The sequence below is a fragment of the Protopterus annectens genome, chromosome 9.part0, assembly GCF_019279795.1.
Source record: "Protopterus annectens isolate FY-2018-M chromosome 9.part0, PAN1.0, whole genome shotgun sequence".
Classification (NCBI taxonomy): Eukaryota; Metazoa; Chordata; order Ceratodontiformes; family Protopteridae; genus Protopterus; species Protopterus annectens.
Window position 1 is genome coordinate 1,007,910,484 of NC_056743.1, and position 576,716 is coordinate 1,008,487,199.

The following is a 576,716-nucleotide window of genomic DNA, read 5'->3' on the forward strand; positions in this document are numbered from 1 at the left end:
TCCCTAGGTAACAGTCTCCAAATGTCTAGCATGGGTACACTTTGGCCAAAAAGTAAAATTTCAGATACTGAAGACCTTGATTTTTCCTTGTGAGGAACCTTTGTGGTTTCTCCAATTGTTGCAGGTGGTTGGAAAGGTGTATACCAAAAAGGGCGTTGTACTCAATTATTGGCCTGATGAGGGAAGAGTGCAGAGAGGTTAGAACTTCTTTTTTTCTGGAGGCAATGCCCTTACTTATGAGACGAGCAATATAGAATGCCCTTCTTACCACTGTGGGACATGGTAGTCAAAGGCAAGGTTGCTGTCAACCTGTGCGCCCAGGTCTCTCACCACTGAGTGTGTACTTAAGGTGTTGCTACTGGTGTGGTAGTTATCAGGAACATCACTTTTACCGAAAGAAATGATAATATGTTTTTTGCATTGAGTTTAAGGCCATGACTTTGGCACCAGTCATTTGTTTGTGTAAGACCCTATTGTAGGATGTTGACATCATTTGGAGATTTTATGACCACTCCCAGTTTGCAGTCATCAGCAAACTTTGTCAGCCACAGACCATTAGTTTTTGCTTGTACTTCGGAGAAATATATTCTAAACAGTAGAAGTCCCAGGACTGATCTCTGTGGGACATGTTTGAGGTGGCTTCCCCTATTTTGACTATACGAGTTATATTAGTGAGCCAGTTAGCGACCCATCTGACAATATAATGGTTGATGCCCAGTAGGGTGAGCTTGTCAATAATGTCTGAGTCGGGAATAGTATCAAACACCTTGGCTAAGTCCATGTAGGCTATATGCATAGATTTCCCTTTATCCAGGGCCTTAGTGACTGTCTCGAAGACGTCCCCAGGTTTAACAGGCATGATCTCCCTTTGACAAATCCATACTGAGTAAGGTCAAGTGTTTGGAGATTACCTATATCTTTGTTGATAAGGTCCATGATGATTTGCTCCATGACCTTGCAGATAAGGCTAGTCAGGCTAATAGGTCTATAGTTCCTGAGGTCAGTGGAAGCACCACCTTTGTGCAAGGGAATAACGGTGGCTGTTTTCCATTCAGCTGGTATGAAGACAGTGCTTAGGCTATGATTGAAAAGAGTACCCAGTAGTGTTGCTAATTCATGTTGGAGCCCATGTATGACACAGCCTGGGATGTTATCAGGTCCCATAGATGCTGTGTTTTTGGCCTTAGAGAGGGCATTTATGACCTGCTGTTTAGAGAGACAAGGTAGGGGACAGGTGGTAGGGATATCATGGGGTACGTGTGGTGGGGACAGGGGAGTGAAGTTTTCACAGAACCTGTCAGCCAACAAGTTAGCTGTGTCCACAGGCTCAGTATATGTGGTATCATTCACTACCAGTTTGCCACAAATCTGGGCCTTTCCTTTTAGGTTATGGATATAACTATAGAATGTCTTGTGGTTCTCCTTTGTTGAGGAAGCTAATTTGGACTTGTAGTTTGCTTTGGAGGACTTCACCTATTTGCTTGTTTAAGCTGAGTAGGGAGTATTTCCAGTTTAGGAGGGCTTTCTTCCTCTTACTCTTAGACAGCAATTTCTTCCTCTTATTGTAAAGCCTGTTAATGGCAGTTGTCCACTAGGCAGGTTTGCGCTTCCTTGAGGAGCTTGTTTTGGTCCTACCAGGTACAGCCAAGTCAGTGCAAGTATACAGGTGTTCATATAAAGCATTGGTGTAAAGCTTGGCATAGTTGCCAGTTCCATCTGAGGGAGGAGGTGCAGTGAAGCTATTTATACCATCCTGTAAGAGGTTATAATCTGTTGTGGAGAAGTTTCTTAGTTTAGTTGTTGCTGGAAAGGGGTCAGGTGTGATAGTTACTTCGAATGAGACTGATTTGTGGTCAGATCTCACCAAGGAGGACCTCACAGTAGGGGTGCTACAGTGGTTCTCCATAATTGGTAAGCACCAGATCCAGGATGTTGGCACCTCTTGTGGGGATGTCAACCAGCTGGTCCACAGCACTGGAGTTAACAAAATTGAGGAACCTTTGGCAAGTGAGTTTGAGCATGAGTAATTTACCCAGTCAGTGGATGGGTAGTTAAAATTGCCCAAACCCATGGTGTTCAGATGTATCCTGATAGACTCACATAGATCCAAATAGGCAGAGGCGGGTTCTGTAGCTGGTAATGACTTGAATAGGTGTCCTACCAACAGTTAACTGCACCTGAAGTGTCTCCAGGGAATCATACTGTTTAATCAATCTGGAGGTGTATTTATCTTTAATGAATATTGATACACCACCTCCTTTAGTTTGCAAGTCTTCAGTTTGAGGTCTGAGCATGTGGAAGGAGGTATAACATGGTGTGGCTGGGATGCTCTCCACAGCCTTGAGCCAGGTTTCTGTGACTGCACAAATGTCTCTGTCTTCCAAAGTGAGGACAGCTTCCAGTGAGTGCAGTTTCATGTTGAGACTCCTAGCATTTAGCAATATAACCTTGAGGTTGTTTTTAGATGGAGTTTTTACATTGGGAATTTTGTCCTTGAGACACTGCCTAAAAAGGCACTATGGAGGTGGCAAGAGCCTTAGCCAGTAGCCGAAATCCCAGGGGTGACAGATGAAGACCATCTCTGGCAAACCATTGAGATCTGTCGATCATGTCATCCCAGGGTGACAGATAGTGAATCCCCTTTGAATGACACCAGAAGCTAAGCCAATTATTGAAGTCAATAATTTTCTGTTTGTATTGAGGCATCATCCTAGGTGAAGGTAAAATGCTAGTTAAGGCTAGGGCCATGCCTGCCTGAGACACATAGTCCGAGAGCTCAGTCATGTCTCTTTTCATATAGTCCAGAGCGGTACGTCTCAAATCATTCACACCAACATGGACTATGATGGAGTCATAACAGTACCTGTTGTTGAGAGACTTGAGTGCATGTGTGATATGACGTATCCTGGTACCTGACAGACAGCTGACCGTGTTCTTTTCTTTATCCAGCCTGGTGAAAGGGACATCAGTGTGTCTCACAATAGAATCACCTTTGACTAATATGTTTGATTTTGTGTTTTGCCTTAAGAGTTTGACCAGTGAGACATGGGTACACGAGCTATTATGTGTAATGTGTTCTGCAGAGGAAGTATTATGTGTAGCATGCTTGTGTTTGTGTTTGGGAGGTCTCTGGTGTTTAGGTATGTTTCTGGTGAGGACCTCCACCTATTTTTGCCAAGTGCTGTTTGCCTAATTGACAAGAGCATGATGGCTTTATCTCTGAAGGTATGGTGTTGCCCTTTCTCCACTGTTGTGTGACCATGGACTTGGTATGTATATATATATATATATATATATATATATATATATATATATATATATATATATATATATATATATAAATTAGTTATGGGGTGTGGGGGCTCCCCTACAACATGGGGATGTGGGGGGGGGGGGGTTGGTTCTTGCAAAAAAAAAAAAAAAAAGCTTCAAATTGTGTTCACAGCTATTTTTTTCTTTGCTTTGCCCATCAGAGAAAATACCTTCAACAAATAATCATGAATTCAGTGCAGCTGATGTCAGCCTGAGTAATTGCCAAGACAAAACTATCTTAAAACACATTTTTTCCGTGAGGATATTATTGGGATACTACTCATTGCCCTCTTAGATACCAATTTGATCTTTTGGTTCTCCCTCTGAAAAGATATTGAAACTGAGAAGAGAAAGTGAAAAGTATATAATCTGTTAGGCAGATGTTTAAGTTGCCAATTCCTAGATATTCCAGGAATTTCCCTTCAAATCCTGGCCTTTTTTTTTTTTTTTTTTGTAAATAGAAAAGTAGGTAAGGTTTACCCCGGGTATCACTTCTGTGTCACTGTTAGACAGAGGCACAGTATGCTAACCTTGAAAAAGGGCATAGCAAAATTAATTTAAAATGGGTGGTGAAAGCCAAACACACTCTGGCTAGGCTTATAAATGCCCTAGGGCAGATAGCCTAGTATGAACCTATGAACCTATAATACAAACAAAGAGAGAAGAAACAAGTAAAAGGGCCTCAGATCAGAAACAACAGCAACAATACCAACACTCTTTCCAGAATCAGACCTTCGCAGGAAACAATTTGCATTCACAGCCCCCATTCCATCACCAGCATCAGCTTACCTCTTTAGAACATCTTGGGGGAAGACTTTTTTGCAGATTAAAGGTACAAAATCACAACAGGTGAGCAGGTAAGATGGGTAGTACCAGTAGGGTGTACCACAGCATCTGTGATAGCTCCAGTTCTAGGGCCAATCCCAAATACTCCAAAGGAGCAGAGTCACCTAACATGGTGATGAATCCTTGATGTCAAGGCAGTTTTCAATATTGCAACTAGTCTTCTGATATTTTCATCACTGAGTGTTAGTCTCATTTTTTCCATGTTTTATTACCAGTCCTTCTATTTTTAAAATATTTATACATTCCTCCTGCTCAAGTTCTTTTATATCACATTTCTGTCACAGATTAATATTTTCTTGGTGCTGCAGCTTTCCTGTTTTAACTGTTGCTTTTGCACAGTTATCAAAACCAAATGACATTGCTATATCATCTGTGAAAGTTTTAACCATCTGTAGTTGTGCATTCAAACCCTTATCTGATGAATTATACAACTGTAACTCCTCCACAAAAAAGGTAGATGAGTTGTCTATAAACAAGGTTGGTTTCTGGGAGCCTAATTATAACCATAGTCTAACCTGTTAAGTAAGCAGCTTAATGGGTTAAGGACAAGACAAAACAAAACAGCAACAGTGGTAGAGAATCACTCTGGAATATCTCCCTTTGAATTTTTATCCCAAGGATAATAATTTTCCCTTTGTTATGTCTCATCTGCAAAGTGGTTTGCCACTGTTTCATGGTCACTGTAATGTAATTGATCAGTGTACAGTGTAACTTACACATCTATAAGCACTCCTTTATCCATGAATGTGGAATACTGTCAAATGCGTGTTTTGTAATCTTTCCATGCCATACTTAGATTCTTCTCCTTTTGCAATTCTCTATTATGGTTTTATTTAGCAGCAAATGATCCTTTGTTCCATATGACTTTCCTTTGTTATCTTTTTGTTCTATTGAATTTTTTTTTCTAAATGATTATAAACTCTGTCTACTTCAATTCCAGTATATAGCATGTATATTGTCGGAAGGTCTGCAGTTTTTAGAATGGCTTGCAGGTTCACTGTTAGGGAAGAATATAATTTTTCCTGCCATTAACTAGTTGGGTATCTGTTTGTAATAAGCATAGAAGTAATTCTTACTTAGGTCTTAATCTTTGTGTAAAGATGTTAATGCTTTTTAGCCAAAAGTTAGGTACTGTGTCTGGGCCAGGGATTTACCATTTAGGAGCTTTTCTTAATTTTATCTCAATTTCTTAGGCCATTACTGCATCCCATTTCATATCCTCTACATTAGAACTCCTTCCTGTTGCTTTTAGTTCTTCTATCCATTCAGAATCTTTGGTAGGCTCAACGAGGTCTTTATCAATACTTCCCCAAAATGCGCCCATTTCTTCTTTTTGGGTGCTATTTCTATTCCTTTTTGGGTCATCCTTAAATTGCTTATTTTGTACTTTTCCTTTATAGTTATCTGCATACCTTTAATGCCTGTGCTGATATTTTTAGTTTATTATTGGCAAGAGTATGTGATAAATTTTGATCTGTTTTGATATTGTACTATGTTTTTATCATGTCTGTCTTTCTAATTATTCTTGATAATCTGTTCCCTTTTCTATATTCTTCTAACAGTGATACTTCTTGTGTTAATTGCTTTATAGTTTTCTCTATTCGTTGCTTCCAAGATGGGATTTTACTTGTTCCCTTCCTTTCCTTTTTTGCTCTACGTTTTGGTAGTAACACTTTATCCGTTATTTTATTTATCATTTGTTGAGAAAGTCTAGGTTCGTTCTCCACCACCTGTGTGTTTCAGAGGAGGCGGGAGGAGAAATTCTCGTATTAGAGTTAAAAAGTTATTAGTTTGGCTGTGCAGTAATATGTTCTTTTTAATAATGTTATATATCAAATGATTTTCTCTTAATAGTCCTGATTACTGTGTACATCCTTCTAACATATTGGGGATTATTCACCTTTTTGTAATCTGTTTCTTCTATCCTAATATATCGATCCATCTCCAAGTGTCCCCCAAATCATTTTTTTCTAAACTGAGAGCGTCTTCTTTGCTTTCTGTTCCCTGTGAGTAACTAACAGAAAGTTCCAAAGATCTTTCTGTGACATATCCTCTTCAGATGCACCCTGCTTCATATGGGAACCTTTTGGCCCATCACTCCACAACATTACCTGCGTCAGAGTTGCCACTGTTTCCTGCTCCTTCCCTTGCTATGTAGTTTAACTGGACTTTCGTACTGGTCCCCTGCAAAAGGCTCCAAAGTGTCATCATGTTGCAAATCTTCATATTACTCCTGCTCTGCCTGGTGGTCTTTAATCTGGGGACCTGTAATTTCATAGTGCTGTGACACCGACTGTATTGGATTCTCCACACTAAATCGTTCACTTTGCAGACAATCCATAACTTCACTTTCTATTTGTTTAATGCCTACCTTACTGCTCTTCTTTTCTGCATCCTCCCCATCTGTTTTCTTACTTTTTGTATTGTGAAATGTTCCATATCTGTGTACCCTTGCCTGTATTTCCTTTCAAATGTCTTTGAAGCTGCTTTTTCATATTGATTAGCTTTGCATAAATATTACAATACACCGAATCCCACCCCCCAATTCATGTTTCTTTTTTATACCTTTCAAAATTCTCTGGGTCTTGTTCTTTTTTAACACCTTTATTGAATTATCACATAAGACACAGGCAAACATACATTTATGTAAAAGAAAACAAATCATGTTAACATGTTCACAGTTACAAACATAGTATATCACATGTATTTTTTATATACAGTTATCATCAATCCAGCATTAGACAAATTGATCAATTCCTGTCTTACCTTAAATCTCAGTCCTCCTCCAAAACATTATTCTGCATGTATTGTTCTCACAATTTCCATTTTTCTATGTAATTTGCTTCTACAACTTTCTAAAGATCCCAATTCCAGTTCTTTTATCTCTGTTAAAATATTCACTACTTCAAATACTGTTGGTTTGGGCTTTGATTTCCATTTTCTAGTAGTTGCTTTTTTGGCAGTCATCAAGATTAAACATAACAAGCCTTTACTATGTCTAGGCGAGTCAAATCTTGTATCCCATCTCAAAAAAATAATTTCCTTACAGCAATTTGCTCAGCCAATATTTCGGACTGAGTACTCTGTAGGAGTCATCTCATTACATTCACAAAATATGTGTACCCAGTTCTCTGGAGTCTGTTTGGGGTATACAAATACTTATGCAAACACTTCCAAGAAAAATCCTAAATCTTCTAGATTGATGAATGATGCATATTTGGGAGCCATGCATATTTCCTCACATTGTTTCCTTGTGAATTGCTTATCCAGTCTCTGTTCTCAATATTTTTAACCTTCTCTGATTCATTCCTATAATTATCATGCAATATTTTATATGCCCTACTAATTATCCCTTTTTTAACAGCAGCTTCTATTCTAGTTTCAACAAAAAAACTCTACCAGAAAAGGTCTTTCACGTAGGGTTCCCCTGTTTCTCTTTGCATGTACTCTGATATTCGTCCCTAATCTGCAGTTCATATCTCTTCTTGGCCTCTTCTCACTCTGTTACCTTTCTTTCCCTAGTTATTTACACTCAAAACCTTTGTTTCTTTGCCACTGTCCAGTAAATTCCAACCCCATTTTGCCTATTCTCTGTATCCCTAATTGCAGTCATCCCTATCAGCAGAATCTCCTTTCTCCATTCTCATGTTTATTTAATTCTGCTACTTCATGAATATAATATTCTGTAAGGCTGTTATCTGACTCTCTCATTATTTCTTGACCCCCCCCCCAGTTTCATCATCTTCCCTTTCCACTTTGAATTATAGCTTTCTGATTGTGTTATGTATATGAACCTTAACTGTGTAGTTCTAAAGTATCCCTTGAAATCAGGTAATCCTAAACCTCCTTGTTCTGTTGGGAGGATCAACTTATCCCACTGGATTCTTGCCCTCTTCCCCTCCCAGATAAAATCCTTCAATTCTTTATTAATAACTGTCTACAACTTTTCCTCTGGTTGATAAAAATATGCCCGAACTATATAAAACTAAAGGGATTAAAAACATTTTTACTGCTTGTATCTTGCTATCCATAGCAACTACCAAGATCTTCCAACTTCTCAGTGTTTGTATTATCTTTTATTTAGTGTCTTTCCACATATCCTTAGCTGGTATAACAGACTCCTTTTTAACTCATACCCCTAAATGCTTCATTCTGTCATGTCCCCATCAATATGAGTATTACTGACCAATTTATCCATGTGCACAATTTACAGCTACAGCCTTTGTTTTGTCTTCATTCATTTTATATCCCAAAAAGAGCTGAAACTTACTCAATGTTCCACTCTACCAAGATGCCCTTTTTGGATTTTATCAGGTACAAAATAATATCAATTGAAAATAAAGCCAACTTTTTTGATAACCATGCCAATTATATCCTTGAATTTCTTAGTCCCTTATTTTATTTGCCATTGGCTCTAAATATAAGGCAAATAATGGGGAAAGAAGACAGTCCCCTGACTGGTTCCACTGTTCATGTTCAGACATAACTTATCAGAGAGGAACCCTCCCATTTCAATTTTTGCTTCCATTCCCATATATATCCACCTAATTAACCTTATTGTATCAGGGCATGCAAATGCTTCCATTGCCCTACTCATAAAATTCCAGCTTACTCTGTCAAATGACTTTTTTGTATGAAGATCCACCAACAACAGCAGTATTTCTTCTATTCTACTTCCCTCTGGATCATCCCTATTATATTAATGTTGTCATGTGTTTGCCTCCCCTCCACAAAACCACATTGATCCATACTCTATCAATGTTGGCAACAGCTTTGACATTCTTTTAACTATTATAGATGATCACGATTTAAACTTGAAATGGGCCAATATGAAGCTGGGTCTGATAGATCTTTGCCACCCTTAGGTATTACACCACCACAGCTTTCTTCTAAGACTGTTAAATAAAACCTCCCAGATCATTATCACTTTCTTCCCTGTTAGCTTCCAAACTTCCACAGGAATAGCATCTATTCCTGGAGACTTTCCTGTAGTTTGATTATATATCACAATTGTTATCTCCTCTCCTCCTATCTCAGCTGTTAATTGTTCAGCCTCATCTACCTAGGTCTTCCATAAATATTTCCATGTGTGCTTTTTCTTGATTTCCGCAATCCTTTGCTTTATACAGATTTTCATAAAATTTCCATTATACCTCTTATACCTCTAAAGGATCTCTGGTTATTTTTCTTGTTATAGTCTCCTTAAGTTTAGCAACAACCTTTTCTACTTTCTGTTGCCTAAGTCATCATGGTAAAAGCTTTTTTGCTTTGGAGTCATTATCAGAAAATAGTTGCTTAACAGCAAGCTTTCTAAATTCATGCATATTATTGCATATTATCCAGATACTCTCTTATTTTCTGTTTAGCACTCTGCGCTTGTGCCTCTTCTTGTTCTGAGAGATAATCCCTTATTCTGCAATACTTAATCCTTTGTCAGTCCTTCTAAATAATTCTTGTACTTCTTAAGTATATCTCCTTTTATTTCTACCCTATTTTTAAACTCCACTTTTATTTTATCCTACTCTTTAGCTATAACTTCTGAAGAAATTTCGGTCTTCCCTAATAATTCTTAAATAATTTCTAATACCCATTCCTTAAATTCCTCTCCTTTTAATGAGTGGGTAGGGAAGTTCCTCATTTCTTACCCTGCATTTTATCTTGTTTGTTATTTGATTTGAAATAGTTACTGGATGTGTGCCAAATCTTCTAATTAAATGCACATGTTCCTATGAAATATAATTTTGTCTAGTCTAGCCCAGTTATTGTACCTTGGGAAATAATATGAACATTCTCTCCGAGTTCTTACTACTGAATTCACATCTTCCATACCAAACATTTTCATAAATTTATACAGAAACCTACCCTCTTTTGTTACATTTTTCACTTCTGGGAACCCCCAGATACATCCTCACTGTTGCAAATCAAGTTCCAGTCTCCACCTATAAGTAATATTCCCTCTGAAAGCTTATTATTTCTCCCAAAATGTTCTTAAGCTCCATAATACCAGTTTAAGGTGGAATATAAATACATGCCAAAGTAATTCTCCTCCCTTGTCAGTAGCCGCTTACTACTACAAATCACAAATGCACCATTATTATCTATTTTTCCTGTTCAATCACTACTGAAGCTCCTCTAGCAATTAGTTTAATTTGTCCTTGATATTCTGCTGAATATCCTTCCTGAAATCCTTTCTTTATCAAATTCACACACTCATTCTTTCCATTTGTGTCTCTTGTAACATTATTTGTACTCTTCATTTCTTAATTTAATTCAGTACTCTTTCCATTTTCTATACCTGTGAGGCCATTTACATTCCAAAATAATGTGTTTGTTGTAGCCATTATGTTAAGAAGATATTACTCCCACTTATTATATATGACACTTTTCTTAAATGTCTATTCCCAGCTTTTGTGTTACATGCACTCACTAATGCTTGGCAGGTTGAACTTTTATACCATTGTTTCTTGTCATCTCCATTTGAACCTATGTCACATTTTACAAGACTCTTTGTGTTAATGACATCCCTCAAACAAACAAACAAAAAAAAAACACACCCCCAGAACACCACCATAACCTATTAACTTAAAACATATATGCCCTGATTACAAAACACTTGCTGTCATTGTAAGTAACCACTTACAGCAAGTGTTTTGGAATAAAGTGACCACTTACACTGAGAGTAGGCTGAGAGCAGGTGTTTTGGAATCTGGTCCCCATAGTAAACCGGTTTATAGATAGGTCTTATATCAAACGTCCCTTACACTGAGAACATGTTTTTCAGAATCAGGGAAGACTTACACTGAGAGCAACTTGTTTGGAATCTGGTTCTATGTACATCTTCAAATAATGACGTTTTACCCTCCTGATAGGAAAACAAATGCTCCAAATTGACAGCTACACACACAGGCAAAACCTAATGTTAAATTAAATTTATCCATGCCAAGAAGCATGTTACAGCCTGTGCTCCTATTTACATTAATAGTGGTCTGTTCTTGTCTTATCTTTATTATCCTCCCATATTTGAAAAACAACTTGTATGCTTTCAGAAAACATTAACTTTTATTGTTAAGAAAAAGTGAAGTGACTATTTTAAAAAATAGTAAATTATACTCTGTTTTAGTGATCTTGTAAAAGTATTTAGTTACAAGAAAAGCTGCTATCTCTTATCCACTTCCAACAATTTCAAACTTTATTTTTTACTGAACTGCTTGCCTTTGTACCTTTTAATTTTAAGTTTCAGTCAGCAAACAATGTCTAGACCTCTCAATGTATTGCCTTCATCTTCAGTCAGCTTGTTTCTATAGAAACATAAGATCAAAATGCAAACTTGCCTTCAGCCCCAGATTTCTCAACTTGCACTGAACATTTATTTGCTTAAAAATATTTATTATATTGTGATGTCTTATTTTTCAAAACTCACTTGCAATCACAATAAATGTCATTAGATTAAGCCAAGGGCATTAATCCAGACATTTACCTTTGCAAAAGTAAAAGAAAACAGTTTAGTTATAACTGATGCACTTTTAAATGCCATTCTCCATCCCAACAGCCCAAGATTACAACCTATTGACTTAAAAAACATGCTTTGGTCCGACATTTCTTCTCTTTTCACGTTGTAATGCCTACATTTCTTAAAACTAAAAAGAGAGAAGAAAAAAGTACGTTTACTTCAGTATCTTTATCACATACAGCAATCACTAAAATTACTATATCCTATGCAATTTATATAATAAAATGTTTTATACGATTACTGTTAACATTTTTATACTTACATTTACTTTTTCCCCTCTTTCTCCCACTTTTGTTTCCTTTAATTTCCTTCCAAACATTAATGACACAGAGGATAAGTCAGTCCCCCAAGTTTAATAAAGTCAACAAAAGTCCAGTCTTTCTCATTCTCTTTTTCCTGTAAAGACATATTTTACAAATATGATTGATGCTTTATAATCTGACATTTATTCACTAATTTCAGTGTTGTTGGTATTCTTCCTATTCATCTCTGTCTCCCAACCCCAGACTCTGGTTCAAGTCCAAGGTACTTCTGATTCTTCTAGTCAACTCCTGTGCTTTATTCAGTCTCTCAAACATTTTTCTTGAGAACACTGGAAAAACTTTCACTGGCAAAGTCTCTCTATTAAGTCCTACCATCAGAAGAATGAGAAGCAGAATCCCCTTCTGTGTGATGGCTCACCTCTTGTTGGACAAACTTTTGTATTTCCCCCATAGCCTGTTCAGTATCAGAAAATGACTGATCCTCCAGGAAAAAATATTCTGAAGACAGCTGGATACAGCAACTTGAATCTCACACCAGCTTCTCAACATTCCCTGATTGCCAAAATAAATTTGTTTCTCTTCTGCATGGTGTACAGTGAATACTTAAAAACACTCTACTGTCTCTGACTTTTAATAGTTTGCCCTTTTGCCACAGTTTTGACAGGATTGATTCCTCCTGCTGTGCTTGCATCTTTACTAGTACAGGTATTGGTTGCTTTCTTGTGGCTAGGTTTGGCTCATACATATGGTGTGTCCTTTTAATTAACTACTCCAGCTGTGCAACACCAGTCCAGTCCAATTGCTTATTTATGCCCTCATAAAATTAATACAGTCTGTTCCTTCTAATTTCTCTGGTACAGCAGTAAATTTCAGGTTTTTCCTATGTGCTCTGTCCTCTAATTCTACCATTTTTTAAATATCTCTTCTTGAGCAGTCTCATACACAGCCAGCCTTTTTTTTTATTTTGACCTCTAATTTTTGAAGTTTTATCAGCTCGTATGCATATCTGTTTAATGCTTCTTCCATTTTTTCAGCATTTTGTTATTTGAGTTCGTATACTCCTTCAGTGTTTCATTTATTTTAATCAGCTCTGAGCACATTTGACTTATTTTTTTTTTCTCTAGATTACTGGATGCCATGTCTTGCCCCAAAGCTGGAACTTGAACTGCTTTTTGCTGATTAGCTGCAGGATTCTTTCCAATCAGTGCTTTCTCTTCGCCTTTTCTAGTTGGTTTTCTTTCATGCACTCTTAATTTCTTTTTTGCTGGCATCCAAGCAGTGTACTTACTGAATTTACTAAAAGACACAGAGTTCCTGGCACTTGTTTTTCAGTTTCTTTTTTCACATCGAGAGATGTGAAGTTAAGCTGTTGATCGGTATGCAGCCATCTTGGCAAATCTGTGGGTTTTGTTCTTGATATTTTCACACATCCTCTCTCATTTCTTTTCCCAGGCAGCCTAAAGTTTCTTCATCTATGTCATTTTTTTCATAAGTCTGTTATATTAGTGAATACTTTGAAACATTTGATGTTTTTTTCTTGTGCAACTATTTTTCTTATCAGTTCATAGGTAAATACTAGACTAGCTGCCCTTGTGGACCATTTTAAGCCTAGTCAATTTCTCCTTTTGTGCTTCAAATAATCTATCCCATTTTGTTACAGACTGGCCTTACTCATCCCATGGTCAATAATTATATATTACCCCTTTGAGGATAATTGTGGCCATACCATAGATAATTTGAGGGGATCCATGCATGGGATAAAGCATTTAAGAGCTGCCTCTGTCCATTTATAATACAGGGGGCAGTCATGGGATAAAAGTTCAGTTTCTCTTCTGTAGATCTAAGTTGTGCTTGAATATAAACAGGGCTGAACTTTATTTTATGTGAATGGGGAGTCTGCTCCACAGCATTGGCATTCTCAGTGAGATATACCAGTCCCTTCAAACCATTCTGTTTATGTTGTAGATGAGGTTTAGATCCCTAGACTCAGTATTTCTGATGACATTTGACTTGCTCATATGTAGTAAATCCATCAGTAATGGGTTGGGGATGTCTTGTATGCCAGACATAGGTCACCTCTTAGCATTCTCTAAGATACCAAGTATATTGACAGACCTTTGAGTCGGTCCATCTAGGGCATGTTGTTTAGGCCTTCTGTCCTTTTAGTACGGTATATCTGTGTGCAATCTAGTTGTTACATGTGTCTGGACAGATATATGCCAAAGGGGGCATTATATTCAATGACTGGCCTAATGAAGACTAAGTAAAGGGGGCAGTGGCATCCCAATATCTAGACACAATCCCTTTGTTTATAAGCCGTGCAATATAGAAGGACTTTCTTATAGCAATAGACACAGGTTGGTTAAAAGTTGAAAGAATGTTTCTGTCTCCTGAGGATTTTAGGCTGTCTTTTTCACAGCCCTGGCAGCAGTGCATATACCAGGACTGGATACTTTTTTTATCCTGGGACTTGTGCACTCAGCTGTCTTTTTTATTTTTAACCTACCTCTATCCATGATACATGCTATATAAAATACAGTTTCTATATCACTGTCATCTTGGTAAGATTTTGTAAAACAGGGTCCAACACATGAAGGTACTCACCAAGACTTGTGGATGAATTCAGTTCCCGCAATACTACTCTTCTTTTCTTGTTGATTTATCCAGACCCTGCTGTTGCTAGAGGCTACATAAAATGCCTGGATCTAGATCTAGTGTTGCTTGTCTGAGGCTGCTGGGTATCCACATTTATCACTATCTGGATGGTGCTGGATTCATGACATGTTCTTACAGCCTCTCAGAACTTCTGAAATACATATTCTCCAGTGCTTCCAGATTTTAGGCATAACCCTCAGGTGAGATAAGCTGGATCCTTTTCCCTCTTGTGTTAGAGATTTCAGACACAGTTCTGGATGCTTCTTACATGATCTCTAAGGAACATAGTATAAAAGATGGTAACTGTTGTGTAGCTTTTCAAAATTCTAGTTTACGTCTTCCTATATTTTGCTGACACATCCAATGCAAGTCTTCAGATAAGAAGGTGGTATAATAGCATAGCGTCTCTGACAGCATGCTAAGATATGCCATCTTGGTTTACCCATTTAACAGTTTCTCTAACCAGATCTATTTTTTTAAGTTTTTAAATTTTTTGGTTTTTTTATATTTTTTTGATTTTTTTTTTTTTTTTTGTTAGTGTTGTTTTGAATATGTTTGGCTGTGTTTCTTTAATTTGCAAACAAGATGCTTTTTATTAATTAATTATTGATTATAAATAATTGATTTTTTATGAGTTTGCCAAAAAGATTTTGCGTGTTTTTTCAAGTTCATTTCGATGAATGAATTCTTGGACGCGGAAAGCATTTTTACTTTTTTTGATCCTCCTCCTCCCTGTTTCAGTAATTAAACAAAAAAAACCAACATTCGCTGTTTGTGAATTCTTGACTTTAAGACTTATCACAGTGTGCAATATCAATTGTTTTTACTTACTTTACTCTCTGCTCTACACAACGGAGTTTTACCACTATCAATTATCTTCAGCATTTGAGTTTCTCTAACCAGACTATATGGCTTTCAGGCTTCTTTTCTGAGAAAGAGAATAAAGTGTAATGACATTTGCATGATGTGAATTTTCATAGAACCCCTCAGGTATTATACTGAGAAAAATGTGCCTCTGAGACAAGTGAACCAGCTGTTTTAATCTTTTAAGAAGGATTAACCACGGTCTTCAAGTTACAAACCACTCTCAATGCTTACATTGCATTTTATTATGAAAATGTTAAAAATTCTTTGACTGGAGAAATCAGAACCCTTTCTATAAGACTAGCAGACAGTAATGCTGCAACCTTTAATGTTTCTACCCAGGATATATGTCAGGTGATCACTTGGACCTAAAGCTACACTTTACCAAATATTAGAACCTGGACATTAAGTTTAAGGTCAGACCGAAATCTGTAGCTGCTGTTATAAATGGGTGGTTGTAGGCCAACTCACAGTGGGAACTCAAAATGCACTAATTCACTCCCATCCATATATCTCTCAAGCTCTTAATGCAAGAAGTTAGGACAAAGCCAAAATTAATGTGGGGGAGGAGGGTTGGGGTCAACAAAGGCCCAAAAATAGGAACAGATTTTAAATATTGAAAAGTTGTTAGGTTAACGGGTCTTTTGTTATCTTGCATTTTTGAAGGATATGAAGTCTGAAACTGAAAGTATGTCATTATTTACTGACTTCAGTCTTCTAGGATTTGCCAGAAAACCACAAATTGAAAGAGGAACAGACCAAAAATATGATGCAAAAATCTGGAAAGTTGACAGGTATGTCCATCCATATTGTGAATCCTGCAGTGATAATCCTTAGGAGGGTAGGGCCTTGTGCTAGCGACCTGAGCCTGTAAAACCCATAACTGCTACAGAAACAATGAGAGCTGAAAGGTGCTTGTTGCCCAATGTACCCCATTGTGAGTAATGGCACAGAGAGAAAGAGAGCAGTGATGATTCCTATGATGAATACAATGCATTTCTGTGAGTATATGCAAAGAACAGAAGATGTCTGAAAGTAGCATTTTTACTACAGGACTGGTTCATACCCTCTAGACCTCTATGGATTTGTATTGCTAAATAGTGTTTTTTCTCATTGCGTTGCAAGTGTAATTATATGTACACATTTTGCATGCTGTTTCATGGAGTGTGTTACTCTCCTCATTTACATTACATTTGGGTCTTGATAACATAGTCATTTAGGATGCTTGTTCTTGTTTCAATGACTTTGTGTTTGAAGCTACAGTGCTGCTCTAATCAGTCCTTTATTTATGAGCACTTTTTTCTCTTGAGTCTCCTATTTCATAGTGCTGTAGAAGAGCATTTGTTGATACAGTATCCTGTCTGTCTCTTTTTGGGTCTCCGAAAATGAACATTGAAAAGTGCATAGTGCAGGTCTATGACATGCTATCATGCAGCTAATTGTCTGAATGTTGTTTCAAATAACACAAATTGTTCAAAATGGCATTCAAAGTGTCATATATGTTTTCCATGGGTTGTATCCCACAACTTCCTAGTTAATACAATTAACTCTGAAGTCATTGTGCCTACAGGAAAACTGGAATCCTCTTTTTTAGCAAACTCTTTCAATTAGTGTGTGGATCTGACCATTTGTGCCTGATTGCACAATTGGTTATAAAAAAAGTTTACTGATTCATGGCATACTGGCACTGCCATTTATAGCCACACTATCTCTTATAGTTCAGGCTTGAAAAGGCATCTCCATGCATCCCTAATGAAATCCAAATGCTGAAAAATGACAGAACAGGAAGTGCCATCCGTCTTTACCTATCAAATGTTATCTACATGCTTACTTACATAATAACAGCAATGCAAATTATCATATTTGTATATGGTTAGGGTGTTAGAAAATCAAAGTGTCTGTACAAGTGTCCTTTTCATTAGGACTGAATGAAAAGAGGAATATATATATATATATATATATATATATATATATTTTTTTTTTTTTTTTTAGAGGCCTTTATGATCAAAACTGAGATGGGAGTGTTTGATTGTACCTGAGTATGCCAGTTTACAACTTACTGATTTTAAGGACAGGCAATGATGAATCTGATTATGTATTTTTACTACAAGTCTAACATATTGGTAGTAGAAGATTTCAAGTTTATTAAAGGAAGATGTGAAGGTGCTTGTAACTGTGACCATATATATTAGACCATAACTGGCAGGTTAATATGGACTTAGTAAGTGTGTAACAGATCAAGCAGAGACACTTTACCAGATAAAATGCTCTGTGGTACAACAAACGAATACTGGGTTTGATTCATGATGATGAAGTGGTACACAGTAGAGGTAATACTGTTAGCAAAATATTGTGCTAAATATAAGTATCCTGCCAAAAGGTAAGCTGGTCATGTACCAATGAATAAGTATACCAGACCTCATAGATTTCCAATGGAAACATGTCATATATTCATATGCAGTATTTCTGCGATCATAAATATCCGAAAAGAAACAAAGACCAAGATCAAAGGCTGTACGGGTTTTAAGCATGACTTATTTTGGATGGTAGTTCTTCAATATTTCTACGGCAAGTTTTGCAAAGTGGGTTTTGAGGGACTGCGAGTGAAGGAGCAGAAATTTTCATTTTAGTTTTTGTTTTTTTAACTCCAGGAACAATTCTGCTCTACTGTTTTCAGCAGCAAGAAGCAGCAGACAGGGAGAGGGGAGCACTTTTTTCCTTCCTGTGATGTTTAACCTTTCTCCATTGTTGTATAACTGTAAAGTTAACATATTTAAAGAAGGGAGATGTGGGATGCAGGAAGGCTTGTCTATCCTATAAACATGCTAACTTTGCCGTTTGGGGACATTGGTGATTTTGTTACATCGATGCTCGTTTGTCAAGGTTATTGGACATAATGCTAGTGTCCTCATTGCCTTGTCATAGACACATTCTAAAAGTGTTCAGTGAGGGGAATGCCAAGGAAGGGGTTGAAAATACAGTTTAAACCACAACATATCATGCATAAACATGCAACCAGGCATCACAATGGCTAAACACAGAATGCATACAGCTGTGTCCTAGATGCAACCACATATCACAATGCCTAAACACAAAATGCCTATAGCTATGTCCTAGCATGCAACTACAGATCACAATGCCAAAACCAGAATGCCTACAGCTATGTCTGAGAATATAGACATCACTGCCATGCAAGAAAATAAAATAAAGGCAGAAATGGAATGAAGGGGTCGAATAGCACTACAAATGATAAGAGAATCACACTCTTACACATTTTGGCTAAACAAAGAGGTTAGAATGGCAGAGTAAAATCAGCATAGTAAAATGCAACACTAGGTAAGCAATGAAAAATAGACAGGCCAGAGGTGCTTGGCAGAATAGAAATAGTATTCATTACATATTTAACACAAAGGAATAGGTGGCAGTACAACCCTGAAGTTCTGTTTAGTACAGCTACACAACAGCAGGTGCACTGCAGTATGACAGCTAGTCCAGAAAGCTAAAAAAAGTGAAAAACTATCCATGGCAGCAAGCATAGGATCTTCTACCAGTAGATCCACAGATATGGGGCACGTGCTACAGCAGCTATACAAGGTGGTGTGCAGTGCTTACTCATTTTTTTCTGCTTCTCCTGGTGAGCATTATCATAGCAGCAGATTAAGAAAGAATGACTAAACTTTCCTTTCCACACTGCAGATTCAAGCTCCTCCTCTATCTGATTGACCTAATCACTCCAGCATGTCCTTGGACTGCTATGGGGTCCCCTGTTATGGGCCATACTGTAGAATAACTCCAAGTGGGAAACACCCAAAAGCTGTCCTTATAAAATGACTGCACTAATTCATTAGTTCATTTGAGTCAAAAGAAGCAGTGGCACACCACCAAAGCTCTCCCAGATCACAAAGCTCCTTGCTCCATCACAGGAGAAGCCCATAATCTTGTAGAGAAATCTCATTTCTTTCACTTGTTCCCAAAGTCTCATGGCTATTGGTAAAGGTAGGAGAATAAACTGTATGGTAAATTGATAGCTTTACTAGAGAACTCAACACCCACGTCATCACCATGGATCAGTTAATCTCCTGCTGTAGTCACCTTCAGAAACTGCTTATCAGGCTCACTTTTCCCTTTGTCATCACCTCCTGAACATGTCCACGAAGTATTTATACTCCTCCGCTAAAAGCAGCTGTCAACCTGAAGAGAACAAACCGCCTTTGTCTCAGACAGTACTAAGGCCTGTGATTTAGAGATGTATATCTGATGTGTACCAGGAAGATGTGTCATCCCAGTGTCTCAACTCGGATGTAACTGCAAACAGTGTGCAACACCACCAGCAGTGTTTGTGATTTCCCATGAATATGAGCCCTTCAATATCAGTAGTGACACGCAGACAGCAATAATATGCAGGCAGTATACAAGAGAACACAGTATGAGCCAACATATAAATGCAGACAAAGCATAATGTGCCTTTATACAAGCAGGTCATTGCACAAATAGTGCACATTGTGAAATACAAGGCATGGCACATAACAGGCCATGTTACTTGACATGTATATAAACAAAAATAAGTGGAATGACCATGGCTGAAGGAATAAATACTCTTTAATAGCAAAACAAATAAAAACAAGAGTAAGTGCTTTTGCGATCTTCCTGATCGCGTCTTCGGACTAAAAAATACAGCACCCATGGTTGTTTGGCTTCTTTTTTGTTTATGTCTGAAGCTTTGAGGTGAAAACCGAGGATTTATCCGGTACCTGTATTATTTTTCTTTTATTTGACATGTAGCCTGTATGATAAACACAGAAGGTACAAATACAAGTACCTCAGAATAAGAAAAGTCAGGAGCAGACAGTGGTTCATTGTGCAGCACTGAAGTAAACAAGCAGCTGCAGCCTTGCAGCCCTGCAGCACAGGACTGAGCAGTGTGTGCACACCAAATTAGAGCAAGCATCATAAAAAATACACGAAGGAAGTAGCTGAACCAGATAATCATCACACCAGCATTATTCTGTACAAGAGGACATGCCACAGCAAGCACCAGCACATATTCAAGGCAGTAGACAAGAGGATTTAGTAGGTTTCATCAAAGCTTGCTAAGTAGAAACCTGTTTGGATAGAACTGAAATGTTGAATGAACAACTTAATGATCCTTTTTATATGGAGGGCTGTATACCACACTCCCTAGCTATGCTATTCTGCATCCTCCAGCTAATATACTTAGGGCAGGGGGTGCCAAATGAGGTTGCCAACTGCCTGTATAGGTTGTATCTTATTGTGATGAGTTGTCAGTTGACTACTCCAGCCCTGAGTGAATAGGCTTTGATGAAAATGGTACAAGGGTGTAGATAGGCATGCACCATGTATGTCACAGCTTACATGTTTTTGGAACAATTTATTTATTTTGTGCAATGAGATGTTCTGTAATTTGCATTTAAAAAAATCTGACATATGTATAGTTTTATTAAGTTATAGATTTTGTTAATTTGTTAGTCATCTTTATTGACAATGATGGATAAAACCCGGTCTGCAGCCTAAGTAAACTAAGTTCACCTTGCATCTCAGGGTCATGCTAGAGCTGGCAGACAGGAAGAAAAATGTTGATGAATTTGTTGTTCATATATTTCAGGGAGAAGGCAATGATAGCATACTGGGGCAGAAATAAGAGCTAGTGATATTGTCAGTTTGAGGAAAAGTCAGTTACTAGATAGTAAGTACTCTGCCCAGGTACCAGCAAAGATGAAATTTGAAGAATCTGAAAGAAAATCAAGTAGAAAAAGTGAAAATAAAATAATGGCTGGGAAGAATCCTACAACTGTTCAGCAAAAAGCAGTTCAGACTTCAGCTTTGGTACAAGTGATGGTTTCCAATAATTTAGAGGAAAAAATAAATCAACTGTACTCAGAGCTGATTAAAATAAATGTAACATTGAAATACTATATAAGCTTAAATAACAAAAGGCTGGAAAAATAGAAGAAGCTTTAACTAGCTGATGAACTGATAAAACTGCAAAAATCAGAGGTTGAAATGAAGAAAAGGATGGCCGAGTAAGAGATTTCTCAAGAAGAGATGTTTCAAAAATGGTAGAGTTAGCAGACAGAGCGAACAGAGAAAACCTGAAATTTTCTGCTGTACCAGAGAAACTGGAAAGAACAGATTGCATTCATTTTATGAAAGCACAAATAAGCAACATGGCTGGTATTCCACATCAGGATTTATTAATTGAAAGGGCACACTGAATGTACACAGCAAACTTGGCCATGAGAAAGTAGCCCAAGACTTGTATTAGTAAAGATGCAATCATACTGGCAGAAAGAGTTGATCCTGACAAAACTGTGACAGAAGGGAAACATTAAAAACTGGATACAGCAGTGTTTTTTTGAAAAATGATTATTCACTGTGCACCAAGCAGAACAGAAGCAAATTTATCCTTGCAATCAGGGAATGTCAAGAGGCAGGAGTGAGATTCACTTCAGAATATTTTTTTCCTGGAGCATCAAAGACATTTTTGATGCACAACAGGCTAAAGAGGAAATAAAAAGTTTATCCAGCAAACAGAAGGGGAGTCTGATTCTTATTTTTTTTTCCGTTTTTATTTGATTTTACATATTCCAACAATAATTCAACAACTTGAAACAAAATAAAACAAAACTAAATAATAAAGTCCATAACAAGAATGAAACCACATCTCGTATAACCTAACTTCAACCATCACAACTATTCTCACCCCCACTCTACTACTCTGACATCCTCCTTTCACATCCACCTGTCTTTTTACTTATTCTGCCTCTCCATCCTGCCTACTTCCCTCTTCTACTAACCTTCATTGTCCTACCATTGATCTCTCCTGTCTACTGACTTCTCTTCCTAACCCTGATAGACCTACCACTGTACCAGGAGAGACATTCAGGTACTCTCACAGCCTACCTTAATATTATACCACCACTTATATCTGCAACAGTATCCACCAACTTTGCTGATTCCTGCAACAGAACTCATATAGCCTATCGCTCAGCTATTATACCTCCTAAATGTGTGAAAAGTTTAAGTACCTAGTCTCTAATTCATTCCTGTATCTGCTTTGCACCCACTGCATGAAGTGTCCTATATAAATTCTGCTAGCTGAAAACTACTTATATGGAAAGCTGTCATGTATATACTCTGTATTGCTTGTATAATATCTTTGATTTGAGAATGATTACTTATGTACTGTTTTTTCACCAATTGTATAAGCTGCCAATAATATGTACTAAATGTCTTTATTAATGTAAATTCTGTATTGTATGTGAAATGTCTTATATGTGGAGCTTTTCTCCCTGGGACTCCACTGAAAATAGGTACTTCTGGCCCAGCTGGGCAATCATGGTAAACAAATGCAAATAAATAATTTACACAAAACCATTAGTATTTTTCTAATAGATCATTAAATTTCTCTCAGGCTATGTATTGACGAGTTATATTTCTAGTTCTCATTTTTATGGTTGATAATTCATTTTTACAAACAGATTTGGCTAGACAGATAAATTCAATAGTAAAAGAGAGTAGATCTGAATTTCCAGTTTTTAGTTATAGCTTTCATAGCGATAGCATCTTCTCTCAGTTTATAAACCCAAAAGGAATATTGACAAACTACTCTGAAAACAGTCTGTCTCACTAAATTGGAACAAACTCTCTATCCATATTAAATCCAACTTTCCTTTCCCTGTTTTAAAAAGGAGCTTAAATCCCACCTACTAAACTTGAAATTATGCCATTGCCTTGACCACATGTAGTCTTAGTCTGACCTACTGTATAACCTGTTGCATCTCCTTTCTTTCTCTGTTAGTAACTTCTGCTTAAACTAACCTCCTAAACCCTCAGCTCTACTACTATAGCCCTACTATAGTCCCCTCCTTTCCCTTCCCCTCCCATTCTCCACACTATTTATCTTTCCCTCCACTTCATATCAGTGTCTATACATTGTCCTTCTTTTGAACAACGATTATCTTTTTATTTTTACTCTCATATGTGTACATTTTGACCACTACTATCAGTGCAACCCTTAATGTTCTTAATTTTTTTTTCTTTTGTTTTTCTCTTTATAATTAATTTCATATTTACATTGTTGTTTTTAATAGTTTTTGTCCTGTATGTTTACCTTTGCTTATGTTTGCTGGGGCTCTTTCCCCTTGGGTTTCCACTAAAAATGGGTTGCTTACTATCAACGCAATGCAAATAGCTAATAACCTTTTCTTTTTACAATTATTTTGTATTGTAATTGTTACTTAATATCTGTATATTGTCACTTTATCTTTACTTATGTTTGCTGGGGCTTTTCCCCTCAGGTCTCCACTGAAAATGAGTTTGTTTTCAAACTCAGTTGGACTAACTCAGTCAACAAATGTGAAATAAATACATAATAAATAAATAAATAGCTAGGACAGACCAAATAAAAGGTATTTGTGTTATAAGAATAATGCCTGGGACTGGGGCATTGAACAAAATCAAGGAACCTGTAATAGTACAATTATTTGACCAAAGTGCCTGGCAAAAGCTTCTAAAGTCAGTTGAGAAAGATGACGCTATGTTGCTTTCTGTGTTCATATGAACCCAATCTGCATCAAGGGCTTCACTGCATCTAGAGCATTCTATTTTTTTTCTGATTTATGTATAACAGCAATGTTGTCGGGTGTTATAAAAACTCCGTGTAAAAGTTCCATGTATAAATCTTCCAGTATGGAGAGGATGTTGATTTTCCTGGAGATTTTAAGGGTAGTTTGTTACTTTTCTCAGAAAATTATTCTTTGTTTTTTGAGTAATTCCAGTATGACAATTCAAGGGGGACAAATTCAATTATAATGATCTTATATATGACCAACAAGTATAACTTACCTTTAGATGGATAATTATTTACATTAGAAAAGAAATCTAGGATTTTTGGAATAGCTTTGGTTTGTATGTCTAATGCTATTTTACTTTTGTCTTGAATATAGTCCTTGCATGTTTGTATATCTAATCAACTACTATTTTCCAGACTGCATCTAGCAATCAGATAATCAACTGAGTGTAATTTATTCTCATTCAGAAACTGATGCCAATAAATTACTATTCTTTAAGTCAAACATTTTCCTTGTATTAAAAGCTATTAAGCATCCATTTGTGAAAGCTATAGGAAATAATATTATTAGTAGATCCTTGATTAGCTAATTTGAATTCATAAATCTCTTAATATTAATAGAACTTGATTTATGAAAGTGTAAAGAGTAAACTTATGTTTTTCATTTAATATATAGTCTTTTAAAATGCAAAAAAGGTATTGCTGTCTGAATTTGTATAAGTTTCTAGTATATATTTATTATCTATTAATATTCATGTATTGTTTTCCAACAGGAAGCATAAGAGGAGTCAAGCCACTAGAGTATTACTTTAATAACTACAGATTTAGAATATGTCTGCCTCCCTCCTTCCAATTTTTGATGTGCCAATTTAAGGAGATTCTTTTTTTTTTTTTGATACCATAAGAACTTTAGTAAAATAGTTTATTTTTTTAAACATTTTTAGAAGGGTAAGAATTAATAACTGACTAAAGAATAAGATTTTTTTTAAGATTATCATTTTGATCAATGTAAGTCTATTCTCAAATGTGAAAAATAATTTATTCCAGTTGCTTGTTAATTTGAATATTGTATTAATTAGGTTTTGGTAGTTAACTAAAATTGATTTTTTATTATTAGTTTCAATAGTAATTCCTAAGTATTTTAACTGTAAATTGTCCCAGCCAAACTTTTGAATTTAACTTAGTGGTTATCCCTTTGTTTATAAGCAAGATTTTTGTTTTATTGTGATTAAATTTCAGAGCTGAAATATTTTCAAAATAGGCCACAGAGTGAACTATATGATCTAACAAGAGTTCAATATTACTACTAGTGAACAGAATGTCATCAGCAAAAAGTTAAATTTTAGAAGCAAATTTTTCATTTACTTTGAAGCCTTTAATATTTATGTTAGATATTACATAGTTAACAAATGTCTGTATAACTAGTGCAAATAGCAAAGGGGATAAAGGGCATCCATGATGTTCATCGTGTTACACTGCTGCAGTTATCACACTTGGGTTATCCTGCCGTCAGGCGGTCCTGCAGGTTATCCTTCCGTCAGGCGATCCCACAGTCAGCCAGAGTTCCAAAGTCTTGGTCCGGCATCGGTTGCTGTCGCTTCTTCCCTGACGTCAGTGCGCCAGGGGTATATAATATGCATCCGACGCCATTTTCTTCAGTCTTTCTTGCCGCACGGTGCCCAAAGCAGAAGCAGTTTGCAAGTGCCAGTCGGCCGACTCCTGAGATTTTCAAAGTCGAATTTCAGATCCGAAGTCTTCAATAAAGCTAAGTACCCTGTTGGGGAAACCTTTTTCTTGACTCAGACCAATGTCAGAAAAAGTTATTAATTGTATTTCTTGTGGGAAGCAAATACCTCATAAGGACTTCCACTCTTACTGTATTCCATGCCTAGGCCCTGATCACGACGTCACTAGTTGTTGGTTTTGTGCTAGATTCAACAAACGCACTATAAAGAGACGTTTTGATTTTGCTTTACACTACTTTGGCCGAAGGTTCAATTATACCATGCCATCGGATCAGCCGACAACCTCAATACCAAAAAAATGCAAAGACAAGGATAAAGACAGGCATCTGAGGTCCAAAACCGATGACAAAACCTCTTCTAGGCCAGTCGCTGGTTCGCCGGTTCTCAGTGAGGTGCTTTCGCAGCCCCTGACACCCGCTACCTCAGAGCCACAGGCCGCTTCCGACTCCCATGTGGAGACATCTAGGCCTCTGGAAACTCAAGTTATTGGGCCTACGGAATCTAATCCCTCAGATGGGTCTGGAGCCGCTGAGCAGGCACCGGCATCTGAGGGCGTTTTCAGACCTTCACAACTTACCATTAAAACAACAGCCAAGACAAAGGTACTATTAAAGACAAAGAAACTAGTACAGCATTCTCCTGGACAGTCTTCCATGCCTAAGAAACAGATGCTTAAAATGGCCGAAGACCTCATTACTCTAATCAGGGGTTCCCATCCCCCTCCTGAGAAAAGGCCTAGGCAGGATACAGACTATGACTCCTCTGATCAGGCTTCCATTTCCTCTGATTCCTCTTCAGTCCAGGGATATTTTTTACCCCCCTATGAGGACTCTGATGCTGAGGAATCTATTCCTTCAGCCTCTCCACCTGAGGATTACTCTTTTGGGGAAACTTTACATACCATGAGGGAACATTTCCATTAGGAAAGTCAGGAATACTCAGAATCCAAGAAAAGGCTCAGGGATTTCCTCTTATTGCCTCAGCACATGCCCCTGGCTATTCCGCCTGTGCTAGACATTGTGGATGATGTGTTCTCTGAATCCAGCTTATCTCCTGATTCTTTGCCCCCTGCTCCAGCCAAGCCAGATAGGTATTACAGAGTCCCTGCCTCTCACAAGTTTCTTTACAAAAACCCTTCTGCTGATCCAGAAACTATTTCCCAGGGTCCAAAAGGGGTTAAGGCTTCCATTGCAAAAAATCCAGTACCCTCTGACAGAGATTCCAGAGCTTTGGATAGATGGGGGAAAAAGTATACACGTCTGCAACTTTAGCAGTAAGAGCTTTAAATTGCCAGTTTCACATGCTTAAGTACCAACAATATTTAATGGCTCAGTTAAAACAGAAAATGCTTGCTAGCTCAGAAGCTCCTGATTATAAAGAAATGCAAGATTTATTGCATGCAGTTGAACAGGTGGGAAAACATACTCTGCAATGTGGTTTTGATTCTTTAGAGGCCTCTTGTAGAGCCGCAGTTACAGGTTCTGTTATTCGAAGACATGCTTGGTTAAAAGAACAGAGTTTACCTGATCATGTTAAGGCAAAGTTATTGGATGCTCCTTTACAACATGATACCTTGTTTGGTGTTAAGGCAGAAGAGGTGTTAAAGAAAATGGAGGATAAAGCTAAATCTATGCAAACAGTCAAGGATTTCTTACAGGTACAGCCACCTCGGTTTAGCATAAATTGGCCAACAAAAAATTGGTCCTTTCCAGTGTCAGACAGGCCACAGACAGGCAGATACAGACGCCCAAGAGGCAGATCTCAACCCCAAGGCTCAAATAGACAACGACAGTGGGGCACCTCAACCCCAAAAGGAGGTGAGGACAAGTCTCAACCTTACAGGAAACAGTCACTATGACTTTCCTTTGTGTACGCCAAGCACGTCCCTTCTGGAAGCCCCCTTGGGGGGGGGGGGGACTAGCACTTTTTTCTCAAAACTGGCAAATAATCACCCAAGACAAATGGGTCCTGAATATTGTGTCTCAAGGTTACAGATTCCACTTCCATACTATACCAAAGCTAAAAGGAATGCCAGACCTGCCACAAAATCAATGGGCAGAGGCACAAAAACAAATTACAGCCCTCATGGACATGAGAGCTATACAAAAAGTACCACAACAGGAACAAGGACAAGGATGTTACTCAAGACTCTTCCTGGTTCCCAGAAAGGACAAAGCCTGGAGGCCTATACTAGACCTTTCAATTCTGAATACTTACCTGGATATTCCGAAATTCAAAATGTTGACATTACAGCAGCTTCTACCCATGCTGGGCAAGAAAGCATGGCTTGTTACTCTGGACCTCAAAGAGGCATACCTGCATGTCCCTATCAGACAAAATTGCAGAAGATACCTCCAATTCAAAGCTGGTACAATGCACTACCAATTCTCTGCACTGCCCTTTGGCTTATCTACTGCACCCAGGGTCTTCACAAAGTGCCTGGCACCAGTAATTGCATTTTGCAGACAAAAAGGTATTCAAATATATCCATACCTGGACAACTGCCTCATTCAAGCAGAGACAAAGGACATTCTTCTACAGCATCTGGCGTTTGTGAAAAAGTTGCTAATTTCTCTAGGGTACACAGTAAACAAAAAGCAGTCAAAACTAGTGCCCTCACAACAGATTACATTCCTGGGTGCCAGCTTAAATACAACGGCCCAGATGGCTTACCTCATGCCAGACAAACAAGTGCAACTAACTCAATATTTTCAACTACTGGCAAAGACGTCCCATCTCCCTGCAAGAAAAATTCTGCAGGCCCTGGGATTCATGACATCCTGCATACTACTAATACCATATGCCAGACTGCATATGAGGAAATTACAATGGTACCTAAAAAGTGTTTGGACTCAACATTCTCACAGTCTAGAAGCAGTAATTCCAATGATCCCCTGCCTACAACAGGAGTTTCGATGGTGGGCACAGGCATGTCAACTAAACAAGGGTCAGCCTTTTACCCAACCCACAGCCACACAAACTCTCACAACAGATGCTTTGGATTATGCCTGGGGAGCACACATGGTAGGAAAATGCATTCAGGGCAAGTGGACCACAGACCAGATGCATCTTCACATCAATCAAAAAGAGATGTTGGCTGTTCAAAATGCCCTAACAGCTTTCAAGGACCTTCTACATCCAGGACAACTATTACTAAAGACAGACAACATCACAGTACTGTGGTACATAAACAAACAAGGGGGCATTCATTCTTATACCCTATGCAGGCAAGCCATAACCTTGTGGAACACAGCTCTAACGTATCAAGTTCACCTGCAAGCACAATTCCTGCCAGGAAAGAATAATACTCTGGCAGACGACCTAAGCAGAAATATCATGGACCCTCACAAATGGAAATTGAATCCACAAATCTTCAGCATGATAACACAAAAATGGGGATGCCCAGACATAGATCTTTTTGCCTCCCTCTGAATTGCCAACTACAAAAATTCTGCACAAGGACTTATCACAAACAAGCATGGAAAGTCGACGCTCTTCTGTTCAGCTGGAAAAACCTAAAAGTCTATGCCTTCCCACCACTGCCTCTCCTTTCAAAGGTGCTCCTAAAAGCCAGACAAGAAAAACCACAGATGATCCTGATTGCTCCAGACTGGCCATGCCAGCACTGGTACCCTATCTTAAGGAACTTGGCGCAGGGCCCACCATGGATTTTGCCCCAAATTCCACACCTTCTGACTCAACAACACAGTCAGATCCTGCACGGTCAGCTCAAAACCCTAAACCTGGCTGCATGACAGATACTTTAGTCAAACAGGCAACACCTCTATCTAAAGCTGTTATGGATGTCATTTTGGAGGCCAGGAGGCCTAGCACCAGGAAAGCTTACTCAGAAAAATGGAAGAGATTCTGCGCCTGGAACCAGGCTCACAGCCTTGACCCTCTTGCTCCAGACATTCCTCAGATTTTACAATACTTGACTGAGATGCTGGACAGAGGCCTGTCGTTTTCATCAATTAAGATCCACGCCTCTGCCATTTCTGCACATTACAACATGGATCCTCCTTTATTCTCTCATCCCTTGCTAAAGCAGTACCTCAGAGGGGCTAAAAACATAAGACCACCCCGGAGAGCACCAACACCAACTTGGATCCTCAATTTTGTTTTGGAAAAACTGACCCTACCACCTTTTGAGCCAGCCAATACAGCCGATCTAAAATTTTTGTCATGGAAAACAGCTCTGCTCCTGGCACTAACTTCAGCACGAAGTATCTCAGAGTTACAGGCATTAATGGCAGTGGAACCTTTCATAATTTTTCATCAGGACAAGGTATCTTTAAGGACAAACCCTACTTTCATGCCAAAAGTGGTATCTAGTGTGGCTCTTAACCAAACCATCCATTTGCCTACTTTTTATCCAAACCCCCAAAATAAAGGGGAGCAACTTCTGCATTCTTTGGACATATACATGCAGCTACCCTTCTACTTGGACAAAACAAAAGCTTTCAGGAAAACTGATCAACTGTTTGTAGCATATGCTGCAGGATCACAAGGCAAGGCTATCTCAAAGCAGACTATATCCAAATGGATAGGACACTGTATTCGATACTGCTTCAGACAGCATGGAAAATCAGTCCCTAATAACATTAGGCCTCATTCCACCAGGGAAGCAGCCACTTCAACAGCCTTTCTCAGAGGAGTACCTACCAAGGAAATTCTGGAGGCCGCAACTTGGAGTTCAGTGCACACTTTCACCAAGCATTACCACCTGCCTCTTTACTCTAAATCCAGAGCAGGATTTGCCACTGCAGTTCTGCAGGGCCTCTTAGCCAATCCTAACTCTTTATAGACCAGCCACCCAAACTTAGCTTTGGGATTCAACCCAAGTGTGATGACTGCAGCAGTGTAACACGATGAACACAGTACAGTTTTGTACCTACCATAAATGTAGATGTTCGAGTGTTCACACTGCTGCAGTCCAGGTTACCCTCCCTCCATCCCCTCTAAACTAGCTGGACTTATCTATACCCTTCTATCCTATACAACCTTTGGGGTGCATTTGCTGGTAACTGAAGGTATTGTTTTTTTATTTTATATGTATATTTTTGATTAGCAATATGTATTGCCTACCCACTTGGGGGCACCTGACATCTGCGGCAAGAAAAACTGAAGAAAATGGCGTCAGATGCATATTATATACCCCTGGCACACTGACATCAGGGAAGAAGTGACAGCAATCGACGCCGGACCAAGACTTTGGAACTCTGGCCGACTGCGGGACTGCCTGACGGCAGGATAACCTGCGGGACTGCCTGACGGCAGGATAACCCAAGTGTGATGACTGCAGTAGTGTGAACACTCGAACATCTACATTTATGGTAGGTACAAAAACTGTACTTTTGGTACCTTTAAGATATCAAAGGGCTAGATGTAAAGGAGCCTATTTTGACATAAGAAATGGAGTTATCATAAAGCTTTTTAATTAACTTTATGGGAAAGTTATATTCATTTAGTACCCTGAACAAGTATGACCAATTCACAGAGTCAAAAGCTTTAGTCATATCTAAGCTTATTATAGGTAACTCTTTTTTTATTTTTGTTTGCCATATCAATCAATGAAAAGAGTCTTATGATATTATCTTGAACTTTCCTATCAACTGTAACCCCAGTCTGATCTTTATGTACTAAAGCAATGAGCAGTTTAATTAATCATTTTGCTAATATAGACATGAAAATCTTGTAGTCTACATTTAAAAGTGATATAGGTCAATAAGAAGAACATAGAGCAGGGTCCTTATCTGATTTTAAAATGAGTGTTATAATAAAATATCTCAATGATGGGGGAATATTAGATGTACTCTTAACTTTTTCAAAAGCATTTAATAACATTTTTAAAATATTATCAGGTAAAAGTTTATATAATTCAGGAATTATCCCATCCATACCTGTGCTTTTTAGTTTTAAGATTTTTAATTTGGCTTTTAATTCCTTAAAGGAAAAAGACTTATCAATTTTGTTTTTTTTTTTTTTGATAGTTTATTATGTATGTTTTCTTTTAAAAATATCCAATAAGTTGCTGTTACTCAGGTTTGACTTGTTTTATTCATTTCTTCATACTATTTGCTAAAACATTTTAATAAATCTTTCAGATCCATAGCTTTAATGGTCTTATTGCCTTCTTTATAAACAATCTCCCTGATGTAGTTTATTTTATTCACTTTTTTATCTAATAGCTATTCTATGAAGGCTGTGGGGGTTTATTGAATCCAATTGTAACTTATTTTTTCTAGATTAATAGAAATCTTATGATGTAGGATTTCTAGGTATTTCTGAGTTAGATTTTTCAACTGTGTGCTTGCAGCTTTTTTGTTAGGTTTAAGGTTTAATTTTAATTTATCGATTTCAGCTTGGAGAGCATTTAACTATTTACTCATTCCTTTCTTTTACAAATATACCAGTTTTTTATTTTGCCGTATAAGTAAGCTTTTAATGTGTCCCATAGTATGACATCAGTGATCTCACCATTATTGTTAAATCCCACAAATTGATTTATCTCTTTTAATAACCCTTCATTAAAGCCTTTTATTTTAGTTATATATGCCAGGAGTCTTTGGCAATAAATTAAATTGCTTGGACTTAAAGTTAATTTAAATGTAATAGCATTGTGGTCAGATAAGTAACATGAAACTATTACTATCTCCTCTATTTTGGAATACAATGCATTGGATAACAATACTTTATCAATATTGGTTTGAGTCCCAAATCTAAAAGAATGTTAAAGAACCATCTAGTTTTAAATCTGATATATCTGTCATATACATTGTATTAATGTAATGATTTAAAAGTTTCGCTACTAAAGATAACCTGATTTGTTTAACATTTGTAGTGTCTTTGTCTGGTAGAATACAGTTAAAATCACTAGCTGTCAACATTTCTCCTTTAGAGTATAATGTTTTAATATCTAAATATTTTTTAGCTGTTTTAGAACCAATCCCATGAATCCAATAGGTATTTAGAAGGGTATAGTATTTTTTATCAATTTCTGTTACCACCAATCCCAGCATACCATTCTTGTCAGAATAGGAATCCACTATTTTAGGTAGACCTGACTTTTTTTCCAGAGAATAAGAACACCTCTTCTTTTTGAACCAAACTGAGAGCCAATTAAAACTGAATAATCTTTTAACAACAGTCTATTTAAATCTTTATTCAATAAACGAGTTTCCTGTAAAAAAAAAAGATGTCTGATTTATGTAGAGTTAAATACTTATTTAAACTGCCCATCTTTAAAGGGTTATTTAACCCATTTATATTTAATGGAAGGTATTTACATGTTGGCATCTATTGGAAAAATATGTGTAGAAACTACTGTGAAATTATTTTGTGTATTAAGCATTACGCTAAGAAAAGAACAATTTGTTATGGACAAACACAATAAGGATGATGTGAAAAATTCAGAATTAAAAAAACATTTTAACCTCCAACATGGAATAAAGTATTCCAGGCTTGATGAAAAGTTCATACAAGCCACTTACTAACAACACCATAACACAACCAATCACATAGTTGCTACTACTTCTATGTACATAAACTGAAATTTTCTAAATAAATATTTTACACTTTTTAAGAAGATGTTAAATTACTAGAAAACAAACCAAAAAAATTACACAACAAGGTTAATATATAATAAGACCTATCAAATAGAAGAACTTTTTCATTTAAAATAATCAGCATTAATTATACATAACATTTATTTATATATTAACTATCATATTGAAGATATAGCATTGTCGCCTCACAGTAAGACGCTGTCCGGTTCGATTCTCAGCTAGAGCGTCTTCTGCATGGAGACATACGTGAATGGGCGTACCTTCGTTGAAGGTTGTGCATCAGGGCTGGTAACTTGGCATGTAAAAATCAACTACCAATCATTAGCGGACCGGAGTTCCGCTGTGGCGACCCCTAACCGGGAAAAAGCCGAAAGACACAAACAAACAAATTGAAGATATACTCAGACCATTTTAATACTTGAAATATTTATATGAATTAAGAAACTCTGTGTTATGAGTAAATAATGTCTTTTAAGGTACATGTGCTTGTAATTTAACCAGAATAACATCTGCGTCCTACTTATATATATATATATATATATATATATATATATATATATATATATATATATATATATATATATATATATATAAAACATTGTATAACAAACAGATTACCTGTACTTATTACACTTTGTAAAAAGGTTATAAACCATTATCTATAATAATATTTTGATTATGTAAATTACTTACATTTCCACCACACTCACTACAAAAACCTCATAACTGATTGCAAATTCTCATCTAATCTCTCACACAGACTAGAAGCTTATAAAAAGATCCTGCATAAATTTTGGCTATTTATATTCATATTCATTATCTAATAAGCCTGAATTATAAAGTAGATTGCTAATGTCTGTATTTTATGCAGAAATATAAGTTATCTTAATGAAACTGTATGTATTTTGCAACTTATATTATTCCATGTTCCCTATATAAGACACATATCTGTGTTTTCTGACTAATAAAGTGGTGCTACGGCATCATTTAGTATGAACAAATGCTTCAACTAGGAATAATACTCATTAAAAACTTCAGAATTACATTAAACAAGCAGTATACCAGCTACAGAGGGAATAGGACACTCAGTAGTAATGTTGAAAACATGCAGCACAAATTTCCTCTCAACTATAAAGTGTACATTTCTGTATTGTGTTTGAGGTTTAATGAGAACACCTCTATGTGTCTCACATCAAATATGTACCCTTTGTGCATCATTTCACTTGTTCTCCCCTTTATAGGATCATAGGAGGTTACTAGGCTAATGGCCCAAGGGCCCTTAAAAGCCTAGCCAAGTTCAGCCCATGTTCCTAAGGGTGTCTCTGTCAAGCATACACTAAAGGTATCACCTACTGTCCCTGTCCAAGAGGGACACAGGTGGAACCCCTGGGGTAAATTTCTGGTTACCCATCAAATTGTCCAAATTGTGCTTAAATAGGCCAACAAGGGGCTTTGTTTAACATGAGTAGTAAACTTGTTCCAAAAATGGGGCAACCCATATGAGACAAATTTCTCTCCAACAAGTTCTGTTGATGTCACATACTGGGTTAAGGTCCTTTGAGCGAGTGATCCGTGTGCCATTTGACTTGCAAATGTGCAGAATTTCCATTAAAGCTGAGTCAGAGATTGCTCTCTATGCAAGGCAGAAGTCACCTCTAAGCAGTCTGTACAACACAGAGAAAAGTGACAATGATTTCAGTCTGTTCACATAAGACAGATTTTGAAGACCCTGAATTTTCTTTGTAAGAAACCTTTGTGGTCACTCCAGTTGCTGCAGGTGTTTGGAAAGGAACATATCAAAGGGAGCAGTGTACTCTATTATTGGCCTAATGAGGGAGGAGTACAGGGAGGTTATAATCTCTTTTTTTTCTGGAGGCAATACCCTTACTTGTGAGATGAACAATATAAAATGCCCTTCTTACCACTGTGGAGACATGGTGATTGAAGCTAAGGTTGCTGTCAACCTGTGTGCCCAGATCTCTCACCACTGACTGTGTGCTTAGGGTATTGCTATTGATGTGGTAGTTTGTAGGAGCATTACCCTTGCCGAAGTGGATGATAATGCATTTTTTTGCATTACGTTTAAGGCCATGACTTTGGCACTAGTCATTAGTCTGCGTAAGACCTTCTTGCAGGATGCTGACATCCCTAGGGGTTTCAATGATCACTCCCAGTTTGCAGTCATCAGCAAACTTTGTCAGCCACAGTCCTTTAGTTTTAGCTTCTACTTCAGAGAAATAGATTCTGAACAGTAAGGGTCCCGGAATCGATCCCTGTGGAACACCACTGGTTACGGTTCTGCTTGGTGGAGTCCCCTATTTTGACCATATGAGTTCTATCAGTGAGCCAGTTTGCAACCCACCTGACAATATATGGGTGAGTTTATCAATGATGCCTGAGTGGGGGATTTGTCAAAGGCCTTGGCTAAGTCTAGATAGGCCTTATGCACAGATTTGCCCTCTTCTAGACCTTTGGTGACTGTCTCGAAGAAGTCCACCAAGTTTAACAGGCATGATCTCCCCTTGACAAAGCCAAACTGGGTGGGATTGAGCATTTGGAGATTTCCTATATCTTTGTTAATGAGGTCAATGATGATTTGTTCCATGGCCTTGCAGATAAGGTTGGTCACGCTAATGGGTCTATAGTTCCCAGGGTCTGTGAATACACCCCCATTGTGCAAAGGGATGCTGGTAGCTGTTTTCCATTCTGCTGGGATGAAGCTAGTGCTTAGGCCGTGATTGAAAAGCGTGCTCAATGGTGATGCTAATTCCTGTTTCAACCCATGTAAAACACAGTCCAAGATGTTGTCTGGTCCCATACAGGCTGTGCTTTTGACCTTGGAGAGGGCATTTAAAACATGCTCCACAGAGATACTAGGCAGGGGACAGGTGTTAGGTATGCTTTGGGGTATATGTGGCAGAGACAGGGGAGTGAAGTTTTCACTGAACCTGTCAGCCAGCAGGTTTGCTATATCCACAGGTTCTATATATGTAGTAGCATAAATTATGAGTTCAGTGCAAATCTGGGCCTTACCTTTGAGGTTATGGATGTAACTAAAGAATGCCTTGTGGTTATCCTTAGTTAGGGAAGCTAATTTGGATTTGTAGTTAGCTTTGGAGGATTTTACTAGGAGTCTTATTTGCTTGTTTAAGTTGAGGAGGGAGTTGTTCCACTTTTGAGGCCATTCCTTTCTACTCTTAGACAGCAATTTCTTTCTCGTATTATGTAACCTATTAATTACATTTGTCCTCCAGGCAGGTTTGTTTTTTCTTGAAGATCTTGCTTTGGTTCTATCAGGTACAGCAGAATTAATACAATTGTACAGGTGGTTGTATAAAGCATTGGTGTATAACTCAGCATAGGTGTCTGTTCCATCAGTGGGGGGAGGGGCTATGAAGCTACTTATGCCTTCACATACGGGGTTGTAATTGGCCATGGAGACATTTTTTTAGTCTAGATGTTGGTAAGGAGAGGGTCTTGTGTTATAGTTACTTCTAGACAGACTGATTTGTGGTCAGATCTCACCAGGGTTGGCCACACACTGGGTGTGATGCAGCAGTCCCCCATGTTGCTGAGCACCAGGTCCAGGATGTTTGAACCTTTTATGGGTGTGTCAACCAGCTGGTTCAGGGCATTGGAGTTAATGAAGTCCAGGAATCTTTGGACAAGTGAATTAGAACACATATAATTTACCCAGTCTATGGCTAGGTAATTAAAGTCACCCCAAACCAGGGTGTTTGGTTGTATCTTGACTCAAGTAGATCCAAGTAGGCTGAGTGGATGTTCTGATTCATGGAGGGGGTCCTGTAGCTGGCAATGACCCAAAAAGGGGTCTTACCTACAGTGAACTGCACCTGAAGTAATTCAATGGAATCATGCTGTTTAACCAATCTAGAGGTGTATTTATCTTTACTGAATATTGATATACCATCTCCTTTAGTTGTCATGCCTTCAGTTTGTGGTCTGAAAGTGTGAAAGGAAATGTAACCTGGTATAGCTGGGGCCCTTTACACAGCCTTAAACCAGGTCTCAGTGACTGCACTAATGTCAGCATCTTCCAGGGTGAAGACTGCTTCCACTGAGTGCAGTTTCTGGTCTACACTCCTAGCATTTAGCACTGCAGCATAACCTTGAGATTGTTTGTGGAGGGAGTTTTTACATTGGGAATTTTGTTTTGATGACATTGCCCACACAGGCACTATGGGGATGGCAAGAGCCTTAGCCAGTAACCAAAATCCCAGGGGTGACAGATGAAGACCAGCTCTGGCAAAGCATCGAGGTCTGCCAACTATGTCATTCCAGGCTGACAGATACTGGATCTCCTTGGAATGACACCAGAAATTAAGCCAATTATTGAAGTCAATAATTTTTTTTTTGTATTGAGATATCATCTATGCGAAGGTAAAACGCTGCTTAAGGTTAGGGACATACCTGCCTGAGTCACATAATCTGAGAGCTCAGTCATGTCTCTCTTCATATATTCCAGTGAGGTACATCTGAAGTCAATAATTAAACAGATGTTCCAGGTGTATATAGCTAAAATAAGCCATTCAGAAGTCTAATGAATTACTATTATATTAAATTGCACTAATTACAGTTTGTCTTTTATACTGGGAATATCATTTTAAAAGCTAGAGCATTTAAAAGTCTGTTTTAGCAGTCCTTTTCTGTGTTCTGTAAGCTTTCTGCTTCTGAGGGGTTAAAGATCACATTGCACTTCCTCTCTGACTCAGGAAATGTTCAGGAAGGATTCGGAGTGAAGCAGAGAGACAGTGAGACACAGAAGCTCAAGGCAAGCTGAAAACATTCTCTAAACTCTTCTGAAGTAATTTGGTGGGAAAATAGACTGAAAAGAAATTCTTTAAACACAGAAGGCTCATGGACACATTCTGCAAGCCACATTTTAACTGGAAGATGCTTTTTAATATCAAGTAAGCAGGAGAAAGTTATACAGCCTTAATAACATCACTAGAAATAAAAAGGGATTAAAAACACATCAGTGCACACATTTTAACTAAATTCCCCACTATCAGTAACACTATATGTAAATAGGGTAGCCACGGTGGTGCAGTGGTTAGCATTGTCGCCTCACAGCAAGAAGTTCACCGGTTCGATTCTTGGCCGGGGTGCCTTCTGTGCAGAGTCTGTATGTCCTCCCTGTGGTCGCGTGGGTTTCCTCCAGTTTCCTCCCACATCCCAAAGACATGCTGCAGGTGGATTGGACACTCCAAATTGGCCCTAGGTGTGAGTGTGTGCGTGTGTGCCTTCTGTGGAAGGTTGGGCGCCAGGCTGGCAACTCGACACCATAAAACTCCACTGACAATCATGAGCGGATAGATGATCTGCTGTGGCGACCCCTAACCGGGAAAAGCTGAAAGAAGAAGAAGAAGTAACACTATATGTAAATACTGTTTTAAATATTAAAAATTAAAATAGTAAAGAGTTTTAACACTCCCTTCTACACACATACATTTCCCAACAGTCAAACCAGCCCCTAAATCAGACTCATTCTATTAAAGTTACTCAGTTACTAAATTATTGTTGAACAGGAGAGTGAGAGGACAGAAAAGAAAGGAAAAGGAATAAAAAATAAAAAAAATAAACAAATCAAACTGTTTTGACTATGGTATTTCCCTTTAGCTTCATAATAGTTTAGTTAAAATAAACTTATTACTATACACTTTTCTCCCTCTAGTGGAACAACTGCAACATTACAGTAACAGGGAGACTAATACTTGTAAATTGAAATTAATGTAAGGAAAATAGAAAAGTATTACCTTTAGGTGATTTCATTTAAAGGATGTTTCAGAAACAGACTATTTTAAGACAAGTAAAATATAAATAAATAACAGGTAGTTTTATTTGTCTCTGAGCTTTTTTGTTCACTTTAACTGTCCAATCATTCCTTGTAGCTTGTCTTTTTAAAGATGCATCCATGTCCATACCATCAATAGAATTCATAGGTTCATAGGTGTGTACTAGGCTAATGGCCCTGGAGCCTTTACAAGCCTAGCCCAAAAAACAAAAATTGCCCAGGCACTGTGCCACCTGATGTTAGTTCACAGTGCCCATATCCAGTAATGCAACTGGAATGACCCCTGGAGTGAACTTTCTGTTACCCATCCACTCGTCAAAATTTCTTTTGAAGAGGCCCAGTGAGGTGCTCTGCTTGACATGAATGGGAAGCTTATTCCAGAGTATGGGCAGTCTTCGGGAGATGAACCTGTCCCTCCAGCATGTTCTGTTAATTGTGGTAATGAATTTGTGATCTCTGGAGTGTGTGGCATGGGGGATTGGGATTTCTTTAGGTGTGGCATTTCAAGTAGGTCTGGGTCGGACATGGTTTTGTAAGTCAAGCAGAGATCACCTCTAAGTAGATGATAAGAGATTTAGAACAGCTGAAGTTTCTTGAGTCTGTCTGTGTAGGACATGTGTTTAAGGCCTAGCATCCTTTTTGTGAGGTACTTTTGTGGCCTCTCCAGCTGTTGTAGGTGTCTGGTCAGGTACATGCCAAATAGGGCATTATATTCAATGACTAGTCTAATGAGGGATGAGTAGAGAGGGATGATGACCTCTTTCTTCCTGGATCCGAAACCTTTGGATATAAGATGTGCCATGTAGAAAGACTTTCTGACCACAGTGGCAATGTGGTGGTCGAAGGTGTGGTGGCTGTCGACCTGAGTGCCCAGATCTCTTATGGCTCCTTCAGTGTTCAGTGGGCTCCCATCAATGTGGTAATTCATAGGAACTGATTTTTTTCCAAAGGGGATGATAACACATTTTTTGGTGTTAATCTTCAGGCCATGGTTCCGACACCAGTCATTGGTCTCAGATAGGCCCTTTTGTAGGATGTCTGCATCACTTGGTGAGTTGATAATGACTCCTAGCTTGCAGTCATTAGCAAACTTGGGCAGCCAGAGTCTTCCTGTGTTGGCCTGGACTTCTGAGAAGCAGAAGCCAAAGAGGAGAGGACCCAGGACAAAGCCCTGTGGGAATCTACTCATGACTGATCAACAGTCTGACTTGGAATCCACAACTTTCACTATGTGGGTCCTGTCTGTGAGCCAATTTGCAACCCACCTAGTGATGTAAGGATTGATGCCTAGTTTGGTGAGTTTATCAATGATACTTGAGTGGGGAATGGTATCAAAGACCATGGCCAGGTCAAGGTAGGCTGTATGCACTGCCTTACCCTCATCCACAGCCTTGGTGACTGCCTCAAAGAAGTCAACCAGGTTCAGCAGGCAGGATATCCCCTTGACAAAGCCAAACTGTGTGGGGTCAAGAGTTTGGAGATTGCCTATATCTTTGTTAATCAGGTCTATGATGATGCGCTCCACAGCTTTGCATACCAAGCTTATCGGGCTAATGGGGTGATAGTTCCCAGGGTCTGTAGTTGCTTCCCCTTTATGGAGCAGGATGACTGTAGTAGTGCACCATTCATTAGGGACATAGCCTTAGGTAAGGCTGTGATTGAACAGGGCACACAGATGCGGTACCAATTCATCTTATAGCTCATGTAGGGTGCAGCCAGGGATATTATCAGGTCCCATGGATGCTGTATTCTTGGCTTTGGACAATGCAGCTTTTACCTGTGCCACAGATATAGTGGGCACCAGGATTTCATTTGCTATTGCGATAGGGCCCTTGGGGGGAGGGGTAAAGTTGGCACTGAATCTGCAAGCCAGTATGTTGGCTATATCTGTTGGTTCAGTATATAGGAGGTGCCATTGTGCAATACCTCAGTGCAAATCTGGGTATTGCCTTTGAGGTTTTTGATATATTTATAGAAGGTGTTGTGGTTGTTTTTGGTGTCAGCTGCAATTCATAGCTGGCTTTACAGGATTTGATAAGGGATCTCAGCTTTTTGTTGAGACTGATAAGGGAGGTTTTCCAGTCTTGTGACTTCATTTTTTTCTGCAACAGTTTCTTCCTTCTGTTGTACAGTCTATAGATAGCTGGGGACCACCAGACTGGCTTTCTTTTTTTGGAGGACAGCGTCTTAGTTCTGTTTGGTATGGCAAGGTCCATGCATTTGTGTACATGCTCGTATAGTGAATTGGTGTATGATTCAGCAGTCATGCAGCTATTTTCCATTGGCATGGGTGCCAAGAAGTTAGCCACCTCTGTTTTTAGGAGCCCAATGTTGGCCTTAGAGAAGTTTTTCAGGGTGGTCACCTTAGTGGGGATAGTAGGTGAGATGGAGATTTTCATGGTGATCAGTTTGTGGTCAGATGCTGTCCCATGTTGGTGACAACAAGATTGAGGATGTTGCTTCCTCTAGTGGAGGTCAGAATAAGCTGGTCCAGGTAATTGGAAATGATAAATTCCAGAAAGCGTTGGGCCTATACATTGGTACTTGAATAGTTCTCCCAGTTGATGGAAGGGTAGTTGAAGTCACCCAGTATGAGAGTATTGGGTTGGACCTTGATAGAATCCAGGGTGCTTAGGAAGTTGGCATGCAAGTCTAGGGACATGTTTGGGGTTCTGTAGCAGGGTATGACTTGTATCGCCATCTTACCCAATGTTAGTTGTACCTGGACTGTCTCGGATGCATTATGCTGGGCTACCAGTCTAAAGGTGTGCGTATCCTTTAAGAATATGGAGACACCACCACCTTTGGAGCTTCCGGCCACATTGTGGGGTCGAAAGGTATGGAATAAGTTGTAGCCTGGTGAGCGCAGGGGTACTTTCTGCCTCTTTAAGCCAGGTCTCTGTTACAGCCCAGATGTCGATATTCTCCATTTTGAGGAGAGCTTCAAGTGAGTGCATCTTGAGATTTAGACTTCTAGCATCGAGCATCATGACCCTCAGATTGCATTCATTTGTAGCTGTTATGGTGGAATTTTGGTCTTTGGAACATTGTCTATATAAGGCACTATAGGGATGGCAAGAGCCTTAGCCAGTACCCGAAATTCATAGGGGTGACAGATGCAGATCATCTCTGGCAAAGCATCGAGGTCTGTCGATCATGTCGTCCCAGGCAGACAGATACTGGATCCCTTTAGCATGACACCAGAAACTTAGCCAATTGTTGAAGTCAATCATTTTCTGCTCGTACTGTGGTGTCATTCTGGGAGACGGTAGAATACTGCTCAGGGCTAAGGTCATACCTGCCTGGGTCACATAATCCAAGAGTTCCATCACATCTCTTTTCATGTAATCCAGGGAAGTATGTCTCAGGTCATTCACACCCAAATGGACAATGACTGAGTCATATTTGTACTTGTTGTCGAGTGACCTGAGTGCATGTGTTATGTGGTGGATCCTGCCACCTGATAAACAACTGACTGTCACCTTCTCCATGTTCAACCTGGTGAGTGGGACATCTGTGTGCCTCACAATTGAGTCTCCTATGATTAGTACATTGGGCAAAGTGATTTGCCTTAAGGGCTTGGTTGAGGGGCACACTGTGGTGGTGAGCTGTGTGTTCTGGGGTTGGTGTTGTGGTGATTGAGTGTGTTTCTGTCTCGGGGGTCTCTATTGTTTGGATACATTTTTATTGAGAGCCTCCATGAAGGTGGGTAGATGCTTTTTGTTTCTATGTGTGGGTTGTGATGGTTGGTGTTTTGGAGGGCTATGTGTTCTATGTAGTGAGTTGCAGGTGTTGACCACCTCCTCTTGACCAGCTAGTCCGGTCTTGGTTGGAGCATGCATTGCTTCCATTTTGTGATATAAGTGCATCTCTCACAGTTATGAGTGTTGGGAAGTAAGAGGACAGGGTTGTCTGTGTACATTAGACAGTTGCTACACTGTCTCAGAATGCCCAAGTACACCAGGTTAGCATGAGAAAGTACAGGAAATTGCCCTACAATCATACCAGGAGGAGTGGTCATAACTAATAAGTACTGGTGCTGTTACTGTGTAGGAAGAGCTAGTGCTGATAGCACCTAAGTGTGCTACAATAAATGCTACAAAAGCCTGTTAAAGTGTTAGCCAATTACACTAATTGAAGTGAAAGAAGTAAAAGAACAAGCACGTTCTGAGAGGAAAATTGAAAAGTAACCTTACTGGCACCAGTAATAGCTTACCTCAGCTGAGCACCGCTGTACTGTGCACAAACACAGGCTTTTAAACCAGAAAGTTGAAAGGGATGGAAAAAATGCCCAAACAGCCAATAAACTACAATTTCTAGACCAGAAACCACTCCTCTTGTACCACTTCCACTGATAAGCTAGAAGGCTTCCCTCTGACACAGAAATGTCTGGGGGGATCAGAAACTTACAAAACAGTCCTGGATACAGCAAATCTGTATCTGGACTAGACTAGTTACAGGAAAGGCGGGAAATAAGCTTAGAACTTTTTTTTTTTTTTTTTTTGCAGAACAGTTAGAACAGTAGCAAAACAATTTAAATGCAGTACAAGCTAGCACACTTGGGTGTGTATTAATATTAATGCAAATACAGTTTAAATAAATGCAGATAAATTAAAAAAATGACAAAAAAACAAGTACAGAGAGCAGTAAATTATGAAAAAATCAAAATGGAGGCACTCAGAGTATCACTTTTCTCCTTCTTAAGGAAATTAATTTTCTTGACCTAGGAAACTCCATCTTCTAATGAATCAAATGTTTTTTCCCCTCTGGCAAGAATAATCTTAGTTTTGCAGAGTAGATTAGGTGAGTTTTTATTCCAGATTTCTTTAGTGATTTTAACAGAGGAATAAAAGTTCTCTTTTTCAAAACCACCAGACAGGAATAGTCATTGTCAAATTTATTTATTTTTTTATTTATTTTACATTTGTTAATCGGGTTAGTCTGACTGAGCTCTTGGCTCATTTTCAGCAGAGACCCGGTGAGAAAAGCTCCTCAGAGAATAAAAATTAACAAAATTCAATTACAATCAGCAAAAAATTACTATCAGGTTACAATAGCAAATGAAATGATTAAATAGCAACATGATTTATTTTTAGGTATAGACAGCATATATGCAATAGTTGGATGGAGAGAGACTCTGCAGTGCAATAAAATTTAACAAAGAATCAGTTACAGTCAGCAAAATTTACAAACGGGTTATATTGGCATAGTAAATTAAGAATACCTGTGTTATCATTGATAGGTTTAGAGAGGATGTATACAGAAGTAGGAATGAAGATATAGGGAAGTAAAGAGGTGATGTCCAAGATGACAGGTTGAAGTAAATGATTTAATGGGAGCAGTGTGATATAATTTAGATAAGGTAGACAGGGAAGACTGTAGGAGAAGGAGGAAAAAAGAAAGAGTAGATAGAAGGAAGGAAGTGGAGGGAGAACAAAGTTAGAAGTAAAGCTGGGGTAAGGAGGAGTATAGGTGTAAGGGTAGTAGTTTCAGGTGGGATGACTACAATGGCAGGACCATTTTTTGTTAGGTATTTTCTGGTGGCTAATTTGAATTGCTTGATATGGTCAAGTGACTTTATTTCAAAGGTAGTTGGTTTCAGGAAGTGGCTGGGTTGTAGTTATAGAGTAGACATCCTATTTTAGTTTGGGGTTTTATAAATCTGTAACAGTCCTTGATCTGAGCTACGAAGTGACCTAGCTGGGGAGTATTTAGATATGATAGTAGAGTGGCTGGGGCAGTAAGAGGGCAGATACAGGATGGAGTGGATAATTTGTAGCTGATAAAGTAGGAGCAGGTGAAGAAACTCGAGCCAGTCCAGTTGCTTAAGTGATAAGCAGTGATGAAACTTGTAGGATTGGTTGGCTGCAAATCTGGCCACCTTATTATAGGTAGTTTCAAGTCTTGAAATGAGTGTAGAGTTAAGGTTAGTGAATATGTGACAGGAGTATAGAAGTGTGGGAAGTAAAAAAGCATGGGAGAGAGTAATTCTGGCTGTGTTAGTTAAAGATTTACCAGAAGAAGATGAACCACTCTAAAGTAGTTTCACAAGAAAATTCAGTGAAGAAAGAGTTGCAGTCTATTCTTTGTAGTATACAAGACCTATCCTTAAAACTAGATAAACGAAGTTTTATGGTGAAGCAGACCAGGTGGTTTTCAAAACTAGATTATTGTCTTGACTAGAAATATATTTGACTATTATAGATCTTGGATTTTAAAGTTTTTTGCTTGGTGTCACTATAGTCAAAGATGTATGCACCCTCTCTATGCCAAATGACAGGGCTTCAGGAAAGTTTAATGTTTTAGGGATCCAAGTGGATAAGACGTTTACCATGTTATTTCCTTCTAGTTGCTCAGAGACTCCATAAAAACAGATGTTCCTGCTTGCCCTATTCTCCAGGTCATAATTTTTTTTTTCCAAGAACTTGTTTTATTGAAGAATAAAATCAATGTTATGTTCTCTTTCTGTAAGTCTGCAGTCTATCTCAGTGATAGAATCCTCCATAGCAGATATTTGTAATTTCTGTTTTTTCACTACTTTCTTGATCAACTCCATCTGCTTTGTATAATTTTCTTTTATTTTGTCACCTTTGGAATCCAGTTTATCTAGTTTTAAGGATAGGTCTTGTATACTACAAAGAATAGACTGCAACTCTTTCTTCAATGAAACTACTTTAGATTGGTTCTTCTTATTTTGGTAAATCTTTATCTTAAAGTTTTGACAGGAAAATATTTGAAATATAAATTATTTTTTCCATCAATATGTCCCAAAAAGTTTCCAACATGATATTCCAGCTTATTTGAATGACTTTTGATGAAAATGACAATTTAATCCTGTCAAAATGTATAGGAGTAGCAGAGCAAAATTCCTGTGCTGCTAACTGCTTGCCATCTTGGCCACACTCCCCTCTGCTTCTCATTCTTCTGACAACAAAGCTAATAAAGAGATTGTACCACTGAAACATTTTCCAAAGGAAAATGCTTGAGAGACAGAAAAGAAAAAGAATGGAAAAATCAGAAGTACTTTGGACTTAAATCAAAGTCTAATGTTGAGAGATGGAGATGAACAGGAAGAAGAGCAGCAACACTGAAACTGTGAATAAATAGGAGATTATAAAGCATCAGTCACATTTGTGAAATATGACTTTACAAGAAAAAGTGGCTGATAAAGATTGCACTTTTGTTGACTTTGTTAAACTTGTGGGTGGCCCATATAACATATACACCACTTTCTGTCAATAATATTTAGGAGGACAGTAAAAGTGGGGCAAAGTAATTAAATAAAACAAATTGTAAACTGCATATGTGTGTGTGTGTGTGTGTGTGTATATATATATATATATGTATATATATATATATATATATATATATGTATATATATATATATATATATATATATATATATATATATATATATATATATATATATATTATATATATATATATATATATATATATGGTTTACTATCACATGTCCGAGTGCAAATTAGTTGGAAGATGATATGGCCGATGCGTTTGTATGGAACACAGATGACCGAACAATAAAATTGTCAAATGGTGTTTTTTGTGGACATCGAATCAACATTTTTGAACAGCCATAGTCAAAACAGGAAAGACAGAGTAGTACGTCTTCAAATCTGCTCAACATTCTACAAGAGTTTTTGCAGGGGGGCAAGCCCCCCTGCACCCCCACCCCCCCTACTTATATATACAAACTCAGAGATTGCACTACACTGAGGAAAGGGTACATTTCCCAATCCCCACTATGATGATGTGATCTGCACTACATTGTTGAACCTTGCTATAGCGAATGTTCGTTATTGTAAGGTTCGACAATGCAGTAATCGCAATTCCGGTTCAGCTACCTGAGTTTCGCACATTGGTTGATCACACATAGTACGATCAACAATGTGATAGTAAACCTTTATATATATATATATATATATATATATATATATATATATATATATATATATATATAGGAGTGCTACAAAATCCTGAAAGTTCAAAATGATGAAAACTCAAAATACTGAATCTCATAATACTGAAAACACACAGGATACCAACACTTATTATATTCCAGCACAAGTACATACAGAAATATATTACCCTTCAACTATAAGCAGGAGGGTAAGCCCCCCCCTGCACCCCCCCATGTGGGGGGATGTACCCCCCACACCTCTTGCTACTTAAATATATCAATTCCGAGATTGCACTTCACTACACATAGTGCAATCTCGGAGTTGACATGGGCGGGTAGCAGGGGAGCTTGCCCCCTGCTAATACTTGGAGTATAGTAATATGGTTTGTCTTTTATTTGTTTCTGTATGTACTTGTGCTGGAATATAGTAAGTGTTGGTGACTGTTCTATGTGTTAAAGATATTAAAGTATTATTGAGAGTTCTGAGCATTCTTTGCTGATGAAAATACAAAATTTAAAGGTACAATGGCAAACAGTTAAGTAAAAAATAAAGTTTGAAATTATGGGAAGTGAATTAGAGACAATGGGCTCTATAATACTTTAGTGCATTAAAAACAACAGTGTACAGTTCAGTTATATTTAAATACAGCCAGCACTTTTTTCCTTAGGGCAAAAGGTTAACGTTTTCTGAAATTTTGGCTATCCAAAAAGAGCAGAGTACTAATACAGGATAGAGAAAAAGCATGGAAAGACTGGCAAAAATATAAAACACCTCAATATCTTAAAAACTTCAGAATGCTTCATAATCGTACTAAAAAGACAAAAAAATACTATAATCACTTTCAAAATAATACTTAACACAATTTTGGACACCCATTAAAGAAACCTTACATCCCAGTCAAAAATTCAACCCCAAACCCTCTCCCAGTAACTCATCACTTGAAGCTGCAATACAATTTAACTCTTATTTTATATATGGTATAGCATCTCTAACCAGGGATTCCTCAACATCTAATCCCAACCCTGTCCAACATCCACATATCGCCACATATCACCACATCCACTTTCACCTACAAACCTGTGAACACATGCTATATAAGACTACTCTTAAACAAACTTAAACTGTGCTCTTCTTCAGTTGATGACCTTCCAAGTAAGTAGCTATAAATAGCAGCCAGTAGCTTTGCTTATCCTATCTTAATCCTTATAAATAGGTCAATCCAGGAATTTCACATTCCCTCTCTTTGGAAAAAGTCACACATTATCCCTCTGCACAAAGTAGGAAATTCAACAAACATGAATAACTTTAAATGTATAGCAGCCTTATCTCCCCTCACCAAAAGACTTGAAAAATGTATTCAAAAACAATTGCTAGACTACCTCCTGCAGGAAGAACTCTCCACTGCTCAACATAGCTTCCACCCTTCCCATACTACTAGCACTGCCCTTCTAACCTGTATTGATACTGTCAATAAAGCTAGAGATAATAGCAAACTAGTCTCTTCCTTATTTCTAGACTTTTCGAAAGCCTTCAACACAGTTTGTCACAGCAAACTTCTTCAAATGACCTCACTAGGTTTTTCTCAGCCCACCCTTCTGTGCTTCATAAGCTACCTGTCCAATAGGTATCAGTCAGTAAAATGTCACTCTACACTGTCTCCTTACCTCCCAATTACCACCGGTGTACCACAAGGCTCTATCCTTGGTCATCTCCTCTTTAACAATTTCACCAACACCCTCTATACTTCCACACAACAGCCCACTCTAATACAATATGCAGATGATTCCACTCTCATCTGCACATCTGACAATGTGATACACCTCCAAAAATTACTTAGGAAGCTTTAGCAGCCACTGAAACATGGTTTCATAACTCACAACTCATGATCAACCCAAAAAAGACCAAACTACTACTATTTTTCCCTAAATACCACTCTCATGAAAAAACTAAATTTAATGTCCTCTCTCTTGATAATACAACCATTGAAGTCACTTCTCATAGCAAACTATTAGGGGTGATAGTGGATTATAATATTACATTTGATCTGCATATACAAAATTGCATGAGAAAAACTCATCAAAAACTAGGGATGCTTTACAGAGCTACACCGTTTCTGACCAATGCAACTAAAACTACACTTGCCACTCCTTATCTCCTCCCCACTCTTCTTTATGGTGCTTCAATCATTACTAACCTCCAGGCTTCACAAAAACTGAAACCTGAACAATGCTATAACAAAGTTACTAAATTTGCAGCACATACCCCTTTCAGAACCTACCACTATATAGCACTGAAAAGCCTAAATTGGTTAGAACTGCCACGTCAACTAACATATACATAACTTCTTACCACCCATAAAATTATCCATCATCCATCTGCCTATCCAGCACTAAAAAAATTCAACACACCTATGTTCCCAGTTGGTCACTGCAATCCAGTGTCCAAAAACTCCTGTCTGTCTATGAACCTAGCAAATCTGCTGGGCAATGTCTATATTCATATAAAGTTGCTTAGGCCTGGAACTCCTTACCTGTATCCATAAGGTCTATACCCACCCTCCCATCTTTCAAAACCACTCTGAAAGATTTCCTAGCTAAAATCTGACTCTGTTCTTGCTCAAAACTAGGATAACCTATATCCCTAAATGTGAACAAGTACCTTTTCACTCCTTATACATCCTTACTCTCCCTTCTTCACTTACTTCCTTACTGCTATCTAATTCTCTTCTCAAGCTTTCTCTCTAAATATACCATAAGATTATTTTTCCCTGACTTAATATTGCAATTCCTATTTGTATTACACTAGCTTACCTTGAATTTATCTACAGAGTAAAATTTCTCTAAATATTAAATGATTGTCATATACCTTGTATTGATTCTCAACCAGTGTTTTTATATTATGTCTAATTTATTATAATTATTTAAACTGCAGATGTGTTGGTTTAGTTTTGAAAATTGTGCAATTATTGTTCTTAAAATGTTTTTAATAATTTGGACCTTTTCTCCCCAGGCCACCACTGAAAATGGGTTTCTACCCAGTCGGACTTTCCTGGTAATCAAATGTCAATAAATAAATAAATCAAGTAAGCAAGCACTTTTTTAGTTATTAGAAATATAGGCTTTACAGTATTAAGAAGAGGAGGAAGGCTAGACAAAAGCAAGTCTAATGCTAATATACTATGATATCGAGCTGCTGTAGTGGGGCCACAGTGTAAAAGAGCATTGATTATATTATATGTATTAAGAGATTTTCTCAAATTTTTACAAAAGTGAATGTCTAGATTAATGCCACTGGGTTAAGCTCTACACAAGTATTTTTTTTTTCTAAGCAAGTAAGCTTGAAACAAGACAAAATGATGAAAACAATGATAAATGCCAAGCTTCTTACATCTACAAATATATTAGCTTATTTTTTCCCATTAGCAAATGTTCACTGGGAGTCAAGAAATCTGTTGCAAAGGTAGCTGTAACATTTTGTTCTGACCGAAATTACAAAGACTACATTTACATGGAGACCAGCTTTCTACAGGTGCAAGCAATTCATCTCGAGAGTTTTGAGCATCATTTACTTATGAAAATGCAAACTAAAGGCACAATAGCACACAGCTGAAATAAAGGTTAAATTATGAGACTAAATAGAACAGTGTACAGTTTAGTTTTATTCAAATCTAACCAGTTCACTTTTTTCTTAGGGCAAAAGGTTAATGTTTTCTGAAAGCATACTAGCTATTTTTCACATCTGGGAGGGGAATGGAGATAAGGAAAGAAATGACAGCGATCAATGTAAGTGAGAACACTGGCTGTAGTATACACATTAGCATGGTTAATCTTAATTTTAGGTTAGGAAACGCCTTTGGGTGCAGCTGTCTGTTTTGACAATTGGTAGTAGAAATTATTTGAGAATTATTAGGGAAGATAGAAATACTTTCAGAAGTTATAGCTAGTAAATGGGATAAAATGAAAATGGATTTTAAAAATAGGGCTGAGATAAAAGAGATATGGTTAAGAAGTAATAAGAATTATGCAGAGGGGCTGACAAAGGATAAATTACTGCAGAATAAGGGGAATCTCACAAAACAAGAACAGACATAAATACAGAGTGCTAAAGAGAAAATAAGGGAGTACCTGGATAATATGCTTGAATTTAAATAAATTGCTGTTAAGCAACTATTTTTGAGAATAACCCCAGAGCACAAAAACTTTTAGCACAACAACGTAGGCAACAAAAAACAGAAAGGGTTGTCACCAAACTTAGGGAGCCTATAACAAGAAAAATAACCAGAGATAGTGTAGAGCCATTAAAAATATTTCAGAAATTTTATGAAAATTTGTAAGCAGAGAAATGTTGAAATCACGAAAGAGCATGGATTGAAATAATTATAGAAGACTTAATTATGGCAAGGTTAGAGGCAGATGAGGCTCAACAACTAACAGTTAAGATAGGAAGAGATGAGATAAAAACTGTGATGTATAATCAATCTTCAGGAAAGTCTCCAGTGTATTCCTATGGAAGTTTGGAAGTTGAAGTTAGAGTGGAATAAAGTGATAAAGATCTGGAATATTTTATTTAGCAATATTTTAAAAGTATGGGAAGCACCAACATCTTGGAAGAAAACTGTGGTGACTGTATTACCTAAAGACAGTAAAGACCCATCAGAACCAGCTTTATATAGCCACATTTAGGTTTTATATCATGATTATAAAGTGTTTATGTTTGTACCAGCTAAAGAATGGCAAAGGTGTTGCAAAAATTGATAGATAGGGATCAATGTGCTTTTGTTGAGGGGAGGCAAACTTTTGACAACATTAACAGAACAATGATGATCCAGAATGAAGCAGAATGTAAGAAAATACTGCTGTTGTTAGTGGGTCTTGATAAAGAGAAAGTATTTGATAAAGTAAGCTGGGATTTTATGAGTAGGACAATGGAAGCATTTGCATTCCCTGATAATAGGTTGGTACTGGGCTATCTGCCCGAAGGCATATATTAGCCCAGCCACATTGTGCAGTATTCACCGCCCATTTAGTAGTTCCCTAGACCCTTGTACTAGCAGCTAGTACCCTTGGCCCCTATCTAGTAGTGCTGTTGGTGTGATCCCTGGTGTGAACTTTCTGTTACCCATCCACTCATCAAGGTTCCTCTTGAAGAGTGATAGTGAGGGGGCTCTGTCTTATGTAGATTGGGACCCTGTTCCATAGTAAGGGAAGTCTCTGTGAAGGGAATCTACCCCTCCAGCATGTTCTATTCATTGTTGTGTTGAGGTTTATATCCCTAGAGCATGTAGCTCGAGTCGATTTGGTTTTGCTAAGATGGAGCATGTTCAACAATTCTGGGTTGGACATGGCTCTATACGTTAGACAGAGATCACCTCTGAGAAAGTGGTATGCAACAGAGAACAGTCTTAACTTTTTCAAACGTGCTGCATAGGGCAACTGTTTGAGGCCAGTAATCCTCTTGGTTAGGTACCTCTGTGGTATCTCCAGCTGCTGGAGATGTCTAGCCAGGTACATCCCAATTGGTGCATTGTACTCAATAATGGGTCTGATGAGGGAAGAGTAGAGGGGCACCATTACATCCTTAGATCTTGATGCGAACCCTTTCGTGATCAGATGGGTCACATAGAAGGATTTTCTAACCACTTTGGCAACATGGTTATCAAAGGAAAGCTGACTATCTACTTGGGTCCCTAGATCCCTCATTTCTTCTTCAGATTAATAATAAAATAATAAGGTTAATTTGGAAGGATATATGAAGGATCAGAGGCAAGAATTAAAGTGGGAGGGTTCCTCTCTGATATGTTGTGTTTGAACAGAGGAACCAGGCAGGGGTTTCCTCTTTCCCCTTTGTTATTTGCTTTATATTTAGAGCCATTGGCAAAGAAAATAAGGGACTCAGAAATGCAAGGATATAATTGGTATGGTAATAAGGAAAAGTTGACTTTTATTTGAAAATAGTATTACTTTGTACCAGATAAAAAAAAGAAAAGGGCATTGCAGTGTTGTGGAATACTTTGAGATAGTTTCAGGTCTTTTCTGTATATAAAATTAATGAAGATAAAACAAAGGCTACAACCGTAAATTATGTACAGCAGTACTTTATGGGGACATGATAAGATGAAGTATTTAGGAGTCTGGGTTAAAAAGGCTTGTGTTATGACAGTTAAGGATATATGTGAAAAAACTAAACAAAAGATAATTAAAAAACTGAGAAACTGACAGCTCTTGTTCATGGATATGGATAATGAGATTCAAGCAGTGAAAATGCTTTTAGTCTCATTTGCTTTATATATAGGCCAAGCATATTTTTATCACACAGAGAAGAAGGTGTGGATAATAATTAATAAAGTGTTGAATACATTTATCTGGGAGGGGTAGAAGGCAAGAGTTAAGTGAGATAAGCTGATCATCCCAACAAAAAATGGTGGTTTAGGAGCACCTGATTTAAAGGGATATTTTAGAGCTACAGAGTTAAGGCCCTTATATATAACACAAGCAAAAGGTTATAATTCAAAATGAAAATGGATTATGATGAAGCAGTGGGAAAGTTCAGGAAATAAAGAGAGAGTGGGATTTTGGATGCAAATTCTTAAGAAGAAGAATAACAACCATACAGAATATACTCATAAAGTAGCAGAAACTATTCTAAGAAATAAACCAACAAGAGAATGGAGAAAGGAGATTTTGGCAATAGGGATGACTGCAAGTAGGAGCACAGAAAATAAGCAACAGGGGACTGAAATTTACTGAAGAAAACTGGCAAAGGAACAAAGTATTGAGAGGGAAAGCTAATTGAGTGGGATGAGGTCAAGAAGACATTAGGACTGCAAGCTAGAGATTGCCTTCCCTACCAGGAATTGATATCATAGTGTAGGCAATGAGAAAGGGCTAGGAGAATATTTAGTGAAAGATCTTTATTGGTAGAATATTTAGTTTAATCTAGAATTGAAGCTGCTGTTAATAAAATTGTAATTAGTAGGGAATATTACAAAAGAAGAATCAATCGGGGGGGGGTAGAAAAGATTTGGAAGAGAGACTGGAAAAATCCAAAAATCAGCACACAGAGCTGGGACCAGAACTGATACATCAGCAAACAATCTTTATTTGATACACGGTTAGCGCTTTCATCTGGTATAACTCACCAGACTTCATCAGACAATGTTAAAAGTCACAACCCTTCTTAAAATACTCTTCCCAATTAATACAACTACCAGTAAAGTTGCTAAATCAATTAAGTACTTCACTACATCACAGATAAGACTTTTAAAGCAATACTTTCCATTTTTACTTTGTTGCACTTCATCATCTAGCCTTAAACATAAAAAATAGAAACATTTTATCAATTACTAAAGTATTACTACTATAAATATAAAATATATATATATAAATATATAAATACATATATAAATATATGCATAGGTGTTATTTAGATTGTATGACTATGTAAATTATTGTCCAAGTTTAAAGTTATTGAATTTTAGAAACAAAAGTTATTAAATTATATATAAACTTTACATTTTAAAGATAGGTGTAAATACTTATCTCATATATGTATTTATATATGTATATATATTCATATGCTCATATATTTATGTATGTATATGTGTTATATATATATATATATATATATATATATATATATATATATATTTATAGTAGTAATACTTTAGTAATTGATAACATGTTTCTATTTTGTATGTTTAAGATTAGATGATGAAATGCAACAATGTAAAAAGGGAAAGTATTGCTTTAAAAGTCTTATCTGTGATGTAGTGAAGTACTTAATTGATTTAGCTACTTTATTGGTAGATGTATTAATTGGGAAGAGTATTTCAAGAAGGGTTGTGACTTTTGACATTGTCTGATGAAGTCTGGTGAGTTATACCAGATGAAAGTGCTAACCGTGTATCAAATAAAGATTGTTTGCTGACGTATCAGTTCTGGTCCCAGCTCTGTGTGCTGATTTTTGGATTTTTTAGTCTGGTTTTTGTTTCTTTGGTTACTAGAGAGACTGGAAAAGCAATTTACAAGAAAACAATGGGGGGGGGGGGCATATGTATGGCTCCCAAGTATACAACAAAGACCAGAAGGTTTAGGCTATTTGCTTGGAAGTGTATTCAAGAATTTTTGCTCAAGTAGATAGCAAATGTCAGATGTGTGATGGGGAAGAAAGAGGTAACTGGGGACATATATTTTGATAGTGTAATTAGTTGGCAGATTTAAAAAATTACATTTGGAATACTCTGTCAGAAATATTGGATGAGCAAATAGTGTAACTAAGGAAAAGATTCTTTTGAATGGGAACACAGAATCTGAATTGCATAGACATAGTAAGACCTTATTAAATTTAATTCGGCTGTCTGCCAAAAAAACAGTTACGGAAATGGAAATAAAAGTTTAAACCAACTGTATTTGAAGTACTAAATATTATAAAAGAACTGGACGAGGGAGGAGGAGTTGGCTTTACAGGAAGGCAGGAAATTCAGAAATTTATGTAATGCTGGCTGATGATAGTTACATGGAAAGAAAATATATGTTATGTATAATGTATGTGAATGGAAAAATGTTAATATTTTTTTTTCTGTTAATCTAAGGTTGCTCATGTCATAAGTGATAATTTAATAAAGGTGTCTGAAAAAGAATCGAGGCCAAAGCCAAAATAATAGGGGTGGCAAATACACAACCATTTTTAATGTATTTCTCTTATTAATTTAAAAATTTAAGAGAATAACAGGTTTTGCATCAACATGTATTTTCTAAACAATGAGAAGTATGAGACAGCAATGTCTGTGATTATTGACTGTCTGTAATTCTCAGTGATTTGTCAAAAAATCAAAAATGATATGAGGAACAGGGCAAAAATAGGACAAAGAAATCAGGGCCATTTTGCAGAATCAAGGGCAGTTAAGGGATATGAACTTCAGGGCTGTGATGATAAAACAGATGCTGCAGAAAGTATGAAGATAAAGAAGGAGCATGCCATCATTTTGGTGTTTCCCTTACAGCACCATTGCACTCTATCTGAGTGGTAGTACCCAGCATATAAGTGAGAAGGTAGGGCCTAACAGAAATAAAAAAAAAAGCTTGGTCCAAGTAGCACATATAATGTTGCCCTTCAACTCAGTTCCTCTCCACCTCTTGCAATGCTGGTGTCCATGTCTCCGTACCACCTGCCACATCAGGGGTAGAATGTTGCTATCCCAGTTTCCTTTCCACTCCACCTAGGTGGCCTCAACTGATGGCAGTACTGGGTGAGGAAGTTGGAGATAATGATTGTCAAGATGTGGTGCTAACAAGGGACAAAAGAAAAGCTATAGATTTTGTTGAATGACCTTTTTTCTTTGTTTCCTTAGAATGCCATAATGGCTATTTTTTCTGTAGAAAAATGTACCCTGGTGTGGAGGTGTGGAGGCTATACTTGCAGGGGAGGGGCAATGTTCTGGAAGATGGTGTACAAACCCAGAAATCCAAACTATGCCCCTAAAAGGTCCACTACAAAGCACCTGAGTTAAGATGTGCAGTACATATGACTGGCATGCATGTGGCTAGGATGGTGAAGCCAAAGTCACAATAAGATGCACAGGGGATAATCAGTCATGACACCATGAAGGTAAGTGTTAACTGTCATACCATGTATAAACCATGGTGATGTTTGACAAATTCCAATAGAGCACCAATAGACAAATACAGTGCAACTAGAAATACAGTATGTATCATACAAGCAGTCGTGGAAGTTATGTGTACATGTGTGACCATATATGCACAATCAAAGATGACATATGTACAGATGTGTCAATGCCCAAGAAACATCTACTTGATATTGCTGACTGCTTTGGTAAAGGTACAGGGGACAATAGGGCTGGCTCTCTCTGATGTCACTGGCACGAATGAACTTTTGATTACACTGAACACATGAATGACTATCCAAATCCCACTGTGACATGCTGACACAATAAATGCTAAACATGTTTGCATTTGTATAGGTACACACTCCACAACAGTAATATCACAATCCTTTCCCTACACAGGGAGAAAATCTAGGCACGTTTGTCTGTATAAACAACAGAAAGAGAGAGAGAAGCAGGCATACACAAGTTAGTCTATATCAAATAGCAAGCAATGCATGTATACAATATGCTAATGCAGAGGAACATGTATATGGATATTGGTAAACCTGGAATTTGAAGTGATTGGTACAATACATTTTAAAGTGAGCCAACACATGCTATGATAAAATCTTTACTACATAAGCACTATCAATGTGTTATACATGAAAGCAGAGGTATTGCCACAGACAAATGACATAGTCCACAACACTTGAATTGTCAGGACTAGATAGGATCAAATGGAAGTGGAAGGGATCATGAAGTAAGCAAGGGAAAAAAAACACAGAAAGTGGGATATATGTGAAGAAACAATGCATACTTTAAGGATGTGTGCACAGGGAGACTTGTTTTAGGTAGTATGTGACCATTTTATTTATAGAGCTGTAATGAAAATATACAAACACACAATGTTGTAAAGATAGCAGGTCATGTGCAGGGGAAAAGGGCTGACTGTGATTAACATAGATCAGCATGCCTGTTTACAGTGCACACCTTTAACAGCATCCACATTTCAGTCTAGCATACCCTGCAGGAAATATATAATATGACTACATCTGCCCAAACTAGTGCACAGTATGAAGATACTGGCCATAACAGCAGTAATAGTCAGTGCCCTTGTACAGACATAGCATCATGCAGGCCTTCACATGACAACATGATACCTACTATTTTTCTGTCTAGTACTGTCATACCCAGATCAACAAATTGATCAAGTGACATTATGTTCTTACACTGTGCTGGGAATCTTACATTGCTAGAGATATATTTTGTAGTTTTCCTCACTTTATTCCCTATTCAGTACTCTACTTCTTTCCTTCCCCCATATTTCATTATAGTCTGAATTTTTCTATCCTTCAACTTTGTGTCCTTTCCCAGCCCCCACCAGTAACCTACATGTTCACAAAACAACAAGGATTCCAAACTGATAAAAATTAATTTATTCTGTCTTAGTGCCTCGGCCACAACAGCCTTAAACGAGTACAAATTTAATAAAAACACAGTCCCATAGTATATATATATATATATATATATATATATATATATATATATATATATATATATATATAAATTATTTTTATTTTATTTTATTTATTTTACATTTGTTGACCGGGCTAGTCCAACTGGATATATTTCCATTTTCAGTAGAGGCCCGGGGAGAAAAGCTCCAGCATAGCTCAAAATGAAATATCAAATTATAAAACACATTAGAAAATAATAAAACACATAAAATAGTAAGTATTTAGAATAAAGATGTAAGGTTTTTAAAAAGTACAATAATAAAAAGGTGAGTATAAAGTCATGTCAGTCACATAATCATATGATATGAAAGGATACACTAGAGTTCATTGTAGTTAACTTAAATATTTGTGGTTATAAAAGTTTTACAATGTCCAGATTTAGAATACAGAGAGGTATATAGATTGTGATTATATATCCATAGGCAGTAAGAAGATAAAGTAGGATAGGTAGTAGATTAATCAGGGTTCGTGCAGGGGCATAGCCAGAGAGATTTTAGGTGACGCTTGAGTTTTGGCTTAAAGAGTGACAGAGAAGGTAGTAGTGTTAAGTCGGTAGGTAGAAGGTTCCAGTGTTTCCCAACAGTATTGGAGAATAGGCTGTCACCTGACAAGTTATTGGACTTACTTATGCTAGCAACGTAGTTTGCTAGAGGAGCGTAGGGAATTTAGATTATTATAAGGAGTAATTAGGTTAGCAAGTATTGGAGTATGATTTGGTTTGTAAAATATTTTATGAGCAATGGTGAGTTGGGAATAAGTTATCATGTTAGGGAGTTCAAGCCAGTCTAGCTGGTTAAGGTTCAGACAGTGGTGTGTTTGAAATGCATTTCCAGTGGCAAATCTGGCAATATTGTTGTAGGAGTTAGACAGTTTGAGAAGATTATTTTTCTTTAGGTTAGTATAAATGGGAGAAGCATAGAGAAGAGTAGAGACTAAGTGAGAGTGGGCAATAGTGGTTCTAGCTATGGGAGTTAAGAAGGGTTTAATTCGATAAGGAGCCCATTTTTCTGTTCACTGTTTGAATGGTGTTATTTATATGGTTATCAAAGTTGAGGTTGTTGTCAATTGTAACTCCTAATAGTTTGGTAGTAGGATCAGGAACGATGAGGGTACCATTGTTAGACTTAATAGAGAAGTTTATGGAGAGGACCTATTGGTAGGTGTGAAAAGTAGAAGCTTGGTTTTGGCGTTTAAAAGGAGACAGCGTTTCAGGAACCAGTCTTCTACTGAGTTGAATACTTTCTGAGTTAGAAAGTATAGATCAGACGTGGTGTTGGCAGAACATTTAAGTGTGGAATCATCGGCATATTGAATACAGGTGGCTTCAGGGACTGCTATATGAAGGTCGTTGATGAACAGTGAGAAAAGAAGAGGTCCTAAAATGGAGCCCTGGGGAACTCCAAGGGTGACTGGTAGGTGGGATGAAAGTTTGTTTTCCCAGAGAACTGCCTGCTGTCTATTGTTAAGGTAAGACTTGAACCATTGTATAGCTCGTGTATCTAGAGCAAGAAGTTCAAGAGTATTTATAAGCAGTGGATGGTTAACCATATCAAAAGCCTTTGAAAGGTCGATGAAGAGAGCAGAGGAGAGGGTGTTATTATTATGATTCCTATATATGGAGTCAGTAAAAGAGAGTAGAGCAGTGGTAGTGCTATGAATGGCCTAAAGCCATGCTGGCATTTAGCCAGTATGTCATGTTTAGTAAGGTGTTCTAATAGCTGGTGGTGAATGCACTTTTCCATGATCTTTGCTAGAGGTGATAGCAGGGCTATTGGTCTATAATTAGAGTAATCATAGGATTTACCTCCTTTATGTAGGGGGATGATGTGGGAGATTTTCCAGATGTCTGGAATACTTCCTTCATTAATGGTTCTGTTAAGTAGGATGGATATGGGGAAGGCCATAACTTTGGCTGCTTTTTGTAAGTATTCAGAAGGCAATTGGTCGGCTGAAGGAGTGCAAGGTTTCAGTTTTAATAAGATTCTATATATGAAAGTGGTTGAGATAGGCTGAAATGTAAATGTAGGTAATGATCCAGCTGAGGAAAATGGGATCCTTCTGTTATCAGTTGAAAGCTGACTAGCTAGGGATTGTATAGTTTCTGTAAAATAGGTGTTGAAGTTGTTGGCTATTTGATTTGGGGTATTATGATCAGCATCATGAGGGGCTGGTGTGCTAGAGTGGCCAGGGTTAAGGAGCCTATTAATGTTAGTCCAAAATTTTGAGGATTGTTCTGGTGTGTTTGTTGTAGCTTACAGTAGTAGTTCTTTTGTCGGAGAGTATGGCTTTTTAGTGATGTTTCTTAGCTGTCTAAAGTTTGTTGTTCAGGGAAGTTCTGTTAGTTCTCCATGTAGACCAAGCTTTATTTCTAAGTAGAATTTTTGTCGTCTCTTTTGTAAGCCAGGGGGCTGGTTTGGATTTTATTCTAATAGATCGTTTAGGTGCATGCACATCTAGGATTGCAAGGAATTTGGAGTTAAAATATTTGACAGCCTCCTCTAGTGGGAGTATTTTTAGAGGTTTCCAGTCACATGCTTTGAGTTCATTTTGGAATAGTACAGGGTCAAACTGTTTATTAGTTCGTGAAATCCTGTAGGTAGGGGTGTTGAAAATGTCATTTCTTTGTCTTATAATATAAGTTAGAGTATGATCGCTTAGATCATCTGGTAAAGTTCCTACATTATAAGTATGGGGTTGTTTATTTATAAGTATCCAGTCTAAGGTAGTCTCTTTTTTAGTTGGTTTGTTGATTCTGGTAGTTGAGTTGATAGTTTGAGTAAAGCCATGGAGATTAATATGTGCGAGAGGGTTATTAGTGTTGAAGGTTTTCCAGTCTGTGTTAAAATCACCTAGAATTATAGTTTCTTGTGGGTAAGTTGAGGATACCCAGCTAAGAATATCTTCTATTATAGTGTTGTTATTACCAGGCAGTAGGTAGATACAAATCACATAGAGGGATTTGTTAGGATTGATTTGAAGTTTGGAGATGAGGACTTCAGCCTTACTAACCATAGGTGGGCTATCATTTATAGAGGAGATCTGTAGGCCACTTTTATAGAGAAGTGCTACTCCCCCACCCTTACGTTTTATTCGGTCTTGTCTCAATATATTGTAGCCAGGGGGGATAATTTCATTATCCTTAGTTCCAGGTTTTAACCATGTTTCTGTTAGGCAGAAAATGTCGAAAGAGTGAATATGAAGGAGAGCATGAAGGTGTGCAATTTTGTTATTGATACTGCGGATATTGAGATGTGCTATAAGTAGAGAGTTGGAGATTTTGGTTAAGGTTGGCCGGTTAGGGAAGACATGCAGTGAATATTTCCTATAGATGCATTGGTTGGGCCAGGATTAGGATGTATGTCCCCATCCTTTAAGGTAGGGCTTTGTGTTTTAGATATTGGGTTATGTGAGTAGTTAATTAGAAGTTTCCATTTTTTATTAATAGGTTGTTATACTTAATGTGTGCATATCGATGGTATTGAGGTGATGTATAGCAGGGAGTAAAGATTATGTTAATATGTGTAAGTGAGTGAGAAATATCAAGAGTGGTTGTTTGTTTTGGAGGGAGATTGTTGAGGGTGAGATTGGAGTTTTCAAAATAGGTTAGGAGATAGGCTGAGGTCAGGACAGGTAAATATATGGATAAGATTATTAAGTAGGTTAAGATAACTTTTCCAGTAGTATACATATTGTAATATCTAAGTATACTGATATAAATATTTATATATATATATATATATATATATATATATATATATATATATATACACGATTACAAATGCAAAGGAAGAGGAGAGAGATAAGATAAAAGGACTAGTGGGAAAAACTGAGACTTAGGTAGAGGGAGGGGTAGTAAAAAATGGGAAGCAGTACTATAAGTAGAGATAGTAAAGAGGAGGGTGTGGTAGGTGAAGATAATTGTTTGGAGTGATTAATTGGTTAGAGGAGTGAGGGGGTGCGTGTAGGTAGTATAAGAATAGGAGCACTGGGGTGGGTGGGAATTGGGGGGGTAGGGAGGGGAGTGGAGCCGGAAGGGCTTAACGGAGCGGTGCAGACACAGACAGGTTTGGAGGGAGAACAATCAGTGAAGAGGGAGGTAAATTTAAGGTTAAGTAAGGTACCTAGGGGTTAAATCTAAGGTAAGGTTAAGTAAACTGTACTAGATTTGTGCTAGATTTAGGTAAGGTACCTAGGGGTTGAGAGATTAAGTTAGCAGAGTGGAAAAGAGCTGGCTAAGAGCTGATAGAGAGACAAAGAGATAGGTTCAGGAGTAGCAGAGGTAAGATGAGAGCAGAAAGGGTTTCAAGGCTATTATCTGGGAGCAAGGTAGTGAAAGAAAAAAGGGTAAAATGCCTTTCAGGAAAGGTAGGTAGGATCTACCATAAGGGGTATTAGAGAGACTAGATAGAATGGTTAAAGCAGGTAAGGTAAGGTAAGCAGGTAAGGAAAGTACAATATACTTAAAGGGGTTTAGAGAGACTGGGGGAGGTAGGGGTAAGACAAAAGATAAGTAATATACAAGCAGGGGGAGAGTAATAGGTGAGAGGTTAACAAAGGTAAATGGGAGTGAAGTATAGAGACAAAGTAGGAGGAGAGATTATTACAGGCAGGGGGTATATAATAGAGACTGTGGCTGCTGATAGTCCTGCAGGGAACGCTTACTTAAATAACTACAGGATTATATTACAGTTTAAGTCACATAGGAATATATGTACATACTTTCAAAAGACAAGTTCCTGTATCTCAAGGCAGAGAACTATGGGGAAGACAAGTCTTTATGTCTAGTTCAGTCCTGTTTCAGGAGTAGGTAGTTCAGGTATCAGTGTTCAGGGTTGACTCTGGGCTTCCAGTATTAAGCAGGATATTGAAGCTGGGGGATGTATACAGGCAGAAGGGTTGCTTGTTTCAAAAGACAAGTTCCTGTATCTCAAGGCAGAGAACTATGGGGAAGACAAGTCTTTATGTCTAGTTCAGTCCTGTTTCAGGAGTAGGTAGTTCAGGTATCAGTGTTCAGGGTTGACTCTGGGCTTCCAGTATTAAGCAGGATATTGAAGCTGGGGATGTATACAGGCAGAAGGGTTGCTTGTTTCAAAAGACAAGTTCCTGTATCTCAAGGCAGAGAACTATGGGGAAGACAAGTCTTTATGTCTAGTTCAGTCCTGTTTCAGGAGTAGGTAGTTCAGGTATCAGTGTTCAGGGTTGACTCTGGGCTTCCAGTATTAAGCAGGATATTGAAGCTGGGGATGTATACAGGCAGAAGGGTTGCTTGTTTCAAAAGACAAGTTCCTGTATCTCAAGGCAGAGAACTATGGGGAAGACAAGTCTTTATGTCTAGTTCAGTCCTGTTTCAGGAGTAGGTAGTTCAGGTATCAGTGTTCAGGGTTGACTCTGGGCTTCCAGTATTAAGCAGGATATTGAAGCTGGGGATGTATACAGGCAGAAGGGTTGCTTGTTTCAAAAGACAAGTTCCTGTATCTCAAGGCAGAGAACTATGGGGAAGACAAGTCTTTATGTCTAGTTCAGTCCTGTTTCAGGAGTAGGTAGTTCAGGTATCAGTGTTCAGGGTTGACTCTGGGCTTCCAGTATTAAGCAGGATATTGAAGCTGGGGGATGTATACAGGCAGAAGGGTTACTTGCGCAAACGCTACCAGCAAGGGAAAAACGCAGCAGCCAGGAGTGGGGCAGGCTTAATAAATATTATTAATAATTATTAATAATAATTATTAAATGCAATCAAAGACACAATAAAAACTAAATGGTATGAAATTTAAAGTAAACTTCTCCAATTAACTTCTCTGTTTAAGCCCATCGGTGACAATGTATTAAATTTCAGAATAAATGCAGTTTCTTTATAGAGCAAAATGCTTTTAAGTAATCTCTCATCCCCCTTCTTAATAAATACTTGTTCAAGAATAGCTGCTTGCAATAAATTAACATTTCCATTATGTTTTTCTATAAAGTGCAATGCTAAATGACTTTCTAAAATTCCCCTTTTAATGTCTCGGATATGTTCCTGCAACCTAATTTAAATTTTCTTTTCATTTCCCCAATATAGAAAGAGTCGCAAGGACACTTAAGACAATAAATCACACCCACTGTATGGCACGTAAAACAACTATGTGGTCTAAATATTCTTCCATTAATCCTGGAAAAATTAAGTCTAATAAAAGAACACACATTACAATTATAACATGGTATAGTGCCATAAGTTGCTAAAGAAAGGGCAGGTCCATCACTGGAGAGACATAATACGCTTTAACTAATTTATCCCCCAGATTCTGTCCTCTCTTAGAAGCTATGTAGGGAACATCAGAAATGAATTTATGTAAAAATTCATCTCGTAACAAGAATTTCCAATAATATTTAATAAGGTCCCAAATCTCAACACTTAATAAGTTAAAAGTTGTCACAAAAAAGATTTTTTGTTGTTTATTAGTCCTCTTTAGTACTTCAGCCCTTAAAGTAAAATTATTAACTTCTGTAATTTTGTTTCCGCTATCAATTTGTTTATTCAAATTTAACTGTATTATCAACTGACTCACAAATTAAATTTTTACTGTAACCCCTCCGCAAAAACATATCTAATAATTGATTAATTTGCTTCTCTAGATCTGCATTATCATTGCAAAGCCTAGATAACCTAATAATTTCCCCATAAGGTAGAGATTTCAATGTATGGAACGGATGGCAACTAGTCCCAAATAAATATTGGTTGCCATCCAAAAATTTACGATGAATTGTGGTAGTAACATGACCATCTTTCCCTCTTGATAAATGAATATCCAAGAAATAAACTTCAGTTTCACATTGTAAACCATCAAATTTTATATTAGATGTATTGTCATTTATTTCAGTAAAAAAAGTTGATACTTTATTTAGTCCCCCTTTACATAAAAAATTAAATCATCAATGTATCAAATATAAAACAAAACATGTTGTTGTACAAATGTATTAGTATAAATATAATCCAACTCAAATTTGGCCATAAAAAGGTTGGCATACATGGGTGCAAATGGTGCCCCCATAGCCATGCCCTTTAATTGATGATAAACCCCCTCATTGAAACTAAAAAAAATATTCAATAGGCAAAAATGAGTTAAATCAATAATGTAATGTGAAGTGGGACTATCTCCAAGAAAGTAATGTAAAGCTCGTACTCCATCACTATGTCTAATGTTCGTATATAAACTAACCACATCCATGGTAACCCAGAACATATTCTCCGTCCAAAATATATTCAATATTTTCTCAATAAAATCAAAAGAATCTTTTATATAGGACTCAGTCCTTTCTACATAAGGTAACAAATAACCATATATCACAATACCTATGTTCTGTAAAAAATAATTAGCAGAAACAATAGGGCGTCCAGGAGGATTTGTAAAATTTTTGTGTAGTTTAGGAAGACAATAAAAAGTAGCTAACTTACAATTTTCCAAATTAAATTTGGTGTCAAGCTCTTTTTGAGAAAAATACCCCAAACGTGCACCCTTTTCAATTAATAGTGTAAAACTCATTCATGGCATTTAAATATCTAGCAATTTCACATACTTCATAAGTTGAAACATCATTTAAATGTTGCATGCACATATTATAGTATTGAGTGTAATGAAGCAATACAATTTTGGTGCCTTTATTAGAGGGCTTAATAATTAAATCACTCCAGTTCATAAGACTTTTTACAGCAAACCATTAATTTTTAGTCATATTATATCGCCAAGCACTATTGCATGTATTACAGTATTATTAATGTAGGGAGGTATAAATTTGCTCCGAAAATCAATACCAGTGGTATTTAACAAAGAATAAGCATTAGGAGAAGTAGAAATATCAAAGCCATCTGATATGCAAGAAAATAAACTATCATCATTGCTATTAGTTTCAAAACTACATTCAAAACTATGTTTACTCAACCGCTCATCCCCTTGTGCAAAAAAATTTCAAATGCAATTTTCTAACTAATTTAAAAGTTCCTGTTTAATTAAATAGAGTCTAGGTGTAACAGTAGGTACAAATTTTAAACCCAAATGGAGAACAGCAATCTGATCATCCGTTAAAGCACATCCAGATAAATTAACAACATTTGAAACATTTACAGATATAAAATAAGTTTCAGCATTACTCAGTTCAGTTCCATCTACCTCGTTTATATGTTTGTTTAGATTGTCCTTCACCCGCTGCAGAATTTAAACCAATTTCTTTTTTCTTATTTCCTCTTTTGGCATTTTCTTCATTCTGGCAAAAATGCTGTTGATGAACTTCAGGTTCATGTGCAACGGGCAACGGGGGAAAGTCATGTACTTCACCCTCCGAATCAGTGGTAAAACCTATACTATTGGAGGAAGCAAAAGAGACAGACAATTGTTTTTTGTTATTTCTTTTCCCTGTCTGCCCTGAACAGAAACTTTGTTGACTTCTCCAAAGAAAAGCCCACCCAATTTCCGTAATCATGAATATCTTGTTTGATTTTATGTAACTTAAAATGAACTTGTTCATTTTCAAACTTATTTAGTTTCTCTTTCAAATTTTTGAAAATGTCATTAATCTTAGAATTACCTACTTGATTCAGTAATTGCATATGCATCTCATTAAGTTCTTTTTTTAACTTCATATGCAATAACTTTTCCCTTTCTACCAGAATATTGACCCATTCCATGGCACAAGTATATGCCGTAGCTAACCAACGATCTTTAAACATTAAATCAGAATTGTCCGCTATATCAAAGGGAGTTGCTGGGCTTTTAAAAGCCCTTAATCCTAGAGGGGCAGTGTTCATTTCTGTGTATCTAATTAATCCCAAGAGATTAAAATGACAATGAGTTTCTTGGAAAATCAGTTTTTCAAAACTATCCACATTACCCTGTATCTCCTGGGGAAATGATCCATAAGAATTTCCACCAATGCCCCCAAATGGATTATTATGTCTCTGCTTTCTATCTTCCATGAATTTTAAAGTGAAGTTAGCAGAGGTAGACTCACCATTTAATAATGGTTGAGCAATTTTTGAAACACCAGTCATTCCAATAGAATGAGTAGACACAGGTGGAACCTGAGAACCAAATGAAGGAGGCGGCACATTAGAAACATGAAAAGCAGCTTGAGAAACAGGAACTGAAGAACCATGGACAACGAAATTGTCCATAGTTTTCTGCAAAACCATACCTGATACACCTAGAATTCCAGAACCTCCAGGAACCGGTGGGGTAGCGGTGGCATTAGTAGTAACCATTAAGTTTTCTCAAAAGACCCTGGGAATGTTCAGCAAGGAATCTGACTCCATAGAAATCCAATAACAACAAACAAGAAGCAATGTAATGTGTGTTCTTTTATTAGACTTAATTTTTCCAGGGTTAATGTAAGAATATTTAGACCACATAGTTGTTTTACGTGCCATACAGCGGGTGTGATTTATTGTCTTAAGTGTCCTTGCGACTCTTTCTATATTGGGGAAATGAAAAGAAAATTTAGAATTAGGTTGCAGGAACATATGTTTCTCAAGCTGCTTTTCATGTTTCTAATGTGCCACCTACTGTTCTCCATTTGGGTTTAAAATGTGTACCTAATGTTACACCTAGACTCTATTTAATTAAACAAGAAATTTTTAAATTAGTTAGAAAATTGCATTTGAAATGTTTTTTTGCACAAGGGGATGAGCGGTTGAGTAAACATAGTTTTGAATGTAGTTTTGAAAATGATAGCGATGATGATAGTTTCTTTTCTTGCTTATCGGATGGCTTTGATATTTCTACTTCTCCTAATGCTTATTCTTTGTTAAATACCACTGGTGTTGATTTTCGGAGCAAATATATACCTCCCTACATTAATAATACTGTAATACATTTTTCAGAAATGGTGAATTTTTCTGTACAAGAACTTGTTGATACATGTGATAATAGTGCTTGGTGATACAATATGACTAAAAATGAATGGTTTGCTTTAAAAAGTCTTATGAACAGGAGTGATTTAATTATTAAGCCCTCTGATAAAGGCAACAAAATTGTATTGCTTCATTACACTCAATACTATAGTATGTGCATGCAACATTTAAATGATGTATCAACTTATGAAGTATGTGAAATTGCTAGAAATTTGAATGCCATGAATGATTTCACATTATTAATTGAAAAGGGTGTATGTTTGGGGTATTTTTCTCAAAAAGATCTTGACACCAAATTTAATTTGGAAAATTGTAAGTTAGCTACTTTTTATTGTCTTCCTAAACTACACAAAAATTTTATAAATCCTCCTGGACGCCCTATTGTTTCTGCTGTTAATTATTTTTTACAGAACATAGGTATTGTGATACATGGTTATTTGTCACCTTATGTAGAAAGGACTGAGTCCTATATAAAAGATTCTTTTGATTTTATTGAGAAAATATCGAATATATTTTGGACGGATAATATGTTCTGGGTTACCATGGATGTGGTTAGTTTATATACGAACATTAGATATAGTGATGGAGTACGAGCTTTACATTACTTTCTTGGAGATAGTCCCACTTCACATTGCATTATTGATTTAACTCATTTTTGCCTATTGAATAATTTTTTTAGTTTCAATGAGGGAGTTTATCATCAATTAAAGGGCACGGCTATGGGGGCACCATTTGCACCCATGTATGCCAACCTTTTTATGGCCAAATTTGAGTTGGATTATATTTATACTAATACATTTGTACAACAACATGTTTTGTTTTATTTTTGATACATTGATGATTTGATTTTTTTATGTAAAGGGGGGCTAAATGAAGTATCAACTTTTTTTACTGAAATAAAAGACAATACATGTAATATAAAATTTGATGGTTTACAATGTGGAACTGAAGTTAATTTCTTGGATATTCATTTATCAGGAGGGAAAGATGGTCATGTTATTACCACAATTCATTGTAAATTTTTGGATGGCAACCAATATTTCTTTGGGACTAGTTGCCATCCGTCCCATACATTGAAATCTCTACCTTATGGTGAAATTATTAGGTTATCTAGGCTTTGCAATGATAATGTAGATCTAGAGAAGCAACTTAATCAATTATTAGATATGTTTTTGCGGAGGGGTTACAGTAAAAATTTAATTTGTAAATCAGTTGATAAATTAATACAGTTAAACTTGAATAAACTAATTGATAGCAGAGACAAAATTACAGAAGTTAATAATTTTACTTTAAGGGCTGAAGTACCAAAGAGGACTAATAAACAACAAAAAATCTTTTTTGTGACAATTTTTAACTTATTAAGTGTTGAGATTTGGGACCTTATTAAATATTATTGGAAATTCTTGTTACGAGATGAATTTTTACATAAATTCATTTCTGATGTTCCCTACATAGCTTATAAGAGAGGACAGAATCTGGGGGATAAATTAGTTAAAGCGTATTATGTCTCACCAGTGATGAGGAATGCCCTTTCTTTAGCAACTTATAGCACTATACCATGTTATAATTGTAATGTGTGTTCTTTTATTAGACTTAATTTTTCCAGGATTAATGGAAGAATATTTAGACCATATAGTTGTTTTATGTGCCATACAGTGGGTGTGATTTATTGTCTTAAGTTTCCTTGCGACTCTTTCTATATTGGGAAAACGAAAAAAAAAATTAGAATTAGGTTGCAGGAACATATCCGAGGCATTAAAAGGGGAACTTTAGAAAGTCCTTTAGCATTGCACTTTATAGAAAAACATAATGGAAATGTTAATTTATTGCAAGCAACTATTCTTGAACAAGTATTTATTAAGAAGGGGGATGAGAGATTACTTAAAAGCATTTTGCTCTATAAAGAAACTGTATTTATACTGAAATTTAATACATTGTCACCGATGGGCTTAAACAGAGATTTTAATTGGAGAAGGTTACTTTAAATTTCATGCCATTTAGTTTTTATTGTGTCTTTGATTGCATTTAATTGAATAATTATTTAATGTGTATATATATATATATATATATATATATATATATATATATATATATATATATATATATATATATATATATATATATATATATATATATATATATATATATATATATATTTATATATATATATATATATATATATATGGGAGTGTGTTTTCATTAAACTTGTACTCGTTGAAGGCTGTTGTGGCCGAGGCGCTAAGACTGAATAAATTCATTTTTATCAGTTTGAAATCCTTGTTGTTTTGTGGATTTTTACTGGTACCTCACCAGTTTCTGCTTCTTGTTTGTTGTTATTAGTAACCTACATGTTGCTTGTTTCACTCATTTCTCATTTTCTATAGGTACATCCTGCTTTTCTTCCACCACCAGCCATGACTCCTTCCACTACCCCAAAACATGTACACAGATTAAAGGATTTTTTTCTAAACTTGAAAGTCTAAACAATATGTATATATAGAACACCTTGCCATCTACTTTATATTGTGGTATGATTGTATTGTTATCATAACTTTGGAGCTTTGATTTTCAGGCCTCTGCTTAAAATTGTTTTTACTCAGTTAAATAGCTTGTTTCCCAAATATAAATAAAAAAATAAGTAAACTAATAAACACAATGCTGAGTATGAGACTGCAAGGGAGAAGTGATTTCTCAGTCATGTGCAAGAGCATACCATCTGTGTGAAATCAACTTTTGAGGTTGGAATGCACAGCAATGCAGGTTATTCATGAGAAAAGGTCCCATAGAAAAGATCAACTTCACTAAACTTACACAAACATATTTATAAAATTCTAGGAACACTACTTCAACCCCCAAAATAGATAACCTTATCCCAGAATTGTTTTTCCTCCATGAAATTTCACATCGATATAGTTTAGTGCCTAGAGCACCCAGAATGGGAGGATTGATGGCTGACAGGCCATTTTGCATGCCATAAGTCAATTAAGGGTTGAATCTGAAAACAGTCCATTGGAATTAGTTATTCTTCTCTGGTTAACAAATGAAACATAAAATAAAATAAAATAAAGGTCCCACTAATTAACCTGCTCAAATCTTGAATTATTTCTAAAAGGAACTTGTTCCATCCTGCATAATATAGGCTAGACAGCACACTTTCTGTAATTTCCAATATTATTTATCACCCATAATTTTACATTCTGAGACTGTTTTGTTGGGGTAAGTAAAATGCTATAAGCAACAAGTTAACATCTAAATTGAAACTCTTTTGTAAGCAAAGAGACAAGTTAAGAGCTAAACAGGAACTTTTTTTCCCCAAAGAGTTAGATGTTAGAGAGCAAAGGTGATATATACTGAAACATATACAAAGGCATCAATAAGTACTTTCCTATTTGGTCAGCAAAGTGTTGTCTTTATCCATGTAGCTGTAGAATATCAAAGAAAGTCTGAAATACTATAAGAACATTTCATCTGCCTTGCCATGTCTTTGAAGTGATAAACACCAGTCACAGATGAATAAACATTGCTAGAATACTTAGTGGGAACATTAACACATAAGATAGACTGTGGAGGAGTCTAGAAACTACAGCTTTTAGTGCATAATAAAATCATCCAGTTTACCAATTCATACTAAAGAAAATAATAACTAGACAACGAAAAGCTATATAGCAGCCTATAGTTAGCACAAATCAGAATAATTTAGTGAAAAGAAACAGTGGTACTATTCACAGGGACATTATAAGAAACCATTGAACCACAGAACTGTCATCATTGCTAAATACAAAAGAAAAAGCCCCCTTTTGAAATGTCAGCACTCCAAATGCTGACTCCCAGCATGACAGAAAAAAAAAACTGAAAATGCATGAGAACAGCTAATATCGAACATCACTCTTCTCTTTTTTTTGCAGGGGGAAATATTCCAAGAAGTGGCAAAATCAGATTTAGTAAATGTAAGTCCAAATTTTTAGAAATTCAGTCTCCACATCATGGGACTTGCTAGTGTGGGTTACTGAAGAACCAACACCTAATTTAGTATGCCTAGGCAGTTTCATATTATGGGGCCACAAAGTGCATTGTGAGAACAAAATAGAATAAAAAACAAAATATTGTCATTATGGTAGTTTCAGTGATGGCCTTTTATATAATAAGAGTACATAGAGTAATTTGATGCATTAGAACAGGACATGAAGATGTGTTGAAAAAATACATTTTTCATTTTTAGGGTAAAGATTTCTTTTAACTGCAGACTTTAGGAATTTACAATATTTTGGCACAAAGCACATCAGCCCTCAGAGCAGGACCCTGAACTAAATCAGTAGCTAGACAAGTGCATGTTTAGCAAACGTTTAATGTAAAGAGGCACCTTTATAGAAGTGCCATCTACTGGCAAGTTAAATTGTTGTTGGGGGTGCAGAATGACCGAGAGCCATGGCAGCAGTGTAATTTGCAAATATTTATGGGTTCTAGTAAAATTAGTCAGTGTGAATGGCTCGTACCTTTTATCCTGTCCTGCATTCTTATACTGATCCAGGATTTTATAAGAGCCTTGAATGAGTGTGGCTTATTCATTTCTAGTTATGCACAGTAGTCGCCCAATGCTACAGTCTTACCACAGTGACAGAGATCCAACAGAGTATAAAGAAGCTGGATGCTCTCATAGACTTAGTCCCCCAAAACTTAATGGATACAAGAGACTTACAAGCTTTAGCTACTAGCAAATAGGAAGACTTTCAAAGACTGGGAGCTAAGGTGGGATTTTTAGAAATGGCAGTTTCATACCTATCCGAAGAGGTCCACGACTTAGAAGACTAAGTTTAGTATGCCTAAAAGAGATTTAGTAGGGTATCTGCAGAACCACCTTTCCAAATCTGCAGGGTTAAATTATACTATCATAACTGAAAGGGATCATAGCACACTCAAGCCCTTTCTGAAATTAAACTAACCCCCTTGACAGATAATACTCAAATTGCTGAATTATGCAGATAAAATGGCGTTATTAACAAAGATTAAGGAAGGAAAAGAGGGATGTAAAGTCCACTTGTTTCAAGAATTTTCACAACAAACTGTGGCTAAGAGGACGTCTTTTGCTGCAATACATGCCCTATGCTGCAAGAATGGCGCACAAACTACTCTTGTGTCCTGCACTACTACGTATCAAGTAGCAGGCCAATTACTAAAACGTTGACTCTCTAGACATGGTCCTGCAATACCTACAAGATAAGCTGCTATAGGACTCAGTCCCCAATATAGCTAGGTTAACTTCCATAACATCATTGGAGCCTCAGGACAGAGCATAATTCAAGACTCAGCCTGGGAGGCATGCAGCAATATTAATTTTCAGCACTGTTGAATCTCTTTTGCAAATGGAAACATTAGTACTGTAAGAAGAGGCCAATACTGTCGAGGAGAGCATGGAGAGATGTCACAAACCTGCAGCAAGTAGGCAGCTTTTCAAAACAGGATCATCAAAAGATTCAGGTCCCACTGAAAGGCAGAATAATAATCACCTCATTTGGCCATGGATTGCAGTGCCCAGTCCTGTAATGTTGTGAAGGCTGTACCAGTAACAGTACAACCTAAGGAAAAGAATGCTGTGCAGACCCTGGTGAAAGGAACTGAAGGTAGAAAATGGAGACTGGAAATGTTAAACCACAAAACCCCCATGAAGCCAATCTGAGCACATGTCATTGTATTATTTTGATTCATCTAGGTTGTCCTAGCTTTGCTGTGTGTGGGCATGGTTTAGTGCAAGGGTGCTGGACTGGAAGCACACAGTGTTAAGCAGAGTTGTGAAATGTTTAAAGGGGAGCTGCCAGTTGACTTTAATTACCCAATTATAGTATATATGGTTGTATAACTAGGCAATTCATTTATTTTATTACAGTTATTAATGTTATTAGCCTTGTCCATTAACACTAGAGGTTTGTCCTCCAAGGTGAAAAGAAACTCTGTCAAATGGTTTATTAAGAAGCATAAACCTGACATCCTATTTTCACAGGAAATGAAAACGACAAAGCGACACAGACCATGCTTGTTCTTATTTGTGGGGAAGCCTTGTGTAGCAGGCTTATCAAGGCAATCTAAAGCTGGGTAGAAACATATATTAATGATGAGTTAGGGTGGGAAATAGAGAACACAATGATGGATAAAGAGAGTGATTGGGCCATAGTCAGAGTGAAGACAAGAACTTCTTGTCTTATTCTAAGCAATGTGTATGGCTGGAATATAGATGTCCTTACTTCTTCTCAGTCCTTTTTGCACAGTTGCGTATTTTTATGATAGGAGATTAAGTGATTGGGAGGGGGGGTTAATGTCACCATAAATTATGTCTCAGACAGAACAAATCCCAAATCTGAGCTGCATAGAAAAGCTTAAAAATTCTTAATACAGAAATAAACAATTTAGATATGTATGATATTGCAAACCTTCTATCACACGGAGTCCCAGAATGCACTTTTATTGCTCCAGGCAGTTTAGAGAGTAGTAGATTAGATTCTAAGCTAATATTATCTAGGTTAGTGCAGGGAGTGAAGGCAATCCAAATGCTGCCATGTACTTTAACAGACCAGTTAGCTGTGGGTATTCAGAGGTGGAGATGCCTCAAAAACTTGGAGAGTTGATCCATTAATTTTCCATGCACAGAAGTCAACAGATCATATTTATAGGGAAGGAAAAAGGTTTACCTCAGTGAACCCACCCACTAGTATGCTTTCCTTCACTTGGTGAAAATCAATTTGGAGGAGGATCCAACTATAATATCCAAGTACTGACCCATCTCTCTGTAAAATCTAGATGTCTAGCTCTATGCAAAGATCTTAGCTCTTTGTATATAACCTATACTCCCAAGTATAGTGCATGAATCCCAGGCTGGATTCATTAAAGGAAGGGCTAGTATGGATCATCTTAGGGTAATATTTACTATGTTAAAAAAACAGTCCCTGAAATATGATCCAGCATATGCTGTCTTACTTGACCATTTGGAAAGGCTTTGAACTTGGTATGTTAGGACTTCTTGTGGAAAGTCTTGCAGGGGTCTGGCTTCCCAGATGAATTCATAGTACACATTCCAGCTATGTATAAAGACCCATGGACTAGAGTGTTATCGAGAGATTCTCTGTCATCTCTGTTTTCATTGGGAAGAGGCATCAGGCAAGGCTGCCTACCCCCACCCCTCTCTTTCTTGCTAATTGTGGGGCCACTGATACTTCAGGTTCTCAACAGTCAAGAATTCCATGGTCGGAACATTATGGGGACAGAAGAAAGAATAATGATGCTTGCAGATGACTGCCTGTTATTAACTGAGACCCCGGAGTAAGGTTCCCATTTTATTATCAAAGAATTTCAGGCTTATTGATTCACATGGCAAAGACAGAAATCCTTCCAGCCAACCAAAAGGGCAAGTATATTGCATTACATCTCACCCTCCTTCCTTTAGACAGTGCACAGTGCTGGTGCAATACCTCAGCATATACCTCACTATATCTGCAACAGCAATGATAAATCACAATTTGTAGCGTCTGTGGGAAAACCTATTCAAAATGATCCATACCTGGAAAAGCCTACACCTACCACAAAATCTCCAAATTGATGTTTAATTATATTTGGGATGAGAAAAGAAGAAAAGTCAAAGACTACATTCTTTATACCAAACCAAGAGATAGTGAACTTGGTCTCCCTAAAATAAAACCCTACATGTCAGCCTACGTGTTACACCAAACACTCACAGTCAATACTACTAGCCTTCCTTTATGGGTTGCAGTAGAAGCCAAGCTAATTTATTCAGAGCTTCCCTGTGCCTTGTCTTGGACACCTGTGACTTCAAAACTTGAATTGCTTCTAAAATCATCTGGCCCACAAAGCTGATAGAAATATATTTTTTGCACTTGTTCTAACTGTTTCAGTGCTATTTAACACTTCTGTGTTGTATTTACAGTATTTATTTGGTTGAATTTATCACTGTTTTTAAGCTGTAGTTGTTAAAGAAACTCCATCTGTTTTTTACTGTACTGCTCTTAGGTTGTTTTAACAATATTCTGATATTTCCTAACCTCCTCTGATACTGCAAAAAGCTGTTCTGAGTGAGTCTGCCAAAATATTTCTAAGTTTTGTAAAGTTTTTGTGTGTTCTGAACATTTCTCAGGGTTAGTGAACTTATTTCCAAGGATTCCTGATATTGCAGGAATTCTTACTTCTGTTGTAAAGCATTTATTACGAACCATGAGCTCCAAACCAGTTGATTTTACATTTAAAGGGTTCTTTTGCACTCTGGTGGGAGCAGAGAGCTAAACTCAACCCATCCAAGGTGGGAACTACTGTCAATAGCTTGTTGTGTTTTTATCTGATTGGCCTGAGCGTTTAACTTAATAAAAAGTCGTTCATCCTCCTCTTATAAAAGCCAATGCACAAACGCAGTTCCTGTGCTTGCATGTAGGCAAACCTCTCCAGTTTAAAATCCTCTATAGGAAATGTTCTCCATAGCCTTCCACTGTTCACAGCTGCTCAAAGAGCTGCCAGTTTGTACAGAGGGTGATACCACTGCAGGTCATCTAACAGTATACTAATAAACACTCTCACTTTGACCTTTAAGTGACTCTCCCTTATTCCTTCCCATCTAGAAGTTGTGTTTCCTTGCCTTACATAGCATAGGGTAGATTTAGACCTGCTGAATCTAGACTGGTATCACTGTGCTCTTAGACCAGCCATTTTACATTAAGAGAACTTTCCTGCACCCTTGTGGTAGAAGTGTGTAGCTCAGGACCCATCTGAGTTGGGAATTGCTGGAGAAAGGCTCAGTTTGCGGCTTTCCCATTGGTAGTTGTGTTAAATCTGTTTACATTTTCCTGTATATAAGCCTCACATTTGCATTGGTTTGACCTCAGTTTTAATAAATAAAATAAAGATAGATAATTTAGGTTGAGCACTTTCATCTGAAAATAACAGATCTCATCAGAACATTTGAATAAATGAAAACCCTCCTTTTATACCCCATAATAGAACTTCTAGCCAATTAGAACAAGATAGCAATTATTCAATAAGAAATGAAGTTAATATAATAAACCATGTACAAAAACATTAAAAATAAAAACACAACTAATTAAAAGCATTATACAAAAACCTATTAGAATATATTCCTGCCTGACTAAATAACCATAAAAATATGATCAGGTCAAAGTCTGGCTGCCCTGATTTTTAATACACTTGAAATAGGTATTATAGTCTAGTCTCCCAGGAACCTCCTCTATAGGGAGTTGTTTTGGTAACTCAAACTGGAAGCAGGTAAATTCCCAGGACAAAACGATAACATTTCTATTTCAAGCGTATTAAAAATCAGGGCAGACAGACTTTAACTTGATTATATTTTTATGGTTATTTATTGAGGTAGGAATATATTCTAATAGGATTTGTACAGTGGTTTTGATTAGTTGTGTTTTTATTTTTAATGTTTTTGTACATAGTTTCTTATATTAGCTCTACTTGTTATTGAATAATTCCTACCTTGTTCTAATTGTCTAGAAGTTCTATTACGGAGTATAAAAGGAGGATTTTTTAATTTATTCAAATGTTCTGATGAAGTCTGTTATTTTCAGATAAAAGTGCTCAACCTATATTATCTATCTTTATTCATTTTATTTATTAAAGCTGTATCATTTCTTTTCTATACTGGTGTGTTTTGGGCTTCATTTTACTTGGTTCCTGGTCTTGGCGAGTGTTTTTTGGGTTCAATTTACCAGAGCTGCAAAACATTTGGCATCTTTAGCCAGAGGTCCAGAGTGCATCTGCACTGAAATACAAGGCATCCACTGAAAAAAAACTGAAAAAATAAGTATATTTTAAACCAGCACTGCACTTTGTTAACTTTATTTAATTGAACTGTTGCTTCATTTTTGCTGTTTGTGACTAAGTCCAACTAGCCCATTTCCTTCCCAAATACCACATTAAGAAAAATCCTGCCACAATGGACGGGCAGCTTCTCATCATTTCTCCTGCCAGCTTGATTGATATGGGCATCTTGAAGCAATGTAACAATTGCTTCATGTATACTGACAACCATTTACTACTAAAGCAAACTAACACCCTATGTGACAGATGCAAATACACTGTGGAAGTGGTGTCAGTTCTCTAATGTAAAAACAAACTAGACATCAAACAGGTTGTCAGCACACATGCTTCACCTGTAATGCAAACCTCACCTCTCACACAAAATAAGGTCATGACATATAAACCCACATATGTGGTGGTACTAATTAATAGCCTACCAAAAGAAAGTACAGTTTTGTACCTACCATAAATGTAGATGTCCGAGAGGTATGCATCTGCAGTCCTAACAAATGGGTTGTCCTGGCCTCAGGCAGCCCTTCGGTCGGCCGGATTCCAAAGTCTGGGTCTGGCCTCGGCTGATGTCGCACTTCACCCGACGTCATAGCTGCAGTTCTTCGGGTATAAAGGCATCAGCCGACGCCATTTTCCTCAGTGTTTCTTGCCCCAGATGCCAGGTGCCCTCTAGGAAGGTTAAATTTGGATAAATGCAAATGTTTCCAAACAATAGAGAGCAAATAGAAATAAACATGTATATACATATATACAAACAAATACACCATAATAGATTCCCCCAGCTAGCTACAAGATGGGCAAATACCCTAGGAGTACCACAGAGGGGAAGGAGGGTGGGTAATCCTGACTGCAGATGCATACCTCTCGGACATCTACATTTATGGTAGGTACAAAACTGTACTATGTCCTTCAAGGATGCATCTGCAGTCCTAACAAATGGGTAGAATACCATAGCCAAACTGGGGGAGGAGGCACTAAGAGTTTTATGGTGTAGTTAAGATCCCTTGCAAAACAGCAGTGGCAAAACCTGCTCGGGATCTGGAGTATAAAGGCAGATTATAATGCTTGGCAAATGTATGCACGGAGCTCCAAGTAGCAGCCTCTAAAATGTCTTTGGTAGCCACTCCTCGTAAGAAAGCTGTAGTAGTGGCTGTAGCCCTTGTGGAGTGAGGTCTGATGTTTTCTGGAGTTGCCTTTCCATGAAAAGAGTAACAAAATCTAATGCAATTTCCTATCCATTTTGAGATTGTCTGTTTTGGAATTGCTTTTCCTTCCATTCCTGTTGCATATGCTACCAGAAGCTGGTCAGTTTTTCTATTGTTCTTGGCTCTGTCCAGGTAGAAGCGCAATTGTCTGTGTACATCCAAGGTATGCAGCAATCTTTCCCCCCTGTTCTGCGGGTTGGGGAAGAAAGTTGGTAGGTGTATTGCTTGGTTTAATGATACCCTGGAGACCACCTTTGGCATAAAGGTAGGATTAGTTCTCATGGACACTCTATCCTGATGGAAGATAAGGAAGGGCTGTACTGCCATTAATGCCTGTAATTCAGAAACCCTTCTAGCTGAAGTGATTGCAAGCAGGAATGCAGTTTTCCAAGATAAGTACTGTAATTCTGCTGTTGCTGCTGGTTCAAAAGGGGGTAGTGTCAACTTTTCTAACACAAAGTTCAAGTCCCAAGTAGGCAATGGTGGTTTCCTTGGTGGCTTTACATTTTTAATTCCTCTGAGAAACTGTCTGAGTAGAGGTTGTGAAAAGACTGGAGGATCCATGTTGTATTCTGCTGAAATTGCTGATGCATGAATCTTAATGGAGGAGTAAGACAGACCATTGTGGAAAAGCTCTGCTAAGTATTCCAGGATGTTAGCTATGTTTGCAAATGATGACTCCACTCCTTTTGTTGCACTCCAAATGAGATATCTTTTCCATTTTGCTGAATAAGTTTTCCTTGTTGAGGGTCTGCGAGCCTCCAAGATAATGTCTTTAACCCTTTGAGATAAATCTGGGTTATTTTTCCTTATGTAATGTTCCAAGCAGCTAGCTGCAGTGTTTTCAAGTTTGGATGCAGGATTTTGAATTTGTTCTGTGTTAGCAGTAGAGGCAGTAGGGGTAGAGGCCATGCGTGTTCCCGGGACATACTCCTCAGTAGCGGGTACCAATGTTGCCTCGGCCAATCTGGAGCAATCAAGATGATCCTCGGGTGATCTTCTTTGATCTTCAGTAGCACTTTGTGCATCAAAGGAAGAGGTGGGAATGCATATGCTGTCAGGTTTTCCCAACTGAAGGATAGGGAGTCCACCTTCCAAGCAAGTGGGTGGTATGTCCTTGTGCGGAATTTTTCCAATTGGTGGTTGTGTGGGGATGCGAAAAGGTCTATTTCTGGTTGTCCCCATTTCCTTGTGATGGTTTTGAAGATGTCTGGATGCAGCATCCATTCGTGGGCATCCGTGGTGGTTCTGCTTAAGATGTCTGCCAGTATATTTTCTTTTCCTGGCACAAATATGGCTTGGAGCTGAATGTTGAGGCTCAGGGCCACATTCCAGAGGTCCATTGCCATCCGGCACAGAGGATATGAATGTGTGCCTCCCTGTTTGTTGATATACCACATAACTGTGGTGTTGTCCATCCTTATCAGCAAATGACCCTGTTGAAGAAATGGTCTGAATGTCTGAATTGCCTGTTTTACTGCCAGCATCAATTTTTGGTTTATGTGTAGGTTCATCTGGTCTTGAGTCCATAAGCCTTGTATGCACATGTCCACCATGTGTGCCCCCCAACCGAGGTCTGAGGCATCCGTGGTGATAGTCTGGCTTGGGTGAGGCCTGTGGAAGGGCAGCCCTTTGTTCAATTGACAGGCCCGGGCCCATCACTGGAATTCTTTCTTCAGGCATGGAATTATTGGAATTTGGGTTTCTAGGCTGTGCTTGTGCTGAGACCATAAATTCCTCAGGTACCATTGCAACTTCCTCATATGTAGTCTGGCATGTGGAATTAATATTATGCAGGATGCCATGTAACCCAAGGCTTGCAGGATTTTCCTTGCTGTAAGCTGGTTCTGCGTTGTTAATGCCATGAAATAGAGTGGTAGCTGCTTCTGTTTTTCTGCTGTGAGGAATGCCATCTGGTTTAATGTGTCCAGTTCTGCACCCAGGAAGGTTATCCTTTGGGATGGTATCAGCCTTGACTTTTTTGTGTTGACTGTGTATCCCAGGGCTTGCAGCAGGTGAATAACCTTCTTCAAATCTTTTGTTAATTTGTCTTTGCTGTCCGCTTGTAACAGGCAGTCGTCCAGGTATGGATAAATTTGAATTCCCTGAAGGCTGCAATGAGCAATTACTGATGCCAGGCATTTCGTGAATACTCTGGGCGCAGTAGATAAGCCAAAAGGCAATGCTGAGAATTGATAATGCTCTGATCCTGCAAGAAATCTGAGGTATCTTCTGCAATTTGGTCGTATGGGGATGTGCAGGTATGCCTCCTTGAGATCCAGAGTCACCAGCCAAGACACCTTGCCCAGCATGGGAAGAAGCTGCTGTAGGGTCAGCATCTTGAATTTTGGAACAATGAGATATGTGTTCAGGTATTTGTTTCCCACAAGTTAAACAGTTATTCACTTTTTCTGACATCGGCTGAGGCAAGAAAGAGTCCCCAACGGGGTACTTAGCTTTTTAGAAGTCTTCGGTAGTAGCAATCTCTGGTTCTGACCGACCGGCACTTGCGAACAGCTTCTGCGCCACGCGGCAAGAAAGACTGAGGAAAATGGCGTCGGCTGATGCCTTTATACCCGAAGAACTGCAGCTATGATGTCGGGTGAAGTGCGACATCAGCCGAGGCCAGACCCAGACTTTGGAAAAGGGCTGCCTGAGGCCAGGACAACCCATTTGTTAGGACTGCAGATGCATCCTTGAAGGACATCCTCCCAAATGCACACTACCCACACTCACCGCTAAGCATAAAGAAACCACTACACATATCAACACATACATCTGTGTCTCAACAAATAAGCCCATAAGCAAAACACATCAAATTTCTTTGTCATAGGTGACTCCATAGTGAGAAACATAGATGTCCCCCTCACTAGACTGGACCAGGAGTAGGTCAAGATTAGCTGCCTATCAGGTACCAGGATCTGATTAAATCATGCATGCATGCAAGTCACTCAACAACAAGTACCGTTATGACTCTGCCATAGTCCATGTTGGAGCAAATGACTTGAGATGTACCTCTCTGGACTTTATGAAGAGAGACATGATGGGACTCCCTGATTACATGTTCCAGTTAGGTAATTCCCCAGCCCAAAGCAGTATCCTACCCTCAATTAGGATGATGCCACAATATAAATAAAAATGACTGACTTCAACAATTGGCTCAGCTTCTGGTGTCAATCCAGGAGGATCCAGTATATGTCAGCCTGGAAGGATATGGTAGACAGACCTTACTACTTTGCTAGAGATGGTCTGCACCTGTTCCCCCTAGGTTTTTGGATACTGGCAAAGGTTCTTGCTCCCCATAGTACCGTTTTTAGGCAATGTCAAAACAACAAATTTTCCAACTTAACAAAATCTAATTGAGGCAAACTCGGGGTCATGCTGCTTAATGCTAGGAGTTTAAACACAAAATTGCACTCCCTGGAAGCACTCCTCACCTTGCTAGGCTACAATGCCTTCCACACATTCAGACCTCAAAATGAACGTGAAGAAACCAAACATGGAGGTGTAGCCATCTTCATTAAAACCAGATATACTTCGAGAGTGGTTAAACAGCATGACTCTCGCAAACTACTCCATCTCCAATTAACTACTGGGAAAGTACCATACCACATCATTGCTAGCTATATATCCCCCATAATGAACCAGAATAAGCATGCTGCCTACATCTGTTTACTGTAATCCCTCACATACAGCCCAACACCTTAGTCATAGGAGATTTCAACTATCCTTCCATAGACTGGGGGAAATACATAAGCAAAAACATGCTCATCCAGAGGTTCCTAGACTTTGTTAATGCAAATGCTCTGGAACAGATAGTCTGCACCCCCACTAGGGGCTCGAATGTTCTGGACATAGTACTCACCAACATGGGGGGGGGGTCACTGTATTTCCCTATACCTGATGCCCTCCCTGGTTAGGTCAGATCACAGATCAGTCTCGTTTGCAGTAACTACTGAAATTGACACCTCACAGAAACAAAATTTATAAAAAACTTCACCAAAGCTAACTACAGCGTACTAAGCAAAGGTATAAAAATTTCATACAACCTACGATTGCAGACACTAATGACTACTATGCAGAAGTGTATGCAAATGCCCTGTACAAACACTTAAGTGACTGCATAAACTCTGCTGTATCTGACCAAATCAAAACCAGGTCTTCCCATAAAAACTAGCCACCGTGGTGGACTTCAAGTAAAAAAAATTATATAACAAGAGGAAGAAACTGTTGTCCAAAAGTAAGAGGGATATCACTCTACAGAGGAAGAGTTTCCTCCTAAGCCTAAACAGGAAAATCAGAAATCTTGTAAAGTTTTCTGAAGCAAATTATGATACTAAAATCACATCTCTAGCCAAGGATAATCATAAGGCATTCTTTAATTACATCCATAGTATAAAAGAGAATGCCCAGCTAAGTGCCAAACTGGTTGTAGATGGGATCACTCATATTACATCGGAAGATATAGCCAACCTGCTAACTGACAGATTCAGAGCAAACTTCACCCCCATCCCCACCTACCACATCCCAAAACATACCTAACACCAGCTCTCCACCTAGTATCTCTAGAAAACAGTTCATGTCTGGCCAAGGCCAAAAACATGGCCTTAATGGGAACAGATAATATCCCAGGCTGTTTACTAAACAATCTGAAATGACCTAGTTGATCCACTTGGGTTCTCTTAAATCATAGCTTGAGAAATTACTATGCTCCTGCAGAATGGAGAACGGCAACAGTAATCACCCTGCACAAAGGGAGGCCATCAACTGACCCTGGGAACTAAAGACTCCTCTGCAAGGCCATAGAAATAATTATCATGGACCTTATAAACAAGGACATAGGTGACTTCCAAATGCTGGACCCAACCCAGATTAGCTTTGTTAAGGGTAGAGCATACTTAATAAACCTGGTAGACTTCTTTGAGAATGTCACCAAAGCCTTGGATGAAGGTAAGACAGAGCAGACATCCTATCTTGTCCTTGCCAAGACTTTCAACAGAATTCCGCACTCTGGCATCATTGAGAAGCTCCCCCAGATAAGGATTAACCTTTACGTTACTAGATGGGTAGGGAATTGGCTCACCGACAGAACATTCTCTGTCAGAATTGGTGACTCCACCTACACCAGTAGACCCGTCACCAGTGGAGTACCACAGGGGTCTGTTCTGGGCCCCTTAATGTTTGGCATCAATTTCTCGGAAGTCCAGGCCAAAGTAGATAGCCTTTGGCTCACCGAGTTCGCTAATGATTGCAAACTGGGAGCAATCATCGAGTCCCCCAGTGATGTCAACATATGTATTACAAGAAGGGCTAACACAAATAAATGATTGGTACCAAAGCCATGGTCTAAAACTAAATGCAAAAAATGCATTATTATTGCCTTTTGCAAAATGGAATTCCCTACAAATTACAATATTGACAACACTCACCCTGGGTTCCAACCCCAGTAGCGCAAGACTCGGGAACACTGAACTTTGACCACCAAACTTCCACAGTGGTGAGGAAAGTCTTCTAGCACACCTCATATGCAAGGGCATAGCAATCAAGTAATGGGATGTTATAACTCCGCTGTACTCGACTATCATCAGACCACTAATAGAGTATAATGCACCCTTTTGCATGTACCTCATCAGACACCTGCAGCAGCTGGAGAAACCTCAGAGGTTTCTCACTAAGAAAATACAGGGACTCCAAACCTTGACCAACGTGGACAGTCTGAAAGCCCTGTCACTTTACTCTGTATCTTAGAGGCTGCTGAGAGGTGACTTGTGCCTGGCCTATAGGGCAATCTCCAACCCTGCCCTGATGGAAATGCTACACATCCACAAGTCAAATGTCTCAAGATTCACTCGATGTGGGGATCTCAACCTAGCTTGTGACATTAACAGAGCATGCTGGAGAGACAGATATGCCTCCCAGAGACTGCCACTTCTCTGGATTATACTCCCTATTCATGTAAAACAGAGCTCCTCACTGACCCTATCCAAATGCAACCTATATAACTGGATGGGAGACCATAAATTTGCCCCTGGGGTGTCACCCATGTCCCTCAAGGACAGACGTAGCCAGTGTTGATCACAGACCTGCTCTGTGCATAAATTCATTCTGCAAACTACCCAAAAGAAAAACAAATGGGATACTTGGGAGTAACATGGCCAGGCATGTAAAGACTCTAGGGCCACTAGCCTAGTAACCTCCTATGAACCTATGATAGATGGGCTATCCCTGCTTACAATTTTAGGTTTCAGTGGAAAGTACCAAAAGACCTGCAAAGCTGCCATTTATTTCCTAAAGTCTTACCTTTCCTCCTTCTCTTACACCCCACCACTAACTACAATTCCTCCTCTGTCCACTTATCTTCCTGCTCATTCCAATAACTTCTTTCATACCTCGCTTATCATTTTTAAGCTACATTCTAGGCTTTGTAAAGGCCATTAGGCCATTAGTCTAGTAACCTCCTAGGAACCGTTCAACCTATGAAAATCTGCAATCAGTCTGTTTGTAAATTATTACTAAGCTCAAAAACACCTTAGTATGATCTTTTCCCTCCAGCCATCATGCTATAGTTACATTAATTGTTATTGTATGCTATCTCTCTATTCACATCCACGAAAACCCACTTCATTGACAGACCAGATGAACGAAATCCTTCCCAGGGTAAGTACTAAGTCACTCAAAGACACACAAAACCAACACCAGAACACTCAAAACCCACCAAGGTGGGGGCTATGCACCCACACACCCCAGTGTGGGGGGGGGCTGCACCCTCCACCCCACCCCCAATTAAATATACCAACTCCAAGATTGCACTACAGTTTGGGAAAGGGCAAAGTTCGCCTTCACTGCCAACAGGTTACTTACCCTGGGAAGGATTTTGTTCATCTGATCTGTCGACGAAGTGGGTTTTCATGGATGTCGTCTCGATGACTCTGTCTTTGATGATGTCAGCTTTTGATATTATCAGGAAGACCCATACACACACACACACACACACACACATATATATATATATACACACACACACATACATTTGTGTGTGTGTGTGTATCTATCTATATATATATATATATATATATATATATATATATATATATATATATATATATATATATATATATATATATATATATATATATATATATATATATATATATATATATATATATATATAAAAAAAAAATACGGACTGCACTGAGTGCTGTTTATTACAAAGCTCACAACAAGCTTTGTAATAAACAGCACGTTTTTACAAATTTATACCCTTTTGGGTTGTGCTTTGTTTTTTTTATTTATATATATATTTAGTTTACTATTAGAATATCGAAGCAAACTCCATCGACTGTACTATTGTAAAACATGAAGTATCAAAACAAATGCTCGAAGACCAAGAACCAACCTAGGAACGGTTTTAACATGGGTCGAGATAGGTGTTCAGTGTTATTCCGAACTACAAACCTCTCCCCTATCTCGACCCATGTCAAAACCCATTCCTATATTGGCTTTTGGTCTTGAACTTCCGTGTTCGACAATAGTACAGTCGATGGAGTTCGCTTCGATATTCTAATAGTAAACCATATATATATATATATATATATATATACAGACAGAACCACACGGTAAGAATAGCGGGCTCCAGGTCCGACTCTAAACCAGTCACAAGTGGTGTCCCACAAGGGGCACGGCCCTGGGACCCCTACTGTTTGGCATATCCTTCTCAGAAGTACAGGCAAACACAGGAGGACTATGGATACTGGCAAAGGTTCTTGCCTCCCCCATAGTACCGTTTTTAGGCAATGTCAAAACAACAAATTTTCCAACTTAACAAAATCTAATTGAGGCAAACTCAGGGTCATGCTGCTTAATGCTAGGAGTTTAAACACAAAATTGCACTCCCTAGAAGCACTCCTCACCTTGCTAGGCTACAATGCCTTCCACACATTCAGACCTCAAAATGAACGTGAAGAAACCAAACATGGAGGTGTAGCCATCTTCATTAAAACCAGATATACTTCGAGAGTGGTTAAACAGCATGACTCTCGCAAACTACTCCATCTCCAATTAACTACTGGGAAAGTACCATACCACATCATTGCTAGCTATATATCCCCCATAATGAACCAGAATAAGCATGCTGCCTACATCTGTTTACTGTAATCCCTCACATACAGCCCAACACCTTAGTCATAGGAGATTTCAACTATCCTTCCATAGACTGGGGGAAATACATAAGCAAAAACATGCTCATCCAGAGGTTCCTAGACTTTGTTAATACAAATGCTCTGGAACAGATAGTCTGCACCCCCACTAGGGGCTCTAATGTTCTGGACATAGTACTCACCAACATGGAGGGGGGGGTCACTGTATTTCCCTATACCTGGTGCCCTCCCTGGTTAGGTCAGATCACAGATCAGTCTCGTTTGCAGTAACTACTGAAATTGACACCTCACAGAAACAAAATTTATAAAAAACTTCACCAAAGCTAACTACAGCGTACTAAGCAAAGGTATAAAAATTTCATACAACCTACGATTGCAGACACTAATGACTACTATGCAGAAGTGTATGCAAATGCCCTGTACAAACACTTAAGTGACTGCATAAACTCTGCTGTATCTGACCAAATCAAAACCAGGTCTTCCCATAAAAACTAGCCACCGTGGTGGACTTCAAGTAAAAACAAATTATATAACAAGAGGAAGAAACTGTTGTCCAAAAGTAAGAGGGATATCACTCTACAGAGGAAGAGTTTCCTCCTAAGCCTAAACAGGAAAATCAGAAATCTTGTAAAGTTTTCTGAAGCAAATTATGATACTAAAATCACATCTCTAGCCAAGGATAATCATAAGGCATTCTTTAACTACATCCATAGTATAAAAGAGAATGCCCAGCTAAGTGCCAAACTGGTTGTAGATGGGATCACTCATATTACATCGGAAGATATAGCCAACCTGCTAACTGACAGATTCAGAGCAAACTTCACCCCCATCCCCACCTACCACATCCCAAAACATACCTAACACCAGCTCTCCACCTAGTATCTCTAGAAAACAGGTCATGTCTGCGCTCGCCAAGGCCAAAAACATGGCCTTAATGGGAACAGATAATATCCCAGGCTGTTTACTAAACAATCTGAAACGACCTAGTTGATCCACTTGGGTTCTCTTAAATCATAGCTTGAGAAATTACTATGCTCCTGCAGAATGGAGAACGGTAACAGTAATCACCCTACACAAAGGGAGGCCATCAACTGACCCTGGGAACTAAAGACTCATCTGCAAGGCCATAGAAATAATTATCATGGACCTTATAAACAAGGACATAGGTGACTTCCAAATGCTGGACCCAACCCAGATTAGCTTTGTTAAGGGTAGAGCATACTTAATAAACCTGGTAGACTTCTTTGAGAATGTCACCAAAGCCTTGGATGAAGGTAAGACAGAGCAGACATCCTATCTTGACCTTGCCAAGACTTTCAACAGAATTCCGCACTCTGGCATCATTGAGAAGCTCCCCCAGATAAGGATTAACCTTTACGTTACTAGATGGGTAGGGAATTGGCTCACCGACAGAACATTCTCTGTCAGAATTGGTGACTCCACCTACACCAGTAGACCCGTCACCAGTGGAGTACCACAGGGGTCTGTTCTGGGCCCCTTAATGTTTGGCATCAATTTCTCGGAAGTCCAGGCCAAAGTAGATAGCCTTTGGCTCACCGAGTTCGCTAATGATTGCAAACTGGGAGCAATCATTGAGTCCCCCAGTGATGTCAACATATGTATTACAAGAAGGGCTAACACAAATAAATGATTGGTACCAAAGCCATGGTCTAAAACTAAATGCAAAAAATGCATTATTATTGCCTTTTGCAAAATGGAATTCCCTACAAATTACAATATTGACAGCACTCACCCTGGGTTCCAACCCCAGTAGCGCAAGACTCGGGAGCACTGGTTGATAGCAATCTGAACTTTGACCACCAAACTTCCACAGTGGTGAGGAAAGTCTTCTAGCACACCCCATATGCAAGGGCATAGCATTCAAGTAATGGGATGTTATAACTCCACTGTACTCGACTATCATCAGACCACTAATAGAGTATAATGCACCCTCTTGCATGTACCTCATCAGACACCTGCAAAAGCTGGAGAAACCTCAGAGGTTTCTCACTAAGAAAATAGAGGGACTCCAAACCTTGACCAACGTGGACAGGCTGAAAGCCCTGTCACTTTACTCTGTATCTTAGAGGCTGCTGAGAGGTGACGTGTGCCTGGCCTATAGGGCAATCTCCAACCCTGCCCTGATGGAAATGCTACACATCCACAAGTCAAATGTCTCAAGATTCACTCGATGTGGGGATCTCAACCTAGCTTGTGACATTAACAGAGCATGCTGGAGAGACAGATATGCCTCCCAGAGACTGCCACTTCTCTGGATTATACTCCTTATTCATGTAAAACAGAGCTCCTCACTGACCCTATCCAAATGCAACCTAGATAACTGGATGGGAGACCATAAATTTGCCCCTGGGGTGTCACCCATGTCCCTCAAGGACAGACGTAGCCAGTGTTGATCACAGACCTGCTCTGTGCATAAATTCATTCTGCAAACTACCCAAAAGAAAAACAAATGGGATACTTCGGAGTAACATGGCTAGGCATGTAAAGGCTCTAGGGCCACTAGCCTAGTAACCTCCTATGAACCTATGATAGATGGGCTATCCCTGCTTACAATTTTAGGTTTCAGTGGAAAGAACCAAACTAAACTCTGACCTTTCCTCCTTCTCTTACACCCCACCACTAACTACAATTCCTCCTCTGTCCAATTATCTTCCTGCTCATTCCCATAACTTCTTTCATACCTCGCTTATCATTTTTAGGCTACATTCTAGGCATTGTATAGGCCATTAGGCCATTAGTCTAGTAACCTCCTAGGAACCGTTCAACCTATGAAAATCTGCAATCAGTCTGTTTGTAAATTATTACTAAGCTCAAAAACACCTTAGTATGATCTTTTCCCTCCAGTCATCATGCTATAATTACATTAACTGTTATTGTATGCTATCTCTCTGTTCACATCCACGAAAACCCACTTCATTGACAGACCAGATGAATGAAATCCTTCCCAGGGTAAGTACTAAGTCACTCAAAGACACACAAAACCAACACCAGAACACTCAAAACCCACCAAGGTGGGGGCTATGCACCCACACACCCCAGTGTGGGGGGGGCTGCACCCTCCACCCCACCCCCAATTAAATATACCAACTCCAAGATTGCACTACAGTTTGGGAAAGGGCAAAGTTCGCCTTCACTGCCAACAGGTTACTTACCCTGGGAAGGATTTTGTTCATCTGATCTGTCGACGAAGTGGGTTTTCATGGATGTCATCTCGATGACTCGGTCTTTGATGATGTCAGCTTTTGATATTATCAGGAAGACCCATACACACACACACACACACACACACATATATATATATATACACACACACACATACATTTTGTGTGTGTGTGTATCTATCTATATATATATATATATATATATATATATATATATATATATATATGTATATTTATATATATATATATATATATATATATATATGTATATATATATATATATATATATATATATATATAAAAAAACAAAATAAATACGGACTGCACTGAGTGCTGTTTATTACAAAGCTCACAACAAGCTTTGTAATAAACAGCACTTGGTACAGTCCGTATTTATTTTGGTTTTTGTTTTTTACAAATTTATACCCTTTTGGGTTGTGCTTTGTTTTTTTTTATTTATATATATATTTAGTTTACTATTAGAATATCGAAGCAAACTCCATCGACTGTACTATTGTCGAACACGGAAGTACGAAAACAGTAATATCGAAGACCAAGAACCAACCTAGGAACGGTTTTAACATGGGTCGAGATAGGTGTTCAGTGTTATTCCGAACTACAAACCTCTCCCTATCTCGACCCATGTTAAAACCCATTCCTATATTGGCTTTTGGTCTTCGATATTACCGTTTTCGAACTTCCGTGTTCGACAATAGTACAGTCGATGGAGTTCGCTTCGATATTCTAATAGTAAACCATATATATATATATATATATATATATATATATATATCTACAGACAGAACCACACGGTAAGAATAGTGGGCTCCAGGTCCAACTCTAAACCAGTCACAAGTGGTGTCCCACAAGGGGCACGGTCCTGGGACCCCTACTGTTTGGCATATCCTTCTCAGAAGTACAGGCAAACACAGGAGGACTATGGCTAAACAAATTCGCCGATGACTGCAAACTGGGAGCTATAACTGACTCTCCGGCTGACACGGACATTCTCCAAAAGGGCCTTACTGAGATGGACACCTGGTGTCAAAGTCATGGTCTCAAGCTAAATGCCAAAAAATGCATAGTCATCCCGTTTGGGAAAAACAAAACACCCATGAATTACTACATAGGTGGCAGCCCCTTAATACAGAAGAGGTAATAAGAGATCTGGGGACCCAGGTAGATAGTAATTTCTCCTTTGACAATCATATTGCCAAAGTAGTTAGGAAATCCTTCTATGTAGCCCATCTAATTACTAAAGGTTCACATCTAGAAATAAAGAGGTTATAGTGCCCCTCTACTCGTCACTCATCAGACCCATCATAGAGTACAATGCCCCATTTGGGATGTACCTCACAAGAAACTTCCAACAGCTGGAAAGACCACAAAAGTACCTCACCAAGAGGATTACTGGCCTCAAACATATGTCCTATGCAGCCCGACTGTAAAAACTCCAGCTGTACTCAGTCGCATATCGCTTACTCAGAGGTGATCTCTGCCTGACTTACAAAGTCATGTCCAACTCAGAATTGATGGACATGCTCCACCTAAAGAAATCCAAGTTACCGCGAGCCACTTGCTCTAGTGAGCTAAACCTCACCACAACAATAAATAGAACATGCTGGAGGGATAGATTCCTGTCACAGAGACTCCCCATGCTTTGGAACAAAATTCCTAACTACATTAGGCAGAGCCCCTCACTAACACTTGTCAAGAGAAACCTTGACGAGTGGATGTGTAACAGAAAATACACCCCTGGGATCTCTTCATTGGCTCTTCTTGACAGAGGCTCAGTTAATTAATCAATGGGGCGGCGAAAGCTGACACACTCTGGCTAGGCTTATAAATGCTCTCAGGCAGATAGCCTAGTACCTACCTATATATATATATATATATATATATATATATATATATATATATATATATATATATGGATTCACTTTAGAAGCTTGAAATACTGAAATATCGAAATTCAGTATTTTGAGCCCGTAAAGTGGAATCCTGAAAAGAGCGAATACCGGAGGTTTTGAATTTCGTGCTTCTGAGGTTCCACTGTGGTTACAGATTCAGGTAAGTGTGTGTGTGTGTGTGTGTGTGTGTGTGTGTGTGTGTGTGTGTGTGTGTGTGTGTGTGTGTGTTAAGGGTTTTGGGTTTGGCTGTGGTGTGTGTTAGTGTGTTTTGTTGCTGTGATATGATGTGTGTGCGAGCAGAATGTAGCTTGTGTGGTGTTGTTGTGTGTGTGTGTTTGTGTGTAGTGCGACCTCGGAGTTAGAATATTTAAGTAGGGGTGTGTGCGTGGGGGGCACAGCCCCTGACATGTGAGGTAGTAGAGAGCTTGTGTTTGTGCGTGGGGATGACGGTGTGTGTGTGTGTGTGTGTGTGTGTGTGTGTGTGTGTGTGTGTGTGTGTGTGTGTGTGTGTGCAGTAGTAGCACAAAATTCTAAATCTCCGGTGTGCAAGATTTTGAATTTCGTGCTTCTGAGTTTTCTATGTTTCAAAAATTCAACTTTATAGCTTAGAAATACTAAATTTCAACATTTCAATATTTCGAGGATATAAAGTTAATCCATATATATATATATAGTATACCTTCATTTATGGGAAAGGAGGTTGTACGATGTACCAAAGTGTGAAAGTACAACCTCCAAATTTCTGAAATGTCAAGTGACAATGGTTCGACTTCTAATGACCGAATGCACATTGGCATTCGCTCATTGGAAGTCGTCACTTCAGGTGCAGATCGCACTATAGCGGGTATGGGAAAATTAACCCTTTCCCTCACTGTAGTGCGATCTCGGAGTTTGTATATTAAAGTAGGGGGGTGTGCAGGGGGGCTTGCCCCCTGCATAACGATGGTTGGAGATGGTTGGAGTTCGAAAATGGTTGAATCTGATTTTCCAGATTACCATCTTTGATATTTTGTTTTGCGGGACATGTTGCTTTTCGACATGTAAAGTCATACAATAGTGCGATCATATAACTGCTATTCAGATAAATTAAGGTATACCATATATATATATATATATATATATATATATATATAGGTATACCATATATATATATAGGTATACCATATATATATGTATGTATATATATATATATATATATATATATATATATATATATATGGGTCTACTTCATTTGATAGGAAGCACATTTTACTGAAACTCATTTGACAGAAGTCTCATTTCACTGAAATTCAATTCCCTGAGCACAATTCACTGAAAGCTCACTTCACAGAAAACTCATTCGACTGAAACTCATTTCATCTAAACAGGTATATGCCCTCTTTCCCACTGTAGTGCAACCCTGGTGTCAGTACATATAGTAAGGGGGATGGTGGGGGCACAGCCCCCCACATTGGGGGGTGAGGGGGCATAGCCCCCACCTATTTGAAACGTTGTAAATCATAAATATACATACTTAGAAATCGAATGAATAACTCTTTCTAGAGTTTCTAGACTACAGTGTGGAACAGGGCATATACCTTTCGACGAAATGAGTTTCAGTCAAATGAGTTTTCAGTGAAGTGAGCTTTCAGTGAATTGTGATCAGGGAATTGAATTTCAGTGAAATGAGACTTCTATCAAATGGGTTTCGGGGAAATGTGCTTTCTATCAAATGAAGTAGACCCATATATATATATATATATATATATATATATATATATATATATACATATATATAAAATACAGTTTCCGCGGTGGTGCAGCAATAGTGTTGTCACCTCACAGCAAGAGGTTCTCCCATTCGATTCTCGGCTGGAGCGCCTTCTGTGTGGAGTCTGCATGTCCCCCCCATTGTCAAGTGGCATTCGAAAGACATACGTGGATGGGCATGCCTTTCTTGAAGGTTGGGCATCGAGCTGGCACCTCAGCACTGTAAAAATCTACTGCCAATCATTAGCGGACCAGAGTTCCGCTGTGGCGACCCCTAACAAGGAAAAGCCGAAAGAAGAACAAAATATATATATATAAAAATACACACACACATACACACACATATATACATATTTATCTTTTATATGTATATATATATATATATATATATGTGCATATATATATATATATATATATATATATATATATATATATATGTATGTATGTATGTGTGTGTGTGTGTGTGTGTGTATACTATATATATATATATATATATATATATATATATATAGAGAGAGAGAGAGAGAGAGATAAAATACACACACACACACACACACACATATATATATATATATATATATATATATATATATATATATATATATATATATATATATATATATATACATAAAGGCCAGCATGACCCTATGTACCCTCTTCTCATCTAGTATGTCTTGGTTGGTTAGGCATTTGTAGGACACTCTGACACTGAAGCGCTACCATTGCTGATGTCTTTTTTATCACAGCAGTCTAGTCAAAACTCAGCCACATCTCATACCCGAGGTTTAAAGTGGGGTGGTAATAGCAAGCATCGTGGACATCATCTCCTTTAGTTTTTCAGAATGTATGACTGTATTTCTCTGTATGCTCTGATTACATGAATACCAGTAACAAGGTGATTTATGTCCAAACTGCACACTGCAGGGGAAATGTTCTTATTCATTACTTTGTATTTATGTGCTAAGCTTACACTGAGTTTTCTTGCCTTATGAATCAGAAACCATTTGTGCATTTGTACACTGAGTGCAAAGCCTTAATACTTAACATCAAGCATTTATGCACCCCACCCATTATGTAATCATACTCTTTAAGACAGACTTAATGAATTGATGTTTAGTAAGTATTACTAAATGCAAGCCACAAATAGAAGAAATGTGAAATTCCAAACGAGACCCTTCTTCAAAAACAACTAGGAAGACACAAAACAGCAAATATGTTTGTGAAAAAAATGTCAGGTTAAAATGTCATTCTATTTTCTCATTTATCTACTTGCTTTAGAGGTTCTGTGAAACCAGGCTTATGCTATGAGAAAGTCCTTCATTTGCTCCTGAGGCACTAATGTCACCTCATACCAAACAACACAAAGACACTAGAACACAGAAGTGATGTAATACCTCTATTGGATCAAAATAGGTTTTGTATTTACTCGAGCATTTGTGCTATAAACAACCCTTTACTGGGAGTTATAAGCTCCTGCTATCCCAAATGCTCCAGTAATTGCAAAAGCTATGTAGGTCCAATGAAATGTATTACCCTACACCTGTTTTCGATTGCCTTTGTGTTTTCTGTTAGTAGACCAACATGGCATTTATTTTTTTCTCTCAGACTAAATAAGTCACTCACCCTCCTAAGACAGTAAGTACAATCTGCCTGCCTAATAAAAGCACTTGTCTATGATGGACAACATGCTAGGGACTCAGCAATCCTCAGCTAAACTATATACCACAGTCAGCCAAAAACGTATCCTTATCATGGAATGCAAATAAAATTATGGAATGGCTTCCTCTACTCCATCCATCTGAAAATCTGTTAGTATAAGCATGCAAGAGGTGAGCTCTAATCTCTGTCATGGGCCACATGAACACCAGCTACATCTGCTGTCCTCCTCCTTCAAAGGAAGGAGTACAACTTCTAAGCACACTATTCTTCCACCCTGACCAGCCTTCTGACATTATTAGTTGCCTTCTACAATCATCTCTGCCTCTGCTGGAAGAGGCAGCTATGCAGTGGTAAAACCATGTTTATCCTCTAAGAGTGGAGAGCTGACCTTTTTCCCTCATGCCCTGCCCTCCTCCCCACCCACAAAGCTGTCCATCTAGTACCTAAGTCTGTACTTGAACTTACATCGCAGGTTTAGCAGATGGGAGCTCTTCCTCTCTGCAAATTTCTGCCATGTTGTATCTCTCTCACCCTTTCTCTTCTTTGTCCCGGGAATTATATATCAAGTTCCTTTGTTTTCTCTTTATATGCCTTCATATGCAAATCTTCTACTAGTTTTGTTGTTCTATACATACCTATATAGAAGTGATGCCTCCAGAACTGAATAGATATGTCTCATTAATTCTTTGCACTGAGTAAGTATGGCTTCATTGTTTATGCTGGTGATGCACCTTCCTGTGCATACCTGGTTCCCTTGATTCCTAATTGCTTTCCTACATTAATTAATTTGGATATTGTAGTTTACTTATACTTAAGTTCCTTTCTATTTTATTTGTTTATTATCCCACACACCAATAAGCAATAACCCCTTGTATCTGTTACCAGCTATATTATCATGTACTTTGCACTGAAATGAATATGCATTATGTGGTGGTTTAGCTGTTGTACCACTCTGTTTTTTGTTTTTTTGTTTGTTTGAGGAATAGTTATAGACATATAACTAACTCTGTTTTGACTACTAACAGGGGTTCTGCCTTCAGCCTCCTCCAAAGGGGAAGCAGAGAATAAGCTCATGCCTGCCTGTGTGACAGTTGCCTTCAAGTCCTGTTACACCGCACATTCGCACCTATGGCCAAATTAGAGTGTCCAGTCTTCCTACTGCATGTGTTTGGAATGTGAGAGGAAATTGGAGCACCTGGAGGAAGCCCATGTAAACACTGCACAAAAGGCACCTCAGCCAAGAATTGAAGAAGGAACCTCTTGCTATGAAGCGACAATGCTATCCACTGCACCACTGTGCCACCCTAGTATAGACTGAGAGATGGGGTTTATGTCATCAGATCAGTCTTTGTCCTAGAGTCCACTAGTTAGATCGTATGGTGGAATCTTTTACTTTTATGGTCTCTGTGGCAGCGATGGATGTGGATGTGTTTAGTTCCTGGTTCAGCTGTTTTATTGTCTGTTACTCATGCAGTGAAGTTAGAAGAGTGTGCATACTCCTCTGTGTATGTCCTCCTGCATCTACTATGGGTTTTTAACATAATTTCCCAGCATCCACTTATGGATGCATGCATGTATGTATGTATTTATATTTTGTTAACCAAGTAATTGCATTGGTCCAAAGTCCCTTTTCAGGCATCATGCAATGCCAGCAACTCAACCTCTTTCCCAAGGAAAACACAGAGAACAAGTTCACACAATTATTTGATCTGTCTCCCTATCTACCCCTCCAGAAAACTGTCCAGGTTCCTAAATTTACTCCTGAACATACATCTCCAGTAATATAAACAAACCCTGCAGCTATGCCAGTAAACCCAGGTTACTTATTTTATTTTCTCGAGTGACTAATTCAGTCTCTATATATACAACTTTAGTTAATCTATTCTGTTTATGTATCAGTATTGGCATAATGGTTAATATGTTTACCTCAAAGACACAAAGTACAGAGTCTGATTCCCACCTTTGAGGGAAATTGGCAAGGCTTAAAATGGCCCACAGTGGAGCCAGCCTAGTATTTACCTATGAACCTATGACCTTTCCATGAGTCAGAGTGAGCTTGCTGTGATGGTACAGGATGAAGGAAAAAACAAAAAAAAGGATCTGGAAAGTTTAGCCAAGTAGCCAGAAAGATGTCCGATGAGATTCATTACAAAACAAATGCAAAATACTACACATAAGCCACAACAATCCTAGTGTAAAGTATCAGCTTGGTGGACTAGACACCATGGCAACAAAGCAGGAAAAGGATCTAGGGATGTTAATTGTATGTGGACTGGACCACTGAATGCAGAGTGATGGGGTACTGGCAGCAGTAAATACAATTTGGGGGTATATCTTGAGGGGCTGGACTCCAGAAGGAAGGCAGTAATGCTCCCATTCTTTTGGGTCTTAGTCAAGCATGGAGTTCTTGGATCATACAAGGAAGGGACATCAGGCTGCTGGAAGAAATTCAGGGAAAAGCCACCAGGAAGGTGTGTAGGGTGGACAGAGAAGGGCATGGCCTGCAACTAGAGGAGTTTGGATATCTTCCTCTTATAGTCCATAAAATATATTGGTGTGGGGGGGGACATGATATGGATGCACAAAATCATGCTAAAGAGATGTAAAAGGGGTACCTTAAACATGATGACAAATGGGGATGAGGGTGAATAGAAAGAAAATTTTTGGTACAAACTCCTCTAGATATCCAAAGCTGTTGCTTCACAGAAACAGCTGCAGACCCATGAAAACAGCAATTAGAATGGTAGGTAGAGAGGAAATCTATGGATGCATTCAAGAGGACACAAAGGAGGAGAAGGAAGTGATGGAGTAAGCAGAGATGAATGGGAAGTAACATCATAAATGCACTTGCTGGGCAGACTAGAAAGGCTTATTATCTCCTTCAACTGACAACCAGATGTAATATAAATATACTGTAAGCACTTCTATTGTTTTTTTCCCCTTTATTCTGAAACTCGTGAATGAGATAATTGTTGTGCAATTCTGTGTTTTATCCTTGGTCTTTGTAAATGCAGACCACAGAAATGGGTACATTGTTTAAGCTGTGCCATCTCACCTGTTATCATACCACTTCCTTCAACCCGCAGTCGAAGCCCCTTAGAAAGTAACAGTGCATCCAGCTGGCTTTGCTGTATGCTATTTAGTAATATGTAGTACATTTAGGCTACCTGTGGCAATTGACTTCTGGATACCATTGACTCCTCTCACTGCTAGTATTGTCCTGCAAAGGGTAGTCAGGCTTCCATCATGGATTCCACATTATGTACTTTTTTATTATTCATTTATTTTTGTGTATTAGTATCTGACAGAATTTAAATTTTAGTAAATAATCTTGCATATTTGCCACAGTTTTATTTTGTTAAGTTATATGTTTTCTTCAATAGATTTGTTATCTGAATGCCTGGTTAGATATGTGGGTTTTTGCTGAAGCTTGTCATTTCAAGATTTTTTTTTTCAGTATTCAAATGTGTGCTGTCAAAACACTCCCTTTTTGAAGTAAGGAGTACTTTGGAGTGACATTCTGGGAGTTGGCATACATTTCCAAAGATCCTGGTAACATACTTGCATCCTGCCATACTTCAGAGTGCAATGGTTCAAGCTACCTTTGCTCCATTGTTACCATCTCTGCATAAGAATGGCTAATCCGACTCAGGCTACTCCACATATGCTTCAGATCCCGACACACGTCTAAAACTGATTGTGTAACATCACATTTTCTAATTGTCTGCAGACAGGCACATGTCCCAACACTGTTTTCTGCTAGGTCAGTTATAAGACATTTAAATTTACTGTTCTTGAAACAGTGGGCAATAACCCATGTGTAACCTTTCCCATCATTCACCACCCCTCATTATCTTTCTCTCAACTCATTAACTACCAAAGTATTTGGCTTCTTTGTGTAATTTGCCTCTTCCATCTTTTTATTAGCTTCCAACACTGCAGAGAGCCAGAGACAAGGCATAAGAAAAGAGCAGCTTGTCACTTGTGTGCAGCTTTAGTCAGAGCTTACTGTAACTTCACATGAACTTAGCATATCACAGCATGATTGTATCACTGACACCTGATGAGCTCAAATGATGCTGCCCCTGCTGACCTCACACAGTGATGAAAAAGTGCATGTTCAAGTCAGCGTGGTATCTTGTGAACTGTGGTGTATGACAGAATGAACTTCTGTTACTCACATCCTTAAAAGCAAAAGGAGAAATTACTTGGGTACTGATGCCACTTGAAATTACTTCTAGACTGTTCATTACATTCTACAATTTATATTTTTTCATCCCTTCTTAGTGCAAAAAACAGTTACTAAACATTGCAGCAATCTATCAAGGCGAGTTCTTTTATGTATTTTCCCATGCTTATCACTGTTGGAAAATATTTATGTGGGTCCCTTACTCGGACTTGATATTTGGACAGATTATTGCTTTTCAGACCTACACAGCAGGGCAGGTTGATGCCTGGAGGATGGTGCAGAGGCTTAAAGCTATGGGGTGTTGATGAGCTGCTTCCTGTAGCCCAGGATTTGATTCCTTTGCCTACTATGTGATTCTGAACAAGTCATTTAAGTATATAGCACTCTAGGACAACTGAAAAAGTGGTCTATGGTACCCAAAGGCCTCCTGGAATGCATGTCTAGTAACTACTTATGATGAATTAGAAAATAAAAATCTATGGATAACAATGCTGCCATCCCAGGAAAATGTTTGTAAGGTATATCATGAGGATATGGCTACTTACTGCAGCAAAAATTTCAAACACACCTACTGAACATGGCAAGCCTACCATTCACTTTTCTTATCTTTTATCTCCATCTAGTGGATAGTATTGATTTTGCATGTCTGCTTTTTGTATGTGATGTCCATGCTGAAATACATTTGCAGTCTACATAACATATAAACAACAGAAGGAGCAAGGGGTAATTGCTGCTTTATTTATTGGGACAATAAGTGAAACAAGCATGCACACATAACCACATACATAGTATCAGTTCACTGCTGTTCCTCCCATTTTAGTTAAAAGCTTCAGAGCAAATTATGTGCTGTATTTTATTTATTTATTTACACTTTGGTAATTGGTGGTGGTGCTGCGGTAGCGTTGTCGCCTCACAGTAAGACGCTGTCCTGTTCAATTCTCAGCTAGAGCGTCTTCTGCATGGAGACATGCGTGAATGGGCGTACCTTCATTGAAGATTATGTGCCAGGGCTGGTAACTCGGCACGTAAAAATCAACTACCAATCATTAGCAGACCGGAGTTCCGCTGTGGTGACCCCTAACCGGGAAAAGCCGAAAGACACAAACAATTTACACATTGCTAATTAGGTTAGTCCCACTAGGCTCATGGCCTCTTTTCAAGGGATACTTGAGGTGGAATTCCTAATGACTATGGAAATTTCACAAGGGCACTGGGTAAATTGCCCTACTTTTTTAATATGGTTATGGCTCACCCCGTCTAAATGCTTTATTGATCTAACAGACTCTTGTTTTTTAATTCCACCATGTCTCACACGTGCATACCTATCAAGATTATCAGTCGTGACAATGCTTTTATATCTACCTGAACCCAGTGACAGTAATGGAAAATGATTCTAACACCTGGGGTGGGAATGGGGTCTTCCAACACCAAAGGGGGTTGTGCTAGCAGTTAAACCAGTGACACTGCTATTAATTCTGAAATGTTAATAAGTGATTCTAACAAAAAGGAAGTGTACACAGCCATATGTAAAAGTAAGAGTACCTGTTATTGTTAGTGTTAGTAATGCAGTAAACACTATAATTTAAATGCTAAATGGTACTTGTACAGCTGGCTAGAGTTATATCAAATGTAGATGCATTTGTTAACTCATAATCTATGTTCAATAATATAATTATTTATAACAGCTTTGATGCTACAAGATGCACTTCTTCAATAACTAACAAAGTCCAATTATTTGTTGCACAAAATATAGTATTAACTAGTGTTGTCATATTTACTAAGTCTTCTGCTATACTCCTGTCATCTGTACAGAGCTATATCTACTCCTCACTGAAGTCGTCCACCTTTGGGGAATGAAGGTGGTCATCTCTCAGTATTTCTGTGATCTCTCATTCCACATTCCCTTCATTGTATATACAAGGAGTTGCCTGCCATACCCAGAATGGAAGTTTGGTCAGCCATCGTGTTAGAAGAATGGCCGTAGTCAGTCATTAATCAATGTTTATGTGTTCCACCATGCCACATCATAGCCAGAGGACAGGTTTGGTCATCCACCCATTCATGAGCTCGGTCAGTCATCAAGCAGTGTTTGTGTCCACTTCTTAGCTAGGGAGAGGTCTGCTCATCCATCCTTTTAGAAGCACGGCCGTGATCAGTCATCATTCAGTGTTCATGTGATTCCCCCATGCCACATTATATCCGGGGAGAGGTTTGGTTATTCATAGTTTTGGAATCATGGCCATCCATCCTTTTAGAAGCATGGCTGTAGTTATTAATTATTTTAAAGGTATGGCCTTGGTCATCCATCCATGATGTAGTTTGTCAGTGGAGGTAAGGATCTAGACCTTTACTGAACTGATACTACTATGTATGTGGTTATGTGTGCATGCTTGTTTCACTTATTGTCCCAATAAATAAAGCAGCAATTACCCCTTGCTCCTTCTGTGTTTTATATGTTATGTAGACTCTTTTCTTTTTGATCTCACTCACACAGGCACACATACATAGTTTTCTTTCTATTTTTCTTTTATTTACTTTTTATTTTAATTTTATGCTTACTAAACAGCAAAGCATTGTTTGGCAAGTTTAAAAAAATGGTGGCCATTTGCTTTTTTTTATCAATATGCTGCCGCGAAGTACAACCTTGTTTTTCAGCAGGCATTACCTGTACGTTAACACCCTGCTGGAGAACATTCATTCCCCAGTCAGGCTGGTGTTGTACAGGTCACCCATTTCATAGTACTGTGTGATATAATTTGTGACGCCAACTATTTACTCCATTTCAGTGACTGCAACACAGAGATGATGTGGTACATTTTATCAGATCAGCTGTATCCTAAATGTATGCTGGTCTGATAAAAGTTATCACATCACCTTTATACTCCAGTTTTTTGTTGTTGTTTGTTTTTGTTTTTTTTTTTGTCTGTGGACCAGCATGGTTCTTCTCTCTTTTTTCTCGCTATTTCAGTCAGATGCTCAAGCACTCACTGCAGGGAACTGAAACACAGATTCAGAGCTCAAAGACTCCAAACTTTCCCAAAGGGGAGATGGGGGGAGCTAAACATGTCTTACTGGACTCAGGTTGTAGCAGAAAGTAGGACACCTAACATATTTACATTTTCTTGCAGAATCTATTATTCCTTTTTGTCTACAGCCCTAAGTACTGTATCACAGTACAATATTTTGGGGATACACTACATAAATCTATCTTTGATTCTTCATGTAACACATAGAACTTTGATATTAATATGTTCCTTCTTTTGTTTAAAACATAATGTTTATTCTGTCTTCCTTGTTTTTCAGGTATACGCCATAGAACCCCCCCCCCCCAACCTCTGCAGTTTGCCTACAACTCTTCAGAGCTCTGTAGGAAAAGTTTTGCTAAGTTGCCTTAAGTAAGGACTGATTGTTCTACTAGTTACAGTTTTAAACTCATAATATAAAATATTCTCTGCACTCAGAAGCAAAAGTTTCCCTAACCTTTGAGAAAGAGTGTTAGCACAAGTATAGAGACTCATAAGCTCTCTATATACTCTAACCTGGGCAGACATATTTATAATCTATCTATGTCGGTTGTCCCAAGATGCATCTACCTCATGCTAGTGTGCTCAGCTTGTCCCTGAGCCATGGGCTCCAAGTATGGACTTAGTATTTTGCCACCTACTCTAACACAGCCCACCTAAGAATTACTTATGTTATACACCACCATCTTTGACCAATATAATTTATTAACCATACCCACCCCAGCAGATATCTTCACAAAGACTGGTTACCTTATCAGCATTCACATATCCCAGGTACTTAACAGCATCTTCCTAGACATGGCTATATAAATAATTTAAGGCAAAAGTACTATATTTCTGTTTCTCAAGCTTCCGGTATGTTTTCGCATTCAAACTTGCCACTTTACAACAAGGCATAAATAATAATTGTGGCCATCACAGTGATATTTGAATTAAGTATTTCAATACTTTTTCCTCATTTTTGGATCTGCAGGCATGTAGTTATCAGTGCCCAGGAAACGCTTACTTCCACAGGTATGTGCCAAATTACTCTAGACCTGAGAATATCAAATAAAAAAACTAAAAGGTGTGAAGGTTCTTCTCTTTAATGTAAGAACTCTTTGTAAGAAAATACTAGAAAATCCTGGAATTCCAAGCCTGGAGTGTGGATGATGTCAAACCTGATGTGCTAGTTATACCCGAAATATGGCTAAAGCCTTATATTACTAATTTAGAAAAATATCCCAGAATTCACAATATATCAGTAGATAAAAGGGCAGGGGAAATAGCAGTGTTCATACACAGCAAATATTGATCATAATTACATAGATAACCACTTCCATTTCTGGTAGGAATGCCCTAATGATTTCTGTGCAAACAGTTAAGTCAACATAAATCAATCAAGGTGGGCAGTATATACATTAACATGATTCTGCATACAAACTATCACCCCCTTAAAATAGTTCACTACACAAACAGAGAATTACGACTTATAAGTAGTCCACTGGTACACTGAAAGTTGAACTAATGTGCTCCATGAATGTACTGCCACTTGTTCTCTCAGATCATAGCTCATAGACCAGCCTACCTGTGTTGACAAACACACTAGGGCTAAATAACCTTAGTCTGGATTCTTATTAGGAATGCAAAGAATATTCTAATGTGATACCATTCACTGTCCTCTAATTAACTACTCACCCATCTACACTGCATAGAAATGTTAGCCCCCATGAGTACCACTAACTTAGTTGCCATTAGAAGTGTTAAAAAACTCTCAATGAATCAAAACAGGAAAATATTAATCATTATTGACTGGGCTTTCATAAAACATCACTTCCATATTTATTTATTTATTTATTTACTCCTTCCTTCCTTCATTCATCTGTTTATTTATATTTGTTTACTGGGGTAGTGCAATTATTAGTATTGGCCAGTTTCAGGTTCAGTCCAGGTGAAATATAAAACCCTTAAAAAACAAAAATACATAAATAAATAATGGTACTCAAACTTTTTCAGCATTGCTGTTGTTCTCCTTGTTATCATGCTAATCAGTAAATACATCCAAGAGGGCTTACTCTATGACATATGAAAATGTCAAAAACAATACTACTATATACAGAAGGGGTCATTAGTATTGAAAACTATCTACCAATTAGCGTCCTCAGTCGTCTTTCAAAAATCCTTAAAAAATTTTACAGGGCCAACTCAAATCATTTCTTCAGAGAAAAAAAGAGCAGGTTGTCTCCTATCCAATATATTTTTCAGGGCTGCACATAGAATGTTCATAGCATCTAATCTAGAAAAGGAATGTCATATTTCTGTCATTTTTCTTCTCCTCTGCAAAGCATTTGACCTTGCTGACCATAACATTTTGATTAACAAACTAAGTTATATTAGCCGTCACCCAAACACCCTGAGTGTATAGGAAGATGCAAATCGTATCCTGGAATCTTCTCTGTCTGAAATTTTTGATCAAAACTTCAGAGCTCCACAAGAGTTAGGTCTCGGGCCACTTCAATTTTCAACCAACACTGAAGAGATACAACAATGCACTGTAAGAGTTCCACTCATTTAGTGTGTTAATTACATTCATTTCTTCCATGGTGCTGTTTCATAAGAAAACTAATCAAACAGCTATGATGGGATTTCAATTCTACTGAACACTGGATTACCAATAATAGATTAGTATTCAATGATAAATAAGTAAAATGAATCATTTTAGTGAGAATCAATACTCACTAACCAAACAAACAAACAAAGTCAGACTGTAAAGATAATGTAGGTAACTCTGGAACAACTGAGCAAGTCAGGTACTGGATGTACTTTGAGTTTTCATGGATAATGACCCCTCCTTAGAAAACAGAATGAACACTGTCAAAGAAGTCAAATGTAAACTATATAGTTTATATAGAATCAGATTATTTCTTGCTCAAAGGACTATAATTTTGCTGCCTTGCTCACTCCTCCTTTCAAAGTGATTGTATTGCCATACTGTTATGAAAAACATATGCAATTACCCCACAGACAAAACTGCCTGTGACTATAACTGAATCACAACATTTTCGGCCAGTCTCCCTTAGTTACCCATTACTGATACCTTTTGCGATAAAGTGAATGACTTTCTAATACAGAGCACTTTACAATCCATTTATATTCACTTTCATATCCTTCCGTAACTGTACCCATCTAAATGATGCATTAATAGGGAATATAAATGCCAGAGATTTAAGACTTTAAAAAATCGACCCTATATTCTGTGAACTAAAAGTAAAATAGGGAAAAAACAAAGTTAATTTCTATCAACAAACTTGATAAACTCAACTATGTTAGTGAACTACTTATCTACCTATTTTACTAAAGCAATAATGCCTTCTAAACATAGACTAGCTGAACTGCACTGCCAATTTACAATAATTTATCAGTCTTTCTAGTGCCATGTCTCCATTACACCCCTGGATTTTGACAGTCCTCAAACATACTGGGTGTTGAGAGTATGCATTTTCTCTACCATACATGTGTTTTGAGATATGTATTAATAAGATAAGCTTACATTTGTTGGTCATCATATTTTTGCAGCAACTATTATTCTACATATGTCCCAGCCACATTACTCCTAATAGACTCAACTGAAATCTGACAGTTATTGCATTATTTATGCATCAAGTCAGGTTGTATGATGTACCATTTACAGAGGTGTTTTATTTTCCTTTCCAGTTAAATATTGGTTCTTTTTCACAGCTTAGCATATGTTATATAATACCATAACTGTGCATGTAGTTATTTAACTACCTGTTGTATTACAACCTTTTTTATCCCAGTTGGAAAGACAGCGGTCCTGTGGAGTAGGTTGAACGTCTTATGTGGAGTACATCTACATTTGGTCATGTGCTGAGATGATGGCTGTGGATCAACTGCTTCAGACTATTGTAGTTGAGGGGATGGTGGGCCAATTCTCTAGCAATATCAAAGGCAATTCCACGTTTTAAGAAATTAACAAGGGAAAAAGACCTTGAGGTGTACCTCATGGCCTTTGAACCATATGCCTACTAGGAGGGATGGCACTGGAATCACTGAGCTAGAGTTCTGTCAGCCCATTTAACTGGCAAACATTTAATGCTTTCATGCATATGAAAAGGACTGAATATCAAAACTATGATGAACTTAAAAAAGGCAGTGCTAACTCAGATTCGTGTAACACCTCTGAGAAATAAACTCAAAAATGTCATGGTTGAACATTTTCTCATAACAAAACAGTAAGATCTGAATTATGCAATTTAAAGCATGCATTTAAACTATGGTTAGACCTTGAAGGTCAACATCCTAAAAGTAGAATGATAGCTGTATTAGTTGTTGGGGTTTGTCTACTACTATAAAAAATTGGGTGTTACAAACTAACATGAGGATATCGCAAATTTTATCCTACTGGTAATGAGATTGATATGCAATGAAACTGTTTAAAGCTTAACAGACTAAACCTACATTAAAGGTTGTGTCAGATTCTGGTAATGAACAGAAAGTATCAGCTTTATGTATACTATGTTTTCAATGTGGGGAAAGGGGGCACATCACTAGATTTTTACTAGTAATAGTAATAATGCAAGATTTGAAAGCTATAACCAGTCATGCTACTAATGATGTTGTCCTTATAGAATGCAACTGACTGCCAGAATAGTTAAGCTGGTCTTCTGCCACGGTGCTTTTACAAGATGAATTAAATGTAATATCTTAATTGATGGCACAGCTTCAGGGATGACAAGTTTGGACATTGTGGTTATGTTTATAAGAGCACAATACACCTGTAAAAAGACCATTACTGAAAAAGCTATTGAAGTAGTTGGCATTCACAGAAATAAGAAACAATATCTCATTACTCAAGCAGATATACAAACTCAGTTTGGAAATGTAGCTCACCCTGTTGCTATAGTTCCCAACTTAAAACATGACATCATCATAAGGAAAAATCTTCCCAACTTTAAATATTCATGGAGGGACTGTGAGGAAAAAGATTATCCTTATAGACTACTTCATCAATATGGGGAAGGCCAAAATGTGTACAAAGAAGAAAGGAAGTAACCACCAGACACATTCATTAAGAGTGTGTGAAATTATCAAAGATAAGGCTATAGTGTTAGAAATCCCTAAAGTTACAGAAATATGGCTAAAGATGCAGATAGATAAAGTTGTTGTTGTTGTTGTATCTTTCGGCTTTTCCTGGTTAGGGGTTGCCACAGTGGAACTCCGGTCCGCTAATGATTGGCAGCAGATTTTTACGTACTGAGTTGCCAGCCCTGACGTACAACCTTCAACGAAAGTATGCCCATTCATGCATGTCTCCACACAGAAGATGCTTTAGCTGAGAATCGAACAGGACAACCTATTACTGTGAGGCGACTACGCTACCACAGCACCACCACCGCAGATAGAAAAATAATTTACATAATTTAAAGAGGTATGTCAGCATACAGCTGTGACACAGCAGCCTGCAAGAGCTGAAACAGTAAAAGTAAGGTAGTAACACTGTAAAATATTACAACCTGAAAGCGTTACAAAGAAGGGGGTAGAAGTATAACTGCAGTCTGAAAATTTTGCAAAGCAGGGAGTATAAATAACCAGCAGAACTAAACAGAAATGATCACTCACTGAGATTGTGTGTTTTAAGGGAATTATATTAGAAAGTACAGAAAATGCTCAGCTTGAACAGAATTATAAACTTCCTGTCAAGCTAAAACAGAAAGCCCCAGAAATGGAGAATTCAAATCACCACATGATTGTTAATGAGGGGAAAGAAATAGAAACAGAACCTCTTCAGAGTTCTAAACATTTTTCTATCTGTGCAAGACAAAAACTTCAAATAATAAAAGCTCTAGGAAAAGGTTCTCTGAAATTAATTAAGTAATCAAGTAGTTAAGAAAATAAAACTGAAAATATCTTTTTTACAATGGAAGAGCAACCTAGAGATAGAAAAATAAATTGAGATGGCAATGTTCACTCATACTGAAGCAAAGGGAGAGCAAACTAAAGAAGAAAAAGAAACAAAGAGGTATTCAGTCAAACAGAGACAATGGGAGAGCAACATAATATTTGTGGGAAGCAATAGCCAGGGAATCATTATGGCTAAGCTTGTATAGGTCCTAGGCCTGATAGCCAAGTACCTACCTATGAAGCTATAATGAAAAAGTGTCAAAAGGCAGGGCAGTGTATACTGATATACAAGATAACTTTGAACAGAGCCCTAATGATACTTATTTTGAGCCAAAATGCAGAAACTCTAAACTAAAGAAAGAGTGTTCTATGCATCAGATTAATAAAGTAAAGGAACAGAAAAAAAATGAATATGGTAGATATAACAAGTGACACTAAAGAATGCTGGTATGAAATACTTTTCTTAGGAGAAAAGCTGGAAAGTGAGATCCAAGTACCTCTGTTTGTAAAAGAGGAGAGAATGCCTTATTCATCATATCAGACATGATAGACTGACCCTGAAAAAATTCACAGTTAGCCGACCTCTAGGCAAGCCAGCTAAACTTTAAAAAAAAACTCAATGGGAAAATAAGGCTTTGAGCAGAGTAAGGGAAATATAGGAATAGCTGCAAGGGAAGAAGTTGAACAAAATGTTCCCATTTCTTACTCATACTTTGGGTTACATAATTATGCATTTTACAAAGTAAGGACAGAGAAGAAGTAATATTGCGACTGTTAGTGACAAAACATTTCAGAATTATAACGATGATATGGCACATAGTTACATACTAAGAGGATACCTAGAAACAGACAAGACTAAAGCACAAATCCTAACAAGATTTTACCTTCTCAGAGGAAATGTTCTATTTATGCCCAGAATAATGTATTAACTAAGCCACTGCTTTAAGGTTAAGCAGTTAAAAATGTCAGTATACCATTTCCAGACAAATGGATTAGTGCAGTGTTTTAAATAAGCATTAAAATCCAAACCTAGAAAAGTTATTGAGGAAGATGGTAAAAAGTGAGGCCAGTTAATACCATAACTCTTGTCTGCTATTTGAAAAGTGCCATAAGTGTAAAATAAATTTCACTCCCTTTCAGTCATTATATGACAGGCACATTCATGGACTGTTAGATATTGCTAGAAAAACTTGTGAGGAAGAGAACCCTCCCATTTAAAGTGCAATAGAACACTGTATCAACTTACAAGACAGGCTAAAAGTGGTAATGCCTATCTATAGGAACACATGGAAAGAGCCTAGGCTACACAACAAAGTATATTCAATAGAAATGCAAGGAAGGCTGAATTCAACGTAGTGATCATGTGTTAATTTTGCTCCCTCTACAGAATTCAAGTTTAGGATAAAATTACCTACTGCGGTGGTGGTGCTGCGGTAGCATTGTCGCCTCACAGTTAGACGTTGCCCGTTCGATTCTCAGTTAGAGTGTCTTCTGTGTGGCGACATGCGTGAATGGGCATTCCTTCGTTGAAGGTTGTGCCTTAGGCCCGGCAAGCCAGCACGTAAAAATCTACTGCCAATCATTAGTGGACCGGAGTTCCGCTGTGGCGACCCCTAACCGGGAAAAGCCAAAAGACACAACAACACCTGAGTCCACATGAAATAGTAGAAAACTTAAATTATGTAAACTACAAGGTTAGACAGACTGGTTAAAGAATATCAGAACAGATTTACCATGACAACTTTCTGAAACTGTGGAAAGAAGGGTAGACTTTTGTAATTAGGTTAACAGCAGAAACTGAATGAAATGGTGGAGAAACTGCACATGCAGGGTAGGTAGATGACACACCATGTAAGTCAAAGAAATGAGATAAAGGAGTTTCTGTTCAGAAAAAAAGAAGTATTTTCAGTATTTCCTGGCAGAACAAACCTCATTTTTTACCATATTGACAGCATAAAAGATTAACATGAGAACTTAAAGAATACCAGAGTGACATCAGAAGTCTGTGCAAGAGGAAGTACACATTTTAGAAGGGAAATGATAGAGGAATCAAAACACAGCAGTCTTATAGTGTTAGCCCTAAAGTCTGGTGGAACAACCAAGTTCTTTCATGATTGTAGGAAACTGAACAGTATTTCAAAATGACAGCTACCCAATGCCTAGTGTAGATGAACTCATAGAAAGGTTGGAAAAGCAAGATTTTTTACCACAATAGCTCTGACAAAGGGGTACTGACAAGTAAAATACATTCTTTTCAACCCCAGAAGGCTTATACCAATATACTGTCCTTCTCTTCTTTGGACTAGGTGGTTCCCCTGTGGTCTTTCAAATATTATTGAACAGAATCGTAATGCCCATGTCAAACGTGCTGCCACTTACACCGACAATGCCATAATATACTGCGAGGACAGGGACCCTCATCTAGCTAAGTTACAGACTGCATTACACTCTGTCAAAGTAGTCAGAGTGACAGTCAGTGCCTTGAAGGCCAAGCTAGGTAAGATAATTAGGATATGTAGTAAGAAGATGAATTCTCAAATCCTAAAAAGAACTACAAGTAGTAAGAAATTGACCTACTCTAGGCACTAAGAGGCAAGTGAGTACATTCTTGGGGTGAGCCTGATACTATCAAAAATTTGATACCCCAATTTTTCAATGTTGTTTAGGATTACCTGATATGAATGGGTACTTTAGAGCTATGCAGTTAAGGCTAATATACATAACACAAACAGAACATTACAAATCAAAGTGGAAAGGCATGGTGATGAAACATGAGGGAGTTCAAGAAATAAGAGTATAGTAGGATTTTGAATGCAGGCCATTTAGGAGAATAACAACAACCATATAGATATAATAGTTATAGATTAGCAGAAAGTATTCTAATAACTAATTCATCACAAGAATGGACAAAGGAGGTTTGCCAACTAAGTCACCACAGGAATGGACAAGAATGGGCATAGAAAATAGGCAAAGGGGACTTAAATTTACTTGAGAAAAATAGAGAAGGAACCAAGGTATTAGGAGCAATTAACTATGAAGGGAAAGGTAATAGAGTGGGTTAATGCCAAGCAGAGGTTTGAATGCAGATTAAATACTACCGTCCCTATCAGGCATTGATAGCAGAAGAGAAAAGGACAGGGGAGTGCTAAGTGGAAGACCAGTTCCAGCTCAGTTTTTAGTTGAGACTAGAACAGTACTACTTGTTATAAATGGTTAATAAGTATGGAACATTTAAATTAATCAGAAGAGGTTAGAAAAGGCTGAGAAGACAGAATGTAAATACAATGTATAAAGGAACAGTGTGAGGACATCTGTGCGGCTCAAGTATTCAGCAAAGTCCAGAGGGTTTAGGATTTTTGCATGAAAGTGTTTATATAGGTACTGTTATATCCCAAGCAAACTTGAGAGATGTTTTTCCTCAGATAGATAGCAATTGCTGGAGGTGTGATGCAAAAGAGAAGGGTAATGGAGAACATGTTTTTTTCAGTGGGGGGGTTTAATTAGTTGCCACATTTTAAAAATTCCCTACAGAGTACTTTGTCAGACATTTTGGGGGAACAAAAGGTTGAAACTAAGGAAATTATTATTTTGATATAAGATTTAAGATCTGAATTGCCTAGACACAGTAATGCCTTGGTAAGTTTAATGCTATTGGCCGCCAAAAAGCTATTACTAGAAAATGGAATTCCAAATTTAATCCAGCTGTACCTAAGGTGCTGAATATTATAAAGGAAATAAATGAACTGGGGGTGGGATCTTTAGAAAAGAGAAGGAGCAAATTACATAGAAATTAATTGTATTTGTAAGAACAATACATGCAGAATAATGTACAGGAGTAGGACTAAAATTTAAGGGAAGGCATGGCATGACCAATTTATATAATGTTTGAGTGAATGGTTAATTGTTTGAAATAAAAATATATACACATAATGCATGAAGCTAATGAAAAATGTTTGCAATTTAAAAAAAATGACAGATTATTCTTGTAAATATTGCAAGCAGTATTGTTTCTTTAAATTAGACAGCTACATTTTGGTTGGAGAGGTTTTTCACAGGAATTGTTGTTAATGAACAATTATTCTATTAAATGATGTGAAAAAGGAGGGTATAGTTCTTTTAGTCAAAATTAGCTTCTTGATACAGGGAGAGTTTTTAATATGGAAGGATAATACATCCCATAATAACATGTAAAAGGTCTGGACATCTTCCACTAGGAAATGCACCTTTGGAGTGTGTTAAAATTGGTATGAGAGAGAGTAATTTATTTTCTTTGTGGAACTAGTAGACAAGATCCATTGTATAATTTCTGTTGCTTCATCTGTTTATACAAGAAGAGTCTGAGTAAGTATTTTTTCTTCTGTTCAATAAAGATTATATTATGGACTGGTGGTTTCTGCTGCACTATTTTATACAATTTTCCCATGCCATATCAAATGCTACATTATAACTTTCATTGCATGAAAGACAATTATTTGACCACATTTTCCCAACTGGAGGGATAACAGTCCTGTGGAATATATCTACCTTGTTACTTTGAATGTTAGAACATTAAATGGAGCAGAAAAGTGAAAAATTCCTGTTTCTGGACTTGTGCAGTATGGATATGTTTGTACTTAAGGAAACAGAACTTCCTAGATCAGGATACATTAATGTAGCTCATGATAAAGCAAACTAGATGTTATTTTGCTCATGCCAACTTGAATACCGCCTTAATGGAGCAGCTTTTGTGGTCTATAACAAAGTTTTAATGAATTCACAGACTTCACCCTGATATCTGATCGCCCAGTAAAAATAAGCCTAAATGCACAAATGCCAATCACTGTCACTGCACCTTATGTGTCTACTGACTGCAGTTTGGACAATGACAAGGATACTTTCGATGAAGACCTTCAGATTTGCTTTCAACAAACATACGAAACAGCCAGACAGCTGAAGTGGATAAATGTGAGGTGCTTTAAATCGACCAATACAAAACAACAAAGTACCTCACAACCACTGCAAGACAATTTGTTTATGAATAGACCAGCTAAGTACTTTTGCAAGGTCCCTTCTTCATGTTAAATAAAACAATTGCTTGTATGCTCCATTTTAAAAGCACAAATCCAATCAAATTATTAAAAATGTAATAGACACATGATTAATCACTAAAAAAGTACTAAAAATACATATATATATATATATATATATATATATATATATATATATATATATATATTAACTTAAAAATATGTATATAGAAATTAATACATTTCTTTAACTTTTATGCCATCAATCATATTTTCATTTAAACCTGGAAATTTATCTGAATACAACCTATTTATCCACTTATATTCAGCATGTTCTGTTTCTGTAACATATTCATCACCCCTAACACATTCATAGGATCATAGGAGGTTGCTAGGCTATTGGCCCTGAGGCCCTTATAAGCCTAGCCAAGAGTTTAGCCCATGTTTAGACAAGTCAGCACCCAAAGCCCCTGTCCGGCAGGGACACAGGTAGAATCCCAGGGGTGTATTTTCGGTTTCCCATCCAATTATCCAGGTTGCGCTTAAAAAGGGATAATGAGGTACTCTGCTTGATGTGGAAAGGGAGTCTATTCCACAGAGGGGGGAGTGTCTGGGACACAAATCTGTCCCACCAAAAAGTCCTATTGACATCACAGCCCAGGGTTGAGGTCATGCATATGGGTTGCTCGATTGGAGCTTGACTTGAGGATATGCAACAGTACCATCAAGGCAGGGTCTGAGATTGCTTTGTATGCCAGACAGAGTTCATCTCTGAGGAGTCTGTATGAAACTGAGTAGAGGGACCGGGGTCTGTATTATGATACTGCACGCTCAGAAAAGCGAACAACACATAATCGACCCCATGTAAGCGAAACTTACATTGAAACCTCAGAACAGCGATTTGTTTTCCAAGGGAAAAAAATCACTGTTCTGAAAAAAAAAAAAAACTGTATAACATTACATAATGTGGGGGGCTTCGGCCTCCCCACACACACCCCTACTTAAATATACCAACTCTGGGATCGCACTACAGTGCCAAAAATGGCAAAGTAGCAAAAGTGACCAAGCGAATTCTTTCCCAGCCTCTTCGCTATTTTGCCTTTTCATGTTTTTCAGTTCGACAAAGATGCATTCGACAACCTGCATCTGCGACAACATAATAGGGAGCCGAGGGACAGGGCTTTTAGCCAATCTGTATAGGGTAGATATTTGAGGCCCTGGATTCCCCTGGTGAGGAACCTCTGTGGTTTTCCAGCTGCTGCATGTGCTTTGCGAAGTACATGCCAAAGGGAGCATTGTACTCAATAATTGGCCTTATAAAGGAGGAATACAGGGATGTTATGACCTCTTTGTCCCTGGATGAGATACTCTTACTTATGAGGTGGGCCATGTAGAAAGCTTTCCATACAATGGAAGCAGCATGGTGGTCAAAAGTCAGGTTGCTGTCAACCTGGGTGCCCAAATCCCTCACTACTGATTGTGTACTTAGGACATTGTTATTAATGTGATAATATTTGGGGATGTCACGCTCCCCAAAGGGGGTGATGATGCATTTTTTGGCAGTCAGCTTGAGGCCATGTTTCTGGCACCAGTCATTTGTTTGGGTGAGACCCTCTTGAAGGACATCCATATCACTTGGGAAATTGATGACTGCACCCAGCTTGCAGTCATCTGCATACTTGGTCAGCCATAGACTGATCCCTGGGGTACACTGCTCGTTACGAGTCTACTGCTTGAGGTGGCTTCCCCTATTTTGATTAGGTGGGTTCTGTCAGTGTCTGTGTTAGTATCATTCATATATCACTTGAAGGACAACAAATTTAATTGATTCTCTTTGCTTCTTTCAGATAAAAGTGAAAGCATTTAGCTCATTTATTCATAAATAATGTATCCTGGTGTGGTTGTGAGGTACTTTATTGTTTTGTATTTAAACAAAGATACCCAAGAAGTACATGGCCATTATACTGAAAGATTTAAATGTAGAAATAGGAAATGTTCAAGATGGATGGGAGCTTATTGTAGGACAGTGTGAAGACAGGAATCTCAGTGTTAATAGCTGGTGCCTACTAAACTTTGCCCTGTTAAACAATTTGAACATACTAAACTTAAGAGTTCAAACAAAAAATGTCATGAAGTTAGCTAGGTCTCATATGATCAGAAAACATAAAACAGAAAACACAAACGTTTCTCTTAGCCTATCAACAAATTCACGAAATGAGAAGAGTTTTAACCACAACCCAGTATTTGGTCACGATCATACCTCTCAACTGTACAGATTTTCATAGGATGTCCAAATTTTTGCCTCTTATTTTTGGTCTGTTTTTCATAAAATTTTGCTTTTCTGGCAAATTAGTGCAAATCATTAAAGAATGAAGTTAGAAAATAATGACAGGCATTTGAGTTTCAGACTTCATACCCTTCAGAAAATTCATGCTAATGCAAAACCTGTTATTCTATCAACTTTCTAAGTTTGTAAGAGTAGTATTTAAAAACTGTCACAATTTTTGGGCATTTGTCCCACTTTTATTAATGTCCAGATTTCTTGCTCTAAGAAGTTGAGAGGTATAGTCACGATTAATCTTAAAATATAGCTACAAGAGAAAAACTCCAAAAGTTTGAACCAAACATCAGACATTTGCTTAAAATAATCAGATATCAATATATTTTCCTTGTTGAAACATAAAAAAACATATAAATATCTTAGGATAAACCCACAATACAGAAAAGACTTGGAAAACAATAACTGAAGGCCTTCTTTCCACAACATGTCATGTTTGTTACATACAGTACAATAAAATGAAACCCTGAATAGCCATGCATATGTTTACCATGGTTGATAAAAAGAGAGGTAACAAAATGCAAGAAAAGACTATACAACAAACTAAATAAAAAAATCAAAACATGCACTGAAACAGGTCCAAGACCACTGTTATTTTCAGCAGGCTGAGGAAGAAGAGGATGTAGCCAGATGATGTAAAAGCTAGAAAGTCTTCAAAATAATCTCAACTGTAATACGTTCTAACTCAAACCTACTAAAGTTGTATTAGATTAGAATGGTCTAGCAATCACAAAAGCAGAGGATTAGATGCTTTGTGGGTTTAACACTTCAGATGGTTTTCTATAGGCCTGAACTAATAACCCTTGATGACAAGATCCCATGATCCAATTATTCTCATTAGGGGTAATATATAATTATTGATCGTAGGATGCATAAGGCCAATCTATAACCAAATGGGATAGGTTATTTCAAGGACAAAAAAGGAGAATTGACTAGGCCTAAAATGACACAAAAGTGTAGCTAGCCTAGTACATACCTATGAACCTATAAGATGAATGAACTAACTGCAAAGATAGATCTACCTTTAGTTACAAACGTAGAGGTAAACCTTCCACTATTAAGCACAATCAAGGAAACAAGCAAATGGTGGAAAAATAACAAAGCAGCAGGAAATGATCAATTGCCAAATGAGACCTTCAAAGCTAGAAGTGATATGGGTGTAAAAGCATTTGAGCAATTGCTATAAAATGTCTGGACAACAGAATTAATCGCATCAGAGTGGCATAATGCCTTGTTTATTTTAATCCATAAAAAGGGTTGTAAGAAAACATATGCAGGCTGCCATGGAATTACTGTACTTCCTGTTGCTAGTAAAATACTAACACACTAATCAGACATAGATTACTGCCACTCATCAGATCCACTCAACAAACTGAACAAGCAGGCTTCACAGAAGGTTGGGGCAGTAACCAGATTTCACTCATTGTTGGGTCTTGGAAATGAGCATAATTTACATTTAGTGAATAATTATGGCTTTTGTAGACTTTTCTGCAGCTTTTGATTCTAAAAAAATATGCAGGCCAAGAAAGTGTATCAAAACTCTGGAGACACAAGTACCCAAAACAAGAATGATGTTCAGGAGGCGTGAGGTTTAAGGAAAGGCAGGAACTGTGCAATTTATATAATGTTGGACTAAATTGGAATTGCTTAAAGAAAGAAAACATAAATTGAAATTATAATATATGTAAATAAAAAATGTTAATATGGTTTGTTTTCTTTTTTATTAATGTATGTGTGCCTATGTCTTAAGTGATAATTTAATAAAGATGGTTAGACAAGTAGAAATCAAGATTAGGATTACAGAAAAGTAAGATGAACGTGGGACACATTCTAAACACAGGTTTACTAGCATAGAGGAGTCCTATTTTTTATGTTTTGTTAATAATGTGTGTGATGTGGTGGATGAATTTCAGGGAATCGTGTATAATGACACAAAAAAGTTTAGAGTGACCTTGTGTGACTTGGTGTTTCCTAAATCCAAGCTGAGATGGGTGAAGTTGCTTGTGTTACTTAATATTTTGTGCACTGTAATTCAAGGATGCCATCTTGAGAAATTTTCTAAACTGGTTGCATAAAGACAAGTGTAAAGTAAATCTGAGACGTCATCACTGTTGGCTGCAATAAACACAGGAATGGCTTAAGTTAAGTTTTATCACATCTGAAGCTGACAACACCGTAATGCAGAAACTGGACTTAATGGAGGGTAGGTTGCATAAAGACAAGTGTAAAGTAAATCTGAGACGTCATCACTGTTGGCTGCAATAAACACAGGAATGGCTTAAGTTAAGTTTTATCACATCTGAAGCTGACAACACCGTAATGCAGAAACTGGACTTAATGGAGGGTAGGTTGCATAAAGAGCAAGGTAGCATAAATATAAGAATCAAAAGAAAAAATATGTAAAGCGGTAGCTCTCCAGGTCACTGCTAGACTGCTACAGTGAATTCCATTTACCACCATTTCAGAGGTATGCAACTTCTGTTCAGAAAAAGGGACTTCTTTCAACAACAAGCATGAGTCACTTGTCTTCCAAAAGGCAGAATCAGCAATTGCAAGAACATATCCTGAACTGTGGATAAAAATTTCATAGGTAATTTTAGGAATTATCCCTTCATCTAGATGGATATGATCATACTGACTTCATACAATAACAGATGCGCATCATTCACACTGTGTCAGTGGCATATGGTTTCTGTGCAGTACAAACACCTACACTGGCAACTGTTTACAGGTGAATCTTCTCAAAAACCTGCACTGGTGAAATCCAGCTTCTAAACGAAGATGAAATCCCTTTGTGGACTTCCCTTCCCCTTTATCATTATATACTTTTTTCTTTTTGTTTTATTTAAAATATATACACGTGTTAACTTTTTATTTTAATAGACTTACTATTTACTACTGCTGTTGATTACACTGGGAATTCTAACTTAGTAATGTGTTTTTTTGTATCTTAATACTGATTTTAATCAGTTATGGGTCTGTTTTAAAGTGTTTTATTACTTGAACTGAGAAACTGATGTTCTGTGATGTCAGTTGAATTCTAGGGATTGTCTTCTTGGCAAAGTGCAAAGAGACATGTTGCTTCTGTTGTTTTTCTGCTTTATTTTAAAGTTTTGACAGGAAAATATTGCATTTTCAGTTTTTTCTTCATTTTTATGATATTTACTATTGCTTTAATACTGCTATAGCTGTTTTTTTTTACTGCAAATTAATTTTCTGTGGAGATTTTTTTTTTTATTTCTGACAACAGAATCTCTGTAAACACGTATTCATTTTGTTTTAAAAAGTTTCTATTTGTTTTGAGGGCATATATGTCATTTTTTTCACTACTTGGACAAGTGAATTTGGTACTGTGACTGTGTGCAGTTTACTACCCTGTGCAGATTGTAGAACAAGGCTTAGCACAATTCAAACTGTCTCCTCTATATTTATGCAGCTTAGCCCTATTTGCCGTGTGGGAGCATAGTTTATATTTTCTATTATTGTTGCCCTTAGTCATCTCTTAATAGTGTCAGTGCATTATTCTGGGTAGTGTTTTCCTCCTGACGTGATGGCTCCTATATGGCTGCCCTCCCTATTAAATCCACTTGCACCAAAAAACACAACAGAAACCTGCCTCAGCCTACAGTTTGGGAATATGTTGTTGCCTTAAGCCAGCTCACAGACCACTTACCTTTTTCACAGACACCCTCTGGTGGGAGCACAAAGCCCTCTATGGTATGTGAAGCAGGCACATCCTCCAAGGATATTCCATTACCCGGTTTAGGTACTGGAGAATCAAACTGTTTAGATGTAGGAGAGATCCAGCGTAAAGGACCCCTTGTTAGACATAATACTCTGTTTCCAGATAGTTTGCCCTTTAGTGTAGTTCATAGTAGGAAGAAACAAACTTCACCTCACGACAGACAATCAGGTAAGTACCATGTATAGGGCTGATATGGCTTCCTTAGTTAGGAGTGTTTTACAGTCAGCTAATCTTGGAGGCTATGCTTCTGTTCAGAATGACTATGGAGCTATCATCCCTCTCTTGATGCAGACAGTAGAGACCACTCTGAATCTATCCAATCTGATTCTTCAGAAGGTGAACAGGTTCAAAAACCCAAGCAACTGCTCACATTTCCACAGGTACTACCTAAGTTTAGAGATGTATTTGACTTGAAGAAATCTGGAGCTATGCTGGACACTGACAGAATTTGAAATCTTTTACTGAGGATGAGATTGCAAATGTTTTAGCTGCTCCTCCTCTGTTACCAACCTTAGAAGATATGTATAAAACTGCATGTAAACCTCCTTTGGCTGGTGAACCAGTTTCTAAAATGGCTATGAAGAAACAGAAGGTGTACTGTGATCTTGCATCGCTCTTTGCTCCTTTTCCACTGACCCAGCTGCAGTTTCTCCAGCTGTCAACTCCAACTGGAGAGCTTTGGCTTCTTCTAACTCTATACAACCAGATAAAACTGGCAAGTGGTTAGAATTTCATGGAAAATTGTCTCAGTCTAGTAATTTTGTCTTTAGAATTTTAAATTATCAGGGCTTCATGTGGAAATTTATTTTGCAATGTACTTACAGTTTAGATGACTGTGCTGTATTGCTGCCCACTGAACACAAGTATTATATGAATGAGATTGTTTCTAATGAAACTCAGGTTTGGAAACATGTTTTGAGGAGTATCAGAAGGTGCAAATACTGTTTCTAAAAATGCAGCCACTTCTGATGTATAGAGAAGGTTTGCTAGGCTACATGACCAGAATTTGTTTGAGGATTTAAAAAATGAGATTTTGAATGCTCCTTTAAGTTCTGCATTTTTGTTTGGTCCTGATGCTACCCAGATTCTCTAAAAAATGGGACAAAAGACAAACTGATACATGAGGTATCTAGAATGTTTCAATTTCCTAGATTATCTCCTAACAAGGCATCCAGTTTCAAATGGCAAAACAAACAAATACCCCAGCCTAACAAGAGTCAGGGTACCATGAGGAAATGGCAGAATAATTCTTCCAAACCAAATAAAATGGGTTCATTTCCCCAAAAAGATCTTTCCCCCTGCTAAAGAATGACTATGCTAAGACTAAGGGCATCCCATCCCTTCCTCCTGTCTTCCTGTCCTTACACCTTCCCCCATGCTTTAGCTTAACCTAGCAGCCTGGCCACAAATAGTCTCAGACAAGTGGGTGCTGAGAATAATTCATTGAGGATACTCGACAGTGGACAGGAAATTCTCCTCCCTTCTGTGAACCCCCCCCCCCCCCTTTGCACCCACCAGACCAGGCACATCTATTCTCTGGTACTCCTTTAAAGGCTATAATCAGGTGTTATAGAACCAGTTGATGTATCTCAAAAGGAAAAGGATTTTACACAAGAATCCTTCAGGTACTCCAAAAGGAGCTACAATGGAGACTTGTGGTCAATTAGGTGTACATAAATACCTTTCTAAAAGTACTCAGATTCAAAATACTCACCCTACAGATGGTCTTACCCCTACTTCAGGGACACTATTTAATGGTGACTTTACATCTGAAGGTTGCTTATCATCACATACCAATTACTCCCAACTTCAAGTTGAATCTACACATTTACTGTCTCACACCCTCACAAAGAATTGTCTACCTGGGGTATATGATGAACAGAGAAAAAAAATATGGCTTTTCTACCAGAAGACATAGTCCTTACTATTCAGAATATTTTCAGAGATTTCTCTTTTCAAGAAGCTGTCTCTGCAAGAGAAGCTCTCAAAATTCTAGGCCTCATGGCATCAGTGATCCTCATGACACCATGGGCCAGATTCCACTTGAGAAAGATTCAATGGCACTTCAAAAATTGTTGGACCCAACACCCACTTCCCTTTGAGTTCCAGGTACTTAAAAAAATTGTTGAACCCAACACCTGCTTCCCTTTGCGTTCCAGGTACCTATGTTGAATTTTGTGACTTGAGAGTTACAGTGGTGGAGGGATTAGATGATTCTCAATCCAGACCTACCCTTCCCCCCCAAGACCTGAGTTCAGTCAGTCCAGACAGACTTGTCAGATTTGCATGGTGAACAGTGTTCAAGTGCAAGGCAAATGGAGTCCCTTAGATGCTACCAAGCACATAAATGTCAAAGAAATGTTACCAGCAATTCAGGCATTAAAAGTTCACCATTTCTGGTCTTTGGATTCCTTTTTAGTTGTCACAGACAACACCACAATCATGTAGTATCTGAACAAACAAGGGGGTACAAAGTCATACCCTGTTTGCCAGCTGTCAGTTATGATATGGGGGCTAGCCTTACATCATTCCCTGCTGCTTCAGACGTCATACATTACATCAGAGCAAAACACAGCAACAGACAGATAAGCAGATCCTGGACAGACCCTCATGAGTGAAAACTTGGGACAGAGGTCTGCATGGACTTAGTCGATATGTGGAGAACACTTCAGATAGATCAGTTTGCCTCTTTTCAAAGCAGACAGAAAAATTCCATTTGAGACATTCTTGCATCCATGCTTGAAGGACAGAAGCATTCTCATTCCTTTGGATGAAAATGTTCCTTTATGCATTTCTACCCCTTCCACCAGTACTCAAGGTACTTCTGAAGATTCAGAAGGAATTACTAAAGATCATTGTAGTGACCCTGTTTTGGCCCAGGTAAGATTGGTTCTCCCTTTTAATGGAACTGGCCAAGGGCAATTACCACAAGCTTCATCATGCTCTGAATCTGCTCACACAGTGTCAAGGGTGACTGGTGCACCCTAACTTAGAGCAATTGCTACTGACAGCCTGGATAATTCTAGCTTGACAGCTGTAGGCACTTATTCCATCAGGATATACAGTAAGTATTGAAGGAGAAAAGAAAACCTGCAACTAGAATGTATTCTGTTTATCAGTGGAAGGGGTTTTCTAGGTGGTGCTTAAATCAATATCAAGAGGGCCTGTCATGGTGTCTACCCCTCTGGATTTGAAATATTTGTGTGAGCTACTCAATGATGGTTTATCTTATGCATATATCAAGGTGCATCTTGCTTCCATCTCAGCTTGTCTGCCCATGGATCCTTCTCTTTCATATCTGTCTGTGGTCATACAGTTTATGAAAGGAGTGTCGCACTTGAGACCCCCTGAAAAGCAAATTCCTTCTCCATGGGATGTCAGTTTTGTCCTTTAGAAACTTCCCTTATCTCCTTTTGAACCTGCGTTTCAGGCTGATTTGAGGTTCATCACTTGGAAAACTGTTTTGCTTACTGCTCTGACTTCTGCAAGGAGTCTTTAAGCTGCAAGCTCTCATGGTGGGCCAACCTTATCTGATTTTCACAAGGACAGTGCTATTTTACATTCTAATCCATCTTTCTTGCCAAAACCTGTTTCTGAATTTACCCTGAATCAAGCTATCAATCCTCAGTTTTCTTTCCTGAACCTAAAAACAAGGGAGAGAAAATTCTGCACAACTTGGATGTGCACAGGCAGCTCTGGTACTACCTTGACAGAACTAAGCCTTTCCAGAAAGTTGAGCAGCTGTTTATTTCCTATTCAAGAGCTAAGAAAGGCCAACTAGCCTCTAAGCAAAGAATTGCTCGCTGGTTGTTTTGATAGTCTTTTTTTGTTACTAGCACCATGGGTAATTTATTCTAGAAAGGTTAAGTCATATTCCACCAGACCATTATTCTCTTCAGTGGCATATTTGATTGGTTTGGATTCTAGAATCATTCTAGAGGCAGCAACTTGATCCTCTGTCCATCCCTTTACAAAGTACTAAATTGGATTCTTTTTTATGTTCCAGAACAGGCTTTGTGAGGACCATTCTCCAGGGGCTTATGAATCCTTATCCTTCCTCCACCCAGGTACAGTAAACTTTGGGACTCTACCATATGATGCTGAGGGAGCGTGAATGATGATCATCATACAGTTGTGTAAAACCTATTTACCTGTGGCAGTAGATGTTTGAATTCCACACTGCCTCAGTAGCAGCACCCAACCACCATCCCCCTTATTTTGTATGTATTTTGATGTTATCCAACCTTGTTGTATTGTTGGTTAGCTTTACTTATTTGTGTTAGTGTTTTTTTGGCTGTGGGTTGGTTGGCTTCAGGTAATTCTTGCTTCTGATCCTTTTTGGTTCAGTCTACTTTGCACTAAAGGCCTGAATAACTGAATTTCTGTGATAGGGGTAAGGCTTCTCCTGATGAGATAGGTTTGGCAAATCCCCTGTCACAGAAAGTCAGAGGAGGGGATTCTGGAAAGCTACCATTGTAGGTGTTTCTGCATGCACAAAACCCATATGCCACTGAAACAGTGTGAAATTCAAACATCTACTGGTACAGACAAGTAGGACTTATGCTGCTGTATTTCATCTTTCCACAGTAGAGTGGCCAAACATTTTTATTGACATAGTCATGCAGTGCACTGAGTACTAGAATGTATTTATGAATATATGCAAGTCTGAGATTAGTTTCATTGCCTTGCGCCCAATGAATTCCAGGACAGGGTCTGGCTTTCACATGACCATGAACTGGGTAAAGCAGGTAAACATTTTGTTTAATAAATGGGGGACTTCTACTGGGCAGAGATCATTACCAGCAAAGGCATGGGGAAAAAAGAAAAATATACACATCTGAATTTGAATATGTATAATTATATATATATATATATATATATATGGTCTATATTATGTTGTTGAAAGACGTCTTCATCGACACATAAACAGCGAACACACTAAACTCAGAATGGACACTTCAGCAAATTTTTTCCCAGGAGAAAATAAACACTTGCCCGTCATTGGGAATTTGCCCTTTTCCCCACTGTAGTGCAGTCTCGGAGTTGGTATATTTAGTCAGGGGTGTGTGGGGGGTGAAGCACCCCACCATGTAGGGTTTAAATATTTGTTTTGTGTTTCTTTAGTGAAGCGATTTTTTCCCCTGGGAAAAAGTCTGCTGAAGTGGCCATTTGAAGATTAGTGTGTTCGCTGTTTATGTGTTGATGAAGACATGTTTGATGAACACTTCTTTCAACAACATAATTTATAACCTCTCTCTATATATATATATATATATATATATATATATATATATATATATATGAGTCTACTTTAGATGTTTGACTATATATATATATATATATATATATATATATATATATAAAAGTCTACTTTAGATGTTTGACATTTCAAAACGCTGACTTTCATAAGGCCAAGACCATATGAGGGACAGTTTGAAATGTCGAACATCTTCTAAATAACATAAAACACTTCACTAACTGCATTTAGCAGGGGGGGCAAGCCTCCCCCCACACCCACTGCTACTTAAATATTCCTACTCTGAGATCACACTACAGTGCAGAAAAGGGAAATCTCCCGGTTCCGTGCTGTATAGGGATCTCCGCTATACATGATCAAACTTTCAAAATGTCAAACTTTTGAAAGATCGTTCATATGAAGGGGACCCATATATATTTATATATATATATATATATATATATATATATATATATATATATATATATATATATATATATATATATATATATATATATATTTATATACAGTCCATAGATTTGCAGAGAGTAGATATAAAGCATTCCGTATGTTTATAGTCAAGGGCATTTGGTGACCGAACAGTTATTAGCACTGTGGGGCAATAAAGCACAATAAACAGGATCATAGTTATGAAGACAAACAGCAGGTATAAGAATGCAATGAATTTAATTTTCTGATAAAATATAGGCAGAATTGTAGGTTATCACACAAATAATTAGGTGGATAGAAATTAAGCTAAGTCTAGACATAAGCTGTTTGACTTCAGACTTACTCAGTCGGATAACAGGAGCTACTGTTTTATCAGTATAATTTCCATAACTACATTACAGAATGGGTTAGTACAGAGGGCGCCAAATAGAAGTTTATTAAATTATGCCTATTGAACAGTTACAAACCCAGTATGGGAGAAAATTATATTTTGCCATTTTTTACTGTCATGCTTCTCAACATGTCAGTGCAAGAAATCTGAACAAAGCCTAAAATATTGTTAGAGGTGAAATATTTGATTTAGGCCCTCAGATTTAGCCTTGCTCCTCTTATATTTACTGATGTTCCTCATAAATTAAGACCTCTTTATGGATACATACCTTATTAAATAAAGAAACTAAGTATATAAAGAGATTCCTTATCAGTAATTCTATAAGGTGTAAATCCAAAACGTATGAACTAAACTCACAATCTACTACAAATGCAAAAACAAAAAATACGAACAGCAGCAGAAAGACTCCGGCTCTCAGATAAAATAAAAACAAAAAGTATTTAATAAAGCGCTTTTCCTTTATTGAACACTTTTTGTTTTTATTTTATCGGAGAGTCGAAGTCTTTCTGCTGCTGTTCATATTTTTTGTTTTTGCATTTGTAACTCTATAAGGTGTAGTATATAAAGGACTTCTATTGTGCCAATTAAGAAAGTGCTTCTCTTTCTGACATTCTGCTATGATTTTTAATGCTTGGAGGCTGTGGAGTATGTGTGAGAGTAAGGATTCTCTAAAGAGAATGTAATATGTGACATTACTTAGATTATTCAGTAGGTGACATTACTTAGATTATTCAGTAGGTGATTCCATAATGCATGGGCAATAGCATAGATAGATTTTTCATTATTGGCAAGGTTGACTTGAGGTCTTATAAGTACAGTCAAAATGGTGTGTTGTGACATGTTTGTGTATTGTGAGATATTCAGGATGAGTTTGTTTTCTAAAAGCGGACACTCTTCTTGTTAGTAAATACAGAGCAATTGAGTGTTAGTTGTAAAGGCAGTTAGCACTTCTTCTTCTTTCGGCTTTTTCCCAGTTAGGGGCCGCCACAGCAGATAATCTGTCAGCTCATGTCTGGCCGTGGAGTTTTACGGTGTCGAGTTGCCAGCCCAGTGCCCAACCCTTCACAGAAGGCACACACATACACACACACACACACACACACACACACACACACACACACACACACACACACATAGAATACATAGTAAAACATAAAAAATATATAAAACAATGTAAAAACTTTTTTAAGACAAGTAAAAACAAAAATAGACATATATATTAGTCATAAAATATCTGGATATCTAGGTACATTACTTATTCAATCTATACATTTACATTGTTTTATATATTTTTTATGTTTTACTATGTATTCTATAAGCCTAATGAACAATGTGGCTTTAAACCAAACTAAAACAGCAAAATGGTGATGAGCTATTCTGATTCAATTGATAAATTGATAAATTAATTAATTGTTTAATTGAATTATTAGATAAAACATTCAGTATATAAATGTTGAACAGAATGAATGAATTTATAAACCTGAAGAAGCGTACCTTGGCAGTACGTGAAAGCGCTTGTTGTTTCAATAAATATAATATTACTTCTACCATCGTGGTGACTTCTACCTTATTTTGTTTGCTGCTAATTAATTATATATTAAACATTTAAAGTAACAACATTAATATAGTTAACTAAATAACAATAACAAATAAGTATTAAACATAATAAATAAATACAATAATAAATACAAACGTAAATACAAAATATGAAATGTTGAATGATAAAATATTAAATACCCAATTCCTGATTCAAACCAAAGGGCCTTAAAGTCTTAAACTTTAGAATCATCCTAGCATGCATCCTGGACATTTGTTGAATTCTTTACCATATGGTGAATTTAAAAGTATTTATGATCATACTAGTGACATAAATGAAAGAACAAAATACATTTCCTTTAACAAGTAAAAATAACTTCAGTAAAACATTGCAGTGAATAGCTCAGACTATAGCCTTAATCTTTTTTCATATCACTAACTCTTTACAATTCATGCAAAGTCTAACTTATATAACTAGCACTTGTGCAGCTGTCAGCTGTGGAGAAACATCTAATGTGCAGTGTAAACTGACCATGTGCCACTCTGCATAGCCCACAAATAACACTATGTACATCAGGTATTACCTTTGCAATGTTGCACTCTTACACAGTGAATGTCATTGTCTATAGTTGTAGACTAGATACCACTTCTTTGCCTGTGCAGTCACGTACCATGCACAAGCCTACCAGTGGGGTTGCCATGCTACGGCCATCAGCTGGCCACCTTAGCTATCACCATTGGAGGGACAAATGATAGCTGGAGCTGCACTATCACTATCATTGACTAGCTCTGACAGTCACACGCCAGCCCAAAACATGATTATGTTTTGCTGAATGTAGTATGCCATAACCATTCTACATGCAGTAACAGATTCGTACTGAAGATCCCCCAAGTCAGCCAAGCAATGGAAATGGGCTTTGAGAAGGCCAAACGCTTAGTGACTATTAATATCTGGGGCATGATGGTGCTAAAGTGCTCCTCAGCAGCTCCCTGTGAGTTATGGACTGGAGCCATTAGCCAAGGTTGAGTTAGTAGCCTTTGTCATGTGGGAAACAACACTAAGAGGGAACATTTAACAAAAAAGGGTGATTAAGCAATACTATCCATGCCACTATATAGACACAGAAATAACTGTGGTTAAAACATTAGAAGAGTTTGCACTTACCAAGTAGGTGACCATCAGGAATCTTACCATGCAGAAGGAGGCAACACAGCAAACTTGTGTGCAAAATATGAGAATCACAGGCACTGCCATAATGCTGGGATGACACTCTGGTGATGCACCCCCATGAATCACACACTACATGACAGATGATAAAATGGTAGCCTTACAACATGGGTGCACTCTGTTATACCATGTACCTCAGGAAAGAGATCCATTCTGTATAAGACATGCATGTACTGGCTCAGTCTTGTGGTGACACTGGGGAATAGGTAAACTCTTGGCAAATGTGGATTAGCATATCAAGGAACTGCTATAATATCCTTGAGACAGATTCCTGTGAGATACCCAAAGTGTCCCAGTTTGCATCTGAAAAGTCTCTGTGGCACATATAGTGATGGATATACATACCTTGGTATCCACAGGTATTGGGAAGCCAAGCATTCTCGCCAGTTCCCATTTATGGGCTATACAGCTCAAAGCCCATATTATATATAATAGTTTCTTGAATATTTTAAAACTATTTTCCTTGTTGTAGCTCCATACACAGCTTACAGACTGAATTAATAGCTTTCTTAAAGGCAGAGTTATCTCAAACATCTAAATACAAACTCTAGTGCATAATCCAAGAAACCTCTGCAATGCATTCTTGTCTTCTGTCTTTGGCATTTCACAGTTACTCTGTTTCAGTTTTTTCATTCATATTTTACATTTACTTCTATTTAACTTGAACTTATGTTGTACTACTTTTATTATTTTTTAGCAACTCTGTCAATCACTTGTGCTCTTCTTGTATCTAACATTTCAGTAACAGATAATTGAGTATAATTACAATATCTCTCATGCCTTCAGTTACTTGTGTATCATTTTTTGGAATACCTTTGATGCTGATGAGGTACCAGATGTCTCTCTAAAGAAACTATATCCTCCAAATGGCATATTAAATGTACTTTGTTGGAGCTTTCTTCACCTAGCTTTCACTGACAGAATCTCTAGTTTGTAAGTAACACTGAAAAGAAACTATCATTTTGCATTAAGAAGACATCTTCTGTAATCAACGAATAATACTTTCACATAATCAATTTATTCAGATCAGAGGTTCTGTTCATGAGGAATTGCTGATCAATAATAAATATATGTTCTTGCTTTGTGAAAATATATTTTTTACCCATTCTGTTATATATGATTGAGTCTTAATAATGTCTAAGCTCCCAATATAGTTTATTTCCTGCTCAATTCAACTTCTAAGAGCTACATGTACTTTGGAGCATGTATCACTGTCATAGCATCTTGACTTATTTTTATTCCATATATTTTTCCTTTGCTTTAGATGATTGTCACTGTTAAAGTGACACCCTGAACCCTTGTGTAAAAATGTGAAAAACAGGTTTTAGATGGATGGGTGGACAGTTTCCTGACAAACCTAATGAGCCTGAAAATAAATCAGCTTATACATGAAGGATATCATTGCTAGGGCTCCGCATAGTATTCAAGATGACTCTGCACTACAACTTTGTAAATGTACCTATACATGTGCACTCTTTGCATTTACAATGTGTATTCTTTTTTTTTTCAGTCTTAGCATATTCCAATCCAGATGACCACACATGTTTGTAAAATATATTTTAAAGTGCTATTGATAAGGAGCTATTACTTAAATATATTCATGTCAGTAGTTTTTTAACTAATGGCTTTGCCCTGAATCTGTTCAAGGAAAATTCCACATTACAACTCAAAATGTGTTTCATCATAGTATCTTTGTTTTGTGGTTATTTTTGATACATCAAAATCACTCTAGGTGCATCTTATAAAATGTTGATATTTTTCCCCACAAAATGACTGTCATAGGGCTTGCCACATTACCATAATCGTGTACTGTTTTCATGCACCCGTATCAAATTCCATTTCGTGTCCGGACTACGTGAGTCATACTAGTCATGATGAAGTGATTAGTGGCAGTAATGTAAGCCAAAGGCAACTTGCACACCTGTAACAGAAGTGCTTGCTTCTTCCTTGAATAACTCTCACATGTGTTTCTCTCAGAGCTTAAGTTATTCACTGCAGATATACAGCTCTGACCAAAGAAATTAGCTAAACAGCATGCATTTGTAAGGATATCAATTTGTAGTTTTCCAAGTACTGATAGAGCCACCCATTATTCTTCCTAAAATGACAGAACGATCACTATAACTAGGAGCTTTTAAGTGATGCTTCAGAGAACTTGCTCCACAATTTACCACTGCCTGCAGTAGGAAGATGTGTTTTTTTATCTTGAATGTTGGAGAAATGTGCTTGTTGTTTTAGCTCAAAAGTGTGTTACAACTCATATTATCTTTGCCCTCATAGTACAGCACAGTGAAAAGCAGATCTAGCTTTCTGTTCTTCACTTTGTATTGTTACAAGAAACTAAAGCATAAATGCCTTTATGTGTTACACTTTCCCACTGCTGTTGCATTGCTACCCCTAGATTTTTTTTATATTTCATCAAAACCATAGTACTTGAGCATGACAAATTAGCAGTTCTCTGTGCTATGCATAACACAAACACTACTTTCTATAAAAATGCTGCATTAAAGAAAAAGAAAACCTCCAAAAGTGGATCACTATACAAAATGTAGTCAACTATTTGCATTGATAGTGCTTCTCTTCCTCTCTGCAGAAATGGAGTGGAAAAAAGTTCCACTATACTATGCACATTTTTATAGTAAGACATCCTGAAAACTGAGGGCTGCCTATGTAGGATTGTGAGCAGTGCCAGACAGGAAAAATACAGATTTATCCTGCATCAGTGGTATACCCTACAAGTGGAGACAAATTCCTTCGTCATACCACATGAACAACTTAAAAAGGTGTGTGGGCTAAAAAAAAGTGCGGAGGCGTTCCCTTCTTTTTATTCCAAGGCATGGAAAGTAATGTTATTTTAGGTACAGGCATGTTTCTGATAATTAAACTATTACTGGAACCATATTATCGGGAGAAATGAATCCTAAGAGTTGAGTTAAACTGTAGGTGGAATTGACAGTCCCCTCTCCTCACACTACTGCAGAGGTTTTAAAACTGTCAGTGCACTGAGAGACCCTTACAGAATCAATTCCTCTTGAACTACAAAAGAACCTGAACAAAGGCCTGCATTTTAGCTACTTTCCTGGCTGTAGCTGGATAACTGCTAAGTATGGTGTAAAACAAGGTCTGCGCCAAAAATAAATGTGGGTGGTTAGAGAGAAAAGAAGCAGTCCTTTTACAGAAGGTAAAGAAGATAACAGTGACTCACACAAATCCCGTTATATGGCAATGGCATGGGAATTCACAGTTCATAGGTTCATAGGTTCATACTAGGCTATCTGCCCTAGGGCATTTATAAGCCTAGCCAGAATGTGTTTGGCTTTCGCCACCCATTTTAAATTAATTTTGCTATGCCCTTTTTTGAGGTTAGTATACTGTGCCTCTGTCTAACAGAAGTGATACCCGGGTTAAACCTACGATCTCCCATCCACTCATCAAGATTCCTCTTGAAGAGTGTCAATGAGGGACTCTGCCCAGTCAACCTGGACTGGGATTTTATTCCCAGAGTGAAGCGGAACCTCTGGTTATGAATCTGTCCCTTCCCAGCATGTCCGTTTTAAGTTTATTTCAGTGCTGAGGTTCAAGTCTCTCTAAGTGCCAGCTCATGGGATTTGATTTTCTGAGGTGCAGCATGTCCATTAATTCGGGTTGGACATGGCTTTTATATCGCCAGGCACAGACGCCCTGAACAGGCGTGTGTATGCCACTGAGTAGAGCTGGAGTTTCTTTAATCGTAAGCAGCATATGGCATCTGTTTGAGCCCTTGATCCTCTTTGGTGAGGTAAATTTTTGGGGTCTTTCCAGTTGCTGCAGGTGTCTGGTAAGGTACATCCCAAAAGGGCATTGTACTCACCATGGGCCTGGATGAGGGATGAGTAAAGAGGCACGGCGACCTCCCTGATCTAGATGTGAATCCCTTCATGATTAGGTGGGCTATATAAAATGTTTTTCTAACCACTTTGGCCATGTGGGTTGTCAAATGAGAGATTGCTATCAACTTGGGTCCCCAGGTCCCCATTACTTCTTCTTACTTAATGGATTACCACCTATGTGGTAATTTGTGGGCACTTTGTTTTTGCCAAAGGGGATGACTATACACTTTTGGCGCTTAGCTTGAGGCCATGGCTCTGGCACCAGTTGTCTGTTTTATAGAGGCCCTTTTGGAGCAAGGATGCTTGAAGTCGGCTGGAGAGTCGAATATGGTGCCCAGTCTGCGTAGCCACCTGACGCACTCAAGCCAGCCACAGTCCTTCCTGTTGGCTGGCCTGGTACCTCCAGAAATATATACCTAACAAGAGAGGTCCCAGGACTGAGCCTTGTGGGACGCCTTTCACTTTGTAACTGGTTTGGAGTCTGACATGGCTCCAGCAATTCTAACCATGTGGGTTCTGTCCTTGAGCCAGCTCTTGCAAACCCATCTAGTGACATTAGGGTTTATATTTGCTTTCGGTGGAGGCCTTCGATCTATATGCCCGAGTGGGGTATTGTATCTAAGCGCTTCTTTATGTAGGCTGTCCAGGTAGGCTGTGTGGACCACCTTCCCTCATCAATGGCCTTTTGGTAATATGTTTCAAAGAAATCAAATCCAGGGTTTTACAGAGGCATGGATTCTGGGTCTTTAACCAAAGTTTCTAACTGGGTAGGGATCCAAGTGTCTGTAGTGGTCCTCACATATCTATTTATTTATGAGGGTCCAGTGATGATCCTTTCTATGTTAGTGGCTTTCTGTGGCAGACCAAGCTAGTCAGGCTGTATGGGGCTGGGTTTATAGTTTCCAGTGATCCTGAGGCACCACTCTTTTGTGGGAGAGGAACCACTGCCGCCAAGGCACGCCACTCTTTGGGTACAGTTGGCTATCCTGTAGTAAGGCTGAGACTGAACTTGTAGTTTTATGTTTGGCTTAGCTCTTCTTGAGTTCATGGTAGTGATTTAAGTCTGGGACACCGGCCTGGTCCCATTGATGCTGTGGGTTTTTTATTTGGAAAGGTAGGCGTTTTACCTGAGCATCTGAGATGGTCAGGAGCAGCACCTCCTGCTGGGATAGATATTTGCCCTTTGCAGGGGAGTGGGGAGCCATTGGCGCTGAACCTGGTCAGGGGCCAGGATGTTGGCAGTCTGTGGGTTCAGGCCCGTGCATTTTGTCATTCTTGACCAATTCTGAGCATATCTGGGAATTCCCACCCAGGTTCCTAACATAATTCAAAGAAAGTTTCTTTTATGATTATCCCTAGTGTCCTGTGCAATTCTTTCTCTCAAGCTTTGGCCTTAGATGATTTTATGGAGTGCCCTCGTAGTTTTTGCTAATAACAATCAGAGATGCCTTCCCTTTTGGGACTTCCTTTTGCTCTCATCATTTAGTAAGCCTTCCTTCTATTCACAGTATAGTTTATTTATATGGCGGGGTCCACCAGTACAGGACGCCTCTCTGCCTTCTTGGACGAGATTGGCCCTTGGTTTCATTTCTCTGGGATTGCCGGGATTCCTGAGTGTTGTGTTATTGGGGTTTCCTGCGGGCGGGCCCCCCAGGCCCCCTTTTAAGTTACGGTTTAGGGTGGAAATCCCTATTAAAGTTTTTCATGGGGTTTTTGGGGTTGGGGCGGGATTTTCCATGGTTTGTTATGTGTTCCTGTTTGTTTGGGGTACGGTTTTTGGGTGTCCCCTTTGGGGTTTTCAGGCAGATTTTTTTTGGTAGTATTTTTTGTGTGTTAGGGTTTTGGTTTTTTTAGGCCTTTGGGCGGGGTTTGGGAGTGAGTTGTCCCCCCTTGTGGTTACGCCAAAAGGGTTTTGGAGAGACCTTTCCATTTTTAGGTGTTCTCAAAGGGGGGGTTTTTGGGGGGGGGGGGTTTGGTCTGTGAAAAGGGCATTTAAACTTGAAAGTTTCCCAGATTCACCAGGGGAAAGGGGAGTTGCCTTGCCCCCCCTGGGGGTGGGGGAAATTCTTTATAATTGAACCCCTTTGGGGAAAGGGTTTTGGGGAAAAGGGAGGGTGTGTGTTTAATTTTAGTGCGGGGTTTATTCCCTTTGGAAAAATTTCCGGAAATTTAAATCAATGTTTCCAGGTAAAAGAAATGAAAAGAAACTTTTTTGGGAAACGGAATAAGTACAAAACATCATATCCTGGGTGAACCAAAAAGGGGGTTTTTGGTTGCTTAAAGGAAAAAAAGAAACAAACCCAAATAAAAACCCCGGGTAATTCACCCGGCCGGGAACTGTCTTGTACAAAAACAAGGTGTAAAATTCAGTGAACGTTAATTGAGCACAAAACCTTTAACCAGAAATTCCCACTGGGGAAAAATTTTCCCTCTTTTTTGGGAGGGAGAACATTTCTAAAAAAATAACGGGCCTGGGCCAATGTTTAAACCCCAAATCCTTTTTTAGAATCCGGGGAGGAGCCCTAAATTCACACCCAAACTTGGAAGGATGTAAGCTATTTGCCCTTCCCCCAAAGTGACCCACCTTTTTAATGTCAATTCCTAAGCCCAAGGTTTAACCAGACTTTGTTAGCTACAATCAAGTTTCCAACATAATACAATTAAATTTAGTGTTGTTTAGCCTTAACGGCTGTTCGAAACCTGGTTTGTCTAGGGTTTCAGGGGGTTTATTTTCTGGACTTTGGCAGTGGGAGAGAGTAAGCCCCAGTTGTTTGGGAGTGAAATTTGGTTTTGGAGACCATATTTTCCAGTGTTCTCAGGAAGGCCGAGGGTTCCTAGTTAGTTCCCAGCGGCAAGGAGATTAAATTTACCGATGTTGAATGTGGAATTCCTATATTGGGGCCAACCTGGAGGTACTTTGATTTTAGTACTTCCTTTTGGTTCGGTCCAATTTGTAAAGAATTTAAGGTATAACCTGGTATGTGGGTGCTTCAGACCTTGAACCAGGTTGCAAATACTTCAATGTCCAGAAAAGTCAGTAGCATGCAGTTATATCTCGGCGTGATACCTTTTGTTTATCACTTGTGATACCTATGGAGGTGGGTTTGTCTAGCTCCAAAAGGACTATGGGGTAGCAAGAGCCTTTGCCAATATCCAAAGCCCAGGGTGACAGGTGCAAGCCGTCTTGAAATCGGCTTTAGCACGTATCCCAGCTCAGATGCACCCTTTAATGACACCAAACTGAGCCATTGTTGAAATTGTATTTTAAATAATTGCTGCCCCGTGTAAGAAATGCACTTCAGGAAGCCTGGGCTACATGCTCAGACCCTCTATGTCTCTTTCATGTAGTCCAGGAGTTGTCAGGTCATTCACACCAATGAAAACTGGTCTAAAATGTTTTAGGCCCTTAAAATGTTGTAATTTAATCAAGACCCCAAGGCAGTAAAATCCCTTTTTTTTAAAAGCCTGGTTAGGCTCAAGTTTACAAAAAAACCTAATTAAAAGGGGGATCGTTTTTTCCCAAGGGTGTACCTTTCAGAAGAGCTTAAATATGGGCACATGTTTGGGAATCCCGTTTGGGGCGGTAGCCCCCCCCCCCCCACAAGTTTTTAAAAAACCCTTTATTGTTTTAATGGGGGCCCCGGGGAAAACCAAATTTAACTTTGGAATGGGGAATGGCCCCCCTCGCGTTCCCAATTAAAAGGTTGAAGCTACCTTTTGGGCCCTAATGGAAAAAACCTTTCTTTGTAAATGGTGAAGAAGGGTTTCTGGTTAAATGAGATTAACATTTAAACCCCAAAGTTTTTTAAGATGGCGCTTAAAGCAAAATAAAGTAGGAAGAAACACAAATACAGTAAAAGCAGAACATTTTTTTTTTCAGAAAAGTAGCAAAAACAGTAGTAAAAACAATTCACATGCAGTGCAAGCTGGCACACTTGAGTATGTAGCAATATTAGTCCACACACAGTTTGAAAGTTACTTCCTTATGTCTGGCATGAGTCGTACAAAGCATCTGGGAAAGAGAAAGTGTTGAGGGAGAATAAGATCATGTTGCTACATCAAGACCCATTGGTAGCCATGTCATGGAAAACAGGGTACAATTAAAAATAAAGCACTTAACGTGATTATGAGGTGTTAAAATAGGTCAAGAAACAAAGAGTGAAAAAAACAGATTTTTTTTAGTTCTCTGGTGGAGTTTTCCTTTAAGAGAGTGTGGCTAAAGTTGTTTGGTCAAATAAACCCCAACATATCACATTTGCTGGGGAATGTGGGAAAAAACTGATTTCTGTTACCAATAATCACAATTAAAATTTATAGAAAATTATTTTAAGCTACTGAACACATTGAACTGTGGGTGAGGTAGTGTTAACACCAGAAATAGAGAAAAAGGGAATGAATTACCTGATTACCTAGTGTGGAAATAACAACTTAGCACTAAACTTGAACAAGATAAAAGAGATAATTGTGGACTACATGAAAAATCACAAGGAGCATTCTCCCCTCACCATCAATAGGGAAACAGTGGAAAAAGTGAGAAGCATGATTTCTGGGAATGCACATTAATGAGGACTTGTCTTGGAACACCGATACAAATGCCATAGTCAAGAAAGCACACCAGAGATTGCACATTTTAAGAAGGCTGAGGAGAGTGAATCTCCTATCGACAGTTCTCACTACCTTTTACAGAGGTACTATAGAAGGCATACTAACGAACAACCTTGTAGTATGGTAAGGAAGCTGCTCTACCTCTGAGCACAAATCCCTCCAGAGAGTGGTGAAGACAGCCAAGAGGATCATCAAGACCATCTTACCATCTGTCTATGACTTGTACTTATCCAGATGATTTATCACAGCCAGAGGAATAATTAAAGACTGTACTCACCCTGCTTATAGACTGTTCCTGCATCTATCATTTGGAAAGCACTTCTGAAGCATACATTGCAGAACCACAAGATTTAGGAAAAGCTTCTTCCCTAATGTCATCAGGCTGTTGAACTGTAGTAACAACTACACTCCATGATGGACAACTGTAGTAGATTGTCTCAAATTGTGCATTAACCTGGTTACTAGTCTCATCTAATACTTGGTGCAATATTCACTATAACTGTAACTCATTGACCAGCTATGGCAGTAGCAATGTAGTTCTTTCAGTGCAATACATGCAAATTCATAAATTAACCGTACTGCAATACTCTAAGGTCAATAGTGCAATATTCTAATGTTCACAGTGCAATACTCAAATGTCTTTTTCTGTGCAAGGATCAATGCAATGTCTTAGCCAAGTACCTGTGCAATACTAAAGTCTCAGGCAAGTAAGTGTTCACTGTGAAAAGTGTTAAAACGTGTTTCTAATTATGTGCAGTATTAGTCTACCTGCATGTCTGTGATGTAATAGCTAGGTGATATATGTGCAAATATCTGTGAAAATAGTCTATATGTTGTCTGCACATTGAGTCTGGAGACACGGAATTTCATTCAGTTTTTGCACTTGTGTGATTTCTGAATGACAATAAAGTTTACTTTGACTTGACTTTGATTTTGAAGCAGTAATGTATATTTGTTCTTTTAGAAAGGCTGTGCATATAGATACAAGAGAAAAAAAATGTGATGGAGTTCTGTACTTCGTGAAACAAAAATCTGATGAAACTATTTAATAAAATTGGAGTAAGGAAAGATAAATTTGAAAATGTGTGCCTAACAAAATGTTGTTATAAGCACTAAATTATTGCAAGAGACATAAAGTGTGTCTAAAGAAATGTTGCAGAAACAAATACTAAAGTGTCTCAGTGGAACAGCTGGATTCTGACAGACAGTGGGTGAATTTTGGCAAGTGGTCTTATCTGGAATGTAAGGAAGAATGTCTAAACTATACCTGTTGCACATTGAATTTAGTAAGGTGCTTCACAGAAAGACTGAGTTGAAATGTCCTGTTGTAACACAAATGTTATGACCTGTAATATAAACATAACCCAAATAATTGTGAGCTTTCTCAGTATAAGAAAGACTGATAGAAAATAATTAAGGGCTGGAAACTTCATAGTGTGCTGAGAGCTGAACCTCAGCAAGCTGCTGGATGTTTTAATTGCTGCAAATCAAGAGTATTGTTTGCTAAAACTGTGACTGAAAAAGGATAAAAGGTACTGAATTACATAAATGAACCAGGACTTTTGCATTTGTAAATCTATCCTGTATTTAAACTCAGTAAATCTTAGTGTGACAAACACCTGGTAAATATATATGTGAAATTAAACGTAAACCGTGCTGCTGGTATAGGTTCCTATATAGATGTTTGAGGTGAAATTTGTTGTGTCACTAGCCTGAAGAAAAAAAAAAGACAAAAAAGCATAGCCTTGATTGCCATTTTTCATGGAAAACCATTGTTTTTTTTTACTTCTAAGTATGTACCATCAATGGTTCACTTGCTTTGGGAGATTTTCCCTTTTTTGAATTGATGAGACCATGGAGTTGGTCTGTATAAGTCTGGAGTGTCCGTGTATGTGGGTGGGTGGGGGGTTGCTCCCTGCATAAAATGCTTAAAGTAAATTTTTTTCGCCCTTCTGTGCTTGGGGCCTTATTTTCATCTTATCAGTATTGTGAAAGTCAACATTTCATAACAGAACCACTCGTATAATTCAAGGGCTGATAAAACTGTGTACAGGGACACTCTGCTAACCAGTGTGGCTGAAAAATGGAAAGGCTTTGAATGTTACAAGATGTGGTTCTTGTGCTTCTACCAATGTTAATGAATTATGTGGAAAAACTAGCAAACTTAAGCATGTTTTCAGAACATTTTAATTACTTTCACTATTAAATAGTGAATGAAGCTGGAAGAAAAAGACAAAAATTACATAATATGCTGACAATAGTGCAGTGTTTCACTTGAAATTAAAGGGATTAAAAGAACAGGACAAAGAACTGAACACGTACCAACCAATTCTTGTCCATTGTGATATTTTTGAACCGAGCACAAGCTGAGGTGCTATTAGATGTAAAACAGATATTCTGCTGGTAATCAGTAGTGAGCATACTAAGTCTTATGTGCTATCAAGTACTGAAACAGCTGGAGATGCTATTTCTAAAAGTATCATCAGTGAGCATACTAAGTCTTATGTGCTATCAAGTACTGAAACAGCTAGAGATGCTGTTTCTAAAAGTATCTGCAGTGAGCATACTAAGTCTTGTGCTATCAAGTACCGAAACAGCTAGAGATGCTGTTCCTAAAAGTATCAGCAGTGAGCATACTAAGTATAACGTGATATCAAGTACTGAAACAGCTAGAGATGCTGTTTCTAAAAGTATCAACAGGGAGCATACTAAGTCTTATGTGCTATCAAGTACTGAAACAGCTAGAGATGCTGTTTCTAAAAGTATCAAGAGTGAGCATACTAAGTCTTATGTGTTACCAAGTACTGAAACAGCTACAGATGCTGTTTCTAAAAGTATCAGCAGTGAGCATACTAAGTATAACGTGCTATCAAGTACTGAAACAGCTAGAGATGCTGTTTCTAAAAGTATCAACAGGGAGCATACTAAGTCTTATGTGCTATCAAGTACTAAAACAGCTAGAGATGCTGTTTCTAAAAGTATCAGCAGTGAGCATACTAAGTATAACGTGCTATCAAGTACTGAAACAGCTAAAGATACTGTTTCTAAAAAGTATCAACAGAGAGCATATTAAGATAATGTGCTATCAAGTACTGAAACAGCTGGAGATGCTGTTTCTAAAAGCATCAACAGTGAGCATACTAAGTATAACGTGATATCAAGTACTGAAACAGCTGGAGATGCTATTTCCAAAAGTATCAACAGTGAGCATACCAAGTATAATGTGCTATCAAATACTGAAACAGCTGGAGATGCTGTTTCTAAAAGTATCAACAGTGAGCATACTAAGTATAATGTGATATCAAGTACTGAAACAGCTAAATATGCTGTTTCTAAAAGTATCAACAGTGAGCATACTAAGTATAATGTGCTATCAAGTACTGAAACAGCTGAAGATGCTGTTTCTAAAAGTATCAACAGTGAGCATACTAAGTATAATATGCTATCAAGTACTGAAACAGCTGGAGATGCTGTTTCTAAAAGTATCAACAGTGAGCATACTAAGTATAATGTGCTATCAAGTACTGAAACAGCTGGAGATGCTGTTTCTAAAAGTATCAGCAGTGAGCATACTAAGTATAACGTGATATCAAGTACTGAAACAGCTAAAGATGCTGTTTCTAAAAGTATCAACAGTGAGCATACTAAGTATAATATGCTATCAAGTACTGAAACGGCTGGAGATGCTGTTTCTAAAAGTTTCAACAGTGAGCATACTAAGTATAATGTGCTGTCAAGTACTGAAACAGCTAGAGATGCTGTTTCTAAAGGTATCAACAGTGAGCATACTAAGTATAATGTGCTATCAAGTACTGAAACAGCTGGAGATGCTGTTTCTAAAAGTATCAGCAGTGAGCATACTAAGTATAACGTGATATCAAGTACTGAAACAGCTAAAGATGCTGTTTCTAAAAGTATCAACAGTGAACATACTAAGTATAACGTGCTATCAAGTACTGAAACAGCTGGAGATGCTGTTTCTAAAAGTATCAACAGTGAGCATACTAAGTATAATGTGCTATCAAGTACTGAAACAGCTGGAGATGCTGTTTCTAAAAATATCAGCAGTGAGCATACTAAGTCTTATGTGCTATCAAGTACTGAAACAGCTGGAGGTGCTGTTTCTAAAAGTATCATCAGTGAGCATACTAAGTATAATGTGCTATCAAGTACTGAAACAGCTGGATATGCTGTTTCTAAAAGTATCATCAGTGAGCATATTAAATCTTATGTGCTATCAAGTACTGTAACAGCTGGAGGTGCTGTTTCCAAAAGTATCATCAGTGAGCATACCAAGTATAATGTGCTGTCAAGTACTGAAACAGCTGGAGGTGCTGTTTCTAAAAGTATCATCAGTGAGCATACCAAGTATAATGTGCTGTCAAATACTGAAACAGCTAGAGATGCAGTTTCCAAAAGTCTCAACAGTAAGCATACTAAGTCTTACGTGTTATCAAGTACTGAAACAGCTGGAGATGCTGTTTCTAAAAGTATAAACAGTGAGCATACTAAGTCTTATGTGTTATCAAGTACTGAAACAGCTGGAGATGCTGTTTCTACAAGCATCATCAGTGGGCATACTAAGTCTTATGTGCTATCAAGTACTGAAACAGCTAGAGATGCTGTTTCTAAAAGTATCAGCAGTGAGCATACTAAGTATAACGTGATATCAAGTACTGAAACAGCTAGAGATGCTGTTTCTAAAAGTATCAACAGTGAGCATACTAAGAATAATGTGCTATCAAATACTGAAACAGCTGGAGATGCTGTTTCTAAAAGTATCAACAGCGAGCATACTAAGAATAATGTGCTATCAAATACTGAAACAGCTGGAGATGCTGTTTCTAAAAGCATCAACAGTGAGCATACTAAGTATAATGTGATATCAAGTACTGAAACAGCTAGAGATGCTGTTTCTAAAAGTATCAACAGTGAGCATACTAAGAATTATGTGCCATCAAATACTGAAACAGCTGGAGATGCTGTTTCTAAAAGTATCAACAGCGAGCATACTAAGAATAATGTGCTATCAAGTACTGAAACAGCTGGAGATGCTGTTTCTAAAAGTATCAGCAGTGAGCATACTAAGTATAGCATGCTATCAAGCACTGAAACAGTTGGAGATGCTGTTTCTAAAAGTATCAGCAGTGAGCATACAAAGTATAATGTGCTATCAAGTACTGAAACAGCTGGAGATGCTGTTTCTAAAAGTATCAGCAGTGAGCATGCTAAGTCTTACATGCTATCAAGTACTGAAACAGCTGGAGATGCTGTTTCTTAAAGCATCAACAGTGAGCATACCAAGTATAACGTGATATCAAGTACTGAAACAGCTGGAGATGCTGTTTCTAAAAGTATCAACAGTGAGCATACTAAGTATAATGTGCTATCAAATACTGAAACAGCTGGAGATGCTGTTTCTAAAAGTATCAACAGTGAGCATACTAAGTATAATGTGATATGAAGTACTGAAACAGCTAAATATGCTGTTTCCAAAAGTATCAACAGTGAGCATACTAAGTATAATGTGCTATCAAGTACTGAAACAGCTGGAGATGCTGTTTCTAAAAGTATCAACAGTGAGCATACTAAGTATAATGTGATATGAAGTACTGAAACAGCTAAAGATGCTGTTTCTAAAAGTATCAACAGTGAGCATACTAAGTATAATGTGCTATCAAGTACTGAAACAGCTAGAGATGCTGTTTCTAAAAGTATCAACAGGGAGCATACTAAGTCTTATGTGCTATCAAGTACTGAAACAGCTAGAGATGCTGTTTCTAAAAGTATCAAGAGTGAGCATACTAAGTGTAATGTGTTACCAAGTACTGAAACAGCTACAGATGCTGTTTCTAAAAGTATCAGCAGTGAGCATACTAAGTATAACGTGCTATCAAGTACTGAAACAGCTAGAGATGCTGTTTCTAAAAGTATCAACAGGGAGCATACTAAGTCTTATGTGCTATCAAGTACTAAAACAGCTAGAGATGCTGTTTCTAAAAGTATCAGCAGTGAGCATACTAAGTATAACGTGCTATCAAGTACTGAAACAGCTAAAGATACTGTTTCTAAAAAGTATCAACAGAGAGCATATTAAGATAATGTGCTATCAAGTACTGAAACAGCTGGAGATGCTGTTTCTAAAAGCATCAACAGTGAGCATACTAAGTATAACGTGATATCAAGTACTGAAACAGCTGGAGATGCTATTTCCAAAAGTATCAACAGTGAGCATACCAAGTATAATGTGCTATCAAATACTGAAACAGCTGGAGATGCTGTTTCTAAAAGTATCAACAGTGAGCATACTAAGTATAATGTGATATCAAGTACTGAAACAGCTAAATATGCTGTTTCTAAAAGTATCAACAGTGAGCATACTAAGTATAATGTGCTATCAAGTACTGAAACAGCTGAAGATGCTGTTTCTAAAAGTATCAACAGTGAGCATACTAAGTATAATATGCTATCAAGTACTGAAACAGCTGGAGATGCTGTTTCTAAAAGTATCAACAGTGAGCATACTAAGTATAATGTGCTATCAAGTACTGAAACAGCTGGAGATGCTGTTTCTAAAAGTATCAGCAGTGAGCATACTAAGTATAACATTGTGATCAAGTACTGAAACAGCTAAAGATGCTGTTTCTAAAAGTATCAACAGTGAGCATACTAAGTATAATATGCTATCAAGTACTGAAACGGCTGGAGATGCTGTTTCTAAAAGTTTCAACAGTGAGCATACTAAGTATAATGTGCTGTCAAGTACTGAAACAGCTAGAGATGCTGTTTCTAAAGGTATCAACAGTGAGCATACTAAGTATAATGTGCTATCAAGTACTGAAACAGCTGGAGATGCTGTTTCTAAAAAGTATCAGCAGTGAGCATACTTAACGTGATATCAAGTACTGAAACAGCTAAAGATGCTGTTTCTAAAAGTATCAACAGTGAACATACTAAGTATAACGTGCTATCAAGTACTGAAACAGCTGGAGATGCTGTTTCTAAAAGTATCAACAGTGAGCATACTAAGTATAATGTGCTATCAAGTACTGAAACAGCTGGAGATGCTGTTTCTAAAAATATCAGCAGTGAGCATACTAAGTCTTATGTGCTATCAAGTACTGAAACAGCTGGAGGTGCTGTTTCTAAAAGTATCATCAGTGAGCATACTAAGTATAATGTGCTATCAAGTACTGAAACAGCTGGATATGCTGTTTCTAAAAGTATCATCAGTGAGCATATTAAATCTTATGTGCTATCAAGTACTGTAACAGCTGGAGGTGCTGTTTCCAAAAGTATCATCCGTGAGCATACCAAGTATAATGTGCTGTCAAGTACTGAAACAGCTGGAGGTGCTGTTTCTAAAAGTATCATCAGTGAGCATACCAAGTATAATGTGCTGTCAAATACTGAAACAGCTAGAGATGCAGTTTCTAAAAGTCACAACAGTAAGCATACTAAGTCTTATGTGTTATCAAGTACTGAAACAGCTGGAGATGCTGTTTCTAAAAGTATAAACAGTGAGCATACTAAGTCTTATGTGCTATCAAGTACTGAAACAGCTGGAGATGCTGTTTCTACAAGTATCATCAGTGGGCATACTAAGTCTTATGTGCTATCAAGTACTGAAACAGCTAGAGATGCTGTTTCTAAAAGTATCAGCAGTGAGCATACTAAGTATAACGTGATATCAAGTACTGAAACAGCTAGAGATGCTGTTTCTAAAAGTATCAACAGTGAGCATACTAAGAATAATGTGCTATCAAATACTGAAACAGCTGGAGATGCTGTTTCTAAAAGCATCAACAGTGAGCATACTAAGTATAACGTGATATCAAGTACTGAAACAGCCAGAGATGCTGTTTCTAAAAGTATTAACAGTGAGCATACTAAGAATAATGTGCTATCAAATACTGAAACAGCTGGAGATGCTGTTTCTAAAAGCATCAACAGTTGGCATACTAAGTATAACGTGATATCAAGTACTGAAACAGCTAGAGATGCTGTTTCTAAAAGTATCAACAGTGAGCATACTAAGAATAATGTGCTATCAAATACTGAAACAGCTGGAGATGCTGTTTCTAAAAGTATCAACAGCGAGCATACTAAGAATAATGTGCTATCAAATACTGAAACAGCTGGAGATGCTGTTTCTAAAAGCATCAACAGTGAGCATACTAAGTATATTGCGATATCAAGTACTGAAACAGCTAGAGATGCTGTTTCTAAAAGTATCAACAGTGAGCATACTAAGAATTATGTGCCATCAAATACTGAAACAGCTGGAGATGCTGTTTCTAAAAGTATCAACAGCGAGCATACTAAGAATAATGTGCTATCAAGTACTGAAACAGCTGGAGATGCTGTTTCTAAAAGTATCAGCAGTGAGCATACTAAGTATAGCGTGCTATCAAGCACTGAAACAGTTGGAGATGCTGTTTCTAAAAGTTTCAGCAGTGAGCATACAAAGTATAATGTGCTATCAAGTACTGAAACAGCTGGAGATGCTGTTTCTAAAAGTATCAGCAGTGAGCATGCTAAGTCTTACATGCTATCAAGTACTGAAACAGCTGGAGATGCTGTTTCTTAAAGCATCAACAGTGAGCATACCAAGTATAACGTGATATCAAGTACTGAAACAGCTGGAGATGCTGTTTCTAAAAGTATCAACAGTGAGCATACTAAGTATAATGTGCTATCAAATACTGAAACAGCTGGAGATGCTGTTTCTAAAAGTATCAACAGTGAGCATACTAAGTATAATGTGATATGAAGTACTGAAACAGCTAAATATGCTGTTTCCAAAAGTATCAACAGTGAGCATACTAAGTATAATGTGCTATCAAGTACTGAAACAGCTGGAGATGCTGTTTCTAAAAGTATCAACAGTGAGCATACTAAGTATAATGTGCTATCAAGTACTGAAACAGGTGGAGATTGTCAGAAAAATATGTATTAATGTGTGTGCTTAATGCTAATTAGAAACTAAATGAGTTAACACGTTTTTCATTCTATTTTATATGTACTATTTTATATACAGCTTAGTTTTATATGAGACTAAAAGATGCTTTTGAAACTGCAGTGTGCTTTCTGAAACTTGCAAGATGCCCTCTGACCTAGTAACTGCTAGCACAGCAAAAATCATGTTTATGCCTTTTGGAAATGTACTTGAGAAGCAGGTGATTATCTGCTAGGTCAGGAAGCAATGAATGAACAATGCCATATTCTATAATGTAATGATTTTGAACAATTAGATCTGTTCGATGTATGAGACCACGCACAGCTCCAGAAGGAAGAGATAAAACAAACAAAGGACTGTTGGAGAAATGAACTGCAATCTATACTTGCTTAGTGCTCAAATTAGCCATAGTACCTTGAATGGTAACATTGCATATATCTAACCAGTGGTAGCCAAGGCCACGTTGTTTTTCTTAGGAAGTTTCTCACAAAAATTGATGGTACAAGCAGAAATTTACAAAAACAATCACTACGAAATGATGATGCTAAAACTTGTGATTTACTACGTCAGCTTGGTAGGCAATGTCTTATTAGAAAATGTATAAAAATGCTTGCATTTCCTGATTCTAGTCAGACAAACTCTGTATTACCACGTTTTTGTCTCCTTGCTGCAAGATTAAAGTGCCTTAACCTGAACCTACCATGTATTGATCATTTTTAAAGTATATTTTTCCTTTGACAGATTGGTCTTTCGAGCCGGAAATTATATCTCTCACTCTAGCTCAGGTCAGAATGGGCCCGGTGGCATGAAGCCGTACGGGGAAGAAGCCACATCGGTTCTTCTGCTTTGAAAGACCTCCGACTGAATTGTCATTCAAAAGAGGCCAGCCACTGTTTCTGATCTGTGATTGGAGGACGAGTCAACGTTCCGGTGGAATCAAAACACGGAGGCTCAAGTAAGGAGGAATTTACCTTTTTCTGTTTTAGATCAGGGACTTGTTACAGTATTTTTGTTTTTGTCAGGGAGATTTGCAAGTGCAGATCAGAGACAAAAAAAAAAAGATTGCTGTCTTGTCATAGATCAGGGAAACAGAATAGGTAGGCAGTTATTCTAGATAAACTGTGAAAAAGTGTACGTCGTGGTACCACGTGATAAAAAGGGTTACGTAACAATTTCTAACTTAGCTAAGGCAACATGGGAAATCAGTGCACAAAAAGTTCCCGAGACCCGCCCTTAACCGAAGACACGAAATATATGCAATTACAGCGTGCCGATAATGTTAGGTATTATACAAAATGGGTTAATAAATACAAATTTGATGGTAATTTAGATAAACCTTCACTTATTAAACTTGTTAGACAACTTAAAACAGACGCGAAAGGTCAGCTAAAAAAGCAACGACAATTAGGAGTCCCTCAGGCACACAGGTGGCTTGAGGAGGCAAACCGCAGGGAACAAAAGATTAAAAATTCAAAAGCAATGTTTTTAGATAAAGAAGACAATAACTTGGTAATAGCAACAGCCCCTCCGCCCCCTCCGCTTCCCTTACCAGAATATGAAGCAAGTGGACAAGCTGATCCACCTCCGCTATACCCAGCTGTTCCTGCAAAACCAAAGCCGTTTATCAAAGATCCTATCGAGACCAGGTCTCAAACACGTAACTTAAGAGGGTTATTGAATTTATGAAATAAATAAAAATTCACAAGCTATGAGTGAAGAAGAGATATGTCCACTCATAGAAGTACCAAATCCACAGGCAGGACAGGACCCAACTCTTCTAGTATATAGACCGTGGACACCGGAAGACATCCGGAAAGCCACAGAGGGGATTCCCCATCCAAAAGTTAATTTTAGAAAATTCTTAGAAGACTTACAGGGTATGAGGTTAAGTTACCTTTTGAATGGAGAGGAAGTAGAGAAAGTAGTCAGACAAATCCTAGGTCCAGACTGGCACATGATCAGTGGCAACTGGAATCCCTGTGACACAGAGCTTAGACCACTCCCACATAGTAACGCAGAACTGGACAACACAGTGAAAGGTCTGACAGACCGAATCTCTGAGAAATGGAAGCCTAGGGCTGATTGGACATGCATTAATCAATGCATACAGCAAGAAGGTGAAACTGTTGATAGATATTATGCCAGACTATTAGAATGTTTTAATAACCATTGTGGAATGCAGGTACCTGAAGACCAAACACATGATTCCCCATATGAGCAGCAGCTAAAGAATGCATTTTTGAAAGGCAGTATTGCACCCAATAGCAGCTTTATTACAAAGCACATGGTAGATCATCGTACAAGTAGATTACAGTCATTACTTGAATATGCAAGACATGCCGAAAGGCATTTTAATAAAAAGAAAAAGAAAACTCAAGTATTTGCAGTAGAAGACAGATCAGAAGTCTTTGTAGTACAAACTGGAAAGAAGGGTAAGAAAAATACCCAGGGAAACACACAATCTGATAAACGATCAGAGGACTTTGAAGAGAGAAAGAAAAGGGGTGAATGTTTTAAATGTGGGAAAAAGGGACATTTAGCAAGGGATTGCAGGCAAAATAAAAAGGTAACCACAGAAGACAAGGAGGGTGAGGACTGACTATATGATAGTCAAGAATCACTGGAAAGGAATAAACAAGAAAAGACAAGTGCAAATGTGATAGAAGGGGTAGAGGACGTGATAGAAGAGGTAGAGGATGTGCATGAAATCACAGATAATGAAGAAAATGAAATTTTGGACTTAGCATTATTGAGCCTAGAGCTCTACTTAGCAGACACAAAACCGGAAGTTACACTTCTGGTAGAGGGAGGAAGTTAAATTCCTGTGTGACTCAGGGGCTTCACGGACCCTGATACATCCTTCCAAACTACCAGAAAATTCAGAATCACTTGACTACATATTAGTGAAAGCGGCTAATGGACAGCTGTATCGGGAGCCACTCTCCCACAACATAGCGATAACTGACCCAGTTTCAGGGATGACCCAGAAAAGCAAAATTGTTGTTTCTGCAAAATGCCCAGTGAATCTCTTGGGCAGAGAGCTAATGCAGATATTTGGCATAGCCTTAGTTCCAACTATGCAGGGTATGGAAGCACAGTGACAAATGGATACTTTTGTAGTGCGACCGGAGGGTGAAACATTTTATTGGTACAGCCAGGACTTAGTTATGACTGGTCCAGGGGCAGTAACCGAAGAACTGATGAACGTAGCCATCAGTAAATCCCCCTCCCTTGACACTGATAAACAGCATTTGTTGCATTGCACTCTATATTACTGTAGCAAACCAGGACCTGATAAAGAATATGAGCAAGAACTGTTTAGAAACCATGCTAACAGATTAGTATTACGAAATTTGTACTGGGACACAGAAGGAAACAGTGTAGTGAGCTATTCATTGCCCCAGGAATTCTTAGCACTTTACAAATCTAATCGATTACCACATGTGAGTTTGACTAAAGATAAAAATGTGAAGTGGGCAGACCTAGGAGAAAAAGTCACAAAGTGGGAAAAACAGACAGAGTTAGAACTTTCCGAACAGAGAGTACAAAAGCAGAAACTAAATTGGATAACGCAGACACACCCAGCTGTACACTCCCAGGCAAGTGAGGACAGCTGAGTAGCACTCTTACTAGAGGAAGAGGAAAAAGCCTTACGAGACATACCAGAGACTCTCTGGTCAGCAGGGAAATCAGATGTAGGACTTATTCGTACAGCAGGACCAGTTACTATCATGCCAAAATCAGCATTTAGACCTCAAAAAAGACAGTATCCCTTGAGAAAGGATGCAGAAATAGGAATCAAACCTATAATAGCAGCCTTACTTAAGGAAGGAGTCATGAAATAATCTCCCGATTCACCATGTAATACACCCGTATTTCCTGTTAGGAAAGCAAACGGAGAATGGCGTATGGTCCAAGATTTACAAGCTGTAAATGACGCAGTTATACCTAGGTCACCTACGGTGCCAGATCCACACACTTTATTAAATGATTTGAAACCTCAACAAAAGTATTTTTCTGTGGTAGATATTAGCAATGCATTTTTCTCAATACCGATACACCCTGACAGCCAACATTGGTTTGCATTTACATTTCAGGGGAAAAGGTATATATATATACGCGACTACCACAGGGATATTGTGAAAGTCCAACAATATTCACACAGGAAATGGCAAGTAACCTGGCAGGATTTATCCCACCGAAAGGCAGTCAGATTTTACTTTATGTAGACGACATTCTGCTGGCAGCTGCCACCCAGCAAGAATGCAGAGAGGATACCATAGCATTACTACAATTTTTAGCCACTCAAGGACACAAGGTAAACAAGAACAAACTGCAACTTTGGAAAAAACAGGTAAAATACATGAGATATGTAATATCCAAAGAAGGCAGAATATTAGATGAAGACAGAAAAATAGCAATATTACAAGCACCTAAACCAACTACCAATGATGTCCTTCCTGGGTACTACTAACGTTTGTCAGAGTTGGATTCCAAACTATGCCTTGGAATCTGCTCCGCTGACCAACTTGATATTCAAAAAGCCTATGGCAGCACAAGATTTATTACAGTGGACACCAGAAGCAGAATCAGCTTTCTGCAAATTGAAACAACTGATAGCTTCTTCATTAGTTTTAGGATTATCAAACTATCATAAACGATTTTTCCAAACTGTAGATTGTAAGCAAGGTTATATGACATCAGTGTTAACACAACAGCATGGGGACAAACAATGCCCCATAGCTTACTATTCATCACAGCTAGACCCAGTGGCACGATCCCTGCCCCACTGTGTACAAGCAGTAGTCGCAGCTGTAATGGCAGTGCAGGCTTCAGCCTCAGTAGTGTTGTTCCACCCTCTCACATTGAGAGTGCCTCATGCAGTTGCGATTATTTTACTGCAAGAAAAAGTAGCATATCTTTCTCCTGCTAGACATCTTTCATGTATGACTATACTGTTGAGCCAACCTCATATGACAATTGAACGATGCACAACTTTGAATCCGTCAACCTTGCTCCCAACCCCTGCAGATGGCAAACCACACTGCTGCCTGCAGGAGATTGAGCAAAAGACACTACCTAGAAAAGATCTTACAGATGTTCCCTTGGATGATGCTGAGGTGACATGCTATGTGGACGGCTCGTGCAGGAGGGGTCCTACAGGACAGAATCTAGTGGGGTATGCAGTAGTTTCTGATACTGAGATTTTAGAAGCAAAGTCTTTACCACACAACTTATCTGCACAAGCAGCAGAATTGATTGCTTTAACAAGGTCATGTACCTTGGCAAAAGGTAAACGAGTGAATATTTTTACTGACAGCCAGTATGCTTTTTCTACTGTACATGTTTTTGCGCAGCAGTGGAAAAATAGAGGAATTATAACATCTACTGGTAAACCAATTAACCATGCGCAATTTATTTTAGATTTGTTAGACTCTATTCAGTTACCTCAGAAAGTAGCTATTTGCAAATGCGTAGCTCATACCAAGCAACAGGATAGAATTTCAAAAGGTAATGCGAGGGCTGATACAGCTGCAAAACAAGCAGCTTCAGCTTCAGAAGTATTTCTTTTGAGTAAGGAATTACAACCATCTGATATTTTAGATTTAGAAATGTTAAAAACAATGCAGACACTTACTACAAATGTAGAAAAACAAAAGTGGATAAAACAAGGAGCAATCCTTGAGAAGGGACTGTACATCTCCAAAGAGAAAAAAACGATTTTGCCATCTAACTTGTTTTGATATGCAGCTTTGTTAAGCCATGGGTAGTGCCATGTCTCAACAGGGGGGATGGTACAGTTAGTGAATCGAGTGTTTACGATGTATGGATTTACAAACTACACAAAAAATTTTTGTGCAGCATGCCATGTTTGTAACAAGCATCATGCACAAGGGGCATTAAAACCTAAGCACGGGAGTTTCCCTACACCACCGTATCCATTCCATACTATCTGTATGAATTTTATAGAGATGAACAAATGCGAAAATAAGAAGTACTGCCTTGTCATTATGGATATGTTTTCCAAATGGGTGGAAGCTTTTCCAACTAAAAATCCAGATGCAGCTACTGTTGCAAAAGTCCTCGTTAAAGAAATTATTCCTAGATTTGGCATACCGGAAAAGATTTATAGTGACAATGGCACACACTTTGTAAATCAAACTATACAACAACTAAGCCGTTATTTCGGGATTTCTCTGAAAAACCATTGCGCATACCACCCCCAATCTGCAGGATTAGTAGAGAGGCATAATGGGGTTTTGAAAAACAAACTTAGGAAATTTATTAGTGAGACACAAAAGAACTGGGTGCACTGTCTACCTCTGGCACTGTTGAGCATGAGAACTGTTCCAAATGTAAAAGGGTTAACTCCTTTTGAAATTCTGTTTGGGAGGGCATATTATACACCTCAGTGGAAACCTCTCATGCCTGCAGAGCAGGAGGCTGACAGTTCACTTGCAGAGTACATAAGGCGATTTTTGAATAACAAACTTTTGCAGTTAAATTCTGTTTCAGATAAAGAACAAACCAGACCATCGGAAGCAGCAATAGCCCCAGGCACGTGGGTCTTGGTGAAGGTTGTGAAGAAAAAGAACTGGAGTTCTCCGAAGTGGGAAGGACCATACCAGGTACTACTGTCGACACCCACGGCAGTCAAGATCGCAGAGCGAGCGTCCTGGATTCATCTGACACACTGCAAACTGGTTAAGAACTTTGAACTGGACAAAAACCTTGTTACTGTTGTACAACGAGAACAAAATGACCAGGTATAGAGTAAACAGAGATGCAGAACAACCTCAGAAAATTTGCATGATTATTCTGATAGCTATACTGATAACATTGATCTTTTTGCTGTGGCCTTTCCTTTTCCCAGCCACACGAGTTGAACTGAACAAACGTGATGCATTACTCATAGACTGGCATCCAAACTTTAACACTTACCAAGCAATTAAATATGTGTATGCTGTGACTTTTAACGTTTTGAACTGCTGGATTTGCACAGCTATACCAACAGCATATGAAGGATTATTAATGACTGCTGTCCCCCTAGGGGTCAATGAGACCTGGGAAAACTTGATTTTTGATACTACACCTGTGAAATCACAAGACAAAATAGCATTGTACCTACCTGTTACACAAAAAGGGATTGTATGTTTTTACAAGAATGACACTGTTCAGGTGGGTTGGAGCAATTGCAATGTGACTGTTTCTTATAAATGTTATATTAAAGCCAGTAAGACTAAAACTATTTTTGATACAAACTATGATGCATATTTTGAGAAGATGCATAGAAATGTTGACGAGATACAGCATAATCCTGTTCTTTTAAAGCAGCTTTCTATTATTGATAAGAAAATGTTTCATGCAGGGCAAACTTATATCAATACTAAAGTAGAGAATTGTTATTTTGTTTGTGGGAAAAAAGCATATAAATGGCTACCTGAGAATTGGTCCGGCAGTTGTTTTTTGGGTTACCTGGTTCCGGCCATACGACACACTGCAGCTTTGCCTCAGGGAAAAATTTGAAATGTCAGAGAGGTCAGCAGTAAACTTAGAAATCCAATTAAGAGACCCAAGAATCCAGTGGGACGAATCGAAGCAGGGTGGAGAAACCATAACTCCATAAAAAACAAAGATAAACTGACACACATGGACTTGAGTGACACCATTATATCATGGGCAGGCATAGCCCCTGCATATGGTGCAGTGAAATCGATTTGGCAGCTGAGAAAACTGTCTAAACTTCTCGATGTTATGAGCAATGCAACTTTTTCTGCTCTCGAATTAGTGACTGATGAACTGAATGCTATGAGAACTGTGGTACTTCAAAACCGCATGGCTCTCGACTTCACCCTAGTGGCGAGAGGTGGTACGTGTGCTTTAATCAAAGAAGAATGCTGTTCGTATATTCCTGACAACCAGCACGAGATAAACAACCATCTTGAGGTGATCCAGCAAGTGTCGACCATGACCAAACCAGGCCCAAACCCTCTGACGGACTTTTTCCAGAATCTGTTTGGGGGTGGGGTTCCATCCTAATGAACATACTGATTACTCCTATTAGGAGCATGCATTTGTTGTGGTATTCCCTGTATGAAAAAGTTAATCAAAGATTTTATAGTTATATCAGTTTCTGAGACTTTGTATCAAAGTACTGAAATTGAAGAGTTGTTGAAAAGTGATACATTTTCATAAGTTTAAACTGAATGACTCTCTTAACTGCAAATCCTGAATGGAAGAGGTTAGGAGAAGAAGCAAACTGTTTATCCTTTTGAAAATAGAATTAAAAAGTATTAACAGGGGGAAATGTCAGAAAAATATGTATTAATGTGTGTGTTTAATGCTAATTAGAAACTAAATGAGTTAACACGTTTTTCATTCTATTTTATATGTACTATTTTATATACAGCTTAGTTTTATATGAGACTAAAAGATGCTTTTGAAACTGCAGTGTGCTTTCTGAAACTTGTAAGATGCCCTCTGACCTAGTAACTGCTATCACAGCAAAAATCATGTTTATGCCTTTTGGAAATGTACTTGAGAAGCAGGTGATTATCTGCTAGGTCAGGAAGCAATGAATGAACAATGCCATATTCTATAATGTAATGATTTTGAACAATTAGCTCTGTTCGAAGTATGAGAACATGCACAGCTGCAGAAGGAAGAGATAAAACAGACAAAGGACTGTTGGAGAAATGAACTGCAATCTATACTTGCTTTGTGCTCAAATTAGCCATAGTACCTTGAATGGTAACACTGCATATATCTAACCGGTGGTAGCCAAGGCCACGTTGTTTTTCTTAGGAAGTTTCTCACAAAAATTGATGGTACAAGCAGAAATTTACAAAAACAATCACTACAAAATGATGATGTTAAAACTTGTGATTTACTACGTCAGCTTGGTAGGTAATGTCTTATTAGAAAATGTATAAAAATGCTTGCATTTCCTGATTCTAGTCAGACAAACTCTGTATTACCACGTTTTTGTCTCCTTGCTGCAAGATTAAAGTGCCTTAATCTGAACCTACCGTGTATTGATCATTTTTAAAGTATATTTTTCTAAAAGTATCAGCAGTGAGCATACTAAGTATAACGTGATATCAAGTACTGAAACAGCTAAAGATGCTGTTTCTAAAAGTATCAACAGTGAGCATACTAAGTATAATGTGCTATCAAGTACTGAAACAGCTGGAGATGCTGTTTCTAAAAGTTTCAACAGTGAGCATACTAAGTATAATGTGCTGTCAAGTACTGAAACAGCTACAGATGCTGTTTCTAAAGGTATCAACAGTGAGCATACTAAGTATAATGTGCTATCAAGTACTGAAACAGCTGGAGATGCTGTTTCTAAAAGTATCATCAGTGAGCATATTAAGTATAATGTGCTATCAAGTACTGAAACAGCTGGATATGCTGTTTCTAAAAGTATCATCAGTGAGCATATTAAATCTTATGTGCTATCAAGTACTGTAACAGCTGGAGGTGCTGTTTCTAAAAGTATCATCAGAGAGCATACCAAGTATAATGTGCTATCAAGTACTGAAACAGCTACAGATGCTGTTTCTAAAAGTCTCAACAGTGAGCATGCTAAGTCTTATGTGTTATCAAGTACTGAAACAGCTGGAGATGCTGTTTCTAAAAGTAAAAACAGTGAGCATACTAAGTCTTATGTGTTATTAAGTACTGAAATAGCTGGAGATGTTGTTTCTAAAAGTATCATCAGTGGGCATACTAAGTCCTATGTGCTATGAAGTACTGAAACAGCTAGAGATGCTGTTTCTAAAAGTATGAGAGGCATATGCAGTATAATGTGTATCAAATACTGGAAACAGCTAGAGATGCTGTTTCTAAAAGTATCAACAGTGAGCATACTAAGAATAATGTGCTATCAAATACTGAAACAGCTGGAGATGCTGTTTCTAAAAGCATCAACAGTGAGCATACTAAGTATAACATGATATCAAGTACTGAAACAGCTAGAGATGCTGTTTCTAAAAGTATTAACAGTGAGCATACTAAGAATAATGTGCTATCAAATACTGAAACAGCTGGAGATGCTGTTTCTAAAAGCATCAACAGTGAGCATACTAAGTATAACATGATATCAAATACTGAAACAGCTGGAGATGCTGTTTCTAAAAGCATCAACAGTGAGCATACTAAGTATAACGTGATATCAAGTACTGAAACAGCTAGAGATGCTGTTTCTAAAAGTATCAACAGTGAGCATACTAAGAATAATGTGTTATCAAATACTGAAACAGCTGGAGATGTTGTTTCTAAAAGTATCAGCAGAGAGCATACTAAGAATAATGTGCTATCAAATACTGAAACAGCTGGAGATGCTGTTTCTAAAATTATCAACAGCGAGCATACTAAGAATAATGTGTTATCAAGTACTGAAACAGCTGGAGATGCTGTTTCTAAAAGTATCAGCAGTGAGCATACTAAGTATAGCGTGCTATCATGCACTGAAACAGTTGGAGATGCTGTTTCTAAAAGTATCAGCAGTGAGCATATGAAGTATAATGTGCTATCAAGTACTGAAACAGCTGGAGATGCTGTTTCTAAAAGTATCAGCAGTGAGCATACTAAGTCTTACATGCTATCAAGTACTGAAACAGCTAGAGATGCTGTTTCTAAAAGTATCAGCAGGGAGCATACTAAGTATAAGGTGCTATCAAGTACTGAAACAGCTGGAGATGCTGTTTCTAAAAGTATCAACAGTGAGCATACTAAGAATAATGTGCTATCAAATACTGAAACAGCTGGAGATGCTGTTTCTAAACATATCAGCAGTGAGCATATGAAGTATAATGTGCTATCAAGTACTGAAACAGCTGGAGATGCTGTTTCTGAAAGTATCAGCAGTGAGCATACTAAGTCTTACATGCTATCAAGTACCGAAACAGCTAGAGATGCTGTTTCTAAAAGTATCAACAGTGAGCATATTAAGTCTTATGTGCTATCAAGCTCTGAAACAGCTGAAGGTGCTGTTTCTAAAAGTATTAATAGAGAGCATACTAAATATAATGTGCTATCAAGTACTGAAACAGCTGGAGGTGCTGTTTCTAAAAGTATTAATAGTGAGCATACTAAGTATTACATGCTACAAAGTACTGAAACAGCTGAAGGTGCTGTTTCTAAAAGTTAAACCTTGGAAAAGTGGAAAGAGGTTCATTGCTATGGAACATTTATGCACCGTAAGAAAAAAGAAAGATAGATGCTTATGCTGTGAAAATTCCAGGCTGATAGCCTGGGAAAATGTGGTGTGAAGTTACAAAAACAAACATGAAAAGCAAAATAGTTAATCAGCAAAGCAATTGTTGTGCTGGAAATAAAGTTATCATAGAAAGTAAAAAAATGTTAAATTCTTCTGTCTAGATACAACAACATGCAATTCCAAAAGAAAGGCAGTACTGACTAAGTCTTGTTACAAACAATGCAATGGTAAAATAGAATGAGAGAGTGTTGCATCAGAATCTTCCTGATACATGCCTATCTCCATGACATAGAAGGATAGAGCCCTGACTGTGACCCAAATGACTGGGATATGATTAGCAGCCCTGGCAATGGAGGAGTCTGGAGGGGAGGAGTGAAGGGGCATGGCCAGCTTACCTCTGCTGGGGGTGGGGAGTGTTGCATACACTTGGGGACATACATGGTAGGTGACTTCCTTGATGGAGGCAATGAAAATCACCTCCCATGCTTGGAGGGTAGGTATAGAGCTGCTTGAAGATAACACCCCACACAGAAGTGAGGGGATGGTCTTAGTGGACAGCCTATTGAATGCCTCCTATCCTGCTCTTTACTGAGTGCACACAAGGGTTAGGGAATAATGGGGAAAAAATGTAGGGCTGTCTGAAAGATGGTCCCTCTTAGTCAAGCCTCACTCCAGTGGTGGCAAAAGAATAGGCTAATTGGCTGGGTGGGGATAGATGATGAACAGGTAGTGGGGCAAATGTGCATATAAAAATAGTCATGATTTGCAGAAGCAAATGGGTGTGTCTCATTCCTGTGTAACAATTATGAAAAGTGAGGTTAAAACATTCTTGGAGAGTAATGCCTCTAGCCTTAAAGGTTCTAAAAGACATGGAATAACTAATGCTGAACAGCAGAATTTGTTTGTAAAGCTGGAAAAGGTTATCACACAGGAAGAGGTTATATAAAAGGTAATGGAGGCTTTTTCAGAAAATGTTGCTGTGCAGCAAGTGCCTAACTCTCAACAACAGGTGATAAATCAAGCAATAAAAGGTCAGAGCTTTGCTGGAGACATGTATTTCTAACCCTAAAGGTAATAAGAGAGCTGAAACAAAATTCATTCAGAGGCTAAAACTAATCTCGAGGCCATGAATTTGAACAGTCAGAGTCTGTCCTTTTTTAAAAGAAAGAAAAAGCAAAAATTGCAGAATCCATTAGAGTTAAAAACATAGAAAACTGCAAAACCCACAGTCTTATAGTACTGTAGTTATATACAGAGAACGGATAATAAAATGAGAGAAAATGGTTTGTGACCACAGAAGTGAACTAAACCACCATAAAATGATCTGGTAGCAGAGGAAAGAGTTGTGTACACTTTTCAACAAAGGCAAATGACTGACATTCAGCAATTGTAGATTGCCAAAGTAAAATAGATGAAGAAAATCCTGCTTCATCTGAAAACATTTAGAGAAAAGAAGAACAAATTGTTCCAAACAAACTGATGCAATAAGTATAAGTATAAGCAAAAAAAAAAAAAAAAACTGTGTGTGTGTGTGTGTGTGTGTGTGTGTGTGTGTGTGTGTGTGTGTGTGTGTGTGTGTATATATATATATATATATATATATATATATATATATATATATATATATATATATATATATAGATATATATATATTTTTTTTTTTTTTTTTGCTCCTGCTGCCTGATGACCATCAGATCCTTTCTTTATTAGCCCATTCATTCCCTTCATCTGGGGAGAGTCAAATAAGAAAGGTCATTATTCAGGCAGATATCAGGAGTGGTTTGAGTTGTTTTCCATTTTCTCCCCAGCCCTAATAAAATATTGGGGTGGCGATGTGTAGTGGATTGACAGTGGAAGATGTCCCCTCACTTCTGCAAGGGAATTTCCCCACTGCCCCTACCCACTTACAATAGCAATAGTGGTCACTATAGTTCCCTCCAGAGAGATTATCCCAGTCTGTATGCCTCCTAGTGCATGCAAACCTCACCTTACCTTCAGGACAGGTGAGCTGGCTATACTCCTTGCATTGAGTCTGCATGCTCCCTGCCTCACTTTTCTAGTGCTGGAGCCAATAATTAAACCCTGGTTACCTTGGTCACAATCAGGACCCCAGCCCTTTGTGCCATAGAGCCATGGTGTGTTAAAATGGAGAATTCATGCAATTTTATTTGAGTAATAACCCAGTCTGGATTATCTAAAGAAAGAGAATGAAAAGTTAAATAAATATGTGGAAAGTGTAAAATATTTACAAAAACAATTTGAGTAACTACAAAAAATAAGACATAAAAAATCAGATTAAGACAAGTCAAAAGGCAAATGAGCTTCTCTTTGCAGACTTGAAAACAATGAGAAAGAACAAAGTGAACTGGTCCTTCAACTTGAAAACTGAAGGAGAAGTGAAATATAGAGTCAAGCTGAGGTGGCATGTTTTCAGGGTGGCAAAGAGGAAATATTGCAGGTTGTTCTTGACTTAAAAATAAAGTACCAGTATCTGCAAACTTAAAATGAACTGTTAAAGGCACAATTTCAAGACAGGGCTAAAAATAAAAAAACGCATTTAAACTTTGTATTGTGATTAAGGACACTACTACCCTGAAACAAAAGCAAGAGGCTTCAGCCCAGCTTATACAACAAAGGAAGTATGAAGGATGAACTAAGCGCAAACATTTTACAGCTGACCACAAAGTACTTAGAATGTGTTTCTACTGCTACTAAATGAACGTGAAGAGTTACAAAAATGTAAGTGAAACTACAAAAGGTTTAAAAAGAAGAACACAATAGCTGCAAGTGCTTTCCCCAAGAACAGAAAATATACAGTAATACAGAACAGAGTAATGTGAGTCGATGTAATAAAACAGAAAATGCAGCCAGTGCAGTGAAGTATCCAGCCAGTGCAGATACATTACACACCAGCGAAGAAGGCACTGTACCATATTCTGGAGAGGGAAGAAGCAGAACTGAATTCAGAGGTGAAAAGTGGAGGACAAAACAGTACGAAATCTATGTCTGATCTTATATTATCTACTACCCAAGATCTACAGAAATGAGGGCATATGCTATTGGGTATCTGATAGTGGCCTTGATATCCAAGACAGTATCTAATGTCAGCCTGACGATAACTTGGTAGTAAAAACATTGCCACCAGACAGAAACCCAGTCAAAAAAGGTGTCATTTCAATTGTTAAAAAGAAAGCCAGACGTTTGTTAATGCTTTATGGGAAGTTACTAAGATGGATCAGAAAAGGTACAAAAAAAAAAAAAAAACAAGGAATATACCCATAGATGAAAGAAATGCAACAGAAACAGAGTTATTGACAGAGAACTGATGCACTTTGGAAACAGAAAGAAGAATTTGTCAAACTGTTGAAATGGAAAGAAACTACACTGAATAGAACTGATCATGGACTGCATGTACTCAGACACTATGTATAGCCTTGATTTGGGTAGTGGACAGAAATTGCCCCAAACTGTGTGGTTCTGTACAGAGTAATATAAGCAAAGTGTTTCAGTTCCTAAAAGATATGCTTTCATGTATGATGTTATAACTACTGCGCAAGATAAATAACGTTAATGTTAGACTTAATGATGATATACATTTTAAGTAAAATATGTGAACAGAGCAACATAAAATAGTGTACCACTTGAAATGGGAAATTAAACATTGTAAGCCCAGTAGAATTATACCAGTTACAGTTGCGGATCAGGGACCAGGCTTCTCAGACTAGGATGGGTCTGAAACTGTCCATAAAGGAGGTAAATAGATGCCCACAGAGGAGTGGTACCTGAAAGACTGAGAAAACCAGTTAACTTAAGCTGAAGGTGTCTTGGCAAGGTGTGTCAAGGAAGCTGTTTATAAAAGGACCTTAGCAACAAGGAACTGAATCCATGTCAGGAATGAGATTCCTAACTGGATTGTCCTTCAAGGTGGATCAGTTGGCTTTGGGATGGTCTGGGCTGAAGTGATCACTCTACTAGCAACTCCTCCATCTGTGTAGGGAGGGGACATGTGACACAGTGGAAGGGAAATGATTAAAGCTGCCAATGGAAAACTACAATGCACCACATTATGGGAGAGTCAGGGTGAAGCCTGCAGCTAACGCTACCCTGAAAAGCACAGAGAGACAAAGTTAAGATAGCTTGTTACTATTCTGCTGAAGAGGGCTACTGTAGGCATTTTTAAGCAATGAGTGATGAAGGTTCTAATAGTGAGGTTGTTGGAGACAGCCTGCAATGGTTTAACACAGACACAGAGTACACTAGGCAAGAGGCCTAGAGTAGAAAGTGAGTCCTTAATGTCTGAGTCCCAGACAGAAAAGCATCAGAGTGAGTTTGGAAGGGGATGAGGACAGAAATCCCACTGCAAGAAAACTGATGAATAACATGGACAAAGTTATCAGGACTGAACTGATCTGTATTCTAGGTAATGTGAATCTTATTGTGAATCTTGAAGTCTTGCTACTAGTGAAATGTTAGTTTTTTTTTTGCTGAATAAGTTCGAGGAAAGTGAATTTTGTGTATTATTTAAAAGTCTATAACAAAAGGAAATATTTTGAATGAAAAGCAGGAAACAGGAAAGTGTGAATACATTGCATATCCTAGTTAATGACCACAAAAATAAGAATACAGTACAGCATATAAGTTAAGGTGCTGGCAATCACAGAAGAGGAAAAGGATCTGAGGTTATTGTTAAACTTAAAATGAATCCCTAGATGCAAAGAAAGAAAACAGTGGCAAAGGTCAAGAGAATGTTAGGGTACTCATGGAGTGCAGTTTAGATGCTGAAGTTGCAGTTCCACTGCAGTGACTGCTTTGGTGAGGCTACTAGTGAAATACAATGTTCAATTTTAAACAACATTTAGGACAAAACAAATAGAGTGGGGCAGAAAAAGTGCAGGGAAGGTTTACAAAACTTATTACAGGACTGGTTCAGGTGTTATAAAAAGACAGACTACAGAGGTTGAAAAAGAGAAGATGAGAGGAGGAGAGAGGAGAGAAAGAGGACAAAGGATAGTGACAAAACGTGCAGGAGCTTTAGAGTTCAGGAGAAAGAATGGGGGAAAGGGGACAAAGGTGCCAGACAGATGAAAGCAGATTCAAAATGGGTTATACAAATTACTATTTTTAGAGAAAGTGTTATAATATGAGAGGTTATTTTATGGAAACCACGGAACTTGAGGAACTTACAAGTTTAAATTAGCAGGGGATAGATGGAAAGGGTATTGATGGAACAAGTGTGGAAATAAAAGGGGACAGAGTTTCAAAGGGCTAAGTGCAATGCAGTGATAGACTAGGCAGACCTGCCGCCTGCTTCTACCAGCATAACTATACGTGTGTAAGTGTTCATGGGTATAGGTACTGTTTCTTTTCATCTATGATTGTCTACTCAGAACTTTGTATGCCAGAACTATTCATTTGGGCATACTTTTATGCATAAAACATATGAAGAAGTACTGATTTCCTACTAAATGCATTCTATTTGCTGTGCTCATGCACTAAAATTTCCCTTCAGCTTCTTTCTAGATAAGCATGTTTACAGTTTTGGTGTCAGTACAACTACAATTCCCTATTAACATCCTATTGTAATTTGTGTTCTTCTTTCACAAATCATTCTTAGGTATGGAACACATTAGCTGCTTTGATGATATGTTCACTGTGGCCATCTAGTCACTCGTTGTATAAGTAAAAGCATGGCTGTGTTCTACAGTACTTGAAAATAGTCCCTGTGTCCTGCAGAGACATTGATTATCAAAGAGGTCTCCGCTACCTCACCTGCCTCCATTACCATTCTGTATCCAAAACTCCTCAAAAAGAGAATATTATAAATGCTGTCTAAGTGGAAAGGCATGTATGTATGTGTAAGTGTATGTGAGCTGTGTAAAAGTGTCATCGTTTGGATCTTAAACCGAAGTTTCATCTGCTTGAGTTGGTGGTAGCTCAGGTGGATATAAAAAACCCCATGGCACTTATTAAAATAGTAGGGCTTCTTGATTTAACATAGCATACAAACATTATTTACATATTTCCAAAATATACATATTTACAGGCACATATATACACAGTTCTATTTTTTATTTATCATTTTCTTATAATATCCTCATTGTTATTCTTCTATAATTGACTCTTACCCCTTCTTCCACAACCATAATCTATTTTTTTCCAATATATCTGCCAGAATCCATTTCCAATTAAACAATATTTCATTCAGTCTTTCATCGCAAATAACCCATATTACATAAAATACATTTTATCAAACCTTCTCAGATATTCTCTCATCTTGTTCTTCTATAACCATACATAATCATAATCATATCTATATTGCTTGTGTCATTAATATTTTCAAAAACATTTCTTCACATAACTTTTTCCAGAGTTTCACCACTCTTTCACATTTCAAAAAACATGGTCTGTTGTTTCTTCCTCTACACAAAACACGCTGTTTGAACTTTCTTTTCATATGGCATATTCGCCTTTACTGGTAACATATTTATTACAAGTATTCTTTGGAAATCCTGACACTCTACTATATTGGTACACTACTTTTCCCTTACTTTAATGGCTTCAATCACATTTCTGAAAATGTTCCCATGGATTTACATAACAATGTTGTTTCAGCATATTATTATACCACAGCCTTCTATCTTTCTCTGTATCATCAATTTTTATTTTCCAAGTTAGTATTTTTTCCTTGATAGTTTTTAATTTCTTTATTTACATTTTCTTTTTCTCTTATTATTCACATCTGCTCCCAGAACATTTTGCACTTCTGTTTAAACATTCTCGCAATTAATTTCTCATTCACTTCCTTTAACCACTTTAATACGCTATACAAGTTTAAAGAAGCAGAATGCACAGTTTGTTTTAGTAACCCACCCACCCCAGCTTCACTCACATACAACACACCTCTTTTCACTGGGTTTAATCTTGAACCCCATATGAAAGAAAACACCAATTGCACAATTTATTTTTCATATTGTATGGGATTATATAAACATTTGACAGAGTTGTTGGACATGCTACACATAAAGAAATCCCAATCCCTCCAAGCTGCACGCTCTAGGGACCTAAACCTTGTCACCACAATAAACAGGACACACTGGAGGGATATATTCCTGTCCCAGAGACTTCCTATACTCTGGAACAAGCTACCCATCTATGTCAAGCAAAGTTCTTCATTAGCACTCTTCAAGAAAAATCTTGATGAGTGGATGGGAAATAGGAAATACACCCTGGGGATCACTTCTGTATCTCTGCTGGACAGTGGTGCAGGAAAATAACTTTCTTGGGTGGCGTAAGCTATGGTATCTTGCTGGCTAGGCTTACGTAGGCCCTTGGGCCGATAGTCTAGTACCTACCTATGAACCTATAAAATGCCATAACTTTGGATTTTTTGACACTGAAGACCAAGTTGGATCTACTTCACCAGTCATGTAATTTTAAGTGAAAGGAGGTGGGGTCATTGTTGAGGACAATGCTGCCAAGTAAGCCAGGTAACGGAGTCACTTTTGCTGAGAAGAGGATGCCAAGAAAGTGTGTCCTCAATGCACTGCTTTGAGGGATTTCAGTGGTAAGAAGTAATGATGAAGTTACATATCCCCCTGTTCTTAAAAATCATGTAACCAACTGGAGACTCAAGTTATTATGGCTTCATTTGCCTTGAGAACTCAGAATTTATATACGAGTCTATCATGGGGTACAGTGTTGAACACTGTAACCAGTTTGAGGCGGGTTTCATAGGCAGATGAGCCTTTATTCAGTGCAGTTGTCTCACAATAAGAAATTTGAGGTTAAATGTACAAGATTTACCTTTGATAAAACCTCATTGGGTTATATTAAGGGGAAGGTTTTCCTTTCTACTTGAATAAGTTACATAGTGATTTTGTCCCATCAATTTGCACAATTTGTTTGTGAAGTTGCTCAATTTGAATGTTGGTGCCTGGAGAATCCGGAGTCCCCATGCCTTCTGTATTATGGCAGCATAAGTCTGATTTCTATGGACTGGGCCTACAGAAGCCTAATTTCAGATGTCACGGACATAGCCTTTTTTCTCTCCAATGTCACTCTTACAGCATCTCCTGGATCTTTCTTTAAGCCTCTCCTCAGAACTCGTCTGACTTGCCTTTTTGGACCAGGATCTCTAAAGATTGAAAGAAAAAATCTTAAATGTAAGCAGCCTGAAGAAAGGGATGGAGAGTTCAGGGTGCTGTTATGCAGTGCCAGTCTAATCGGACATCTGCAGAAGAATTTTGTGGGGGTTGCTAGGGGAAGAGAGTTCTAACTAGACAGAGGCATATATTATGACATGCTTCACTGCACTTGGATTCGGCTACAGCATCCTCTTGCCAAGCAAGTGTCCTCACCTCTTGGCCAATACCAGAGATTGCCTTGATCACAGCAGAAGCTTGCACAATTCCTCCTGGAATGAGCAAGTCAAAATGTCCCTTACTTCCATCTTCTCCTGCCCACTGTCTCCTACACCCAAGCTGTTAATTGAACATAGATCATTTGGGTCACAATCAGGGCTGTATCCCTCAGTGCTGTAGAACCATACAATGTAGCAAGTTTTGGTGCTGTATTAGCAATGTATAATAGGGTTATACTAGGCAATTTCTAATTGAGCAAATTAGGCTCTCTAGATGTTCAATAGATGACAGTTGCAGCAGACTAAGCTATGTAGGTTGTATCCGGCTCAGAATATGACTGACAGTTTCCAAAGCTTAAGGGCACTTTCCACATTACCCAACTGCTGAGCAGCTCAGGGAGAGCAGCAAAAAGTTAGTGGTTAAGGGTGTTAAACCTTCAGAGTTTTCTAGCTGAAGAAGTGCACTCGCGTACTTTAAGTAATCGTTTGGATGGTGCTTCTCCAAGCAGATAAGTACCCCGTTGGAGAATACCTAATAATTGCTGTAAAGAAAAGTTTTTCTTTTCTGTCAGAAATCCGTACTAAGGTCAGTTTTCCAAGATGGCTGCATGCTGATCAATAGCTTAACTGCTTTCCCAGTGTGAAAAAAACCCTGAAAGACGAGTGCTAGGAAGCCCTTGTCAGTTTTGGTAAATTCAGTTACTGGGTAGTAAATACACTGCCTGGATGCCAGCAAAGAAGAAGCCAAGAGAGCCTGAAAGAAAATCAGTGAAGAAAAAAGTCTGACTGGGAAGAATCCTGCAGCTGTTCAGCAAAAACTAGGTCAAGTTCATATCAACACAAATAACAAAAGGCTGGCAAAAAATGGAAGAAGCTTTAAACGTGCATTCAGATGGGTTGATAAAACTGTAAAACTCAGAGGTCAAATTAAAGAAAAGGCTGGCTGAGTATGAGATTCCTCAAGAAGATAAGTCTAATAAAATGGTTATAATTAGAGGATAGAGAACTTGGGGAAAACCTGAGATTTTCTGCTTCATCCCTGGTTTGGCACCTATGTCTGTGATGCAAACAGGCACCCTGTAAATGATTCATCTCCCAGGCCCATGCTTAAACTTATCAGGGTATCAGAACTCGTCAGAGATTTGGGATGCATGGCTAGGCTTAAAAAGGCCCTTGTGGTCGTTAGTCTAGTAAACGCCTATGAACCTATGAACCTATATAATGCTAATGTTCCCATTAATACAGAATTTACCAGATAAACATTTTTTTCTGAATGATAATATATATACCCCCCACAGAAGGCATATTGCTTTCATTTATTTTATCAAACCTTCCTATTGCTTCAGAAATACATCTTTTTCCCAAATGTTATCCCTAGCAAAGCTACTTCATTCATTGAAAAATGCTTACCTCCAATTGTCATCACATCACACAAATCCTTACTTTTGCTCAAGGTCACTCACATTTCCTTTAAACATCTATTCAGACAAACCAGCACCTCCCTTATGTATATTTTGTTCTTAGCAGCTACAACTATATTGCCTGTTTATGCCAAATCCATTGGAATCACCACCTCCTTTTGCATCACATATCTTGCATCTTTCATTCTATAAGCTACTTCACTTACTCATTACCAATGCAATTAATATTCCGCTCATAGGGCATCCTTGTCTTATACCATACTTAATGCATATTTCTTTAATCAGCCAATTATTTACTAACAGTCTCACTCTGTTATTTTGATATGCTGATATACACACTCTCCTAATTCTATTACCTATGCCATACTTCTCCAAAACATCCCACAAAGCACCATATCCTACTGTATCAAATGCCTTGCTAATATCACTAAAGTTTCACATTCTCCCTTTTACTTAAAATAACATCCACAATTTCTTTCACAACCAATAATAATTCTTGACACACCTTCCCTTTTATACTGTACATACTTTCTTCCATAATATCCCTCATCCTTCCTTCTATTTTCCTCGGTATTATTTTCATAAAAAATGTATAATCTGTCTTATTTAGTGTGATGGGTCTCATATTTCTTAAGTAGAAATTTTTAATATCTCACTACATACGTTTTCATAAGCAAACTCTTCCTTCACCCATTTATTCAGCACATTTAAAAAATACTGTCTTTGCCGAGCCATTAATTTCTTGGACATTCCATACCCAATACCATTTGGACCTGATACTGAATCAACATTTACTTTCCTAAGTACTTAATCCAGTTCAATAATAGTAATTGCTATTTCATATTCTCTCTTAACACATTCAGGATTTTTTTTTAATTTCCATTCTCCCTCATTTTCCTTCTTTTTACTCTTATACATATTTTCCACATGCTGTACTACAATACCCACAATTTGCTTGTGTTCTTTTTTACCTCCCCTTTACATTTTTCATTTCCCTCATTATACCAATATCCTCTTTTACTATTTTACCCAAATATGCAGATACCACCTCCCTTTTCCTTTGTAAGTAATATCTTCCTAAACATTTTATTTTTTCTAGATTTTTTTATATATTTCTTTTTCCATATCGTAACACTCTCTTGTATTATTCTCAAAATTCTCTAATAATTTTCTGTACATTTGCCCATATTTCACTTTCTCTTTCTTTCTTACATCATCCTAGCATTCAAAAGAAAACACTTTTTATACTTCTTTAATTCAGTCTACCATTTAGACCAGTTTTTATAGACGTCCTGCATTGTTATATGATCCCACCATAACTGCAATGCTTTCTACTCTCCAGTTTCACACCATAATTTTTCATTTATTCTTTTTATTCCCTTTCTTATTTTAATATGCTCACTTTCACCTCCATCCATATTGCTAAATGTTCTGAAAAACCTGTCACAGCTGTATTACCATCTGCAATCCCCAATCCTTCCAATAATACAAAATAATCCATTTCTGATCCAAGTGCCCCTTCTGTAAGTCCATTGATTTTTGTTCAACAAAGTTAATTTACCACATTTTATAACTTCCTCTATTTTCTAAACATCTTTTCCTTCTTTTTACAGTTTCCCCTTAAATCACAATTAAAGTCCCCTGCAGTTAAAATGCTCATGTTAACAACTACATCGTCTAATATTTGATGAAACAGATTGTCACTTTTCTTGTTAGTTTTATATGTATAATACTACAGTTGTATAAACCTGGTCTATCCACCTCATACCCACAACAGTTAACCTTCCCATTCTTACTAATATTACATCTAATATTTTCACAGTTTTCTAAATAATGCAGCCACTCCAGAACAATGTTCAATTCATACGTTCCACATCATATTTCCAGCCCAAACTTTTTATGTTTGCGGTCCTCCTTCACTTGTCAGGAATCTTACATCTGTGTCACATTTAGCACACCCTTCCAGTATCCCTGTCCTTCTTACAATGTTAATAATACTTTTCACATTCACTGAATGTCCTCTAAAATTATTGATTTTCCTTCTTTTTAAGTTTAAAGGAAATATTTTTAAAATTATCTTTTACTTATTTTTACTGTTTCTCCAACTGAACATTTTTTCTGGGTTTATGCACAAATAATTTTTGATCCTCAGAATGAGATTTTTTCATTGGCTAGATCTTTAAAAAATATTAGTATAATTTCCTTCTGCTAACCTCTCTTCCTACATGCACTCTCTCCTCTCATTTTCTGCCCTCCATATTTTTTTTTCTTTGACTGTTTCTTCTTCAGTTAATTCACCCTCTCCCACAGTCTCTCATTTTCCTCCCTCATGTATGTTTTCTTCCATTTCCCCTTCTTTTTCATTATTTACTCTTTGCACTAGACAATCATTCCAAAAGTGTCCCTTTTTTACACAACCTGCATTCAGGCACACACCTTCTTGATGTATGGCCTTCCTCCTCACATTGGTTACATTGTACCTTGTCACAATCATTAATTAAATGAGAAATGTCCCCACAAAAGAAACATGATTTAGGGTGGCCAGCATATCTTAATGTCTCTCTATGATCCGTCACAAAAATAACACTTGCTAAGTGTTTCACCATCGTTTTTTTTTCCAAAGCAGCTTCCAACATAGAGCATCCATTACATAATTTTCTGTCATCTTTAACTTTTACAATATTATTGACAGTTTCACACTGCATGCATTTTTAACATCATCGTCTTCCAGTTCATCAGTTCTAAACTGCAAAGTAACATGTTTTTAGCATGTAACATACTACCAGAAAACAAATAACTGATCCATGGAAATATGCCCTTTTTATTACACATTTCCAGAAATTTCATCATCAGTTTCAAATGCTAAGTCATAAAATGTCTCTGTCCCAGTATGTATAAAAGACAAAATTGCTTTAAAACCCAGAACAGTTACCAAATTGTCCCATAAATAATATCTGTCTATTATAGTTTAATTTTCTGTTCTTATTCTAACATCTGGTCTTCTCTTCTTTTTAAAAACAATTTCACTTACAGTTTGTTGCTGCTTTCCTTTTTTGCCTCGTGTCACTACTGCATGCATTTTATTAACTGCATTACCAGCTGCTACAAAACCAGACACTTTCTCTGATTGCTGCTGCTTTCCCCTTTTACTTTCTGTCACTGCTGCAATGGTTTTAACTGCTACATTCTCTGCTGCTACAAAACCAGACACTTTCTCAGATTGCTGCTGCTTTCCTCTTTTACTTTCTGTCACTGCTGCAATGGTTTTAACTGCTACATTATCTGCTGCTACAAAACCAGACACTTTCTCAGATTGCTGCTGCTTTCCTCTTTTACTTTCTGTCACTGCTGCAATGGTTTTAACTGCTACATTTTCTGCTGCTACAAAACCAGACACTTTCTCAGATTGCTGCTGCTTTCCTCTTTTACTTTCTGTCACTGCTGCAATGGTTTTAACTGCTACATTCTCTGCTGCTACAAAACCAGACACTTTCTCATTTTGCTGCTGCTTTCCTCTTTTACTTTCTGTCACTGCTGCATAGGTTTTAACTGCTACATTATCTGCTGCTACAAAACCAGACACTTTCTCAGATTGCTGCTGCTTTCCTCTTTTACTTTCTGTCACTGCTGCAATGGTTTTAACTGCTACATTCTCTGCTGCTACAAAACCAGACACTTTCTCTGATTGCTGCTGCTTTCCTCTTTTACTTTCTGTCACTGCTGCAATGGTTTTAACTGTACATTCTCTGCTGCTACAAAACCAGACACTTTCTTAGATTGCTGCTGCTTTCCTCTTTTACTTTCTGTCACTGCTGCAATGGTTTTAACTGCTACATTATCTGCTGCTACAAAACCAGACACTTTCTCAGTTTGCTGCTGCTTTCCTCTTTTACTTTCTGTCACTGCTGCAATGGTTTTAACTGCTACATTCTCTGCTGCTACAAAACCAGACACTTTCTCAGTTTGCTGCTGCTTTCCTCTTTTACTTTCTGTCACTGCTGCAATGGTTTTAACTGCTACATTCTCTGCTGCTACAAAACCAGACACTTTCTCAGTTTGCTGCTGCTTTCCTCTTTTACTTTCTGTCACTGCTGCATAGGTTTTAACTGCTACATTCTCTGCTGCTACAAAACCAGACACTTTCTCAGATTGCTGCTGCTTTCCTCTTTTACTTTCTGTCACTGCTGCAATGGTTTTAACTGCTACATTATCTGCTGCTACAAAACCAGACACTTTCTCAGATTGCTGCTGCTTTCCTCTTTTACTTTCTGTCACTGCTGCAATGGTTTTAACTGCTACATTCTCTGCTGCTACAAAACCAGACACTTTCTCAGATTGCTGCTGCTTTCCTCTTTTACTTTCTGTCACTGCTGCAATGGTTTTAACTGCTACATTCTCTGCTGCTACAAAACCAGACACTTTCTCAGATTGCTGCTGCTTTCCTCTTTTACTTTCTGTCACTGCTGCAATGGTTTTAACTGCTACATTATCTGCTGCTACAAAACCAGACACTTTCTCTGATTGCTGCTGCTTTCCTCTTTTACTTTCTGTCACTGCTGCAATGGTTTTAACTGCTACATTCTCTGCTGCTACAAAACCAGACACTTTCTCTGATTGCTGCTGCTTTCCTCTTTTACTTTCTGTCACTGCTGCAATGGTTTTAACTGCTACATTCTCTGCTGCTACAAAACCAGACACTTTCTCAGTTTGCTGCTGCTTTCCTCTTTTACTTTCTGTCACTGCTGCAATGGTTTTAACTGCTACATTATCTGCTGCTACAAAACCAGACACTTTCTCAGATTGCTGCTGCTTTCCTCTTTTACTTTCTGTCACTGCTGCAATGGTTTTAACTGCTACATTATCTGCTGCTTCAAAACCAGACACTTTCTCAGTTTGCTGCTGCTTTCCCCTTTTACTTTCTGTCACTGCTGCATAGGTTTTAACTGCTACATTCTCTGCTGCTACAAAACCAGACACTTTCTCAGTTTGCTGCTGCTTTCCTCTTTTACTTTCTGTCACTGCTGCAATGGTTTTAACTGCTACATTCTCTGCTGCTACAAAACCAGACACTTTCTCAGATTGCTGCTGCTTTCCTCTTTTACTTTCTGTCACTGCTGCAATGGTTTTAACTGCTACATTCTCTGCTGCTACAAAACCAGACACTTTCTCAGTTTGCTGCTGCTTTCCTCTTTTACTTTCTGTCACTGCTGCAATGGTTTTAACTGCTACATTCTCTGCTGCTACAACACCAGACACTTTCTCAGTTTGCTGATGCTTTCCTCTTTTACTTTCTGTCACTGCTGCAATGGTTTTAACTTCTACATTATCTGCTGCTACAAAACCAGACACTTTCTCAGATTGCTGCTGCTTTCCTCTTTTACTTTCTGTCACTGCTGCAATGGTTTTAACTGCTACATTATCTGCTGCTACAAAACCAGACACTTTCTCTGATTGCTGCTGCTTTCCTCTTTTACTTTCTGTCACTGCTGCATAAGTTTTAACTGCTACATCAGCTGGTTTCTTTTCCACATTACAATCCTCAGTGCTTCCAAAACTGTTATCTGCCAGCTCTCCCGGTGAAACAGCAGAACTGGATCATCTTGCTAGATTATTTTTAACAGAACATAATCTGCAAGCTCTCCAGAGACACCAGTTCTGTTATCTGCACCACTTCAACAGACTCACTTACTTCCTTCTCCATGGAAACAGCTAAATGCTGCTCTTTTGTAATATCAAATACACAGGAATCTTTGTTTACATTCTGAAGTTCCATGCTGAACACATTTTTCTCCAAATTCTCCTTTTCCACCTTCAAACTCTCCATTGCTTTTCAATTCTCCTCCAGGCTGCTGCTTCCCTTAGGCCTCTTCATTTTTGCTTTAGGAACTCTCCAGTACCATCTAGCAGTATCTGATATCCAGTAGTATGAATACCACCGTAGAGGAGGTCTAATCCACTCAGCAAAGGAAAAAATGTATGAATGCACATATATGTATGCGTTTATATATATATATATATATATATATATATATATATATATATATATATATGTTTGGGTCTATCTGAAAAGAACGAAAGCCCACTTACCTGAATGCCTAATGACCGAGATGACACCGCCAAAACCATACTTTAATGAACACCCGGAACACTGGCAACTAAGCCAGGGAAATGAACCACTTGACCACCATGGTAACCTTTGCCCCTTACCCCACTGTAGTGTGATCTCAGAGTTGGTATATTTAGTGTGGGGGTGTGAGGGGGCACAGCCCCCCACATTGGTGGGTGTGATTTGCTTCTGTCTTTATGTTTTGTATGAATAGACGAGTGGTTTATTTCCCTGGGTTAGTTGTCGGTGTTCCAGGTGTTCATTAAAGTGTGGTTTCAGCGATGTCATCTTGGTCATTAGGGATTCAGGTACGTGGGCTTCTGTTCTTTTCAGGTAGACCTATATACATATATATATATATATATATATACACCTGTATGTATATTTGTATTTATATGTGTGTGTGTGTGTGTGTGTGTGTGTGTATGTGGTGTTTCTATACCCATACACACACACACACACACACACACACACACACACACACACACACACACACATATATAAAAATAAATATATATATACAGTGGATATAAAAAGTTTACACACCCCTGTTAAATCCCAGGTTTTTGTGATATAAAAAATGAGACCACAATACATCATTTCTAAACTTTTCCCACCTTTAATGTGACCTTTAACCTGTACAATTCAATTGAAAAACAAACAAATCTGTTATGGGAAAAATATAAAAAATAAAAAACTTACAATAAGCTGGTTGCATAAGTATGCACACCCTTAAAGTAATACTTTGTTGAAGCACCTTTTTATTTTTATTTATTTATTTATTTGCAGTTTGTTGACCCGGAAAGTCCATTGGGCCTAGGTGAGCCCATTTTCAATGGAGGCCTAGGGAAAAAGCTCCAAAAACAAGAATTTGCCAAATTGACAATAAAAACTCCAATATAGTATTTGCAATATTTACAATAATAAAAGCAACAGAAAATTCAAACAATAGTTAAATATATATGAGGACAATAAAACTGAACAATTAAATTGGAAAAATGCATACTTTTTTTCTTTTTTTTTTTGAGATGGGAAGGGGTAAGAGGGGAGATTAGCATCAGGTGGGGTGAGAGCAGGAGCATTCCCAGAGAGAGGCGAGAAAGGAGTTGAGTATGGTCTTAAAGGTAGAGAGATTGTGGGTAGTTCTAATGTGTGGAGGAGGTGAATTCCATAATCTGGCAAGGGAGAAAGATATTAAGAGTTGCCCTGGAGAACGTATGAGTTTATAAATTTCTATGAGATTTTGATTATTGGATCTGAGTGTTCTGTGTGGCTGATGCATTTTTAGGGTAGAGGAGAGAGAAGGACAGTTAGAGGGTTTGAATATGAGCTTATGTACTGTTGTAAGCTGAATGTATGTCAGGTAGTTTGGGAGTTCCAACCAGTTTAGGGAATGGAGGAAGTTGCAGTGATGAGTGGAGAATTTGGATCTGGTGGCAAACTTGGAGATTTTGTTATAGCAGGAAGATAGTTTAGATTTGAGGGTTGATAGGAGTTGTTTGGATGAGGGAGTAAGGTATTGATTGTGACAGGAAAGCATTCCAAGCCTTCGGTGGGATTTTTAATATTAGCATGTAGGTGTGTGTCGAATTTTAATTGATTGTCAATAAGGACTCCCAGCAGTTTTGCATAGGGAACTATTTCAATAGAGGTCTTGTTATGGCTGAATATAGAGAAAGATGCTTTGTCAAGACTGGTGTGCCTAGAGGGGGTGAATATCATAATTTTTGATTTTTGATGCATTTAGAGCTAGATGGTTATCTAGCATCCAGGACTTAGTGCAGGAGAAAGCTACTTGAGTTAAATTCATGAGTTTGGGGAGAGAATTGGTGGAGCAGATGATGGTAGACTCGTCTGCGTATTGGACAAGTTTAGCATTAGGGATGTTCTGATGGAAGTCATTAATAAAAATATATATACCAAGAGAAAAAAATACCTCCAGTCAGGAAAACTGTAGGAACTTCCCAAAATAACCAAAGTCAAAGTAAAAAACTAAAAGAAGCTCCAACAACCAAGGCAGTCAGAAAAAAAGCAATTTTAATCCACACAGTAAGCGCTTTCAAACACAAGGTTTTTCGTCAGATTGAATAAAAAAGCATCATACAATTCAAGTTAATATACTATTACACAGCCAATAGAAACAATGCATTAATCATCTAGGTAAATCTCTAGATTTCAAGACCGGCCTTAAAGAGACCCTGTCATTTAATCCTGGCTTCCTATCTGCACACAACTTACAAATCCAATATAATTCTCTTTCTTCAGTAAAACTGACAAAATCACCACCTCTTAGTCCCTTGTACACAATTTCTGCCACCTTAAACTTAAAGTGGTAAGAGGAACATGATTCAAAAACATGCTTAGCTAGGGCATTTGTTGAATCAGCCCTTTTTATAGCATATTTGTGCTCATGAATACATTCATAGAGCATTCTATTTGACTTCCCTAAATAGAAACTTTCACATGCTGTGCATGTAGCTAGATAAATAATATTTCTAGTCCTTCAGTGTGCATGGAGATTAAACACAAACTTCTGTTTAGATATAGGGTGTTTCTCTAAGAATGTATTTTAATGATAGTGAAACTATTAAAAGTGCTTCTCTTTTTAAAAAACCTAGTGTGTTTCAACCACCTATTGATCGAGTACTAGAAGTATTTGGTAAGAAACGTGAAAATGAATTATTCATTTTACTATCTGGTCCATCTTCTGGCTCTGTTAATGTTGCAGGGCGTGACTTCTATAATTTAGGGAAGAAAAAGGCTGCTCTACGAACTTTACAAAATGATGATACAATTATTATTAAGAAGGTAGATAAAGGTGGCGCTACTGTAATACTGGATCGTGAATTTTATGTCAATTCTGTTTTTTCTATGCTTAATGACTCAATGTATATGATAAAGTCGACCATGATTATATGTGGGCTATACAATGTTCTATTTTTTTCACAGTTCGTGACTGTTTTTACAATTTTCTTATTACCGTGCAATTAGCACAGTATTTAAATGTTGAACACCCTGTAATACCTGTTTTTCAGGGTCTTCCTATGGTGCACAAAAAACCCTGTTTCACCACCCCTTAGGACTATTGTTTCAGGTAGGAAATGGCTAACTGAGCCTTTTTCAATTTATATTGACAAGCAGCTGCACCCAGTTCTTAGTAAAGTCGCTACAGTGCTTAATGATACTAAGCATTTTCGTAGGGACCCATATCAGTTTACACAGGCTAATGTCTCTGATTTGAATAATTGTCTTCTAGTTACATTGGATGTTGAATCTTTGTTCACTTGTATCCCTAATTTGGATGGTATTAATATGATAAAATCATTCTTAACCAAATATAGTAAATATAGTGTTAAACAAATTGATCTTATATGTCTGTTTCTTTAAGTTGTTCTTGAGAACATCTTCATGTTTCGGGATGGATGCTATTTACATAAAGTTGGCGTAGCTATGGGCACTTCTTGTGCCAACAGCTACGCCAACATGGTATTAGCTCAGTGGGAGGAACAATTTGTTCTTAATAGTGTATACAAAACCTCACTGTTGTTTTACAGGAGGTTTGTAGACAATGTGGTTTTGTTCTGGGAAGGGACTGAGATGCAGTTCCTAGCATTTGTTGACTATCTACACATTACCGCATCATTTTTAAAGGTTACCTGTCAAGTTTCATCTACAGAAATCACTTTTCTTGATGTGCGAGTGACTAAGAACATGGAAGGTGAAATTGTAACTAGACTATACAGAAAGCCCTGCAGAAGAAACAATATTCTGAGGCGTGATAGTATGCATCCATCCCATGTATATAGGAATATTATGAAAACTCAAGGGATGAGGATCTCCCGTCTAAATAATACAGAAGATGGCTTTCTTAATGATTTAGATAAACTGTCTACTGATTTTGCCTCTAGGGGCTATAGTAAAAGTGAGATCAGCACTATGAGGGATGATATAAAAGTTTTGAGGTCGACTTCGGCCCTTCCCTATTTCTCAGATGGGGCAGTAGATGATCGTAACTCTTCTACTAGGAAACCAGACACTATGCCATTGGTTCTACCCTATGCCAGTGATTTTAGGAGGGTTAGACATGTAGTGGATGCAAATTGGGACATCTTAACTACAGATGACAGGATTAGAGACATAGTGGGTGTCAAACCCAATTTTACTTATAAAAATAAGAAATCTCTTAAACATAGGTTGTGCTATAGGGATTCTAAGTTGATGCATACAGAGCTGGCTGCTAAAGATGAGATCATTGGCACATTACCTTGTGGGAATTGTGGACACTGTCCCTCTATTGATACAGCTAATGTCTTTATACACCCTGTATCTAAACAGAAGTTTGTGTTTAATCTCCATGTGCACTGTAGGACTAGAAATATTATTTATCTAGCTACATGCATACAGAGCTGGCTGCTAAAGATGAGATTGTTGGCACATTACCTTGTGGGAATTGTGGACACTGTCCCTCTATTGATACAGCTAATGTCTTTATACACCCTATATCTAAACAGAAGTTTGTGTTTAATCTCCATGTACACTGTAGGACTAGAAATATTATTTATCTAGCTATATGCATACAGAGCTGGCTGCTAAAGATGAGATCGTTGGCACATTACCTTGTGGGAATTGTAGACACTGTCCCTCTACTGATACAGCTAATGTCTTTATACACCCTATATCTGAACAGAAGTTTGTGTTTAATCTCCATGTACACTGTAGGACTAGAGAAATATTATTTATCTACCTACATGCATACAGAGCTGACTGCTAAAGATGAGATTGTTGGCACATTACCTTGTGGGAATTGTAGACATTGTCCCTCTATTGATACAGCTAATGTCTTTATACACCCTATATCTAAACAGAAGTTTGTGTTTAATCTCTATGCACACTGTAGGACTAGAAATATTATTTATCTAGCTACATGCACAGCATGTAAAAGTTTCTATTTAGGGAAGTCAAATAGAATGCTCTATGAACGTATTTGTGTGCACAAATATGCTATAAAAAGGGCTGATTCAACAAATGCCCTAGCTAAGCATGTTCTTGAATCAAGTTCCTCTCACCACTTTAAGTTTAAGGTGGTAGAAATTGTATACAAGGGACTAAGAGGTGGTGATTTTGTCAGTTTTACTGAAGAAAGAATTATATTGGATTTGTAAGTTTTGTGCAGATAGGAAGCCAGGATTAAGTGACAGGGTCTCTTTAAGGCCGGTCTTGAAATCTAGAGATTTACCTAGATGATCAATGCATTGTTTCTATTGGCTGTGTAATAGTATATTAACTTGAATTGTATGATGCTTTTTTATTCAGTCTGATGAAGAACCTTGTGTTTGAAAGCACTTACTGTATGGATTAAAACTGCTTTTATTCTGACCGCCTTGGTTGTTGGAGCTTCTTTTTGTTTTTATTTTGTCATTAATGTTGAATAGTAAAGAGCCCAATCAAACTTTTGATTTAATTATAGCATTCAGTCTTCTTGGGTAGGAGTCTATCAGCATGGCACATCTTGACTTGGCAATATTTGCCCACTCTTCCTTACAAAAGCACTCCAAATCTGTCAGATTGCGAGGGCATCTCTTGTGCACAGCCCTCTTCAGGTCACCCCACAGATTTTCTATTGAATTAAGGTCTGGGCTCTGGCTGGGCCATTCCAAAACTTTAGTTTTCTTCTGGTGAAGCCATTCTTTTGTTGATTTGGATGTATGCTTGGGGTCATTGTCGTGTTGAAAGGTGAAATTCCTCTTCATCTTCAGCTTTCTAGCAGATGCCTGAAGGTTTTGGGCCAAAAGTGATTGGTATTTGGAACTGTTCATAATTCCCTCTACCTTGACGAAAGTCCCAGTTCCACCTGAAGAAAAGCAACCCCAAAGCAAGATACTGCCACCACCATGCTTCACCGTGGGGATGGTGTTCTTTTGGTGATGTGAAGTGTTGTTTTTGCTACAAACTTACCTTTTGGAATTGTGGCCACAAAGTTCAACCTTGGTCTCATCAGACCATAACAGATTTTCCCACATGCTTTTGGGAGACTTGATGTATTGTTTTACAAATTTTAGCCGGGCCTGGATGTTTTTCTGTGTAAGAAAAGGCTTCTGTGTTGCAACCCTACCCCATAGTCCAGACATATGGAGAATACGGGAGATTGTTGTCACATGCAGTACACAACCAGTACTTGCCAGAAATTCCTGCAGCTCCTTCTGTGTGGCTGTAGGTCTCTTGGTAGCCTCTCTGACCAGTTTAAATCTTATCTTTTCATCAATTTTGGAGGGACGTCCAGTTCTTTACAACATCACTGTTGTCCCACATTTTCTCTACTTTTTGATGACTGTCTTCACTGTGTTCCATGGTATATCCAATGCTGTGGATTTTTTTACCCTTCTCCTGAATGATACCTTTCAACAATGAGATCCCTTTGATGCTTTGTAAGCTCTTTGCGACCCATGGCTTTTGCTGTAGCAGGCAGCTGAGTAAATGTCAGGAAAATCCTACTAGGACAGCTGAATTTTATTTGGGGTTAATCAGAGTCTCTTTAATTGATGGCAGCTGTGTACCAAAGAAGACTGAATGCTGTAATTAAATCAAAAGGTGCCTCAGCAAAGTATTTGTTTAAGAGTGTGCACTCACAACAAAGTATTAGTTTAAGGGTGTGCACACTTATGCAACCAGCGTATTGTATTTTTTTTATTTTTTATATTTTTCCTCTAACAGATTTGTTTGTTTTTCAGTTGAATTGTACAGGTTATAGGTCACATTAAAGATGTGAAAAGTTTTGAAATGATTTATTGTGGTCTCATTTTTTATATCAGAAAAACCTGGCATTTTAACAGGGGTGTGTAAATTTTTATATACACAATATATATATATATATATATATATATATATATATATATATATATATATATATATATATATATATATATATATATATACACACATATATATATATATATATATATATATATATATATATATATATATATATATATATATATATATATATATATATATATATATATATATATATATATATATATATATATATATATATATATATATATATATATATATATATATATATATATATATATATATGTATATATATATATATATATATATATATATATATATATATATATATATATGTATATATATATATATATATATATATATATATATTTATATATATATATATATATATATATATATATATATATATATATGTATATATATATATATGTATATATAAACACACAAACACACACACACTCATATACATTGTAGGGGTGTATTGTGAGATACATAAAATATCATGTACTCTATATTTAAGGTATGAGCTGAGTGGTGAAGCCAGTCAATAAAATTTGAGATACTCATTCCTACAAGATGACATTATCTATAAAAAGCAAAGCAGTCGCCCACATATTCTAGTTCTCTCTCTGCTTCTTATTAGCTTGAATTACTATTTCTAATTCATTTTAACAGGATGTTGAAATAGGAGTCGGTTTAATGGTTGAGGTGTTTACCTCACAGACACAAGGTTTGATTCTCACCTTTGGGAAAAGTAGCTAGGTTTAAAATAGGCAGCTAGCCTAGTACTTATCTATAGGATATAGTAGTCAAACTGTCTAGTGAATGGAGCTTTACCTAGGTTATGCTGGTTTCTTTGAATGATGTCTTCTGACTGATTTTTCTAATATATGTCTGATGTAAATGTTAACTTTTTCTATAGTGCCAGGTAATGTTTAGCTCTTATTTTAGTAATATGGTGAGGATCATATTCTGATATGCTAGCTTTGTTGCTCAGCTGCTTTAATCTTAGTGTAAACTTGTTTTACTTTAATCTCAGGGTACATTTTAGATTCAGATTACTTTTGGTAGTAATACCATTTTTGATTCATTATTTTTAATCTTTAATTTTAATTTGTTGATATTTGTTTATTCCAATTATGCAAAATTTCATTTCTGGGTGGGTCTCATTTACATGGGTAGTGCTGTTTTGGGGGTTGTATATGCATTTTATTTATGTAGTGTGTGTGATGATTAGTTTTTTTTTTTATTAGTGAGAAAAAGGTGGAGTTTACTTAATTTATAACATAGGTGCCTGTTTGTATGCAAGACAGGACAAATTTCTGACTGCATCCCAGGTGATTTGGGTTTCACTAATGGCCCTGACAAAGCAGGAGCCAGGTACGGAGGTGAAGAAGTGAAGGGGAGTGTCCAGTCACCTCTCCCATGGGGGGAGGGGTTGGTCACACTTGGTGGTAAATCATACAGTGCTACCTTCCTGGCTGAGAATGGATACTCACCTCTCGTGCCTTGGGAGGGTGGGACAGGGATGCCTGGAGGGAATGCTCTTTGTGGAAGCATGGGAACATCCCCTACTATCATCCCATTGCACACACCCCCCCCCCCCGCTGTATAAAGGTGGGTGCGTTAGTTACAGGGATAGCCAAATAGAGAAAAAACTCAAATCACCCATAATGACGGCCCTTCCAGGCTGACCCTTGCTCCAGTGATGGAGTATAAATGGGGCGGTTGGCCAGTGTGGAGGCTGTTGACTGACAAACAGTGGGGGCAAAGAGTGCAAAACAAAAAAATGAATAACACAGTAGAGTGGCAATCAGTAATAGATGATGAGACAGAGTGGTGATAAAGGACTGAAAATGTAAGCAGTATATAATATCTAAACCTTTGGTTAGAGAAACATTAATGTTGCATCCGTCATAAGTTTAGGATGCATACATACAGACGTGCACACTGCGGGGAGTGCCTTCTGTGTGGAGTCTGCATGCCCTCCCCGCCATCGAGTGGCGTTCCGAAAGACATGCGTGAATGGGCGTGCCTTCGTTGAAGGCTGGGCGTCGAGCTGGCAACTCGGTACCGTAAAACTCTACTGCCAATCATTAGCGGACCGGAGTTCCGCTGTGGCGACCCCTAACCGGGAAAAGCCGAAAGACAAACAACAACAACATACAGATGCGTGCACACACACACACACACACACACACACACACACACACACACACACAGATATATGTGTGTGTGTGTATGTGTGTATGTGTTTGCTTATGTGTGGTGTGTTTATGTGTAAATACACACAAGTATATATATACATATATATATATAGAGAGAGAAAGAGAGGGTATATTCAAATATAGACAGAATTATTAGAGTTCTACACCAACTATTTCACACAACCACCCAACTATAGGTTTGACTCCACCCCTTTCCATTCTGGACAAGGCATATTTGTGGACAGTATACCTTTTCAATACTTAAAAAATGAAGACAGGCTTAAGTAAAAGACTCAACCAACCAGACATTCTAAAGCTGGCCATTTAACAAAATTCAAAATCAGTTAATCACTCTAAAACACTATTTTTTTATTTTAATTTTAGCACATTTCTCATTGCTGCACAGAACAAATGAATTATAATTTTAAAAAGTAAGGGCTGGCTACACCCTACACACACACACACACACACACACACACACACACACACACACACACACACACACACACACACACACACACACACGTGTGTGTGTGTATAAGTTTACTGTGATAATGCTGGAATACAAAATGTTGAAAATCAAAATTGTGAGACCTTAATATCAAAGGATCACAACGCTAACGACTGCAATATCAAACTCCAAGCCTTGTTCATCTACAGGACTTATGTTAGCACTCATTCTTGGGTCTGCACTGATAGAGGTGTTATGGTCTAAGGATTAACACACATTGTATCATTTGGTCTAATACCATTTTTACTGAATCGCAAATCACTGAAAAAAATTAATTGAAAATATGTATAACTGAAGGAGCCATTTCTTTGATCATGGAAAATGCAATTCATTGCAATTCAGAGACACATTAGCTGTTAAAGGAAAGACCTCATTTATGACTAATTTGCATGTCTGTGAGTTACATGGTGTTACTGCTAATGCGAATCAGCACTTTCTTATGGTAATCACCTTTGGTGGTCAATACATCTCAGTGGCACTGTCTCTCTCACACACACACACACACACACACACACACACACACGCACGCACGCACACACACACACACACACACCTCTATACCTCTTGGTTGTCCCTTACTTTTACAGAATGTCCCTGCTGTAACCTCTTAATATTTTCTTGCCTCTCTTAATTCATGGGTGATTACAGTCAGTCAGTAATGCCAGACATTAGATTTGTTCTATTAACTTTTTATGCTAGTCAGAACAATATTTACAATGTCTGCCTGGTAGCTTCTAGTGTTCTGCCAGCTTTGTCAGAAATCTTTAGCATGGTAGATTAGAGGTATGTCAGACTCCCTCACCCACCTACAGAAACATCCCCATCACTCTCAACTGCTCTTAACTTTACAAAATAATCCTGATTTTGCTTCATATACCTACCCTGCCCCTCATAACTCATGAACTGTTAAAGTGGCATTAGAGTTTCATAATTCTTTGTTCAGAAAATACATTGGGATGCAAGACAAATTGTGAAATCTTCATTTGGAATATTGGACTAAAACTCTGCTTAGTTAAGTACCTGTTTCTATACCAGAGGTACAGGGTTTGAACCTCCCCCATCCTACTTTTTAAAACTGACTTGTGGTAATATTTAAATATTTCCCCAGTGTCTAGCATTACTGCAGAAGACTAAAGCACTGCTTTCTGTGCTGACGTCAATGCCTTTTCCCTCTTACTCTTTTACTAATTTTACAAGTGACTTAGAGCAATATTTGAGGAATGGTCTAGGTGTCTAGTGTTCCCATCAGTATATCTTTTGTGCCACAAAACTGTTGTTGTATAAACTTTTTAAATTATTGCAGGGTAATTTTTTAAGTGTATCCCTTGATCAGTGTTTCCCCAACAATATGTCTTTCATGCAGCAAAACTGTTTGTTATATTAACTTTTTAAGTGACCATTGTTTAATATTTTAAAAGTATCCTGGGTGTCTAGTGTCTCCCCCCACACACATGGATACACATGCACCTACATCTTTCATGCTGCAAAATTGTCTTTCTATTAACTTTTCAAGTGAGTTAAGAAAGAGCACTAAATAAATTTCCTTGGTTTCTAGTATCCCCCTCAATATTTCAGGATTTGCTCGTTAGTCTAGAGAAAAGTATCCTGGGTGTCTAGTGTCTCCCCCATACACACACACACACATTCATACACATACATCTTTCATGCTGCAAAACTGTTTTTCTATTAACTTTTCAAGTGAGTTAAGAAAGAGCACTAAATAAATTTCCTTGGTTTCTAGTATCCCCCTCAACATTTCAGGATTTGCTCGTTAGTCTAGAGAAAAGTATCCTGGGTGTCTAGTGTCTCCCCCATACACACACACACACACACACACACACACACACACATTCATACACATACATCTTTCATGCTGCAAAATTAGAAGTTATGTACCTACCATAACGTTCCATGTTAGTTGTCTTCTTTCGCCTTCTTTCTTGCTGGATGGGTTCGGAGCCAATCCTCGGCTCCGACTCGGCACTTGCTAAGCTCGAGAGCTAATTTTACCAGCTCGAGGCAACCCTATATCCCATGATGCAAGGCGGAGATTACTCAGATCTCGTTTGGTAGCTAAAGAAATAGCAGTATTTTCTTCCAACTTAGGAGGAAGAAAATAAGAAATACTAAATAACATCATAACCCTCTAGAAAGGATCCACATAATCTAGTGACACTAGGAATTGAACAGCTAGAAAAAGGTAATAACCTCTTAATAGAAGATGTATAATCTTCTCGGTCTGACCAGGCTAGGGGGAAGGAGGGAGCAAGAAAGAAGGCGAGAGAAGACAACTAACATGGAACGTTATGGTAGGTACATAACTTCTAAATGTTAAGTTGTCAATCTCGCCTTCATTCTTGCTGGATGGGACCGCGTCCTAGCACCTCTATCCTGGGTGGCTCAATGGAACAGACTCTTGAGAACGGTGGAACCAAAATTTGCTCTGTCTCTGGAGACCAAATCTAATTTGTAATGTGAAACAAAGGTATGAGGAGAGGCCCATGTGGCTGCTGCACAAATAGTGTCTATTGGAAGTCTAGCTTGAAAAGCTGTAGATGTAGCTAGAGCTCTGGTAGAATGGGCTTTTGGGTTAGAAACCAACTCTTTGCCTCTGAGCTGATAAATGTAAGTGATCACGGAAGACAGCCACCTAGATAAAGTTACCTTAGAAACTGGAAGGCCTTTCCTGTTCTCTGCATAGGATAGAAAAAGTTGATCAGATTTCCTAAAAATTTTTGTCTTATCCAGGTAATATCTGAGCTGACGGTGAACATCGAGATAATGTAACTTTTGTTCAGCTCTATCAGAATAATTCGGGAAAAATACTGGAAGATCAACGGACTGATTTAGGTTAGTCTGAGATGTCACCTTTGGTAAGAAAGACGGATTAGTTCTTAGGGATACCCTATCTTTGTGGAATATTAGATAGGGAGGGCGAACACAGAGAGCATGAAGCTCAGATACTCTCCTGGCAGATGTAATGGCAACTAGAAAAAGTGTCTTCCAAGAAAGCAATTTCAAAGAACAGGCAGCTGCAGGTTCGAACGGGGGAAGAATCAAGGATGTTAAAATTAAATTTAGATCCCACTGTGGTGGAGGGTCTCTAATTGGAGGTTTCAATAAAAAGATACCTCGAAGGAATGCCTTGCAAAGTTTATGTGACATAATGTCGTGGTCCAAAAAGCCTATATGAAAATTTGAAATGGCTGCCAGTTGAACTTTCACTGTGGAAGAAGAGGATCCTGAATTAAAAATGTCAGCTAGGAAGTCCAATACCGAATGAATTGGAGCAGTATAGGGGTCTATGTTCCTAGCTTTTGCCCAGAAAGAGAACCATCGCCATTTACTAGTGTAGATCTTTCTGGTAGAAGATTTTAGGGAAGCTACTATGATATCCCGTACAGGATTAGAAATCATAGGAAGCCTGGCTAAGGATGGAAGTGGAGCAACCAAGCAGTGAGGTTGAGAAAAGGTATGGATTGGTGCAGTTGACCCAACTGGTGGGTCAGAAGATCTGGAACCGGGTCCAGATGCCATGGCTGTACCAAGAGGTAATGATGTAGGAACGGAAACCATATCTGTCGAGACCAATAAGGGGCAATGAGAATCAACTTGGCTCTCAAGGCGGTTGCTTTCTGAATTAGCTGAGGTATCAGTGGAAAAGGAGGAAAAGCATAAAGAAGTCCCCGGGGCCAATCTTGGGTTAGAGCATCACTGGGGGGATGGCCTGGAAGGGGGAAGAGAGAGAAGAAGTCTGGGCATTTGCTGTTTTGAGGTGTAGCAAAAAGGTTGCAGCAAGGAAGGCCCCACTTCTGAAAAATCTCTTCCGTCACTGACTGTTTGAGAGACCACTCGTGAGGCATGAGAATAGCTCTGCTCAATCTGTCCGCTATGATGTTGGATTTCCCAGGGATGTGCATTGCTATCAGAAACCGGTGAGAGGAGATTGCCCATTGCCAAAGTCTGAGAGCCTCTCGACACAGTGGATAGGACTTGGTTCCGCCCTGTTTGTTTATGTACCACACTACGGACATATTGTCCGTTTGGACTGCAATAGTTTCCAGGGGAAGAGAGTCGTTGAGGGCTTGCAACGTTAAAAGCACTGCTCTCATCTCCAGAACATTTATGTGCAGATGGTACTCGAAAAGTTGCCAAGTGCCATGGACCATTCTGCCCTGATAATGCCCCCCCCCCCCCGATCAGGGAGGCGTCCGATGTAACCGTGGCAACCGGGGCAAGAGGAACAAATGGTCTGCCTTGATGGATTTGAGGGGACGATATCCACCAAGTCAGATGTCTTTTGCAAGTTGGAGTTACTATGATCTCGTGACGCATGGGAAGTTGTTGAAAGGACCATTGGGTGAATAGCATCCATTGTAGAAGCCGCATGTAAAAGCGGGAGAGGGTAAGAAGTGTTATGGCAGCTGCCATAAGACCCAGTACTTTCAGAGCAAATCTGGCCTGAATTTTGTTGCTGAATAGAATCACTTGGACATGCCTTTGAATGTCCAAGATCCTTTGGTCTGTCAACCTTGCTGAAAGTTGTACGGTGTCCAATTTTGCGCCTATAAAAGTAATATATTGACAAGGCGACAAGGCAGATTTTTCGAAATTTATAGAAATTCCAAGCCCTCTGCAAGTGTGAATGGTGTAATTTCTGGCTTGGAGAAGCTGATGCCTGGTGGTGGCAGTGAGGAGCCAGTCGTCTAGATATGGAAACACCTGGAATCCTTGACGTCTCAGGTGAGCCGTAACCACTGCCATGCATTTGGTGAACAGTCTGGGGGCTTTAGTGAGTCCAAAGGGCAGGGCTCTGAATTGGAAGTGACTGGTCCCCAGCCGGCGGAGAAATCTTCTGGAGCATCTGTGAATTTTATGTGATAGTACGCATCCTGAAGATCTATCGAGCACATCCAATTGTCCTTGCCCAGAAAGGGCAGAATGGACTGAAGCGTGACCATCCGGAATCTTGATTTCTTTACAAACTTGTTGAGTTTGCTCAGATCTAATATTGGTCTCCAGTCCCCTGTCTTTTGGAACTAAAAAGAACCTTGAGTAGATTCGGATCCTATTTGGTCCGCTGGGACTGGCTGGATGGCTCTTTTTACTAGCAGTTTTGATATTTCTAGTACTGCTAGTTCCCTTAGACCGGGTGGAATGTCTGGAAGGGTTCCCTTTTGTTGAATTGGGGTTTGAATAAAGGGAATTTTGTAACCCTCGGATATAATTGACTGTACCCATTTGTCTTGAGAAAGGGAAAGTCAGGCTATTGGGTACAGCGATAATTTTCCCCCGACTGCCTCCGAAGGCAGACAATCGGGCAACATCTCAGGGATGCTGGAAGGGTTTGTCAGAAAGAGGCTCTCTGCTACCCTGATTCTGCGGACCACCTCTGCCCCTAGGGCGGTGTCTATTATTGTTACCCCCTCTGCCTCTGGGGGTAAACTGACTTTGTGCGTCAGGCGTGACTCCTTGAGATTTGCGGAACCACATTTTCCCTCCCTTCTGTCCTTTGGGGTAAGGTCTAGAAGGGGTGGAGAAACGGACTCCTACGGCAGAAAGAGTCTTGCCATCTTGTTCGCATCTAGTCAAAGTGTCTTTCACTTGAGGACCGAACAAGGTCGAGCCATCAAAAGGGGAGTTTGTGAAAGACGCCTTGAAGGGGTCTGCAAAATTACAAAGCCGCATCCAGGACTGACGCCTTAAAGCCACTCCTGTGCCTGCGGCTACTCGCTCCATCGGCTGCATAAGAAATGAGCCGCATGGAGGAGTTAACAATGGAGTTAAGGATTCCTAGCTGTGAGCTAATCTTATCCTGAGACCCAGCAGCTGACGGATCCTGTAAAACTTCTCCCAACTCTTTAAGAACATCTCTTTGAAGGCGGGTGAAGTGGCATAAGTAGTTCAGCGATCTCATGGCAAAAGTCGCTGAAGAAAAATCAGCACCGTACCTGTCCATAGTCCTAGAATCCTTATTAGGAGGATGGACAGGTACTGAAGGATCAGCTAATTCCTTCTTGGTGGCAGCAGCCACCACCATGGCATCAACTGGGACACCCTTTGTTAAATATTGTCTATCTTGTGGGGCAGTAATAAATTTTGATGGTCTCCTGGGGATAGGTTCCACCGAATCTGGAGCCATCCACGCCTTCCGAGCCACTACCTCCATGAGAGGGTCGAAAGGCGGAGACACCCAGAAGGTGGAGGGTCGAGATCCGAACGCCTCCAGGTATACTGACTCATCCTCGGAAGGATTAAGGGAGGGCCAGTTCCCCCTCTGTTTAAGGATTTCAAGGATGTCTGAAAATGAGACATCCTCAGAGGAGGACCTTGGGGATCCCTCCGACTCATCCAAGTCAGTATCTGATGTAGTAGACTCAGGGGAGTCTAAATGTTTCCTCTTACATGTCCTCTTACGGGGGGGGGGGGTTCTCCTGACGGATCAGGAGAAGCTTCGGAAGAGGAAGATATTTCCAATGGGGAAACCTGAGGCGTTGGATCTCTGGGTCCAGGAGCAAGAGAGTGGGAAGTGACGTCAGCAGGCACTGTAGTGGGAGGAGCTGATGGAACTGTCGTTGACTAAGCCCAGGGGCTAGTACACTCCTCATCATCTCGAAGGCTCCCCCGTCAGAGAGACCAGAAAGTTCCCGTTCCAAAGAGATAGGAACCCCAGGCCTCACAGAGAGGGAAGGCTCCGAGGCAGATGTCGGGGCCGAGCTCACCAACGCCGAAGCTCCGAGAGGGAGAATGGGGTCGGACAAGGGTCCGATGCCACTCGCCCCCTAAGTGCCGACGAGAGAGACTAGACGCCCGGATCCCTCCAATGAAGGTCTCAAGGAGGAAATCAGAGCCGAGGACGACGGAGCCGAAAGGGGTGGTATCGGCTCCGAAGTCACAACGGTACCGGCTCCAAGGAGCTCCGGCTCCGAGCTCTGTAAGAGAGTCGAAGGAGGAATGTTCGGTGGATGTGATATAGCTACCGTCTGTTGAGATGGGCTATGGAGTATTTGGGCCAATGCCTGAGACTTTAATAGTCTACTCACCACTCTCTCAAGGTCGTGATCAGATAGCCTGGATGACCGAGAAGATCGGCTCCAATGGCTCCGCTCTGAGAGCAAGGGTGATCTCGGAGCCGAATGAATAGATTCCACAGAAGGGGATCGAGATCTCTTTTTTGAGATCAATGGAGCCATCGGAGCCGAAGATACGTTGGCTCCAGCCGGAGCCGACACTGAGTGTCTGGACTTGACAGTATCGGCGCCAGATGGAGCCGATACTGAGACTGGTATGGAAAGATTGGCTCCGGTAGGAGCCGATCTCGAGCCTGGTGAGGAAGAACCTGAAGCCGACGGCTTGGAAGCCTGAGCCGAAGGCTTAACAGGTTTTGAGGGCTTCCCCGGCGCCGACTTAGTCGGGGAGCTCTCGGGCTTTAATAAGCCCCTTAATATGAGCTTATTTTTTCGTTCCTGCAGGACTCTTGGGCTGAAAGCATGACAGATAGCACAAGAGTCCTGCAGGTGCGAAGGTCCCAGGCAATAAACACAAGAAGTGTGACCGTCTGTCAGAGACATCTTCTGACAGCACGAGTCACACTTCTTGAAGCCTGAGACCTTAGTGTCCTTCAACATAACTGTGTCGATGAAACACCAGTAACACACTCACACACAAAAACACTCAGTCCAACAAATTAAATTAAATTAAATTAAACAGGGATAACAGACAGTCACACACAAAAAATCCCTGACAGGAAAAATTTAGGGAGGGGAAGGCCTAAGGCCTAACTAGGGGTAAGGGAATATTTACTCAAAAGAAGGGAACACTGACAGGAATAGGGTTAAAGTGAGTCGGTAATTAACAAAAAATAATATTTATATATATAAAGTTAAAGGGGGTAGACAAAAAGTCTCTAAAAAGTTCACTTACCTAGAGCTGGTAAAAGAAGGCACCTCGTTAGCGAAGCGGCAAACGAGATCTGAGTAATCTCCGCCTTGCATCATGGGATATAGGGTTGCCTCGAGCTGGTAAAATTAGCTCTCGAGCTTAGCAAGTGCCGAGTCGGAGCCGAGGATCGGCTCCGAACCCATCCAGCAAGAATGAAGGCGAGATTGACAACTTAACATCTGTTTTTCTATTAACTTTTCAAGTGAGTTAAGAAAGAGCACTAAATAAATTTCCTTGGTTTCTAGTATCCCCCTCAATATTTCAGGATTTGCTCGTTAGTCTAGAGAAGTTTATAGGTGTGACAGCCCCCCCATACACATATTCACACACACACACACACACACACACACACACACACACACACACATATAGACATACATACATACACCCCACCAGATCACACTGATGGACACACAAACACATTCACCCATGCACACTTACCCATATACATCCACATACAAACACCTACCCTACATATTCCCTATTTAAACCCCTTACTGTGACCATCCAAGAAGGCACACAGTCACTGACATACACACACACCTGAGACCAATCATCCCACTGCATGCACTAAAACATGCAGCCATGAACACACACACACACACACACACACACACACACACACACACACACACACACACACACACACACACAATCACACACCACTATCTGTCTGATAAACTCACTGACATTTACCTTTAATGTGACCTCACCCATTCAAAGTAATGAGTGAATGCAAACTTTTGGCTGAGCTAATTAACTGGATTGTTATGCAGTGGTTAGTGTTGCTGCCTCACACCAAGAGGTTCTCCGGTTTGATCCTCGGCTGGGGTGCCTTCTGTGCGGAGTCTGCATGTCCTCCCTGTGGTCGTGTGGGCTTCCTCCGGGTGCTCCGGTTTCCTCTCACATACCAATGACATGCTGTAGGTGAATTGGACACTCTAAATTGGCCCTAGCTGTGAGTGCGTGCATGTGTGTTCCTTCGGTGGAAGGTTAGGCGCCAGGCTGGCAACTCGACACCTTAAAAACTCCACTGCCAATCATGAGAGGACCGCTGATCTGCTATGGCGACCACTAACCGGGAAAAGCCGAAAGAAGAAGAAGATTATTAGCCTTTACAGTGAACAATGAAATGTGTGTGTGTGTGTGTGTGTGTGTGTGTGTGTGTGTGTGTGTGTGTGTGTGTGTGTGTGTGTGTGTGTGTGTGTGTGTCTACATACATATTGGTGAAATATAAGCTTTTTATACTTATTTTCAATGGTACACTTAATTTGTGAAGTTGTGTCAATGTGGTTATTATACTGTGTGGTCATGTACAGAGCTTTACTGGTCAGTTTTTTGGTGCTGGGACAGTCATTTTTTAAAGCATTAAGCTGCAGTTATCAGATAAGATATCAATGCTCTGAGGGGTCGGGGATGAGGTCTACATGATCAAACTGCTGACAGCCAAAAATGTGCAACAACAGGGGAGTTGTCTAGCATGTTGAGAAACTATGCGAAAAGTTATTTGACTTAATCTGAAAATTATTTTTGTTATATATTTTGTCACTGTGCTTTTCAGATGTGTTTTTTTTTTCTAAGTTGTGGTATCCCACAATCCTGTTGAATCCTACTGGAAGTGGGATCAGTTATGCTATTAGGAATTCAAATTCCATGGTAAATAGCTGCCCAGATTATTGGCCAGATATACCTATATTTTACAGCCTTTGTTCAGATTTTTAACATTTGCAAGTTGAGAAGCATGATTACGGTTGCCAGAAGGAATTGGATGTTGCAGATTAGTGGTGTTAGCAGACCATTCTTTTCTCATGTGAATGGTTGCAGACTAGTATGCATTTATTTATTTATTTTTATTTAACCTTTGCTGACTGTGTTAATCCCAATAGGCTAATGGCCTCTTTCAGGGGGAGACCTGAGGTGGTATTTATACTGCTACTACTAGAGGAAATTTGGCCAGTGCATCGAGGAACTTCCCCCTGCACTTTTCTATAGGTGCTGTGGTGGAATCTTTTACACCCACCAGCACTACTGCCAACTCAAGCAGATGGGGCATTGGTTTAATGTCTCATCTGAGGGATGAAGGTTTAACCATGCCATCAGACTATGTACTTTCTGCCTATTAAATCACACACTGGTGCTAACCGCAGAACATTCATTTGTGTGTGAACAGCAGTAAACTATCAAGTCATAGAGTATTAAGAGATGAGGGTGGGGTGATAACAGTGACCATCTGAAAGGCATATGATGCTTCTGTTCTGCACCTTCTGCCTAACGCCGCAATATTTTCATTAACAGAAAGTGGAATTTGTAGAGTTCGTTTGTCAGTGTCAGAGTCAGTACTAGGAGGTGTGGCGGTGCTTGCCATTGCTTCTGCTTGCTTATAAGGTGAGTTGTGGTCCACGTTTCTCTCCATTCCACTGATGTTCTTGTGTGCTGTTGATTGAGAACAGGCTGAGACTGCCATCACTGCGTACAGAGAGTAGCACAGTGTGTGACCACTGTACACGTATGTCCTGTTTCCTTTTATGCTTGACATTTGTTACCAGGATTGGACTGGCCTTAATCTTATTTGTTTCATTGTATTCAACATTTCCCCATGCCATTCTGTGGACCTGAAATCAAGTGGCAGCCACCCAGTTAAGGTTTCATATTGCTTTCCAGGAGTGCTCACACATTCATAGGTATATATACTAGGCTAATGACAACTAGGACCTTTATAAGCCTAGTCATGCAACCCAAATGTATCCCATAAGTTATTTTGCCTTAGAGGTTATTCTAAAGGTGTGTGTTAGCTAGGGCTTGACTTAATGGCTGTCTCTGTCCATAAGAGACATAGGTGCCAGATCTGAGGTAATTTTTTGATTTCTCATCCACTGGCCAAGATGACACTTGAATAGGGTTAGGGAATGGCACTGCTTCATATGGTTAGGACATGGTTAGGAAATCTATTACAGAGAATGAGAATTCTCTGAAATATATACCTGTCGCTCCAACATGTCCTATTTATATCATAACCAAAGTTTAGGACCTTAGATCTCATAGTTCTGATGCTGTTCATTCTGTGGATAAGAAAATGTCCATCAATGTGAGATCAAATGATGCCTTGTATGCCAGGAATAGATCACCTCTCAGCAGTCTGTAGGTAACACAGTATAGAGATAACGGCTTTAAGACAATCTGTATAGGACATTGTATTTACATCCTGTATTCTTTTTGTGAGGAACCTCTTTGGCCATTCCAGTTGTTCCATGTGCCTGGTCAGGTGCATACAAAAGGAGGTGTTATACTCGATGATGGGTCTGATAAAGGACAAATGCAGTAGCATGATGACCTCCCTGGACCTAGAAGCCATGCTCTTACTTATAAGTCGAGCAATTATTGTATAATTTTCTTACTACCTTAGACACATGTTGGTCAAAGGCCACATTGCCATCTACAGGTGTCCCCAAATTCCTGACTACTGGGTCTACTCTTAGAGGTGTTTTATAGATGAGGTGGTTTCCCAGAGTGGATGACTTTCAAAAGCTGTTATTATGCATTTCTTTGCACTGAGTTTTAAGCCATGGATTTGGCACCAGTCATTTGTTTGCATTAGACCTTCCTGTAAGATGTTGATATCTTGTTGGGAATTCTACGACTGCTCTTATTTGCAATCATCTGCAAACTTGGTCAGCCAGAGACCTTTGACATTGGCCTTCACTTCCAAGTAGCAGATGCTAAAGAGGAACGGACCTAGCATAGAGCCCTGAGAGACATTGCTATGAAATGGCCTCTTTGTGGAGGTTGTCTGTCTGTGAGCCAACTGGATATCCAGAATGTTATACAGGGAATTAGGCCTAATTTTGTGAGTTTGTTTATAATGCCTGAGTGGGGTATTGTATCAAATACCTTAGCCTGGTCAAGGTAGGCAGCACACTCTTCAATTGTCTTGATGACCTCCTTGAAGAAATCCACTGGGTATAGTAGGCATGACCTACCTTTGACAAAACCAGACTTGATGGGGTCTGGTGTGTGGTGGTTTCCTATATCATAGTTAATCAGTTCTATAATAATTCTTTCCATGGCTTTGCACATGAGATGAGTCAGACTAATGGGTTAGACTAATAGGTCTGTGGTTCCTGGGATCTATTGATGGTCTGCCTTTGTACAGAGGGATGACCGATGCAGTCTTCTGTTTGCAGGGGACAAAGCCTATTTGGAGGCTATAATTGAATAGTGACTACAGTGGCCCTAATAGGTCATATTCCAGGATTCCTCCTAAATAGTGTGAAATATTGGAGCCCTTTGAAGCTGTGTTCTTGGCCGTAGATAATGCAGCTAGGCCAAGATGAGCAGGGGGGGGGGGGGGGTAAAGTTAAAGCTGAATTTGTCAACCAGTAGATTTGCTATATCTCCCATCTCCATGAATGTAGCTCCATTTACAAGCAGTACACTGCTGTATGCTGCCTTTGAGGTTTCCAACATAAATGAAGAAGGCTTTATGGTTGTCCTTGGCCTGGGAAGCCATCTTTATCTCAAAATTGTCTTTCTTGGATTTAATTAGCCCTCATAGTTTTCTATTTAGTTTGATGAAAACATTTTTAATCTTTTTGGCTGTTACTATTCCTAATTTTAGCTACTTTTTTCTGTTGTTGTACAACCTGTTTAATTTTGTATTCCACTTGTGTGGTTTGTTTTTAGTGTTTGTTTTGGGTTTACTTCTGTTAGGTACTGCAGCCTCTATACTGCCATTAACAAGGTTGTAGATAGTTTCTGTGAACAATTCCGCATAGGCTGCTGTGTTATCTGGATTTGGAGTGGCCTGGGATTTTGAGAGGTTATCACCGAGACTGCATTATACAGGCTGCTGGCATTCACACCTCAACCTCTTAGAGCAAGAAATCTGGACAAAAAGCCATAAATAAAAGTGGGACAAAGGCCCCAAAAATAGGGACAATTTTTAAAGATTGCTCTTACAAACTTAGAAAGTTGAAAGAATATCAGGTTTTGCATTGGCATGAATTTTCTGAAGGATATGAAGTCTGACACTCAAATATCTATCATTATTTTCAAATGTCAGTCTTTAATTATTTACCACTAATTTACCAGAAAAGCACAATTTTATGAAAAATGGACCAAAAATATTAAAAACAAAATTTGGGCATTCTGTGAAAATCTGTACAGTTGAGAGGAGACTGTATCATACAGGCTAGTAAGAGACAACCTGCAGTCTCTAACTCTGCCCTTATGGAAATGCTGCGCATCTGCAAATCAAATGGGACAAGAGTCACTCGCTCCAGGGATCTCATCCTAGCCTGTGACATTAACAGAACATGTTGGAGAGGCAGATATATCTCCCAGAGATTGCCACTCCTCGGGAATAAGCTCCCACTTCATGTGAAGCAGAGCTTCTTAATGACCCTAGTTAAGTGCAACACTGACAATTGGATGTGTGACCATGAATTCACCCCAGGGGTGGTACCTATGTCCCTCATGTACAGTGGTAATTGGTGCTAATCATAGAACCACTCTGCTAACAATGACTCTCTAACTATGGTCAATTAGAGTATATGGGTTTTTACACAGCTAGGCTTGTAAAAGCCCTATGGCCATTAGCCTACTAACCTCCTATGAATTTGTCTTTGAATTGTTCCTAACTGTTAGAGTGTTTATTGAGGCTGCAGAATTGATTTTTAACTCAAAGGAGAGCACTTTGTGATCTGACTTTACCAAAGAGGGCATGACACTAAGTAGCGTGCAGCATTCTCCCATATTTGTGTGTACCAGGTCCAATCTGTTTGTACCACTAGGGGACATACACTATCTGATCCAGAATGTTTGTGTTTACAATATCCAGGAATTTCAGTGCCTGCAAATCTGGGGTCATGCAGAATTCCTAATTTATAGAGGGATAATTAAAGTTCCCCGAGACTACAGTATTTGGTTGACTGGTGACCTATAGCTTGCTAGGATATGGTATGGGACTTTTTCTGTGGTAATCTGTACGTGGAGAAGCTCTAGCATGTCATCCTGTTTAACCAGCACAGAGATATGCTTGTTACTGATGTAGATCACGACACCTTTACCTTTATTCTGTGTCTGTGAAGTTGCTGATGTAAGCATGTGGAAGGCACTGAAGCCTTGCACTTCTGGCGTACTCTCTGCGGCTTTATACCATGTCGTAGTTACTTTTCAGATGTCTGCATTCTCCTGGATGAGAAGAACTTGGAGGGAGTGGACTTCTTTAATCACCTGGCATTGAGCAGTACCACCTTTAGATTCCAATGGTTTGATTTTGCTACGTTGGACGGTTTATCAATTTGGCATTGCCAAAAAAGCTCTAAGGGGTAGGACAATGTTTTAGCAAATATTCAAAAGCAGGTGCAGTCCATACTTGGCAAAACAATGAGATTTGCTAACCTTATTCTCCCATGCTGACAAATATTTTATCCCCTGAGAATGACAGCAGAAACTAAGCCAATTATTGAAGTAAATCATCTTTTGTTTGCATTGTGGCATTATCATTGGTGATGGCAGAATGCTGTTCAATGCTAGGCACATACCAGGCTGTGACACATAGTCTGAGAGCTCCCTAGTGTCTCTTTTCACATAGTCTAGGGAAGTAAGTCGTAAGTTATTAAAAACACAGAAACAAAATCCCAAAGGCACCAAAAAGTACTTGAAATAGTCCAAGGCACCCAGAAACCGAACTCAGCCACTGATATAAGAATAATTCCAACTTTACTCAGCCAAAATTTTTTGGCTGAATAAAGTTGGAATTATCCTTATATCAGTGGCTGAGTTCGGTTTCTGGGTGCCTTGGACTATCTTAAGTTAATTAAGTCATATTAGTACCTGCGGTGCAGTGACTTGAGTGCATATGTAACTTGGCAGATCCTGGATCTCTTTTTGAAAAAAAATAAATAAAGACCAGCAGCAGACAAGAAACTTCAATAACTTCTTTAAAAGCAAAAAAAAAATGTTATTTTTACTGTGCTTTTAAAGATGTTAAAATTTCTTTCCTACCTTTAATTCTTCTGTGTTTTTGTTACATTACTACAAGTCATCTAGTTTTTTTTTGCATTCTTCTATTTTACTGTACGAAACAAAAATGTTTGCAACAATGTGAATTTGAGGGCAGCTACCAGCTACAGCTGGTTTTCACAGCTATACATCATACCCCTCGACCTCTTAGTACAAAACCAAAAATAATATGGGACAAACATCCAAAATCAGAGATCAATGTTAAATGTAATTACTGTGTGTACTCTGTTGCTAGAATAAAAGATCTGCATTAGAATGGATTTTGTGAAGAATATGACATGTGAAACTCAAATGTCTGAGGAAGGAGATACTAGGGGAGTGCTGATAAGATGTGGCCATATTAGTAAGAATCATGTCAAGAATGCTGTGCCTTCTAGTAGGTTTATTTTCCAGCCACTCAATGGATTTGTTTTATTAAATTTGGAAAAATGTGGTAATATTTTACATTGATCCCAGTTTATTGAATGCAAGTTCGTCAAAAATAAGGTAGTATTTGATAATAGGACAATAATTTAGAACTTTGAAGACGTCAAGGGAAAATAAAGGGGTGTTGTAAAAAGCCAGTAATTGATAATTAATCCTACCTAGAGAGATGTGTGGTTCAGTGAGTTCAGTTTGATCTGCCTCAAAATTATATGTTCCTTAAACATGGAAACTCCACCACAGTCGCTATTGGGCCTGGTACAGACAGAGCACTGTCTTTACATTTAAATCAAGTTTCATTCATTGCACAGACATTGATGTTTTCCAACTGCAGGAGTGTCTCAGGATCAGGCAAATTATTGTTTAGACGTAGCATTAAGGAGAGCCACGTTAATGTGACCCAGTTTTGAGACTGATACGTTAGTGACATTGGAATGTGCATCAGCTAGACTCTGCCTAAAAAGGCAATAGGGGACAGCATGCAGGAGTCATTTGCATCCATGGCTTCAACACGTGATAAGCTACTTATGGTCAGAGACCCAATCATAATCCTCTGCATTTTATTTTCATGTAGAAGTCATAATTAGGATAATATTGTCTCTTTCCTACTCATGTTGGAAATTCATCGAAAGTAGTTAGCAGGGCTTTGTCACGTTTTTGTCTTCTGCGTGTCTCTGGCATAACATTAAGTTTAATCATTTAGTGTGTGTATACATGTGTCTGATATATTTATTACTGAAGAGTGTGTTGACCTGTGAGACTGTGGTTTTTTGCTGATGCATGACCTTTAGTCAGTAAAGAGCAAACAAAAACAGGCATTTGTATGTAGACGTTTTAGGGGAAAAAAGTATATTAATCTTCTGATATATGCATTTGTAATTAGACCATATGCTTATTATCTACAGGAATTAATTTGCCTTTGAGTGAGTCACATAGGTGCCATTTTTGTATTTAAGTTAACAATGTTGCAGGCCAGGCAAACCACAAGGTGAGACTTATTTTGTCTGTTTCTGACCTGCAAACTTTATTGTGAAGTTGAAAGTACACAAGCTTTAGAAGTTCTACAACTTGGGTACTACCACCTGTGCAATATAAAGTGTATGGCATGCTGTCAGGACTGTGGTCAGAATATATCTGTTGAGTCTGTGTTTACAAAGCTATTACAGTTTTTGTTTCCTCTATGCATTGGGAGTTCAGTGGTTACCATATTAGTGGTAGTGAAATGATTGTATTCCTATTGCCAGCTAATTTTATATGCCACCCTTTCTTGTAGTCATCCAAGTTCCCAGAAAAAAGACCCTTTTTATTAGTGGTACAAATTAACTCCAATGAAACCATGTGTCTTATAGAGTTTGAAATTGGGTAAAGCAATAAATAGTTCATAATGGTATGCTAGATTACCAGTCCTGTTTTTCCTTCTTCTTCACACACCAACCATTTTCAATGCTAGCTTTATTTGTAATTTTAAATAACATTTCTGTACAATCATTGTTAAAGGAACTCAGCTTGCATCGAGTAGATGTTTGTCTTATGGTAATGCATAGCTCTAAAAACAGTCCTTTTAGATTACCAAGTGCCCATCTTGCCCTTCACTGCCCCTCAGCCTTTAACGGTTTCCTGCACCCCTGCAACAGACCTGTACCTTTAGCTATTAATTCTTTTTTAGGAATAACATCATTCAACTTTTTTCAGGTCATCACTAAAGAATAAATTGGTTAGTAGGTTGTGTACCTATTCTGATATTTTTCTGAAACACTTAGTATATGTGTGTGTGTGTGTGTGTGTGTGTGTGTGTGTGTGTGTGTGTGTGTGTGTGTGTGTGTGTGTGTGCATGTGTGTGTGTGTGCATATATATATATATATATATATATATATATATATATATATATACACACACACACACACACACACACACACACACACACACACACACACACACACACACTCAATTTACTCTCTTTGGTCATATAACTTAACCTCTTCCAACCCTACTTCCCTCTACGCAGCTTGCGCTGAGTCAAATTTTCATTGTGATTCCTTCAACAAGTCAACAATGATATCCACTCTGTATATAATGTCATGAATGTAAAGATTAAAACATTCATAGGTAGTTGCTAGTCATGCAGTCCAGGAGACCATTAAGGACCATAGCTCAGACTCCTAACTGCTCCACAGCACTGTCTGGTTAAGTGATTTACTCAAGGTCATTCAGTAGACAAATGAACATGTAAAGATTCAAAACCTGTACTCCTGGCACAAGAAGTAGTTCATTATCAAGTCATAGTTTTAGTGTTCTGTGCTAACTATCAAACAAAATAAATCTAATTCCCTAGTATAGAAATAAAACCCACAGTTGTCTGCACCAAAGGCAAATGTTGTGATACTGAGAGTGTTTATATTATTTATTGTGTTTATACTCCTAGGCCAGCTCTGATATTCACTCTGAATATAATACACGTATATACTGTGTTTTGTCATTCATTCTGTATATAATGTCATGTATCTATTGTGTTTACTTCTAGGCTGAGACTGAAATAGGTCCAAAGAAATCAGTGTTCTACCTCTGCTAACAAATTCAAAACAAGTAAAATAAAAGTAAATAAATAGTCCTAGCAAAACAAAAAAAGAATGTAGAGGGTGACATGACACTACTGGGAAACCTTCTGTTTGTTGCTGGACCCAGAAGAGAAAGGTGAGTGTTGTGTTTTGATCACTTTCTCCCTCTTCTCTGAGTGCATTCTTTCTCAGATATATATACGTGTGTGTGTGTGTGTGTGTGTGTGTACATGCATATGATTGACTGGTGGATGGGCAAGGGTATGGCTGAAAGGAGTGCAGCAACATCTCAAAAATGCGATTGCAAGTTTTGCGAATCGCAAAATCCTGTCCCATTTTTTACCCATGTTAGCACTTGTTTTAGGGTGTAGAGCAGTCGGAAATGTCGATTACAGTGTTTTTATGACATTCCAACTGTTCAGCATTACAGGATTCACAGAGAAAAGTCGGTAAAATGTATGGTCGAGCAATGTGAGCTCGACAAATGCCCTGGACCAATTAGTCAGAGTACCCACTAGAGGGAATAATATCTTGGATCTTTCCTTACTAATATGGGACCATCCCTTGCATATCTTCATTCACTTGTTATGACTGACCATAAAGCAGTCTCCTTAGAAATAAAACTGAAACCAGAGATCCCTTCCACCCAAGATACCTTTAGAAATTTCTTTAAGACAGACTACCTACTGCAAAGTGATACATTGGCAAACTTCAAATCCCCACCAAACCAAGTTAACTCCACTGAATACCCAGAAATGTATACCACCACACTGTAGCAGCATGTAAACTTCTCCACTGACTGAAACGTTCATCTCTAACAGCCGAACAGCTTCCCTGTGAATTCCTGAAATTGGCAGCTGATGCCATTACTTACCTTGTCTCCCTACTAATAAATCGGTACATCTCCAAGAAATACGTCACAAAACTCTGGAAGATATCCTATATCATCCACCTACATAAGGGAGGCACCTCAACACTACTATCAAACTATAGATCCATCTTAGTAATCCCTCCCCTTGCAAAAATGCTCGAGAAATGTATACATTCACAAATCCTCCCCTAACTGCTGCACAATAACCACCTCTCTGATGCACAACATGGCTTCAGACCCAAGCATAGCATTATATCCATACTAATTACCTTCACAGGCTTAGTTAACCAGTCAAGAAACAATGGCCTTTATGTTTCATCAGTTTTCCTAGACCTGTCAAAAGCATTTGATACTGTCTCACACCAAAAGCTTCTGTACCAACTAGCCTCCTTAAGCTACTCACAATCCACCCTATAATGTTTCTATAGCTACTTGTTAGACAGACAGCAGGCTGTTAAGTGGCTAGACAATATATCCTCACTCTTACCAGTCTCGGTAGGCGTACCCCAAGGTTTCATCCTTGGCCTACTTCTCTTTACATTTTTTATAAATGATCTCAACTCATCCACCACATCAGCTAACATTATACAATATGTGGATGATTCTATACTCATTTGCTCAGCCACCTCTATCCCCAAACTCCTGCAAAAAAACACAAAAAGCCTTTGCAGATGTTGACCTTTACCTTTCCAGCAAACAACTAATACTCAACCCCAACAAGACCAAACCACTGTTATTCAGCAACAATAAAATATCTCAGTCCTCCTTTCCATTTTCCATCTACTCCACTATTAACAATAAAATAGAGCCAGTAGGTCACACTAAACTACTAGGTGTCACCATTGACAAATCACTCAGTTATGACCTACACATATCCAAACTATCAAAAAGGTCCACATAAACTTGGGGCACTCTATAGAGCCAAACCATTTCTTACCCAAACTACCAAAATAGCCATTATCCAAACCCATCTACTATCCACTCTGTTATATGCCTCTCCAATTTTCACTAATTTAAAGAAAACAAATCTAAATAAACTGGAAGCCTGCTACAACAAAATAGCCAGGTTTGCCATAAATCTCCCAAACAAAACACATAATTTTCAAGCTCTTCACAAACTAGACTGGTTGGAACTCCCAAATCTTCTATGCCTCAAACAACTCACAATTTGTCACTCCACCATCTACTTACCACATAAAATGTCCAGCCCTTAAAAACCTAGTAAAACCCTATATTAGCAATAGATCCCTCCCCTCATCCAACAAACTACTTCTTGAGGTCTCTAAAGCCAATAACAGCTATGGAGATGCCTTGTTCTCTAAGTGCATCTCTAAAATTTGGAAGACAATCCCTCAGTCCATTCTTTGCATAGCTAACCCCTCCAAATTCAAGATTCTTCTCAAGGCACATCTGACCAAAAACTGGCTATGCTCATGTTCAACACCAGGCTGACCCCTCAGTAATTTTTTAACACTGTTTATCCTATATTATTCCTCACTTAGGTTCATTTCACTGACACTGTCCTTTGGAACTTATCTTCAACTTACTATTTTATATTTTTATTCTATTGTTTAATTTGGTGAGGCCAACACCATACAAATATAGTAATATTTTTGCTTCTGATGTGTTGCATTAAGGACAACAACTATAATGTGCATTATGTGTGACTACCCATTTATACTTCTTTATTTGCATTACATTGGCATGTTTCACCTCTATTGTATTACTTTTTCCTAATTTTATCTGTTTGCAAAGTAACCTGTTACTTTTTAAATTCTATGTTAAAACTGTTTTACTATGTAACTTGGAGCTTTAATTCCCAGGCCTCCGTTGAAAATAGGCCTTTTGGGCTCAATTGGACAATCCTGGTAAACAAATGTAAAATAAATAAATAAAGTAAACAAATGTAAACATATATATAGATGCAGCTGTACCCCTTAGGAACAGTGCAGGGCAAAACCCATGTGATGGAACCATAATATCAACAAGTTTTATAATAAAAGGAAAATAATTTTGACCAAAAGTAAGAAGAGTAATTTCCAGAATGTTAAAGCCCTTGTCACTGAAATAAATAAATGACTCAGGATTAATAAAATCCACCCAAACCACGTTTGAGGCTAAAATAGCTACCCAAGCTAAGTATAATCACAAGCAATGCACTGAGCTGATTGTGAATGATGCAACCTTTGCTGAGGCTGAAGATATAGCAAACCTACTGCCCGATAAATTTAGCTCTAACTTTACTCCTCTCTCCCCTTTATCTGTCCCACAAGATATACCTGAAACTGGCTCGCCTCCACTATCACACAAGACCAGGTCCTAAACATTATATCCAAAATGACCAGTCACCAGTGGAGTTCCCTGGGGTTCTGTGCTGGAACTTCTCCTGTTTGGCATCTACATTTCTGAAGTAAAAGCAAATACCAAAGGGCTCTGGCTGTATATGTTTGCAGATGACTGTAAACTAGGAGCAGTCATTGAATCCCCAAATGACTTAGCCATCCTGCAGGAAGGTTTGTCTTAAATAAACAACTGGTACCAAAATCGTGGACTGAAACTAAATGCAAAAAAATATATTATTGTATCCTTTGGGAAGTCATCTACCCCATGGGAACTACCACATTGACAATATGCCCCTAAGAGTTGACCCAGTTTTTTGGGATTTGGAAACCTGTGTGGACAATGACCTAACTTTTGGCCAACATGTGTCTATTGGTGCAAGAAAGTCCAATATTACACAGCTTATAAATAAAGGGGTTGTGTCTAGATATAGGGATGTCATTGTCCCCCTTTATTCAGTCCTCTTTAGGCCAATGATTGAAAGTAATTTCCCCTTTGGTATGTATCTGTTCAGACACATGCAACAACTGGAACGTCCACAGAGATACCTTACTAAAAAGATACAAGGCCTAAACATCATGTCCTACATGCGTTGACTCAAAGACCTGTCACTATAGTCAATATCCTACAGGCTGCTAAGAAGTGGTCTGTGTCTCTCAAACAAGACATCCTCTGACCCATTACTGATGGATTTACTGCACACCAGCAAGTCAGACTGCATCAGAAATAGTCTAGGAATCTAAACCTCTTCTGCAACATCAACAGAATGGTTTGGAGGGACAGGTATATCTCTCAGAAGATATCACTGCTGTGGAACAGACTCCCTATCCATATTCAACAGCAACTTAGACCTATGGTTGGGAAACAGAAAATTTACCCCAGGTCTGCCCTCTGTACTACTAATGGGCAGAGGCAGCTCCATGCTTTATCACATGCGTGGGTCCCATCAGATTATCTATGGTATGATCCTAATTATTCTCATGGGGTAATATATAATTATTGACCATGGGATGGATAAGACCAGGTTATAATCAAATGAGATAGTTTATTTTGAGCATAAAAAAGGAAATTACCTAGGCTTAAAATAGCCTAGTACTTACCTGTGAATAAGGTGATGTATGTGCTATTATACAATGACTGGCCATTAACATTCAAAAACGAGCACACTGATTGGTCAGCCCAACCAGCATGCCTGTTGTAAATCAAGAATATACCAACAGTAAAAGTCTGGCCGCAAAAGTATCACTAAGTGGCTGGACTTTCTTAGCGGCATATACAACTTCCAGTCATACCTCCCAACTGTACATATTTTCACAGAATGCCCAGATTCTTGCTCCAGATTTTTGGTTTGTTTCTCATAAAAGTGTGTGTGTTTTTTTGGCAAATCATTGAAGGTTAAAGTTAGAAAATAATGGCAGACATTTGAGTTTCACACGTCATACCCTTCAGGAAATTAATGCTAATGCAAAACCTGTAATTCTATCAATTTTCTTAATTTGTAACAGCAATACTTAAAAACTGCCCCTATTTTTGGACATTTACCCCCCCCCCCCCCCATTATTTACGGTTTTGTCCAGATTTCTTGCTCTAAGAGGTTGAGAAGTATATTTGCAGACATCAAACAACCCCATGATGTTCTACAATCAAGAACCAGGTATGCTAAAAAAAAAAAAAAAAAAAAAAAAATGAAAATATACTTGATTCTTCCTGTATGCAGAACATCTCAGCTGATACAGTAGCTTATGGACACCTTTGCCATCTACATTTCTTTTCAAACTACCGGTGTACTGTGTACGCCTGGGAAAGTAAGTCCCATAAGTATGCGCAGTACATCAAGCAACCCCCATGACATAAAATTAAAGCTAAAAAACACCACAATGACATAATTTAAGAAAAGTATGTTTTTTTAACAATATCATTGTATAATAGCAATAACCCATAGCTGTGTGTGGGTAATGCTGATTTACCCACACCTAGCTGTGGGTTATTGCTATAATATTCATTTGCTAGTAGATAATGAATACCTGATCACAGGCACGCTGGTTTGAGTGCAGCTAACACAATTTTGCAAGGGAAAGAAAAACAGAATTGAGGAAAGCTGAGATAGTGGGGCATGTGTCATACCTTCAACTTTTCAGACTTTGGCAGACTGTCATGATTTTTGCCTCATATTTTTGGTCTGTTCCTCACAAAATTTGTGGCTGTCTGGTAACTCACTGAAGATTGAACTCACTAAATAATGACAAACATTTGGGTTTCAGACTTCATATCTTTCAAAAAAATGCATGCTAATACATAGTGTTATTATAGCAACTTTCTAAGTTTATAAGAGCAATATTAAAAATATGTCCCTACTTTTTAGGCATTTGCCCCACCATTGTTTTAGGCTTTGTCCAGATTTCTTGCACTAAAAGTTTGAGGTATGATGTGCGCATGTGTGTTGTCTTGCACAGTTCTCTTTATTATTAGTTTGCTTATTAAAGTGTTGAAAGAACTGGCAGATTGACAGTTTTCTGCTATAATACACATCACAGTTCTACCTCTAGTTTTTGAACTGTAAAATGGGTGTTATTCAGGAGATACTCAGGATTTTTAGAACTGTAGATCAACTTCCAAATTGCCCCCCCCCCCCATGTTCCTGTAAAGTAGCACAACTGCCCCTTTTCTATGGTACACACTCTAAATGTATTAAATTGGACCTCCAACTGGATAAATTATAATGTAAAAAAACATACATAATTTGTAACACAATACATTACTTGAACACAATAATCTTTGCTTGCTCATTTGCACATCTTTAATTTCCTATATGCTTAAAGTTGTCACATTTAGTGCCACTGTGCAAAAATGTTTCTTCTTTAAGTAGTTAATTTGTGCACCACTGCCTGCATAGTAGTGTACGAATAGCTACAGCCATGGGTTATACACCAAAATCAGATGACAAGTTAAAAACCAAGTGAGACTCGTAGCGTGTTTATTTTTGACTTCACGTGAATGAGTGCTGACGTGTCCTTATAGTTAGTGTTCGAAGTATAAGGAAGTATACAAATGTAATGGAAACTAGGAAGTGTACGAGTTGTTTAAGTCAATGGTTTATTTTACATGTAATGTCCCCACGGTTTGGGTTGATTTCTACGGTACCCCACAAATGAATAATACACCCGTTGAGTGCTGCCTGCCAACCACACTATTCCTAAAAAAAACACTCTCCCTAGAGGTCCTCACCTCTCGTGACCACGTGGGGGCACTATACGACCTGCCACCTCCTTGACCGAATAGCTTTCACTCTTCAGATCATAGGGCCTGTCTGAATGTTTTGGGGGCGGATGTTTTGGACAACGGGGGAGTGCCTTTCCAGTTTCAGGTGTTGCACTTTTGATGTTTGTTCCTAAGTAGCAGGACCTGTCTAGGTTTGCAAGAGACTCGCTGGACTTAGCCGTCTTCTCTGTGAAATACCTTGTACTTTTTGGTCCAGATTTTTCATTGGTCGCGATGCTCCACGGTCACTTCTTGGTGCTTCTGTTGTGCCTGCCCTGCTTTGACCGAAGCCGAGCTGAGGAGAAATCTGAGTCCAGCTCGCCTGGAGAGCTTAGCATTGAGCGACTGGTACGAATGTCTCATGGACGTGTGAACATGTGGGGAGCGGAGTGGGGCAGGGGTGGCATTAATGAGGTCGGGGTTATGTAAAAGAGAGAAGGAAAGCGGGCAGAATTATTAACGAGAGGCCGTGGTGCCAAGAGAAGGGGATATTGAACCCCCCCCCCCTCCCACTTAAAGAAGTGAGAACAGTTTGCATGGGGGGGGGGGGGTCACAAAATACCCATTCGAATCTGATAGTTTGTCTGTCTTTCTTCACAGATTTCGACCGAATGCGCAGAACCTTCAGCTTTAGGAGATACGTTGCATCTTCACTATACGGTAACAGCACACAGTCCTTCATTTTGGTGTTTTGATTACTTTTTTGTTGCAGTGTGACTTGTGTGCATGCATATTGTTAAATACTGTCTGGGAACGATAAGTAATTGACAGCAGTGTGTGAACGGCTGTGACTGAAGCGTGTGGTCTCCTTTAGTGCAAGTTTGATTATGTAGTGTCAACAACTTCTGGAGTTCTAGGCTGTGTTAACCTCATTGACATTTGCAGGTTGTACAAGAGTGAGAAACATCTGTGATGTAGCATGAACAGACGAGAATACACATTTTGATTGTTTGGACCAGAAGATCTGATTAATAAATGGTTAAAAGTGACAACTGGAGCACCACGTCAGCAGTCCCGTCACTGATGGGCATCACATCTTTTTTTCCAGAATCAAAAGCAGCTTCTGGTACCCATTAACATGTCAATAAGAGCTACAGTGAGGTTCTTCAGGTACTTGCATCATGTTTAGTAAACAGATACTCGGCATGTTGTATAACACACCCCGATACTGTTATTTCACTCAGCCTGGGGTTAACAGTTTTCTTGGAGTACTGCAGTCTGTAATACCACTTAGTGCTGAAGTTCTTGCTCTGAGTGTGTGTATGTGTGTTGTGGGACTGCATACCTCTCTACTGTCCAGATTTTGGCATAATATCCAGATTTTTCCCTCAAATTTTCTGACAATCACTGGAAAGATCTGAGGAATGACATTAATAAATAATATCACTGAGTTTCAAATTTCATATCCATTAGAAAATGCATTTTAATGCATACCCAGTTATTCTAGCAATGTTCTAACTTTATACAAGCAATACTTAAAAATCTGTTCCTGTTCTGGGGCCTTTGTATCCCCATTATGTCAGGTGTGAGGGGTGGTGGCGAAGGTGGGGGAGGTATTGCAACATACTCACGCACTTCCTCACAACAGAATGAAAACCTAGTTGGCTCTCTGTTCCTAGTCAGTTGTTTTTTTGTGGGAAACTGTCAACATAGGTATCTCTCCCATGTATTTTCTAGGCACTGATATGCTCTGCGCCTGCTTTTGAAATACAGCCAACAGTACCATAAAGAACGGTTGTTCAAACCCAGGAATATAAGCTGTTATATAGCACCAGAACATTATTATTTATTGCTTTTGCTTACTGGGATAGTCCTGACTGGTTAAACAAGCCCATTTTCAGAGCTGTTCTAGGGAGAGAAGTTCCACAATTACAAGAAGTGATTACATACATTGTAAAAATACACATTAAAAATTCTTTATAATACAATATTTATCAGGTGATAACAGTGAATACAAGAATGGGTAAAAGCAGCAATGTATAATGATTGCAGTTAGAGGCAGTAGAAGATTTACAGTTTGGACAGTAAAAAATTATAGATAAACACAGATTTTGGAGCCGGATATGGTTTTATTGTAGCAGCATTTGCAAGACTTGATTAGGCTGCAGTATAGTATGTAATTTTTTTTAAGGGAAAGGGAGAGAAAATAAATGTACGAAGTATACTGAGTAATGAAAGAAGAGAAGTCGAGGCTTGGGGAGATGAGAGCGTAAGAGTTAGGAGAAGTAAGGATGGAAAGTGTGGAGAGCGGAGGAGAAATGTCCTGGCTTAGTATAAGGGAAAAAGAAAAGCCAGAGCTTATATATGTGGTGGTGGGGGGTGGGTGAAGAATAGCATATAACTGAAAGATTGAATTATCCTGGAGATGGGTGAGGGGTGACATTGTGCTTAGCATAGATATAACCTGGAATACAGCAGCTGCAGAAACTGGTGCTTAGTAAGTAGATCTTCATTGTTTGTTTTAAATAAGATTGCGGAGTGGATTATTCTTAATGTAGAGGGGCGGAGTTCCATAATCTGGCAATTTAAGTAAAGTACACGGAATCTCCAGCTATATTTGACTTTGTTACTCATACTCAAACTTTATTATGGGAACGTAGAGACCTGGTTGGGGATGTAGGGCTGTTTATGACAGATGGACAGTAACTGGGTTTGTGAATGAGGCTGTGGGAGGTGATAAGATGGGAAAAGGTGATGTAGTGTTGGAGTTCAAGCCAATTCAGTTGTCTAGGGGCAAGACAGTGTTGGGATCTACTGGGAAATTTGCCAGCAAATTTGGCAACTTTTTTTATAACATTGTTGCAGCTTGTTTAGTTGGATGGCTTGAATGCTGGTAAAGCTAAGAGCAGTGTGTAGGAGAGCTCGAATAAGGAGAATTAATGAATCTTAGAGAAGTCTGTTAGACTTTTTTTATGTATTCTGTACAGGGAACACAGCTTGATGGGTACATTTAATGGCATTTTGGTTATAGTAATCAAATTTCATATTGTTGTCTGTGTGCACTCCTAACCGAGGTTTTTTTTGGTGTACAAGACCTATTTCAGTGATTTCTGATAAAAGAGTAGAAAAGGAAGATTTTAGCTTGTCATAGTGTTTGGGATGAAGAGAAGTAATTTATGTTAAAACTGAAATTAAATTGATGGCAGAGGGATGAATAAATGTAATTTTTAGTGGTTTATCCAGTTAAAGCGTGCAGTAGTCCAAGCTCCAAATACAGCCAGGTGGTCTGCAACTTGTATGCATGTGTAGTGCGTCTGTCAGTCTTAGTGCAAACTTCTCTAGTAGTACTGTACACTGGCTGCTTGCTGTTAGACTTTAGCAGTTTGTTTTGCACCAGTTTACTAGTCACTTGCCTGTGTGCATATGTAACTTTGGTCTGTCTTGACAGAGAGAAGGTTGCTGTGGAATACAGTAGGGGGCAGCTACACCCAGTATTTATTTGCTTGCTTTAAATTGCTTGGCAGTACTGGTAGTGCTTTCATTACCTCAGAACCCACTTACACTTTTGGCACAGTTGTGAGATATGTAATGATCTGTAGGTATAGGCACTGTAGGTGTTTAAAGGTCGAGCTGTACCATGATTTTTTTAGGTGTGACTTGAACTTATACATGTGGAAGAAACCTGGTTCTTGTACTGTGGATGTTGTCCCAATGCTACTTGTTTTGTGCAGTACCAGCATTCATTGGGTTCTGTAAGTGATGCAGGTGTGTAGAAGGCCTGAATACTTTTCAGGATGAGATTTTAAATGGATCAGTCATTTCTGTGCCTTTGTCTTTTTTTAAAATCTGGGTCTGTTTTCTATAAAATGTTCATTTACATTCATTGAAGTACATTTACTTGGGCCATTTGGGAGTGATTATGTCAGCAGTATGGAGCATTGTCAGTACACAAGTAGAACTGAAACATACAAGGAAAACATGAGGGTGGGATGGGATGTGCAGTAAATTAGATTATGCTAGCTCCAAAGAAGTATAGCATCAGAACATGGGGTGAAGACAGTTTTATGCCACGAACACCACAGTGTACATGTTTAAAAAATGGTATTGTGTAGTAAAACGTGCTAGAATTTAACTGTGATAAAATTTGGCACATTTTTAAAAATAAGTGGCATATTTACTTTGGTTTTATTAAGTATTGTATTTGATAAATACCCTTTTTCCCCAGAATGACTAATTTTCAGGGGGGGGGGGGTTCTGACATCACCCTTTCTGAGCCAGTAGTTAAGGATCCTGAATCCTCACCACTGACACTGAAGAGGGACGTTCACTAGGAACAAAAATAGATACACACAGTATATGCATGTCTGTGCATCAAGCAAAATTTCCCTTAAGAGCACACAGGGTACACATTCAGATCAAGGTCTGGATTTCTGTCTCAGTCTCCCTGCAGGTCTTCAGTAAGAGTCCCTGCTGGCACAGCTATAGAGTTGAGTTCTTGGCCAAGTGTGAAAGCCAACTCCTTGACCACTCTCTCAGTGAAACCAATGCTCTGTGTCTCTGCTCCAAACAACTGACACACACCCTCTTTAAAATTTGATTTACACACACACACACACACACACACACACATACACCTGGGAAAGACTGACACAGGTTTCTGCCCAGACTATAAAGGAGTGTCTGGTGGCAGTGTAACTACAACGCCAGATGCTCTAAGACTTTTGCATGGGTACCCAATTATATTGTGTGAAATATATATTAATACAAATGATAGTGTTTGACCAATGCAGTAAGGCTTTCAGGAGTGGCCACAGGCTTTCCAAATAGATATAAGTACTCTCAAAGGTTAAAGGTGGAAGGTTGGGCATTGGGCTGGCAACTCGACACTGTAAAACTCCATTTCCAATCATGAGCAGACGGGTAATCCGCTGTGGCGTCCCCTAACCGGGAAAAGCCAAAAGAAGAAGAATGAATACCAAAAGAACAGGACAATATGGAATATCAATTTACAGTAACCATCAGAGTTTCAATCACAGGAAATATTAAAATAACACAGACAAATAGATTCACACAGATACAGAAAAACAGTACATAACTAAACTCACTATATTTTCCTGACTGGTCTAAAGAATTATTATTCCTTGGTCACTTAATAGAGCAACACAAGATAAAGTAGGTGAGGGGGTCCTTCCTTGTCGGGTTCCAAAAACAGAGTGTAATGAGACTTCAGTCTCATCTAGTATTAAAACATCATTTTTGCCCTGGATTACATAATGACATCACATACATCTGTTCATCTGACTTCTGGTTCCCATACTACCCTCATTCCAAATGACTCAGAATCTCACAAGTATGTGTCAATAATGCACACATATAGAGCTTTGCTAAGATCTGTTGCAGCTTCTGGAAGTCATAAAACAATTTCAAACTACTACCCTTCCATAGTAGCATTTAGTTCGCTACTGAAGACAATACAGAAGGTTTCCTAGTACTTGTTTTCCAGACATTTTGTCTCTAGCTGCAATCAGAACTGTAAGATACAATCTTTATGGTCTAAATTAAGTAATTTAATTTGATACTATTTTTCAGCGTTAGCTGGAGCTGGGCTTAACCTCTTCTCTTCCAGTATCTTCTGTTTACTAATTTTAGTAGTTATAATACAGTCTGACATACAAGTGTATTTATTTGCTGTCCAGCAGGACACACTGTTGCTCCATTTTTAACACAAGCAGCTTTACAAATACGTTTTTCAACACAAGGATCTGTTCAAATCAGTTTGATATACAAATGACATATAATTCTTTACAAATCTTCGGCTAGCTATGCTGGCATATGTTGCACATTCACTGCCCTACTTCTCCTGACATAGCTGGCAATACCTCACATAATTACAGGGGTACCCCATGAAGTCTGTCATTTTAGAATTTGTTTTGCTTATCATGAATCTGAGTGCTGCCAGGGTTACATTCTGGAAGCTGATCTGTCATTCCAAAATCTGTCACACCTACTACCCATTTTGCACCTTTGTGTTGCTTTGAGCTGGGATATGACTGCTTTTAATACTAAAATTGTTTGTCATCTTAGAATAGCATCTAGAGTGACCACATAACCATGCAGTAATCATGTTAGCTGTGTGGGGCCATGTAGTAATTAATTGTTAGCTGTGTATGATGGTCAGTCAAGTTAACTGAGTATGAATGGCCATGTAGTAATTGTTAGCTGTGTGTGGCCATATAGTAATAATCCACAAAATTCAGCAAAAGACACCAAAAAACACCAAAATCAAGCCCAAGGTACAAAAGAAAGGTGAAGCCAGCCAAACGGATCAACTTAGTGCAGTTTTAATATGAAATACACATACATTAATGCATACACATTTACAACAACAGTGTTTTCATTTCTATCAAGTAGACTTCATCAGATGTGGATAGACAGATGCAATAATGGTTTTATACCCTCCTAAAACACAAGTTAACCAATAAAAAGACAATTAAAAGGATTATTATAAAATTCATGAATAGTCATCATATTATAAAGAATTCTAAATGATATGTAATGTTTTTTTTTAAAAAATAAATAAAATCATGATTCCTAAGGCTCCATGATCCATTAGGGATCATGATTTTATATATATATTTATACACACACACACACACATATATATGCATGTATTTTATTTATATATATATATATAAATATATATATATATGTGTGTGTGTGTATATATCTGGGTCTATTTCAGTAGACTGAACTCTTACTTACCTGACTCCCACTTGGCCAAGGCGAAACCACTGACAACTTCAGAATACCGACACCCAGAACACCAACTCTTCATGTGAGGTAAGTAACCGCTTGGCCATCCTGTTGAACTTTGCCCCTTACCCCCCACTGTAGTGTGATCTCAGAGTTGGTATATTTAGTTACTGTGGTGTGAGGGTGAAGCCACACACATTGGTGGGTTTAGTTTTGTTTAGTTTTGTTTTTTTTTTCTGGGATGGCCACACGGCTACTTACCTCGCGTGAAAAGTCTGTGTTCCGGGTGTCGGTCTTCTGAAGTTGCCGGTGGTTTTGTCTCTGGAAAGTGGGAGCTGGGTAAGTGAAACATTGGTCTACTGAAGTAGACGTGTGTGTGTGTGTGTGTGTGTGTGTGTGTGTGTGTGTGTGTGTGTGTGTGTGTGTGTGTGTGCGCATTCCATACCACTCTCGCACAAACACACATTACACAGATACAAACACCACCATTGTCAACACTGACATCCTCACACTCTCACCTATGTACCCTAACACATACCCAACACTCCCCGACACACTCGCAGACACACAAACCCTCCCAAAAACCCTTAAAAACACCACACTTACTTAACGTGCTGTCAGTACCGCGGGTTCGACATTTCCGGATTCGATATTCTGCAGTTTTGCGCATCTGCAGATTTGACTCTTTGGTCTCAAAATACTGAAATTTGGCATTTCAGTATTTTGAGATTCCAAAGTGTTTATATACACACACACACACACACACACACATATATATAATCGATACATACACACACGCGCGCACTTATATGTACATCCATACATAAAAGGGGCATTTGCTACCCAGGGAAGCAACACCATTGCTTATAAGAGAATTTACACTTGTATGTAAATATCCTATCAGTACATGTAACTCTGTATGAATTGCAATGGAAAGCAATTCTGGGCACATTGCAGGTACTGAGAAGAGCACTCTTGACTAAAATCTTTGACTGAAACAATACTGATTTCATGAACTCCAACTGTATTCTGACTTAGGAATGGAGTCCGTTCCTGTTATACATTAGAAACCTAAAATACTTGGAGAAATTAAATGAGGGGAACTTGAAATAGTGGCAAGTACAGTAAAAGTAGATCAGCATGTAATACATGGAAGGTAGCTGTTAATGTCATAAATTGTACAAATTAAAAGTCTTTTGTTACTGTTACTGGTCATGTTGTGAAAGCTTCTTAAATGCTTCTACCTGTGTAAGCAGGACAGTATACAACACTGCAAACTAATGGTAAACCTGAAAGCAAAGATGTCAAATGAATTCAAAACTACTGTTAAAAGTAAGTACTTTTACTACAGATTCAAAGAAGTTACTAATATAATGTTTCCTACCCAAAATTTAATTAAATATCAGAAAAGAAGTAGAGATTTGTTGTAGAAGCTACTTCTGTTTCATGTTTTTGCTTCCCTATTTCATATGTTCTCATCTCCAAAAGTTAGTGCAGGAACTGAAATCCTTGTACTGTGAAGAATAATACATAATAAAACTATTGCCATGGAATTACACATGCATACCTCTGAAATGATAGCTTTCTTGCAAATGGTTATACTGCTTTCCATGCATGCTATCTACACAATAAACTTCCTTGTAAACCTTGTTGTAGTAGTATTCGCAAATCATTTTAAAAGTGGTTTAAGACATGAATACTTGTAATGTTGGTAAAGATGTATACTTCTTTTCTTATTCCTTTAGTTTATTTTGTGCCTTACAGGTCAAACTCTAGGAAATTAAAAAAAAAAAAAATCAACAGCACATTAGTAATAGTATGGAAAGGTTTACTATCAAAATTTGGAATGGTGGTTGTACGACAACTGCTTGGTTGAAATCCATGTGCTCAAGGTTCGGAATGCCGCAGGTTATGAACCATAAGAATGAATGTAGAGTTGCATTCATTCTTATGGGTTTGACATAGTGAATGTAGATCGCGATACAGTGGGGAGTGGGGGAATTTCCCATTTTCCTCACTGTAGTGCTATCTTGGAGTTGGCATATTTAAGGTGCAGGGGGTATGCCCCCCTGCAAAACGTTCATACTAACACTGGATGTTGTGAATGGGGCAGTTGCGGTCATCATTTCCGATATTTTTGGAATACACAGTGAGTACATTTTTGAGGTTTCGGTTCAGCAGTGTGAATACACGCACAGCTGCCTTTCCAAATTTTGATAGTAAACCATATGGAAAATAGTATACCTGAATGTTTTACAATAATATAATTTGGGTTAGTTGATTATTACTTTGAAAACTAAAATGAAATGAGTCCAGAAAAGAGAGCTGAAAAAAATAGTTGGTGCATTAATATCCAATGGTCCATCTAGCCATTCATTTTGCAAAACAGTGTTCTCTGTGATGGCCTTTCGCAGGTCACAAGCTGAACAGCGCATGTCCCCAGCAACGGTCTTCTTAAGAGGTCCTCGGGTGTTCACAGGTAAACTGCAATATAGTCTTTCCAGCTTGTCTTGGGTCCACCTCATGACCTCCTCTCAGTGGGCTGCGTCTGGTAAACCTCCTTTGGAGTGCATCCATGGGGCACCATCAGTATGTGCCAAAACCACTTCAACTGACTTATGTCAACCTGATGGAGCAGTAAGCTCTCCTCTGAGATTCTTTTAGGTTGACAAGTTCCATACTTTGTCCCAGAGAGTTAGCCTTGCTTCCTTGTAAAGGAACACAATTTCTGTTGCTTGTATCTGCTGTTTTGTAGTCAGCACCCAAAGCTCATGACTATAACTGATGAGGGGGGTATAGACTTACTAATAAATTGGCTCTGATTTAATTTTAGCACCACAGTTAGATACAGTGTCTGAAGTACTGCCACTGCAACTGTTGCAGCCATCCACTGGTCAGTCTGCCAGTACTGCCTACCATCATTCACAATCGAGAACTCAAGATATTTAAATTTCCCCCACTCGAGGTAGCTGCTCCCCTTTCACCTACAGAGAGTATTCCAGACTTTTATTTATTTTTGTAAGAAACTTGACTTCTGATTTAGATATGCTGATTTTGATCTCAGCTGCTTCTCACTCAGCAGGGAACTTTGCATCATATGCTGGTGATCACATTCATTTGAGACTAAGAGGAAGTCATCATCTGCAAACCACAATTATGCACCTCTTAGATCCCCAAACTAAATACTTCCCAAACATATGTTGTGCTTAATGTCTAGTCAGTATGAATTCTAAACAAGAAGAGAGGCAGGAGCCTCCTGGTGAAGTGCTTGACCCTTCAGTGTATTCTGCTTAACAACAAAGAATACAGATGTAGCTGCTGCAATTCAAAATATAGGGACCAAATGACATGTGGAAGTGGTCCTGAGACCTCATTTTGTCACAGCATCTCCAACAAGGAATTCTAGGTTTGCAGTCATAGCTTTCCATGGGTGCACCGATCACATGCTGACAGAACTAGCAAACTGCCACAACCTTTCCAGTACCTGTACAAGAACAACAAGTTGGTCTACTGTTTCACAGCCAGGAGAGAATCTGTAGTGCTTCTTATGAATCAGAGGTTTGACTTTGAAGCCTTTTTTCCAGCTCCTGCTATAAGCTTTCCCCAAAGCAGATGAGGATAATGATCCCTCTGTAATAAAATGCGCTCCTGTTGCCTCTTTGTGAAAATGGGGAACACTACCCAGTGTACTGTACATGTGTAATGCACAGCATTGGAAACATGCATTATCCACACCACTCCCGATGATGTCTATCATTTCTGTTCCCGTAGCCTTGCTGCAGTTTACAGATGTGAACCCTGTCCTGTTGGTTTCTTCTGGCATTGCCTCTACACAGGAGAGCATGCACACCAGGTTTGATTTGGGAGTTCTCAGAATGTACCTTTCACACCCCTCTCACTTACAGTATCCCCTGCTGTAGTCAGTGTTACTCTATCCTTCCTTAGACCCACACTGGGGAAAGTCCTGCTGCCGTCCCACACCAGAGTAACCTAATAGCTTGTTAGAATCTCTTTGTGGCCATCTGTAAATCATTCTCCATTGGCCTGCAGAACTCCTTCTGCATCCAAAGTTTGCCAAGAGACAACCCCTCCCCCATATTTTAGGTAATAGAGATTGCTGAACAGCATTGGTTATGTATACTATTGATCTCACTTGCTGACCTACATTAGTTATGTAGGCTAGTGGTGGTGGAATTCAGTTGATCGGTTTAACTTGAATATTAACTGAATGTATAAGGTCAGACTCCTGACTGTGCATTTAAGGAGTTAGATGTGTTGCTTTAGTCTCCCCCTAGAAATCGGTTTTGATGGCTTAAGTTTAGTTGTAAAATAAGCCAGTAAGCTCCTATGCAATAAGCTACCACAGTTTAATTAATGAAGTTGTATTTGTTCCATTTTCATATTTTATTCCAAGAAATGCATGGTGATAAATGTGTATAATTTATCATAACATGTTTTACATATACACACACTTTTGTAGTATGTTTGTGTTTGCAGGATTTAGTTTCTTTGTGTTTCCTTTAGAGTCTTTTGCTGTGGCAATTGTTTGCTCATTTTACTATTTAATTTCTCATTAGTATCTTGCTTCATTTTTTTTTTTGAGAATTCTATTTGCTCATATTTAGAGCAGTGCACACTTTATGTAGTGTGATTTTCTTTCAGTTTCAAACTTTATTTGAATGGCTTTTTTTAAATTTCTGTACAATGGCTATCTGTGTGCTTAGGAAACTTGATGGTTGAGATGTTACATTATCACTCCAGCTATCTTTTTGTGAGAGTTGCAGTTAAAATGTTCATCTTTTGTACGTTATGATATATTTTATTGTGTTTTCTTTTTGTATATATTAAATTATGTTCTGGGTAGAAGCTGACCCAGCATTGCTGGCTGCCAGAAATCCTGTGATGCGTCTCCATCCATTTGGTGGTCACATAGTGTTTCCCTGTAAAGACAGATGAGACTGTTCGGTTTGCAGGTCCTAGGTCTTCATGTTGTAAGGCTATTTTTTTCTGCCCTAACTTTCTTTTACTAGAGTTGTGCTTATTAAAGTAAGCCAATGCTTCCATGCATTTTGCCAAGTAGGTAACATGTACAGAGCTCTCCAGTGCTCAGTTTAGCCCATAGCTGGACTGTGTCCTCCACCAGAGGGGAAGACCTACTGTGGAAACTACACCAAACCCTCACCTCAAGGTAGCAGAAATTATTTATGGAAGGCGTTCCTTCCAAAGTTGAAATGTGGCTTCTTTTTTTACCTGTTTATCTACTGCAAACCTCAAGATTGCTGCAGGTAATGCAAAGTAATACGGCCCATTTCCCACTAGACGTTCTTTGTTTGTAAATTGTTCAGTAGAGTAGGGTGCCTATGAAAAGGCTGTGACAGGGTTTGCACTGTTCATTTTTTGTCAAAGAATATACATCGGGTATGTTGCTTTCATTACGTAATGTGTATTACTCTCCTAGTCTGTTCATGCCATAGATGTGTCAAGAACTAAAACTTCCTGTAGGGATGTGGCTTCGTTTTCTTGTCTAGCCTCAGCTAAGAGAGGTCATTCATTTTGATGCTTTCAAGAGCTGAATTTATTTCCATATTTTTGTAAATATTCTTTTATGTGTTACAGCTAAGTTCAGTTGTAAACTGTACTTGAAATATGGTAGTGCTGTTTGGTGCAGTTTGAGCGTAATCCTAAATTGTTGTATATTATATTTTTCATGTCTATATGTACCTGTAATAACTTCACTAGTCTGCAGCATGCATTGTACAGTGCATTCTGCATAAAGTACTTTTTCCCCCTTTGTAGTTCTTAGTGAAGTACTGGCCAGCAAACAAGAGTCCCCATATCCGAAAGCTCACTTGTTCTCTTTACCTGGCAGTTTCAGTCAGTTTCAGGACAAGAGCTGTCCGTGTTTTGGGAGGGGGGGGGCTTTGCAGTACATCTGTGGCTCTGCCCACTTCCCCCAGGACTGGCATGCTTATTCTCTCATGACACCTTGGATGTAATGCAGTGTGCTTTTGACTGTTAATACCTAGTAATGTTATGTATGCTGGATACAGCTGTGCAAACGTGTTTCAGTTATGGTTGAAAGTGGTTCGACCTGGATCAGTCTACCTTCCAGGTTAGTCAAATAAGTAGGAGTCCTTTTGCTTTCTACTGTTCATTTTTACGTCTATCATCTACTCTCTAGTATTCAGTATGTTTGTTGAACCTTAGTCTTAATAGATACAGTTAGGTGGGATGTACAAACTGGCTTGCACTTTTGATAATTTATACTAAAAAGATAACTAATTTTATTGTGTTTTGAGTATTATTAGTAATACTTACACTTGAAACGTACGTGCCTTGGTAACAGGATAAGTTAACCTGCATGATTCACAGCTGGTGCATTACATACAGCTAGTGAGGCTGTGAGGCAAGGAGACTGGGACCTTGGAAAAGAGTGGGGATGTAACCTAGACATAGCAGCTGCAGCACTGAGACTTGGAAGGGTTTATATTTAACTTGTACAACTGACTACTTTAGTCAAGATTAAATACCGCTTTTTGATGCTTGTATCTGGAGTAAGTATTGATTATGAGTTGTGCAACCATTCGTTTCAGTGCTTGCATATCAATCAGTGTTCATTTTGTCCTTCAGAAACCTCACCTGCCGCCACTTAATTTGTTCCCAGGCTTATGTGTAGCATATTTTTTTTTTTTTTTTTTTTTGAACTGGGCATGTGCATTTTATTTTCTTATCACTGCCTCCAAGACTGTTGTTCCTTTTATTTTGTTTTTCCTTCCCGAGACCTTTCAGCTGGAGCTTAAACTTGGTTTCATGAATACATCTCCCCCCACAAAACCAGTTTGCGTTTATCATCCACTTAGTTTTGCTTCCACAAACTTCAAAACTTGTGCATCACTTCATTTCACCATTTTATTTCTATATTCTTTTTGCCTCCTTGCCTGCTGACCATCTGCATGCCCCCCCCATGAGTGCCAACAGATTTGTTTACATCCAGTAGCAAAATGGCCATGGATTTGGGCAAGAGCCAACCAGAGGGAGCCGTCATCCAAGCAGATTTGAAGGTTGTTTGTGCCGTGACCATCCATGTCATGTCATTCATAGCATTAGTTTCTGTGTAGAAAGGGCCCAGTACAACTTGGATTGGCAGCTCAAAGGGCCCTCAGGGAAGGGCTGATATCACCATTGATCTTCATTCAGCTCCTATTGCTCCTGCCACTTCTTCCAGCTTGTCTGATGATGGGGAACAGGAATCCCTCATTAACACTTGGCACCTGGGGTGTTTATAATAAGCTCTAACTCTCCACCAGGTGGCTAATGTGAGAACCTGCATCACCTCAGGGGAGTGGTACACCTTCCCCTCTGCTTCCATACACCTACTGATGAAGGCTGCCATCACTCCTTTGGCACTGCTAAGCCTACAACCTCTGAAATAGCTGTTTCAGAGCCCTGCAGGTGGGCTTGCATGGTGGCTATCAGCTGAATGGAATTAAACCTCTTCCCCCCTACCAGAATGGGTGAACAGAGATTGGCTGCTTACTCCCATCGTCTCCTTCCTGGCTGTTCCAGCACCCTACTATTTCAGCTCTGGTTGACTGAGTCATAGTCTGTGGTTTATTTCCTCCAGGGTCACAGAGTTAGGCTTTATTACAGCTTTCTTTGCCTTGTACCTAAGTACTATTTTTGCAGCTGACCTGACATCTTCAAACTCATGCTGTATGCTTACAACTAACTCATCTGTCCTCTGCTTGCTACTCTTCACTTAACTTGGTCTTTCCAAAGCACATCTGTTTACTTATACTTGGCCTTCCAAACCACAAAATGAAGTATTCTGTTTATTTAACCTTGCACCTCAGTCTTCCTAACCTATGTGTACTTTTCATGTAAACTGATACCCCACCAAACTCCACGCTAGTGTAGTTCGTTCAGTTAAACTGATATCACCAACACACACATGCACACAACCTGTATATTCTTTTCATCTGCTCTACCATCTCACATATTTCCATTTCTTTGTGCATTAAGTTCAAATGATGTTGCTTTTCCTGACCTCTAATCTATGCATTCTGTTCCGATAACCTTGCAGCACTAATCGAAGATTATACGTTTAATTTGTCTAAACCCAAAAATGTGCCTCCGTTTAATTTAACTTGCCCACTCAACATCTCCAGCTTTGGCATTCTGTTTGGTCAACCATGCCTTCCCAGTTCCCTCCCCATTTGTTTTTTTTTTTTTTTCACTTAGCTTGCCTCCCCATCCCCTGCAACAAGTACATCACTGAAACAGAGTCTGTTGGTGGTGCCTGAAGGACAGCTGTGGTAGAGGTTTCTGGTGATGGCATGCTGAGCTTTTCAGGATTGGATTATTGGTCACAGCAGAGAATGACTGGTTACAGTGCCATTCGTAGCAGTGTTAGGACTGCACTATGTAGTCAGGCAAGAGCCTGGAGAACAAATGCCAATTTAGGAAGGTTTGTATGATGCAGCAAACTTTCTGCTGTACGTGCTCACTTATTTATGCATATCTCTCTCTCTCTCTCTCACACACACACACACACACACACACACACACACACACACACACACACACCACTAAGCTGTGCATGAAGAGTGGTATCTGTAGGCTTTTTTGTTTGAAGGAGGAGTGTCTGTCATAGAAATTGTCTAACCTAATCTGTAGTCAGACATAAGACATGAAATCCTGTACTTTCATGTCAGATTTTTACATGGAATCCTTGCAGTTTCTTACCCCCAGTGTCATTGGGGGACTGGAATCCTAGGTTGAGTCGAGGTATTGCTGGGATACTTAGGTGCTGATATTAGTGATATGCAGTAGCGAGCACACTAAGGAAAGGAACACTGCAGAAGGACGTGTGGGTGGAATATTTAAGTCACCCAGAAATCTGGTTGCATCCTTCTGGAAAGGGACGGTTGTTATTCTGTTTCGTAATCCATTCCTGTACAAAATGTTTCTGAAAAACATTTCAAAGCCCTTGTCATATCCTGTCAGCACATTGCTTGTTGTGTAGCCATGCTGTTTCATGGAGGGGGGTAGAAATTTCCCTGTTTGAAAGATGGAGTTGGTGGGGTCGGTCATGATTTGGCTCAGTTTCCATGTCACTTTTCTTTTGTATTGTTCTCTGAGCTGAGAGGAACATAACATTGAGTGTAGACAGGAAAGCTTAGTGTTTACGATAAACTAATTGTATGCATGTAGCCTGTGTTCTGCATATTGCAGATGACAAGGTTTGTTCTGCTTCCTTCAGAGAAAGAGCACATCAGCTGGAATACCCATTACGTGTCCCATCATCTGTAAGCTTTCAGTGACCTTGCCTTAGTTTAGTTATGCACATATCTTCTTTACTTCTGTATACTGGGTGGATACTACTGGGCAAAATCCATTCAAAATGAGGCTTGGAAGAAAAGCATAACAGGGTAGTACAGTAACCGACAGTTTTACTCATAATGGTAGTAGTAATAGTAGTGGTAATAGGAATAGTAGTAGTAATAGTAGTAGAGATGATGATGGTGGCAGTAGGAATAGTAATAGTGGTAGTGGTGATGGTTGTGTTACTAGTAGTAGCAGTGAATTGGTGGTGGCAGTGGTGGTAGTAGGAATAGTAATAGTAGAGGTGGTGGTGGTGGTAGTAGCAGTGAATTAGTGGGGGTGGCGGTTGTGGTAGTAGTAGCAGTGAAGTAGTGGTGGTAGTAGTAATAGTAGTAGAGATAGTGGTGGGGCAGCCACAGTGGGGCAGCGGTTGGCGTTGCCGCCTCACAGCAAGAGGTTCTCCGGTTCGATCCTCGGCTGGGGTGCCTTCTGTGTGTAGTCTGCATGTCCTCCCTGTGGTCACGTGGGTTTTCTCCGGGTGCTCTGGTTTCCTCCCACATCCCAAAGACATGCTGTAGGTGGATTGGACATTCTAAATTGGCCCTAAGTATGAGTGTGTGCGTGTGTGTATACCTTCTGTGGAAGGTTAGGCACCGGGCTGGCAACTCGACACTGTAAAAAAAACTCCACTGCCAATTATGAGCAGACAAGGTGTTCCGCTGTGGCGACCCCTGACTGGGAAAAGCCGAAAGAAGAAGAAGTAGTAGAGATAATGGTGATGGTTGTGGTAGTAGTAACAGTAGCAGTGAATTAGTGGTGGTGACAGTGGTAGTAGTAGTAGTAGTAGCAGCTTACAGGAATAGCACCTTTGTATTGTATTGTACCTGACAGGTCATTTTGACAGATAGGGGATAATTTACATATTTTTCATTTTTATGGTATAGAGTAGAAAGCTGAATGGAACTTTACTGACTAACTAAAAGCAAGTTTCCAGAAGTAATGTTTTTTGCATACGTTTCTGTTGTGTAGTGCAGTTCTGAAGACTGATGTTTTGTAATATCCTGTTTACCATACAATGCTAAAGTAACTGTTTAAATGTGTGAGTAGGAATGTGGCAGTATAAACTGTGGAGTAGGCATAGAGTAGTGCAGTTAAAAATTATGAAAAAGTGCGCACTAAAAAGTTACATTCTAAGAGAATATTTGAATGCTGTAGATAAAGTACTAGGATGTTTATATTAAGTTTATTCAAGTGTAAGTTTCATTAGTTGTATTGCTAAGAAACAGTGATTCATATAGGGAGTGATATTCGTTTCCTTGTGAATTCTTTCTCAGGTGATTAAACCTAATTATTGTAGACTGTCTTTATATTAAAATTGGGTGTCGCTATCATTTCTGTTCTGTTCTGTGATGATAAAACCTTGATTTTAAATTTCTGCTTAAAAGTTGTATGATTTTCCTAAGCTGATAAAGTTCTAGTGCACAGGCACCTGTTGGTCTGTTACCACTTTCAGGGAGTCCCTATGTATGCACCTTACTTAACATGGACACATGGAGTATAGTTCTTAACTAAGTGCTTTGATCCATGTTCATGAACCAGCATGTTGTACTGAATTGGGCCAATTTAAGTTCTTTTCCTTAGGTCATCTGCACTACGTTTTGTAGCTGTTAGTCTGAAACTTGACACCATTCCTAATGCTTGTTGTCTAGACTCAAAAGCAGTGTATTTCTCTGGTGTTCTTCTGAAGGAAGTTGCATTATTTCACCTGGCATTTGTTCTGCAGTAAGGAATTTCATTATGCAGTACAGCTTTCCTGTTTAACTGCTTTGTTTGGCAACAGACATCTTCTGGCTGCTCCCGTTAGGGGTTGCCGCAGTAGGATTAGTTTACTAATTAATTTGATGTACCGGGGTATGAACACATATTTTGTAGTAGTGTTATTTATTTCATTTTATTTTTTATTTTTATAAATTATTTAGTATTTAGAAGTTGTTCAATGGTTAACAATATTTTATAAGTTTACATTTGGATGTAATGGAACTTGGGGGTTAAAATGTTGTTTCACTTGGGTGATGTAATGTTTTAATCATTATTTGGATTGATTGAATAATTGACAATTGTATGTGTTTCATATAAAACGATGCTGATTATGGTGACAAAGTTATTCCCTTGAAGGCACTCAGCCGAGGTGCCAGGAAGCACCATTAAATGGTTGGATTTACCTGCGTGGTGCTGTTTTTTTTTTTTCCAGTTATTTTCACTCGTTTGTTTATTTTATTGGCTGCCACAGTAGATCAGTGGTCCACAGAATGCGTGGCAGTAGTATTTTACAGTGTCGAGTTGCCAGCCTGGCATCCAGCCTTCCTCTGAAGGCACACACACTCACACCTAGGGCCAGTTTAGAATGTCCAATCCACCTGCAGCATGTCTTGGGAATCTGGGAGGAATCTGGAGCACCCGGAGGAAACCCACGTGAACACAAGGAAGACATGAAGACTCCACACAGAAGGCACCCCAGCCGAGAATCGAACCAGAGAACCTCTTGCTGTGAGGTGATAAGGCTAATGGCTGCACCACTGTGCTCTGATTTCTCACTGACATTCAAGTTGAGCTGGATCCCCATGTACATTAGAGTCATCTGCTTCTTTGTCTTAATCTTCAGTATGGTGATGATGTAACAGACGAGTTCTGTTTGTAGAGGTCTAAGTCCAAAGATAGTTGCCTTTGTTTTTGTTGAGTTTAGTTATAGATTGCAAGCTGTGAGCTACAGAGTGATGAAAAGCCATTTAAGAATTTATCCTGTACTTTCAGGTTTGAGGCAGAATAGCTGATAGTACAGTGTCATTTACGTAATAAATGAGTTTGGTATTTCCTATATTGGTGAATATGGAATATATGAGGGCCTAGTACAAATCCACTGGAGTATCCATAATAAAGCTTGTGATAGATGATAGGATGTGATATCATTCAGGAGTTGTTCTGTCAGTGATGTAGACTTTCCACTGCTTTATTCCATGTTTATCTGTACTAGTTCCAGTTTATATGAAGTCTTCACAAGAACACCAGAGAAATTCCTTGCTTCTGAGTCCAGACCACAAGCATAATGAGTATGGATTAAACTGAGTAGCTATGCACCACAGCTGTCTTATGCAGTTCTGAAACATTTTCTCTTGAGACATTAACAGGGCATCACTGGACTTAGAAAGCTGTCTCCATGCTTCACAGCTATGCCCTTGCAAATTTCATCAGTTACTTGCATTTGTTTGTTTTAGTGTAATTGCTCGTTCAGCCTTACCAGTATTCCATTGAAGCACACTTCAGTGTGAAGTAAGGTGTATGTCCATTGATGCCTGAGTAAACCCATTGAGCCAAAGACCCCTTTGCAGGGGGATGACTAAGGAGAAAAGTTCCAGAGTACAAATTTAGGTACACTGGCCAGTCAAGGTACACAAGCATGCCTTTGTTAATAAGCTAGAATGTTTGGAAGCAATTCTTGCAGGCAAAGGGAGAAAGTGAAAGTGCAGTCTTAAAAGCATTTTGAAGCCAGGATTAAACCCTGGATCCAGAAGTTTGAAAGACAGAAATACAAATGTACATGTTTTTGATGTATGGGGGCAACAACCCTGTATGGCAGTCATGCTTTTGTAAATAGCTGAACTTCCTTCCTGGGAACATAAAGATACATTTGGAATTTTAGAATCTTAGACTGCAGGTCAGAATGGAGCTGCTTATATTAGAAGCAACAGTCTTGGTGCTCTCTTTCGAAAACTTTTCTCCTCTTCCTAGGTGGTAAAGCACGAAGACATGGACTGAAGTGCAAGGTTGCAATAAACAAATCAAGTAATAACTGTTTCCATGTGACTATTTGTGCAGTCTGATGCTCCTGCCATTGGCAGGAGTATACGATTCAAGCATTGATCTCTTGAGATGTGCCCACGGCCTCCTTTCTGTCTGCTGCATGTGACTCAGGCCTTCATCATAGTGTGTGAGGAGTGTTTCACATTGACCTCTAACCTGAAATATAGATGAGGGCCACTAAGAAAAATACACACCACTGTAGTTCTGTAGAGTATGGCAAAGTTTTATGTATCACATTGTGGGCTTAGGAATGAAGTATTGTTTTCTATGGGGGCAGGATTTTCATCATTGTCTGCCATCTTCATCTGTTTTTCGGTTGACTGGGCTTAATCCTCTGGGAGTAATGAAAGGACTTTTGCAGGAGTCTGTCCTTGGCAGCCATCAGGGCTCCTATTGTATGGCCCTAAGTCCTTTGCCAGTGGTTGATACATGAAAGTCTGTTGTACCTTAGTTGCATGTTTCCACACTTGCTGTATGTAAGCTACCATGTTCACATGGTATATGTCCCTGGCATATATTGTGCATACCATGCACCTCTTCTCCAGTAGGTGTCAGTCTTGCAGTGGGACAGACCACTTTCTTTTCCCTAGGATATGTGCATGGAAGTTGGCTGCTCACTCTCTCCATCTGTTGCCTGTCTTCTTCAGAACACAAGCTGCTAATCAGTCTCTTGACTGTCTAGCCTATCGTCAGGACTTCCTTCCTGTGTGCCCTGAAGCCGGGATTTTGTATTTGATTTGAAAGAAATGCTAGTCGTTTGGAGCATTACGGTCAGTAAAAGGGCCATCCTAAGTTTAATTATTTTTTTAGATGACTTTGGTAATGGTCACGTGAAAACTTCTGTCTGCTCTCTCTAAATATCTGTTAGGTTATTTTGCATTGAAGTTGTTCAGTTTTATTCTCTGATTGGCTTTAACTTGAACTAAAAGCTACTCTAACACACAAACAAACACATACACTGCTAGGTACAACACTTACAGCTTTCCTACATGTACAGTTAAATTTACTGTTGCTTGCATGTCATAACTTTGACATGAAGGCACTGTGAGATCACTTTATGTGAAATCACTGAGCACAGTTTTTGGGTAGTTCCATCTCTCCTCACTGTTGTGTGGCTGTGTGGCACTTGCATAAATAACTTAGAGTGTTGTAGTTTCCCTTCACATGGAGGATGCAGGTGGTTTACCCTCTGTGGAAGTGCTTTCTTAAAATATTTGCATGGGTTGTAGTTGAATAGTGTAATTAAGTAACTGGTTTATGCCTTGATTCTTCACATGGGATCTCATACACACACACCGTGTCTGGTTAGCTGTGCACAATTATTCAGAGCTGTCACTCCCTGAAGTGGGTAGTGGGTAGCCTTAATGACCATGTGGGGTAGCTGAAGATGTCTTGCCTTCTCTGTCCTGTAATTGCAAGTATAACTAGATTGTAATAATTAAAAACTTTATTAGGAATTGGTAAGCACACATGAAAAATGTGACTGGTTATCATTGCAAATGCTGTTTTGGACAGATTCATTGATATGTTTATGCTGAAGTGAATTTCTGGAGCTTGGACGTCTTTTTTTATGTTTCATATGATTCCTTTTTTGCCATTGTTCTGCATTGACTTTTGAAATGAAGATTCATATTTATAGCCAATTGTTTTATTTTCAGTGAGATGTACAAACTCCTAGTTTTTAAAGATACATGTAAGCATCCATTTCTTTGTCATATTTTTTTATCATGTTTTACCTAGGGCAAACTTCTTGATGGTCGAGTTATTGACACCTCACTGTCACGGGATCCACTTGTTATTGAACTGGGAAAAAAACAAGTTATACCTGGTTGGTAACCCTGCTTATTGGTAACAGTTTTGCACATAGTTTTGTGCTGTATGTTTTCATCATTTATTTTATTCCAAGATGAAGCAAATTATTTTCCATTAGTTTTGTCTCTGTAGCTTTGTAATATGCCTATATATTTCCATGTTGTTTCCCCTTGTTGCATGAATTTTTTTTTGTAAAATGGGCCAAAAAATGAATCAAGAAATCTGGTTATGAAGTCTCTGAGTTGCAGACCATGTCTCATATATCAGCACAACAGTTGTGTAAAATAGAAACTGGGAAAGGACTCAGAAAACCTTTCCCCTTTATGATAAGTGAACTTGTGCAACAAGCAGCCATGAGCAGGTTGTGTGTGGTTCAGAAAACAAGCTGCACGATGTCCATGCTGTGCATAGTTTGGTACAGTATTTGATCACATGGTAAGAAAAACATAATTAAAATGAGTGTTCTCATGTATATTAGTGGGGCAAAACAAAATTCAACAGTTCAGAAATGGAGCTGTCCCCACTGCATATTTGAACCCATCAGAATGGTCATGTTCAGACTGAGTGAATCGTTAACAGTATTAGTATATACTGCAGCTTTAGTAAACATGTTTGTGCAAAAGTTTCTTATTTCTGCTGCCCTACCTGACAGTGCACAACATTGCCCCCATAAGCACAAAGTCATCCATCGTCGCTTAACTTTTCATGGACTCCACAACACCGACATTGTAGATTGGTGCCATGTTCATAAGGACACTATTCAAGAAATTGTGGATATGTGTTGGCCTCAGCTGCAACCACATGAGATGTTTGGAATTCTTTTTCCAGTGGATACTAAGGTATGTGTGGCTTTACATATATTAGCTATACAGACTTTTCACTGACCTACTGATGACATAGTAGGGGTATCTCAGGCATCTTCCTTGAATACTGCATCAGTTCCTCGATGGCATGCTTCAGCGTGTGGGGGGAGCATATGTGGTTCCCAGGCACCACAGAAGAGGGAGACAACACCATGCAGAATTTCTATGATATAGCCTGATTTCCTGAGGTTCTGGGGTCATAGAATGCACCCACGTTGAAATAAAGGCCCTACCTGGCAAATTGGGAAGAGCTGTGTAAATGCAAAGGGTATCATCTACAATGGTTATGCAGGCTACTCAGGCAGTTATCATGACTCCCACAAATGACACACCTGTGACCTGTACCAGCAGTTTGTGAGGGGTGGATAAAGTTGGATATGCCCTAGAAACCTGGCTCATGACACCCATAAGAAGTCCACAATAAAATCACACAAACCATGGGTACAACTGTGCACAACTACAAACAATGTTATTGAGCAAGTGTTTGGGCTGCTAAAGGCATGATTTTGCTGTCTGGATTTATTCAGTGATGCCTCACAGTGTAACCCTGCCTCATGTGCAGAAAAATAGTCCATGTGTACAGTGTTATACAGTGCTATTATTAGGAAGCTATTACAGCAGGCTGGGCACTTAAGGGGCATCAGTACCCAGTACAACAGTTGGCAGAGACTGAGTCAAAGGAGGAGCCAGCAGCAAGGAATAATCATTATGATGCACAATTGACAAAGAAAATAGTGACTTGTACATAGCGTCACAACATGGTAAATAAGAGCTACACAGATACAATAAGGTTGGTTTTGCATGCATCATGTTTTACTAGACTGTGCTTACCCATTCATAGGCTGGCCACATTCTGCATCAGACATAGACAACCCAAGTAACAATGTTCAAAAGGCAGTGGGGTAGTTATTATTTGGACATGTAGAGAAGGACGCACAGTTGTGCATATTTTTCCCAGGGAGGTGTGAGAGTGCGGAGGAGTATGAAAATAAAAAGTGATTTTCTTTGAAATGTCAGAAAGTCCAGTGTCAGTGGAGGTATGTGACATACTGGGGGCTGTGGTGATATGGGTCTGCAAGGGTACATCCTCGGCAGTAGTTGCAGCACTGTGGTTTGGTCTATTTGATGGGTTTGGGGCATCCATGGCATACGGTTGAGAATCCCATGTACACCCCTACCCACAGGAGTTGAGATGCATTGGATGTACAACAACCCTCACAAGATGACGTTGAGGGATGTCTGCTGTGAGATTTGCCTCCATGATGACAGCTATGACCATGGGGATGGCCTGTCCTGGGAGTAGACTCCTCTACAACAGATGTTGCTGTGGAAGTGCTAACACTAATAAATCACGAACAAACCACCATGGACATCCAAAAACTCTTGAAATCCTATATTAAAATGAACCCTCGATAAAAAGGAAATATTTGTAGCAAAAGCCTTGTAGAAAAATATATAAAAACACAAAAAGGTGCACCATTCAGGATGGATAAGTGCTTTCGGGATTTCCCTTCCTCAGATCCTGTTGCAACTGAAATAAATGTTCCATTTAAGGAAGGCTTAACCAATCAAGAAGTTCACACAAACTGACACCTCCAGTGTAAGCCAGAAGTAAGTCATCCTTTTAGGACATGATGGTAAAGTTGCACCCTCCCTAGAATCCAGTCAGTGGAAAAACTTCAAATGTAAGTTAAAACATCACTCCATTAGGTGTGCATTTGCTTTTAAAATAAACACTGTTCTGTTAGAGTAGATACCAGTCCTCTTTCTTCAGATGGTTTCTAAAAATAATGCAACACCTTAGTTAAAAATAAAACACGATGTAGTAAATTGACTCTGTTTCAATGAGGTAAATCTTGTCACATAAAAAGCTGTTATTCACAGTGCATGAACCATAATAGAACAGCCTAAAACAATCACAGTGCATATATGAGCCAATCACTCCAGTTCATGCCAATAAAATTCCTATACAAGAAATAGCAAATAAGGGGGGCACTTGCTTTTCCTTGACTCAAAGCTAGCTGAGAAAATCAGTGACAGGTTTTGAAATGTTTGGTCTTTAGAATAGGTTTTAATGGTACCACACCATTAAGTCCAGGTTCAGAATCAAGTAAGTTGATAATCCAATCAGTTTCAGCAATTTCAGTGCGATTCTGCACATCGTCTCCCCTTATGTTTCATGTTAAACATTTAAGTTGATTTCATTGTTTTATGTGTCCTAATTATTAGCATGTTTGTGCATGTGTCCTGTTGTATATGGGGACATGTGGGTTAGGATGTTAATGCTGTGCTCTCGTGAGGATGCTTGTGGGTTCAGTTCCCATCCCAGCTGTGTTATCATGTAGTATTTACATTTTATTTTTCTATCTTATTAGAATTGCAGCATTGTGTGGAGCAAATGTGTATGATCATCATTATTGGTTGGGTGGCCTGTTTGTCAGTATAGTTATTTTCTTTTGCATATAACGTGTGAGTGAAATGTTGTATCTAAGCAGCATGTTATTTTTGTATATATACATTTGTTTCAGATGTCATTTATGCATCTGGGACTAGAGACCTCTGTTATTTTGTCCAAGTGTCTTATCACATTAATCCTATATCTGTCAGAATGCAGGTGATGATGGCTGCTCTCCCCCCACACTTGTCACTATCCTTTTTCTGTTTATTTATTTATTTTACTATTATGCAGCAGGTGCACTCATACCACTTGCAAGGCCTGCTGGCCCCCAACAGTAGGCAGCAGTTGCACTACCACCAAAACTAGGAAAAATCAAACAAAACAGCTTCTGGGTTAGGAGCCTCCTCAGATTCAATGTAGTAGCTTAAAACCAACAGAATGAGGCTCGCCACAGCACAAAATACGCCAAAAAAATTTATTAACTGCAGTAACCAAAGTAAGCGCTTTCACGTTTCACAACGCTTCATCAGACTTTTTACAACTGCTAACAAATCAATTCTCATTTAAATAAAAAAAATGATGCATCTTCTACTCAATCAGTCAATCACATCATCATGAAACCATTTTCATTCTAAAAGCAACAGTCACATAATAGCAACATCATATATATATATATACTATTATTTAAATATATAAAAAATGTAAAGAACATAAAAAACATAAGTATATAACGATATATCAAAACACATAGAAATCTATGTATATATATATATATATATATATATATATATATATATATATATGTGTGTGTGTGTATGCAAATTATGTGAAATATACATAAAATATACCTATACACATATATATAAATACGTATCAAAAAATACATATAAAGAATTTTTCACATATTTATATATACACAAAAATACTATGATCCTAATGGACATAGGGGCGTGCTGCTAAAAATGGTTTTAAAGTTACTCTTTCATTTAAACCATGTCCCCTATAACATTGTAATCTGATTATCCATCTATTTTCACGTTCCTCAGCATAATTCTTTACATCTCCAATTCTATTTGTTACACCAATTAATTCTAAAACACTGAATTTGAATTTGTGTCATGCCTTTGTCTAAAACATGCCGAGCTAAGGCATTATGTTCATCTTCCCTATTTATTGCATGGACATGCTCTCTAACCCGTTCCCTAAGACTCCTATTCGTTTTTCCTACATGTCCTATGTTCATTAGGATCATGCTAGGAGTCCACCCCAATTTACTGAGTGTTCTGCTTCAGTCCAGTGCTCTCCTTGGCACTGACCTTTGATAAACTGCACTTCTCTTGTTATTTAAAAGTCCTGCTGCTGCTTTTCTGCAATATCTGTTGTGAATCTGCAGTTTTCATTCTCTTAAGTGTTCCTCAGTTGTACACTGTTAGCTGCTGGTCTCTGCACTTTTGTGAAACCTAATGTAATATAAAATGAGTGTTAGTATTTATGTTGGTTGCTGTAGCCCCTGCACTTTTAGCTCATCTTACATTTAGAAAGGTTAAGTTTGCACTCTGGTGGCAGTAGAGAGTAGCATGACCTCTTTGAGTTTGGGAATCACAGTAGCAAGCTTTAAGTGGAGACTTCTGAGGGGACACTGGGCCATTTTGCTTATGTAGTCAGTTTGTGTGTCTGCATAAAGTTGTTTTGTGATGCTTTGCATTGCTTAGCTACAGTCAGCAATGCTCTGTAGAGATGCAGGTGCTTTCAATCTTAATTTCCCTATAAAACTGCTTCTAAGAGTTCCAGAATATGTACATATGTACATACTTACTCGACAAACACTAGGTTTACACGAAGAGGGGAATTGCTGCATGATATTAACCTAAGATTATACTTCATACTCAACTAACACCTCAGCAAATGCTTTTCCCCCACAGTGGTCATACAAAGAGGAGCAAGTCTCTTGGTACTACTTCACTTATAATACACTGTGTGTGTGTGTGTGTCTGTGTGTGTATACATCCCCGAAGTCATGGATCTGCACGGTCCTACTGTCTCTGTAGACAGCTTTGTAGAAACGGGCATGCTGAGACAGTGTAGAAATTGTCTCATGTTTTCCGACAACCACCTAATTCTCAATCAAGCTGATACAGTATGGGTGTAGTGTTTGTGGAGGCAAGGCTCTCACATACAGCTACTACAAATACCAAACAGGTTGTCAGAAATGTACAGCACTACACAAAGTCTGACACACATACTACAGAACAAACATATAGACCCACATATGCTGAGGCTCTTAAAAGCGATTCATCCAAATCAAACCCCTCAAAAGTCTCCTAGCCACAGTAATTACAATAAGTACCCTCAGTAACCTCAAAAATACACTGCTAAAGCAACACCCACCATGACACATTCATCTGCAACTCACAGTGTCTCCACATCTAAGCCCATAAGGCAGACCACCACTGGCTGGCATTTTTGTAATAGGAGACTCCATTGTGAGATACACTGATGCCCTACTCATCAGTCTAAGCAAAGATAGGATTATGGTCATTTGCCTACTTGCAGCCAGAATCCTCCAGATCAAGCACACACTCGAGTTTATTGAACCACAGGTGCCAGTATGAGTGAGTCATACTCCAAGTGAGAGTAAATGATCCAAGACATATCTCTTAGGACTATATGACAAGAGACATGAGGGAGCTCTCGGACTGTGTCTCAGGCCAATGTGAGTCTAGCATTGAGTAGCATTCTACCTTTTCCAAGGATTATGCCACAATACAAACAAAAAAAATTGATTTTAATTATTGGCTTAGTTTTGGTGTCTTTTTAAGGGGGTACAGTACTGGTCAGTCAGGGAGGATATTGTCCACAGACCAAATGCTTTGCCAGAAGTGATCTGCACCTGTCCCTTCTAGGCTTTTGATTATTGGCTAAAACCTTCTCTACCCCCACAGAGCCTTTTTTAGGCATTGCCAACCTGATGAACCACAAGACATGGCTAAACCAACGCAGTAGTATGTAAAGGTGATACAGATAAATTCTAGGAGTCCAAATCAAAAACTGCTCTCCCTGCAAGCTCCCTGAAGGATGTAGCTGTCTATGTAATTATTGAGAGCACCCAGCAATGCAAGGCTATAATGCCTTCCATGCATTTAGACCATTTACTGCATAGAAAGGGGAAAAAGATGAAGGTGTCTTCATTTACATCAAAAACAGGAAAAAAGATGGAGGTGTCTTAATTTATTTCAAAAATAATTACACCTAAAGGGAGGTCAAGCAGTATGACATAGTTGAGATCCTCCATATACAACTCAGCATGAGCAAAGTCCCTTACCATATCTTTGCAAACTATAGATGTCCTTCTATTCATATGCTGCAGTATCCATAACATGAGGTAGTCCGCCTCCGGGTGACTTGTACGTCCAGCCATTATACCAAAGTTCAAATGCTACTGCAAAGGTACGTACGATAGCCCACATCACACAGCATATGTCGGCCATAAATGGACATCGGGTATAAAGTGGACATCAGCAGGCACCCACCTCAGAACTTTTCTGCTGCCTGTTTGACTGCCAGCTCCGGTCGTCGCTCACTTTGGAAATTCACCTTTGTACTTTGCTAGTGTTTCAGATAAGTACCCTATAGGGATTTTTGTTATCTAAATTGCTACTGTGTTGTTTCTTGTGAGTTATTGTCAGCTAGGAAGGGCAAGTGTCAATGTGGAAGGCAGATTCCATATAAAGACGCCCACAAGCTCTGTTTATTCTGTTTAGGCCCAGAACACGACCATACGTCTTGTGATATTTGTAAGGCCTTCATCACCAAGACCGTTAGGAGCTGTCTCTCTCTTCCCTTAGGCTGTACTTGGAAAATCAATGCCTTAAGTGCCTTGCATGGGATATGGACCTGACGGGCCCTTCGGAAGAGCCGCAACCCAAGAAGGCCAAGAACCCTTGACCTGAGCCTATGGCTGCTCTCTCTATTCCAGGCATCCCTCACAAGGCAGATGAAGGCCTGGAGGCAGCATCAGAAACTACAGAATCTCCTTTGATGAGTACCTTGGGGGAAGCCATCAAGGAGTCTGTTAGCACGACCCAGAAGGACTTGCAGGTGTCCGTACCGGTCGCCGGCGGGGAACCACGGCTTATTATTCTCAAAGGCCCACATGGGGTTACTCAGATAGTGGTTCAAGAAGAAGTTCTCTCCAACATTGTTAAATGTCATTTGACGTCTAGCCCTCCTACTCTTCATCATATGTCGGAGGCCCCTAAGAAAAAAAAAACAAAGCATATTTTTTCTGGCCAGCAGGCAGTGCCCTCCGACCAAACCCTTGACTGACAAGCCTTTACACAAAGCCTCTTTAATGCCTTTATGGCCTTACACCAACCTCCAGCTCCTGTCCAGGCCCTACCCCCCTCCACTCCTGGGAAAAGGCCTGTGGAAGAAGTTTCCTGTGAGGAGGAAGACTCGTCTGGGGATGAGTCATTAACATATTCCTCATAGATTGCTTTTACTTTGGGGTATGCTTCCCATGAGGAGGAGTCTAATGGCACAGATTCTCCTGGGGAGGACATTACATTTGGGGAGACCATTGTGCAGATGAAGGATTTTTTTTTCAACTAAGACTGATGACAGGTTTCTGAGACCCAGAAGAGGTATTATGACCTCTTGCAGATGAGTCCCCTAACCCCTCTGCCATTCCCCCTCTCCTGTCTGCTTTTTTTGGGTGCCTTTTAGTCCCCAGACGCCAAACCTACAGCCCCTAAATGCCCTGATAGATTCTACAAAGTGCTTGAGGATGCTAAGTTCCTCTTTAAGGCTCCGTTGGCTGATCCCCGCTAAAAATTTTTGTAGCTGCAGATAAAACTTCCAAATTCTTACCCTCCAATTACTTGCTTCCCTCTGTTAAGGAGAGTAAAATTATGGAGAGGTTGAGGAAAAAGTTTAGACATTTGCCACTCTGGCTTTCAGAGCCATGAATTACCAACCTCATATGGCTAAATATTCCCTGGCTGTTATGGCAGATGCTTGGAAACTCATTTCATAACTAATAGATACACCTAACAAGGCCAAAATATCTTAGCATTCTTAAATACTGCAGCCAGGTTACTAGGCACTCCATAAAATGTAGTTACGATGCTGTGGTGGCCTCAGCCAGAGCAGCAGCATCAGGGTCTGTCTTAAGGAGGTATTCATGGCGTAGATTTTAGCCTTTGCCAGATGATATTAAAGCCAAGCTTATGGACACAGCTTTAGATAACAAGGCTTTATTTGGCTCTGCAGTACAGAGCTCTTTAAAGCCCTTCAGGAAAAGGGGAATGAGCTACAAGATTTTAGACACATTTTTGTTTCTTCTGTTCCCTGCTTCCAGAGGAATTATCCAGCTAGGACCACCTTTGTGTGAAAGGGCTCTAAGTATCACACTCCCAAGGGGAAAAAAGGATACCAAAAAACAGGCCCCCACTAGATCTTCCCCCTACCACACCTTTTCAAAAGCAGTCCTTTCAGGAAAAACCTGGTAGCCTGTGGCTACCAGGCCCTAAACCACTTTACCCCTCTCTCTGTCTCTTCACCTGTCCTTGTCCCTCACAGCTTGGAGACAGATAACCCAGGACACTTGGGTCCTTACCATTATTGAACAATGCTATTTCATGGCATGGGTATCCATGCCAATCTTCAGTGGTATCCCACAACCCCCTCACGACCAAATGGCTTTTTTTCCTCCAGTGCTGCATTCCCTGCTATCCCAGGGTACCATCCAAGAGGTGCCTCAAAATCTCAAAGGAAAATGGTTCTACTCCAGGATGTTTCTAGTCCCCAGGAAAGAAGGCTTCTGAAGGCCTATCTTAGTTTTGTCTCATCTAAACACATTTCTGAAGGTCCCTACTTTTTGCATGCCGACTCTTCCTACACTCCTTCCCCTGATTTCTTCCTCAGACATACATGGTGTCATTGGACATAAACGATGCCTATCCTCATATTCTCATCCATCTATGTTTCAGGAAATTCCTGTGGTTTTCTGTGGATTCTTCTCACTATCAGTTCTGTGCTTCCGATTTGGTTTTTCTACGGCCCCCAAAGAGTATTCACAGAATGTTTGGCCTCAGTCATAGCCTTCTGCAGAGTCGTAGCCTTCTGCAGAATGCAGGGTATTCAAATTTTTCTTTACCTGGATGACCTCCTCATTCAGGCTCCATCCCCAAAGTTGTTGCAGGAGCACTTGGACTACACTATGCCCCTTCTGAGGGATCTAGGATTTACCATAAACCTTCAGAAATCTACTGTGACCCTCCTCCCAGGACCATGTCTTCCTGGTCTGCAGAATTCTCACAGTCCAAATGATGGCCTGCCTACCTCCAGAAAAAAATCCTGCCTCTCGCCACTTACTTTCAGGATCTAATTCCACTACAATCTCTGACCGCCAGAGAGTTCCTACGACTCCTGGGATTCATGGCTTCCACTATCCCCTTGGTAACCTTGGCAAGACAAGAAAATTTCATTGGTTCCTGAGGACAGCCTGGAAACAACACTTTCACCCTCTGGAGGTTGTGATTCCACTCTTGCCCTGCTTAACAAAAGAATTACAGTGATGGATTTCACAGATTACAAAAAATCCAGGCCTCCCCTCCAACCACTTCCCCCAACCAGAGTCTGTACACAGATGTGGCAGACATGGGATGGAGTGCAACTTTAGGGAATTGGAGGGTGAGAGATGTCTGGACCCTCCCTAAGTCAAGGGAGCATGCCAACATCAAAGAAATGAGGGTTTTGATTTTTGCTCTAAAAATTTTCAAGTCCAAAATCCTATCAGGAGTGCTAAGATGATTAACAGACAACACCACAGCCCTCTGGTAAATCAACAAGCAGGGAGGGACAAAGTCCTACATCCTTTGCAGATTAGCTGTGTATGTGTGGGAGATTGCTCAACAGAGTCAGGTTTCTCTACAGGCTGTTTACATCCCATCAGTTCAGAATGTGATGGCAGATTCATTAAGCAGGTCCATGACTCAATCCCATAAATGGATCTAAAACAGAGATGTGTTCCTGGACCTGGTCCATTGATAGGTACCCCACAGGTAGATCTGTTTGCCTTCCCCATGAACAGACAGCTTCCCAAATATTGTACCAGGATTCCCTCCCCTAGGACATGGAAGATGGACGCTCTTTCCTTTCCTTGAAAGGGGATGTTTGTGCATGCAGCCCCCTTTCTCTCTTATTCAGAAAGTTCTGCTGAAAATTCAGAAAGAACAATCAAAAATCTTGCTGGTGACTCCCTTTTAGCCAAGACAGCATTGGTTCCCCCTTCTTCATCACCTAGCCAAGGACAGTTGCCACAAGTTACCCCTCAGGATGGACCTACTTACCCAGGACAAGGGAACTCTAATACACCCTCAAATGTCCACTCTAAACCTACCTCTGTGGTGATAGGGCTTTGATCCCTTTAGACATCTTTACTCTGGGGACGTGCTACAGGTTCTGCAGGAGGCCAGAAAACCCACTATCAGAAAATCCTATCTATCCAAATGGAAGAGGTTTTCTGTCTGGTGTCTTTTAAAAAAACAATTTACAACCACTGTCTGTGGAGCTCCCAGTGGTCCTGTCTTACCTGTGTAAACTGATGAAAAGTGGCTTGTCATACTCTTCCATTAAGACACATTTATTTGCCATCTCAGCATGTTTACCTTTGACCCCTCCCTTGGCGTCCAGGTTGGAAGTCAAGTTGCTCCTAAAAGGAATTCTACACATCAGACCACCAAGGAAACCAACTCCTCCTCCATGGGATCTCAACGTTGTGTTGGAATAACTTATCTTAGTTCCTTTTGAACCAACAAAGGCCTCTTCTCTATAACATTGGACGAGGAAAACTGTACCCCTGGTGGCTATTACTTCAGCCAGAAGGGTTTTTAAACTTCAGGCTCTCATGGCATCATCTCTTTAATAGTTTTCCATCGAGACATGGTATCCCTATGTACCAACCCATCCTTCTTGCCCAGGGTAGTGAATGAGCTATCACTGAATTAGGCTATTAATATCCCTACCTTCTTCCTGTTTACACAATTCTCTAGTGAAAGGATCTTTCACACTTTAGATGTGTACAGACAGCTCAGCTACTACTTTGCACAAACCAAGTCCATCAGTAAGTTTGATGGGCTTTTTATTTCCTGTTACCCAAGAGCCCTGGGACATCCTGTTTCCAAGCAAACTATTTCCTCCTGAATTTCTAAAGCCATTACCTTCTGTTAGATGGCAAATGGGAAGGATCTTCCTTTTCCAGTTAAAGCACACTGTACTAGTGCTGTGCCATCTTCTAGAACCTTCTTTAAAGGTTTGGATACAGCTTCCATTTTGGGGGCAGCTACATGGTCATCTGTTCATACTTTCACCAAACACTACAAATTGGGTATCATCTCCCGGTCCAGAAAAGGGTTTGCCAGGGCTATTCTGCATGGATTTGTGAAAAATGTCTCTGCTCCTCCTCCCAGTCTCTCTTCTGCATGAGCTTTGGGATTCTCCCTCATGTTATGTATACTGCAGCATATGAATAGGACATAGAATAGTTGTGTAAAATCTTACCATAACCATAGATGTCCATCTCTTCTATATGCTGCAGTATAGTTTCCCTCCTTGCCTTCCCCCTTAGACTTGCCTGACATCTGGATACTCACTCCCTTCAGGCTGGTGCTTGGCAGCATTCAGATCTGAGGTGGGTGCGTATTGACGTTCGCTTTATACCGGATGTCCATTTATGGCCAACGTAGGCTGTGTGATGCGGGCCATCGCATGTACCTTCACAGTAGCAGTCTAACTTTGGTATATCGGACAGACGTACGAGTCAACCAGGGGGGCAGACTCCCTCATGTTATAGATACTGCAGTATACAGAAGAGAAGGATATCTATGGTTATGGTACGAACGCTAGTCACTCTCCATTCAACCCATGACAGTGTAATATATGTATGTATATATCTACATATATATATATATATATATATATATATATATATATATATATAATCTACATAGATGGATGAATTCAACTATCCTAGTATAAACTAGGAATCGTACAAAACCTCAGAATTGCAGGCAGAAATATTCCTGGACTTTGTCAATATAAATGCTGTGGACCAGCTAGTCTCTAAGCCCACTAGGGGCACCAGCATCCTTTACTTAGTCTTTATGGGGTAACCCTGGTACTTTCAGGAATTATTCCAAGGCAAGCTTCCTATGTTTAAGTGACACCTTAGCAAAATTTCAAACCCCCACCCAAACCCAGGGTAGCACCACTGCCAATGTAGAGTTTACAAAAAAACTTTATGGTCTAATTAAGTCTACCGGTGCAAAATTTGAGAAAAAAACTTTATGGTCTAATTAAGTCTACCGGTGAAAAATTTGAGAAAAAAAGAAAACACACTGGTTGAGGACAGCCACAAGCATTCTTCTTTTATATCCAAAATCTCAAAGACAGTACATGACAATGTGTTGAACTAATTGTAAACGGAGCAATCAGTACTGAGGTGGAGGATATAGGAAATCTACTGGCATATTCAATTCTGCTCCAGTTTTGCTCTGATTTCCCCACCAGACAGCTCTCAAGAAATACCCTCAGCCTGTCAGGACCTCTAGAAACACTGTTCATTCACAGCCTCCAAACAGGTTTTATGCCAAACAAATGGAGGACTGCAACTGTTGTATCTCTGCACAAGTGTGTGCCATCAATGGATCCGGAAAATTACCGATCCATAAGACTAACAAGTCTCATGTGTAATGCCATGGAAAGAGCTATCATGGACTTGATAAATAACGACATAAGAAGCTTTCAGATATTGGAGCCAGCCCAAACTGTTTTCGTCAAGGGCAGGCAATGCCTACTCACCCTGGTGGACTTTTTCGAGAAGGTCACCAAAGCATTGGACGGGGATAAAGTGGTGCATACTGCCTACCTCAACCTGGCCAAAGCATTTGACACAGTACTTCACTCAGGCATTGTTGACAAGCTCACAAAATTGGGTATATACCCCTTTGTCACCCTCTGGATAGCTAACTCTATCACAGGTAGGACACACAAAGCAGGGTAGGTAAGTCAATCTCCACACGGCTCTGTTTTGGAGACTGCTCCTTTTTGGTCTTTATTTCTCTAAAGTCGAGGCCAATGTCAGAAGCCCTCTGGCTGACGAGTTTTGCTGACATTTGCAAACTGGACACAGTTTTAGAATCCCCCAAAGAAATAAAGATCCTCCAAGGTGAACTGACACAGACTAATAACTGGTGCCAGAGTCACAATCTAAACATTTGTGTCAAAAATGCATAATATTCGCTTCCAGAAAGACAACCATCCATGGGAAATTATTGCATTGATAATGCTCCCCCACATGATGACCCTGTGTTCTGGGATTTGGGAATTCATTGTACTCGAGTACAGTCAGCCTTTTGGCATGTTCCTCACCAGACATATGCAGCAACTGGAGCTTCCACAGAGGTTCCTCACAAAAAGAATACATGGTGTAGACAACATGCCCCACACAGACCACCTTAAAGCCGTATGCTTATACCCTGTCTTCTACAGACTGCTGAGAGGCGATCTATGCTTGGCCTTCAAAGCATTCTCTTTTCCATCCCTTATGAGTCTGTTGCATATCCACAAAACAAACGGCATCAGGAACACCCGATCTAGGAACCTAAACATTATCTGAACATAGGTAAGGCATGTTGGTGGGATGATTACTTCTCTTGAGCTGGCTTTCCATTAATGTGAGGCAGAGTTCTTCACTGCACATATTCAAGTGCGGTTTGGATCAGTGGTTGGGGAATTGTAAATTTACAACAGGTCTGCCACCTATGTCCCTATTAGAAAGAGGAAGCTTGTCAAAGCTCAACCACTCATACTCAAGCCGTACCTTCTATAAAGTGAGTGGTATCAAAACCTGTCCAATACATTTTGAAAGCATGGCTAGGCTTAAAAAGGCCCTTTAAAGTTAGCCTGGTAATCACCTGTGAAACTATATGTAGTCTTATCAAAAGACTCAAGTGAACCAGGCTCATTTTGGATGCTTTTTTGTCCCTCTGATATTCTTAGGACCTCATTTCAAGGTAGTCATGTTGTAGAGAGGCTGTTTTTTATAATGCCGTTTCTTGCCCTGTCCCCCACCACCGCCACTAGAGTGTGTCTACACCTGTGTGTTCCCGTGTGTGTATCTGAGCCATACTGATGTATCAAGGTGGCTATGAGAGTATGCAGACTTGAAGCTGATGCACTTGAAATTATATGCCTTGTCTACATAGACTCGGTCACAGTGAAATTATGGCAAACTGCATTGGTCACTTCTTAGTCTTCCAGTGGAAAAGTGAAGCAGGTCATTGGTCCATTACAGCAAGTCATTGGTAGTTGTAGGCCTCTTACTTACCTCTCCAGCACTGGCCATCTCTGTTACAGGTGGCTTCTGTTTTGCAGTTGCAAATTTTGTTTTTACGTGCACTTTCACCAGAGTCATTGGTTTCTGTCTTCATTCAAAACAGTTTCTGTCCAGTAGATTGGAGCAGTCATATTGGCCTGAAGTGTGCATGCGAGTGTGGATGTCCTCTGTTATCAATTAGTATCCCACTCAGGGATTGTTCATGCCTTGTGTTTGCTGCTTGCTGGTAAAGGCTCCATAATTCTATGACCCAGAATTGGGAAAGCTTTTATAAGAAATAGATGAGGGTGCGTGTGTGTGGTGTGTGCACATGTGTGTGTGTGTGTGTGTGTGTGTGTGTGTGTGTGTGCTGTGGTGACCGGTGTGTGTGCTGTGGTGACCGGTGTGTGTGCTGTGGTGACACGTGTGGTGTGTGCATGTGTGTGGTGTGTGTGTGCACGTGTGTGTGTGGTGTGTGTGCGCACGTGTGTGTGGTGTGTGTGCACACGTGTGTGGTGTGTGTACACACGTGTGCACGTGTGTGTGGTGAGTGCATGTGTGGTGTGTGCATGTGGTGTATGTGGTGTGTGAGTGGTGTATGCATGTGTGTGTGGTGTGTGTGCGCACGTGTGTGGTGTGTACACATGTGTGTGGTGAGTGCTCGTGTGTGTGGTGAGCACATACACACAGTGTGTGTGTATGTGTGTGTGTGTGGTGTGCGCACGCACACTGTGTGTGTGTGTGTGTGTGTGTGTGTGTGCATGTGTGTGTGTGCATGCATGTGTGTGTGGTGTGCGCACACACAGTGTGTGTGGTGTGCGCACGCACACCGTGAGTGTGTGTGGTGTGCGCACGCACACCGTGAGTGTGTGTGGTGTGCGCACGCACACCGTGAGTGTGTGTGGTGTGCGCACGCACACCGTGAGTGTGTGTGGTGTGCGCACGCACACCGTGAGTGTGTGTGCGCACGCACACCGTGAGTGTGTGGTGTGCGCACGCACACCGTGAGTGTGTGTGGTGTGCGCACGCACACCGTGAGTGTGTGTGGTGTGCGCACGCACACCGTGTGTGTGTGTGTGGTGTGCGCACGCACACCGTGTGTATGTGTGTGTGGTGTGCGCACGCACACCGTGTGTGTGTGTGTGTGTGTGTGTGTGTGTGTGTGTGTGTGTGTGTGTGTGTGGTGTGCGCGCGCACACCGTGTGTGTGTGTGTGTGTGGTGTGCGCGCGCACACCGTGTATGTGTGTGTGTGTGTGTGTGTGTGGTGTGCGCACGCACACCGTGTGTGTGTGTGTGTGTGTGTGGTGTGCGCACGCACACCGTGTGTGTGTGTGTGTGTGTGTGTGTGTGTGGTGTGCGCACGCACACCGTGTGTGTGTGTGTGGTGTGCGCACGCACACCGTGTGTGTGTGTGTGTGTGTGTGTGGTGTGCGCACGCACGCCGTGTGTGTGTGTGGTGTGCGCACGATTCTAGATTCTTTTTTTATAAAACCCGTTGCTCCTACTATTACTTGAACTGTCTGGGTATCTTTCTTCCACATTGCTCTCGTTTGTGCCTGCAAATCCTGATATTTTATAACTTTTTGTCTTTCTGTACGCAAGACACTGTAGTCACTGGGTGTAGGGATTTCAATGATCAGTGCTACTTTTGTCTTCTTTTTATGGATAACTGTATGGTTTTCTCCCATCTGTCTTTTGAACTGCTGGCAATGGGTGATCCCATGTGATGTAGACTTCATAATTTTCTGTTATGTTTTGTGGTTTATGTTTCCAGTGTTTTTCAGGTACTTCAGTGCTATAATGTTTGCACAATCCCCAGTGCAACAGTCTTGCCACATTATTACACCTTTCAGTATCCAGTCCTTCTGCCATAAGTATGTCACAACCAGCAACAAGGTGTGCAACTGTTTCCAGTTCTATTTTACAAAACCTACATTTGTCTGTTTCTTCCACATGTTCAATGGACTTTGCAAACCAGTGTGTACGTAGTCCACTGTCTTCGGCTGCCAGTATTAATCTTTCATCTTTTGGTTTGAATTTGCTTCTCCTTAACCATTCCTGCCTTTCATCCTGATCAGCATAAAGTTGTTCCAGCTGTTTTCTATACTTGCAAGCATATTTATGCATTTTTCACATTTCTTGCCTACATATATGATCCTTCACCTTATATACTTTTGTTTTTTAGCACATTCAGTTGCTACCTGATTTTTTTTTTTATCTACTTCTGGTTTGATTTCCATTCCCGCTTGATGCCAATATGCTTCTACTAGACTAAGCAGGGAAACCATCTTAGATTTATTTTCCTCATGTTTTAAAACTTTCACTATATTTGGGTCTTGTGAGGCCAGCAGGTATGTATGCAGTCCCACGATTGCAGATCTGTACATGTACTCAATTTCAAGGAGGCCCATCCCACCTTCAGGATGGGGAATATATAATCTTGGTGTGCACTGAGGTTTTTTTTTTTTTTTTTTTTTATAAATCATTTGATGAGCATGAAGCATCCTTCTTGTCTTCCTGTCTAATCTACCCAACACCTTTTGGGGCAGTCAGTCACTTCAAAACTGTAAGTTAGGACAGGAAGAGCAAATTGGTTTATAGCTTGAACTTTGCTTCTAGATGTCAATACTGTTTTCAGGATTAATTTCAGTCTTGTAAAATATTCTTTACTGAGTTTTATTCACATTTATTCATGTTTTATTGTTGATCCTTCATCAGTTCCCAAATATTTATACACTCCCTCTTGCTCAAGTTCTTTTATATCACATTCTTGTCCCAAAATGACGTTTTCTTGGTGATTCAGCTTTCCTGCTTTAAAGGTTGCTTTTGCACATTCATCAAGACCAAGTGACATTCTTACATTATCTGAAAAATGTTTTGACTACTTGCAGGTGTGCTTTCAGTTCCTCATCTGATGAGCTATACAGTTTTAAATCATCTACAAAGAGAAGATGAGAAGTCTTTACACTTTGTTGCTTTCTAGGTGCCAAATTATAGCCAAGACCTAATCTATTAAGCAGACAGCTTACTGGGTGACAGAGAGTCACCCTGAAATATCCCCCTTTGAATTTTTATTCCTGGAATAATAATTTGTCCTTTATCATGGCTTAACTGCAAAGTGGTTTGCCACTGTTTCATGGTTGCTGTGATATAGTTTATCAGTGTGGTATAGTTTATCAGTGTGGGGTGTATCTTATACATTTTTAAGCACTCTTTTATCCATGAATGTGGGATACTGTCAAATGCTTTTTTGTAATCTATCCATACCATACTTAGATTCTTCCCCTTTTTACATTTCTCCACTATGAGTTTATTTAACAACAACTGATCCTTTATTCCATATGACTTTCTTTTATTACCCGTTTGTTCTATTGCCATAATTGAGTTTTCTTGCAAATGACTATAAACTCTGTCTACATCAATTCCAGTGTATAGTTTATAGGGGGGGCAGCTGCGGTGGTGCAGCGGTTAGCATTGCCACCTCACAGCAAGAAGTTCTCCGGTTCGATCCTTCGCTGGGGTGCCTTCTGTGTGGAGTCTGCATGTCCTCCCTGTGGTCGTGTGGGTTTCCTCCAGGTGCTCCGGTTTCCTTCCACATCCCAAAGACATGCTGTAGGTGGATTGGACACTCTAAATTGGCCCTAGGCGTGAGTGCATGCATGTGTGTGCCTTTTGTGGAAGGTTGAGTGCCGGGCTGGCAATTCGACACCGTAAAAAAACTTCACTGCCAATCATGACTGGACAGGTGATCTGCTGTGGTGACCTCTAACCGGGAAAAAGCCGAAAGAAGAAGTTCATATGTTGTTGGAAGGCAAGTTATTGGCCTATAATTTTTAGGGTATTTTGTAGGTTCAGTCTTAAGTAGGAGCACTGTTTTTCCTGCTGTTAGCCAGGTTGGTGTATGTTTGGGGTGCACATATAAATAGTTCTTACTCATGGCTAAACCTTCATGCAAATATGTTAATATTTTAACCAGAAGTTTGGTTCTGTATCTAGGCCTGGGGTTTTCCAATTTGAGGCTTTTCTTAACTTTTTTTCAATCTCTCTGGCTGTTACTTCATCACATTTCATATCCTGTACCTTTAAACTTCTTATTCTTTCTTTTACTTCTTCTGTCCATTTAGCATCTTTATGTCCCACAGGATCTTCATAGATACTTCTCCAAAATGTATCTATTTCTTTTTTTTTTGATTGTCTTTCAATTCCTTTTACCTTGTTTCCCAATTCTTTATAAAACTTTTTGGGTCATCAATAAATTGCTTATTTTGTACTTTTTCTTTATATTTATCTGTGTATCTTCTGAGTTTTTCCGCCTGTGCTGAAAGTTTTAGTTTATTATTTGCGATAGTGCATGATGGATCCTGATCTGTTCTAATACTGCACATTAACTGTATCATGTCTATCTTTCTAAGTATTTTTATTGATCTGTTCCCTGTTCTGTACTCTTCCAACAGTGACACTTCTTGTCTTAATTGCTTTATAGTTTTCTCTGTTCAATACTTCCATGATGGTATTCGATTTTTCCCCTTCCTTTCCTTCACTACCCAATGTTCTTGCGGTTGAACTGTATCAGTTATTAATTTAGCTGCACAGTAATATATCCTGTTTACTTCTGTTATATCACATGGATCTCTATGGACAGTCCTAATTACTGTGTTCATTTGTTTTATCAGACTTCTGTCTTTTGAGGTTTTATTGACCTTCTGCAATCTATTTCTTTCAATGATCTTAATATGTCTATCCATCTCTATTAAGTCAAGCAACTCTTCTCTTAGCTCGTTTTCTTCTAAACTGAGGGCACATTTTTTGTTTTTCATTTCCTGAGGGCATTCTATAGAAAGTTCTCTTGCATCTTCCTGTGGCAAATTCTCTTCAGTTTCATCCAGTGCCATCCATTGGTCTGTCATATGAGAACTCACTGGCCTATTACTCCTCAACATTAACTGCGTCAGAGATTCCACAGTTTCCTGTTCCTTCCCTTGCTGTCCAGTTTCAAGTGAATGTTTATACTGGTTTCCTGTGGAAGGCTCCAATATATCTTCAAATGGCAGCTGACCCAACTGCTGCCCATTCCACTGGTTTCCCCTTAATTTGGAGGTTCATTGCTCTATCCTGTTGTGGTGCTTTCTGAATTAGATTTTGTACACTGAACCCTTCACTTTGGAGGTACTCCATAACCTCTCTTTCTATTTCTTTAACTTCTCCAATGCTAGCCTCCTTTCCTACTTTTCCTCTTTGTCTTCTTATTTTTTGTATTATAAAGTTTACCATATCTGTATTCCTTTGTCTGTATTTGTCTTCAAATATCTTTGGTGCTGCTCTTTTTGTATTGATTAGTTTTGGTTTCTCCTTTGCATAGATATTACACCGTATTAATCTCTTTTTCTTTCCCATGTCCATATTTCTTCTTCAGATGTCTCCTGATCTTCCTGTTTCTCCTTACTCTGGGGACTCGTTCCATCATGCTGTGATATAACTACTTCAAATCTTTCACTTTGCAGCCACTCCATAACTTCAGCTTCTATTTTTTTTTTAACTTCTACTTTACTGATCTTCTTTTAACTTCTACTTTACTGATCTTCTTTTCTACATTCCCTCTTTGTGCTGTTATGTTTTTTTTGTGAAATTCTCCATGCCTGGATGCCTTTGCCTGTATTTCTCTTCGAATATCTTTGGGGCTGCCTTCTTTATGTTCATTAATTTGGCTTTTGCCTTTGCATAAATATTGCACCATATCAAATCTCTTTCTTTCCCGTGTCCATATTTCTTTCTCATACTTTTCAAAAATGTCTAGGTTTTGCTGTTTATATTTTTGCATCTCCTCAGATGCTTCTTTTTCCAAACAGATCAAAGTTTCTTGGTCTATGTACTGTTTTTTCACAAATCTATTGTATTAATGACCACAAATTTTTATTTGAAGCTACTGACAGTTTTTCTTGTGGAAGTATTTTTCTTTCCCCTAATTTCTGTCTTCGTCTTTTTGTATATCTTGTGTCTGGAAATTCTGGGCTTTTTGCATAATAGTAACAATACATAATTTCTTTCTTATCCTCAATAGTCCACTCTATCGTCTTTATGGCTCTTCTTTGGCCTATCAAACTTTGTGATTTTTGTGGACTGCTACTTCCTTCTACAACAGGGGAGCCATCCTCTCCCTGGGCCTGGCCTGGCCCCATTGTAGGAATGTTTCTGTATTTTGTGGATTCTACACTGTCATTTTTTCCAGTCCTGGCACCTGCCAGGATTGGGCACTTTTTTTATCCTGGATCTTGTGCACCCAGCTGTCTTTTTTTAATTTTTAACCTTTTGTCCATGATGTATACTATATGAATACAGTCTATATATCAGTGTCGACTTGGTGAGATTTTGTGAAAAACGGGGTCGACCTTGTGAAGGTACTCACCAAGACTTGAGGATGAATTCAATTTCAGCACTACTACTCTCCTTTGCTTGCTGGCTTTTCATCTCTCCATTCGGTCCAGTCTAGCCCAGGTATTGTACCCTGAGGAATAATATGTAAATTCTGTCCAAGTTCCTACTATTGGATTCTTGTCTTCCAAACCAAATATTTTCATAAATGTCGTCAGAAATCTACCATCTTTTGTTATATTTCCCCTTTTAGGTCCTCTTGATACATACTCACTGTTGCAAATCATGGTCCAGTCTCCACCTATTAGTAGTATTCCCTGCTGAAGGCTGATTATTTCTCCAAAAATTTTAAGCTCCGCAATAGCAGTTTTTGATGGAATATAAATACTTGCCAGCATAATTCTCCTCCCTTGCCAGTAGGCCTGTACTACTCCAAATGTACCGTTATTGCCTTCCCCCCTTATATCTATTGGAGCTCTTCCAGCAATCTGCATTATTACTCCAGTATTCCTTCATCCCAGATATTCTGCTGAATATCCATTATAAAATCCTTCCGTTGTCAAATTCTTATGCTTATTTCATTTCAAATGTGTCTCCTACAGCATTGCTGTTTGAATTATGCATTTCTTAATATAATTCAGTACTCTTTCCTTTTTGTCTGTACCTGTAAGGCAATTTAAATTCCAAGATACTATAGGTAGAGGAGCCATTATGACAAAAGATATTGTTCCCACTTATTATATATGGCAGTTTTTTTATGTGCGTTACATGCATACACTAATATTTGCCAATATGATAGTTATATAGTTTTTTCTTCTCATCTTCAACTGAACCTATGTCATATTTCTGAAGATATTTGTTTTAATGAAAACCCTCAAAAAAAAAACTAGACACATTTTCAGAACACCTCCACCCCCTATAAGCTTAGAACAAACATATAAAACTTTGTAAATTTTTACCAAATGAAGTTTAACCATGCAGATAGGGACAGTTGCTCAAAACCAAAAGCTGCACCTACAGACATAGCTTAATCTAATATTAAGGTCACCTATGCTAAAGCATGTTACAGCCTGTGTTCCTACTTACACCAATTGCTCTCTCTTCTTTTATTATTTCTTTTCCTCTTCCAGATGTGAAAAATGGATTGTATGCTTTCAGAAGATATACTTTGTGCCCTAAAAAATACATTGGCTATATTTAAATTAAACTAAATTATACACTGTTCTGCTAAACAAATTAAAAGTATTAATGCTGCTGGGAAAGCTAATATCCCTTGCTGACTTGCTAAAATATTAATTTTTATTTTTCACTGAACTACTTGTCATTGTACCTTTTAAATGTTGCATTTTTCAGCAGCAAAGAATGATTAGAACTCTGAAGATTAAATTACTTGTACCTGCAAATAACTTGTTTTCATGTAAAAGTAGTCAGCAGTGAAAAATAAATAGCTAACAACTTGCAGATGCTTGCAGTCTTTGCAGATTTTACTCAGAACACAGTGTACAGAATTCCCCTGCCTGACTGCCTTCAGATGCAGACTTCTTGTCTGTCACTGAACGTTTGCTAATGGGGTAAAAACACAATCATTTTTTTTTTCAGAAGCAAGATTAGCATTGTCATGGCTTTTATCATTTTGTCTTATTTTTCAAGCCTATTTGCTTACAAAAACTTGTTCATAGAGTAAACCAAGGAAATTAATCTAGATATCACCCTTGTAAAAACATGAATTATCATCATAGTTATACATGTAATTTAATCAGTGTACATCTACACCCCCAAAAATGTCTTTGATCTTCCAGGAGAAAATACACTGAAGACAGCAGGATACAGCAGCTTGAATCTCTCACCTGCCACTCGGCATTCCCTGATTGCTGGGATAGATTTGCTTGTCTTCTGTATGGTGCACAATTATCATTTTTCCACAAACACTCTGCAGTCTTTGGTTTTTAATACTTTGCTTTTCTGCCACAGTTTTGTCCGTGTCAGCTGTCTCTGTCAGTATGATTGCACCTTTACTAATACAGGTCTTGGCTGCCTTCTTGTGGCCAGGTTTGGAGAGTGCACTCAGTGTGCCCTTTCAGTTAGCAAATGCTGCTGTGGAACACCAGCCCAGCTGCTTATTTGTACTGTCATAAAAATATTAGTCCGTTCCTTCCAGCTTCTCTGATACAGCAGAAGATCTCAGTTTTTCTCTTTCCAATCTGTCCTCTTACTCTGTTAGTTTTTTGAAACAATACTTCCTTCAGTGTTTCATGTATTTTAATCATCTCTGGATATATTTGATTGATTTTTTCCTCTAAATTACTGGAAGCTGTCTCTTGAACCAAAGCTGAAGCTTGAACTGCCTTTTGCTGAACTGCTCCAGAATCCTTCGCAGACAATGTTTTTCTCTTCATCTTTTCCAGTTGATTTTCTTACAGGTTTTCCAAATTTCTTTTGCATCAAAGCAGTGAAATTACTAGCCAGTAACTGAATTTGGGAGATCTGAAGTTAAGCTGTTGATCACTGTGCTGTCATCTTGGAAAAGCCAAGGAGTTTTCACATCTTGATGGTTGAATGCTTTTGCCTGGTTCTTTACAGCTTGTCCCCCCCCCCCTTTTCAACCACAGACAGTAACATTGTGTCCTTAAAAAATCTATTACTACATGGTGCAGTTTAGTGACTTTGTACCTCACTGCTGCTTTGTCTTTCACAATATTTCAGTATTTAATGGTCTTGTATAGCACATATCTATCCAGATATATGTTGACTTGTAGTTGCACTCATGAACAGATTGAATACTTACTTTGAATGAATGAATGAGTGAGTGAACGATGTGCTGAACCGTTTGTTCACAAACTAAAATGTCAGTCACCTGACCAAAGTGAAAAGAATCATTAGTGATTGGGTTCAGGTGCTTAACTATTTAAGCAAACTAGTACAGACTACCTGTAGTTTTCCCAGAATAGGCATGTACTAGATTATGCAGAATTTTCACTCTGTTCTGTTGTCCTATTTATTTTCGTTATCCAAAATGTGTCCCCTCTCCTATTTTCTTTTGATTGTCTCACCCACTCCCACTGTTCACGTGAGATGTATGATCCATGTGACCTTTGCCTCTTACTGTCATTGCAGGACTTTCAGACTGCGAGTGGCCCTTCTGTTCTGGCTGCTCATTGGGACAGACAAGCTCAGTGGGTTTTGGGTATGTTGTAGTATTTAAGGCTTAAGTGGGTTTATTGTCTTGTAATGAACTGCCAGAATTGCTACAGATAGCTTTTAAACTAGACTACACCCCTACTTCCATTTGTTTAGTCTTCTAAGAGAGGAGATTAAAGCAGTTGTCCTCCCACTGATGTGGGGGAGGGCCTTGATTATTGAGATTGTCACACTTGGAGTGAAGGTAACCAGCTTGCGTGAATAAAATGTTATGGGTTATCGTAAACTTTTACAAAATAGTCCACATGTAAATCCAGCTACTGACTGTGAGGTTCAGATGTCATCTTCAAATCTTGGGTCATTATTGAGTCTTATCTACCTTTCTTTACCAAAATAGTTGATAATGTTGACTTCTGTAGGGTGGTATAATTTAATTGTAACATAATTTATTCTTCTTTGTTTTTGCAGGTTTGGAGCAAAGTCTTTTAGGTGTTTGTGCTGGGTAAGTAGTTTATTTGTTTGTTTACGTATTTATTTTTTAACTAATTATGATAGTGTTTTCATTAATCAGGCACTTTTGCTGGCAGTTGAAGCAAAAGATTATTTTCTAACTTTCTTGTAATAATAGACCTCATAACTCTGTGTATGCCTCTGATATAATGCAGCATTAAAGCAGGTTTGTGCAAGGGTAAGACCGGTGTCCTCCAGATACTAGGTGTAGGCTTAAACCCTGGAGACCTCTAGCCTAAGGATGAAGAGCTTATTCATGATACATAGAACATTATGATAGGTCCACAGCTTACCTCCAGTAAGTTGGAGCACAAGATGACATCAAACATTTCTCAATAAAGAAGGACTCTTAACCCATTGTGATATATCATATCTTGTTATAGTTACAAAATGGCCCTTTTTATGTAGTGTAATGTCCCAAGGTGAAAATACATTTTGGTAGTATTGTTGAATGGCCGGAGCCTAAACAACCAAATCTGTGAACTTGAACCCTTCCATTCTTAGACCTTAACATTTATGTAACTTACAGAAAGCAGGTTGTAATGTAGTGATGGCACTTCCTCTGTTCCAGGATACAGTAGTTGTCATTCATTTGTAGCCACCAGCAACTGCAGGGGTAGTATCTATCTGTAACCCGACTGTCTCTCTTCAGATTACGTATGAAGCACATCTGGAACTGGCTGAAGTCCTAATTACAGTTGGTAGAATTAATTGTAACATTATAGATAATTACTGAACCCCAATCTAGGACTACTTCAAAGCATAAAGACTGCCTTAACTACTTAAAAAGTTGGCTATTGAACAAAGTACCTTTCTTATGGATAACTTCAGCTATCGACACATAAACTGCCAAACTTGTACTACCAACAACAAATATACCAAGTGATTTCTGGACTTTGTAAATGTCAATACACTTGACCAAATTGTCCCACTGTCCAACAGAAGTGTTGGTCTTTTTCTTGATCTTGTGATTGCAATGTTTCCCCAAGTTGTACCACCCTAGTTGTTGCACCTCCCTAGTCAAATATGATCTTCTTATTATAACCATCTCCCTGAAAATCTGCTTTGCAGCCCTGTGTAACTTCTGTTCATTTAGGGCTTACTAAAAAAAATATTTACTGTTTACTGATCCTGTTGGTATGTAAAAAAGGTATAGTTCCCCAGACTTTCTGCCTATTCATCTGAAATGTACTCCCTCTTGGATTGATATATTAAAGCATATTTACCAGTCTGATGTAAACATAATGGCAAGCTTTAAAATTAAACCAATATGGTGGAAATATCACTTAAACAAACTGTGCATGAAAAAGAAAAGGCTCTTAGCCACTTCATCATTATAAAATGGATGTAAAATGATATATAACTCCTTGAAACATTCCATTTGCAAGGCCAGCTATGAACTTTGGATTTGCATCTAATTCATATGGCAAGAGGCCAACCTTCTTCAGCTGTATTAGTAAGCTTAAAAGTAACCAACAATTTTGTACTGAACTTGTTTATCTCTTATGGCATTGTTAATTTGTCACCAATACTGGGTAATGTGGCTGAGCTTCTTGTTGGGTCTTCTTGACTGTAGCCTTAGTAAGAATCTGTAAACATATATCATGGTGATTTCTTTGTAAATTAGAAGACTTACAAATATTCGGTCTTGAAGTGTTGACCTTACATTTGAATGACCTAATGATGGCGATGTCCTAACTGAAATCACTGTTGCAGTATTCATAACAGATGAGTTTTCAATGCTGACATCTGTCTGGGGTACCAAAATTTTACCTTCCTGAGGGTGTAGGTCCAGTGTGTGGCCTCAGTTTATGAATGTCTGGATATAAAGGCAGGCATATGCTAGAGATCCTCAAACTATCTCACCACCAGCCCAAATGCAGGTCGTGCGCCCGTAGGACTGATCCAAGTATGGTCCCTCGTACCATTGCTTCATTTGATCATTGTCAGATACGTGCCCTATTGAGGAACCTTCCTTTCTTATTTCTTAGACTGTGTTTTAACTTTACTAGATGTCCGCTAGGAGAGGCAAGTGCGAGTGTAGTAGGCAGATTCTGTATAAGGACTTGTACACTAAGTGCCTTTTTTGCCTAGGCCTGGAACATGACTACAAATCCTACTCCAGCTGTCTGTCATTTGTCCCTAAGATCCCCCAATTGAGACTTTCATTAATGCCTCCCTTGAAACACAGCAATTGAAACACTTAGCTCAGTCGAAGAAGGTGGACTGTCTGGCCTCTGACGTCACCCTTCCCCCTAAGAAGAAACTCAAGAAACATAAAGATGATTTCGGAGTCCAAAATCTCTGAGTCGGACTTAACCTGCTGAGATGGTTGAACCCAGAGTACATCAAATGACCTCTTAGACGGCTGCTGCCAAGACCCCATTGGAGGTCAGTATGGCCCTTGAAGCCTTGCAGACTGTGGATACCTTGGATGAATTGTGTCTTATTATCTCAAAAGGCCTGCACCAAATCCCTCAGATCGTTGAATGGGAAGCAGTCCCTGGTAGACTGAAATGAGACAATGCTTTGAACCTCTGAGTCTTGTACAGGTGAATGTCACTCCCAAAAAGAGAAAGTAAAAAAAACAAGCTTCTGATGTTTCATACAGCTTCCAGAGAAAAAAGAATGGATTGACTTCTCTCAGGGCTTATTTAAAGCTATTAGGGCCTTGAAGCCTCCTCCATTTGTGACCCAGCTAACTGAAGCCACACCATAATAGCACTTTTGAGACTCTTTCTTCTCTGAAGAGGATCCAGAGCCAGATTCTGATCATGCTCTGTCTTGATCTTCATAACTACAGTGTCCTGAACATGTCTCTTCAGACAAAGGGGACTTCCTTTCTCTTGATTCTTTGAAGAGGTTTCCCTTGGAGAAACTATTCAGAACATGATAAGGCACTTTGAATGGCAGTCGAGGTAACTGTGAGGTACAAAAAAAGATATTACAGTCTTCTGGAAATGGGCAGTCCAGCCACTTCACCATTCCCCCCAGTCTTGGAAGCTTATCAGGACACCTTTCACTCAACGTGCTTAATACCTGATTCTCAGCCACTTGCCCCTAAAGACCAGACAGATTTTATAAGGTCCCTTATGAGCTTAAATACCTTTATAAAAGTCCTGTGGCTGATCCTGCTGCAGTTTCTCTTGCTTTGGATAAGCCATCCAAGCCGCTTCCCAGTGCTAATGCCCTTCCCTCAGACAAGGACAGCAGGGCTATGGATAGGTGGGGTAAGAAAGTCTACACCTCTTCCACTTTAGTATTTTGGGTTGTTAATTATCAAACACAAATGACTAAATGCCTGCTGTCTCTGCTACAATCTCTGCATTAGGTCAGGACAGAACCTCAGACAGCAAATTTTAAACAGCAAGTGCAGACCTTTCTGTCCCAAACTAGCCAGACACTGCATCAAATGCAGCTATGATGTGGTGGATGCTATGTTCAGGACTTCTGCTACAGTATCAGTGATTAGATGATATGCATGGCTACTGAGTAAGCCCATCACTGATGACCTCAAGTCTAAAATCTTAAGATTCCCCTTTGGACAGTGAGCTTTTGTTTGGACCACAGGCTGCTAGTCTTTTCAAAATGTTGTGAGAACAAGGCAAGACTATAAAAGACTGCAGAGTCTTCTGTGTACAGTCTGAAGATGCCATAGGAATTATCCTGCCAGATCTACTTCCCTTGCTAAGAGGGATCCTAGGCCCTCTCACAAAGATGGAAGAGCACCTAGGAAAAGATTTCCTGACATGCCACAGAGGGATTCCCCTTCAGAGAGGCCTTCCTTTGTAAGCAAAACTCTATGATTACCTTCTACTCCTCCCTCCCCTTCTCTCTACCCCTCTACTCCCATATCAAAAAGACTCTCCCTTTCTCTTCTTTTCTGGGAGGCGGTAGCTGCAGACAAATGGGTTCCTACCATTATCAAAAAGGGATATTTTATGTTATGGGAAAGCATGTCCTCTGTAAAATTGCTTCCCATACTGCCTCTCAGCCAGCTTCCTTTGCTTGGTCCCATTATTCAAGACTTACCAGCACAGGGCACCATAGAGAAAGTACCATTGTCCTTCACAGGATATGATTTTTATTCCAGTATCTTTCTTGTACCATGGAAGGAAGGACAGTGGAGACCCATCCTGGATCTCCACGTGCTAAACATAGTCCTGAAAGTGCCTGCTTTCAAAATGCTTTCTCTCCACATCCTCCTGGCTTTCATTTTTCCTCCAGCCTTTCTGGTGTCATTGTATCTTAAGGAAGCCTGTCTTTACATCCCAGTTTGTCTTTCTTGAAGGAAATTCCTCAGTTTCTTCTCTGGCTCATCACATTTTCTGTTTTCTGCTTTACCCTTTGGTCTTTCCACAGACACAAGAGTTTTTACAAATGTCTAGTCCCAGTGGTGGTTTCTGCCACACTCTGGGAATTCAAATTTTCTCCTACCTGGATGACATGTTGATTTTGGCCCTGTCCACAGGCACTTTCCTAGAGCATTTATAGTTTACAGTATGGCTTCTAACCATTCTGGGACTCACCATCAATTTAAAAAAAAAATCTCATTCCCACTCAGGACCCAGTCTTCCTTGATTGCAGTCTTATCACAAGCAGAACAGAGGCCTCTTTTCCTCAAGAAAAAGTCCTCAGCGTGGTAAGTTTGTTCCAAACCGTGTACTCAGTGACTCACTGCACTGAAGGGGAGATGATCAGGGCTCTGGGGTTCATAGCTGCATAAATTCCAATGGTTCTACTGGCCAGGCTGCATATGAGGAAAATTCACTGGTACCTGAAATCTGTGGTCCCAGCACTCACTCCCCTTGGGCACCCTAATCAATCTGCTGCCCTGCATCAAGGAGACGTTTCTCTGATGGGAGAAACAGGTTTCTGTTAACATGGGTCATCCTTTTACTGTAGCCCCTCACAACCATATTCACCACACTGATGCCTCAGACAGGGTTTGGGGGGGTGGGGGGTGGCCTGGACAGCATCACACAAAGTACAAGTTAAATGGCCCTCTCTTCTGAAGGAACATAGCTTGAGAGAAATGAGGGCTCTTCTGCAAGCTCTTTGGAAAACATGCACTCTTCTGGTGTACACAGACAACACCAAAATGGAGTGTTATCTACACAAACAAGGATGCACAAGGTCGTATCCCCTCTACAAGTTGGCAGATGAGGTTTGACAGCTGGCCACTCAATTGAACCTGACCCTTACAGCAGCTTACATTCCCTCTCTAGAGACTGTGTTGGCAAACTCTTTAAGCAGGGACCTTGTGGACCCCCCCCATGAATGGACCCTGAACAGACAGGTCTTCAAAGCAATTGTATGCCACTAGAGCACATGCCAGATAGGCCTCTTTGCATCTCCAGAAAATCGCCAGCTCCCTCTGTTCTGCTCCAGGACCCCACCTCTTTTAGCCTGGAGGACAGACGCCTTTTCCCTCCAGTGGACAGGATGGTTTGTGTATGCCTATTCTCCACTGGCACTTATTCCAGGGGTCCTACTGAAAATCCAAAAGAACACTCCAAGATAGCATTGTTTTCCTATCATATTCCATCTGTCAAAGGAAAACTACTGGAAAATTCCGATACAACCAGCCCTAATCACCCAACAGAAAGGTTGTCTTCTGCATCCCAACCTATCCTGTTTGACTCACTGTGTGGTTGATTTTGTTCCTATCCTGAAATGACACTTGTAATACAGAGGATTTGGTACAGGTTTTACAGGAAGCCAGGAAACTAGCTACCAGAAAGCCACGGACAACCAAGTGAAAAAGATTTTCCATTTGGTGCCACGAACATAGACTGGAACCACTCTTGTCTGAGGTCCCCTCTGTACTGCAGTAACTCTATGAGCTTCTGCATTCTGGTTTGGTCTACTCATTCATTAAAGCACATTTGTCAGTCATTGATGCCTATTTGCCTCTTGATCCTCTTCTCGTGCCCAGGACAGAGGTCAAGCTCTTCCTGAAAGGGGTTTTGTACCTTAAGCCTCCGAAAAAAAAAAAAAAAAAAAAAAAAAAAAATTCCACCATGGGATCTTAATTTTGTTCTGGAAAAGCTTACTGTACCCCCTTTAGAGCCAGCTGTATCTGGGATCTTAAAATTCTGCACATCGAAAACTGTTGTCCTGCTGACTGTAACCTCTGTACGGAGAGTGTCTGAACTCCAGGCACTCATGGCTACTCCTTCCCTTTCTTATTTTCCACACTTAGGACCAGTCCTTATTTTATGCCTAAGGTATTGAATGAAATGTCCCTCAATCAAACTATTCACCTACCTACTTTCTTTCCCAACCAACAAAATAGAGAGTCTTACACACACTAGATAGTTACAGGCAGCTGAAGTTCTCTTTAGACAAAACAAAGACAATAAAAATAACTGACCAAATGTTTGTTTCTTGATGCCAAGCTGGGTCAGCCAGTCTCAAACCAAGTTATTGTGTGCTGGATATCAACAGCCTTCTCTTTGTGCTACTTACAGCATGGTAAATCTTTGCCTTCCTGCCCTAATGCACAATTCACTCAGGCAGCTGCCTTTTCTGTTGCCTTCCACAAATGTGTTGATGCCAGGTCCATCCTCTGTGTACACCTCCACCAAGCACTATAAAAATTGATGCCTTTTCCAGATCTAGGACTGCCTTTGCCAGATCAGTCTCCCTGGTCTCCTGGATGGTTCCTCTTCGCTCTAGCCATCCACTGCACTTTTCTCTCCTCTCTTCAGCTCTGGGAATTGCCCACCTGTTATGAATACTGCAGTAGTGATTTCAATTATGACATAGTACAGTTGTGTAAGAACTAAGTATAACAGTAGATGTCCTAGTGATCACAGTTGCAATATTCCTTCCCGTCCTCTGTCCCCTCTACTTACTGGGTTGCGGATTACACCTATATCCCTTTATGGGGTAGTTTCCTACTTGTTCGAGCTGCAGCTCTTTTAGCTGACCAATTTCCTTTCTGTTGGCTTCAGGCCACTGACTTGGAAATAGTATACAGATCTTGTGCGTATGTCCACCTTTATACCCAGTGTATATGAACTGAGCTCACATGTTGGATGTATGCCCTCATTAAGGTAAAGCTTTGGTGCCCTGGCCAGATGTCAGTGACGGAAATCCATCTATTAGGAATACTAAAGCAGTGATCTGTAGGACATCCACTGTTATGGTAAGTTCGTACACAACTGTACTTTTCATTTGAACAGAAAAGTTGAGATAATTTTGAACATCTAAAATTGTACTATTGGTATAGACACTAGATAAACAAGAAAAGCATTTAGCCAATTACTTCAATACAAAATGACATATTAAAATACTAAAACAAAATTATATTTCAAAAAAATTTCCTGCTTTCCAGTGGCCAAATCATGGTGCTAGAAATTGTAATTATCGGGGGAGGGGTTTTCAGGCAGTCTCCTCTGACATTGTATGTTCGTTTATTTATTTTGAGATTTGTAGTCTGACAGTACAATTACTGGTGTTTTTTATTTTTTCATTTAAATGAAGTACTTTAGTGTACTGTTGCCTAGTTAATTTTTGGTTTAATGATTGTGTTTATTTTTTATTTATTTGTTAAGTAGCAGTAATAAGGTTTGTATTTATTGTGGGTTTTCAGTTCTATGCACTTTTATGATGATTTCAGTATGCATGGGAGGGTCATGTTTGTATCAAAGACGATTTTGTTGCACATCATTAATTACTGTTTTTGGCATTTTGGGTTTGGAGAAAAGGAGAGCTGTGAACACAACGGTACAGAATAACACTGCCTTTGTGGGAGAGCTGTGAACAGAACATTACAGAATAACGCTGCCTTTGTGGGACAGCCATGAACACAACAGTACAGAATAACGCTGCCTTTGTGGGAGAGCCGCAAACACAACAGTACAGAATTACGCTGCCTTTGTGGGAGAGCTGTAAAAAGAACATTACAGAATAACGCTGCCTTTGTGGGAGAGCTGTGAACAGAACATTACAGAATAACGCTGCCTTTGTGGGAGAGCCGTGAACACAACAGTACAGAATAACGCTGCCTTTGTGGGAGAGCCGTGAACACAACAGTACAGAATAACGCTGCCTTTGTGGGAGAGCTGTGAACACAACAGTACAGAATAATGCTGCCTTTGTGGGAGAGCCGCGAACACAGCAGTACAGAATAATGCTGCCTTTGTGGGAGAGCTGTGAACAAAACAGTACAGAATAAGGCTGCTTTTGTGGGAGAGCTATGAACACAACAGTACAGAATAATGCTGCCTTTGTGGCAGAGCTGTGAACACAACAGTACAGAATAATGTTGCCTTTGTGGGAGAGCTGTGAACACAACTGTACAGAATAATGCTACCTTTATGGGAGAGCTGTGAACACAACGGTACAGAACAATGATGCCTTTGTGGGAGAGCTGTGAACACAATAGTACAGAATAATGCTGCTTTTGTGGGAGAGCTGTGAACACAATGGTACAGAATAATGCTGCTTTTGTGGGAGAGCTGTGAACACAACAGCACAGAATAATGCTGCCTTTGTGGGAGAGCTGTGAACACAACGGTACAGAATAACACTGCCTTTGTGGGAGAGCTCTGAACACAATGGTGCAGAGTAATGCTGCATTTGTGGCAGAGCTGTGAACACAATGGTGCAGAATAATGCTGCCTTGTGGGAGAGCTGTGAATACAATGGTACAGAATAATGCTGTCTGTGTGGGAGAGCTGTGAACACAATGGTGCAGAGTAATGCTGCATTTGTGGCAGAGCTGTGAACACCACTGTACAGAATAATGCTGCCTTTGTGGGAGAGCTGTGAACACAACAGTACAGAATAATTCTGCCTTTGTGGGAGGGCTGTGAACACAGTAGTACAGAATAATGCTGCTTTTGTGGGAGAGCTGTGAACACAATGGTACAGAATAATGCTGCTTTTGTGGGAGAGCTGTGAACACAACAGCACAGAATAATGCTGCCTTTGTGGGAGAGCTGTGAACACAACGGTACAGAATAACACTGCCTTTGTGGGAGAACTGTGAACACAATGGTGCAGAGTAATGCTACATTTGTGGCAGAGCTGTGAACACAATGGTGCAGAATAATGCTGCCTTTGTGAGAGAGCTTTGAACACAACAGTACAGAATAATGATGCTTTTGTGGGAGAGCTGTGAACACAACAGTACAGAATTATACTGATTTTGTGGGAGAGCTGTGAATACAACAGTACAGAATAATGCTGCCTTTGTGGGAGAGCTGTGAACACAACGGTACAGAATAATGCTGCCTTTGTGGGAGAGCTGTGAATACAATGGTACAGAATAACGCTGCCTTTGTGGGAGAGCTGTGAACACAACGGTACAGAATAACACTGCCTTTGTGGGAGAGCTGTGAACACAATAGTACAGAGAAATGCTGCCTTTGTGGGAGAGCTGTGAAAACAATGGTACAGAATAACGCTGCCTTTGTGGGAGAGCTGTGAACAGAACATTACAGAATAATGCTGCCTTTGTGGGAGAGCCATGAACACAACAGTACAGAATAACACTGCCTTTGTGGGAGAGCCGCAAACACAACAGTACAGAAGTACGCTGCCTTTGGGGGAGAGCTGTGAACACAACAGTACAGAATAACGCTGCTTTTGTGGGAGAGCTGTGAACACAACAGTACAGAATAACGCTGCTTTTGTGGGAGAGCTGTGAACACAACAGTACAGAATAACGCTGCCTTTGTGGGAGAGCTGTGAAAACAACAGTACAGAATAACGTTGCTTTTGTGGGAGAGCTGTGAACACAACAGTACAGAATAACGCTGCCTTTGTGGGAGAGCTGTGAAAACAACAGTACAGAGATATGCCTCTTTTGTGGGAGAGCTGTGAACACAACAGTACAGAATAATTTTGCCTTTGTGGGAGAGCTGTGAACACAACAGTACAGAATAATGCTGCCTTTGTGGGAGAGCTGTGAACACAACAGTACAGAATAATGCTGCCTTTGTGGGAGAGCTGTGAACACAATGGTACAGAATAACGCTACCTTTGTGGGAGAGCTTGAACACAACAGTACAGAGTTATGCTTCTTTTGTGGGAGAGCTGTGAACACAACAGTACAGAATAATTTTGCCTTTGTGGGAGAGCTGTGAACACAACAGTACAGAATATTGCTGCCTTTGTGGGAGAGCTGTGAACACAACAGTACAGAGAAATGCTGCCTTTGTGGGAGAGCTGTGAACACAACAGTACAGAGAAATGCTGCCTTTGTGGGAGAGCTGTGAACACAACAGTACAGAATAACGCTGCCTTTGTGGGAGAGCTGTGAACACAGCAGTACAGAATAACGCTGCCTTTGTGGGAGAGCTGTGAACACAACAGTACAGAGAAATGCCTTTGTGGGAGAGCTGTGAACATCATGGTACAGAATAATTCTGCCTTTGTGGGAGAGCTGTGAACACAACGGTACAGAATAATGCTGCTTTTGTGGGAGAGCTGTGAACACAATGGTACAGAATAATGCTTCTTTTGTGGGACAGCTGTGAACACAATGGTACAGAATAATGCTGCTTTTGTGGGAGAGCTGTAAACACAACTGTACAGAATAATGCTGCTTTTGCGGGAGAGCTGTGAACACAACAGAACACAATAATACTGCCTTTGTGGGAGAGCTGTGAACACAACGGTACAGAATAACACTGCATTTGTGGGAGAGCTCTGAACACAATGGTGCAGAGTAATGCTGCATTTGTGGCAGAGCTGTGAACACAATGGTGCAGAATAATCCTGCCTTGTGGGAGAGCTGTGAATACAATGGTACAGAATAATGCTGTCTGTGTGGGAGAACTGTGAACACAATGGTGCAGAGTAATGCTGCATTTGTGGCAGAGCTGTGAACACAACGGTACAGAATAACACTGCCTTTGTGGGAGAGCTGTGAACACAATGGTACAGAATAATGCTGCCTTTGTGGGAGAGCTGTGAACACTACTGTACAGAATAATGCTGCCTTTGTGGGAGAGCTGTGAACACAACAGTACAGAATAATTCTGCCTTTGTGGGAGGGCTGTGAACACAATAGTACAGAATAATGCTGCTTTTGTGGGAGAGCTGTGAACACAATGGTACAGAATAATGCTGCTTTTGTGGGAGAGCTGTGAACACAACAGCACAGAATAATGCTGCCTTTGTGGGAGAGCTGTGAACACAATGGTACAGAATAACACTGCCTTTGTGGGAGAGCTGTGAACACAATGGTGCAGAATAATGCTGCCTTTGTGGGAGAGCTGTGAATACAATGGTACAGAATAATGCTGTCTGTGTGGGAGAGCTGTGAACACAATGGTGCAGAGTAATGCTGCATTTGTGGCTGAGCTGTGAACACAACGGTACAGAATAACACTGCCTTTGTGGGAGAGCTGTGAACACAATGGTACAGAATAATGCTGCCTTTGTGGGAGAGCTGTGAACACCACTGTACAGTATAATGCTGCCTTTGTGGGAGAGCTGTGAACACAGCAGTACAGAATAATTCTGCCTTTGTGGGAGAGCTGTGAACACAATGGTACAGAATAATGCTGCTTTTGAGGGAGAGCTGTGAACACAACGGTACAGAATAATTCTGCTTTTGCGGGAGAGCTGTGAACAGAACAGTACAGAATAATACTGCCTTTGTGGGAGAACTGTGAACACAACGGTACTGAATAACGCTACCTTTGTGGGAGAGCTCTGAACACTACAGTACAGAGTTATGCTGCTTTTGTGGGAGAGCTGTGAACACAGTAAAGAATAATGCTGCCTTTGTGGGAGAGCTGTGAACACAATGGTACAGAATAATGCTGATTTTGTGGGAGAGCTGAGAACACAACGGTACAGAATAATGCTGCTTTTGTGGGAGAGCTGTGAATACAACGGTACAGAATAATGCTGCTTTTGTGGGAGCGCTGTAAACACAACGGTACAGAATAACGCTGCCTTTGTGGGAGAGCTGTGAATACAACGGTACAGAATAACGCTGCCTTTGTGGGAGAGCTGTGAACACAATGGTGCAGAGTAATGCTGCCTTTGTGGGAGGGCTGTGAACACAACCGTACAAAGAAATGCTGCCTTTGTGGGAGAGCTGTGAAGACAACAGTACAGAGAAATGCTGCCTTTGTGGAAGAGCTGTGAACACAACGGTACAGAATAACGCTGCCTTTGTGGGAGAGCTGTGAACACAACCGTACAGAATAAATGCTGCCTTTGTGGGAGAGCTGTGAACACAACAGTACAGAGAAATGCTGCCTTTGTGGGAGAGCTGTGAACACCACAGTACAGAATAATTCTGCCTTTGTGGGAGAGCTGTGAACACAATGGTACAGAATAATGCTGCCTTTGTGGGGAGAGCTGCGAACACAATGGTACAGAATAATGCTGCTTTTGTGGGAGAGCTGTGAACACAACGGTACAGAATAATGCTGCTTTTGCGGGAGAGCTATGAACACAACCGTACAGAATAAATGCTGCCTTTGTGGGAGAGCTGTGAACACAACAGTACAGAGAAATGCTGCCTTTGTGGGAGAGCTGTGAACACCACGGTACAGAATAATTCTGCCTTTGTGGGAGAGCTGTGAACACAATGGTACAGAATAATGCTGCCTTTGTGGGGAGAGCTGCGAACACAATGGTACAGAATAATGCTGCTTTTGTGGGAGAGCTGTGAACACAACGGTACAGAATAATGCTGCTTTTGCGGGAGAGCTATGAACACAACAGTACAGAATAATACTGACTTTGTGGGAGAGCTGTGAACACAACGGTACTGAATAACGCTACCTTTGTGGGAGAGTTGTGAACACAACAGTACAGAGTTATGCTGCTTTTGTGGGAGAGCTGTGAACACAACAGTACTGAATAATGCTGCCTTTGTGGGAGAGCTGTGAACACAACGGTACAGAATAATGCTGCTTTTGTGGGAGAGCTGAGAACACAACGGTACAGAGTAATGCTGCCTTTGTGGGAGAGCTGTGAACACAATGGTACAGAATAATGATGCCTTTATGGGAGAGCTGTGAACACAATAGTACAGAATAATGCTGCTTTTGTGGGAGAGCTGTGAACACAGTGGTACAGAATAATGCTGCTTTTGTGGGAGAGCTGTGAACACAACAGCACAGAATAATGCTGCCTTTGTGGGAGAGCTGTGAACACAACGGTACAGAATAATGCTGCTTTTGCGGGAGAGCTATGAACACAATGGTGCAGAATAATGCTGCATTTGTGGCAGAGCTGTGAACACAATGGTGCAGAATAATGTTGCCTTTGTGGGAAGAGCTGTGAATACAATGGTACAAAATAATGCTGTCTGTGTGGGAGAGCTGTGAACACAATGGTACAGTATAATGCTGCCTTTGTGGGAGAGCTGTGAAAACCACTGTACAGAATAATGCTGCCTTTGTGGGAGAGCTGTGAACACAGTACAGAATAATTCTGCCTTTGTGGGAGAGCTGTGAACACAATGGTACAGAATAATGCTGCTTTTGTGGGAGAGCTGTGAACACAATGACACTGAATAACGCTACCTTTGTGGGAGAGCTGTGAAGACAACAGTACAGAGTTATGCTGCTTTTGTGGGAGAGCTGTGAACACAACAGTACAGAATAATGCTGCCTTTGTGGGAGAGCTGTGAACACAACGGTACAGAATAATGCTGCTTTTGTGGGAGAGCTGTGGACACAATGGTACAGAGTAATGCTGCCTTTGTGGGAGAGCTGTGAGTACAATGGTGCAGAGTAATGCTGCATTTGTGGCAGATCTGTGAACACAATGGTGCAGTATAATGCCTTTGTGAGAGAGCTGTGAATACAATGGTACAGAATAATGCTGTCTGTGTGGGAGAGCTGTGAACACAATGGTGCAGAATAATGCTGCCTTTGTGGGAGTGCTGTGAACACAATGGTACAGAATAACACTGCCTTTGTGGGAGAGCTGTGAACACAATGGTACAGTGTAAGGCTGCCTTTGTGGCAGAGCTGTGAATACAACGGTACAGAATAATGCTACCTTTGTGTCAGAGCTGTGAACACAGTGGCACAGAATAATGCTGCCTTTGTGGGAGAATTGCGAACACAGTGGTACAGAATAATGAGCTTTTGTGGGAGAGCTGTGAACACAATGGTACAGAATAATGCTGCTTTTGTGGGAGAGCTGTGAACACAACGGTACAGAATAATGCTGCCTTAGTGCCTATGCTGTATGTGAGGTTGCTTGATCCGCGTCTGTGACAAATGGAGTTTCTAGTAATGTGCATGTGTAACCATTTGTTTGTGTTTCAGTGCCGTAACTAGTAACATAATCGCCCTTGATGCTGGAAGATCAGAAAGACTGTGGATCCTTTTCTTGCCCAAGATGTTTTGGTTCATTACAGAGTATAGAGTATTTACATTAAGTTGTAGCATAAGAAAGATGCTGCAGTCCTAAGTGTGCCTTTCTTCAGATGAGATTGTAAACTGAGGTCCCACGTGCCTGAATTGATGATAGTTCATTTGGATAAATAAGATCATCCAGGATGTATCAAAGAGAGAATAAGGGAATTTCCTTGATGTTCTAGCCAAATGTCCCCTAATTAGGATGATTATCACCTTAGGCCTGTTGGGGTGAGCATCTAACAAATGATCATACATTCCTCTGATATCCATTATTTCCATTTCTAATTATACAAACTCATACGTCAGTTGTCATAATCAGTCGGTCAATTACTGTTAGAATAGACCACTAAATATAAAAAGTGATGGAAAATAAATATCACGTACATATATATATATATATATATATATATATATATATATATATATATACACAAATCCATGTATAAAAACTGTAAGCTATTAAAAGAGATAAAAAATGTACTTTTGTATTATTTATCATTTTTTTGTTAAAATGTAAACATCCTATCTAAAAAAAAAAAAAAAAAAAAAACAAATCTGTCGAAAAATAATAATGCACGTAAAAGTAAATGGATTTGCAAGGTGAACTAGCTATAACCCTCAAAATGTGTAACAGCAATTCAATAAAAAATGAATGTGGATGAAAATATTATAGGTAGTATTCTTGATTATAACTTAGCTGACTTTAATTTTAAAACATTATTAATGGAAATGTACTCATTCAGCCTAAGTGGCATGGCTGCATTAAGCCGTATTTGCCACAGCAATTCCTTAAATTCTGTTACTGTTTCCCAGGGTCCCTCTCTAGAATTTTTTAGGATCTTTTCAGTAACAGCACATTTAAAATTAGCAGAGCCAGCAGACATGAAGTTGTGTTTAAATAAAGCAGTATTGGTGTTATTTTTCATAGTGTTATAGTAGTGCTCATAAATTAATTTCCTTGGGTAACTTTCTGTTTGTCCAACAAAGCAGTAATTGCTTTTTTGATAAATAGCTATGTAAACCACCCAGGGTGTACCACAGTGGACTTTATATTATAATTTTAAGGTGTGCCCCCTTGTATTGAATGGAACTGTATCATTCCCTAAAATTTATACACATTGATAGCAACCTCCACATTTGTGGGTACCCAGTGATAATTGGGAGTTAGGTAGAGACAAGTATGTAAACCACACTATCTCAAATCTGTTCATGAGATTTTTTTGCCCTGCATATAAACAAAGAAAGACTCCTGCCCTTTTTAAATCTCCATTCCAAATCTCCTACCTGCATGCCCATCTCCTTCGCTCCCTCCCTTCCAACAACTGAACATCTAATGTAAAGCATACCTATATCACTTAGCTAGCCACAAAATATTCTGGAAGCCCTATTGAAACCTGTTCTCGGTGTTATAATTATTGTGAGCAGGAATAAGCATCTATTTTACCCAGGAAAGCATACCTATATCACTTAGCTAGCCACAAAATATTCTGGAAGCCCTATTGAAACCTGTTCTCAGTGTTATAATTATTGTGAGCAGGAATAAGCATCTATTTTACCCAGGAAAGCATACCTATATCACATAGCTGGTCACAACATATTCTGGAAGCCCTGCTGAAACCCCTTCTCCACATTATTACTGTTTTGAGCTGGAGTATACATCCTTTAAACATGGTTCATAGGTGTTTACTAGGCTAATGACCACAGGGGCCTTTTTAAGCCTAGCCATGCATCCCAAATCTCTGGCAAGTTCTGATACCCTTGATAAGTGTATGCAGGGGTTTGTGAGATGAGCCGTTTACAGGTTACCTGTGTCCATTAGAGACATAGGTACCAAACCAGAGATGAATTTCCAGTTTCCCATCCAGTTGTCCAAGTTGCACTTGAATTGGGTTAGGGAGCAACTGTGCTTCACATGGATGGGGAGCCTGTTCCATAGATATGGTAGTCTCTGGGGTACATGCCTATCTCTCCAGCATGACCTATTTATATCACAGGCAAGGTTTACATCTTTAAAACAGGTGATTCTGGTGCTGTTTGTTTTGTGGATATGCAGGAAGTCCATCAGATTGGGTTCTAACAATGCCCTGTATGCCAGGCATAGATCTCCCTTCAAAAGCCTGTAAGAGACAGAATACAGGGAAAGGGCCTTGAGGCAATCTGCATAGGACATTTTACTTATGCCCTGTATTCTTTTAGTGAGGAACCTATGTGGACATTTCAGTTGTTGGATATGCCTGGTTAGGTACATACCAAAGGGGGCACTGTACTGAATGATAGGTCTGATGAATGCCGAATACAGTGGAACAATGACTTCCTTGGACTTGTCTTACCTTCGTTTATAAGTTGCGCAATATAGAATGATTTCCTCACCACTGTAGACACATGATGGTCAAAGGCTGGATTACTATCTGTGTGTATCCCTAAGCCTCTGACTACTGGGTCAACTCTAAGGGATGTGTTGTCAATATGATAGTTACCAGGGATTGATGACTTCCCAAAGGATACTATTATGCATTTCTTGGCATTTAGTTTTAGTTCATGGCTCTGATACCAGTTGTTTGTCTGTGTCAGCTCCTCCTGGAGAACATTTGTGTAAGTGAGAGATTCAGTGGCAGTGCCTAATTTGCAGTCATCTGCAAATGTAGTCAGCCACAGATCACTGACATTGGCCTTGACTTCTGAGAAATAAATGCCAAAAAGGAACGGTCCAAGGACTGATCCCTGAGGGACTCCACTTGTGGCTGGCCTCTTTGTAATGGTAGACTCCCCAATTCTAACTTCCTGGGTCCTGTCTGTGAGCCAGCTGGCTATCCACTGGGTGACATATGGGTTTTTACCTAATCTCTTGAGTTTGTTAACAATGCCCAAGTGGGGTATTGTGTGAAATGGCTTTGCCAGGTCAAGGTAGGCAGAGTGAACAATTTTGCTATCATCCATTGCTTTGGTGACCTTCTCAAAGAAGTCCACCAGGTTGAGTAGGCATGATCTGCCCTTGACGAAACCAAACTGGGTTAGGTCCAGTGTCTGGAGGTTTACTAGATATCTGTTGATCATCTCCATGATAATTCCTTCCATGGCTTTACATATAAGACTAGTGAGACATATGGGTCTGTCATTTCCAGGGTCTGTAGATGGCCCACCTATGTGCAGAGGGATAATTGTTCCCTTCCTCCATTCATGAGGCACAAAACCTGTTTGGAGGCTACATTTAAATAATAATTCCAGAAGTCCTGATAGGTCATGTTTCATACTATTTAGTAAGCAATCTGGGATATTGTCTGGACCCATTGATGCAGTGTTCTTGGTCTTAGAGCGAGCTTTAAGGAACTTGCTCCCTATTGATAGTAGGGGGAGTTATATGTGATGATATTTCCTGAGGGAAGGTTGAGTTAGGTGTTAGCAATACCACTGCAGTCTCAATAATTTCTAAATCATCTGTATTAATACCCTGCAGAACATCTCAGTAGCTGAGATGCTTACCTCTGTTTAGTCTGCAAAGTAGTAATTTGACCAAAATCTTTCTGCCTTTACTTTCAGGCTTTAACCACCTGAATGTGCAATTGTTATATTGAACAAAATTAAATACTTCTGGTCCTTGTAATGTTTTTCTCAGTTGTTTTAGTTCTTGTCACTGTTTTCTGGTATAAAATCTGTAATAATGTTAGTGTATACACTACATTTACCTAACTCCCAAGTATTGCACAAAACTGATCATCCACTCACTGTTTGGTGGAGCCTGTTCCATTTGCCCTTGCTGTGCTTGGGCTCTCTCTGCTCCCCTACTGTACCCACAATTACCACCCACCTCATACTCTACATTACTACTTGCCCCACCCACCTTCTGTCCCTCTCTAGTCATCTGTTCCTTCTAACCTCCCATAGCTTTCTTCTCACTACCCAGCTGTAACTCTACATCTCAACCTCTGTCACATTTTATTAACCACCACTAAATGTTTGCAATTTTCTGACATTACTAACCTTACTGTCAGTTACCCTTATTACCCATACAAATTCTGTTCTACCTGATTACCACACTTCTCCCACTAGCTCCCATAACACACACTACTCTGTCAGTAGATTTTCACATCGTATCTCTTGAACTATTCCACTTCCACCTAACTAATTTCTTCTCTTACAGATGTGCAAACTCCATATCAACCACTTTTCCCAAACCTCTTACATTACATTGCCATACAAAAAATAAAATTATTTATATTTATTTATTTATTGATATTTGGTGACTGGGAAAGTCCAACTGGATCAGAAACCCATTTTAGCGGGGGCCCAGGGAGAAAAGCTCCAAGCAGTAGCATACAATAGTAGTAAATATAATCGTACAGAGTTCATATACTAGTAATATTAAGTCAAATACAATAAATATGCTGTCAGATTAGTACAACAGCAAATTACAGACTTCATCTCATAGATTTGGTAGCAGTAAATTAGAAAACATCAATTCAGGACTTCATTTCATAGAGTTGTGTAGCAGCATTTGGTAGCAAAGAATGTCCATGGCAATTTGACATTTGAAATAATGTAACAAAAGGCTATGAAGAGGAGAGTGATACTAAGACTTTAAAGGTTTAGTGGGTAATAGTCGAAGTAAAGAGGAGTAGAAATGAGAGATATGTTAACTAGGAGATTTTGAGCTGAGTTTTAAGAGAGGGGAGATTTCTTGTTGGTAATTTGTAGACTATAAGCTGAAGATTTAAGGGGTGTGCAAGGAAGAGCTTGTAGTGATGCTAGAGGGGGTGGGGATGAGCGGGTAGAGGCAAGGAGTGTGGAAAAATAAATATCAACCAAAGAATGGAGTAAGTCCAGAAAGTCAAACACCAAAAAATATTCAGGACGTTACCAAGAAGGCACAGAATGAAGGCAGGAAACTCCCGTAGATGGTTTTCATCTACAGGAGTTTCCTGCCTTCATTCTGTGCCTTCTTGGTAATGTCCTGAATATTTTTTGGAAAAATAAATATAATCTCGAACAAAAGCTGGTCCAGGAATTGTAGAGAGAGTTTTTTGGTGTAAGTTTAAACTTCTTGTGGTTGTCTATACTGGTGAAAGTATTTGGTAGGTTATTCCATAGTTTAGCTATGGCATATGAATAGAGATATTCTCCTGCTCTTTTGTGGGCTTGTGTATGTCTGTCAGTTGTGTGTTATTTGAACAGAGACTTCTGGTAGGAATGCAGGTGCAGAGGATGGATTTTAGAGCTGGACAGGTTTTGGGTTTATGTATTAGTTTTTGTGCAAATGATAGCTGTAGGTGGGGAATTCCAGCCAGTTTAGTTCCCTAAGGGCAATGCAGTGGTGGGTATGATAGGTTGAGCCAGTAGCAAATTTAGCAGTCTTGTAGAAACAAGACTCAAGTTTTGTTTTGAGAGAGGCATGTAGATTGGTAAAAATGGGAGAACCGTACACTAGAGAGGGGATCAAGTAGGTGTTAGCTAGTGTTTATTTAGTATTTGGGTACATAAAGTTTTTTATGTCTATACAGTGTTCCTAGTTTGAGCTGGGTTTTTAATGGCATTTAGGATATGTTGGTCAAATGTGAGTCTGTTGTCTATGGTGATGCACAATAGTTTTGCACTTGTTACAGTTTCAATCTCTGTTTCGTTATAGGAATAGATTTTGAAGTCAGGTGAGTTAATTTTAAGAGAGAAAAGTAAAAGTCTTTTTTTTTTAGGGTTAAGCAATAATTCTGCACTGTTTAACCATGATTCCATAAAGGTAAATGTTCTCTGTGTTTTTGTAGCAGGTCGGGGATGTTGTCAGAGGAGGAGTTGATGGTGAAATCATTGGTTTACTGGATTAGTGTGCTGTGATGGCAGGCAGTGTGTAAGTTATTAAAAAATATATTAAAGAGGAGAGGTCATATGATGGACCCCCTGTGGGACTCCGTTTTTGTTGGTCTGGTATTGAGATAGGCAACCTTGCCACTTTATGCATTGTTGCCTGTTGGATAGGTAGCTGTTAAACCATTGTGTGTAGGTTGGTGAGCAGCTAATTTCATATAGTTGCTGAAGTAATTTGTTATGTGAGACCATGTCAAAGACCTTTGATGGGTCTAGTTGTAATACAGAAGTGAATAGGTTGGAGTCCCTAGCTTTGTTTACTGTGTTAGTGAAAAAGATAAGGGCTGTTGTTGTGCAGTGAGCTGGCCTGAAGCCATGCTTGTGGATGTGGAGGTTATTATGGGTAAGGTGGTTTCATAATTGAATGTGTATATACCTTTCGAGCAGTTTGAATAGGGGTGAAAGGCTAGAGATGGGTCTGTAGTTTGTTAGCTCATTAGATTTATCTCATTTGTGTAGGGGGTTTATAATTGATTAGGGTAGGGACATAAGATTCTATAATGGATCAGTAAGGATGCTGACTGGTACATGATGGCGTCTGCAGCAAGTTTTAAGTATTTTGGTGGAAGATTGTCCGGGGAAGATGAGCCTGGTTTTAGTTTGAATAGGAGTTTACAAATTAAGGTAGTGGGAATTGGTTGCAAAAAGAGAGTATTGTTGGATATTGATTTTGAGAAGGTGAGATGTTCTCAACTTTAATGGTTGTTTGTGGGGGGGGGTTCAGGGTTGTTGGAACTAGAGTTCAAGCCTAGGATTACTGTAGCTATGCTGTTAATGAAATGGGTATTGAACATATTAGCTATTTCAGTATTTCAGTAGGTGTTTTGTCTATGCTAGACGAAAGATTTTGTGTGGAGCCGGGGGGTGAGTAGTGATGTAATGATTTTCCAGAAAGTTTTTGGGTTGTTTTTATGGCTGGTCAGTTACTGTGAAAAGTATTATTTTTTATCTGTGATCACTGATTTTTTATTTTAGCTTTATCACACAGTTCCCTGTAGTTTAGCCAGTTGGTGGTGTTTTTGTTTTTTATCCAGTCTTTCCAAGCTTTGTCTGTAATTTGTAATATTAGTTTGGTAGCGTTAGCCAAGGTGCATGAGTAGCTTTTGTTCTAAGAGGGGCTAGGTTGTTGAGGGTGTCTAGGAATATTTTATTGAAATAGCTGACAGTGTTATCAAGAGGTAGAGTTTTTAATGGAGTCTAGTTGAATGATTTTAATATGCTATTGAACAGGTTTTGACTGAAATTTGTTAGGTTTCTGGATGTTTTATAGGTATGAGTTTTGGGCTTTTGGGAGGTGGTTCTATAAGTATATGAAGGTAAATTGTCACTTAATGTGTTGGGAAGTGTGTCGTAGTTTGAGTATTTGAGGGGGTCATAGACAAGAATCCAGTCTAGGGCTGAGCTTAGGGTGTTGTTTTGTATTCTAGTACAGGAGGTGATTAGTTGTGTAAAGCCGTGAAGTTGGATACTATTTGTTGGTGAGTTAGATGATTGGTTTAGCCAATCGATATGTACATCTCCCATGATTACTGTTTCAATAGAGATGTTTATAGTCACCCATGAAAGGATATCTTCCAGAAAAGGGATATTTTGGCCTGGAGGAATATATACTGTTAGAATAGAGTTGTTTATGCTTGTTTAGTTTGAGTATTTCAGCATTACCAAACATGGGTATAGTTTTGCTGAGAGGTAAGACTGTATAGATATTTGGATAAATTAATACTACACCACCTGCCTTTTTGTTGATTGTGTCATTTCTGAGTATGTTGTAGTTTGGTGGGAGGAGTTCTGTGTCTTTGATCTATGGATGTTCATTGTGCATACAGCTGCAGTCATTACAGATGGGTTATCCTGCCGTCGGGCGGGTCCTCGGTCGGCTGAATTCCAAAGTCTAGGTCCGGCATCGGTTGTCGTCGCTTCTTCCCTGACGTCCGTGCGGCAGGGGTATAAAAGAGGCAGCCAACGCCATTTTCCATTTTCTTCAGTATTTCTTGTCGTGCGGTGCCCGAAGCAGAAGCAGTTCGCAAGTGCCAGTCGGCCAGCTCCTGAGATTTACGAAAGTATTTCAGCCGAAGTCTTCTTTAAAGCTAAGTACCCTGTTGGGGAAACTTTTCTTGCCTCAGACCGATGTCAGACAAAGTTAATAATTGCATTTTTGTGGGAAGCAAATACCGCATAAGGATTTTCACTCTTTCTGTATACCTTGCTTAGGGCCAGACCACGACGTCTCGGCCTGCCGTTTTTGTGCTAGGTTCAACAAGCGCACTATTAAGCGCCGGGCGGAGTTCGCCCTTCATTATTTTGGCAAAAAATTTAATTATATCATGTTGTCGGATACACCGACGCCAGTTTTAAGCAAAAGACGCAAAGACAAGGACCGACATCCGAGGTCTGCACCGAGTACTGAGACCACGCTTAGGCCGACTACTGGTTCTCCGGTTCTCGGCGAGGTGCCTACGCAGCCCCTGACTACCGATGAAACTATTTTACCAGTGACTTCAGTACCCAAGGTCGCAGGCTCCTCGGTCTCCATTCCCACTGCAGATACCGACGCCACTCTTGGCGGGGAAACTGAAAATTTAGTGAGGCCTGCCATTTCTGAAGGCGTCTTCAGGCCTTCCACCTTCTCTATTAAATCCTTCACTAAATCTAAAGCTGCCATGAAAACTAAAAAACAGGGTCCTCAGACCTCCTCTCAAGGCCCCATGCCTAAAAAACAGATGCTTAAAATGGCTGAGGATTTGATAACTCTCATCAGGGGTTCTCAACCCCCCTCTGACAAAAGACCCAGATTGGAGGAAGACTACCCTTCCTCAGACCAGGCTTCTATTACATCAGACCATTCTGAGGACCAGGATTATGCCTATTCCCCTTTTGAAGACTCTGATGCTGAGGAGTCTATTCCCTCGGTCTCCCCCCCTGAGGACTACTCTTTTGGGGAAACCCTGCATACATTGAGGGAGCACTTTCACTGGGAAGGCCAAGATTACTCAGATTCCAAGAAAAGGCTCAGGGAATTTCTACTGCTCCCCCAGCATAGGCCCCTGGCTGTCCCTCCTGTTTTAGATATTTTGGATGATGTGTATGCAGAAGCCACTCTTAATCCAGATTCTTTACCTCCAGCCCCTGTTAAACCAGACCGGTATTACTGGGCCCCTGATTCTCACCAGTTCCTTTATAAAAGCCATACTGCTGACCCAGAAACAATTTCACAGGGTCCCAAGGGAATAAAGGCCTCTACTGCTAAAAACCCTTTACCTTCAGAGAGAGATTCCAGAGCATTAGAAAGGTGGGGGAAAAAGGTGTATACATCTGCCACTTTAACCATGAGGGCATGAAACTGTCAATTTCATATGTTAAAGTACCAACAGTTTTTGTTATCTCAGCTGAAAAGCAAAATGACACAAACAGAACAACCAGATTTGAAAGAGTTGCAGGATTTGTTGCATGGAGCAGAGCAAGTGGGTAAACATACCTTGCAGTGTGGTTTTGATGCTTTAGAGGCCTCATGCAGAGCTGCTGTCACAGGGTCTGTCATACGTAGACATGCTTGGCTCAAAGAACAAACCTTATCAGATCATGTCAAAGCAAAGTTATTAGATGCCCCACTTCAAAAAGCTGTATTGTTTGGTGTTAAAGCTGAGGAGGTACTAAAGAAAATGGAAGAAAAAGCTAAATCTATGCAAACAGTGAAAGATTTCTTGCAGGTGCAACCTCCATGCTGCAGCAGAAACTGGCCTTCAAAAAATTGGTCCTTTCCAGCCACGGACAAACCTCAAAGGGGCAGATACAGACACCCAAGGGGTAGAGGACAACCTCAAGGATCTTACAGAGGTAGACAGTGGCAAGCACCGACTCCAAGAGGTGGAGAAGATAGATCAGTCATTTAGAAAACAGACACAATGACTTCCTCCTATGCCTGCCAAGCAAAGCTATAATGGCAGCACCTTTGGGCGGAAAACTGGCATTATTTTCAAAACTGGCACATTGTTACAAAAGACAAATGGATTCTGGACATTATAGACAGAGGCTACAGGTTCCACTTTCACACCCTTCCAAAAATGAGAGGCTTGCCAAACCTGCCACAAAATCAAAGGGCAGAGGCACAAAGACAAATTTCCGCTCTCATGGATATGAAAGCGATTCAAGAGGTACCTGCAAAAGAACAAGGTCAAGGTTTTTATTCCAGACTATTCCTGGTACCAAGGAAGGACAAAGATTGTAGACCTATCTTAGACCTATCCATCCTAAACACATATCTACAGGTGCCAAAATTCAAGATGCTCACATTACAGCAGCTTCTTCCCATGCTGGGCAAGGAGTCTTGGCTGGTAACACTGGACCTCAAGGAGGCATACCTGCATGTCCCTATCAGACAAGACTGCAGAAGATACCTCAGATTTCTTGCAGGTTCAACCCATTACCAATTCTCTGCATTGCCCTTTGGCTTATCTATTGCGCCCATAGTGTTTACGAAATGCCTGGCATCAGTAATTGCCTTCTGCAGACAACAAGGAATACAAATCTACCCATATCTGGACGACTGCCTGATCCAAGCGGACAGCAAGGACATTCTATTGCAGCATCTGGCGTTTGTAATAAAACTGTTAAACTACCTGGGATACACAGTGAACAAAAAGAAATCAAAACTAATACCTTCTCAACAGATAATTTTCCTGGGTGCCAGCTTAAATACAACCACCCAGATGGCCTACCTCACGCCAGACAAACAAGGGCAACTGTCTCAATACTTCAACAAAATGGCAACTTTCACCAGACTAACTGCAAGGAAAGTCCTGCAGGCTCTGGGATTCATGGCATCTTGCATCCTACTAATACCATGTGCAAAGCTGCATATGAGGAAACTACAATGGTACCTAAAAAACTTATGGTCTCAACACAGCCACAGCTTGGAAACAATTATACCACTCATTCCATGCCTTCAAAAGGAATTTTTGTGGTGGGCTCATGCATGCCAAAGAAACACAGGTCTCCCTTTCTGTTTACCTCAAGCAACTCAAATCATCACAATGGACGCCTCAGACTATGCCTGGGGAGCACACATGGAAGATCAGTGCATTCAGGGAAAATGGTCCCAAAAAGAGAAGCACCTACACATCAACCAAAAGGAGATGCTAGCCATGCAAAATGCTCTTATGACCTTCAAAGACCTACTGCATCCAGGCCAGCTATTGATAAGGACAGACAACACCACAGTCGTGGTACATAAACAAACAGGGGGGAACTCATTCATACCCCCTGTGCAGGCAAGCCATGACCCTGTGGAACACAGCACTGGAATTACAAATTCAACTACAGGCACAATTCCTGCCAGGGAAGGAAACACACTGGCAGACAACTTAAGCAGAAATATGACAGACCCACACGAATGGAAGTTGCATCCTCAAGTCTTCTCAAAGATAACTCAGGCATGGGGACAGCCAGACATAGATCTATTTGCTACCCACAGAAATCATCAGTTGGAAAAATTTTGTTCAAGGACCTATCATCCACAGGCCTGGAAAGTGGACGCACTCTCTTTCAATTGGACAACATTGACAGTCTGTGCCTTCCCGCCTCTTCCTCTACTGACCAAAGTTCTATTAAAAGCCAGAGCAGAGAGGCCACAAATGATTCTCATTGCTCCAGACTGGCCACGACAGCACTGGTATCCTCTCCTAAAGAGCCTGACACACTCACCACCATGGATCCTACCTCTAGTTCCTCTTCTGTTGTCCCAGCACAATTACAAAACCCTTCACAGCCAGCTCAAAACCCTAAATCTAACTGCATGGAGAATACCTTAATTTCCCAACAGACTCTCCTCTCCAAGGAGGTGCAGGATGTCATCTTGGAGGCCAGAAGACCCTCTACTAGAAAAGCTTATTCCGCCAAATGGAAACGATTTTGTTCCCGGAATCAAGAAAAGGGCCAGAATCCTTGGGTAATAAATATACCTCAAATTTTACAGTACCTAGCTGAGATGTTAAACAGTGGCCTTTCCTTCTCCTCCATCAAGATCCATGCTTCAGCCATTTCTGCGCAATACAATACAGGTCCTCCTTTATTCTCACATCCTCTATTAAGGCAGTTCCTCAGAGGGGCAAAAAATATAAAACCCCCACGGAAACCACCAGTCCCAGCTTGGGACCTCAACTTTGTATTGGAAAAGCTCACCCTGCCTCCCTTTGAGCCGGCTTCTTCAACAGAGCTACAATACTTGTCGTGGAAAACAGCCTTCCTTCTGGCTATTACCTCAGCATGCAGGGTTTCGGAACTACAGGCCCTCATGGCTGTGCAACCATTCATCATTTTCCATCAGAACAGAGTTTCCTTACGAACCAACCCTACCTTCATGCCAAAGGTAGCATCCAGTGTAGCTTTGAATCAGACTATTCATTTACCTACCTTTTATCCGAATCCACAGAACAAAGGGGAGAGACTGCTACATTCCTTGGACATTCACAGACAACTTCGTTATTACTTGGACAGAACAAAGTCATTCAGGAAATCTGAGCAGCTCTTTGTGTCCTATGCTACAGGTGCTCAAGGAAAGGCTATTTCCAAACAGACAATTTCAAAATGGATAGCCCACTGCATACGCTTTTGTTATTCATTTCATGGAAAATCTGTGCCTGTATACATCAGATCCCACTCCACCAGGGCTACAGCTACCTCTGCAGCTTTCCTCAGGGGGGGTCCCTACCAAGGACATTTTGGAAGCAGCTACTTGGAGTTCAGTGCACACTTTCTCCAAGCACTACCACCTTCCACTATACTCAAAATCTAGAGCGGGCTTTGCCACAGCAGTCCTGCAGGGCATCCTCGCCCCTCCTAGTTCCACTTAGTGCCTACCACCCTTACTTAGCTTTGGGATTCTACCCATCTGTAATGACTGCAGCTGTATGCACGATGAACATAGTACAATTTTGTACCTGCCATAAATGTAGATGTTCGAGTGCTCATACATCTGCAGTCCAGGTTACCCTCCCTCCATCCCCTCTTAGGACAGGCCTTAGGACAAACACCTTTATCATACAACCTATTTGGGGTATTCTTTTATGGTGTATTTGCTTGCAACTACTGTTTTTGATTTATCTATATTGCATGTTTGCATAATTTTATGTTTTGCCTTCCTTCTGGGGGCACCTGACATCTGGGGCAAGAAAAACTGAAGAAAATGGCGTCGGCTGCCTCTTTTATACCCCTGCCACACTGACGTCAGGGAAGAAGCGACGACAACTGACGCCGGACCTAGACTTTGGAATTCGGCCGACCGAGGACCCGCCTGACGGCAGGATAACCCATCTGTAATGACTGCAGCTGTATGAGCACTCGAACATCTACATTTATGGTAGGTACAAAACTGTACTTTTTAACCAAGTCTCTGTAAGAGCAACTATGCCTTGAGAGTGTTGCAATAGCCATGACTGGAATTCTGTTATTTTATTACATAAGCTACATACATTTAGGGTGATTAACTTCAACTGTTTAGAGGGTGGTGTTTGAGATGGGGTGTGATCTAGAGGGGGTCCTGGGTTGGGGTGTATGTCTCCACACTGCTTTAGGTTATTGAGGTGAAGGGAATATTGGCAATGGCAAGTTAATGTTTTGTTCAGTAATAGGACTAGCTATAGCTTTGGTGTAAGAGAGTTGTCAGGAATCTGTCTTTTTAGAAAGTATAGTATGTTTGTTTTGATGAGGCTAGCCGATATGTTTGAGTAAGTGTTTGTCATGGTAGGCTACGTAGGTGGGTGATATCGAAGCTGGGTTTAATTGTGAAAAATTGAGAGAAGTGGCATGTGTTAGTAGTGTTAGAGTAATTTAATGTTAGTAGGATTTGTAATGTGTAACAATTTAAATGTAGCATGATTTATTTTTACGGGAGTAGGATAAAGTGGATGTGTTAAGAGGTTAAATTTGAGATATAAAATCCTCCCCAAATAAACATGCAACATCCATCATTAAATATCATATCACTCGGTGGAAGCATACACCCAAACCCTGGACCAACCCATTTATATCAGTCACATAGAACCCCCTTAAAAAAACTAAACTTCAGCATCCCTGTCTTCCAAAACAGAAGCATTTTGTTACTACATACAAACATTAGACATCTAACCAACAAAATTCCAGACCTAAATGCATGCATTACAGTGTATTCCTCTGACCTTTTTATCATCACTGAAACTTGGCTAAAAAAAACAAAGCATTGTCAGATGAACAGATACTCCCACCTGACTGTAATAAACTTAGGTTTGATATACAAGAATCAAGAGCTAGAGGGATTGCTGTTATAGCCAGGAGTATATTGTATGTAAGACCATATCCCTATAAGGTTCCAGTGTTCCACAAGGCATAATTTCCAAACTAAAATAATTACAAAACTGTATGTATTGCTGCCTTCTACATTCTGCCAGACAATAATGCTATAGTAATGGAAGATGTACTAAACTGGTTTAATAACAACATTCCTTATTAAAGGTTTATACTAAGAGGCCTTAACCTTGATGGGATAACTTGCAACTCAAACAAAACCCCAGCACCATCAACCTCTATGGCTTCTCATAAGTCATAACCACCCTACCAAAACTAAATGTAGTGGCAGAGAATCATTGCTAGATTGCATGCTAACAACCATTACAACATTTCTGCCTCTAGCTGCCTAACTGGCATAAGCGATTGCCTGCCCACTTTTGTCTTTAGACACTACAATAACATGAAAAAAATCTACTTACAACAAAGTATGCAACTTAACTTCTTTCAATAAAGACACGTTCACTGAGATGCTACAAAAATGCAGTTGGACACCAGCAGTCTGATATTTCAACTCTACTTTCCTAAATATTTTAAAGCAACAAGTCCTCTTCAGGACACACAGAATAAAATCCAAACCTGCAGCATGGTTTACCAAAGACACAAAACAACTTACGTTAGAAAGTGACAGAGCACGAAGACATGTCTCCAAACCATATCCCAGTCCACTCTAGAAAAATTCAGACAACTAAAAAACTTTACTAATCGCCATATAAAAAATGATGCACAAAAATATTACTTTAACTTTCAGGAATGGCACCATAATAATCCTAGACTTTCTGGAAATATAGCAATAACCTGCTCAAACCAGGACAATCAACCACACCAACCCTCAAAATACCACTGACACTGAACCCATAGCTGACCAGTTTAATTCTCATTTCATCAGTACTATCCTTATACTACAAAATAAATGAATACATAAACCTACAAGCCTGTCTCTGCCATCCATCCCTGCAACCCAGACTTTTCTTCTTCCAATTTAACCCAATGTCTACAATAAAAAAATTACAAAAATTAAAGCCTGCAACCATTGCTGTCAAGAATGTACAATCAGAATACTTTGCTATGGCAGCAACAATACTACCGTACACTGTAACTATATTCATTAACCGCTCCATAAAAGAAAATTACATTTCTAACATCTAGAAAACCTCATACATTATTACCTTACATAAAAGTGATGCCTGCACTGATTTTTCTAATTATAGACCCATTGTCATTCTCTCCCCATTAGCTAAGATCCTAAAAAGATACATACACACTCAGTCTAACTACTAATGACTTCTTCTTTCAGCTTTTCCTGGTTAGGGGTCACCACAGCGGAACTCCGGTCCGCTAATGATTGGCAGTAGATTTTTTACGGGTGCAGAGGTGCCAGCTCGACGCTCAACCTTCAACGAAGGCATGCCTATTCTACGCATGTCTTTCAAATGCCACTCGACCACGGGGAGGACATGCAGACTTCACACAGAAGGCACTCCAGCCGGGAATCAAACGGGAGAACCTCTTGCTGTGAGGCAACAATGCTACCGCTGCACCACCGTGGCTTCTAACTACTAATGACTATATCACAAAAATGACTATACCACAAAAACGTAGCATGGATTTAGACCCAAACATAGCACCACTACAGCCCTCCTTGGCTTCACAAACAATATAAACTTAGAATGAAATAAAGGTCATCTTGTTTCCTTCGTCTACTTGGACTTTTTCAAAGCCTTCATTACAGTTCTACATCAAAAGCTACTAACTGAACTCAACACACTAAACCCCTGTGTCTGTAATAACCTGGTTTCGCAACTACCTCTCTTGACAGACAACAAGCAGGAAGGTGGCAGCAAACTTATTTCACCTTCCAGTTCCTCGGGGATCCATTTTTGGTTCACTGCTCTTTAATATTTATAACAACTCCCTACACAAGCCACAGTGCTATAGTAATTCAGTACACAGATGACTCCACACTGAGCTGCTCAGCCCCTACCATCCAGTCACTGGAAAAGAATTACAGAAGACTCCTTCACTCCCATTGAAATATGGCTTTCCAACTTTCAACTCTTTAACCCAAATAAACTAAAACTCAAGCTCTTCATCCCTAAAACTTGTAATAAATTCAAACAGATCTTCACCATCGCCTCAGATGATAATACCCCTCTTGAAGTTGTAACCCAAACAAAATTGCTAGGTATAATCACAGATGACCATTTAAAATTCAACCACCATAGATCTCACATTAAAAAACACCAAAAACTATGAACCTGGTACAGGTAGAAGTACAACCTAACAAACAGTACCAAAAAATATTGCAATTACCTTCCTTTTGTCATCACTACTATATGCTTCACCAATACTTACAAATTTAAAATTAAAGCAAATAAAAACCTAGATCTTGCTATAACAAAATTGCAAAATTTGTCTCCAGTCTTCCTTCATATACCCATCACTGCATTGCATTAAAGAAACTAAATTGGTTAGAATTATTTATTTATTTATTTGACTTTGTTGACCAGGTAAAGTCCAACTGGTTAAAACCCATTTTCAGCGGAGGCATGGGGAATAAAGCTCAGCACTGAAGTTATATATGATGCATATTTATAATTGCTAGGTAAAACATTTGTACATGAGCTTCAAATATTTCTTTCATGAACATAGCATGTACCTGGTCTGTGACATCAACAAGACTTGTTGGTGAGACAGATTTGTGTCCCAGAGACTCCCCATCTATGGAATAGACTCCCTCTCCACATCAAGCAGAGTACCTCTTTAACCCGTTTTAAGCTCAACCTGGATAACTGGATAGGAAACAGAAAATATACCCCTGGGATTCCACCCATGTCCCTGCTGGACAGGGGCATTGGGTACTGATTTCTCTAAACATGGGCTAAACTCTTGGCTAGGCTTATAAGGGCCTCAACGCCAATGGCCTAGTAACCTCCTGTGATCATACATTAACACAAAAATAGAGAAATTAACATATATTGGCTAATTATTGAATAGAAAAATAAAATACAATAATAGTTAATGTATTTATAGCATAAAGCTTGCAGGGAAAATATCAAACTGGGGTGTTTCTGAGGTTAGTAATAATTTACAGACGGGCAAGTAGTAATGTAGCTTAAAAACTGATGTTAAGAGAGCGAGATGAAAGGAGAAATTATGGAAATAAAATAGACCGAGGAGGAATTGTAGTTAGTGATGGAGTGTGAGAGGATACACCCACACCTGGGTATTTGATTTTCACACACACTCCTGGGAAAGACTGGTACAGATTTACTAGCTGTACCCCTTCTGCCCAGACTATAAGGTAACCTGGCTGCCACCAGTCAACTACTCTCAGGGTCTTACAAGGGTATCCAGTTAATACTAATATAAATGGTAGAGTATAACCAAAGCAGCCAGGTTTTTTGGAGTGGCCAAGGAGTCACTAAAATAAGCACAAGTACTGTCAAGACATTAAAAGTATTCTGTAAAAGACAAGCCACAATGAAAGGTATAAAAGTATTTAATAATAAAATAGAAAACATGAGAATACTAAATATTTAAGTACAATAAATAGAGTTTCAATCACAGAAAAAATAAAAAATAACACATTTGGACAGATTCAAACAAATGCAGAAAAACACTACTTAACTAATCTCACTGTTATTTCCTGACTGTCTAAAGAATAACTGTTCTCTAGCTAACTCGATTAATACAGCAAGGCAAGATTAGATGCTGAGATGCTTACTTTCACAAGGCAAGGTGATGAGCTTCTAACAGATTGAACTGAACAACAGCTAACAGACTGATCGTGATAACTGTCATAGATCTTTATATCAGGTTCCAAAGAAAACAAAACAAACTGCTGTGAGAGTTCCAGCCTCTCAGTGCTGGTTATGGAATGACATCACATTTGATCACCTGACTCTGGTACAGTACACACTCACAGCTTTGTTAAGATCTGTTGGAGTATTTAATTATAGAACAATTTCAAAAAGTTCTGTTCTTCCCTTCCAGAATTCTTTGTTTAAACATAAACATTTCATCAGTTGTAACACTGTTGATACATTTTGTGACAGTCAAATGACACATACCTATCCACAAAACTCCAGTCAACCATGTTGGCACATGCCACACATGTACTGCCCCACTCTCCCTGGCACAGTTGGCAATACCGCACATCGCCACATCTCTCCCCTCTTTGAAGACTCAAGCTAGTTTTTCAAGTAACCCTAGAAAAACATTGCTTGAGAGAAATGGGCCTGTCTGGGAACACATTAATCTCTGTTTGGGAACACATTAGTCTGTATCCTGTATTGAGAGTCCATCTGCATTTGCTTGCTGTAATCTGGACTGGCTAACACAGAGGGTCCTTCCAATGGCCCTTTAAGCTTTTGGAATGCATGCTCGCAGGCCGGGGTCTGCACTACCTTATCTGGCCTGTTTTTCCTTGTCAGGTCTGTGAGGGGAGCAGCTCTTGTATTATAATTCGGAACAAACTTTCTATAGTACCCCACTGTCTCCAAGAATGACATCACCTGATTTTTGGTAACAGGGGAGGCCATGCCTGAATAGCTTCCACTTTGTCATGTTCTGGCCCAGTCTTACCACTCCCCACTCTATGTCCCAGCTAGGAGACCTCTGCCATACCCACCTTACACTTGCTGGGCTTAATAGTCAGCCCTGCCCTTTGCAGTCTGCCCAGGACCTCCCCGATGTGCTGGGGCTTCATTGTGTTAACATAGTACAATTTGTACCCCTGCCTCCTGCCTAGCAGGTTTATCATGTATTTAACATTATTGACCTTCCTTACCACTTCAAAGGTCCTTCCCAAGCTGCCTGCAGCTTACTGTGTCTGACAGGAATGAGCACCATAACCTGCTGGCCCACAGCATACTATTGGGCTTGTGCATTCCTGTCATACCAAACCCTTTTTCTGCTGTTGGGCTTCTGCCAGGTTCTCCTTGGCCAAGCCCATGGGCTCCCTAAGCCTTGTCCTGAGGTATAGGACATATACCATAACAGACTCATTGTGGGATTCAGACTCACCCTCCCACTTGTAATGAATCAAATTTAAAGTCCCACCTCACTCTGTGCCCATACAGCAACTGTTTGTCCCACTGTCTCCTAAACCAGTCTGCAGATGCCCATAGCATGGTCTTTAGTGTAGAGCTTAACCTCTCCACAAGACCTTTAGTGTGGGGGTTGTCTTTTGGTGCTTCGCCCCACAAAGCTTCCACAGACAAGCCAGCATGTCTGACATGAAATTGGCACCTCTGTCAGTTAGTATTTTGCTTGGGAAAACTACCCTGCTGAAAATCTCTGACAAAGTATTTGCCACCTTCTCTGCCTTGATGGAGGACAGAGCCACCACCTCAGGTTATCTAGTAGCATAATCTACTACCACCAGGATATACTTCTTCCCTGTTGAACTTGGTGTACTCAGATATCCCACAATATCCATAGCTACCCTCTGAAATGGCTCCTCAATCACAGGCAAAGACATCAGTGGAGCTTTGACCTTGTCCCCTGCCTTGCCTACCTTTTGGCATTGCTCACAGGTCCTGCAGTACCGTTTCATCCCTTTTAATCCCAGGCCAGTAAAAGTTCTGCATAATATGTCTTTTGATATTCTTTATGCCCATATGACCTGCAAAAAGAATGTCATGGGCTATGGCCAGAAGTGACAGATGGTAGGCTTTGTGCACTACCAACTACTGTATTACCTCACACTCTAGCCCTCCCTCAGGGGTCCACTCTGTTTACAGTAACCCTTTGTTCCAGTATATAGACTCCCCTTTTCCTTCAGCATCAGGTCCCTCCTTATCTTCCTCCCTCAAGCTACGTAGGGTAGGGTCTGAAAACTGAGTCTGTCTCAACTCTACTTTTGTGACCCCCTCCCACCTCCCCTTCCTCAAGATGCCTAGTATCTTCTGCGAGCAGTGCCTCACTGTCAGCCTGGGTACTACCACGCACCTCTGTCCTTGCAGTCACCCTGTCCATTGGAACACCAGTACTTACCAGCAGCTGTGGCTTGCTTTCAGGCTCATTGCTACAGGGTAGCTCCCTCACTGAAATAGGCACATCACCAGCCGCAGCTTCAGATGTGAGGTCTGTCTTTGTCTTCTCCAGCCTACCAGACCTGCATGCATATCTCCAAGCCTGACTGTGTGTAACTGCATGCACATAAGGTGCTGCATTATCAAAATCATTCTCTATCAAGATATCTGCAGGAATATCCTCAAACACAGCTACCTGCATGCTTCCTTTTCCATCCTCCCAGTCATGGTGAACGCTGGCAAAAGTATTTGGAATGGGATCCCTCCTAAAGCTCTGATTGGAGTAGACTGCCCAAGCAAGTACTGCTCCTCTTTAACCACTGCAGGCTTCATAGTAATTATGCCAGAGGCTGTGTGTCACTTAGCAGTGGCCTGTCTTCCATCCACTAAGATAGGATACAAACTCTGGTGATAGTTTGGTACCCCTTTTGTCTCCAGACAACTTACTACTGGCATGCAGTTATTCCCACTTGCTGGCTTCCTCATTTTTTGTTCCCCACCTTATTTCAGTGGACATTTGTATGCTACATGGCCTTTCTGGATACATTTAAAACATCTAACCCCTAATCCTGGACTAGTGGCTTCTCCTGTTATTGGTAGACTCTGTTGGGGTGATTTAGGCTGCCCACATAGGTTCCCTTATATCCATGTACAGCACTGGGTATCCCCTTCTTGTTCAGATCCCCTTTTCTCCCCATCTGATCTGCAGAGTTACACTACCAGTCTGCCAATCAGATTTTCATGTCCTCTGGCAAAGTACTAAGGGCTTGTTCCCTCAACAAAATGTCTGCCAGTCTTTCAAAATTGACGACCTGACACCCACTCACCCACCTATGAAAATAAGTGTTTAGCTCAACAATGTAATCACGTACACTTTCATCTGATTTGCATCTGTGCTCATGAAACTTTTTTCTGTAAACTTCAGGTGTTAACTTATAACAGTTCAATAAACATTGTTTTACTCTGTCATAGTTTTAGCAATCCGTATTAGACAATTTAGAAACAGCAGTTATGGCTTTACCATGGAGTAAGGGTCAGGAACCGTACCCAGAGCTCTTGGTCAACATTATATTGTTTACATTCTCTTTCAAATATATGAATAAAACTATCAGTCATCCCCCTCTGCAAATTGTGGAAGAAATTTACTGACCTTTATTGCTTTTGGGGTCCAGTTATTCCCTTCCCTATTACCTTCATGATGCTGACAAAGGGCCAACAGCTCCCTCTCATGTTGAAAATGCGGCTGATGTCCTTCAAGGATGCATCTGCAGTCCTTACAAATGGGTTGTCCTGTCGTCAGGCAGCCCTTCGGTCGGCCAGATTCCAAAGTCTGGGTCTGGCTTCGGCTGGTGTCGCACTTCACCCGACGTCATTGCGGCAGTTATTCGGGTATAAAGGCATCAGCCGACGCCATTTTCCTCAGTCTTTCTTGCGCGTGGCCGAAGCAGAAGCTGTTCGCAAGTGCCGGTCGGTCAGATCCAGAGATTACTACTACCGAATACTACTTCGAAGACTTCTATAAAGCTAAGTACCCCGTTGGGGACTCTTTCTTGCCTCAGCCGATGTCAGAGAAAGTTAATAACTGTTTATCTTGTGGGAAACAAATACCTCATAAAGATTTCCACTCCTATTGCATACATTGTTTAGGCCCAGACCACGACGTAGCAGCTTGTCTAGCCTGTGCTTCTTTTAACCGACGGACGCTTAGACGTCGCTCGGACTTTGCTGAACAGATTTTCGGCTCCGATTTTGCCTACATTATGCCGTCGGATCCTCCGACTACGCAAATAACTAAAAAGCGCAAAGAAAAGGACCGACACTCGCGGTCCGCGGTTTCGGCTGAAACCGCGGTTAAGCAATCCACGAGTGTCTCGGTTTTGGCCGAAACCGAGCAAGCGGTTCTTTTTTCAGCCGATAACTTGCCTTTAACCGAGGCCCCTTCTATCCTGGTAGAAACGGCTTCTGAAATCCAGCCTTCTGTTGCGATTTCACAGGATTTATCAGACACCATTCCACTAGATATTTCTACCCCTGCACGTGGAGCTGCTAGGCCTCCTCCAGCTATGTCTATTAAGGCCTTTGCCAGGGCTAAAGCAGCCAAAACTTCCAAACCTGTGCCTGCCAAGCCCCCCCTCACAGGCCCAGCACCAGCTCCCATATGCTTTCTTTGGCACAGGATCTCATCACTTTAATTCGTGGATCCCAGCCTCATCCAGACAGGGCCTCTCTCCCTCCTCCAGAAAAGAGGCCTAGAGCAGAGCCCCCTGAGCCAGTAGCCACAGATGATTCTTCTGATGATTCAGAACATACAGACCCTCCTGAGGCTTCTTATTCTCCTTACGAAGACTCTGATGCTGAGGAGTCCATCCCTTCAGCCTCTCCTCCTGAGGAATTTTCCTTTGGGGAAACCTTGCATGCTATGAGGGAACAATTTCAGTGGCAGGGCCAAGATTTCTCAGACTCTAGAAAAAGGCTTAGGACCTTTCTACACTTACCACAGCATAGGCCTTTAGCTATTCCTCCAGTTCTATCCGTTGTTGATGATGCATTTAATGATGCTTGCACTGCTCCTGATACTTTACCTCCGGCTCCTGCTAAACCAGATAGGTACTACAGGGTCCCGGACACTCATCACCACTTATATAAGGCCCCTTTTGCAGATCCAGAGACTATCTCCCAGGGCCCTAAAGCTGTAGCAGCTACTTCTTCTAAAACCCCCCCCCTCTGAAAGGGAATCTAGGTCCTTAGAGAGATGGGGGTAAAAAAGTTTACACCTCTGCTACTTTGTCAGCTAGAGCTTTGAACTGCCAATTTCATATGATTCACTATCAAGAGTTTATGCTTGACCAGTTGACTAAAAAGCTGTCCTCTGAAGAATCTTTAGATAAAAAGTATGTTCAAGAAATGTTACATAACATACAGCAGGTTAGTAACCATTCTTTAAAATGTGGCTATGATGCACTGGAGGCTTCCTTTAGATCAGCCATGACTGGCACAGTTATCAGGAGGCATGCATGGTTGAAAGAGCAGGCATTACCAGACCATGTCAAATCTAAGCTTTTAGATGCACCTATGGACAAGGTCAATTTATTTGGTGCCCCGCACAGCAGGTTCTGAAAAGATGGAAGAGAAAGCAAAATCTGTGCAAACAGTAAAAGATTTCTTACAAGTTCAACCTCCAAGGTTTAGCAGGAATTGGCCCTCCAAGAATTGGTCCTTTCCGGACTCCTCTAAGGCACAAAGAGGCAGGAATAGGCTCTAGAGGCAGAAACCAATCCAGGGGTGCCTACAGGGGTCGCCAGTGGCAGGGTAACAACCAACGAGGCACGGATACAGCCACCACCACTACAACAACTCAATCACAGTGACTTGGCGGTGGCACCGCCTACCAGGGAACAACTAGAAGCACCCTTAGGCGGAAAGCTAACATTATTTTCAAGAAACTGGCACTGCATTACAAGAGAAAAATGGATTTTGCAGACTATAGACAAAGGTTACAGGTTCCATTTCCATACACTACCAGGAAAGAGAGGAATGCCAAACCTACCACCTTCTCAAAGGGCAGAAGCTCTAAAGCAAATATCTCAATTATTAAGAATGCGTGCTGTGGAAAAGGTACCATTTATGGAGCAAGGGAAGGGATTTTACTCCAGGCTCTTCCTGGTACCAAGAAAAGAAAACAAATGGAGGCCTATTTTAGATCTGTCCGCTCTAAATACATTCCTCATTGTTCCAAAATTCAAAATGCTGACCCTACAGCAGCTTCTTCCCATGCTGGGCAAGGAGTCTTGGCTGGTAACTCTAGATCTCAAGGAGGCATACCTGCACGTCCCCATAAGACCAATTTGCAGAAGATACCTCAGATTTCTTGCAGGATCAGAGCATTATCAATTCTCAGCATTGCCCTTTGGCTTATCTACTGCACCCAGAGTGTTCACGAAATGCCTGGCATCAGTAATCGCTCATTGCAGACTTCAGGGAATTCAAATCTATCCCTACCTGGACGACTGACTGATACAAGCGGACAACAAAAACAAACTAACAGAAGACTTACAAAGAGTCATCTACCTGCTACAAGCCCTGGGATACACAGTCAATACAAAAAAGTCAAGGCTGATTCCATCCCAAATAATAACCTTTCTGGGTGCAGAACTGGACACATCAAAACAAATGGCATTTCTAACTGCAGAAAAGAAAGAGCAACTTCCTCTCTATTTCTTGGCATTAACAAAGCAGAGCCATCTACCTGCAAGAAAAGTGCTACAAGCTCTAGGCTTCATGGCATCCTGCATAATTCTGGTCCCTCATGCCAGGCTTCATATGAGAAAGCTACAGTGGTACCTAAAGAATTTGTGGTCTCAGCACAAGCACAGCCTGGAAACCAAAATTCCAATGATCCCATGCCTGAAGCAAGAGTTTTTATGGTGGGCTCAGGCCTGTCAATCAAACACAGGTCTGCCTTTCTGCAAAAGTCAACCAAGACAAACAATCACGACAGATGCCTCAGACCTCGGTTGGGGGGCACACATGATGGACAAGTGCATTCAAGGCCTATGGACTCAAGACCAACTGCATCTGCACATAAATCTAAAAGAAATGATGGCAGTAAAATTGGCAATCCAGGCATTCAGACCTCTTCTCCACGAAGGCCAGCTGTTGATAAGGACAGACAACACCACAGTTATGTGGTACATCAACAAACAGGAGGCACACACTCATACCCCTATGCCGGCTGGCACTAGACCTATGGGATGTGGCTCTGAGCTACAACCTTCAGTTACAGGCAATTTTTGTACCAGGGAAGGAAAACATTCTAGCAGACATATTAAGCAGAACTACAACAGATGCCCACGAATGGATGCTGCATCCGGACATCTTCAAAGCCATCACAAGAGAATGGGGATTACCACAAATAGACTTGTTTGCATCCCCATACAATCACCAGTTGAAGAAATTCTGCACAAGGACTTACCACCCACTTGCTTGGAAGGTGGATTCCCTATCCTTCAGTTGGAAAAGCCTGACAGCATACGCATTCCCACCACTTCCTTTGATGCACAAGGTGCTTCTCAAGATCAAAGAGGAACGTCCGAGGATCATTCTGATAGCCCCAGACTGGCCAAGACAACATTGGTACCCACTGCTGAGGAGCATGTCCCGGGAACAAAAATGGAAACTGCCCCTGATCCCATTACTGCTGACACAGAACAACTACAACATTCTGCATCCAAACCTAAAAACTCTGCAGCTAACTGCCTGGAACATTATATAACAGAAATTAACCCAATTTTATCCCAAAGGGTTAAGGACATAATCCTGGAGGCTCGTAGACCTTCAACAAGAAAGAATTATGCAGCAAAATGGAAAAGATATCTCATCTGGAGTGCTGCAAAGGGGCAAGATGTGACACTGGTGAACATAGCCAACATCCTGGAGTACTTGGCGGAGCTCTACCACACAGGCCTGTCCTATTCCTCCATCAAGATACACGCATCAGCTATTTCAGCACAATATAGCTTGGATCCTCCTGTCTTCTTGCATCCTCTGCTCAGACAGTTTCTAAGGGGAATTAAAAATGTAAAACCTCCCAGGAAACCTCCATTGCCAGCATGGGACTTGAACTTTGTGCTAGAAAAACTGACTCTACCTCCTTTCGAGCCAGCAGCTGCAGCAGACTTGCAATACTTATCCTGGAAGACTGCCTTCCTGCTGGCAATAACTTCAGCAAGAAGGGTCTCTGAACTACAAGCATTAATGGCAGTACAACCCTTCCTGATCTTCCATCAAGATAGAGTGTCCATGAGAACAAATCCTACATTTATGCCTAAGGTGGTATCCAGAGTCTCTTTAAATCAGGCTATCCACCTTCCTACATTCTTCCCAATCCACAGAACAGGGAGAAAAGCTCTTACATACCTTGGATGTACACAGGCAATTATGCTACTACCTGGACAGAACAAAAAACAATAGAAAAACTGACCAGCTTCTGGTAGCTTATGCAACAGGAAAAGAAGGAAAACCAATTTCTAAACAGACAATCTCCAAATGGATAGGAAATTGCATTAGACTTTGTTACTCCTACCATGGAAAGAAAACTCCAGAGAACATCAGGCCTCACTCCACAAGGGCCACAGCCACTACCACAGCTTTCTTACGAGGAGTGGCTACCAAGGACATTATAGAGGCTGCTACTTGGACCTCCGTGCATACATTTGCCAAGCATTATAACTTACCTCTATACTCTAGATCCCTTGCTGGCTTTGCCACTGCTGTTTTGCAAGGGATCCTGACTACACGATAATCTATTCTCATTTCCTCCTCCCCTAGTTTAGCTATGGTATTCTACCCATTTGTAAGGACTGCAGATGCATCCTTGAAGGACATAGTACAGTTTTGTACCTACCATAAATGTAGATGTCCGAGAGGAATGCATCTGCAGTCAGGATTACCACCCTCCTTCCCCTCTGAGGTACTCCTAGGGTACTTACCAATATTCAGCTAGCTTGGGGGGGAATCTATTATGGTGTATTTGTTTGTATATATGTACATACATGTTATTTTGTGTGTTTGCTCTCTACTATTTGGAAACTTTGGCATTTATCCAAATTTAGCCTACCAAGAGGGCACCTGGCATCTGGGGCAAGAAACACTGAGGAAAATGGCGTCGGCTGATGCCTTTATACCCGAATAACTGCCGCAATGACGTCGGGTGAAGTGCGACACCAGCCGAAGCCAGACCCAGACTTTGGAATCCGGCCGACCGAAGGGCTGCCTGACGACAGGACAACCCATTTGTAAGGACTGCAGATGCATTCCTCTCGGACATCTACATTTATGGTAGGTACAAAACTGTACTTTTTTCTTCAGCCTGTAATCACGCGCACTCTCATTTTCTTCAATCTTCAAATGACTTGGTCTCTCTTCAGTCTCCAAATGCCACAGTCTCTCCTATGACTTCAACTCCAAATGCTTGTTCTCCAGTTCATGCTGCTTCTCCTTTTCTTCGACCTCATGTTGACGCTCCTTCTCCTTTTCTTCAGCCTTCAAACTCCTGAGTTTCTCTTCAGTCTCCAAACATTTGACCTCCAGTTCAAGTCTCTTTTAAGTCCAGATGGATTTTTAAGTTCTCTGAAGAATAGGTGAACTGTCCTGTTTCTGAAGACTGCACATCCCCAACACCAAACTGCTTGTCTTCCTGGTCACTGGTCCGTGCTGCAGCTGCAATTAAAGCTGAAATAATTCCCTTTTTAGTCCGGTTAGCATGCACGAGTCCTTTGGCTTCACAAACCTTGGCCAACTGGTTCTTCGTCAGCCTGCCATAATCCTCTGCTAACATCTTTGCTTGCTTTCCCTGACTAAACCAAACTAACAAAAATAAATAAAACTATTGTGAAACTGAAACTCTGAACGTTTACCTTGTGGCTGTTGAGAGTACACACATCTTCAGTGACTATTTCCCACAGGCTACTGAAGTTCAATTAATATCCCACCACTCTGCCACCAGTATGTAACAGCCTATCTTTACCACAGGCCAGTAATCAAGGAGCCTCAATCCTCACCACAGACACTTATGAGACACGATCACTAAAATCAAGAATGGATTCACATAGTATTTTAAGATGTAGCTCTCTGCATCAAGCACAGTTTCCCCCAAGAGCATGCAGGGAACACGCTCTTGACCTGGGACTGGACTCTGTCTCTCCAGATCCCAAGCAAGACTTTGGAGCACTGTATCCCAATTCCAAGTAGATGACACACCCACACCTGGGTATTTGGTTTTCTCTAACACACACACACACACACACACACACACACACACTTCCTGGCTCCTGGGAAAGGCTGGTGCAAATTTACTAGCTGTACCCCTTCTGCCCAGACTATAAGGTAACCTCGCTGCCACCATTCAGCTACTCTCAGGCTCTTACAAGGATATCCAATTACACTGAGTAAAATCAATACTAAAATGGTAGAGTGTAGCCAAAGCAGCCAGGCTTTTCATAGTGGCCATGGCATCACTAAAATAAGCACAAGTACTCTCAGGATGTTAGCAGTATTGTCTAAAAGACCAGACACAATGAAAGGTATAAAAATATTTAATAGTAAATAATTAAACAGAAAACATGAGAATACGAAATATCGAAGTACAATAAACATTAGAATTTCAGTCACAGGAGAAATAAAAAAACAACACAGTTGGACAGATTCAAACAGATGCAGAAAAACATTAATTAACTAATCTCACTGTATTTCCTGACTGTCTAAAGAATAACTGTTCCCTAGCTAACTGAATACAGCAAGGTAAGATTAGATGCCGAGATGCTTGCTTCCACAAGGCAAGGTGATGAGATTCTAACAGACTTGACTGACTATGATAACTGTCATAGATCTTTATATCAGGTTCCAAAGAAAGCAAAACAAAACAAACTGCTGTGAGAGTTCCATCCTCTCAGTGCTGGTTATGGAATGACATCACATTTGATCAATTGAACCTGGTACAATACGAACTTAGATCTTTGTTGGAGTATTTAAAAATTATAGAACAATTTTAAAAACTTCTACTCTTCCCTTCCATATTTCTTTAAACATAAACATTTAATCCGTTGTAATAACACTGTTGATATATTTTTAACACAAGCATCTGTATAAGTCAGTGTGATGGTCAAGTGATAAAAAAACATTCACAAAACTCCAGCCAACCATGCTGACATATGCCACACATGCACTGCCCCACTCTCCCTGGCACAGATGGCAGTACCTCACATCATCACATATCCTCCTAATTAACCTTATAATTTTCTCAGGGAATGCAAATGCTTCCATTGCTCTGTTCATAAAGTCCCAGCTTACTCCGTCAAATGCTTTCCATGCTTCAAGACCCACCAACGACTGCTTCCCTCTGGATCATCAGTGCTCTGTTAATGTTGTCAGATGTTTGCCTCCCCTCCACAAAACCACATTGATCCATATCTATCAATTTTTGGCATCACTTTTGCCATTCCTTTAGCCATTATAGACATAAAAACTTTATAATCATGGTTTACTATTGAAATGGGCCTGTATGAAGCTGGATCTGATGGATCTTGACCCTCATTAGGTATTACAGCTTCTACCACTTTCTTCCAGGATGTCTGTAGTTCTCTTTAAACAAAACCTTCCAGATCTTTATCAGTTTTTTTCCTTCCTAGCTTCCAAACTTCCAGAGGAATGCCATCTATTTCTGGGGACTTGTAGATTGGTTATACATCACCATTTTTATATCTTCTTCTCCAATGCTGTTAGTAATTGAGCCTCCTCTGTCTCTAACCTTGGCATATTTCATTATTCCATAACATTTACAAACATTTCCATTTGTACATTTTCTTGATTTCCATAGTTATGTGCTTTATAAAGACTTTCGTAGAATTTCCAAATATTTGTTATACCTTACAGGATTCCTTGTTTCCTAGGCTCCCTTTCTACTTCCTGTTGCCTGAGTTGTTATGCTAAAAATTTTTGTGCTCTAGAGTTTTATTATCAAAAACAGTTCCTTAATAGTAATCTTTCAAAACTCATGCATGTTATCAAGGTAATCCCTTATTTTTTGTTTAGCATTCTGCAGTTGCTCCTCCTCTTGTTCTGTGAGATTTCCCCAATTTTGCAATACGTTAACATTTGTCAGTCCTTCTAAATAGTTATTGTTGCTTCTTAACCATGTCTCCCTGTCTTTTATTGCTACCCTATTTTTAAACTCTTCATTAATTTTATCCCACCCCAAACTATATTTTCAGAAAAAAATCTGGCTTCTCTAATAGCTCCTGAATAATTTCCAAAACCCATTCCTTAAATTCCTCTCTTTAAAACGGGTGGGGAAGCACCCGTGTCTCATTTTTATTTCATTACCCTGTGTTTTTATTTTAGTTTTTATTGGTGCATGATCTGAAATAGTTATTGGGTACATATCAAGACCTTCAATTAAATGCACATGTTTCTGTGAAATGTAAATTCTGTCTAGCCTAGCCCAGTTTTTTGTATCTTGGGAAATAATATATGTATTCACTCCAAACTCTTAGTACTGAATTCACATCTTCCATGCCAGATACTTTCATAATTTTTTTTAAAAATATACCCTCTTTTGCTATATTTTTCCCTTCTGGGCCCACAGGCACATCTTCACTATTGCAAATCAAATTCCAGTCCCTACCTATAACTAATATTTCTTGCTGAAAGCTGATTATTTCTCCTAGAATTTTCTTAAGCTCCATTATAGTAGTTTTCAGTAAAATATAAGTACATGCCAATGTAATCTTCCTTCCTTGCCAGCAAGCCCCTTAGTACTACAAATCTACCATTATTGTTTTTTTTATCCTCTTCTATTACTGTTTGAGCTCATCTTGCAAATAATATAAGTATTCCTCTTTTCTTTTTCTCCACGTATTCCACAAAATAACCATTTTGAAAACGTTTCTTTATCAAATTCACATATTCAGTTCTTTCAAAGTGTGTCTGTAGCATAGTTATTTGCACTATAGTTCACCACTCTTTCTTTTTTATATTTATCTGTGAGACAATTAACATTTTAAGACAGTATTATATTCTTGAGAGATTGTTATTCCCACATTTTATGTATAACACCTTTTTTGTTAAATGTCTAGTTTCAGCTTTTGGGTTACATGCATGTACTGTTTGGCAGGTTAATCTTTTATATAGCTGTTTCTTGTCATCTCCATTTGAAATTGTATCACATCTTACAGAACATTTTGTTTTATTGAAAACCCTCAAACAAAAATACAGACACACACACACACATACACACACACATACACACACACTACCCCCAAAACCTATTAACTTAATAATAACAGACAAAACATATGTAGATATTCAAATATTAAAGTTTTATCCTCCTAATAGGAACAAATGTTCCAACCTGATAGTCACACACACACAGATTTGAGGTAACCTAAAAGAAAGGTTGTCCATGCTAAAACACGTGGTATAGCCTGTGGTTATATTAAGTGGTGTCTTGGTTTTGTCTTATCTTATAGCTCTCCCAGCTGGGAAGACACTTGAATGCTTTCAGGAAACATTTTCTCCCAGCCATTTCACTTTATCAGATTGCTAGAGACGTGAGAACCAGACACAAAACTGTTTACTAGATAAATAGCCTTAGAATGTTCAATATTCTTTTTCATTTGCTTGCTTTCTCTTAAAACTTGTTACTAGATTAAGCTAACGGTCTTAACCCAGATATACCCCTATGCAAATATGAGAAAAAGCACACTAATTGTTCTTTTGTCGTGTTCTCTCAACCAGATCTTTTTTTTTTACATTGCAGTGTCTGCATTTCTTGAAACTGAGGAAGGAGAAATAGAGAAGGGAGAAAGAAACAAAAAGAAAAAAAACATTTACATTAGTATCTCCATTACACTTAAATGTAACTAAAAAAACTTAACTTTATAACATGCAAAGAAAACCGTGCACTATTTAAATAGTACTGCAAAGGAAAAATTTTGTTTTACTTGCAGTTAACTTTCTCCATCCTCTTCCCCCTCTCCTGTGTATTTTTCCAAACATTAAATATATGAAGTAGGGTATATGCTTTAGAGTCCCTTACAATTTTAACAGAGTTTATAAAGTGCAGTATTTTCCGATTTTTGTATTCTTTTATGTTTCACAAATATACTTATTGCTTTGTAGCCCCGCATTTGTCATTTTCCAAGTTACTGATTTTATTCTGCAAACATTAATGACATGAAGTAGGGCATATGCTTTAGAGTCCTCTGAAAGTTTAACAAAGTCCAAGAAAATCCTATATTTCCAGATTTACTTGTTCTATTCATGTTCATCTCCTTCTCCCAAACCCTGTTTCTGCTTCATTACAGATGTACTGTCGATTCTTCTAGTCAACTGTTGTGATTATTTTCTGTCTCTCAAGCATTTTCGTTTGAAACACTGGAAAATGTTTCACTGATACAGTCGCTGTGTGGTCTTTATTAGCAGAAGAGCAAAAGCAGAATCGCCCTCTGTTTCATAGCTCAGGTTGGGTTGGACAGACTTTTGTATTTTTCTTTAGCATGTACTTCATCAAAAAATGATTTTGTTCCTCCAGGGGAAATATTTTGAAGCTAGCTGGGTACATCAGTTTGAATCTCATGCTTGCTTCTTGACTTCCTGAATAATGGGATAAATTTACTCCTCTTCTGCATGGTGTACAATAAATAGTCATTCTTTACAATCACTCTTGTTGTGTTTTAGTATTTTGTCCTTCTGCCAAAGTTTTCTCTGAATCAATTCCGTCTACTGGTAAAATTTCATCTTTATTATTGAAAGTCTAAGTTGTTTTCTCTTAGCCAGATTTAGAGCCTACAAACAATGTGCTCTTTCAGTTAACAATTCCTGTTGTGGAATACCAGTCCATTTGCTTATTTGTGCTTTCATAAAATTAATACAGTCTATTCCCTCTAGCTTCTCTGGTACAACAGAAAATCCCAGGTTTTACTTATGTGCTCTGTCCTCTAATTCTATTATTTTTTGAAACATCTCTTCTTATGCAGCCTCTTATTCAGACAACATTTTCTTCATTTTGACCTCTGAGTTTTGCAGTTTTATCACCTTATCTGAATATCTGTGTAAAGCTTCTTCCATTTTTTCCGGCTTTTTATTGTTTGAGTTGATATATTCCATCAGTGTTTCAATTATTTTAGTCAGGTCTGTCTGCAGTTGCCTTATACTTTCCTTTAGGTTACTGGAAGCCATGTATGGAGCTTGCACTGCTTTTTGTGGAACAGTTGCAGTACTTTTCCCAGTCAATGTTTTTTTCATCACCTTTTGTAGCTGATTTTCCTTCAAGTTCTCTGTATCTCTTTTTTTCTGGCATCCAGGCAATGCACTTACTAGCCAGTTACTGAAATTTACCCAGACGTTTGGGTCAACTGGCATTCTCTGCTAAGTTTCTGTTCTCACACTGGGAGAGCTAGAATTAAGCTGTTATTCAATGTGCAGCCATCTTGGAAGTCCTTTATTAGTATTTTCTTCCCATAGGATAAAAATAGTCTATGTATATGTACATATTCCCTTCTACGTATTGTAATCCTCTTTTTCTTATAGTACTTTGTGTGTCAAAATGTTGAGTAAGATATCTGGCTTTAAAAAGTTTGCTGCTTGTCCACACAAGCTCCCTAATTCTGACATGCAAGAAAAATGCATCTGCTGTCTAGGGCATTCTCAGTTCGAGGTGGCATGCTTGATTTGTAAAGCCTTCAGGCAAAGATTGTTAATAGAAATGAGAAACAGACTTATTTTGAAGGGTCTTCTACACCCAACTCCAGAAGATGAGCCGCCACTTCCTCCTTCTCCTGCTCCAACTCCTCTACCCCCACCATAAGGAGACAGAAAAAGACAAGTCAGTCTCTAGATTCAACACCTTCATCAGCTTCAACCACCCCACCTGTGAAAAATCTCTAAACCTTCTGAGCGAGAGCTGTTTTACAATCCGGTAATCATCAGATCTGTTACTCCACTCAGTTTTCCGCTGTAATCTGTTAACTCCTAGGTTGGGGTATCCTGTTTGACAGGTTAGACCAAGATATCCATCCAGGCGTCCTTCCTTCATTTCTTCCTTAAGGTCAATAAGGTTTAATTGGAATCTCACTGAAGCGGACGTGGACAGGATGATGAGTTTCCTTCAGTCCCACATCCAACTGTGATACTTCCAGGACTGACCACTGTCTGATCAAGGAGACATGTCTCCTCCCCTGTCTTTAACAGCTCCTTCTCCAGTCTGTCTTCTAGGGTCTGAGCCCTTGGATCCATCTGTAACTCAGGGTAGGTCTGTATCAAAGCTGAGGTTACGTTGCTCCTCAACTTTGATAGGTTCTCTGACGAAGTCGGCTCCGGCACACTAGGAGCTGTCTTGAGTCTTGTAGCCAGACTGTTGTTGCTGACTCCAGTAGGTTGAAATTAGATACAAAGTCTTCTGATCCCTTTCTGTCCTTAGGAGCATCAGCTCTTGATAGTTTGGCTCTGGTGTCAGACTCAGACCTGAGTCAAATAGCTTCCAGGGTTGAGCCACCTTCAGGAGTTTCAGCTCCGGAGGCAGGGCTCCCCTGATCCATCTCAAGCTCAGCATTTGAGGCTTTTCAGAGAATCTCCCAGCCCGGAGAGATCTCCCTTTCAGAACCTGATTGTACCTATCCCCGTAAGATTTCTCATGGTCCAAAGCCTGCTGTTTTCTGTACAGCCAGGGCAGCCAGCTTCTGAAAGCTTTGACCCTGTTTTTCGTACAGAATCCATCTTTGTTTCTGAATTTTCCACAGCAGAGGTCCACCAGAAACATAAGTGCAAGAGGATGTACTTAGATTCCCCCAAGGAATCTCTGACTACAGACAGTAACTTTGATGAAGGAGAAGGTTCCCCTAGATCCCCCTTGAGGATGTCTCATTCTTTGAAATTCTGGAACTTCTTAGACCGAGAGGGGTTGCTCCTCCCAAGATCTTTCTCCAGAGGAGTCAGTGTTCCTTAAAGCTTTTGGTTCTGGCTGATCTACTTCTTGACCTAATCTTCTTGTGAGCGTGGAAGGAACTGGACATAGCTGAACCTATACCTAAGAAGCCTGATAAATTTGTAGTAGTTCCTAAAGATAGAGTCCATTAAAGCAAGGGTCCTTCAGTATATTCCATGGTAGTGGTGGCAACCACTGAGGGAGCTGGTGGAAGAGAGCTCCTCTGTCCATCAACCTAACAGGGAGTTGCATGCATTGGTCAAATTCAAGAAACATATATATGCTTCATCTACCTTTTTTTGATGAGAACATTGAATTATCTAGCGCACATCACCTGCTTACAGAGAGATTTGACTAGGGAGCCTGGGAAATCTCTCCCAAGGGTCTTGTTTGCAGATCAAAGGAAAACTACTGATTCAAAGTTGGCTATCCTTTAGTCCCTTTCCGTTGCCTCTGTGAGCCTTATCTCTAATCCTACAGAAGGTGCATCTAGAGCAGCTGCTACAAGCATTTCCATCAGAAGGCATGCCTAGATGCAGCTTTGTAATTTTCTGGAACATTTCAATATGTCCCTCATCGATGCCTCTTGTTATGGATCAACCTTGTTTGGTCCTAAAATCAAAGAAACTGTCTCCAGAAATGAGAAGGATGGTAAATCCCTTTCTGCTGTAGGGATCAGATTCTCAACACCTCAGCAGACCTTCTCCAGGAATCACAATAAGAGGATTTGGTTTTGGATGTCCCAGGGGTTTACATTGGACACTGTTCGAGAGAGAGCTGCTTGAGACAGAGGGAAGAACTCTGATAATGGTCCTTGCCCAAGAGGCAAAGGTGGTCCACAAAACAAAAGCCTTCAGGATTCCTTTCTCAGAGAAGCCTTTCCATCACTCCTGTGTGTTTGCCCAACTGTTGTACTCTGGAAGCAGTCAGGTATGCTTATCCCTGCACCCAAAAACCTGGATGTTCCTCATTCAAGGCAAATGGGTGCAGAGGATTTTAATCAGACGCTATTTCGTACCCGTTCATACTCCACAATCACTTCAGAAAAGAATTGCAGAAGTAGCTACTTCAGAAATAAAGAAACTACTAAGAAATAGTCATCCAAGAGGTCTGCCAGACCAAAAAGGATCTAGAATTTACTCAAGACTGTTTTTATTGACAAAGAAAAATGGGGACCTAAGGCCAGTTTTGGACATAAAACGATTTAACTCATTATATTCGAGTGATGCCTCCAGGCACATCTGCAGTTAACTCCTAGGCGTCAAATATCGCTTGTTCATATTTCCATCAGTAATTCCAAAACCATGCTGTGTACAAGGTTTTAAAAGATTTCATCTTAAAACTTGCACAGTGGCAAACTCAACTGCATTAATATTTGACTTCTGTCTAGTGTACATAAACAGATATTAACTTTTTTGTATGATATTAATTTATAATTTTCACATTTTTCTAAGTATCTCAACAACCAAGTAACACAGACAGAAGTCCCTAGCCTCATACGAAAGCTCTTAGCCAGATGAATACAGTGATGCTTACAGTGAGTGCAACTTGAGTGGTTGTGGAGATATTGTAAGTTGTTTGCAAAATATTACAAATGTAATAGTTACTGTGTTTACTATGACTTATAAAATTTGGTTTAATACCTAGAACCTAAAGAATACTACCACTATAAAAATAGTTTGTGCTGAAGAGTTTGCCATTTATACTACTTTCATAACCCCTGTGGTTCTAGAAATATGAATATTTGTTTGAAATGTGAGGACATAATTTAATTCTGTCAAAAGGCTTAGGCTCCCCCATTGGAAGTTACAGTGCAAACTTCCTGAGCTTCATTGGAGTGAATGAGTTAAACAAATTTGTAAATCAAAATTCCATATGGTCACAGTTCAGTCCATTCTTCCATTACTAAGGAAGGACGAATGAGTGTTGCTTGATAGATCTTCAGGATACATACTACTGCATAAAAATGGACAGGTGATCCAGGAAGTATCTTTGCTTCTGACTGGGAACCACTCATTTCCTATTTAGATCACTGGCCTTTGGACTCACCACAGCTCCCCAGGTGTTTGTCAAATGCATGGCAGTGATAGCAGCTCATCTATGACTGCAGGGTTTCTGAGTATTCCCATACCTGGATGACTGGCTCATCACATCCCCTACCAGGAATCTACTTATTCAAGCCAGGGACTCCTTGCTTCAACTCTGCGCAGACTTCTGGATCACAGTGAACTTTAAAAAAAGTCCAGGTTATAACCAATTCAATCTCTGGAATTCATTGGATCAAATTCAGATACAAGATCTCAGATAGTGAAGCTTCCCCCTTTACAAATCTCATCTTTTCACCAACAAGCCCTAGAACTTCTAACCTACCAGAAGCCACCTGTAAGACTAGTCCTTCATCTTTTAGGTTTCATGGTTACTTTAGTCATGTTCGTTCCACTGGCCAGATTCTGCATATGTGTTCTTCAGTGAACCCTGGCAGTTCAGTGGTCAATCAAAAAACAACCTTCATCCTTTCTAGTGAGTTTAACAAACATCTGCAAGGCACACACTCAGTTGTGGCTAGGGTCTGCACATGTTTTACAAGTATAGCGACAACAAGAAGTTCCCAGCTGGAGTAGGGGGCATTATCTGAGAAAAACAGTCCAAGGCAAGTGGTATCAGACAGAGGCCAGTCTTCACATCAGTATTTTGGAGATGAGTGTAGTTCTCCTAGCATTGCAGGCTTTTCTGGACTCTCTCCTTTTAGGTGTGATTTCTATACAGACAGCAGTTGTTTGGTGCATCAGCAAACAGGTAGGAACCATATCTTATCGTCTGTGTCAGGAAGCCATGAGAGTGTGGTAAAGAGAAATATCTTCTCACTGCTTCCTAATTGCAACATATTCCTGGGAATCTAACATACTGGCAGACAAGTTGAGCAAATCCATTCTGCTTGCTAACTGGTGATCCCTCAACTCATCCGTAATGGAGCAGATTTTTAGCCAGAGGGGCCAACTTGTTGTGATCTCTTTGCCTCTCCTCAAAACACCAAATGCAGTGAGTTCTTCACTCTTAATTCCCTGCAAGGGAGAATCACCATGGAATGCTGTAGTGCTTCCTTGGCCCTCAGGTCTTTATGCCTTTCTCCCAGCACCACTGATCTTAAAGGTTTTTACAGAAAGCATCTGTAATGGAGGTCAAGGTAATCCTTATGGCCCCTTATTGCCATCGATTAAGTGTGGATGTTCTTCGTGTTTTACTGTTGCAGTCATTACATTTGGGTAATCTGCTGGCAGGTTGCCTTCAGTCGGCCTGAATTCCAAAGTCTTGGGTCCTGCGTCAGTTGCTGTCTTCCCTTCCATGACGTCAGGTCGTCAGGGGTATAAAACATGCAGCCGACACCATTTTCTTTAGTCTTTCTTGCTGCGCGGTGCCTGAAGCAGAAACATTTCGCAAGTGCCAGTCGGCTGACTACTGAAAAATTTGCGTTTGAGTTTCAGAACCAAAGTCTTCAATAAAGCTAAAAGTACCCCATTGGGGAAACTTTTTTCTTGCTTTTTACTGATGTCAGAAAAAGTTAATAATTGTATTATTTGTGGGAAGCAAATACCTCATAAGGATTTCCATTTATACTGTCTTCCTTGCCTAGGCCCTGATCACAACGTGCCTGGCTGTCAGTTTTGTGCTAGATTTAACCAATGCACTATTAAGCGTCGGTATATTTTTGCATCTAAGTATTTTGGAAACAGATTTAACTACCCAGAGATGTCATCGGATAGCAGTCCGACTACCGGAGTACATAAAAAACGCAAAGAAAAGGACAGAGAAAGACAGTCAACATCCAAAACTGATGACGAAGCTTCTCCTAAGCCAGTCGCTGGTTCGCTGGTACTCAGTGGGGCGCTTTCGCAGCCCCTGATACTCGCTACCTTCGAGTCGCAGGCCTCTACCGACACCCATGTGGAGTCCAGCATGCCACAAGATACTCAAGGTATTGGACCGATGGATGTATCTCCCTTGGATGGGTCCGGAGCCGCTGAGCAGGCACCGGCTTCTGAGGGTGTATTTAGACCTCAACATTTTTATATCAAACCGACGAAAGCTGCAAAACCAAAGGCAAAGACACCTTCTAAAACTAAAAAAAATGATGCCTGAGTCACATGAAGAGGCCTCTATGCCTAAAAACAGATGATCAAAACGACTGAAGACCTTATTACCTTGATCAGGGGTACCCATCCCCCTCCAGATAAGAGGCCTAGGCAAGACACTGACTATGAATCTTCAGATCAGGTTTCTGTTTCTCCTGATTCCTCTTCTGATCAGGAATTATCTTTACCTCCCTATGAGGATTCTGATGCTGTGGAGTGTATTCCATCTGCATCTCCTCCTGAGGATTAGTCATTTGGAGAAAACTTGTATACTTTGAGGGAACATTTTCACTGGGAGAGTGAAGACTTCACAGAATCAAAAAAGAGGCTCATGGATTTCCTCCTTCTCCCTCAGCACAAGCCTTTAGCCATTCCCCCTGTGTTAGACATTGTGGATGATGTTTTTTCGGAGTCAAGCCTGACCCCTGACTCTTTACCTCCGGCTCCCTTTAAGTCTGACATGTATTACAGGGTCCCTGACTCTCATAAATTTTTATTTAGGAAACCCTGCTGCTGATCCTGAAACTATTTCACAGGGGCCAAAGGGAATTAAGGCCTCAACAGCAAAAAAACCTACCCCCTCCGACAGAGATTCAGGGGCACTGGACAGATGGGGGAAAAAGGTTTATACATCTGCAATCTTGGCAATCAGGGCCTTAAACTGTCAATTTCATATGCTTAAGTACCAACAACATGTTATGGGATTGCCGAAACAGAAAATGATGTTGATTTCAGAATGTGCAGAAAATGAGGAATTGCAGGAATTATTGCATGCAGCTGATCAAGTTGGAAAGCATACTTTGCAATGTGGTTTTGATTCTTTAGAGGCCTCCTGCAGGGCCACAGTTACTGGATCTGTGATTAGGAGGCATGCCTGGTTAAAGGAACAAAATTTGCCTGATCATGTTAAAGCTAAATTGCTAGATGCACCTTTATAGCATGATTCACTGTTGGCATTAAGGCAGAAGAGGTTTTAAAGAAAATGGAAGACAAAGCTAAGTCTATGCAAACTGTTAAATATTTCTTACAAGTGCAGACACCTAGATTCAGTAGACACTGGCCAACATAAAATTGGTCCTTTCCTGTGTCAGACAAAGCACAAAGGGGCAAGTCCAGATGTCCCAAGGGTTGCAGGTACCAGGCTCAAGACTCATACAGGTCAAAGCAATGGGGCAAATCTGGAGGAGATAAAGCGCAAACCTACAGAAAGCAATCCCATTGACTTCCCTCTGCCTACACCAAGCACTTACTTTTGGCAGCAGGGGGAAAATTAGCACTTTCTGCTCAAAATTGGCAGTTAATATCCCAGGACAAGTGGGTACTGAACATCGTATCACAGGGATACAGATTCCATTTCCACACTTTGCCAATGACAAATGGTTGACCAAACCTGCCAAAAAAAACAATGGGCAGAGGCACAGAAACAGGATATGTCCCTCATGTATATGGGGACCATTCAGACAGTACCAGAACAGGAAAAAGGACAAGGTTTTTACTCAAGACTGTTCTTGGTACCCAGAAAGGACAAGGCCTGGCGGCCAATACTGTATTTATCGATTTTGAACACATACCTGGACATTCCAAAATTCAAAATGCTCACTTTGCAACAGCTTCTGCCCATGCTGGGCAAGAATGCTTGGCTGGTGACTTTAGACTTAAAAGAGGCATACCTGCATGTCCCAATAAGACAGGTGTGCAGAAGATACCTCAGATTCAAGGCTGGCTTAATGCATTCCCAATTCTCTGCACTGCCCTTTGGCTTATCTACTGCGCCCAGGGTCTTTACAAAGTGCCTGGCACCAGTAATTACATTTTGCAGACAAAGAAGTATACAAATATATCCTTACTTGGACGACTGTCTCATTCAAGCAGAGAACAAGGTCACTCTTCTATGGCACCTGACATTTGTGAAGAGGCTTCTAGCATGCCTAGGGTACACAATAAACGAAAATAAATCACAACTGGTACCCTCTCAAAAGATAACATTCCTGGGTGCAAGCTTGCATACAACTGCCCAGATGGCTTACCTCATGCCAGACAAACAAAGGCAACTGACTACTTACTTCAAACTGATGGCAACAAAAACCCAGTCTTCTGCAAGACATATTCTGCAGGCTCTGGGCTTCATGGCATCCTGCATCCTACTAATTCCATATGCAAGACTGCATATGAGGAAACTTCAATGGTACCTAAAAGGTTTATGGAGTCAACATTCACACAGTCTGGAAACAATGATTCCTCTCATCCCCTGCCTGCAACAGGAGTTTCTATGGTGGGCAAAGGCCTGTCACCAAAACATGGGACAGCCCTTCACTCTACCCCCTGCCAGCCAAACCTTAACAACAGACGCATCAGATTATGCCTGGGGGGCCCACATGGCAGGAAGATGCATTCAGGTCATATGGGCACCAAATCAAATGCATCTACATATCAACCAGAAAGAGATGCTAGCTGTTCAAAATGCCCTAACAGCCTTCAAGGACTTGCTTCATCCAGGACAACTACTGATAAAGACGGACAACACCACAGTTATGTGGTATATAAACAAGCAAGGGGGCACACACTCATACCCCCTTTGCAGATTAGCCATGGCACTGTGGCGCACAGCTTTGACCTACCAAATAAATCTTCAAGCTCAATTCCTGCCAGGAAAACAGAATACTGTGGCGGATGATTTAAGCAGAAACCTTATGGATCCTCACGAGTGGAAACTAAATCCACAAGTATTCAGCATAACAGTGGAATGGGGGAGCCCAGACATAGATCTATTTGCCTCTCCTCAGAATTATCAATTGAAAACATTCTGCACAAGGACTTATCACAGACAAGCATGGAAAGTGGACGCCCTATCCTTCAGTTGGAAAAACCTGTCAGTTTACACCTTTCCTCCTCTGCCTCTTCTACCCAAGGTCCTCCTAAAAGTCAGACAAGAGAAGCCAAAGATGATATTAATTGCCCCGGACTGGCCTCACCAATATTGGTACCCAATCTTAAGGAACTTGTCTCAATACCCAGCTTGGACCTTGCCTCAAAGACCACAACTACTGTCCCAGCAAAACAATCAGATCCTGCACAATCAACTACAGACTCTGAACCTGGCAGCATGGCTAATCATGTAATCATACGAACGTCACCTCTCAGTAAAGCTGTGATGGATGTCATTTTAGAAGCCAGAAGGCCTAGTAGTAGAAAATCTTATGCTGACAAATGGAAGAGATTCTGTGCTTTGAATCAAGCATGAGGAACTGATACAGCAGAGCCCACATATTCCTCAGATATTCCAATACTTAACTGAGATGCTTGACAAAGGCCTATCTTTCTCATCAATCAAAATCCATGCCTCTGCCAACTCGGCTCATTATAATGCAGAGCCACCAATCTTTTCTCATCCTTTACTAAAGCAGTATCTTAGAGGAGCCAAAAACCTAAGGCCTCCTAGAAGATCACCATTACCTGCATGGGACCTCAATTATGTGTTGGAAAAGCTCACTCTGCCTCCATTTGAACCAGCCGCTACTGCTGATATAAAGTTCTTATCATGGAAGATAGCTCTGCTACTAGCAATTACTTCAGCAAGAAGAGTTTCAGAGCTACAGGCCCTCATAGCTGTAGAGCCTTTTATCATATTTTATCCAGACACAGGGTGTCTGAGGACAAATCCCACTTTTATGCCTAAGGTGGTTTCCAGTGTGGCTCTTAACCAAACAATTCATCTGCCAACTTTTTATCCAAATCCGCAGAACAAAGGGGAGATAATTCTGCATTCCTTGGATGTACACAGACAGCTAAGATTCTACTTGAGCAGGACAAAAGCTCTAAGGAAAACTGAGCAATTACTAGTGTCATATGCTGCAGGATCAGAAGGAAAGGCTATCTCAAAGCAGACAGTTTTAAAGTGGATAAGCCACTGCATCCGTTTCTGCTACTTACACCGTGGTAAACCTGTGCCCAAGGGCATTAAGTCTCATTCCACCAGAGCTGCAGCTACTTCAGCAGCCTTTCTCAGAGGAGTACCAACCAAAGACATTCTAGAGGCTGCTACTTGGAGTTCTGTTCACACCTTTACAAAGCATTACCATTTGCCTTTCTACTCTTAAGTTCAGAGCAGGCTTTGCCACTGCAGTGCTGCAGGGCCTTATAGCTGCACCTAATGCTGTTTAGCTCCAGCCTCCCAACTATAGCTTTGGGATTCTACCCAAATGTAATGACTGCAACAGTGAAACACGAAGAACATAGTACAGTTGTGAACACTTACCATAAATGTAGATGTTCGAGTGTTTTCACTGTTGCAGTCCAGGTTACCCTCCCGCCATCCCCCTGTCATTCTACAGTTTATCTTTCCTTCTCTATCTTCTACAACCTATGTGGTGTATTTGCTTGTAGATGAAGGTAAAGTCTACATTGATGCATGTGTATATGTATGGATATATATATATATATATATATATATATATATATATATATATATATATATAAATATTGTTACCTTTTTTGGGGCACCTGACATTGGGGACAAGAAAAACTAAAGAAAATGGCGTCAGCTGCATGTTTTATGCCCCTGATGACCTGACGTCATGGAAGAGAAGACAGCAACCGACGCAGGACCCAAGACTTTGGAATTCAGGCCAACTGAGTGCAACCTGCCAGCAGATTACCCAAATGTAATGACTGCAACAGTGAATACACTCGAACATCTACATTTATGGTAAATGTACACAACTATACTTTTCCCTTCCTCTGACCTCCTCTAATTCATCCGCCTTGGGTTCTGGGCTCTGGGCTCAGGGCTCAGACCCATGTTTACTTTCTTACTAATTGGGGCTACCTAACCCAATTCAGTCCATCAAGCTAACTGCATGGTTTTTCCAATTTCAGTGATGGTTCGACAGTCCAAGTTGTCATCCTCAGTTGTCTACATTTTGTCTTCCTCTAAGAAACCTTCCACTAGTAAGAGTTATAGAAGTAAATGAAAAAGGTTTTCTATTTGAGCTGTAGAGAAAAATATCGATCCATTATTACTTCCTCTTCCATCTGTTTTGGACTTCCTTGCACCTCTTTTCCAAGGTGGTCCCAGATGTTCCACTATTAAAGTTCAGTTAGGTGTAATTTCCTCATGCCACATAGGGGAAAATCATACACCCATAGCTTCCCTTGGGATTTTTCAAGGGCTTTCTTCAGGGTAGTTTAGTACTCTGGCATCCACTTAGAGATCCAGTTCCACCATGGGATATCACTATTATTTTGCAGGCATTGACTGGCCCTCCCTTCAAACTTGTTGCAAAAGTGGATCTAAAGTTTTTATTGTGGAAGACCTTATTCCTGGTGGCTGTTAATTCTGCCAAGAGAATGTTGAGCTGCATGCCTTATCCTCAGAGCCTCCATACTTTTTCATAAGGACAGTGTATGTCTGAGAACCAATCCCTCTTTTCTCCCCAAGGTGGCTTCGAGATCATCCATTAATCGATCCATAAATCTTTCCGTTTTCTTGCCAAATTTCTCAAAACAACAGTTAATATACCCTGCATTTACTTGATGTTCATCACCAGTTACGTTTTTGTCTACACTGGACTAAGCCCTTTAGAAATTCAGATTGTCCTTCTTCAGTGCTAATTTAGGAAGAGCTGTCTCCAAAGTCACACTTTCATAATGGTTGACCCAGTCCATTTAATTTTTTTTGTTACCAAAAAAGGGAATTCCTCTCCCTTCCACTCTAAAATCTCATTCTGCCAGATCTGTGGCTTCACCTACAGCTTTTGCCAGTGTTCCAGTTGATGACATACTTGGTACTTACTATACTATACTATACTATACTATACTTGTATACTTGGTAGGTACTTGGTTCAAGGTTCTTTCATCTTACATTACAAATTGGATATGCAGTTCAGATGTAGGGCCTGCTTTGGTTCTGTTGTGCTCCAGAATATCCGTCCATGAGGACTCTCAAGTATAAAAGTAGCTGGGGACTTTGTCCCACTCGTTGAGGAACAGATGGAAAAGACAACATCAGGCACAAAAGTTATGTAATCACCATAAAAATAGATTTGTGTTGTCTGGTTCCAGTCTTTCCTAAGCTTCTCTTCCACTCCTTGTTTTTTTTTTTTTTTTTTTTTTTTTTTTTTTTTTTTTTTTTGGTGGCAGTATAGTTTATTTATAATATAATTTCATTGCGAGCTGGATCTACCTGACCTGGTTCTGGCTCCCGAGTGTATTTTCTTTTTCTGCCTGTCTTTCCTTGTACAGGTTACCACTATTCAAGTCAGCTGCTCTTTTATGTAGCTTACAGCTATATTTTATAATTTACATTGCATTTTCTAGGTGAGCAAACTTGATTTGAGGTAGTGTTTTCTGTTTACTTGGATTATGGATATAGATGTGCTTGAGGACTGGATCCAAAGCTTGGAAGTGTCCACAGCCGGATCCAAGACCCATCTGTTGAGGAAAGGATAGAAACAGACAACACAAACCTATTGTTACGGTGAGTTCATAACTTGTTTTTATGTAAATCATTAAATTTTATGAAATCCTTATTTTGATTCAAATATGCTAACTTCACCTTCCTCACAAAAAGCTTGAATTCTACTAAAGTCTCCGTAGGGATGAATGTAAAGCCTTTTGCAAATAATTCAAAATAAGTTACTGAAGCATTCAAATGACTATAATTAAAAGTATTTTATCCATTTCTCTTATAAACAATATAATCCTCTTGTAATTCAGAGATATCAGTAAGGGTGATTAATATTGTATACCCCTTCTTCTCCTTGACCTCCCTCGATTTTTTCTTCATCAAACTCCCGTACTGTGTAACTTCAGGGAATAATTGTTCTGAGGATAAAAGATTGTGTGGTTGTAAGTTTTTCTTTGTGCTATCCTTTTGGGTCTCCTTTGGGGGGAAAAACTCTAAAGGGTTATCAAGTGCAAAACCATTATCCCCATCTCTTTCTGGAAAGATCCCCACCTTATGGAAAATTATGGATGTGCATAGAACAAGCAAAGTTACTAGTACACATGTAAAAAAAAGGACTGAATGCATGTAAAACAATATGACAGCCAACTGATATGCTAAGCTAAAAATACATAATGAAAGCAGGATGTGTTTATAGTAATGAATAGAAAATAGATTGCCATGAGGCAAATAAATGATCCAAGACCGTGGTGCTTGCAGCATTGTAATTTAAGACTTGCACTAAATTTGGCTGTAAACATGCTTTCAAGATACGCTTTCAACAGGACCTCAGATGTAACTGAGGATATGGCTTTTTTAGAATAGGTTGGTAATGTAGAAAAGAACACTAATATTGCACCGAATGTGTACTGATAAGAACAAAGTAATATGAACATTATGTATTCTTAGTAAAACCAACATCTTTTAACACTTATAGCAAAAAAGTGGGTCTTTTCTAATATAATGGACTTTGCTGTCATAGTTTAAAATCTGCATTTATGTCCTTCACATACAAAATGTTCACATCTTTGCAACTTTAACTTTAAGCAAACTTTGAATTCTGACTGCATTAACACCTGGTGCTGCCACAGAGTTTACCTTTTTCCCTAACACAGCAGGTTTTTATATTCAAGCAGTATTTCATTATCCTCCCATCTTTGTGAAAAATACTATCAAGTGCAAGCAAAAAAAATACTGACATGATTATAAGGGATGGAATGCTTGTAAGAGGACATTTGTGCTCTGCTTTGTTTAATTACATGTTGATGCTCATATATCCTTGTACCAACTTGTGTCTTATGTAAAACCTCTCACAACTGTCAGAGAAGACAACACTGACCACCAGCAAAGAGTTTGCATGTTGGAAAAAAATTATAATGAATAATTGATGAGTAGAATGCAGGTTTTAAATGAGATGCTGGTAAAGAGTGCAATATTCAGAAGATGCTTATAAAGCTTTGAGTTTGAGAACACTAAAGTGACAGATGACTATATCTTTTCACCTTTTTCTTTTTCTGGCCTGGGGGAGGGGTGGGATCACAGTGTCAAAAAACTCTGGCATAATACCAAAAATAAAAACACTTTTAGATTAGTGCACTTAAATGAGTTGCAGTCTTTTAGGTCATATGTCTTTTGAAAAGCTAGGAATGGTAAAGAAAAGAAAACGGGAATGAATTTGAGTGAAACCAGACTGCATTTGCTCAGTGTCAATCACAGAGGCATCTCAGATTGTGCAGGGCTGTAGCAATGATGTCTAGCAAGGTTATATTGATTTGCTTGTAAGCATAAGAAGCTTGCCAGGAGAATAACACATACAAATAAAACTTAATGCAGTGCCAGTGATTCATGTTTCTAGAATTGTAACCATAACACTCAGTATTAAAGATGAACAGGAACCGAAAAGAATGGAGACATTATGTGTCGTTAAGAAGCAGAGCAAAGAGATTTTTTGAATAAGTATAGTCACTGTTGTAGAGAAAGATCAGATTTGCATTTGTATTGATCTGCAAGATCTGAAGAGGGTTATTGAGAGAGCATTGCCAGTTTCTTATAATTGAAAAAATCAGCCCAGGATTTTAGCAGATAAAACTAGATGAAGCAAGATCCAAATGTTAGATGTTTAGTATGTCATGAAGAAAGTTCAGTTCCATTAAACTGACATTTTGTAGTTCATCAGCACCACATATGTTCCAAAGAGCTATTGTCCAAGTCTTTGAAGACATAGAAGGTGTTGTAAATGCAGACAGTGATCTGTTAGCATGGGTGTCACACACAAGAAGAGCATGGGAAGAGAGTGATACAGTCATTGCATAGATTAAGATGGTATGACTTTAAGTTAAATAAATCAAATTAAAAAATCAGAGTGACAAATACCAGCCAGTGAAGTAGAGGGACAATGACGATTTTGTGGGTTTGGTCGACTGGCCGTGATAGCAGGGAGAATGAGTAGTACCTATCTGGGGAGGGGAGGTAGCTGGATTTCTAGCCAGTTTTGCCTGCCATTCTGGTGAGATGAGGAGAAGGTCTCAAGCCACCTAAAGCAGGAGCTGGTCCAGGGAGGGTATGTACTGTGCCTGCCTAAGCTGATGACGCTAGCAATAAGTTACCTGCAAAGGAGCCGTGCATGTAGTGACTGTTAGAACATTAGGCAGCCTTTGTGTTAATACAGATGTGTACATCACTACCAGATTCATGGAACTAGGACCATAACAAAAAAAGGGTGTCAGTTGCCAGGATGTCATTTGAGATCACAAACACAGGCACCACCTGATGGTTTCCTCTATGACAGACTACTCCCATACTGGCTGTTGCCCTGGTAGATCTATAAGGTGTTCGCACTCTTCCAAGGAAGAGATGGGCCCCTGCATGACTGGGGATACTTGATGGTCAGTAGGTGGAGGGGAGACAAATGACCTGAGGAAAAAAAGTTCAGCGTGACAAATCTGAAGTACATGGGTGGTATTACATGTACATGGTCTGAAACCTGAGCCGAAAAAATGCAAGCAGTTGGGCAAATGCCAAGGCAAGAAGACAAGTAAGCATTATGCTGTTATTGATGAAGGATGCTCTTCCTGGCAAAGTTTGTACCTAACTTGTCTGTTATCTTTTAAGAACACTTTTAGAGCTAGCCTGGGAATGAAGCTTTGAAAAAAAAAAGTTATGTCTTACTATAATGTTCCATCTGTGTTGTTGATCTTCACTAATCCTGGACTATGAGGCTCGGTTCCCAGCCTCGGAACCGACTCAGCCATTTATTTCAGCTCACGCCTCCCAAACTTTCAAGCCAGGCTTTTACCCATAATCTTCTTCTTTTTTTGGCTGCTCCCGTCAGGGGTTGCCACAGCAGATCAACTGTTTCCATTTCTTCCTGTCCTCTGCATCTTGCTCTGTCACACCAACCACCTGCATGTCCTCTCTCATCACATCCATAAACTTCATCTTAGGCCTTCCTCTTTTCCTGTTACCTGGCAGCTTCATCCTTAGCATTTTTTTCCCAATATACTCTACATCCCTCCTCAGCACATGTCCAAACCAACGTAATCTTGCCCCTCTGGCTTTGTCTCCAAACCTTCCAACCTGGACTGACCCTCTAATATACTTATTCCTAATCCTGTCCATCCTCTTAACACCCAGTGCAAATTGTAAAATTTTCATCTCTGCCACGTCAAGCTCTGACTCCTGCCGTTTTGTCAGTGCCACTGTCTCCAACTCATATAACATAGCTGGTCTCACTACCCTCTTGTAGACCTTCCCTTTCACTCTTACTGGTACTTGTCTGTCACAAATCACTCCTGACACTCTTCTCCACCCACTCCATCCTGCCTGTACTCTCTTCTTCACCTCTCTTCCACACTCACCATTACTCTGAACTGCTGATCCCAAGTATTTAAACTCATCCACCTTTGTCATCTCTACTCCCTGCATCCTCACCATTCCTCTGTCCTCCCTCTCATTCACACACATATATTCTGTCTTAGTCCTGCTGACCTTCATTCCTCTTCTCTCTAGAGCATATCTCCACCTCTCCAGGGTCTCCTCCACCTGTTCCCTACTCTCACTACAGATCATAATGTCATCTGCAAACATCATAGTTCACGGGGACTCCTGTCTGATCTCGTCTGTCAACCTGTCCATCACCATTACAAATAAGAAAGGGCTCAGAGCTGAACCTTGATGTAATCCCACCTCCACCTTAAACGCATCCGTCACTCCCACCGCAGACCTCACCGCTGTCACACTACCCTCATACATATCCTGTACCACTCTTACATTCTTCTCTGACACTCCCGACTTCCTCATACAATACCACAACTCCTCTCTAGGCACCCTGTTATATGCTTTCTCTAAATCCACAAAGACACAATGCAACTCCTTCTGACATTCTCTGTACTTCTCCATCAACACTCTCAAAGCAAACATCACATCTGTAGTGCTCTTTCTTGGCATGAAACCATACTGCTGATCACTAATCACCTCCCTTCTTAACTTAGCTTACACTACTCTTTCCCATAACTTCATGCTGTGACTGATCAATTTAATCCCTCTGTAATTACTACAGCTCTGCACATCACCCTTAGGCTTTTACCCATAATGCACTCTCAAAATTACCTTGAGTTTGCCTAATTAGTGGCAGACAAATAACAGAAAAGAAAAAGAGACCAGATATGTGTTCATAATGAGAAGCCAGTTCTGTAAGAATTCGATCCACTAAGAGGAGGGGATGTCAAGGATTAGTGAAGATCGACAACACAGATGGAACATTATGGTAAGACATAACTTCTTTATCTGATGTTGTCAGTCTTCACATAATCATTGACTGTGGAACAGAGTCCCCAGCTACCTAAATCTTGGGAGGTCTCACAGACGAATATTCCTGAGCACCATTGAACCAAATGATGCCCATCCCCTGGAGACCTGATCAAGTTTGTAATGAGTGATAAAGGTATGAGGTGAAGCCCAAGTAGCTGCTGCACAAATGTCGTCTAAAGAGGCTCTGGCATGAAAAACTGCAAAAGTTGCCACTGCTGTAGTTGAATGAGTTTGGCAGGATGAGAAGGATGGAACCCTTTTGATTCACGAATAAATGTAATACAGTCTGTAAGCCATTTCGCCAAGGTAGCCTTTATAGGATCATAGGAAGTTACTAGCCTATTGGCCCTAAAGCCCTTATAAGCCTAGCCAATAGTTTAGCCCATGTGTAGACAAATCAGCACTTGATGTCCCTGTCCAGCCAGGACACGGGTGGAATCCCAGGGATGTATTTTCTATTTCACATCCAGTTATACAGGTTGCGCTTAAAAAGGGGTAAAGATGTACTCTGCTTGACGTGGAGTGATGTCACAGACCAGGTTGAGGCTGCGTGTGCGGGTTACTCAAGTGGAGCTTGTATTGCGGATATGCAGCATTCCCTTCAAGGTGGGGTCCGAGATCGCCTTGTATGCCAGACAGAGGTTACCTCTGAGGAGTCTGTATGAAACAGATTAGAGGGCTAGGACTTTTAGCCTATCTGTGTATGGTAGATTCTTGAGGCCTTGGATTCTCCTGGTGAGGAACCTCAGTGGTCTGTCCAGCTGCTGCATGTGCTTTGCGATGTACATGCCGAATGGGGCATTGCACTCAATAATGGGCCTTATAAGGGAAGAATACAGGGATGTCATGACCTCCTTGTCCCTGGATGAGATGCCCTTACTTATGATGTGGGCTATGTAGAAAGCTTTCTGTACAATGGAAGCAACGTGGTGGTCAAAAGTCAGGTTGCTATCAATCTGGGTGCCCACATCCCTCACAACTGACTGCATGCTTAGGACATTGTTATTAATGTGATAATTTGTGGGGACATCTCTCTCCCCAAAGGGGATGATGATGATGCATGTTTTTGTATTCAGCTTGAGGCCATGTTTCTGGCACCAGTCATTTGTTTGGGTGAGACCCTCTTGGAGGATGTCCACGTCACTTGGGGAATTAATGACCGAGCCCAGCTTGCAGTCATCTGCAAACTTGGTCAGCCATAGCCCACTGGTTTTGAAAATGGATTGCCTAAAGAAAGGGAAGAAAAGGAAACAAACAATTGATCTGATTTTCGAAAGTCTTTTGTTCTGTGAAGGTAAAAATGTAACTGTCTGCAAACGTCTAATAAATGAAGGGAATACTCCCCTTTGTTGGAAAAATTAGGGAAAAAGACTGGAAGTTGAAGTGTCTGATATTAGATTCTGAGACTACTTTTGGTAAAAAGGCAGGATTAGTCCTAAGGGAAACCCTGTCCTTGTGAAATATTATATAGGGTGGTCTGGATGATAGAGCCTGGAGTTCAGATAGCCTTTTTGCAGATGTAATGGTGACTAAAAATAAAATTTTCCAAGACAAGAACTTTTTAAGTCGCAAGTAGCTGATGGCTCAAAGGGAGACAAAGTAAGGGACTGAAGAACTAGTGTTAGATCCCAAGGAGGAATGGGTTCTTTAAATGGGGGTCCTAACATCAGAAATCCCTTTAAAACGGCTTTGAAAAGTTTGTGAGACATAAGGGATGGCCCCTCAAACCCTATGTGGAAGTTCGAGATTGCCGCTAGATGAATTTTAATTGTTGAGGTAGAAGAACCAGACTGATGGACATTAACTAAATAATCTAGAACTTTATGAACAGGAGTCGTGTAAGGGTCAGGTTTGTTCATAAGGGCCCAATTTGCAAATGTTGTCCACTTACTTTTGATACAGTTTCCTAATTGAAGGTTTCTGATGGGCTACACTGATTTGACAGACAGGAAAGGAAAGGAATCATCATGGGAATTTTAGAAGCCAAGCTGTGAGCTTGAGATGATGGAGGTTCAGATGAACCAAGCCCTCCAGATGGGACAGCAGGTCCAGAGCTGGGTCCAGTATCCATGGTTCCCGAAGAAGATGAGGCCAAATTTGTCAAGGCCAGAAGGGAGCAATGAGGATTATTGAGTACTCAGACCTCTTGGCTTTCTTTAGAAACTGGGATATCAAGGGAGTTGGGGGAAAGGCATAGAAAAGACTGGGGGCCAGTTGTGGAGAAGAGCATCTCTGAGTGACTCCCCCTAGAAGGGGGATTAGGGCAAAGTAACTGCTGCACTTGTCGTTTAGGGGGGATGCAAAGAGATCGCAGCAAGGTTGACCCCAGTGATGAAAAAATCTCTTTCGCCACCACAGGATTGAGAGACCACTCATGAGGCAAAAGAATGGTTCTGATCAGTTTGTCCGCTATCACATTGGAGCTATCCGGAATGTGCTTTGGTGTGAGAAAGAGGTTGGAAAAAATCACCCATTGCCAAACTCTGAGGGCTTCTCGACACAATGGTTAAGATTTGGTTCCCTTTTATTTGTTGATGTACCAAACTACCACATGTTGTCTGTTTGAACTGCCACTGTTCCCAGAGGAAGGGCATCCTGGAATATTTGCAACGCTAACAGCACTGCCCTCATATCCAGGACATTGATGTGCAAGTTGGCCTCTAGTTGGGACCATGTGCCTTGGACTGTCCTTCCCAGATAATGCCCCCCCACCCTATCTGGGAAGCATCCGTGGTCACTATGGCTTGGGGATGCGGAAGAATGAAAGGTCATCCCAAGAGAATCTGATTGGAAAGAGCCACCATGAAAGATCCTGTTTGCAGCAGTTGATGATCATGATTAGGTAAGACATTGGCTGGTGTATCAGAGACCACTGGGAGGCAAGTAACCAATGTAAGATTCGCATGTCATATCTTGTTAAGGGGACAAGAGTGATTAATGCTGCCATTGAGCCTAATGCTTGTAGGGCTAATCTGGCTGGAACCCTTCTGTTTTGGATAATTTGTCCGATCTAAAATCTGATCCATTGTAGTCTTTCTAGTGGAAGTGAAGCCATTCCTGCAATGGTGTTTTAAGTGGGCTCCGATGAATTCTGATTGTTGAGAAGGTTGTAAACTTGACTTTTCTTAATTTATTGTTATGCCTAGAGATGCGCAGAGATGCACAGTGTAATCTCTTGCCCATTCTAACTGATGCCTGGTGGTAGCGGTGAGGAGCCAGTCATCGAGATATGGAAAAACTTGAAATCCTTACAGTCTGAGATGAGCTGCAACCACTGCCATGCATTTGGTGAACACCCTGGGGGCTTAGGGGGTCTATAGTATGTGATCGAAGAATCTCTTCTTTGAACACACAATAATCGACATGTATACAGTGAATGCTGTAAACCGCGAATGGCCACGTCCTCAAATTTTTTTCCTCAGGAAAAAATTCACGTGGCCGTAAAATAAAAAACAAACTTTAAAACACTAGTTCCCCTAACTAAATATACCAACTCTGAGATCTCTGTACATTGAAGAAAAGGGCAATTCCTGATAACGGCCAACTGAATTTTTCCCGAGGAAAGAATTTGAGGAAGTTGCCATTTGCGGTTTACAGCATTCGCTGTATATGTGTTGATTATTATGTGTTCGAAGAAGAGATTCTTTGATCACATAATATAGACCCGGCTGAGTCCAAAGAGCAGTGCTCTGAACTGGAAATGACTGGCTCCCAGCCAGAAATGCAGGAACCTTCTGGAACGTTTGTCCATTTTTATGTAGTAATACATGTCCTGGAGATCAATAGAGCACATCCAATTGTCTTTTTCCAAGAATGGAAGTATCGACTGTACCAAGACCATCCGTATCAGGATTCTGTTTGCTGAACTGCCTTGTTGAACATGCTGAGATCCAAGATGGGTTGCCAGTCCCCTATTTTTTGGGCACTAAAAAGAACCGTGAGTAAAACCCGGATCCTATTTGGTCTGGTGAGACTTTTTGGATGACTCTTTTGTCAAGCAGTCTCTGAATTTCTATGACTAGTGCTTCCCTGTGACTAAGTGGAACATCTGGGAGTCTTTTCTGGGGTTTTGGAGGTAAAGATATTGGGATTTTGTAACCTCTGGATATTATTCCCTGCACCCATTTGTCCAAAGTTAGTTATTAGTTGCCACGCGGGCTGGTGCAGAGACAGCAGTCCCCTGACTGCCTCCAGAGGAGTGAAATTGGGCCTCCCTTCAGGGGTGCTGGTAGGAAGTCCCAGAGAAGGAATTTCTGGACCCCTGGATGTTCTTCGTGTTTCACTGTTGCAGTCATTACATTTTGGTAATCTGCTTGCAGGTTGCCCTCAGTCGACCTGATTAACAAAGTCTTGGGTCCTGTGTCAGTTGCTGTCCATTCTTCCATGACGTCAGGTTGTCAGGGGTATAAAACATGCAGCCATTACATCAGTCTTTCTTGCCATGTGGTGCCCGAAGCAGAAGCAGTTCGCAAGTGCCGGTCGGCTGACTCCTGAAATTTTCGTTTTCAAGTTTCAGAACCAAAGTCTTCAACTTAAAGCTAAGTACCCCATTGGAGAAAGTTTTTCTTGCTCCTTACCGATGTCAGTAAAAGTTAATAATTGCATTACTTGTGGAAAGCAAATACCTCATAAAGATTTTCATTCGTACTGTATTCCTTGCCTTGCCCCAGACCATGACGTACCTTGCTGTTGGTTTTGTACTTTATTTAATCAGTGCACTATCCGTCGTCTTGATATTTTTGCCACTAAATATTTAGTTTCTCTGTTTAATTATCCAGAAATGTCGTCAGTTAGCCATCCAACTACCGGGATTCCAAAAAAACGCAAAGATACAGACAGAGACAGGCCGCCAAGGTCCAAAACTGCCGACGACACTTCTCCTAAGCAAGTCGCCACTTCGCCGGTACTAAGTGAGGTGCTTTCACAGCCCCTGATACCCGCTACTTCTGATTCGCAGGCCTCTACTGAGACCCATTCGGAGTCTGGTATGCCGCGAGATACTTCAACTATGGAACCCACGGATGTCTCTACCTTGGATGGGTCCAGAGCCGCTGTGCAGGCACCGGCTTCTGAGGGTGTATTCAGGCCTACAGACTTGCATATTAAATCAACACCTCCTTCATTACTAAGGCCTAAATCTCAATCCATGTCTAAAAAACCGATGCCCCCTCCCCCCCCCCAAGAGGCCTAGGGCTAAGCTTGATTATGAATCTTCTGATCAGGATTCTGTTTCTTCTGACTCTTTTGATGACCTGGATTTGTCCATACCTACTTATGAGGATTCTGATGCAGAGGATTCTATTCCCTCTGCTTCCCCTCCTGAGGATTTTTCTTTTGGGAAAACTTTACATACTTTAAGGGAGCATTTTACTGGGAAAGCCAGGAATTTTCTGATTTAAAAAAGAGGCTTAGGGATTTCCTTCTTCTACCTCAGCACATGCATTTGCCTATACCTCCTGTACTAGACATTGTTGGTGATGTTTTCTCAGAATCCAGTTTGGCCCCTGATTCCCTGCCTCCTGCTCCTAGTAAACCTGACAGATACTACAGGGTTCCTGAGTCCCACAAGTTCCTTTTCAAAAATCCTGTTGCAGATCCACAGACTATTTCTCAGGGGCCCAAGGGCATTAAGGCTTCTACTGTTAAAAACCCTACCCCTTCTGATAGAGACTCCAGGGTGCTGGATAGATGGGGTAAAAAGGTTTATACTTCTGCAACCTTGGCAATCAGAGCTTTAAACTGCCAATTTCATATGTTAAAATATCAGCAACATGTTATTGGACTGCTTAAACAGAAAATGATGTTGATTCCTGACTGTGTGGAAAATAAAGATTTACAGGACTTAATGCATTCTGCTGAACAAGTTGCAAAACATACTTTGCAATGTGGTTTTGATTCTTTAGAGGCCTCTTGGAAGGCTGCTTACACTGGGTCTGTGCTTAGAAGGCATGCTTGGCTTAAGGAGCAGTCTTTGCCTGATCATGTTAAAGCTAAATTGTTGGATGCTTCTTTAAATCAGAACCACCTGTTTGGCAACAAGGCTGAAGAAGTTCTTAAAAATATGGAAGATAAAGCTAAATCTATGCAAACTGTTAAATATTTTTTACAAGTGCAACCTCATAGATTTAGTAGGCACTGGCCTACTAAGAACTGGTCCTTTCCAGTCCCTTCCAGGTCTTCTCAAGCAAAAACCCCAGGTCTTCTCAAGCAAAAACCCCAGGTTTCAGTTCCAGGGGACTCTCATAACTAAGCAGTGGGGGGGCCTCCACTTCCAAATCTGGAAATAACAAGACACCCCCCCCCCATGGTAAACTGTCTCAATGACTTCCTTTTAAAATTCCCAAGCACTTATCTTTTGACTGCCCCTTTGGGTGGAAAGATTGCTCTTCATGCAAAGAACTGGGAACTCATAACCCAGGACAAATGGGTTTTAAAAATAGTGTCCCAGGGATACAGATTTCATTTCCAAACGTTGCCAACACCAAATGGGTGGCCAGACCTGCCCCCAAATCAGTGGGCAGAGGCTCAAAAACAAGTACTTTCCCTCTTAAGCATGGGGGCTATTCAACTGGTACCAGAAGAGGAAAAGGGACAATGTTTCTACTCCAGACAGACTTTTTCTGGTACCCAGAAAAGACAAATCATGGTGTCCAATTCTGGACCTGACTACTGTAAACACCTTTCTGGAGATTCCAAAATTCAAGATGCTGACTCTTCACCAATTACTTCCTATGCTAGGCAGACACCTGGTTGGCAACACTAGATTTAAAAGAAGCATACCTGCACATCCCAATCAGGGAATCTTGCAGAAGATACCTACGCTTCAAAGCAGGCTGCATGCATTATCAGTTCTCTGCACTGCCTTTTGGGTTGTTTACTGCACACAGGGTATTCACAAAGTGCCTGGCTCCAGTTATTGCATTTTGCAGGCAAAGAAGTATTCAAATATAGCCATACCTGGACGATTGTCTAATTCAGGCAGAAAGCCAGGGCATACTTTTGAATAGACTGGCATTTGTATAAAGGGTTCTAACTTGTCTGGGATACACCATAAACGAAAATAAATCACAACTGGTACCCTGTCAACAAATTACATTCCTGGCAGCATCTTGAATACAACTTCCCAGATGGCTTACCTCACGCCAGAAAAGCAAATTCATTTGGTAACCTATTTCAAACAAGTGGCCACAAAACCCTGCTATCTGCAAGACAAATACTGCAAGCCTTGGGGTTCATGGCCTCCTGCATTCTTTTAATTCCATATGCAAGACTGCATATGAGGAAGCTACAGTGGTATCTAAAAAGCCTATGGAGTCAACATTCTCATAGCCTGGAAACAATGATTCCTGTCATACCTTGCCTACGCCTAGAGTTCCTCTGGTGGGCAGAGGCTGCCACCAGAACAAGAGACTACCATTCACACTACCCCCTGCTGCCCAAACCCCAACAGATGCATCAGACTATGCATGGGGGGCTCACCTGGCAGGAAAGTGCATTCAGGGCAAATGGAACCCATGTCAAATGCACTTACATATCAATCAGAAAGAAATGTTAGCTGTACAGAATGCTCTGACAGCCTTCAAGGACTACATTCTTCCAGGACAACTAATGGTAAAGATGGACAACACCACGGTTATGTGGTACATAAACAAGCAGGGGGGTACACATTCCTACCCCCTCTGCAGACTAAACATGGCATTGTGGAACACAGCCTTGAGCTACCAAGTGCACCTACAAGCTCAATTCCTGCCATGAAAATTAAATACACTGGCAGATGGACTAAGCATAAACCTCAAGGTCCCACACAAGTGGAAACTGGAACCAATAATTTTCAATATGTTGACAAGCGAATGGGGGAGCCCAGACATAGATCTGTTTGCCTCCCTCCAAAACTACCAGTTGGACAAGTTTTGCACAAGGACTCCCCACAAACAAGCCTGGAAAGTGGATGCTCTGTCCTTCAGCTGGAAAAGCATATCAGTCTACGCCTTCCCCCCACTGCCTCTGCTCTCCAAAGTTCTACTAAAAGTCAAACAGGACAAACCAAGGATGATCTTGATTGCTCCAGACTGGCCACGCCGACACTGGTACCCCCTCCTGGGCAGTGTGTCGCAGTTATCTCCATGGCACCTGCCTCAGACCCCTTCCCTGCTGTCTCAGCAGGAGAACCAAATTCTGCACCCTCAGCTTCCAACATTGAACCTTGCAGCCTGGCTAATCACTTAAATTCACCCTTATCATCCCTCAGCAAACCTGTGATAGATGTCATCTTAGAGGCAAGGAGACCTAGTACTAGAAAATCTTATGCTGAAAAAATGGAAGAGATTTTGTGCCTGGAACTAGTCTCAAGGGATGAGCACAGCAGCGCCCAATTTACCTTAGATTTAGCAATACTTAACTGAGATGCTTCACAAGGGCCTGTCTTTTTCCTCCATTAAAATTCACGCCTCAGCCATTTTAGCTCATTATAAACACAGAACCTCCCCTCTTCTCTCATCCTCTGCTCAAGCAGTACTGCAGTGGGGCCAAAAACTTGAGACCACCCAGCAGAGCTCCGACCCCTGCCTGGGACGTTAACGGGTTATTGGAGAAACTCACTCTACCTCCTTTCGAGCCAGCTGCTACTGCAGACTTAACATTTCTTTCTTGGAAAACAGCTTTCCTTTTAGCAATCACTTCAGCTAGAAGGATATCTGAATTACAGGCCCTTATGGCATTGGAACCTTTCATCATCTTTCATGCGGACAGGGTGCCACTCAGGACCAATCCATCCTTCATGCCCAAAGTAGTATCCAGTGTGGCTCTTAATCAGTCCATTAATTTGCCAACCTTCTTTCCCAATCCACAGAACAAAGGGGAATGGATTCTGCATTCCTTGGATCTGCACAGACAACTTAGATTCTACTTGGACAGGACTAAACCTCGAAGAAAATCTGAACAACTGCTGGTAGCATTTGCTGCAGGGGCAGAGGGGAAGGCTACTTCAAAACAAACCATTTCTAAATGGGTAAGCCATTGCATTCATTTCTGCTATAAGCACCATGGAAAACCTATCCCCAGGGGATCAGATCTCACTCCACCAGGGCTGCATCTACTTCTGCATCTTTCCACAGAGGTGTTCCTACCAGGGGCATCCTAGAAGCTGCTACCTGGAGTTCTATACATACTTTCACCAAGCATTATCATTTGACAATTTTCTCTAAATCCAGAGCTGGCTTTGCAACTGCTGTCTTGCAGGGCCTTATAGCTGGCCCTAATGCTATATAAACTCCTCCTCCCAATAATAGCTTTGGGAATCTACCCAAATATAATGACTGCAACAGTGAAACATGAAGAACATAGTACAGTTGTGTACACTTGCCATAAATGTAGATGTTCAAGTGTATTCAGTGTTGCAGTCCTGGTTACCCTCCCTCCAGCCCCCTAATTTCTTCTGGCTATACCTCTACTTTCCTTTACTATGCTCAAAAGTGTTTTTGGTGTATTTGCTTTTTGTTGGAGGTATACCTTTGTGTTTTTATGTTTATTTGCTCCCCATTGTGGGGCACCTGACATCTGAGGCAAGAAAAAGTGATGTAATGGCATCGGCTGCATGTTTTATACCCCTGACGACCTGATGTCATGGAAGAAGGGACAGCAACCAACGCAGGACCCAAGACTTTGTTAATCAGGCCAACTGAGGGGAACCTGCAAGCAGATTACCCAAATGTAATGACTGCAACAGTGAATACACTCGAACATCTACATTTATGGTAAGTGTACACAACTGTACTTTTTGCGGGCCACTTCTGCCTTTGGGGAGGTGTGTTCCATTACTTCCACCTCTGCACCAGGAGAAGTCCTTGCCACGGAAGTCCTGGAAAGGCCCTTGGTATTTTTTAAACCATAGTCTCCTACTTCTCTGGCTCCTAGAGTAAGGCCTCTGAGGAGTGGAAAAACGTACTCCTTCAGCAGAAAGAGTCTTCCCATCTTTTTTTGCATCTGGCAAGCGTATCTTTAACTTTGGGGCAAAATAGGGATGGTCTGTCAAACAGAGTATTGATGAATGACACTTTAAATGGCTCCACAAAATCACACAAGTGCATCGAGAAGTGCCTTCTAATAGCTATGACTGAACCCGCCGCTCTTGTCGTCCCTTCAGCTGCATGGGCAATCAGCCTTATGGACAAGTTGGAATATACCTGTTCAGCTACTGCTCCTGAGTGGGTATCTAAGAGCTCTTTGATCAGATCCCACTGCAACCTTGTGAAATGTGACATGCAATTCAGGGACCTGAGAGCAATGGTCGCTGAAGCATAAACGCACTTCATAAACCTATCCATAGTCCTAGACTCTGTTAGGACGATGGATAGTTGGACTTTCCTCAGCATGTTCCTTCTTAGTGGCTGTCGTAATCAGCATGGCATCAATGGGTATGCCTTTAGACCAGTGTTGCTTGTTCTTAGGGGCTGAGAGAATTTGATCAGGTCTCTTAGGGATCAGTTCGATGGAGTCGGGCATCTTCCACACCCGCTGAGTGATCAGTTTAATGAGATCATCAGCAGGAGGAGATATCCAAGAAGTAGAAGGTTGGTCCCAAAAAGCCTCCAGATATACTGATTCCTCAGAAGAAGGCTGGAGAGAAGACCAGCCATCCATTTGTTTCAGGATTTCCAGGATGTTCCTGAAGGAAACATCAGGGGGTGACCTGGGGGAACCTTACTCTTCATCGACGTCAGTATCTTCAGTGAAAGACTCCTCCTGGGAATCCACGTGCTTCCTCTTGCACTTTTTCTTCACGGGTACTTCCTCGGGGGGATGTTCCAGGGAAGTGTCCAAAGAGGAAACCACCAAGGTGGGTCTTCCCTGGAGGATTTCTGCCCTTTGTCCTGGGAATGAGACCGATGGAAACTCTGGTTGATGGGATGTGGAGATCTGTCCCAACAGGGATGGCAGAGACTGTGAGTCCCTAATGGACAGGGCCTTCTCCATGAGTCAAAAAGCCTGCCCCCCCGCAGAGGGATGGGAGCCCAGAACCGAACTAGACTCCTTCAGAACCAAGGTCCCACCCCACACACTGAATAGACTACTTCCGAAACCAAAGCTTGGGTCTGTGATGTGAATAAATCAGTTGTATTGCAGTTAGATACCATAAGTGTGGGGCATGAACTGTGATCCTAAAAGAAAATACTTTCTGACTGAGTAAAGAGCACTTACAGATACAGAAAAGTGATATACTGAAGTAGATAAGCAACTGTTAAGCGTATTAATGGATGAGAAATGCCCTGTATAGGTCTACGGTGACAGAAAAGGCAAGAAACATATGACCACTCCTTGTACACCTCAGTATGTATCCTATTCCCTTGTTAAATCTGACATAAATCAGTGATCTTTTCCTTTAAAACTGGTGGTACTACCCCCTGAAAATACCTCTCTTATTAGAGACTTCTCAGATGTAAACATTCTTCAGTTACTTGATGACCGAAAAAATGTTTTTGTAGAAAATCCATCTAATTTTGTGTGTGCTCCTATGCTTCTGACTTCTTATCCCACTTAATTTATTGATAAGGCAGTCCCTGTCTAACAAATATACTGATAAATTAAAAAATAACCCCCTGTGGTGGAATAACCATATAAATAAACTGTATAACAAGAATAAGAAATTACATAATGATTAAAAGAAGTCTCATTCTGAACACACTTGTACAATTTAGTAAAGAGTTTTTTTAAGGTAACTGTTAGGAAGCTCAAAGCTAGATATCAACTTAAAATAGAAACTAAAACCAAAATTAATAATAAATCTTGAACTGTTTCAGGAAGTTAATAACTAACACCCAGCAATATTCAGATGCTCACAATAATGCTGCCTACTCTGCCCCAACCAAAATGGTTAATATCCTAGCCGACAAATTTGGTGCAAATTTTATTCCATTCACAGTTATTGCTGTTCCACAGATTTGCCAGTTAGAGACACCTGTTTTAATTACTGTGGAATAAGTGCTGTCATCCCATTTAAATGCCTCACGCTTGAGCCAAGATAATATACCAAGTTGCCTGATCACAAGTGCTAGGTATGGCCTGGCAAACAATATTGTAATGCCATTACACAAAGGTGGCCCAACAACAGATTTTGGTGATTATAATTCCATTAGTTTAACTAACCTGATATGTGAAGATATAGAATGTGCGACGTCAAACCTCATTTATCTGGACATTGAAAATCTGTTAACCCTGGATCCTCATCAATTCATCTTTGTCAAAGGAAGGTCCCTGTCCCTTTAACCTCATTAACATTTTTAAAGAAATTAGAGAAGCAGTGTATATTGGTTTCACATTAAGTGCAGCATATCTGAACCTGGCCAAGGCCTTTGACACTGCTCCCCATGTAGGTACCATTGACAATCTTTTAACTGTAAATATAGATCCTTATGCTGTGTGTTGGATAACTGTTTGTCTGACAGAACTCATGTGGTTAGAGCTGCAGATGCCACTTCTGAAAGCAAAAAAAGTTACCAGTGGTGTGGCTGGACTATGTGTTGGGCTCTTTTCTGTCTGGCATTTGTTTCTCAGATCTTTAGGCCAACACTCCTGGCTTATGGTTATGTAAGTTTGCAGATAGCTGTACCTTGGGAGTTGTTTGACCTTCAACTACCTTATATGTGCTTGTACACCACATTACCACTGTTGCAAGGACAGTGGTCTCAAATGTGAAAGAATGTAAGTGAAGTTAATTTTCTTAAATAAAACATTTACCCATGCCATATAATGAAACATCCCTTCAATCAATCAATCACTGTTGTAAGAGATCTAGGGACTCTTGTTGACCACAACAGTTAGGAATGCCGCCTGTTTGGCTCATTTAATTTTCAAAAGTATCTCTTCTTGATCCAAAGAAGTCCTGTTTCCCCTTTAATCATATAGAATCACTCTTTGAATACAATGCCCCTTTTGGCATATATTTGTCTGAACATATAGCTCAACTTGAGAGACCTTAGATGTTCCTAACTAACAAGATCTGTGCCTCAAAAACCTTAGTGATCCACTTTCTCTTCCTTTACAGAACAAATGCTGCCTCGAATACCAGGCTAAAGGAGCTAAGTCTTTAAAAACAAATTAAGACACATTGGAGAGAGAAATTCACATTGCAGCATATTCCCCACCTCTGGAATAAACATCTGCTCCATGTAAGGTAGAATAGTACCCTTGATACCATCAAGGTAAACCTAGTTAATTGGATGAGTTGCCTCAAATTCTTCCAAGGTCTATCTTGTACTGCTGTCCTTGAGGCTTGGGGGGGGGGTTGAATATGGGTCATTGGCTAGGCTTGTAATACTGTGAACCTGTAAATCCCATGGTAAATAAGTTCAGGTGAAAACAAGTTACAAATGCAGCACATATGTTAAGAAAGTCTGTACTGTGCTTCTGGAATTTCAGATGTTAATCTACAGAAGTTTGATTAGAAAGTAACAGAATAGGCGAGGAACTACACATAGAAGTTATGTTGAATATTTATAGGACTGATATGAAGAGTTGGGGGGGGGTTGGCTACAATTACCAATTGCAGAAGAAAAGGTAAAGTAAATTTCAGAGTTGTATTGTTACTGACCCAAAGATATGTCTCCCTTTACATACTCATTCCTGTACAACTTCCTACTTCAGTTGCTTTGGTTTCCATTTGGAGGTGTTACTGCAGCATTTGTGAAGAGCATTTAACCTAGTGAAACAGAAACAGGAGATGGGAACACTAACCTACTGACTCAAGAAAAGTAAGCTGGTCATTTCTTCCACTGGCTAGATCTTTGAAAGCTTGGTCTGCTTCTCACTTCCACTTTGTCAGCCTCTCATGTGAACAGTTTGGGCTGTGCCAAATGGCCATCCAGATATATGTAAATTGTTGTTGGTAAGTATTTCAAAATCTGAACATCTTTGACATTTACTCAGGTGTATCTTTTATATAATTCAGGGTTACAAGTGTATGATTTTATTACAAATTACTCAATAGCTTCTCTTATTGGGGTAAAAAGAAGTTATGTATTCAGCATTACGTTCCAGCTGTGTTGTCCGTTTTTATTCTTTCTCAACTGCCGAGTTTGGATTTGACCCAGCCCTTTTTCCAGTTTGTAGAACACTGAAACTGTTGAGGTTCTCCCTTTACCCATAATTCCCTAGCCACCTTGCATACCTCAGCTGTAGTTTGCTGCCCATAGACCCGTGTAATAGTTAAGAAACATGAAATAATGGAGTCTGGGTCTCAAACAAACAGTGATTCCTCTAATATCCTTCAATCTTCTGGGAGTAAAGAATGGAAGGGTGTTGGTGGGAGGAAAGTTGAGGAAGAATAAAAATGGACAACACAGATGGAATGTTATGGTGAGTGCATAACTTATTTTATCTGATGTTGTCATTTTCATTCATTCCTCAGCTGTTGGGACAGAGTCCTCAGCTACCTAAATCCTGGGTGAACCCTGAGGAAGGATATTCCTGAATATAGCTGAGCTAAAAGCTACTCTTTCCCTAAATACCAGATCTAGTTTGTAATAAGTAATAAATGTATGAGGTTTAGCCCAAGTTGCAGCTGCACAAATATTATCCAGTGAAATTTTAGACAAAAAGGCTGAAGAAGTTGCCATAAATCTAGTGGAATGGGCTTTTGGTAAAGGCAAACCCACTTATTGTAAACAAAAGTAATACAATAAGTCAACCATTTGGCTCGGGTCACTTTGGAAATTGGTTTAACTAGTTTTGAATTGGAATATGCAACAAATAGTTGGTCAGATTTCATAATATCTTTGGTTCTGTAAAGATAAATATGTAACTGTCTGTGAACATCCAACAAATGTAGCATATATTCTTCTTTATTTGAAAAAAAATTGTAAAGAATATGCTGGTAGGTTGATAAACCTGACTGATATTGGATTCTGACACCAACTTGGGAAGAAAGGGAGGGTTGGTTCTTAAAGATACTCTGCCCTTGTGGAAAATTAAATAAGGGGGCTTAGAGGAAAGAGCATAAAGTGAAGACACTATTTTGGCAGAAGTGATAGCAACCAGAAAGATAGTCTTCCAGGTCAAAAATATTACATCAGATTTAGCTGATGGTTCAAAAGGGGGTTGAAATAAGGCCCATAGAACAACATTTAAATCCCAAGGAAGAGTAGGATCCTTCAGAGGAGGTCTAAGTAAATATGTTTCTTGTAAAAAGGCTTTGTAAAGTTTACAGGAAGCTAAGGTTGAATTATTTACTCCTATGTGAAAATTGGAAATGGCTGCTAATTGTACTCTGACAATTGAGGAGCTAGCCCCTTCATTGAAAATTGTAGCTAAAAATTTAAGAACCTTAGAAATTGGTGCTGAAAAGGGGTCTAGATTCTTTTTATGTGCCCAGAAAACAAATCCTTTCCATTTACTTTTGTAATTTTTCTAGTGGAAGCTTTGTGGGATGATAAAAGAATTTGACGGATATGGGAGGAGAGCCTGGATTGTCTGGCAATTAATGGAACTAGAAAAAGCATGTTATTAACATGATGGCTGAAATGTCTGGATTAGTCATGCCTTTTGGGTGAGACAGTAATGTAAAGGAGACTGGAGGGCCAGTAGTGAAGCAGAGCATCCCTTGGGAACTTCCCCATTGGTGGAATCAGGGCAAAGAACTTGCTGCAGTTGTTATTGAGGGGGGATGCAAAAAGACTGCAGCATGGCTGGCCCTACAGATGGAAAATCCCCTTTGCCACCTTCATATTGAGAGACTACTTGCAACGCATTAGAATATGCCTGCTTAATTTCCCTGCAGTCATGCTGTATTTTCCCAGAATGTGCATTGCTGTCAGAAAACAACTGGATGAGATCGCCCATTGCTGTACTCTGAGATTGATGTACCAGACTATTGACATACTGTCTGTCTGAATCGCAATAGTCCCCATTGGTAAAGCTTCTTGGAAGGCTTGCAATGCTAGTAGGACAACTGTCATCTCCAGGACATTGATATACATATCGGCCTCTTCAGGGGACAATGTACCTTGGACCATCCTTCCCAGGAAATACCCTGCCCACCTGATCTGAGAGGCATTTGTTGTCACCGTAGCCTTGGGCTGAGGCAGAACAAAGGGACAGCCTTCTTGTATCTGATTGGAATGGATCCACCAAAGAATATCATTTTTGCAAGCTTGCATTATTTTGATATGACTGGATAATGGTTGATTGACAATTGACCATTGGGTTGCGAGTGTCCAGTGAAGGATTCTCATGTGATACCTTACCAGCGATACAAGACTGATTTCCACTGACATAGATCCTAGTGCTTGGAGTATGAGACGACCTGAAAGTGAATGGTTTTGAATGATCTTTGTAACCTGGGACTGGACTGTTTGAATTTGGGATATATGAAGAGAGGCTATATTTGAGTGTATTGAAAAGGGAACCAATGAATTACAAATTTTGAGTTGGTTAGAGTTGAGATTTGTTGCAGTTGACAGAAATTTCCAGATGACAGCACAACTAGAGTATTTAGTCCCGAGCTTGAATTAGAGCATTTAAAAGCGAGTCTATATATGGAAACACCCAGAATCCCTGCAGTCTCAGATGAGCAGTAACAACTGCCATACACTTGGTAAATGCCCTAGGGGCTGTGGCAAGACCAAAGAGCAGCACTGTGAATTGGTAATGACTGGCTGCCAGCTGGAAACTTAGATATCTCCTGGATTGACTGTTCATGTTTATGTGATAGTATGCATCCTGAAGATCTGTCGAGCACATCCAGTCATCCTTGTGCAGAAACAGCAGAATGGACTGAACCATGACCATCCAGAACTTATGCTGAACTGATGGATTTAACTTGCCGACATCCAAAATTGGTCTCCCGTTCCCAGTTTTGGGGTCAAAAAAGGTACGCATACAGCAGACAGGATTTTTCCTTCCTGCTCACACCTAGAGAGCATATCTTTAACTGTGGGGACAAATACTGATGTTCCATCAAACGGACATAAGATCTGAAGGGTTCCACAAAGTCACATCAGCACATTTAGGCATGTCTCTTGATGGTAATGCCTGAACCCGCCACCCATGAGGTACCTTTGGCTGCATAACGGATAAGCCTCATGGACAAATTCAGAATAGGTTGCAGGGTAGTCAGCTGCAAGGCAACAGTACTCTGTACCCCAGATGATATGGTCCCAGAGAGGAATTTTGAAAATTCCTTAATCAAATCCCTCTGGAGTCTCATAAAATGTGCCAAATAATTCAGTGACCTTAGGGCGAAGGTTGCTGAAGCATAAGCATGTTTCCCAAATACCAGTGCTCTAGACTCCCTGTTAGGAGGTGGATTTTGTTCTACCAGTTCCTTTTTTAGTGGACATGGCATCAGTGAGTACTCCTTTACTCTTCTCTAGTGTGGTCTGTCCTTAGGTAGTGCCAGGATCCTATCTGGTCTCTTGGGGATCGGCTGTGTCATGTCATGTTCCTTCCATGCCTGTTGAGAAACTACATCAGTGAGTTTGTCAATGGATGGAGTCACCCTGCAGGTAGATGGGCTAATGCCATAGGCCTCCAGGAACATGGACTCCTCTTGGGAAGGGTTATCGGGGGACTAACAACCAAACACCTCTTTGCTTTATGAGTTCTAAGATGTCTCCAAATCAGACATCATCAGGTGGTGATCTGGAGGACCTGTCCCCTTCATCAAAGTCAATGTCCTCTGTGACAGACTCTATTGGAGAGTCTAAGTGCCTCCTTTTGTACTTCCTGTGGTCTGAAGATCCCCCTCAGTGGGATGCTTAGGGGAGGTATCAGAAGAGATAACTATATCCTGCTGGGTAGTCTGGAGACTGGTTCAGACTGGCTGGCCTAGTGGAATACAGAAACGAATGAGATTGGGAAGTTGGTGCTGAGGAGGATAGAGACATTGGTGCTGAGGAGGATAGAGACATCTGAATTCTAGGAAGAGAGAAGGCTCTCTCCCCTACCTCGAAGGCAGAATGCACAGGAGAAAGAGAAACCAACAGATCCAAGAAGGCAGGCTTACAGACCATTGGTTCCCCCCACCCCATAGGCAAACTACTCGATGCTGGAGTTGGAGCCAAGCTACGTATTGCCTAAGCTCCGGGGAGTAGTGACTGCTCCAACAACTTTTGAGCCCAGTCCACCACCCCTGAGCCAAGACTGAATCTATGGCTCCAAGAGTCATTCGTCTCCAAGGTGCTCCACGCCAGACCACCCAGAGACACCTTCGGAGTGGAAGATGCTAATATGTTTGGATTCTGTGCAGACGACTCTAGGACTTTTGGATCCGATGGCTTCGAAACCATAGGATGGAATGGAGAAGGAGCTAACAAAGGTAGTGTGGTACTGAGAAAGGTATCCAGACCTGATGGGGTCACAGCCAGAAGAACTCCCATCTGTATCTGTGTCCTGAAAAACACCCTCATCATGTCTGCTTTGGACAGGCTCCTGGAAGACTGAGTGGATGAGGCTTTAGAGGAAGGTCTGGAGTGATGTCATGGAGAAACCAAAAAGGGCGATGGGAGCTGAGACGTGATGATCTCCGGCAGGTGCTGAGATGAGTGGATTCTAGGTGGCTTCACAGATCTAAATTTTGTATCCGAAACAGTTAGATCCAATGTTTTTGCTTGCTTGGGAGGAGGCTTGGAGGTCATAGCCGAGGTCAAAGTTGCAGTCGGATCAGATCTCTTACATGAGTCTTTGGAATGAGGATCTCCTTTTTTTGCTGACTTTTTTTTGGGGGGGTTGAGCCCCAGAGACTATTCAGTCAAGCTTAGAAGGCAGTAAACCTCTCAAAATGAGCTTGTTCTTTTCATCAGTAAGTGCACAGGAATTGAACCCCTTGCAAATATCACAGCTGGCATCTAAATGTGAAGGTCCCAAACAATATACACATTTGGAGGGGCATCTGAATTTGGGATCTTGTGGCCGCAGGCCACACATTTTTAAAACCTGATTGTTTCTCAGACTTGTTGGCTAGATTAGTAATATCAAATTTACAAATATATTGCTATATTTATATTTACATTTATACATATATACACACGTAAATATTTTTTTTAAAGAAAAAAGGAGATTTGAAAGGGGCGTTATCATCAATGGTAATTACAGAGCACTTAAGTACAGGGAAAAAGGGACAGAATGCTAACAATGGTACAAAAAAACTACTCTAAAGTGTAAGGAAATTTAGAAAAAAGAGTACAAAATATAAGAGAAATTTTAAAGATAATTGTAAAGATTAAAGGGAAGACTAAAGCTAAGATAATTAGGAATTATTAACTCACTAATAAGAATCACTCGAGAGCTTCTCAATCCTACATCCAAATGCTATTGTGGCAAATGAGATCTGAGGTATATAAGGTGGCTAGGGAATAATGGGTAAAGGGAGGAGCTAGAGAGTTTGTGTTCTATGAGCTAGAAAAAGAGGCAGAGTTGGATGCGAGGGTTGGATCCAAACCCAACAGCTGAGGAGTGAATGAAAATTATGTCAGATTTTAAATTTCAGAAATACTTTTGTGTTCAGTGAATACACAGCATTGAATTTAACTTGGGGAATTTATTATCCCATCCTCAGGGGGTGAGTCTGAGGAAACCCCCTAGGGCTCTGTCCTTGGTCCTCTATGATTTACTGTTTTTAGCAATATTCACAAACATCACGTGCAAATGTGTAAGGCTGTTATGCATGTATAAACACATAAGACTATCCTATGCAGTTCACAAATTCCTGATACATGCTGTGATGCCCCACCACTGGACCAGTAATCAAGGAGCCTCAATCTTCACCACTAACACCAGTGGGAGATGTACATTGGGAGTATGACAGGTACACATGCAGAGAGCTGCATCTGGTAATACTGTATCAAGTGCAATTTTCTTTACACATAGAGACCGCTGTCAGTCTGAGGCTGGTTTCTTCCTCTTTCTCCAGATCCTCAATAAGCCTCCCCACTGGCACAGCTATAGAGTTGAGATCTCAGCTGCACCCTCTCTGTCCAACCAGTGCTTCGTGTCCCTGCCGAAGTAGCTAGCACAAATATTCTTTGAGGTTTGATTTACACACACACACCTTGGAAAGGCTGGCACAAGTTTATTAGCTATGCCTTTTGCCGAGACTATAAGGTAGTTATTACTGCCACCAGCCAGCTCATTATCAGCTACTTTAAGACCCTTAACAAAGGGTGTCCAATCTTACTGTGTAATGTTACTATTAATACAAATGGTAGTTTGACCAAGAGCAAGGCTATTAGGAGTGGCCCACAGTGTTACCAGATAAATATGCAAGTACTCCCAGAACTTAAATATCTCTAGACATATCAGCCACAATGAAATGTTTAAATACATTTAATAATAAATATTTAAAAAACAAGACAATACTAAATACATATTTACAATGACATCAGAGTCCAAAATCACAGGAAATATTTTAAACAACATTGCAGGACAGTCTCAAATAAATGAAGAAAAATATCTAAACTAAGTTGTGCTATATTCCTGACTATGTCTAAGAGAATTACTATAAGAATTTATTTACTACAGAGCAAGGCAGATGTGATGAGTGGATCTTGATGTTGTCAGGTCCAAGATAGAATACTGTCTCAGAGAGTTTCTAAATTAATAGCTTAAATATTATTGCTTGGCTAGCTTGCAGAATGACATAATTTCTTGTCATCTGACTTTTAGTCCCCAGGCCCAAAACAACCATTGATGGTAGTTGGTAGCATTTAGCATCTACGTGTAAAAATACATAGTCAAGGATTTTACTCAGATCTTTGGCAAATGCTGGAGGTCATAAAACACTTCCAAGACAATACAGAAAGATATTCAGCACAGTCAATGTGTCTCCTTGCTGCTATAAAGTAATCTAATTTCAGCTATTTTTCTGAAATTTACTAGACTGGAGTTAACCTCCTGTGTTCCAGTTTCCACTGTTAAAATATATACATTTAAACAATTACAATAGTGCATGTACATTTCTGTTCTCTTCCAGCAGAGCACATTGTGGATACAAGTTTAAGTTCAGTAGTTCATAAAATATCTTTTCAACACACATCTGTACAAACCTAGTTTGATATATACATGACATACAGTTCTAATACAGTTGTCACACAAGTATCTTATATGAATCATGTTGGTATCCACAAATGACATATAATTGTTTACAAAATTCCAAATAGCTGGGCTGGCAATATCTCCTTTTGTCACACTTCTTCCCACCTCAAAGACTCAAGCTAGTTTTTTAAGTGACCCGTGAGAAACATTGCTTGAGAGGGATGAGCCTATCTGTGAATACATTTCCCCATTCCCTGTCTCGAGATTCCAGCTGCCTTGGCATTGCTGACCCTAGTACAGTGTTGCATTGCCCTATCATATGCCTGCAACCCTATGCACTACCATAGTAATGTGGGATTTTGATGTTTGGTTCCCTTTAGTCATAGATCCCCCGCAGACTCCTCCTGCCTTTTACTGCAAATACTTAGCACCAGGGCCTCCCTGTGGTAAGGCTTCATGGTGTTAACATGGTACAGGTTGTACCCCTGCCTCCTGCCTAGCAGTTCTACCATGTAGTTAACAGCACTGACCTTCCTTACCACTTTGAAGAGTCCCTCCCAAGCTACCTGCAACTTCTTGTGTCTGACAGAAGTGAGAACCATAACCTGTGGCCCTACAGCATACTGTCTAACTTTAGCGTTCCTGTCATATCAGACTTGTTTCTGCTGTTGGGCATCTGCCATGTTCTCCTTGGACAAGCCCATGAGTTCTGTGACCCTTGTCCTGTGGTTTAGGACATATGTCACAACAGACTCCTTGTGGGATTTACACTCATCCTCCCACCCATCACAAATCAAATCTAGAGGTCACCTCACCCTAACCCCATACAGCAACTCAAAGGGTGAAAAACCTGTGGATTCCTGGGGCACACCTTTCTGTAAACAAACAACAGATGGGGCAGATATTTGTCCCAGTCCCTCTTAAACTGGTCTGTAAATGCCTGTAGCATGTTCTTTAGTGTAGAGTTTAACCTCTCCACCAGGCCATTAGTCCAGAGGTGGTAGAGGTGGTCTTTAGGTGCTTTACCCCACAGTGCTTCCACAGACAAGCCAGCAGGTCTGACATGAAATTGGCAGCTCTGTCAGTTAGTATTTATTTTGGGATACCTACCCTGCTGAAAATCTCTAACAAAGCATTTGCCACCTTTTCTGCCTCAGTGGAGGACAGAGCCACCACCTCAGGGTGTCTGGTAGCATGATCCACTACCACTAGGATAGACTTTTTCTCTGTGGAACTTGGGATACTCAGAGGCCCCACAATATCCATAGCTACCCTCTGAAATGGCTCCTCAATCACAGGCAAATGCATCAAAGGACCATTGACCTTGTCTCCTGCCTTGCCTACTTTTTGGCACTGCTCACAGGTCCTGCAGTACCATGTTACATCCCTGGAAATCCCAGGCCTATAAAAGTTCTGCATAATGCATCTCTTTGTACGTTTTATGCCCATATGACCTGCTAAGGGAATGTCATGGGCTATGGCTAGAAGCTCCAGATGGTAGGCTCTGGGTACTACCAACCACTGTATTCTCTCACCCTCTAGCCCTCCCTCAGGGGTCCACTGTCTATACAGTAACCATTTGTCCCAGTATACAGATTCCCCTTTTCCCTGAGAATCAGGCATCTCCATAGCTACCTCCCTCAGGCCTTGCAATGTAGGTTCTGAGAGCTGAGCCTGTCTCAGCTCTCTCTTTGTAACCCTTCCCAGCTCCCCTTCCACAGGAAGTCTGGTATCCTGTGACAGCAGTGCCTCACAGCCTGGCTACTACTACTCACTTCTTCCCTTGCAGTCACTCTGTCCAAGGGAACATCAGTACCCACAAGCAGATGTGGCTTACCTTCACTCTCACTGCTACAGGGTAGTTCCCTCCATGAAGTAGCCACCTCACTAGTCCTGGCTTCAAGTGTACAGTCTGTCTGGGTCCTCTCAGGTTACCAGGCCCACATGCTTGTCTCCAAGCCTGACTGCATGTAACTGCTTGCACACAAGGTACTGCATTATCAAAATCATTCCCTTTCAGGACATCTGCAGGGATATCCTCAAACACACCTACTTGCTTGCTTCCTTTTCCACCCTCCCAGTCAAGGAGAGCCCTAGCCAGAGGTATTTGGAATGGGGTCCCTCCTATAGCTCTTACTGGAGTAGACTACCCAAGCAAATAGTGCTCCTCTTTAACCATTGTAGGCTTCACAATGGTTAAGTCAGAAGCTGTCTCTCTTTTAGCAGCGGTCTGTTTTCCATATGCTAAGACAGGCTATAACCTCTTGTGGTAGTTTGGTACCCTTGTCTCCAGACAACTTATTGGTGGCATTCTGTCATTCCACTTACTGGCTCTCCCACCTTTTGTTCACCACCTTGCCTCTGTGGACATCTATATGCTACATGGCCCCACTGGTTACATTTAATTTAACGTTCTAGGTATTTGTGTCCATACATCACCTTTATTTCCTACATCCTATGTGTAGAGCCTACATGTGACATATAGCCTCTATAAAATCCAAAGACTTTGGTACACTGGCTGGCCATTGAGCTATCCTTAGCAGGGATCTCTTTAATGAAGAAAATCATTTATTAGAGTGTTTTAAGTTAACACCTGAAGCTTACAGAAATAAGTTTTGTGTGCATAGACACAAGGTAGATGAAAGTGTGTGTGAATACGTTGTTGAACTAAGCACTTATTTCATAGATGGGTAAGTGAATGTCGGATCACCACTTTTGAAGGGCTGGCAGACCTTTTGGTGAAGGAACAAGCCCTTAGCACTGCCTGAGGACATGAGAATTTGGTTAGCTGATAGACAATGCAGTACTGAAGAAGACTTGGGGAAGAAGGGAGACCTATATCTAGCAAACAGGCATCAGTGCACAGGAAAGGGATACCCAGTGCTGCTCATGGGTCTATGGGAACCCATAGTGGGCAGCCCAGACTGCCCCAACAGAGTCTGCCAGTAATAGGGGAAAGCCACTAATTCAGGTACTTGGCCAGGATCAAGGGTTAAATGTTTTAAATGCAACCAGTGAGGCCATGTAGCATATAGATGTCCATGGAGGCAAGGTGAGGAACAAACCTATATCTAGCAAGTAGGCATCACTGCACAGGAAAGGGATACCCAGTGCTGCTCATGGGTCTAAGGGAACCCATAGTGGGCAGCCCAGACTGCCCCAACAGATTCTGCCAATAACACGGGAAGCCACTAATTCAGGTACACAGCCAGGTTCAAGGGTTAAATGTTTTAAATGCAACCAGTGGGGCCATGTAGCATATAGATGTCCACAGAGGCAAGGTGGGGAACAAAAGGAGGGAGAACCAGTAAGTGGGAATGACAAAATGCCAACAGTGGGTTGTCTCAAGACAACAGGGGTACCAAACTACCACCCTGCAGATGTCCTGATAGGGAATGATTTTGATAATGCAGTACCGTGTTCATAGGTTGATACTCGACTATCTGTCCTAGGGCATTTATAAGCCTAGCCAGAGTGTGTTTGGCTTTCGCCACCCTTTTAGATTAGTTGACTGTGCCTCTGTATAATAGGTCACAGAAGATATCTCTTTTGAGGTTAGTTTACTGTGCCTCTGTCTAGTAGGGACACAGAAGAGATCCCAGGGGTAAACCTACGATCTCCCATCAACTCGTCAAGATTTCTCTTGAAGAGGGTCATTGAGGGACTCTGCCTAACATGGATTGGGATTTTGTTCCAGAGTGAGGGGAGCCTCTGGGATATGAATCTGTCCCTCCAGCATGTCCTATTTATTTCTGTGCTGAGGTTTAAGTCCCTGGAGCATGTAGCTCTAAGGGATTTGGATTTCCTGAGGTGGAGCATGTCCATTAATTCTGTGTTGAACATGGCTTTATACTTCAGGCAAGGATCGCCTCTGAGTAGGCGGTAATTAACTGAGTAGAGCTGGAGTTTCTTTAGCCTAACTGCGTAGGGCTTCTGTTTGAGTCCCTTGATCCTCTTGGCGAGGTATTTTTGAGGTCTTTCCAGTTGCTGCAGGTGTCTGGTAAGGTACATCCCAAATGGGGCATTGTATTCAATTATGGGCCTGATGAGTGATGAGTAGAGGGGCACAATTACCTCTCTTGATCTAGATGTGAACCCTTTCGTGATAAGGTGGGCTATATAGAAGGTCTTTCTAACCACTTTGGCAACGTGATTGTCAAAGGAGAGATTGCTATCTACTTGGGTCCCCAAATCCCTAATTACTTCTTCCATACTTAATGGATTACCACCTATGTGGTAATTTGTGGGCACTTTGTTTTTCCCAAAGGGGATGACTATGCACTTTTTGGCATTTAGCTTTAGGCCATGGCTCTGGCACCAGTTATCTGTCTCTGTGAGACCCTTTTGGAGGATGCTTGTGTCAGTCGGCGAGTCGATTATGGCACCCAGTTTGCAGTCATCTGCGAACTTGGTCAGCCATAGTCCTCCCATGTTAGCCTGTAGCTCAGAGAAATATATACTGAACAAGAGAGGTCCCAGGACTGAGCCTTGTGGGACGCCACTTGTAACTGGTTTAGAGTCTGACATGGCACCTGCAATTCTGACCATGTGGGTTCTATCCCTGAGCCAGTTTGCAACCCATCTTGTGACATAGGGGTTGATATTTAAGCTGGTGAGCTTATTTATGATGCCCGAGTAGGGTAGTGTGTCAAAGGCTTTTGAGAGGTTCAGGTAGGCTGTATGGACTACCTTCCCTTCATCTATGGCCTTGGTCACTGTTTCAAAGAAGTCGACCAGGTTCAAGAGGCAAGATCTGCCCTTAACAAAGCCGAATTGGGTAGGATCCAGTGTTTGGAGGTTCCCAGTGTCTTTGTTTATGAGTTTCATGATGATACGCTCCATAGCTTTGCAGACCAGGCTAGTCAGGCTTATAAGGTGATAGTTTCTGGGGTCCGTTGTGGCACCACCTTTATGGAGTGGGACCACTGTTGCTGTATGCCATTCCTTGGGTACATATCCTGTAGTAAGGCTGAGATTGAACAGTGACTTTATGTGAGGGTTCAGTTCTTCTTGGAGTTCATGTAAGACGCAGCCCGGGACACCGTTCGGTCCCATTGATGCTGTGTTTTTTGCTTTGGAGAGGGCAGCTCTCACCTGTGCATCTGTGATGTCAGGGAGGCTATACTCTGTTGGGACAGACATTTGCTCTTTTGGGGGGGAAGGCGGGTAGAAGTTTGCACTCAACCTGTCTGCCAGGATGTTGGCAATGTCTGTGGGTTCATTGTATTTTTTGTCATTTTGAACTAACTCTGAGCATATCTGGGAGTTGCCACCCAGGTTCCTGACATAACTAAAGAAGGCCTTGTGATTATCTTTAGCATCTTGTGCAATTTTTCTTTCGAAGCTGGCCTTAGATGATTTTATGAGGGGTCGTAGTTTCTTGCTAGTACTGATCAGAGATGCCTTCCCTTTTTGGGATTTTGCTCTATCATGTAGTAGCTTCCTCCTTCTGTTGTATAGCTTATTTATGGCTGGGGTCCACCAGACAGGTCTCCTGCCTTTGGAGGAATGAGTCTTAGTTTTATTTGGGATAGCACGATCCATGCATTCCTGTAGGTGTCCATAGAAAGCGTTTGTAAAGGATTCTGCGGTTTGGGACGTATTTTCCACTGGCCCGGGGGCTTTGAAGGATTCCACCTCGGTTTTGAGAAGTGTGAAGTTTGCTTTTGAGAAGTTCTTCACTGTGGTTTCCTTGGCTGGGGGTGGGGACGGGATATGGATGTCCAGTGAGATTAATTTATGGTCAGATCTTACCAATGAGGGGTATACTTCTGGTATGGAACATAGAGTCCCCATGTTGGTGATGATCAGGTCCAATATGTTTTCCCCTCTTGTGGGAGTGGTGACCAGTTGTTCCATAGCATTTGAGTTTATAAATTCTAGGAACCATTGGGCGAGGGTGTTGGGGCTTGAGTAGTGCTCCCAGTCTATGTTTGGGTAGTTGAAGTCACCTAATATAATGGTGTTTGGAGAGACCTTCATATTCTCCAGTGTTCTCAGGAAAGCCGAGTGGGGTTCCTGAGTTTGGGAGGGTGGTCTGTAGCAGGCTACAAACTGAAAGGCAGTTTTGCCCACTGTTAGTTGCACATGGATGGTATCCGATGCTTCATGCAGTGCCACTAACCTGGAGGTGTGGGTATCTTTGATGAATATGGATACTCCCCCTCCTTTTGTGGTTCGGTCCGAGTTTTGGGGCCGAAAAGCATGGTATGAGGTATAACTTGGTAGTGATGGGGTGCTCTCAGGAACCTTGAACCAGGTTTCTGTTACTGCACAGATATGGATATTCTCCATACTGAGGAGAGCCTCGAGTGCATACATCTTGAGGTTTAGACTTCTGGCGTTGAGCAGCATTACCCTTAGTTTCTTTTTCTTTGTGTTGTCTATTGAGGTGGGTTTGTCTTTTGAGCCTTGCCTAAAAAAGGCACTATGGGGGTGGCAAGAGCCTTAGCCAGTATTCAAAAGCCCAGGGGTGACAGGTGCAAGCCGTCCCTAGTGAAGCAACATGGCTTGTTGAGCATGTCATCCCAGGCTGACAGACACTGGATCCCCTTTGAATGACACCAATACTTTAGCCAACTGTTAAAATTGATCATTTTGTCTTTATACTGTGGCATCATTCTTGGTGAGGGTAAGATGCTACTCAAGGTCAGGGTCATACCGGCCTGGGCTACATGATCAGAGAGCTCCTCTATGTCTCTTTTTATGTAGTCCAGGGAGGTATGTCCCAGGTCATTCACACCAGCATGGACAATGACGGAGTCATATTTATTTGTACTTGCTTCGGAGTGACCTGAGTGCTTGTGTTATGTGGTGGATCCTGGCATCCAACAGGCAGCTTACAGTGACCTTCTCCTTGTTCAGCCTGGTGAGTGGGACATCAGTGTGTCTGACAATAGAGTCACCTATTACAAGTGTATTAGGTGTGTTGTTTAGCCTTAAGGGCTGTGACTGTGTGGCACACTGACTTTGTGAACTATGTGATACGTGGGTATTGTTGTGGGGTATCGGTTGCTTGGATGTCTGCTTTGGAGGTCTCTGCTGCTTGGGCAGATTTTTATTTAAAGCCTCCGAGTATGTTTTTGTGTGTTTATGTGTTTGGTTTTCTGTTGCGATAGGTCTATGTGAGAATGGATTTGTGGTGTGTGTGGTTACCTTCTCCTCCTGACTGACTTAGCCAGTATTGGGTGAGAGAGCTCAGCCTCCAGTTTGGCTATATAGTTGTATCTCTCACATGTATTTGAGCTTGTTGGGAGGAGGAGAGGGTGGTCTGTGTACATAAGGCAGTTGTAACATTGCCTCAAGATTCCCAGATTCACCAGTTGGACTGGAGAGTAAACCCGAAACTGACTTTTGGACATGCCAGAATAGTATAAGGAACTACTTTTTGGCTGATCAAAAAGGACCAATAGTGAGCCAAGTACTTAAAGGAAGTATAAGAGGGTGTAGTGCTTTAGTTTATTAGTGCTTACTTATAAGATTACTTATACGAGCAACTGCAGGGCTTTAGAATGAAAATAGAGTGCTTACTTTGAGATTTAGAACAGTTCTAAGGGAAAAAGTGAAGAGCAGACTTTGTGGAGCCGGGAATACTTTAAACCCGTTTAAGCGGCGTTGCCCGATGCTGCGCTATGCGCAAAATCATGCAAAACTGCACAAATGCGGGTTCGAAAGCAGGGAAACTGAAAGAGATAGGAATTGATCCAGAGCGGCCAATAAGCTACTAGTTTCAGGGCTGAGACCACTCCTCCAGGGACAGATAGGCTGCTCAAAGCTCCCCACACTCACTGGTGAACAGGGAAGCTTCTTCCTGTCCAAGTAAGGATGTGGGCAACACAGGAAACTATACCACAGTCCGGAATTCAGCAAAACCTGAAATCTGGACTAATCTAGTTCAGCAAAGGCGGGAAAAGAGAATTTTTTTTTTTTGTTTGTTTGTTTTGTTTTTTTCAGGAAACAGCAGAAAAACACATAGAAAACACTGTAAATGCTATAAACAGGCTAGTTCATGCAGTTATACAAAGTCAGGCTTGGAGACAAACATGTGGGTCTGGTAGCCTGGGGGGGAGACCCAGAGAGACTGCAGACTTGCAGACAGGACTGGAAAGTTGGTTATGTCAGGGAGGGAGCTACCCTGTAGCAGTGAGACTGAAGGCGAGCCACAGCTGCTTGTGGATACTGATGTTCCCTTGGACAGAGTGACTACAAGGGCAGAAATGAGTAGTAGTTCCCGGGCTGACAGTGAGGGCACCACTGTCAGAGGATACCAGACTTCCTGTAGAAGGGGAGCTGGGAAGGGTTACAAAGAGACAGTTGAGATAGGCTCAGCTCTCAGACCCTACATTACAAAGCCTGAGGGAGGTAGCTAGTGAGGTACTTGATTCTCAAGGGAAGGGGTATCTGTATACTGGGACAAAGGGTTACTGTATAGAGAGTGGATCCTTGAGGGAGGGCTAGAGGGTGAGAGAATACAGCAGTTGGTTGTGCCCAGAGCCTACCGTCTGGCACTTCTAGCCATAGCCCATGATATTCCATTTGAAGGTCATATGGGCATAAAACATACCAAGAGATGTATTATGCAGAACTTCTATTGGGTTGGGATTTCCAAAGATGTAACAGGGTCCTGCAGGACCTGAGAGCAGTGCCAAAAGGTAGGCAAGGCAGGAGACAAGGCAAACTTTTCTTTGATGCCTTTGCCTGTGATTGAGAAGCCATTTCAGAGAGTAGCTATAGATATTGTGGGGCCTCTGAGTACCCCAAGTTCCACAGGGAAAAAGTATATCCTAGTGGTAGTAGATTATGTTACCAGATACCCTGAGGCAGTGGCTCTATTGAGGCTTCTATTGAGGCAGAAAAGGTGGCAGATGCATTGGTAGAGATTTTCAGCAGGGTAGGTTTCCCAAAACAAATACTGACTGACAGAGGTGCTAATTTCATTTCAGACCTGCTGGCTTGTCTGTGGAAGTACTGTGGGGTGAAGCAGCTAAAGACCGCCCCTTCCATCCCCAGACTAATGGTCTTGTTGAGAGGTTAAACTCTACATTCAAGACGATGCTACGGGCATTTGCAGACCAGTTCAAGAGGGACTGGGACAAATATTTGCCCCATCTGTTTGCTTACAGAAAGGTTCCCCAGGAATCCACAGGTTTTCTCACCCTTTGAGTTGCTGTATGGGCATAGTATGAGGGGACCTCTAGATTTGATTTGCGATGAGTGGGAGTGTGAGTGTGAATCCCACAAAGAGTCAGTTGTGGCATATGTCCTAAACCTCAGGACAAGGCTCAGGGAACTCATGGGCTTGGCCCCGTAGAACCTGTCAGAAGCCCAACAGCACAAAAAGGGCTGGTATGACAGGAATGCTCGAACTAAAGAGTATGCTGTAGGGCAGCAGGTAATGGTTCTCATTCCTGTCAGACACAACAAGCTGCAGGCAGCCTGGGAGGGACCCTACAAGGTGCTAAGGAAGGTCAGTGATGTTAACTACATGGTAGAATTGTTATACAGGAGGCAGGGGCACAGATTGTACCGTGTTACATGGCTGTATTCTAAATGAACTACAGAGTGAACTGTCACCTCACCTGTGTGCCCTATTCAATCACAGCCTCACCTTAGGCTTTGTCCCTACCGAATGGCACACTGCTATAGTCATCCCTCTCCGCAAAGGAGGAGCAACTACAGACCCTGGAAACTATCGCCCCATTAGCCTAACAAGTCTAATATGCAAAGTTATGGAATGCATCATCATGGACCTAATAAACAAGGATATAGGGAATCTCCAAACTCTGGATCCCACACAGTTTGGTTTTGTGAAGGGTAGATCATGCTTGGTCAACTTCTTTGAGTCATTCACCAGAGCTGTGGATGAAGGCAAGGTGGTTCATACAGCCTACCTTGATCTGGCCAAGGCCTTTGATACAATTCTCCACTCAGGAATCATAGAAAAATTCACTAAGCTAGGCATCAACCACTATATCACTAGGTGGGTTGCAAACTGGCTCACAGATAGAACCCACAGTGTGAAAGTAGCTAACTCCAAGTCAAACTGCCAACAAGTCACGAGTGGTGTCCCACAGGGATTGGTCCTGGGACCTCTCCTGTTTGGTATCTACTTTTCAGAAGTCCAGGCCAACATGAAGGGACTCTGGATGACAAAGTTCACAGACGATTGCAAGTTGGGAGCCATTCTTAATTCCCCAAGTGATGTTGACATCCTACAGAAAGGCCTCACTGAGACCAACAACTGGTGTTAGAACCATGGCCTTAAGCTCAATGCCAAAAAATGTGTCATCATCCCCTTTGGGAAAAACCTAGTTCTCATGAATCACTACATCAATGGTAGTCCACTGAACACAGAAGGCATTATAAAAAATCTGGGAAGACAGGTTGACAGCAACCTCTCTTTTGACCACACTGCAACTGTGGTCAGAAAGTCCTTCTGTGTGGCACTTTTCATTACTAAGGGTTTTGCATCCAGGAAGAAAGAGGTCATTGTCTCCCCTGTACTCTTCCCTCATTAGGCCAGTCATCAAGTACAGTGCCTCATTTGGCATGTACCTCACTAGACACCTGCAACAACTGGAGAGGCTGCAAAAGTACCTCACAAAGGGGATCCTAGGCCTTAAACACTTGCCTTATATGGACAGACTCAAAATACTCCAACTATTCTTTGTCTCATATCGCCTACTTAGAGGCAATCTCTGCTTGACTTACAAAGCCATGTCTGACCCAGCTCTGTTAAAAATGCTACATCTAAAGAAATCCCAATCCCTCTGCACCACATGCTCCAGAGACCTCAACCTCATTACCACAATCAATAGAACCTGCTGGAGGGACAGGTTCATAACCCAGAGACTGCCCATGCTATGGAATAGACTTCACATACATGTCAAACAGAGCACCTCACTGGCCCTCTTCAAGAAAAATCTTGAGTGGATGGGAAATAGAAAATTCACCCTGGGGATCACTCCATTGGCTCTACTCGACAGAGGCACTGGAAACTAAGGTCGGGTGGCACAATGCCAGGGTAATCCTATGGGCTAGGCTTTTAAAGGCTTTGGGGGCATTAGCCTAGTACACACCTATGAAACCTTACCATGATAGGGAGGCTCTTGTACTGAGTATTTGCAGTGGATTGCAGGAGGAGTCGGAGGGGATCTGTTGACTGATCTCCTCAGTGAGGCTCGGACTAACACCTTAGTGGAAGGGGTAGCAGTGTTCCAGCAGCTATCCCCTACCCAGGTTCGAGAAATCCAAGGAGTGTTACAAGAGTTTGGGGGCATGTTCACTGGGAAACCAGGGTGCACCCACCTGGTGCAGCACCATGTGGATACAGGACCCCAAAGGCCTATTAAGCAGATCCTTTATAGGGTGCCTTAGAGAGTCAAACAGACTCTGAAGGAGGACATACAGGAAATGTTGGAACTACGGGTAATTCAGGAGTCCAGCAGTCCCTGGGCCTCCCCAGTGGTGCTGGCACCAAAGAAGGATGGCAGCACCAGGTTCTGTGTGGACTACAGGAAATTAAATAGTCACACGGAGTCAGATGCTTCCCCCATGCCTAGGACAGATGAAGCCCTAGAACAGCTGTGTGGGGCTAAATATCTTACCAATTGATCTTACCAATGGTTACTGGTAGGTGTCCTTGACTCCCAATGCTATAGAGAGGTCAGCCTTTGTGACTTCTTTTGGCTTGTATGAGTTCACAAAGATGCCCTTTGGGATGAAAAATGCCCTAGCGACTTTCCAGAGACTGGTAGATCATATCTTAGCAGGAGATTTTTGCCCTTGCTTACCTAGATGATATTGCCATCTACAGCCATTCCTGGCAAGAGCACCTTCAGCATGTCAGGGGAGGTGCTGGGCAGACTACAAAGGGCAGGGTTAACCATTAAGCCCAGCAAATGTCAGGTGGGTGTGGCAGAGGTTTCCTACCTGGGACATAGAGTTGTGAGTGATAAGATCAGGCCAGAATCTGTCAAAGTGGAAGCCATTCAGGCATGTTACCAAAAAGCAGATGAGGGCATTGTTAGGGACAGTAGCATACTACAGAAAGTTTGTCCCCAGTTACAGTGCCATACTTGCTCTCCTCACAGACCCGACAAGGAAAAATAGGCCAGATAAGGTACTGTGGACCCCAGCATGTGAGAAGGCATTTCAGAAGCTTAAATGAGCTTTGGAAGGACCCCCTGTGTTAGCCAGTCCAGAATACAGCAAGTAATTAGTTGTGGAGGTGGATGCTTCAAACCATGGGGTGGGGGGCTGTACTTATCCAGGTTTCCTCAGAGGGAGAAGAGCACCTAGTGGTGTATCTCAGTCATAGGCTCCAACCCAGGGAGGAATGCTATGCATCTGTAGAAAAGGAATGCCTAGCCATAGTGTGGGAAGTGCAGAAACTTCAGCCTTATCTGTATGGAAGAAAATTCACTGTAGTTACAGACCACAACCCCTTAACATGGCTACATCGAGCCAGGCAGCAAAATGCCAAGTTACTAAGGTGGAGCCTAGGGCTGCAAGCATATGATATGACAGTACAGCACCACAGTGGAGTTAGCAATGCCAACTTAGATGGGCTCTCAAAGACAGGGAATGGGGTAGTGTATTCCCAGATAACTTCACAATCTCAAGCAATGTTTCTCAAGAGTCACTTGAAAATCTAGCTTGAGTTTTAGGGAAGTGAGAAATGTGACACTGCCAGCTCAGCTATCTGGAATTTTGTAAATAATCATATGCCATTTGTGAATATTAATGTGATTCATATGCTTGTCTTACAGATGTAAGAGAACTATATGTTATGTGTATATTAAACTACTGGTGCAAAAGTATGTGTTGAACTGTATGTTATGTACTGAGCTTCAAGAATGTAACCACAGTGTACTCTACTGGAAAAGTACAGAATGTTTTACGATTGTGTTTTCTCAGCTTCACTGAAGGAGAAAGGATGTCTAGAGCTAGACGTTTCTTTTTATTGTCTTGAAACAGAAATAATTGCTAGGTTTAAAATGTAAAGTGTTTTTATTGCTCTGTAACTTCCTAGCAGCTGCACTTCTGAGAGATAAGTATTTTGACACAGAGATGTTGGTTTCTGTTAGCCTGGGAATTGAAGGCAGGTGACAAAGAGTGAGGTCATCCAGCTGACCAAGCAGTAATGTTTTGATATTAATTTGGGAACTCTCTCAGATTATGTGCATTTTGTATTTGTCTTTGGACCTGGAAACATCCTCTCATCAGCAGTTGCCTTGCTAATGGTAAGTAACCAGGGTACAGTAATCTCTCTTAGATATAGATAGGAATATAGTAAAGATTAGATGTTCATCGTGTTACACTGCTGCAGTCATTACACTTGGGTTATCCTGCCTTCAGGCGGTTCCCCAGTCGGCCTGAGTTCCAAAGTCTTGGTCCGGCATCAGTTGCTGTTGCCTCCTCCCTGACGTCAGTGCGACAGGGGTATATAAGATGCAGCTGACGCCATTTTCTTCAGTCTTTCTTGCCGCGCGGTGCCCAAAGCAAAAGCAGTTCGCAAGTGCCAGTCGGCCAACTCCTGAGATTTTCATTCCAAATCCAGAACCAAAGTCTTCTACAAAGCTAAGTACCCCGTTGGAGAAACTTTTTTTGCCTCAGACCGATGTCAGTAAAAGTTAATAACTGTATTTCGTGTGGGAAGCAAATATCTCATAAGGATTTCCATTCTTATTGTATCCCATGCCTAGGCCCAGACCACGACGTCACTGGTTGTCGGTTTTGTGCTAGGTTTAACAAGTGCTCTATTAAACGTCGGTTTGATTTTGCCCAACATTATTTTGGCAGAAAATTCAATTATACCATGCCGTCGGAACTTCCGATGACCAGTATACATAAAAAGCGCAAAGACAAGGATAGGCATCCGAGGCCCAAAACTGACGACAAAGCCTCTTCTAGGCCAGTCACGGGTTCTCTGGTTTTCAGCGAGGCACCTTCGCAGCCCCTGATGACCGCTTCTGTAGAACCACAGGCCACCTCTGACTCCCACGTGGAGATGGCTGGGCCTTCGGATGTACAAGTTTTTCAGCCTACCGAAACTACCCCTTCAGAGGGATCCGGAGTAGTTGCACAACCCGCAGCTTCAGAGGGTGTTTTCAGACCTAATCAGTTAGGCATTAAATCTTCTGCTAAGTCTAAACCTCCTTTAAAAAACAAAGAAACAAATACAGCATTCTCCAGGACAGGCCTTCATGCCTAAGAAACAAATGCTCAAAATGGCCGAAGACCTAATCACTCTGATCAGGGGTTCCCATCCCCCTCCTGATACAAGGCCTAGACAGGATGCAGACTATGACTCATCTGACCAGGTATCCATCTCTTCAGATTCATCCTCAAACCTAGGATACTCCTTACCCCCTTATGAGGATTCTGATGCTGAGGAATCAATTCCATCAGCCTCTCCGCCTGAGGACTACTCCTTTGGGGAAACCTTAAATACCATGAGGGAGCATTTCCATTGGGAAGGCCTGGATTACTCAGAATCCAAGAAAAGGCTCAGAGTCTTCCTTTTATTATCCCAACACAGACCCCTTGCTATTCCGCCAGTGTTAGATATTGTGGATGATGTGTATACTGAATCCAGCTTAAATCCTGATTCCTTACCTCCAGCCCCTGTTAAACCTGACAGATACTACAGAGTCCCTGACTCACATAAATTTCATTAGTAAAGCCCTGTTGCTGACCCTGAAACTATTTCTCAGGGACCCAAAGGGGTTAAGGCCTCATCAGCAAAGAATCCAGTCCCCTCTGACATAGATTCAAGAGCACTAGACAGATGGGGGAAGAAAGTATATACGTCTGCAACTTTAGCAATTAGGGCCTTAAATTGCCAGTTTCACATGTTAAAATATCAGCAATTTTTGATGTCTCAGTTGAAACAAAAAATGCTTCCAGATTCAGATCCTCCTAATTTAAAGGAAATGCAGGATTTATTGCATGCAGCTGAACAAGTGGGAAAACACACTTTGCAATGTGGTTTTGATTATTTAGAGGCCTCCTGTACAGCAGCAGTTACAGGTTCTGTCATTAGAAGAAATGCTTGGTTAAAAGAACATACGTTACCAGATCATGTTAAAGCAAAACTATTGGATGCACCTTTGCAGCAGGATGTGTTATCTGGAGTTAAGGCAGAAGAGGTATTAAAGAAAATGGAGGATAAGGCAAAATCTATGCAAACGGTGAAGGATTTCTTACAGGTTCAGCCTCCTCGATTTAGCAGAAATTGGCCAACAAAGAACTGGTCCTTTCCAGTTTCAGACAGACCTCAAAGGGGCAGATACAGATGTCCAAGAGGTAGAGGTCAACCACGAGGTTCTTACAGGCCTCGACAATGGGGTGCATCAGGCCGGAAAGAAGGGGAAGACAGGCCCCAACCTTATAAAAAACAGCCCCAGTGACTTCCCACTACAGCTGCCAAACAGCTATCTCTTGGCAGCCCCCTTGGGAGGAAAACTGGCACTTTTCTATCACAATTGGCTTATGATCACCAAAGACAAATGGGTTCTCAACATTGTATCTCAAGGTTACAGGTTCCACTTCCACACTCTGCTAAGGTTAAAAGGAATGCCAAACCTACCACCAAATCAATGGGCAGAGGCTCAAAAACAAATTACAGCACTCATGGACATGAGAGCTATTCAAAAGGTACCACCACAGGAGCAAGGACAAGGATTTTACTCAAGACTCTTTCTAGTTCCCAGAAAGGACAAAGCCTGGAGGCCCATTCTGGATCTTTCTTCCCTAAACACTTACCTGGATGTTCCGAAATTCAAAATGTTGACACTACAGCAGCTTCTTCCCATGCTGGGCAAGAAAGCTTGGCTCGTAACCTTGGACCTCAAGGAGGCATACCTGCATGTCCATATCAGACAAAACTACAGAAGATACCTCAGATTCATAGCTGGTTCAATGCACTATCAATTCTCTGCACTGCCCTTTGGCTTATCTACTGCGCCCAGGGTCTTCACAAAGTGCCTGGCACCAGTAATTGCATTTTGCAGACGGAAAGGAATTCAAATTTATCCGTACCTGGACGTCTTCCTGATTCAAGCAGAGAGCAAGGACATTCTTCTAAATCATCTGGCATTTGTAAAACAATTATTAAGTTGCCTAGGGTACACAGTAAACGAAAAGAAATCAAAACTAGTGCCCTCACTGTCTCACGCCAGACAAGCAAGGACATCTGACTCAATATTTTCAATTGATGGCAATAAGAACCCAGCTCCCTGCAAGAAAAATTCTGCAGGCCTTGGGTTACATGGCATCTTGCATACTACTAATTCCATATGCCAGGCTGCATATGAGGAAACTACAATGGTACCTAAAGAGTGTCTGGTCTCAACACTGTCAAAGTTTGGAAACAGTTATACCACTAATTCCTTGCCTTCAACAGGAGTTTCGATGGTGGGCTCAAGCTTGTCACCTCAACGAGGGACAGCCTTTCACTCAACCCACAGCCAGGCAAACACTGACAACAGATGCATCGGATTACATCTGGGGAGCATACATGGCAGGAAAATGTATTCAGGGCAAGTGGCCCGCAGAACAAAGGCATCTTCACATCAATCAAAACGAGATGCTAGCTGTACAAAATGCCCTTATAGCCTTCAAGGACCTGCTACATCCAGGACAACTACTACTAAAGACAGACAACACCACAGTTATGTGGTACATAAACAAGCAAGGGGGCACTCACTCTTATCCCCTCTGCAGACAAGCCATGACCTTGTGGAACACAGCTCTAAACTATCAAGTTCATCTGCAAGCACAATTCCTGCCAGGAGAGAAAAACACACTGGCAGACGTCTTAAGCAGAAACATCATGGATCCCCACGAATGGGAATTGAATCCACAAATATTCAGAATGATAACACAGAAATGGTGGAGCCCGGACATAGATCTGTTTGCATCCCCAATGAACTGCCAGCTACAGAAATTCTTCACAATGACTTACCATCCACAAGCATGGAAAGTGGATGCCCTCTCATTCAGCTGGAAAAACCTACAAGTATATGCTTTCCCACCACTGCCTCTCCTTCCAAAGGTACTCATAAAACCCAGGCAGGAAGAGCCAAAGATGATCCTGATTGCACAAGACTGGCCACGCCAGTACTGGTACCCAATCTTGAAGAACTTAGCACAAGGACCACCCTGGATTTTGCCTCAAATACCACATCTGCTGACTCAACACAACAATCAGATACTTCACAGCCAGCTAAAGACTTTAAACCTGGTTGCATGGAAGATTCCTTAGTCAAGCAAGCATTGCCTCTCTCCAAAGCTGTTATGGATATCATTCTGGAGGCCAGAAGGCCTAGTACCAGGAAAGCCTATTCGGATAAATGGAAGAGATTCTGTGCCTGGAACCAGGCTCACACCCTTGACCCTCTTGTCCCAAATATTCCTCAGATACTACAATATTTAACTGAGATGCTGGACAAAGGCCTCTCCTTTTCATCTATCAAGATTCACGCCTTTGCCATGTCTGCTCATTACAACACTGATCCACCAATTTTCTCTAATCCTTTGCTAAAACAGTACCTCAGAGGGGCTAAAAACATAAGACCGCCCCGTAGAGCACCTACTCCAACTTGGGACCTCAACTTCGTGTTGGAAAAATTAACTTTACCTCCTTTTGAGCCAGCTAACACAGCAGATTTGAAATATATCTCTTGGAAAACTGCTCTACTCCTGGCAATAACATCAGCACGAAGAGTTTCAGAATTACAGGCACTAATGGCAGTGGAACCTTTCATCGTTTTCCACCAAGACAGGGTGTCTTTAGGAACTATAACCCTATGTTTATGCCAAAGGTGGTATCATGTTTGACTCTAAACCAAACTATTCACTTGCCAACTTTTTATCCAAATCCACAGAATAAAGGGGAGAGACTACTGCATTCTTTGGACATACACAGGCAGTTACACTTCTACTTGGACAAAACCAAAGCTTTCAGAAAATCTGAGCAATTATTGGTAGCATATGCTGCAGCAGCACAGGGAAAAGCCATTTCAAAACAGACTATTTCAAAATGGATAGGACACTGTATACGTTTCTACTATACACACCATGGGAAACCTGTACCTAACAGCATTAGATCTCACTCCACCAGGGCAACAGCCACTTCAATGGCCTACCTCAGAGGAGTACCTACCAAGGACATTTTGGAAGCAGCAACTTGGAGTTCTGTACATACCTTCACCAAGCACTACCATCTGCCTCTATACTCTAAATCCAGAGCTGGCTTCACCACTGCAGTGCTGCAGGGCCTTATAGCCACCCCTAATGCCTTATAGTACCAGCCACCCTACCTCAGCTTTGGGATTCTACCCAAGTGTAATGACTGCAGCAGTGTAACACGATGAACATAGTACAGTTTTGTACCTACCATAAATGTAGATGCTCGAGTGTATACACTGCTGCAGTCCAGGTTACCCTCCCTCCTTCCCCTCTTACTTGCTGGTACATACCTATGTCTTCTATCCTTTACTACCTATGGGGAGTATTTTCTGGTATCTGAAAGTTATTGTTTGCTTTTCTTATGTATGTTTTATTAGCAATTTGAATTGCCTACTTTTTTGGGGGCACCTGACATCTGGGGCAAGAAAAACTGAAGAAAATGGCGGCTACATCTTATATACCCCTGTCGCACTGACGTCAGGGAGGAGGCGACAGCAACCGACGCCAGACCAAGACTTTGGAACTCAGGCCGACTGGGGAATCGCCTGACGGCAGGATAACCCAAGTGTAATGACTGCAGCAGTGTATAAATTCGAACATCTACATTTATGGTAGGTACAAAACTGTACTATTAGATGTTTTCTGTATTTATTTGAGACTATCCTGCAATGTTGTTTTAAAATATTTCCTGTGATTCTGAACTCTGTATTCACTGCGTTGAGCTGAGTGTATTGTCTTGTTCTTTTATCATTTATTATTAAATATATTCAAACTTTTTAATTATGGCTGGTTTGTTTAGAGATGTTTAAACTCTTAGAGTAGTTGGTGACACTGTATAGGCCACTCCAATAGCCTTGAAAGTCTTGGTAATACTTACCATTTGCATAATAGTAACATCACACAGTAGGATTGGTCACCCTTTGGAAAGGTTCTTATAGTAGCTGATAAAGTGCTGGCTGGTGGTAGTGATAACTACCTTATAGTCTGGGCAGAAGGGGGCATAGCTAGTAAACCTGTGCCAGCCTTCTCCATGAGTGTCTGTGGGTGTGTATATAAGTCATATCTCTATACAAGTTCTATACAACTGTTCATTATTTATTGATGTGTTTTCATCAAAAGAGACTTTCTGCTGCTTCCTTGTACACTGACACTGATATTTTATGAGGTGTATAAGTGGAGAAATCTCCCATCTCCTTCTTCACGGCAACTTATCTTCACATTCCTTGGCTGTCTCCTAGTGTGCCTTAACCATACATTCTGTCTTGCTGCATTGTGGTAGTAAAAGCCTTTTCCATATAAAGTCCCATACTATGGAAAGCATTCTCTAGTACCACCAGAATAGCTTTTTTGTCCACCATTAAGCAGTATTTGCTTTTCTTAAGGGAGACCACTGTAAGCACTTTCTTCATCTTGCAAGTATTCTGCTCCACAGTTTATTGTAAAGTTTGATTAATGTGAAAGTGTTCACTGTTTTATATAGAACTACTACTACTACTGCATTAATGTTATAATAAATGATTTTCATCGCTTTTTTACTGGTGGTAAATGTATAAGTCTTTACTTTGAACTTCTCTCTGAAAGTATCTGAAGTGTAGAATTTCTCTTAATTTATTTGTTCTATACATTGTAGTCAGGTCATAGCTGGAAATGGAGTTGTGTTCCAGTCTACTTCCCAATAACAAACAAACAACTTGGAGAGGGCTATAAAGCATTTACTTTTAGAGTAAAGTCTCATTGACTTGTTTAGTAGATGATGCATCCAGGCTTTATGCAAGTTGCAGTGTTTCATATAAGAAGCTAAAAATAAAACGTTTTTGTTTTCTGTGTAGAGAGAAAAGGAAAGTAACCATCCCTCCTCATCTTGCTTATGGTAAACGAGGATTTCCTCCAACAGTTCCAGGTAAGATAAGTCTAACATTCAGCTTTATAGCAGAGTATCTGTATTGGAACCATATACAAGTTATTGATGTAGTTATTGATGTTTTTGTGCGAGTCCTGAGTCTCATCTGACACTTGGGGGAACTAATAAAGGGCTATGTGCACTGGATCATATAGCACTTAACATTTTTTTTTTAGGTAAGCAGTTTTATCTGTGAAGACAGCCATTCATGTGTCTTGCATCCCTGGATAGAGAAAGGGAGCAGTTAGGACTATTATGACAAGAAGGAATGGAACAACAAGAGGTATCAGAACAGGAAGAAAGAGATGTCCGACTGTTGCAATAGAAGGAAATCAAATATTACTCCTGTTATAGTAATGTTTTGTGTGTATAGTATATGCTGAACTAGACTAACAAATACTTTGTTTCACCACTATGAGGCACTGCAATAATGTATTACAAGTAGCCTTAAGGTGATTTCAGACTACCTAGAATATGAAAACATGTAGAATTTGTTAATGGTACTGCTGCATGCAAGGGTCCATTCTGCCAGTAGCTGCCCGTCTAGTCAGAATGTGCCATCTGAGTTTATAAACCAAATTAACGTATGTAAATAATAGTAAGCATTTTGATAAAAAAAAATAAGGTAACAGTTGTGTTGGTGTGACATATGTAAATAGTCTAGAACAGTATTTTAACTCATTATAGTCAAATAACACCTCTTGATATTTCTGCAGTTACATCCTGTTAATGCCTTTAGGTGTCAAATATTGCTTGTTCATATTTGTATTAATAATTCCAAAAAAGTATTAAAAGATTGCATTTTAAAGCTTACACAATTGCAAACACAACTGTATTATTTGATCTCCATCTAGTACAGGTAAAGGAATATTAATTGTTCATATATTTATTTATATTTGCATATACTTCATGTTTTCTAAAAACCTTGACAATTAAGTAGCACAGACAGAACTGCTTAGCCTCATATGAAACTAGATGAACAAAATGCTGTTGACAGTTTGTATGTAACGTGAGTGGTGGGTGAGATATTTGAAGTAATTTTCAAAATATTAGGAAATTAATACTTAATGTGTTTTCTGTGATTTATAAAATCCAGTTTAAGATCTAGAGCCTAAAGAATATCATCACTATGAAAATAGTTTATGCTGAAAAGTTTGCCCTTTACACTATTTTAGTAGCCCTAGGGTTCCAGAGATATGAAAATTTCTTGAAATGTGAGCACGGCCGGCCTTAGGCAACCGCCTAGGGCGCCATACAGGCCGGCCTCATAAAGGGCACAATTTTTATTATTTACTTATTTGTTTTAATTAGTTCTATTCAACTTGGCACCCTGTTTGTCCTAACTGTACTGCAAGTTTTGCCCCCCCCCCCCCAATTCCATAGTCCATCCCTCAAATATGCACAGTCTGGAGCCCTTCAGCCAACACCATCTTTACCTGAATTTGAGCCACAGCTCTAATAACTCCATTACCATGATTTATAACAACAGTTTACATTCTGTTGAGAACGTCATTTCCTCTTTTTTGCCTAGCTGTGAAAAAAGTACTGCAGAGGTACCAAACAGTATGAGGATCTTTTTGATTTTGACGATAGTGTATTCAGGCTTAATATGTTTAGTTTAGAGTTACATTATATATTATACGTTTTATTGTGTTGCTTTACTTAGATTTTTTTTCATGTTCCAAGCTGGAAATTAAAAGTGATGTAGCTGAACAATGAGTAAGGTGTGAGCTTTGAGGAACAATGCATGTAGTACTGAATACCAGTATAAAACTTGACAGTCCATAACGTTGTAGCAAAGGCATGCAAGAGTTTGTGAAAGTGTAGTTTGCTTGTGTCTGCTTATGGGGTTTGGTCACAGAGTCTTTTCCATGCTTTTTTGACCATGACTTTTGTCAAAATGTAGGTGGTAGAATGAAGTGCATTAGTAATATCCATTTTTTATGTTTTATTGTTGTTTATTTTGCTTAGTGTTTCTGTTTGGCTTGCAGTGTCTGTTGTACTGCATTTCTTAGATAAGTGGTTATTGTAAACGTCTTTGTGCTGTTAACCTCCGACCCTGATTTTGACTCAAATTTTAGCTCTGTCCCTCTTAAATCCTCCTAAAACTGGTAACTTTTGTAGAAAAGGTGGTGAATTACACTTAATAATGACAACAGAGTTATAGATTTCTCTTACTTCAGAAAGTGCATATTAACTGGTATTCTCGTATTCTGTCAATTAACTTAGTTAATAGTACTAATATTTTAAGTGTCCCTGATTCTGCTGAGATTAGTCCCTGATTGGTGAGAGCTATGCCCTTAATCTTTTTTTCTCCCCCATATATGACAGAATGTCTGACAAGTAGGTATTATGAGTGGCACATAAACTTGAGAATAAAACTAAAATGCACACTAGAATCAGATGCTGTACAGTATCTGTGGACTTGCAGAGCACCACAGAGTATGAATGAGAGTATACTTTAAAATATATTTGGACCCTGTAAATTTACATTCTTCTTACAGTGCAGATAGTTTTAGGAGCTAGAAGAAAACCAAATAACAGCAACATATGTACAGTTCAGTTTGCACTCAGGAGAGCAGTTCTGCTTCCATTAACCCATGAAAGCAGACGTAGACCATCTAGTCATCTTTAGATACTTCAAATTAGTCTAAACTTGGAAGGTATGACCTACACCATGTTTTTGTATTTCTTATTTGTATTTGTTAAACATGGTAAACCATTGATCCACATGGAATCTGGCTCAGTCTGAGAGCACTGCTCTTCCCCTTGAAAAAGAAAATGTGATTTTGTTAGCGTTCACACTGTACAATTAGATATATAAACAAGTCTAGTATATTCCCATAGGTGAACATCAGTGACTTGTCCTGATCTATTTAAGAAGTTATACATCCAGAAAATGTGCATGTCTGCATTCTCTTGTAATAACCATAAGATGGAAATAGACTATAAACAAACATACATTGCACACATCTCATTTCTTTTTCTGTTGCCCAGTAGCTGTAAAGTAGAGCGTTCATACCAACAAGTGCTGTTGGAGAAGCCTAAAAAAGCTTTAAAAGGATGAATCATAGCAAGGAAAACAAACCAGTAAAAATGTAACAATTTCTACTGTAACAACATATTATATCAAACCTCCAGCTGTAGATATATACTCTGTCTGATACTGAACTAACTAGACATGAAGCTATTAGACCAAGTGTTAAGTATAACCCCAGGGGGATAGATGAAGGCAGGCTGTCCTGCAGCAGTGTACTGTTTGAACATCTACTGTTATGTTGAGTATATTCACAGCTAAAGGGTCACTGCTCCAGGAAGAATAATAGAGTACCAAGCAGTGTACCTTCAACTTCCATGGTAGACTGATAGTACATAACATGCCCAGCAGAACAATCAAACAGTGCTGTTTCATACATTGATATATGTTACAAGGTTATTGAGTCTTATGAACATTTAAACCTTGCTCAGTGCCCTCTTTCAGGTTGCACTTCCTTTCAGTGGGGAGTGAGCATACCAGTCAGTTGCCTACAGTAAATTTGTGGATACCGATCCAGTTATCTTGGTTATGCTTAAGGGAAGATAGCAAGTTGCATTGCATAACATGCACAGGAAGTTTATCCCATAGGTTTGGGAGGTGCTGGGTTAAAAATCTCTTCTTCCACCATGTTTTATTTATCTGTTGGTGAAGATTTAGGTCCCTGTTTCTAGTTTTGTTATAAATAAAGAGAAAAGTCTACATACTGTAGAGAGAAACTTTCACTTTACCTATTGTATTGGTTCTTGTCTTGAAAAAATCCACAGGAATATGATCGTGTAGTCCAAAAATAAAAATATAAGTTTATGGTACAGCTATTGAACTTGCAAAGGTGCAGGAGGTCCAGGACAGCTTGATCTCTAATGGCATGGTAAGCAAGAGCGAGATCTCCCCTTTAAAGTCTATAAGACACTCAATTTTATTTATTTACTTATTTATTATTATCATTTGTTGACCATAATTATCTGACTCGGCAAAAAATATTTTCAGTGGAGGCATGGGGCACGACCGGCCTTAGGCATAGTCAGAACTTTGAAGTTTTAATGCAATTATTTTTCTTTGCTAGCCATGTTATAGATTTTATTTTATTTCTGAGAGTTCTGTAGTTTATCTGCATGGGCCTCCATTGAAAAGGGATTATTTAATACTCAGTCTGATGTCCTTAGAAAAGAAATGCAAGCAAACAAATGAGCAAAATAAAATAAATAAGAACATCAATAAATCTGTATGTGTTAGGAGCAGGGAGAAATTGTTTGTTTTCATGTTTGCAATACAGTTAGTAATGAATGCCCACTAAGCAGTGCATACTGCAGCTTGGGGCAGCATAGATTTTATGCATATCCTAGACTACTCCTATGATAACGGGGTTAGGTGAAATAAGAATGTTACAGTGGTTGCCCAGTTTTCACTATTAAAGTCAACAATCATTGTTTTCCATAGGAGTGTCTAAGCATGCACCAAAATTATTCCTTTCTTTTGGAATATTTCTCTCTTCTTCACATTTGTGTGATTGTGGAGATGTGGATATGTACGTTCAGAACTTGTGAGGAAAGGGGTGCTTGTTCCCCTGCAAAAAAAACCTTACATTTAATTTTTTCATGTGGTTGGTCCATTAAGGCATTTAGCTCAGCAAGTTGTTTTTTTATGATTTGTAATGAGAGGACTCATAGTGGAAGTAAATAAAGCAAACTGTCAATATAAATATAAATGTAAAGATTAAAAGACATGCAGTACTTAGGCAGTGTGAATCTCAAACATTCACTAGAGACAGTTCCTTTGAAAATCATAAAAAAACTGAACCCTTAGCTAAGATGTGATTTAATACACACTGCCATAATGCACTGTATTGTTAGAGCAGATAGAACAGAATTACTTTTGTTCATGGCTTGGCAGTTGTAATAGTTATCACATTATAGCATTTTGGTGCACACAGGGTGATTATAACTTTATAACATAATATATAGTATAAATATGTATACTGATGGGTAGGTAATATTTAATCTCATTATAGTACTTTTGCACATATAGGATGATTGTAATTTTTGTAATGAAGGTAGCAGAAACAGTTAAAGACAAGGTCAGTGTTAAGCATTGCATCTGCTGCTTTGCAAATATTTAGTGTCATAATAGTTAAGTCTTACTTTGCTTTTGCCAATGTTTGTTGAGCTGATTTCCATATCTGTTTATATCAAAATTGTGTTCTGCCTTCTCTTTATGATGGTTGGCCTGTCCAGAGCATAAACCACACATCAGGGAACATAGTACTTTATGTAATGTCTAATAGTTTTAACTGCATTGCATGCATACCTCTCAAGTTTACTACATTATGAGGGATGTACCTAATATGGAGTCTTAAAAAGTTCATATTCCTTGAAGTTCCACATTGAAAGGGTCTGTCACACATTCAGTGTTATGATTTTTTTAACTGATATGCATAATAAATAGAAAGGAATCATATTAATTCATTAAAATTGCTTTTTATAAGTAATAGCATATTTTAACCATCATATGACCTTCCTAGTTGAAGTTTAGTAAGCTGTTATGTGTTCCACATTTTGCCCATTTGTTGCACATTATGAGGCCTAGTGTTCCTCATTTTGGAGATGGAAGGTTGAGAGCTATGACTACATGGTATATTTTTTCTATAGTATGACAAAGCATTTACTGATTTTCATGATGGAAATAACTTGAGTGGCTTTCATGGGAAGTGACCTACTTGTGGGTGTTTCGTGAGTATAGTGTGGGTGGGGCTTAAGGGGCACCGAAGCACTACTTCGCCTAGGGCACCATTTCAGCTCAGGCCGGCTCTGAATGTGAGGGCATAATTTGATTCTATCAAAAAGCTTAGGCTCCACCTACTGGAAGTTGACAGTGCAAACTTCCAGAGCTCCATTGGAGGGAATGAGTTAAGAGTGGAATTAGAGCAGGAAGTGGCTTGATCCAATAATATATAAAAAGAATATTACAGTTGAGGTTGAGTACTTTTTGTCATGTTAATAGCATTTATGGTCAGCTGATGATACTGGTTGCTGGGGTGTTGCTCCTAAATGAAAACATGTTTTTTTTTTAAACGAAATTTATTTGTTGACTTATTGATATTTCTTTTTGGGGAGTGTAACTTGACACTAGCATTTAAAAAATCACCCAAATAGAGAAGAAGGTGATTATGCCATATTACAAGTCCTCTTGCAATTTTGGAGGGACAGAAGTAGCACTTCAGTGGGGGCTGGTTGGGCTACTACATGAGATAGTGAGCAACCATTTCCCATTGTCATAGACGGTGTCGGAGGGTCTATATTAGAACATCGAAGTTTCAGAACTTTGAATGTTCTAATATTGACCCCTGTTCAGCGAACGCTGAAAACATCGAACATACAGAATAGCAAATTTTATCCTAGGGAAAGAATTTGCTGTTCCAAAACACATACACACAACACAAGCACACCAAACAAACAGCAATCCACACACATACACCTAAAATCTTACCTCTGACCCTACACTAAACTGTACATACACCACTATCTACCTACTTACCTTAACCCAAACCCTAACCCTAAGGTCCATTACTATCGCACACACACACCTCACCTGCGCCCTAACCCTAACTCACCTACCACGCCCTAACCCTCACGTCCACACATTCACACACTTACTTGACCCGCGCCCTAACCCTAACTCACCTAACCCTCACGTCCACACAATCGCACACTTACCTGAACCCGACCCGTAACTTTCCACCACAGTGCTGAAAATAGCAAAGCGACAGGAGTGGACAACCAAATTCATTCCCTAGAAAAGAATTCAGTTTTCTGTCACTTCGCTCTTTTCAGCTTTTGCTGAATAGGGGTCTATATTAGAACATTCAAAGTTCTGAAACTTCGATGTTCTAATATAGACCCGTGTCAGATGACTGGTGGGTAAAGCAGCCTGAGTGATGGTAAAAGAACAAGAGTTGTGATGTCCTTGGTGAAGTCTGAATGCAGAAGAAACAACCTGCAGGACAATATGTATTTTTTTGCGTTTGTTTACTATTGTGTGTGAGCATATACACTCACATATTTGGGATTTATAAAGGATTGCACAGTCAGTGTCTTAACAGCAGGATGTTAAAATAAATTACTGTGGCAATTCATTCATTTGATCACAGTCAGACATCTGATGTACACAGAGGCTATAACTTCTGGGAATATCTGTATATGTCGGTGCAAGCTAAAGTTGAGGTTGGAGTGGGTTATCCTACATGTATCTGACTGGAATGAGCTAATATATTAGTTTTTGGTGTTAAATTGATCATAGTCAGATATCTGAGGTGTACAAAGTCAAAGTGGCTGTAATTGGTAGTAGTGTGTGTATATAATTGTATGCTTGGGATTGCACTGTATAACTCTGACAACAGTGAAATGAAATGTATTACACTGGTCATGTGTTTATTTCATTTATTTGATCACAGTCAGGCACGTAAGGTATATAGAGTCAATACATGGGCTCTAGTTGATGGGTGCATTTGTGTGTGGGTTGGGGTGACTTGCAGTGGGTTTACTGTGTGCAGTTGACAACAATATTATTTATATATTTATTCATTTGATCACAGTCTGACATCTAAGGTGTAGAGAGTCACTAATGTGGCTGTAATTGATGAGCACATCTGTGTGTGTATGTGTGAATGTGAACGAATGCAGTTAGGGGTTACAGAGTGGGTTGCTCTGTGTGTTTGACAGCAACAAGTGAAAAGGTATTAAAATGTGCATTATTTATGTATGTATTCATTTATTTTATTGCCATTAAAGTGACTGTAATTGGGGACATAGAAGCAGTCTGTAGATGAAACTGTAACTCACTGTTATTTGATAAGTTAAACAGTCATAGATATAGCTTAGTAATATTTGTTTGAATAAAACTGAAATAGTAATGTAACTTACTATTTGTTTTTATTCGATCAGTTGTTCAGCTGAGGTATATACACTAAAAGTGATGATACTGAGTGAGTACTGATGCACTCTGTAGAAGAAACTGACTGACCCCAATCTGTTGTATCCCTGCTAAACATTCATTGACCTGTCATACTATAGCCTATTTGATTCCAGTTAGCCCCTCCCAGTTCATTTGCTTCCAGCAGTGTCCTGCAGTTGCTTTGATGTCACCAGTCACCACTGGTAACAGTATATTCTGTGTATCAGACTGACTGATATTTAGTATTCTGGCATATGAAGAAAGTAAAAGTTTTATTAGCAAACAGAGTTTATAGCTTCCCCAAAACTAGCATATACTGCAGGTTTAAAGTTCATGAAGTCATGCTTAAAAGTTAAAGAGAAAGCTTTCTGGCAGTCAAAAAGGTTGCTGTATGTCTTGGCATCTTTTTTACAACAAAAAATAGTAGCATGTGATACCTAGATAAGAGCTCATTTAAAAGCAGGCCTCAGAGAGAGAGATCTGATGTTGTCATCTTCATTTGTTCATTAACCTGTGTGTCTCCATTCTGACCCTCAGAACCAACTCAGCTGCTTCACAAGCTTGAGATTTGAAGCTCAAGCTCCTTCTCCCTAACCATAATGGCCCCATCCCCCCAGAATGCCTTGGATGTCGTTTGCCACATGTCATACAAGCAGCGAGGTTGTTGGTGCTCTTCACCTCCTCCTTTTTCATTCCAAATTTTGCAGCAAGTGTTTTTTTCTTAAGTTCTATCCTTTTCTGTAATTAGTCTAGTAGTTGTAGTTCAGTTTATATCCACCATAGTCTGTCTCACTCTTTTCTTCCCATTCTATATTTTCCCTTAAAAGAAAAAAAAAACTCTTCATTTGTGATGTCCGATTCTAAATCTGACTGGGCTGACATGCCCCTAGGATTTAAGAAATGCACTTCCTGTGGGCATAAGATCCCCTTGTCTGATGCCCACAGGGAGTGTGTCTATTGTCTAAGGCCTACCCATTTGAACAACGTATGTTCCATTTGCACAGGCTTTTACCCATTAGCGCTTGCAGATCACCACAACAAATTGATTCTCATGGGGCTAATTCCTACTTCATCCCCTTCTTCATTTCCTTCATTAGGGGCTCAGACCCCCTCCTGGAAGCAAATGAGGCCCAGGAACACAGAAAAAGCTCACTTGACCAGTCTCCTTCATCACTGTTGGAGCATGCTAAAAAGGTACCTAAATCCTCAGAACCAAAGGATTTGGATCTGCCCTCCTCTGTTCAGTCTGTCACCTCTCCATCCCGGAACTCGGTTCCCAGCTCAGAGCCGAGCATCTTGATTCAGAGATCTCTACTCCAGGAGACCTCCCTTAAAAGGATGTCCAGACCTGCCCCCACTTCTTCTTCCATCAGGTCTTCTCAGAGTCTTATGGGCAAGGACATTGGTAGGTTGATGAGGCAATTCCTCAAAGCCCAGATTCAGATGGACATATTGCCTGCTCTAGCTCTCTCTGGATCCATGAGACAGTCCCCGTTCCACCCCTTGGCTGCTTCTCTGATCTGACTTGTGGTTTGGAGTTGTTCCATTGGTCTTGGGAACTGGGATGTCAGAGCCAACAGTCATAATGTCTTCACTTCAGACTACCTCCCCAATGCGGTCGGCACCAACAGCATCGGTTCTGAGTATGTCTTGGAGCTGTAGCCTCAAAATCCGTTCTGGGGGGATGACTTTGACTCCGAAGTTTTGGGATTTGTCACTTCCCCTCAAAGCTTTGGCATTCAACAGCTTGGCTCCGACTTCCCCTTCAGAGTGGGAGGCCCAGGACCCCTGAAGGTTGTCTGCTCCGGTGGCCTCAGCCCCGAGGGGGGACTGTTCTCTGGAGTCTGGAGTCCTTCTGCCTTGGAAGTGGTGGAGAGGTTTCTCTCCCACTCTGGGAGACCCTCAGTTCTCACCCCTGCAGAACCTCCCCTCATCTCCACTGAATCTGTCTCCAAGGTCTGTTGCTACCACATGGACAGCCAGCCCCAGGAAGCCTCCAGACTGTCCCATTTATACAACGCCACATACCTTCCGACACCTCCCCGGAGCACCCCACTGAAGAGATTCCTTGGAAGAGACTGTGGAAGAGGAGGCACATTGATTCCCCAGATTAATCTGTCACCACTGATACTGATTTTGAGGAAGGGGAGGGGTCCCCAAGATCTCCACCTGATGATGTCTCTTTTGGAGACATCCTGGAAATCCACCACCAAAGAAGTGGATGGTCTTCCCAAAACCCCTCCCCAGAGGAATCTGATCTTTTGGAGGCTTTCAGGCCCAGCCCATGTACATCCTGGGTGTTTCCACCAGCAGACCCTCTCATTGAGTTGGTGTCTTCTAGGGCATGGAAGGAACCAGACAAAGTAGAGCCCATCCCCAAGCATGCAGATAAAATCTTGAGTGCTCCCCAGGACAAACCTTTATGGACAAAGGGTATTCCGGCTGATGCTGTGGTTGTTGCAGCAGCCACGAAAAAGGAGCTGGCCCAAGAGAGCTCCTCTGTCCATCCTCGGGCTTTGGAAAAACTTGGTAAAAGAGTTTACACCCCAGTAATTTTCTCCTTGAGGGCGCTAAACTACCTTTCCCAATTTACGAGGCTATAAAGGAACGTGGTCATGGAACTCTCTAGTTCTACCTTGGGGTCCATGTCTGCAGAGGAGCAGGTGGTCTTCTCCTCCAGAATGGCCACCCTCCAATCCCTCGCCAATGCGTCCATGAGGTTGATATTCCATACAGCAGAGGGTGCCTCAAGGGCTGGCAGTTCCGGCATTGCCATAAGGCGGCATCATGCCTGGATGCAGCTGTGTGACTTTGTGGAACCTTTCAAGGCATCCTTTTTCAATGCGCCTTTAGACAGATCAACCTTGTTTGGGCGCACTGTTCAAGACACACTTTTCTGCAGTGAGAAAGATGGGAAGACCCTGTCTGCCATTGGGATACTTTTTTCTACCCCACAAAGGTTCTACTCCAGGAACCATAGGAGTAAAAAGATGTGGTTCAGGAAATCTCAGTGTCTTTTCCAGGATTCTTGGGGAGAATTTTCCCCCAGAGGCAGAGGGTGAAATAACCAAATGGTGGATGCCACCCACACAGGTGAGGGGGTCCACAGAATCAAGGTTCTTGAGAGTCCTTCTCGGACAGACCCTTTCAGCGCTACAGAATGGTTGCCCGACTGCTGTCATCTGGAGGCAGTCAGGGGCACTTTTCCTTGCACCCCAAAGCCTAGGAAACCATTACAAACAATTGATGGATGCTAAGGATCATATCCAGAGGATACTGCATTCCCTTTTTAGGGACACCAAGAAAATAAATCCATCCTCCCCGATGTACCATCCAATCAGAGGGAGGGTGCAGCCATGGAAATCGCAAAATTGCTACAAAAAAAGTCATCCAGGTGGCCCCTCCTCACCAAGTTGGATCTGGTGTTTACTTGAGGTTCTTTTTGGTTCCCAAAAAGACAAGGGACTTGAGGCCCATTTTGGACCTGATATCCCTGAACAAATTAGTAAAAAACATGAAGTTCAGGATGATGATGGTTAAGTCCATCCTACCCCTTTTGAGGATGGATGACTGGATGTACTCAGTAGACCTGAAGGATGCATATAACTATATCAAGATGGACAGGCGTTCTAGAAGGCTTCTTTGTTTCAGGCTGAGAGCCAGTCATTTTCAATTCAGATCACTCCCGTTTGGTCTCACCACAGCATCCAAGGTTTTCAACAAATGCTTGGCAGTGGTTGCAGCACATCTCAGGCTGCAAGGATTCCAGGTATTTCCCTGTCTGGATGACTGGCTCTTGACCACTCCAACCAGGCATCGCCTTATTCAGGCCAGGGATTACCTTTTATATCTGGCCCCTCACCTCGGCATAACCCTCAGTTTCGAGAAATCCCAGTTGGAACCTGTTCAAGTGATACAATTCATAGGAGCACAACTCAACACCACAGTTTCTCAGGCCTGTCTGACAGTGGATTGAGTATTGAGCCTGCGTCTTTATGTCAGACAAATTCTAGCCATGCAAAACTCCCGAGTGAGCTTGGTCCACAGAGCTCTCTTCTCGATGGCGGCCTTAATACCTCTTTTGCCCACAGCATGTCTTCACATGAAAATCTTACAATAGACGTTAGCAGTACAATGGTCTGTATGCAGGAATCCTCTAAGCCTTCCCATCAGACTTTCCCGAAGTATGGAAAGAATCCCCGTTATTGTGGCTTCACTCTGCAGACTTTACTTAAGGACGCCCCTTCATTCTTCCTTCCCCAAATGCCACACTGACCATGGACACCTCCCAGATGGGGTGGGGGGGCATTATCTGGGTCAGATGGTTCAAGGCACGTGAATGGCCATGGAGACCAATTTGCATATCAGCACCATAGGAATGAGAGCAGTTATTTTGGCGTTGCAAGAGCTGCACAGCTTTCTCCCTCTAGGGACTGTTGCAGTACAGACTGATAACATGTCGGTAGTCTGGTACATCAGCAAACAGGGAGGCACCAAGTCTTACCCCTGTGTGAAGAAGCTATGAGAGTGTGGCAGTGGGTGATCTCTACCAACTGCTTTCTATTGCCAATGCACTTTCCGGGAGAGCCAAACATTCTGGTAGACAGGCTCAGCTGAGTCTTACTGATGTCTCATGAGTGGTCTGTGAACCAATTCATGCCAAACATGATCTTCCAGAAATGGAGTTAACCCTGCTGTGAATTCTTTACATCCTCTTTCAGCAACAAATGCAGCAGGTACTTTGCCTTAATCCCTTCCCAGGGACAGTTCCCAAGGGATGCTGTAGTCCATGCTTGGCCTCCAGTCTACTTTTTGCTTTCTCCCACTGCCACTAATTCCCAAGTTTTTGCAGAAGGCATCCAGGTTGAAGAGGAAAATCATTCTCATTGCCCCCTTTTGGCCTCGACAAGTCTGGTTCACCTATCTTTGGTCTCATCTGATCTGCCCTTTGGTAACTCTGGATCCAGCTCCTGATCTTTTATCTCACCCCTTGGGACACCCTCACCCGGACCTTCAAGGCCTGAAACTAACCACATGGTTTCTTCACTTCCGATGATGACCAGACACCCCAAGCTTTCCTCCCCTGTCCAGAAGATATTGATTTCTGCCCAAAAACCTTCCAGCAAGAAGATTTATAAGAGTAAGTGGAAAATGTTTTCCTTATGGGCTCAACAGAAACAGATAGACCTCCTTTACTGGCCCCCATCCCTACGATGCTGGATTTCTTGGCCTCCCTTTTTAATATTGGGGCTACATTTTATGCGGTTAAGGTTCAGTTGGCTGCTATTTCCAACTTTCACTTAGGGGAGAACTCTTCTTCATAGACTTCATTAAAACTTTGTAAAGCTTTCCTTAGGGGGGGTACCTTTTTACTTCATCCTCCCATTAAGGATCTTACTCCCCCTTGGGATTTGACTGTCATGTTGCAGGCCCTGGTTCACTCCCCTTTCGAACCAGCAGCCACAGTAGACTTAAAGTTTCTCTCTTGGAAGACCCCCCCCCCCTTTTTTCTGGTTACCATTACTTCAGCAGGAAGAATTTCAGAGTTACAGTATTTTTTACAGTGAAACAACATTATTACAATTCTAATACAGGACAGATATCACCAGACCTTCAGATCTGAGTAGAGTAGAAATACCTGGGCTAACATAAGAGGGAGGGGGAAACAGAGAAATTGCTTAAAGTAGAAATACCAAGGTTAATAAGAGGGAGAGGGAAAATGAAAAGCAGGGAGTGGATTAGGAGTGGAGAGGTATACTGTGGATTAGAAGGTGGGGAGAGAGCAAGTATTGAAAGGTCATCCTGGCATAGTGCAGGAGCACAGCCAGCTGTTTATTAGGTATTCCTTAAGAAGTAACTTGAAATTGGAATTTTTAGTGGTGTCTCTAATGTGTTGGGGAATGGAATTCCATTTTTGGATATCTGGTCAGAGAAGAGAGTGTCCTCAAAGCTAATGTTGGTCTTAGTGACTTTTAGGAGTTTATCAGAAGATCTCAGTATTCTAGAGTTGTATTCCTGAACTAGGTTTTTGAGTGCAGGGCAGTTATTGGGTTTGTGGAGAATGGAGCGAGCAGCAGTGAGTTGGTTTGTGGTTAGTAGATTAAGTAGTGCAATCCAGTTTAGTTCACAAAGGGCAGAGCAGTGGTGAGATGCATGTGCATTTCTCTGTTAATATATGTTTGCATATATGTAGTTTCTGCATTTAACTTGCAGTTGCTGTTTTCTGGAAAACCAGTTATTATTTTTCTTGTTCAATATTGTGACACTATACAGATTTAGTCTAATTGCATGTGAATCTGTATTTCGGTACTGTGTCTGTATTAGAGCTTTCTTATCTAGTCCTGTATCATCTGTAATGTGTCTTATATTTCATACTGCCTTGTATTGTTACCTGTTGGAGCTTTTCTCCCCGGGTCTCTGCTAAAAACGGGGTCCTAACCCAGAGAGATATTACTTGGTTAACAAATGCAATAAATAAATAAATAGGGATGGCTTCTAGTAAATTTTACTATTTTATTGTAACATGACTCTGATTTGTTTATGTCAGATTTTCAGAGGTTAGTAAAGATGGGTGAGGTGTAAAGAAGGGTGGAGAGGATGTGGGTCATGGCTGTGGAGCATCAGATATTATAAGTAAGACGAGGCTTGGATCTATAAAGTGTTCTACGCTTTATATGGACCTTTTTGATGGATAATGCTATGTGTTTGTCAAATTTTAGGCCATTATCTGTTATCACCCCAAGGAGTTTGGTGTGTTCTGCATGTCCAATTTTGGTTTTGTTGGAAGAGTATATGGTTAAAGGGGTGTGGAGGTGTTGTGTTTTGGTATTGGAGAATAGCATTAGTATTGTTTTGTTAGAGGTGAGTAGAGTTAGTAGTCTAAGAGATAGATTTCTATATCTGTGAAGGATGTTTGTGTTTGTTCTAGGAGTTCTGGTAGGAATGTGGCTGAGCAAATAAGGTTGGGGTCATCTGAGTATTGTACAATGGTGGCTAGATGGGTGGCTGTCCAGAGTTTGTAAATATGCTAAAAAGTAGTGGACCAAGGATTGAGCCTTGTGGTACTCCAGCTGAGACTGGTAGTAGAGTAGAGAGTTTGTTTTGCCACTTGACTTCTTGTTGATGGCCAGTTAAGTAGCTATGGAACCAAGAAAGAGCTGGATGGGAGAGTATTAGGGATGATAGTTCCTTGAGTACCTTAGGGTGTGATACTGTGTTGAATGTCTTAGACATGTCAAGAAAAATGGAGGATACGTGGTGACCTTTGTTTTTGAGTTCATTGATAGTGTTGGTGAAACAGAGTTGTGGTGCTCTGCTTCAGTCTAAAACCATGTTGGGTATTGGAGAGTAGGTTATTGCTATTTAAGTAGTCAAGGAGTTGTGTATGTACACATTTTATTGTTATTGAAGTATTCGACTGCAGAATCAATGTGTAGGTGTTTTGGGGGTCCACTTGCAGTGTTTAAGAAGAGAATTGAAGGTTTCGGGGGAGAAATTTTTTTTTGCTACGAACATGTTTAAATATGATGTTTTTTTATTACGGCATGTCTGCTTCCTGAGTAGGTAGGTGGGATGATGGTCACCGAGACTGTCTGGAAGGCATCTAGTGAGGTAACCAAGGGAAGGCCTGTTTGTTAGTGTCCAGTCAAGGATTGATTGCTTTTTGCTATTTTTATCAATTCTGGTTGGGGCAAGTATTAATTGAGAGAAACCATAAGTGTTAATGAAGTTGATAGACTGTACCTCCTGCTCCTCTGAAAATCCGAAGTTAAAGTCTCCCATTATAATAGTTTCCTGATTGAAAATTGAGGCAGACCACCTGAGAAGGTTCCTGATTGTTGAGGGGTTGTTACAAGGGGGGTGTGGGGTGGCAATTATTATAATGTGTTTTTTTTTGAGTTTAGGTAGAGATGTGAGATTAAGATTTCTGAGTTTATGAGGTGTGGTGGTTCATTTAAAAGGTGTTCTAACCTGAGTGTGTCCTTGTATGCTGTAGCTATGCCGACATCATGTTTTTGCGTTCTGTCAAGTCTGTGTAAGTTGTAGCCTGGGGGGGGGGTGTCAGTATTTCCATAAGTTGCTTTCATTGTTTGCTGTTTAGAAAACAGTAAAATATCTGTGTGTGTTGGGATCTGAATCCCTGATCACACTGCTGAAACCCAGCATAATAGTTTCCATTGCTCACCCAGCCTTAAAGGGAAACAGAAAACACGTTTCCCTGGGAGTTAACAGCATTGTTTCAAATCAGTCTAATCTATGTTAGGGAAGTAGGGATAGAACTACTAGCCCCACATCTCGGTCACAGAGTAAAAAATTGCTAAAACCATTATACTTTTAGGTGTGTTATCTAGTTGTTAATCTAGGAACTTGTTGAAAAATCTCGTCATGTTAAAAGGCTGTATGTTATTAATAAAAAGGTTTATGCAGCAACAAACTGTATGCACTTGTATAAAACAACTCTGAAAATCAGACTTGTTCCTAGTCCTGCACTAAAAATATGCATCATTAATTCCTACAAAGAATTCCTAACACTGTAATGTGCTGTTGTCTTGAATGTAGTTTTTTTCTATCCCGGTAAACAAATTTATGTAAATAAATAAACACTGTATTTTACAATGACTGATTTAGTCAGTTCTAACAAGAAAATGTGGTTTCACCTAAGACACACAGATGGATAAGAAATGTGTAACAAGATTAACTATTAACTACATATTTATTTTTTCAGTACTGCTGTTGCCTAGCAAGGGTACTTGTATTGTTCATAGGTGTTTACTAGGCTAACAACCACAAGGGCCTTTTTAAGGCTAGCAGTGCATCACAAATCTCTGACAAGTCCTGATGCCCTTGATAAGTGTAAGCATGGGCCTAGGAGATGAACCATTTACAGGTCACCTGTTTGCATTAGAGACATAGGTGCCAAACCAGGGGGTGAATTTCTGGTTTCTCATCCAGTTGTACAAGTTGCACATGTACATTTAGAACCCTTGTAGCATCTATTATCTTTTATTTTATTTACTCGTATCTCTTCTCATAAGTCTACATTTCACAAACACACACACAGGTACATTACACACAATAGTTTTTTTTTCTGCATACATTTCTTCTGAAACTGCTGGGTTCCAGAAAATGCAGTTACAACCTAGGGTACAAATCTGAAACTAAAAATAGAAAGAACTTAATACAAGCAGATTAATCACTAGATTGACATATGGGCAGTCTCCACCCAAAAAAATATTTTTATTAAGTCTCTTGGATCTTGAATGTTGTTAGAGAAGTTTGTCAGATCAATGAAAAAAAAATCAAATTTCTGGACTTGTGCTGTCACAACAGAGTTGCTGTGTAGTTCTCATGAGTGTAACTTCTAATGTGTACGATTACTGATTTGTAATTTTTTTTACACTTACTAGATGCTATGATCTGAAGTTGTCTTCATTTGTTCTTCAACCTGTGGGTACTCAGAGCTGGGATGGATCCAACTCGGCCGCATTTCCAGCATCTGATCCGAGCTCCAAGCTCCTCCCCTACCCACAATGTCCCTGTCTTCTTCCTCCCTTCAGATCTCGTTTGCCGCACTAGCATTTGCATCATGGTCCAGACTCTAAACAACTGTTTTGGATAGGTTTGTAGTTTTTCCTCTAATTATTTATCTTCCTAATTTTCTCTCTCCTTGCCACTTTTCCATCTTTCTAACTTGGCGCACAGCGTCGGGTGCTTGTTTATTTTTACAAAAAAAAAAAAAAAAAACTTTCCCGCTTTTCCTTCTCTTCCTTTCCTAGCTTTGTGTGTGTGTATGTGTGCATGTGTGCGTGTGAGTGTGTGAGAGAGAGAGTGTATGGGTCTCTCTCTTCCACCCATATGGCAGAGACACCCAAACCAGGGTTTCGAAAGTGTGGCCATAAGCTTTCCCCTGCTGATGGTCACACTCTCTGCATGGTTTGTTTAGGGGTGCCTCACCTCGATTCCTCCTGCTCAGTTTGGGTAGGGTTCAATCCTCGCTCGTTGATTGACAGGAGGAATAAACTGATTCTGAAGGGCCTCATCCACCTTCGGCAGAGGCCCCTGCTGCTGCATCAGTTTTGGCCTCCTCTTCTGCTTCCTCTGCCCCGGCCTCTGTGATTCAACCTCCCACTAAGAGGACCGAGGATGGGCTGAAGCGTAAACACAAGGACCGAGACAGACGAAGAAGCAGTCCCCTGACCTCTCTGCCTCTGCAGAAACTTTAGCTAAATCCTACCCGGCTGCCAGCATGGGCTCCCCCAGCTCTGTTCCCCGTGTATTTCCCCAGAGCCAGAGGCATCTCTGGTCTGATCACTGCCTTCAGCATTCCCTCACCGGTTCTCTAGACCAGTGTTGGTGACTTCATCTTCAAGGTCCACCCGCAGCCTCTTTGAAGCCGAGGTGGATAGGATGATGTGGAAATTTATCTGCACACAGATCCAGATGGGAGTCTTGCCTGCCCGCTCGTCCTCTGGTGCTGGGGCCATGCAGTCTGCCTTTGTTCCGATCACTCCTTCTCTGATCCGACCCCCCTGTTTCTGAGTATTCCTATCAGAGACATCTTGGCATTGGGGGATTGGTGCCGATGGTACTTTGTACCTCGACGTCGGCCATTACCCTGTGTGATTCAACTCCAACTAGTTTGTGCCAAACATCAGTCGGAGCCATGGCCTCGGCACCAGATCCGATGTGGCAGTGTCGGCTCCATGTTTTTCGGAGCCGAGCGGCCTGCTCGGAGTCTCGGTGCCAGGAGGTTTGGCTCCAACTCACCCATTGGATCAGAGGATGACGGACACGGTCACGGATGTTCTTCGTGTTTCACTGTTGCAGTCATCACATTTGGGTTATCTGTTTGCAGTAGCCCTCAGTCAGCCTGATTATCAAAGACTTTGGTCCTGTGTCAGTTGCTGTTCCATCTTCCATGATGTCAGGTAGTCAGGGGTTTAAAGCATGCAGCCGACGCCATTACATCAGTCTTTCTTGCCATGCGGTGCCCGAAGCAGAAGCAGTTCAATTCAAGTGCCGGTCGGCCGACTCCTGAAATTTTCATTTTCGAGTTTCAGAACCGAAGTCTTCAACTAAAGCTAAGTACCCCGTTGGGCAAACTTTTTCTTGCTCTAAACCGATGTCAGTAAATGTCAATAATTGTATTTCTTGTGGAAAGCAAATACCTCAAAGATTTTCATTCGTACTGTATTCCTTGCCTGGGCCCTGACCACAATGTACCTCTCTGTCGGTTTTGTGCCTTATTTAAACAACAAAATATTCGTTGTTGGTATATTTACGCTTCTAAATATTTTGGTACTTGGTTCAATTATCCAGGTATGGCTTTGGTAAGCCTCCTGACTAACTACATTCCGAAAAAACGCAAAGATAAAGACAGAGACAGGCTGCCTAGGTCCAAAGCTGCCGACGATGCTTCTCCTAAGCTAGTCGCCAGTTTGCCGGTACTCATTGAGGCACTTTCGCAGCCCCTGATGCGCACTACTTCAGATTCGCAGGCCTCTCCTGAGACCCATTCAGAGTCCGGTATGCCGTGAGATGCTTCAACTGTGGAACCTGCGGATGTCTCTACCTTGGATAGGTCCGGAGCCACTGTGCAGGCACCGGTTTCTGAGGGTGTATTCAGGCCTACTGACTTGCATATTAAACCTATGCCATCTTCTTCAAGACGTAAAACTCGAACCATGCCTAGAAAACCGATGCCCAGACCGCATGGTCAGGCCTCTATGCCTAAAAAACAAATGATAAGAATGGCAAGACCTTATTACTTTAATCAGGGGAAGCCAACCTTTCCCCTCTAAGAGATCTAGGACTGAATTTGGTTATGATTCTTCTGATCAGGTTCTGAAATTTCTGTTTCTTCTGATGACCAGGATTTACCCTTATCTGCCTATGAGGATTCTGATGCAGAGGACTCTATTCCCTCTGCTTCCGCTCCAGAGGATTTCTCTTTTGGTGACACCTTGCATACTCTAAGGGAGTGTTTTCACTGGAAAAGCCAGGATTACCCTGATTCTAAAAAGAGGCTTAGGGATTTTATACTCCTGCCCCAACACAGGCCTTTAGCTGTCCCCCCTGTACTGGACATTGTTCATAATGCCTTTACGGAGTCTAGCTTGGCCTCTGACTCCTTACCTCCTGCTCCCAGAAAACCAGATAGATATTACAGGGTTATTGACTCTCACAAGTTCCTCTTTAATAATCCTACTGCGGATCCTGAGATCATTTTACATGGACCCAAGGGCATAAAGGCTACTACTGCCAAAAATCCTACCCCCTCTGATAAAGCTTCCAGGGCACTGGATAGATGGGGTAAGAAGGTATACACTTCTGCAACCTTGGCCATTATGGCCTTAAATTGCCAGTTTCATATGTTAAAGTATCAGCAGCATATTATTGGTTTGCTTAAACAGAAAATTATGTTGATTCCTGACTGTGCTGAAAATAAGGATTTACAGGATTTAACGCATTCTGCTGAACAGGTTGGAAAGCATACTTTGCAATGTGGTTTTGATTCGCTAGAGGCATCTTGCAGGGCTGCTGTTACTGGGTCTGTACTTAGAAGGCATGCTTGGCTTAAGGAGCAATCTTTGCCAGATCATGTTAAAGCTAAATTGTTGGATGCCTTCTTAAACCAGGGCCGCCAGTTTGGCAACAATGCAGAAGTAGTACTTAAAAAGATGGAGGAAAAAGCTAAATCTATGCAAACTGTTAAATATTTCCTGCAAGTGCTGCCTCCAAGATTTAGTAGGCATTGGCCATCTAAAAATTGGTCCTTTCCTGCCTCTTCCAGGCCTTCTCAGTCCAAACCCAAAACCAGCAGAACACTCAGGCTTCAGTCCCAAGGTACATTCAGGACTAAGCAGTGGAGGGCTCCCACTTCCAAAGCAGGGAGTAGTAAGACCCCTCCTTATAGTAAACTGTCTCAATGACTTAACTTTAAAACTTCCAAGCCCTTCTCAACTGACTGCTCCTTTAGGGGGAAAGATTGCTCTGTAGGCAAAAAACTGGGAACTCATTCCCCAGGACAAATGGGTTTTAAATATAGTTTCCCAAGGATACAGATTCCACTTCCTCACTTTACCAACCCCAAACAGTTGGCCAGATCTACCCCTAAATCTGTGGGCAGAGGCTCAAAAGCAAGTTCTCTCTCTCTCGTAAGTATAAGGGCAATTCAAACTGTCCCAGAAGAAGAAAGGGGACAAGGTTTCTACTCAAGACTTTTTTCTGGTGCCCAGAAAAGACAACTCCTGGCATCCTATCCTGGATCTGTCTATCCTAAACACTTTTTTGGTGATCCCAAAATTCAAGATGCTAACTCTTCACCAGTTGCTTCCTATGCTAGGCAAGGATGCTTGGTTGGCAACACTGGATTTAAAAGAAGCCTACCTGCACATCCCAATCAGGGAATCTTGCAGAAGATACCTACGCTTCAAAGCAGGCTTCATGCACAATCAGTTCTCTGCACTGCGCTTTGGCCTATCTACTGCATCCAGGGTATTCACAAAGTGCCTAGCTCCAGTCATTGCATTTCGCAGGCAAAGAAATATTCAAATATACCCATACCTGGATGATTGTCTAATTCAGGCAGAAAGCCAGGACATAGTATTGAATCATCTGGCGTTTGTACAAAAAATGCTAACTTCTCTGGGGTGCACCATAAATGAAAAGAAATCACATTGTGTACCCTGCCAACAAATTGTATTCCTGGAAGGAAGCTTGAACACAACTTCCCAGATGGCTTTCCTCACGCCAGAGAAACAAGTTAATTTGACAGCTTACTTCAAACTAATTGCCACAAAGACCCTGCTATCTGCAAGTCAAATACTGCAAGCCTTTGGGTTCATGGCCTCCTGCATTCTCCTAATTCCATATGCAAGACTGCATATGAGGAAACTACAATGATATCTAAAAAGCCTATGGTGTCAACATTCTCAGGATCTAGAAGCAAGGATTCCTATCATACCTTGCCTATAGTTAAGAGTTCCTTTGGTGGGCAAAGGCCTGCCACCAAAACAAGGGACTGCCATTCACTCTACTCCCTGCCGCACAAACCCTAACAACAGACGCATCAGACTATGCATGGGTGGCTCACCTGGCAGGGAGGTGCATTCAGGGCAAATGGAACCCAAGTCAAATGCACATGCATATCAATCAAAAAGAAAAGTTAGCTGTACAGAATGTTCTGACAGCTTTCAAGGACCACATTCTTCCAGGACAGTTAATGGTAAAGACGGACAACACCACTGTTATGTGTTACATAAGCAGGGGGGGAAACCACTCATACCCTCTCTGCAGACTAGCCATGGCTCTGTGGAACACAGCCTTGAGCTACCAGGTGCACCTACAGGCTCAATTCCTGCCAGGACAGCTAAATACACTGGCAGATGATCTAAGCAGAAATCTCATGGACCCACACAAAGTGGAAACTGGAACCAAAGACATTCAGCATGTTGATAAACAAATGGGGGAACTCAGAGATAGACCTGTTTGCCTCCCCCCATAACTATCAACTGGACAAATTCTGCACAAGGACTCCCCACAAACAAGCTTGGAAAGTAGATGCCCTGTCCTTCACCTGGAAAAATCTATCAGTTTATGCCTTTCCTCCACTGCCTCTCCTCTCCAAGGTACTACTAAAGATCAAACAGGACAAACCAAGGATGATACTGATTGCACCAGACTGGCCACGCCACCACTGGTATCCCCTCTTGCGCAGTGTGTCACTGCCGGCACTATGGCACCTGCCTCAGACCCCTACCCTGCTGTCCCAGCAGAAGGGCCAAATTCTGCACCCTCAGCTTCAAACCCTGAACCTGGCAGCCTGGCCAATTACCTGATCTCTCTGTTACTATCCCTCAGTAAACAAGTGTTGGATGTCATTCTGGAGGCAAGGAGGCCTAGTACTAGAAAATCTTATGCTGAAAAATGGAAAAGATTCTGTTCCTGGAACCAAACTAAGGGGATGAGCACAGCAGCGCCCAATTTACCTCAGATTCTTCAATACTTAACTGAGATGCTTCACAAGGGCCTTTCTTTTTCCTCCATCAAAATACATGCCTCAGCCATTTCAGCTCATTACAACACAGAACCACCCCTCTTCTCTCATCCACTGCTCAAGCAGTTCCTCAGAGGGGCCAAAAACTTAAGACTACCCAGAAGAGCCCCTAATCCAGCCTGGGACCTTAACTTTGTATTGGAAAAACTTACTCTACCTCCTTTTGAGCCAGCTGCAAATGCAGAGTTGAAATTCCTTTCAGCCATCACTTCAGCAAGAAGAGTGTCTGAATTGCAGGCCCTTATGGCAGTGGAGCCTTTCATCATCTTTCATGTGGACAGGGGTTCCCTCAGGACCAATCCCTCCTTCATGCCCAATGTAGTATCCAGTGTGGCTCTTAATAAGTCCATTCATTTGCCAGCCTTCTTTTCTAATCCGCAGAACAAAGGGGAACGGATACTGCACTCCTTAGATGTGCACAGACAACTTAGATTTTACTTGGACAGGACTAAATCTCTCAGGAAATCTGAACAGCTGCTGGTGGCATTTGCTGCAGGGGCAGAGGGGAAGGCCATTTCAAAGCAAACCATTTCTAAATGGATAGGCCATTGCATTCATTTCTGCTATAAGCACAATGGAAAACCTATTCCACAGGGGATAAGACCACATTCAACTAGGGCTGCATCTACCTCTACAGCCTTTCTTAGAGGTGTCCCTACCAGGGACATCCTAGAAGCTGCTACCTGGAGTTCTGTACATACTTTCACCAAGCATTACCATTTACCAATTTTCTCTAAATCCAGAGCTGGTTTTAACACTGAAGTCTTGCAGGGCCTTATAGCTGGTCCTAATGCTATCTAAATTCCTCCTCCCACCCTTAGCTTTGGGAATCTACCCAAATATGATGACTACAACAGTGAAACATGAAGAACATAGTACAGTTGTGTACACTTACCAAAAATGTAGATGTGTGAGTATATTCACTGTTGCAGTCCTGGTTACCCTCCCTCCAGCCCCGACTTCTTTTGGCTATATCTCTATTCCTTTTTACTATGCTTAAAAGCTTTTTGGTGTATTTGCTTTTTTGTTGGAGGTGTAACCTTGTATATATATTTAATTGCTTCCCATTAGGGGGGCACCTGACATCTGGGTCAAGAAAAACTGATGTAGTGGCATCGGCTGCATGCTTTATACCCCTGACTACCTGACGTCATGGAAGATGAGACAGCAACCGACACAGGACCCAAGACTTTGATAATCAGGCCGACTGAGGGCTACTGCAAGCAGATAACCCAAATGTGATAACTGCAATAGTGAATACACTCAAACATCTACATTTATGGTAAGTGTACACAACTGTACTTTCCCTCTCCAGGGGTTCGCTTTCCTTCTGCTTTTGATGTGGTGGAGAGGGTCCTCTTGGCTCCGTCAAGACCCTTGATGCTTTTGTCCTCTGAGTCCCTCCTGGCTCTCCCTGTATCTGGTCTGGATTCCACCATCCTGGCCCCTCAGGGACAGCCTGCTGCCTCTCTGCCCCAGGGGGTTCCCACATGGAAACAAATTGATGTTTTCAAGTCCTTCCTAGAGACCCCCCTGAGGAGATTCCTCAAAAATACATGTGCAAAAGGAAGCCTGCTGGAGTCCCTCATGGAGGACACTAATTTGGAGGAAGGGGTGGGTTCACCTGGTTACCACTGAAAATGTCTTCTTTGGAGACATCATGTAGATCCTTTTTCGGGGGGGGGTGTTGTCTGTCCAGAAACACAACCTGGACAAGTCAGTGTTCCTTGAGGTGTTTGGAGCAGGACTCTCTACATCCTGGGTGTCCCCTCCTGTGGATCTGATTACATCTTGGGCATGGAAGGAGCCTGACATGGTGGAGCCTATCCCCAAATGCCTGGATAAAATACTTAGTGCACCTTCAGACAGAACTTATTGGACCAAGGGATCCCTGGTTAATGCCATGGTGATGGCAGCAGCCACCAAGAAGGAGCGTGCGCATGAGAGCTCCACGGTCCATCCGCCAGACCGAGAGTCCAGGACGATGGACCTTTGTGAGAAGTGGGTGTACGCTTCAGCCACATTCTCTGTACATGCGCTAAATTACATGGTACATGTAATTAGACTTAAGTGAGATCTAGTCAAAAAGATTGCTGAGTCTATCCCAGGGTCCATGTCGGTGGACGATAAAAAGGTTTTCTCCCATCGGTTGGCCACCCTCATCTTGAATTGCCAACACCTCTATGCAGCTTCTCTCTCATGCTACAGAGGGCACCGCTAGAGCTGCCAGGACAGGCGTTGCCATCAGGCATCACACCTGGCTCTGACTCTGTGCCTTTTCGGACCCCTTTAAAGCATCTTTTACTAATGCCCCATACGACGGTTCCACCCTCTTTGGAAAATCTGTACATGCACTCTAGTCCAGAGCGAGAAAGACAGGAAGACTCTACCATTAGAATCTGCTTCTCCACCACTCAGTGAACCTTTGCAAGGAATCGGCAAGGGGCAGGGAAGATGTGATTCTGAAAATCCCAGGGCTTCTCCCAGAGACAGAGGGGGCTTGACAGACATTGCCCCCAAGGCAGAGGGGGCCCGAGGAATCAGGGGGTCTCAAGATTTTTTTCTCTGACAGACCCGCACAGCAGCCCTGAGGGGCTGCCCGACTGCTAGTCTCTAGAGGCAGTCGGGGGCCGACTTTTGCTACACCCACTGGCCTGGGAGTCCATCACAGATGATCGTTGGGTGCTGCAGATGATATCCAGAGGATATTCAATCACCTTCATTCAAACACCTCACCCTCCCAGACACCTCCCAGATGTTCCACCCATGCAAAGGGAGGAGGCACCACTGGAAATTGCCAAGCTGCTAGAAAAGCGATTCATCCAGCCCTTCCCCCCAGACCAGTCCAAATTAGGCATCTATTCCAAATTTCTTTTTAGTGCCAAAGAAGACAGGGGACTTAAGACCCATTCCGGATCTTTCCACCTTAAATCTGTCAGTTGCCAAAACAAAATTCCAGACAGTCACACTCCAATCTATCCTGCCCTTCCTGCAGGAGAATCACTGTATGTGCTCGGTCGACCTTCATGATGCGTACTACCACATCAAAATGGACAGATGCTCTCGGAGGTCTCTCCATTTCCAGCTGGGGGCCAATCATTATCAGATCAGAGCACTACCCTTTGGTCTCACCACAGCCCTGAGGATGTTCACCAAAGTGATGGCAGTAGTAGCAGGTCACCTGCGGCTGCAGGACTTCCAGGGCTTCCCCTACCTGGATGATTGGCTCTTTCTTGCCCCCTCCAAGCATTGACTTTGTCAAGTCAGGGATTCCCTTCTCCAAGCAGCCCACCAGTTGGGCATAACCATAAATCTCAACAAATCCTTACTGATTCTGGTTCAAGTTCTGGATTTCATTGGAGCTCGGTTGGATACAATTCAGACCAATGTATTTCTAACCTCAGACAGAATCCAGTCCCTAAAACAACATGTTTTCTGTATCCTTCAAACTCAGTCTCCAACAGCAGAATTGGTCTTACAGGTGTTGATGTCCATGGTGGCCATGATCACTCTTGTGCCCAAGGCTCGGTTGCACATGAGGGTACTTCAATGAACCCTTGCATTCAGTGGTGCCTGCTAGACCTACCATTGTCCCACTCTATTCATAAATCTCAGACATGCAGGGATTCTCTTCTTTGGTGGATTCAATCCTTGGATCTTCTTTGGGGTCACCCCTTTAATCTTCCTGCCCGTTTGACCACAGTGACCACAGACGTCTCCCTGCTTGGGTTAGGGGGCATTGCTTTGAAAGGACAGTGACAGTCCAAGGCACGTGGTCTCCTCACGAGACTCGATTGCATATCAACATCCTGGAGATGAGGGCAGTGCTCCTAGTGTTGCAAGCTCTCCATGCTCTTTTTCCTCTAGGGACGATTGCCATCCAGACAGGCAATATGTCTGTAGTCTGGTACATCAACAAGCAGGAAGAAACCAGATCTTATCCTCTGTGTCGCAAAGCCATGATAGTCTGGTAGTGAGCGATCTTCACCAGTAATTTTCTGGTGGCAACGCATATTCTGGGGAGTTCCAACATTCTTGCGGACAGGCTCAGCAGGTCTATCCTGACTCCTTGTGAGTGGGTCTGTCAATCCTTCAGTAGTGAAACAGATCTTTCTTAAGTGGGGTCAGCCTTGCTGTGAACTCTTCGCCTCTCCTTCTGACGCGAAGTGCAACGAGGTTTTTGCGCTGAAACCCCCACAGGGGTTCATGCTTGGTCTTCCGGTCTTCTGTATGCTTATCCTCCTCTCCCTGTGATCCCAAAATTCTTTCAGAAAGCTCGCAGACTGAGGAGCCCCGTCATCCTCATTGCCCCATTCTGGCCTTGCTAAGTCTGGTTCCCTTCTCTGCGGTCTCACATAGTATGTCCCCCTAGACATTAGATCTGCCTGTGGATCTCATCTCTCATCCCTCAGGGATTCCTCACCCAGATCTGGTCAGTCTGAAGCTCACTGTTTGGCTACTCCAGTTCCCATGATAGTCAGGACTCCCGGGCTATCTCCAATGGTCAAAAAGATATTAGTTGCATCTCATAAATCTTCTACTAGGAAGGTTTATTCCAGCAAGTGGAAGCATTTCTTTATTTGAGCATCTCAGCGTGAACTAGATCCTTTTACTGCTCCAGTTCCGGCAGTTCTAGAATTTTTGGCAAGCATTTTTCGTCAAGGCGCCAGTTCCTCTACGGTCAAGGCCCAACTGGCAGCTATATCTAACTTTCATGTAGGTGACAACACAGCTTGTCTAGCTTCGTCTAAGCATTGCAGAGTCTTTTTGAAGGGTACCTTTCTGCTTCAGCCACCAATTAAGGACCCGACACCTCCTTGGGATCTTACTCTGATTCTGCAAGCTCTTGTCTCTTCTCCTTTTGAACCTGCAGACTCAGTGGATCTACAGTTCTTGTCATGGAAAATGGCTTTCCCGATTGCCATTACATCAGCAAAAATGCACTAACCCCTCTTTCCTTCCCAAAGTGGCTTCAGAATCAAACATTAATCAGGTAATTAATATCCCTGTTTTCTTCCTGAATTTTAAGAATAAAGGAGAGTACAAACTGCACTTGTTGGATGTTTATAGACACTTATGCTTTTACTTGCATAGGACTAAATCTTTGTTAAGGCGAGTTCAACTAGATCAATAGCTACTTCAGCTGCCTTCTGGTCCAGAGTTTCATTGGATGACATTTGCTCTGCGGCTACTTGGGCATCTTCACATACTTTCATTTCAAATTACAGATTGGACATTTTATCCAGGAACAGGGCATCCTTTGGCTCTGCCGTTCTCTGGAATATCCTTCCATAGTGGCCTCCCAGGTGTTTGGTAGCTGGGCACTATGTCCCACAGGTTGAAGAACAAATGAAGAAAACTTCAGATAAAAAAGTTATGTACTCACCATAACATTCTGTCTGAGTTGTTGCTCTTCATTTGTCTTCAACCATCCCTCCCTCCTTCCTCCTGCCTTGTGTGGGCTGTGTGATGGTCTGGTCAGAAGAGATATAGTCACTACGTTAGCATACCTTTATTATCCTCTCCATGCTTCTGGAGACTTACTTTTATGGGATAAGGTTTTGGGTCAGGTTGGGATGCTATGGATAGCAGCAAACGTGATCTGAAGGGAGGAGGGAGACAGGGGCATTATGGGTAGGGGAGGAGCTTTGGATCAGATGATGGAAATGCACCCAAGTCGGATCCGTCCCAGATCCGAGTACCCACAGGCTGAAGACAAATGAAAAGCAACAACTCAGATGGAACGTTACGGTGAGTGCATAACTTCTTTTTTTCTAAATTAGGAATTTTATTGTTGTGTGTTGAAATACTTCTGATGTTAGCATTTTGTTGCTCCTGACCTCAAAATATGTTTCTCAAGCTGGCTTTTATTTATTGTTTAAATAATGAAATATGATTTAGAAATGGTCATTAGGTGAACTCTGTGGCAGATAAAGACTAGTAACGCATATTATAAATATAAAATCCAAAAGCCAATAACGACCTCTTCAAAACTGTAACAAGAGCAAAAAATAAAACACACAAATGGTATTTCTATGGATGATTTGGACAGTTTCCTTCAGAATTGTTTGTGGACCTGTAAACCCTTTTGTGGAGGCAGAGGGTGTATCTATCAATCCTGAGCTGAACTTAACAGCAGCATTTGTTAAATTAAAAAGTGATTTATTGAAATTTAAAAGGGTACAATGAGACATTGTTTTTTGAAGCATGTCTGGCCGTAAATAGAGTCCCAAGAGGTTTAAGAGTGACTAAAATGCCAGCAGATGATAAGCTTTCTGACTATTTAATTGAAGCGTGGAAAGCTTTAAATGAAAGTACAGGCTTGCAGTATGTTTGGCTTTTGAATGAGGAATGTAGGCACACATTTGCATGGTATTATTGCTGCTTCATATAATCTTCTCAAAAGGCTTACTTCTGTTGACGATTTTAATATGAAACTGGATAAGGTATCTGAGAATGAAGTACTAATGAAGCAGAAAATGAGAAAGTTTGCCAGGGATAAAAAGGATTATTAAGAAGGGACTATTTTTCTTCAAAATGATCCAATTGGTTGTGGAGATGATGTCAACGGAAGAAACCAAGAAGTAAAGCAGCTAAACGAATGTGTTTAAATTCCTGAGAAGCTGCAGAGGTCTTAAAAAGCAAAGAGGTAACTGTTCAACAAAAACGTACAGATTCCAATTTTCAACACAAAACCAAGCAGTGGGGTTTTCAAAACGTACAGGTTTACCAAGATGGGGGAACAGGAAGAAGAACCTGGGCCCAGATAGCGGCAGAAACATCAGAGCATCGGATTCCTGGGAGAATCAAAAAGCAAAGGTGAGAAATTATTGGAAACAGAATTGGAACAGAAATCAGAATTCTTTCAAAAACAAAGATTTTGTGAACACGACCTCTTGGAGGAAGTGAGTTCAGGACTATCAGAAGGTACTGTTTCAGATTCTTTTAAAGTCATTAATCTATCGAATTATCTTTTAAATGTAGAACACTTGAATGTTTTAAGCAAAGTTCTGACTTGTGTTCCCTCATCTAGAGCAGATTTAATTACAACTATCAATGCTTTGCGGGATTACACCAAAAAATAAAATTTGACATGTTATTATGCTGATAATAATAATAGTAGAAATGGTGAGTATTTTAGAAAATCAAGCCTTTTTAATCCCTCATTAAGACCTGAATTGGAAGCTTTTCTTTTGACTTGTGAAAGTTATGTGAAAGGTTTGTTGAAAAGAAAAACAAATGCTGTGTTTTACAACTTGACTGTAAATGAAAAGAATGCTTTATGGGATTTGAAAAATAATAAGGGTGTGTACGTTGCAAAAGCGGACAAAGGGAATGCAGTGGTGGTGTTAAATGTTAATTGTTATTGTGATCAGATAAAGAAAATCTTGGGAAATGTAAGATTTTATAATAAAGTGACCTGGGCAGAAGTAAAAAGATTGTATAATGTAGTAGATGCATGCATTGAGGAATGGATAGATGAAGGTCTGATAGAGACCAGTTTAGTGGAGTATTTTATAATATGGAAGTCCAAGTTAGGAAGATTTTTTGATCTTCTAAAAGTTCATAAAGATTTAGATCAGCCTGCCTTCAGACCAGTTGTGACAAGTCAGGGTAGTAAAACAGAACCCTAGCTATTTATATTGATAAAAAACTGCAAAAGTTAGCAACTAAAAGTGATTCATTTATAAAAGACCCTTTTCATTTTAAAGGAGTCATTTCAGAATTAAAAATGGAAGATTCAATGTTATTAGTTATGGCAGATATAGTTTCTTTATACACTGCAATTCCAAATGAAGAGGATTTAGAGATAGTAAATAGAGAGATGAGTAGTTCAGGCCTTTTTACTAATGAACAAGGTTGTTCACTAAAAATTTAGATGTGATTTTATCCTATAATTTTTCACCTTTAATAATGATATCTACAGGCAGATTAATGAGGTAGCGATGGGGGCAGTGAGATTTTTATGATTGGCTGGGAAAATAATTTATTTATAAATCTGAATTTTTTTGAGTATATTGCATTTTACAAACGTTACACAGATGATTTATTTGTGGTATGGAAGGGCACTGAAGAAAGGTTGTCAGATTTTATGTTATATATGAATAATATTACAGATTATTTAAAGTTCACCTACAAAGTAGGTAAATAGTATTCATTTTTTAGATTTAAATGTCTGTACATTTAGTAGTACGTTAAGAGTGAAGATTTACAAAAAAAGTATAGAGCAATGGGTAAAAGGTGAGTTTGAAAAGAAATATAGTCACAGGGAAATTCTTAAGGTTATTCGTATTTTTTGGCTTAGAATGTGAGGCCTTCAAAAAGAGGTTTTGTGAAAGGGGTTATCCAATAGGTTTGGTGAATAGCATAATGAAGGATGTTATAAATGAGAGGGCATCTTTGACCCAAGCACCTTATATTTGGGAAGAGGTGAAATCAAAGTCAAACAACTACTTGACAGCTTGTGTCGTAGAAAATTCAGTGGATGAAGTTGCTATTCAAAGATTAATAAGAAACAATTGGAGATTCCTGATGAATTCCCCAGATTTAAAGCATATTGTAGGTGAAAGTCCTGTTTTTGTGTCATAAAGAGGCAAAAATTTAAAATAAAATTTTTACAGAAATTTTGATAGTTTAAAGGGAGATGAAGGTAAAAATATGGCAATGTTCAGATGCATGAAAATGCAGCTTTTGTAAATATATATATATATATATATATATATATATATATATATATGTATATAAAGGCAGTGAAATAAAAGTAGTCGCTAGAAATTATGATATAAAGCTGTTAGGTGAATTTAATTTTAAGTCAAAATCTGTTGTTTATATTGCTCTGTGTGAACTATGATGTTCTTCGTGTCTCACTGTTGCAGTCATCACATTTGGGTTATCTGCTTGCAGTAGCCCTCAGTCAGCCTGATTATCAAAGTCTTGGGTCCTGCGTCGGTTGCTGTCTCATCTTCCATGACGTCAGGTAGTCAAGGGTATAAAGCATGCAGCCGACACCATTACATCAGTCTTTCTTGCCGCACGGTGCCCAAAGCAGAAGCAGTTCGCAAGTGCTGGTTGTCCGACTCCTGAAATTTTCGTTTTCGAGTTTCAGAACCAAAGTTTTCAACTAAAGCTAAGTACCCCATTGGGGAAACTTTTTCTTGCTCTAAACCAATGTCAGTAAAAATCAATAATTGTATTTCTTGTTTAAAGCAAATACCTCATAAAGATTTTCATTCATACTGTATTCCTTGCCTAGGCCCTGACCACGACATACTTGATATGTCTGCTTTGTGCCTTATTTAAACAGCGAACTATCCGTCGTCGGTATATTTACGTTTCTAAATATTTTGGTACTCAGTTCAATTATCCAGATATGTCTTCGGTAAACAATCCAACTACTGACATTCCGAAAAAACGCAAAGATAAAGACAGAGACAGGCTGCCTAGGTTCAAAGCTGCTGATGACGCTTCTCCTAAGCTAGTCGCCAGTACTCAGTGAGGCGCTTTCGCAGCCCCTGATACCCGATACTTCAGATTAGCAGACCTCTACTGAGATCCATTCGGAGTCCGGTATGCTGCGAGATGCTTCAACTGTGGAACCTGTGGATGTCTCTACCTTGGATGAGTCCAGAGCCACTCTGCAGGCACCGGCTTCTGAGGGTGTATTCGGGCCTACTGATTTGCATATTAAACCGATGCCATCTTCTTCTTCAAGGCCTAAAACTCGAACAATGCCTAAAAATCCGACACCCAGACCGCATGGTCAGGCCTCTATGCCTAAAAAACAAATGATAAGAATGGTTGAAGACCTTATTACTTTAATCAGGGGAAGCCAGCCTTCTCCCTCTAAGAGACATAGGACTGAATTTGGCTGTGATACTTCTGCTCAGGATTCTGAAATTTCTGTTTCCTCTGATGACCAGGATTTACCCTTATCTGTGAGGATTCTGATGCAGTGGATTCTATTCCCTCTGCTTCCCCTCCAGAGGATTTCTCTTTTGGTGAAACTTTGCATACTCTTAGGGAGCATTTCTGTTGGGAAAGCCAGGATTACTCTGATTCTAAAAAGAGGCTTAGGGATTTCTTACTCCTGCTCCAACACAGGCCTTTAGCTACCCCCCCTGTACTGGATATTGTTGATGATGCCTTTTTGGAATCTAGCTTGGCCCCTGATTCTTTACCTCCTGCTCCCAGAAAACCTGATAGATATTACAGGGTTCCTGACTCTCACAAGTTCCTTTTTAAAAATCCCACTGCGGATCCCGAGACCATTTCACAGGGACCCAAGGGCATTAAGGCTACTACTGCCAAAAATTCTACCCCCTCTGATAGAGATCCCAAGGCACTGGATAGATGGGGTAAGAAGGTATACCCTTTTGCAACCTTGGCCATTAGGGCCTAAAACTGCCAGTTTCATATGTTAAAGTACCAGCAGCATATTATTGGATTGCTTAAACAGAAAATTATGTTGATTCCTGACTGTGCTGAAAATAAGGATTTACAAGATTTAATGCAATCTGCTGAACAAGTTGGAAAACATACTTTGCAATGTGGTTTTTGATTCACTAGAGGCATCTTGCAGGGCTGCTGTCACTGGGTCTGTACTTAGAAGGCATGGTTGGCTTAAGGAGCAATCTTTGCCAGATCATGTTAAAGCTAAATTGCTAGATGCTCCCTTAAATCAGGACTGCCTGTTTGGCAACAAAGCAGAAGTACTGAAAAAGATGGAGGAAAAAGCTAAATCTATGCAAACTGTTAAAGATTTCCTACAGGTACAGCCTCCAAGATTTAGTAGGCATTGGCCCTCTAAGAATTGGTCCTTTCCTGCCTCTTCCAGGCCTTCTCAGTCCAAACCCAGAACCAGCAGAATACCCAGGCTTCAGTCCCAAGGTGTGCACAGGACTAAGCAGTGTGGGGGGCTCTCACTTCCAAATCAGGGAGTAGTAAGACTCCCCCCTACGGTAAACTGTCTCAATGACTTAACTTAAAAATTTCCAAGCCCTTCTCAACTGACTGCTCCTTTAGGGGGAAAGATTGTTCTGCAGACAAAAATCTGGGAACTAATTACCCATGACAAATGGGTTTTAAATATAGTTTTCCAAGGATACAGATTTCACTTCCACACGTTACCAACCCCAAACGGTTGGCCAGATCTAAAATCAGTGGGCAGAGGCTCAAAAGCAAGTACTTTCTCTCTTAAACATAAGGGCTATTCAAACTGCACCAGAAGAGGAAAAGGGACAAGGTTTCTACTCAAGACTTTTCCTGGTACCCAGAAAAGACAACTCATGGCATCCTATCTTGGATCTTTCTATTCTAAACACCTTTTTGGTGATCCCAAAATTCAAGATGCTAACTCTATACCAGTTGCTTCCTATGCTAGGCAAGGATGCATGGTTGGCAACACTGGATTTAAAGGAAGCCTACCTGCACATCCCAATCAGAGAATCTTGCAGAAGATACCTACGCTTCAAAGCAGGCTACATGCACTATCTGTTCTCTGCACCGCCCTTTGGCTAATCTACTGTGCTCAGGGTATTCACAAAGTGCCTAGCTCCAGTCATTGCATTTTGCAGGCAAAGAAATATTCAAATATACCCATACCTGAAAGATTGTCTAATTCAGGCAGGAAAGCCAGGACATACTTTTGAATCCTGTGGCATTTGTACAAAAGGTGCTAACTTGTTTGGGGTACACCATAAACGAAAAGAAATCACATCTTGTACCCTATCAACAAATTATATTCCTGGGAGCAAGCTTGAACACAATTTCCCAGATGGCTTTCCTCAAGCCAGAGAAACAAATTACCAGAAGAAAGGCAGGTGCCAAATGTTCACTAATAACCAAAAAGAAAGCACACAAATCCAGGAACTGTGACACGAACAGTTTAATCACAAGAATAACGCTGAAAATTCACAACACGTTTTCGTCCTTGATTTCATCAGATAATATCACTCTGGTGAACTCACCTTAAATATGTTAAACTAATTACAAATGGCCAATGACAAAACTGATCTAATCAAACAATTAAAAAACAATTAAAACACCTATATATATATATATATATATATATATATATATATATATATATATATAAATTTGTAATATTTACTAACACCACTGTGAAAATCATACCAAGTAAATAAATATAAATATAAATAACTACATAAATATGTATAATATATATATAAATATGTATAAATAATTTATGTACCATTTCTAAAATCATGAAACATTGTACTAAAAAAATCATATATAATATACATTTAAAATATACCCAGAATGGTAAAACAATACTATAATTTGGCAGACCTCAATTTTAAAACTGGCTTAAGTGAAATCATGTCATTAAGACCTGGCTCTATTGGCTTCTAATACAATTTGCCAGAATAATTCTCTATATTCTACTAATGTTTCCCAATTCCCACCTCTAGGGTCCACTGACACACTTTCTAACACAAAAAATCTAAATGTTGCTGATTTACATACACCAGTGTGTTTATACAATGCATTGTTTTCTTTTTTAGTCCTAATGTCATACAAATGCTCGTAGATTCTTTGCTTTAGCATCCTTTCACTTTTCCCTATGTAAAATGAGTTGCATTTTGTACAGGTAGCTAAATATATAATACCCTTAGTGTTACAATTAACAAATGTTCCTAAAGTTAATTTCCTTTGTCTACTTGGTAAATATAGTGATTGTCCAACAGTGAGGTGTGTACAATAACTACACCTTCCTCATTTGAATAACCCTACTTTCGTCCTAGTAACATTTTCAAACTTTCTTTCATTTGTCCCTCTCTCTAAAATGTTCTTAATATTAGTACCCCTCCTGTAAATAAATTTAAATTCTTTATCAAAAATTTTTGTTAATTGTAACACTAAGGGTATTATATATTTAGCTACCTGTACAAAATGCAACTCATTTTACATAGGGAAAAGTGAAAGGATGCTAAAGCAAAGAATCTACGAGCATTTGTATGACATTAGGACTAAAAAAGAAAACAATGCATTGTATAAACACACTGGTGTATGTAAATCAGCAACATTTAGATTTTTTGTGTTAGAAAGTGTGTCAGTGGACCCTAGAGGAGGGAATTGGGAAACATTAGTAGAATATAGAGAATTATTCTGGCAAATTGTATTAGAAGCCAATAGAACACCAGGTCTTAATGACATGATTTCACTTAAGCCAGTTTTAAAATTGAGGTCTGCCAAATTATAGTATTGTTTTACCATTCTGGGTATATTTTAAATGTATATTATATATGTTTTTTTTTAGTACAATGTTTCATGATTTTAGAAATGGTACATACATTATTTATACATATTTATATATATATTATACATATTTATGTAGTTATTTATATTTATATTTATTTATTGGGTATGATTTTCACAGTGGTGTTAGTAAATATTACAAATTTAGATATATATATGTGTTTTAATTGTTTTTTAATTGTTTGATTAGATCAGTTTTGTCATTGGCCATTTGTAATTAGTTTAACATATTTAAGGTGAGTTCACCAGAGTGATATTATCTGATGAAGTCAAGGACGAAAACGTGTTGTGAAGTTTCAGCGTTATTCTTGTGATTAAACTGTTCGTGTCACAGTTCCTGGATTTGGGTGCTTTCTTTTTGGTTATCAGAGAAACAAATTAATTTGACAGCTTACTTCAAACTAATGGCCACAAAAACCCTGCTGTCTGCAAGGCAAATACTGCAAGCCTTGGGGTTCATGGCCTCCTGCATTCTCCTAATTCCATATGCAAGACTGCATATGAGGAAACTGCAATGGTATCTAAAAGGCCTATGGTGTCAACATTCTCAGGATCTAGAAGCAATGATTCCTATCATACCTTGCCTACAGTTAGAGCTCCTTTGGTTGGCAGAGGCCTGCCACCAAAGCAAGGGACTACCATTCACTCTACCCCCTGCCACCCAAACTCTAACAACAGAAGCATCAGATTATGCATGGGGGGCTCACCTGGCAGGGAAGTGCATTCAGGGGAAATGGAACACAAGTCAAATGCACCTGCATATCAATCAAAAAGAAATGTTAGCTGTACAGAATGCTCTGACAGCCTTCAAGGACCACATTCTTCCAGGACAATTAATGGTAAGGACGGACAACACCACTGTTATGTGGTACATAAACAAGGGGGGACCCATTCATACCTCCTATGCAGACTAGCTAAGGCTCTGTGGAACACAGCCTTGAGGTACCAAGTGCATTTACAGGCTTAATTCCTGCCAAAAAGCTAAATACACTGGCAGACAAACTAAGCAGAAATCTCATGGACCCACACGAGTGGAAACTGGAACCAAAGACTTTCAACATGTTGATAAACAAATGGGGGAGCCCAGATTTCTAGTAGTGATAGAGATCTGTTCTAACAGCTTGAAACAATTTGCAATCATCTGAGGGATTTTTTTTTTGTTTATGTATAGTTAATTATCCTAGCAAACAGGATATAACAGGGTACGTCAAGAAAGAGGCTGTGGTGAGCACGTTGGTCTCCCCATGTTGCTAGTCAGGTTTAGACATGCAAAAGAAAGTAGTGCTTTCGCTGGTTCAACTCGTTTCTGCTTTAGATAAAATATTGTTGGATCTGGATCTGACTGCTGGTGAGAGCTTGTTCACTCTAATTTTGAAAATAAAAATCAGAATGTTAAGTTTTACATAGCTGCTTTTGGCAAACAGTGCTGCAAATGGATGTTACAGTTGTTTGTTACTATAGCTCAGTAATAGCTGTTTTCACTCCTCAGTTGTAGAAGTATTTTAATGCCTTAGCAAGACTATACATTTTATCTCTTCATACTTCTCAACTGTCCATGATTTTGACCCAAAATTTTGCTCTCTTCCTCTCCTGAAACTGGAGGTTTGGGGAGAAGAAGTATTGGATTATATTTAATAAATGACTACAATAATTGGAGTCGTAGACTTCTTTTTCTCTAATGCATATTGATTTACATTCTCATATTGCGTCGACTTCTGAAATTAAAGGTGCTAATATTTTAAGAAGTGGTTCAGATTATTTCTGTATGTGTTCCTGATTGTGGAGGTAGGAGATTAAGAGCTATTCTATATCTGTATTATCTCTGTTTACATTTGTGTGTGTGTGTGTGTGTACATATAGATAGGTATATATTCCTGGCATTTGGTCGAATGCTTATTTCACTAAATGACAAACCACTGAGCCAAAATGGTTAAAAGTGCATTTATTTGAATGATTAATTGGTTGAAAGTCAGTCAGTCTCACTGAATGTGACAGCTGCACACAGTTTTGTAAAACACTAGTATAAATATGAAGAGTATATGAAAAATGCACTTGGGGTTACCTGTACATTATCACTGCTGGTGTAATTTCTAGTTGAGTACTGGCTGAGATTGCATGAGAGTGACATTTTCACATTTTTCCACAGTTCTGCAACCGTGGAGCTAGTATATTTAAGTAAAGGGTGTGTGAGGGACAAAGCCTCCACATGGAGGGTCTCCTGCAAAAACCTTTTTTTTTTTTTTTGAAAGATTTTTCCTTGGGTGATTATGTCTATATGATATTTCAGCTATTTGGAATTGGATTATATGGCATTTCAGTGAAATGGTTGTCAGCAATTTGATTCAGTGATTTGTGTAACAATGAGACTGAAATTCCAACCGTATGTGTATGTATGTGTGTATATATATATATATATATATATATATATATGTATATATACACACACACACACATTAGTGTCATATCATCTGTAAAAATGTGTATGTAATGAAACTGCACAAGCTGCTCAGTTTTTAATTGTTGTTTTAACTGTGTGAGAGCTAGGATTTAACTTTCTGGTTGGATGTGTAATTCCCAGATATGCATTTGGTGTATTGACTGTAGACTCTTGTTCAGTTAGAGGGCCTGCCATTGTTGCTGTCATAATTAAAGGCTTTCTTTTTTGTATGGGCACTAGTTTTCAAGCATTGTGCTTGCTGCTTGAAAAGATGCTCACGTTGGTGTCTGGCACCAGGACTGGATCAGTGACATTTGTAAGATAGTTTTAGACTTTAATGAACCAAATCAAGAGAAAGAAAAAGATGTGAAATACATACATATGTAACTGAAACATATAATAACGATATGGTCTTTTTTCATTTTATGCTAATTTACAGGAGACTGGAGCTATTGACAAAATTGTTCTTGTCATGTCAGTCTGCACTGGAGGTGAAGAGAAACGCATCTTATTTGGAGGCTGTTACATCTACTGAACCAAGTGTGTTTTTATTCCCAAATAAGTAAACATTTTGGTAACTTAGCAGTGCTGCAATGACTTGCATGTTGAGCCACCACAGAATATTGTATGATGCAGCTTTCTGGCACTGGTTAGGAAAACGCTAACTTTAGATCCAGAGAATAAATAATACTAACCCTTTTAATTAAAAAAAATAAAAATTATTTTGCAAATTATAATTTGAAGCCGCGGTGGTACAGCTGTAGCATTGTTGCCTCACAGCAAGAGGTTCTCCTGTTCGATTCTTGGCTGGAGTGCCTTCTGTGTGGAGTCTGCATGTCCTCCCCATGGTCGAGTGGCCTCCGAAAGACATGTGTGAATGGCCGTGCCTTCGCTGAAGGTTGGGCGTCGGGTTGGCAACTCGGCACCATAAAAATCTACTGCCAGTCATTAGCGGACTGGAGTTCCGCTGTGGCGACCCCTAACCAGGAAAAGCCGAAAAGACAAACAACATACTTGTTAGAATTTGACGGGGGGATCACCTTGGGTAAACCTGGATTCAACAAGGGAGCCGAGAATCGAAAACGTTTGGGAACCACTGGATTAAGGCATTAGTGCTGTGAGCAAACCTCTATACCCAAGCTCAAGAGCCCAAATAATTGGATTTCGGAAAATGCAGGTACCACACCCTCGCAGTATTAAGTTTTCTTTTCTTTCAAAACCCAAAGTTGTTAAAGCAAGTAGTTGAGTGTTTGGTGAATTGCAGTCTTTATACTAGATATCTAAGAAGACAGGCTTGGGAATTAAAGGGTGTGAGGGTTGGGGAGCAAAAAAATGAGATGGGACATTTTCGGATGAATAGCAGTGGGTGATAGCTAATGGAACTCTCAGGAAAAAAATTCTACAGTAGAATGTGTAGGAGTTTAATGTTGGAATGATCTTTAGTGTAGGTGGGTCAGATACCATACTGGGATTGCAGAAAGGTAAGTACTGTGGGCATGGGAAAGGCTCCACTGAAAGACTTGCTGTGGCTTCTGTAGTGTGCAGGCAAGTGACAGCTTTGATTTGGTGTTACACTTTGTGATGAATGAATTTATAGAAAACATATCTACTTGATGGGGTGATAAAACAGAGGAGGAATAAGGGTGCGGTGTTATAATAACATTTTCTTTAAACTGTTGTTCACTGTGAAGTCAGAGGCAAAAGGAAGCATTATACTGTGGACTCATAGTAGAGACAGCTGATTTCAGAGTTGCTGAGGTCATCCTTCCTGTTTGTATCTGGAGTACTATGTAGAATATGTTAAGGTTGGCTGTTTTGGGAAGGTAGAAACATCCAGCATCTAGGGAAAAAATAAGGTCTTTTTAATCTAGATTCATTTTTTATTTTTTTCTAGGGTCAGAAACTGCAATACAGACTCTTCTTCACCTATTCCAAATGGAGTGTCTCTACTACCTTTTTTTGCTGCAACAGGTCATTAGTATAAAGCTGCCATTTTTGGATTTTGAGCCCCCCCCCCAAGTTAGTAGGCAGTGGAACTCATCACTGTGGTCTTTACCTCATCAGGTTCACTTTTGTTTTACTGTTGCATTTTTGCAGTCTCTCCCTTCTGAATTTGTTTATTTCGATTGTGCTTTACCCCTGAAGTTCTTAGGCAGTGACAGTCCTTTCATTCCCCCACTGTGTGGAGGTATCCATTTCTTATGACCTAGTTGTAGTATGTAATAGAACAGAAACTGATGTGTCAAATAGGATTGGTCTTGAATGGGTGCAGTGTCTCTCTCTTGCCACCTGAGTAGTGCTTGGCTTATTAGCTTTGAGGGTGCTTTGCAGAACTGGTTTGAAAGTCAAACGAGAATAATCCGGTGGAGAAAAGCATTTGCAATATGTAATCTTTACAGATTTATCAGGCAGTAATGACTCCAAAAAGCTAACTGCAGAGGAATCTGCCACAGTAAGGAGCCAACCATATTAGCTGTTTTAATCCAAGTATTTGGAAGATGATGTTTTCTTCATTAGTAATGTATTTATGCCTTTATCGATGTCTGATGTAGCACATTCAGCCTTCTTGAAAACCGTCTGATCGTGAACATAATACGTACTGTTAAAGCCTAAAACATTAATTTTGGAGTCTGGACTTTGTTATGTTTCACCAGATCTTCATTTCCAAAATAAGACTTGCATAACAAGTCTTATTTTGGAAATGAAGATTTTGTGAAACATAACAAAGATGCTGAATAGATGAAAAAATAAGAGGTTCAGATGTACAGGATATGAAATTGGATGAAGTTGAAACAAAATTAAGAAAAGCTCTTAACTGGAAAACCTCAGGCCCAGATGCAGTGCTTAACTTCTGGCTAAAGTTATTAACATCTTAACATGAAGATTTAGCTATGAGTTACAAGTATTTATATGCATACCCCAAACAGACACCAGCCAGGTTAACAGTAGAAAATACAATACTCATCCTTAAGAGCAAACTTGCAAGCTATCCTAAAGACTGTAGACCAGTAACTTCTCTTCCAGTGATGTGTAAACTGTACACTGGAATTGATGACAATATAGCTTGGTAATTTAGAAAAAAAACTCAATCATAGCAGAAGAACAAAAGGGTAACACAAAAGTCATATGGAACAAAGGATCATTTGTTGTTAAAGTCATAATGGAGAACTGTAAAAAGGGGAAGAATCTAAGTATGGCATGGATAGACTACAAAAAAACATTTGACAGCATCCCACATTCATAAATAAGCGTGTTTACAGATGTATAAGATCAGTACACTGATCAATTACATTATAGTGAACATGAAGCAGTGGCAAACCACTTTGCAACTAAACCATGATAAAGGACAAATTATTATTCCAGGGATAAATATTCAAAGTGGGTTATTCCAGGATGATTCTTTGTCACCACTGCTCTATTGTCTTGCCCGTATCCTATTAAGCTGCTTAATTAACATATTAGGTCATGGCTACAGTTTGGCTCCCAGAAAACAACAAAGTGCAAAGACTTATCTTCTTTTAGTGGATGATTTAAAACTATTTAGCTCATCAGATGAGGAACTGAAAGTACAACTACAAGTGGTCAAAACTTTCTCAGATGATGCAAGAATGACATTTGGTCTTGATAAATGTGCAAAAGCAACCTTTAAAGCAGGAAAGCCATAGCACCAATGAAGTATCAGTCTGGGACAGGAATGTAATATAAAAGAGCTTGAGCAAGAGGTAGTTTATAAATATTTGGGAACTGATGAAGGATCAACAATAAGACATGAACAAATGCAAATAAAACTTAGTAAGGAATATCTTAAAAAATAAATATTGAAAACAGCTTTGACATCCAGACAATAAACCAATTTGCACTTCCTGTCCTAACTTACAGTTTTGGAGTGATATGACTGGCCCCAAAAGGTATTGGAGCAGTTGGACAGGAAAACAAGAGAAATGCTTCATGCTTATCAAATGATATATACAAATCAGCATATACCAAAATTGTATATTCGCCATACTGCAGGAGGTATGTGCCTCCTTGAAATTGATTACATGTACAGATCTACAATCGTAGGACTTCGTACATATCTGCTGACTTCATAAGATCCAAACATAGTAAAAGTTTTAAAACAGGAAGATAATAAGTTTAAAATGACTTCCCTGATAAGTTTAGCAGAAGCATATCCATTAGAAGTGGGAACTGAAATCAAACCAGAAGTAGATAAAAATCAGGAAGCAACTTTATGTTCCAAAAAACAAAAGAAAGAATATAAGGTGAAAGATCAGATGAGAAGGCAAGAAATGTGGAAAATGCTAACAAACAGGACACAGGAAGTTAGAATAGGGGAGTCCACCTCTACAGAGAGGTCAATCACAAGCTGAATCCCTCAAGGATTGGTCCTGGGACAGTTCCTTTTTGGCACGTATTTCTCTGAAGTTGAGGCTAATGTCAGTGGCCTCTGGCTGACTAAATTTGCAGATGATTGCAAATTAGCAGCTGTCATTGAATCCCACACCAACACAAATATTCTCCAAGAAAGGCTGCCACAGACAAACAAATGGTGTTAAGAGCCGTAAACTAAAACTAAATGCCAAGAAATGCATAATAGTATCCTTTGGGAAGTCATCCACCCCTGGTAACTATCCTGTTGTTAACAAGCCCCCTATGAGTTGACCCAGTAGTCAGGGACTTTGGGACAAACATAGCAGTAATCTAGACCAAAGTCTTCACTTGTCTACAATAGTGAGGAAATTGTAGTTTGTACAATTTATAAGCAAAGGTATGGCATCTAGGTCCAAGGAAGTCATTGTTCCACCGTATTCAGCATTCATTAGACCTATTGAGAACAGTGCCCCCTTTGGTGTGTCCCTAACCTGGCATATCCAATAAGTGGAACGTTCACAGAAGTTCCTTACTAAAAGAAGACAGGGCATAAGTAATATGTCCTACGCAGACCGCCTCAAGGCCCTATCCCTGTATTCTGTCTCCTACAGGCTGTTGAGAGGAGATCTATGCCTGGCATTGTCAGACCCCCACTCTGAACCTCCTGCATATCCACATAATAAACAGCATTGGAATTGCCTGTTTTAAAGACTTAAACCTTGCCTGTGATATAAATAGGATCTGCTGGAGAGACATGTATGTATCTAAGAGACTACCACTTCTTGGAACAGGCTCCCCATCCATATGAAGTAGACTTCAAGTATAACTTGGACAATTGGATGGGGAACAGGAAATTCATCCCTGGTTTGCCACCTATGTCTCTAATGGACACAGGCAGCCTGTAAGTGGTTCATCTCCCAAGCCCTTGCTTAGACTTATCCAAGGGTACCAAGACTTGTCATGAGATTTGGGATGCATGGCTAGGCTTAAAAATGTCCTTGTGTTCATTAGCCTACTAAACATCTATGAACCATAATTCCTTCCTTCTAACTAATTTACTTCGAATCTCGTTTACCGCCCGATTTATCCAAATGTGCATCGGTGACCTCTCTCAGTTGTTCACAATAAGTGAAAGATTTTTGAATATTTTTTCCTTCTTATGACTCCTTTACTCCTTTTTTTAGAATTTGTAATATAATGTAGTGAAATGTTAGCTTTTTAGGTTTAGACCACTTTAATGTTTAAGGATTTTATTTTTTCATATTTAACAGTGTTTCTAGATGTCCTTTCGATTTCTTATTAGTGTCATTAGGAAATAGTTTTTTGATAGTTTTCATAAAAGTGTGCTTTTTGGATTGCTGTATAATTAATAATGTGAATTATTGATAGTTTTTTGATGTCAGACAAACCTTCGGATTTTAAAAAAGTTTTCAGCTTGTGGACACAAGATCTTTCCCCAGAACTCACACTCTCTGTGGGTGTACTGTGTAGGTGCTGCTCATTTACAGGTAAATTGTGACATTGTGCTGCTTTTAGGACTACGGCTATATAAAGTAGGAGGGAAAAACTAGAGGCATGCTTCCCCCACAGACAGGGTCTTCTGCTTCAATTATGTCTTCTGAGTCCAGATCATCAGCAACATCAGCTTCTCCCAGGAGCAGGATAAAGAAGAGCAATAGAAGCATAAAGAAAAGGGTAAGTCTTCAGAAAGAAGGTCTAAGGAAAAGAAATTAGAAGGAAAAAGGTCCACAGATCCAGTTGGTCTATTGGGTCCAGTACCCAAAACATCAAGGCAGTTGGATCCACCTGGTAGCCAGGTCCAAACTCCCTGTCCTTGAACTACTTCTCCAAAACAGGTGAGCCCTCAGCTCCACTCCATTTTACAGGACAGGCACCATTCCAGATCTTCTTGTATACCATTGATGAGGTCAGTCTGATCTACCAGAAGTCTCAAGGAAATGACCAGATGATGAGGAAATTCTTGAGGACACAGATTCAACTGGGAGTCCTTCTGGTGCCATCCCTGAAGGGAGGTTCGTATACAGGCCCAGCAACCTCATGACATTTTTCCTCTGATCCCGGTTCATTTTTTAGAACTGGTTCTTATGGGTCCAAACACTTCCTGCGCACCTCGGTCAGATCTGACAGTCTATGAAACTTGGGTGTCAACTTATGCCCCTTACTCTCTCGACTCTGATGCAGTTGGATTGAGATGCGTCTCTGAGCCAAAGCATCTGTGACAGGTTCCTGTGGTAGAGTTGACTCCAAAGTTATTGGAAATGTCTGTTCCTCTCAGGACCTCAGCACTCAGCAGCTCAGGTCCAAGGTCTTCCTCCGAGTTGACCTCAATTGAAATGGGGAAAGTTCATGAGTTCTTTGACAGAGGGAGTACTTCCTCGGCTCCACTTGTGGCACTGGCTTACGAGGCTGTGGAAAGAGCTTTGTCTGGGGTAAGAAGGCAGGTGTGTGCACTGAGTTTGGATCCATCCCAGTACCCAGTGAAACCTTTTCCTTATACTTCTCATTGGATTCAAGAGGTACAGTCAGAACCCATAAGCTTCAAGACTACTTGACACTCAAGTTCCCAGTCTGATTCTGACTTCTCTCCACCAGAATCCCAGAGACATGTTCTAAGGAAACAGATGTGCAAATAGAAGCATATAGATACCTCTCCTGAGTCAGTAACCGAAGACACAGATTTGGATGAGGCAAAGGAGCCCCTGTATCACCCCTGGAAGACATCACCTTCAGAGACATTCGAAAATTCATGAAGCAGAAGGGGGGCCTACTTCCCCAGCCGAATCTGTGATTTGCAAACCTTTTGGGACTGGCTCATCTGCATCCTGGGTGTTTTCTCCTCCAGATGCCCTCATAGATGTTGGCAAAGAGAGCATAGAACCAGTTTCCAAAAGATTTTAGTAGCCCCAGAAGATAAAAAGCACTGGACAAAAGGACCCCCAGTAGATGCCATGGTAGTAGCAGCAGCCATGAAGAAAGAACTGTTTGAGGAGAGTTCTTCTGTTCAAACCCGTAACAGGGAGTCAGGGGTGTTGGACAGATTAGGGAAACAGGAATATGCTTCAGTGACCTTTGCACTCAGAGCCCTGCACTACCTTGTACACTTAACTCATTTCCAGAGGGACTTGATCAAGAAGATTTCCGGAGGGACTTGATCAAGAAGATTTCCAAGTCCTTCTGGGGTAACTTACCTTCGGATGTTCAAAAAAAGCAGTGCACACCCAAATGTCTACCCTACAGTACACCTCTAATGTAGCCATGTGCCTGCTCCAACGCAGCAGATGGTACAGCAAGAGCAGCTGGCACAGGCATTACTGTGCGTCACCTTGCCTGGATGCAGCAGTGCAATTTCGTGGAAGGCTTCAAGGCATCCTTTATTAATGCCTCCTGTGCTGGTTCCACACTATTCAGACCAAAAGTTAAAGAGATGCTTACTAGGAGTGAGCAAGAGGGCAATACCATATCTGTTATAGGGATCCATTTCTCCAACTCACAAAGATTGTATTCTAGGAACCAAAGGAGTGGTAAGAAAATCTGGTTCTAAAAATCATGGGGTTCTCACTTCAACACTCCTGGGGACAAACCCTCAGGGAGGTAACTTGAATGAACATCACCCTAGAGGCAGAGACGGACTGCATAATCAATATTTTCCATGGACCTTTCACTGATAAACCCTATCAGTGCAAGGGTTACCCAGCTGCAGCACTGTGGAGGTTGTCAGAGAATGCTTAACCTTATACCTACAAGCCTGGCAAAACATTATTTCAGATTCCTGGGTGTTGAGGATAATCACCATAGGCTATACCATTCCCTTTTTGTGTCTTCCAAAGAAGAGACTGAAGATGCAAAGCATTCCACCCAATTAATTGCAATCTGCAGCAACAGAAGTTTCAGGTTGCTAGAAAAAAAAAAGAGTCATCCAATAGGTTCCCCAGACCAGTTAGAATCCAGAGTCTATTCCAAGTTCTTTTTAGTTCCAAAGAAAAACGGGGGACCTCAGGGCAATATTGCACTTCAGCCACCTCAATCAATTTGCAATATAAAGTTCCAGATGGTCATGGTACAGTCCATACCACCTCTGTTGAAGTATGATTGGATGAGCTCTCTAGAGCTCCAGGATGCCTATTAGTATATAAAGATACAGAGACAGTCCAGGAGATTTCTTCATTTCTGGCTGGGAGCCAATCATTTCCAGTTCAGAGCACTGCCATGGGATCTCACCAAAGCACCCCCCCCCCCCAGGTGGCTTCTCAGGTAACTCAGCATCCTCCTCGTCCACAAATAAAATTAATTATCTCTTTGTTAGGTCTAATGACCTCTACCAGCACTTAAGTTCCACTAACAAGATGCCACATGAGAGTGTTACACTGGGCTCTCTGTCTAGTGTTAACAGAGTCTTCAGTCTCTACTTGCCAAAAGTTGTTTCACTTCACTCTGCAGAGAATATATAAAGTGGTGGATCATGTACAGAGGGAAGACCCTTTTGTCCACCAGCTCTCCAGGCCATAGTAACCACAGACACTAACCATTAAGGGTGGAGGGGCATTTTGTGGGGAAAACAGTTCAAGGTACTTGGTCACCTGCAGAGGCTAGTCTTCACATCAGTTTTTTGGAGATGAGAGGAGTCCTTGTGTCGCAGACTTTTCAGATTACCTACCCAAGGGTGTGATAGCCATCCAGACAGATAATGTCGGTAGTATGGTACATCAGCAAACATGAGAGTATGGCAGTGGATGGTGGTTATCAATCAGTTTCTGGTAGCAATGCACATACCCAGGACGGTGAATGTACTTATGGACAAATTGTGCATGTCAATCATAATGCCTCACAAGTGTTCTCTCAACCAGTCAGTGGCAATGGATAGTTTCAGTCTATACAACTTCTTTGCCTCATACATAAACAAGTGCAGCTATTACTTTGCCCTGATCCCTCCACAGGGACAGTCACTGTGAGGTGCTGTAGTCCACAATTGGCCCCCAGACATACTTCTCAACCTCATAAATAATTGGGGGGGGGGGGGACACAAAGGTCCAAAAATAGGGACAGTTTTTAAACATCGCTCTTACAAACGGAACCAGGTTTTGTATTATCATGAATTTTCTGAAGGTTATGAAGTATAAAACTCAAATGTCTGTCATTATTTTTTGACTTCAGTCTTTAATGATTTGCCAGAAAACCACAATTTTATGAAAAACGGACAAAAACAGAGGGTGAAAATCTGCACATTTGAGAGGTGTGCCTCCAGGTCTCCTCTGTGCATTCCCACCAGTAACCCTCCTGATGAAATTCATTCAGAAAGCCACAAGGTGCAAGATCAAGGTAATCTTCATTGATTCATTCTGGCCCAAGCAAATTTGACATAAAACCAACACTACAAACTGTAGAAAAACAAAAAAATCATCAAACAAGCAAGTTTGGTTCTCTTTCCTTTGGCCTTATTTGCTACATACACCCTAGGTGCTGGATCCCGGCCTGGATCTTCTAAGTCACCCGTCTGTGAATTCTGTACCAGATCTACAATCCCTAAAATTAACTACTTGGTTTCTCCAATTTTAGTGATAGATGGAGATGCCAGGCTGTCTCTTCCCCTGTAGTTCACATAATTATTTCTTCTAAAAGCAATCAGCCAAAAAGGTTTATAAAAGTAAATGGAAAAGATTTTGTATTTGGGCCTTGTTGAAGGGATTGTGGACCCCTTTTTCTGCTCACGATTCTGGAATTTATTTCAGAACTTTTTCACCAAGGATCTAGTTTTTCTGCCATCAAAGTACAAATGGCTGCTAAATCAAATTTCCACATAGGTCATAACATTTTCATTGCATCTCTTAAGAGTCTTTAAAGCTTACCTCAACGGAGCCTTCTTGCTGAGGTCTCCAATTAGGGACCCAGTTCCCCCATGGGATGTCACAATCATGCGCCAGTCATTAACTCAGAAACCCTTTAAATCAGCAGACCTTGTGTATCTTTCTTAGAAAACTGTTTTTCTAACTACTGTTACACCCCACTAAACAAATTTCTGAATTACATGTGCTCTCATGCAAGCTACCTATCCTAATTTTCCATAAAGACAGAGCATCGGTGAGAACAAATGTTTGTGTCCTTTTTATAGCAAAGTTGGGAACTCGTGTCAAAAGTTACAATTTCTAAGTGGTTTTAAGACTTTATTTCCTTTGAATATAAGGATCATGGTCTGCCCCTACATTTGAAACCAAAAGCACTTTCCACTAGAGGAATGGCTACACCTCTTCAGTATTCATGAAAAGAGTTCCCATTGATAACATTTGTGCAGCAGGGAACTTAGTCAGTGGGTCATACATTTATATTTCATCACCGACTGGATGTGCATTCCAGAGCTCATGCTTCTTTTGGTTCTGCCATTGTCAGGAATATGCTTTACTTGAGATCACCAGGCCCCTTTTAGGCAGCTTTGGAATCTGTTTATCAAGTTGAAGCAGACAAAAATAGATATCAGATATGAAAGTTATATACTTATGATAATAATAGATCTGTGTTGTCTTATTTTCATCCTGTTCAACGTCCCTTCCTCCTTCAAAATTGCCATCTATAAAATTCTGGTGCTCAGGCAGGCCTCATCCAAAACCCAGTCTGCTTAAGGTGACATCATCCATAATGACATGGTTAGTAAGCTGTTTGACTTTTTCTTCCTGTAGGGGTTATCATACTTTTCAAATCGACTTTGTTATAGTTAACAAGAGTCTGCAAACCCGATCTAAGGTAAATTAGGCAGAAGGAGGAAATTATGGGTAGGGAAGAAGTCAGAGCCTCGGATCCAAATCTCTGGAAGAAGGTGCGGAGGTCTGATCTAATTGGATTTGACAACCCATAAGTTGAACTCGACAAAAATAAGACAACACATATCTATCATTACGGTAAGTATGTAACTCTTATTTTTCTCATCGTAGAGCTGATCCAGTAGCCATTTGACCACTTTGCCAGCTCGAAACAGGCTTTAATTAATATTAACCCATCTCCTATGGATAATGCCATTGGGGGAATTTTATCTTCTTCCACTTTAGCTTACAGAATTCTTAACTATCAAGCACATGTGGAAATTTATTGTTAGTTGTGTAGGCAGTTTGAGGGAATACTCTGCCACATTTCCTTCTGAAGGTTGCTTCTGTCTGGACCCTATTGTTTCTAATCTATTTCAAGTATCTAAACACACTTTAAAGAGTGTGTATGACTGTGCCAGTACTATGTCTAGGGCCACTACTACTACTACTACAGTTTTGACTAGGTATGTCTGGGTACATACAAAAGAAGTTATGTACTCACCGTAACGTTCCAACTGTGTTGTCCATTTTCATTCTTCCTCAACATTTGGGTTTGAATCGGATACTCCGTCACTGTTTTACTCGTGGATACTGCAAGCTCTTGAGCTCCTCCCTTATCCACAATGCAGCAGTCCCCCTCATTCTCCAGATCTTGTCTGCTGCTTTTATTGTATGATGCAATTAACTTATAGTTTTAAGATGGAAAGTTACTATTTGGATCTCAAATGGTAGGAACTTTGGTTCCTATAATAATCTTCTGTTCTTCCAGAAGTTAAGAGAAAAACAAAAGGGGGCTAGGAGGCTGGAGGGAAGTGTAGTTGAGTAAGAATGAAAATGGACAACACAGATGGAATGTTATGGTGAGTACATAACGTCTTTATGTGATCTTGTCAATTTTCATTCATTCCTCAACATATGGGACAGAGTCCCCAGCTACCTGAACACAGGGTAGACTCTAAGGAAGGATGTTCCTGAGTACTGTTGAGCCAAAGGCTGTTCAACTCCTAGATACTAGATCCAACTTGTAATGATTAATAAAGGTATGTGGATTAGCCCAAGTTGTAGCCGCACAAATATCGTCCATGGAAAACCTGGATAAAAAAACTGATGAGGGTGCCATGGACCTGGTTGAATGGGCTTTTAAAGGCTTTGGCAAGGTCAGACCAAGTTTGTTATAAACAAAGGAGATTTTATTTTATTTATTTTATTTTACATTTGTTGACCGGGCTAGTCTAGCTGGATATATGTCCATTTTCAGTACAGGCCCAGGGAGATAAGCTCCGCTTATATAATTTTAATGATACTAAGTAAAAACTATTAAGAACTACATGCAAATATAATAACATAATAATAGGCTAAAAAGCATTTTTGAAAAAAAAAATAAACAAGTGGTACAAAAGTGATGGAGTGAACAAAGTATTGTAGAACATGACAAACATGAAGTATACAATAAACATGTACAGAGAGAGGGATAGAGGAAAAATAGATGAAAAGAAAGTGAAACTTAGTCAGGGGTGAAGTAAGTCAGCTGACAAGAAGTAAAGTTAGTCAGGATTAGTACAGGGGCACAGCCACTGTGTTTTGAGGTAAAGCTTGAGTTTCTTTTTAAAGGGAGACTTTGAGGGAATAGATGAGAGTTCAGAGGGAAGCAGGTTCCAATATTTTCCAACAGTGTTTGAGAAAAGACAGTCTCCGGCCTTGTTGTTTGACTTGACAGTGTTTATCAGAAGTTTGTGTGCAGATCTCAGGGACTTTAGGTTGTGGTATGGTTGAATTAGACTGGAAAGTATAGGTGTTTTGTCAGGTTGATAAAGAATTTGATGGGCTATGCTAAGCTGGTTAATTTTTAGTTGCTGTTGATATTCCAGCCAGCCTAGTTGTTTTAAATTGGTACAGTGGTGGGTTCTGTAGGGGTTTCCTGTGGCAAATCTGGCTATGTTGTGGTAGGAGATTTCTAGTTTTGATAGATTCTTTTTTGATAAGTTGGTAAATATGGGAGAGGCATAGAGAAGGGGTGAGATCAGGTGGGAGAGGGCGATAGTTGTTCTAGATTCTGGAGTGAGGAAAGGTTTGATTCTGTAAAGAGAGCCTATTTTCTTGTTAATGGTTTTAAGTGTGTTGTCAATATGGGTATCAAAGTTCAGGTTGTTGTCAATGGTAATGCCTAGTAGTTTGGTAGTGGAGTCTTGTGATATAGGTGTGCCATCTTTTGATGTTATAGTAAAATCAATATGGACAGAGATGCAATCTGTGACCCTTTTTGATAAAGTTAGTTTGGTAACTGGTTGACCCAATCTCATTTCTAAAAAAGGTACGAATAATTGATCTGATTTTCTAAATTTCTCTGATCTGTGAAGATAGAAACATAATTGTCTGTGGACATCTAATACATGCAAAATGTATTCACCTTTGTTCGAAAAAATTGGAAAGAACATAGGGAGATTAATAGATTGATTAATGTAAGCTCCTGACACCATCTTAGGAAGGATTGGTTCTTAAGGACATCCTTTCCTTATGAAAAATTAAATAAGAAGGCTTAGAGAATATGGCTTGGAGTTCTGAAATTCTCTTAGCTAGTGTTATGGCTATTATTAGTATAGTTTTCCAAGTCACATTTTGCAGCTAGTTCAAATTGTTTTTGAGTTAGGGCCTCAATTTACATCCCACGGTGGAGTAGGATCTTTAAAAGGTTGGTTTGAGTAAAAAGGTTCCTTTTATAAATGCCTTACAAAGATGTGAAGAAGCCAACATAGAATTATCAACTCTAGTATGGAAACTGGAAATGGCAGCTAACTGAACCTCAACCATAGAGGGACTAGTCCCATCATTAAAAATAGTAGTCAGGAATTAAGAATCTTAGGTACTGGTGCTGAAACAGGGTCATTGTCTTGTTGCTGCGCCCAAAGAACAAATCTTTCCCACTTGCGCTTGTAAATTTTTCTAGTGGAAACTTTGTGGGATAAAAAAGAATGTAGAGCAATGGGGAAGAGACCTTGGGTTGTCTGGCTGTTAATGGAATTGGAGAAACCATGTGGTCAACTTTAGGCCCAAGATGTCCTGGTGAGTCATGTCTGTTGGGTGAAACAAGAGTTCTGGAATTGGATCCAGAATCCAAGGCAGGTAAACTAGATGAGGCCAAAGGAAGGGTAACCAAATTTGTTAAGGACAGTAAGGGGCAATGGATATGACTCTGCTCTTCAGTTGGGATGCTTTCTGTAGGAATTTGGGGATAAGTATAGAGGAGACCTTGTAATATTTGATCTGAGTGAATCCACCACCAAAGGTACTTTTTGCAGGCCTGAGTTAGACTGACCTCAGTGGACATGGGTTGATGTAAAATGGACCACTGTGTTGTTAATGTCCATTGAAGAATTCTCATATATCTTGCTAGCAGAGCTAGAACTATTGCTGCAGACAGCGATCCCAGGATCTGTAAAATCAGTTGGGCTGACACGAATGAGGTTTGGATTATTCTCTTGGCTTGAAAATGATTAGTTTGAACCCCTGACAAAGGGAGAGAAGCTACCATTGATGATGTGTTGAAGAGGGTCCTATGAATTCTAATGTCTGAGATGGTTGAAGTTGATTGTAATACCTAGATTGGAACAAATCTGGAGTACATAGTCCCAAGCTACTATTAGAAGATAATTAGTCCATTTGGTTATGAGCCAGTCGTCTAGATACAGAATCATCCAGAATCTCTGCAGTTTCAGGTGAGCTGTTACTACTGCCATCCACTTGGTGAACACCCTAGGGGCTGCGGTGAGACCAAAGGGCAGTACTGTGAATTGGTAATGACTGGCTCCCAACCAGTCGCATAGATATCTCCTGGACTGTCTGTTAATTTTTATGTGATAGTACACGTCCTGGACATCCATTGAGCAAATCCAGTCGTCATTCTGTTAAAAGGGTAAAACAGACTGTACAGTGACCATCTGGAACTTGGTATGCTGCACCTATTTGTTCAGAATGGTGAGATCAAATCTTTCTCCAGTCCCTTGTTTTCTTTGGCACTAAAAAGAATCTAGAGTAAGTTCCAGATCCTTTCTGGTCTCAGGGGACCTCTTGGATGACTTTTTTTTCCTAATAGCTTTTGTATTTCCAGAGCTGCTGTTTTCCTCTGACTGGGTGGAACATTGGGAATTTTGTTTACTGATGGGAGGGAGTAGGGAAAAGGGAATTCTATAACCTCTGGAAATAATCCTCTGCACCAAAGTATCTTTTGTAATGTCTAGCCAGGCTCTCTGGTGCAGGGATAAGCAACCCCTGACTGCGTTCAGAGGTGGGCAGTTGGGCCTTCTTTCAGGAGCACTGATATGGTCTCTCAGAGAAAGAGTCTCTGGACACCTGGTTCTGTGGGCTGTCTCTCCCATTTGAGCCCCCCCTCTTCCCAAGGGGGAACTCTTTCCACGTGGATTATGGAAAGGACCCTGGGATTTCCTGAACCACATTTTTCAATCTCATTGATTCCTCAAAAAGGATATTTGAGGAGTCAAAAAACATATGCCCACTACAGACAGGGTCTTACCATCTTGCTCACACCTGGAGAGTGTGCCTTTAACCTGGGGCCAAATAACAAACTTCCATTAAAGGGAGCATTGACAAAGGATGACTTGAAAGCTCCACAAAATCACACAGGTGCATCCAGGCATGCCTCCTGGTGGAAATGCCTGAACTCGCCACCCTTGAAACTCTTTCAGCTGCATGTGATAAGAGTCTCATGGATGAACTGGAAATAGATTGTAGGGCCACCAACCGTGAAGCAATAGAAGTCTCTACCTCAGAAGTACTGGTCCCTGAGAGAGATTTTGAAAGTTCTTTGATCAAATTCCTCTGTAATCTAGTGAAGTGTGCCAAGTAATTCAAAGACCTGAGTGTAAAGGCTGTTGGCACATACACACACTTCCCAAATCTCTCCAGCTCTGTTCCACAAGTTCTTTCTTTGTGGCTGCCTCTATGATTCATAGCATCCACTGATGCGCCTTTGTTCCAGAATTCCCTTCGGTGGTGCCAGGATCCTGTCTGGTCTCTTTGGAATTGGCTCAACAGAATCAGGTTCCTTCCACTCCCCCTGAGTGATCAAATCAATGAGCCCACCAACAGGCAGAGTCACCCAGGAAGTAGATGAGCAAATACCAAATGCCTCCAGGAATACGGATTTTTCTTGAAAAGGGTTATCAGTAAACTAACCACCCCTTTGTTTAAGGATCTCTAAAACATCTCTGAATGAGACGTCATCAGGTGGTGATATTCGGGACCTTCCCCTTTATATGTCGTCTGTGACCGACTGGGGGGAGTCTAAGTGCCTCTTCTTGCACTTCCTCTTTCTAGGGACTTTTTTGGTGAGATGTTCCAGAGAAGTATCGGAAAAAATAATTTATACTCTGCTGGGTAGGCTAGAGCCTTTGGACTGGCTGTCCCTGTGGAGTAGAATGTCGAGGCTCATGACACGAAGACATCTGAGATCAAAGGGGAAGATCCGAAGAGGGAGGAGTCATCTGATCTCAAGAGGAGAACACTCTCTCTACTACCTCAAAAGCAGAATGCCCTGGGGAGAAGGAAGTCATCGGACCCAAGAAGACATGCTTCTGGACCAGCATCTCCCTCTGACCCGAAGGCACACCATCTGAGCAGAAATCAGAAATGAGCTATCAAATGCCCAGACTCCAAGAGTAGAGATGGCTCAAACAGCTTCGGAGTTTACTCTTTACACCGCAGATCTGACACTGAAGCTTCAAGTATGAGAGTCGTCTGGCTCCAACACACTTGGAGCCAGAGCACTCAGAAGATATCGGATCTGAAGATAAAACCATCTTCACATCCGAAACAGACGGTACTGGGAGTCTCAGATCAGAGGGCTGTGAAGCCAAAGGACAGATCGGAGAAAGAGACAAAAACTGGTGGTTTGTACTTGTAAAGGCTTCCAGACCTGTGGGGGTAGGAGCCAGGAGAACTCCCATCTGAATTTGTGTTGTGTTGAGAGAAACATCATCATCCTGTCCACATCAGCTTCTGTGAGACTTCTGGACGCATGGGAAGAAGCTATGGAAGGTGATCTTGAATGATGGCGTCTTTCCAAGAATGGGGATGGGAGCTAAGGAAGATGCATACCTGTTTGTATGCAACTGTTTTGGTTGAGGGTGAGTTGAATCTGAAGATACAGATCTGGTATCTGAGGAAGGTGGATCCAAAGACTTGACTTTAAGATCCGAAGTTTTTCTTGTTCTCTTGAGTCATTCCAAAGTCGGATCCAAAGAGGACTGAGAGGTACTGGGTTGTTTAGAGTCTTTTCTTGACTTCTTTTTTATCTGACATGGAGGATTGAGCTCCAGTAGGTGATTATCCAAAGCCCGAAGGAAGAAGGCCCCTGAGAATAAGTTTAATTTTTCCTGTCTACCAGTGCTGTAGGATTAAAAGCTTTACCAATGGAACATGAAGACTGCAAATAGGCAGGACCCAAGCAGTAAATGCATAAGTCATGGGCATCCAACAGTGGAATTTATGCCTGCATTTGTCACACTTTTTGAAACTTGACTGTTTATCCGCCAAGTTAAAAACACTAAACACAGTGGAAAAATCCCACTTTAAGGAAAAAAAGGAGGGAAATTAAAACAAGAAATATAGATATATTATTATTATTATTATTAAGTAAAGAGAAGAGGAAAGGGATACCAACAATGGTGTTACTAGATTTAACAAAAAAAAAGTTAAGAAGTAAATTACCAACAGTGCTAATCAAGAACTACAAAATGTTAAGAAAAAAGACAGTAATCAGGAAGGTAAAGGGCGCTAAAAGAGAAAATTAGCAAATAAAGGGAAGTATATATCGTAAGAAAAATTATCTTTTTAAGCAGATACCAGAGAGCTGCAGTGATCACGTGTATGCACAATCATGGCAAACGAGATCTGGGGAGGAGGGGAAATGTGGCAGTGTGGGAAAGGGAGGAGCTCGAGAGCTTGTAGTATCCATGAGCTGTAAAACAGCAGCCGAGTCGGATCTGAGGATCAGATCTGAACCCATATGCTGTGGAATGAATGAAAATTGACAACATCGGATCCCAAAGTTTGCTGCTGAGATTTTAAATTTCCTTTAGATAATGAGTTTTCCTTTTGGCCCTTTTGTTACTCAGGTCCTCAAACACTTTGATGAGAGAGAAATTAATTCAGGGTGGTTCTAAGATTTGTCAAGCCCCTATTACAAATCCTCTGTTCGCTTTAAAAGTCAAAATAAACAATTGAAGCCACCTCCTGGCAGGCAAAAACAAAAAAGAGATGGCAGGAAGGGAACAAAAAGCAGAGATCCTTTCAGAAAAAGGGACAGTGTAATCTTCCAGTAAGTATGAGTATGCCAGCATTCTTTTCCTCCTGCCCCTATATTTATGAATTTGTACCAGAAACTGGCTCTCAATAGTCATTTTTGGTAACAGATTGTTTCAGACTCATGAGTGGTAAAGGTGGTTCAGGAGGGTTAGAGGTGGCACTGCATACAAATACCTCCTTTCAGGGGAGTTCCTCACCACCCTCTAAACGAGAATTATTTCTTGAGTGCTTGTTGATTCTTGGAGTCATAGAAAGAGCTTTCATGGAGTCCATTTCTAGACCTTTCCTTTCTCGACCTGTTTGTGAAGGTACAAAAATTCAGAATGTTGACCCTACAGAGTTGGTAAACCTACAGAGTGGGGCACCAAGTCTTTTGAGTTTTATGGTTACATTAGACCTAAATGATGCATGTTAAGTTGTCAATCTCGTCTTCATTCTTGCTGGATGGGTTCGGAGCCGATCCTCGGCTCTGACTCGGCCACATACTAAAGCTCGAGAGCTTATTTTACCGGCTCGAGGCAACCCTATATCCCATGATGCTAGGCGATAACTCCCCAGATCTCGTTTGCCGCTTTCGCTTGCGAGGTGCGTTTTTTTACCGGCTCCTGGTAAGTCTTATATTTGTAGTGTTCAGTCACCCTTTTGAGTTAATTTTTCACCTAGTTGTTTCTTTTCAATAGTTAGTAACTACCTTTAACTCTATTACTTTTTTATACCTTCCCTTTTTATCCCTTATATCCCTCCCCCTCCACTCTTAGGTTAGGCCTTAAGCCTGCCCCTTTCCTAATTTTTCTTGGGGATTCTGTGGAGTGTTTGGGTGTGTCAGTATGCCTATTAACATTTTTATTGTTAATTTATAATTTTTGAGAGTGTGTGTATGTGTGTTTTTCTGTTACCTTTGTGAACCCTCGACACTGTTATGTCAAAGGAACCTAAGGAAACTAAGGTCTCAGGCTTTAAGAAGTGTGACTCGTGCTGTCAGAAAATGTCTCTGACAGATGGTCACACTTCTTGTGTTTACTGCCTGGGACCCCTGCACCTGCAGGACTCTTGTTCAGTATGTCATGCATTCAGTCCAAGAGTCCTGCAGGAGCGCAGGAACAAACTTATACTGAGGGGCTTGTTAAAGCCCGAGGGCTCCCCGACTAAGTCTGCATTGGGGAGGCCCTCGAAACCAGCAAAACCGTTTGCTCCAAGTACTAAGCCTTCGGCTGCTGGCTCCTTGTCTGTGCTTAGATCGGCTCCGGCTGGAGCTGATCCCTTTGAGTCACAAGTTCCGGTCTCGGCACCACTCGGTGCCGATACTTCTGAGCCCATACTTTCGCTGTCGGCTCCGGCTGGAGCCAACGTGTCCTCGGCTCCGTTGGCTCCATCTAAGAAGAGGTCAAGATCCCCTTCATTGGAGCCCATCCATTCGGCTCCGAGGTCTCCCCTGCTCTCGGAGCAGAGCCATCAGAGCCAATCTTCTCGGTCATCCAGACTTTCAGATCACGACCTTGAGAGAGTGGTAAGTAGGCTGTTAAAGTCTCAGGCATTGGCCCAGATGATTTCTAGCCCATCTCATCAGACAGTAGCTATTACGACTCCACCTATTTTTCCTCCTTCGACTCTTCCTCAGAGTTCGGAGCCAGAGCTCCTCGGAGCCGTGACAGTTGTGGCGTCGGAGCCGATACCTCCCCCTTTGGCTCCTTCGTCTTCCACTCCGATCTCCTCTTTGATACCTTCATTGGAGGGATATAGGCGCCTGATCTCTCTCATTGGTTCCGAGGGGGCGAGTGGCATCGGACCATTGTCCGACCCTGTTCTCCCTCTCGGAGCGTCGGCGCTGGTGAGCTCGGCCCCGACATCGGCCTCGGAGCCTTCCCTGTTAGTGCGGCCTGGGGTTCCTACCTCTTCGGAGTGGGGGCTCTCTGGCCTTTCTGATAGGGGAGCTTTCAAGGTGATGAGGAGCGTACTAGCCCCAGGGCATAGTCAACGGTCAGCTCCATCAGCTCCTCCCACTACAGTGCCTGCTGATGTCTCTTCCCACTCTCTTGCTCCCGGACCCAGAGATCCAACGACTCAGGTTTCCCCACTGGGAATTTCTTCCTCTTCCGAGGCTTCTCCTGACCTGTCAGCGGAGCCTCCGCGTAAGAGGACATGTAAGAGGAAGCATGTGGACTCCCCTGAGTCTATTACATCTGACACCGACTTGGATGAGTCGGAGGGATCCCCAAAGTCCCCCTCTAAGGATGTCTCTTTCTCAGACATCCTAGAAATCCTGAAGCAGAGGGGGAACTGGTCTTCCCTTAATCCTTCTGAGGATGAGTCGGTGTACCTGGAGGCGTTTGGTTCTCAACCCTCCACTTCCTGGGTGTCTCCGCCTTTCGACCCCCTTATGGAAGTAGTGGCTCGGAAGGCGTGGTCGGCCCCGGATTTGGTGGAACCCACCCCTCGGAGGCCATCTAAATTCATCACAGCACCAGTTGACAAGCAATTCCTAACAAAAGGTGTACCGGCGGATGCCATGGTGGTGGCTGCAGCCACCAAGAAGGAACTAGCTGATCCTTCAGTACCTATCCATCCTCCTAATAAGGATTCTAGGACCATGGATAGGTACGGTAAGTGGATGTTTTCTTCAGCGACCTTTGCCATGCGGTCACTGAATTACCTGTGTCACTTCACCCGCCTTCAGAGAGATATTCTCAAAGAGTTGGGAGAAGTCTTACAGGATCCATCAGCTGCTGGGTCCCAGGATAAAATAAACTCACAGCTTGGAACCCTGAACTCAATTGTTAACTCCTCCATGCGTCTAATTTCATATGCAGCCGATGGAGCGAGTAGGGCCGCAGGCACAGGAGTGGCCTTAAGGCGTCACGCCTGGATGCGGCTGTGTAATTTCACGGACCCTTTCAAGGCATCCTTCACAAATTCCCCCTTTGATGGTTTGGCTTTGTTCGGACCTCAAGTGAACGACACCTTGACCAGATGTGAGCAAGATGGCAAGACTCTTTCTGCCGTAGGAGTCCGTTTCTCCACTCCTTCAAGACCATACCCTAAGGGTCAGAAGGGTGGGAAAATGTGGTTCCGCAAATCTCAAGGAGCCATGCCTGACGCAAGAGGTCAGTTTACCCCCAGAGGTAGAGGGGGTAACAACAGACACCACCCTAGGGGCAGAGGGGGTCCGCAGAACCAGGGTAGCAGGGAGCCTCTCTCTGACAAACCCTTCCAGCATCCCTTAGATGTTGCCCGATTGTCCACCTTCGGAGGCAGTCGGGGGAAGATTGTCGCTGTACCCAATAGCCTGGCTTTCCCTTACTCAAGACAAATGGGTACAGTCGATCATATCCAAGGGTTACAAAATTCCCTTTATCCAAACCCCAATTCAGCAAAAGGGAACCCTTCCAGACATTCCACCCGGTCTAAGGGAACTAGCAGTATCAGAATTATCAAAACTGCTAGCAAAAAGAGCCATCCAGCCAGTCCCAGCAGACCAACTAGGATCCGGAATCTACTCAAGGTTCTTTTTGGTACTGAAAAAGACAGGGGACTGGAGACCAATATTAGATCTCAGCAAACTGAACAAGTTTGTAAAGAGAACAAGGTTCCGGATGGTCACGCTACAGTCCATTCTGCCCTTTCTGGGCAAGGACAATTGGATGTGCTCCGTGGACCTTCAGGATGCGTACTATCACATCAAAATTCACAGGCGCTCCAGAAGGTTTCTCTGCTTTCGGCTGGGGGCCAGTCACTACCAATTCAGAGCCCTGCCCTTTGGTCTCACTACAGCCCCCAGAGTGTTCACCAAATGTATGGCAGTGGTTACGGCTCACCTGAGATGGCAAGGATTCCAGGTGTTTCCATATCTAGACGACTGGCTCCTCACTGCCACCAGCAGGCATCAACTTCTCCAAGCCAGAGCTTACACCATTCACATTTGCAGAGGGCTAGGAATCTCTATAAATTTTGAAAAGTCTGCCTTGTCGCCTTGTCAGTCTGTTACCTTTATAGGCGCCAACTTGAACACTGTACAACTTTCAGCAAAGTTAACAGATCAAAGAGTCTTAGATATTCAAAACCATGTCCTTCTTCAGAGTGACAAAATTCAGGCCAGGTATGTCCTGAAAGTATTGGGTCTTATGGCAGCCGCCATAGCACTTCTTCCCCTTGCACGTTTCCACATGCGTCTTCTACAGTGGATGCTTTTCGCCCAATGGTCTTTTCAGCAACTCCCCATGAACCACAAGATCATGATAACTCAAACTTGCAAAAGTCATCTGTCCTGGTGGATATTGTCCCCTGAAGTCCATCAGGACAGACCCTTTGTTCCTCCTCCCCCGGTCGCCACGGTGACATCGGACGCCTCCCTGATCGGGTGGGGGGGCATTTTCAGGGCAGGATGGTCCATGGCACTTGGCAACCTTTCGAGCGCCACCTGCACATAAATGTCCTAGAGATGAGAGCAGTGCTTTTAACGTTGCAAGCCCTCCACGACTCTCTTCCCCTAGGAACTATTGCAATCCAAACGGACAATATGTCCGTAGTGTGGTATATCAACAAGCAAGGCGGAACCAAGTCCTATCCCCTGTGTCGAGAAGCACTCAGACTTTGGCAATGGGCGATCTCCTCTCAGCGGTTTCTGATAGCAACGCTTATCCCCGGGAAGTCCAACTTCATAGTGGACAGGCTGAGCAGAGCTATACTCATGCCACACGAGTGGTCTCTCAAACAGTCGGTAGCGGAAGAGATTTTTCAGAAGTGGGGCCTTCCTTGCTGCGATCTTTTTGCTACATCCCAAAACAGCAAATGCCCCGACTTCTTCACTCTCTTCCCCCTTCCAGGCCATCCCCTCAGAGACGCTCTAGTCCAAGATTGGCCTCGGGGACTTCTCTATGCCTTTCCACCCTTTCCTCTAATTCCACAAGTAATTCAGAAAGCAACCGCCTTGAGAGCCAAGTTGATTCTCATTGCCCCTTATTGGCCTCGACAGATATGGTTTCCGTTCCTACATCATTATCTTTTGGTACAGCCTTGGCATCTGGACCCAGCTCCAGATCTGTTGACCCATCAGTCGGGGCAGCTGCACCAATCCCTACATTCTCTCACCCTCACTGCTTGGTTGCTCCACTTCCGTCCTTAGCCAGGCTTCCTATGATTTCTAATCCCGTCCGGGATATCATAGTAGCTTCCCTCAAATCTTCCACCAGAAGGATTTACACTAGTAAATGGAAATGTTTCTCCTTCTGGGCAAAGGCAAGGAATATAGATCCCTTTACTGCCCCAATTCATTTGGTCTTAGACTTCCTAGCCGAAATTTTTCATTCAGGGTCTTCTGCCTCTACAGTAAAGGTTCATTTGGCAGCCATATCGAATTTTCATACAGGCTTATCGGACCATAACATCATGTCCAATAAGCTTTGCAAAGCCTTCCTTAAAGGTGTATATTTACTTAAGCCTCCAATCAAAGACCCTCCACCTCAGTGGGATCTTAATTTAGTCTTAACATCCTTGATTCTCCCCCCCTTTGAACCTGCGGTCTCCTGTTCATTGAAATTTCTTTCCTGGAAGACACTTTTCCTAGTCGCCATTACTTCTGCTAGGAGAGTATCAGAGCTTCACGGCCTCTGCATTCGTCCTCCCTACTTAATCTTCCATAAAGACAGGGTTTCTCTAAGGACTAATCCATCCTTCTTACCCAAGGTGGTTTCGCAGACAAATTTAAATCAATCAATTGATCTCCCAGTTTTTTTCCCAAACTATACTAATAGAGCGGAGCAAAAGCTACATTATCTAGATGTTCACCACCAGCTTCCAATACTATTTGGATAGAACCAAACAAATAAGAAAGTCTGATCAACTGTTTTTATCGTACGCAGAAAATAAGAAAGGCCTTCCTGTTTCCAAGGTAACCCTATCTAGGTGGCTGTCTTCTGTGATTACATCTATTTATCAACTCAGAGGCAGGGGATTAACTTCTAAGCCAAAAGCCCATTCAACTAGAGCACTAGCTACATCTACAGCTTTTCAAGCTAGACTACCAATAGACACTATCTGTGCGGCAGCCACATGGGCCTCTCCTCATACCTTTGTTTCGCATTACAAATTGGACATGGCCTCCAGGGACAGAGCAACATTTGGTTCCACCATTCTTAAGAGTCTGTTCCAATGAGCCACCCAGGATGAAGGTGCTAGGGACGCGGTCCCATCCAGCAAGAATGAAGGCGAGATTGACAACTTAACATTGAGAAGTTATGTACCTACCATAACGTTCCATGTTAGTAGTCTTCTCTCGCCTTCTTTCTTGCATCCCACCCACCATCGCCCTAGCCTGGACAGACCGAGAAGATCTTCCCTTCCTTGAAGGGTCCTTTTATTCCTTTGTTCACCATCTAGGTGTCCTAGGATATATATAGTGTAGATAATTATCTTTGGGGTTTTTTATCCCTCTTCCTGCTCCTTCCAGTTGGAGGATTTTGTTTTATTGGCCTATGCTAGGTTTTTCAGCTTCCAAATGAGATCTGGGGAGTTTTCGCCTAGCATCATGGGATATAGGGTTGCCTCGAGCCGGTAAAATAAGCTCTCGAGCTTTAGTAAGTGGCCGAGTCAGAGTCGCGGATCGGTTCCGAACCCATCCAGCAAGAAAGAAGGCGAGAGAAGACAACTAACATGGAACGTTACGGTAGGTAGATAACTTCTCATTATCATCATATTCTCCTAGCAACAGACATCAGGAGATTTCTCAGATTCTCCCTGGATCACCTTATCTACAGCTCCAAGGGTGTTTAGAAAGTGTCTAGTTCCAGTGACAGCTCATTGCAGACTGCAAGGCATTCACATATTTCCTCATTTTGACCACTTACTTATCTTTTCAAAGTCTTTTGACAGGTAGTCGAGTCCTTAAAAAGAAGTTATGTACTCATCATAACGTTCCATGTTTGTTGTCTATAATCTCACCTTTATTTTTGATGGCTGGGTTCGGAACCGAGCATCGGTTCCAACTCAGCTGCATACTAAAGCTTGAGAGCTTTCACGGGCTCAAGGCTACATCCTATCCCAAGATGCCTAGCAACTGTTACCCAGATCTCGTTTGAGAGTCCTAATCACTAGACTATGCAACCCAGTACAACTACAACAGATCCTCCGTCCATAATTCCTAAGGCATGAAGGGAATCAGGAATTTACAGTCAATTTCAGAAAAATTACTCTCGATCCTCCAAGAAGGGGGAAGGAGGGGTGGGATGCAAGAATTAAGGTGAGATTATGGACAACAAACCTGGAACATTATGGTGAGTACATAACTTCTTTATGTTATGTTGTCCTATCTCGCCTTCATTCTTGATAGTTGGGACAGCATCCCCAGTACCTTCTTTCTTGGGTGGCTCAAGGGAATAAACTCTTCAGAAGAGTGGAACCAAAGGATGCCCTATTCCGGGAAGCCACATCTACTTTGTAATGAGTGATAAAGATATGAGGGTTAACCCACATAGCTGCAGCCCAAATTGAATCCAAAGGGAGCCTGTCTTGAAAGGCAGTGGAAGTCGACATAGCCCTCTAATTTTTCATGGCAACTCTTTATTCTGAGAGTTATAGACATAAGTAGTGGTGTCTGTAAGCTATTTTAATAATGTGACTTTTGAAACTGAAGTTCCTTTTCTGTTTTCTGAGAATGAAACAAACAGTTGGTCAAATTTTCTAAATTCCTTTGTTCTATGTAAGTAAAAACATAACTGCCTATGTACATCCAATTGATGAAACTTGTAGTCTGCCTTGTTGCCTTGATTGGGGAAAAATATGGGTAGCTCAATAGACTGATTTAAATTGGCCTCAGAAGAAACTTTTGGCAGAAAAGAAGGATTTGTCCTGAGAGAGAGACTGTCTTTTTGGAAAATCAGATAGGGAGGACTGATAGATAGAGCTTGCAGTTCAGAAACCCTCCTAGTGGAAGTAATGGCTGTCAAAATGATTGTCTTCCAGGATAAGAACTTTAGTGGGCAAGAGGAGGTTGGTTCGAATGGAGGGAGAATTAAAGAAGATAACATCAAATTGAGGTCCCAAGCAGGTGGTGGTTCTTGTATGGGAGGTCTTAAAAGGAGTGTACCCCTCAGAAAGGCTTTGCATAATCTGTGAGACATTATATTGGATCCTATGTTTCTTATGTGGTAGTTTGATATGGCAGCTAGTTGTACTCATACCGTGGCTGCCACTGCACCCCAATTAAAGGTTTCTGTTAAAAATTCCAGGATTGCAGATATAGGGGCTGTAAAGCGGTCTATATGGTTTTTGTCATCCCAAGAAAATCTCTTCCATTTGCTTGCATAAAGTTTTCTAGTTGTATTCTTGTGCAACAAAACCAGAATTTGTCGCACTGCCGGGGATAGTTCTGGAAGCCTGGCTAAGATGGGAAGCAGAGTAATCAAGCTGTCAGCTTGAGGCTTTGTATAGAGGGATAGAGTGTTCCTGACTGATGAGTCAGAAGATCCGTCACTGGGTCCAGGATCCAAGGCTCCTCTTGAAGATGGGACCATAGAAAGGGAAACCATACCTGACGAGCCAGTAAGGAGCAATGAGAATTAGCCTGCGACTCAATGATTTGGCTTTCTGGAGGACCTTGGGTATTAATGGAAATGGGGGGAAAGCATACTGAAGTCCCGGGGCCAATCATGAACAAGTGCATCCTTTGATGACTCCCCCGGAGGGGGAATTGGGGCGAAGTAGCTGCCGCATTTGGAGTTGATGGATGTGGCAAAGAGGATGCAGCAAGGCTGGCCTCACTTGCAAAAAATTTGGTTTGCAATTTCCTGATTCGGGGACCACTCATGAGGCATAAGAGTTGCCCTGCTTAATCCATCTGCTATCACATTGGATTTCGCCGGGATGTGCGTTGCAGTTAGAAAACGCTTGGAAGAAATTGCCCATTGCCATACTCTGAGCCTCTCGACAGAGGGGGTAGGATCTGGTTCCACCTTCTTTGTTGATGTACCACACCACGGACATATTGTCTGTCTGTATTGCAATTATACCTGTTGGAAGAGAGCTCTGGAATGCTTGCAACGCCAGAAGCACCGCCCTCATCTCTAGGACATTGATGTGCAAGTGGTATTCGTGTTCTTGCCAAGTCCTGCGCACAGTCTGTCCCACATAATGCCCCCCATCTGGGAAGCATCCATGGTCACTGTAGCTACAGGTTGGGGGAGAGCAAATGGTCTGCCTATCGTTACCTGCATGGACTGAAGACACCATCGTAGGTCCTCTTGCAGGTGTTCGTAATGAGAATCTTGTGTGACATGGGCAACGCCTGCATGGACCACTGAGCAAAGAGTAGCCACTGTAATATTCTCATGTGTAGACATACCAGTGGGACTAATGCTATTGCAGCTGCCATTGAAACCAGAACCTTGAGGACAAATCTTACTGGCACTTTTTCCTTCATGAGCAATATTGACACCTGATGGTGTAACGTTTGAATTCTTTCGTGAGGCAGTTTTGCAACCATGCCTTTTGTGTTTAAGTCTGCCCCTGTAAATGTAATATGCCGTGACGGCAACAAGGCAGATTTTTCGAAATTTATGGTAATGCCCAGCTCTGAGCAGAGATGAATGGTGGTGTCTCTTGCTCTGGTTAGTAGATGCTCGGTGGTGGCAGTCAGGAGCCAGTCATCTAAGTATGGAAACACCCGGAATCCTAGATGCCTCAGGTGAGCCGTAAGTACTGCCATGCATTTGGTAAACACTCTAGGGGCTGTAGTGAGACCAAAGGGCAGAGCTCTGAATTGATAATGACTGGCTCCCAGCCAGAAGTGTAAATATCTTCCGGATTGCCTGTCCATCTTTACATGGTAGTATGTATCCTGAAGATCTGTGGAGCACATCCAATTGTCCTGTCCCAGAAAAGGGAGTATAGACTGCAGTGTCACCATCTGGAACTTTGTTTTCTTTACTGACTTGTTCAGTCTGCTGAGATCCAAAATTGGTCTCCAGTCCCCTGTCTTTTTTGGAACTAAAAAGAACCTTGAGTAAATTCTGGATCCAATTTGGTCTGTGGGGACTTCTTGGATGACTTTTTCTTAGCAACCTTTGAATTTTGTAGGGTTGCTTGATCCTTTTAACCGGGTGGTATGTCTGGAATAGATTTTGGTGGAAGGGAGAAAGGAATGTTGTATCCCCTGGATATGTCTTGAGAGATGTCCAGCCAGGCTTTTGGATACAGTGATAATCCCCCCACCAGAGGTGGACAGGTGGGCCTCCCTTCAGGAGAGCTGGAAGGACCTACTAGAGAATGTATCTCTTGTCACCCTGATTATGCAGACCCCCCTCTGCCGCGAGGGCAGCGTATTCCATTATTTCCCCCTCTGCCATGGGGGAAAATTCACCATGAGCATCCAGCAAAGCTCCTTTGGATTTCCGGAACCACATTTTTCCGCCCTTCTGACCTTTGGGATAAGGTCTGGTAGGGATAGAGAAACGTACTCCCACAGCAGACAGAATTTTGCCATCTTCGCTCCTGGTAAGTCTCTCTCTCTCTCTCACTTTTGGCCCAAAAAAGATGAGCCATCAAAAGGGGTGCCAATAAAGGAAGACTTGAAGGGTTCAGCAAACTTACAAAGACACATCCAGGAATGTCTCCTCAGAGCTATTCCTGTGCCTGCTGCCCTGCTCACTCCACTGGCCACATAAGAAATGAGGCGCATGGAGGAGTTTGTTATTGAGGTTAAGGTTGCAAGCTGAGAGATTATCTTGTCAGGTACCCCCCCCCCCAGCTGTAGCACCTTGGAGGGTATCTCCTAGCTCCTTGAGGAGATCCCTCTGAAGACTAGTAAAGTGGGATAAATAATTCAGCGACCTAAGGGTAAAGGCTGTTGAAGAGATCATATACTTTCCCTATCTGTCCATTGTTCAAGATTCCTTATTTTGTGGATAGACAGATGAAGTTTTGGCTAGTTCCTTCTTGGTGGCTGGCGCCACCACCATAGCATCTACTGGGACACTTTTTGTTAGAAATTGTCTTCTGGGGCTGTAATAAATTTGTTGGGCCTCCTCGGAACTGGTTCCATCGACTCTGAAGGGCCCCACACCTTTAGACGGACTACACTCAGGAGCTGGTCGAAAGGCAGAGACACCCAAGAGGTGGAGGGTAGAGAACCAAATGCCTCCAGGTATACCGACTCATCTTCAGAAGGGGAGATGATCTTGGAGCCATCTCTCTGTTTTAGGCTCTCTAAGATGTCTGAAAAGGAGACATCTTCAGAGGGTGACCATGGGGACCTTTCTGAATCCTTTAAGTCAGTATCTGATGTGACAAACTCAGGGGAGTCTATGTGTTTCCTCTTACAGGTTCTCTTCTAAGGGACATACTCGGAGGGATGCTCTGGGGAGGTTTCAGAAGAGAGTCTCACCCATTGGGGGGTCCCAGGGCATTGGTTCTCTATGCTGGGGTTGAAGGGATGGTGTAGAGGTTGACACTGGCTCTTTTGGGGGAAGAGTAACTGGAGCCAAGGGTGGGGCAGTCCCTGAGGAAAGCACACTCCTCATCACCTCGAAGGCACCATGATCCTGGGCCGAGAGAGCCTCCAGCTCTGAGGAACTGGGAGACCTCCCCCGCACCAAGGAGGATGGCTCCAAGGCTGATGTGGGCACCGCACACACCTGTGCTGAAGCTCCAAGTAGGAGAGTTGGGTCCGATTCAACTCCCCCCCCCCCCCCAGAACCGACGAGAGAGTCACGTCTCTCAGATCCCTCGATGGACGACAACATCGATGAGATCGGAGCGGAAGTCTGCATCGAAACTCTGGGGATGGATTTCGGGTTCAACGATTCCATCACAAGGACCTCCAGACACTCTGGCTCCAAATCGACTGAGTTGGAGGAGGAATAGAAGGTAAAGCAGCTATTGAAGTCAGCTCCATGACCATCTTGGCTGGGCTCGTGAGAATTTTTGCTAGGGCCGGTGTACGAAGCAACCTTCTAACCACCTGCTTCACATCATCATCCGAAATGCTCCTGGATGACTGAGAGGAATGGGTGGAGGACTTGTGGCTACCCATTACCGATTGCAAGAAAGGAAACTGTGGCACCGAACGAATTGGATCCAAGGAAGGTGACCGGCTCCTTTTGTGGCTCTGAGACAGTTCCGAAACTCCAGGTGGAACCGATGGAGACTTTGCCTTTTTGGAACCGACAGACTTCGGATCTGAAGAATCCACTTTTTCAAGACTTTTTGACGGCTCGGAAGTTGGAGCCAAAGAAGTTTTGGATGACTTTTCTGAAGGTTTGGATGCCTGAGTCCCTTCAACAGCCGATTTGAAAAGGCCCTTTTAACAAACCCCTGACTATGAGCTTATTCTTCCGTTCCTGCAGGACCCTTGAACTAAAACCATGGCAAATAGAACAGGAATCCTGCAGGTAGACGGCGCCTAAGCAATACACATCTGTGAGCGAGATTTTTTGTGTGCAAGAATCACACTTCTTAAACCAGACTGTTTGGTCTCTTTAGGCATCCTGTTAAGTCACAATCAGCAAAAAACTGTTACGACCAGTAATGAAGTCACGAAATAGAAAATTTGTCACCACAAGCCCAAGAACAAACAAAATGGATCAGCAAGACCACAAAAGAAAACCAACTATACTAGCAAGAAAACCAAGGGTTTTTTTTTTTGGAGAAGAAATTAGAAAGAAAAGGGTTAGAGGAGAGTCTCTTAATTTAAACGACATACTCCTCTAACCTGAGGAGATGCCTCTAACTTAAATGATGAAACCTGGATTTCAGAACAAGGAAAGGGGAGCCCTCTAACTAAAAATGGGCTAAGCTAGGGAAAAATGGGGGGATCCCCTAACTTAAACGGATTCACTGAAAGGAGCAGCCGATAGATAGAATGCTTAAGAAAAATGATGGCCCAAAGAAAATCAGCAGCAAACAGCGAAAAAGGAACCTTTCATTAGGGCAAGGAAGCACTCAAAGATACAGCTATCTAAAGAAATTACTCCTACTACTTTAACTACTGAACAAACCACACAAAAGGTTAAAGAAAAAATTCACTTAGCCTGAGCCAGCGAAAAAGCAATCCCGAAGTTGTAAGCAGCAAACGAGGTCTGGGTAACAGTCGCTAGGCATCTTGGGATAAGATGTAGCCTCAAGCCAATGAAAGCTCTCAAGCTTTAGTATGCGGCGAAGTCAGAACCGATGCTCGGTTCCAAACCCAACCATCAAGAATATAGGTGAGATAGGACAACATAACATCATGAGTTTCTTCACTCCTTACCAGTCTGGTTTTCCATATAAATGCTCACAAATCCTCCTTGAGTCTACACACAAAACTATGTTTCTGTGCTGCCTTTTAGACACTTACCTGCAAAAGGATTTTCTTGCCCATAAAAATTTGGATTTTTATCTGGATACTTTCCTAAACTTCTCCAATGAGCTAGGGAGAGTATCTCATGATCATAGGATTCATAGCTTCTGTAGTTTGTCAGGTTACACATGAGAAAAAAATCAGTGGTTTAAAAAAAAAAAAATATATGGTGGATCCAATATTCTCACCAGCTGGAATTTCAAATTCCAGTTTTGGGTCTTGTCAAAAAGGAACTGCATTGGTGGAGATTGCAAATGGCTCAGAATTCAGGTCTCCTCTTTTCTCTTTCTACCCAAATCAGTCTGACAGAGACTACAGAGACCTCAGATTTTGCATGCACGTCCGGCCTTAGGCATAGGCAACCGCCTAGGGCGCCGTAAAGGCCAGCCTAGTAAAGGGCGCAGTTTGCCTTCATTTATTTATTTATTTTAATTAATTTACTTGTTTTATTATGCGAACGCATAATAAGAAAAGTACATTAATTAAAATGAATAAATAAACCACAGATTGCCGGAATCATAAGGCGAGCAGTGAGTGCCCTCCCACTTTTAAACCTGTAGTGTGGCCAATTAACAACTACTAAAAAAAAAAAAAAAAAAAAAAGCTTCACTCCACCTTTCAGGAGAAATATATGCGCATCCGTTCTGTGGTGGTGCGCGGAAATTAAACTAGCACTTCAAGATAGGGATTAATTCCGTGTGTATGCATGTAGCCATTTTGTTTAAAAAGGAGGTAAGTAAGTGTATTTGTGTGTGTGTCTGTGTAGTTTAAACCGGGTTACTGTATGCGAGAGAAAGTATGTGTGTATGTATGTATGTACGTGTATGGAATTTAAATTAGTCTTTCTGTTTGAATGAGAGAGAAAGTGCATGTGTTACTGTGTACGAGAGTAGATGTGTGTAGGAATGGAAGGTGTATGTCTGTGTTGTATGAGAGAGTACGAGTGTGTGGAATTTAAACCAGTTTAGTTTTTGTGTGAAAGAGAATGCATGTGTGTTGTTTCGTGAGACAGTAGGTGTGTTTGTGTGTGTGTTTATTGCTATGTGACAGAAAGCAGCTGCGTGTATGCAACATACCTCTCAACTGTCCAGATAAAATTTGTAGTTCTGCGATTTGCCACTTAAGATGTATATAAATATATATATATAGTGTTTATATCTATCTATCTATCTATATATATATATATATATATATATATATATATATATATATATATATATATATAAATACTTTAAATGAGCAGCGTGGTTGCATTTATTTTAAGTGTGTTTTTTATACAAGTTTACATTTTTCGAATACTGAATTTTTAATGTAGGATTGATCTTAAGCAGTTTTATATTAGTGTTTTTGTAGATCAAAAAAGTCAACACAAATGTGTTTTATTGATAACAGCAAGGCAGGTCACGATAACACTGTTTATGGTACAATGTTTAGAAAAGTACAAAAGTTAATCTATGGTGTCTTTTTTAAGCACTGTTTCTGACTTCATGTGAGCACAAGCTTTGTCTGTGGCAGTATATGAAAGGCCTGTGTGTACTGATATATTGAATAAAAATACCCTGATAACTGAATGTTATAGTTTTTAACCTGCTTTGTTGTAGGATGAAAGTTTAAGTGAGTCTCCACCAAAAGCCCCTTATTTATTTTGTTTGTTATCAATGTGGTCTTTTTCAGCAAGTGGTAAGGTTAGTAAAATACAATGTTACAACCCTTAGCAAATTTAAAGAAAAAAAAACTATAATTTATTTACAGTCCACATTTTGGGTCAAGGGTGTGTTTCATTGAATGGAGAACTAGTCATGCAAGGGACAGATTAATGTTAAGCTTATTCTCTTTCCATTTGTGGTGTCAGTCTAATATTTTGCAGGCTTGTAGGAATCTTTAGATGTTCATCGTGCATACAGCTGCAGTAATCACATATGGGTTCTCTGCCGTCAGGCGGGTCCTCGGTCGGCCGAATTCCAAAGTCTTGGTCCGGCGTCAGTTGTTGTCGCCTTCTTCCCTGACGTCAGTGTGACAGGGGTATACAAGTCACAGCCGACGCCATATTCTTCAGTCTTTTTTGCCGCGCGGTGCCCGAAGCAGAAGCAGTTCGCAAGTGCCTGTCGGCCAGCTCCTGAATTTACGAAAAATTGGAAACCGAAGTAGTCTTTAAAGCTAAGTACCCCGTTGGGGAAACTTTTCTTGCCTCAGACCGATGTCAGACAAAGTTAACAATTGTATTTCTTGTGGGAAGCAAATACCGCATAAGGATTTCCATTCCCTCTGCATACCTTGTTTAGGCCCAGACCACGACGTCTCGGGCTGTCGCTTTTGTGCGACTTTCAATAAACGCACTATTAAGCGTCGGGCGGAGTTCGCCCAACATTATTTTGGTAAAGCGTTTGATTATAAAATGTCATCAGATACTCAGACTACCGTTTTGTCCAAAAAACGCAAGGACAAAGACTGACACGCGAGGTCCACGGTCTCCACCGACACCACGCCAAAACTGGCTACACGTGGTCCGGTTCTCAGCGAGACGCCTATGCAGTCCCTGACTACCGACGACACTTCCTTGGCGGTGTCTTCTGTACCCGAGACCGCAGGTACCTCGGCCTTTACTCAGACTACAACCTCCGAAGCCACTGTTAGTGTTGAAACTCCTACCGGGGAAAAGTCCACTTCCACCCAGGGTGTATTTAGACCCTCTTCTTCCTTTTCCATTAAGGCCTTTACTAAGTCCAAATCAGCCATGCATCCCAAGAGGCCTGTTGCACAGGGCCCATCCTCAGGCCCCATGCCTAAAAAGCAGATGCTTAAAATGGCTGAGGATTTAATTACACTTATCAGGGGCTCCCAGCCCCCTCCAGACAAGAGACCCAGAGTAGAAGAAGATTCCCCCTCCTCTGAACAGGGCTCCATTGTCTCAGAACATTCTGATGTAGAGGATCACTCGTACTCCCCTTATGAAGATTCGGATGCAGAACAGTCCATTCCTTCTGTATCTCCCCCAGAGGATTTCTCCTTTGGGGAAACCTTGCACACCTTGAGGGAGCACTTCCATTGGGAAGGCCAAGACTTTTCTGATTCCAAGAAAAGGCTTAGGGAATTTCTTTTGTTACCTCAACACAGACCTCTGGCTATACCTCCGTTCCTGGACATACTTGATGATGTTTACTCAGAGGCTTGTCTTAATCCGGATTCCCTGCCTCCTGCCCCAGTCAAACCTGATAGGTACTACAGAGTTCCTAATTCTCACCAGTTTCTTTACAAAAGCCATAATGCTGACCCTGAAACCATTTCTCAAGGCCCCAAGGGAATGAAGGCCTCTACTGCCAAGAATCCACTTCCTTCCGAAAGAGAATCTAGATCCTTAGAAAGGTGGGGTAAAAAGGTTTACACCTCGGCCACCCTAGCCATGAGAGCCTTAAATTGTCAGTTCCATATGCTTAAATATCAGCAGTTTCTGTTATCACAATTAAGAAACAAAATGTCTCAGCCTGAACAACCAGATTTGAAGGAATTGCAGGATATGATGCATATCAGAACAAGTGGGTAAACACACCTTGCAATGTGGCTATGATGCCTTAGAGGCCTCAAGTAGAGCTGCTATTACAGGATCAGTTATTCGTAGACATGCCTGGCTTAGGGAACAAAGCTTTCCTGATCATGTTAAAGCTAAACTGCTAGATGCTCCCTTACAAAAGGATGTGTTATTTGACACTAATGCTGAGGAGATACTACGAAAAATGGAAGAAAAAACTAAATCTATGCAAACTGTCAAGGCCTTTCTACAGGTACAGCCACCACGTTTTAGCAGAAATTGGCCATCAAAAAACTGGTCCTTTCCAGCCACTGACAAGCCCCAAAGAGGTAGTTACAGGCGCTCAAGGGGCAGAGGGCAGTCTCAAGGATCATATAGAGGCAGACAATGGCAAACTCCAGCCCCAAGAGGTGGCGAAGACAGTGCACAATACAGAAAGCAAACCCATTGACTTCCTTCTTTTTCAGCCCAGCATCTCCCAGCTGGCAGCTGCCCTGGGAGGAAAGCTGGAACTGTTTACAAGAAATTGACATATTATCACAACAGACAAATGGATCCTGGATATTATAAACCGAGGTTACAGATTTCATTTTCACACTCTTCCAAAAGTGAGAGGCATGCCAAACCTGCCACACAATCAAAGGGCAGAGGCACAAATACAAATTACAAAACTCATGGAAATGAAAGCCATTCAAGAGGTTCCTACTCACGAACAAGGTCAAGGTTTTTATTCCAGACTTTTCCTGGTGCCAAGAAAAGGAACCGAGTGGAGACCCATTTTGGACTTATCCATCCTAAATACATTTCTACTCGTACCAAAATTCAAGATGCTCACATTACAGCAGCTTCTTCCCATGCTGGGCAAGGAGTTTTGGCTGGTAGCATTGGACCTCAAGGAGGCATACCTGCATGTCCCAATCAGACAAAGCTGCAGAAGATACCTCAGATTTCTTGCAGGTTCAATCCACTATCAATTCTCTGCATTGCCCTTTGGCTTATCTACTGCGCCCAGAGTATTCACGAAATGCCTGGCATCAGTAATTGCATACTGCAGACTACAAGGAATACAAATTTACCCTTATTTGGACGACTGCCTGATCCAAGCGGACAGCAAGCACACACTACTGGAACATCTGGCTTATGCAACACGTTTACTGAATTCTCTGGGATACACAATCAACAAAGAGAAATCCAGACTAACACCAACTCAGAAAATAACTTTCCTGGGTGCCAACTTGGACACAAACACCCAGATGGCCTATCTTACGCCAGAAAAACAAGGGCATCTAACTCAGTACCTCAAAACACTAGCAAATTGTACCAGGCTTACTGCAAGGAAAATCCTGCAGGCTCTGGGCTTCATGGCATCTTGCATCCTTTTAATCCCATGTGCAAAGTTGCATATGAGGAAACTTCAGTGGTACCTAAAAAACCTATGGTCTCAACACAGCCACAGCTTGGAAACAATAATACCAATAATTCCATGTTTACAAAAGGAATTTCTATGGTGGGCCCAAGCATGCCAAACAAACAAAGGCCTCCCATTCTGCAAGCCTCAAGCAAATCAAGTCATCACAACAGACGCCTCAGATTACGCCTGGGGGGTGCACATGACAGACAGGTGCATTCAGGGCAAATGGTCCCAAAAGGAAAAGCACCTTCATATCAATCAAAAAGAAATGCTAGCAGTGATAAATGCAATTACAACTTTCAAGGACCTCTTGCTTCCAGGACAATTGCTTATAAGAACAGACAACACCACAGTAATGTGGTACATAAACAAACAAGGAGGAACACATTCATACCCCCTGTGCAGACTAGCCATGACGCTTTGGAACTTGGCTCTGGAATGGCAAATCGAACTTCAAGCACAGTACTTGCCAGGTTTGGAAAACACGTTGGCAGACAATTTAAGCAGAAATATGACAGACCCACACGAATGGAAGTTGCATCCACAGGTGTTTACAAGGATAATCCAAGAGTGGGGAAGGCCAGACATAGATATCTTCGCCTCCCACAGGAATCATCAACTGGAAAAGTTTTGTTCAAGGACCTTTCACCCAAAGACCTGGAGAGTGGACGCCCTTTCATTCAGTTGGACAGGATGGACAGTGTACACTTTTCCACCTCTGCCCCTTCTACCCAAGGTACTCTCGAAAGCAAGAGCAGACAGGCCGAAGATGATACTGATTGCTCCAGACTGGCCAAGACAACACTGGTACCCACTCCTAAGGAGCCTAACACATACTCCTCCCTGGCCACTACCTCTAATGCCTGTTCTGCTGACTCAGCACAGCTACAAAACTCTTCACGGTCAGCTGAAAACTCTCAATCTCGCTGCATGGAAAATCCCTTAACACCTCAACAGACCCTACTCACCAAAGAGGTGCAGGATGTCATTCTGGAGGCCAGGAGACCATCTACTAGGAAGACTTACTCCGCAAAATGGAAACTGTTTTGCTCTTGGAATGAGAAAAAAAGGCCAGGACCCTAGAAAACTGAATTTGCCTCAGGTATTACAGTATCTAGCTGAGCTGCTGAACAGTGGGCTTTCATTTTCATCCATAAAAATCCATGCCTCAGCCATTTCTGCAGAATTCAACACGGATCCACCTTTATTCTCTCACCCACATTTAAGACAATTCCTCAGAGGGGCTAAGAATATAAGACCCCCAAGGAAACAACCAGTGCCAGCCTGGGATCTTAATTACATTCTAGAAAAATTAACATTGCCTCCCTTTGAGCCAGCTGCCTCAACAGGTTTGCAATATTTGTCCTGGAAAACAGCTTTCCTTCTGGCCATTACCTCAGCTAGTAGGGTTTTAGAACTACAAGCCCTCATGGCTGTACAGCCCTTCCTCATCTTCCATCAGGACAGGGTCTCCCTTCGAACCAACCCGTCATTCATGCCTAAAGTGGTATCCAGGGTAGCTTTAAATCAAGCCATACACTTACCTACCTTCTACCCCAACCCTCAAAACAAAGGGGAGAGGTTGCTACATTCCTTAGACATCCATAGACAGCTTCGTTATTATTTGGACAGAGCAAAGCCTTTCAGGAAATCTGAACAACTTTTTGTGTCCTATGCTCTAGGAGCTCAAGGAAAGCCTGTTACCAAACAGACAATTTCAAAATGGATAGGCCATTGCATACGATTCTGTTACTCCTACCATGGGAAACCTGTCCCTGTAGGCATCAGACCACACTCCACCAGGGCCACAGCTACCTCTACAGCCTTCGTCAGAGGAGTTCCTACCAAAGATATTTTGGAGGCAGCCACTTGGAGTTCTGTACATACCTTCACAAGACACTACCACCTGCCTTTATATTCCAAAACTAGAGCAGGCTTTGCCACTGCTGTGTTGCAGGGCATTCTGGCTCAACCCAGTTCCACGTAGTGCCTACCACCCTGTGCGTAGCTTTGGGATTCTACCCATATGTGATTACTGCAGCTGTATACACGATGAACATAGTACAGTTTTGTACCTACCATAAATGTAGATGTTCGAGTGCTAATACAGCTGCAGTACAGGTTTCCCTCCCTCCATCCCCTCTAGGTTCAGGATTAGTGGCTAACTCCTCCTCATACATACTATTTTGGGTTATCCTCCTATGGTGTATTTGCTTGCAACTTCTATTTTTTGATAACTGCATTGCTAGAATATATATATATATATATATATATATATATATATATATATATATATATATATATATATATATATATATATAGACATAGGCATATAGCCTTATAATTTATGTATTGCCTTCCTTTTGGGGGGCACCTGACATCTGGGGCAAGAAAGACTGAAGAATATGGCGTTGGCTGTGACTTATATACCCCTGTCGTACTGACGTCAGGGAAGAAGGCGGCAACAACCGACGCCGGACCAAGACTTTGGAATTCGGCCGACCGAGGACCCGCCTGACGGCAGAGAACCCATATGTGATTACTGCAGCTGTATTAGCACTCGAACATCTAGATTTATGGTAGGTACAAAATTAGACGTTATGTGCCTGCCATAACGTTCCATGTTAGTTGTCTTCTTCCCGCCTTCTTTCTTGCTGGATGGGTTCGGAGCTGATCCTCGGCTCCGACTCGGCCACTCCAAAAGCTCGAGAGCTAGTTCCACCGGCTCGAGGCTCCCCTATATCCCACAATGCTAGGCGGTAACTACTCAGATCTCGTTTGTAAGCTAAGGCCAGCAAGAAAATTCCATAAGGAACAAAGAAAAACTCCTCTAGGTCTGTCCTGGCTAGGGGGAAGGAGGGTGGGACGCAAGAAAGAAGGCGAGAAGAAGACAACTAACATGGAACGTTATGGTAGGTACATAACTTCTAAATGTTAAGTTGTCAATCTCGCCTTCATTCTTGCTGGATGGGACCGTCCTAGCACCTTGTCCCGGGTGGCCTATCGGAACAGACTCTTGAGTACAGTGGAACCAAAGTTGGCCCGGTCTCTAGAGGCCAAGTCCAACTTATAATGAGAAATGAAGGTATGGGGAGAAGCCCAAGTAGCTGCAGAACAAATCAAATCAATAGGCAGCCTATCTTGGAAAGCTATAGAAGTGGCTAAATCTCTAGTTGAATGAGCCCTGGGTTTGGATGGCAACTGTTGATGTCTTATCTCATACACTAGGGTAATCAACGAAGTAAGCCATCTAGAGAGAGATACTTTAGAAACTGGAAGGCCCATTCTACCTTCTGCATAAGAAACAAACAGTTGGTCAGATTTCCTGAATTGTTTGGTCCTGTCTAGATAGTACCTAAGTTGGCGATGAATATCTAAACAGTGTAACTTTTAGTTATGTACTTACCATAACTTCGGATGTATGGGATCCATCTCGCCTACATTCATAACAGATGGGTTCGGAGCCGATCCATCGGCTCCGACTCGGCAACTAATACACTAGCACGAAGTCTCTCATTGGCTGGGCTACTCCCTATCCCAGGATGCACTACACCTGCTTCCCCAGATCTTGTTTGTTCGCTTTCATACATCCATGCAAACACAGAAAACTAGTAGTCACTATAACCAACTAAAGTTCTTCAAGAAAGATCGCCAAGAAAAAAGGGACTACAGCTCCTCTAAATCCGAATGGAAGGGGGAAGGAGGGTGGGTACTTATGAATGTAGGCGAGATGGATCCCATACATCCGAAGTTATGGTAAGTACATAACTAAAAGATGTAATGGGATCCTATCTCGCCTACATTCATAACAGATGGGACAGAGTCCCTAGCACCTACATCCCGGGTGGCTCATTGGAAAATACTCCTGAGAACTGTGGAACCAAAGGAAGCTCTGCCTCGAGAAACCACATCCAATTTGTAATGAGAAATGAAAGTGTGCGGAGAAGTCCAGGTTGCCGCAGCACAAATATCATCTATTGATAACTTGGAGTGAAAAGCTACGGAAGTAGCCATTGCCCTGGTAGAATGAGCCTTGACTGGAAAGGGAAGGTCTTTGTTAGCCTGTGAATAAATACAAATGATACAATCTTTAATCCATTTAGATATGGAGGTTTTTGTTACTGGTTGACCCAATTTGTTCACTGCAAAGGAAACAAACAATTGATTTGATTTCCGCGTTTGAGCGGTTCTATTCAAATAAAAACGCAGTTGTCTATGTACGTCCAATTGATGCAAAGTATATTCTGCGTTATTAGAGAATTCTGGAAAAAGACAGGAGTTCTATAGTTTGTTGAATACAGAAAGAGGAGGCCACTTTTGGTATAAATGCAGGGTTTAATTTCAATGAAACTCTATGCTTGTGAAAAATCAAATAGGGAGGATCAGAACAAAGAGCTTGAAGTTCTGAAACTCCTGGCAGACGTTATGGCTACTAAAAGGCCGTTTTCCAAGACAGAAATTTTAAATCACAGGTAGCAGCTGGTTCAAAGGACGGGCAGTTAGGGCAGCAAGAACCATATTCAAATCCCAAGGGGGACAGGATGAGATAAAGGAGGCCTAAGGAGCCAAGCCCCTTTAAGGAAAGCCTTACAAAGTTTGTGAGACATCAATGAAGGTTCAAATGAAGCATGAAAATTAGAGATCGCTAGCTGAACCTTAATGGTAGAAACTGAAGAGCCCGACTGAAAAAGGGAGGCCAGAAAATTCAGAACCTCCGATACTGGTGCAGTGAGAGGATCTATACCCCGTTCTTGAGCCCAGAAGGCAAACCTTTTCCATTTACTGGAATAAAGTTTGATGGTGGAAGGTTTATGAGAAGAAGACAGTATGTGGACCACATCCTGCGAAAGAGCATTGTCTCGGACTAAGGATGGAAGTGGAGTAACCATGCTGCCAACTTCAGGGACCTGAGAGACGGATGAAGCCATCCTGACTGATGAGTCAACAGGTCTGACACCGGATCCAGAAACCATGGACCTTCTATCGCATGCCTTTGTAGGAAAGGAAACCAAACTTGACGAGGCCAGTGCGGGGCAATCAAAATCATCTCGCTCTCCATGTAAATGGCCTTCTGTATCACCCTCGGTAGGAGGGGAATGGAGGAAGGCGTAGAAGACCGGGGCCAAATGTGAGTCAGAGCGTCCCTGGGAATCTGTCCCTGAGAAGGGAACAGTGTGAAGAACTCTCTGCATTTCGCATTGTGAGGGCTGGCAAACAGGTCGCAGCAAGGAAGACCCCATCTGTCGAAGATTTTCGCAGCTATACCCTGGTTGAGGGACCACTCGTGGGGTAAAAGAATGGTCCTGCTTAATCTATCCGCAATCACATTGGACTTCCCCGGTATGTGCGTTGCCATTAGAAAGCGGTTGGTAGCTACCGGCCAGTGCCAAAGTCTCATGGCTTCTCTGCATAGTGGGTAAGACCTGGTTCCACCTTGCTTGTTTATGTACCACACCACCGACATGTTGTCGGATAGGATAGTAATCGGGCCCTGTGGGAGAGCGTGATGGAGAGCTTGGAGTACCAATAGTACCGCTCTCATCTCCAGGACATTGATATGCAAATGCGTTTCCTGGATCTGCCATGTGCCTTGGACCGACCTGTCCAGGTAATGACCCCCACCCTACCTGGGAGGCGTCCGTAGTCACAGTGGCAACGGACGTTGAGGTATAAAGGGTCGCCCTGGTCGAGATTTGATTGGAGAAGCCACCAATGCAGATCTCGACGGCAACTTTCCGTGATTATGATTAAGTGGTTCAAGGGAAGTTCCTGATAAGACCATTGAACCGACAGTAGCCATTGTAAAATTCGCATGTGAAGTCTGGCCAAGGGAACTAAAAGTATGGTTGACGCCATCGAGCCCAACAGTTGTAGGATCCGATGGGCCGGGGCTCTTAGTAGCGGAAGACAGGATTTGACTTGATCTTGTAGGACCTGAATTCTTGCTGCCGGTAAAAGGCGCATTCTTTTGTGTCTAAGTCTGCGCCTATGAAAGTATTACGCTGAGATGGCTGTAGTACAGATTTTTGCAAATTGAATGTGATCCCTAAGAAACGGCCCAAGGTGAACGTGGCTCTGAGCGCTTGGAGTAGTAGATGCTCGGAGGTGGCAGTAAGGAGCCAGTCGTCTAGATAAGGAAACACCTGGAATCCCAGACTTCTAAGGTGAGCAGTTACCACTGCCAGACACTTGGTGAACACCCTGGGGCTGTGGTGAGACCAAAGGGCAGTGCTCGGAATTGGAAATGACTGACTCTGAGGCGGAAGCGTAAATGTCTCCTGGACTCTTGAGCTATGGGAATGTGATAGTAAGCGTCCTGGAGATCTATGGAGTACATCCATGCATCTTTTTCCAGCAAAGGAAGAATAGATTGAAGAGTGACCATTCGGAATTTGGACTTCTTCTAAACGATTCAATGAACTGAGGTCCAAAATGGGCCTGAAGTCCCCTGTCTTTTGGTACCAAAATAATCTTGAGTAAGTTCCTGATCCGATCTGGTCGATGGGGACAGGCTGGATGGCTCTTTTTCTAGCAGCTTTGAAACCTCTAATGCTGCCTGATCCCGCTGACTGGGTGGTACGTCCGGGATTTCCCTTAAAGAAAGGGGGTTTGTTGAAGGGGATGATATAACCTCCGGTAATAATCGAAGCACCCACTGATCGCTTGTTATGGATTCCCAAGCTTGTGGGTGCGCCAAACGACCCGACTGGCTCGGAGTTGCACAGTCGGGCAACAACTCAGGGACGCTGGTTGTATGAAGAACCACAAAGGAATCGCGGTCTCCAGAGTTACGGGGCCTCTGCCACCTCTGGGCGGCGTCTTCCAAAATCCCCCTGCCTCTGGAGGGGAATCACTGGGTGGAGTAGGGAAAGACTTCTGAGATTTTCTAAACCACATTTTCCCTCCTCTCCGAGCCTTGGGGTAAGGCCTAGAAGGAACGGAAAATCGGGCCCCAACGGCAGTGAAAGTCTTGCCCTCCTGCTCGCACCGAGTTAGTGTGTCCTTCACCTTGGGTCCAAACAAAGATGACCCATCAAAGGCGTGAAGGAAGACTTGAAGGCCTCCGAGCGAACACAAGCATAGCCAGGCTTGTCTCCTGAGGGCAACGCCTGTTCCGCTGCTCTACTCGCCTTGCCGCATATGAAATGAGCCTCATGGACGAGTTAATAGAAAGGAGGGTAGTCATCTGTGCCAACAGTCGGGCCAGCGCCTCAGGTAGGTTACCAACAAGAGAGTCATTTAGCTCTTTGAGAAGATCCCTTTGGAGCCTCGTAAAATGACATAAGTAGTTCAGCGACCGTAAGGCAAAGGCCGCTGAAGACAGGGTACGCTTCCGTACCTATCCATGCTCCTAGAATCCTTATTAGGAGGATGAACAGGCGTCGAAGCCTCTGCCACGTCCTGCTGTGTGGCAGAAGCCACCACCAAAGCATCTACAGGCACACCCTTTGTGAGAAACTCCTTCTGTGGGGGCTGACAAAATTTATTGGGCCTCGTGAGGCACCGGTTCCACAGAATCAGGGTGTTCCCACCTTCGAGAAACCAAATCAAGGAGTTCATCAAGGCGGAGACACCCAGGAGGCGGAAGGCTGGGCCCCAAAGGCCTTGAGGAAGACTGACTCCTCAGCTGAAGGGTTTTGGCTTGCCAGTCACCTCTCTGTCTCAGAATCTCCAAGATGTCTGAGAAGGAGATATCATCCGAAGATGATTTGGGAGACCCTTCTGCCATCGAGGTCAGTATCCGATGTAACAGACTCATCTTGGGAGTCTACGTGCTTCCTCTTACACAATTTCTTCCTTGGGGGTTCGTCCGAAGCAGATTGGACGGACCACCCGAAGAAGGAACCGCCGATGGGGTATCCTCAGGCCCTGGGGCCCCGCTGCCGGGGAGCTGCAACACAACAGAGGCACCAGTCTCCAAATCTAGGGACGGTGAGGTAGAATCTTGCTGAACCGGCAAAGACATGGCTAGCGCGCTCCTCATGGCCTCAAAGGCCGGACCTCCAGAATCCAAGGAGGTCACTGGTCTAGAGGCCACGATGGCACCAGGAATTCCAGCAGCCGATGCTCCAAGAGGAAGACTAGGTACCGAAGCACCCAAACCCAAAGTGTTCCCTTCGGCTCCGGCTGTAGAGGTCGCAGTGCCAAACCCTGAACCAGAGGACAGGGTAGGAAGCACAGTCAGAACCGAGAGGCCTGTAAGGGGTCTCTGCTTCGACCGTATGGCTCCACTTTGCTCCACCACCACCGGCTCCAACGGCTCCGAAGAGGTTGGAGGAGGAATCAAATGTGTTGGAGGAGGGATCGGCTCCGAAGCAAACTGTGCTGGAGCCGAGACCAATTTAGTAAACACTGGAGATTGGAATAGCCTCTGTAAAACCCTATCCAGGTCCGAATCTGAAAGTCTCGATGATTTAGAGGAGGTAGACAATCGAGAAGACTTTCCTCTCGGCTCCGAGAGAGAAGGGGACCGGCTCCGAAACGGCTCCAATGCTATCGGCGCCGACTCCACCACAGCATGGACCACCATCGGCACCGAAGGAGCCTTCTTCGGAGCCGAGGGGGAAGAGTCTGAGCTGCACACTTCCACCGGCTCCGAAGCCAGTGGAACCGATGGAGGTGATTCACCTCTCGATACTCCAACTTGCGGCTCCGAAGGCAATGGAGCCGAGGTAGGAGGTATCGAGGCAGACCCTTCGACCCTCGGCCCCAAAGTCAGTGGAGCCGAGGAAGAAGAGGTCAATTTTGGTTTTTAGAAGTCGGCTCCGACGGACTTGTCAGAGCCGACGATCTTTTCTTTTTGGAAGCAACAGGTAGATCTAAGGCTTCCTCAAAAGAAGGTTTGATAAGCCCTTTCAATATTAACTTGTTCTTGCTTTCTTGAAGAACTCTAGAGGAGAACGCATGACAGACGCTACAAGTCTCTTGCAGATGTTTTGGCCCCAAACAATAAACACAGACTGAATGACTGTCTGTAATGGACATTTTATAATTGCACCGAGTGCATTTTTTAAAACCTGACTTTTGTTCCTTAGACATGATACAGGCCACAACAAGTAAAAACTCTATGGAAATCTTACTCTACCACAACAAGTATAGCACTATACACAAATTGCGCCAACTGAAAGCGAGACACACTGGCGCAGTACTGGTGAAAGTTTACCTCACAACAATTAGAAACAAGTTAAACGCCCAAAGCCCTCTAATTTAAGCGGGCTTTGCCCGAAAACATCTAACCAAAAGTTAATTAAACCTAATAGCACTCAAAGGTAGGGCAAAGGCCCTCTAACTTAAACAGGCCTTACCCGACTGAATAAATTAAATTTTTGGAAACACTCAAGCACTCAAAAAATAAGAAATAGTAAGAAATAGCTGTTAAAACAGCTGTTTGGTTAATATAGACAAAAATTCCCTAGGTCAAGGACCAATAAGGTAAAAAGAACCACTTAGCTCCAGCCAAGTCGAGACCACGTCCAGCTTGTTAAGCGGCAAACGAGATCTGGGGAAGCAGGTGTAGTGCATCCTGGGATAGGGAGTAGCCCAGCCAATGAGAGACTTCGTGCTAGTGTATTAGTTGCCGAGTCGGAGCCGATGGATCGGCTCCGAACCCATCTGTTATGAATGTAGGCGAGATAGGATCCCATTACATCTTTTGTTCTGATCTATTAGAATAATTAGGGAAGAAAACAGGAAGCTCAATGGTTTGATTCAAATTTGCCAGTGAAGCTACCTTGGGCAAAAAAGTCGGATTAGTACGTAAGGACACCCTATCCATGTGGAATACAAGTAAGGGGGTCGACTACACAGAGCATGGAGTTCAGAGACTCTTCTAGCTGAAGTGATAACTACTAAAAAGAGTGTTTTCCAAGAAAGTAACTGCATTGAACATGAAGCCGCAGGTTCAAAGGGGGAAAGAAGGACGTCAGAACCAAGTTGAGATCCCATTGGGGAGGAGGATCTCTGATGGGCGGTTTGAGGAGAAAAACTCCCTTTAAAAAGGCTTTGCAGAGTTTGTGAGACATAATGGAGGACTCTGAGACTCCAACATGAAAGTTCAAAATTGCTGCCAATTGAACTCTAATAGTAGACGGAGACGAACTTGAGTGGAAAAGTTCGGCTAGAAAGTCTAGGACTGATTGAATGGAAGCAGTGAAAGGATCTATATTCTTTGACTGCGCCCAATAGGAAAAAATGTTTCCACTTGTTATGATAAATCTTCCGAGTGGAAGATTTATGAGAGGCTATCAAGATATCTCTAACTGAGTGAGATATCAGAGGAAGCCTGGCTAAGGTTGGAATTGGAGGAACCACGCTGTGAGGTTCAGAAAAGGAAGGGAGTGGTGCAACTGACCCGACTGTTGGGTCAAGATGCCAAGGTTGCTCCAACAGATAGCGGTGGAGAAATGGGAACCAAACCTGTCGAGGCCAGTAAGGGGCAATGAGGATCATGGAAGCTTCCTGAGCGATGGCTTTCTGTATCAGCTGAGATATCAGTGGGAAGGGAGGAAAAGCATACAGAAGTCCCAGGGGCCAAACGTGCACTAGAGCGTCTCTGCTGGGGTGGCCTGGTTGGGGAAAGAGGGTGAAAAAATCGTCGCACTTGCTGTTTTGGGGAGTAGTGAAAAGGTCGCAGCAAGGCCGACCCCACTTTCGAAAAAATTCCTCCAACACTGAATTCTTCAGAGACCACTCATGAGGCATGAGAATAGCTCTGCTCAATTTGTCTGCAATCACATTGGACCTCCCGGGGATGTGCGTTGCTAACAGAAATCACTGAGAAGAAATCGCCCATTGCCACAGTCTGAGTGCTTCTCGACATAGGGGGTAGGATCTGGTTCCGCCTTGTTGTTGATGTACCACACTACAGACATGTTGTCTGTCTGTCAATTGCTATAGTTCCCTTGGGAAGAGAGTCTTGTAAGGCTTGCAACACTAGAAGCACTGCTCTCATCTCTAGGACGTTTATGTGCAAGTGGCACTCGAACGGTTGCCACATGCCCTGGACTGTCCTGCCCTGGTAATGCCCCCCCACCCGATCAGGGAGGCGTCCGTTGTCACTGTAGCAACCGGAGGGGGAGGGACGAAAGGTCTCCCTAGGAGGAGCTGGGGAGATGTGATCCACCAAGAGACATGATTCTTGCATGATTGAGTTATCCGAATAGGATGGGACATTGGAAGTCTTTGGTAAGACCATTGTGTGAAAAGCATCCATTGTAAAATTCTCATATGGAAGTGAGCTAATGGTAGAAGGGGGATGGCCGCCGCCATAATCCCTAAGACTTTCAGGATCAGTCTGGCTTTGACTTTGTTGCTCTGCAAGACAAGAGAGACCTGTCTGTGTATGTCTGCAATTCTCTGCTCTGTGAGTCTGGCTGACATATTGACTGTGTATAGATTTGCGCCTATGAAGGAAATAACACGACAAGGCGACAAGACAGACTTTTCGTAGTTTATTGAAATGCCTAGTGCCTGACATGTGTGAAAGGTGTAGTCTCTGGCGAGAAGTAAGAGATGCTTGGTGGGGGCTGTAAGGAGCCAGTCGTCTAAATACGGAAACACCTGGAATCCTTGTCGTCTCAGATGAGAGGCTACCACTGCCATGCATTTGGTAAACACTCGGGGGGCTGTAGTGAGACAAAGGGCAGGGCTCTGAATTGAAAATGACTGGTTCCCAGCCTGAAGTGGAGAAACCTCCTGGAGCATCGACTCATTCTGATGTGATAGTACGCATCCTGGAGATCTATCGAGCACATCCAGTTGTCTCGCCCCAAAAGGGGTAGAATGGACTGCAGCATGACCATCCGGAACTTTGTTTTCTTGACATACTTGTTCAAGTTGCTGAGATCCGGAACTTTGTTTTCTTGACATACTTGTTCAAGTTGCTGAGATCCAAGATGGGTCTCCAGTCCCCTGTTTTCTTTGGAACCAAAAAGAATTTGGAGTAGATTCCGGATCCTGTTTGGTCTGCTGGAACTGGTTGAATGGCTCTTTTTGCGAGCAGCTTTGAAATTTCTAATGCTGCTTGCTCCCTTTGACTGGGTGGAACGTCTGGAAGGGATTTTTTGGATTGCTTCGGAATGAAAAGGAAAGGGATTCTGTAGCCTTCGGAAATTATAGACTGCACCCGCTTGTCTTGAGTTAGGGATAGCCAGGCTTCTGGGTACAGCGACAATCTTCCCCTGACTGCCTCCGAAGGTGGACAGTCGGGCAACACCTCAGGGATGCTGAAAGGGCTTGTCGGAAAAGGATTTTTGACTGCCCTGATTCTGCGGGCCCCCTCTGCCTCTAGGACGGCGTCTACCATTATTGCTCCCCCCTCTGCCTCTAGAGGGGAATCGACTTTGTGCGTCAGGCAAATCTCCCTGAGATTGTTTGCGGAACCACATCTTTCCCCCCTTCTGGCCTTTGGGGTAAGCTCTAGAAGGAGTAGAAAAACGGACTCCGACGGCAGAGAGAGTTTTGCCATCAGTCTCGCACCTAGTCAGGGTTTCCTTCACTTGAGGACCAAAGAGGGATGATCCGTCAAAGGGGGAATTAGTGAAGGACGCCTTGAAAGGGTCCGCATAGTTACAAAGCCGCATCCAGGCATGCCTACGCAAGGCTACACCTGTACCTGCCGCTCTACTTGCTCCATCTGCCACATATGAAAGGAGGCGCATGGAGGAGTTAGTTATGGAATTAAGGGTTGCCAGCTGAGAGTTTATACTATCCTGAAAACCCACAGCTGTTGGGTCCTTTAACATTTCACTCGCTTCCTTGAGCAAATCCCTCTGAAGACGAGTAAAATGACACAGGTAATTCAGTGATCTCATAGTAAAGGTTGCTGACGAGAACATCCGCTTCCCGTACCTTTCCATCGACCTAGACTCCTTGTTAGGAGGATGAACAGGCACTGAAGGATCAGCTAACTCCTTCTTGGTGGCTGCAGCCACCACCATAGCATCAACAGAGACGCCTTTGGTTAAAAATTCTTTGTCCTTGGGGGCCGTAATGAATTTTGATGGTCTCCTGGGGGTGGGTTCCACTGAATCAGGAGCCGCCCAAGCCTTCTTTGCTACCACTTGCATAAGGGGGTCAAAGGGAGGGGACACCCAGGAGGTGGAAGGGCGAGAGCCAAACGCCTCAAGATACACTGATTCATCCTCTGAAGGGTTGAGGGATGGCCAATTCCCCCTCTGTTTTAAGATATCAAGGATGTCTGCAAAGGAGACATCTTCAGAGGGGGAACAAGGGCAACCTTCAGAATCCTCTAAATCAGTGTCAGAGGTGACAGGACTCAGGGGAGTCAATGTGCTTCCTCTTGCACTGCCTCTTCCTAGGGGGCTCTCCTACCGTGTCAGGAGAGGCCTCGGAAGAGGAGGAGATCCCCACTGGGGAAACTTGAGGAGCTGGCTCTCTACGGTCGTGTATGAGAGAGTGAGTAGAAATCACCGGAGGCACCATGGGGGGAGGGGCAGAAGGAGCCAACTGTGGAGTTGAACCTGGTTCTAACACGCTCCTCATGACCTTGAAGGCACCCCTGTCAGGCAGAGCCGGAGGTCTCCGTTCCGAAAAACTGAAAACCTCCCCCGGCACCGACAGTGATGGCTCAGAGGCCGATGTCGGAGCCGAACTCACCAGCGCCGAAGCACCGAGAGGGAGAACGGGGTCGGACAAGGGTCCAATACCACTCGCCCCCTCGGAGCCGACGAGGGAAGTCCGGCACCGAGATTCTTCCAAAGAAGACATCGGAGCAGACGACGGAACCGAAGACAAAGGTATCGGTTCCGACGCCACCACAGTCTCGGGTCCGAGCCGCCCCGGCTCCGAACTCAGAAGAGTCAGAGGAGGAACATTTTGAGTGATGGGAATAGTTCTCGACTGTTGAGTCGGACTTTGAAGCATCTGGGCTAGTGCCTCGGACTTAAGAAGTCGACTCACTACTCTCTGAAGGTCATGGTCCGATAACCTGGAAGACCTAGAAGAGTGGGATCTATGGCTCCGTTTAGACAGCAAAGGTGATGCTGGAGCCGAATGAACGGAGCCGATAGATGGAGATCGGGACCTTTTTCTAGATGTCGGTTCCGACAACTTGATCGGAGCCAACTCGGTTATGTCTTCCTCGGCTCCGGCCGGAGCCGAGGACACCGTAGGGGCATGTGTTCGAGGATCATCGGCTCCGGCCGGAGCCGATGTTCGAACAGCCTTAGGACCCCCAGAAGACGGCTCAGAGGCTGGAGCCAAAGGTCTGGAAGGCTTAGAGGGTTTCCCCGAGGACTGAGTCAAGGGACCCTCAGGCTTTAATAAGCCCCTTAAAATAAGTTTATTTTTTCGCTCCTGCAGGACTCTAGGGCTGAAGCCATGGCAAACAGCACATGAGTCCTGCAGGTGCAAAGGTCCCAGGCAGTACACACAAAAAGTGTGACCGTCTGTCAGAGACATCTTCTGACAGCACGAGTCACACTTCTTAAAGCCTAAGACCTTTGAATCCTTAGACATGTCTAAGGGGAAAAGTGCAATCACACAAACACACACACACCGATTACACTTAGGAATAAATTAAACTAAATTAAATTAAGTTAGAGAAATAAAATCCTAGAAAAACACAGTCACTCACTACTAGAAGGGAGGGACTGGGCCTAAGGCCCGAGGGAAAATTTCTAGAGAGTTTAGAAAGGGATGGGTAACTAACAGGGAATGGGATGGACTACTTCACAATATAACTATCTTAGAAAAAACTAACTGAAAAAAGGGGAAAAAGCTAAGAAAACTAGTTTCTTTTCAAAAACTAACCTGAGCGAGTAGGGACACACCTCGATCGCTGTAGCGGCAAAGGAGATCTGAGGAGTTACCGCCTAGCATTGTGGGATATAGGGGAGCCTCAAGCCGGTGGAACTAGCTCTCGAGCTTTTGGAGTGGCCGAGTCGGAGCCGAGGATCGGCTCCATACCCATCCAGCAAGAATGAAGGCGAGATTGACAACTTAACATCTGTACTTTATTCAGTTTGTTGGTGATGATACAGTACATTCTAGACTGTTTTCCTTAGGTGGAAGCTGAACTGCCACCATGCCTGTTCTCAGAAGTCTGGTTCCGTCAAAATGTATCTAGTTCAATAGATTAAAAGCTAATGTTTGGTTTGGCACTAGGAAGTATGCAGCCAGCCCCTTAAACTTGTCAATTATGCGTTCCCAAAGTGGAGAGAGCATTTCTGATGTTGATGGAACAGGTGATGAGACGTATTGTTGGACAGAAGCAAGTGACCATGAACTTCTTAGTCATTTCCTATTGCAGTATCACCAACTTACCAATTTTTTAATGTAATATAGGCAATTAATTTTTCAAGGGTAGCGGGCACTGAATTTGTAGATAAAAACATTGATATGTAAAGTTGTTTTCCAGTAGCATCCTCTTCATTAGTTACATATTTCTTTAATGTGGAATTCAGATGATTTTACTTCTTAATGTAAGTCCATAGATGGTAATGTATGTTAGAGTTAGTGTAGGGTTAGAAGTAGAGTTTTATTAAGTGTATGTTTGTGGATTTAGTTTGTTTGGGTATAGCTTTTTAAGGTAAGTGTGCGATAGTTATGGACCTTAGTGTTAGGGTGCAGGTTAAGTGCATACATGGTGGTATATGCAAAATTTAGTGTAGGGTTAGAAGAAGGGTTTACTTTAGGGTTAGAAGTAGGGTTTTGGTTAGTGTATGTATGTGGTTTATTTAGTTTGTTTGGGTAGGTAGTATGTAGCGGGTGGTGGGATGGGACAAGTATGACATTTCGAGTTTTTGAATTTCACAGTTTAGAGCATTCCGTGTATTTACGGAATATGTGTCAGCATTTAGGTGTTCGGGTAAGTAAACGTTCGTGTTTTTAATATAAACTCGATTGTAATGACAGAATGAGTGGCCTTTTTATTGTTGAAATGTTCTGAAATGGTAGTTATTGGTTCATACATTTTGTTTCATTGCTTATTAAAAGAATGTTTAAACTAAAAATTTAAAACATATTCTAACAAGTGGTGCTGTATTATATAAGGAATATAATTAGGAAAGAGAATCAAAGAATAAATACATGTATGCATGGTCCTAAAAGTGTGCAAGGACTCTCTTTTGAAAATCGCCCAAAGGTAAACTTAATTCCCAACCAACCAGATCCATTTCTATGAATGTGGGTTTTCATGCCATTTCTATGAATGTGGGTTTTCATGCCGTTTCAATGAATGTGGGTTTCAAGGGCAGAGAAGTTTACTGCTCATGCTAAGTCTGTTTTCATTGTGAGACTGTTTGTTTAGCAAATGGTTATCTGTGTTTGTGCTATTTTATTTCAATATCTGTAATCATTGTAGAAGCAAATAATAGAACAGTATACATGGTAACTGGTGAGGTAACCAAATAATGGAACATTGGAATGGCTGAGGAGGGGGCTGCTGCTGGGGATTGCTGCAGGAGTGGCTGCTCTGGGGTGGTGGTCTATTACTCTTCCTAGGACCCTATTTGACCAAGACCTGGCGGTGGTATTTCACGTAGAAAATACATATGCAAAGGTAGCTGCAGTTTAACTACATTACAAGGTATCTTTCTTCTGATGTATTTAAATAATTTAAGGAAATGACTGGAATGGCTTTCTTGGGGAATGACCCAGTCAGTGGGTGTGGCTCAAATAGGGGTATTTCATGAGTGTGGTGTGGGTGGGGCTTAAGGGGCGCCACAGCACTACTTCGCCTAGGGCGCCATTTCAGCTAAGGCCGGCCCTGTTTGCATGAGGAGCAGTTTCTATGAGGGTGAAGGTACAAGGCCTGTGGAAGTCTTCAGATAGACCAGAACAAACAATGTCAAGAGGTATTACTCTGATCCATGTTATAATATCTCTTAATCATTTGTGGTCTCCAGGACCTCCTCTCTGTGGGTGGTTACAGACAACACCACAGTGACGGGATACATAAACTGGGGCACCAGATATTTCCCTCTCTGCAGGCTGCCTGTGATGGCTTGGCAGATAGCTGTTCAGCACTGTTTAACTCTCCAAGTACCTTATATTCTGTCAGAGCAAAATTTAACAGCATACAAGATCCAGGACAGACGCTCACAAACAGAAATTTAGTGAGAGGGGGGTTCCAGGAGTTGATCAAGTTGTACAGAACACTCAAATAGATCTGTTCACCTCCTTTCAAAACAGACAACTAAAAATATTCTGCATCTGGACTCCTTGCAAGTAAGCCTTGAAAACAGATGCATTCTAATTCCTGGGGTCAGGGATGATGTCCTTCTATTCCGATGTTGCAGTATTCTTGGTGTGGGATTCCCTGCCTCAGGTGACCCAAACATCGGCTCTTATACAAAAGCTTAAGCCTGGCTGCTGTAGGTTCATGGGACGTCACACATAGGGCCATAAACCAGGGACCTTAAATGTGCCATCTGCATGCACAGAGCCCAGAACTTTTCAGCCGCAGTCAACCATCACATCGATCGCTTCGCTTGTTTACTTGAAAACGTCTAAAGCTAGGTACCCTGTTAAGGATTTTGCCTTTTTTTTTGCTTGAGCTTGGTTTGCTGCAATTACCGTTAGCTGATGTCAGCTAAGAAGGGTAAATGCCGATGTAGACACCAGATACTGCATAACGATACGCACAACCGCTGCGTTTTCTGTTTAGGCCGAGAGCACAATCACACTGCTTTCTCTATTTGTCAATCTTTTGTACCCAAGACCCTTCGTAGCCATCTGGCTGCCATTAACCTATACTTTGAAAACCAGAGACTCAGAAAACTAGCGCTCAGGATGGATCCCAAATCAGCCACTCCGACAGAACCACCATGGAAAAAGGCCAAGGTTTCTAGGCCTGCTTCCACTGCCTCTCCACCATCGGACATCCTGCCAACTTCCGATTTAGGAGTTGAGGGACGTCCGATAGAACAGTCTACTTTGATGGCTCCCCTCGAGGAAGCCACTTCAGAAGTAACAGCCAGCACGTCCACGGAGATGGCTCCAACGTTAGTCACTACCGATGTTGACGGCGAACCAGATATCGTCAGATGACCGATTGGGATGCCACTGCCTGAAGCCCTTAACATTTCCCAGGTTCCTGAACCTAGGCCCTCTCTGAGAACTACGCTTTAAAAAGGAAACGGAAAATAAAGCACCAGACTCCCACCTTCTGAAGGAGTCCCAGGCTGGCAATCATTGACCAGCTCCTTGATGCAGGCCTTCATGGCCCTTAGGCCCATGGCCTCTTCCCCCTCCACCATTCCAGTGCTCAGTCCCAGGCCTACCTCTGCTGCTTCTCTCCCTTTGCCTACTGCCAAAGAAGGGGAAGAAGGACAGGACCCGTACTATTCCTCCTCTGATGAATCAATCTCTTATTCCTCTCAAATTGCTTCCCCACTTGAATATTATTCCCCAGATGAGGAATTCATAGACGGGGATTCTCCACCAGAGGATATCACCTTTGGGGAGACCATCACAAAGATGAAAGAATACTTTAAATGGGACACTTCCCAAATGACTGACACACAAAGGAGATACTTTGAATTACTCCAAGTGGAATCTCCCTCATCTTCAACCATCCCACCAGTCATTCCTGCCTACCTTGATGCTTTCACCTCAGCATCATAGAACCCAGACTCACACCCACTGGCCCCTAAGAGACCTGGTGGATTTTATAAAGTTCCAGATGATCAAAACTTCGTAGTAAAACCACCCCTGGCAGTCCCTGCTGTAATTGCTGTATCCCCTGACAAGCAATTTAGATGATTCCTTCAGCATCTCTTCTGCCTACTGATAAGGATAGCAAAAACATGGACAGGATAGGAAAGAAGGTTTATACCTCATCCACCCTAGCCTTCGGAGCTATCGACTATCAAACCCATATGGTAAAATATGTCTTGGACTTAGTATCACAAGCCACTACTCCTCTGTCATCCACCCCTTACTGCCCTACCAAAACATAGATAGCATCTAAACTACCCCTTGCTTCTCGGGTAGCCAGACATTCTGTTAGATGCAGTTACGATGCAGCAGAGGCCTCTGCATGGTCTGCAGCTTCTCCATCAGTACTCTGCAGATATTCTTGGCTATGCCTCCAACCACTACCAGAGTATTTCAAGTTTAAATTCCTAGAACCCCCCCCCCCCCCATTAGACCGCATCCTCCTGTTTGGTAAACAGTCTGCAGACTTTTTCAAAAACCTGCAGGAAAAAAGTAAAAGCTTCAAGGCATCAAGCACTTGCTTGTGGCCCCGTCCCTAAATACTACAGAAATTTTCCTGCTAAGTCTACCTTTGTCAGGAGGCCTCCCTCTTCAGCTACTCCTTCCTCTTCCAGGCATAGGAGAAGACCAGTTGTGTCATAACCCAGTCAAATGTAGCCTTTTCAAGGTAGAAGTGGACCCAACAATATGTGACCGCCTTGCCCACCTTCCCTTGTCAGCCCGGCTCTCCCACTGGCTATCCATTTAGAAATCCATCACATCAGATAGCTGGGTGCTAGTAATAATACAAAATGGATATTTCCTTTCCTGGAAGGAAAAGCCCCTTCCAAGGAGCATTCCTTTTTTCCCCCCAAAAATCAACTGCATTTCATTCCTCACATGCTGCAAGACCTTCTGACCTTAGGAACTATAGAACCTGTCCCTCAAGGACAGGAAGGAAAAGACTTCTACTCGTCTTTTTCTGGTCCCCAAAAAAAGATGGGCCTTGGAGACCAATACTAGATCTGTTCTTTCTAAACCTATTCCTAAAAGTTCCATCATTCAGGATGCTGTCCCTTCAAACTCTACTCCCATTACTGCCAGCCCAGGCCTTTATGGCCACACTAGATCTAAAAGAACCTCATCTCCATATTCCCATAAAACCCTCCCAAAAAAAAATTCTTGCGTTTCACTGGGCCCTGCTCTCACTTTCAATTTACAGCTTTTCCCTTTGGTTTATCTACTGCACCCAGGGTATTTTCAAAATGCCTATCCCCAGCTATAGCCTTCTGCAGAACCAAAGGTGTTCAAATCTATCCTTACCTAGACAACATCTTCATTATAGCAGAAACAGAGGACACCATTCAAAGCCATCTGAGGTTCACCATTCTCTGCTTCAAAGCTTGGGATTCACCCTCAACCTCCAAAAATGATCCTTAACCCCTCAGCAGGACAAAATCTTTCTGGGCTACAGAATAAGAACAGGCCTGATGCAGGCTTTCCTCCCTCAGGACAAAGTTATTTCTCTCTCTCCACTCACTTCCAAAACCTATTACAGGTTCATCTGATATCTGCAAGACAGTTCTTGCAAATCCTGGGTCTAATGGCAGCTACCATCCCTATGCTGCCTCTAGCCAGAATGCACATGTGAAAACTGCAGTGGTACTTGAAAAATGTGTGGTCACAACACCAACATCCCCTAGAGTGCCAGATTGGACTCCTGCCCTGCCCCAAAGCAGAACTAAAGTGGTGGCTCCAACAAATGATTCTGAACCCAGGTCTTCCACTACAACCACCCTCCCCAACCCAGCATATGCATATACAGATGCTTCAGACCTAGGGTGGGGGCCACCATGAAAGGCTTCATGGTACAGGAAACTGGGTACCCTACCCTCCAAAAGAAGCATATCAATGTGAGGGAAATGACTGCAGTTCTTCTGGCCCTGAGAGCTTTCCTCCGTATCCTGCATCCAAGCCCCCTTCAAATCTTCACAGACAACACAGTCATGTGGTATCTCAACAAACGGGGAGGGACCAAGGCCTACCTCCTCTGCTGGATAACATTGCAAATCTGGGACCTTTCCTCCAGGAGCAGCTTATCCCTGCAAGCAACATACATCCCTTCCCATGACAACAAACAAGTGGATATTCTCAGCCGAAATCCTGTCTACAGCACGAGTGGATGCTGAACAGAAACACCTTTCTAGACATTGTCCACTGGTGGGGCCCACCACAGGTAGATTTGTTTGCCTCCCTCCAGAACAGACAATTGGAAAAATTCTGCACAAAGGACCAGTCTCCACTTGCCTGGAGGGTAGATGGCTTCAGTATTCCATGGAAGGGGCGGTTTCTATATGCATTTCCACCCTTTCCTCTCATTCAAAACGTCCTCCTGAAAATCAGGAGGGACAAACCAAAAATCTTGCTGGTGACTCCCTGTTGGCCAAGGCAGCACTGGTTCCCCCTACTTCTCTCATTAGCCAAGGGCAAGCACCACAAGGTGGACCTACTCACACTGCAAAAGGGAACTCTTATTTACCCTCACCAACAGATGTTAGATCTAACACTCTGAGTGATAAACTTTTAATCCCTTTCAGACACCACTACTCAGAGGACGTGCTTTAGTCCTGAGGGAGGCCAGGAAACAGACTACTAGGAGATCCTACTTATTGAAATGGGATTCTCCAACTGGTGTCTCCATAAGGACAGAGATCCCTGCCAGGCAGACTCCCCCCCTCCCCCAGGTCCTTACTTATGTGTGTGAACTAATTAAGGCTGGTCTTTTGTACTCTTCAGTGAAAGTCCAACTATCAGCAATTTCAGCTGGTCTGCCACTTGGTCCTTTTTTACTAACCAGGCTAGATGTCAGATTATTCCTGAAAGGGGTCTTTACACATCAGACCACCAAGAAAACCCATCTCACCCCCCTGGGACCTAAACTTCATTTTGGAAAAACTATCACTGGCCCTATTCGAACCAGCTAGTGCTACTACACTCCAAATGTGTACATGGAAGACTGTACTGCTGGTGGCCCTTAACTCAGCTAGAAGGGTGTCAGAGTTACAAGCTGTAATGGCCTGCTCTCCCTACACTACATTCCACAAGGATAGGGTAACCCTATTTACTAACCTTTCATGCCTAGAGTGGACAGTGAACTGTCCCTAAACCAGTCCATTCATCTGCTCACCTTCTTCCCCTCTCAAACCAGTGACAGTGAGAGGATACTCCATTCTCTGGATGTGCACAGACAACTAAGGTTTTATCTAGACAAAATTAAGTCCATCAGAAAATCTAACCAACTCTTTGTATCCTTCCACCCTAGGGCCCTGGGCAAGGCAGTCTCCACACAAACCATTTCCTGTTGGATCAGGAAAACTATTTGCTTCTGCTACTCCCACCATGGCAAGTACTTGCCCCAGGGAGTAAGAGCTGATTCTTCCAGGGGCGTAGCAACCTTTAAGCCTTCCTCAAAAGTCTGGACACAGCCTCCATCCTGGAAGCAGCTACCTGGTCCACCATTCACACCTTCACCAGACACTACAAATTGGACCATGTATCCAGAGCCCGTGCAGGGTTTCGTGGAATCGGCTACCTCTACCCTTCCCTCTAATGAAGATGTGATACTCTCCCACACTAAGAATACTGCAACATAGGAATAGAAGGACACAGAATAGTTGTGTAAAATCGTACCATAACCATAGATGTCCTTCTCTTCTATGTTGCAGTATTCCTTCCCACCCATCTACCTATCCCCCCTTTTTTTTACTATTGACCTGTCTAAAGGGCACTCTGAGCTACTACCCTAGACTAGGGTCAGACTAGCCAGCATATGACACTTTGCACCTCTGGATAACATCACTTGCTACTCTCTATTTGACTGTCCGACTGGGGATTTAAGTTCTGTGGTCTGTGTGTGCAGATGTCACATTTAAGGTCCCTGGTTTATGGCCCTACATGCGATGTCCCATGCACCTATAGTAGCCAGGCTTAAGCTTTTGTATAAGAGCCAGCGTTCAGGTCACCTGAGGTGGAGAATCCCACACTAAGAATACTGCAACATAGAAAAGAAGGACATCTATGGTTATGCTAAGATTTTACACAGCTATTCTTTCCTTTATGCATTTCCACCACTTTCACTTATTTCTAGAGTAGTTCTGAAGATTTGAAGGGACTCTCCAGAAGTCATTGTGGCGAGACTGTTTTGTCCCAGGCAGCACTGGTTTTCCCTTGTTATGGAATTGACCAAGGGGAATTATCACAAGCTTCCTCCAGATTGGAACTACTCTTACAATACAAGGGGAGTTTGATACACCCCATTCTCATAAAACTTCAACTAACTGCCTGAATGACTCAATTTGATACATTTTAGGCATCTCTTTAGTGAGGATATGCAGTGGGTATTAATGGAGACAAGAAAACCTGCTACTGGAAGATCTTATATTGGCAAGTGGAAAGTTTTCTAGTTGCTGCCTAGCCAGTAACCAGTGTCCTATCATTATGTACCACTGGTTCTTAAATATTTGTGTAAGTTGCTTTCCTCTGGCCTTTCTTATTCTTCTGCCAGGACTCATCTAGCAGGTATTTTAGCATGTTTGCCCATGGGAGGATCCCCCTGTTCCTTTCTATTTTTTGGTAAAACAGTTTTTAAAAGGATGTCTTGCATCTTAGGCCACCTAGAAAACAGTTTTATTTTGGGATTTTAACTTTTCGGTAAAAGTTGAAGACTGTACTTATTGCTCAGACCTCTACAATAGACCAGGAGTCCCAAGCAGTGTGGCTTTGCTATACTGCTCTTCCATCTCATCTCATGGATACATAGGATGTCTGGCCTCCATCTTACCATCATATCATCTACTGCCAAGCTTTGTCCTGTCAGTGAACCTACATTGAGTGTAGCAATCCTAAGTTCATGTCGACTGGTTTTGCATCCAGCATTCTTTCAACAAAGCTATTCCAGTAAACCAAGCAACTGGACACCAGCCGGCCAGTAGTTTATTGACCCAGGGCTGCCAGGCTTCATGGCAGGCACACAGTGGCCAATAAGGACACATATAACTCTCCCACTGTTAGCATGGGTTCTTGGTGTAGGTCTGAGTAGGCTGGGTCCTCAACCCACTTATCAGTGGCAAATACCCATGCCCATTTGATGACATTAGTCAATGTGACCAAATCACATAGAACCAATTTTTACACTGTTAAATAATTCCTCCAGCGGGCGTTGCATTTACAACCACCTAAAAAGGATAATACTCCATTGGGGAAATTTGAATTTTGTCTGCATGAGCCCTTTTTAGACCAGTGGCAACCATACTCTTAATATTTTTAGTTCTTCTTATCAGAAAGAAGAATATCTGGACTACAGGATCCGATGTTTAAGAAACCATTCTTAGTTTTCAAAAGGATAGAAGCAGTCTACTTAGGAATCTTTCCTTTTTGCCTGAAGTGATTACAGAAATTTCTTTAAACCAGTCTATCAAGTTGACATTCTTCTTTCCAGTGTCACAAATCAGAGATTTTGGACATGCATAGAAATCTGAGGTAAATCTAGACTGAACAAAGAATACATGTCTTCAATCACTCTTAGCTTTCTCATCTAAGAGGGGGGAAAACAGTTTCTAAGTAGATCATCACCAGATATCTTGTACATTGTATACTTTTGTTGTTATTCTGCCATTGTCAAGAAACTTGAAGGCCACATACACTGCTGCAAGAGGCAGTTCCCCAAATGTACCCTCACTACTTCCTATCTCAACCATATCCTCATACTCTATCCTTTCAAACCACTCTATTTCTTACATTTTACAAACATAATAGAATATACCAGGACAAGCTAACTCCCTTCCTTCCTACTTTCTCCCAGCTTTCAGACTCCCACCACCATTAAGTATCATACAGAGCTACAGTTTCTTGCTTCCTTCTTCCCCACTACCTGCCCTCAATAAAATGCAGATCCTTTACATAGGTTAGTATTAGGCTAACTGCCCTTGCGAGCCATTTTAAGCCTAGCCAAATATCCATTGTGAGATTCAAACCCTGTACCTTGTGTGTGTAAGGCAAACACCTTAACCATTAGGCCACCCTCCCTTTATTTAATGGTGCTATTCCTCCATTTATCCTGTATTCTTCTTGTCCTGCTGAGCCATCTTTCATCCTATAATGGCTTATTAATAGCTCTCAACATCTCTCAAACTCTATACCAACCACCTTTCCATACTTTCTAAACTCTCCTCACATCGCACCAAACGTATTTAATAATGTCCTCACCTTTAATCCAAGTATAGACAGATTAACTCCATTTCAACTCAAATCAAATTAAAATTAAGTGGAAAATACTCTCCAAAACAAAAGTCATTAGTACCCTAATGTACCAAAATTCTCCTAGGAGACATTCACCCTAATCCTGACCTCACTCCTCACAAACAACATGAAGACAATTCTATCCCACACACTACTGTAACCCCACAGCAATCAACCCCTCAACCCCTGTGATCTAACCTTTGCTCCCATAAATATTAGAAGCATAAGAAATGAGTACTGAACAGCATGCCTGGATTACCCAACATAAGTGTGATATTTTTGCTATAACTGAAACTTGGCTTAAAACCATCATAAATTACACAAATTACAACCCCCCATACTATAATAACATCCATAATGACCCTATAAAGGGAAAAGGTGGTGGCATTACTTTAATATTTCCCAATAACTATCACATTCTCCCTACAACAAACCAATTCAATTCAGCGGAGCTTCTTGTTACTTTTCTGAAACTAAATATGTATGTATTACTGTCCTTTACATCTATCCTGGCAACAATACAGCTACACAGGAAGATATAGTACATTGGATATTCATAAATAATTCCACAAGAAAAAATACTACTAGGTAATGTCAAGAAGCTGGTTAGACATAACCTCTAACTATGCTGCATGTAGCACAAACTTACACAGTTTTACACAACTAATTAATAGCCCCACACATTATAACAGGCCATCAAATGCCTTGTTAGACTTGATCCTAGTATCAGACCCTAGCAAATTCACTACCACAGGTACAATGTCAGACACTCTCCGTGACCATATCCCAATCTCTACAGCCAGTCATCTCACACATCTGCTTAAAAGGCACGTTTCTAAAAGAACTCACAAAGTAAGTTTAAACCAGAAGTATTCCTTACTACCCCATCATCTATTGACTGGAACATCCTAAAAATCCTTCCCTTAGATGATGCTGTAAATGAATTCAGTACAATGTTCCTAAGTAGCCCTGCATTTAGAAGGAAGAGATTAAAAACAAGCAATTCACTTTGGCTATCCAAAAAGAGTATAATACTAAATGCAGGATACTAAATGCAGGATAAAGAAAAAACTTGGGAAAGAATGGCAAAAATATAAAACACCACACTATCTCAAACTTCAGAATGCACCGCAGTCATACTAAAAAGCAAATAAGTGAAGTCAAACCTGTGGCACATCCTGTATAAAAGTACTTAAACCATGCTCTACTTCAGCTGATGACCTTCCAGTTGAGTACCTTAAAATAGCAGCTGATAGCATAGCCAATCATGTCTCAATTTATATGAATACATCAGTTCAGGAATCCCATGTTCCCTCTCTGGAAAAAAAATCATACACTATCCCTACACAAGAGGAAATTCAACAGATATTACTTTTTAGACCTGTAGCAGTCTTATCTCTCTCTCTAAAATAATTGAAAAATGTATTCAAAAACAATTGCTAAGCTGTCTCCTGTGGGAAGAACCCTTATCCCTCACACATCACAGCTTATGTCCCTCCGATAGTAGTAATACTGCACTTCTAACCTTTATAGATACTGTCAATAAAATTAGAGATTATGGCAACATAGTCTTTTTCCTGATTTCTGGACTTGTCTAAAGCCTTCAACAAAGTTTGTCACATCAAACTTCTACTTCAAATGTCCTCACTAGGTCTATCTCAGCCCATCCTTCTGCAGTTCAAAAGCTACCTGTCCAATAGGTATCGGTCAGTAAAATGGCACTCCACCCTCTGTCTTTACCTTGCAGTCACCATCAGTGTACCACAAGACTATATCCTTGGTCTCCTCCTTTTTAATATTCTCACTAATACCCTTCAAACATCAACACAACAGGCCTTCCTAATACAGTACAGAGATGACTCCACACTCATATGCACATCTGACAACCTGGCACTTATCCAAAAAAAAAAAAAATTACTCGGGAAGCTTTAACAGCCATGGAAGTATGGCTTTGCTTTGTAACTCACAGCTCATGTTTAACGCCCCCTCCCCACAAAAAGCTACATTTTTTCATGCAAAGCCCTCTCTCCTGAAAAAGCAAAATGAAAAATCCTCTCTCAGTAATACAACCATTGAAGTTACTTCTCATAGCAAATTATCAGGGATGATAGTGAATGATAATTTTAAAATTTGACCTGCATATACAAATTTCCTTTAAGAACAAAAAAGCTCATCAAAAATTAGACAAAACTGTCTCAGCAACGCAACCAAAACTACACTTGCCACTACTTACCTCCTCCCGACTTTATGGTGGTTACTAACCTCCAGGCATCACAAAAATCAAAACTTGATCAGTGCTGTAATAAAATGGCTAAATTTGCAGCAAATGCCCCTGTCAGAACCCACCACTATATAGGACTAAGCCTAAATTTGGTTAGAACTTAACCCATCAACTAATATATACTGCTTCTTACCACCTATAAAATCATCTAGCTGTCCATCTGCTTGTCCAGCACTAAATACCATTCTACACAACTATGTTCCCAGTCTGATTCCTGTCTGTCCACAAACCTATCAAATCTGCTGGGCATGATCTGTACTCATACCATATTGCTAATGCCTGGAACTCCTTACCTGTATCCATTAGGTCAGTACCCTCCTTCCAGTCATTTAAAACCATTCTGAAAGACTTAGCCAAAAATCTAACTCTGTTCTTGCTCAACCCCAAGATAAACTATATCCCTCATACCTTACACTTCCTCATTCTCCCTTCTTCACTCACTTTCTTACTTCAGTTTCTCTCCCCTTTTCTCATTCTAAATATGCCATAATTCATTGTAATTCCTTTTTGTATTATACTAACTTACCTTTAATTTCTATATAAACTGGCTAAAATTTCTCTAATGTTAAATGATTGTCATAAGTTATATGCTCTTAGCCAAAGTTTTCACAATATGTCTGATTTGATATAATTATTTAAACTGTAGATGTTTTGTATTATTTTTGGAAATTGTAAAATTATTTTTCTTAAAATGTTTCTGTAATACTTTGGAGCCGTTCTTCCTGGATCTCTGCTGAAAATAGGCATCTACCCAGTTGGACTTTTACAGTAATCAAATGTCAGTAAATAGAGGCACAGCCAGTATCATAGCATTTTCAAGAGGCTTGATTTCATAAGCCATACCAGAGCCAGCAACTTGGTCTTAAGTTTGCATACTTTCAGAAAACCATAAATTGGATATAATGCCTAGACGCAGAACAGGGCTTGCCAGAGCTGCTCTGCAAGTCTCCTACAACCATCTGCTGCAAAGCTGACGAAGTCTTTCCATTGGTTATTACTGCAACAGTAATTCATGTTAACCATCAAGAAGCCAGACCTTGTCCATTCACATCAAAATGTGTTTCTAGGGACCTACAGTAATAGTAGATGTGAAAGTTGCATCACTTTTGCAATCATGTATCCCTTCCTCCTTCTCCTGTTTACCTTTATTGCATTCTAGGGTTGGTGGTGGGTGCCTTGTCACCTTCTTCCTTCTCTAAAAAGTCATATACAATCATATTGCAGTGCCTGTATCCTCCTTAGGTTTAGACAGATCCTTAGAACTCAGTATCCTGAGGCCTGTTTGCTCCTGTGGCAGGATTACCTTGAGGATGGATCATGATAAGGCTTCCTGTATAACAGGACCATGTCCAGGAGTCACACGAGTCCTTACACTCTAGTTCAGGAAAGAACTAATGATGGCATACATGGACTTCACCTTTAGAATGGGAATGTACTGACATCCAAAGTACATTGACATCCACCTGGCCAGGAGGAGAACTCACACAAAGCTCTGAAAAAAAAATGCTAGTTTCATTTCAAATGAATAGATGCAGCCTAGAATGGTATTGGACAATAAATAAAATGTAAACTTATGAAAAAAAATTGAATTACTGTCAGAAGTGTTTAACATACAAAATGGTACAGGAATCGCAATTTAAATGTTATAATCCTACTTAATCACTTAAAATAAACATAACCCTGAAGAAAAAAATGACACATTAATCCTTTAATCAACAAACAATCAGTGCGATTAACTCACGGCTATAGAGGCATGCTTGAGGTAATGAGAGAAACTAAAGTAAAATGGCCTTCATACAGAAACTCGCCTAAACATTCACAAATGGTCATAAAATATATCTGAAAGGTTACGCCCCCTCCCCCAGAAACCAACAATCAGATTAAAATAAACACTATAAGAATTATACTGTGCAAAGTAAAACCCCAAGTATGTATCAAATTCCTTATCAGAAAAAGTAGTCAAAGCAGTAGAATACACTATTCCAGCACTGTCAGAAAAAGCAGAGAGAGAGAGGATATAAAAACCCAAAATGTTTTCTTATCTGTGTTCAGCAGCAGAAGAGATCCAGAGTAGGGAGCATTCTTCCAAGAGATCCTTCTCTTTATATGGCACTAGAAAAACTGAAGAGGTCCTGTTTGTGGGTTTGTAAGGCAGTTCGTGTACTGCCAGATGATTGGTCTGTCACATCCACAGACAGTGGGAAGGACTCTGAGCTTTATTATACTGCCAGAGGAGGGTAAGCAGGGCACTTCTACCCACATGCCAGTAAAGCAGTTTGTTGAGATATATTGTACATTACACCGTGCGTGTTGACGGGAATGTATGTACACAGTTTTTTTTTCTGTGTAATTAGCCTGAACTAGTCTGTTATTTCTTACATTTCTGTATTTTTTTGTGAAATGTTTTGTATTTAACATGGGCTGAGCCTAGAATTGGTCGGTATTGATCAGTGCATTATTCCAGTAAAAGGTATACATATGTACACGTGTGTATGTATGTATGTATGTATATATATATATATATATATACACACACATATATATATATATATATATATACACACACACACACGTGTGTGTGTGTGTGTATATATATAAATAAATGAACACATCATGTTTTTTTGGAAATGTAACGAGTTGGCAGATTTTAAAGATTCTTTATAGGTTACTTTGACAGAAAATTTGTCAAAGTAAATTGTTGTCACTAAGGAAATGATTCTTTTTATCTGGGATATAAAATCTAAATTCCTAGACACATTAAAACCTTACCAGGTTTTATGCATTTGGCTGCCAAAAAAGTAGCTAGTAGAAAAATCTAAATCTAAACCAACTTTAACTGTACTGAGTATTGTAAAGAAGGTAAAAGAACTGGAGTTTAGGTCTTACAAAAGAGAGCTAGCAAGTTTCACAAAAATAAATGTAATTTGCGGGAACAATACATGCAGAGTAATGTTCAGGAAGAGGAGTGCAATTCAAGGGAAGACGGGAATTGAGCAATTTATGTAATGTTGAGTGAAAGAAAATAATTAAAAAGAAAATGTATATATGCATAACATAGAACAATACTGGGAAATGTTGCTATAGTTTATTTTCTTTTCTTTTAGTGTACATGTACTTAAGCTACCATTTAAAATGGGATGATTTAAAAAAAATCTGTGCATTATATTTCTGTGAGAGGATCGTATTTGTTTACCCCCACAAACTGAAATGAAGACACTGAACTAACACTTAGGTGAAATGACAATAGGGTGGGAGTTCAGTTATTATTCATATTTACATTTGCAGATTTATGTAGTCTGAACTTTGGGGCCACAGGTTTGCAGTAGGAGTTCTTTGCCCACCCTATGAAGCTGTGGTGGTGCAGCGGTAGCGTTGTTGCCTCACAGCAAGAGGTTCTCTCATTTGATTCTCGGCTGGAGCACATTCTCTGTGGAGTCTGCATATCCTCCCCGCGGTCGAGTGGCATTCGAAAGACATGTGTGAATGGGCGTGCCTTTGTTGAAGGTTGGACGTCGGGCTGGCACCTCGGCACCGTAAAAATCTACTACCAATCATTAGCGGACCGGAGTTCCGCTGTGGTGACCCCTAACTGGGAAAAGCCGAAAGAAGAACAAACAGAAGAACAAGTTCTTTGCCCACCCTGCAGCCTGGAAGAGCTTTCACTTCTCCCACTGGTGGTGATAGCGTGTCATACTTGCTAAGTTGCTTAAGGGAGGAGATATTTACTGCTTGTAGAGTTATGAACCAGTCAGGGCTAATTCCATATGTTATGATTACTGTAGAAAATGAAACATACTAAGCAGACTCCATACTCCATTATCAGCTATGCAGAGTGACTTAAACTTCTTTTTGAATCTGAAGAAAATAGAGGTATTTGATGTCTGGGAGCAAAGTCCATACACCCACATACATAATGTAATCATGTCAAAGGTCCTTGTACCTTAGGGAAGGGATAGTTTTTCTTAAGCTACTTCATCTAAAAATATCACAATTTCATATTCAGCAACATTCCTAACAGTGGTGTAGTAACCGTTAACCGTGTGCTGTTATAAAGTAAGTATTGGAAGCAACTGTGCTTTTTTCATCTGCCTGCTGCTCATGAGTTGGATGTTTGTGGCACCTGGTGACTCGTGTTTAGGAAGTCACAGGTAAGCAAGGAGGAAAATACTTTCTCTTGCTTTCTCTCTCTAAGACAGTTCTTATGTAGTGGGGGAATGGGGACTCAGTTCAGCATCTGATTGTCCCTTTGCGGACTCTCTAGCTATTGGAAGATATGGATACACATGCTGTATAGCTGTAAGCAAACGTACACTGTCTGCAGTATTAGGAGAGATTTGAAAAGGCAAAAGAAGATACATGCTTTGTGAATATTTATTATTTAAGAAAACACTGCTAACTTAATGTATTTGATATCCTTTCAGGGGATGCTGTTCTGGAATTTGAAACAGAGGTGGTTGCCCTTTTCAAGGCCACATACGGGCAGAAGATTATGAATGACATTCTGCCATTGCTCTGCATTGCATTAGTTCCAACCCTGTTTGCACTGATTGGATACTACCTTTATGCAAAGGCAAACAGCTCCAAGGTGTCAAAAAAGAAATTAAAAGAAGAAAAGAAAAACAAACAGAAAAAAAAATAAAGTTTTTATATAAAGTTTGTATTTGTTTTTTTTTTTTTTTTTCAGTTTGAGCTAATGGGATTACTGTATTATTTTGAACCTGCAGGAAGAATGAGTTTTCCCTACTAAAATCCAACTCTGCATTGTAAAAGCAAAGTGCTTGTATGTGGGAAAGGGGATTGCCTACAAATAGCTGGGTTCAGCTTAAACCATTTAATTTTGTAAATAAATTTAGGAGGGTGGCACTTGCGGAAGTACATTCCTGTGGTGTGTGTGTGAGTGAATCTTTTTTTCCAGTGTTTCATATTTGCTACCTGTTTAACCCTGGATAAGCATAGGCTGAACCTCAGTATTGATGTTCATCAGATTGTTCACTGCAGTTACCTTAACTGTATGGGGTTATATCCTGCCAAAGATATAACAGCTGGTCAGCTTCCAAAGCTTCAGGGCACTGTCCACACACACAAACTATCAGGCAGCCACTAACAACACTGTTGGCCCCATTTTTCCTGTCAAAAAGCAGGAGACTAAGCATGTATCTTTTTCTCCTCAAATTTCCTTAGAAGAAGTTTACTGGGTCTAGCTCAGGATTTAGTTCAAGCTATTAATTTGTCTTGTTAAGGTAGTTTCTGGTAAAAGAAAGAGGGATACTTCCTTTCCTTAAGAGATTTAAGATTGTGGATTTGGACAGTGGGATGAAGGGACAGATGCAGGGTTTTCTTCTCAGATTTCTGATTCAGAGTCAGAGAACTTATAGGTTCATATGTAGGTACTAGGCTATTGGCCCCAGGGCCTATATAAGCCAAGCCAAGCCAAAAAGTGTACCCTGGATGTTCATCGTGCATACAGCTGCAGTCATAACAGGTTCTCCTGCCGTCAGGCAGGTCCTCAGTCGGCCGAATTCCAAAGTCTAGGTCTGGCGTCGGTTGTTGTCGCTTCTTCCCTGACGTCAGTGCGACAGGGGTATAAAGGAACCAGCCGACGCCATTTTCTTCAGTCTTTCTTGCCGCGCGGTGCCCGAAGCAGAAGCAGTTCGCAAGTGCCAGTCGGCCAGCTCCTGAGATTACGAAAATTTGGAAACCGAAGTCTTCTTAAAAGCTAAGTACCCCGTTAGGGAAACTTTTCTTGCCTCAGACTGATGTCAGACAAAGTTAATAATTGTATTTCTTGTGGAAAGCAAATACCGCATAAGGATTTCCATTCCCTCTGTATACCTTGTTTAGGCCCAGACCACGACGTCTCGGTCTGTCGCTTTTGTGCTACTTTCAACAAACGCACTATTAAGCGTCGGGCGGAGTTCGCCCAGCATTATTTTGGGAAAGCATTTAACTATACTATGTCGTCGTCTAAAAAACGCAATGACAAGGACCGACACACGAGGTCCGCGGCCTCTACCGACACCACGCCAAAGCCGACTACACGTGGTCCGGTTCTCAGCGAGGCACCTACGCAGCCCCTGACTACCGACGACACTTCTTTGACGGTGTCTCCTGTGCCCGAGGTCGCAGGCTCCTCGGCCCACACCCCGACTACAGATACCGAAGCCACTCTTGGCATTGAAACTCAGAATGTGGACAGGTCCACCTCCACTCAAGGTGTCTTCAGACCTTTCTCTTCTTTCTCCATCAAGGCTTTCACAAAGTCTAAAGCTACCATGCACTCTAAGAGACCAGCTACACAGGGCCCATCTCCAGGCCCCATGCCTAAGAAACAGATGCTTAAAATGGCTGAGGATTTAATTACTCTTATCAGAGGTTCTCAGCCTCCACCGGACAAAAGGCCCAGAGTGGAGGAAGATTCCTCCTCCTCTGATCAGGGCTCCATTATTTCAGAGCACTCTGATGATCAGGAACATTCTTACTCCCATTTTGAAGAGTCTGATGCGGAGGAGTCCATCCCTTCTGTATCCCCCCCTGAGGATTACTCATTTGGGGAAACTTTGCATACCTTAAGGGAACACTTCCACTGGAAAGGCCAGTATTATTCAGATTCCAAGAAAAGGCTCAGGGAATTTCTCTTGCTACCTCAGCACAGGCCTCTGGCTATACCTCCTGTCTTGGACATTCTAGATGTTTACTCGGAGGTCTGCCTGAACCCAGACTCTCAACCTCCAGCTCCAGTTAAGCCTGACAGGTACTACAGGGTTCCTGACACACCAATTTCTATATAAAAGCCATGCTGCTGACCCAGAAACCATCTCACAGGGCTCCAAGGGAGTTAAGGCCTCCATTGCTAAAAATCCATTGCCTTCCGAGAGAGATTCCAGATCCTTAGAAAGGTGGGGAAAAAAGGTATATACCTCAGCTACCTTATCCATGAGGGCCTTAAACTGTCAGTTTCATATGCTAAAATACCAACAGTTTTTGTTATCACAACTGAAAAGTAAAATGTCACAACCTGAACAACCAGACTTGAAGGAGTTGCAGGATTTGATGCATAGTGCAGAACAAGTGGGTAAGCATACCTTACAATGTGGTTTTGATGCTCTAGAGGCCTCCTGTAGAGCTGATGTTACAGGATCAGTCATACGTAGGCATGCCTGGCTCAAGGAACAAGCCTTGCCTGATCATGCCAAAGCTAAGTTACTAGACGCCCCTCTTCAAAAGGATGTACTATTTGGTGCTAATGCTGAGGAGGTATTAAGGAAAATGGAGGAAAAGGCTAAATCAATGCAAACTGTGAAAGAATTTCTACAGGTTCAACCCCCACGTTTTAGTAGAAATTGGCCTTCCAAAAACTGGTCCTTTCCTGCCACAGACAGACCCCAAAGAGGCAGATACAGGTGCCCGAGGGGCAGAGAACAAGCCCAAGGATCATTTAGAGGCAGACAATGGCAAGCTCCTACACAAAGAGGTGGTGAGGACAACTCGCAATCTTTCAGAAAGCAAACCCAATGACTTTCCCCTTTGCATGCCAACCAGGTCTCAAATGGCAGCCCCTTTAGGAGGAAAGCTGGCATTATTTTCAAAAAATTGGCATATTGTCACAAAGGACAAATGGATCCTGGACATTATAAAGAGAGGCTACAAATTTCATTTTCATACCCTTCCAAAAATGAGAGGCATGCCAAACCTGCCACACAATCAAAGGGCAGAGGCACAAAGGCAAATTACAGATCTCATAAACATGAAAGCTATTCAAGAGGTACCTACGCACGAACAAGGTCAAGGTTTTTATTCCAGGCTATTTCTGGTGCTAAGGAAGGGAAAAGATTGGAGACCTATTTTGGATCTATCCATCCTAAACACATTTCTACTCGTACCAAAATTCAAGATGCTCACTCTACAGCAACTTCTTCCCATGCTGGGCAAGGAGTCTTGGCTGGTAACACTGGACCTCAAGGAGGCATACCTGCATGTCCCAATCAGACAAAATTGCAGAAGGTACCTCAGATTTCTTGCAGGTTCAACTCATTATCAATTCTCTGCATTGCCCTTTGGCTTATCTACTGCGTCCAGAGTATTCACAAAATGCCTGGCATCACTAATTGCCTACTGCAGACTTCAAGGGATACAAATATACCCCTATTTGGACGACTGCCTGATCCAAGCGGACAGCAAGCACATTCTTCTGAAACATCTGGCTTATGTAATAATGTTATTGAACTCTCTGGGATACAGCGTCAACAAAAAGAAATCAAGACTAATACCCTCTCGGAAGATAATTTTCCTGGGTGCCAATTTGGACACAAACACCCAGATGGCCTGCCTCATGCCAGAGAAGCAGGGGCAACTAATTCAATACTTCAGAACACTAGCAAATTGCACCAGGCTGACTGCAAGGAAAATCCTGCAGGCTCTGGGATTCATGGCATCTTTCATCTTACTAATCCCATGATCAAAGCTGCATATGAGGAACCTACAATGGTACCTGAAAAACATATGGTCTCAACACAGCCACAGTTTGGAAACAATAATACCACTAATTCCATGTCTGCAAAAGGAATTTCTGTGGTGGGCTCAAGCATGTCAAACAAACGCAGGTCTTCCATTCAACAAGCCTCAAGCAAATCAAGTCATCACAACAGACGCCTCAGACTACGCCTGGGGGGCGCACATGACAGATCGGTGCATTCAGGGCAAATGGTCCCAAAAAGAAAAGCACCTTCACATCAATCAAAAAGAAATGCTAGCAGTAATAAATGCTATTATAGCTTTCAAGGACCGTCTACAACCAGGTCAACTATTGATAAGAATGGACAACACCACAGTTATGTGGTACATAAACAAACAGGGAGGAACAAATTCTTACCCCCTATGCAGACTGGCCATGTCACTTTGGAACATGGCCATGGACTTACAAATGGAACTACAAGCACAGTACTTGCCAGGCAAGGAAAACATGCTGGCAGACAACCTAAGCAGGAATATGACAGATCCACACAAATGGAAATTGCATCCAAAAGTTTTTACAGAAATAATCCAAGAATGGGGAAGGCCAGACATAGATCTCTTTGCCTCCCACAAGAATCATCAATTGACAAAATTCTGCTCAAGGATCTTCCATCCAAAGGCCTGGAGAGTGGACGCTCTCTCTTTCAGTTGGAAATCAATGACAGTTTATGCCTTCCCACCTCTTCCTCTGCTGCCCAAAGTTCTATTAAAGACCAGAGCAGACAGACCAAAGATGATTGTCATTGCTCCAGAATGGCCAAGGCAACACTGGTACCCACTCCTGAGGAGCCTGATGCATTCCCCACCATGGACCCTGCCTCTAATACCTCTTCTTCTGACTCAGCACAGTTTCAAAACTCTTCACAGCCAGCTAAAAACACTCAATCTAGCCGCATGGAAGATTCCTTAGCATCACAACAGGCCCTACTCTCCAAGGAGGTGCAGGATGTCATTTTGGAGGCCAGAAGGCCATCAACTAGAAAAGCTTACTCTGCAAAATGGAAACGTTTTTGTGTCTGGAATGAGAAAAAGGGCCAGGATCCTGGAAAACTGAATTTACCTCAAATACTACAATATTTGGCTGAACTGCTAAGCAGTGGACTTTCTTTCTCCTCCATCAAAATCCATGCCTCAGCTATTTCTGCAGAATACAACACTGATCCACCTTTATTCTCTCACCCTCTCTTAAGACAGTTCCTCAGAGGGGCTAAGAATTTAAGGCCTCCAAGGAAACAACCAATATCTGCTTGGGATCTTAATTTCATTCTGGAAAAACTGACCTTGCCTCCCTTTGAGCCAGCTGCCTCATCAGATTTGCAATATTTGTCCTGGAAAACAGCTTTCCTTCTGGCTATCACCTCAGCTCGTAGAGTTTCAGAACTACAGGCTCTCATGGCTGTCCAGCCTTTTATCATCTTCCATCAGGACAGAGTTTCATTACGAACCAACCCGTCCTTTATGCCTAAAGTGGTATCCAGGGTAGCTTTAAATCAGGCCATACATTTACCTACTTTTTATCCTAATCCTCAAAACAAAGGGGAGAGATTACTATATTCCTTGGACATCCACAGACAACTGCGTTATTATTTGGACAGAACAAAGCCTTTCGGAAAATCAGAACAGCTCTTTGTGGCCTATGCGGTAGGAGCTCAAGGGAAGCCAATTTCCAAACAGACAATCTCAAAATGGATAGCCCACTGCATACGCTTTTGCTATTCCTTTCATGGCAAAAATGTTCCTACAGGCATTAGAACTCATTCCACCAGGGCCACAGCCACCTCTGCAGCCTTCCTCAAAGGAGTTCCTACCAGGGATATATTGGAAGCAGCCACTTGGAGTTCTGTGCATACCTTCTCCAAGCACTACAACCTACCATTATACTCCAAATCTAGAGCAGGCTTTGCCACTGCAGTCTTGCAGGGCATTTTGGCTCCTCCTAGTTCCAACTAGTGCCTACCACCCCTTTCTTAGCTTTGGGATTCTACCCATCTGTTATGACTGCAGCTGTATGCACGATGAACATAGTACAGTTTTGTACCTACCATAAATGTAGATGTTGAGTGCTAATACAGCTGCAGTCCAGGTTTCCCTCCCTCCCCTCTTGGGACACGCCTATAGGCTAACACCTCCTCATACAACCTGATTGGGGTATTCATTTATGATGTATTTGCTTGCAACTACTGTATTTTGATTATATTGCACTGCATTACCACACAAATTTATGTATTGCCTTCCTTCTGGGGGCACCTGACATCTGGGGCAAGAAAAACTGAAGAAAATGGCGTCGGCTGGTTCCTTTATACCCCTGTCACACTGACGTCAGGGAAGAAGCGACAACAACCGACGCCGGACCTAGACTTTGGAATTTGGCCGACCGAGGACCCGCCTGACGGCAGGAGAACCCATCTGTTATGACTGCAGCTGTATTAGCACTCGAACATCTACATTTATGGTAGGTACAAAACTGTACTTTTTCGCCACCCAAGAAAATTATTTTCCTGTGCCCCTGTCGAGCAGAGCCACAGAAGTGATCCCTAGGGTGAATTTCCCATCCAATCATCAAGATTTTTCTTGAAGAGTGCTAATGAGGAGCTCTGTTTGACATAGATAGGTAGTCTGTTCCAGAGTATGGGAAGTGTCTGGGACAGGAATCTATCCCTCCAGCATGTTCTGTTTATTGTGGTGACAAGGTTTAGGTCACTAGAGCGTGTAACTCAGAGGGATTGGGATTTCTTTAAGTGGAGCATGTCCAACAGCTCTGGGTTTGACTTAGCTTTGTATGTTAGGCAGAGATCACCCCTGAGTAGGCGATATGCGATGGAGTAAAGCTGTAGTTTTTTGAGACTGTCTGCGTAGGGCATCTGTTTGAGGCCAGTAATCCTCTTTGTGAGGTATTTCTGTGGTCTTTCCAGTTGTTGTAGATGTCTTGTGAGGTACATACCAAAAGGGGCATTGTACTCTATAATGGGTCTAATGAGTGATGAGTAGAGGGGAACAATGACCTCTTTTTTTCTGGATGAGAATCCTTTTGTGATGAGATGAGCCACGTAGAAGGATTTCCTGACCACTGTGGCGATGTGATTATCAAAGGAGAGACTACTGTCCACCTGTGTCCCGAGGTCTTATCACATTTTCGGCATTAAGTAGACTACCAGCTATGTGGTAGTTCATGGGTACAGAGTTTTTACCAAAGGGGATGACAGTACACTTTTTGGCATTGAGCTTCAGGCCATGGCTTTGACACCAGCTATCTGTTACAGTGAGGCCCTTTTGTAGTTTGTCCACATCATTAGGAGTTTCGATTATGGCTCCTAGTTTGCAGGCATCTGCAAACTTTGTTAGCCAAAGACCTTCTGTGTTAGCCTGCACTTCAAAGAAGTAGATACCAAACAGGAGAGGACCCAGGACTGAACCCTGTGGTACTCCACTTGTCACTGGTCTGAAGTCGGATTTGGAATCCGCTACTTTCACAGTGTGGGTTCTGTCCGTGAGCCAGTTGGCAACCTATCTTGTGGCATAGGGATTTATCCCTAGTTTAGTGAGCTTATCTATAATTCCAGAGTGGGGGATGGTGTCGAAAGCCTTGGCGAGATCTAGATAAGCTGTGTGAACCATTTTACCCTCATCTATGGCTTTGGTGACTGCTTCACAGAAGTCAATCAGGTTTAGGAGACATGATCTGCTTTTTACAAATCCAAACTGAGTAGGGTCCAGAGTTTGGAGATTACCAATGTCTTTGTTTATGAGTTCCACGATGATACGTTCCAGGTCCTTGCAGACCAGGCTCGTCAGGCTAATTGGGCGGTAGTTCCCGGGGTCTGTCGTGGCTCCCCCTTTGTGGAGTGGGATAACCATCGCGGTGTGCCATTCAGTGGGTACAAAGCCTGAGATGAGGCTATGATTGAACATGGTACTTAGGTAGGGTGCCAGTTCATTCTGTAGTTCGTGTAGAACGCAGCCTGGGATATTGTCAGGTCCCATGGATGCTGTGTTCTTGGCTTTGGAGAGTGCTTTTTTTTACCTGTGCAGCCGTGATTATAGGAACTTTGCATTATTCCAGTATAGAGATGGGCCCTCTAGGGGGTGAGAGGGGGGTAAAGTTAGCACTGAACCTATCTGCTAGGATGTTGGCGATATCAGTTGGTTCTGTATATTTAGTGCCATTGTGCTGTAACTCAGAGCAGATCTGAGTGTTCCCATTGAGATTCTTGACATAGCTATAGAATGCTTTGTGGTTGTCTTTAGAGTCAGTGGCAATTTTGTTCTAGTAACTAGCTTTGGTGGATTTTATGAGGGATCTCAGCTTCTTACCGAGGTTGACCAGGGAGTTCCTCCAGTCATGGGATTTTACTCTTTTTTGCAACAGTTTCTTTCTTCTGTTGTAGAGTTTGTTTATGGCAGAGGACCACCAGATTGGCTTCCTTTTTTTGGAAGATAACATCTTGGTTCTATTAGGGATAGCATGATCCATGCACTCGTGTAGGTGCTTATAAAGTGCATTTGTGTAGGATTCAGCAGTCATACCTCTATTGTCCGTCTGCATGGGTGTCATGAAGTTTGCCACTTCTGTCTTAAGAAGTGTGAAGTTGGCTTTGGAGAAGTTTTTTACGATGGTTTCCCTAATTGGGGGTGGGGTGGGATGTGGATCTCTAGGCTGATTAGCTTGTGGTCGGATCTGACCAACGAGGAATTGACCTCTGGTGTGGAACACTGGTTTCCCATGTTGGTAATGACCAGGTCTAGGATAATGCTGCCCCTGGTGGGGATGTGAATACGTTGAACCAAGGCGTTGGAATTTATGAATTCTAGAAAACGTTGAGCAAAAGAGTTGGTACACGAGTAGTTTTCCCAGTTAATGGTGGGGTAGTTGAAATCGCCCATTATTAGGGTGCTGGGTTGTACCCTAATACTTTCCAGTGTATCAAGAAATGAGGAGTGGGAATCCTGGGGCATGGTGGGGGATCTGTAGTAAGCTACAATTTGGACTGCAGTCCTGCCCAGAGTTAGTTGCACTTGGATAATCTCGGATGCATTATGCTGTGCAACTAGCCTGGAGGTGTGGATATCCTTAATGAATATGGACACGCCTCCGCCTTTAGTGCTTCGTTCTGGGTTTGGTGGCTGAAAGGTGTGGTATGAATTGTAGCCTGGTAATGCAGGGGTGCTCTCTGGAGCTTTGAACCAGGTCTCTGTCACTGCACAGATGTCAATGTTCTCCATTTTAAGGAGTGCCTCGAGTAAGTGCATTTTGAGGTTTAGACTTCTAGCATTGAGTAGCATTACCCTCAGATTTTGCTTGCTTGCACCTGTTACGGTGGTGAATTTGTCATTTGAACCTTGCCTAAAAAGGCACTATAGGGGTGGCAAGAGCCTTAGCCAGTATCCGGAATCCTAAGGGCGACAGGTGCAGGCCATCTCTGGCAAAGCATCATGGTCTGTCGATCATGTCGTCCCAGGCAGACAAATACTGGATCCCCTTAGAATGACACCAGAAGCTTAGCCAGTTGTTGAAGTCAATCATTTTGTCCTTGTACTGTGGTATCATTCTGGGTGATGGCAGGATGCTACTCAGGGTTAGGGTCATACCTGCCTGGGATACAAGATCAAAGAACTACTCCATGTCTCTTTTCATGTATTCCAGGGAGGTACGTCTCAGGTCATTCACACCAACATGGACAATGACAGTGTCATATTTGTACTTATTGTGGAGTGACCTGAGTGCATGCGTTATGTGGCGGATCCTAGCACCTGACAGGCTGCTGACAGTAACTTTCTCCTTGTTTAGTCTAATGAGTGGAACATCAGTGTGCCTGACTATAGAGTCACCTATGACTAGAGTGTTGGGCACATTGTTATGCCTTATGGGCTGTGGTTGAGTGGCACACTGATTTTGTGGGCTATGTGTAATTTGGGTTGTGTTGGGGGGGTGGAGTTTGCTTGCATTTATGCTTTGGATGTCCCTGATGCTTGGGCAGGTTTTTACTGACAGCCTCCGCGAATGTAGGTGTGTGTTTTGTGTTTCTATGTGTGTGTTTTGGTGGTGTAGGTTTTGAGGGACTATGTGATGAGTGGGTGCGGTGCAAGTGTTTATCTTCTCCTCTTGACTGTCTAGTCCAGTCTTGGGTGAAGAGAGCTTTGTTTCCAGTTTGGCTATATAAGTGCATCTCTCACAGGTTGTAGTGTTGGGTGGTAGGAGGACAGGGTTGTCTGTGTACATGAGGCAATTGCTGCATTGCCCCAAGATGCCCAGATTCATCAGGTAGACAGGAGAAATCACTGGGAGCTGACCCTTAGACATGTCTGGATAGGTGCTTATTTATTAAGTACTAAAAACTGCTTTCCTCTAGACAAGTGAGGAAAGTTGAGTGCTGTAGTAATTTGCAGCTTATGTAGTGCTTACAATGAGTTCTGAACAAGTGCTGAGTTCAAAGAAACAGATTTGAGTGCTGAAACTAGAAAACTGGCTAGTTATAAGAAACAAAACTAAGCTAGAAGGCTTCCATCCAACACAGAAGGGCTTGGGGGCTCAGAAGCCTACAAACAGTCTAGACCACTTAACAGGAAAGGTAGGAAACAAGCTTAATTTTTTTTTTGTTGTTCTCTTTCCCAGATGCTCTCTTTGTATACAGTAGGAGTGCCTGAAATCAGAATATGATCTCACTGCACTCAGTTGAGTGAGCAAATGAGATGGGCCTAGAAGGAGTATCCAAACACAAATTTACAAGAGGGGTGGGCAGTTTCAAAGCCACTAAGATTAACACCAAAACAAAAAAGGGTGGGTGGGACTAACTGAAGAACAGAGTCAAAACTTCCACTTGAGTTAATATTCATGCAACACAATTAAATCAATTTAAATATGGTATTGTTTGAAAAAACTGCAGATAAAAGGTACTTAAATTCTCTTATACGTCCAGTTGAATACAGCTAGATCTTAGCTGGCCAAAGCTGAGGTTTTTAAGCAGAAAAATATTTCAAACTGTACTACTTAAATAGGCAGTGACAGAAATCAAAGAATGTGGCTACCCCCCACACCTGCAATTACTAACAGACAATAAAATTCAAGCAAGCACTAACTGAAGAACAGAGTCAAAACTTCCACTTGAGTTAATATTCATGGAAAACAATTAAATCAATTTAAATACTGTATTATTTGAAAAAAATGCAGATAAAAAGTTTCTGATTCTCTCGATGGGGGGTTGGCTTTCTTTGAGACTATTTATAGAATATGCCAGTGTTTTCAGTGGGAGAACAATGAGGTTTCCTTAGTCACTCAAAAATACTTGAGCTGTTACAGAAGGAATTTCCAGAACCTGCACCTATTCCTCTAGTTTTGTCTGCTTTGGAGGATGTGCATATTACTACCACCAGTTTTCCTGACAGCCACCTGGCTGCCTATAAAAAGGCAGATAGGATGTATAAAGTTCCTCAATAAGTTTTTACACATTTCCCAAACCTGATCTAGCCGTATATCTTTAGTTAATCCTTCTACTGGGAACCAGGTCATATTCCCTTTGTGGGCTAGCCAAGCTTGGGATATTGCTTCACAGCACAATCTCACTCTGTAGGCATCCTACATTATGTCAGAGAAAAACTGTATGGCAGACAGGCTGACCAGAACAAGGCCAGACCCACCAAGAAATTTAACTAGTTCAGGGGGTCTTTCAAAATTTCACCATCTGCAGGGAGTTGTTCAAGTAGACCTTTTTGCTTCCTCTCTGAACAAACAGCTGGCAAGATTATGCTCCATGTAAGAAAGCATGGAAGACAGATGCTTTTTTTTTTCCTTGGATAAGGATGTTCATGTATGCTTTTCCAGCCTTTCTGCTAATATCCAGGGTACTTCTAAAAATTAAAAATGAATCCACTAGGATCACTGTAGTGACCCCCTTCTGGCCCAGGGAACCGTGATTTTCCCTTCCTTTGCAAATAGCCAGGGACCATCACCACAAATGTCTTCACAGATTGGATCTACACACGCAATTACAGGGGTGTTTGATACACCCCGACACCAATTAACTTCACCTGACTGCCTGGATGATAGCCTGGATGATAGGGTCTTAATTTCTTTTAGGCCTCTCTTTACTGAGGAAGTGCATCAGGTATTAATGAAGGCAAGTAAAACTGCTACCAAAAAATCATATATTAACTAATGGATAAAGGTTTACTCTTTGGTGGCAACAACATAAACAACACCCTTTTAGGGCTAGTTGTTCCCTGGTTTTTGCAATATTTGTGAGAGTTACTATTCTACGGGCCTTTCTTACTCCTCTGTAAAGGTTTATCAGCCATTTCAGCACATCTGCCCACGGATCCTATTCTTTCAATGCAGTCTCATATAAAAATGTTTTTGAAAGGGTTTTTGCAAAAGAAGCCGCCAAGAAAACCAGTGTCCCCTTCTTGGGATCTTAATTTTGTGATTTAGAAGTTAATACTTGTTCCATTTGAACCAATTAACCTGGCAAACTTGAGGTTCTTAACATGGAAAACAGTTCCACTGATTGCTCTGCCCTCTGCAATAAGAGAGAGTTACAAGCTGTTATCTGGAGTCAACCCTACCTCATTTTTCACTGGGACAGGATTTCTTTGAGAACTAACCCTTCTTTTATGCCTAAAGTGGTATCTAAGTTTACTTTAAGCCAAACTATCCATCTCCCTGTTTTCTTTCCTGAACCCAAAAAAATGAGGAAGAAACGATATTCCATACCACAGAACTCCAGAGACAACTCTGGTACTATCTTGACAGAACTAAATAAGACCTTTGGATCAGTTCATTTCTTGTGAAGGTAAGAAGGGACAACCTGTGTCAAAACGGACTATTTCAGACTGGTTATCTAAGGCTGTTACTTTTTTTTTTTTTTATACTCACCACAACAAAACTATTGCAGGCAGGGACAAGGCACACTCTACTAGGGCCTTGGCTTCATCTACGGCTTTTTGGAAAGGGTTGAATTCTAGAAGTATGTTGGAAGCTGCTACTTGGCCTTTATACATATGCTTACAAAGCAGTAAAAAATTGATTACCTCTCTAGGTCCAGATCAAGCTTTGCTAAGATCATTCTCCATGGACTCCTGGACTCTTCTCCTTCCGCCTCCCAAATGTAGTTGGCCAAGTTAATCTACCTATATAGCTAAGGCTACTGCAACAGTTATCAACACGATGACCATAGTACAGTGGTGTAAGTTGAACTTAGCATAACAGTAGATGTTCGAATGATCACTGCTACAGTAGCCACTCCCTCCCTCCACCCCCTTGTTTTTCACTGTGTGCTTTTTATGCCAGGGTATGGACATTTATTTTTTTTGTAGTTCCAAGCATTGACCTTTCAGGGTGTAGCCTCCCTCTCTCTGCTGTCCGGAAAGCTTTGAAGGATTTTGCACCCAAACTAGTCTTTTAGTCAGTTCAGCTCGAGCTGCCTTATAGTTTGGGTGTGTGGAGGGTGCCCTGGAGCTTTGGAAGCTGGCTGACTCGTATCCTTGGCAGGATATAACCCATATAGCTAAGGCTACTTCAGCAGGGATCACTTGAACATATACTGTTGTGTTAAGTTTGCTTACACAACTGTACTTTCCAACTGCCTTAAAATTGTACTACATTCAAACATCATTAAACACACACACACACACATTAGCCAGTATGGAATTGCAGTCAGCTCTTACCTTTCTATAGCCAGTCTAATAGTACATTTTGTACCAGTATACTAACTGCCTGATGATTGCCAGGAACACATTACTGATTCCATAACACGTGACTCAATTTGTGAGAGGTGTAAATACATAAAGAATCTCAAGGCATTCTTCCCATACCTTTGTGCATTCGGTAAGCCACAAACACACACGCTCTGTGGAACTTGTCATAGCACCACCACAAACTACATTTACTTATAAAGTTTTTAAGAAGTTAGAATTAAGAAATCTTGCCATGCCTGAATGTCATCAATACATACATCACCAGCCATTACACATACTTCATTGAGTCACAAGGGTACATAACATAAGCCCTTAAGGCCTACAATAGGTGCATTTACTTTAGGAAATGTTAATTAGTGGCTGTTAGGTGACCATGTCACTGCCTTCATATAAATACAAGAATAGAGTGACAACTGACTTTCCAGAGTTAGGATCCAGAATGTTATGAGGGTTCTTAAATCCTTTCATCCTGGCACATAGAACTGTGACCTAGCAGTGGCCCATGTGGGGTGAATGACTTTAGGTGTACCACATAAGACAAAAAACAGAAGGATATGATTCACCTTGCTAGAATGACTATAAAAAACAAGGCTATGACAATTGGCTTACTAGTTATAAAAAAAGAAGAAAAAATATGCTTTCTTGCTAGTGTCATTCTTTCTAGAGGAGCCACTGTGTGTCTTCTTAGGATGAGATGGCCAAAAAACTCTCCTGCTTTGGAAAGGATTGTCTGCAGCTCTCTTATCAGCATTTCACATGCTGGCCCCATAGTGCCCTTTGCAGTCACAGCCCTCACACTCAACATTCTTACCTAGCAACTTCTTAACTTGGAACATATTAAGGTTGTTCTATTTAATGACTGGAGTCTTAATGAAAAGATGCTTGCGCTTGAAGCCCTTCTGCTACTTTAACACATACCTGTAACTGGTATCAAAGACTTGTCCAGGCAATGAAAGCACCCCTCTATTCCTGGGTTTAGTGCCAATCAGGCATTTAAACCAAAGGGCAACTGCTAGGAGTTGCAGCCTTTGTCAGAGACCGCCCTCACATCATGACAGATTACTTGTAACCAAATTTTGTAGATCTAAGTCACCATAAACAAATTCAGGTACTACTTCATAGCCTGCTGTAGGTCGTTCCCCATGCCCTCCACACAGCAAACAGTACCATAATCAATATCCCTGTAAAACCTAATAAAATTATTCCAGATCACTTCATTTTCCCTGCAATAAACTGTATCACTTGCACTACAAATAGAGAGCATGCCCACTGCTTTCTTCACTATATAAATGTGAATTACTATAACAGATTGTAAACATCCCTCGTTGTTGACAAAGTATCCTGGATATTGTCCTTACTAATACTGCCCCCATTATGTAATGTATATTCGTACATCATCAAATCAGAGCACAGTATAGTAATGTTAATATAAAAGGCTGGGTTGCCCCCACATACAGTGCTGTTCAGAGACTTGTGTGTAAATCTTCTTCTGCAACTAATTAGTGAATTTAAATGTTACTGCATTCATATTCCTCCAGATACTACTTTCACCAAATACTCAAGAAATTTTAGAAACAAACCCTTATAATGGTACACTCATATAAATAAACTATGCACTAATTTCTTAAAGGTAGTCACACAGTAGTAGTCAGAAAGCAAACAGCTGATTATGAATTCAGAATGGTAACTGGTACCAAAATGAATTACAAATCCTTCTTTAACTTTGTTAGAAAGTTAAGAAACACTGCCTGTCATTATTCAGAACTGATTCAGAATATTACTATCCATTCTGATCTCAAAAGAAATAGCCAATATTTTAGCTGGCAAATTTACTGTGAACTTCACCTCATCCATCATCATAATTGCCCACCCTTAATTCCTCAGTCACTGAGGCTGTAAGATCACTATATAACAAGTCCTAGCTGTCCTTTTAAAACTAAGTACACCAAGCTCGTGGGCCCTGATAATATACCAATACACCAGGACACTTAATAATTAGAGCCATGTACTGCCTATTGGAATCTCTGTTAAACCTTTTTTAACATGATTCACAACAGGCCATCCCCAATGCATGGAAAAATGCAACCTACACTACAAATAACACTCCTTTGCCAAACAGAAATTTGGCTCTGTCAAAGGTATACCATACCTTCTTAACCTTGTAAACTTCTCTGAAAGGGTAAAAGCAACTGACAGTGGTTATGACATGCGATCGGCATTCTATCCTCCACACAACTACAAACTTGTGGACTTAAACATCAATTTACATGTATTAAGGCAGGTGATAAACTGGCTGGCAGAACACATGCTGTTAAGGTGCCACCTCTGTAAGGAAAAGTGTCAAATGTTGGGTAGGAATATTTGCATGTGTTTAAGCCCCTTGAATAGTATAAATGTTGGGTTCCTCGGGTCTTGATGCAGAGTCCTTTTCTATGTGGCATTTTTTTCTCTGATCTACAAGCAATAGCCGCGATCCCTGGTTAACAAACACTGCAGACATCTGTAAACTAGGAATTATTATCTGAACACCCACCACAAGGAAGGTAACTCCAGGATGGGCTGGACTATGCAAAAACACTGGTGCAAAATCAGTTGCCTCAAAATAAATGGCAACAAATGTTGTGTAGTCTACTTTGATAAAAGAAATAATTCCTACTCCTACTACAAAGATAACACACCACTTATAAATGGCACTGTTATAGATTTAGGTACTCTTGTGGATGACTCCCAGTCCTTCACACTGTGGTTAGAAAATTCTTCTATCTAGCCCAACTAATAGCCAAGCAAGGGAATCTTATCCAGAAGCAAAGTTGTCTACAATGCCCCATTTTGTACGCACTATTAAAACATATCACTCAGGAGAGACCTGAGAGATTCCTGACCACAAAAATTAAGCCTCACATTCCTTGGTTATCCAGACTGATTGGACAAGTCTTTCTCTGTATTCTGTTTCCTACATACCCTTCTATGGTGATCTGTGTGAAGCCTTTTGAGTCATAAAAGACCCCCACCCTCCTTATCCACTGTGTATTCACAGAACTAATGTTCCCTCAGACTCATGTACAGAGGATCTCAGTCTGGATGAACGCAACACATTGGTCTGAAAGATTGGTACCCTAACCTGTTCCTCTTATACCGAATAAACTACATCCGTGCATTTAACACAGTACCCTGGCAACATTCAAGATTTATCTAGACAACTGGATGGGCACTCACAGATTTTCTATGGGCCTATCTTTAGATCCTGATTTTAGGTATTCTGGGCTAGGCTCTTAATGGTTTGACAGCTGATTGCCTAGTAACGACTTATGAACCTGTTAACCACCCATGTACACATTGACTACAACCAGTTTTATAGTGCGTTATTCAGTATGTATCAATTCTGCCACATTTGATAGTAAGCAACCATCCCTCAGCTGTGTACCTCTCCCATCTCAGGTTACAGTCGGTGACTGTCACACAGTTGCTAAAAATAGCTCAGGTTACAGTGTGTTTCCTGCTTATACACCAGCCATGTCCACATTACAGCACTTGTCTTACTTGTGTGTTCCATTTGTAGCTCAGATTATGATATGACAGAATCATCTCCGTGGCATAAAGGGAGTGAGCCCTGCCTATGCCTGAGATATACCAGGTTCATTAAGAAGTCCGAACAGTTGGAGAAGCCAGTTCATAATTGATGAAAATGAGTAGCCAATGTAAGTTCATTTACTTGGGGGGGGGGGGGGCTGTTTAAGCTCTGCTAAAGAAGCCTCACTTGAGGGAAAACTCATTACTTCAATGTAGAGAGGGAACTCAGTATGGTGTTATTGGTGGTAAGGATAGTGGCTGCCCCGATCAAGAATGCATGCAGTGAAGCCAAGCACTGAAAGGGTATGAAAGTGTATAGTTGCACAGCACCAGCCAGCTCACCGGGGGAGAACTGTTGTGAACATCAGAAATCTAACCTTCCACAGGATAACAGATGGTGACTATGGTCGTCTTCTTAGCATCTTCCAGAGACAAGAGCAGGGAGAAACAAAAGACCTAAATGTTGACATGATTTGATGGTTGTGGAGGTGATGAGAACACAGGACAAAAATGATATTTTGTATATAAACTGCAGTATGAGTGCCACTAACTGACAATCACTGAACTAGACTACAGTGGTAATATATCACCCACATATGCATTAGTTATAGGCCAGGTTACAGTGAGAGACTACCACTTACTGACACTATCACTTAGGTCTTCAGTGGTCACACACCTCTAGTTAAAGGGGAATGTCACCTAGGTATAAACCAGCAGTAAAAAAAAAAAAAAAAGTTGTTTAGAAGGTAAAGACAAGTTATGCCATATAATTCATACTTCTCTTTCTTAACACAGATTTATGAGGAATGTGCTAGAGGGAAGGGGCCATTGAACTGTGAAACATAAAACTGCAGATTAATCCAATTGTAGGGAGAAGTCTCAAGTGAGGATGTTGGATATCTGCTGTAAATGCAGTGTGGATTTAAAAACTCTAGAAAGCACAGTGGGCTTACACAGGCAAATATCTTTAATTCAAACTGCAAGTTCTTGTGCTACACTTTGTGTCTTGTCATATGTGAAGCCTCAATAACTGTTTGCACAGGCCTTTTCACTCGACTGTCCACCACAGGTATGTTCATTTTCACATTGCTCTTGTTGTTGACAATAAGCAATGGGTTCAGCTGAGATAGCACTTCCTGGTTGACTGAGATTCCATCCAAGTACTGCTTGAGAAGAACTCGCAGCTGCTGATTCTGCTGTGAGAGGACTGCCTTTTCACGATCAAGTGCCAGTTTATCAAGGAGTACTTTATTGTACCTCTTCCAGAAGTTTTCCAGAGCTGTGTAGTCTTGCATGAGCTGAAATTAACAGATAAGTTAGTTAATGCACTTTGATACAGCAGTAGATCAAAGCAAATGAAAAGAGCTTAAATGTATAAAGTTTTTTTTAATTGTATGAAAGAGCTTAAGTACATGTATTTGGTTGAAAAGAACCAGACTGCACTGGGTAACAAATGAATCTGAGAATAAAAACTAGCATCAGTCAGCATTGTGAGCTTCAGTTTTTACTTTGGAAGTAGCTGCAGAGGGTTACTGCTCATTACATTTTCAGGGTCACACAACAGTGGCTAGAAGTAATATTGATTAGGACACAATCCTTCAAAATATTCATTTGCTACAGTATCATTTCTGTCAGTTTCTGGTGGTTTACTGACACATGATTGACAGACAATTGTGCTTTTTTCAGAATACAACCGTCAAATATTAGTTCTGTGTATAGACTGTATCAATGCCACAACAGGGATCACTGTTTGTGTGAGATTATTGTAATAAGGAGTTTCTCTTTATCTACTGTTCTGTGACTGTGAAGTTGGATTTTACAGAAGTTCTAAGTAGGCCTATTCATTTAGCATGTCTGTAACTGTTTTAGCTACTGAGTCCAGATCAATTGAGTTAGACAACGCATTGTTCATCGTTTCTACCGGCAAAGTACAGATCACATTAGCCTACTGGATAAAGCTGTTTGGTGACATTTGCCACTGTTACGGATAGTCTTGTCATATTTACCTTTCTTTTTTACACTTGTGACTACTACAGTAGTCACAGCTCATTCTTTTATCCTTTAGCCATATCCTAGTTTATCAACTTTTTAAGCCCAGTCAGTTTTCTTCTTCTGTCTTGTACCAATAGTATTAACCTATCCTATACCCAGGGCTGCCGAGAGAAAATCCAGGCCCCGGTACAAAGAAGGTTTGTAAAATTCTGCACACAGATGTAACTGTGTATATTATTATTTCTAACAATCGTAGATTACATTAATACATTTAGATAAGTATGTATAGGTATAAATGTAATAATAAAGTAATATATTTATAATAGTAAAAGACGTTTATAATAGCATTTATTGTCTGCCGAACAAAGGTGCTTTCCTGGCGAAACTCTGAATTACATAATCAAAATTAATCTGGTTTGCTAAATCAGACTCAATACTGAGTCTTGCCAAATCTACTAGTCGCACTTGTGACATAGTGGATCTTAGAAAATTTTTTACCAGCTTTAGCTTGCTGAATGAGCACTCTGCAGAGGTGACAGTGGCAGGAATTGTCAACAGAATACACAGACCGACGCATATATTTGGTAAGAGGTCTTCCAGTTTGTACTTTTTCAAGCAATTCAGCAGCTCGTATGGGCTCAGCTGGTTGTTCTCTCCATAATTTGACTCCATTACAAGATCTTCACTGATATTAGCAGGATATTGATTTTCCAGTGATTTTGATTTTTCTTTCAGCTCATCTACATGAATTGTCAGGTACTTCCAGAGGAAGCTGAACTTCTCAGAAATGTTCACTGCAGCATTGAAACGAACTGCGAGCCCACCAATAACATTATCCAACATTACATAGAAAACAGACTTTCTGAAATATGCTTCTTCAGGGGAGTCCTCCGTTTCATGTTGTTGTGACAATTTGGCATCTTCACCATGGAACCTCCTTTTACCATGACTTCCAGATAGTTTAATTTCTATGTGTAAATTGTAAGCAACATGCTTAGCTTCACTCCACATACTTTTCCAGCTGTTGCGGACATCTGTCAGTTCTGAAATCAAGGTTTTTATGTTGGACACTTCAACATCTAGTGTTGCATTTCTGGATTGGATAACTTTGTTACAGATATCAACTGGAAGTAATATTTTGTATCATAACTGTACAAAGAGAGGAATGCCAAGGAGAAGCGGTCCAAAAGTTGAAAAGTTTTATTCACAAAATAAATGAACGCTATTACAAAATCATGCGTTGTATTATTAGACTATTTTGTATCATACACTAGATATTATCACACAAATGAATGCTCCATTAATCTCTGTTCTTGTTTTGACAGGTTCAGCTTCAAAAGGTCTTCTAATGCTAATTTAATGCCAGGCAGATGGGCTACAAAGGGCTTCACACTTTCAACATGGTCTGACCACTGTGTGCTAGATATGCCATGAAGAGAATAGCCAATACCATTCTGCAAAATTTTCCACCGATGTGGACTAGAGCTAAACAAGTTATAAACAGTTTGTATAGTTCCAAAGTATATTGTGGTTTCAGGAATACATTCTGCAGCATCATTTCCACACAAATTGAGTGTGTGGCATCCACATGGAGAAAATATAGCAGTTGGACATTGCTCAAGTATTCTTGCTTGAGCACCTTTATATTTTCCTGATATGCTGGCTGCGTTGTCATAACCCTGTGCTCGGCAATCAGAGAGTGGAACATCATGTTCGTTCAATGCATCTACAATCATCTGTGCTATGTCAGATCCAGTTTTGTCACTGCAGTCAACAAATTTCAGAAATCTTTCTACAGTTTCAAACTGGGATTCATTTTGAATTACATAAAGTAGCAGGAATGTTGTCTGCTCAACATGAGATGCATCTGGTGTGGAATCAACTATCACTGCTAAGTACTTTGCAGTCTTTCTATCCTGCAAAATGTGTTGTTTCACAAGTTCAGAACATTCAGCAATTAACTAATTTTGAGAATCAGCAGAGAGATAATGCACTTGTAGTCGTTCACACTTTTCTTGTGACTCTTTAACTTGCAACACATGTTCTTTTAGAATTGGATCCCAATGAAACAACTCTATTAGCCCCAAAAAAATTCCATTGCCCTTGTCACCAATGCGCTGTTAACTACCACGCAAAGCAAGCCCACGTTCTCCAAGGAATAATATAACATCAATAATTTGTTTCATAATGTTGTACCACTTGACAGATTCTGTTGCAATTGATGCCTCTAAGAGGCTTTCAATGCCCTTATCAGAAGACAAGCATCTTTCTAATTCTCGCCAAGCCAGATAGCATTGCCTATGACTATTGCTTCTCTCATGTTCTGGGATGAGACTACATAATTTTCGCCACTTTCCAGCAGCTGACCATCCTTCTGATGATGCAAGCATAGACTTGGATGCGGAGCTAATGTTGCAACAAAGATTGTTCCAAAATAATCGGGAGGGAAAACAATATAATGCTTGTTTAGCATCACGCCAGACAAGCCAATCTCGGACATGTTTCACACCATTCAAATTTCAAAATGTTAGTATGCTTTCTGGAAAAACTTGGTTATTCATATCTTTGGGAAATGTTTTAGGATTGCCAATATGACCTTTCATAACACAGTTTTCTATATCCATGCTGAGAAGGAACCTCTGTTACAAGAAGTCCAATGTCAATTCCAATATTACTTTTTTCTTCACCATGGCCAGATTCTGTAGACATTGATGTACTCATTGCCTCACTTCTCTTTTTATTACTAACATTCACTTGTTCCTTCAAATCTCCTTTTCTCTCATATCCTCCATCCTCCAAATCCACATTCGAGTCATCCACCTTTTGTGCAAGAATCACATTAGGATTTACTTGATCTGATGGTTTTTGAAAATCCAAAATGGCTTCATGAGATTCTGTCCTTTGTTTCAGTTCTGCATTTGGCTCACCTTGTTCTAAATCTAGTTTCATTTTTGTCAGTTTCTCTTGTTTTGCATTTAATGCCAACTTGAAAGAGTGTTTGCAGTCCTTTTTTATTAATCTCATCACGTTTTTGTTTTTCTTTACGTTTTTGAGCTCCACATTTTTGAGACGACATGTTTAAAGCCGGTACTTGAAATAAAATATCGAACATAGAAATTTGCCATATTGCTATCGAGAACTTTGTGAGTGGTTCTAAAGTTAGGACAATATTTATTGCTACTGATTTCCGCTAACTGTCAAGTCGTTTATAGTCTCGAATCTCTTGATAAAGTAGACAAAAAGGCATGCGATGTCAGTGGGTCCTTTATGCTACAATTACAGCATTTACAGGGAACTATGTGGAATTATTTCTTCCTTCGCTTTCCTGTAAAGTCTTCTTTACAGTCCATGATGAATCAGCATGGCTCATGTCCTGTTTTCTTCTTCCTCCTGGGATTCGGCAGGAAAGCAAGGAGGAGTAATCTGAGCAATATGTTTGATGTTTGAATCTAGGAATGAACATGTGAGAACACTCGTTGATAGTCACTTTCACAAGTTTTTGTTAATTGAATCTTGAATGCACCATATTATGTCACTCAAAAGTATTTTATCATTGTCACAGCCTTCTACTGCTTTGCGCTCACTCAATGCTTCTCGATGTTGTACGCGAAAGTTCTCACGCCGTTCTTTGTCTTAGTTTGTAAGGACGTCTCCTTCTCAAGATGACACGTTTTGGTTTTCATGATGTTTCTTGGGCTTCATTGGGCCCCCTTGAGCTTCACAGGCCCTGGAGCGATGTATCGGCTGCACCCCGCCCCTCTCCTCAGGCCTGGCTATACCCCTTTCATATGCTCTAGGCAGTATGGAATCTCAAGCAGCTGTTTCCTCTTATACAGCCAGCCTGATAGCTATTGCTTACCAGAAAAAGTCTTTATTTCTACCTCATACTGATTCAGTATGTGAGAGGTGTAAATATTTTCTTAAATTGAAGCTTATCTTCTCACCTCAGAACATAGTCAGTATTCAGTAAGCACAACAAGTGCACACAGCACAGACCACTTTCACTAAACCAACTTACCCTGAGGTTGTTAGAACACTGTCTATGCCTCCCAAGCTAAAGACAAAGAAACCTCAGACAGTTCACACAACAGCTCACTGACAATCACCCTTAGAGGTACACACCCACATCTGGGACGCATACCTCTAAGAGTCACAAGGATGCCGACTTCAAGCCCTTATGGCCCACTGAGACTGTATCAAACTGTGGTAATGTTTTAGTAATAGATGTCGCTATTGTAAGGCATATGGACACCACCCTCCCGAGTGAAAGTTTTTTTTTTTTTTTTTGTAAAGGGTTCAGTGAGTTACATGAATCCATGTAAGGGTATCACACTTCCCATTTTGAAACTGTTCAGTTGTGGTCATTGCCATTCTGAAACCTCTATCAGGGACTGTATTATTAATACGATGGCCAGATTCTTGAGGACCCTAGGAAACAGCTGGTCTAGTCCAGCTCCCCTCTCAATCTCCTTCTTTTTGTCCCATGGTTATTGTACACTGCTGACCCCAGTACACCTCGGTCACTCACAACTCGTTTTCCCCATAAAGACTGAAGGATAGTATTCAATATCTCTTTTTTTCCCCTCGTTGTATTTGATCAGTTTCCTAATTTTAATGAGCCTGGCCAGTTCTCTCTCTCCATTCTCTATTTTTCCTACATTATACCTAAATAAGCTTTTGTTCACCCTCTCGACCTGTTTTGCTAATCCACTTTCAGTTTTTGCCTGTGATGGACTTAAGTCCTTTGTTAGTTTCTTTCTGTTGTTATAGAATATTCATTTTTTACTTGAATTCCACCACAGGGGTTTGTTTTTAAATTTCTCATTATATTTAATATGGACAGGGGCTGCCATATCAACACAACTATTTAGGTACAAGCAGAAGTCAGAGGCATAGGTTGCACATTGAGCAGTAGGATCCTTTAGAGGTAGATTACAGAAGAATTAATTTAGGTTATCAAGTAACTGAAAAAGTTTTTTTTTTTTTTTTTGAGAAGCCCCTAAACACAGAGCTGTTTACAGGGGAAAGTCTTAGAAAAGGTGGCTAAATTATGGTATGATGTAACAGGAGATGTACAAAGAGTATCCTTTAGAACTAATCTTTATTTATGCATATAGTGGGATCCAAGATTTCCTTTAGCCAAGCTATCCATCTTCCTCACTTCCTTCCAGAACTTAATGTGGGGGAGATAGTGCACTTCTTGCCTTGAATGTCCACAGACAATGCAGGCACCCTCTCATCAGAACATTTTGCAAGATCCCTGATCTGTTTTCTTGTTTCAAAAAAAAAAGAGGAGGGGAGCAACTTCTGCCAATTTAGATTGTTTCCTAATGGCTGTCTCTTGCTGTTATCTGTTATTCTAGGCAGGATCAAGGCTCATTCTATTAGGGCCTTGGCTTTATCTAATGGCGTTTTGAAAAGGGTGGGATTCTAAAAGTTTTCTAGAAGTGATAACTTAGCCCTCATTGCACACTTTTATAAAACACCATGAATTACATTCTTCCTCAGGTCTAAGTCAGTCTTTGCTAGAACCTTTCTCCGGGCACTGCTGGATCCTCTCACTTCCTCCTCCAGTCAAAGTAAGCTATGGTAACGTACCCAACTAGTTTGGGCTACTGCAGCAATGATCCATATGAAGAATATAGTGCAACTGCATAAGCAATCTTTCCGTAACAGTAGATGTTTGAATGATCACTGTTGTAGTATTTATTTATTACATTTGTTTCCTGGGAAAGTCCACTGGGCCTGAAAGAGCCCATTTTCAGTGGAGTCCCAGGGAAGAAAAGCTCAGACAAGAACATAGATACACAAATTGTAAACAGTGTTACAAATAGTGATTACAGTAATATATACAGAATATATACATAAAAGAAGGAATATTCTGGTTTGCCAGATGAATTCATTCAGAGAGGTATAAATAGAGACATATTAAATCAGCATTATTGTACCAGTATCAACTAGTGATGAAAAATAATAATTATGGAGAAAATGTCATCAGTCAGCAGTAGCAAAAAGCAGTTTAGTTATCATATACGGAGAAGGAGGAGGTTAGGTTGTAGAGCAGGTACATAGCCAGGAAGAGTTGAGATGATTTTTCAGTATTTGTTTGAAGGCAGTGGTGATGCCTGTGTTTCTTATAGAAAGTGGAAGTGAGTTCCATAGTCTGGCAACGATGAAGGAGTGGAGGAGTTGACCAGCAGGTAAGCTGGGCTTTTCTACTTTTAGTAGATGATTTTCAGATCTTAGTTGCCTGCTGGGTTGATAACTGCGGTGGTGCTGCGGTAGCGTTGTCGCCTCACAGTAAGACATTGTCCTGTTCAATTCTCAGCTAGAGCGTCTTCTGTGTGGAGACATGCGTAAATGGTCATACCTTCGTTGAAGGTTGTGCATCAGGGCTGGCAACTCGGCACGTAAAAATCTACTGCCAATCATTAGCGGACCGGAGTTCCGCTGTGGCAACCCCTAACCGGGAAAAGCCGAAAGACACAACAACAAAAGTTGCTTGCTGGGTTGGTATTGGGCAAGTAGTGTCCAGAGAGCAGGACAGTCTGTGGGTCTGTAGATTATTTTGTGTGCTGTAGGTAGTTGGGTGATTGAGAGATGGTGGGGGATTTCCAGCGAGTTACAGTGGTGGGATGAGAATTTGGCCTTGGCGGCAAATTTGGATATTCTGTTGTAACACACATCAAGTTTTGATTTTGCAGAATTTTGGATATTAATAAGGAGAGGGGGGAAATAAAAAGGTGGTTGCAAGGGTTTGTCTAGTTGAGAGGCTAAGAAAGTGTTGGTGCCTGTAGAGCATACCGAGCTTTTGGTGTGGTTTTTTTTTTTATATATTATTGTTTATGTCTAGGTCAAAATTAAGGTTTTAAGGGTTTTACATCCAGGAAGAAAGAGGTCATTGTCTCCCTCTACTCCTCCCTCATTAGGCCAATCATCGAGTACAATGCCCCATTTGGCATGTACCTCACTAGACACCTGCAACAACCGGAGAGGCTGCAAAAGTACCTCACAAAGAGGATCCTAGGCCTTAAACACTTGTTCTATATGGACAGACTCAAAAAACTCCAGCTATTCTCTGCCTCATATCACCTACTTAGAGGTGATCTCTGCTTGACTTACAATGTCATGTCTGACCAGCTCTGTTAGAAATGCTACAGCTAAAGAAATCCCAATTCCTCTGCACCACACACTCCAGAGACCTCAACTTCATTACCACAATTAACACAACATGCTGGAGGGACAGGTTCATAACCCAGAGACTGCCTGTGCTATGGAAAAGACTTCCCATACATGTCAAGCAGAGCACCTCACTGACTCTCTCTTCAAGAGATATCTTGATGAGTGGATGTGAAACAGAAAATTCACCCCGGGGATAACATCTGTGGCTCTACTAGACAGAGGCACTGGGAACCAAGGTTGAGTTTCACTATACCAGGATAATCCTGTGGCTAGGCTTGTAAAGGCCCCATGCCAGGATAATCCTGTGGCTAGGCTTGTAAAGGCCCCAGGGCCATTAGCCTAGCACATACCTATTAACCTATAATAATGCCTAGTAGTTTACTGTGTGGGACAACTTCTAGAGTGGAATTGTCTTGGGCTTGTATAATGAAGAGCTTTTTTTTGTCTAGGGGAGTGGTTTTCCTAGGGGGCAAAAAGTACTAATTTAGTTTTGTTTGGATTTAGGGCAAGATGATTGTTAAGCATCCAAGGTTCAGTAGAGGTGAGGGCATTCTAGCTGATTTGCTGGAGTTCAGAGCTGGAATTAGCCGTGCATATTATAGTAGAGTTGTCAGCATACTGGATTACTGAGCATTGTGGGAGAGTGGAGTGAAAGTTGAAAATAAAGATGCTAAATAAAAGAGGACCCAGTATGGAGCCTTGGGGTACCCCTGTGGAAGTATTGAGGAAGGGAGAGTAAGACAATTGCCATTTGGTGGATTCCTGCCTATTGGAGAGATAGCTATTGAACCACTGTAGGGTAGGTGGGGAAATGTGGAGGGTGGATAGTTTGGAGAGGAGGATGGTGTGGGAAATGGTATCAAAAGCTTTGGAGAGGTTTACGAAAAGAGAAGCGATTATTTTGCCAAAATCCTGTGCCCAGTTAACTGTATCAAGGAAGGAGAGGAGGGCAGTGGTGGTGCTGTGTCCTGGTCTGAAACCATGCTGAGTGGGTGATAGAATTTGGTTTTCAAGCAGGTGGCTGGACATGGATGCATTTTCCAGTATTTTAGAAGCCGCTCTCTCCCTCCCTCCTCATTGTTTTTGTAGGTTTTTATGCCAGAGTGTGGACATTTATTTTCATCATCATCATCCTAGTATTGTCCTCCCCAGGGTTTTAGCCTCTTTCTCCCTGTTAGCATGAACGTTTTGAAGGGCTTGGCACCCCAACCTGACTTTTAGTCAGCTCATGCTGATTAATAGTTTTGGCAAGTGGAAGGTGTCCTGAAGCTTTGGAGCCTGGCCGGCTATTATATACTTAGCAGATACAACCCATATAGCTTATGTTACTACAGCAATAATCCATATGAACATCTACAGTGACCTGCAGAAATATTACAAATAGGAATATCTGCATGTGTTTAAGCCCTTTGAGTAGGTTATTAATCTCAGTTTTATTTAGCAGTTTCATAAGCCATCTAATACGTGCTCCAGCTCCTAGAACATTCAATAAATAGTATGTATGTACATTGATTATTCAGTAGCAAAATACATAAATTTTACTGTAAAATATATTTTGTTTTATTTTTGGGTATGCTCACAGACAACAGGAAGCTGCAGGAATTCATGGAATAATAAGAAACACATGATGGCAGATGAGGATCACTTCAAATAGCTTACCACCTAATGAACAAGTTGTATAGCCTACTTAACATCTTAATTCTTCCCTCTCTGCACAAGACATATATTTATCATATGCATTTCTCAATTCTGTTAACGATTTTTGACACCACTATCTTTTTAAAAACATTCTTCAAGCATTCCAACAAGATAAAGTTTTCCATATACCTTGAATCTACTGTCATTGCCCTGCTGCAGTCATTATTTTTGAAAAGACTACTCTTAGACAGATCCCCCTTGTGAATCAAACAGTTTATGTAAGCCACCCCATTTAGCATATTATGTGCTTTTTTTCATGTATATCATATGCCATGTTTGGTGGTAATCTCTGTACTCCCCGTCTTATCCATATCACTGGAAATCTAAGGCCTGTAGAACTGCACACAACAGTCTTGATAACATTTCACCAATTGTGTTCATAGATAGCTTCTAGATGCTTCTTTACACTGAATTTAAGCTGCCATGTGTCTTATTCAGCCAGTGCAGGATCACTTGTAAGACACAGAAAAAACCTAGCTCCAGTACTGCCCTCTGGGATACCTCACTAGCAACCAACTTTGTTCTGAAGTATACAATTTCTTATTAGTCTTTGTTGCAGTATCCAGCCATCACTATTCTATACATGCTACCTTCCCTGGTCCTATGTCAAAGAATCAGATTGTTCAGTCTCCTATTCTGTGACATTGTATTATATGCCCTGTTTGAGACAAGTCTCTAATGCACATCCCTTCCATGAATACACAGTGAAAGTATGGTTTTGTAAGATGTCCTTACCCATAAAAGATGATGTTCAAATTCCTCAACAGTATCCCTTAAACTATATGGGTTGTTTCCCTGCCAGGAAACAAAAACTGACCAGCTTCACAAATCTCTGGCTCCCCCTACACCTTTATTCTGACTGCTGATTGGCTAGCTTCAAGAAGGGAAATCAGCAGTTAGAGTGAAGATTTTTTTCAGGACTTTCTTGCCTATACAGAGAGAGAGAGAGAGGAGCCTAACAATCTTGAACCCAAAAATGATAAAAACAAACATATAAAGTAGAAACACACATAACTCTACCTTGTATCCCAACTAGAACTGTACACAAGAGGATGGGTGTGACTACTGCAGCAGTAAGGATTTTCATTCCCACTGTTGCAGTAGTTTTTATGGGTTGATTACCAAAGCTTATCCAACCTGGGTGGAGGAATGATACAGATCCAGGAGCACATAGAGAGTGGTCCTAACAAAGCCAGCCCTGGACCTTGAAAAATAATTAAGTTTGTAATGCCTTGTAAAAGTATGCATGCAGTATAGTACATGAGCTGCCAATTCATGTCCAGATCATGCACAATTCTTTCTCCTTGGTTTTTAGGCTCTGGGTAGAAAATGGAGAAACTGATGAATTAATTCAAAGTAAACTATGAAACCGCTCTGGGCATAAAATAAGGATTTGTTCTTAATGGGACCCTCTGTGGAGAGGTGTAAGGTTCACACAGCATGAGAACTTGCAACTCGGACACTCTTCTTGCAGATGGCAGAGCAATGATGAGAACAGTATTAAAAGTCAAGATCCTTAAATCAGCTTGATGAACAGACTCAAAAGGAGACATAGTTAACACCTCCAGTATAGAGTTGATGTCTCAAGGTAGAGTGACCTGTTTATAAGGAGTCTCAGGTGTAAAGCTCTTTTCAAAACTGTTTTAGAATTAATAGAGAAGAAAGATTTATGGGCAGACATGCCAAAATGCCCCCAAGATGCACCTTTCTAGATGAATAAGAGAGGCCAGAAGAAAGTAACCAACACACGTTTTGAGCACCACTGGTACAAAATCCCTGATGGGCCCCTAGTTATTGTTTAGGCACCAACTAGAAAATCAACTTCACTTACCAGTAAATTATTCTCTAGTAGCAGGCTGTCTTGCCTCCTTTATAACCTGCTGCATGTCCTCATAAAATAAGTGCCTAAAAGGTATTAGAAATGAATCATCCGGGCAGTCAGTTGAAGTTGATTATGACTGGGGTGTATCAAACTCCCCCGGCTTTGTGTAAGTAGGTCCAGTCTGAGGAAACTTGTGGTAACTGCCCATGGCCAATTCCATAAGAAGGAAGAACCAATGTTACTGCACCAAAAGTGAGTCATCACAATGATTTTTGGGGAATCTTTCTGAATCTTCAGAATTACCCTGAATATCGGTGGTAAATCATAAAAGAACATTCCCTTCCAAGGAAACAAAAATACATCTGCTTTCCAGACTTCCTTGCAAGGAGTCCTGGAGCAAAATTTGTTAAGCTTTCTGTTTTAAAAGGAGGCAAACAGATCTATTTGAGGTGTCTCCACAAGTAGATCTGTTCTTGGAAGATCCCTTCATTCAGTTTTCATTTGTGAGGGTCAGTTCTGGTCCTGCTCAACTTAACTATGATTGGAGGGTTAAGGAATGCTGAAGAGCTAACTCCCAGGCCATAATAACCAGCATGCATGGGGTGCATGGGGAGGGGGGGTATGATCTTGCACCTCTCTGTTGATGTACCACAAGACTGTGGTATTGTCTGCAATATTTTGAAGCGGCTCCGGTAATCATAGGTGATGGACAGATTTGAAAGCATGAATTACAGCCAATATCTGGTTAATACTGATGTGCTCTGATCTGTCTAAATGACTCCACAGGCCTTGCACCTTTACTCCATGGAAACTGCTCCCCCAAGCAAAATTTGAAGAGTCTGGGGTGACAGACTGTTTTTGGGTATGAGGAGAGAAAGGAAGACCTGGGCTCAGCTGAATTTGGTGCATCCACTTCTGCTTCTTCTTCTTTCAGCTTTTCCTGGTTAGGGGTCGCCACAGCAGAACTCCGGTCTGCTAATGATTGGCAGTAGATATTTTTTACTGTGCCGAGGTGCCAGCCCGACGCCCAACCTTCAATGAAGGCACACCCATTCACGCATGTCTTTCGAACACCACTCGACCGCAGAAAGGACATGCAGACTCCACACAGAAGGCGCTCCAGCCGAGAATTGAACGGGAGAACCTCTTGCTGTGAGGCGAACACGCTACCGCTGCACCACCCTCAGTGCATCCACTAATGCAGTTTTATTTTTAGAAATACTATGACTAGAATTTGATGCTCTAAAGGATGTAAATGCTGGGTCCATGTGTGTTTTAGAAGCCATTGAGTCTTACCTGGCTGGGGGTATCATGAGAATCATAGCAGCCACAAACCCTACGATCCTGAGAAATTCTATTGCATAAGTCTGAGACTGATTGGAGAAGCTCAGAAAAGATTACAGATACAAATCTACATTCTCTCATGTTAAAAAGGCCTTTTGAAGAAAAGTATCTGGAAGGCAGCCAAGGAAAATTTTGCAACATTTATCTGGAAGCCCAGACTTGAGAGATCAGATATAACCCCATGTTAATGATTCTTGATATATAGATAAAAACTCTGCAAAGCTAAGTAAACCATCTAAATAAGGAGAAATGTGAATGTCATTTAGTCTGCAATCAGCTATAACTGGAGTTAGGTATTTCATCAACACCCTTAGAGCTGTAGATAATTCAAAGGGTAATGCAGAGAACTAATTATGTGACCCAGAAACTTAGAACCTTATTTCATCCACCAATAAGAACAAATATAAAAATACAAAATAATGAAGTAAAAACGAGAATGGTGTTTCCCACTTACCTGTTAAAACAGAGGGATAGTGGAAATTATAAGAGTTATTACAGCAGATAGAAATTTCTACAGAACAAATAGAGAGTGGGATAACAAACATGGAGTTTTTAAATAGGGTAGAAACAAAAGAGAAATATATGGTTATGAAATAATAGGAACTGTTTAGAAGGGCTGACAAAGGTTAACATATAACAGAATATGGGGAATTTCACTGAATATGAGAGCAACTGCAGTGTGCTAAACAGAAAATAAGGTAGTATTTGTATAATATGCATGAGTTTTGAAAGATTGCTATTAAGCAGCTGTTTTTTGATAACTCCAGAGCACAAAAACTTTTAGTACAATGCCTTAAACAACAGAAAGTAGATAGGGATGATGTTCTTCATGTTTCACTGTTGCAGTCATCACCTGTGGGTAGGTTATCCCTGCTGTGGTAGCCCTCAGCTGGCCCGAATACCAGAGTCAATGTTTTTCTGCGTCAGCTGCTGTTGCTTGCTGCCTGATGTCAGGTTGTCAGTGCTATAAAGGAAGGCAGCAGACGCCATTACATCAGTCTTTCTTGCCGTGGAGCCCATAGCAGAAGCAGTTCCCAAGTGTGCCAGTTGGTCGCCACCAGAGTTTGAATTGCAACTGAAAACATCTAAAGCTAAGTACCCCGTTGGGGATTCTTTTTTCTTGCAATTTAACGATGTCTGAAAAAGTTAACAATTGTCTTGCCTGTGGAAAGCAAATGCCACACCGAGACTTCCATTCATGGTGTGTTACTTGTTTAGGCCAAGACCACGACATCCCGTTTCCAGTTCTGTGCCCTCTTTAATGCAAGAACCATTTGTCGTAGAGCTTTTATTGTAGCCAGTTTTTTTTGTCTTCCGTCTTCGCATTCCGAAATGGCATCCATCAGCCAACAATCAGTAGACATTCCAAAAAAATGTAAGGATAAAAATAGAGACAGACCACACAAGGCTAAGCCTTCCGATGGCTCTACCGCTAAGCAGGTCATCAGTTCACTGGAATTCAGTGAGGTGCCTTTTCAGCCCCTGATGCCCGGTTCGATACATTCACAGGCCTTTCGGAGTCTGGTATGCTGCAGAAATCTTTTTCATCTTCCGAGCCTTTGGTTGTCTCTGTCTTGGGTGAGTCCGGAGCCGTAACGCAGGCACCGGCTTCTGAGGAGGTTTTTCTCACTACCAAATCTAATCAAAAAACGACGTCTTCTCCAACTACCATTTTTCTTAGACCAATGGATACTCTTAGGCCTAGAAGCAAGGCCACTCCTAGGAAAACTACCTCTAGTCACTATTTTACCCCTGCTCCACCACCCCAAGCTCAAATGCTTAAAATGGCGGAGAACCTTATCAGGGATGGTCAGGCCACAGCTTCTAAAAGGAAGAGAGACCTTTCTCCTGAAATACTGACAGAACAGGATTCTGAGGAGACTGATTATTCAGATTTTGAAGAGGAACAACAACCTCTGACTGTTTATGAGGATTCAGATGCAGAGGAATACATTCCTTCTGCCTCCCCACCAGAAGATCTTTCCTTTTCACACCCTCAGGGAACATTTCCACTGGGAATCCCAGGACTTCCGTCAGTCTAAGAAAAGACTAAGAGTTTCTAGACCTGCCCCAGCACAGACCCTTGGCCATCCCTCCTGTCTTAGAGGTGACTGATGATGTTTTCCATGAATCCCACCTGCTCCCAGAAAACCTAACAGGTATTACAGAGTACCAGATTCTCACAAATACCTGTACAGAAATCCTGCTGCAGACCCAGAGGTCATTACACAGGGACCAAAAGGAGCTAAGCCTAGTTCTGCAAAGAATCCTACTTCTTCTGACAAGGTCTCCAGAGCTCTGGACAGATGGGGAAAAAAGTATACACCTCTGCAACCTTAGCTACCAGAGCACTCAACTGTCAGTTCCACATGTTAAAATAACAACAACACACTTTGGAACTCTTAAAACAAAATATTTCAACATTTCCTGACTGTGCCAATTTGAAAGAGTTAGCTAAACACTCGTTACACTGTGGATATGACACCCTAGAAGCCTCAAGCAGGGCAGCAGTGTCAGGATCTGTCATTACGAGACATGCATAGTTGAAGGAACAACCTCTTCCTGATCATGTCAAATCTAAATTACTTGATGCACCCTTGGATAAGGGCCGTTTATTTGGAGTAAAAGCAGAAGAGGTGCTTAAAAAGATGGAAGACAAAGCAAAATCTATGCAAACAGTAAAATATTTCCTTCAGGTACAACCTCCTAGGTTCAGCAGGAATTTTCCCTCAAAGCACTGGTCCTTTCCTACACCTAGCAGACAGGGGCAAGGTAAACCCCGCAGGGACAGACCACCCAGATTCCTATCCCAGGGACAGCAGAGAAACAAGCAGTGGACCACTACCAGTCCAAAGGCAGGGAGTTCTAAGCCATCCCTCTATGGCAAAAACTCTCAGTGACTCCCTCTCCCTACTCTGCTCTCTTTTCATTCACCAAAAACCTAGGAGGAAGGCTCTCCCTCTGCAAAGAAAATTGGCTTTCTGTAACAAAGGACCAATGGTTCTTAAAGATCATTTTTCAGGGATACAGATTCACCTTCAATGAACTCCCAATTCTAAGACTGCACCCAGACTTGCCTCCAAATCAGTGGGCAGAGGCATTGAAACAAGTCCAAACTCTCATATCCCAAGGGGCAGTAGAACCTGACCCTCAGACCAAATAGGTAAAGGCTTTTATTCCAGACTATTCCTTGTTCCAAGAAAAGAGAGCACTTGGTGTCCCATCCTGGATCTATCCATTCTGAACACCTTTCTGGTGGTCCCCAAATTCAAAATGCTAACTTTGCAGCAGCTGCTGCCTATGCTGACAAAAAATGCCTGGTTAGTTACCCTAGAGCTAAAAGATGCCTACCCCCACAGCCCCATAAGGGAATCTTCCATGAAATTCCTTCACTTCAGAGCATGCTTACAACACTTTCAGTTCTCTGTGCTACCCTTTGGCTTATCTACTGCTCCCAGGCTATTCATCAAATGCTTAGCCTCGGCCATAGCCTTTTGCATTCAGAAAAATATACAAATTTACCCTTATCTGGAAGACTGCCTCATTCAGACAGACTGCACAGAAAAGCCCCTCAAGGACCTCCTCTTGGTCAAAACCCTCCTTAGGGTACACTATCAACAAGAAGAAATCAAGGCAAACATCCTCCAGGAAGATCATTTTCTTGGGAGCACTGCTGGACGCAGCATCCCAAATGGCCTCCCTACCCCCCCAGAAAATCAGAACTTCCTGCCTCTTTATTTTACCCAGCTGGCTTCCAGAAGTCACCTCATTGTGAGGAAGTTCCTGCAAGCCTTGGGGTACATGGCATCTTGCATCCTTCTAATCTCTCTGGCCACGCTTCACATGAGAAAACTTCAGTGGTACCTAAAGAACCTTTGGTGTCAGCACACTCAACCTCTAGAGACCTCTCTACCTCTGATCTCCTGTATAAAGGCAGAGTTTCTCTGGTGGGCAGGGATCTGTGCCCAGAACAAGGGTCTTTCCTTCACCTTCTGCCCAACTGGGCAGACCATTGCCATCGTTGCCTCAGACATAGCTTGGGGCACTCACCTAGAAGGCAGGGGCACCCAAGGTCTTTGCGATGCCCAGAACCTTCCCTTACACATCAACCAGAAGGAAATGATGGCAATACAAAAGGCTCTGACATCCTTCAAACACCATCTCAGGCCAGGGGTTCTCCTTATCAAAACAGGCAACACCACAATAATGTGGTACAGCAACAAACGGGGGGGGGGGGGCAATCTTACCCTCTGTGCAGGATAGCCATGAACCTCTGGCTGACAGCCTCTTCCATGGGACTACGCCTGATAGCCCAATACCTACCAGGGATCAACAACACCCTGGCAGACCACTTAAGCAGAAACTTACTGGACCCCATAAATGGCAGCTCCACAGAAAAATCTTTGTACAAATCACTCAGGCATGGGGGACTCCAGAGGTGGATCTCTTTGCTTTGCATCTCAATCATCAGCTGAAAAACTTCTGTACCAGGGAGCACCACCACCTAGTGTGAAAGGTGGATGTCTTGAACTTCCTCTGGAACACCCTCTTTGTGTTCGCATTCCCTCATCTGCCTCTTATTCCCAAGGTACTGATCAAAATAAGGGAGGAGAGACCAAAGGCCATTCTCTTTGCTCCAGATTGGCCCAGACAACACTGGTACCCCTTACTGTGCAGCCTGACCTTACAGCCCTCCCAGGCAGCTTCCCCTGATCCCAGACCTCTTAACTCAGGTGGGGGGAATGTTGCACCCAGACTTGCAGACTCAAACTATCAGCATGGCTAATACTCCAAAGGCAAACAAGGGGCTCCTATTAAGCAAACAGGTCCTAGACATTATCACAGAGGCCAAAAGGCCCAGCACCAAAAAATCTTACGCAGGAAAATGTCTCCTGGAGCGAGTACGGGGGGGGGGCAATACCTCACAACCTTCCATCCTTATCCTGGACTACCTAGCGGAGCTGCTTAATAGTGGCCTCTCCTTCTCCGCTATTAAAATCCACGCCTCAGCCATTTCAGCTCATTTTGATACAGAACAGCTCCTGTTCTCCCATCCTTTGAAAAACAATTCCTCAGAGGGGTTTCTAATATCAGACCTCCTAGAAGGCCACACACTCCAGCCTGGGACCTGAATTATGTTTTGGAAAAACTAACTACCACCCTTCGAACCTGCTGCTTCAGCAGAACTAAGATACCTCTCCTGGAAGACTGCTTTTTTTCCTAGCTATCACCTCAGGCAGAATGGTTTCAGAACTTCAGGCACTGATAGCCATTGAGCCTTTCATCATCTTCCATGCAGACAGGGTCTCCTTGAGGACTAATCCCTCCTTTATGCCCAAGGTGGTATCTAATGTAACTCTCAACTAGGTCATACATCTACTCACATTCTTTCCTAACCCTCAAAACAAGGGGGAAAGAATTCTGCAGTCACTAGATGTGCACAGACAGCTCAGATACTATCTAGATCATACTAAACCCTTCAAGAAAACAGACCAACTACTGGTCAGCTTTACCCCAGGGGCAGAGGGGAAGCCCAACAAACCATTTCCAAACGGATATCATACTGTATCCATTTCTGCTACAGACTGCATGGGAAACCCCTCCAAGTCTATTCAAACACATTCCACTAGGGCAGCCTCCACTTCCACAGCATTCCTCAGAGGAGTTCCCACCAGGGATATCCTGGAACCTGCCACCTGGACTTCTGTCCATACCTTTACCAAGCATTACCACCTACCTCTATTTTCTAAGGCTAGAGCAGGCTTTGCCTCTGCAGTTCTGCAGGGCATGCTGAGGTATCTTACTAATCCTACCACTCCTCTCCTCAGCTTTGGGAATCCTCCCACAGGTGATGACTGCAACAGTGAAACACAAAGAACATAATACAGTTGTGTACACTTACCATAAATGTAGATGTTCAAGTGTATTCACTGTTGCAGTCCTGGTTTCCCACCCTCCTTCCCCCTTACATCTTCTTTCTTTAGGGAGACACAAGTTTCTAATGGTGGCTTTTAGCCACTAGGACCACTTTACCATATCTACCTGAGCCTCTGGCTGGTTAGGGCAAGAAAAACTGATGTAATAGCGTTGGCTGCCTTCCTTTATAGCACTGACGACCTGACATCAGGCAGCAAGCTACAGCAGCCGACGTAGAAAAACATTGACTCTGGTATTTGGGCCGGCATAGGGCTACCACAGCAGGGATAACCCTCCCACAGGTGATGACTGCAACAGCGAATACACTCGAACATCTACATTTATGGTAAGTGTACACAACTGTACTTTGCCTAACTTAGGGAGCCTATGGCTAGAAAAATAACCAGAGATCCTATTGAGGTATTACAGATATTTCAAAACTTTTATGAAAATTTGCATAAACTGGAGGAATGTGGAAACCACAAAAGATTACCAATGAAGATATTTACGCAAGATTTAATTATGCCAAGGTTAGAGGAAAAATAAGGCTCAACAAGTAATAGGAGGAGATGAGATAAAAACAGTGACATATAATCAATCTGCAGGGAAGTCTCCAGGAACAGATGGTATTCCTGTGGGAGTCTGGACATCAGGAGGGAAGAAAGTAAAATATATCTGGAAGATTTTGTTTAATAGTATTTTAAAAGGAGGGGAAGCACTAACATCTTGGAAGAAAGCTTTGGTGGCTGTATTACTCAAAGAAGGTAAATACTTCTCAGATCCAGCTTCATATAGACTCGTTTCAAATTTAAATCACATTTATAAAGTTTTTATGTCTATACTAACTGAAGTATGGTAAACATTATGCCACAATTGATAAATATGGATCAATGTGGTTTTTGGAGGGAGATAGAAATATTTGACAACCTTAATAAAATTATGATCCATAGGGAAGCAAAATATAACAAAATACCATTGCTGTTGGTGGGTCTTGATGCAGAGAAAGCTTTTGACAGAGTAAGCTGAAATTTTATGAGTAGGGCAATGGAAGCATTTGCATTCCCTGATACAAAAATAAGCTTAATTAGGAGAATATATGAAGGACAGTAGGCAAGAATTAAAGTAGGAGGGTTCCTCTCCAACAAGTTGTGTTTGAACAGAGGATGCAGGCAGGGATGTCCCCTTTCCCTTTTCTATTTGCTTTATATTTTGAGCCACTGGCAAAGAAAATGAGGGACTCAGGAATTTGAGGATATAATTGGTATAGTAATTAAGAAAAGTTGGCTTTATTTGCAGATGATGTTTTGTAGTTGATAAATCCAGAAAAAAGAGAGGGGGGGGTTGTGGAACATTTTGGGACAGTTTTAAGTCTTTTTGGGATATGAAATTAATGAAGATAAAACAAGGTTATAGTCAAATTATGTACCCACATACACATTTGTTCAGCAATACCTAGATTTATGGGGGCATCATAAGATGAAGTGTTTAGGAGTCTGGATTAAAAAGGCTTCTGTTGTGGAAGATGATAAGCAAGATAATACAAAAACTGAGAACCTATAAATTCTTGTTTATGGTTATGGAGAGTAAGATACAAGCAGCGAAAATGTTTAAACCCCTTCAGTTTTATATACAGATCAGGCATATTTTTTTATCAAGCAGAGGAAAAGTCATGGGCAATAATTAATAAACAGATGAAAGAATTTATTTATGAGGGGAAGAGGGCAAGAGCTAAATGGGACAAGATGATCCTCCCAAAAGAACAGGATGGTTCAGGATTACATGATTTGAAGGGATATTTTAGAGCTACAAAGTTTAAGGCTCATATACATAACACAAGCAGGAGGTTATAATTCAAAGTGGAAGGGGATGATGAAGCAGGGGGAAGTTAAGAAGAGAGGATCAAGTAGAAGTGGGGGAGGGTCAAGAAGAGAGGATAAAGTAGAATTTTGGATGGGGATCCTTACAGAAAATAATAATCATAAAGAATATTATATTCATAAAGTTGCAGAAAGTATTTAAGAAGTAAGCCAACACAGAAATGAAGAAATAATATTTTGCCAGTAGGGGTGACTGTAAGTAAAGAAACAAAAAACAGGAAGGGGGCTGGAAATTACTGGAGAAAACTGGAAAAGGAACCAAGGTACTGGTAGAAAACAGCTATAGATAGAAAGATAATAGAGTGGAATGAGGACAAGAAGTTTGGACTGCAAGTTAGAGACTACCATCCTTACCACGGATCGATATCAGAATATAGGCTAGGAAAAAAGGATATGGGATTCCTATGTAAAAGACCTGATGTGGTAGAGTTTTTAGTCAGAGCTATAACAGAAGCTGTAGTTAAAAAGTTATAATTAGTACAGCGTATAAAAATATTGCAGGATAACTATTTTAATTTTAATCAGAGGAGGTTAGGTAATATTGGAAACAGAAACTGGAAAACAGCAGAAGGACATAGGTATGGATGTCCAGTATGCAGCAAACACCTTTTTCTGTTTTGTATACTGTGATTTGTTTTCTTTTCACTGTCTTTTACTTGTATTTTGCTTTTAACCACATATTAAAACTTGAAAAAAGACCACAGCTCTGTCTCTTGTGAGTCAGACAGAAAATTTTCCCACCCTCTCAACCAGTTATTGTTGTGTTCTTAAACACCACTGTCTTTCTAGTTGCCTGCCCCTTATGTTAATTTGACCATATATCTCATTTCCTCTCTGCTTTTACTAGCTGGTGTGAGTAAGCACAAAATTCTAATTTTGTGAAATCGCTCCCCTTCAACTATTTACATTTATTGGCCATCCTACTATACTCCATAGTACCAGAATACAAAAGTGACCACCCCCTTTCAATCTATCTTGCTGTTTTAAAAAAAGTGACTCTCCACTAAAACTTAACTTTTTAGACAGGTAAAACGTAAGTTGCCTGCTTTCACATCTAACTCATCTAGTGCACACTGCAGTGTTTAAGACAAACCATTTTTTTTTTCATTTTACCTTTAAGCATCTATTGAAAGACCACCAGTTAGAGCTCACATTCTGCCTCTCAGTAGTCATCTTGGAATTAGTGCTTCTGTTTTCTCCTGGTGAAAGGAGGAGTGCAGTTGCATTATTTCCTGGAGACTGCTGATCACCAGAAAACTTAACTGCTTTATAGGTCACCGCTTGGAATCTGTGCTTATATTCTGATCCTGGTGAGAGTAGGAACAGAGTGCGTTGATTCCTGACTCTTTCTGGTTGGACAGTGAGTGTCTGTGCTTAACGTACTTGATTGTCTGGTTGCTATTCAAGGTATCTACCAGAAAAAGGCTACAAGCCTGCAGATCATTGCATCATCTGAGACAAGACTGTGGATCACCAAACAGGCCGTGGCCTACTTCTCTTCATGGGATTGGTGCTAATATTTTGCTTCTGGTGAGAGAAGAAGCAAAGAAGTATTGTATCCCAACAGAGTGAAGCTGTGTTGAGACCAGCATTAGTAGTAACCAGGCAGTAGCCATTCATGCGACTCCCCTCTTTTCATCATTCTTCACAACTTATTTCTTTATTTTCCAGTAAGTACTCTTGATTTCTCCCTAACTTCAGAATATCTGCCTAAATTCTTCATCCTTAAATTTTCAGGGTCTACATATTAGTTTCCCCTCAAGTGTTTGGCAGTGCTCTGTACAGAGTCAGACAACTTGAGTGACATTTTTCCTGTAAAAGGAATATATATGGAAACAGTTCCAGTACTTAGTAATAATGACCATCCCTCCTGGCATGTCCAAAGTTCAGTTCCCTGTGCTTTCTCCAATTAACTTGGTGAACTTGTGGATTCTGAGGATGTGTAGCAACTGCCTCATGTACACAGACAACCCTCTCCTCTTACCTCACAACACTCAGACTTGTGAGAGATGCACTTGTATATCCAAATTGGAAGTAATGCACTCTCAAGCCAAGACTGGAAAAGCTGGTCAAGAGGAGAAGGTCAACACCTGCACCACTCCGCATGCAACACATAGCCCTCCAGAACACCCACCATCACAGCTCTCACATAAAAACACAAACCACACACCCACCTTCACGGAGGCTCTCAACAGAAATCTATCCAAGCAGAGACCTCCAAGGCAGAAACGCACTCTACCACCACAACACAGCACAAATCACAACACACATAGCTCACCTACACAGTGTGCCCCTCAACCTAAGCCCCCAAGTCAAAACAGCTTGCCCAATACACTAAACATAGGTGACTCGATAGTGAGGCACAGTGATGTCCCACTCTCTAGGCTGAATAAGCAGAAGGTAACAGTCAGCTGTCTATCAAGTTCCAGAATCTGACACATAACACACACAAACTCAGGCCACTCCACAACAAATACAAGTATGACTCTGTCACTGTCCATGTGGGTATGAATGACCTGAGACACACCTCCCTGGACTACATGAAAAGATATATGGAGGAGCTCTCGGATTATGTGGCCGAGGCAGGTATGACCCTAGCCCTGAGCAGCATCCTACCATTGCCCAAAATGATAACGCAGTACAAGCAGAAAATGACTGACTTCAACAATTGTCTAAGTTTCTGGTGTCATTCTACGGGGATCAGGTATCTGCTTGGGATGACATGATTGCTAGACCTCAATGCTTTGCCAGAGATGGCCTGCATCTGTCACCCATGGGTTTCTGGATGCTGGCTAAGGCTGTTGGCACCCATATAGTGCCTTTTTTACTCAATGTTCCAAAGACCAAATTACCACCGTAACAACTATAAATAAATGCAATCTGAGGGTCATGCTGCTCAATGCTAGAAGTCTAAATCTCAAGATGCACTTGCTCGAAGCACTCCTCAAATTGGAGAAAATCAACATTTGTGCTGTAACGGAGACCTGGTTTAAAGCAGCAGAAAGCACCCCTGCGCTAACAGGCTATAACTCATTCCACATCTTTCTGCCCCAGAATATGGACCAGGGCTCCAAAGGCAGTGCTGTCTCCATATTCATAAAGGATATGCACACCTCCAGACTACCAGCCCAGCACAACGCATTTGAGATACTTCAGGTACAACTAACATTGGGTAAAACGGTGATTCAGGTTGTAGCCTGCTAGAGGTCCCCAACCATGTCCCAAGACTCTCACTCCACGTTCCTAAGCATCCTGGAAACTATTAGGGTCTAACCCAACACTCTCATACTAGGTGACTTCAACTACCCCTCCATCAACTGGGAAAACTACTCATGCACCAATACACTGGCCCAATGCTTCCTGGAATTCATCAATTCCAATGCCCTGGACCAGCTCATTCTTATCCCCACTAGAGGAAGCAACATCCTTGACCTGGTTATTACTAACATGGGCAACCGTTGCTCTACACCAATAGTCAATTTCTCCCTGGTCAGATCTGACCACAAACTAATCACCATGGATTACCCCCGCAAAGGTAACCACCATGAAAAACTTCTCCAAAGCTGACTTTGGGCTCCTAAAAACAGAGGTGGCTAACTTCACAGTACCCATGTCAATGGAAAATAGATAATAGATACATGACTGCCGAATCATACACCAATGCACTGTACGAGCATGTACATAAATGCATGGAATGAGCCATACCCAACAGAATCAAGACGCCATCCTCCAAAAAGAGGAAGCCAATCTGGTGGTCCCCTGCCTTTAATAAACTCTAACAGAAGGAAGAAACTGTTGCAGAAAAAGGTGAAGTCCCAAGACTGGAAAAACTCACTTATTAGCCTCAACAGAAAGCTGAGATCCCTCATCAAAACCTCTAAAGGCAGCTATGAAGGCATAATTGCGACAGACACTAAAAACGACCACAAAGCCTTCTATAGTTGTATCAAGAATCTCCACAGCAATACCCAGGTTTTCTCTGAGTTACTGCACAATGGTACCTCATTTACTGAGCCAACAGATATTGCCAACATACTGGCTGACAGATTCAGTGCCAACTTTACCCCCCCCCCAAGAACCAATCACAATACTGGAGGAATGCCAGGCACTCAGCATTACTGCAGCACATGTTAAAGCTGCATTGTCCAAGGCCAAGAATACAGCTTACATGGGACCCAACAATATCCCTGGATGTGTTCTACATGAACTACAAAGTAAACTGGCACCACATCTGTGTGCCCTGTTCAATCACAGCCTCACCTCAGGCTTTGTCCCTACTGAATGGCGCACTGCTACAGTCATCCCTTTCCATAAAGGGGGAGCAACTACAGACCATGGGAATTATCGCCCCATTAGCCTGATGAATCTGATATGTAAGGCTATGGAGCACATCATCATGGACCTAATTAACAAGGATATAGGGAATCTCCAAACTCTAGAGCCCACGCAATTTGGTTTTGTGAAAGGTAGATCATGCCTGCTCAACCTGGTTGACTTCTTTTGAGTCAGTTACCAGAGCTGTGGATGAAGGCAAGGCAGTTCATACAGCCTACCTCGATCTGGCCAAGGCCTTTGATACCATTTCCCAAGCAGGGATTATTGATAAACTCACCAAACTAGGCATCAACTCCTATATCACTTGGTGGGCTGCAAATTGGCTCACAGATAGAACCTACAGTGTGAAAGTAACAGACTCCAAGTTAGACTGCCAGGACTAGAAAAGTGGAGTCCCACAGGGATCGGTCCTGGGTCCTCTCCTGTTTGGAATCTACTTCTCAGAAATCCAGGCTAACACGGATGGACTCTGGCTGACCAAGTTTGCAGATGACTGCAAGCTGGGAGCCATTATTAACTCCCCAAGTGATGTAGACATACTACAGAAATGCCTCATTGAGACTAATGACTGGTGTCGAAACCATGGCCTTAAGCTTAATTTCAAGAAGTGCATCATCATCCCCTTTGAGAAAAACTCAGTTTCCACTAATTACCACATCGATGGGAGCCCATTGAACACTGAAGGCATTATAAGAGATCTGGGGACACAGGTTGACAGCAACCTCTCCTTCAGCCACCTCATTGCCAATGTGGTCAGAAAGTCCTTCTATGTGGAGCATCTCATTACCAAGGGTTTTGCATCCAGAAAGAAAGAGGTCATCATCTCTCTCTACTCTTCTCTCATTCGGCCAGTCATGTATAGTACCCCATTTGGCATGTACCTCACCAGACACATGCAACAGCTGGAAAGGCCAAAAAAGTACCTCATGAAGAAGATCCTAGGCCTTAAACACGTCCTACATGGACAGACTCAAAAAACTCGAGCTATTCTCTGTCTCATATCGTCTATTAAGAGGCAATCTCTGCTTGACTTACAAAGCCATGTCTGACCCAGCTCTGTTAGAAATGCTACATCTAAAGAAATCCAAATCCCTCTGCACCACATGCTCCAGAGACCTTAACCTTATTATCACAATCAACAGAACATGCTGGAGGAACAGGTTCATAACCCAGAGACTGCCCATGCTCTGGAATAGACTTCTCATACATGTCAAGCAGAGCACCTCACTGGTCCTCTTCAAGAGAAATCTTGATGAGTGGGTGGGAAATAGAAAGTTCACCCCAGGGATCACTGCAGTGGCTCTACTTGACAGAGGCACTGGGAACTAGCGACAGGCGGCACGATGCCAGGGCACTTCTATGGACTAGGCTTGTAAAGGCTCCAGGGCCATTAGCCTAGTACACACCTATGAACCTATGCACCAGAAGATTTAGAATTTTTGCATGGAATTTTTATACCCCAAGCAGACATTAAAGAATTTTTCCTAAGGTAGACACAAATGTTGGAAGTGTGATGGGGAAGAAAGAGATAAATAGGAATCTGTTTTTTTTTTTTTTTTAGCATAATAAGTTTGCAGACTTTAAAAATTCCCTATAGTATTCTGTGTCAGAAATATTGGGTGAGCAAATGGCTAACAAAATGATTCTTTTGAGCTGGGACACAGAACCTGAATTACCTAGACATAATAAGGCCTTATGAAGCTTGATTTTATTGGCTTCCATAAAATGGGAAAATGGGTACCTTCATGACCCAGTCAGAATTTCCTTGTAAACAAATGGCAAAGAAATAAACAATTACTGGAAAATGGAAATCAAAACCTAAACCAAATGTGTTTGAACTATTGAATATTGTAAAACAAAAATAAAAACAATGGAAGCTAAGGAGTAAATTACAATTCAGGTGGAACAGTGAATTTTAAGGGACAGCAGGAATTGAATAATGTAGGTTATGTTGGACAGAATGTTAGTTGTTATAAAAAGGAAAACATATGCATAACATACGCTATATAAAAATTGAAAAAATGTTAATACAGTTTGCTTTCTTTTCTATTCATGTATGTCTGCCTCTTATCTTAAATGATAATTAAATAAAGGTGTTAAAAACAGAGAATCTTAGAAATTTCCTGAACCCTGAGGCTATAGCAATGCAGTCATAAGCATTTGTTAGGTCTAGTGTTACCATGTAACTTCATGGTAGGTGTGACATCCCCACACTGGGCCAGTAACCAAGGAGCCTGAATCCTCACCACTGACACTGGAGAGAGACATGCACTTGGAATACAAATGGAAACACTCAGTATTTCCAGATGCAGACCTCTGTACATCAAGCACAACTTCCCTTAAGAGCACACAGGAAACACACTCAGCCCAGAGTCTGGATTTCTCTATATCGGTTTCCCTCCAGGTCCCCAATAAGGCTCCCCACTGGTACAGCTGTAGGGTTAAGTCCTCAGCCAAGTGTCCAAGCCAAATCCTCCAGCATCCTCTCTGTAAACCCAGTGCTTTATGTCTTTATGTCCCTGCCCCAAGCAGCTGACACACACACACACACACACACACACACACACACACACACACACACACACACACACACACACACACACACACCTGAGAAAGGCTGGCACAGATTTTCCTGCTGTTCCCTCTTCTGCCCAGAGTATAAGGTAGTTATCACTGCCACAAGATACTCCACAGTCAGTTACTCTAAGGCCCTTAACAAAGGGTGTCCAATTATACTGAGTAATATTAATACTAATACAAATGTTAGTAGTTGACCACGACAGCTAGCTAGGCCTTCTGGAGTGGCCCACACAGTGTCACAAAATAAATATAAGCACTCTCAAACGTTAAATACTTTCTACAAGGACCAATCACAATAAAAGTTTTAAATATATTTAATAATAAATAATAAGGGAGCATGAAAATGTTGAAAATATGTTCACAGTAAACCACAGAGTTCAAATCACAGGAAATATTAATACTCATACAAATAAAGAAAAACAATTTCTAAACTAAGCTTCAAAATATTCCTGGCTGAGTCTAGGAAAATTACTATTCCCCAATAACTTACTTGATAGAGTAAGGCACAATGAAATACATGAGCAGTGTTTCTAGTCAGGTTTCCCAAAACAGAATACTCCCTCCTCAGAGATTACTCCTTGTAAAATATAATATCCAAGATGGCTTGCAGAATTACCTCATCTGGTCACCTAACTCCAGGTTCTCATGCTATTCCCCTTTGAAGCTGAGACAGAAATTTAACATAGGCAGCTAAAATATACATCTAAATGTTTATGGCAGTGCCTGGGGCTTCCTCTCTTTTTACTGAGCTAATGAATCCAAACCTAACATTTTTGGTCCTATTCAGCACTGTAGGGTGCTGTATTAATGGTTTAACAGCTCATTTCATTTCTCTTATTTTTCTTAAAGTAAGTTAGCTGGTTAATCTTTGCTGCCCCAGTGACCTCTATTAAAACATTTAATTCAGTTACAATAATACATGTACATTTCTTTTGATTAGAACAACAGGATATACAAATGACATATACTTATTTACAAAATTCCAGCTAGCTATGTTGGCACAAGTTCATATCATCACAGGAATGAGGGGGTAACAGTTTTTTAAGGTCAGCATTTGGAATTTTAGTACTTTCATATACAGGTTTGGAAATTAAAGATCTAGAACTGGTCTCCAAGAGACCTATTTCTTTGGTGCTAGAAGCATTCTGGAACAGAAACCTTTGCCCCATTGATTTACAGGCACTGGTTCTATGACTCCTTGGGTGCATCATGACTGAAGAACCTGTGGAAAATGTTCAGTCTGATTTGGAAGAGTGAAAGGAATTCCCCTGAGAGGATTTTTTTTTAACAAGAAACATCTTTATTAAATGATCACGTATGACATAGGCAATCCTGCATTTATCTTACATTTATATACATGAAAACAAACCATATTGACATAATTTTAGTTGCAAACATACATCACAAACCATGTTGACATAATTGTAGAGGCAAACATTATACATCACTTATAATCTATCCAGTCATTGTCAGTCAAACATTACATAGCTCATTCAAAGCCTGCTTTCTTTTAAACCCTGTTCCTCTGCATGTATTGTTCCCACAATTCCCATTTTTCCCTATGTAATTTGCTCTCACCCTTTTCTAAAGATCTGAGTTACAGCTGTTTTATCTCTGTTACCATATTCACTACTACTAGTAAGGTTGGTTTAGACTTTGATTTCCATTTTCTAGTAACTGCTTTTTTTGGCAGCCACCATAATTAGACTCAGCAAGGCCTTACTATGTCTAGGAAATTTCGATTCTGTATCATAACTCAAAAAAATAATTTCCTTAGTTACACCAATTTGCTCACCCAGTAACTCTGGCAGAGCAGTCTGCAAGGAATTCTAAAGTATGACAACTCATTACACCTGAAAGAAGGTTTTTGCATCTAGTGCCGTCTGTTACCCACCTGCACCACATTTAACACACCCCATAGTCTGAGTCATTCTTTTGCCAAAGGGGATGTTGAAGATCAGTTTGTGGACAGATTTGTACCTGTACTGGCCAGAGGAGAGTTAGGGTGGATAACACTGGCATAGTTATTCTGTACTATTGGTCTATCCCCTTTTTTTCCTGAAAGAACCAGTTTCTTGTTGCTATTGCCCCCAAGCAGTCTCTTTTTAGAATCTTGTGTGTCAGAATATTGTTGGTTTTGCTTATTTGGCCCTTTTTTGTGAAAGAGGAAAGCCTAGAAGATTTGTATTGAGGAACGTGAAAAATCTTAAAAACTTCCTGAATCAGTTTACCTCTTTCATCTTATTTTTGAGATTCCTCCTCATCCAAAACAGAATCATATACACTCTTCCACACATGCTTGGCTACCTGGGACAAAGTAGAAACTGTTTAATTCAGAAAAGAACTTTCTTCTGTAAGAAGTGAAGTAGCAAGCTCCCTCAGACTATCCATTTAACAAAGCATAAACATCTGTGTGTATGCCTGAAAGCCAAAATGGAAGAAAAAAGTATTCTCTTACTTAGATGGTCCAACATCTTATCTTCCTTGTCACCAGGTGAAGGGTTGGTGATCAATACCAATCCATTCCCAGCAGAAAATATGATGGATATTGCAGATGTCTCTGATCTAATGTGAGAGAAAAGACATTTATTAGAGTGAAGCACTTTATACATCTTACCTGCTGTTTTAGGGACTGATAGCTGGGTATCAAGATGACTACAGGCAGCATTCCACACATCTTCCAAGACTGGCAGTAGGAGGGATGTGTGAAGGAATATCCATTTATAGGTTCATAGGTGGTTATTAGGCTATTGATCCACAGGTATTTATAAGCCCAGCCATGTGTACCCAATATAATACTAGAGAAACCCAATATAAAGGATCTTGCCTAGACTCGAGACCTTAGTTAGCAATGACTGCCCATATCTAGGAGGAGGTAATAGGTGAAATCTCCAGCAAGAATTTACAGTTTCCCATCCAGTCATCAAGGCTACACTTAAACAGGGTCATAGAGGGGCTCTGTTTGATGTGAATTGTTAGCCTATTCCAGAGGAGAGGCAACCTTTGAGAGACATTATCTGTGTCTCTAGCAGGTGCTATTTATGACGCATGCCAGGTTAAGGTCCCTGGAGCGGGTGACCCTTGTCCCATTTAACTTGCAGATGTGCAGCATTTCCATTAGGTTTAGATCAGAGATTGCTCTCTAGGCCAGGCACGTCTCCTCTAAGTTGTCTGTATGCTGCTGAATACAGTGACAGTGACTTCAGTCTGTCAATGTATGACGTGCTGGAGACTGAATTTTCTTGGTTAGACATCTCTGAGGTCTCTCAAGTTGCTGCAGGTGCCTGGTGTGGTACATATCAAAGGGAGCATTGTACTCAATTACTGGCCTAATGAGGGTCAAATACAAGGGAGTTATGACCTCTTTTGCTCGAGGCAATGCCTTTGCTAATGAGGTGTGCAATGTAGAATGGGTTTGAGTTACTGTCAACTTGCATTCCCAAGTCTCTCACACCTGAGTTGTTACTTAGGATATTATTATTTATATGACAGTCTGCAGGGATACTGTTTTTACCGAAGTGGGTGACAATGCATTTTTTAGCACTGAGATTGAGCCCATGGCTTTGGCACCAGTCACTGGTTTGTATAAGTCCCTCTTGAAGTATATTAACATTGTTTGGCGATTCAGTGATTGCACCTAATTTGCAGTCGTCGGCAAACTTAGCCAGCCACAGCCCCTCTGTTTTGGCCTGAACTTCTGAGAAGTATATTCTAAACAATAGGGGGCCCAGCACTGACCCCTGTGGAACTCCACTGCTGACAGGTCTGCTGGTCGAGGTAAAGTCCCCAACTTTGAGTGTGATCTGTCGGTGGGCCAGTTAGTAACCCACCTGACAACATAAGGGTTAATAGGTTCATAAGTCCATAGGTGTTTACTAGACTAATGACCACAAGGGCCTTTCTAAGCCTAGCCCTGCATCCCAAATCTCTGACAAGTTCTGATACCCTTGATAAGTGTAAACATGGGCCTGGGAGATGAACCATTTACAGGTTACCTGTGTCCATTAGAGAGACAGGTGCCAAACCAGGGATACATTTCTAGTTTCCCATCTAACAGTCCAAATTGCACTTGAAATGGATTAGGAAGGAACTCTGCTTCACATGGATGGGGACCCTGTTCCATAGATGGGGTAGTCTCTGGGATATATACCTATCTCTCCAGCAGGTTCTATTTATATCACAGGTAACGTTTAATCTTTAAAACGAGTAATTTTGGTGCTGTTTGTTTTGTGGCTATGCAGAAGGTCCATCAGAGTGGGGTCTGACAATTCCCTGTATGCCAGGCATAGATCTCCCCTCAAAAGCCTGTAGGAGACAGAATACAGGGAATGGGCCTTGAGGTGGTCTGCGTAGGACATTTTACTTACACCTTGTATTCTTTTAATGAGGAACCCCTGTGGACGTTCCAACTGTTGGATATGCCTGGTTAGGTACATACCAAAGGGAGCACTGTACTCAATGATAGGTCTGATGAATGCCGAATACAGTGGAACAATGACATCCTTGGACTTAGATATCATACCTTTGTTTATAAGTTGCACGGCATAGAATGATTTCCTCACTACTGTAGACACACAATGGTCAAAGGCTAGATTACTATATGTGGGTGTCCCTAAATCCCTGACTACTGGGTCAACTCTAAGGAGTGTGTTGTCAATATGATAGTTACCAAGGATGGATGACTTCACAAAGGATACTATCATGCATTTCTTGGCATTTAGATTTAGCCCATGGCTCTGACACCAGTTATTTGCTGTATCAACCCCTCCTGGAGAACATTTGTGTCAGTGTGAGATTCAATGACAGCTCCTAATTTGCAATCCTCTGCAAATTTATGACATTCAGCTGGGAGAGTTTATCAATGATGCCCAGATGTGGGATTGTGTCAAAGGCTTTGGCTAAGTCAAGGTAGGCTGTATGTACAGATTTGCCTTCATTTATGGCTCTAGTGATGTTTTCAAATAAGTGTACCAGGTTTAGCAGGCATGACCTGCCTTTGGCAAAACCAAACTGTGTCAGATCAAGAGTTTGGAGATCACCTATATCCTTATTTATAAGGTCCATGATGATTTGTTCCATGGCTTTACAGATAAGGCTGGTTAAGCTTATGGGTCTGTAGTTCCCAGATTCTGTTGCTGTACCTCCTTTATGAAGGGGGGGGGGGTGAAGGTTGATGTTTTCCATTCAGCAGGGACAAAACCAGGACTTAGACTGTGGTTGAAGAGAGTGCCTAATGGAGTTGCTAACCCGTGTTTTACACCATTTAAAACTCAACTTGGGATGCCATCCAGTCCCATACAAGCTGTGTTTTTGGCCTTAGAGATGCTTTGATTACTTGCTCTTTGGAGATGAAAGGTGGGAAAGATGTAGAGGGAATGCTTTGTGGAATGTGAGGAGGGAACGGGGGGGGGGGTGTGAAAGTCTTGCCAAACCTGTCAGCTAATAGGTTAGCTATTTTTGCAGGATCAGTGTGTGTGATACCATCCATAACTAGTTCAGCACATGTAAGGGTCCTACCTTTTAGGTTACGGATATAGCTGAAGAATGCCTTATGGTTATCCTTCGCTATGGCTGCTAAATTTTTTCGAAGTTGCCTTATAACATATCATAGTATCTCATCAATTCAGGGGAACCTCTATTTGTTCTTATAAAAATACATCATTCATACTGGCTATGGTCTGATTAAAACAGAATTCCTCCACATAAGGAAAAGAAGAAAGTTGGGCTTGTGAATCTAAAGATGAAGCCCCAGCTCTGTCACAATCAGAAATATCAGACTCTGTGAATTCTTTGTTGGAGATGCCTACCTGTAAATGGCTTCTGGATACCAGGATTTATAGCCTGTAGTGCATGCTTTACTAAGGTAAGAAAATAATCTTTCCTAACTGTAACTACCTGTTGAGATAAACAATGTTTTATCTTTTGGTTTTTTTTGTTTGTTTTATTTGCTTTATAGGAGTCCCCGTGGAAGAAAACTGGCTCAAAGAAGGTATGTCTGACCAGTCTAATAGTCTCTTTCCTTATTTACCCTGTGAAGAATCTCCCAGAGTGTCTCCCAGCCTGAAAGATGATGGTTCTTCCATACCCATGTAGGACACTGCAACAGCTGAAGAAAGCATGGTTAACCCCTGGTTCATTGTGGTCAAAAGGACTACACCAAAGGAATCCAGAGAGAAGTGAGCAGTCTGAGGAACAACCAATGGCCACTGCAGGCTCACTCACTATCAGCTGAGGCATAGATTGAGCAGGCAGCAATGGCAAGGGATCCTTGGTAAGTATTTTTCTTTCTTTCTAAGAATGACAGGAGTAGAACCAGCAGGACTGGAATACGTATCCATGCTGTAGCCAAGGAAGAAAAGCCAAAAGTGGTAAGCATTGCTGGAGCGAGTCAGTCAGAAGATAATTTGTCACTTAGTGCACACAATCACCACACTTACACACACACTTCTTGTCCCAGCCCCGTCAGAAAGTAAAAGCACAAGGACTCAATTTCCTGTCAGTGCACCATTTATTAAGATAAAAACTCCAACAGTGAAAAAAATGTAGGTTGTCATGAAGTAAGCAAAAGCAATGCACTATAAATACACATCCTGCCTATCCCAAAATAAATCAGGTCTATATTGTCAAATTGAAAAACCCTTCAGGCGAATACCTTAACTTCAACACCTATAACACGAACCGCAAAAATCCTGAACGCACTAAACAGTGAAAAATAAAATAAACTGTCATAGTCGGCCAACCCCACCACCCGCTACATACTACCTACCCAAACAAAATAAATAAGCCACATATACTAACCAAACCCTACTTCTAACATAAAGTAAAGCACCAAAACCCTACTTCTAACCCTACACTAAACCCCACATACACAACTAACTATGCACTATCCTTAACCCCTCCCTAACCCTAAGGTCTGTAACTACCGCAGAAGTCCCCTACAGACATACACCTAAAAAAATAAATACACATACATTTAACAAAATCCTACTTCCAACACTACACTAAACCCCACATACACAACTATCTATGCACTATCCTTAACCCCTCCCTAACCCTAAGGTCCGTAACTACCACACACTTCCCCTACAGACATATACCCAAAACAAATAAATAATACATATACATACAGTTAAATAAAACCCTACTTCTAACACTACAATAAATCTTACATACATTACCTATCTATTAACTTACCTTAACCCACATCCTAACCCTAAAGTCCTATCTATCGCACACTTACCTTACAGAGCTATTCCGTAGATGGGCCAACCATTGCACTTCGACATTTCAATTTTTGCTGTTTTGGACGTTCGGCGTTTCCGTATTTCACGCAATATGTGCCGCTCTTTCCATATTCGCGATTACGGTCTTTCACTCTGCTAATAGGAACCCAATAAATCTATTAGTCAAAGTTTTAGAAGTTTACACAAGCAAAACATATATTTAGTAAAAATTAGCACCTAATTAGCTAAAGGTAGCTATAAACAGCAGTCCCTGACAGGAAACTTCCGATATTGATGACATATACAGGTTTTCTTAAAGGGCAAATCTAGTTTTAGTTAGAATTTTAAATTAAATAATATTACTTAAAAGGGCAAAAAAATTCTTTGTGGAAGGATTCCCCAATGGGAACTTATCTTCCAGAAACTAAGTTATTGGCCAACTGCATCTCCTGTGAAACCCAAAAGACGTTTCTTCTCAAGGCGGCAAGAAAGTACTGAAGAAATTCTCTGACTGCTGATTTCTTTCCTTGGGGCTAGCCAATCAGTAGGCAGCATGCAATGGCATAAGTAAACTATATACACCTTTTATTAGGTAGATGAAGGGGGACACAGTTAGTCAAGCGACAGCTATTTTTTTGTTGTTGTTTTTTTTTTTTACTGCTGATAGGTCAAAGAAATTCTGCAGAAACACCTTTTGGCGACAGTGGAGTTTTCCATTTTCTTCACTGTTGTGCAACGTCTGAGTCTGTGTATAAATATATATATATATATATATATATATATATATATATATATATATATATAATTTTGGTGAGAGTGTGGGACTTTTCCCCCACACTAAGTGGTTGGGCCCCCACACTAAGTGGTTGGGAGGGAGCTTTTCCTCTACAAAAAAAAATGTTTTCCAGGATTGCTGAAAGATGTCTCAACAAGGATTTCTGTGATCTATTGACAGTCGAAGAAACTGCTGTCGATACATCAACATGAACCTGATGAAGGAAGGGAAACTAACTTTTATATTGAGCTCTTCTTGATGATCTGTTGTTTTAAGTTTTCTTATACATAGCTCTACTAGCTTTTCTGAAGAATCGTGCCACAGTAAATCATAACATTTAGGTAGTTTTCCAGTCAGTTATATGCAAGGAAAGAGGACAGTTGTGTCATATCTTGAAGTGGGACCATGCCTAAATTGTAGTGTTTTGTGAAGGAATGAACAGAAGATCATGTGTCAACTTCTACAATATCTTGTGTAGAAACATTTCTGAAATATGCTGCTGAAGCATATCTGGCAAACAGAAACGAGCTCTTTTTAGTTCCTTGCTATGGTTTACTGTATTTGTCACAGCAAAAGACAAAACAATTGGCTTACCATTTGGACAGTTTATAAGTTCATAGGTAAGTACTATGTTAGCTGCCCTTGCAGGCCATTTTAAGCCTAGCCAATTTCCCTTTTTGTGCTCAAAATAACCTATCCCATTTGGTTATAGATTGGCTTTACCCATCCCATGGTTAACAATTATATATTACCCATAATGAGAATATTTGGAATCATACCATAGTTAATTTGAGGGGACCCATGCTGCATGGAATAAAGCATTTAGGAGCTGCCTCTGTCCATTAGTAATACACAGGGCAGTTCTGGGGTAAGCTGTTTCCCATCCATAGATCTAAGGTGCACTTGAATATGGACAGATATGAACTTTGTTTTATGTGGCTGGGGAGTCTGCTCCACAGCAGCGGTATCTTCTGCGAGATATACATGTCCCTCCAAACCATTGTGTTAATGCTACAAAGGAAGTTTTCAAAGAAGACTGACAGTTGAGTGGACCATTTAAGAAACACTGCAAAAACTGTTTTTTTGACATGAAGGAATAGTCTTCAATGACACTCTTTTAACATGGAATATCAAGTAAGGTGGCTTATACAGAAGCCTGTAACTCTGAAATCCTTCTCTCAGAAGTAGTAGCAACCAAAGCGATTTCCATGAAAGGTATTTTAGCTTTAGCCGAACCTGCTGTCAGCTTGCATCACAATGAGGAGACATGCCTTGGAAGTTTTAACTGAATGACTTTTTTTAAGAAAGATCTTTATAGTAGGATGAGCTGCTATATGTGGAATGCTAGGAAGACAAAGACAAGCAGACATTGCAGAAACATGGACTTTGATGAATGAGTAAAATAAGAATCACATAAATAGTTCAAGCAGTCTAAAGCATTGGCATGTGAAAGTATAGAAGACCTAGACCTTGCGACACAGACTAAGAAACAAAATAGCTTTTCACTTTTGTATACAAGATTTTTCTTTTATTAGAACTTTTAGCTTCCTTGAACATATTTATGACTTCTAAGGAAAGAGCTGCTCTTGGGCATCAGAATTATATCTTCCATGATGACAGATTTAGAAATTTAAGATTGTGAATTGTAATTTGCCGTCTGTTGGGTCACTGAGGACTCAACAGAGGAAATGTCATTTATAGAGAAGATACCAAGATCTTTGCAAGCGAATACCAAGGTTGTTTGGAACAAAAGGGAGCCATTAGTATTAGGTTGGCTTTGTCTTGCATTGCTTTAAGGAGAGGTTTATGAATTAAGAAAAAAGAAGGAAGTTGTAGATCTAGTCCTGATTCCATTAAAAGGAGAAAGTAACCATCTTTCAAACTATTTCATGAAGCACAAGGGTGCAGAAGGCTTTGAACTGACCAATGTGGTAAAATGTAAATAGATCCACTTCTGCCAAACTTTACATCTGTGCAACTTCTTGAAAAGTTCTTGGCTCCAGTTTTGATTTTGGACCCAAAGTAATTTTTCTTGATGTAAACCAGTTGCTTCTATAAGACTAATATATGATTGTAGCTGGAGATTGTGCTGATGAGTCCAGTGCTGAAAAGAACTGGTTCCTCTTTTTTTTTTAGTGTGGGTACCACATCACTGTAGCACTGTCTCCACTAATCTGACTGAAAGCTCTCCTAAAAAGCTGTCATGGCTCCATCCATTGCCTCCTCCTTCAAGATGATATGAAGTGACTTCTCTTAATGATCTTGATAAGGCCAGCTGCCTTAGACTGATAGCTATTTGGAATGGGCACCACAAGAATAATTTGAACAGTCTGTAGGCAAAATCTGCACCGTTGATGGTAGCGGTAAAATTGTTCTTTTGGATATGATCTCCATGTCTGTCAACCATAAAGATTTCTTCTTTATGTCCTGTGATAGTAGTTATCTATAGACTGATTCCAAATGTTTCTGAGATACCAGTATCTTTTCCACATATGGCATCTTGTTAGAGGAGCTGGAGGGTTGCAAGAAGACTTTTATCCAGGTCTTGCTGTGATGGCTTGCTTCTCAAAGAACTGCACTAGGACTGACTATATCTCTGCTTGTCTTAAAGACTTTCATTAGCACTGAATCTATGACTGTTCCTAGGAAAGTTATTGATGCCAAGGGATTCAGAGAAGATTATTTCCAGAGAATGGAATAATAAATTAGTCTGATTAATGTGTTTTATTATTAGTTCTTTCTTTTTGCCACTATCAGTCAGCCAAAAAGGGAAACAGTCAGCCAAAAAGGGAAAATTATTATGTTAATGTTTCCGTGATGTACTAACACTGGAGGAAAATATATGGAAATTTCCCCAGGAACTATGAATAGCCCACATGAAAGAGATGAAAAGTGAAAATGATAGTGCACTATCTGGAATATGGGGTATTTTTTGTGAGTAGGTTTTATTGTGATGTGAATTTATGCTTCTTCCATTTCCAGTGTAGCTTGCAATAATCCTAGTAAAGTTTTCAGAGTCATCTTCCAGAATTCCTTTGCAATTATGAATTTATTCAGATCTAATAGGCCTAGACCTGGTCTTGAGATGATGCCCTTTTCTGGAAACAGAACTAGTCACCTCTGACTGTCAGGAACTTTATAAATTGTTTTCTTTGTTAGAAGTTACCCTGTCATTTGAAAGGCTGTTGTACTTGATGATAAAGACTATTTTGGGCAAGCTTCCCCTGTAATTTTTTTCTGAACAAGTTGCACTGTATTAAAAACAAGCCAGTAGAGACATACCTATCTGTCTGTGGTTATCTGTTGCCAGGCAGAGCAGAGAGAAACAATGTTTTTTTCTATATGACTCTGAGACTTACCTTCTCTGAGTGTCAATAAGAAATAAAGGAAAGAAAGCAGTAATTTTGAAGCTATCTGGTTGTATATTCCCCCTTCCTGATGCACCTTAGTTGTAGGTAGACTGCTTTCATTTGAACTGCTTCAGATAGCAAAAGTGCTAAGGAGTTCCTTCCATACAAAAAAAAATGTATTTTTATTTGTATGGAAGGTCATTTGAAAATGAGCTTTGGGAGAAGTGTTTGTTTACTTGAATGGTAGCTTTTCTTTTTTAAGTCAAAATAACTTCATCTGTTAACTAAAGGAACAAAAACTCTTCAGTCACATGAGCACAGAAGTTCTGAGCTAAAGCCCTGATTATACTAACCCACTCTAGTCCTCTAATAGGTAGTTCTTCCTGCAGCATCCACAGCATCATGTTTATATGTCTGGGACTGTAATAAGAAACAATGTGAATCAAATACTTTGATAGCCTAAGCATTCGTGGACTACATATTGAAACATTTTTTTCATATTTATGAAATATAGGATCTATATCCAGGGTAACAGATACCAGATAAATAGATTCCCATTTTGGTTAAATGTTAAAAAGAAGATGGACAAAGGATACAGCTTTATACCACTCCTGTATATCTAAAAGACTCATATAAATAAACCAGAAGCCTTTCTGGGTGATGGAGATTTATATATGCTATAAGCCTTTTTGGGTGCTGGAGACTGTGAATTTGAATACTGAGTGTTATCCTTTCGGACACCCTTAGAAGTGAAGCAGAGTGGATGAACTGTCCATTTTGCTTCTGGAAGCCTTGCATCTTTTTATTTTTATGGAGTTAATAGATTATCTACTGGCTAACTAAATTTAATGTTTCCATAAAAGAAATATCTTCTGGTGAAAAGCTTGAAGACTGAAAAGATGATCTGATGTTGTCAATTTTCATTTTATCCTCGACATATGGTGTGACGACCATGCTCTGGCCCAGGAATCAAGTAGCCTCAATCCTCACCACTAACACTAGGGAGGTCGTCCCCTAGAAGAGAAAAGGATAAGTAATACACACAGTAAAGTACAAATTCCCTTAAGTGCACACAGAGATTACAGTCAGTCTGGGGCTGGTTGCTCCCTTGCTCACCAGGTCCCCAATAAGACTCCCCACTGGCGCAGCTATAGAGTCCATGTCTCAGCCTAGCTGGGCAAGCTAAAACCTCCAGTACCCTCTCTGTCCAAGCAGTGCTTCGTGTCCCTGCCAAGTAGCTGACACAACACACAGACACACACTTTGAGATAACTATTTATACAACTTCACAGACACTCCTGAGAAAGGCTGACACAGATTCTCCAACTGTGCCCCTCTACCCAGACTATACGGTAGTAATTACTGCCACCACCCAACTAATAATATCAGCTACTAAAAGGCCCTTAAAAGGGTGTCCAGTTATTACTGTGCAATATTATTATCCAATGGTAGTATGACTAACAGTCAAGGCTTACTTTAGAGTGGCCTATTACAATAACCTCTATAAATATGCAATGTACTCTAGAGCTTATCTCTACACAAATCAGCCACAGGTAGAAGGTTTTAAAAATATTTAATAATAAATAATTAAAACACAAGACAAAACTACTATACCACAGAGATATCTGAGTTCAGAGATCACACAGAAACTTAAACTAATACAGTAGAAATCACAGTGCTAAAACTTACATGTGAGCACAAGGCAGAGTGCTAAGTTGGATATCAAGATTAAAATGCTCTTTAGTCTCTTGTGATAAATAGTATTCAAACATTACTAACAAACATGTCTCTAAGGCCCTTCCCAAATTACATCATTTTTGACACTTAGGTTTTCCCAGTTTGCATAGTGCATCATCTTAACACCTGATCTGAGTTCTCAGGCCACAAACTGCATTATTTAGCAATCTAACACCTACTCAGAAACTTACAACAATACAAGGCATTTCAAATATACATTCTAGCAGAAACTAGAGCAATAAAGCATCTTCCACATGTAAATTCTGGTCATAAACTTTAGCCTTAAGACAGTGGGCATGAAACCTTCATCCAGACTCACTGGAAACGACTTGTAAAACATTAAAGAAATTCATAAGATCTTTTCAATTTCAAAAGACACATTTGAAATGCTTGGCCTGTATTTTACATTTATTTTTACAGTTGATAGAATTATGTATCAAATTCTATTTGACTAGGCTGGCAGCCTTCACCCATCTCTCCCCAATCGTCACATATGGGTTTGGTTCTGAGCATCAGAACTGACTTGGCCATTACTACAGCATTTGGAAGCCAAAACTTCTTGAGCTAAACCCTTACCCACAATGCTCCTTTCCCTGTTACCTCAGATCTCACTTGCCGCTTGTTGTGTCAGATGTGGATGCCTTTACTCTTGAGCAGGTTAAGTAAAAGCTTGTTTTCTTCTTGTTTTTCCGATTATTCAGTAGTCTCTTTCACCCTTAACTTATCTTAAATTCTGAACCTCTTCTGCAATTTTGTCTACTTTTCTGTCACTTTCTCTGTAATACATTCATACTCTCGAGTATCATTGTTGGTAGGCTTTTTCCCGGCTTTTCTCTTAAACATACACAAAAAAAAATAGTACTTTTATAGTAGTTTCTCTTCTTCTTCAGTGCATGTGTGTGGCCTGCTTGCCATTTTTTTCTTGGAGCAAGTCATGACTGATAAATCTAAAGTCCCTTCTGGGTTTAAGAGGTGCCACAAATGTGGGCACAAGAAAACTTTTTCGAGCACACGCTTGTTATGTGTGTACTGTCTAGGCCCCCTCCATCTTCAGAGGACCTGCTCTATTTGCCATTCCTTCAGTCACACAGCTTTAATTGAAGGAAAAAATAAATTAATCTTGAAGAGCCTTATCCCATCTGATTTTTTAGTGAGGCCATATCTGTTCTGAAAAGTTATAAGTAAAAGTGATGTGTCATCTCCTTCTTCCTCCTCCTCCACTAAATCTTCGGAGAAATGAAAAAAAGGAATATGTCAGTGCCAACTCCTCCCTTGGCACAGTCTACAAAAAAAGCTAAAGTCTTCAGTTCCTACAGTTTCTTTGGAACTGACAGACAGTATAAAAGATACCATACATGTGATTTTTTGTATATGTCTTGGAGCTTTTCTCCCCGGGCCTCTACTGAAAATGGACATGTATCCAGTTAGACTAGCCCGATCAACAAATGTAAAATAAATAAATAAATACATTTCCTACACTTTCTTCAGAACCAAACCTGCCTGATAAGACAAAGTCTTCGACACCAGATGTTTCTGGCGAGAAGCAGCTTGACTCATCAGCACTGCAATTATCAGTGCAGACTCTTTCCTTGGTGCTGAGCATTTCAACATCGAGTAAGCCATCAGGGGACTGTTCCTGGTTGACACTGCCTAAAATGACATACTCACCCTTGTTTGACCCCTTTCCAGATAGGCTGGCTTCACCTTTTCTGGAAAGGCCAAAATCACCTTCCACTCTGTCTCTCTGTTCCACCAAAAGCCTAACCACAGAGGATGTGGAGAGACTAGTGAATAAGATACTCTGAGCAAGAAGACTGACAAGTTCCACTGCGGCTCCAGCCCCCAGGGGCTTAGGATCCATAGTTTCCTTTACCCACCTGATACTCCCTCCTCTAACTTCAGCTGAAGCTTTAGAGCCCTCAGCTCTGAGTCTCCCGGCACCAACTGTATTGGAGCCGAAGAAGTCTGTGTCTTCGGACATGAGTCCCATTCTGAGCTCTTTGGTTCAGTCAGAACCAGAACATCTGTCCTGTCAGCTCCGAGGGGCTAGAGTCGACTCCTATTTTTTCAGAGCCTTCTCTGCACCTTGGAGCCTCTGCATAGATCAGTTCAGCTCTGGCTTTGGGTTTGGGAGGTATCTTCTTGGACCGGGGAGTGACCATGATTTGGAGGCAGTATTTCTTGGTTTTGACCTCCATCCCTCTTCAGGTAGGCCAGCTTTTGAGGCTATGGAGACGGCCTTGACTGCAGCAGTTAGCCCGTTGGCATCTTACACTTTATAGCAGATACATTTGCCTTCCTTCCACCCAGATATTCAACCAGTACCACCACTGGGTCAGCAGTTGCCAAAACCGCAGGATTCCCAGGTGGGAATTCCCTCTTCTTCTGATACCTCCCTAGATCATCCCACTGAGGAAGTTCCTCAGAAGAAAAAGTGCAAGAGGAAGCACTTCGATTCCCCAGAGGAACTGAGCACAGAAGATACAGACTTTGATGAAGGGAAGGGTTCCCCAAGGTCACCTCCTTATTGAAGTTGGAAATATTAAAGCAGAGGGGTAACTGGAAGTCCCAAAATCCTTCTCCTGAGGAGTCCGTGTACCTGCAGGCTTTTGGCACTCAACCATCTACCTCTTGGGTGGCTCAACCTGCTGATGAGCTCATTCAGTTGATCTCTCAGCAGACATGAAAGTCCACTGATACCAAAAAATCTATCTCCAGGAGACCTGACAAAATTCTGTCTGCCCCTGAAGACAAACAGTTCTGGGCCAAAGGGTTAGCTGTTGATGCCATGGTCATGGAGGCAGCCACAAAAAAGGAACATGCTGAGGAGAGTTCCTTTATCCATCCACCCAACGGCGAGTCTCAGGTGATGGATAGGTTTGGGAAGCGGGTCTATGCTTCATCAAGCTTTGCTTTAAGGTCCTTGAATTACTTGGCACACTTCACCAGACTTCAGAGGGGAGTGGGAGGGTGGCATAATGGTTAAGGTGTTTGCCTTATAAACCATAGGTGCGGGGTTTGATTCTCACATGGGGTAATTGGCTAGGCTTAAAATGGCCCACAAAGGCAGTTAGCCTAGTACTAATCTATGAACCTACTAATCTATAAACCTATGAATCTGGTCAAGGAGTTGTCTATCAGACACCCTCTCAGGAATCGTTCCCGAGGACATCCAAGAGAAAGTGGCTTCCCAGTTGGCTACCCTGGAGTTTGTGTCTAATTCGTCCACGAGGCTCATTGCTTATGCAGCTGAAGGGACCACTAGAGCCAGCAGGTTCAGACGCTGCCATTAGGAGACATCCCTGGATGCACCTATGTGAATTTGCGGTGCCATTTAGGTCTTCATTCATAATGCACCCTTTGATGGATCATCCCTGTTTAGTCCAAAGGTTAGAGAAACTTTATCCACGTGTGAGAAAGATGAAAAGACCCTTTCTGCAGTGTGCATAGATTTTTCCATTCTTCAACGACCATTCTCTAGAAATCAGAGAGGCAACAGAAAAATGTGGTTCAAAAAGTTCCAAAGGACTTTTCAGGACACACGTGGAAGTAGTTCCCCCAGGGCACAGGAGGATCTTCAATGGAAGATGCCACCTCAAAATCAAGACTTTCAGATATTCTTTCTCTGGTAAACCATACCACCACTCCTGAAAGGAGGCCTGATCGTCTTCCTCTGGAGGCAGTCAGGGGGTGCTTATCTCTGAACCAAAATGCCTATCTACAAATAACATTGGATGCTTGGGTGCAGATGATTATATCCAGAAGTTATACAATTTCCTTTTTCCTTCTTCTTCCCATATACAAGAAAATACCAGATATTCCACCCAGTTAGAGGGAACAAGCAGTTCTAGAAATCCAGAAACTGCTAGAAAAAGAGAATCATCCAAGAAGTCCCACCATACCAGAGAGATTCTGGAATTTACTCAAGATTCTTTTTAGTACCAAAGAAGACAGGGGACTAGAGACCAATTTTGGATCTAAGTATACTGAACAAATCATTTGACAAACCAAATTCCAGATGGTCATGGTACTATTCTTCCGTTTTTGGAAAAAAATGATGTGCTCAATAGGTCTTCAGGATGTGCATTACCATATAAAGATGGACAATGATCCAGATCCTCTCTGCTTCTGGCTGGGAGCCAATTACTTTCATTTCAGAGTACTGCCCTTTGGTCTCACCACAGCACCCAGAGTGTTCAGCAAGCATATGGCAGTAATAGCAGTTCACGTGAGACTACAGGGATAATGAGTGTTTCCATATCTAGAAGACTGGCTCATTACCACCCTGACCAGGCATCAATTGATAGAATCAAGAGACCATGTACTCCACATTTGCCCTTACCTAGGAATAAATGTAAATTACGAAAAATCAAAATTAAGCCCAACTTAGAATTTACAGTTCATAGGAGCCCTTCTAAATATCAGACTTCCATAGCTTCTCTTCCCGCTGTGAGACTGCAGAAAATCAGAGTTCAGGTTCAGAAAACAATCAGCAACAGAAAAGTAACCACTCACCTAGTCCTTCAGGCACTGGGATCCATGACTGCAGCTATAACTCTAGTTCCCTTAGCAAGATTCCACATGAGGATACTACAATGGTTGCTAGTGTCCCAATGGTCAATATTACACCAACCCCTGTTGGATCTGATTTTGATCACCCATCGTTGCAAAAATGATCTAGCTTGGTGGATGCATTCAAAAGAGATTCTCCTAGGCTGTCCCTTTGTCCCATCACAACCCCAAGCTATAGTGACCAAGGACGCCCCCCAGATGGGGTGGGGGCATTATCTGGGCAGGACTGTCCAAAGTACTTGGTCCCCCATAGAGGCCAACTTTTATATCAATGTACTAGAGCTAAGGGCAGTGCTTTTAACATTGCAAGCCTTTCAGATTGCTCTTCCTCCAGGAACAATTGCGATTCAAGGGGACAATATGTCAGTAGTTTGGTACATCAACAAGCAGGGAGGAACCAAATCCTACCCCCTTAGTCGAGAAGCTCTCAGAGTGTGGCAATGGGCAATCTCTTACAACCACTTTTTGATAGCAATGCACATTTTGGGGAGTTCCAGTGTGATAGTGGACAAACTAAGCAGGTATATTCTCCTGCCTCACGAGTGGTCTCTCAGTCCAAAAGTGACGGAAAGGATTTTCCGTCAACAGGCCAGCCTTGCTGTGACTTGTTTGCTTCTCCCCTAAACAACAAGTGCAGCAACTACTTTGCCCTGATGCCTCCTCTGGGGGAGTCACTGAGAGATGCTCTTCTCCACGTTTGGCCCCCCCCAGACTGCTGTATGCCTTTTCCCCCAATTCCTCTAATCCTGAAATTTCTACAGAAAGCAATCAGGTTGAAGAGCAAAGTAATCCTCATTGCACCGTATTGGCCACAATAAATGTGTTTTCCCTTTCTTTGGCCTTATCTGATTCAACAGCCTTGGATTCTGAACCCAGCTCCGGACCTTTTTTCTCACCCAGAGGGATTAATCTGAACATATCTCAAAGATAGAGTGTCACAAGCTGACAGCATGGTTTCTCCAGTTTCATTACTAGTCAGGCTTCCCTCTCTCTCCTCCACGGTACAACAGATACTCTTAGCCTTTCATAAGCCAGCTACCCATAAACTCTATAGTAGTAAATGGAAGAGGTTTTAAAGACTCCTCCCTGGCTTCTCAAACTTTGCAAAGCCTTCTTGAAAGGAATGTTGTTGTTAAAACCATCTTACAAAGACCTTACTCCATCTTGGTATCTGAACGTAGTGTTACAAAACATTGTTCAATCTCCTTTTGAACAACTGGCTGAATGTGATCTAAAGTTTTTATCCTGGAAAATTAGAAGTTATGTACCTACCATAACGTTCCATGTTAGTTGTCTTCTCTCGCCTTCTTTCTTGCTGGATGGGTTCGGAGCCGATCCTCGGCTCCGACTCGGCACTTGCTAAGCTCGAGAGTCACTTTTACCAGCTCGAGGCAGCCCCATATCCCATGATGCAAGGCGGTAAGTACCCAGATCTCGTTTGGTACCTAGAGGGAAAACTACCTAGCATAAAAACTTTCCACTAAGGAAAGAAGAGCAATAAGCCTAAAAAGGCTGAAAGGGGAAACCAGATAACTAAAACTAGAACTAACTGGTGCCCAAAGAAACAAAAATCTACCAGAGCCAAGGGAGATCAAGGTCTGTCCAGGCAAGGGGGCAGGAGGGAGGGTCGCAAGAAAGAAGGCGAGAGAAGACAACTAACATGGAACGTTATGGTAGGTACATAACTTCTAAATGTTAAGTTGTCAATCTCGCCTTCATTCTTGCTGGATGGGACCGCGTCCCTAGCACCTCTATCCTGGGTGGCTCAATGGAACAGACTCTTGAGAACCGTAGAACCAAAACTGGCTCTATCCCTGGAGGCCAAATCCAATTTCTAATGAGAAACAAAGGTATGAGGAGTGGCCCAAGTGGCGGCTGCACAAATAGTATCTACGGGTAGCCTAGCCTGAAAGGCTGTAGAAGTGGCTAGGCCTCTAGTGGAATGTGCCTTTGGTTTTGAACACAGCTGTTTGCCCCTAAGTAGATAAATGTCAGAAATGGTGTAAGATAGCCATCTAGACAAAGTCACTTTGAAAACAGGGAAGCCTTTCTTATTTTCAGCATAAGAAAGAAAGAGCTGATCAGACTTCCTGAATTGCTTTGTTCTGTCCAAATAATAGCTGAGTTGGCGGTGAACATCAAGGTAATGTAATTTTTGTTCCAACCTGTTGGAATAGTTAGGAAAAAATACAGGGAGATCAATGGATTGGTTTAAATTTGTTTTTGAAGCAACCTTGGGCAAAAAGGATGGATTAGTTCTCAAGGATACTCTGTCCTTGTGGAAGACAAAATATGGGGGACGAACAGAGAGGGCATGAAGTTCTGACACTCTCCTAGCCGAGGTAATAGCGACAAGGAAGAGTGTCTTCCACGAAAGAAACTTTAGTGAGCATGAAGCAGCTGGCTCAAAGGGAGGAAGAATTAAGGATGTCAGCACTAGATTTAGGTCCCATTGAGGAGGAGGACTCCTGACAGGAGGTTTGAGGAGAAAAACTCCTTTCAGAAAAGCTTTACAAAGCTTGTGGGACATAAAGTTGTGATCTGCAAACCCGACATGAAAGTTCGAGATTGCAGCCAACTGAACTTTGACCGTGGAAGATGAAGAACCCGAGTGAAAGATTTCCGCTAGAAAATCCAAAACTGCATGAACAGGGGCAGTAAAGGGATCTATGTTCCTTGATTTCGCCCAAAGGGAGAAAAGTTTCCACTTGCTAGAGTAAATCCTTCTAGTAGAGGATTTAAGGGAAGCCACTATGATATCCCTAACAGGGTTAGAGATCATAGGAAGCCTGGCTAAGGAAGGAAGTGGAGCAACCAAGCTGTGAGGTTGAGAGAAGGAATTGACCAATGCAGCTGACCCGATTGGTGGATCAGAAGATCTGGCACTGGGTCCAGATGCCAAGGCTGCACTAAAAGATGACGATGAAGGAACGGAAACCAAATTTGTCAAGGCCAATACGGGGCAATGAGGATCATTTTGGCTCTCAAAACAGTAGCTTTCTGGAGTACCTGTGGTATCAATGGAAAGGGAGGAAAGGCATAAAGAAGTCCCTGGGGCAAATCTTGGGTGAGAGCATCTCTGGGGGAATGGCCCGGAAGTGGGAAGAGAGAGAAGAAGGCTGGGCATTTGCTGTTTTGGGGAGTAGCAAAAAGATCGCAACATGGGCGGCCCCACTTCTGAAAAATCTCCTCCACTATAGATTGTTTGAGAGACCACTCATGAGGCATGAGTATAGCTCTGCTCAATCTGTCCGCTAATATGTTGGTTTTCCCAGGGATATGCGTTGCTACCAGGAACCGATGAGAGGAGATCGCCCATTGCCAAAGTCTGAGAGCCTCTCGACACAAGGGATAGGGAGAGAGAAGAAGGCTGGGCATTTGCTGTTTTGGGGAGTAGCAAAAAGATCGCAACATGGGCGGCCCCACTTCTGAAAAATCTCCTCCACTATAGATTGTTTGAGAGACCACTCGTGAGGCATGAGTATAGCTCTGCTCAATCTGTCCGCTAATATGTTGGTTTTCCCAGGGATATGCGTTGCTACCAGAAACCGATGAGAGGAGATCGCTCATTGCCAAAGTCTGAGAGCCTCTCGACACAAGGGGTAGGACTTGGTTCCGCCCTGCTTGTTGATGTACCACACTACGGACATGTTGTCCGTGTGAACTGCAATTGTTCCCAAGGGAAGTAAGTAATTGAGTGCTTGCAACGTTAAAAGCACTGCTCTCATCTCTAGGACATTTATGTGCAGGTGGTATTCGAACGGTTACCACGTCCCATGAACCATCCTGCCCTGATAATGACCCCCCCCACCCGATCAGGGAGGCGTCCGTAGTGACTGTGGCTACCGGGGCCGGGGAAACAAAGGGTCTGCCCTGATGTAGCTGGGGAGAAGAAATCCACCAGGAAAGGTGGTTTTTGCAAGTTTGTGTCACCAGAATCTGGTGACGCATGGGAAGCTGTTGGAAGGACCATTGGGTGAACAACATCCATTGAAGGAGACGCATGTAAAAACGGGCCAAGGGAAGAAGAGTAATGGCCGCTGCCATGAGGCCCAATACTTTTAGGACCAGTCTCGCTTGCACCTTTCTGCTGGCAAGGATGATCCGCACATGGTTTTGGATATCTAGGATTCTCTGGCTTGTGAGGTTTGCTGACATCCGAACAGTGTCTAAATTTGCGCCTATAAAAGTAATAGACTGGCAGGGCAATAAGGAGGATTTTTTTGTAGTTGATTCAAATTCCTAATTGAGTGCAGAGATTTAGGGTGTAATCTCTGGCTTGGAGAAGTTGATGCCTGGTGGTGGCTGAGAGGAGCCAGTCGTCGAGATACGGAAACACCTGGAATCCTTGACGTCTCAGGTGAGCCGTGACCACTGCCATGCATTTGGTGAACACTCTGGGGGCTGTAGTGAGACCAAAGGGCAGGGCTCTGAATTGAAAATGACTGGACCCCAGCCGGAAGCGGAGAAACCTTCTGGAGCGTCTGTGGATTTTTGTGTGATAGTATGCATCCTGAAGGTCTATTGAGCACATCCAGTTGTCTTTGCCCAAGAAGGGCAAAATCGATTGAAGTGTGACCATCCGAAATCTTGTCTTTTTCACAGACTTGTTGAGTCTGCTGAGGTCCAATATTGGTCTCCAATCTCCCGTCTTTTTGGGAACCAAAAAGAACCTTGAGTAGATTCCGGGCTCTGAATGGTCTGTTGGAACTGGCTGAATGGCTCTTTTTTGTAGAAGCTTTGATACTTCTAATTTTGCAATTTCCCTTAGACCGGGTGGAACATCTGGAAGCGAATTTTTGTGAGTGAAGGGACTTTCCTCGAAAGGAATCTTGTAACCCTCGGATATAATCGACTGTACCCATTTGTCTTGTGAAAGGGAAAGCCAGGCTTCTGGGTACAGCGATAATCTTCCCCCGACTGCCTCCAAGGATGGACAGTCGGGCAACACCTCAGGGATGCTGGAAGGGCTTGTCATTGAGAGGCTCTCTGCTGCCCTGGTTCTGCGGACCCCCTCTGCCCCTAGGGCGGCGTCTATTATTATTACCCCCTCTGCCTCTAGGGGTAAACTGACCACGTGTGTCCAGCGTGACTCCCTGGGATTTACGGAACCACATCTTTCCCCCATTCTGTCCTTTAGGGTAAGGCCTAGAAGGGGTGGAAAAATGGACTCCTACGGCAGAAAGAGTCTTGCCGTCTTGCTCACACCTGGTCAACGTATCCTTCACCTGAGGACCAAACAATGTTGACCCATCGAAGGGAGAGTTTGTGAAGGACGCCTTAAAGGGATCTGCAAAATTACAGAGCAGCATCCAGGACTGACGTCTGAGAGCCACTTCTGTCCCTGCAGCTCTACTCGCTCCATCTGCTGCACACGAAATCAGCCGCATGGAGGAGTTGGTTATGGAGTTAAGGATTCCTAGCTGAGTAGCAATCTTGTCTTGAGCCCCTGCAGCTGTAGGATCCTGTACTACTTCACCTAATTCTTTAAGGATGTCCCTTTGAAGTCTGGTGAAGTGACATAAGTAATTCAGCGAACGCATGGCAAAGGTCGCTGAGGAGAACATCCGCTTCCCATACCTGTCCATGGTCCTAGAATCCTTGTTAGGAGGATGGACTGGTACGGAAGGATCTGCGAGTTCCTTCTTGGTGGCGGCCGCCACCACCATGGCATCAACAGGGACACCTTTTGTAAGAAAAAGTTTCTCGGAAGGGGCTGTTATAAATTTAGAAGGCCTCCTGGGAACTGGTTCTACGGAATCAGGAGATGCCCACGCCTTCCGAGCTATCACCTCCATGAGGGGGTCGAAAGGCGGAGACACCCAGGAGGTGGAGGGTCGAGATCCAAACGCCTCTAGGTATACCGACTCATCCTCGGAGGGATTAATGGAGGGCCAGTTTCCCCTCTGTTTTAGGAGTTCTAAGATGTCTGAAAAAGAGACATCCTCAGAGGGGGATCTTGGGGACCCCTCCGACTCATCTAAGTCGGTATCTGAAGTAGTAGACTCAGGGGAGTCCAAGTGCTTCCTCTTACAAGTCCTCTTACGCGGAGGATCTCCTGACGGATCAGGAGAATCCTCGGAAGAGGGGGTTCTTCCCAGTGGGGAAACCTGAGGCGGTGGATCTCTCAGTCCGGGAGCAAGAGAGTGGGAAGAGACATCTACAGGCACCGTAGAGGGAGGAGCTAAGGGGATAGACTGCTGACTGAGCCCAGGGGCCAGCACACTCCTCATCACCTCAAAGGCTCCCCTCCCAGGGAGATCCGAGAGACCCCGCTCCGAAGAAACAGGGACTCCCGGGCCCACCGAAAGGGAAGGCTCCGAGGCAGATGTCGGGGCCGAGCTCACCAAGGCCGAAGCCCCGAGGGGAAGAGCGGGGTCGGACAAGGGTCCGATGCCACTCACCCCCTTGGAGCAGACCAGGGAAGCCCGACCACCGGATCCCTCCAAGGAAGGTCTCGAGGAGGAGATAAGAGTAGAAGCTGAAGGAGCAGAAAGGGGTGGTATCTGCCCCGCAGCCGTAGCAGTGACTATTCCCATAGACTCTGGCTCCGAGCTCTGGAGGAGAGTCGAAGGAGGAACTTGAAGAGGGTGTGGACCAGTAGTCGTCTGTTGAGATGGACTATGAAGCATTTGGGCTAGTGCCTGTGATTTTAACAATCTGCTTACCACTCTCTCTAAATCATGGTCTGAGAGCCTGGAAGACCTAGATGATCGGCTCCGATGGCTCCGCTCCGAAAGAAGAGGAGAGGTCGGAGCCGACAGTATCGGCTCCAAAGAGGGAGACCTGGACCGCTTCCTCGATGGAACCATCGGAGCCGAAGAACCCTCGGTTCCAGACGGAGCCGACAACTTATCGGCTCCAAGCCTGGTCAAAATTGTATCGGCTCTGGCCGGAGCCGATACAGGCAAGGAAATAATGGTATCGGAACCGGTCGGCGCCGACACCGAAGCCTTAGCCACATGGTGGTCGGAGCCGGTCGGAGCCGACACCAATGTGGCAGTTAAAGTATCGGCACCGATAGCCATCGGTGCTGAAGATTTAGTCAAGATAAGATCGGCTCCAGCCGGAGCCGATCTCGACTCCAAAGGAGTCGGAGCCAGGGCCGAAGGCTTAGTAGCAGAAGCCTGGGCCTTGGAAGTCTTAGAGGGCTTGCCTGAAGAAGACTTGGACGGGGAGCCCTCCGGTTTAAGAAGTCCTCTCAATATTAATTTATTTCTCCTTTCCTGCAGGACTCTCTGGCTGAAAGAGTGACAAATAGCACAGGAGTCCTGCAGGTGGAGAGGTCCCAGGCAGTAGATACAAGAAGTGTGACCGTCTGTCAGAGACATCTTCTGACAGCACGAGTCACACTTCTTGAAGCCTGAGACCCTCTGTTCTTTGGACATAGTGATATCCACACAACACACAACTCACACAGTCCCAGATTCAGAAATATTTAACTTAAATGGGGAAAAAATAAACCCACACACACACCCTGACAGGAAGGGATGGGAGGGGATTGAAGGCCCGACTAAATAAAACAACTAGGGAAACAGTAAAACTAGAGCTAAAGATCCTACAACTAGCTAAAAGTGACTAAAAATCTAATAAGTGAGAGAAAAATTAGGAATGGGGTGACTAAAATTTGTATAACAAATTACTTACCAAGAGCTGGTAAAAGGAGTACCTCATCAGCGAAGTGGCAAACGAGATCTGGGTACTTACCGCCTTGCATCATGGGATATGGGGCTGCCTCGAGCTGGTAAAAGTGACTCTCGAGCTTAGCAAGTGCCGAGTCGGAGCAGAGGATCGGCTCCGAACCCATCCAGCAAGAATGAAGGCGAGATTGACAACTTAACATTTATATTTTTAATGGTAATAACTTCTGCCAGAAAGATTTCAGAAATACAAGCCTCATCGTGTAGAAACCTCCTTATATGATTTTCCACAAAGATAGAGTGTCAGTAAGAACCAATCCTTCCTTTTTGCCTAAGGTAGTGTCAGAGACCAGTATTAATCAGACAATTAATTTACCCATATTTTTTTCCCAATTTTGCTAACAAGGGTGAATAATGCTTACATTTATTAGATGTTCATAGACAACTGTGCTTCTATTTACACAGAAGTGAGAATACAAGACAATCCAACCAACTATTTGTGTCATTTTCACCTACAAGACTTAGCCAACCAGTAAGCAAAGTGATGCTAGCTAGATCGCTCAAAGATTGCATTTCTTTTATCCATAATAAAAACAAAATTAATTTGCCTAGGCCTTTAAAGGCTCATTCTACAAGAGCAGTTTCTACTTCAGCAGTGTTTCAGTCTAGAGCTTCTTTCTATGTATAACATTTGTGCAGCAGCAACTTGGGCTACTCCTCCTACCTTTATTACTCACTTCAAATTGGATTTGGTCTCCAGGGGAAGAGCGTCATTTGGTTCTATGGTGCTCAGAAATATCCTTCCTTATGTCCACCCAAGGCCTAAGGTAGCTGGGGACTCTGTCCCATATATCGAAGATAAAATGAAAACTGATAACATCAGATAAAGAAGTTACGTACTCGCCATACCGTTCCATCTGTGTTGTCCATTTTCATTTATTCGACACCCCACCCTCTTTCCCCTGCACTTAAGTTTTGATGGTTCAGATAATGGACAAATGCCACTTCTGTTATTAGTATCATTATTATTATTATTATGTGATTCCAGATATGCACTCTATGAAAGTTTTTGGGTTTCTATCACTCTGTCTGTCTTTCTGCAAACTCGATCTGAGGTAACAGGTAAAGGAGCATTGTGGGTAAGGGTTGAGCTTCAGAATTTTTGGCTTCTGCAAGCTGTAGTAGCAGCCGAGTCGGTTCCATTACTCGGAATGAACCATTATGTTGAGGATAAATGAAAATGGACAACAAAGATGAAACTTCTTTTTTTCCTTATCAAGAACTTGAGAGGAAGAAAAATTAATTTGTCTCATACAAACATCATTCTCTTTACTAAAATGTTTGGAGAATGAGTTATTTTTCTCTTACCTTCTTGAACCTTCTTAGATACTTGCAAGCATTCACACCTATTTATTTATTTTATTTATTTTTTTTTATTTTACATTTGTTGACCGGGCTAGTCTAGCTGGAGATATTTCCATTTTCAGTAGAGGCCCGGGGAGAAAAGCTCCACACAGAATACAATAAAGAAAAACATCATAGTGTTTGTAAGAAAGTTCGTAAAAGACAAAGAAAAAAAAACTATAACTCTACAGCTTCCTATTATTACTAAATGAGTTAGTTACCAGTTCACACAGTTACAGTCCAAAGACTCTGCTTTTCTTCCACAGACTGTCAGTCCAGTGAAGGTTCCAATGTAGGTCCCTGCTGTTTCAGAGCAGTTTTCTGTACCACGTTGAAACTGCAAATATTTTATAGCTGAAGGAAGGCTGCAATGAGACAGGGGCATAACTGTAGGGAGCTATAGAGGGCCTGTGAAAACATTTAGATTTGTTGGGCTCATTCTCCACTGAAATTGTTTGAACTGACATGATCATAGATGATCACATGGCCATCAACTTAAGCACCAAGAAAGAAGGTGCTGCTAAGATCCTTTCTTCCTGCAATAGCAAGGTTAGTGTGAGAATTTTGGTATACTTTTGTAAACAACTTCATATCCCTGTTTTTGTAGGTAATTTGTACTGTACTATCTTTCTCACAAAATCAAGTGGAAGAATTAGATTTACATTTGTTCAGGTCTCTTGTAGCTACCTTAGATTCCTTTTTAATAGTCTTCACCACCTTATCCTTTTCTACTGTTTGTTATTAGACTACATATGTTTCATTGTTAAAAAAAAAAAAACAACAGCTTACCATGACAACAAGAAAATACTTCAGTTGTGGTTTGATTGCAGATTACACTTGAAAAATAACATTTTCAAAATTAAAATGTGAAGCACTCAAAGAGACAAGAACTGAAAAGTGGTTCTAGTAATGATGATGGTACTGGCCATATAGGGGACCCTCTTGCATTAACCAAGGTTCACTGGAATGCTCTTGCAAAACCAGCTATCTTTACAGTGACTAAGTTGCTGCTGGTGAAATTTATGGGCATGAAGGAAGGCATATTGATGAAACTGAAATGTTATGATTTACTTTTAGTGTGATCCTCACCAAACAAGATTTTGGGTTATTTGCCTCACTGGCTTCTATGCAGCTTACAGTAAAGTCAAACTGACAGGTCAATAGTTTTCAGCATCTGCCTTGCTGTCATTTTTGTGACGAGGAATATAGTGTACTGACATCTACTCTCTTCCATTTACCTCCTGAATACCTTACACAGTTTGGTAAGAAGACAAGCTATTGCATCATTTATTCTATTCCCATTTTTCTTACAAACTATTTGGTTGAATCCTATTAGGGCCAACTGGCTTGCCCCTCTGATTTGTTTGACTTTCTGAATCATTTCTTTTCTGAAATGGCTGGATTAATCCTCCTATCATGTGTACTTCTACTAACTGGAGGTGCTAATTTTTCTTTTTTTCCTGCTTGAACACCAAGCAGAAGTACTAATTTAGACGCTCTGCTTTCTCTGCCTCCTCTCGTTCTCCTTCTGTACCCATTTATTTTGTGATAAAATGGCTTGTGCACTTATATAGTAATTTCAAATAATCCTTGTTTATAAAGGATTCTGTTTATGATGTTCATATAGCTACCTTCTAGTTGAGAGGCTGAGGTGTTTCTTCCACCCCTTCCACAGGCATATTTGTCTGCTGTTACACAGCTGTCCAGCATCCACTAACTTAAGAAAAGTGTGAAAGAAAAAAATGGTATGTTTGTTAAAATTTTTATATCATATTTGCGTTTTGCAGTCTGGGTCACCTATATGCAGGAATCGTATTTTGCAGAGTTTTCTCTTAAGGATTCACATTATATTGCTAGAGTCCATAAAGTACTGTACAAACTCTCTGAAAAGTGTCAGGACTATCAGCAGGTCCAGATCTATTGCATATTATCAGGCATCATGGAAAGTGCTGCAGTTACAAAGACTGCAACATAACTGACACTGCCGCAATAAATGTTTGATGCTAGAATTCCTCTGAAGATCATGTTAACTCATTTTGAACATGAGAAGTATTTCCACACTGGGCATGCACAGGATAAAGCACCTCACAAATTATATACATTTCTAATGAAAATTATGGGCATTTTTGGATAAAAAAAATCAATGTGTAGTGCTCCGAAGGGGTAACCATCGTGCTGCTATGAGTGACACTAGCAATATACTTTTATCCCATTACAGGTGACCCACACTGCAAAACACAAATATAAAAAAATTAACAAACATACCATTTTTTTTCTTTCACACTTTCTTAAGTTAGTAGTGGCTGCTGGACAGCTGTGTAACAGCAGACAATACTTCTGCGGAAGGGGGTGGAACAAGAACCTCATCCTCTCAACAAAATTCTAAGTATCAATATCCATTTTACAACAAGCTGGTGAAGCAAGGATGCTTCACAAAACAACTAAATGTATGCTGAAGGTCAAGTAGCATGATGCAGTTAATTAGCACATTAGGGTTGCAGGGATTTTTTAAATATAGTTTGGGCAGCTAGTATCACCATATGTTTTATTTATAAATACAGCAACCAAAAAAGCTCACATTTTTTTATGAAGAGAACCCTTTGCATAGGACTGCACACTAAAAATCCTGAAATCTTTCACCAGATTTTACAAAATAATTTTATATTCAAACTATATAAAACTCTTGAGACCATTCGTACTGCTGAGACTCTGATGTCACACAAGTATAATTCTCACTATTTTCATGTTTCCACTCCAATATGAATGTACAGCAGCTACAAACAGCCCTGCTAGTCTAAGTTTTTCCAGAAGGATTCTGAAAAAAAATGAGATTACCAGTGTTTGACCTGAGGGGATGGTTTGTTTCTCTTAGCATTCTCTGAGCTAGTATGGTTACTTCTGCAAACCAAGAGCAACAGACAGCTCCTGTCTTTAACATCATTTACCCTGTTAACCAGATTCAGCAAGTGGTGAAAAGCCTGAAGAATTCTAGGAAGAGGGAATGAGAGTCTGTCAGGCATCTCTGTCATTTCAGAGACCAGGGCACGGGGCATGGCACATGGCAGTAGCCAGGACTGGGGTGATGTTTTTCACATGTTAATAACACATATGCTTTGAATGAAGCTGCTCTGGATATCTGCAGAGAATTTTGCAAGTCCTTTGATTGGTGTTACTATACATCTCCAGCAGCACTTGACAGAATGGTGGTTAAAACATTCAAATACCTCCAAGCTCTGTTCAGTTGTAACTAGCAGCCAGGGTCTTTAAACACCTTTTCTAAACAGTTAAGGATTTAGAAGATGTGGTCACATTAGCAGGGTAAATGGCAGCAAGGACAATAGGGTCAGCAGGGGAGTGGCAAGCTGAAAGGAAAATACAAACTGGAAGAAAAGAGTGTTATTTGGTCTAGTCTATACTGTCTGCTCAATTTTAACTTATGTGATATATTTTTAATTCCTTGTTTGTTGGGCAAGTGATTTTTTCATGTGATATATTTTCATTTAATACCTTGTTGGGTAAGTGATTTTATTTTGAAGAATGCTTTTGGACTAACATGTCTAAAGCACTCAATAAATATTTACAGTGAGATTTTCCCGGTCTGCATCATAGTGTTTGCTTTTCTCTTTGATTTCTATTTATTTGCTCAGCAGCTTTTGGCTACAGTTCTTTTCTTTTTTGTTACCAGTCTTGCAAATTTCACCTATAGGCTGTAACCACTTATGTAAAGCTCTCTGACTCATGTCTGAGTGTTCTACTTCAGGATTTGTGTGGCATACTCCATGTAGTTCAGAAATATGCCATATTGTTTAAACATCCATTGAGGTACCCTTGGGGGCAGTTGGTGTATCAAGTAATACTGCCAGATTATTTGGAATTGTCCATAAACCATCTTCTATGGATTGTAGTCGTTAAGCAGTGACTTTTTAACCACAAGAGTCTTGTCTAAAGTAGTTTCTCAATCACATGGGCTGGACTGGTTTACGCTTAACAAACTTTCCATAAGCATGGGGTTATGTCTTTCTCATAGTTCACTACTCCATGGATTATACACAGCTATCATCTTAGTTTTAGTGTAAAATCCTCAGCCATAGCTTGCATTTCTTCATTGTTGCATTCCCTTCCACTGACACTATACAACCTTCAGGGTTGCCCTTGAACAGTTATCAATGAGCTAATAAAATGTTTACAGTTTCCTAGGGTTTCTTTGCTGTCACATTGCTTCTTACTTAGAAATTGGTAAAATTATCAAGTATGTGAAGGTGTTATATGACTCTACCGCATACAAGTTCATGGTGAATGTTTCATTATATTTTGTTCCAGTGGTAGTCTTACAGACATCTTAATCTTGTATATTTTAGTCATGTTTCACAACTGTTCACTCTCTTCACTGAAACAGGTAATGCATCAACTAGCCAGCAATTTGTTTGCTTTGTCAACAGATGCATATCGAAACTGAGAAGTTTCAATACTATTCCCTGCTTGATTATACTTTCTGTGTCTTTCAGAATTTCACTTTCAGATAGACTGTCTTTATTTTCTTTATTAGGGGTGTTAATAATGCATTAATGTCACTAGGCTGTTAGTTCAAGCCTGACTATGTGTTTAAATGTCTTTCTTGTCTTTCTCAGCCCTAGCTGTTTTCAAAGACATCTTAATAAACAATGGGAATATCTACTAGAACCATTTTTGTTTCGGTTTGGCATTTTGCCTGACCAGTTCTTGCTGGAATCTTAACTCTTTGTGGACTATATAACTCAAATTTGAACACCACATAGCTTGATTTGTGAATTATATTACATTTAAATCATGAATATAGCTTTGGAACCTTCTCCCCAATAACATATGGTGCATGTCCATACAATATCACTGACACTAAACCCCCAAATATTCAGTAATGAAAATTTCAATATCTTTGGTGGGCTCTTTTGAAAAAAACAAACTGATATTACACTGCTCCACAGTTTCCCCCATAGCATAATTTTCTCAACTGTAGGTGGACTGTCTTTTGTCTGCAATATGCAGTGTTCAGAGGATTTAAGTCAGGTAAAGCCTTGGATGGTTCTTTTCAGGATATACTGTACCTCTTTATTATCAGCAAATAATGCAGCAGCATGTTCTACTTGAAACCTTTCAACGACTTTTTTTTAATCAAAATATATTACAGTAGATTTTAGAGAGGAAAAAACACCATCTAAGTAAGCACCACTTAGCAAATGCATCAGGAAGAGTCATGTCAGACTAGTATATGACAGCAACTGTCTGCATTGATTTAATGCATCACAGAGAAAGCACCATCTTAAAATGAAAAGCCACATACGTTTGATCTTTCTCTTTCTTTAGGAGTGATTTATCAAGTATTTCAGTTGGTGTGTGTACCTGTACCTTATTCATCTGGAGGAGTTTCTGAAACTGCTCTTGACTATGCCTGAAAGTATAGCAGCCACCACCAAAGCATATGTTTTCTATTCCTAATGAGTTATATGTCTCAAGATTTCTAGTTCATTTCTTCCAGCTTTCATGTGGCTCATCTCCTAAAAAACTACAAGTACTTTATAATTAGAAACCATTCCTTGCTCTCTGCTGGTGGTGTAGGGGGATAAAACCTCAATATGGCCTACATGACCCAAATTCAAGCAATAACTTAGTCACTTTATGGTGAAGGTGGGGAGGATAGGCACATCCACTCTGGGGGAAGGACTGCACTTGCTCAGGGATACTTGTGTTTGTCTGATTTTCATGATGGATAGCAGGAAAACAATTGCATGGTTCTTCTTGTATGTGGGAAGGAACATACTTCTGATGTCAGCTCCTTGCACATGTGAAGGGTGGTTCAGTACTGACACCTATTGCATACTCCACTCATGGGTTGTTGCTGGGTTGGCCCAAGGGGACTTAACAATGGTTCATTGTGGTCAACTCTTGCCTTCAGTGAAGGGGAACAGATGGGACAACTGACCAGAAGGGTACTAATGCTCAGTAAGCAGTACAAGAAAAGAGATGAAAATAAAACAGAAATAAACCATCTAATAAAAAATGAACGGTTAAAAATACAAAATGACTTTATTACATAAAAATCCAACTGGTAAGCGCTTTCATTCCTTTCATGGAACTTCTTCAGACCAAGTTGTATAATCAACAAACTTGTTTAAACACTTAATAACTATAACATGCGATGCAAAACATTTAAAGCCTTAATCCTTTTCTTCTAAGAACAACTTTAAAGTTTTCCCTATCATTTAAACCGGGGTATACACATGCATTCCGCCTAATTTGCCAGCAATATTCTCTGCATCAACTATGATCAAAACCATTAACTTCATCAATTACAAATCTGAAGCATGCCTTACTTTTTTCTAACAAATGTTTTTGCTTAACATGTTTTGCCAAGGCATTGCTTGCATCAATCTTGTCTACTGCTCTTATATGTTCATTCACTCGCATGTAGAATTCTCTAATGGTTCTTCCTATATAAAATGCTGGACATAATTCACACAGAGCCATGTATACTACATATTTGGACCTGAAATTATACAAATTATTCAACCTAATTTCAAAGCTTCTTGCTGTCACTACAAAATTCTTAGCTTCTTTCATATATTGACATAACTTACAACTGTTGCATCTTTTCATCCCCACTTCCAAATCATCAGGCATACTTGAGCATAAATTCCTTTTCTTAAAAAAGTCTTTTAAACTCCTTCCTCTTTTTGAGACAAAAACAGGGTTTCCCCCATAACATTTTTAATTCCTTGAAAATTCATTAAAAATCTCCAATTATTCTTGATTATTCCTTTGATTTTACTTTCATATACTGAATTGTCTAAAATACATGCTAAGGAAAAATCCTTTTCATTTTCTTTTGACTTGCTATTTACATTTGCTACCTTATGTTCATTACATATTTTTTACTTCCATCCAGGAATTGTTAATGATGTCCTTGGGGTACCCTCTGAAATTTCCTTTTGAGTTCTTCATATTCTTTTTCCAAAAATACTGCCTCATCTGTTAACCTGCTTATTCTAGTGAATTGCCCCTTCACTTTTTTTTTTCAAGTTAAACTTATGCATGCTATTTTAAGATAGCTGTTTCTTTGCGCTTCCTTTTTATAGATCTTAACTTTTAAAGCATTGCTAGATCTGTACACATTCAGATCCAAAAAATTAATGTTGTCCTTCCTATAATTAAATGTCATCCAAAGGTAACTCGTGGATTCATTCACATGTTTAATAAAATCTATGAGTTCTTTTTTTGGAATCCTCCCAAATAAAAAACAAATCATCAATAAAACGCCTGTACATGATGATATGTTTTGCAAAAACTGATTCTAAAATAACTTCTTTTTCCCAGTTCATCAGGACTATATTTCCATAGCTGGGGGCCATAGCTACACCATTTTTCTGTCTGTATATTTCATATTTATACTCAAAAAAATTATATTATAAAATAACATCCAGCATTTCTGTATATAATGAGGCAATATCTGCTGTAACCAATCACATGGAATTGTCTATTTTCACATTCTTCATTAAACTTTTAAATTCAAAGGAATCTTTAATATAAGATTTACTTTGTATGACCAACTTCTGTAAATATTTATCTACGAAGATGGCTAGCGGTTTCGTCTTACTGCCCTGACTGGCTACTATCGGTCTAAAATCAGGGCAATTCAGGTTTTTATGGATTTTAGGAAGTCCAAAAACCTTCCAGTTTGGGTTTTTCTACTCTAAAAAACTTCAGTGTTTCTTTGTCAATGAAATTATCTAAAAACATTCTTCTATACAAGCATCAACAACTCAATTTGCTTTTTTAACAGATGCCCACGTTGTTATTTGGTAAAACTTGTCATCATTTAGCATCAAGGTAATTTTTTCAACATAAAATGTCATATTAAGCACCGCAACTGCATTGCCTTTATCTGCTTTCGTAATATACAGTTTAGTGTCATTTTTTAACTCAAACAATGCATTTTTTTCTTCTTTGTTTAAATTATAAAATACAGGTTCACTTTTGTCATACAATAATTTTCTCACATCATTCTCATGTTACCAAAAAAGCTTCCAATTCAGGCCTAAGAATTGGATTAAACATGCTAATAAACCATCCTGCTACTAGTTGTTAAGCAGTCACTTTGTGACAAAAATACACTGAAAGAAGCTTTGTTTTCAGAATAACTCCCTTTCTATTCCATCCACTATTTCAGCTACTCTCAAGTACAAGTCAGACTGCCAAACTGAAGTTTCCTTCAGGCAAAATCCTTCTCACTTCCCCAGTTATTTTCTACCCTTCGTAGTAAAAACCTCTGAGAGAGCAAAACATATTAATGGCCCAGACGCACAAAAACTACATAGTTATAAACAATTTTTCCCAAAAGTGATATAAAAGCACTTTTCAAGAGCGTTATGCAATGATAATACTGACATTTCAAATCCCAAATTTTAAATTATATCACTTACATTCTGTGAACTCAATGACTTTTCTATATGCTACAACTCCAGAGAATGTTCCAGCAGCACAGTAATTAGGGTTGTGATATTTACTTTCACTACAGCAGTAGTAGCAATTTATTTTTGAAAGAAATAAGCCGTATCTTACCCGAGAAAACTGCTCTGTAGGTTGCTCTTCATTGGCTTCCTTGACTGCATCCTGTTCCTCTAATGTGAGAGAGGAGGCATAAAAAGGCAGTACCTTCTCTTCCTCAGTTTCCAGTTTCCGACACATTTCTGCCAACCTCAAGATATGCTCTCCCTGCACAAAAACAATGGCAGTAAAATAGTTAATAGGGCCTCTGCTAAGTCAGACATACTTTATAATGTTTTCAGCTTCTGTGGCAGTAACACAGACTTGCCTTTTCATTATACTTTTTATTGATTCATAGATGCTGAGAAAGACATACAAAGATTATAATTTTGAAAAAATTATAAGGGGAAGTGATATGTTGCTAAGGAATATAAACAAGTGTAACAATGCAAAAAGTATGGCAAGGGCTCCTTGATTTTGAGGTTTTAGACTTATGGTCCACATGATCCATATGTGATTAGCAGCAGTAATGCAAGAAGAGCTGGCTAGAAAGGGATGGGAGTATGGCCAACACTGGCTTGCAGATCCTGAGGAGAGAGTGTTGGTGAAGTTGCACTGCAGGAGCTCTACCTGACGGAAGGCCCAACACTGCAGCTCTTGTAACCTAGAACTCAAGGAGAAGAAACAGCAAAACACTCCAGCTGGAAATTATACATGTGTGAAAGTGGGCATTGTACCATGCTTCTTGGCAAGTGGGAGAGTTGGATTCATTCACACAGAAAGCTCCCAACCTCCACTAGATAACAGCAGTGATCTTAAACTCCCACTAGATAACAGCAGTGTTCCCTAACTTCACCTCCCTCTGCTAGTGCCCTAGGATGGCAGGGGCCAGGATGAATAAATGATTATGTATTGAGTAGGAGCTATCTGATGGTTGCTGTCAACAATGGAGGGTAAACAACCAGAGTCTCTATCTCTCAATTTCTTTATCACATCTCATGCATTTCTGCAGCAGTGTTTATTGACACAAATTCTTAGCATTGTAATTGACTGAAACATGCTTGAAAGCCAGCAATACGTGATGTATAATAAGCAGAGGGAATGAGAATTGTGATAAACAAGAAAAAGATGGAAGCAGGAAGTACATGTGATCTACACTACAGTACCTGCCTAAGAGTTTCTGAGTTGGTTCAAGAGGCTTGGTCCCCTTTCTTGCCTTTGAACAGTGAATCCTACAGCTACTTTTACATAGCATTTCTTGTAAATGCAACAGTCACCAATTAGAAGTTAGAGAAAACAAATAATTTTCCCACTGTGTACACTGTTAAATATTTCAGGTTGCTGAGAATGCATTATACTAGAACATTTAGTTCACATTAAACGGGAAACACCTTTGACTTTTCCACCCTGCTCTACACAGGGTCCTTTTCTCAATCTAATGTTATCACCCCCCCCCCCCCGCTTTTTGATGAGGCTGTTCTCCCCAGAGTTATACACACATTGCAGAACTGCCCTGTTTAACCATACATTTCCATATAAGAATATTCAGAACCTCACACTCACAATCCTCGTGTTTTGGGCAGAAAGATAACAGAAGCAGGAAAAAAAATGTCAATTGTACTGCACATCTTAGGGCTCAGGCCTTGTTCCTAGAGTATACATATGTTCACAGGATTACATTAAGTCAGGGGTACATCACTCTCCATGGGCTTAGCCATCTGTGCCTTACAAGAAAAACATTTGAAGGTGAGATAATAGTTCAGAAGACAGTGGTAAAAGATGGAGTTAATTTGGGAGCTACAGACAGAATGTGTTCAGTTTGGATTATGTCAAAAGAAAGGGAGAGAGGGAGAAGATGGAAGAAATATGGGGGTTTGACATGCGATTCTTTGTAATTTTCCATGGTTAGAAGTTTGTACTCCAGAGATGAGCATACAGGATCTCACCCTTTCACCTAAATGAAGTTTGAAAGCTGCCAGGATTTTACACCAATATATACGTGAATATTGTTCTACAGTGAGGAAGGCTTTGGGTGATGACTATCCCTGAATCAGGAATTACTGAAAATTTGGTATAAAACTGGATCTTTGAAATGGGCATTATTTGAAGAAAAAATGAATCCAGTCATGAGGTGTGGGAATAGAATCCACAGTATTATGATCTTCCAGCAACAGAGGTGAGTGTGGTACCTCTGAGCTACTGAATGAATATAGCCTTCTTGCTTTCAATGACACAAACTTACAGTAAGTCCATGCCGCCTTAAGATTGCCATAACTACATTCATGGTGCCTTTCTAAGCTCTGCATCCTCTACTCCATATCTGCAGGGCAAATCTCTGTGCCTTGGCTTAACCTCAATGCCTTGACCAAATAATAAATGCACATAAAACAAGATTCACTGTAAGAGGATTAAGTTCTTTAACCAGGAAAAAATAATTCATTATAACTATTATCTCTTCAGTTACTGCAGTTATCCAGCTGATTTTTAACTTTATAAGTGTTCTCATTTTTCAACCATCCACTTACCAGACAACCATCCAGTTATCTAACTGCTTTTTAATTTCTTACACTGAATATGTCATTGTTCTGTACTTTTGTCATGTAACTGACTGCATTACTATCCAATGCAGTGGAACTTCGCTCCCTAGGTCTTCACTGAAAATAAGCTTGAACAGCGGGGCAACCAATCAAAATAAAACAAGATACAATAAAATATTCCATAGCTGTCGTCTAAAATCATGTATTGGTCTACTCAGTAACTGGAACTGTTATATTCATTTCTTATTTTATGTTTTACACCTAAGCGAACAGAACTTGATATCCAAACATTTTAAAGAATGTATTTCCATATCTTACACATACAACTCAAACACAGAAACATGCACACACATATATATATATATATATATATATATATATATATATATATATATATATATATATATACACACACACACACACACATGTATGTATGTATGTATGTACACACACACACACACACACACACACACAATTACTTTCATTTGTTTACTCTTTTACTAGTAATCAAATTTTTTTTATTTATTTATTTCCAGTTTGATAACCAGGGAAGTCCAATGGGCCCAGGGGCCCATTTTCAGTGGAGGCCCGGGGAGAAAAGCTCCCATCATAAACATATTACACACTTTAAGCTACATATTACAATGAAATTGCACCCTTAAACAATTTACAAATACGAAAAATACAAATTGTTATACAGATTGTATTAATAGTACAGAAAACATAATATATAGTTTCATTTTAGGTTTCAGATGAATGATACATTTTATGTAAATAGTGAAAGTTACAGTTGCAAGAAGAGGCATGTAGTCAGAGGGAAGTGAAGATATAAGAGAATTTACATAGAGTTTACAGTGGGATGAATGAAGAAATAAAGTGCATACGGCCGTGAACACACATGAATTGTATATTACTTTGCAACTTGAATCACATCAAGTTAACACCGCAAATGGGACGAACAGTGGGGCGAAGATGAAGAAAGTAGAAGGTGGGGGATAAAGAGAGTTAGAAGAAAGAGGGGCAGGAGGGAGGTAATTACAAGGGGAAGTGAAAGGATTTAGGTAGGAAGTATACAATTACATTTCCAGTTTAGTGAAAGGTGATAATGGAGTAGAGATTTAAATTTTTCTGGATTTGTAGTGGATCTTAGCAGGGGAGGGAGCAGGTTCCATTTCCTTGCTATAGTATAAGAAAATAGAAGGTGGCCAGGGAGACGTTTAGGTTTTTGCACTGTGAGAAGATTTTGGTGGGCTGATCTTAGAGGTCTGACAGGAGTGTAGAAAGGCAAGATGTTAGAAAGTGCAGGGCAAGCAGAGGGTTTAAAAATGAGTTTGTGTGCTGTAGTAAGTTGGAGGTAGTCAAGATGATTAGTAAGTTCAAGCCATTGAAGAGAATGAAGGGAGATGCAATGGTGAGACGAATGCTTTGAGTTAGTAGCAAATTTAGCAATTTTGTTGTAGCAACTTTCTAGTTTTGAGGAGATAGAAGATGAGAGGTTGGTTAGAAGGGGAGCACCATACAATAGAGAAGGTAGAAGGAAGGTGGAGGTGAGGGTTTGTCTAGTGGCTAAAGAAAGAAAGGGGGCATTTCTATAAAGCATGCCAAGCTTCTGATGTGTTTTTTTAATGTTTAGTTGAATATGATTATTACATTTCAGTTGTTCATCAAAGGTAACACCCAGAAGTTTGGCACTAGAAACAACTTCTATTGAGGAGTGAGAGAGGCTGGTGATCTTCAAAGAGAGCTTATCGAGTGGGAAAGCTTTAGAGGGGGAGAAAATAATGATATGGGATTTGTTGGCATTTAGGGAGAGATGGTTTTGAAGCATCCAATTCTCAGTGGTTGTGAAGGCTAATTGTGTTTTGGCCTGGAGTTCGGGAAGAGTAGGGGCTGAGCAGACTAGAGTAGAGTCGACTGCATATTGCACTATTTGAGAGTGAGGAATTGCAGCGTGAAAGTCACTGATAAATATACTGAAGAGCATAGGACCGAGAATAGATCCCTGAGGAACTCCGGTAGGGGGTAGGAAGGAAGTTAGAGGTACCTGTTTGCCATTTCACAGCTTGGGATCTATCTGAGAGATAGCTTTTGAACCAAGAAAGGGAATCTAGGGAGAGACTGAGGTTTGAAAGATGGTTAAGGAGGAGTGAGTGGGATACAGTGTCAAATGCTTTAGAGAGGTCGAGAAGGACAGTGGAGACAAGATTTCCAGAGTCACGGGCATGGTTAACAATGTCTAAGAAAGAGAGGAGAGCAGTAATGGTACTGTGGCCAAGACGGAATCCGTGTTAAGTAGGGGTGAGGAGTTGGTTATTGAGGAGATGGGGCATGAATTGCAGGTGGATACATTTTTCAAGGATTTTTTAAATTGGGGAAAGAATGGCTATTGGGCGGAAGTTAGAAACGCTATTATTTTTGCTTCCTTTGTGAAGGGGCAGGATATATGCAGCTCTCCATAGTTTGGGAACATAAGATTCCTGGATGGATCTGTTGATGAGAATGCTAATAGGTATGGCGATACCATCGGCAGCAAGCTTAAGAAAGAGTGGAGGGATCTTGTCTGGGGCACTGGAGCATGGTTTGAGTTTAGTGAGGAGTTTTTTGATGCAGGTGGTTGACACTGGTTTTAGGTGAAAAGAGGGAGGGGGTTTTGGGGAGCTGGAGTGGGACGTGGAGGAGGAAGTGGGTTTAGGGGTAACAGAGGGGATGGATTTGATGAAGGTTTTAGTAAGTTCAGCTATAGAGTTGGTAAAGAAGGAGTAAAAAGGGTTGCAATTTCACTGTCAGACTTATTGCTATCAGGACAGGGATTGGGTTTAGAACCAGGGTGTAAAAGGGAGTTGATGGAATTCCAGAATTTTTTGGGGTTGTTTAAGAGGGTAGACTGTAGTTTGGTATAGTAAGATTTTTTTATCTTTAGTAACAAGTTTTTTGGTTAGGTTGCGGAGTTGCTTGAATTGGAGCAGTGTAGCAGGGTGTTTGGTTTTGTTAAAGAGTTTCCAAGTTTTGTCCCTTTGTAGCATGAGAGTTTTTGTGTCCTTAGTTAGCTAAGGGGCAGAGTTATTTTTTATTCATTTTGTTCTAGGTGGGGCTTGGGAGTTTAGGATTTTCAGGACATCTAAGGCTTCATCTAGACGAATAGTTTTTAAGATATCCCAATGTGTTAGTTTAAGGGTTTCAGAGAATATAGAGGGGTTGAAATTGGAGAGGTTACGAGTGTGGACATATTGGTGCTGGTGAGGGAGGTGTTGGGTAGCTCGGTGAGTAAAGGCTGGAAGATGATCACTTATAGAGTGAGGAAGTATATCACAGTCAGAGATCTTGTTTGGATGGCTGACTAAGATCCAGTCCAAGATGGACCCTGGGGGATTTTTGTTAGGTCTGGTAATGTCCTTTATGAGTTGAGTAAAATTGTAAAGATTGATAGAAAGAGTAGGAGAATTGTTGTCAATTTTATTCCAGTCGATGTTGACATCTCCCAGTATGTAAGTCTCTAATTTGATATTGTTTGAAGCCCATAGGAGAATATTCTCTAGGGTGGAAGTGTCTCCAGGGGGAATATAGATAGCTATAATACAGATACTTTTAAAGTTGTTCATTTTGAGGACTCCTATGATTAGTTCAGCATTATTAAACTGAGGGATGGAATTTTGGTAAGGGCAGAGATTTAGCAGGCAGTTGTAGATTAACGCTACACCACCTCCTTTTTTGTTTTGGCGGTCGAATCGAAGAGCTTGGATGCCTGGAGGGATAATTTCAGAGTTAGTAATGTGTGGTTTTAGCCATGTTTCTGTAACTGCTACTATGTCAGGTACAGTGTGATTTAGCCATGCATGGAAATTTGTTATTTTGTTATTTATACTCTGGGTATTAATGGTAATGAACTTAACGTATTTATGGTTGTTTCTAGTAAAGGAGGATGTAGAAGAAAGAGTGTTACTGGATGTGGGCCCAGGGTTAGGGTGGATGTCCCCTGATAGAGCAAGCCATGAAAAGGGAGAGATGAGAACAACCTTTGGATTGTAACTTGTGATAGGATGGAGATACAGTTTTGATTTGATAGAGAGAGGTTTTAAAGTAATTGTTTGGAGTTTTAATTTGAAGTAATGATATGGATTAGGTTGAAGTAGAGAGGGGGATATTAAATAAAAGTGGAAAGGAAGAGGGTGGGGGAAGGGAGAGAGTGGAGGAGGTGGGGGAGAAAGAGATGAATATTTTGGAAGAGGAGTAAGAGGTTGAAATAAAGAGAGCTTTTAGGAAGAGAATACATGTAATGGAGTTGATTTGAGTTGAACAGGACATGGTTGAATAAAAATAGAAAAGATTTTGTGAGAGGAGGCAGATAGGAGAAGGTAGAATATGAGGCAGTATGGAAGAGGAGTATATGTGAGAGTGTAGTTAGGTGAGGGATAAAGGGGGGAGGGGTAATTAATTAAATTGTAGCGGGGAGGGGTAAGTAATTAATATGTTGCAGTGAGGGGGAGGGGCAAGAAATCAGGATAGGTTGGGGAGAAATGGTGAGGAGATTCAGGTGTCTATAAAGTTAGTTGCAGTGGGGGTGGGTGAGATTTGGGGGTAGGGTAGGGGAGCGGAGAGAGCCCGTAGGACGAACGGAGCAGGTAGAGCCACTGAAGGAGAGAGCCCAAAGAAAAACTATCAGTGGAGGGCTAACTAGGAAAGGTAAGTTTGTGGATAGGTGAAGTTAAAGGCCTAATAAGTAGGGATAGTGGACAGGGAAACAAAAAAAGAAAATTAGGAGAATTAGAGAACAGGTAGATGGAAAGAAAGAGAAGTAGGGGCTGCAGTTCAAGTAAGTATATAGAAACTGTAAGTCTAAGGGAACTGTTTTGAGTCAATAGACTATAAATACTTATAACTCAGTTTATTTTCTCTGATGGGTTGATGCATTGCATTATATGCATGCACATTCAAAGCAGCCCATGTTACTAGTATACTGGCACATTGCTTTGATTTTGTATCGGCAATTAATACTTTTTTGATCATGATGTTCCTTACTGTGAAAAAGTATATTGACATTATCCAACTGTATAATTTGTTCCTTTTTTTTTTCCTGAGTCTATATGGTCAAAATCATTTTATAACCCATATAGACTATACTCACAGGTTAATCTGTATTTAGTATTTACTGAGCACAATGCACGAAAAGATGCTTCATAGCAACAGAGTTTCTCTTCATAAGGTCATACTGAGATGCATCTATATATCTAGTTTAAATAAATGCGATTCTAGGTAAACACTATCCTACTTTTCCATTATCTTTACATTTTCTGGAAGTTACTTGACACATTTTTTCATGTTTTTTTTTTTTTTTTCGGGGGGGGGTGTTGTCTGATCTTGTAGCAGTTTAACTTTCAGCTTCTTTAAGACTGTCAGTGTAACCATGTAAAGTATCTGATATTTATTCTTCAATGGAGTGACCTTGAAAGTCATTAACAACATTTAGAAAATGGGCTTACTGTACCTCAGTACCCTGACTGGAGAACAAACGTTCTCCAGCAAGGTATTAATGTACAAGTAATACCCGGTGAAAAATGAGTCTGCCACTTCATGGCAGCTTATCACAACGCCGTGGAGCTCGGACTGAAAAAAAACAAAATGGCCACAATTATTTTACACTCGCTAAGCATATCTTCTGCTGTTTAACGAGTGTAAAATGTCAAAAAAGAGAAAAAAAACAAGAAGGGTTTTTTTGTGTGTGTGTGTGTGTGTGTGTGTGTGTGTGTGAGAGAGAGTGAAGAGAGAATGATCTCTGACAGCCCTTAGAGAATCGGCTGTCTGTAAAATTGTGTTTTACTTACTTATATATTTTTTTAAGTACTGTTTTATTTTTTTTTAATATATTTTAGATGTAAAACACTTTCTCTGACACCATTAACATATACTACAGCAAGTATGAAACTTTAGGCGGAACTATTTTACATCAAAAATATATTAAAAAATAAAATAGAACTTAAAAAAATACACAAGTTAGTAAAACACAACAATTTTACAGACAGCCCATTCTCTAAGTGCAATAATGCCCTCCAGGGTGTGTGTTAATGTGTAATTAATGCCCTTCCAGAGGTGTAGAGGCCCTCTGCTTATGGCGTTGAGCCTCACAACACCCCTGGGTGGGCATTAATTACACATTTACGCACACCCTGTCGTTAATTACACATTTACAACACCCTGTCAGTCAGGCATTATTGCTTGCTTAAGTCAGTCTTATGTAACCAAAAATCATTTGCTAAACCCACAATGGTTTCACATATATTCTCCAAACATTTTCACTTCTGTCCTCAAATTTTCTTTCTGCATTACTGAAAAATGTCCCAGTATTCTGAGAAATCGGAGTAGTCAACTATTTTCATAACATTTTTATGAGCTGTAACTACTTTAATGAATACAAAAACAGTTTCCTTGATTCTGTTTTTACTCCAAACTGATACAGTTTTCATCCTCCAATGTAATTTGCTTTACCTGTTCTGCAAGTTTCCTTTCATTCATTCCTTGTTATCAAAAGCTCTCAAAGCTTCCTTCCTTCCTTCTGTGGCTTCTCTACACATCACTATGTTACTTTTCCTTGAGTGTCAGGCGCTCAAGACACAGGATAATGAGGGACAGAATGCTGAGTGCTATTTTCCACAGAAAATCACTGCTGGTGCAATTTCTAAGTGCGCACCAGTGAGACTCTATTTTTGGATATTTTTCTATTCTTCCTGCTTGTGTAACTGTGGAGTTGATGTATATATACAAGTTCAGCAAGGGTGCAGTTTAGTTTTTCATCGCCGTGTGTTTCTTAGTTTTCACTATTGTGGCATGACATTTTTTGGCAAATGGGTTTCAGTGGTGAAACCTCCTTGTACTAGATGCTGATACTTCAGCTTACAGAAGGTCAATAAATCTAATATCTAATTTCACAGAAGACCAACTGCAGATACTTACAGAACTCTTTCCATAGGAATTAGGACCACTCAGTGCATAAAACTTTTCCATCCCTCTCTCTCCTATAATCCACTACATCTTCTTACCTTTCCATTTCTTTACTAGTGAAAATAAAAAAAAATGTCTTTTGATGCATTGGAAATAAGACCACATTGTTTCTAGAAAATTCTGAGGACTTTGTGGGAAATCTTTCAGGCGAGAGATTTCTCATTTTGCTTACTTATATTTCTAGCCATCTTTGCTTAGAACATCAACTATAAAACACTGGTCCTGCTAGTATTTTTGCTGATGGCAGTCATACTAGTGTTAGTTTACTTGGTCTCAACCATTAAACAGATTCTTCATTCTCCAGTGTAGAAAACACTGGATGCCCACCTGTCATCCATGAGATTCCAGTTAATCCTCATGTCTGTAGCATCCACTTCTTATTCAGATGTACCTGTATTTTTCTGTAGCAGTGAAGATACTTATTTGTCTTATATGCTGGTTCAAATCACCATGTTTGGCCAGAGTGGAGCACTGGAGCACCACTGTGGTACTACCAGGCCCTCCATCACTACTCCCTTCACATGCTTCTGCCTTTAGATTTGCTCTTGCCCATCAGCCTTTGCTGTCTAAAATCATGCAGAATGAGACCTTCCCTCTCTTCTGAGTCTGAGACTAATGGCAAAGGGACCTAAGAAGGGTATTATAAAAACAGAGCACTTACAAACAGAACAAAATCCTGTAATTGGGGTATGGCTAAAAAGATGGAAGAAATGCTTCCCCTTTAGCACCTCTAATGACCAAAAATGCCATGAGATCTTACATTTAATGCAGAAAGGAACATCTGTCCATCACAGGTGACTTCCTCCCGACAAAGATATCAACATCAGCACTCTAGGTCTCTGCAGCAATCCATCTAGACGGATTTCTTTGTAGTGGAGATTATGAAGGATGTCACTTCCATTTCTCAGGAACAGCTGAACACTATGACCCCAGTCCTAAGGGAATGGATCAGATTTTCAGGCTCCGAAAGACTATTCCCAATGAGCAACCACAACAAAGTTGGATAATACTATCTCAACAGTTACTGTTAGGAGAACCCTTACTCTTCAAGCACCATCCTCCCGTCTCCCTAACAGGGAGTAAACATCAATTGACTGGGCAATCAATAGTTCATATCCTGCACACTGTTATTAAGAGAACTGAACTTCTTGACCCACATGCTGTACTTACAATGAAACCTTTTAAACAACATACAGTATGTTGTTGATGGACTTTATGATGGACCTACTATGGCACCTGCATTTGAAGATAGCAAAGCAGTTAAAAAGGTTATTTATTTTTTTTTATTTGGAGCTATTCGTTATCAGTGTCACTTCATTCTCATTTCAGTGCCTAAGATGTTACATGACTCACCTCAGGTTGTGCACCACAGTTGTAACAAGGGAATTTGATGCTCAGAATACATAACTGTTCTGCATCCACAGCCATTCCTCCCATCCTTTATACGAGTTATATCATCTCCTGTACCCCCAGCATGGAGGACTGTGTCCACCATACCTCTGCTAATTAAAATATATAAAATCTGAGATCTCTTGACACCAGAGGAAGAGAAAATTCCACTATTTCTAGTAGTTAGCAATCTCACCAAAATACTTCCATTCCATTCTCTCTTTTCAACATGAATTTTGTTTGATAAGTTTAGTTTCTATAAAATGTATTTGAAAAGAATGCACTTTGACAATGTACAAGAGATCTATACACATGCGCGCGCGCACACACACACACACACACACACACACATGCATGCACACACCACACATGCACACACACACCATACATACACGCGCACACCATACATACACGCGCACACACCACACACACACACACACACACACACACACACACACACACACACACACACACACACACACACATGCATGCGCGCATGCATGTATTTATATTTATATGTAGGTTGTGGTATTTTAAACAGCAGGTAGTCCACAGTTTAATGAAAAGCAAACACACACACATGCGCGTGTGCATGCACACATTTATATTCATATTTATATGTAGGTTGTAATATTTTAAACAGCAGGCAGTCCACAGTTAAATGGAAACAAATAAATTATTGTCCATGCAGAAAATGAGATGAGCTTCACCAAGAAAATCAAAACTGAAGCAGCAGGTAAAATCAGTCAAACAGTTCATCCTATCAGCCACATAGATGGCAACACTTAGTACAGTTGACGATGAACAAACACAGGTGCTGACAGTCCCACTTATACCTTTAAGTTCTGGGTCAGTTAAGAAAGTCTTTTACAAAAGTCTAAGTCTCTGAGAAAATCAGAGTTTCTGTTAACAGAACTTCCACTGACTATTATTACAGTCTTACCCTGCAAACTCATGTCTCAGTTCATTTTTTCTTCACAAGGGTACACTCCAGACTCCTCTGGATCCTTGTTCTAGCAACTTCTACCATCTTATTCTCCTCCACACCTGGTCTTAAGAATGCACAGGTGCACACCTGAAATCAATTACTTTGCCTGCAGGTAACTTCTGTTAAGCAGACCATTTCCTATCTCCTTCACTACCTTCAGTTTCCCACACATAAATGCTCTAGCTCCCTGTCTTCTGTCATACCCCAGGCTTTATAAGAGTGGAAAAACAATGCTATATCACAGACCACCCCACAAGCTTGAACCCATCAGCTTCAAGCCCCTTGTAAGATATGTGGGCTTTGAACAAGCCTTCTACATTGTGGTGGTGTTTGCTGTAGAAATGGAATGTCCATAATGACACTGCCCATTTGCTGAACTTCACAATGTCTTTTTTTAGCTGGTGTAGCCACTAGATTGGATAGTGATCTGTGACTACAGTGAAGTCTATACCCAATAAGCAATAATGCAAGGACCCCAAGGCCCATTTAATAGTGAGACTGTCTCTCTATCATGGAAAGTACAGTTGTGTACACTTACCATAAATGTAAATGTTCGAGTGTATTCACTGTTGCAGTCATTACATTTGGGTAATCCTGCTGGCAGGTTGCCTTCAGCCGGCCTGTCGGCTGCTGTCGCCCCTTCCCTGACGTCAGGTCATCAGGGGTATAAAAGAAGCAGCCAACACCATTTTCTTCAGTTTTTCTTGCCCCAGATGTCAGATGACCCCTGAAAGGGTAGCCACATTTTATATATATATATATATATATATATATATATATATATATATATATATATATATACACACCAATATAAACTTTACCATCATCTACAAGCAAAGGGTGGGTAACCTGGACTGCAACAGTGAATACACTTGAACATCTACATTTATGGTAAGTGTACACAACTGTACTATGTTATTCGTGTTTCAATGTTGCAGTCATTACATTTGGGTAGAGTCCCAAAGCTGTGGTTGGGAGGCTGGAGCTAAACAGCATTAGGAGTGGCTATGAGGCCCTGCAGAACTGCAGTGGCAAAGCCTGCCCTGGATTTAGAGTAAAGTGGCAGATGATAGTGCTTTGTAAAGGTGTGCACTGAACTACAAGTAGCAGCCTCTAACATGTCTTTGGTTGGTACTCCCCTGAGAAAGGCTGCTGAAGTGGCTGCAGCTCTGGTTGAATGTGGCCTAATGCCCTTAGGCACTGGCTTGCCATGGTGGAAATAGCAGAAATGAATGCAGTGGCACTAGTAATTGCTCTGTCTTCCTGAAAACTTTGGTTCTGTCCAAGTAGAATCTAAGCTGTCTGTGTACGTCCAAAGAATGCAGAATTCTCTCCCCCTTGTTCTGTGGATTTGGATAAAAAGTTGGCAGATGAATAGTTTGGTTAAGAGCCACACTGGACACCACCTTAGGCATAAATGTTGGGTTTGTCCGCAGAGCAACCCTGCCTTGATAAAACATGATAAAAGGTTCCACAGCCATGAGTGTCTGTAGCTCTGAAACTAGTCTTGCAGAAGTTATTGCTAGGAACAGAGCTGTTTTCCAAGATAAAAACTTTATATCAGCAGTAGTAGCTGGCTCAAAAGGAGGCAGGGTGAGTTTTTCCAAGACATAGTTGAGGTCCCATGCAGGTATTGGTGATCTCCTTGGAGGCCTTAAATTTTTGGCTCCTCTGAGGTACTGCTTTAATAAGGGATGGGAAAAGAGTGGTGGCTCTGTATTGTAATGAGCCAAAATGGCAGAGGCATGAATTTTAATGGATGAAAAAGACAGGCCTTTGTCCAGCATCTCAGTTAAGTATTGCAAAATCTGAGGAATATTTGGTACAGCTGTATCAGTTCCTTGTGCCTGGTTCCAAGCACAGAATCTCTTCCATTTTCCAGCATAAGATTTTCTAGTACTAGGCCTTCTGGCTTCCAAAATGACATCCATCACAGCTTTACTGAGAGGTGTGCTTTGTATGATTACATTATCTGCCATGCTGCCAGGTTTAAAGTCCTGAGTTGGCTGTGCAGGATCTGATTGTTTTGCTGGGATAGTAGATGGGGTATGTGAGGTAAGGTCCAAGCTGGGCATCGAGACAAGTTCCTTAGGATTGGATACCAGTACTGGCGGGGCCAGTCTGGGGCAATCAGTATCATCTTTGGCTTCTCCTTTCTGACCTTTAGGAGTACCTTGGGGAGGAGAGGCATATACAGATAGGTTTTTCCAGCTGAAAGATAGGGCGTCCACTTTCCATGCTTGTCTGTGATAAGTCCTTGTGCAGAATCTTTTTAGTTGGCAGTTGTGAGGGGAGGCAAATACATGTATGTCCGGGCATCCCCATTTCCTTGTTATCATGCTGAAGACTTGTGGATCCAGCTGCCACTCGTGGGGATCCATGAGGTTTCTGCTTAGTTCGTCTGCCAGAGTATTTTCCTTTCCTGGCAGGAATTGTGCTTGCAGATGTACTTGGTAAGTCAATGCTGTGTCCCACAAAGTCATGGCTAGTCTGCAAAGGGGTAAGAATGTGTGCCCCCATGCTTGTTTATATACCACATGACCATGGTGTTGTCTGTCTTCATCAGTAGTTGTCCCAGATGAAGTAGGTCCTTGAAGGCTGTTAGGGCATTTTGAACAGCTAGCATCTCTTTTTGATTGATATGTAGATGCATTTGGTTTGAGGACCATGTGCCCTGAAAAAGAAGTTATGTACCTACCATAACGTTCCATGTTAGTTGTCTTCTTCTCGCCTTCTTTCTTGCTGGTTGGGTTCGGAGCTGATCCTCGGCTCCGACTCGGCCATCTTCAAAAGCTCGAGAGCTGCATACTGGCTCGAGGTCACCCCATATCCCATGATGCCTGGCGCTAAATACCCAGGTCTCATTTGGTAAGACTAACTGCAGACATAATAAGGAAAGGATCCTATCCTGGAATATATAAAACCTCCAGAGAGGCTACTAGACAGAAGGGAATAGCCAGAGAAGACTCAGCCAGTGAACAAAAAACCATAAGGAACTCCTCTCGGTCTACAAGGATAGGGGGATGGAGGGTGGGATGCAAGAAAGAAGGCGAGAAGAAGACAACTAACATGGAACATTATGGTAGGTACATAACTTCTTTATGTTAAGTTGTCTATCTCGCCTTCATTCTTGCTGGTTGGGACAGCGTCCCTAGCACCTAAAATCCTGGGTGGCTCATCGGAACAAGCTCTTCAGAACAGTGGAACCAAAATCAGCTCTGTTCCTGGAAACCACATCCAACTTATAATGCGAAATAAAAGTATGTGGGTTGGCCCACGTAGCCGCAGCACAAATAGATTCCATGGGCAACCTAGCCTGAAAGGCCACAGAAGTGGCTAAAGCTCTGGTGGAGTGACCTTTTGGATTAACAGGTAATTCTTTATTCCTCAGTTGATAGATAAATGTGATGATAGAAGTCAACCACCTGGACAAGGTTACTTTTGAGACTGGAAGACCTTGTTTACCCTCAGCATAAGAAAGGAAAAGTTGGTCCGATTTCCTGATATCCTTCGTTCTATGCAAATAAAAGCGTAGTTGCCTGTGAACATCTAACTGATGCAATTTGTATTCTGCCCTGTTGGAGTGGTTGGGAAACAACACAGGAAGGTCTATGGACTGATTCAAGTTATTTTCTGAAGAGACCATAGGAAGGAAGGAAGGATTAGTCCTGAGAGCGACCCCATCATTGTGGAACAGTAGGTAAGGAGGATGGGAACAAAGAGCCTGCAGTTCCGAAACTCTTCTGGCTGAAGTAATGGCTACCAGAAAGAGAGTTTTCCATGATAAAAACTTCAGAAAACAAGAAGCTGCAGGTTCAAAGGGAGGCAATATTAGAGAAGCTAAAATCAAATTTAGATCCCACGGAGGTGGAGGATCTCTCACTGGAGGCATTAGCAGAGTGGTGCCTTTGAGAAAGGCTTTACACAGCTTGTGCGACATGATATTATTTCCCGACAGGCCAATGTGAAAATTTGAAATTGCAGCTAACTGAACTCTAATTGTAGCGGAAGCGGACCCAGAATGGAAGAGTTCCGCAAGAAAATCCAAAATGTGGTGCATAGGGGCTGAAAAGGGGTCTCTGCCCAGGAAGAAAAACGTTTCCACTTACTAGCATAAGTTTTTCTAGTAGTAGACTTGTGCAATGATAAAATAATTTCCCGCACAGACATGGAGATATCTGGAAGCCTGGCTAAGGTTGGAAGTCAGAGTAGCGTTTTCTTGGACCCCTGGTTTTATGACTCTGGCGTCTTGGTGTTCTGCCTTCCCTCCTTCTCGCCCTGCATCAAATGGGAACTCGGCAATCCTCCCCGCAAGGAACTACATCTTTCCACTCTTCTGACCCACCAGGATATGGTCTGGAAGAGGTGGAAAAATGAACTCAGAAAATGGACAGAGAGTCTTCTGTTCACTTTGCACCTGTGTCACACCCGCATGGGTGTCAGATCAAGAGGAACCATCAAGGGGTGGTGGGTGGCAGCCAAAAGAAGACCTTGAGGGATTACAGCAGCCACATCCAAGTCATCCAAGCGCAAGAGCACACCCTGTGCCTCGGCTCTCTACTGTTACCATCGGCATGCATAAGAAATGAGCACATGAGAGGAGTTCCCCACTGAATTCAAGTCACCAGCTGAGGCTGCCTTAGCACAGGCCCCTCAGCTGATGGATCTTGGAGGATCTCTCCTGCTATTTATTGATCCCTTTGAAGAAGCTGGTAAAAGTGCACTAATAATTCAGAGACCTCATAGAAAAGGTCGCTGAAGAAAACATCCGCTTCCCATATCTGTCCATCGTCCTGGACTCCTTGTTAGGGGGATGAACAGATAAAGAAGTTTCAGCCAACTCCTTCTTCATGGCCGCTGCTACCACCATGGCATCAACAGGGACATGTTTGGTCAAAAACTGTTTATCCTGTGGTGCCGTTATGAATTTAGCGGGTCTTCTGGGGGTGGGTTCCACTGTGTCTGGAGCTGACAATGCCTTCCGAGCCACCATGGACATCAGTGGGTCGAAAGGCAGAGACACCCAGGAGGTGGAAGGTCGGGATCCAAACGCATCCAGGAATACAGACTCATCATCGGAGGGGCTTAGGGTAGTCCAGTTCCCCCTCTCCCTAAGCATCTCAAGGATGTCTGAGAAGGAGACATCTTCAGAGGGGGATCTCGGGGACCCTTCTGAATCCTCCAAGTCGGTATCTGATGTGACAGACTAAGGGGAGTCAACATGCTTTCTCTTGCATTTCCTCTTACGAGGTGGCTCCTCTGAATGATCAGGGGAGGCCTCGGAAGAGGTAGATACACCCAAAGGGGTGCCCTGGAGCGTTGGTTCCCCATGCTTGGGGTCTGGAGGAGGGATAGAGACAGACACAGGCACCATAGTGGGAGGAGCCGGTGGGGATGATCGTGGGGCTGACTCAGGGGCCAGCACACTCCTCATGACCTTGAAGGCGTCCCTGCTCGGATGCCGAGAAGGCTCCGGTTCCGAAGAGACCGGAATCCCTCTCTGCACTGAGCGGGACGGCTCTGAAGCCAATGTAAGAGTCGAGTTCACCTGCGCCGAAGCTCCGAGAGGGAGAATGGGGTTGGACAAGGGTCCGATGCCACTCTCCCCCTTGGAGCCGACGAAGGAGTCTCGGTGCCCAGACCCTTCCAAGGACGGTACCAAAGAAGTGATCGGAGCCGACGACGGAACTGAAGCAGAAGGTATCAGTGCCGACGGTTCCACGACCTGAACCCCAATGAACTCCAGCTCAGAGCTCAAGGAAGGAGTCGGAGGAGGAATAACTGCAGATATGGACGGAGCCGACACCTGATGAGAGAGGCTGGACAACATTTTTGCTAGGTCCTGCGATTTTAACAGCCTACTGACCACTCTCTCCACGTCATGATCGGATAGTCTTGAGGACTGAGAAGAGTGGGATCGATGATTGTGCTCCGAATGGAGCAGAGGAGACCTCGGAGCCGAGCGTATTGACTCCAGGGAGGGAGACCTTGATCTCTTTCGACTCCCCATCGGTTCCAAAGGGAGAGTCGGAACAGACTGGGAGACAGGTAAATCGGTTCCGGCCGGAACTGAGGCTGAAGGAACAGCTTCACCCATCGACGGCTCCGAACTGGGAGGTGAAGATTTAGGTGGCTTAGAGGCCTTCACGGGCTGAGTCTTTGACAGTGAATCCTGTTTAAGTAATCCACGTAGGATTAACTTATTTTTACGCTCCTGCAGGACTCTTGGGCTGAAGGCATGGCAAACCGAACAAAAGTCCTGCAGGTGCACGGCGCCGGGACAATAGACACAAGAAGTGTGACCATCTGTCAGAGACATCTTTTGACAGCATGAGTCACACTTCTTGAATCCGGACACCTTGGTATCCTTGGACATCCCTGAAAAGGAAAAAGAAAACCAAGGACAACACACAAAGAAATTAGGATGTAAGTACCACCACAGACACTAAGTTAAGACACCCAAAAACACAGCCAAGAAAACTAACAATATTTATATAAGCTAAACAAAACTAAGTACGAGGTAAAAGTTTTTTTTTTTTTTTTTTTTAATAGAGAAAGTGGAGGGGGAGGGGAAAACTCTCTAACTAAAACGAGTTTTCTGTAGGGATTGGGAAGGTTTAAGAAAGAATTACTACAAGTATATATATATATATATATATATATATATATATATATATATATAAAGATTAACTAGTATAAACAATCTACACTAATAAGCCTATAAATGTTTGTCAAAAAACGAGTAAATAATGAAAATATACGACCTGAGCCAGTAGACAACCTCGCAGCAGAAGCGGCAAACAAGATCTGGGTATCTAGCGCAAGGCATCATGAGATATGGGGTGACCTCGAGCCAGTATGCAGCTCTCGAGCTTTTGAAGATGGCCGAGTCGGAGCCGAGGATCGGCTCCGAACCCAACCAGCAAGAATGAAGGCGAGACAGACAACTTAACATTGCATCTTCCTGCCATGTGGGCCTCCCAGGCATAATCTGATGCATCTGTTGTTAGTGTCTGCCTGACTGGGGGTAATGTGAATGCCTGTTCCTTGTTCTGGTGACAAGCCTTCACCCACCATTGAAACTCCTGTTGCAGGCAGGGACTGAGAGTAATCATTGTTTCCAGGCTGTGGCAGTGTTGAGCCCAAACACTTTTTAGGTATCATTGAAGTTTCCTCATATGCAGTCTTGCATATGGAATTAATAGGATGCAGGATGCCAGCCTGCAGAATTTTTCTTGCAGATAACTGGGCCTTTGTTGCCAACATTTTGAAATAGGTAGTCAGTTGCCTTTGTTTGTCTGGCGTGAGATAAGCCATCTGGGCAGCTGTATTTAAGCTTGCACCCAGGAATATTATCTCTTGAGAGGGTAATAGTTTTGATTTCTTTTCGTTGACTGTGTACCCTAGGCCTGTTAGAAGTCTTTTCACAAACGCCAGATGCTGTACAAGAATGTCCTTGTTCTCTGCTTGAATTAGACATTCGTCCAAGTAAGGATATATTTGTATTCCTCTTTGTCTGCAGAATGCAATTACTGGTGCCAGGCACTTTGTAAAGACCTTGGGCGCAGTAGATAAGCCAAAGGGCAGTGCAGAGAATTGGTAATGCATTGAACCAGCCTTGAATCTGAGGTATCTTCTGCATGATTGTCTGATTGGGACATGCAGACATGCCTCTTTTAGGTCTAAAGCCACAGGCCAAGCGTTCTTGCCCAGCATGAGCAGAAGCTGCTGCTGCTGTTGACTTTACAGCAGCTTCTGCCCATGCTGGGCAGAAGCTGCTGTAAAGTCAACATTTTGAATTTTGGTATATCCAGGAATGTGTTCAGAATAGATAGGTCCAGTATTGGTGTCCAGGCCTTGTCCTTTCTGGGTACCAAGAACAGTCGAGTAGAATCCTTGTCCCTGCTCCTGCTCTGGTACTTGTTGAATGGCCCCCATGTCCATGAGGGATGAGACTTGTTTTTGTGCCTCTGCCCATTGATTTTTTGGCAGATCTGGCCAGCCGTTTGTCTTTGGCAGGGTACGGAAATGGAACTTGTAGCCTTGTGACACTATATTTAGAACCCACTTGTCCTGGGTTATAATGTGCCAATTTTGAGAAAAAAGTGCTAATTTTCCCCCTAAGGGTGCTGCCAGGAGACAAGTGCTTGGTGCAGGCAGGGGGAAGTCATTGGGACTGTTTCTTGTATGGTTGTGATTTGTCTTCTCCAACTTTGGAGGTAGAAGCACCCCCATTGCTTTGACCTGTATGAACCTTGTGCCTGGGATCTGCCTTTAGGGCATCTGGATCTGCCCCTCTGAGGTCTGACACAAGAAAGGACCAATTCTTTTTAGCCCAGTGTCTACTAAACTTAGGCGGCTGTACTTGTAAGAAATCTTTGACAGTTTGCATAGATTTAGCTTTGTCCTCCATTTTCTTTAACACCTCTTCTGCCTTAACACCAAACAAAAATATCATGCTGTAAAGGTGCATCTAATAACTTAACTTTGACATGATCGGGCAGATTTTGTTCCTTTAACCAAGCATGCCTCCTAATTACAGAACCCGTAACTGCGGCCCTGCAGGAGGCCTCCAAAGAATCAAAAACACATTGCAAAGTATGCTTTCCAACTTGTTCAGCTGCATGCAATAAATCCTGCATTTCCTTGTTTTCTGCACATTCAGAGTTTAACAACATTTTCTGTTTAAGCAATGCCATGACATGTTGCTGATATTTGAGCATATGACACTGACAGTTTAAGGCCCTTAAGCTAAGGTAGCAGATGTGTAAACCTTCTTGCCCCATCTATCCAGTGCCCTAGAATCTCTGTCAGAGGGGGTAGGGTTTTTTGCAGTGGAAGCCTTAACTCCTTTGGGACCCTGTGGAATAGTTTCTGGGTCAGCAGAAGGGTTTTTAAAAAGGAATTTATGAGAGTCAGGAACCCTGTAATATCTGTCAGGCTTAACAGGAGCTGGAGGTAAGGAGTCAGTGGTAAGAATAGACTCTGAAAACACATCATCTACAATGTCTAACACAGGTGGAATGGCTAGAGGCCCGTGTTGAGGTAGTAAAAGAAAATCCCTGAGCCTCTTTTTAGATTCTGAAAAATCTTGGCTCTCCCAGTGGAAATGCTCCCTCATGGTATGCAAGGTTTCCCCAAAAGAATAGTCCTCTGGAGGAGAAGCTGAAGGTATAGATTCTTCAACATCAGAATCCTCATAGGGGGGAAGAGAATATTCCTGATCAGAAGAGGAATCAGAAGAAAGAGAAATCTGATCTGAAGATTCATAGTCAGTCTCTTGCCTAGACCTCTTATCTAGAGGGGGATGGGAAAACCTGATCAAGGTAATCAAGTCTTTGGCCATTTTGAGCATCTGTTTTTTGGGCATAGAGGCCTGTCCACGTGGCTCTTGAGTTTGTTTCTTTGCTTTAGAAGGTGTTTTAGTCTTTGCCTTTGAAGCTGAAGTCGGTTTAATGTAAAGATGTTTAGGTCTGAATACACCCTCAGAAGCCGGTGCCTGCTCAGCGGCTCCGGACCCATCTGAGGGAATAGTATCCGAGGCTCCAATACCTTGAGTTTCCAGAGGCATGGCCGACTCCACGTGGGAGTCGGTAGCGGCCTGCGACTCTAAAGTAGCGAGCATCAGGGGCTACGAAAGTGCCTCACTGAGAACCGGCGACTGGCTTAGGAGAAGCTTCGTCGTCGGTTTTGGACCTCGGTTGTTAATCTCTCTCCTTTTCTTTGAGTTTTTTGTGAACTCCGGTAGTCAGTTGGCTATCCGAAGACATTTCTGGATAATTAAACTGGCATCCAAAATAGTTTAAAGCAAAATCATACAGACGCTTAATAGTGCGTTGGTTAAATCTAGCACAAAATCGACAACCAGAGATATTGTGATCAGGGCCTAGGCAAGGAATACAGTAAGAATGAAAGTCCTTATGAGGTATTTTCTTTCCAAAAGAAATACAATTATTTACTTTTTCTGACATCGGTCTGGAGCAAGAAAAAAGTTTCCCCAATGGGGTACTTAGCTTTATTGAAAACTTTGGATCTGAAATTCGAACACGAAAATCTCAGGAGTCGGCCGACCGGCACTTGCGAACTGCTTCTGCTTCGGGCACTGCGTGGCAAGAAAGACTAAAGAAAATGGCGTCAGCTGCTTCTTTTATACCCCTGACGACCTGACTTCAGGGAAGGGGTGATAGCAGCCGACGCAGGACCCAGGACTTTGGAATTCAGGCCGGCTGAGGGCAACCTGCCAGCAGGATTACCCAAATGTAATGACTGCAACAGTGAAACACGAAGAACATCATCTGGTTTCTGCCTAAGGTTTCTGCTTAGATACCAGACTGGTATTCTTCATTCCCTAGTCTTTTGTTCAAAACCAGCCATATAGCATCACCTCCAAAACATCTGTATAGATGATGAATGGCTAGGAGATGTCAAGAGACATCTGGACTGGCTGGAATACGAACTCTAGTTGACTTTAGAGAAAGTCTTCTCAGACTCCAATACCCACCTAATCTTTTCAGGCTGTTTTCACTTGATGAAAGCTGTAAGGGGTCATGCTACAGAAGCAAACTGAGGGATAAACTTCCTCAAATGCCCAATAAGACCCAATAAAGTTCCCACTTATCTTTTTGTTGGGGAACTGGTCATTTCTTTAAACCTGGGAAGAAGAAAGGAGAAGTTATAAGCATCTCCTTCCTAATTATATAGCCAAGATACTGCACTTCGTTCATCCATACTTTGCACTTCAGTGCATTAACAATGAGTCCAGGCTGCCTTAAGGAATCCAGTATAGCTCGGAATTTGGGATAATGTGAATCTCAGTCTTCCAAGTAGATGACTATATCATACAAATAGGTTGCAGTACAGGAATGGTGAGATTTCAATACACTTTCCATCAATCTCTGGAACATGGCTGGGACCACATGAAGGCTGAGCAGAAGGACAGTATACTGAAACAGCCCATCCACTGTTCAGTCTCATCAGTTTAGCAGCTCTGCCTATACTCCCTTTGTGCGATCCAGGATGGTTAAGAAACTAGCCTTCTCTAGCCACTCCATCAACCAATCTGTTCATGGAATAGGGTAGATGTCATTATAAAATCTAAAAGTACCATCTGGTTTTGGGACAAGCACAATAGGGCTGTTCAGCTGCTAGTTGATTTCTGAGTAACTCCCAGTTTCAACAATTTCATATATCCTTTTGAACTGCTTGTGTCTGGTTTTCAGGTATCCTGCACAGCCCGAAATTAACTTTTTCCTCCTGCGATTGTTTATTTGTGGCACTTGATATGAGTTATCCTTTTAACTGACTCAGGAAATCTCTCTTTTCTTCAAAAGGAGCTTGTATTTCTTCTTTCTTCAGCTCTGACAGAGTGTCTTCCACTATCACCTTTGGTGTGAATATTGACTGCTTTTCCTCCTCTTAATCTCTGACTTCAGATACTGTACTTACTAGATTCACTTGTGCCTCCCTCCAAGGTTAAGCCATTTACGTGATAGATTTGCTCTGTACACCTCTACTCTACCTGCCTTACTTTGCAGTTCACTTTGTTTTATTAAATAGACCAGTCCCTATTTTATTCACTAACTGTAGTTTCCCTCATACAAAGGCTCTGTCTCACCCCACCAAGCATTACCATTACATTTATATGATAGAACTAGTTGTCTTAAAAACCTTAACTTATATAACTTATATCATATTTATATATATATATATATATATATATATATATATATATATATATATATATATATATATATATATATATATATATATATATATACTTATATAGATGGGTCACTGCCTTTTAAATAATGTGTCCCTGCCTTGTAAATAATTATCTGTTCTTCTGTGACATATATACAACTTTGATTTTGGAATGTCTCACACCCTTCTAAATACTTTTTTCTTCTATTATTGTTTGGTCTTTAAAAAAAAATTTGTTTGTTATCTATCATGATTAACTTTGTTACCATGTAAACAGCTGTTTTGTCTGACAAGTGAACTGTATCTGCAGTTGCAATTTTTTTTAATGTTTTTATATGGAGCTTTTCTCCCTGGGCCTCTACTGAAAATGGACATATATTTAGTCAGATTAGCCCAGTCAAACGTAAAATAAATAAAAATAAATAAATATTTGTCTGCTGTCATTTCCAGGCTTTGTATTGATGGAGCCATCACATTTTACAATGTACAAATAGGTGTGTGTGTGTGTATAGGTTAGGTTCATAGGTTCATACTAGGCTATCTGCCCTACGGCATTTACAAGCCTAGCCAGAGTGTGTTTGGCTTTCACCACCCATTTTAAAATGAATTTTTCTATGCCCTTTTTCGAGGTTAGTATACTGTGGATCTGTCTAACAGTGACACAGAAGTGATACCCGGAGTAAATCTACGATCTCCCATCCACTCATCAAGATTCCTCTTGAAGAGAGTCAATGAGGGACTCTGCCTAACCTGGACTGGGATTTTATTTCAGAGTGAAGGGAGCCTATGGGTTATGAATCTGTCCCTCCAGCATGTCCTATTTATTTCAGTGCTGAGGTTCAAGTCTCTCGAGCGCGTAGCTCGATGAGATTTGGATTTTCTGAGGTGCAGCACGTCCATTAATTCCAGGTTGGACATGGCTTTATACGTCAGGCACAGATCGCCTCTGAGCAGGCGGTATGCCACTGAGTAGAGCTGGAGTTTCTTTAACCGGGCAGCATATGGCATCTGTTTGAGCCCTTTGATCCTCTTGGTGAGGTACTTTTGGGGTCTTTCCAGTTGCTGCAGGTGTCTGGTAAGGTACATCCCAAAAGGGGCATTGTACTCTATTATGGGCTTGATGAGGGATGAGTAAAGAGGCACGATGACCTCCTTTGATCTAGATGTGAATTTCTTCATGATTAGGTGGGCTATATAAAATGATTTTCTAACCACTTTGGCCACGTGGTTGTCGAATGAGAGATTGCTATCAACTTGGGTCCCCAGGTCCCAATTACTTCTTCCGTACTTAATGGATTACTATCTATGTGGTAATTTGTGGGCACTTTGTTTTTGCTGAAGGGGATGACTATACACTTTTTGGCGTTTAGCTTGAGGCCATGGCTCTGGCTCCAGTTGTCTGTTTCTATGAGGCCCTTTTGTAGGATGCTTGTGTCGGCTGGAGAGTCGATTATGACGCCCAGTTTGCAGTCATCTGCGAACTTGGTCAGCCACAGTCCTTCCGTGTTGGCCTGTACCTCCGAGAAATATATACCGAACAAGAGAGGTCCCAGGACTGAGCCTTGTGGGACGCCACTTGTAACTGGTATGGAGTCTGACATGGCTCCAGCAATTCTAACCATGTGGGTTCTGTCCTTGAGCCAGTCTGCAACCCATCTAGTGACATAGGGGTTTATGTTTAAGCTGGTGAGCTTATCTATAATGCCTGAGTGGGGTATTGTATCGAAGGCTTTTGTGTGGTCCAGGTAGGCTGTGTGGACCACCTTCCCCTCGTCAATGGCCTTGGTGACTGTTTCAAAGAAATCGACCAGGTTTAAAAGGCAGGATCTGCCCTTAACAAAGCCGAACTGGGTAGGATCCAGTGTCTGTAGGTCCCCAATATCTTTATTTATGAGGTCCATGATGATCCTTTCCATAGTTTTGCAGACCAAGCTAGTCAGGCTTATGGGGTGATAGTTTCCAGGATCTGTTGAGGCACCACCTTTGTGGAGAGGGACCACTGTTGCTGTACGCCACTCTTTGGGGACATATCCTAAAGTAAGGCTGAGATTGAACAGTAGTTTTACGTTTGGATTTAGTTCTTCTTGGAGTTCATGTAGGATGCAGCCCAGGACACCGTCTGGTCCCATTGATGCTGCGTTTTTTGCTTTGGAGAGGGCGGCTCTTACCTGAGCATCTGAGATGTCAGGGGGTCAGCACTCTGCCGGGATAGATATTTGCCCTTTTGGTGGGGAAGGGGGGGAGAAGTTTGCGCTGAAACTGTCAGCTAGGATGTTGGCAATGTCTGTGGGTTCGGTGTATTTTTTGTCATTTTGGACTAATTCTGAGCATATCTGGGAATTCCCACCCAGGTTTCTAACATAACTAAAGAAAGCCTTGTGATTATCCTTAGTGTCCTGTGCAAATTTTCTCTCGAAGCTGGCCTTAGACAATTTTATGAGTGCCCGTAGTTTTTTTCTAATACTGATCAGAGATGCCTTCCCTTTTTGGGATTTTGCTCTATCATGTAGTAGCTTCCTCCTTCTATTGTATAGTTTGTTTATGGCTGGGGTCCACCAGACAGGACGCCTGCCTTTGGAGGATTGGGTCTTGGTTTTGTTTGGGATTGCATGATCCATGCATTCCTGAAGGTGTTCATAGAATGCGTTTATAAAGGATTCTGCGGTCTGGGCCGTATTTTCCACAGGCCCGGGGGCTTTGAAGGATTCCAGCTCGGTTTTGAGGAGTGTGAAATTTGCTTTAGAGAAGTTTTTCACTGTGGTTTTCTGGGCAGGGGCTGGGGTTGGGATGTGAATATCTAGTGAGATTAGTTTATGGTCTGATCTTACCAGTGAAGGATACACTTCTGGTCTGGAGCATAGAGTCCCCATGTTGGTGATGATCAGGGTCCAGTGTGTTTTCCCCTCTTGTGGGAGTGGTAACAAGCTGTTCCATAGCATTTGAGTTTATAAATTCTAGGAACCTTTGGGCTAGGGTGTTGGAGCTAGAGTAATGCTCCCAGTCTATGTTTGGGTAGTTGAAGTTGCCCAATATAATGGTGTTTGGAGAGACCTTCATATTTTCCAGTGTTCTCAGGAAGGCTGAGTGGGGTTCCTGGGTTTGGGAGGGTGGTCTGTAGTAGGCTATAAACTGGAAGGCAGTTTTACCCACTGTTAATTGCACATGGATAGTCTCTGATGCTTCGTGCTGTGCCACCAACCTGGAGGTGTGGGTATCTTTGACGAATATTGATACTCCCCTCCTTTTGTGGTTCGGTCCAAGTTTTGGGGCCGAAAAGCATGGTATGAGGTATAACCTGGTAGTGCTGGGGTGCTCTCGGGAGCCTTGAACCAGGTTTCTGTTACTGCACAGATATCGATGTTCTCCATGCTAAGGAGAGTTTCGAGTGTGCATCTTGAGGTTTAGACTTCTGGCATTGAGTAGCATTATTCTTAGTTTCTTATCCCTTGTGATACTTATGGAGGTGGGTTTGTCTTTTGAGCCTTGCCTAAAAAGGCACTATGGGGTGGCAAGAGCCTTTGCCAATATCCGAAAGCCCAGGGTGACAGGTGCACGCCGTCCCTAGCGAAGCATCGTGGCTTGTCGAGCATGTCATCCCAGGCTGACAGGCATTGGACCCCTTTGAATGACACCAATACTTAAGCCAATTGTTGAAATTGATCATCTTGTCTTCATATTGTGGCATCATTCTTGGTGAGGGTAAGATGCTACTCAAGGTCAGGGTCATACCGGCCTGGGCTACATGCTCAGAGAGCTCCTCTATGTCTCTTTTCATGTAGTCCAGGGAGGTACGTCTCAGGTCATTCACACCAGCATGGACAATGACTGAGTCATATTTGTACTTGCCTTGGAGTGACCTGAGTGCTTGTGTTATGTGGCGGATCCTAGCGCCCGACAGGCAGCTCACCGTGACCTTCTCCTTGTTCAGCCTGGTGAGCAGGACGCCAGTGTGCCTGACGATAGAGTCACCTATTACAAGTGTATCAGGTGTGTTGTTTAGCCGTAAGGGCTGTGACTGTTCGGCACACTGGCTTTGTGAGCTATGTGTTGCGGTTGCTTGGGTGTCTGCTTTGGAGGTCTCTGTTGCTTAGGCAGATTTTTATTTAGAGCCTCCGAGTATGTTTTTGTGTGTTTATGTGTTTGGTTTGCTGTCTTGGTAGGTCTATGTGAGACTGGAATTGTAGTGAGTGTGGTTTCCTTCTCCTCCTGACTGGTTACGCCAGTACTGAGTTGAGAGAGCTTAGCCTCCAGTTTGGCTATATGGTTGCATCTCTCACATGTGTTGGAATTTGTTGGGAGGAGGAGAGGGTTGTCTGTGTACATGAGGCAGTTGTAACATTGCCTCAAGATTCCCAGATTCACCAGCTGGACCGGAGAGGAGATTGACAACTGACCTTTGGACATGCTAGAATAGTATTGGGAATTCCTTTATAATTGAAAAAGGGCCAATGGGGAACAAGGTACTCAAGGGAAGTTTGTGAGGGTGTAGTGCTTTTAATTTTTTAGTGCTGACTTATATAATTGCTTTAGTGAGCAAGTGCCAGGCTTTAGAGTAGGAATAGGGTGTTTATTAAGAGAACTAGATCAGTTCTAAGGGAAAAAGTGAACAGCAGACTTTGTGGAGCCGAGAATGGTTTAAACCCAATTAAGTGGCATTGCCCGATGCTGCGTTATGCGCAAAAGCGTGCAAAGCCGCGCTAAAGTGGGTTTTATACAGGGGGGGACTTGAAAGAGCTAGAAATTGGCCCAAAACGGCCAATAGACTACCAGATTCTTGTGCTGGGAACACTCCTCCAGGGATAGATAGGCTGCTCTAAGCTCCCCACTGCCACTGGTGAACAAAGAAGCCTCCCTTTATCCAAGAAAGGAAATGGGCAACACAGGAAATTTCCAAAAGTCCAGAATACAGCAAAGCCTGTATTTGGACTACTCTAGGTCAGGAAAGACGGGAAACAAGGATAATTTTTTTTTCCTTTTTTGCAGCAAACAGCAGGAAAATGCAATAAATATGTAACACAGGCTAGCGCACTTGAGTGTATAGCCTCAACAGGTAAATGCAACAAACTGGACAAACTTTAAAAGTGCAGGTGCAAAAACAACTTTAAACAGTTTAAAACAGTTCAAGAATGCATACTTGCAGTTTAGCTAGATCGGACAGTCGCCCAGGTAGTAGCAGGAAAACACTTTTATCAGGTTAGCAGTCGCTCTTTTAGCCTCTCTGCTGCTAGCACCACTCTGCAGGACCATGAGGAGCTTGGCTGAGTAGTAACAAGCGCAAAAACCGCGCCAAAGTGGGTTTTATACAGGGGGACTTGAAAGAGCTAGAACCTGACCCAAAACGGCCAATAGACTACCAGATTCTTGTGCTGGGAACACTCCTCCAGGGATAGATAGGCTGCTCTAAGCTCCCCACTGCCACTGGTGAACAAAGAAGC

General features: G+C 40.8%; 2 protein-coding genes across 3 annotated transcripts in view; one reads left to right on the top strand and one right to left on the bottom strand.

Annotated features, from left to right (window-relative positions):
- Positions 1-207,331: 207,331 nt before the first annotated feature.
- On the top strand, positions 207,332-466,598 carry FKBP11 (FKBP prolyl isomerase 11). Its single transcript, XM_044083794.1, has 6 exons — positions 207,332-207,651; positions 207,904-207,963; positions 228,919-229,006; positions 253,605-253,638; positions 359,113-359,183; positions 466,364-466,598. Exons 1-6 carry the CDS (start codon positions 207,538-207,540, stop codon positions 466,579-466,581), a joined length of 585 nt encoding a protein of 194 aa, XP_043939729.1. The 5' UTR covers positions 207,332-207,537; the 3' UTR covers positions 466,582-466,598.
- An 18,061-nt stretch (positions 466,599-484,659) lies between these two features.
- CCDC65 (coiled-coil domain containing 65) overlaps positions 484,660-576,716 on the bottom strand; it is a 528,526-nt gene continuing 436,469 nt past the window's right edge. For both annotated transcript variants that reach the window (XM_044083793.1, XM_044083791.1), the window contains exons 8-9: positions 547,750-547,902; positions 484,660-485,008 (exon numbers count right to left, since the gene is read on the bottom strand). In XM_044083793.1, the coding sequence (XP_043939728.1) occupies positions 484,703-485,008; positions 547,750-547,902 (459 nt within the window). In that variant the 3' untranslated portion in view covers positions 484,660-484,702. The remainder of the gene's footprint in view (positions 485,009-547,749; positions 547,903-576,716) is intronic.

Bases quoted from the DNA above. Each gene is read 5' to 3' on its own strand.
- FKBP11 (XM_044083794.1), top strand. From the start codon at position 207,538: ATGCTCCACGGTCACTTCTTGGTGCTTCTGTTGTGCCTGCCCTGCTTT. The intron at 229,007-253,604 runs GTTGGTAACCCT...TTGTTTTTGCAG, and splicing joins AAAAAAACAAGTTATACCTG to GTTTGGAGCAAAGTCTTTTA. The intron at 253,639-359,112 runs GTAAGTAGTTTA...TTTTCTGTGTAG, and splicing joins CTTTTAGGTGTTTGTGCTGG to AGAGAAAAGGAAAGTAACCA.